Source organism: Pimephales promelas, chromosome 14 (genome assembly GCF_988280905.1).
Source record: "Pimephales promelas chromosome 14, fPimPro1.hap1.1, whole genome shotgun sequence".
NCBI classification, from domain to species: Eukaryota; Metazoa; Chordata; class Actinopteri; order Cypriniformes; family Leuciscidae; genus Pimephales; species Pimephales promelas.
Genome location: NC_142782.1, coordinates 22,723 through 599,438, shown reverse-complemented (window position 1 = coordinate 599,438; position 576,716 = coordinate 22,723). Strand labels below are relative to the sequence as shown.

At 41.8% G+C, this 576,716-nt stretch overlaps 15 protein-coding genes, 2 long non-coding RNA genes and 2 pseudogenes across 32 annotated transcripts; 12 read left to right on the top strand and 7 right to left on the bottom strand.

The window, feature by feature from the left end:
- Nucleotides 1-79,288: 79,288 nt before the first annotated feature.
- wnt5a (wingless-type MMTV integration site family, member 5a) lies at nt 79,289-84,234 on the top strand. The gene is made up of 4 exons (XM_089119234.1): nt 79,289-79,365; nt 80,838-81,085; nt 82,174-82,466; nt 83,764-84,234. Exons 1-4 carry the CDS (start codon nt 79,289-79,291, stop codon nt 84,220-84,222), a joined length of 1,077 nt encoding a protein of 358 aa, XP_088975360.1. The 3' UTR covers nt 84,223-84,234.
- A 3,902-nt stretch (nt 84,235-88,136) lies between these two features.
- cacna2d3a (calcium voltage-gated channel auxiliary subunit alpha2delta 3a) lies at nt 88,137-163,726 on the bottom strand. Of its 3 annotated transcripts, XM_089119216.1 has the most exons (38): nt 163,594-163,726; nt 161,820-161,901; nt 152,690-152,806; nt 151,636-151,695; nt 144,586-144,748; nt 141,320-141,451; nt 139,023-139,083; nt 138,039-138,189; nt 137,270-137,344; nt 134,731-134,820; nt 134,394-134,507; nt 133,307-133,385; nt 132,693-132,826; nt 131,706-131,723; nt 129,898-129,969; nt 129,560-129,640; nt 128,055-128,129; nt 127,122-127,205; nt 125,991-126,062; nt 125,817-125,878; nt 124,705-124,772; nt 123,347-123,392; nt 123,158-123,252; nt 122,856-122,949; nt 122,288-122,383; nt 120,170-120,291; nt 109,429-109,506; nt 95,095-95,156; nt 94,707-94,751; nt 94,548-94,610; nt 94,202-94,272; nt 93,860-93,935; nt 92,357-92,409; nt 92,120-92,172; nt 91,201-91,315; nt 90,319-90,436; nt 89,681-89,758; nt 88,137-89,225 (listed from the first exon to the last, which is right to left on the bottom strand). In XM_089119216.1, exons 1-38 carry the CDS (start codon nt 163,680-163,682, stop codon nt 89,130-89,132), a joined length of 3,240 nt encoding a protein of 1,079 aa, XP_088975342.1. In that variant the 5' UTR covers nt 163,683-163,726; the 3' UTR covers nt 88,137-89,129. The 3 variants fall into 3 exon arrangements, 2 of the variants coding, with proteins under 2 accessions (XP_088975342.1, XP_088975343.1); XM_089119217.1 differs by lacking the exon at nt 131,706-131,723; XR_016146431.1 differs by lacking the exons at nt 88,137-89,225; nt 89,681-89,758 and having other exon boundaries at nt 90,331-90,436; nt 92,120-92,212.
- On the top strand, nt 99,479-109,702 carry lrtm1 (leucine rich repeat transmembrane protein 1). Its single transcript, XM_039674889.2, has 3 exons — nt 99,479-100,109; nt 103,313-103,906; nt 106,305-109,702. Exons 1-3 carry the CDS (start codon nt 100,103-100,105, stop codon nt 106,781-106,783), a joined length of 1,080 nt encoding a protein of 359 aa, XP_039530823.2. The 5' UTR covers nt 99,479-100,102; the 3' UTR covers nt 106,784-109,702.
- Nucleotides 163,727-163,899: 173 nt separating the features above from the next.
- On the top strand, nt 163,900-185,711 carry parapinopsina (parapinopsin a). The gene is made up of 5 exons (XM_039674892.2): nt 163,900-163,991; nt 181,439-181,811; nt 182,959-183,287; nt 184,088-184,330; nt 184,536-185,711. Exons 2-5 carry the CDS (start codon nt 181,487-181,489, stop codon nt 184,677-184,679), a joined length of 1,041 nt encoding a protein of 346 aa, XP_039530826.2. The 5' UTR covers nt 163,900-163,991; nt 181,439-181,486; the 3' UTR covers nt 184,680-185,711.
- A 1,438-nt stretch (nt 185,712-187,149) lies between these two features.
- selenok (selenoprotein K) lies at nt 187,150-189,231 on the top strand. Its single transcript, XM_039674893.2, has 5 exons — nt 187,150-187,258; nt 187,757-187,841; nt 188,209-188,286; nt 188,396-188,488; nt 188,889-189,231. The coding sequence occupies exons 1-5, from the start codon at nt 187,240-187,242 to the stop codon at nt 188,890-188,892; spliced, it is 279 nt and encodes a 92-aa protein (XP_039530827.1). The 5' UTR covers nt 187,150-187,239; the 3' UTR covers nt 188,893-189,231.
- Nucleotides 189,232-189,539: 308 nt separating this feature from the next.
- Nucleotides 189,540-202,505, top strand: actr8 (actin related protein 8). Of its 2 annotated transcripts, XM_089119231.1 has the most exons (14): nt 189,540-189,943; nt 190,902-191,072; nt 191,161-191,271; nt 191,353-191,457; nt 192,793-192,966; nt 193,038-193,131; nt 193,784-193,916; nt 195,475-195,628; nt 196,259-196,354; nt 196,435-196,575; nt 200,202-200,454; nt 200,697-200,860; nt 201,931-202,089; nt 202,120-202,505. In XM_089119231.1, the coding sequence occupies exons 1-13, from the start codon at nt 189,836-189,838 to the stop codon at nt 202,072-202,074; spliced, it is 1,848 nt and encodes a 615-aa protein (XP_088975357.1). In that variant the 5' UTR covers nt 189,540-189,835; the 3' UTR covers nt 202,075-202,089; nt 202,120-202,505. The 2 variants fall into 2 exon arrangements, with proteins under 2 accessions (XP_088975357.1, XP_039530845.1); XM_039674911.2 differs by having other exon boundaries at nt 201,931-202,505.
- A 2,810-nt stretch (nt 202,506-205,315) lies between these two features.
- On the bottom strand, nt 205,316-215,260 carry il17rb (interleukin 17 receptor B). Of its 2 annotated transcripts, XM_039674583.2 has the most exons (11): nt 214,998-215,260; nt 214,905-214,923; nt 214,560-214,685; nt 212,875-213,008; nt 212,230-212,356; nt 210,538-210,692; nt 210,208-210,276; nt 209,978-210,041; nt 209,818-209,895; nt 207,982-208,236; nt 205,316-206,135 (listed from the first exon to the last, which is right to left on the bottom strand). In XM_039674583.2, the coding sequence occupies exons 1-11, from the start codon at nt 215,079-215,081 to the stop codon at nt 205,774-205,776; spliced, it is 1,473 nt and encodes a 490-aa protein (XP_039530517.2). In that variant the 5' UTR covers nt 215,082-215,260; the 3' UTR covers nt 205,316-205,773. The 2 variants fall into 2 exon arrangements, with proteins under 2 accessions (XP_039530517.2, XP_039530518.2); XM_039674584.2 differs by lacking the exon at nt 207,982-208,236.
- On the top strand, nt 210,578-212,236 carry LOC120481129 (uncharacterized). The gene is made up of 3 exons (XR_005623256.2): nt 210,578-210,701; nt 211,028-211,128; nt 211,208-212,236. It is a non-coding gene; the product is annotated as an uncharacterized LOC120481129 (long non-coding RNA).
- A 7,400-nt stretch (nt 215,261-222,660) lies between the features above and the next one.
- On the top strand, nt 222,661-234,343 carry chdh (choline dehydrogenase). The gene is made up of 7 exons (XM_039674580.2): nt 222,661-223,509; nt 225,220-225,371; nt 227,981-228,110; nt 228,266-228,400; nt 229,482-229,624; nt 230,712-230,814; nt 232,364-234,343. The coding sequence occupies exons 1-7, from the start codon at nt 222,786-222,788 to the stop codon at nt 232,780-232,782; spliced, it is 1,806 nt and encodes a 601-aa protein (XP_039530514.2). The 5' UTR covers nt 222,661-222,785; the 3' UTR covers nt 232,783-234,343.
- A 2,751-nt stretch (nt 234,344-237,094) lies between these two features.
- On the top strand, nt 237,095-295,428 carry plxnd1 (plexin D1). Its single transcript, XM_039674575.2, has 36 exons — nt 237,095-238,558; nt 241,971-242,147; nt 246,924-247,055; nt 247,556-247,656; nt 252,419-252,548; nt 254,169-254,346; nt 254,534-254,642; nt 260,243-260,342; nt 261,029-261,127; nt 262,327-262,416; nt 262,805-262,895; nt 264,218-264,375; nt 267,121-267,260; nt 267,504-267,609; nt 269,281-269,420; nt 269,544-269,717; nt 269,851-269,935; nt 270,057-270,320; nt 271,033-271,182; nt 276,542-276,659; nt 276,794-276,901; nt 279,952-280,064; nt 281,545-281,649; nt 282,098-282,228; nt 287,363-287,561; nt 287,639-287,785; nt 289,057-289,213; nt 289,460-289,563; nt 290,048-290,111; nt 290,495-290,529; nt 290,938-291,042; nt 292,248-292,411; nt 293,021-293,168; nt 293,252-293,392; nt 293,924-293,998; nt 294,830-295,428. The coding sequence occupies exons 1-36, from the start codon at nt 237,347-237,349 to the stop codon at nt 294,944-294,946; spliced, it is 5,667 nt and encodes a 1,888-aa protein (XP_039530509.2). The 5' UTR covers nt 237,095-237,346; the 3' UTR covers nt 294,947-295,428.
- exorh (extra-ocular rhodopsin) lies at nt 295,301-305,446 on the bottom strand. Its single transcript, XM_039674586.2, has 5 exons — nt 304,649-305,446; nt 301,463-301,631; nt 301,116-301,281; nt 298,073-298,312; nt 295,301-296,074 (listed from the first exon to the last, which is right to left on the bottom strand). Exons 1-5 carry the CDS (start codon nt 305,007-305,009, stop codon nt 295,949-295,951), a joined length of 1,062 nt encoding a protein of 353 aa, XP_039530520.1. The 5' UTR covers nt 305,010-305,446; the 3' UTR covers nt 295,301-295,948.
- A 454-nt stretch (nt 305,447-305,900) lies between these two features.
- On the bottom strand, nt 305,901-349,746 carry ift122 (intraflagellar transport 122 homolog (Chlamydomonas)). 3 transcript variants are annotated; one of them, XM_039674578.2, is made up of 29 exons: nt 349,583-349,743; nt 349,218-349,284; nt 343,393-343,477; nt 342,855-342,933; nt 342,589-342,665; nt 333,505-333,571; nt 333,103-333,249; nt 323,460-323,535; nt 321,814-322,005; nt 321,090-321,228; nt 320,305-320,507; nt 318,826-318,963; nt 318,448-318,612; nt 317,904-318,101; nt 317,376-317,516; nt 317,238-317,291; nt 314,555-314,716; nt 314,258-314,424; nt 313,893-314,064; nt 313,055-313,157; nt 311,502-311,642; nt 311,321-311,418; nt 311,126-311,226; nt 310,698-310,863; nt 310,514-310,625; nt 310,074-310,199; nt 308,996-309,072; nt 306,355-306,516; nt 305,901-306,266 (listed from the first exon to the last, which is right to left on the bottom strand). In XM_039674578.2, the coding sequence occupies exons 1-29, from the start codon at nt 349,639-349,641 to the stop codon at nt 306,177-306,179; spliced, it is 3,564 nt and encodes a 1,187-aa protein (XP_039530512.2). In that variant the 5' UTR covers nt 349,642-349,743; the 3' UTR covers nt 305,901-306,176. The 3 variants fall into 3 exon arrangements, with proteins under 3 accessions (XP_039530512.2, XP_039530511.2, XP_039530513.1); XM_039674577.2 differs by having other exon boundaries at nt 306,355-306,519; nt 349,583-349,742; XM_039674579.2 differs by lacking the exons at nt 305,901-306,266; nt 306,355-306,516; nt 308,996-309,072; nt 310,074-310,199; nt 310,514-310,625 and having other exon boundaries at nt 310,703-310,863; nt 311,321-311,416; nt 349,583-349,746.
- Nucleotides 326,891-330,425, top strand: LOC120481128 (uncharacterized; annotated as a pseudogene). The gene is made up of 5 exons (XR_016146432.1): nt 326,891-327,020; nt 328,299-328,363; nt 328,551-328,786; nt 328,963-329,123; nt 329,211-330,425. The product of XR_016146432.1 is annotated as an uncharacterized LOC120481128 (transcript).
- Nucleotides 349,747-351,773: 2,027 nt separating the features above from the next.
- Nucleotides 351,774-414,480, top strand: magi1a (membrane associated guanylate kinase, WW and PDZ domain containing 1a). Of its 4 annotated transcripts, none has more exons than XM_089119210.1 (23): nt 351,774-352,068; nt 353,448-353,564; nt 378,690-378,809; nt 379,729-379,917; nt 380,065-380,287; nt 384,054-384,136; nt 385,312-385,377; nt 389,374-389,431; nt 390,549-390,652; nt 391,588-391,707; nt 391,824-392,009; nt 392,594-393,202; nt 394,631-394,665; nt 396,175-396,427; nt 400,151-400,242; nt 400,712-400,904; nt 403,116-403,412; nt 404,695-404,898; nt 406,830-406,917; nt 407,048-407,096; nt 407,974-408,117; nt 408,654-408,792; nt 411,662-414,480. In XM_089119210.1, the coding sequence occupies exons 1-23, from the start codon at nt 351,816-351,818 to the stop codon at nt 412,837-412,839; spliced, it is 4,800 nt and encodes a 1,599-aa protein (XP_088975336.1). In that variant the 5' UTR covers nt 351,774-351,815; the 3' UTR covers nt 412,840-414,480. The 4 variants fall into 4 exon arrangements, with proteins under 4 accessions (XP_088975336.1, XP_088975338.1, XP_088975337.1 ...); XM_089119212.1 differs by having other exon boundaries at nt 351,775-352,068; nt 380,110-380,287; nt 385,315-385,350; XM_089119211.1 differs by having other exon boundaries at nt 351,775-352,068; nt 380,110-380,287.
- On the bottom strand, nt 404,918-406,673 carry LOC148973611 (uncharacterized; annotated as a pseudogene).
- Nucleotides 414,481-416,448: 1,968 nt separating the features above from the next.
- On the bottom strand, nt 416,449-418,368 carry rho (rhodopsin). The gene has a single exon (XM_039674939.2). The coding sequence runs from the start codon at nt 417,903-417,905 to the stop codon at nt 416,847-416,849; it is 1,059 nt and encodes a 352-aa protein (XP_039530873.1). The 5' UTR covers nt 417,906-418,368; the 3' UTR covers nt 416,449-416,846.
- Nucleotides 418,369-424,809: 6,441 nt separating this feature from the next.
- Nucleotides 424,810-464,809, top strand: prickle2a (prickle homolog 2a). Of its 6 annotated transcripts, none has more exons than XM_089119208.1 (11): nt 424,810-424,948; nt 425,338-425,439; nt 425,525-425,624; nt 426,692-427,038; nt 434,529-434,609; nt 443,074-443,187; nt 444,763-444,900; nt 447,167-447,370; nt 447,555-447,741; nt 457,546-458,481; nt 461,172-464,809. In XM_089119208.1, exons 4-11 carry the CDS (start codon nt 426,697-426,699, stop codon nt 462,071-462,073), a joined length of 2,904 nt encoding a protein of 967 aa, XP_088975334.1. In that variant the 5' UTR covers nt 424,810-424,948; nt 425,338-425,439; nt 425,525-425,624; nt 426,692-426,696; the 3' UTR covers nt 462,074-464,809. The 6 variants fall into 6 exon arrangements, with proteins under 6 accessions (XP_088975334.1, XP_039530984.1, XP_039530988.1 ...); XM_039675050.2 differs by having other exon boundaries at nt 424,811-424,948; nt 461,169-464,809; XM_039675054.2 differs by lacking the exons at nt 424,810-424,948; nt 425,338-425,439; nt 425,525-425,624 and having other exon boundaries at nt 426,903-427,038; nt 434,454-434,609.
- A 1,495-nt stretch (nt 464,810-466,304) lies between these two features.
- On the bottom strand, nt 466,305-493,176 carry LOC120481313 (uncharacterized). Its single transcript, XM_039674907.2, has 6 exons — nt 493,011-493,176; nt 488,981-489,072; nt 487,324-487,532; nt 478,815-478,861; nt 475,263-475,337; nt 466,305-467,039 (listed from the first exon to the last, which is right to left on the bottom strand). The coding sequence occupies exons 1-6, from the start codon at nt 493,050-493,052 to the stop codon at nt 466,845-466,847; spliced, it is 660 nt and encodes a 219-aa protein (XP_039530841.1). The 5' UTR covers nt 493,053-493,176; the 3' UTR covers nt 466,305-466,844.
- Nucleotides 493,177-498,093: 4,917 nt separating this feature from the next.
- LOC120481177 (uncharacterized) lies at nt 498,094-501,340 on the top strand. The gene is made up of 4 exons (XR_005623278.2): nt 498,094-498,515; nt 499,429-499,515; nt 500,970-501,123; nt 501,255-501,340. It is a non-coding gene; the product is annotated as an uncharacterized LOC120481177 (long non-coding RNA).
- The last annotated feature ends 75,376 nt before the right edge of the window (nt 501,341-576,716 follow it).

Sequence of the window (576,716 nt, the reverse complement as noted above, 5' to 3'; positions counted from 1 at the left end):
ACTTGAGTGCAAAAATGGAGGCTCTAGTCCCTTCCAGAGCTGAGATATTAAAACTCAAAAATTCGGCCTGAAAAAAAAACGACAGTGGTACCCCTTACGTTTTTTTTTTCGGGTGAAAAATTAAGTTTCTCCAATCTTCCCAAAACTCTGGATTCCGATAGAGGGCCATGAGACTTACACCTGAGTGCAAAAATGGAGGCTCTAGCCCCTTCCAGAGCTGAGATATCGAAACTCAAAAATTCGGCCCAAAAAAAAAACGACAGTGGTACCCCTTACGTTTTTTTTTTTTGGGCGAAAAATTAAGTTTCTCCAATCGTCCCAAAACTCTGGATTCCGATAGAGGGCCATGAGACTTAGACCTGAGTGCAAAAATGGAGGCTCTAGCCCCTTCCAGAGCTGAGATATCGAAACTCAAAAATTCGGCCAGAAAAAAAAACGACAGTGGTACCCCTTACGTTTTTTTTTTCGGGCGAAAAATTAAGTTTCTCCAATCTTCCCAAAACTCTGGATTCTGATAGAGGGCCATGAGACTTAGACCTGAGTGCAAAAATGGAGGCTCTAGCCCCTTCCAGAGCTGAGATATCGAAACTCAAAAATTCGGCCCGAAAAAAAAAACGACAGTGGTACCCCTTACGTTTTTTTTTTCGGGCGAAAAATTAAGTTTCTCCAATCTTCCCAAAACTCTGGATTCTGATAGAGGGCCATGAGACTTAGACCTGAGTGCAAAAATGGAGGCTCTAGCCCCTTCCAGAGCTGAGATATCGAAACTCAAAAATTCGGCCCGAAAAAAAAACGACAGTGGTACCCCTTACGTTTTTTTTTTTCGGGTGAAAAATTAAGTTTCTCCAATCTTCCCAAAACTCTGGATTCTGATAGAGGGCCATGAGACTTAGACCTGAGTGCAAAAATGGAGGCTCTAGCCCCTTCCAGAGCTGAGATATCGAAACTCAAAAATTCGGCCCAAAAAAAAAACGACAGTGGTACCCCTTACGTTTTTTTTTTTTCGGGCGAAAAATTAAGTTTCTCCAATCTTCCCAAAACTCTGGATTCTGATAGAGGGCCATGAGACTTACACCTGAGTGCAAAAATGGAGGCTCTAGCCCCTTCCAGAGCTGAGATATCGAAACTCAAAAATTCGGCCCAAAAAAAAAACGACAGTGGTACCCCTTACGTTTTTTTTTTTTCGGGCGAAAAATTAAGTTTCTCCAATCTTCCCAAAACTCTGGATTCTGACAGAGGGCCATGAGACTTACACTTGAGTGCAAAAATGGAGGCTCTAGTCCCTTCCAGAGCTGAGATATTAAAACTCAAAAATTCGGCCTGAAAAAAAAACGACAGTGGTACCCCTTACGTTTTTTTTTTCGGGTGAAAAATTAAGTTTCTCCAATCTTCCCAAAACTCTGGATTCTGATAGAGGGCCATGAGACTTACACCTGAGTGCAAAAATGGAGGCTCTAGCCCCTTCCAGAGCTGAGATATCGAAACTCAAAAATTCGGCCCAAAAAAAAAACGACAGTGGTACCCCTTACGTTTTTTTTTTTGGGCGAAAAATTAAGTTTCTCCAATCGTCCCAAAACTCTGGATTCCGATAGAGGGCCATGAGACTTAGACCTGAGTGCAAAAATGGAGGCTCTAGCCCCTTCCAGAGCTGAGATATCGAAACTCAAAAATTCGGCCAGAAAAAAAAACGACAGTGGTACCCCTTACGTTTTTTTTTTCGGGCGAAAAATTAAGTTTCTCCAATCTTCCCAAAACTCTGGATTCTGATAGAGGGCCATGAGACTTAGACCTGAGTGCAAAAATGGAGGCTCTAGCCCCTTCCAGAGCTGAGATATCGAAACTCAAAAATTCGGCCCAAAAAAAAAAACGACAGTGGTACCCCTTACGTTTTTTTTTTTCGGGCGAAAAATTAAGTTTCTCCAATCTTCCCAAAACTCTGGATTCTGATAGAGGGCCATGAGACTTAGACCTGAGTGCAAAAATGGAGGCTCTAGCCCCTTCCAGAGCTGAGATATCGAAACTCAAAAATTCGGCCCAAAAAAAAAAACGACAGTGGTACCCCTTACGTTTTTTTTTTTCGGGCGAAAAATTAAGTTTCTCCAATCTTCCCAAAACTCTGGATTCTGATAGAGGGCCATGAGACTTACACCTGAGTGCAAAAATGGAGGCTCTAGCCCCTTCCAGAGCTGAGATATCGAAACTCAAAAATTCGGCCAGAAAAAAAAACGACAGTGGTACCCCTTACGTTTTTTTTTTTCGGGCGAAAAATTAAGTTTCTCCAATCGTCCCAAAACTCTGGATTCTGATAGAGGGCCATGAGACTTAGACCTGAGTGCAAAAATGGAGGCTCTAGCCCCTTCCAGAGCTGAGATATCGAAACTCAAAAATTCGGCCCAAAAAAAAAACGACAGTGGTACCCCTTACGTTTTTTTTTTCGGGCGAAAAATTAAGTTTCTCCAATCTTCCCAAAACTCTGGATTCTGACAGAGGGCCATGAGACTTACACTTGAGTGCAAAAATGGAGGCTCTAGTCCCTTCCAGAGCTGATATAGTAAAACTCAAAAATTCGGCCTGAAAAAAAAACGACAGTGGTACCCCTTACGTTTTTTTTTTCGGGTGAAAAATTAAGTTTCTCCAATCTTCCCAAAACTCTGGATTCTGATAGAGGGCCATGAGACTTACACCTGAGTGCAAAAATGGAGGCTCTAGCCCCTTCCAGAGCTGAGATATCGAAACTCAAAAATTCGGCCCAAAAAAAAAACGACAGTGGTACCCCTTACGTTTTTTTTTTCGGGCGAAAAATTAAGTTTCTCCAATCTTCCCAAAACTCTGGATTCTGACAGAGGGCCATGAGACTTACACTTGAGTGCAAAAATGGAGGCTCTAGTCCCTTCCAGAGCTGAGATATTAAAACTCAAAAATTCGGCCTGAAAAAAAAACGACAGTGGTACCCCTTACGTTTTTTTTTCGGGTGAAAAATTAAGTTTCTCCAATCTTCCCAAAACTCTGGATTCTGATAGAGGGCCATGAGACTTACACCTGAGTGCAAAAATGGAGGCTCTAGCCCCTTCCAGAGCTGAGATATCGAAACTCAAAAATTCGGCCCAAAAAAAAAACGACAGTGGTACCCCTTACGTTTTTTTTTTTTGGGCGAAAAATTAAGTTTCTCCAATCGTCCCAAAACTCTGGATTCCGATAGAGGGCCATGAGACTTAGACCTGAGTGCAAAAATGGAGGCTCTAGCCCCTTCCAGAGCTGAGATATCGAAACTCAAAAATTCGGCCAGAAAAAAAAACGACAGTGGTACCCCTTACGTTTTTTTTTTTGGGCGAAAAATTAAGTTTCTCCAATCTTCCCAAAACTCTGGATTCTGATAGAGGGCCATGAGACTTAGACCTGAGTGCAAAAATGGAGGCTCTAGCCCCTTCCAGAGCTGAGATATCGAAACTCAAAAATTCGGCCCAAAAAAAAAAACGACAGTGGTACCCCTTACGTTTTTTTTTTTCGGGCGAAAAATTAAGTTTCTCCAATCTTCCCAAAACTCTGGATTCTGATAGAGGGCCATGAGACTTAGACCTGAGTGCAAAAATGGAGGCTCTAGCCCCTTCCAGAGCTGAGATATCGAAACTCAAAAATTCGGCCCGAAAAAAAAAAACGACAGTGGTACCCCTTACGTTTTTTTTTTTCGGGCGAAAAATTAAGTTTCTCCAATCTTCCCAAAACTCTGGATTCTGATAGAGGGCCATGAGACTTAGACCTGAGTGCAAAAATGGAGGCTCTAGCCCCTTCCAGAGCTGAGATATCGAAACTCAAAAATTCGGCCAGAAAAAAAAACGACAGTGGTACCCCTTACGTTTTTTTTTTCGGGCGAAAAATTAAGTTTCTCCAATCTTCCCAAAACTCTGGATTCTGACAGAGGGCCATGAGACTTACACTTGAGTGCAAAAATGGAGGCTCTAGTCCCTTCCAGAGCTGAGATATCGAAACTCAAAAATTCGGCCCAAAAAAAAAAACGACAGTGGTACCCCTTACGTTTTTTTTTTTCGGGCGAAAAATTAAGTTTCTCCAATCTTCCCAAAACTCTGGATTCTGATAGAGGGCCATGAGACTTAGACCTGAGTGCAAAAATGGAGGCTCTAGCCCCTTCCAGAGCTGAGATATCGAAACTCAAAAATTCGGCCCGAAAAAAAAAAACGACAGTGGTACCCCTTACGTTTTTTTTTTTCGGGCGAAAAATTAAGTTTCTCCAATCTTCCCAAAACTCTGGATTCTGATAGAGGGCCATGAGACTTAGACCTGAGTGCAAAAATGGAGGCTCTAGCCCCTTCCAGAGCTGAGATATCGAAACTCAAAAATTCGGCCAGAAAAAAAAACGACAGTGGTACCCCTTACGTTTTTTTTTTCGGGCGAAAAATTAAGTTTCTCCAATCTTCCCAAAACTCTGGATTCTGACAGAGGGCCATGAGACTTACACTTGAGTGCAAAAATGGAGGCTCTAGTCCCTTCCAGAGCTGAGATATTAAAACTCAAAAATTCGGCCTGAAAAAAAAAACGACAGTGGTACCCCTTACGTTTTTTTTTTCGGGTGAAAAATTAAGTTTCTCCAATCTTCCCAAAACTCTGGATTCTGATAGAGGGCCATGAGACTTACACCTGAGTGCAAAAATGGAGGCTCTAGCCCCTTCCAGAGCTGAGATATCGAAACTCAAAAATTCGGCCCAAAAAAAAAACGACAGTGGTACCCCTTACGGTTTTTTTTTTGGGCGAAAAATTAAGTTTCTCCAATCGTCCCAAAACTCTGGATTCCGATAGAGGGCCATGAGACTTAGACCTGAGTGCAAAAATGGAGGCTCTAGCCCCTTCCAGAGCTGAGATATCGAAACTCAAAAATTCGGCCAGAAAAAAAAACGACAGTGGTACCCCTTACGTTTTTTTTTTTCGGGCGAAAAATTAAGTTTCTCCAATCTTCCCAAAACTCTGGATTCTGATAGAGGGCCATGAGACTTAGACCTGAGTGCAAAAATGGAGGCTCTAGCCCCTTCCAGAGCTGAGATATCGAAACTCAAAAATTCGGCCCAAAAAAAAAACGACAGTGGTACCCCTTACGTTTTTTTTTTCCGGGCGAAAAATTAAGTTTCTCAAATCTTCCCAAAACTCTGGATTCTGATAGAGGGCCATGAGACTTACACCTGAGTGCAAAAATGGAGGCTCTAGCCCCTTCCAGAGCTGAGATATCGAAACTCAAAAATTCGGCCCGAAAAAAAAACGACAGTGGTACCCCTTACGTTTTTTTTTTCGGGCGAAAAATTAAGTTTCTCCAATCTTCCCAAAACTCTGGATAGAGGGCCATGAGACTTACACTTGAGTGCAAAAATGGAGGCTCTAGTCCCTTCCAGAGCTGAGATATCAAAACTCAAAAATTCGGCCTGAAAAAAAAACGACAGTGGTACCCCTTACGTTTTTTTTTCGGGTGAAAAATTAAGTTTCTCCAATCTTCCCAAAACTCTGGATTCTGATAGAGGGCCATGAGACTTAGACCTGAGTGCAAAAATGGAGGCTCTAGCCCCTTCCAGAGCTGAGATATCGAAACTCAAAAATTCGGCCCAAAAAAAAAACGACAGTGGTACCCCTTACGTTTTTTTTTTTTGGGCGAAAAATTAAGTTTCTCCAATCTTCCCAAAACTCTGGATTCCGATAGAGGGCCATGAGACTTAGACCTGAGTGCAAAAATGGAGGCTCTAGCCCCTTCCAGAGCTGAGATATCGAAACTCAAAAATTCGGCCCAAAAAAAAAAACGACAGTGGTACCCCTTACGTTTTTTTTTTTCGGGCGAAAAATTAAGTTTCTCCAATCTTCCCAAAACTCTGGATTCTGATAGAGGGCCATGAGACTTAGACCTGAGTGCAAAAATGGAGGCTCTAGCCCCTTCCAGAGCTGAGATATCGAAACTCAAAAATTCGGCCCGAAAAAAAAAACGACAGTGGTACCCCTTACGTTTTTTTTTTTCGGGCGAAAAATTAAGTTTCTCCAATCTTCCCAAAACTCTGGATTCTGATAGAGGGCCATGAGACTTAGACCTGAGTGCAAAAATGGAGGCTCTAGCCCCTTCCAGAGCTGAGATATCGAAACTCAAAAATTCGGCCAGAAAAAAAAACGACAGTGGTACCCCTTACGTTTTTTTTTTCGGGCGAAAAATTAAGTTTCTCCAATCTTCCCAAAACTCTGGATTCTGACAGAGGGCCATGAGACTTACACTTGAGTGCAAAAATGGAGGCTCTAGTCCCTTCCAGAGCTGAGATATTAAAACTCAAAAATTCGGCCTGAAAAAAAAAACGACAGTGGTACCCCTTACGTTTTTTTTTTCGGGTGAAAAATTAAGTTTCTCCAATCTTCCCAAAACTCTGGATTCTGATAGAGGGCCATGAGACTTACACCTGAGTGCAAAAATGGAGGCTCTAGCCCCTTCCAGAGCTGAGATATCGAAACTCAAAAATTCGGCCCAAAAAAAAAACGACAGTGGTACCCCTTACGGTTTTTTTTTTGGGCGAAAAATTAAGTTTCTCCAATCGTCCCAAAACTCTGGATTCCGATAGAGGGCCATGAGACTTAGACCTGAGTGCAAAAATGGAGGCTCTAGCCCCTTCCAGAGCTGAGATATCGAAACTCAAAAATTCGGCCAGAAAAAAAAACGACAGTGGTACCCCTTACGTTTTTTTTTTTCGGGCGAAAAATTAAGTTTCTCCAATCTTCCCAAAACTCTGGATTCTGATAGAGGGCCATGAGACTTAGACCTGAGTGCAAAAATGGAGGCTCTAGCCCCTTCCAGAGCTGAGATATCGAAACTCAAAAATTCGGCCCAAAAAAAAAAACGACAGTGGTACCCCTTACGTTTTTTTTTTCCGGGCGAAAAATTAAGTTTCTCCAATCTTCCCAAAACTCTGGATTCTGATAGAGGGCCATGAGACTTACACCTGAGTGCAAAAATGGAGGCTCTAGCCCCTTCCAGAGCTGAGATATCGAAACTCAAAAATTCGGCCCAAAAAAAAAACGACAGTGGTACCCCTTACGTTTTTTTTTTTTGGGCGAAAAATTAAGTTTCTCCAATCGTCCCAAAACTCTGGATTCCGATAGAGGGCCATGAGACTTAGACCTGAGTGCAAAAATGGAGGCTCTAGCCCCTTCCAGAGCTGAGATATCGAAACTCAAAAATTCGGCCCGAAAAAAAAACGACAGTGGTACCCCTTACGTTTTTTTTTTCGGGCGAAAAATTAAGTTTCTCCAATCTTCCCAAAACTCTGGATTCTGACAGAGGGCCATGAGACTTACACTTGAGTGCAAAAATGGAGGCTCTAGTCCCTTCCAGAGCTGAGATATTAAAACTCAAAAATTCGGCCTGAAAAAAAAAACGACAGTGGTACCCCTTACGTTTTTTTTTTTGGGTGAAAAATTAAGTTTCTCCAATCTTCCCAAAACTCTGGATTCCGATAGAGGGCCATGAGACTTACACCTGAGTGCAAAAATGGAGGCTCTAGCCCCTTCCAGAGCTGAGATATCGAAACTCAAAAATTCGGCCCAAAAAAAAAACGACAGTGGTACCCCTTACGTTTTTTTTTTTTGGGCGAAAAATTAAGTTTCTCCAATCGTCCCAAAACTCTGGATTCCGATAGAGGGCCATGAGACTTAGACCTGAGTGCAAAAATGGAGGCTCTAGCCCCTTCCAGAGCTGAGATATCGAAACTCAAAAATTCGGCCAGAAAAAAAAACGACAGTGGTACCCCTTACGTTTTTATTTTCGGGCGAAAAATTAAGTTTCTCCAATCTTCCCAAAACTCTGGATTCTGATAGAGGGCCATGAGACTTAGACCTGAGTGCAAAAATGGAGGCTCTAGCCCCTTCCAGAGCTGAGATATCGAAACTCAAAAATTCGGCCCAAAAAAAAAAAACGACAGTGGTACCCCTTACGTTTTTTTTTTTTCGGGCGAAAAATTAAGTTTCTCCAATCTTCCCAAAACTCTGGATTCTGATAGAGGGCCATGAGACTTACACCTGAGTGCAAAAATGGAGGCTCTAGCCCCTTCCAGAGCTGAGATATCGAAACTCAAAAATTCGGCCCGAAAAAAAAAACGACAGTGGTACCCCTTACGTTTTTTTTTTTCGGGCGAAAAATTAAGTTTCTCCAATCTTCCCAAAACTCTGGATTCTGATAGAGGGCCATGAGACTTAGACCTGAGTGCAAAAATGGAGGCTCTAGCCCCTTCCAGAGCTGAGATATCGAAACTCAAAAATTCGGCCCGAAAAAAAAACGACAGTGGTACCCCTTACGTTTTTTTTTTTTCGGGCTAAAAATTAAGTTTCTCCAATCTTCCCAAAACTCTGGATTCTGACAGAGGGCCATGAGACTTACACTTGAGTGCAAAAATGGAGGCTCTAGTCCCTTCCAGAGCTGAGATATCGAAACTCAAAAATTCGGCCAGAAAAAAAAACGACAGTGGTACCCCTTACGTTTTTTTTTTTGGGCGAAAAATTAAGTTTCTCCAATCTTCCCAAAACTCTGGATTCTGATAGAGGGCCATGAGACTTAGACCTGAGTGCAAAAATGGAGGCTCTAGCCCCTTCCAGAGCTGAGATATCGAAACTCAAAAATTCGGCCCAAAAAAAAAAACGACAGTGGTACCCCTTACGTTTTTTTTTTTCGGGCGAAAAATTAAGTTTCTCCAATCTTCCCAAAACTCTGGATTCTGATAGAGGGCCATGAGACTTAGACCTGAGTGCAAAAATGGAGGCTCTAGCCCCTTCCAGAGCTGAGATATCGAAACTCAAAAATTCGGCCCGAAAAAAAAAAACGACAGTGGTACCCCTTACGTTTTTTTTTTCGGGCGAAAAATTAAGTTTCTCCAATCTTCCCAAAACTCTGGATTCTGATAGAGGGCCATGAGACTTAGACCTGAGTGCAAAAATGGAGGCTCTAGCCCCTTCCAGAGCTGAGATATCGAAACTCAAAAATTCGGCCAGAAAAAAAAACGACAGTGGTACCCCTTACGTTTTTTTTTTCGGGCGAAAAATTAAGTTTCTCCAATCTTCCCAAAACTCTGGATTCTGACAGAGGGCCATGAGACTTACACTTGAGTGCAAAAATGGAGGCTCTAGTCCCTTCCAGAGCTGAGATATCGAAACTCAAAAATTCGGCCCAAAAAAAAAAACGACAGTGGTACCCCTTACGTTTTTTTTTTTCGGGCGAAAAATTAAGTTTCTCCAATCTTCCCAAAACTCTGGATTCTGATAGAGGGCCATGAGACTTAGACCTGAGTGCAAAAATGGAGGCTCTAGCCCCTTCCAGAGCTGAGATATCGAAACTCAAAAATTCGGCCCGAAAAAAAAAAACGACAGTGGTACCCCTTACGTTTTTTTTTTTCGGGCGAAAAATTAAGTTTCTCCAATCTTCCCAAAACTCTGGATTCTGATAGAGGGCCATGAGACTTAGACCTGAGTGCAAAAATGGAGGCTCTAGCCCCTTCCAGAGCTGAGATATCGAAACTCAAAAATTCGGCCAGAAAAAAAAACGACAGTGGTACCCCTTACGTTTTTTTTTTCGGGCGAAAAATTAAGTTTCTCCAATCTTCCCAAAACTCTGGATTCTGACAGAGGGCCATGAGACTTACACTTGAGTGCAAAAATGGAGGCTCTAGTCCCTTCCAGAGCTGAGATATTAAAACTCAAAAATTCGGCCTGAAAAAAAAAACGACAGTGGTACCCCTTACGTTTTTTTTTTCGGGTGAAAAATTAAGTTTCTCCAATCTTCCCAAAACTCTGGATTCTGATAGAGGGCCATGAGACTTACACCTGAGTGCAAAAATGGAGGCTCTAGCCCCTTCCAGAGCTGAGATATCGAAACTCAAAAATTCGGCCCAAAAAAAAAACGACAGTGGTACCCCTTACGGTTTTTTTTTTGGGCGAAAAATTAAGTTTCTCCAATCGTCCCAAAACTCTGGATTCCGATAGAGGGCCATGAGACTTAGACCTGAGTGCAAAAATGGAGGCTCTAGCCCCTTCCAGAGCTGAGATATCGAAACTCAAAAATTCGGCCAGAAAAAAAAACGACAGTGGTACCCCTTACGTTTTTTTTTTTCGGGCGAAAAATTAAGTTTCTCCAATCTTCCCAAAACTCTGGATTCTGATAGAGGGCCATGAGACTTAGACCTGAGTGCAAAAATGGAGGCTCTAGCCCCTTCCAGAGCTGAGATATCGAAACTCAAAAATTCGGCCCAAAAAAAAAAACGACAGTGGTACCCCTTACGTTTTTTTTTTTCCGGGCGAAAAATTAAGTTTCTCCAATCTTCCCAAAACTCTGGATTCTGATAGAGGGCCATGAGACTTACACCTGAGTGCAAAAATGGAGGCTCTAGCCCCTTCCAGAGCTGAGATATCGAAACTCAAAAATTCGGCCCGAAAAAAAAACGACAGTGGTACCCCTTACGTTTTTTTTTTCGGGCGAAAAATTAAGTTTCTCCAATCTTCCCAAAACTCTGGATAGAGGGCCATGAGACTTACACTTGAGTGCAAAAATGGAGGCTCTAGTCCCTTCCAGAGCTGAGATATCAAAACTCAAAAATTCGGCCTGAAAAAAAAACGACAGTGGTACCCCTTACGTTTTTTTTTCGGGTGAAAAATTAAGTTTCTCCAATCTTCCCAAAACTCTGGATTCTGATAGAGGGCCATGAGACTTAGACCTGAGTGCAAAAATGGAGGCTCTAGCCCCTTCCAGAGCTGAGATATCGAAACTCAAAAATTCGGCCCAAAAAAAAAACGACAGTGGTACCCCTTACGTTTTTTTTTTTTGGGCGAAAAATTAAGTTTCTCCAATCTTCCCAAAACTCTGGATTCCGATAGAGGGCCATGAGACTTAGACCTGAGTGCAAAAATGGAGGCTCTAGCCCCTTCCAGAGCTGAGATATCGAAACTCAAAAATTCGGCCAGAAAAAAAAACGACAGTGGTACCCCTTACGTTTTTTTTTTTTGGGCGAAAAATTAAGTTTCTCCAATCTTCCCAAAACTCTGGATTCTGATAGAGGGCCATGAGACTTAGACCTGAGTGCAAAAATGGAGGCTCTAGCCCCTTCCAGAGCTGAGATATCGAAACTCAAAAATTCGGCCCAAAAAAAAAAACGACAGTGGTACCCCTTACGTTTTTTTTTTTCGGGCGAAAAATTAAGTTTCTCCAATCTTCCCAAAACTCTGGATTCTGATAGAGGGCCATGAGACTTAGACCTGAGTGCAAAAATGGAGGCTCTAGCCCCTTCCAGAGCTGAGATATCGAAACTCAAAAATTCGGCCCGAAAAAAAAAAACGACAGTGGTACCCCTTACGTTTTTTTTTTTCGGGCGAAAAATTAAGTTTCTCCAATCTTCCCAAAACTCTGGATTCTGATAGAGGGCCATGAGACTTAGACCTGAGTGCAAAAATGGAGGCTCTAGCCCCTTCCAGAGCTGAGATATCGAAACTCAAAAATTCGGCCAGAAAAAAAAACGACAGTGGTACCCCTTACGTTTTTTTTTTCGGGCGAAAAATTAAGTTTCTCCAATCTTCCCAAAACTCTGGATTCTGACAGAGGGCCATGAGACTTACACTTGAGTGCAAAAATGGAGGCTCTAGTCCCTTCCAGAGCTGAGATATTAAAACTCAAAAATTCGGCCTGAAAAAAAAACGACAGTGGTACCCCTTACGTTTTTTTTTTCGGGTGAAAAATTAAGTTTCTCCAATCTTCCCAAAACTCTGGATTCTGATAGAGGGCCATGAGACTTACACCTGAGTGCAAAAATGGAGGCTCTAGCCCCTTCCAGAGCTGAGATATCGAAACTCAAAAATTCGGCCCAAAAAAAAAACGACAGTGGTACCCCTTACGGTTTTTTTTTTGGGCGAAAAATTAAGTTTCTCCAATCGTCCCAAAACTCTGGATTCCGATAGAGGGCCATGAGACTTAGACCTGAGTGCAAAAATGGAGGCTCTAGCCCCTTCCAGAGCTGAGATATCGAAACTCAAAAATTCGGCCAGAAAAAAAAACGACAGTGGTACCCCTTACGTTTTTTTTTTTCGGGCGAAAAATTAAGTTTCTCCAATCTTCCCAAAACTCTGGATTCTGATAGAGGGCCATGAGACTTAGACCTGAGTGCAAAAATGGAGGCTCTAGCCCCTTCCAGAGCTGAGATATCGAAACTCAAAAATTCGGCCCAAAAAAAAAAACGACAGTGGTACCCCTTACGTTTTTTTTTTTCCGGGCGAAAAATTAAGTTTCTCCAATCTTCCCAAAACTCTGGATTCTGATAGAGGGCCATGAGACTTACACCTGAGTGCAAAAATGGAGGCTCTAGCCCCTTCCAGAGCTGAGATATCGAAACTCAAAAATTCGGCCCAAAAAAAAAACGACAGTGGTACCCCTTACGTTTTTTTTTTTTGGGCGAAAAATTAAGTTTCTCCAATCGTCCCAAAACTCTGGATTCCGATAGAGGGCCATGAGACTTAGACCTGAGTGCAAAAATGGAGGCTCTAGCCCCTTCCAGAGCTGAGATATCGAAACTCAAAAATTCGGCCCGAAAAAAAAACGACAGTGGTACCCCTTACGTTTTTTTTTTCGGGCGAAAAATTAAGTTTCTCCAATCTTCCCAAAACTCTGGATTCTGACAGAGGGCCATGAGACTTACACTTGAGTGCAAAAATGGAGGCTCTAGTCCCTTCCAGAGCTGAGATATTAAAACTCAAAAATTCGGCCTGAAAAAAAAAACGACAGTGGTACCCCTTACGTTTTTTTTTTTTGGGCGAAAAATTAAGTTTCTCCAATCGTCCCAAAACTCTGGATTCCGATAGAGGGCCATGAGACTTAGACCTGAGTGCAAAAATGGAGGCTCTAGCCCCTTCCAGAGCTGAGATATCGAAACTCAAAAATTCGGCCCAAAAAAAAAACGACAGTGGTACCCCTTACGTTTTTATTTTCGGGCGAAAAATTAAGTTTCTCCAATCTTCCCAAAACTCTGGATTCTGATAGAGGGCCATGAGACTTAGACCTGAGTGCAAAAATGGAGGCTCTAGCCCCTTCCAGAGCTGAGATATCGAAACTCAAAAATTCGGCCCAAAAAAAAAAAACGACAGTGGTACCCCTTACGTTTTTTTTTTTTCGGGCGAAAAATTAAGTTTCTCCAATCTTCCCAAAACTCTGGATTCTGATAGAGGGCCATGAGACTTACACCTGAGTGCAAAAATGGAGGCTCTAGCCCCTTCCAGAGCTGAGATATCGAAACTCAAAAATTCGGCCCGAAAAAAAAAACGACAGTGGTACCCCTTACGTTTTTTTTTTTCGGGCGAAAAATTAAGTTTCTCCAATCTTCCCAAAACTCTGGATTCTGATAGAGGGCCATGAGACTTAGACCTGAGTGCAAAAATGGAGGCTCTAGCCCCTTCCAGAGCTGAGATATCGAAACTCAAAAATTCGGCCCGAAAAAAAAACGACAGTGGTACCCCTTACGTTTTTTTTTTTCGGGCTAAAAATTAAGTTTCTCCAATCTTCCCAAAACTCTGGATTCTGACAGAGGGCCATGAGACTTACACTTGAGTGCAAAAATGGAGGCTCTAGTCCCTTCCAGAGCTGAGATATTAAAACTCAAAAATTCGGCCTGAAAAAAAAACGACAGTGGTACCCCTTACGTTTTTTTTTTCGGGTGAAAAATTAAGTTTCTCCAATCTTCCCAAAACTCTGGATTCTGATAGAGGGCCATGAGACTTACACCTGAGTGCAAAAATGGAGGCTCTAGCCCCTTCCAGAGCTGAGATATCGAAACTCAAAAATTCGGCCCAAAAAAAAAAACGACAGTGGTACCCCTTACGTTTTTTTTTTTGGGCAAAAAATTAAGTTTCTCCAATCGTCCCAAAACTCTGGATTCCGATAGAGGGCCATGAGACTTAGACCTGAGTGCAAAAATGGAGGCTCTAGCCCCTTCCAGAGCTGAGATATCGAAACTCAAAAATTCGGCCCAAAAAAAAAACCGACAGTGGTACCCCTTACGTTTTTTTTTTTCGGGTGAAAAATTAAGTTTCTCCAATCTTCCCAAAACTCTGGATTCTGATAGAGGGCCATGAGACTTAGACCTGAGTGCAAAAATGGAGGCTCTAGCCCCTTCCAGAGCTGAGATATCGAAACTCAAAAATTCGGCCCAAAAAAAAAACGACAGTGGTACCCTTTACGTTTTTTTTTTCGGGCGAAAAAATAAGTTTCTCCAATCGTCCCAAAACTCTGGATTCTGATAGAGGGCCATGAGACTTAGACCTGAGTGCAAAAATGGAGGCTCTAGCCCCTTCCAGAGCTGAGATATCGAAACTCAAAAATTCGGCCAGAAAAAAAAACGACAGTGGTACCCCTTACGTTTTTTTTTTTTCGGGCGAAAAATTAAGTTTCTCCAATCTTCCCAAAACTCTGGATTCTGATAGAGGGCCATGAGACTTAGACCTGAGTGCAAAAATGGAGGCTCTAGCCCCTTCCAGAGCTGAGATATCGAAACTCAAAAATTCGGCCCAAAAAAAAAAACGACAGTGGTACCCCTTACGTTTTGTTTTTTTCGGGCGAAAAATTAAGTTTCTCCAATCTTCCCAAAACTCTGGATTCTGACAAAGGGCCATGAGACTTACACTTGAGTGCAAAAATGGAGGCTCTAGTCCCTTCCAGAGCTGAGATAGTAAAACTCAAAAATTCGGCCTGAAAAAAAAACGACAGTGGTACCCCTTACGTTTTTTTTTTCGGGTGAAAAATTAAGTTTCTCCAATCTTCCCAAAACTCTGGATTCTGATAGAGGGCCATGAGACTTACACCTGAGTGCAAAAATGGAGGCTCTAGCCCCTTCCAGAGCTGAGATATCGAAACTCAAAAATTCGGCCCAAAAAAAAAACGACAGTGGTACCCCTTACGTTTTTTTTTTCGGGCGAAAAATTAAGTTTCTCCAATCTTCCCAAAACTCTGGATTCTGACAGAGGGCCATGAGACTTACACTTGAGTGCAAAAATGGAGGCTCTAGTCCCTTCCAGAGCTGAGATATTAAAACTCAAAAATTCGGCCTGAAAAAAAAACGACAGTGGTACCCCTTACGTTTTTTTTTTTCGGGTGAAAAATTAAGTTTCTCCAATCTTCCCAAAACTCTGGATTCTGATAGAGGGCCATGAGACTTACACCTGAGTGCAAAAATGGAGGCTCTAGCCCCTTCCAGAGCTGAGATATCGAAACTCAAAAATTCGGCCCAAAAAAAAAACGACAGTGGTACCCCTTACGTTTTTTTTTTTTGGGCGAAAAATTAAGTTTCTCCAATCGTCCCAAAACTCTGGATTCCGATAGAGGGCCATGAGACTTAGACCTGAGTGCAAAAATGGAGGCTCTAGCCCCTTCCAGAGCTGAGATATCGAAACTCAAAAATTCGGCCAGAAAAAAAAACGACAGTGGTACCCCTTACGTTTTTTTTTTTGGGCGAAAAATTAAGTTTCTCCAATCTTCCCAAAACTCTGGATTCTGATAGAGGGCCATGAGACTTAGACCTGAGTGCAAAAATGGAGGCTCTAGCCCCTTCCAGAGCTGAGATATCGAAACTCAAAAATTCGGCCCAAAAAAAAAAACGACAGTGGTACCCCTTACGTTTTTTTTTTTCGGGCGAAAAATTAAGTTTCTCCAATCTTCCCAAAACTCTGGATTCTGATAGAGGGCCATGAGACTTAGACCTGAGTGCAAAAATGGAGGCTCTAGCCCCTTCCAGAGCTGAGATATCGAAACTCAAAAATTCGGCCCGAAAAAAAAACGACAGTGGTACCCCTTACGTTTTTTTTTTCGGGCGAAAAATTAAGTTTCTCCAATCTTCCCAAAACTCTGGATTCTGACAGAGGGCCATGAGACTTATACTTGAGTGCAAAAATGGAGGCTCTAGTCCCTTCCAGAGCTGAGATATTAAAACTCAAAAATTCGGCCTGAAAAAAAAAACGACAGTGGTACCCCTTACGTTTTTTTTTTCGGGTGAAAAATTAAGTTTCTCCAATCTTCCCAAAACTCTGGATTCTGATAGAGGGCCATGAGACTTACACCTGAGTGCAAAAATGGAGGCTCTAGCCCCTTCCAGAGCTGAGATATCGAAACTCAAAAATTCGGCCCAAAAAAAAAACGACAGTGGTACCCCTTACGTTTTTTTTTTTTGGGCGAAAAATTAAGTTTCTCCAATCGTCCCAAAACTCTGGATTCCGATAGAGGGCCATGAGACTTAGACCTGAGTGCAAAAATGGAGGCTCTAGCCCCTTCCAGAGCTGAGATATCGAAACTCAAAAATTCGGCCAGAAAAAAAAACGACAGTGGTACCCCTTACGTTTTTTTTTTCGGGCGAAAAATTAAGTTTCTCCAATCTTCCCAAAACTCTGGATTCTGATAGAGGGCCATGAGACTTAGACCTGAGTGCAAAAATGGAGGCTCTAGCCCCTTCCAGAGCTGAGATATCGAAACTCAAAAATTCGGCCCAAAAAAAAAAACGACAGTGGTACCCCTTACGTTTTTTTTTTTTCGGGCGAAAAATTAAGTTTCTCCAATCTTGCCAAAACTCTGGATTCTGATAGAGGGCCATGAGACTTACACCTGAGTGCAAAAATGGAGGCTCTAGCCCCTTCCAGAGCTGAGATATCGAAACTCAAAAATTCGGCCCGAAAAAAAAACGACAGTGGTACCCCTTACGTTTTTTTTTTCGGGCGAAAAATTAAGTTTCTCCAATCTTCCCAAAACTCTGGATAGAGGGCCATGAGACTTACACTTGAGTGCAAAAATGGAGGCTCTAGTCCCTTCCAGAGCTGAGATATTAAAACTCAAAAATTCGGCCTGAAAAAAAAACGACAGTGGTACCCCTTACGTTTTTTTTTCGGGTGAAAAATTAAGTTTCTCCAATCTTCCCAAAACTCTGGATTCTGATAGAGGGCCATGAGACTTACACCTGAGTGCAAAAATGGAGGCTCTAGCCCCTTCCAGAGCTGAGATATCGAAACTCAAAAATTCGGCCCAAAAAAAAAACGACAGTGGTACCCCTTACGTTTTTTTTTTTTGGGCGAAAAATTAAGTTTCTCCAATCGTCCCAAAACTCTGGATTCCGATAGAGGGCCATGAGACTTAGACCTGAGTGCAAAAATGGAGGCTCTAGCCCCTTCCAGAGCTGAGATATCGAAACTCAAAAATTCGGCCCGAAAAAAAAACGACAGTGGTACCCCTTACGTTTTTTTTTTCGGGCGAAAAATTAAGTTTCTCCAATCTTCCCAAAACTCTGGATTCTGACAGAGGGCCATGAGACTTACACTTGAGTGCAAAAATGGAGGCTCTAGTCCCTTCCAGAGCTGAGATATTAAAACTCAAAAATTCGTCCTGAAAAAAAAACGACAGTGGTACCCCTTACGTTTTTTTTTTTCGGGTGAAAAATTAAGTTTCTCCAATCTTCCCAAAACTCTGGATTCTGATAGAGGGCCATGAGACTTACACCTGAGTGCAAAAATGGAGGCTCTAGCCCCTTCCAGAGCTGAGATATCGAAACTCAAAAATTCGGCCCAAAAAAAAACGACAGTGGTACCCCTTACGTTTTTTTTTTTTGGGCGAAAAATTAAGTTTCTCCAATCGTCCCAAAACTCTGGATTCGGATAGAGGGCCATGAGACTTAGACCTGAGTGCAAAAATGGAGGCTCTAGCCCCTTCCAGAGCTGAGATATCGAAACTCAAAAATTCGGCCAGAAAAAAAAACGACAGTGGTACCCCTTACGTTTTTTTTTTCGGGCGAAAAATTAAGTTTCTCCAATCTTCCCAAAACTCTGGATTCTGATAGAGGGCCATGAGACTTAGACCTGAGTGCAAAAATGGAGGCTCTAGCCCCTTCCAGAGCTGAGATATCGAAACTCAAAAATTCGGCCCAAAAAAAAAAAACGACAGTGGTACCCCTTACGTTTTTTTTTTTCGGGCGAAAAATTAAGTTTCTCCAATTTTCCCAAAACTCTGGATTCTGATAGAGGGCCATGAGACTTAGACCTGAGTGCAAAAATGGAGGCTCTAGCCCCTTCCAGAGCTGAGATATCGAAACTCAAAAATTCGGCCCAAAAAAAAATGACAGTGGTACCCCTTACGTTTTTTTTTTCGGGCGAAAAATTAAGTTTCTCCAATCTTCATAAAACTCTGGATTCTGATAGAGGGCCATGAGACTTAGACCTGAGTGCAAAAATGGAGGCTCTAGACCCTTCCAGAGCTGAGATATCGAAACTCAAAAATTCGGCCCAAAAAAAAAAACGACAGTGGTACCCTTTACGTTTTTTTTTTCGGGCGAAAAAATAAGTTTCTCCAATCGTCCCAAAACTCTGGATTCTGATAGAGGGCCATGAGACTTAGACCTGAGTGCAAAAATGGAGGCTCTAGCCCCTTCCAGAGCTGAGATATCGAAACTCAAAAATTCGGCCAGAAAAAAAAACGACAGTGGTACCCCTTACGTTTTTTTTTTTTCAGGCGAAAAATTAAGTTTCTCCAATCTTCCCAAAACTCTGGATTCTGATAGAGGGCCATGAGACTTAGACCTGAGTGCAAAAATGGAGGCTCTAGCCCCTTCCAGAGCTGAGATATCGAAACTCAAAAATTCGGCCCAAAAAAAAAAACGACAGTGGTACCCCTTACGTTTTTTTTTTTCGGGCGAAAAATTAAGTTTCTCCAATCTTCCCAAAACTCTGGATTCTGATAGAGGGCCATGAGACTTACACCTGAGTGCAAAAATGGAGGCTCTAGCCCCTTCCAGAGCTGAGATATCGAAACTCAAAAATTCGGCCAGAAAAAAAAACGACAGTGGTACCCCTTACGTTTTTTTTTTCGGGCGAAAAATTAAGTTTCTCCAATCGTCCCAAAACTCTGGATTCTGATAGAGGGCCATGAGACTTAGACCTGAGTGCAAAAATGGAGGCTCTAGCCCCTTCCAGAGCTGAGATATCGAAACTCAAAAATTCGGCCCAAAAAAAAAACGACAGTGGTACCCCTTACGTTTTTTTTTTCGGGCGAAAAATTAAGTTTCTCCAATCTTCCCAAAACTCTGGATTCTGACAGAGGGCCATGAGACTTACACTTGAGTGCAAAAATGGAGGCTCTAGTCCCTTCCAGAGCTGAGATAGTAAAACTCAAAAATTCGGCCTGAAAAAAAAACGACAGTGGTACCCCTTACGTTTTTTTTTTCGGGTGAAAAATTAAGTTTCTCCAATCTTCCCAAAACTCTGGATTCTGATAGAGGGCCATGAGACTTACACCTGAGTGCAAAAATGGAGGCTCTAGTCCCTTCCAGAGCTGAGATATCGAAACTCAAAAATTCGTCCCAAAAAAAAAACGACAGTGGTACCCCTTACGTTTTTTTTTTCGGGCGAAAAATTAAGTTTCTCCAATCTTCCCAAAACTCTGGATTCTGACAGAGGGCCATGAGACTTACACTTGAGTGCAAAAATGGAGGCTCTAGTCCCTTCCAGAGCTGAGATATTAAAACTCAAAAATTCGACCTGAAAAAAAAACGACAGTGGTACCCCTTACGTTTTTTTTTTCGGGTGAAAAATTAAGTTTCTCCAATCTTCCCAAAACTCTGGATTCTGATAGAGGGCCATGAGACTTACACCTGAGTGCAAAAATGGAGGCTCTAGCCCCTTCCAGAGCTGAGATATCGAAACTCAAAAATTCGGCCCAAAAAAAAAACGACAGTGGTACCCCTTACGTTTTTTTTTTTTGGGCGAAAAATTAAGTTTCTCCAATCGTCCCAAAACTCTGGATTCCGATAGAGGGCCATGAGACTTAGACCTGAGTGCAAAAATGGAGGCTCTAGCCGCTTCCAGAGCTGAGATATCGAAACTCAAAAATTCGGCCAGAAAAAAAAACGACAGTGGTACCCCTTACGTTTTTTTTTTCGGGCGAAAAATTAAGTTTCTCCAATCTTCCCAAAACTCTGGATTCTGATAGAGGGCCATGAGACTTAGACCTGAGTGCAAAAATGGAGGCTCTAGCCGCTTCCAGAGCTGAGATATCGAAACTCAAAAATTCGGCCAGAAAAAAAAACGACAGTGGTACCCCTTACGTTTTTTTTTTCGGGCGAAAAATTAAGTTTCTCCAATCTTCCCAAAACTCTGGATTCTGATAGAGGGCCATGAGACTTAGACCTGAGTGCAAAAATGGAGGCTCTAGCCCCTTCCAGAGCTGAGATATCGAAACTCAAAAATTCGGCCCAAAAAAAAAAACGACAGTGGTACCCCTTGAATTTTTTTTTTTCGGGCGAAAAATTAAGTTTCTCCAATCTTCCCAAAACTCTGGATTCTGATAGAGGGCCATGAGACTTACACCTGAGTGCAAAAATGGAGGCTCTAGCCCCTTCCATAGCTGAGATATCCAAACTCAAAAATTCGGCCCGAAAAAAAAAACGACAGTGGTACCCCTTACGTTTTTTTTTTTCGGGTGAAAAATTAAGTTTCTCCAATCTTCCCAAAACTCTGGATTCTGATAGAGGGCCATGAGACTTACACCTGAGTGCAAAAATGGAGGCTCTAGCCCCTTCCAGAGCTGAGATATCGAAACTCAAAAATTCGGCCCAAAAAAAAAACGACAGTGGTACCCCTTACGTTTTTTTTTTGGGGCGAAAAATTAAGTTTCTCCAATCGTCCCAAAACTCTGGATTCCGATAGAGGGCCATGAGACTTAGACCTGAGTGCAAAAATGGAGGCTCTAGCCCCTTCCAGAGCTGAGATATCGAAACTCAAAAATTCGGCCAGAAAAAAAAACGACAGTGGTACCCCTTACGTTTTTTTTTTCGGGCGAAAATTAAGTTTCTCCAATCTTCCCAAAACTCTGGATTCTGATAGAGGGCCATGAGACTTAGACCTGAGTGCAAAAATGGAGGCTCTAGCCCCTTCCAGAGCTGAGATATCGAAACTCAAAAATTCGGCCAGAAAAAAAAACGACAGTGGTACCCCTTACGTTTTTTTTTTCGGGCGAAAAATTAAGTTTCTCCAATCCTACCAAAACTCTGGATTCTGATAGAGGGCCATGAGACTTAGACCTGAGTGCAAAAATGGAGGCTCTAGCCCCTTCCAGAGCTGAGATATCGAAACTCAAAAATTCGGCCCAAAAAAAAACGACAGTGGTACCCCTTACGTTTTTTTTTTCGGGCGAAAAATTAAGTTTCTCCAATCGTCCCAAAACTCTGGATTCTGATAGAGGGCCATGAGACTTAGACCTGAGTGCAAAAATGGAGGCTCTAGCCCCTTCCAGAGCTGAAATATCGAAACTCAAAAATTCGGCCCAAAAAAAACCCACAGTGGTACCCCTTACGTTTTTTTTTTTCGGGCGAAAAATTAAGTTTCTCCAATCGTCCCAAAACTCTGGATTCTGATAGAGGGCCATGAGACTTAGACCTGAGTGCAAAAATGGAGGCTCTAGCCCCTTCCAGAGCTGAGATATCGAAACTCAAAAATTCGGCCCGAAAAAAAAACGACAGTGGTACCCCTTACGTTTTATTTTTCGGGCGAAAAATTAAGTTTCTCCAATCTTCCCAAAACTCTGGATTCTGATAGAGGGCCATGAGACTTAGACCTGAGTGCAAAAATGGAGGCTCTAGCCCCTTCCAGAGCTGAGGTATCGAAACTCAAAAATTCGGCCCGAAGAAAAAAACGACAGTGTTACCCCTTACGTTTTTTTTTTTTCGGACGAAAAATTAAGTTTCTCCAATCTTCCCAAAACTCTGGATTCTGATAGAGGGCCATGAGACTTAGACCTGAGTGCAAAAATGGAGGCTCTAGCCCCTTCCAGAGCTGAGATATCGAAACTCAAAAATTCCTGCCCAAAAAAAAAAAAGACAGTGGTACCCCTTACGTTTTTTTTTTTTCGGGTGAAAAATTAAGTTTCTCCAATCTTCCCAAAACTATGGATTCTGATAGAGGGCCATGAGACTTACACCTGAGTGCAAAGATGGAGGCTCTAGACCCTTCCAGAGCTGAGATATTGATATATTTATAAGGGCATAAATGCTACGTGGGATCTCAATATCTCAGCTCTGGAAGGGTCTAGAGCCTCCATTTTGGCACACAGGTCTAAGTCCCATGGCCCTCTATCAGAATCCAGAGTTTCAAGAAGATCAGAGAAACTCAAAATTTCGCCGCTGTTTTATGGTGTTAGATCTATCCTAGTACCCTTGTTATAAATCATTAACCTTCTACCTTATTTTGTTTATTCTCAGGTAAAGTAAAGAAGGTTGAATTCTACAATAGATAATAAGTACACAAATTCATACTTACACCCCAGTAGAAAGACCCCACCGTGGCTAAGTTCTTTACCGCAAGCAGTGAATCTTGGCAGGCAAAGATATTTTTTTTATCTATTATATGTATTTTTATTGTATAAAGTTTTCCAAAGTTTTTCGTTCAAACAGGTTAACAAAATTAGTTCAATAAATGAAGTTCACAAGTTACACCAGCAGGTGTCAGGCTTGGATCATCAAACAATGGAGAGTCTGGTCCAGTTTCTAGAGTCTAACCTCATACATTTCAATGTACTTTTTATTATACATTTACATGTCACACCTCTTTCAAGTCATATGCACAATCTGTCCAATCCTAGACCTGGATCCATATTTAACTCTTTCAGTCCCTTCAACAATCTCGGCGTTCTTTAGCTTGATCTTCCTTCTCCTCACACGGTTTCTCAGCATCCTTCGCCTTTTAGTCTGGAACACAACATTAAGGTAATACATTTTTTCTTTTACTACCTACATGCATAATACTGGTTCCATTCCATTAATAAAGCATTCTTGTTACAATATGTATCTGTGTCTTTCTTATAAAACCAATAAACATTTGTTACAATATGTTTGTGTCTTTCTTATAAAACCAATAAACATATGTTACAATATGTTTCTGTGTATTTATTATAAACAGTTTACGTATAAAAACTGTATAAAAGAAGACTATCTATAAAGTCTTTTACATGTGGTTTCATATAAAAGCTGTTTTACATAAAAGACTGTTCTGTAAAGTCTTTACATGCAGTTTACATATAGTTATTGTAAAATAAATTGCATCATTCCACACAACAACGCCAAAAAAACAAACAAACATGAGAGTGGTACCCCTTACGTTTTTATTTTTCGGGCGAAAAATTAAGTATCCCCAATCTTCTCAAAACTCTGGATTCTGATAGAGGGCCATGAGACTTAGACCTGAGTGCAAAAATGGAGGCTCTAGCCCCTTCCAGAGCTGAGATATCGAAACTCAAAAATTCGGCCCGGAAAAAAAACGACAGTGGTACCCCTTACGTTTTTTTTTTTCGGGCGAAAAATTAAGTTTCTCCAATCTTCCCAAAACTCTGGATTCTGATAGAGGGCCATGAGACTTAGACCTGAGTGCAAAAATGGAGGCTCTAGCCCCTTCCAGAGCTGAGATATCGAAACTCAAAAATTCGGCCCAAAAAAAAACGACAGTGGTACCCCTTACGTTTTTTTTTTCGGGCGAAAAATTAAGTTTCTCCAATCTTCCCAAAACTCTGGATTCTGATAGAGGGCCATGAGACTTACACCTGAGTGCAAAAATGGAGGCTCTAGCCCCTTCCAGAGCTGAGATATCGAAACTCAAAAATTCGGCCCGAAAAAAAAAACGACAGTGGTACCCCTTACGTTTTTTTTTTCGGCGAAAAATTAAGTTTCTCCAATCTTCCCAAAACTCTGGATTCTGATAGAGGGCCATGAGACTTAGACCTGAGTGCAAAAATGGAGGCTCTAGCCCCTTCCAGAGCTGAGATATCGAAACTCAAAAATTCGGCCCGAAAAAAAAACGACAGTGGTACCCCTTACGTTTTTTTTTTTCGGGCGAAAAATTACGTTTCTCCAATCTTCCCAAAACTCTGGATTCTGATAGAGGGCCATGAGACTTAGACCTGAGTGCAAAAATGGAGGCTCTAGCCCCTTCCAGAGCTGAGATATCGAAACTCAAAAATTCGGCCAGAAAAAAAAAACGACAGTGGTACCCCTTACGTTTTTTTTTCGGGCGAAAAATTAAGTTTCTCAAATCTTCCCAAAACTCTGGATTCTGATAGAGGGCCATGAGACTTACACCTGAGTGCAAAAATGGAGGCTCTAGCCCCTTCCTGAGCTGACATATCGAAACTCAAAAATTCGGCCCGAAAAAAAAAACGACAGTGGTACCCCTTACGTTTTTTTTTTCAGGCGAAAAATTAAGTTTCTCCAATCTTCCCAAAACTCTGGATTCTGATAGAGGGCCATGAGACTTAGACCTGAGTGCAAAAATGGAGGCTCTAGCCCCTTCCTGAGCTGACATATCGAAACTCAAAAATTCGGCCCGAAAAAAAAACGACAGTGGTACCCCTTACGTTTTTTTTTTCGGGCGAAAAATTAAGTTTCTCCAATCTTCCCAAAACTCTGGATTCTGATAGAGGGCCATGAGACTTACACCTGAGTGCAAAAATGGAGGCTCTAGCCCTTTCCAGAGCTGAGATATTGAAACTCAAAAATTCGGCCCGAAAAAAAAACGACAGTGGTACCCCTTACGTTTTTTTTTTCGGGCGAAAAATTAAGTTTCTCTAATCTTCCCAAAACTCTGGATTCTGATAGAGGGCCATGAGACTTACACCTGAGTGCAAAAATGGAGGCTCTAGCCCCTTCCAGAGCTGAGGTATCGAAACTCAAAAATTCAGCCCAAAAAAAAAAACGACAGTGGTACCCCTTGCGTTTTTTTTTTTCGGGCGAAAAATTAAGTTTCTCCAATCTTCCCAAAACTCTGGATTCTGATAGAGGGCCATGAGACTTAGACCTGAGTGCAAAAATGGAGGCTCTAGCCCCTTCCAGAGCTGAGATATCGAAACTCAAAAATTCGGCCCAAAAAAAAAACGACAGTGGTACCCCTTACGTTTTTTTTTTTCGGGCGAAAAATTAAGTTTCTCAAATCTTCCCAAAACTCTGGATTCTGATAGAGGGCCATGAGACTTACACCTGAGTGCAAAAATGGAGGCTCTAGCCCCTTCCTGAGCTGAGATATCGAAACTCAAAAATTCGGCCCGAAAAAAAAACGACAGTGGTACCCCTTACGTTTTTTTTTTCGGGCGAAAAATTAAGTTTCTCCAATCTTCCCAAAACTCTGGATTCTGATAGAGGGCCATGAGACTTAGACCTGAGTGCAAAAATGGAGGCTCTAGCCCCTTCCAGAGCTGAGATATCGAAACTCAAAAATTCGTCCCAAAAAAAAAACGACAGTGGTACCCCTTACGTTTTTTTTTTTCGGGCGAAAAATTAAGTTTCTCCAATCTTCCCAAAACTCTGGATTCTGATAGAGGGCCATGAGACTTACACCTGAGTGCAAAAATGGAGGCTCTAGCCCCTTCCAGAGCTGAGGTATCGAAACTCAAAAATTCAGCCCAAAAAAAAAAACGACAGTGGTACCCCTTGCGTTTTTTTTTTTCGGGCGAAAAATTAAGTTTCTCCAATCTTCCCAAAACTCTGGATTCTGATAGAGGGCCATGAGACTTAGACCTGAGTGCAAAAATGGAGGCTCTAGCCCCTTCCAGAGCTGAGATATCGAAACTCAAAAATTCGGCCCAAAAAAAAAACGACAGTGGTACCCCTTACGTTTTTTTTTTTTCGGGCGAAAAATTAAGTTTCTCAAATCTTCCCAAAACTCTGGATTCTGATAGAGGGCCATGAGACTTACACCTGAGTGCAAAAATGGAGGCTCTAGCCCCTTCCTGAGCTGAGATATCGAAACTCAAAAATTCGGCCCGAAAAAAAAACGACAGTGGTACCCCTTACGTTTTTTTTTTCGGGCGAAAAATTAAGTTTCTCCAATCTTCCCAAAACTCTGGATTCTGATAGAGGGCCATGAGACTTAGACCTGAGTGCAAAAATGGAGGCTCTAGCCCCTTCCAGAGCTGAGATATCGAAACTCAAAAATTCGTCCCAAAAAAAAACGACAGTGGTACCCCTTACGTTTTTTTTTTTCGGGCGAAAAATTAAGTTTCTCCAATCTTCCCAAAACTCTGGATTCTGATAGAGGGCCATGAGACTTACACCTGAGTGCAAAAATGGAGGCTCTAGCCCCTTCCAGAGCTGAGATATTGAAACTCAAAAATTCGGCCCGAAAAAAAAACGACAGTGGTACACCTTACGTTTTTTTTTTTCGGGCGAACAATTAAGTTTCTCCAATCTTCCCAAAACTCTGGATTCTGATAGAGGGCCATGAGACTTACACTTGAGTGCAAAAATGGAGGCTCTAGTCCCTTCCAGAGCTGAGATATTAAAACTCAAAAATTCGGCCCGAAAAAAAAAACGACAGTGGTACCCCTTACGTTTTTTTTTTCGGGTGAAAAATTAAGTTTCTCCAATCTTCCCAAAACTCTGGATTCTGATAGAGGGCCATGAGACTTACACCTGAGTGCAAAAATGGAGGCTCTAGCCCCTTCCAGAGCTGAGATATCGAAACTCAAAAATTCAGCCAGAAAAAAAAACGACAGTGGTACCCCTTACGTTTTTTTTTTTCGGGCGAAAAATTACGTTTCTCCAATCGTCCCAAAACTCTGGATTCTGATAGAGGGCCATGAGACTTAGACCTGAGTGCAAAAATGGAGGCTCTAGCCCCTTCCAGAGCTGAGATATCGAAACTCAAAAATTCAGCCCGAAACAAAAAACGACAGTGGTACCCCTTACGTTTTTTTTTTTCGGGCGAAAAATTAAGTTTCTCCAATCTTCCCAAAACTCTGGATTCTGATAGAGGGTCATGAGACTTAGACCTGAGTGCAAAAATGGAGGCTCTAGCCCCTTCCAGAGCTGAGATATTGAAACTCAAAAATTCGGCCCGAAAAAAAAAACGACAGTGGTACCCCTTACGTTTTTTTTTTCGGGTGAAAAATTAAGTTTCTCCAATCTTCCCAAAACTCTGGATTCTGATAGAGGGCCATGAGACTTACACCTGAGTGGAAAAATGGAGGCTCTAGCCCCTTCCAGAGCTGAGATATTGAAACTCAAAAATTCGGCCCGAAAAAAAAACGACAGTGGTACCCCTTACGTTTTTTTTTTCGGGCGAAAAATTAAGTTTCTACAATCTTCCCAAAACTCTGGATTCTGATAGAGGGCCATGAGACTTAGACCTGAGTGCAAAATTGGAGGCTCTATCCCCTTCCAGAGCTGAGATATTGAAACTCAAAAATTCGGCCCGAAAAAAAAACGACAGTGGTACCCCTTACGTTTTTTTTTTCGGGCGAAAAATTAAGTTTCTCCAATCTTCCCAAAACTCTGGATTCTGATAGAGGGCCATGAGACTTAGACCTGAGTGCAAAATTGGAGGCTCTATCCCCTTCCAGAGCTGAGGTATCGAAACTCAAAAATTCAGCCCAAAAAAAAAACGACAGTGGTACCCCTTACGTTTTTTTTTTTCGGGCGAAAAATTAAGTTTCTCCAATCTTCCCAAAACTCTGGATTCTGATAGAGGGCCATGAGACTTAGACCTGAGTGCAAAAATGGAGGCTCTATCCCCTTCCAGAGCTGAGATATCGAAACTCAAAAATTCGGCCCAAAAAAAAAACGACAGTGGTACCCCTTACATTTTTTTTTTTCGGGCGAAAAATTAAGTTTCTCAAATCTTCCCAAAACTCTGGATTCTGATAGAGGGCCATGAGACTTACACCTGAGTGCAAAAATGGAGGCTCTAGCCCCTTCCTGAGCTGAGATATCGAAACTCAAAAATTCGGCCCGAAAAAAAAACGACAGTGGTACCCCTTACGTTTTTTTTTTCGGGCGAAAAATTAAGTTTCTCCAATCTTCCCAAAACTCTGGATTCTGATAGAGGGCCATGAGACTTAGACCTGAGTGCAAAAATGGAGGCTCTAGCCCCTTCCAGAGCTGAGATATCGAAACTCAAAAATTCGGCCCAAAAAAAAAACGACAGTGGTACCCCTTACGTTTTTTTTTTTCGGGCGAAAAATTAAGTTTCTCCAATCTTCCCAAAACTCTGGATTCTGATAGAGGGCCATGAGACTTACACCTGAGTGCAAAAATGGAGGCTCTAGCCCCTTCCAGAGCTGAGATATTGAAACTCAAAAATTCGGCCCGAAAAAAAAACGACAGTGGTACCCCTTACGTTTTTTTTTTCGGGCGAAAAATTAAGTTTCTCCAATCTTCCCAAAACTCTGGATTCTGATAGAGGGCCATGAGACTTAGACCTGAGTGCAAAATTGGAGGCTCTATCCCCTTCCAGAGCTGAGGTATCGAAACTCAAAAATTCAGCCCAAATAAAAAACGACAGTGGTACCCCTTACGTTTTTTTTTTTCGGGTGAAAAATTAAGTTTCTCCAATCTTCCCAAAACTCTGGATTCTGATAGAGGGCCATGAGACTTAGACCTGAGTGCAAAAATGGAGGCTCTAGTCCCTTCCAGAGCTGAGATATTAAAACTCAAAAATTCGGCCCGAAAAAAAAAACGACAGTGGTACCCCTTACGTTTTTTTTTTCGGGTGAAAAATTAAGTTTCTCCAATCTTCCCAAAACTCTGGATTCTGATAGAGGGCCATGAGACTTACACCTGAGTGCAAAAATGGAGGCTCTAGCCCCTTCCAGAGCTGAGATATCGAAACTCAAAAATTCAGCCAGAAAAAAAAACGACAGTGGTACCCCTTACGTTTTTTTTTTTCGGGCGAAAAATTAAGTTTCTCCAATCGTCCCAAAACTCTGGATTCTGATAGAGGGCCATGAGACTTAGACCTGAGTGCAAAAATGGAGGCTCTAGCCCCTTCCAGAGCTGAGATATCGAAACTCAAAAATTCAGCCCGAAAAAAAAAACGACAGTGGTACCCCTTACGTTTTTTTTTTTCGGGCGAAAAATTAAGTTTCTCCAATCTTCCCAAAACTCTGGATTCTGATAGAGGGCCATGAGACTTACACCTGAGTGGAAAAATGGAGGCTCTAGCCCCTTCCAGAGCTGAGATATTGAAACTCAAAAATTCGGCCCGAAAAAAAAAACGACAGTGGTACCCCTTACGTTTTTTTTTTCGGGTGAAAAATTAAGTTTCTCCAATCTTCCCAAAACTCTGGATTCTGATAGAGGGCCATGAGACTTACACCTGAGTGGAAAAATGGAGGCTCTAGCCCCTTCCAGAGCTGAGATATTGAAACTCAAAAATTCGGCCCGAAAAAAAAACGACAGTGGTACCCCTTACGTTTTTTTTTTCGGGCGAAAAATTAAGTTTCTACAATCTTCCCAAAACTCTGGATTCTGATAGAGGGCCATGAGACTTAGACCTGAGTGCAAAATTGGAGGCTCTATCCCCTTCCAGAGCTGAGATATTGAAACTCAAAAATTCGGCCCGAAAAAAAAACGACAGTGGTACCCCTTACGTTTTTTTTTTTCGGGCGAAAAATTAAGTTTCTCCAATCTTCCCAAAACTCTGGATTCTGATAGAGGGCCATGAGACTTAGACCTGAGTGCAAAATTGGAGGCTCTATCCCCTTCCAGAGCTGAGGTATCGAAACTCAAAAATTCAGCCCAAAAAAAAAACGACAGTGGTACCCCTTACGTTTTTTTTTTCGGGCGAAAAATTAAGTTTCTCCAATCTTCCCAAAACTCTGGATTCTGATAGAGGGCCATGAGACTTAGACCTGAGTGCAAAAATGGAGGCTCTATCCCCTTCCAGAGCTGAGATATCGAAACTCAAAAATTCGGCCCAAAAAAAAAACGACAGTGGTACCCCTTACATTTTTTTTTTTTCGGGCGAAAAATTAAGTTTCTCAAATCTTCCCAAAACTCTGGATTCTGATAGAGGGCCATGAGACTTACACCTGAGTGCAAAAATGGAGGCTCTAGCCCCTTCCTGAGCTGAGATATCGAAACTCAAAAATTCGGCCCGAAAAAAAAACGACAGTGGTACCCCTTACGTTTTTTTTTTCGGGCGAAAAATTAAGTTTCTCCAATCTTCCCAAAACTCTGGATTCTGATAGAGGGCCATGAGACTTAGACCTGAGTGCAAAAATGGAGGCTCTAGCCCCTTCCAGAGCTGAGATATCGAAACTCAAAAATTCGGCCCAAAAAAAAAACGACAGTGGTACCCCTTACGTTTTTTTTTTTCGGGCGAAAAATTAAGTTTCTCCAATCTTCCCAAAACTCTGGATTCTGATAGAGGGCCATGAGACTTACACCTGAGTGCAAAAATGGAGGCTCTAGCCCCTTCCAGAGCTGAGATATTGAAACTCAAAAATTCGGCCCGAAAAAAAAACGACAGTGGTACCCCTTACGTTTTTTTTTTCGGGCGAAAAATTAAGTTTCTCCAATCTTCCCAAAACTCTGGATTCTGATAGAGGGCCATGAGACTTAGACCTGAGTGCAAAATTGGAGGCTCTATCCCCTTCCAGAGCTGAGGTATCGAAACTCAAAAATTCAGCCCAAAAAAAAAACGACAGTGGTACCCCTTACGTTTTTTTTTTCGGGCGAAAAATTAAGTTTCTCCAATCTTCCCAAAACTCTGGATTCTGATAGAGGGCCGTGAGACTTAGACCTGAGTGCAAAAATGGAGGCTCTAGCCCCTTCCAGAGCTGAGATATCGAAACTCAAAAATTCGGCCCAAAAAAAAAACGACAGTGGTACCCCTTACGTTTTTTTTTTTCGGGCTAAAAATTAAGTTTCTCAAATCTTCCCAAAACTCTGGATTCTGATAGAGGGCCATGAGACTTAGACCTGAGTGCAAAAATGGAGGCTCTAGCCCCTTCCAGAGCTGAGATATCGAAACTCAAAAATTCGGCCCAAAAAAAAAACGACAGTGGTACCCCTTACGTGTTTTTTTTTTCGGGCGAAAAATTAAGTTTCTCCAATCTTCCCAAAACTCTGGATTCTGATAGAGGGCCATGAGACTTACACCTGAGTGCAAAAATGGAGGCTCTAGCCCCTTCCAGAGCTGAGATATTGAAACTCAAAAATTCGGCCCGAAAAAAAAACGACAGTGGTACCCCTTACGTTTTTTTTTTCGGGCGAAAAATTAAGTTTCTCCAATCTTCCCAAAACTCTGGATTCTGACAGAGGGCCATGAGACTTACACTTGAGTGCAAAAATGGAGGCTCTAGTCCCTTCCAGAGCTGAGATATTAAAACTCAAAAATTCGGCCCAAAAAAAAAACGACAGTGGTATCCCTTACGTTTTTTTTTTTTGGGCGAAAAATTAAGTTTCTCCAATCGTCCCAAAACTCTGGATTCCGATAGAGGGCCATGAGACTTAGACCTGAGTGCAAAAATGGAGGCTCTAGCCCCTTCCAGAGCTGAGATATCGAAACTCAAAAATTCGGCCCAAAAAAAACCCGACAGTGGTACCCCTTACGTTTTTTTTTTCAGGGGCAAAAATTAAGTTTCTCAAATCTTCCCAAAACTCTGGATTCTGATAGAGGGCCATGAGACTTACACCTGAGTGCAAAAATGGAGGCTCTAGCCCCTTCCTGAGCTGAGATATCGAAACTCAAAAATTCGGCCCGAAAAAAAAACGACAGTGGTACCCCTTACGTTTTTTTTTTTTCGGGTAAAAAATTAAGTTTCTCCAATCTTCCCAAAACTCTGGATTCTGATAGAGGGCCATGAGACTTAGACCTGAGTGCAAAAATGGAGGCTCTAGCCCCTTCCAGAGCTGAGATATCGAAACTCTAAAATCCCGGCCCAAAAAAAAAACGACAGTGGTACCCCTTACGTTTTTTTTTCGGGCGAAAAATTAAGTTTCTCCAATCTTCCCAAAACTCTGGATTCTGATAGAGGGCCATGAGACTTACACCTGAGTGCAAAAATGGAGGCTCTAGCCCCTTCCAGAGCTGAGATATCGAAACTCAAAAATTCGGCCCGAAAAAAAAACGACAGTGGTACCCCTTACGTTTTTTTTTTTTCGGGCGAAAAATTAAGTTTCTCCAATCTTCCCAAAACTCTGGATTCTGATAGAGGGCCATGAGACTTAGACCTGAGTGCAAAAATGGAGGCTCTAGTCCCTTCCAGAGCTGAGATATCGAAACTCAAAATTCGGCCCAAAAAAAAAACGACAGTGGTACCCCTTACGTTTTTTTTTCGGGCGAAAAATTAAGTTTCTCCAATCGTCCCAAAACTCTGGATTCTGATAGAGGGCCATGAGACTTAGACCTGAGTGCAAAAATGGAGGCTCTAGCCCCTTCCAGAGCTGAGATATCGAAACTCAAAAATTCGGCCCAAAAAAAAAACGACAGTGGTACCCCTTACGTTTTATTTTTCAGGCGAAAAATTAAGTTTCTCCAATCTTCCCAAAACGCTGGATTCTGATAGAGGGCCATGAGACTTACACCTGAGTGCAAAAATGGAGGCTCTAGCCCCTTCCAGAGCTGAGATATCGAAACTCAAAAATTCGGCCAGAAAAAAAAACGACAGTGGTACCCCTTACGTTTTTTTTTTTCGGGCGAAAAATTAAGTTTCTCCAATCTTCCCAAAACTCTGGATTCTGATAGAGGGCCATGAGACTTAGACCTGAGTGCAAAAATGGAGGCTCTAGTCCCTTCCAGAGCTGAGATATCGAAACTCAAAATTCGGCCCAAAAAAAAAACGACAGTGGTACCCCTTACGTTTTTTTTTCGGGCGAAAAATTAAGTTTCTCCAATCGTCCCAAAACTCTGGATTCTGATAGAGGGCCATGAGACTTAGACCTGAGTGCAAAAATGGAGGCTCTAGCCCCTTCCAGAGCTGAGATATCGAAACTCAAAAATTCGGCCCAAAAAAAAAACGACAGTGGTACCCCTTACGTTTTTTTTTTCAGGCGAAAAATTAAGTTTCTCCAATCTTCCCAAAACTCTGGATTCTGATAGAGGGCCATGAGACTTACACCTGAGTGCAAAAATGGAGGCTCTAGCCCCTTCCAGAGCTGAGATATCGAAACTCAAAAATTCGGCCCAAAAAAAAAACGACAGTGGTACCCCTTACGTTTTTTTTTTTTTTTGGGCGAAAAATTAAGTTTCTCCAATCGTCCCAAAACTCTGGATTCTGATAGAGGGCCATGAGACTTAGACCTGAGTGCAAAAATGGAGGCTCTAGCCCCTTCCAGAGCTGAGATATCGAAACTCAAAAATTCGGCCCGAAAAAAAAACGACAGTGGTACCCCTTACGTTTTTTTTTTTCGGGCGAAAAATTAAGTTTCTCCAATCTTCCCAAAACTCTGGATTCTGATAGAGGGCCATGAGACTTAGACCTGAGTGCAAAAATGGAGGCTCTAGCCCCTTCCAGAGCTGAGATATCGAAACTCAAAAATTCGGCCCAAAAAAAAAACGACAGTGGTACCCCTTACGTTTTATTTTTCGGGCGAAAAATTAAGTTTCTCCAATCTTCCCAAAACTCTGGATTCTGATAGAGGGCCATGAGACTTAGACCTGAGTGCAAAAATGGAGGCTCTAGCCCCTTCCAGAGCTGAGGTATCGAAACTCAAAAATTCGGCCCGAAAAAAAAAACGACAGTGGTACCCCTTACGTTTTTTTTTTCGGGTGAAAAATTAAGTTTCTCCAATCTTCCCAAAACTATGGATTCTGATAGAGGGCCATGAGACTTACACCTGAGTGCAAAGATGGAGGCTCTAGACCCTTCCAGAGCTGAGATATCGAAACTCAAAAATTCCTGCCCAAAAAAAAAAAAAGACAGTGGTACCCCTTACGTTTTTTTTTTCAGGTGAAAAATTAAGTTTCTCCAATCTTCCCAAAACTATGGATTCTGATAGAGGGCCATGAGACTTACACCTGAGTGCAAAGATGGAGGCTCTAGACCCTTCCAGAGCTGAGATATTGATATATTTATAAGGGCATAAATGCTACGTGGGATCTCAATATCTCAGCTCTGGAAGGGTCTAGAGCCTCCATTTTGGCACACAGGTCTAAGTCCCATGGCCCTCTATCAGAATCCAGAGTTTCAAGAAGATCAGAGAAACTCAAAATTTCGCCGCTGTTTTATGGTGTTAGATCTATCCTAGTACCCTTGTTATAAATCATCAACCTTCTACCTTATTTTGTTTATTCTCAGGTAAAGTAAAGAAGGTTGAATTCTACAATAGATAATAAGTACACAAATTCATACTTACACCCCAGTAGAAAGACCCCACCGTGGCTAAGTTCTTTACCGCAAGCAGTGACTCTTGGCAGGCAAAGATATTTTTTTATCTATTATTTGTATTTTTATTGTATAAAGTTTTCCAAAGTTTTTCGTTCAAACAGGTTAACAAAATTAGTTCAATAAATGAAGTTCACAAGTTACACCAGCAGGTGTCAGGCTTGGATCATCAAACAATGGAGAGTCTGGTCCAGTTTCTAGAGTCTAACCTCATACATTTCAATGTACTTTTTATTATACATTTACATGTCACACCTCTTTCAAGTCATATGCACAATCTGTCCAATCCTAGACCTGGATCCATATTTAACTCTTTCAGTCCCTTCAACAATCTCGGCGTTCTTTAGCTTGATCTTCCTTCTCCTCACACGGTTTCTCAGCATCCTTCGCCTTTTAGTCTGGAACACAACATTAAGGTAATACATTTTTTCTTTTACTACCTACATGCATAATACTGGTTCCATTCCATTAATAAAGCATTCTTGTTACAATATGTATCTGTGTCTTTCTTATAAAACCAATAAACATTTGTTACAATATGTTTGTGTCTTTCTTATAAAACCAATAAACATATGTTACAATATGTTTCTGTGTATTTATTATAAACAGTTTACGTATAAAAACTGTATAACAGAAGACTATCTATAAAGTCTTTTACATGTGGTTTCATATAAAAGCTGTTTTACATAAAAGACTGTTCTGTAAAGTCTTTACATGCAGTTTACATATAGTTATTGTAAAATAAATTGCATCATACCACACAACAACGCCAAAAAAACAAACAAACATGAGAGTGGTACCCCTTACGTTTTTATTTTTCGGGCGAAAAATTAAGTATCCCCAATCTTCTCAAAACTCTGGATTCTGATAGAGGGCCATGAGACTTAGACCTGAGTGCAAAAATGGAGGCTCTAGCCCCTTCCAGAGCTGAGATATCGAAACTCAAAAATTCGGCCCGGAAAAAAACGACAGTGGTACCCCTTACGTTTTTTTTTTTCGGGCGAAAAATTAAGTTTCTCCAATCTTCCCAAAACTCTGGATTTTGATAGAGGGCCATGAGACTTAGACCTGAGTGCAAAAATGGAGGCTCTAGCCCCTTCCAGAGCTGAGATTTCGAAACTCAAAAATTCGGCCCGAAAAAAAAAACGACAGTGGTACCCCTTACGTTTTTTTTTTTGGGCGAAAAATTAAGTTTCTCCAATCGTCCCAAAACTCTGGATTCTGATAGAGGGCCATGAGACTTACACCTGAGTGCAAAAATGGAGGCTCTAGCCCCTTCCTGAGCTGAGATATCGAAACTCAAAAATTCGGCCCAAAAAAAAAACGACAGTGGTACCCCTTACGTTTTTTTTTTTCGGGCGAAAAATTAAGTTTCTCCAATCTTCCCAAAACTCTGGATTCTGATAGAGGGCCATGAGACTTAGACCTGAGTGCAAAAATGGAGGCCCTAGCCCCTTCCTGAGCTGAGATATCGAAACTCAAAAATTCGGCCCAAAAAAAAAAACGACAGTGGTACCCCTTACGTTTTTTTTTTCGGCGAAAAATTAAGTTTCTCCAATCTTCCCAAAACTCTGGATTCTGATAGAGGGCCATGAGACTTACACCTGAGTGCAAAAATGGAGGCTCTAGCCCCTTCCAGAGCTGAGATATCGAAACTCAAAAATTCGGCCCGAAAAAAAAACGACAGTGGTACCCCTTACGTTTTTTTTTTCGGGCGAAAAATTAAGTTTCTCCAATCTTCCCAAAACTCTGGATTCTGATAGAGGGCCATGAGACTTACACCTGAGTGCAAAAATGGAGGCTCTAGCCCCTTCCTGAGCTGAGATATCGAAACTCAAAAATTCGTCCCGAAAAAAAAAACGACAGTGGTACCCCTTACGTTTTTTTTTTTCGGGCGAAAAATTAAGTTTCTCCAATCTTCCCAAAACTCTGGATTCTGATAGAGGGCCATGAGACTTAGACCTGAGTGCAAAAATGGAGGCTCTAGCCCCTTCCAGAGCTGAGATATCGAAACTCAAAAATTCGGCCCAAAAAAAAAAACGACAGTGGTACCCCTTACGTTTTTTTTTTCGGGCAAAAAATTAAGTTTCTCAAATCTTCCCAAAACTCTGGATTCTGACAGAGGGCCATGAGACTTACACCTGAGTGCAAAAATGGAGGCTCTAGCCCCTTCCTGAGGTGAGATATCGAAACTCAAAAATTCGGCCCGAAAAAAAAACGACAGTGGTACCCCTTACGTTTTTTTTTCGGGCGAAAAATTAAGTTTCTCAAATCTTCCCAAAACTCTGGATTCTGATAGAGGGCCATGAGACTTACACCTGAGTGCAAAAATGGAGGCTCTAGCCCCTTCCTGAGCTGACATATCGAAACTCAAAAATTCGGCCCGAAAAAAAAAACGACAGTGGTACCCCTTACGTTTTTTTTTTCAGGCGAAAAATTAAGTTTCTCCAATCTTCCCAAAACTCTGGATTCTGATAGAGGGCCATGAGACTTAGACCTGAGTGCAAAAATGGAGGCTCTAGCCCCTTCCTGAGCTGACATATCGAAACTCAAAAATTCGGCCCGAAAAAAAAACGACAGTGGTACCCCTTACGTTTTTTTTTTCGGGCGAAAAATTAAGTTTCTCCAATCTTCCCAAAACTCTGGATTCTGATAGAGGGCCATGAGACTTACACCTGAGTGCAAAAATGGAGGCTCTAGCCCTTTCCAGAGCTGAGATATTGAAACTCAAAAATTCGGCCCGAAAAAAAAACGACAGTGGTACCCCTTACGTTTTTTTTTTCGGGCGAAAAATTAAGTTTCTCTAATCTTCCCAAAACTCTGGATTCTGATAGAGGGCCATGAGACTTACACCTGAGTGCAAAAATGGAGGCTCTAGCCCCTTCCAGAGCTGAGGTATCGAAACTCAAAAATTCAGCCCAAAAAAAAAAACGACAGTGGTACCCCTTGCGTTTTTTTTTTTCGGGCGAAAAATTAAGTTTCTCCAATCTTCCCAAAACTCTGGATTCTGATAGAGGGCCATGAGACTTAGACCTGAGTGCAAAAATGGAGGCTCTAGCCCCTTCCAGAGCTGAGATATCGAAACTCAAAAATTCGGCCCAAAAAAAAAACGACAGTGGTACCCCTTACGTTTTTTTTTTTCGGGCGAAAAATTAAGTTTCTCAAATCTTCCCAAAACTCTGGATTCTGATAGAGGGCCATGAGACTTACACCTGAGTGCAAAAATGGAGGCTCTAGCCCCTTCCTGAGCTGAGATATCGAAACTCAAAAATTCGGCCCGAAAAAAAAACGACAGTGGTACCCCTTACGTTTTTTTTTTCGGGCGAAAAATTAAGTTTCTCCAATCTTCCCAAAACTCTGGATTCTGATAGAGGGCCATGAGACTTAGACCTGAGTGCAAAAATGGAGGCTCTAGCCCCTTCCAGAGCTGAGATATCGAAACTCAAAAATTCGTCCCAAAAAAAAAACGACAGTGGTACCCCTTACGTTTTTTTTTTTCGGGCGAAAAATTAAGTTTCTCCAATCTTCCCAAAACTCTGGATTCTGATAGAGGGCCATGAGACTTACACCTGAGTGCAAAAATGGAGGCTCTAGCCCCTTCCAGAGCTGAGGTATCGAAACTCAAAAATTCAGCCCAAAAAAAAAAACGACAGTGGTACCCCTTGCGTTTTTTTTTTTCGGGCGAAAAATTAAGTTTCTCCAATCTTCCCAAAACTCTGGATTCTGATAGAGGGCCATGAGACTTAGACCTGAGTGCAAAAATGGAGGCTCTAGCCCCTTCCAGAGCTGAGATATCGAAACTCAAAAATTCGGCCCAAAAAAAAAACGACAGTGGTACCCCTTACGTTTTTTTTTTTTCGGGCGAAAAATTAAGTTTCTCAAATCTTCCCAAAACTCTGGATTCTGATAGAGGGCCATGAGACTTAGACCTGAGTGCAAAATTGGAGGCTCTAGCCCCTTCCTGAGCTGAGATATCGAAACTCAAAAATTCGGCCCGAAAAAAAAACGACAGTGGTACCCCTTACGTTTTTTTTTTCGGGCGAAAAATTAAGTTTCTCCAATCTTCCCAAAACTCTGGATTCTGATAGAGGGCCATGAGACTTAGACCTGAGTGCAAAAATGGAGGCTCTAGCCCCTTCCAGAGCTGAGATATCGAAACTCAAAAATTCGTCCCAAAAAAAAACGACAGTGGTACCCCTTACGTTTTTTTTTTTCGGGCGAAAAATTAAGTTTCTCCAATCTTCCCAAAACTCTGGATTCTGATAGAGGGCCATGAGACTTACACCTGAGTGCAAAAATGGAGGCTCTAGCCCCTTCCAGAGCTGAGATATTGAAACTCAAAAATTCGGCCCGAAAAAAAAACGACAGTGGTACACCTTACGTTTTTTTTTTTCGGGCGAACAATTAAGTTTCTCCAATCTTCCCAAAACTCTGGATTCTGATAGAGGGCCATGAGACTTACACTTGAGTGCAAAAATGGAGGCTCTAGTCCCTTCCAGAGCTGAGATATTAAAACTCAAAAATTCGGCCCGAAAAAAAAAACGACAGTGGTACCCCTTACGTTTTTTTTTTCGGGTGAAAAATTAAGTTTCTCCAATCTTCCCAAAACTCTGGATTCTGATAGAGGGCCATGAGACTTACACCTGAGTGCAAAAATGGAGGCTCTAGCCCCTTCCAGAGCTGAGATATCGAAACTCAAAAATTCAGCCAGAAAAAAAAACGACAGTGGTACCCCTTACGTTTTTTTTTTTCGGGCGAAAAATTACGTTTCTCCAATCGTCCCAAAACTCTGGATTCTGATAGAGGGCCATGAGACTTAGACCTGAGTGCAAAAATGGAGGCTCTAGCCCCTTCCAGAGCTGAGATATCGAAACTCAAAAATTCAGCCCGAAACAAAAAACGACAGTGGTACCCCTTACGTTTTTTTTTTTCGGGCGAAAAATTAAGTTTCTCCAATCTTCCCAAAACTCTGGATTCTGATAGAGGGTCATGAGACTTAGACCTGAGTGCAAAAATGGAGGCTCTAGCCCCTTCCAGAGCTGAGATATTGAAACTCAAAAATTCGGCCCGAAAAAAAAAACGACAGTGGTACCCCTTACGTTTTTTTTTTCGGGTGAAAAATTAAGTTTCTCCAATCTTCCCAAAACTCTGGATTCTGATAGAGGGCCATGAGACTTACACCTGAGTGGAAAAATGGAGGCTCTAGCCCCTTCCAGAGCTGAGATATTGAAACTCAAAAATTCGGCCCGAAAAAAAAACGACAGTGGTACCCCTTACGTTTTTTTTTTCGGGCGAAAAATTAAGTTTCTACAATCTTCCCAAAACTCTGGATTCTGATAGAGGGCCATGAGACTTAGACCTGAGTGCAAAATTGGAGGCTCTATCCCCTTCCAGAGCTGAGATATTGAAACTCAAAAATTCGGCCCGAAAAAAAAACGACAGTGGTACCCCTTACGTTTTTTTTTTCGGGCGAAAAATTAAGTTTCTCCAATCTTCCCAAAACTCTGGATTCTGATAGAGGGCCATGAGACTTAGACCTGAGTGCAAAATTGGAGGCTCTATCCCCTTCCAGAGCTGAGGTATCGAAACTCAAAAATTCAGCCCAAAAAAAAAACGACAGTGGTACCCCTTACGTTTTTTTTTTTCGGGCGAAAAATTAAGTTTCTCCAATCTTCCCAAAACTCTGGATTCTGATAGAGGGCCATGAGACTTAGACCTGAGTGCAAAAATGGAGGCTCTATCCCCTTCCAGAGCTGAGATATCGAAACTCAAAAATTCGGCCCAAAAAAAAAACGACAGTGGTACCCCTTACATTTTTTTTTTTCGGGCGAAAAATTAAGTTTCTCAAATCTTCCCAAAACTCTGGATTCTGATAGAGGGCCATGAGACTTACACCTGAGTGCAAAAATGGAGGCTCTAGCCCCTTCCTGAGCTGAGATATCGAAACTCAAAAATTCGGCCCGAAAAAAAAACGACAGTGGTACCCCTTACGTTTTTTTTTTCGGGCGAAAAATTAAGTTTCTCCAATCTTCCCAAAACTCTGGATTCTGATAGAGGGCCATGAGACTTAGACCTGAGTGCAAAAATGGAGGCTCTAGCCCCTTCCAGAGCTGAGATATCGAAACTCAAAAATTCGGCCCAAAAAAAAAACGACAGTGGTACCCCTTACGTTTTTTTTTTTCGGGCGAAAAATTAAGTTTCTCCAATCTTCCCAAAACTCTGGATTCTGATAGAGGGCCATGAGACTTACACCTGAGTGCAAAAATGGAGGCTCTAGCCCCTTCCAGAGCTGAGATATTGAAACTCAAAAATTCGGCCCGAAAAAAAAACGACAGTGGTACCCCTTACGTTTTTTTTTTTCGGGCGAAAAATTAAGTTTCTCCAATCTTCCCAAAACTCTGGATTCTGATAGAGGGCCATGAGACTTAGACCTGAGTGCAAAATTGGAGGCTCTATCCCCTTCCAGAGCTGAGGTATCGAAACTCAAAAATTCAGCCCAAATAAAAAACGACAGTGGTACCCCTTACGTTTTTTTTTTTCGGGTGAAAAATTAAGTTTCTCCAATCTTCCCAAAACTCTGGATTCTGATAGAGGGCCATGAGACTTAGACCTGAGTGCAAAAATGGAGGCTCTAGTCCCTTCCAGAGCTGAGATATTAAAACTCAAAAATTCGGCCCGAAAAAAAAAACGACAGTGGTACCCCTTACGTTTTTTTTTTCGGGTGAAAAATTAAGTTTCTCCAATCTTCCCAAAACTCTGGATTCTGATAGAGGGCCATGAGACTTACACCTGAGTGCAAAAATGGAGGCTCTAGCCCCTTCCAGAGCTGAGATATCGAAACTCAAAAATTCAGCCAGAAAAAAAAACGACAGTGGTACCCCTTACGTTTTTTTTTTTCGGGCGAAAAATTAAGTTTCTCCAATCGTCCCAAAACTCTGGATTCTGATAGAGGGCCATGAGACTTAGACCTGAGTGCAAAAATGGAGGCTCTAGCCCCTTCCAGAGCTGAGATATCGAAACTCAAAAATTCAGCCCGAAAAAAAAACGACAGTGGTACCCCTTACGTTTTTTTTTTTCGGGCGAAAAATTAAGTTTCTCCAATCTTCCCAAAACTCTGGATTCTGATAGAGGGCCATGAGACTTACACCTGAGTGGAAAAATGGAGGCTCTAGCCCCTTCCAGAGCTGAGATATTGAAACTCAAAAATTCGGCCCGAAAAAAAAAACGACAGTGGTACCCCTTACGTTTTTTTTTTCGGGTGAAAAATTAAGTTTCTCCAATCTTCCCAAAACTCTGGATTCTGATAGAGGGCCATGAGACTTACACCTGAGTGGAAAAATGGAGGCTCTAGCCCCTTCCAGAGCTGAGATATTGAAACTCAAAAATTCGGCCCGAAAAAAAAACGACAGTGGTACCCCTTACGTTTTTTTTTTCGGGCGAAAAATTAAGTTTCTACAATCTTCCCAAAACTCTGGATTCTGATAGAGGGCCATGAGACTTAGACCTGAGTGCAAAATTGGAGGCTCTATCCCCTTCCAGAGCTGAGATATTGAAACTCAAAAATTCGGCCCGAAAAAAAAACGACAGTGGTACCCCTTACGTTTTTTTTTTTCGGGCGAAAAATTAAGTTTCTCCAATCTTCCCAAAACTCTGGATTCTGATAGAGGGCCATGAGACTTAGACCTGAGTGCAAAATTGGAGGCTCTATCCCCTTCCAGAGCTGAGGTATCGAAACTCAAAAATTCAGCCCAAAAAAAAAACGACAGTGGTACCCCTTACGTTTTTTTTTTCGGGCGAAAAATTAAGTTTCTCCAATCTTCCCAAAACTCTGGATTCTGATAGAGGGCCATGAGACTTAGACCTGAGTGCAAAAATGGAGGCTCTATCCCCTTCCAGAGCTGAGATATCGAAACTCAAAAATTCGGCCCAAAAAAAAAACGACAGTGGTACCCCTTACATTTTTTTTTTTTCGGGCGAAAAATTAAGTTTCTCAAATCTTCCCAAAACTCTGGATTCTGATAGAGGGCCATGAGACTTACACCTGAGTGCAAAAATGGAGGCTCTAGCCCCTTCCTGAGCTGAGATATCGAAACTCAAAAATTCGGCCCGAAAAAAAAACGACAGTGGTACCCCTTACGTTTTTTTTTTCGGGCGAAAAATTAAGTTTCTCCAATCTTCCCAAAACTCTGGATTCTGATAGAGGGCCATGAGACTTAGACCTGAGTGCAAAAATGGAGGCTCTAGCCCCTTCCAGAGCTGAGATATCGAAACTCAAAAATTCGGCCCAAAAAAAAAACGACAGTGGTACCCCTTACGTTTTTTTTTTTCGGGCGAAAAATTAAGTTTCTCCAATCTTCCCAAAACTCTGGATTCTGATAGAGGGCCATGAGACTTACACCTGAGTGCAAAAATGGAGGCTCTAGCCCCTTCCAGAGCTGAGATATTGAAACTCAAAAATTCGGCCCGAAAAAAAAACGACAGTGGTACCCCTTACGTTTTTTTTTTCGGGCGAAAAATTAAGTTTCTCCAATCTTCCCAAAACTCTGGATTCTGATAGAGGGCCATGAGACTTAGACCTGAGTGCAAAATTGGAGGCTCTATCCCCTTCCAGAGCTGAGGTATCGAAACTCAAAAATTCAGCCCAAAAAAAAAACGACAGTGGTACCCCTTACGTTTTTTTTTTCGGGCGAAAAATTAAGTTTCTCCAATCTTCCCAAAACTCTGGATTCTGATAGAGGGCCGTGAGACTTAGACCTGAGTGCAAAAATGGAGGCTCTAGCCCCTTCCAGAGCTGAGATATCGAAACTCAAAAATTCGGCCCAAAAAAAAAACGACAGTGGTACCCCTTACGTTTTTTTTTTTCGGGCTAAAAATTAAGTTTCTCAAATCTTCCCAAAACTCTGGATTCTGATAGAGGGCCATGAGACTTAGACCTGAGTGCAAAAATGGAGGCTCTAGCCCCTTCCAGAGCTGAGATATCGAAACTCAAAAATTCGGCCCAAAAAAAAAACGACAGTGGTACCCCTTACGTGTTTTTTTTTTCGGGCGAAAAATTAAGTTTCTCCAATCTTCCCAAAACTCTGGATTCTGATAGAGGGCCATGAGACTTACACCTGAGTGCAAAAATGGAGGCTCTAGCCCCTTCCAGAGCTGAGATATTGAAACTCAAAAATTCGGCCCGAAAAAAAAACGACAGTGGTACCCCTTACGTTTTTTTTTTCGGGCGAAAAATTAAGTTTCTCCAATCTTCCCAAAACTCTGGATTCTGACAGAGGGCCATGAGACTTACACTTGAGTGCAAAAATGGAGGCTCTAGTCCCTTCCAGAGCTGAGATATTAAAACTCAAAAATTCGGCCCAAAAAAAAAACGACAGTGGTATCCCTTACGTTTTTTTTTTTTGGGCGAAAAATTAAGTTTCTCCAATCGTCCCAAAACTCTGGATTCCGATAGAGGGCCATGAGACTTAGACCTGAGTGCAAAAATGGAGGCTCTAGCCCCTTCCAGAGCTGAGATATCGAAACTCAAAAATTCGGCCCAAAAAAAACCCGACAGTGGTACCCCTTACGTTTTTTTTTTCAGGGGCAAAAATTAAGTTTCTCAAATCTTCCCAAAACTCTGGATTCTGATAGAGGGCCATGAGACTTACACCTGAGTGCAAAAATGGAGGCTCTAGCCCCTTCCTGAGCTGAGATATCGAAACTCAAAAATTCGGCCCGAAAAAAAAACGACAGTGGTACCCCTTACGTTTTTTTTTTTTCGGGTAAAAAATTAAGTTTCTCCAATCTTCCCAAAACTCTGGATTCTGATAGAGGGCCATGAGACTTAGACCTGAGTGCAAAAATGGAGGCTCTAGCCCCTTCCAGAGCTGAGATATCGAAACTCTAAAATCCCGGCCCAAAAAAAAAACGACAGTGGTACCCCTTACGTTTTTTTTTCGGGCGAAAAATTAAGTTTCTCCAATCTTCCCAAAACTCTGGATTCTGATAGAGGGCCATGAGACTTACACCTGAGTGCAAAAATGGAGGCTCTAGCCCCTTCCAGAGCTGAGATATCGAAACTCAAAAATTCGGCCCGAAAAAAAAACGACAGTGGTACCCCTTACGTTTTTTTTTTTTCGGGCGAAAAATTAAGTTTCTCCAATCTTCCCAAAACTCTGGATTCTGATAGAGGGCCATGAGACTTAGACCTGAGTGCAAAAATGGAGGCTCTAGTCCCTTCCAGAGCTGAGATATCGAAACTCAAAATTCGGCCCAAAAAAAAAACGACAGTGGTACCCCTTACGTTTTTTTTTCGGGCGAAAAATTAAGTTTCTCCAATCGTCCCAAAACTCTGGATTCTGATAGAGGGCCATGAGACTTAGACCTGAGTGCAAAAATGGAGGCTCTAGCCCCTTCCAGAGCTGAGATATCGAAACTCAAAAATTCGGCCCAAAAAAAAAACGACAGTGGTACCCCTTACGTTTTATTTTTCAGGCGAAAAATTAAGTTTCTCCAATCTTCCCAAAACGCTGGATTCTGATAGAGGGCCATGAGACTTACACCTGAGTGCAAAAATGGAGGCTCTAGCCCCTTCCAGAGCTGAGATATCGAAACTCAAAAATTCGGCCAGAAAAAAAAACGACAGTGGTACCCCTTACGTTTTTTTTTTTCGGGCGAAAAATTAAGTTTCTCCAATCTTCCCAAAACTCTGGATTCTGATAGAGGGCCATGAGACTTAGACCTGAGTGCAAAAATGGAGGCTCTAGTCCCTTCCAGAGCTGAGATATCGAAACTCAAAATTCGGCCCAAAAAAAAAACGACAGTGGTACCCCTTACGTTTTTTTTTCGGGCGAAAAATTAAGTTTCTCCAATCGTCCCAAAACTCTGGATTCTGATAGAGGGCCATGAGACTTAGACCTGAGTGCAAAAATGGAGGCTCTAGCCCCTTCCAGAGCTGAGATATCGAAACTCAAAAATTCGGCCCAAAAAAAAAACGACAGTGGTACCCCTTACGTTTTTTTTTTCAGGCGAAAAATTAAGTTTCTCCAATCTTCCCAAAACTCTGGATTCTGATAGAGGGCCATGAGACTTACACCTGAGTGCAAAAATGGAGGCTCTAGCCCCTTCCAGAGCTGAGATATCGAAACTCAAAAATTCGGCCCAAAAAAAAAACGACAGTGGTACCCCTTACGTTTTTTTTTTTTTTTGGGCGAAAAATTAAGTTTCTCCAATCGTCCCAAAACTCTGGATTCTGATAGAGGGCCATGAGACTTAGACCTGAGTGCAAAAATGGAGGCTCTAGCCCCTTCCAGAGCTGAGATATCGAAACTCAAAAATTCGGCCCGAAAAAAAAACGACAGTGGTACCCCTTACGTTTTTTTTTTTCGGGCGAAAAATTAAGTTTCTCCAATCTTCCCAAAACTCTGGATTCTGATAGAGGGCCATGAGACTTAGACCTGAGTGCAAAAATGGAGGCTCTAGCCCCTTCCAGAGCTGAGATATCGAAACTCAAAAATTCGGCCCAAAAAAAAAACGACAGTGGTACCCCTTACGTTTTATTTTTCGGGCGAAAAATTAAGTTTCTCCAATCTTCCCAAAACTCTGGATTCTGATAGAGGGCCATGAGACTTAGACCTGAGTGCAAAAATGGAGGCTCTAGCCCCTTCCAGAGCTGAGGTATCGAAACTCAAAAATTCGGCCCGAAAAAAAAAACGACAGTGGTACCCCTTACGTTTTTTTTTTCGGGTGAAAAATTAAGTTTCTCCAATCTTCCCAAAACTATGGATTCTGATAGAGGGCCATGAGACTTACACCTGAGTGCAAAGATGGAGGCTCTAGACCCTTCCAGAGCTGAGATATCGAAACTCAAAAATTCCTGCCCAAAAAAAAAAAAAGACAGTGGTACCCCTTACGTTTTTTTTTTCAGGTGAAAAATTAAGTTTCTCCAATCTTCCCAAAACTATGGATTCTGATAGAGGGCCATGAGACTTACACCTGAGTGCAAAGATGGAGGCTCTAGACCCTTCCAGAGCTGAGATATTGATATATTTATAAGGGCATAAATGCTACGTGGGATCTCAATATCTCAGCTCTGGAAGGGTCTAGAGCCTCCATTTTGGCACACAGGTCTAAGTCCCATGGCCCTCTATCAGAATCCAGAGTTTCAAGAAGATCAGAGAAACTCAAAATTTCGCCGCTGTTTTATGGTGTTAGATCTATCCTAGTACCCTTGTTATAAATCATCAACCTTCTACCTTATTTTGTTTATTCTCAGGTAAAGTAAAGAAGGTTGAATTCTACAATAGATAATAAGTACACAAATTCATACTTACACCCCAGTAGAAAGACCCCACCGTGGCTAAGTTCTTTACCGCAAGCAGTGACTCTTGGCAGGCAAAGATATTTTTTTATCTATTATTTGTATTTTTATTGTATAAAGTTTTCCAAAGTTTTTCGTTCAAACAGGTTAACAAAATTAGTTCAATAAATGAAGTTCACAAGTTACACCAGCAGGTGTCAGGCTTGGATCATCAAACAATGGAGAGTCTGGTCCAGTTTCTAGAGTCTAACCTCATACATTTCAATGTACTTTTTATTATACATTTACATGTCACACCTCTTTCAAGTCATATGCACAATCTGTCCAATCCTAGACCTGGATCCATATTTAACTCTTTCAGTCCCTTCAACAATCTCGGCGTTCTTTAGCTTGATCTTCCTTCTCCTCACACGGTTTCTCAGCATCCTTCGCCTTTTAGTCTGGAACACAACATTAAGGTAATACATTTTTTCTTTTACTACCTACATGCATAATACTGGTTCCATTCCATTAATAAAGCATTCTTGTTACAATATGTATCTGTGTCTTTCTTATAAAACCAATAAACATTTGTTACAATATGTTTGTGTCTTTCTTATAAAACCAATAAACATATGTTACAATATGTTTCTGTGTATTTATTATAAACAGTTTACGTATAAAAACTGTATAACAGAAGACTATCTATAAAGTCTTTTACATGTGGTTTCATATAAAAGCTGTTTTACATAAAAGACTGTTCTGTAAAGTCTTTACATGCAGTTTACATATAGTTATTGTAAAATAAATTGCATCATACCACACAACAACGCCAAAAAAACAAACAAACATGAGAGTGGTACCCCTTACGTTTTTATTTTTCGGGCGAAAAATTAAGTATCCCCAATCTTCTCAAAACTCTGGATTCTGATAGAGGGCCATGAGACTTAGACCTGAGTGCAAAAATGGAGGCTCTAGCCCCTTCCAGAGCTGAGATATCGAAACTCAAAAATTCGGCCCGGAAAAAAACGACAGTGGTACCCCTTACGTTTTTTTTTTTTCGGGCGAAAAATTAAGTTTCTCCAATCTTCCCAAAACTCTGGATTTTGATAGAGGGCCATGAGACTTAGACCTGAGTGCAAAAATGGAGGCTCTAGCCCCTTCCAGAGCTGAGATTTCGAAACTCAAAAATTCGGCCCGAAAAAAAAAACGACAGTGGTACCCCTTACGTTTTTTTTTTTGGGCGAAAAATTAAGTTTCTCCAATCGTCCCAAAACTCTGGATTCTGATAGAGGGCCATGAGACTTACACCTGAGTGCAAAAATGGAGGCTCTAGCCCCTTCCTGAGCTGAGATATCGAAACTCAAAAATTCGGCCCAAAAAAAAAACGACAGTGGTACCCCTTACGTTTTTTTTTTTCGGGCGAAAAATTAAGTTTCTCCAATCTTCCCAAAACTCTGGATTCTGATAGAGGGCCATGAGACTTAGACCTGAGTGCAAAAATGGAGGCCCTAGCCCCTTCCTGAGCTGAGATATCGAAACTCAAAAATTCGGCCCAAAAAAAAAACGACAGTGGTACCCCTTACGTTTTTTTTTTCGGCGAAAAATTAAGTTTCTCCAATCTTCCCAAAACTCTGGATTCTGATAGAGGGCCATGAGACTTACACCTGAGTGCAAAAATGGAGGCTCTAGCCCCTTCCAGAGCTGAGATATCGAAACTCAAAAATTCGGCCCGAAAAAAAAACGACAGTGGTACCCCTTACGTTTTTTTTTTCGGGCGAAAAATTAAGTTTCTCCAATCTTCCCAAAACTCTGGATTCTGATAGAGGGCCATGAGACTTACACCTGAGTGCAAAAATGGAGGCTCTAGCCCCTTCCTGAGCTGAGATATCGAAACTCAAAAATTCGTCCCGAAAAAAAAAACGACAGTGGTACCCCTTACGTTTTTTTTTTTCGGGCGAAAAATTAAGTTTCTCCAATCTTCCCAAAACTCTGGATTCTGATAGAGGGCCATGAGACTTAGACCTGAGTGCAAAAATGGAGGCTCTAGCCCCTTCCAGAGCTGAGATATCGAAACTCAAAAATTCGGCCCAAAAAAAAAAACGACAGTGGTACCCCTTACGTTTTTTTTTTCGGGCAAAAAATTAAGTTTCTCAAATCTTCCCAAAACTCTGGATTCTGACAGAGGGCCATGAGACTTACACCTGAGTGCAAAAATGGAGGCTCTAGCCCCTTCCTGAGGTGAGATATCGAAACTCAAAAATTCGGCCCGAAAAAAAAACGACAGTGGTACCCCTTACGTTTTTTTTTTTCGGGCGAAAAATTAAGTTTCTCAAATCTTCCCAAAACTCTGGATTCTGATAGAGGGACATGAGACTTACACCTGAGTGCAAAAATGGAGGCTCTAGCCCCTTCCTGAGCTGAGATATCGAAACTCAAAAATTCGGCCCGAAAAAAAAACGACAGTGGTACCCCTTACGTTTTTTTTTCGGGCGAAAAATTAAGTTTCTCCAATCTTCCCAAAACTTTGGATTCTGATAGAGGGCCATGAGACTTAGACCTGAGTGCAAAAATGGAGGCTCTAGCCCCTTCCAGAGCTGAGATATCCATACTCAAAAATTCGGCCCAAAAAAAAAACGACAGTGGTACCCCTTACGTTTTTTTTTTTTCGGGCGAAAAATTAAGTTTCTCCAATCTTCCCAAAACTCTGGATTCTGATAGAGGGCCATGAGACTTACACCTGAGTGCAAAAATGGAGGCTCTAGCCCCTTCCTGAGCTGAGATATCGAAACTCAAAAATTCGGCCCGAAAAAAAAACGACAGTGGTACCCCTTACGTTTTTTTTTTTCGGGCGAAAAATTAAGTTTCTCAAATCTTCCCAAAACTCTGGATTCTGATAGAGGGACATGAGACTTACACCTGAGTGCAAAAATGGAGGCTCTAGCCCCTTCCTGAGCTGAGATATCGAAACTCAAAAATTCGGCCCGAAAAAAAAACCGACAGTGGTACCCCTTACGTTTTTTTTTCGGGCGAAAAATTAAGTTTCTCCAATCTTCCCAAAACTCTGGATTCTGATAGAGGGCCATGAGACTTAGACCTGAGTGCAAAATTGGAGGCTCTATCCCCTTCCAGAGCTGAGGTATCGAAACTCAAAAATTCAGCCCAAAAAAAAAACGACAGTGGTACCCCTTACGTTTTTTTTTGGGCGAAAAATTAAGTTTCTCCAATCTTCCCAAAACTCTGGATTCTGATAGAGGGCCATGAGACTTAGACCTGAGTGCAAAATTGGAGGCTCTATCCCCTTCCAGAGCTGAGGTATCGAAACTCAAAAATTCAGCCCAAATAAAAAACGACAGTGGTACCCCTTACGTTTTTTTTTTTCGGGTGAAAAATTAAGTTTCTCCAATCTTCCCAAAACTCTGGATTCTGATAGAGGGCAATGAGACTTAGACCTGAGTGCAAAAATGGAGGCTCTAGTCCCTTCCAGAGCTGAGATATTAAAACTCAAAAATTCGGCCCGAAAAAAAAAACGACAGTGGTACCCCTTACGTTTTTTTTTTCGGGTGAAAAATTAAGTTTCTCCAATCTTCCCAAAACTCTGGATTCTGATAGAGGGCCATGAGACTTACACCTGAGTGCAAAAATGGAGGCTCTAGCCCCTTCCAGAGCTGAGATATCGAAACTCAAAAATTCAGCCAGAAAAAAAAACGACAGTGGTACCCCTTACGTTTTTTTTTTTCGGGCGAAAAATTAAGTTTCTCCAATCGTCCCAAAACTCTGGATTCTGATAGAGGGCCATGAGACTTAGACCTGAGTGCAAAAATGGAGGCTCTAGCCCCTTCCAGAGCTGAGATATCGAAACTCAAAAATTCAGCCCGAAAAAAAAAACGACAGTGGTACCCCTTACGTTTTTTTTTTTCGGGCGAAAAATTAAGTTTCTCCAATCTTCCCAAAACTCTGGATTCTGATAGAGGGTCATGAGACTTAGACCTGAGTGCAAAAATGGAGGCTCTAGCCCCTTCCAGAGCTGAGATATTGAAACTCAAAAATTCGGCCCGAAAAAAAAAACGACAGTGGTACCCCTTACGTTTTTTTTTTCGGGTGAAAAATTAAGTTTCTCCAATCTTCCCAAAACTCTGGATTCTGATAGAGGGCCATGAGACTTACACCTGAGTGGAAAAATGGAGGCTCTAGCCCCTTCCAGAGCTGAGATATTGAAACTCAAAAATTCGGCCCGAAAAAAAAACGACAGTGGTACCCCTTACGTTTTTTTTTTCGGGCGAAAAATTAAGTTTCTACAATCTTCCCAAAACTCTGGATTCTGATAGAGGGCCATGAGACTTAGACCTGAGTGCAAAATTGGAGGCTCTATCCCCTTCCAGAGCTGAGATATTGAAACTCAAAAATTCGGCCCGAAAAAAAAACGACAGTGGTACCCCTTACGTTTTTTTTTTTCGGGCGAAAAATTAAGTTTCTCCAATCTTCCCAAAACTCTGGATTCTGATAGAGGGCCATGAGACTTAGACCTGAGTGCAAAATTGGAGGCTCTATCCCCTTCCAGAGCTGAGGTATCGAAACTCAAAAATTCAGCCCAAAAAAAAAACGACAGTGGTACCCCTTACGTTTTTTTTTTCGGGCGAAAAATTAAGTTTCTCCAATCTTCCCAAAACTCTGGATTCTGATAGAGGGCCATGAGACTTAGACCTGAGTGCAAAAATGGAGGCTCTATCCCCTTCCAGAGCTGAGATATCGAAACTCAAAAATTCGGCCCAAAAAAAAAACGACAGTGGTACCCCTTACATTTTTTTTTTTTCGGGCGAAAAATTAAGTTTCTCAAATCTTCCCAAAACTCTGGATTCTGATAGAGGGCCATGAGACTTACACCTGAGTGCAAAAATGGAGGCTCTAGCCCCTTCCTGAGCTGAGATATCGAAACTCAAAAATTCGGCCCGAAAAAAAAACGACAGTGGTACCCCTTACGTTTTTTTTTTCGGGCGAAAAATTAAGTTTCTCCAATCTTCCCAAAACTCTGGATTCTGATAGAGGGCCATGAGACTTAGACCTGAGTGCAAAAATGGAGGCTCTAGCCCCTTCCAGAGCTGAGATATCGAAACTCAAAAATTCGGCCCAAAAAAAAAACGACAGTGGTACCCCTTACGTTTTTTTTTTTCGGGCGAAAAATTAAGTTTCTCCAATCTTCCCAAAACTCTGGATTCTGATAGAGGGCCATGAGACTTACACCTGAGTGCAAAAATGGAGGCTCTAGCCCCTTCCAGAGCTGAGATATTGAAACTCAAAAATTCGGCCCGAAAAAAAAACGACAGTGGTACCCCTTACGTTTTTTTTTTCGGGCGAAAAATTAAGTTTCTCCAATCTTCCCAAAACTCTGGATTCTGATAGAGGGCCATGAGACTTAGACCTGAGTGCAAAATTGGAGGCTCTATCCCCTTCCAGAGCTGAGGTATCGAAACTCAAAAATTCAGCCCAAAAAAAAAACGACAGTGGTACCCCTTACGTTTTTTTTTTCGGGCGAAAAATTAAGTTTCTCCAATCTTCCCAAAACTCTGGATTCTGATAGAGGGCCGTGAGACTTAGACCTGAGTGCAAAAATGGAGGCTCTAGCCCCTTCCAGAGCTGAGATATCGAAACTCAAAAATTCGGCCCAAAAAAAAAACGACAGTGGTACCCCTTACGTTTTTTTTTTTTCGGGCTAAAAATTAAGTTTCTCAAATCTTCCCAAAACTCTGGATTCTGATAGAGGGCCATGAGACTTAGACCTGAGTGCAAAAATGGAGGCTCTAGCCCCTTCCAGAGCTGAGATATCGAAACTCAAAAATTCGGCCCAAAAAAAAAACGACAGTGGTACCCCTTACGTGTTTTTTTTTCGGGCGAAAAATTAAGTTTCTCCAATCTTCCCAAAACTCTGGATTCTGATAGAGGGCCATGAGACTTACACCTGAGTGCAAAAATGGAGGCTCTAGCCCCTTCCAGAGCTGAGATATTGAAACTCAAAAATTCGGCCCGAAAAAAAAACGACAGTGGTACCCCTTACGTTTTTTTTTTCGGGCGAAAAATTAAGTTTCTCCAATCTTCCCAAAACTCTGGATTCTGACAGAGGGCCATGAGACTTACACTTGAGTGCAAAAATGGAGGCTCTAGTCCCTTCCAGAGCTGAGATATTAAAACTCAAAAATTCGGCCCAAAAAAAAAACGACAGTGGTATCCCTTACGTTTTTTTTTTTTGGGCGAAAAATTAAGTTTCTCCAATCGTCCCAAAACTCTGGATTCCGATAGAGGGCCATGAGACTTAGACCTGAGTGCAAAAATGGAGGCTCTAGCCCCTTCCAGAGCTGAGATATCGAAACTCAAAAATTCGGCCCAAAAAAAACCCGACAGTGGTACCCCTTACGTTTTTTTTTTCAGGGGCAAAAATTAAGTTTCTCAAATCTTCCCAAAACTCTGGATTCTGATAGAGGGCCATGAGACTTACACCTGAGTGCAAAAATGGAGGCTCTAGCCCCTTCCTGAGCTGAGATATCGAAACTCAAAAATTCGGCCCGAAAAAAAAACGACAGTGGTACCCCTTACGTTTTTTTTTTTCGGGTAAAAAATTAAGTTTCTCCAATCTTCCCAAAACTCTGGATTCTGATAGAGGGCCATGAGACTTACACCTGAGTGGAAAAATGGAGGCTCTAGCCCCTTCCAGAGCTGAGATATTGAAACTCAAAAATTCGGCCCGAAAAAAAAACGACAGTGGTACCCCTTACGTTTTTTTTTTCGGGCGAAAAATTAAGTTTCTACAATCTTCCCAAAACTCTGGATTCTGATAGAGGGCCATGAGACTTAGACCTGAGTGCAAAATTGGAGGCTCTATCCCCTTCCAGAGCTGAGATATTGAAACTCAAAAATTCGGCCCGAAAAAAAAACGACAGTGGTACCCCTTACGTTTTTTTTTTTCGGGCGAAAAATTAAGTTTCTCCAATCTTCCCAAAACTCTGGATTCTGATAGAGGGCCATGAGACTTAGACCTGAGTGCAAAATTGGAGGCTCTATCCCCTTCCAGAGCTGAGGTATCGAAACTCAAAAATTCAGCCCAAAAAAAAAACGACAGTGGTACCCCTTACGTTTTTTTTTTCGGGCGAAAAATTAAGTTTCTCCAATCTTCCCAAAACTCTGGATTCTGATAGAGGGCCATGAGACTTAGACCTGAGTGCAAAAATGGAGGCTCTATCCCCTTCCAGAGCTGAGATATCGAAACTCAAAAATTCGGCCCAAAAAAAAAACGACAGTGGTACCCCTTACATTTTTTTTTTTTCGGGCGAAAAATTAAGTTTCTCAAATCTTCCCAAAACTCTGGATTCTGATAGAGGGCCATGAGACTTACACCTGAGTGCAAAAATGGAGGCTCTAGCCCCTTCCTGAGCTGAGATATCGAAACTCAAAAATTCGGCCCGAAAAAAAAACGACAGTGGTACCCCTTACGTTTTTTTTTTCGGGCGAAAAATTAAGTTTCTCCAATCTTCCCAAAACTCTGGATTCTGATAGAGGGCCATGAGACTTAGACCTGAGTGCAAAAATGGAGGCTCTAGCCCCTTCCAGAGCTGAGATATCGAAACTCAAAAATTCGGCCCAAAAAAAAAACGACAGTGGTACCCCTTACGTTTTTTTTTTTCGGGCGAAAAATTAAGTTTCTCCAATCTTCCCAAAACTCTGGATTCTGATAGAGGGCCATGAGACTTACACCTGAGTGCAAAAATGGAGGCTCTAGCCCCTTCCAGAGCTGAGATATTGAAACTCAAAAATTCGGCCCGAAAAAAAAACGACAGTGGTACCCCTTACGTTTTTTTTTTCGGGCGAAAAATTAAGTTTCTCCAATCTTCCCAAAACTCTGGATTCTGATAGAGGGCCATGAGACTTAGACCTGAGTGCAAAATTGGAGGCTCTATCCCCTTCCAGAGCTGAGGTATCGAAACTCAAAAATTCAGCCCAAAAAAAAAACGACAGTGGTACCCCTTACGTTTTTTTTTTCGGGCGAAAAATTAAGTTTCTCCAATCTTCCCAAAACTCTGGATTCTGATAGAGGGCCGTGAGACTTAGACCTGAGTGCAAAAATGGAGGCTCTAGCCCCTTCCAGAGCTGAGATATCGAAACTCAAAAATTCGGCCCAAAAAAAAAACGACAGTGGTACCCCTTACGTTTTTTTTTTTCGGGCTAAAAATTAAGTTTCTCAAATCTTCCCAAAACTCTGGATTCTGATAGAGGGCCATGAGACTTAGACCTGAGTGCAAAAATGGAGGCTCTAGCCCCTTCCAGAGCTGAGATATCGAAACTCAAAAATTCGGCCCAAAAAAAAAACGACAGTGGTACCCCTTACGTGTTTTTTTTTCGGGCGAAAAATTAAGTTTCTCCAATCTTCCCAAAACTCTGGATTCTGATAGAGGGCCATGAGACTTACACCTGAGTGCAAAAATGGAGGCTCTAGCCCCTTCCAGAGCTGAGATATTGAAACTCAAAAATTCGGCCCGAAAAAAAAACGACAGTGGTACCCCTTACGTTTTTTTTTTCGGGCGAAAAATTAAGTTTCTCCAATCTTCCCAAAACTCTGGATTCTGACAGAGGGCCATGAGACTTACACTTGAGTGCAAAAATGGAGGCTCTAGTCCCTTCCAGAGCTGAGATATTAAAACTCAAAAATTCGGCCCAAAAAAAAAACGACAGTGGTATCCCTTACGTTTTTTTTTTTTGGGCGAAAAATTAAGTTCCTCCAATCGTCCCAAAACTCTGGATTCCGATAGAGGGCCATGAGACTTAGACCTGAGTGCAAAAATGGAGGCTCTAGCCCCTTCCAGAGCTGAGATATCGAAACTCAAAAATTCGGCCCAAAAAAAACCCGACAGTGGTACCCCTTACGTTTTTTTTTTCAGGGGCAAAAATTAAGTTTCTCAAATCTTCCCAAAACTCTGGATTCTGATAGAGGGCCATGAGACTTACACCTGAGTGCAAAAATGGAGGCTCTAGCCCCTTCCTGAGCTGAGATATCGAAACTCAAAAATTCGGCCCGAAAAAAAAACGACAGTGGTACCCCTTACGTTTTTTTTTTTCGGGTAAAAAATTAAGTTTCTCCAATCTTCCCAAAACTCTGGATTCTGATAGAGGGCCATGAGACTTAGACCTGAGTGCAAAAATGGAGGCTCTAGCCCCTTCCAGAGCTGAGATATCGAAACTCTAAAATCCCGGCCCAAAAAAAAAACGACAGTGGTACCCCTTACGTTTTTTTTTTCGGGCGAAAAATTAAGTTTCTCCAATCTTCCCAAAACTCTGGATTCTGATAGAGGGCCATGAGACTTACACCTGAGTGCAAAAATGGAGGCTCTAGCCCCTTCCAGAGCTGAGATATCGAAACTCAAAAATTCGGCCCGAAAAAAAAACGACAGTGGTACCCCTTACGTTTTTTTTTTTTCGGGCGAAAAATTAAGTTTCTCCAATCTTCCCAAAACTCTGGATTCTGATAGAGGGCCATGAGACTTAGACCTGAGTGCAAAAATGGAGGCTCTAGTCCCTTCCAGAGCTGAGATATCGAAACTCAAAATTCGGCCCAAAAAAAAAACGACAGTGGTACCCCTTACGTTTTTTTTTCGGGCGAAAAATTAAGTTTCTCCAATCGTCCCAAAACTCTGGATTCTGATAGAGGGCCATGAGACTTAGACCTGAGTGCAAAAATGGAGGCTCTAGCCCCTTCCAGAGCTGAGATATCGAAACTCAAAAATTCGGCCCAAAAAAAAAACGACAGTGGTACCCCTTACGTTTTATTTTTCAGGCGAAAAATTAAGTTTCTCCAATCTTCCCAAAACGCTGGATTCTGATAGAGGGCCATGAGACTTACACCTGAGTGCAAAAATGGAGGCTCTAGCCCCTTCCAGAGCTGAGATATCGAAACTCAAAAATTCGGCCAGAAAAAAAAACGACAGTGGTACCCCTTACGTTTTTTTTTTTCGGGCGAAAAATTAAGTTTCTCCAATCTTCCCAAAACTCTGGATTCTGATAGAGGGCCATGAGACTTAGACCTGAGTGCAAAAATGGAGGCTCTAGTCCCTTCCAGAGCTGAGATATCGAAACTCAAAATTCGGCCCAAAAAAAAAACGACAGTGGTACCCCTTACGTTTTTTTTTCGGGCGAAAAATTAAGTTTCTCCAATCGTCCCAAAACTCTGGATTCTGATAGAGGGCCATGAGACTTAGACCTGAGTGCAAAAATGGAGGCTCTAGCCCCTTCCAGAGCTGAGATATCGAAACTCAAAAATTCGGCCCAAAAAAAAAACGACAGTGGTACCCCTTACGTTTTTTTTTTCAGGCGAAAAATTAAGTTTCTCCAATCTTCCCAAAACTCTGGATTCTGATAGAGGGCCATGAGACTTACACCTGAGTGCAAAAATGGAGGCTCTAGCCCCTTCCAGAGCTGAGATATCGAAACTCAAAAATTCGGCCCAAAAAAAAAACGACAGTGGTACCCCTTACGTTTTTTTTTTTTTTGGGCGAAAAATTAAGTTTCTCCAATCGTCCCAAAACTCTGGATTCTGATAGAGGGCCATGAGACTTAGACCTGAGTGCAAAAATGGAGGCTCTAGCCCCTTCCAGAGCTGAGATATCGAAACTCAAAAATTCGGCCCGAAAAAAAAACGACAGTGGTACCCCTTACGTTTTTTTTTTTCGGGCGAAAAATTAAGTTTCTCCAATCTTCCCAAAACTCTGGATTCTGATAGAGGGCCATGAGACTTAGACCTGAGTGCAAAAATGGAGGCTCTAGCCCCTTCCAGAGCTGAGATATCGAAACTCAAAAATTCGGCCCAAAAAAAAAACGACAGTGGTACCCCTTACGTTTTATTTTTCGGGCGAAAAATTAAGTTTCTCCAATCTTCCCAAAACTCTGGATTCTGATAGAGGGCCATGAGACTTAGACCTGAGTGCAAAAATGGAGGCTCTAGCCCCTTCCAGAGCTGAGGTATCGAAACTCAAAAATTCGGCCCGAAAAAAAAAACGACAGTGGTACCCCTTACGTTTTTTTTTTCGGGTGAAAAATTAAGTTTCTCCAATCTTCCCAAAACTATGGATTCTGATAGAGGGCCATGAGACTTACACCTGAGTGCAAAGATGGAGGCTCTAGACCCTTCCAGAGCTGAGATATCGAAACTCAAAAATTCCTGCCCAAAAAAAAAAAAAGACAGTGGTACCCCTTACGTTTTTTTTTTCGGGTGAAAAATTAAGTTTCTCCAATCTTCCCAAAACTATGGATTCTGATAGAGGGCCATGAGACTTACACCTGAGTGCAAAGATGGAGGCTCTAGACCCTTCCAGAGCTGAGATATTGATATATTTATAAGGGCATAAATGCTACGTGGGATCTCAATATCTCAGCTCTGGAAGGGTCTAGAGCCTCCATTTTGGCACACAGGTCTAAGTCCCATGGCCCTCTATCAGAATCCAGAGTTTCAAGAAGATCAGAGAAACTCAAAATTTCGCCGCTGTTTTATGGTGTTAGATCTATCCTAGTACCCTTGTTATAAATCATCAACCTTCTACCTTATTTTGTTTATTCTCAGGTAAAGTAAAGAAGGTTGAATTCTACAATAGATAATAAGTACACAAATTCATACTTACACCCCAGTAGAAAGACCCCACCGTGGCTAAGTTCTTTACCGCAAGCAGTGACTCTTGGCAGGCAAAGATATTTTTTTATCTATTATTTGTATTTTTATTGTATAAAGTTTTCCAAAGTTTTTCGTTCAAACAGGTTAACAAAATTAGTTCAATAAATGAAGTTCACAAGTTACACCAGCAGGTGTCAGGCTTGGATCATCAAACAATGGAGAGTCTGGTCCAGTTTCTAGAGTCTAACCTCATACATTTCAATGTACTTTTTATTATACATTTACATGTCACACCTCTTTCAAGTCATATGCACAATCTGTCCAATCCTAGACCTGGATCCATATTTAACTCTTTCAGTCCCTTCAACAATCTCGGCGTTCTTTAGCTTGATCTTCCTTCTCCTCACACGGTTTCTCAGCATCCTTCGCCTTTTAGTCTGGAACACAACATTAAGGTAATACATTTTTTCTTTTACTACCTACATGCATAATACTGGTTCCATTCCATTAATAAAGCATTCTTGTTACAATATGTATCTGTGTCTTTCTTATAAAACCAATAAACATTTGTTACAATATGTTTGTGTCTTTCTTATAAAACCAATAAACATATGTTACAATATGTTTCTGTGTATTTATTATAAACAGTTTACGTATAAAAACTGTATAACAGAAGACTATCTATAAAGTCTTTTACATGTGGTTTCATATAAAAGCTGTTTTACATAAAAGACTGTTCTGTAAAGTCTTTACATGCAGTTTACATATAGTTATTGTAAAATAAATTGCATCATACCACACAACAACGCCAAAAAAACAAACAAACATGAGAGTGGTACCCCTTACGTTTTTATTTTTCGGGCGAAAAATTAAGTATCCCCAATCTTCTCAAAACTCTGGATTCTGATAGAGGGCCATGAGACTTAGACCTGAGTGCAAAAATGGAGGCTCTAGCCCCTTCCAGAGCTGAGATATCGAAACTCAAAAATTCGGCCCGGAAAAAAACGACAGTGGTACCCCTTACGTTTTTTTTTTTCGGGCGAAAAATTAAGTTTCTCCAATCTTCCCAAAACTCTGGATTTTGATAGAGGGCCATGAGACTTAGACCTGAGTGCAAAAATGGAGGCTCTAGCCCCTTCCAGAGCTGAGATTTCGAAACTCAAAAATTCGGCCCGAAAAAAAAAACGACAGTGGTACCCCTTACGTTTTTTTTTTTGGGCGAAAAATTAAGTTTCTCCAATCGTCCCAAAACTCTGGATTCTGATAGAGGGCCATGAGACTTACACCTGAGTGCAAAAATGGAGGCTCTAGCCCCTTCCTGAGCTGAGATATCGAAACTCAAAAATTCGGCCCAAAAAAAAAACGACAGTGGTACCCCTTACGTTTTTTTTTTTCGGGCGAAAAATTAAGTTTCTCCAATCTTCCCAAAACTCTGGATTCTGATAGAGGGCCATGAGACTTAGACCTGAGTGCAAAAATGGAGGCCCTAGCCCCTTCCTGAGCTGAGATATCGAAACTCAAAAATTCGGCCCAAAAAAAAAACGACAGTGGTACCCCTTACGTTTTTTTTTTCGGCGAAAAATTAAGTTTCTCCAATCTTCCCAAAACTCTGGATTCTGATAGAGGGCCATGAGACTTACACCTGAGTGCAAAAATGGAGGCTCTAGCCCCTTCCAGAGCTGAGATATCGAAACTCAAAAATTCGGCCCGAAAAAAAAACGACAGTGGTACCCCTTACGTTTTTTTTTTCGGGCGAAAAATTAAGTTTCTCCAATCTTCCCAAAACTCTGGATTCTGATAGAGGGCCATGAGACTTACACCTGAGTGCAAAAATGGAGGCTCTAGCCCCTTCCTGAGCTGAGATATCGAAACTCAAAAATTCGTCCCGAAAAAAAAAACGACAGTGGTACCCCTTACGTTTTTTTTTTTCGGGCGAAAAATTAAGTTTCTCCAATCTTCCCAAAACTCTGGATTCTGATAGAGGGCCATGAGACTTAGACCTGAGTGCAAAAATGGAGGCTCTAGCCCCTTCCAGAGCTGAGATATCGAAACTCAAAAATTCGGCCCAAAAAAAAAACGACAGTGGTACCCCTTACGTTTTTTTTTTCGGGCAAAAAATTAAGTTTCTCCAATCGTCCCAAAACTCTGGATTCTGACAGAGGGCCATGAGACTTACACCTGAGTGCAAAAATGGAGGCTCTAGCCCCTTCCTGAGGTGAGATATCGAAACTCAAAAATTCGGCCCGAAAAAAAAACGACAGTGGTACCCCTTACGTTTTTTTTTTTCGGGCGAAAAATTAAGTTTCTCAAATCTTCCCAAAACTCTGGATTCTGATAGAGGGACATGAGACTTACACCTGAGTGCAAAAATGGAGGCTCTAGCCCCTTCCTGAGCTGAGATATCGAAACTCAAAAATTCGGCCCGAAAAAAAAACGACAGTGGTACCCCTTACGTTTTTTTTTCGGGCGAAAAATTAAGTTTCTCCAATCTTCCCAAAACTTTGGATTCTGATAGAGGGCCATGAGACTTAGACCTGAGTGCAAAAATGGAGGCTCTAGCCCCTTCCAGAGCTGAGATATCCATACTCAAAAATTCGGCCCAAAAAAAAAACGACAGTGGTACCCCTTACGTTTTTTTTTTTTCGGGCGAAAAATTAAGTTTCTCCAATCTTCCCAAAACTCTGGATTCTGATAGAGGGCCATGAGACTTACACCTGAGTGCAAAAATGGAGGCTCTAGCCCCTTCCTGAGCTGAGATATCGAAACTCAAAAATTCGGCCCGAAAAAAAAACGACAGTGGTACCCCTTACGTTTTTTTTTTTCGGGCGAAAAATTTAGTTTCTCAAATCTTCCCAAAACTCTGGATTCTGATAGAGGGCCATGAGACTTACACCTGAGTGCAAAAATGGAGGCTCTAGCCCCTTCCAGAGCTGAGATATCGAAACTCAAAAATTCGGCCAGAAAAAAAAACGACAGTGGTACCCCTTACGTTTTTTTTTTTCGGGCGAAAAATTAAGTTTCTCCAATCTTCCCAAAACTCTGGATTCTGATAGAGGGCCATGATACTTAGACCTGAGTGCAAAAATGGAGGCTCTAGTCCCTTCCAGAGCTGAGATATCGAAACTCAAAATTCGGCCCAAAAAAAAAACGACAGTGGTACCCCTTACGTTTTTTTTTCGGGCGAAAAATTAAGTTTCTCCAATCGTCCCAAAACTCTGGATTCTGATAGAGGGCCATGAGACTTAGACCTGAGTGCAAAAATGGAGGCTCTAGCCCCTTCCAGAGCTGAGATATCGAAACTCAAAAATTCGGCCCAAAAAAAAAACGACAGTGGTACCCCTTACGTTTTTTTTTTCAGGCGAAAAATTAAGTTTCTCCAATCTTCCCAAAACTCTGGATTCTGATAGAGGGCCATGAGACTTACACCTGAGTGCAAAAATGGAGGCTCTAGCCCCTTCCAGAGCTGAGATATCGAAACTCAAAAATTCGGCCCAAAAAAAAAACGACAGTGGTACCCCTTACGTTTTTTTTTTTTTTTGGGCGAAAAATTAAGTTTCTCCAATCGTCCCAAAACTCTGGATTCTGATAGAGGGCCATGAGACTTAGACCTGAGTGCAAAAATGGAGGCTCTAGCCCCTTCCAGAGCTGAGATATCGAAACTCAAAAATTCGGCCCGAAAAAAAAACGACAGTGGTACCCCTTACGTTTTTTTTTTTCGGGCGAAAAATTAAGTTTCTCCAATCTTCCCAAAACTCTGGATTCTGATAGAGGGCCATGAGACTTAGACCTGAGTGCAAAAATGGAGGCTCTAGCCCCTTCCAGAGCTGAGATATCGAAACTCAAAAATTCGGCCCAAAAAAAAAACGACAGTGGTACCCCTTACGTTTTATTTTTCGGGCGAAAAATTAAGTTTCTCCAATCTTCCCAAAACTCTGGATTCTGATAGAGGGCCATGAGACTTAGACCTGAGTGCAAAAATGGAGGCTCTAGCCCCTTCCAGAGCTGAGGTATCGAAACTCAAAAATTCGGCCCGAAAAAAAAAACGACAGTGGTACCCCTTACGTTTTTTTTTTCGGGTGAAAAATTAAGTTTCTCCAATCTTCCCAAAACTATGGATTCTGATAGAGGGCCATGAGACTTACACCTGAGTGCAAAGATGGAGGCTCTAGACCCTTCCAGAGCTGAGATATCGAAACTCAAAAATTCCTGCCCAAAAAAAAAAAAAGACAGTGGTACCCCTTACGTTTTTTTTTTCGGGTGAAAAATTAAGTTTCTCCAATCTTCCCAAAACTATGGATTCTGATAGAGGGCCATGAGACTTACACCTGAGTGCAAAGATGGAGGCTCTAGACCCTTCCAGAGCTGAGATATTGATATATTTATAAGGGCATAAATGCTACGTGGGATCTCAATATCTCAGCTCTGGAAGGGTCTAGAGCCTCCATTTTGGCACACAGGTCTAAGTCCCATGGCCCTCTATCAGAATCCAGAGTTTCAAGAAGATCAGAGAAACTCAAAATTTCGCCGCTGTTTTATGGTGTTAGATCTATCCTAGTACCCTTGTTATAAATCATCAACCTTCTACCTTATTTTGTTTATTCTCAGGTAAAGTAAAGAAGGTTGAATTCTACAATAGATAATAAGTACACAAATTCATACTTACACCCCAGTAGAAAGACCCCACCGTGGCTAAGTTCTTTACCGCAAGCAGTGACTCTTGGCAGGCAAAGATATTTTTTTATCTATTATTTGTATTTTTATTGTATAAAGTTTTCCAAAGTTTTTCGTTCAAACAGGTTAACAAAATTAGTTCAATAAATGAAGTTCACAAGTTACACCAGCAGGTGTCAGGCTTGGATCATCAAACAATGGAGAGTCTGGTCCAGTTTCTAGAGTCTAACCTCATACATTTCAATGTACTTTTTATTATACATTTACATGTCACACCTCTTTCAAGTCATATGCACAATCTGTCCAATCCTAGACCTGGATCCATATTTAACTCTTTCAGTCCCTTCAACAATCTCGGCGTTCTTTAGCTTGATCTTCCTTCTCCTCACACGGTTTCTCAGCATCCTTCGCCTTTTAGTCTGGAACACAACATTAAGGTAATACATTTTTTCTTTTACTACCTACATGCATAATACTGGTTCCATTCCATTAATAAAGCATTCTTGTTACAATATGTATCTGTGTCTTTCTTATAAAACCAATAAACATTTGTTACAATATGTTTGTGTCTTTCTTATAAAACCAATAAACATATGTTACAATATGTTTCTGTGTATTTATTATAAACAGTTTACGTATAAAAACTGTATAACAGAAGACTATCTATAAAGTCTTTTACATGTGGTTTCATATAAAAGCTGTTTTACATAAAAGACTGTTCTGTAAAGTCTTTACATGCAGTTTACATATAGTTATTGTAAAATAAATTGCATCATACCACACAACAACGCCAAAAAAACAAACAAACATGAGAGTGGTACCCCTTACGTTTTTATTTTTCGGGCGAAAAATTAAGTATCCCCAATCTTCTCAAAACTCTGGATTCTGATAGAGGGCCATGAGACTTAGACCTGAGTGCAAAAATGGAGGCTCTAGCCCCTTCCAGAGCTGAGATATCGAAACTCAAAAATTCGGCCCGGAAAAAAACGACAGTGGTACCCCTTACGTTTTTTTTTTTTCGGGCGAAAAATTAAGTTTCTCCAATCTTCCCAAAACTCTGGATTTTGATAGAGGGCCATGAGACTTAGACCTGAGTGCAAAAATGGAGGCTCTAGCCCCTTCCAGAGCTGAGATTTCGAAACTCAAAAATTCGGCCCGAAAAAAAAAACGACAGTGGTACCCCTTACGTTTTTTTTTTTGGGCGAAAAATTAAGTTTCTCCAATCGTCCCAAAACTCTGGATTCTGATAGAGGGCCATGAGACTTACACCTGAGTGCAAAAATGGAGGCTCTAGCCCCTTCCTGAGCTGAGATATCGAAACTCAAAAATTCGGCCCAAAAAAAAAACGACAGTGGTACCCCTTACGTTTTTTTTTTTCGGGCGAAAAATTAAGTTTCTCCAATCTTCCCAAAACTCTGGATTCTGATAGAGGGCCATGAGACTTAGACCTGAGTGCAAAAATGGAGGCCCTAGCCCCTTCCTGAGCTGAGATATCGAAACTCAAAAATTCGGCCCAAAAAAAAAACGACAGTGGTACCCCTTACGTTTTTTTTTTCGGCGAAAAATTAAGTTTCTCCAATCTTCCCAAAACTCTGGATTCTGATAGAGGGCCATGAGACTTACACCTGAGTGCAAAAATGGAGGCTCTAGCCCCTTCCAGAGCTGAGATATCGAAACTCAAAAATTCGGCCCGAAAAAAAAACGACAGTGGTACCCCTTACGTTTTTTTTTTCGGGCGAAAAATTAAGTTTCTCCAATCTTCCCAAAACTCTGGATTCTGATAGAGGGCCATGAGACTTACACCTGAGTGCAAAAATGGAGGCTCTAGCCCCTTCCTGAGCTGAGATATCGAAACTCAAAAATTCGTCCCGAAAAAAAAAACGACAGTAGTACCCCTTACGTTTTTTTTTTTCGGGCGAAAAATTAAGTTTCTCCAATCTTCCCAAAACTCTGGATTCTGATAGAGGGCCATGAGACTTAGACCTGAGTGCAAAAATGGAGGCTCTAGCCCCTTCCAGAGCTGAGATATCGAAACTCAAAAATTCGGCCCAAAAAAAAAACGACAGTGGTACCCCTTACGTTTTTTTTTTCGGGCAAAAAATTAAGTTTCTCAAATCTTCCCAAAACTCTGGATTCTGACAGAGGGCCATGAGACTTACACCTGAGTGCAAAAATGGAGGCTCTAGCCCCTTCCTGAGGTGAGATATCGAAACTCAAAAATTCGGCCCGAAAAAAAAACGACAGTGGTACCCCTTACGTTTTTTTTTTTCGGGCGAAAAATTAAGTTTCTCAAATCTTCCCAAAACTCTGGATTCTGATAGAGGGACATGAGACTTACACCTGAGTGCAAAAATGGAGGCTCTAGCCCCTTCCTGAGCTGAGATATCGAAACTCAAAAATTCGGCCCGAAAAAAAAACGACAGTGGTACCCCTTACGTTTTTTTTTCGGGCGAAAAATTAAGTTTCTCCAATCTTCCCAAAACTTTGGATTCTGATAGAGGGCCATGAGACTTAGACCTGAGTGCAAAAATGGAGGCTCTAGCCCCTTCCAGAGCTGAGATATCCATACTCAAAAATTCGGCCCAAAAAAAAAACGACAGTGGTACCCCTTACGTTTTTTTTTTTCGGGCGAAAAATTAAGTTTCTCCAATCTTCCCAAAACTCTGGATTCTGATAGAGGGCCATGAGACTTACACCTGAGTGCAAAAATGGAGGCTCTAGCCCCTTCCTGAGCTGAGATATCGAAACTCAAAAATTCGGCCCGAAAAAAAAAACGACAGTGGTACCCCTTACGTTTTTTTTTTTCGGGCGAAAAATTAAGTTTCTCAAATCTTCCCAAAACTCTGGATTCTGATAGAGGGACATGAGACTTACACCTGAGTGCAAAAATGGAGGCTCTAGCCCCTTCCTGAGCTGAGATATCGAAACTCAAAAATTCGGCCCGAAAAAAAAACCGACAGTGGTACCCCTTACGTTTTTTTTTCGGGCGAAAAATTAAGTTTCTCCAATCTTCCCAAAACTCTGGATTCTGATAGAGGGCCATGAGACTTAGACCTGAGTGCAAAATTGGAGGCTCTATCCCCTTCCAGAGCTGAGGTATCGAAACTCAAAAATTCAGCCCAAAAAAAAAACGACAGTGGTACCCCTTACGTTTTTTTTTGGGCGAAAAATTAAGTTTCTCCAATCTTCCCAAAACTCTGGATTCTGATAGAGGGCCATGAGACTTAGACCTGAGTGCAAAAATGGAGGCTCTAGCCCCTTCCAGAGCTGAGATATCGAAACTCAAGAATTCGGGCAGAAAAAAAAACGACAGTGGTACCCCTTACGTTTATTTTTTTCGGGCGAAAAATTAACTTTTTCCAATCTTCTCAAAACTCTGGATTCTGATAGAGGGCCATGAAACTTAAACCTGAGTGCAACAATAAAGGCTCTAGACCCTTCCAGAGCTGAGATATTGAGATCCCACGCACCTTTAATGCCATTATAAATATATCAATATCTCAGCCCTGGAAGGGTCTAGAGCCTCCATTTTTGCACTCAGGTCTAAGTCTCATGGCGCAGAATCCAGAGTTTCAAGAAGATCAGAGAAACTCAAAATTTCGACCCGAAAAAAACGACAGTGGTACCCCTTTCGTTTTTTTTTTTTCAGGGTGAGAAATGAAGTTTCTCCAATATTCTCAAAACTCTGGATTCTGGAACCCGCGTTATGAGACTTTTAACGTAGGAAAGAAAAGTGGCAACATGGTCAACGTTGACAGGGCTGTGTGAATGGCAAGCGCTTTTGACATGTATTCCTTTAAAGCCACAATATGTTTTTTTCTGCTTTAAATATAGCAAAAATAACGGTATGTATGTTATATATTTCTATTAGATGTGTACTTACATTATCCTGACAGTTTCCATCAACTTTTAAATACGGAGAAATTTATGGTTTAAATCGAAGACACGGGACGTTTCTTTATTTCCGTTTCGTCACCCGTCTATGGCGTCATATAACCTTTGACTCCTCTATTTTCTCTAACTTCCTTGCGGAGCCCGACGAAACCTCCAAACACAAAGGGGAACACTGGACTACCGCCAATAAAGCAAAGAAAATGACGAAGAAAAAAAAGTAGTACGTATTTTTTTGTGTGTAAATCACGTGCCCGCTCACGAGCGCTCACTCTTAACAGACACACTGTCCCCGGTGCTGCTCGCGCATAAAGCGCTCCCCGTTCACAGTAACCGTGTCGTCTCATTCAAAACAGCCAAGTGTTGCTGTTAGCGAGCCGCGCACATTGAATACTCATTATGAGTCAGGCTGCGAATGTACGTGCCCGCTTCAGCGCGCTCATGCTTACTAAATAAACACCGCGCACTCACTACATTCCCTTTAGCACATAGTGGATGCATAACGCAAACCCAGTCAAACGTTTGACTGCAGTATCTTATGTGCTTTATAATCCGGTGCGCCCTATATATGAAAAATGTTCTAAAATAGGTCATTCATTGAAGGAGCGTAATATAAATATTTATATTCGTCTGTATTATAGTTATGGACCACGATTACGCTTTGCCTGCACGTTCTGCTGCTACAGCCAGCTCATTAGCTAAAGCTCAAACGTACCCGAAAAATATGACCCGAGAAGGGTTTGGGACAGGAGAAAAAGCATGACACAGGTAAACACTGGGGTTGCATTTAAAGCTTCTTGACAAGCTAAATCTACAGAGAGATGCCGTATATCCGTATATTTTGTGAAACGATGATGTCATGTCATGAGCTGAGTTGCTTGTTATTGAAAGCGACAACAACTCCCGTGAGCCCACGCTCTTTCCCGACGTCATCAAAGTACGTCTTTTGTTATTATTTTAAATGAGTGACCCCTGGTGGCCAAAAATCGCATACTGTACGTTTAAAGGGTTAGTTCACCCAAAAATGAAATTTAAGTCATTAATTACTCACCCCCATGCTGTACCAACCCCGTAAGACCTTCGTTCATCTTCGGAACACAAATGAAGATATTTTTTATTAAATTTGAGAGCTGTATAACTACCACATAGGCTCCTAAGGGAATGACTCTTGTCGGCCAAGAAAGTCAATGAAGAAAATGTTTAAATATTCCATGTGACTACCGTGGCTCAACTATAAGTTTATCAAGCGACGAGAATACTTTTTGTGCGAAAAACACACAAAAATAATGACTGTATTCGACTATTTCTTTTCTTCCTTGTTGGCCTGAAACAAGACTTCAATACGATTTCCACAACACATGCGCGGGAATTGCGATCTCCTTCAACTACTTCAGTTCAGTTCTCGCACATGCGTCGTGGAAATCGTATTCTGATTCTGAGACTTAGACCTGAGTGCGAAAATGGAGGCTCTAGGCCCTTCCAGAGCAGAGATATTGAGATCCCACGCACCATTTATGCCATTATAAAAATAGTGTGTTCGTGGACGGTGGAATTTTGGGACGGCACTTGGTGCTACAGACCCCGGGGGGCCTGCTGAGTGCAGTAAAATAGTTTTCATCACGACAGGAACTTTAGTTAAAATGTCTATCAAATATACTACCCGAAACCCCATTCGCAGGCGGGATGTTGTCCAACATAAAAATGGTATGAAACTCATACAGGTTTGGAACAACATGAGGGTGAGTAAGTGATGAAAAATATAATCTGTGGTTGAACTATACCTTTAAAGGCATAGTTCACCCAAAAAATTTAAATTAGCCCATGATTTAATCACCCTGGCCTTTAGCCATCCTTGGTGTATGTGACATTCTTCTTTCAGACGAAAACAATCAGTTATATTAAACAATGTCCTGGCCCCTCCAAGCTTTATATTGGTTGTAAATGGTTGTTTCTGTTTTAAAAGTCCATAAAAGTGCATCTATCCATGATACAAGTGCATCTATCCATCATAAAAGTGCATCTATTCATGGTAAAAGTGCATCTATCCATAAAAAATATATATTAATATAAAATATTTAAAATATTCATGTTTAAGTTGCGCTCTAGATTTAAGTCAAATCCATATGTTCTTTTGGCCGGAAGTTATTTTACTTTATAAAGTTTTAAATATGGATATTTTTCTCACATCTCCATCTTCCTCATTACTTCACATAAAGTCAACATCTGAGATATCTTCATCAGCTATAAGTTCAAGCACTTCAGAACTGTATATTCTGCACATGAAAAAGTTTTCAAAATGTATCGGTACTGTGATGTATATTTTTTTTATGAAAGAAATTTCAATCAGCATTACTGAAAATGTGACTTCAGTAACAGGCTTTCAAACCTACTGTCCATTCTAATGGACAGACACATTTAAAGAGCACCTATTATGGCATTTAAAATGTTCCTAATATTGTTCTGGGAGTCCCAAACAACAGTTTTACATGAATGCAATGACAAAAAACACTTTTGTTTTCTTATAATATGCATTTATTTTTACCCGATTTGCTCACCGACTCCCAAATGATTCGTGCAACGACTCATTTTTCCAAACCACTCCTTTGCGTGACGCTAATCTGCGGTGATTGGTCAGATGACAGACCCAGTCAGTTATTGTTTGTTAGCATAACGCATAAACAAATTGATAAAGCACTGCAGTACTACAAGACGCTCTATTCTTTATGACAACTCCAATAACAGCGACAAACATTTCACATATTTAAAAAAAATTGACATTGGAGACCTAGAAGCTGCGCTGAGCGTAACTTACACACACACGCACACACATACACATACTTATTGTGCCTTCTCTCCTCGCGCCCCGACACTACAAAACCCATAAAAGCAACAATTATTAATAATACTTACAGGTTGTGATTCGGAGGAGGAAGCTGATCCATGTACACTGTGGGGATACTGAGCCCTCCTTCAGGAACAACCGGCTTGGGAATCCACTCTAACCACTGATTCTTCACATGCTCAAGTGGCTGAACTGGCTTTGCATTGCAGAACACAGCGACTTCTCGACATGATGCGATTCAGCTGAAGTATTTGAATGTGTTCTAGACTTACCTATATCCGAAACAGCTAATGACTCGTTTCAAAAGCAATTCATTTCATAGACTCAGAGTCGACTCTCACTTTTGAAAGAAGATAACTTCATATATGGTGCACTTTCAGATATCTTTGCAGGATGATTCCACACTACATGAACAGTCATTTTCAAAAATCCATGATAGGTGCTCTTTAAAAAAAAATCCTGATTTAAAACGTGCAATTCTACAGTCGATTTTTAACTTTAATGTGTTTGCTTCTGTGTTTGTTGTGAAGTGCAGCCATGCTTCTCTTCAATGTAGATTTTTTTAATATATATAACTACTACACGCAGAGCTTTACTGGCATTTGATTGGATGACAAACGTCCAATCTCATGGACTGCAGGCTTTAAACTATAGGTGAAATGCTCCAGAAGTTAAAAAAAGGGGGGGGGGGGGGTTGATATGTGATGTCCATTGTAATGGACACAGGGTCTGAATGGGTTAAGGATGTAGAATATGGTCATGCAGAATAAGGCATTAATATGTGCATTATAAGTACTAATAAACATGAATTATAATCTTGATAATAAACAATTAGTTAATAGTGAGTGAGAATTGAAGGGAAAAACGTGTTAGAGAGAAAAATGGAGTGTTATCTAAAAATAATAATAGTGTGTGTAGTATTGGAAGTCATTGTTATGTACAGTAATTAACGCATTAACTACCCATGCACTAACATCAACACATTTCTTGTATATGTATTTCTGTGAAATGGCTGTATAGCCTGTACTTAAAGGGGACAGTTCACCCGAAAATGAAAATTCTGTCAGTATTGTTGTGGCAAAAATCTTTTCAAACATCATCACTGCGTAAGAGACACTCAGAGTCAAATTAATAAAAAGAGAAGTATTTTATTCTTGCAAGAAGGTTCAGTCTGACACACAGAAGTAACGCTGTGCATGAGAGTGACACCCACAGACCGGCTTTTATACAAATCTCAAGGTTCTTCCTTACAGGTTAACTCCCGATAAGGACTTCTATGCAGTTCTTAGCTTCTACACAAGGCCAGAGCTTGCTGAAATAACCTGGCCTATTCTGAACTGTGCCTAAGGTCAGGGGTCTCCTTCCATCTGTTCCTGTGGGTCATCTCATGCACGTACGGACAACACATACCTGTACACTTTGCTCATGCATTTGGTTCAACAGAAACTAATTCCTTGAATCATCTAATAATCTTTACTAGTAATTACTTTAAGATTAAGTAAAATAAAAATTTTCCTCAACAGTGTTTACTCAACCTCAAGTTGTTCCAACCCCGTAAGACTTTCGTTCATCTCTCAGAACACAAATTACGACGTTTTTGATGAAATCTGAGAGCTGGATCACTCCTGCATATTAGTCCATAGGCTTCTTGAGGGATAGAAACTTGCCGGCCTCGAAAAGTTATTAAAGACATCGTTAAAATAGTCCAAGTGACTACAGTGGCTCAATCTTAACTTTATCAAACGACGAGAACACTTTTTGTGCGCAAAAAAACAACAAAAATAATGACTTTATTTCAAATATTCATTTATTTCTCTCTCTGCCTCGAGTCAGGTTACTAGTTTAATAACGTAAGCTTCTGTTATTGTACGTCACACGCATCACACACATGACCAGCGTCGGCCAATAGTGAGCCTACGTGTGACGTAGCTTTACGCAATCACACTACGCTAACTGACTACAGGCCCATGGAGAAGGAAGTGAATAGTTGAAATAAAGTCGTTATTTTTGTTTGTTTTTGCACACAAAAAGTGTTCTCGTCGTTTGATAAAGTTCCACTGTGGCCACTGTGGTCACTTGGACTATTTTAACGATGTCTTTAATAACTTTTCGAGGCCGGAAAGTTTCTATCCCTCAAGAAGCCTATGGACTAGTATGCAGGAGCGATCCAGCTCTCAGATTTCATCTTAAATATCTTAATTTGTGTTGTGAAGATGAACGAAGGTCTTACGGGGTTGGAACAACATGAGGGTGAGTAAATACTGACAGAGTTTACATTTTGGGGTGAACTAACCCTTTAAGGGGCACATCAACATTAACTCACGATTGATTGATTGATTTTCTGAGCCTTTAAGAGCTCTAAAAAACAGATTGTTGAGTTGGGACTGGATTTATATTATAAAGACACAAATATGGACCTTGGGGCAATAAATTAAATGATTAAAATGTTTTTAAAGAAAATGACACAATGTAGAAAAACATTCAAATCAGGTTTTATTAAGAGGTTTTATTTTTGATATTTGTTTTAATTACTAAAGTAGACCCTTTAGGCACTGTCCTTGATTTCCTGATTGCTGTTGTATTTATGAATATGTGGGAGGACAAAAGAGAAGAATTAGAGGCTGAGAACGGCAGACGGGAATGTTGGATGAGAGACAGAAGATGCAGGTCCGGACAGATCCATACTGGAACTCAATGAAGACACGTCTCGTGTCACAGCTGTTAAAGCCTGCACCACGGCCTATCATTAACACAGTGAGATCTCAGAGCGAGTGTTAACATCACATCTGTCCCTGAGTATATACACCATGTGAACACAAGACTACAGTCAGGTGTGTTTATGGAGCGGATTTGAGTCTATCTGGCCCGAGTGGAGCAGATGCTCATCAGAATCAGCTGCGAGGAGCTTAGTAACCACATGGCATCCACTTCTGGGTGTATTAGCACTTTCCATCTTCTGGAGCCGACCTCTCGCTTGGATGAGGCCAAATACCTGTTCAAACTATAGGAAAAACTGGACAGCTAAATGGGAACATCTGAACGTATCCGGGAAGGACTGGATTTGAGACCGACCCAGTAAGAGAGCGTCCACATCTCAGTAGTCAGTTGCTGGTTGTGCTTGCGTCTTGAATGGCAGCCCAATGAAGAGACTGGTACTGTAAGTGGCATTCACCAACGCTGTTTAGGAATTATACTGAGGTAGATCAGAAAATCTATCCATAATGTAGCCATCTATATGCTGATGGTCAGAGCTGAGCAATGGCCAAGCAATGGTACGCAGAGGTCCAGGCATGGCATTGTAATTTGGCTCTTAGGGCCCACTCGGGTTTGGGCCATGGTGAATGAAGTTCACATCTCACATGCTTCACAGAATACATGCAGACTGAATTTTAATGTTTAATGACAGAAGTAATAGCGTCAAAGAAGGTAGCTCGACCTTGCAATTTTCTTTCTAAGATTTTCCATTTTTTTAATAGGTCAGCTGAAGGTTCGAGTCATCATAGCTTTTAGGTTTGGCCCAGTGTTTCTGCACTATAACTCTGGCCTGAGTTGATGCAATTTAGGACTCTGAGGTGTATTTGCCACTTTATTCACAGGGGTTCTTTAGTGTGCATTTGTGCAGTTTCATCTCTGGCCATACCATATTAACTTAAAGTCCCCCTGAAGTCAATACTTTATCCCTTAAAATTCATTTCTGATCACCAAAATTACATATTTAATTTTTTTTTCCTTCATCAAGCAAAAATCTTGATTGTAACTCGACACCCTGGGCTCATTAAGAATAAATGGTTCTATGAATATGCAAATGAGCCCTGCCTCCACTCACTCACTCACTCACTCAGAGATCCACTGGTTGACGATCACATGGAGAAGCTTCTGCTGGTGGAGACCCTGCAAATCTTGGCGGCTTTGAATGTTCTTTGTGTTCCCGCCAGGTGGACCATCTTACACTGTCATCCAAGAGCTTCGGCAGAGATGGGACAGGAACACGCTGAAGTGAAGAGCTGAAACAGACCTCTGATATGCAGGAGCTGGGAGTAATGCCAGATAAGGCATTTGAGGTGTCACTGTGGAAGTGTAGCTGCACGGGAGCTTAACTAGGCAAGGCAAGGCAAGGCAAGTTTATTTATATAGCACATTTCATACACAGTGGCAATTCAAAGTGCTTTACATGGAAGAAATTAAAGAACTAACTAGGAGGCTGAAGAGTGAAATCGCTCATATTCAGGGATGAAAGCCGATACGGTTCTGGCACAGGTTATGGATGATTACCTGGCATCTATAGTCAAGTGAGGTACGCAGTTGAAGCCGTAGGTTTAAAAGATGAAAAGTGACTGCTAAGATGTAGTGGCATTAGAGACTGAAGCCCAGTGTGAGGCAAGCTGGGTCGGCACAGAACACGGCTCTAACTGGGAGATAGAGGGTTTGGGTGTAGATGTGCCATACACTGAGACGAGCCGTACACCACTGCTGCACACGCATGAAAAGTCATTACTGAGAAGTTATAACATATTTTTATATTCTTATAAATAGTAATATGAGTGGTTAGTTGAAGACTTCTCCTGAGGCTGCTGTGTGTTCATGTTTGCTCAGCGCATGATAATAGCAGAAGTCGTGATCTGAGGAAATATTCCCATGCAAATAATGATCAATAATGCACAATAAGGCCTATCTGTTTACATTAAAAATGTAAAGCAATTAAAAATACTATTAGGCCAGTGGAAAAGATTGAAAATTTTTTGAAAAAGATTGAAAAAGATTTTTATCAATTTAAATTAATGCACATCTGTATCTTATATTCTCGTACCGTTACACATGATGACTATGCATATGCCTATTTTGGCTTTCAGGCGCATGTACACTTTCAGTAAGGATCCTGCACACAGGTTTATAAATGAGAGGCCAGATCTCGTCCAGCTGATGCTAAACTCACTGGTTGTCCATCATCTCGGCGTTGTGCCACTAGAGAAGTGTAATGTAAAGAAAGTCTTTTGATTCCTAAGTTTCACCTCAGACCTGCAGGAGATCTGTGCCTTTACCGGCTTATGAAACTGCACACAACAAGAACACACAGGTATATTTACAGGCTGCTATATATAATAAGCACTTCTGAGGGAGAACAAATCACAGTGTTTGACAGGTTACAGGCATCCGAGCTTTGAAAGACTTTAAGAGGTTTTGGGGGAAGCACTTTGTACACACTACTCTGAGACAACAATATTAAAAGTGCCATTAGACCCCACAGTCTCTTAAACTGTTTCACAGCGAGTGACTGGCCTAGCTTTATTCTTTTCACGGCTGACAGGATGGACTCCATGATGCCGGTGAGACTTATGCCTGCATCAACAACGAGTCCCAAATCACACCTAGAAAAGTGTGGTGGAGAAAACACACTCTTTTGGCCATTTAGCCCTTTCACGGGTATGATCACACCAGTGTGATCAGTCTAGGCATACGAACACACCGGTGTGATTAGAACGGTCAGCGCTTCACGTCATCAACTGCTAAACTCAAACTTGATCTCGCGCGTTGGCTGGCGCTGAGCCAGAGACAGACGCACTCAGTGCTGTCATATATCACAACTAGTGAGTGTTTTCAACCACATAATGTTTATTTTAGGTTTCAGACATTTAAATGCACATAAGTACTTGCAAAACAGTGATTTTGAGTTTGTAAAATACACACTGATGTCTATGGAAGCGGCAATTATTATCCTTTCAATTATAATAAGATGGCACGTTTTATTCATATCAGATACACATTGTGTAAGTAGCTTAACATATGACCCTATTCTTCTCCCAGTTCACCAGCCAATTACTTTCATGTATTTCGTGAGAAGTGGAGGAATTGACGTTGTAAATCCAACAGATCCGATTCTCTGAACTGTAAAACAAACTAAAATGGCACCGCCCATCGTGCATACAGCTCAACTAAAGATGTTTAAACAACAAAACATTATGGAGAATATGAATTCTGAACTACACAGGTAACCATAAACACATTAAAATTAACATTAGTCACACAATGCTAATGTTGTTAACATGAACAATTTGAGAACAATATAGGCTATATTTTGCACGGTTGCTGTAAATCTAACGAAGCTTATCATGTCGAAATGCTTTTTCCCCCTTAGTTGATCAGAACAAAAGTGGATGTTACTTACTTGTTCAGAAGACATTTTCCGGTGAAAATTCTTATGTTGGTCAAACTTTCAAAAAGTGAATCTGTGGTTGTGTATGACAGTATCCACACAGGTGACTGACAGCAGCACTCGCCTCAAAACACTGTGTTCATCCGCGCTGTTTCATGACGATTTACCACCCACGTGAAGATGATAACTCCGCGAATAACTGCAATTGCAGATTTCGAACAGAGATGGTGACAGAGAGGGAAATGCAGCCAGAAAATCAGCTCAGAACTAGAGATAGGTTGAATATTATTTTCAAAGATCTACTTTCAAAACCAGGCAAATATTTAAATTAAATTTCTCAAAATATTATAATCTCAAAAAGACCCCCCCTCTCTCTCTCTCTCTGTATGTATATATATATATATATATATATATATATATATATATATATATATATATATATATATATATATATATATATATATATATATATATATATATATACTTTCTTTATAGAATTTCTGTGCTGTGTGTGTTGGTAAAGGTGTGTTCCTCTAGTCTAGTGTGTGCAGTTCAGACTCAGTGTGTTCCTCTAATGTGTGTGTGCTGGTAAAGGTCTGTGCTCGAGTGTGTGTGCTGGTAAAGGTGTGTTCCTCTAGTGTGTGTGTGCTGGTAAAGGTCTGCGCTCGAGTGTGTGATCGCGCGCGTCACAGGCGGAGTTTGCAGTGATCATGATCAACTCTTGCACACTTCATCACTTCATCATCACTTCAGCACACTCTGAACACAGGCTAAACTGGACATTTACTCCCAACAACTGTTTAAAATGCTTTGAGGCACGGAGTCTGGATGATTTCACGGATTTATGAGCATTTTATACGCGAGATGAAGAATTAATATTTTAAGGCTGTTCGCTGAGAATGAATCGCGAAGACTTTTCTCTCCTGGAATAACGTTGGCGACATTACCTGTGGGAATCTGCTTTTTTGTAGCATGCAGATATTTGGATTTACTTTTTTTCCGCCTAAACGTAATTTTTTAATAGGTCTTGGGGAGAAAGGTAGAAATATCTTCAGCAGCATTGAGAGTATTAATGAACATTTTTTAGAAACATTTACTGGGATTTCTTTTTTATCAATCAATCTTCCCGGAGCCGAGCTTTTCCTGAGACGGAGTTTAAAACGGGAAGCAAAACTTACCCGAATTTCCATCTTGGACAAAGTGTAAGTTCTTTCTTTCCTTCTTTCCTTCTTTCCTTCTATCTATCTATCTATCTATCTATCTATCTATCTATCTATCTATCTATCTATCTATCTATCTATCTATCTATCTATCTATCTATCTATCTATCTATCTATCTATCTATCTATCTATCTATCTATCTATCTATCTATCTATCTTTATGGCTCCATCTATCTATGTTTATGGCTCCATCTGGCGGTTTTAGTTTGTACTTTACGAGGTTTTGATTGTAGAATCTTCTGGTCTCTCTGAGGAAATAATACTTATATGCTTCGCCTTTAGAGAACTTCATTTCATTACATTTAGCATATTTATTAACATTTATTGGTGTTTTAACATTTACAAAAACATTTTAGATTTACATTAATCTTTTTGTTTTCTCTTACTGCAGGGCCGTGCAGAGACCTCTGTAGGGGCAGGTGCTCAAAGTATAAAATGGGGCACATGGAAACAAGGCTTTATAGGGCTGTGCTCAAAATATCAATACAGTAATACATCAATACAGATGATTCTGCATCGATACAGCAGCAAATGCATTGATGCAGTTTTGAAAAAGAACCAGAACAGAAAAGACAAATTTAAAGTTTAAAAAAAATAATAATTGATGTGCTCTATATATAACTCTGGGATTAGAAACTGAAGCATCTTAAGTTGTTCCAACCTGATGGCTTTTTCTTCTCTGTTATACAGAATAATTAAGAACAGCTGTTATAGTGAACTGTATAGGACAAAATCAACCTGGCCCATGTTTCGTGCAGTACAGTATAGTTTTATTTAATGGCATATCAGCATCTGTGGCTATTTTCATGGCAAAAACTGATTTACAAAAATACAAGAGTTACATTTTATACAATGAAAATAAAAAACAAAGCAAACAGAAACAGCAATTAATACTTTACAAGATTTTTAACATTAATGTGATGCCTGTTCTGGTAAATTCTTACTTAAGTCCTTAAGTGAGTTTGCTGCCTTTGCTGTTGATGTTGTTACTGCTGCTGCTGCTGATGATGATGATACTGCTGGAGTTGATCTGAGACTGTAGACATTAAAATAAACAGAAATATAGGGTATTAGCTGAATAAACCATTTTGATGTGACCATGACAAGATGTAAAGATTGCTGACAGTGTTTGGAACTGGCTCACTAGTTCACTGACCTGCTAAAGCTACAGATTCTGCCCAGGCTGCTAAAGTATAATAATACAATAATAGTATATAATAGTAACGTTACTAGGGCAGATGTTCACAGAGGCTTCTGCACACAAAACATAAGATACTGGTAAGCCTATGTGATAACTTACCAGAGTTGTGATAATCATTTTTATGTGAAAATATTTTTTTTAATAAATACTGTAATAATAATAATAGTTTAAAGTACAAAAAATAGTTTTTAGTCAAATAACACCCCTCCACGCCCGTGAAACTTTTCTCCCTCAAACAGCAAGCTAACGTTACTTCTACAGCCTACACACAGCAATACAAACAACATCTCTCTGCATGCTCTCTTCACGTCGTTCTAGTAAAATAATAATAATAAGTAAACAAACATCAAAATCACTTCGATGAGAATAAAACACCACTTACCAGCAGCCGCAAGAGTTGAAGATATCCTCTGGGAATGCGCGATTGCGCGTAGCCGCGCGAAATTATAAAATGCGCGTGCAGCGTGAGGAATCAGGTGAAAGGTCATCATGTGGGTCATTTTATTTACGGCTAAATTATTATTCATTCATTTTACTACTAGTTAGATGGGGCAGGCATCCACAAAAGTGCCTTTAAATACAAAAAAAAGGAGAGGAAATTTTGTCTTGACAAAAGGGCACTTTGGGCACCAAGGGGCAAAAGGGCAGGTGCTCGAGCACCCAACGCCCCCCCCTCTGCACGTGCCTGTCTTACTGTAAACATGGGACAGATCGACCGCTTTCAGTGATTGCAGTGAATATTACAGTATAACACTGTACATTATTATGGGCCGAATCCCCCCCAACCAAAAATTAAAAATTAAAAAATTATTATATTAATTATATTATTATATCTTATATGATATAATATCGTTTAAACAGACATCTCTTTTCTTTTTTTTCTTCTTTTTTTACTTTGGGGAACTTAACAGTAACCAGTTAAACGTTTTTTTAAGAGCTTTTACAGTGTTTTACCATTAACATTAGGATTTTTTTCAAGTTCTTTATAGTAGCTAGGCTATTGTATAAACATTCCCTGCTAAATATAACTATTAGAAGATTTACATTATCGTATAATATTATGAACAACACATTGTGCTTATCTAAGTTGGCTTCATTATTAAATTGTACCTAATATGTACATTCATAGGCTACTCTGAATTTAAATTGTGCATTTCATATATGAGAAGTTGAACTGCATACGTACTGAACTGAGGTACGTGTGTGTGTGTTTCTCCAGGCTGCAGTGATGCTGAAGCTGATGAGCTCCGTCTCCGTGGCCGTGACCTTCGGCTTTATTGTGCTTGTGGACGCCAACTCCTGGTGGTGCGTGACAGAACACAGCTCACTGTACAGTCGTCAACACTTGAAGTGGATCAAAGCCTTTCATCAAAGTTATATATGAATTTTGAACAAAACCCGTTCTTGTCTCAGGACAGCTTTGATGAACTACTCTGATCCGCTTCAAAAGTTGACGACTGTATTCAGCAACAATGATGGAATTCTCTAGAACACATCCTCTGACTCCAGACTATAAACATCATGATATTATCATCTCAAAAATACTGCAAGAATTAGATGGTTCATATTTCATTGTTAATGTTTTATTTGCATTGTCTCTTTCTTGTTAAAATTTGAATTTCCAATGTGAATGAAATGCACTAAATAAACTGGCCTCTTTTATCAGTATTCTGGGAATGAGTGAAACATCTTATCATTTCTTTTTAAAGATATCTAACATTTCAAATAATCGTAGCAAATGGAAAATGTGTATGATGCAGTATTTTACCTGTGTTAAACTCTGATTGCTGAGACGCACAAACTGCACTCTTACAGTAATCACTCTGTGCTAATTTACATTCTTAGATATTAAAGTCCCCCTGTGATGAAAATCCAGCGTATAATGTTGTTATTAAAATGAACAACTCAAAATAATAATAGTTACCTTAGACATGTAAATCTGCTTACCTTTCAGTCGGTCACATTCAATGCTGCGCCGGACTGACTGAAGAATAGGAATCTCACAAGAAAGGCCAATCTAAACTAAACGAGTCAATGCACATTGGCATACAATATTTGCATCAGCTGCTCCGCTCTATGTGGCGTTTTGAAGCTCGGTTCAAGGAACGCAGGTCCAGGATCGGTCGTAATCCATCGCTTTTCTTGGGCATGATGAAGTAAAATCCGGCTTGGTCGCCAGTCCCTGAGTTTGGCCTGAGACTAACTATAACAGCAGATGTTGTTAAGGGCCTGATAGAGGGTTACGAGGGAATGTGACTCACTTTGGAAGTGAGAAGGCAACAAGCTCTCCTAACATCCCATTGAGGAACCAGCATCTGCCTCCATCAGCCCTGGGTCAGCATAATCTGATTCATGCAAGAGTGCCAAAATCCCCTCTGTGAAAAAGTTTATTTTACCTGATTTCATCCAATGTTCATGTTTTTGTTCTAGGAGTTTATGAGTGCAAATTTAATTAGACACTGCCTTATTTGCATATTTAAATATTTCATTTCAGAAAACTTGCAATGCAAAAAATATTTGCAATTCTTTATGTAATCAATCAACTGGGGAAGTATGGTTATACCGAGACAGCGACGTAGTGTCGGCCCAGATCCAGCACACACACTTACCAGATGCGGGCCGGATCTGGGCCGACACTATGTTTCTGTCTGGTATCTATTAGTTATTTTGTTGCAATAATCGAATACATCAGAACTAAAGATGGGTTGAATATTATTTTCATACAAACCTCTACTTTCAAAACCAGGCAAATATTTAATTCGTGTGTATATCTCCAGGTCCCTGGCGACGAACCCCCTCCTGATCCCAGAGGCGTATATCATCGGGGGTCAGCCGCTGTGCAGTCAGCTCACAGGACTGTCCCCGGGTCAGAGGAAGCTCTGCCAGCTGTACCAGGATCACATGCAGTTCATCGGAGCGGGCGCTCAGACGGGCATCAGCGAGTGCCAACACCAGTTCGCCCAGCGCCGCTGGAACTGCAGCACGGTGGACAACTCCTCAGTGTTCGGCAGAGTCCTGCTCACAGGTACTACAGTCACCACCACTTTCTCCAGTGTGTATCATAAAGGTTTTAGGAGATGAGAGAGGAGAGAGGTATTGTATACTGTGCCCAGGATGAGATTTACAGTATTATCTATTTACACAGATATACTGTTCATATGTTCTTTGCTAATGACAGTAGAAACTATTAGCTTAATTTAACAACACAAGCAACACTTTATTGGCATTATATATATATGTAACAGATTATTAATTTAGGAAAGACATTGATTAATTTAGGGAAAAAGACCAAAAACATTGATTAATTTAGGAAAGAAAAAGTCACTAAAAACTGATCTTTTATGTTCATACTAATTTTTCATATGCCTCTGGACTGGACAGAAGGATTGCATTGGCGTTTGATTAAAGTGTAACATCTACGCAAAATAATCCTTGAAACTCATCTCATTTAAAGGATTAGTTCACTTTTGAAAAATCTTTTGCTGATAATTTACTCGCCCCCGTGTCATCCAAGATGTCCATGTCTTTCTTTCCTCAGTTGAAAAGAAATTTAGGTTTTTGATTAAAACATTCCTGGATTTTTCTCCATATAATGGACTTCAATGGGAACCAGACGGTCCGAGGTCCAAAAGAGTTAATAACAGTTTCAGATGCGGCTTTAAATGTCTTTAAACGACACCAGACGATGAATAAGGGTCTTATAATGCGAAACGATCGCTTATCCATCAAAAAAATGTAACTTTTCTAAGGACAAATGCTAGCCTTGCTCTATTCTGTGAGGCGCGTTTGTAACGTCACGTAATACGTAATTACGTTCAAAAGGTCACGGGCGACGTAGCCGGAAGTACAGAGTCAGTGTTTACAAGTTGAACGCATAGGTTGAACGTGCAAACTAACTCTAACGCCGTTTACAAAAAAGGAATTAAAAGGTAAAACAACGATGTCGGACGATTTTGATTCTGTACTTCCGGCTACGTCGCCCGTGACCTTTTGAACGTAATTACGTATTACGTGACGTTACAAACGCGCCTCACAGAATTTGAGCAAGGCTAGCATTTGTCCTTAGAAAAGTTACATTTTTAACAAATAAACAAAGCTAACTGAATTCCCCAGGGAGCCGCGAGACGGCGTTCACGTTCGCGATCAGCGCGGCCGGTGTGGTGAACGCAGTGAGTCGAGCCTGCAGAGAGGGGGAGCTGTCGAGCTGCGGATGCAGCCGAGCCGCGAGACCGAAGGATCTGCCGAGGGACTGGCTGTGGGGCGGATGCGGCGACAACGTCAACTATGGATACCGCTTCAGCAAGGAGTTTGTGGATGCCCGCGAACGGGAAAAAAGCTTCGCTAAAGGCTCTGTGGAAAATGCCAGACGGCTGATGAACCTTCATAACAACGAGGCGGGACGGAGGGTAAGACAGCAAATCTCCATCCTTTAGTAAGTGTCTTACCAAGTGAAAATAAACCCTACGTGTGACTAGATATTGTACAGATACAAGCAGACTGAACAGTTGCAAGCTGCAACATTCCTGTCTCTCCAACACGGAAGTGACTTAACCTGCAGTTCATCCACGGGCCACTAGAGGCCGCCTGCAGCAGAGAGTCCATCCCATAAACCCCCATGCCCAACTTTACAGCAGAATAAAACATGTTTACTGCCAGGTACTGAAATGATTTTGGTCTATATAGCTAATCTTGCCCTTCATTGAGACTGAAGGGGGTGAATCTGTTTAAATTATATTAAGCCTTAAGGGCGTGGCCACTTGAGTGACAGGTGGATTGCTGCTGATGTCACTGCTAGCCGTTTGTCTGCTGTCTGTTAGTGTCACCTCAGCTAATCCGCCTCGCTGCCTATTTTCGTTTATGTGGGAGTGATGCTGCCAAGATGGCGACGGCCAGCTCCGCCCACTTTGAGCTTCAATAATGCTCTTCCGAAACACTACGGGTGACTCACGGACACTACGCCCATATTTTTTTACAGTCTACGGTTGCAAACTTTGGATCCGACGAACCAGGTGTGGGCCGGATCTGGGCCGGCACTATGTTGCTGTCTGGGGAGTTTTCCGAAGGCTTGTTCGACTTGAACCGGCGCTGCACAGAACGATTGGTGAATGACATCAAAATACTGCGAGAAAATACTGGTGAATGACATCAAAATACTGCGAGAGCGATTAGAGAGCAGACGACTCCATATGCTTTTCAATCACTCAGATCTGTCTGTGCAGCGCCGGTTCACGTTGAACAAGCCTATAAGACTGTCACAGACACTACGTCCATACGTCTACACATCGGCAAGCCACCTGTCACTCAAGTGGCCACGTCCTTAATTATGCAGAACTTTAAGACTTTATATAATTTAAATGGATGAGTTGTGAAAATATTCACCCCCCTCACAGTTGTCATGAAGGGCAAAATTAGCTATATAGACCAAAACTACTTTTAGTACCAGACTGTAAACATGCTTTTTTCTGCTGTAAAGTTGAGCATTTTAACATGGGGGTTTATGGGATTGAGTCTCTTCTGCAGCCGGTCTCTAGTGGCCAGGGGATGAACTGCAGGTTAAGTCACTTCCGTGTTGGTTTCAAGAGAGAGACAGGAAGGTTCCCGATTGGTTGCAACTCTATCTGGGTCTTGATTCAAACTCACAGCATTCTTAGCATCTCACTTTATCATGATTCTTTTAGCTAATAAACTGTTTCTCTGTCACAGATAGCGTCTGATCTCGCTCACGTCTCCTGCAAGTGTCACGGCGTGTCCGGCTCCTGCAGCCTTAAAACATGCTGGTTGCAACTCGCAGATTTCCGCAGGGTTGGCGACACTCTGAAGGAGAAATACGACAGCGCTGCTGCCATGAAGCTGAACAGCCGGGGGAAACTCGTTCAAGTTCACTCCAAATTTAACTCTCCTACCAGCAACGACCTTGTGTACATAGAGCCCAGTCCAGATTACTGCGTAGGGAACAAGACCACCGGCTCTTTGGGAACTCAAGGCCGGCTCTGTAACAAGACGTCAGAAGGCATGGACGGCTGCGCGCTCATGTGCTGCGGTCGAGGATATGACCAGTATAAGGTGCAACTGGTCGAGCGCTGCCACTGCAAGTTCCACTGGTGCTGCTACGTCAGGTGCAAGCGCTGTTCGCGCACCGTCGACCAGTTCGTGTGCAAGTAACAAGAGCCTGCCTGGAGGACAAAACTAAATACATCATTTTTATAGAGCTGAAACTGTTTTCTTGCTATAAGTACTATGTACAGGAAATCTAAAAGACTGCAGATATCATTATATATTTATTTTCTCAGATGTTTCTTTTCTAATTTTTTTCTTATCAGAGGATTTTAACTGGAAATAGTCGTTAAAGGGATAGTTCACCCCAAAATTAAACTGAGCCATTCTAGGTATATATGACATTCTTCTTTCAGACAAATACAATCAGTTAAATTTAAAAAATGGTGCCCATTCACTCCCATTATAAAGCTTGGAAGAGCCAGGACATTTTTTAAGTCCATTCAAATGCATCTATTTAAGATAAAAGTGCATCTATCCATCATAAAAGTGCATCTGTCCATCATAAAAGTGCATCTGTCCATCATAAAAGTGCATCTGTCCATCATAAAAGTGCATCTATCCATCATAAAAGTGCATCTGTCCATCATAAAAGTGCATCTGTCCATCATAAAAGTGCATCTGTCCATCATAAAAGTGCATCCGTCCATCATAAAAGTGCATCTGTCCATCATAAAAGTGCATCTGTCTATCATAAAAGTTCATCTCTCCATCATAAAAGTCCATCTGTCCATCATAAAAGTGCATCTCTCCATCATAAAAGTGCATCTGTCTATCATAAAAGTGCATCTGTCCATCATAAAAGTGCATCTGTCCATCATAAAAGTTCATCTGTCTATCATAAAAGTTCATCTCTCCATCATAAAAGTCCATCTGTCCATCATAAAAGTGCATCTGTCCATCATAAAAGTGCATCTGTCCATCATAAAAGTGCATCTGTCCATCATAAAAGTCCATCTGTCCATCATAAAAGTCCATCTGTCCATCATAAAAGTCCATCTGTCCATCATAAAAGTCCATCTGTCCATCATAAAAGTGCATCCGTCCATCATAAAAGTGCATCTGTCCATCATAAAAGTGCATCTGTCCATCATAAAAGTTCATCTCTCCATCATAAAAGTCCATCTGTCCATCATAAAAGTGCATCTCTCCATCATAAAAGTGCATCTGTCCATCATAAAAGTGCATCTATCCATCATAAAAGTGCATCTGTCCATCATAAAAGTGCATCTGTCCATCATAAAAGTGCATCTGTCCATCATAAAAGTGCATCTGTCCATCATAAAAGTTCATCTCTCCATCATAAAAGTCCATCTGTCCATCATAAAAGTGCATCTGTCCATCATAAAAGTGCATCTGTCTATCATAAAAGTCCATCTGTCCATCATAAAAGTCCATCTGTCCATCATAAAAGTGCATCCGTCCATCATAAAAGTGCATCCGTCCATCATAAAAGTGCATCTGTCCATCATAAAAGTGCATCTCTCCATCATAAAAGTTCATCTCTCCATCATAAAAGTCCATCTGTCCATCATAAAAGTGCATCTCTCCATCATAAAAGTTCATCTGTCCATCATAAAAGTGCATCTGTCTATCATAAAAGTCCATCTGTCCATCATAAAAGTCCATCTGTCCATCATAAAAGTGCATCCATCCATCATAAAAGTGCATCTGTCCATCATAAAAGTGCATCTATCCATGATAAAAGTTCATCTCTCCATCATAAAAGTGCATCTATCCATCATAAAAGTGCATCTGTCCATCATAAAAGTGCATCTGTCCATCATAAAAGTGCATCTGTCCATCATAAAAGTGCATCTGTCCATCATAAAAGTGCATCTGTCCATCATAAAAGTGCATCTATCCATGATAAAAGTTCATCTCTCCATCATAAAAGTGCATCTATCCATCATAAAAGTGCATCTGTCCATCATAAAAGTGCATCTGTCCATCATAAAAGTGCATCTATCCATGATAAAAGTTCATCTCTCCATCATAAAAGTGCATCTATCCATCATAAAAGTGCATCTGTCCATCATAAAAGTCCACCTGTCCATCATAAAAGTGCATCTGTCCATCATAAAAGTGCATCTGTCCATCATAAAAGTGCATCTGTCCATCATAAAAGTGCATCTGTCCATCATAAAAGTGCATCTATCCATGATAAAAGTTCATCTCTCCATCATAAAAGTGCATCTATCCATCATAAAAGTCCATCTGTCCATCATAAAAGTCCACCTGTCCATCATAAAAGTGCATCCGTCCATCATAAAAGTGCATCTGTCCATCATAAAAGTGCATCTATCCATGATAAAAGTTCATCTCTCCATCATAAAAGTGCATCTATCCATCATAAAAGTGCATCTGTCCATCATAAAAGTGCATCTGTCCATCATAAAAGTGCATCTGTCCATCATAAAAGTGCATCTATCCATCAAAAAAGTGCATCTGTCCATCATAAAAGTGCATTTGTCCATCATAAAAGTCCATCTGTCCATCATAAAAGTGCATCTGTCCATCATAAAAGTGCATCTATCCATCATAAAAGTTCATCTCTCCATCATAAAAGTCCATCTGTCCATCATAAAAGTGCATCTGTCCATCATAAAAGTCCATCTGTCCATCATAAAAGTCCATCCGTCCATCATAAAAGTGCATCTGTCCATCATAAAAGTGCATCTGTCCATCATAAAAGTGCATCTGTCCATCATAAAAGTTCATCTCTCCATCATAAAAGTCCATCTGTCCATCATAAAAGTGCATCTCTCCATCATAAAAGTGCATCTGTCTATCATAAAAGTGCATCTGTCCATCATAAAAGTGCATCTGTCCATCATAAAAGTGCATCTGTCTATCATAAAAGTTCATCTCTCCATCATAAAAGTCCATCTGTCCATCATAAAAGTGCATCTGTCCATCATAAAAGTGCATCTGTCCATCATAAAGTCCATCTGTCCATCATAAAAGTGCAACTGTCCATCATAAAAGTGCATCTATCCATCATAAAAGTGCATTTTTTAATGCAATCCCTGTAAATAAAGTCATTAAAAGAGTATAGTATGTTTTTCACATTGCCAGTGTATTTTTAGTGAAAGTGCATGAGAAGCATCAGTTCATCCACTCCAACTCCAGCTTCAGGTGCAGTTATTTCTGAGTTCTTGAAAGCTATAAAGTTAAAGTTACATGGAAGCAGTTATTATATATACACACACATATCTATATACATATCATAACATAAATGAATGGAACCCATGTTTGTTTAGTCTCACACAAACACACTATCTAATGCATCCCATTAGATTTCTCTTCTAGTGATGCATCTCACCTGATGAAGCAAAATGGTGAGGGTAATTTTACTTGCCTTTTCAAGATGAACCTACTTTTACAGCTCAGACGATGTCAACGTAATTTGGCCCATATTGTGTAATCAGACAAATCGTTTCCTGTGAAGAGAATTTTACATTTACATAATTATTATTATTATTACAAGGTTGCTGACTGGGTGAATTTGGCCGCAGACATTACATGACACCACAGACTGAAAAAAGATGTTAAAGCTCCAATTTCCTCCTGAAAAAAGTCTGTTGGTTCCTCAGTGATTATTTCACTCAGATAAGCTGTCAATCACAGATGTCAATCATGACCTCACACTCCCAACTACCTAAAATGACTGAAAATTTATTTGGAAAAAATTTACTTGAAGTGTGATTTGATTCTTTGTCTCATGTCCAAATAGACTCTGGCTTTATGAGCTATACTGGGACCAGCCTATAGGGAGAGAGGGGGCGATCGACACTTTGGCTTTATGAGCTTTACTGGGGCCAGCCACTGGGGGGCGATCGAAACTCAGGGTTTCTAAGCAATACTGGGACCAGCCACCGGGGGAGATCGAGACTATGGCTTAATGAGCTATACTGGGACCAAGCACCTCACTGAAAAGAGAATATCTAAGACATATGTGTACATATGAAAGTATCAAAAAGCAACACATCATCAAAGATCAACTCATTTGTCTCCTTGTATTTTTTTTGAAAAAAAGATTTATTTCAAAAGTACACAAACTGCAGTTGTATCTCTTATTGTAAGGCAATGTCCACAAAGAACATCCACGCTTGTTATACACTATTCTATTGCATTGGTCACAGTTGTATGGCTGAAAATCATACATAGTATAACTATAATAGTTACAGAACAAAAACTCTAAAATGTATGACACAATTCTATTGTTTGTAGACATTTACGAGTCCTAGTTAAACTCTGTTAATTAGCACAGTTACCAGTCTCCTGTAGCCTTGCTTGTAAGATGTTTCCTATTAACTATGTGAACATAAAATATGGTACGACTTTACAGTAAGCTTTCATTTGATAACATGAGTTATCTACATTACGTAACATGAACAGTACTTCTACAGCATCTATTAATCCTAGTAAATATCAACATTTACAAATACAGTATTAAAATAAAAAAGTTGTATGTCAACACTAATTAATGCACTGTGAACTAACACAAACAAACTTTTTTATATTAACTTACATTAACAAAGGTTGATAAATGCCGTAAAAATATATTGCTCATTGTTAGTTCATGTTAGTCAATGCATTAACAAATGTTTAATGAATGAGACCTTAAATATAAAGTGTTCCCTTAAAATATCATTTATTAGTAGCTCTTTATGTGATTCTGATAGTTAAGTTTTCCTGTGTAAATCAATATTTATATGATCACTTTTTGCATGCTGGCAAGGAGGGGGCGGAGCCTGTTGTCATCATCATCTGGGAAAGGGGACGGGGCCTGTTGCCATCGCCTGGGAAAGGGGGCGGAGTTTGTTGTCATCACCCGGGAAAGGGGGCGGAGCCTGTTGTCATCATCGTCATCTGGGAAAGGGGCGGGGCCTGACACCATCCCCTGGGAAAGGGGGCGGGGCCTGTTGTCATCACCTGGGAAAGAGGGGAAAGGGGGCGGAGCCTGTTGTCATCACCTGGGAATGAGGGAAAGGGGGCGGAGCCTGTTGTCATCACCTGGGAAAGAGGAGGACTATCGGGAGTAGCAGAAGTGAAGCTGTTAGTGATGGAGTCAAGCTCTCGGACCCGCCACACTCCATCGAGTTCTCCTGAGGAACGATCAAACATGGACAAAATTACTTCACATCTGAATTATGAACTCTATGGCTGTGTATGAAAGCTGGAAAATTCGAAATTCTTGTTTTTTGTAACAACATAACATCTACTGAACTGCAGGAATGGAATATGAAGAGCTTTTCGGCGTATGGACTTAACCAAAAAATCAGACTCTTACTCTAAAGACAATATGGTGCAATGGAATTGCTATTACAAAACATTTAATACGTTCAAATGCTAGTAACGCATGGTGCTATTTACACTGGTCTGAGAACAGCGTCGTCCACACTGCAGAAAAAGCTGATTTTTAAGTGCAATCAACTTAAATGACATTAATCGGACTTGGATAAATAAGCTGGATCTTGTAAACACATATATTGTCATAACTTATTGATGGTGTAACTGTTGTGCACGGGTGTTTAAATGTCGCCGCTGAAGGCTCCTGTACCTCGTGATGGAACGGGTGGCACGTGTCCGGGCGTCTTCTGTCCTTCTGAAACTTCAACCGCTCACATTTCAGAGACTCGTTATGTGCAGTGAAATTAAGGGAAACGATGCGACAGACCATAGAGACAGTGTCATAATCTTATAATCATTATGTTCAGCAGGGGCGGATCATGTTTAACACAGGTGCTGAGGGGGCGCTTGAGCTGCACAATTACACACACACACACACATGCTAATATTTAAATGAGCAAAATTAATCATGAGATGTGCTCCAGTTCACGTGCCATGCATCTATATGATCATATTGTCTGCTATATTTGCTTCTTATTTATTACATCCAGGCAATTGGTTGATAAAAAATGGATTAAAATTAAGATACAATTTATACAAAACTAAATTCACTGTAAAGCTGCAGTCCGGCTTTTTTAACTCCTCATTACTGCTTATCAATAGCTAGTTGTTAAGTTTAGGATTAAGGGATGCAGAATATGCTCATGACGAATAAGGCATTAATATGCTTTATAAGAACTAATAAACAGCCAATAAGCTATTAATATGCATGATAATAAGCAGCAGTTGACCGTGAGAATCGGACTCTAAACTAAAGTGTTACCAAATGAATAGATGATCTTTATTAAGGATATACATGATCTCTCGGGGGTCCGTGGTGACGGGGCCGAGCTCGCTGCAGTCGCAGGTGTTGTCGATGACCACCATGAACAGGTTACTGCTGGGAATCTGCTGGATAACGAACGACCTGAGGAGGACGAGAGGCAGAACGCTCTATATCGGCTCCACGACAAGACGAGAAGTGTGGAGGAAGAGTGCAATCTGTTCATCTACTGAAATGAATAAGCTCTCCAGCTGCACGTTCATGCACTCGGGCTAAAGATGGAGAACCGTTCATTTCCTAATCATACTTTGGAGAACAGCTGTGCTTGTATTTGTCTGTTACATGGTTCTATATTGCAAAAAAGTGTGTAATTATAAATGTATATATACAAATCATTGCTGTAGTTTGTCGATAGAGTGACGTGTAGCTGCAAGTCTAATAGTGACGCTATGGGGCTCGACCAAACTTCAGCTTGGGAGTGAGAATGGATGCTTTCTGATTAAATAAATGAAAGGAACGAAAAGGCAAAAGCCAAATATATAAATATCAAATATCAGCAAGGCGTAACGTTCACGCGAGGGCACGTGAATACTGCATACATTGTAAAATTGCATTTAAATGAACAGCTTTAAGTTGAGTTGTTCGTCCCTTTTTCTTGTACATCATTCACATATTACACAAAAAACATCACTCTCATTACAATATACAGAGCTATTAATGCAATTGACCAATATATTGTTTCCAAGTCTTGTTTCTCCTTCATGAAAACCAGCACTGTTTATATGGAAAAGGAGTATTTAAGTGTAAAGAATTATATGCGAGTGAACTGACCATAAGAAGGCTGTGTGGTGTGTGTTCAGCTGTCCTGTGTGTGTGTGTGGGTGTGTGGTTGTAAGTATTGCACATACTTAACACAGCTTTCACAGTCAATATTCCCCACGGTTTCCTTAATGGTGCGCTCAGACACGAACGCTGGATATTCAGTGTCACAGGGGACCAGCAGCGTCCTGCCTCCTCTCTGAGCTAGAGAGAGAGAGAGAGAGAGAGAGAGAGAGACATTGTTCACTCAAAGAACATGCAAATACTGTACAGAATAACGACCAGAACGACCTGCTTTAACACACGATCACCCAGTGACTGATGACACAACTGAAGCGTCACAACTCGTGCATTTTGACATAAAAGTCTCATCACGAAGACAGTTTGAGCGCTAGTTAACTTACATCCATTAACATCCACAAGTCTTGCAGTTTTCTCACTTACATTTAATGTGGAAAAAGGGATCCATCCAGACCGCATTTATAAGATGTGTGTACAACCAGGGTTGAACTTCAACTGTGCGCACGCTAAAACCCATGCCAACCTTCCTGTTCATAACAATGTTTTGCGTGGAACTGTTGTCAGTGCTCCACCAGGCCGTAGCACGCACACACACACACACACACTCCTTGTGGCAGAGTCGGTGTACTGCAGGCGTCTGGGAATCTGCGAGCCTTAAACATCATCTGCTGATCTTTATATATCAATGCCATTCGAAACCATTAATCTGAGCAAGTTTCACAATCATTTGATTCAACATCTGGAAGACAGGTGTACACACATTTGTTTGTGCATAAGTTTGTTCATTAAATCACATGTAAGTTAGTAAACTTAGTACACAGTTCATTAGTGCACACACAACTACAAAAGTAGGACATTTCTAGGCAACATTTCATAACTGAGGCCAGTGATGCCATCAACTCATCAAACACACTGCCTCATAAACACACTATAACACAAACCACCTCATAAACACACACTATCACACACACACACACACACACACACCTGTGACGGTGAGGTCGGAGGTCCAGCTGTACAGGTTGAACTCCAGCAGGAATCTGCGGAGGAAAGGAATGGGGGGAATAATGAAAGCAAATTCTGGAGAGAGAGAGAGAAAGGAATCCAAAAACACACACAATAGAACAGTAAAAAGTACAGTAATGTTATTTATATTTCGTACAAGAGTTTTCAGATTTGTAAAACTCAAACATCAGAGAAGAGTTGATAAGATCCGAGTCTTACATGACGAGCTCGGTCAGAATCCATCGCAGCGCAGCGAACAGAGCGAAGTACGGCTGTGGAGAACACAACACACACACACACACACACGGAGAGAAGAGTACAGTCAATTATCAGAATCACAACAATTATTTTCTTATTCAATTATCACTATCAATTATTCTAATTAAGAGAGCGAGAGAGAGAGAGAGGAGAGTTCAGCTGGCAGCAATAATTCTGATGATATTATAATCTCTTATGTAATCTGATTACATAACTTGTTAGTTGTAATGCATTACTCTCAACATTCACTATAAGTAAGTTTGCAGCTCCATGTCCGCTCACAGTCGTTAGTCTCTCAGTACTCGCCCAACAGACTTTATACTGACTGTACAGAACTTCTCAAATATGGCAACTTATTCCACTAACCCTAACCTAAACTTGCACACACACTCGAATGACAGTTAGTTATACAGTGATGTGAATAAGTGTTTGCCCCCATGCTAAAGTTGCCTAAAAAGAGGAATAAAAAAATCATCTTTTGGATATTGATCTTAATGCCTTAATTAGAAAAATGAGGAAAACTCCAACATTTAAGGACACCAATTTTCTTTGTGAATGAATAATGTATCATAAATAAATAAATGTTTTTCCTTAAAATACAGGGTGCATATGTTCCTATGTTAAATTCCCATAGAGTCAGGCAGATTTTTATTTTTAAAAGCCAGTTATTTCATGGATCCAGGATAATATGCTTCCTGATAAAGTTCCCTTGGCCTTTGGGATTAAAATATCCCCACATCATCACACACCTTCACCACACCTAGAGATTGGCATGGGGTACTTCAGTTAACCTAATAGCTGGTTTGATTTGCATTGAAAGATGATCTTATGGAAAGTACCCCATGCCAATCTCTAGGTGTGGTGAAGGTGTGTGATGATGTGGGGATATTTTAATCCCAAAGGCCAAGGGAACTTTATCAGGATGCATATTATCCTGGATCCATTAAATAACTGGCTTTTAAAAATAAAAATCTGCCTGACTCTATGGGAATTTAACATAGGAACATATTTTAAGGAAAAACATTTATTTATTTATGATACATTATTCATTCAAAAAGAAAATTGGTGTCCTTAAAGGTCGGAGTTTTCCTCATTTTTCTAATTAAGGCATTGAGATCAATATTCAAAAGATGATTTTTTATTCCTCTTTTTAGGCAACTTTAGCATGGGTGTCAACACTTATTCACACCACTGTATATGTACAGTAGCTGCAAAGTTACTTATAGTTATTAGAATGTCTAAAGTGGACTATTGAAATAAAGTGTAACTATAGATTTATAGCCATGTGTCCATACACTTATCCAAATATGAGGACACTTTTTGATGGGGACGTGTGTGTTGAGAAGCGATGCCAGCTGATGATAAGGAGAATGTGTGTGTCAAGCACAAATAATGATGTTTTGAAACTATGAGAGAAAGACACTGGACTGAGGATGCAGTGTAACGGTGTTGTGCAGGACTCACGTGTAAGAGTGTGTGTGCCGTGTCACTGGTGTGTGCGTACACCCTACAGATGGCCTGATAGTCATACAGATTCACCCTGAACACAAAGACAAGTACATTTCATCGCTCCACCTTTCAACATCTCATTGCTACTGAATTTAGAAAATTAGGCATATCTACTAAATCTATTACAACAAGGGTTGTGTGTAACCATTTGACTAAACAAATCTTCATTATAATAAGTAGGTTTATTATCAGATGTGTGCCCTATGTTAAGGGTTAGGACACTCAGGACTAGTTTAACGACGGCTCATACGCAGGAGAAACAATCTCATGTCTTCTTCTCTTTCGGCATTGCCATACCTCTTAAAGGAACCCATTGAAACCAGTTTGCCCATCACAGCTCCCTCAGCCTTCCCGAAGAACACCCCAGTCTGCAGGAGACATGCCAGCGTTAACATCTCAAGCTAATGGAAACGATTACTGTGTCTAAGCTTGTGAGATTAACAGTAATACTAATAATTGGTACAGTGTTTTATTTCTGCATTTCGAAGCGTTTATATAAATTCAGTCATTGTTTACCGCCGCCTCCAGAAATGCAGTGGGCATCATAATCTGAATATATAGGAATAAAATATTGACTATACAATTATAATTTAAAGTATTTCTGAATTGTCAGTATACAGAAGCGGAAACTGATGATCCTCACCAGAGACAGATCCTCAGCCACGATGATGAACCCGTTGTTGTCTATAAGGTAACAGCTGATGTCCTACATATAGTGGAGGAACAGAAACAATAACACACACACAGAGTTGTAGACTGGAAATACTGTATAGTGAGGGAGAAAGTGAATCAGGACACTCACATCGCTGTCACAGCTGATTGAACACTTCCCGTCCAGCGCTGCACACTGAAGATATACAATATTACCACAGCAATAACATTGTGAGAAATGCATATTATGTGATGATACACCAATGCGCTTGTAAAATATATCATTTTTATGATTAAATTCAAAATGGTTGAAATCATTCATCTAACGTTAAAGAAAGAAAACACACACACACACACACACACACACACACACACAAACACATTATCATCAATGACAAGCTGCAAGGGTTATAATGTGACTTTCCCCATTAGTTTCTACTAACTAAAGCCAACAACAATAATCATTGTACACATTAATATAACAAAATATATTTGTTAAAATTGTACAAAGAGTGTGTGTGTCCATGTGTGTGTGTTACCTGTCTGCTGGCCGTCCAGAACTTCCTCTGGAAGAACTCTAGCTTCATCTGAATGCCCACAGCTGTGGAAACATTGAAGCAAACCATATCCAGTTGTCAGTGGACTTTCCAGAATTACATTTTTTTTTCAAAGCAAATGATAAAACAGATCGTTCTGATAATGATAGACTGAAACGCATTCGAAGTTGTTGTAAGGTTTCAGTGAACACACACCTGACCTCAGTACTGTGCTGAACACTCCCGGAGAACTGCTTGGCAGAAACAATTTTTATTTCTTCTCATAAATAAATTATTAAATGTTTGCCGTTCTGTGTTTCCCTTATGAAACCCTGCCAGATATGTGCAGTAACCGCTTTATAAAATCAATAAGCCGTTTGTGTGTACAGCTCAGAGTCGTGTCTCACCGGTTAGCGCACAAACACACACACACACGTGTTCACAGCAAACTCAAAGTTTACACTTATCAGGAAATCAAAATACCAATGGATAACTTACACTCTTAGAAGAAATGGTTCTATTTAGAACCAAAAATGGTTCCATCCCCCGCTTCACATATGGAACTCCAAAATGGTTCTATATAGAACCATTTTTTTTGTAAATTGTTCTATTGGCCAAGTATGGAACCCCAGGGTTCTATATAGAACCCAGAGGAACCCTTTTTTTAAGAGTGTATAGAACCTTTTAGGGGTTCCAAATACATAGCGCTGATAGAACCTTTTAAGGTTCTATATAGAACCTTTTCTTCTAAGAGTGTAGTTATAAGTTGTAGTTGTCTCTCCATATGATACTGGGATAAGAACAAAACAATAAAAAACTAAACATTACATCTATCAGCTTTAACAAGAAGAGTGTGTGTAAGTTTAAAGGGGTGGTGTAATTCTCTTTTCACACGATGTAAAATAAGTCTCTGATGTCCCCAGAGTGTGTGTGAAGTTTTAGCTCAAAATCATCAAAATCAACCACAGATCATTTTATAGCATGTTAAAATTGGCACTTTTTGACGCAAAAAGTGAGTTGGAAGTTTGAAACACAAAAACTGTTTCATCTTTCTTTTCTTCAGTGAAAGCCTGTTGTAGCGAACCCCGAGACAAAACGGATCAGTTTTAAAGTGTTATCCATAAACTTGCTCTCTCCCTTTCATTATCATCAACATAAAAACACTAGTTACAATTAACAGGAAACAAATATATAGCGAATATATAAATATATATAGCGACTTCATGCCTTTCCAGGGGGTGCTTAATAAACTGGTCAACTTTATATCTGTAAAACAACAATGAAGTGCGCTCTCCCTTTCATTACTGCCGTGACCAGCGTCTCTCCGGAGACTTTGTTTCGTATTGTCCCTTTGAAACGACCCTTGTTCACAAAGCAGTCTGGAGTGAAATGATTTGCGCAGACATAAATGCAAAATGTATGTATATTTTGCTACGCTTTACCTTCAAAAGAGGAAGAATGATCACTCTTACATCAAAAAACAGAACACCGGATTGCTTGCGATACATGTCACTACAGCAGCTCGAGTGTGGACAACAGTGTACAGCTCGCTGGGGCGTACACTGCGGTGTGGACCTGAGCAGGAGGATGTCACACTGCTCAGAGAACCAATAACAGCATGCTTAATGAGACTGCTTTGTTAATGGGGATTAGTTGTAAGCACAGGTGAGACCACCTGAGACCACCTTGCTGCCTCCCGCACTTCCACCAGTGCGTTTGGTCTGGCTGCAGGGTCGTCAGCCGGGAGGGAGGATATGGCGATCTCCTGAGGGAACTTCAACTGGTGATCCAGGCCAGCTCTAAGCGCCCACTCCCCTCCAGGTGTCAGCAGTCAGCAGGTGTCAACTTACGTTTTCTCTTTCGTCCAGCGACGCAGTGTGAGAATCTCCCGGTTGAGTGCTCATTTTCCTCCTTATCTTTCTGCCCAGCAAGCTTCAGTCCCACAGCGGATACAGTGAGAACTTTCCGGTACAGCACTTATGTTTTCTCTATCGTCCAGCGACGCAGTGTGAGAAAACCTCCCGGTCGAGTATTCACTTTAACTCTTTTCAGTTTCCCCTTTGCCTAATAGGCTTCAGCACCACAGCGGACGCAGTGAGAACCTTCCGGTAGAACAATTATGTTTTCTCTTTCGTCCAGCGACGCAGTGTGAGAAAATCTCCCAGTTGAGTACTCATTTTCCTCTTTTTTCTTTCTGCCAAGCAGGCTTTAGTCCCACAGCGGATACAGTGAGAACTTTCCGGTACAGAACTTATGTTTTCTCTATGGTCCAGCGACTCAGTGTGAGAAAACCTCCCGGTCGAGTATTCACTTTAACTCTTTTCAGTTTCCCCTTTGCCTAATAGGCTTCAGTCCCACAGCGGACGCAGTGAGAACCTTCCGGTTCAACAATTATATTTTCTCTTTTGTCCAGCGACGCAGTGTGAGAAAATCTCCCAGTTGAGTACTCATTTTCCTCTTTTTTCTTTCTGCCAAGCAGGCTTCAGTCCCACAGCGGACGCAGTGAAAACTTTCCGGTCGAGCATTTATGTTTTCTCTTTCGTCCAGCGACGCAGAGTGAGAAAACCTCCCGGTCGAGTACTCACTTTTTCAGTTTCCTCTTTGCCCAACAGGCCTCAGTCCCACAGCGGACGCAGTGAGAACTTTCCGGTAGAGCATTTACATTTTCTCTTTCGTCCAGCGACGCAGTACGAGAAAATCTCCCGGTCAAGTACTCATTTTTCCTCTTTTTAGTTTCCTTCCTCTTTTCCCGTTTCCTCTTTTCCAGCAGCTTGTCTAACAGGCCAGCCCGCCAAACTCGGCACTCATTTGGGGGGTCTTTAGTCCGGCGGCTGTCCTCTGCTCTCTAGCCTTTTTTGGGGGGATTACTCTAGGTTCGAGCCGAATTCCGAGCTCGGAGCCCTCCCCCCGGATAGCAGGCCAAATACGCATTATACTTTATTCCCTATAATTGTATGTAAGTGTGAACTCGTGAAATGATGTTTTATTAACAAAGTTCGGGAGAAGCACGTTCAGATAATTAACACGGGTGGAGAGCACTCAGCAATCATGATTAAATGATGTTTCATTAACAAGTTCGGGAGAAGGATGATCAGATAACTAACACGGTAGGAGAGCACTCAGCAATCATGATTAAAGCATGTATATATAGACTCAGCAGTCTCACCTCAGCTCGGAGCCCTCCCCCGGACAGCACGCCAAATACGCATTATACCCCCGTGCAATTTTCACGCATGTTTGGCATCCATCTTCAGGACTGCAGAAGAGGGGACGTCACACAGCTTTCAGGGCAGATGAGGTGATGGAACAGGGTGAACTGGCAGCACCAGACCTTAAACCTGAGAGGCACAGGGCTGTGGTCCATCTGCTTCAGACCAGCGGTGAGATGTGCCGTCACCGAGACCGACAGGTCAGCTGTCTACAGCCTTCCAAAGCTGTTTATTTTTAAAATAGAAGGAGAGGGTGGATTTTTATCATTGTAGGGTGATTGTGTTCACACACACTGCCAACACACATTTATGTCCAAACACTATGGACTTAAAAGTGGACTTTGCATAATAGGTGCCCTTTAAAGGGGTCTTGGCTGAGACATTCATCTTTCTTTGCTGAAGCCATTCTTCTTTTTATCATGATGAGAGGTGAAAGTTCTCTTCATTTCAGACCCCCGCAGGTCCTGTCTTAAATCCGCTGCTTTCCTGATTCCCTCCACCATAAACTACAGCCCCGCTCCAGCTGAAGACAACAAGCCCCAACGTCTAAACATGGCCATTCTGAAGCCGGATCTACCATATATGATGCTTTTGTTATGCAAGGACTCACGCAGGCAGCCATTCTGTTCCATAGTATTCATTTCTGTTTATACATTGGCAAAATCAAGCCATCGATCGAACAGCCTTTACAGTAGACCTCAGGCAACACTGTAAAATACATTCAATTCCAGACTCCTTCAGAATGGCCCATGTGTTTTAGTCATTATCTCGTTCAAAACATCAGTGTAAGATTCCCCATAAGGTCAGAGCAGCCTCACACACACACAATTTCCACTTGCACAACTAATGGAAATGTCAATGTAACAGTAATAGCACAAATGTTGTCAGATCTGCCTCTACAGTGATCTATAAATACACCAGAGCTTATATCAGACAGATCAAGTGTAGTTTAGTGTGTGTATGTGTGTGTAGTGGAAAGGTCAGTTTGGGAAGGAATGAGAGAGAGATTTACAAAGCAGGGAACCTAAAATAAAATACCAATCAATCTCTATATAAATATCCATCTGTAAATTAAAGCAAGTCATTATTTATGACATTTACAAGCAGTTTCTACAGCAGTTTTATTCAGTGTGTCGTCCAGCCGGCTGTCGTGATGTTCTGCTGTTAGTTCTCTGGTTAACTTGAATGTTTGGGGCCCGTGTGTGTTCATCAGTTGAAACAGCGAGTGAAGAGCACACACACTGAAGGCTGTGATGCTTCTCAAGGATAATGCACATCGCATAGCGTTTGGAAATGCAAAGGAGGTCAGTGCTTTCTGAAGGCAGTGTGTGCATGTGAGCAACACCGCGTGAGCTGGTGAAGGAGCTTCGGGCATGTGCGCGCGCGCGAGTGTGTGTGAGGAAACGAGAGAAATGCTAGGGCACGCTCTGCCAGTTCTCTGCCTGCGGACACTCAGTGATGTCAGAGCAGTTCAACAGAACATTGTGTGTGCGTGTGTGTGCGCGTGTGTGTGAGAGAGAGAGAGAGAGAGAGAGAGCAGCCCTCGACAATGAGAGTGTGTTTTTATGTGAGTGTGGTTATGTATGAGGCAATAGATGTGAAGATGATACCAAGCAAAACATGACGGATCTGGCATACATGCACATACACAGAGAACGGAAGAGAGATAGAAAGAGGCACAGGAGAAGAAAATGACTGTCGTCCAGTAACACAACTTCTTATTTCTGGGATTGTGAGCTTTACTCTGATCAGACATGCTGGACTAACCCTGGACACGCTGACCGGAGGAACCGCTAGAAACCATGACAGGTGAGCTCACGCCACAGCGACAAACATTAAACGACAGTGTCAATATTCAGCTCATTAATGTTGATGTGAAAGTCGATTCAGTTATAAAGTCAGTGCAGTCAAATCGATAATGCGGTATTACTGTACATTTAATTCCTTTACATTTTCATTTGAACATTTTAAGAGGCTCCTAGTTTCAAACTACAAAAGTAAACATTCAACATGGTTGAAAATATGGAGGGACATCCCTGTTCTCATTAGTCTGACATCTGTGCCTTTAATTTAGCAACCCTTCAGGTTAGAAAACAAATCCAGTCCAAACACCGCTTCTGTCTGCGTAAGAAGGGCAGCAGAACATTCAGAGCAAACTGTCCACGACGTCTCGCTGTGGTGCTCGAGAAACACGGACTCGGATGTCTTGCATGTTGGAGTATCACCACTGCTGCCAAAGTTTGGACACAGAGTGCATATCATTTGATTTTTTCAACATTGATTTCAAAACATTGTTTATGCACTTATCGTAGCGTAGTGTAAATGCACTCCTTCCATTAAAAAGTCTGAGGAAACGCATCTCAAATCCACTCCAGATGCACCTCTGCAGCGTAAAGAGGGATTTTGTTAATGCTTAATTTATTTGATTGGTAACATCCCTATAGTGTTAATTACTTTAAGTTACTAAAATATATTCTACCTTATGTAACTTATATATGTAGTGCAATGAAACAATCCCTTCTCAGATAGAGAACTCAAGAAGCTCGAGGGGAATCCTCCAGAGAGTTAACTCTGGAAAAAGCATACGAGAGCCAAACAAATGTCTCCAGGGAAGCACCTTTAGACGTGCCGGAGCGCTCGTTTGCCTCGGGCAATCAAAGGTCTTCACAACCCAATAAGACTTTGTTTGAAAACATCCAATCGCTTTGAGCAGACTCTACAACAAGCAAACAGCTGGTTGGCCCATTGCCCTTTGTGTGTGGGATCTACAGGCCAACTGGGAAGTGTGCTGGTCGAAACGGACCTAGCCTTATGACCAGCTGCCACTGCCTCAACATAGACACTGAGCCTGGATATAGATAGATAGACACTCTTGATTAAACAGGAGATCTGTGCATGCGCCATTGTGGAGATTACCAAGGCACTCTCAACTGTGAGCCAATCAGGAGCCACACATTGAGCTCGCACCTCGTCATCCCGCAAGCCTACGAGAGCAGGGTCAGTCGGGTACCAAGTTTGGAAACTACAGCAGATTGGGCCACATCTGTGCTATCAACAAGATTTACACTTTGTTGCCTTCTTTCTGTTGGGACTAGCAATATGGCTGCTTGAATGGTAAATGGCAAATGGACTGCCTTGGCCACCAAAGCGCTTTACATTTTGTATTTTCAGACACCGACAGCGGTGTCATCCATACCCATACGAAGCGCCGCCCAGCTCGTCGGGAGCAGCTGGGGTTAGGTGTCTTGCTCGTGGACACCTCGACACTTGGTCCGGAGGATCCGGGAATTGAACCACCGACCTTCGGTTTGTAGACAACCTACATGAACCACTGAGCCACTGCCTCCCTCGAAGACTTCGCTGCCTGCTGGGAGTTTAGATGTCTATGAGCAATACAGTCATATATCGATCAGAGGAACGAATGCATACATCCCTGTGAGTTCGATGAAGATGGAGCCTCCATTCCTGGCACACACCACCCCTCCCAATGACTGGTCAGTCAGTATCATTGACTGTAAAAAAAAGTGTGGGCGTAGTGTGCGTGACGTCACTCGTAGTGTTTCTGAAGAGCGTTTTTGAAGCCCAAAGTTGGCGGAGCCGGCCGTCGCCATCTTGGCAGCATCACTCCCGGATAAACGAAAATATGCAGCGAGGCGGATTAGCTGAGGTGATGTGACACTAACAGACAGCAGACAAACGGCTAGCAGTGACATCAGTCGTTTTAGTGAAGGGCAAAATTAGCTATATAGACCAAAACTACTTTTGGTACCAGACAGTAAACATGTTTTTTCTGCTGTAAAGTTGGGCATATTAACATGGGAGTTTATGAGATTGAATCTGTTCTGAAGGTCGATATCCGAAATCCCTGCGTGAAAAGACCAAAGAACATAGTCGAAAAGTTCCAGGCAATGTATGTGCTATGAGGCTTATGCCTCAATGTCAGTCGCACAGGACCCCAAGCTTGTCAAAGATGCATCCATCATGTCAACCTTGCTCGGGAACACTTGGAGCAAGGCGAACTCTTGGTAAAACAGTTTCTGCCCTGAAACTCTAGCCACACTGTGCCACATAAAACGAGGGACATTGAATTAATGTATGTCTCGTGTGGTACAAGTAACAGGGAGTAGGCCCTGAAAGAGCCACTGAAAAAGACAACGCATCAACCTGAGGTTTGACTGAAAGAGTGGCAAAAACGTAACATTGTGACCAAATCAATCTCTATCCTAAAGGAAGACTCCTTCCGACCAGTCTCAGCGTGGTTTTTGACCAAGGAGCTATGGACAGGTGAATGTGAGGAGGATGCCTCATTCAAGTCTCCTTTCACAAACCAGTCTCTCAATGTGAAACAAAATCTTGAATGGAAACTTTGAGTTATGCTATTATTTGGTTAGATTTTGCATTATGTCTGACGTGCAGCACTTTGGTCAGCAATCGTGTTGTTGTAAATGTGCTATAGAAATAAACCTTGCTCTTACCCTTGATGTACCCTCTATTATGAATTGCAATCACATATTATCCATGTCTAAAATATTATTACATTTTGCAATGAAATAAACAATCAAGCAGTTGAGAAATACTGCATGTATGCATGCAGTAAAGCTGGATATACTGTATGTATATATGAAACTTTATATATTTTGCAACGATATAAACAATCACAAAGCCAAACTTTGCTATACAGTATATTATATATTGTTTTATGTGAGGGTAGGAATGCAGGTAAAGCTGGATGTACTACAGTATATATTCAACTTTAAATATATCATAGACAGCCAAATCCAGATTACAAGTGCTTGAAAACGGGACTACATAGTACACTGTAGGTTACTAGCTTTTTAAAGAACACCGGGTAGCAGAGCGCATTGGGACATTTTGTTTTTTAATTTGAATTGTTAGAGACTACTTTTGACTAGTTTATCTATGATGATTGTGTCATCGTAGTTAATAGACTATTCGTGTGAAGCTAAATGAATGCAATGGTAACTCGGTCCATTTCTCTATGTCTTCACCAGGTGTGGTCTTTGCATTATCCAGCCTGTTATTACTCCAGACGGCCTCCTCTTGCCCCAAGGAGTGCTTGTGTGACACTCACACCAAAGTGGTGGACTGCCGGGGACGAGGTCTTTATGATGTTCCACGTCAACTCAATCAAGACACCCTGGAGCTGTATCTCCAAAACAACCGTCTCCGAGGCCTGGGCTCCATGTCCTTTCGAGAGACGCCACAACTTAAAATTCTGGACCTGGCCAACAATTCAATCACAATGCTCTCCACCAGTGCCCTTCTGGGACTCAGAAGCTTGAAGGTCCTCAGCCTGGCCAATAACTCTATCCGGGAATTGGACCGGCGTCTTCTGGTTTCAGTAAGAAACCTAACCATATTGGACCTGTCCTATAACACCATCGGTGGTCTACCTGCCGCTTTTGCTGAGAGTTTCCACCATCTTACCCATCTGTCTCTCCATTACAATCGGCTGACTAAACTGGAGCGTATACACCTGGAGGCTCTGGGAAACCTGAAAGTTCTGCAACTGAAGGGCAATCCTTGGAGATGTGACTGTAATATGATAGGACTCAAGCTATGGCTGGAGATGTTTGCTTTCAAAGGTAACTAAACCCTCAAATCCACGATAGAGTCTTCATTTTAAAAAACAAAACAAAAACAATCAAACAGAGCTAGTCTTTAAGAATCATAAGAATCTTTCTACATTGTGCTAAATTTTTCACCTAATTTTATTTCACCCTAAATTGTCAGAATAATTTCTGATTTCCTATCACAGAAAATAAAGCTAATGGTATGCTCTTTGTGAAGTTTAGCTTGAGCACCCTGTTTTGCCAGGATGAGTTAATCGCTTTGCGTATCTCACAATGGGATTGGTAGATCATCTGACACACAGTTTCATGCAGCTGCTCCGGATTTGGGCCACACCTGTTAGAGCTTCGTGGATTTGCCCTTTAGTCAACAGACCATGGAACAAGTTTTTGCATCAGTCTTGCATCATGTCTCTTTTGAACTTCTATTACTAGGAGCATGGGGCGGCCTGAAGTTTATTTCCTCATTTATTTATTTATTTTTCCTGAAAATGATTTGTTAACATTAGTTAGTAAGAAAAAGCATATTTTTATTTGCATTAGGTCAGCCTTTCGACAGCCTGAAGCTGCTTCACATCAGAAATCAGGCTAAATATTTTCCCCTGGAACTGTTTCCAGGGACATTTTTTTATCTTTGTAATTTCTTTATTAAGAGTATCTTGTCTTTCAAGTCAAATACCAATTGACAAATTTAACCCTCTGTTGCTGTGCGGCTAATTTACAAAACTTGGTGAAGGTTTTAGCACTTGCTATGTGAACACAAAAAATCTCATTGACATGATTCAAAAAAGTTCAATGGTCCTGAAAAAAAATAGAGATACTTGTATTCTTTGTGGTCAAAAATAAGCGTATTGGAGATGAATGGGAAGCAAATTTTATCTAGTGGAGATGTTTGGTACTGCGCCTAATCAAAATCTTACTGAAAGCTCATTTTTAAAGATATCAACCTCAGAGTATTACTAGAGTAAATTATCAACCTAGAGTAAATTATTTATTCACACAGTATATTTCATGCTGCTCAACAGCGGCGTACATGTATTTACACAGCAATTGCATAATGTTCAATGTAAAAGCCAACATAAATGTATAAATTATAAAATTAAACTACTAGGGACTGAAGCAAAATTCTGACAATAATCCCTCCATTTGAACCCTTATCTTGAATTTCGGGGGCATTTTTGTTCATTTTGCTTGGCTCAGGCCTCCATTAACATCAACCCTGGTTTGTACTTCCTTGGCACAAAATGACGCGCAAACACATATCTTCAGTCATTAAAGGGTTAGTTCACCCAAAAATGAAAATTAAGTAATTACTCACCCCCATGCTGTTCCAACCCCGTTATACCTTCGTTCATCTTCGGAACACAAATAAAGATATTTTTGATTGAATCTGAGAGCTGGATCAGTCCTACATAGGCTTCCTAAGGGACTGGCTCTTGACGGTCCATAAAGTCATTAAAGAAAAGGATATTCCATATTCCATTTAAATATTCCATGTGCCTACAGCGGCTCAATTATAAGTTTATCAAGCGACGAGACTACTTTTTGTGCGAAAAAAAACATAAATAACGACTTTATTCCACTATTCCATTACAAAACGACAGTGTGCCTTATAATCCGGAGCGCCTTATATATGGATCATCATTTTATACGGTAGGGGGCGGTAAAACTCCTAAGCGGTGAGCAGTCGGTAACAAGAAGTAGACGAATGAGAACGTCCTCGTCTCAGTTCTCGCGCATGCGCCCATAAGGAAGTAATGGAATAGTGGAATAAAGTCGTTATTTATGTTTTTTTCGCACAAAAAGTAGTCTCGTCGCTTGATAAACTTATAATTGAGCCGCTGTAGGCACATGGAATATTCAAACCTTTTCTTTAATGACTTTCTGGGCCGTCAAGAGGCAGTCCCTTAGGCAGTCTATGTAGGACTGATCCAGCTCTCAAATTCAATCAAAAATATCTTTATTTGTGTTCCGAAGATGAACGAAGGTCTTACGGGGTTGGAACAGCATGGGGTGAGTAATTAATGACTTAATTTTCATTTTTGGGTGAACTAACCCTTTAAAACAATTGGAAAAAAGTTTATGCAATTAACAGAGTTGCATAAATTTATATAATTTATATATTTAATACTGGCAATGATTCTACAAATAAACTTTTTCACAATAAAACAAGCATCACACATACATCAAATCATGTATGTACTTATTAGCTCACGATGGGTCTGGTGGAAATTAATTTTTGTCATGAATATATTACAGGGAAAATTCCACTACTATAAGCCTACACTGTCTTGTTCAGTGTCGTTAGCGCACGGCTCGCTCCTCACAGGGATGTTCTGCTTAGCAGCCCTGGGCCTTACATACAGTGAAGATGCCCGCATTCTCCACCATTAATATGTGTTTGTTTTCTCAGGTGGAGTGGTGGACAGCATCACGTGCGTCCAGCCTCAGCTCATGCTGGACCGAGACCTGCGGCACATTCCCTACGAGCTCTTCCACTCCTGCATGATCACCAGCTACAGCTACCTGTTCGCCAACATCCACTACCTGGACGGCAAGCACCGCGCGCTCAGCGGACCGCTTCACCCGAGCCCTCGAGCTCCGTCCGGGAGCGACTTCAGCCCGCCGGGAGAGGGGATCCTGCCCGAGTGTGAGCCCAAGCAAAGACCCCGGCCTGCCAACTACCGGCACGCCATCGCCACCGTGGTCATCACAGGAGTGGTGTGTGGCATCGTGTGCTTGATGATGTTGGCGGCAGCTGTGTACGGATGTGCGTATGCTGCAATCAACGCCAAGTATCAAAGAGAGCTGAAGCAGAAAGCCAAAGAAGCGGGTGTAGTAGAAGAGCGGAAAAACATTGAAAGAGAGGAGAAGAAGGAACCGCTGGAGTGATGCGAAGATACATGAAGGACACACTCCACAGTGGTGTATCTAAGTTCCTTCGAGGCGAGTGCACTCGGCACCGTACTGGCGATGTCCCCGGGCAGCTATTTCTCTAGATATGCAAACACAACTCCTACCTAAAGGGGCAAGACGGATGATCAAGATAGCATATGCTTCAATGAGGCTAGAAGAACTGCATTTTCAGGCAAACGCACACATTTCTAGAAACAATAGGTGATTCTTCTGGCAAAAAGGCAGTTGGCTCTTCGTCAATCCAAGCGAACACACATTACGAGACTACATGTCACGTTGTTTAAGCTGTGTATTGTTAGTGTCTGTAGGTTATGTGTTTTTTTCTCCATGTTACCTGCACTCGGATATCCCCATTTATTGGTCTTTCGACAGCTTCAAGGCAGATTATATTTCCCCCAGTGCATTGTGGGTCAGAAGTTTCCCGACGTTGGTGAAAAGGAACGCCACAGTTTTCTTTAGTCATGTAGAACCAGTTTAAAGTGCTCATTTCATCTGCATAGCCAACCATGTTTTATTGAAGCTCTCTCTCGAGTTCACACTGGTTTGAAGGCGAACAAATGCCGTTTCCCGTCACACACGGTCTCATTCATATATTTTATTTTTTTGGTTCTTTTTTTAATTTCTGGGCTCGGCAACTTTTTTGTCATGAAAAACACGACACACACATTTTATAAGTTCATAATGGCTTAATTGAAAGATCAACACACTTTACTACTGAAACGTGATGACCAATCATTACTTATTATTAAAAATAGTGTAGAACTTTAAATATTTTATTTATTTTTAATAATTTATTTAAATCATGTCATTATTGCCAAAATAACTCGCAAGATGTATGATTTTCCGTCATGTAAGCAAAGTCAACAGTTATTACAAGATGTTTGGTTTCATTTCTATTACATATGATCTAATTGAGGACTAGTCTATTCGTGGGCGATGGTTAAACGTCATTTTCACTGACAGCCCAAATTCCGCGTTGTTTTAGCCAAGACATCAGGCTGCGTTTGGGCAGCTTTAAAATGCAAAGTTGCTTTCTGGGTTTACTAAGTCAAATATCGTAGTCTGTTGCACGTGTACCATCGGTCTAGTTGAAACACATAGCTTGTGATTAGTTCTGTAAACTGGCCACAAACACACTGTCACATAGTTCAGTTCTCCGAGTGTGTCCGTTTCCCTGCCCTCGTACAGTCTCTGGTGTCTCTATCGTGTGTGTCGTGTCAGTACACTAATGAACATTGTCAATTCCTCTGAGCTTTAGTGAGGCCAAAGATTTATGTGAACACATCTATAAATGCAGTTAAAAGAAGCGTTTCAATTGTTTATGTTTAATACAGGAGTCGACTGGGTTTTTTAATAGCAGAAATGACTTAGTATTTCCATATAAACTATACCAGATTGAAATGTTTCATTTACAGTCTTCTGCCTAATTTATTAAATGTATTGCCTTATCAGTTCATAATATGGTCATCATGTAGGCAGATCCTAATATCAGTGTCTTAAGTGTTATATATATATATATATTGTATAAGCCTCACTGTAAATATTCAGGTAGAAACCCAACGAGATTCTGAGCTCTTGGGAAACGCTGGAATATCCAAGATTATATAAACGTGCATATGAAGGGTTGATCTGCGTTATATAACATCCGCACACACAGCCGAGCAATAATTGGTTAGTTGACGTGATACACGCTGGGAAAGCTGACATGATATACACACTACACACACTGCACATCTAGTGCTCATTCTTTTATATTATCATAAAACCTGTTTTAAATGGAGAATATACTGAATATTCATTCTTTAAAAATCTTCAGTCAATCAACCATTTAAAATCAACCAGTGAAGGGAAAGCGGAGCATTTGCACTCCATACATACACACACACACTAGCAGAATCTCAATAAATATGAATTTAATGTCAAGCAATTGAAATCAGTTTTGATTATAGATATTCTGTAAAGTGGAGGACACACACGCACACAAATGTCCCAGTTACACAAGAGCGTTCTGTCAGGCTGCATTAGAGTGTGTGTGTGCTATCATGAGCACGTGAAACTGAGAAACAACATGTGCTTTCTATTATTATTCTGTATCAACCAACACTCACTGAGCCAGAACCTTCATTTAGTCAGAACTGTGTAACGTGTGTGTGTGTGTGTGTATGTGTGGAGACATGTTGTAATATTTCTATGTTCAATTTATATTTATTAGAGCTTGATATTGCAGCCTAAGAATAAAGTAGAAGATACATAGAATTTAAAATCTATAAAATAAACAGCATGAAATTCTATATAGAACATGATTTTAGTCGTGTGTGTGTGTGTGTGTGTGTGTGTGCTCCAGCAAAACACTGAATCATGAGCAGTAGAGGGTGAAAATCTGTCTGTTCTACTTCATTTCTCTGTCAGTTATAACATGAATCACTTGTGCATGAGTGTGTGTGTGTGTGTGCTCCTCCAGGCGTATGTTCTGACATCTCTCTCTCTGCGTTATTTTATTTCCCTTCATTTGTCTAGCGTCTCTCTTGCTCTGCTCATGTGTTTAACCCTCAGAAACACAGCGCCCGACGGAGGGCGTCCTCTAAGATCAGCCGTGATGTGTGTGTGTGTGTGTGCTGTACCTGCAGCGATGGGCGACTCTCTCTCGTCCAGCAGAGGAATGGTGCCGCTGGCGTACACGACACTCTTGTTCTCAGACGCTGAAACACACACACACACACACACACATCAGACCATCAGTGCAGAACAGACAGCGCTGACCCTTTCTGCCACTGCGTTTTTTGTGTTTATCTGAAGATTTCATATCGTTTTCTGCTACAAATGAACGTAGTTTCCAACGAATTGCATTCACTTGAAGAAAAAAAATCTACTCTGTTTTTCTGAATTAACGAGTTAATTTTTTTCATGAGAAAAAAAATTGCTCTATTTTTTCTGAATTAATGAGTTAATTTTTCATGAGAAAAAAATTTTTCATGGAATTTTTTTTTTTTGCTCTGTTTTTCTGAATTAATTAGTTCCCTTTCGTAGTCACTTCGAGTTACGTCAGAAGTGACGGAGATTGGGGGTTTCGCATAGAAAGCCAATCCTCTTCGAGTATTTAAAAACGAGCCAATGGCATGCAATGCCTTGGGGCTGCGGAAATTTGCATAGCGTACTCCGCCCTACTCCGTGAGTATAAAAGGAGGAAGTGAACGCAACCGCAGTATGTTTTCGCTTAGGAGCCAAGAGAACCTCTTCACTCCTGAAAGCTATTACAAGACTCTTCGAGACGAGCGTCCTCTTCAGTGTTGGTGTGACGGCGGTACCCAGCGAGTTTCTGCATTGCCTGCGATCTGTGCAGTGGTCTGCCAGACTTTGCGCTTCTCCCTGGTCGCCTCAGCGCTGAAAGAGTGAATTTCCTCCTCTCTGTAAAAGAGCTACACGCGGCACGTCTTTTTAAAGACGGTTCGCCCGTGTTCTTCTGGATGCGGTCGATTTCTGTCGTCATCTGATGGTCGCGATCGCTGCTCTGTATGCCTGGGCATTCAGCATGCAGCAGCAGCGTTCGTGGATGACTCATGTTCCTGCCATGGGGACATGACCATCTCCACACTGAGGTTAAAAAAAAAAATAATATATATATATATATATATAAAGATATGTATATATATATATATTTTATATATAAAATATATATTTTTATATATAAAAAAAAAAAAAATCTCACTAGAGTGAGAGCCCCGGTCCCCCTTACTCGATCGGCTTCCTTCACGAAAGGGGGCCCGTCGACCGGGGACCCGGCGAATTAACGGTGACGGTGTTGGATAAAGCCCCGACGATTTCTCGGGCCACACCTCCCGCCTCAGTGCGTGAGCCAGCGAGCGTTAGTTCGATTCAGTCGGTTGCCTCTTCAGTGGTACCGGCTGCTTCGAGCAGCGCTCCAGATGATGATGTGATGTCGATCGCAGCATCACTAGGCGGGCTACAGTCCTCGGGAGATGAGGATGCGGCTGCACTGCCCCCTTCGGGAGAGCCAGCGCTGCCCGTGTCGGATCCCGAGCTGACGGCATGCTGTCTCAAGCCGCTGGGAGTATTGGGTTAGAGTGGCAACCTCCATTCTCCCCCGATCTCTCACGGAGGGATAATTGGTTTTTGGACAAAGCTGCCGCCGCGAGGCCACGGCCAACTCCATTGCCTTTTTTTTCCCGAGCTGCATGCGGAGTTATCGCGCTCTTGGGGGACTCCTCTGTCCACTCGAGAGCGCGATCTCTCCCCCGCCTTTCCCCCCTCGATGGTGGGGCCGCCCGTGGGTGCACTGGGATGCCCCCGCTGGAGCGTTCTGTTGCGATACAGCTGTGTCCACGGAGCGCCTCCTCCGTGGTCCTCCTAGGCACCCATCCAAAGCCTGTAGGTTCTCGTCTGCCATGGCGGCGCGTTCCTATAGAGCGGCGGGACGGGCGGCCTCCGCTTTGCATGCGATGAGCACTGTGCAAGCGCAGATGCTCAGAGATATGCTCGAGGGCGGGACTGATCCAACGGCATTCGAAGATTTGCGGTCCGCCACTGACCTTGCTCTCCAAAAGGGCAACGAAAGTGGCCGCTCGCGCCGTTGGTCAGGTGATGGCCACTAGTGTGGTCCAGGAGCGTCAACCTGGCAGACACTCGGAGCGCTGAGCGGATTCGTCTGCTCGACGCCCTTCTCTCCCAGGTTGGCCTTTTTTTTTTTTTTTTTTTTTTTTTGGCGGTGCAGTCGAGAACTCTTGCCCAGCAGTCTCCACTGCCCAGGAGCAGACGGAGGCAATCAAACATGTTCTGCCCCGACGACCAGCTGCTGCCTCCACCCAGTCGTCGGCACAGATGCCTCCCGCTGCTCGCCGCCGAGGACGCCCCCCCGCGGCTCCCCTGCCTCCCGCCCCGCCCCAGCAGCAGCCTTCATCCGGGCCACGGCGTGGAGGAGGCCGCCGGCAGGCGTCACAGCCCCCTCAGGCCGCACACCCCGCTAAACGCCAGGTAAGCGATGATCCTGATACGGGCTGCTCAGTGATGGAGTTGAGTTTTTCCCCAGGAGGCGGGAGCAGGCCCCCTCCTGCCCCCGGTGGAGGGCCGGGGGGAAAATCTTTCGTTTTCAGTATCCCGCTGCTCGCCCACGGGTGGGCAGCGCCCTGAGTTGGTTAAGAAAGACTTGACATCATCACTGAGCCCACAGACTGGAATGAGTGCGCTCGACGTTCCAGTGCGTCAGCCCACACATTCCTCTCTGTCTCTGAGGGTGCGGAAGGGTGCGAGTGTCGTCCCCGGGCTACGCCAATCCCTTCCCCCTCTGTCGCCAGACCCCCGGCGGAACGGACCCCCGTGGAACGCTCCGCTTTCCCTGGTCCCTTCCGTCGGGGAGCGGGCTTCGACGCATCCGAGCGGGGTCATCCCTGCACGCGTGCCAGTCGACCCGCCACGCTGCCCCTCCGGGGGGACGTCTGTGGTTCACATGACCCCGTTGGCTCACTTCCTGGAAGCCTGGCTAGTGCTTCCCGGGATATCCCGCTGGGTCATCAGAACGATCAGATTCGGCTACGCGATTCAGTTCGCACGGTCTCCTCCCCGCTTCAGGGGAGTTCGCTCCACGATAGTTGGTGGCAATGCCCCACTCCTGAGAGCGGAGATTGCGACCCTGCTGGCGAAGGGTGCAATCGAGACGGTCCCTCCAGCCGAGGTGGAGTCCGGGTTTTTCAGCCCCTACTTCATTGTCCCCAAGAAGACCGGTGGGTTACGACCGATCCTGGACCTGCGCATTTTGAACCGTTCTCTCCATCGACTACCGTTCAAGATGCTCACGGCCAAACGCATTTCGAATGTGTTCGGTATCAGGATTGGTTTGCAGCGATCGACCTGAAGGACGCGTACTTCCATGTGTCCATCTTACCTCGACACAGACCGTTTCTTCGGTTTGCCTTCGAGGGCCAGGCATATCAGTACGCCGTTCTCCCATTCGGGTTGCTCTGTCCCCTCGCGTCTTCACGAAGATCGTCGAGGCAGCCCTTGTTCCCCTTCGCGAACACGGGGTTCGCATCCTGAATTATCTCGACGACTGGCTGATACTAGCACACTCTCGAGCTCAGCTTGCGAACACAGAGACTTGGTGCTCCGGCACCTAGCCCGTTTGGGCCTTCGGGTCAACCGGGAAAAGAGCAAACTTTGCCCCGTGCAGAGGATCTCTTTTCTCGGCATGGAGATAGACTCGGTCGCCATGTCCGCGCAGCTCACGAACGAGCGCGCGCACTCACTGCTGGCTTGCCTTCGTCAGTTCGAGGGCAAGAGTGCGGTTCCACTGAAACTTTTTCAGAGGCTCCTGGGGCATATGGCATCCGCGGCCGCGGCAACGCCGCTCGGTTTGCTTCATATGAGACCGCTTCAGCTGTGGCTTCGCGATCGAGTCCCGAGGTGGGCATGGCATCGCGGCTCGCTCCGAGTCCCAGTGACTCCGGCATGCCGGCGAACCTTCTTCCCGTGGTCGAACCTCAGCTTTCTACGGACAGGTGTCCCTATTCAGCGAGTTTCCAGACATCTCGTCGTCTCCACGGATGCATCTACCACGGGTTGGGGTGCCATGTGCAATGGGCATGCAGCCGCCGGTTCCTGGACAGGAGCCCAGCGCCTCATGCACTTCAATTGCCTCGAGCTGTTGGCAGTACGGCTCGCCCTGCACCGCTTCCGAGCGTTGCTCAAGGGCCAGCATGTGCTTGTCCGCTCAGACAACACTACGGCAGTAGCGTACATCAACCACCAGGGGGGTCTACGCTCACGCCAGTTGTCGCAGCTCGCCCGCCACCTCTTGATATGGAGTCAGAAGCACCTGAGGTCCCTTCGTGCAGTTTACATTCCTGGAGACCGGAACTGGGCAGCCGACGAGCTGTCCCGGGTCCGTCCCCTCTCCGGTGAATGGCGACTCCATCCTCAGTCGGCCAGCTGATTTGGGACGAGTTCGGGGAGGCACAGATAGACCTGTTCGCCTCTCGGGACTCGTCCCACTGCGCCCAGTTTTATTCTCTGACCCGCGGCACTCTCGGCTCGGATGCGCTGGCGCACAGCTGGCCACGGGGCCCACGCAAGTATGCGTTTCCCCCAGTGAGCCTCCTTGCACGGGTGTTGTGCAAGATCAAGGAGGACGAGGAGCAGGTCTTGCTGGTAGCCCCCTACTGGCCCACCAGGACGTGGTTCTCCGATCTCATGCTCCTCGCGACAGCACCTCCTTGGCCTATTCCTCTGAGACAAGACCTACTCTCTCAGAGACGGGGCACTCTGTGGCACCCTCGTCCCGATCTTTGGAGGCTGCACGTGTGGCTCCTGGACGGGACGAGGCAGGTTTGAGTTCGCTGCCACCTGCGGTGGCGGCAACCATCACTTCCGCAAGAGCGTCGTCCACGAGACACCTTTATGCGTTGAAGTGGAACCTCTTCGTCAATTGGTGCTCTTCTCGCGGAGAAGACCCCCGGAGTTGTTCGATCAGTGTCGTGCTTTCCTTCCTGCAAGAAGGGTTGGAGCGCAGGCTGTCGCCCTCCACCCTTAAGGTTTACGTCGCGGCCATTGCCGCTTCTCATGAAGCAGTGGAAGGTAAGTCCTTAGGGAAGCACGACCTGGTCATCAGGTTCCTGAGGGGAGCGAGGAGGCTGCATCCGCCTCGTCCTCCCCTCGTACCCTCTTGGGACCTCTCGGTAGTTAAGTGCTCTGCAGAGGCATCCCTTGAGCCTTTGCAATCGGTAGAGTTAAAGTTCTGTCCATGAAGACAGCACTCCTGGTTGCATTGGCCTCCATCAAGAGGGTGGGGGACCTGCACGCATTCTCCGTTGACGAAGCGTGCCTGGAGTTCGGGCCGGCTTACTCTCACGTGATCCTGAGACCCCGGCCTGGATATGTGCCCAAGGTTCCCACCACTCCCTTCCGGGACCAGGTGGTGAACCTGCAAGCGCTGCCCCCGGAGGAGGCAGACCCAGCCTTGGCACTGCTCTGTCCGGTACGTGCTCTCCGCACCTATGTCGACAGACCGCAGTGTTTCAGGACCTCAGACCAGCTCTTTGTCTGTCATGGAGGGAGCCAGAAGGGAAGGGCTCTCTCAAAGCAACGGCTGTCCCACTGGATAGTGGATGCCATTGCTTTGTCTTACCAGCAGCAAGGCCTTCCGTGCCCCCTTGGTGTGACGGCCCATTCCACTCGGAGTGTAGCCTCCTCTTGGGCTTTAGCGCACGGCGCCTCGCTAACAGACATCTGCAGAGCTGCAGGCTGGGCGACACCCAACACCTTCGCCAGATTCTATAATCTGCGAATTGAGCCGGTATCCTCTCACGTACTCGTTTCGGCCAGTTCTGGATCCGCTCAGGTGTCTTCGCTTGCTCGCCACTCCACTCCCCGGACTGGATAAGTGCGATATTTCCTCAGTTCTTCCATTGAAGTCTTGAGTCCTCCAGCACCGACGATGCGGGCACCACTGCGTTGCTCTGGATGCTAGCTAGGTGCCTCCATGCGCACGGTTCCCCATGGTAACCGTCTCATGTGTATTATCCACTGTAAGCCTCTCTGAGCATGTGTCTTCCCTTGGCAAGCCATCTGCCACCCCTGGAGTTTAAATCAGTAGCCACCTGCGGTTGGTACTCCAGTGTTCCATATGCGTTCCTATGTGGCCATATGTGTATTCATAAGTCCTCCCTTCGGTAGGCAGCTGGTAGCATGTCCCCTTCGGGATATGTTTCCCAGTGTACCTTGGTAATCCTGTGTCAAAGTCGGATCCCCAAAAAAAAAAAAAAAAAAAAAGAGGTAAGGCTCGGGGGTTCAGTCTTTCGCAGGGCACTGGAAGACAGCTTGAAGATGGCGTGATGGCACAGACCCCCAATCTCCGTCACTTCTGACGTAACTCGAAGTGACTACGAAAGGGAACGTCTCGGTTACGTATGTAACCCTCGTTCCCTGAGTAGGGAACGGAGACGTTACGTCTCCCTGCCACTTCTGCTGTATCGCTGGGTAGACGCCGAGTTCAGTCTTGGCTCCTCAGCGAAGACATACTGCGGTTGCGTTCACTTCCTCCTTTTATACTCACGGAGTAGGGCGGAGTACGCTATGCAAATTTCCGCAGCCCCAAGGCATTGCATGCCATTGGCTCGTTTTTAAATACTCGAAGAGGATTGGCTTTCTATGCGAAACCCCCAATCTCCGTCACTTCTGACGTAACGTCTCCGTTCCCTACTCAGGGAACGAGGGTTACATACGTAACCGAGACGTTAATTTTTCATGGAATTTTTTTTTTTTTTTGCTCTGTTTTCTGCATTAACTCATTAATTCAGAAAAACAGAGCAAAATATTTTTTTTCTCATGAAAAATTAACTCATTAATTCAGAAAAACAGAGTAGATTTTTTTTTTCTTCAAGTGAATGCAATACGCCTCCGTAGTTTCCAGATGTCCAGTCCGTCATTAAAGTGTCGTGACGCCGGCACTATACGGGCGAGGAGGAACACTGTTAGCTAACACTGGCTTCATCCAATTATTTTGTCAAATTATTCAAATAAGAATAATTAAACATAACTTTAACCTCCGTCAACTACAGCACACTATGATAAACTGTATTATAAAAGATAGAACAAATGTTTTTTTTTAATTTTACAGTTTTTCTTGTACAGATTTATAGTGCCTAATGTCTGTTTATAAATGTTTCTTCTTTGTGGAAGTAAATGTGAACGTTAGGTCACCTCACTCTCTCCTCCGTCTCGCTTCTCCCAGTCGTGTCAATAAAACTGAAGAGATGACGTGTGTTACACACAGTCCCGTACTGTCGTCTCATCTCATGATCAATGTCCAATCATTGCAGTATTCGCTTTTCTAATCATCGCGCATTAAAAAGAAACATTTTAATTAGGGCTGTGAAACGATTAATCACATCCAAATAAAAGTTTGTGTTTACATAATATATGTGTTGTAATTATAAATACACACATATGCATGTATATATTTAAGAAAAATGTGTTAATAATATATCAAAAATGTATATTTATGTATAATATTAATTTTAACTAAATATATACACAGTGTACACATGCAAATATTTCTTAAATATATACATGCATGTATTTAAATATACAAAATAATTATACACACATATATTGTGTAAACACAAACTTATTTTGGATGCGATTAATCGCTTCACAGCCCTAATTAAAATGCAAGCGAATCTCGTGCCAGTGTATTCTGGGACCCGGAGCAGACGATTCATGAGCACAACATTACTGACCGTCAGAAACTAATGGACTACATTAGAAGTGTCTACAACCAATCACAACACACACTTCTGTTGAGCTCATGAATGCATTGGCCAATCAGAGGCGTTTGTCATCAGTGATAAGAGTGTTCAGTGTGAGGAGATTTGTGGACGTCAGTGATGAAGGGGAACGCTCTTCCTCACTTTCTGTATATCATTTATTCCCTGTCTGAATAGACGTTTGATTTTCTAATGCGTAAAAAGCAATAAACGAATCCAATAATTGTTCTTCGTTTGTTTTGTCTGTACAGAATGTGTCGTGATGTTTCCCCAAACATGTATTCAACTTTAATTATCATTATTATAATATCAAGAGCAACAATCATCAATGTTATTTTTGTCATAATATTGCCTGTATTTTTTATTTATGGTTACTTCATGCAATTGTCGTGTAAATAAATGTATGGTCCTCTGAGAAGCATTAATCAGTGTGAGTGAATGAACGTCCCCTGTGCCGTGTAGAGATGTTTAGCTGATGTGGACAGCATATGATTGGTTATAGTCCATAGTATTCAATCGATTGAAGTAATTGATTACATTTACGTATTTGACATGAAAGAACACACACATTAATAAGGTCATTTTTACATTTTGCCTTTACTAAGGAGAAAAGTATGGTTTTTGTGCGCAAGCCGACCGATGGAAACAGAAGAATTAAGTTAACACAAAGTTTATTAGTAACGATCCAGTCGCTTCGTTATGATGCAATCGTTAGCCTATTTTTACAAAAACTGCTTCTACGGGGCCATAGGGTAAGATATTAGGTAATGAAGTTAAATAAATAAATTATCGTGTTTCTTTAGAAAAAAATAATGGACAAATTAAATCTTTGGACGCCTCAGATGTAAAGTTACTCGCTGTCAAAGTGACGCCAAAATGAAGCAGGAGAAGCTACAATGGCGGCTCCCGTGAGGCTTCAGTGTCCGGCGGATGGATTACCGCCTCCTCCAGTTGGTCCCAGTGCACACGCGGGTCACGTGACAGAGTTCACATTAGCACATTTTTCATGCAAAGCGCACGCCGTCCCGAACTAAACTGCCAGTGAAAGCCCCCTAAAACACAATACTGACACATCCTCTCATTCCTGCTCATATTCACTGTAAAGAACTTGTATCCAACCTTTTCTTTGCCCCATGAATTATGGGGTTACTTTCATTAAACTGTAAACAATCAGTTTCTTTAAAGGTGCAATACCTAAGATCTAGATGCCGCTAGAGGGCGCTACATTCAAAACAACAACAACGGCTTTGCTTGATGACGCCGTGGAGGAACGCGGAATGATGGGAACTGTTGTTTTCAACTCCACCGTGGATAAATCAGTCAGACGGGAATCGAAAATTAGTTGTCATGGATGAGGTAAAGTTCGATTTCTATAAACGTTGCGTTTAATGACATGCTTGTATTTCATTAAACTGAAATAACCGTGCAAGAAAAGTCAGGTTTAAAAGTAAATTAGTTATCACAGATGTTACTGTACGAGTCACTGGACGAAGCTATGGTGGAGAGGGTTTGAAGGGGCAGGTCTCTCGCAAGGAGTTGACGTGGTTGGCCCTCCTTGGTAACTTTATAAAAATAAAAAATCAATTTAATGTCAGTTATCCCAACCTGCAAGAATTCATTTCCGGGAGGTATATTTCGATAACAAGATTGTGGGGGTGGGAGGGAAGGCTAACTTTCGCGTTCGCGAGGCACAAACGCAAAGTCTCTCCCTCTGTACAGTGCACGCGCAGCGCGCTGTATGTTATGCGCGCAGTATGTCTCGCTCTAACATTATATCCCGGGAGATTTGAACTAATTTGCGGGCATCAGGGAAACGCTATCAATAGGCGGGAGATCCGGGAGACTTGGGATGTCTGCAATGTACATTTGACACATCTTTTCATGTCGTGTAAGTATTCAACCACAGCTACAGTTTCACAAAATTAACGTTAAGGGGGTCGCACACCGGACGAGAAGCTGCAGCGCCGCGTTGCACCACATAATTATTCGAACACATTATTATCTATAAGTGTACACATACCGGCGGCGCCATTCGGCGTCTGTCCGCGGCGCCCAGCAACGTTTCAGGACCGTGTTCAAAACCCTGCTGCGCCACAGAGCGCCATTTACATAGTTTTATATAAAATTGTAATTATTTTTGCCTCAAACCGTTGCTAATGGATCCTGACTTTGCCCTATGCTGCAATATCTATGCATTTAGTTTTGCAGTCATTTACAGAAATCAGCTGCTTGAATGACAATTACTGATTATTATTAGATTTTTCACGTGAGATTCTCAATTCATTCTGTGAACGGATGCTCTGAGGTAAAGTTTTCAGAATGCAGACTCAGCAACGATTGTATTTAATTGTACAGTACAATAACATAGAACAGACATTATCTTCATTTTCTGTCATTAAACATAACAATATTGCTGGCCATACACTGATGAGAAAGTGCGCGTCCGGTGTTCGATAATGTTACTGGAGTTGTCCTAAACGTGACGCGGCGCTTCTCGTCCGGTGTGCGACCCCCTTTACAGCCAACAGTTCACATTCCGAGAATAAATGAAAAGAATATATGTGCTCCATTCCATAACAAATGCGCGAAACAAGCTGCCGTTTGATAGGCGCTAACGCACAACTACAACTACCGCATTTGTCCAGGACTACACGTAGTAAGAGCGGAAACCGAGGTAAGCGGATATGATGCGATTGACTCGCGACTCCCAGCTCACCCCTGCTGACACGTGCCGTTTCCTTGGTTAAAATCTCAATTTTCTCGCGATTTAAACATTGTTTGAAACATTTGGAATATTGTGAATTATCATCTTTACTAAATATATAACACTGGCCTTGTGATTTTGGGATATATTATAGCAAAAATCTTAGGTATTGCACCTTTAAAGGGTTGATCTATATAATAATAAGTACAGTTATGTTTTAGGCTAGTTATGTGGTAAGCGGTTATTCTGAAAAACAGTACATTTCAATAACTTTGATCTAGAAATGTGATGCTGGAATAAAGTAACTTTAGTAAATAAAAGCAAAGGTGCAGACTGATGGGGTCGCTGCTTTATTTAAACGGCCTGTTTTGTGTGTATAATCACCTTGGTTGATTGACAGGGAGTAGACGAAGGTGCCGGGCACCTGTTCAGCCGCCCGCTTGTACCACAGAGGGAAATGATCAGCACTGAACACCAACTCCTTATCCTCTGCTGTCAGGAAGTCTCTTACAACACACAACACACACATTACCTCATTATAAGAGGGATGCTGAACTAATAATTGTCACAGGTTGTGAGGGAGAGAATAAACACACGGATAACACAAAGATGATGAAGACGATGAAGAAGGTTAACAGGCTTTAATTTCCAAAAGGGTAGTTCCAACGAAGTGCATCCAACACAACTACACATGAAGCTCCCGTTCCACCACATCCCAAAGATGCTCTATTGGGTTGAGATCTGGTGACTTTGGCGGCCATTTTGGTACAGTCAACTCATTGACATGATCAAGAAACCAATTTGAGATGATTCCAGCTTTGTGACATGGTGCATTATCCTGCTGGAAGTAGCCATCAGAGGATGGGGACATGGTGGCCATAAAGGGATGGACATGGTCAGAAACAATGCTCAGGTAGGCCGTGGCGTTTTAACGATGCCCAATTGGCACTAAAGGGCCTAAAGTGTGCCAAGAAAACATCCCCCACACCATTACACCACCACCACCAGCCTGCACAGTGGGAACAAGGCATGATGGATCCATGTTCTCATTCTGTTTACGCCAAATTCTGAAATCGAGACTCATCAGACCAGGCAACATTTCTCCAGTCTTCAACTGTCCAGTTTTGGTGAGCTCTTGCAAATTGTCGCCTCTTTTTCCTATTTGTAGTGGAGATGAGCGGTACCCGGTGGGGTCTTCTGCTGTTCAAGGTTGTGTGTGTTGTGTCTTCTTCACAAATGCTTTGCTGATACCTCGGTTGTAACGAGTGGTTATTTCAGTCAAAGTTGCTCTTCTATCAGCTTGAATCAGTCGGCCCATTCTCCTCTGACCTCTCGCATCAACAAGGCATTTTGGCCCACAGGACTGACCCATACTGGATGTTTTTCCCTTTTCACTCCATTCTTTGTAAACCCTAGAAATGGTTGTGTGTGAAAATCCCAGTAACTGAGCAGATTGTGAAATACTCAGACACCAACAACCATGCCACGCTCAAAACTGCTTAAATCCCCTTTCTTTCCCATTCTGACATTCAGTTTGGAGTTCGGGAGATTGTCTTGACCACACCCCTAAATGCATTGAAGAAACTGCCATGTGATTGGTTGATTAGATAATTGCATTCATGAGAAATTGAACAGGTGCTCCTAATAATCCTTTAGGTGAGTGTATTACATGCTGAGCGGGGAAGACTAGACTTATTCTGGGTAACATGGTCTCGCAACACACATTACTCAAAAACAGCAGTGTGTTGGCAGTGTTGGAGCTATGGCCAGTAGTTCGCCAAGCTACAGAGTTATGAATAATAAATAATTAAAGTTTGTAGAGAAGTTACTTTTTTCTTTTCTTTTTTCTTTTTTACTACAGTCACATCAATTCTTTATTACTTTCTGACGCTATGAGAACTCGTCACCGGAGTGAGGAACATTGAAGCCTCTATAACACAATACTAATCCAAGCAATTTTGCAATCCACCCAGTCAGTCCATTTTGGACATGAGGGACTTCAATAGGACACTGAAGAAGTCTCCATTTAAGATGATCACTCAGACCACTCAGAAACAGTTTTAGCCTGACCCAGAGATTGTAACTAGAATCTATTAGCTGGTACCCCTCAAAGGCCAGACCCAAAGTTTCCACATTTCTAGCCAGGAGTGAAAAAAACAAAAACAAATCGACCACTAAACTTGAAAAAGAAGTTTTCTCTAAACAGGAAGCTTTAAAGAAGTGTTGTCCGGGACAGACACCAGATCTGGGAACCCAGACTCCCTCGAAAGGCAACTTAACTTGTTTCTTTAAAAAAGCTGCACTGTTTTGAAAGGAGCAGAGCCATTGACACACTACTGTAAAACATGTAGTTCAGTTTGCAGCATTGCTACTTTTCATTAGTTACTCCACCAACACTGGCATTTACGGTCTCTAGCAAAACATTTATTACACATGAGTTACTATAGATCAGTATAGAATTTACTATGTAATGCAGACTCATGAGAAGTATGATGTACTTACTGATTGGTCAGTTGGTCTGGCATCACGAAAAGGTTTATTCGTGATAGTCCCGTTCGAGTGCCGAGGAAAGCTATCTCCACCCCTTTATCGGAGTTCCTACCAGAACAACGAGAACCACGGGAAATACATAATAAACATTAATAAGGAATAATAATTAAAAAAAAAAAAAGATTCGGTAAGACTTTGGGAAAAAACATTATAAATAATGCAATGCATTATGCATGCACCTTATAATGCATGAATAATTGTAGTATAATACTTATCTATTCATTGATAACACACCTTTAGAAAGAATAAAGCAAACAACCAATTTCAGATGTTACAAGGAGTCTGCCAAAATTATTCATGTATGTATATGATGCATTAATGTACATTATGAGTATCTTTAAAAATGAAAAATTCTAGTTAAAGTCAACTTGAAATGGCATTTACAACCCAGCTGACTTCTCTGTATATTACAAGTGAGGATCTGATTGGATGATAAGGCATTCCACACTTTATTGGCAAAATGTGGTAAAGATATTATTGTACTCTAAGTGTGCGTTAATAAAGTTTGTGGTGTTCTTACTCTGATTTATTGAGAGCGAGGCTGGTCCAGTACGCCTCCAGCGGGGCCGTGACCACGGCATCAAACAGAACCTCCTGGACCAGATCCAGATCACCTAACAAAACAATCATACCATACCAATCGTAATTCTAAATAGAACACTAATTCTAAATAGATCTTGGAATTTTGAAGTTATTTTATTTTGTACTGCCATTCATTAGTACAAAGATTAGTTCAAAGAAGTATACATACACACCGAACAACACAAAAACAAAGGGGCGTCATCAAAACAATATGTTAGTGTGCTTTAGCACTCAGCTCACACTTCAGATGTGGTTCTCCATTAAAATAAAGCTTTATGGCATCGATCTGAGATAGGAAAGGATGTTCTGGATGTTCCTCTGTGTTACAGTATGTCCTGAAAAGTCAAACCAATCACGCATGCAAACATCACTCATACTGTAGACACTTCAATAAGGCACTGAATAAAACCTCAGAAGATACTACTTTACCATTCATCTGCTAATCCAACATCGGGATGCTCCAAATCATGTAGTCCTGAAACAGAAGGAACACCCATCATGACTAATGCTTCAGATTCAGATGCCATGATTGAGCCAAACAGGACGTAATCCTTGATCAACTTCAACATTGATTCCCATCAGACAATCATATCTAAACCTAGTCCTGAAATGACGGTCATGGTGGTCTTCTGAAATGAGGGCTCTCTTTCTATCTGATTTTTATTGCATTAAACGTTCATGATGAAATATTAATGAGGGGAGAAGACCTGAAGTTCAGTCCGAGAAGTTTGACATGTAATCAGAAATCAAATCATAAACTATGAAATTCAAGCTGATTAACAACTGCAGTATTTATGATGGATCATGTTTGATGGGTAACGATCACATCATATAATGCTAATGCTTCATCATTAAAAAAGGAAAAAACTGTGTTGTCAGATTCACTTGACAATGTTTATGGCTGGTAAATGGTCAGTCACCCACCATTCGCAGGAGTGAGAAGTCATTTTGAAATCGGCACTAATGTAATTGGAAATCTAAAACTTGCACTTTTAGTTTTCAAAAGTCTTTCAGGCCCCAAAATGCCATTGTCATGTAAATGAACAGCCAAAACACATACAAAGTTATACGTTTTTAGTTGGCTAGATAAGCTCCTGGCTTTACTGGCCCAGATACACATTAGCCATGCAACAAGCTACAAATGGACCACTAGCATTACACCTTTCGGCCATGCTGGAGAGCCAATTAACATGCGTTTCACATAGAGCTATAGAACCCCAGCCAAATACACTCATCGGCCACTTTATACATCAACACGGTGCTGGAAATGTTCCAAGTTTTTAAAATGAGTTATATATATGCGTGTCTCATCTTTGATCATTTAGTACCTATATAACTTATTTAAACATAACAAAAATGTATGAAATATATCACAAACAACTTTGTGACACAAAACAACAAACTTGAATTGCCCTGTTTGTCAGCTAACTAGCCATCTAGCTTTAAAATGAATCGGGAGCATTCGCATTTATGACCATAAATTATTACATTTCTTCCTTGAAGTGACCATCGCATGTACCCTTTGAAACGGCCTTGAGGCTGTTCACTTTCGTTTGGAAAACACCAACAAACGGCGCCCCCTTTCCAAAAGGCCCTTGATAAGATATTTGTGTTACGAGCAGTTGAACACATGTACTTAATAAAGTGGCTGGTAAGTGTATATACACAGGAGACAACAGCTTACGCTTGCACACTCACATATGCTGACAAAACCTGACAAGACATACATTTATTTTAATGAATCAAAGGCAATGTAGAGGACAGAGTCTCTTTAAACCTATAGTTACCTTCTTCAACAGAGATATTCCCTCTGAAGGAATATTTGCCATGACCTCTGGACAGGGCCACTCCTAAGCTGAAAACAAGAGAAATAAATCATACACTCCAAAAAAAAAAATTTTTTTTTACTTGATTGTCATCTGTACTCAATTTTATTTTGTCAAATGGAATTAAAATGTTAAGTTAACAATCCATTAGTGCTGGGACTACATTCATCCTTTTTGTCAGTGGGTTCCAAGTTCCTAACAAGCTTTACACATAACTCAATCAGGAGAATAAATGTTGAAATAAAGCGCTATTTAAGTTTTTAATTTGTTTAGTGGTTCTGAAATGCCAAAGTATGTGATCAGAATGATTTGGTTTAATTCCGTCCCAGAAGCGTCTCACAGAATTGCGTTCCCAAACATTTCATTTTTATTAGTGAATACTTTGCTCCAGTTTCCCAGGGAGTGGCGATTTTGTTCTCTTGAACACATGCGATAGAAACACTGCTTTATTTGCAAGTGTTTGATGCCATATTCCAATTTTGCGCACAAGTTAAATTCACAACTTTGAATCGAAACTATCGTTACTGAGCCATAAATGCGCGAGAATTGCGATCTCCTTGAACTACTTCAGTTCAGTTCTCACGCATGCGTCGTGGAAATCGTATTGAAGTCTCGTTTCAGGCCATTAACAAGGAAGAAAAGGAATAGTCGAATAAAGTCGTTATTTTTGTTTGTTTTTCGCACAAAAAGTATTCTCGACGCTTGATAAACTTATAGTTGAGCAGCTGTAGTCACATGAAATATTTAAACATTTTCTTCATTGACTTTCTTGGCCGTCAAGAGCCAGTCCCGGAAGTCTATGTGGTAGTGATACAGCTCTCAAATTTAATCAAAAATATCTTCATTTGTGTTGCGAAGATGAACGAAGATCTTACAGGGGCATAGCATGGGGGTGAGTAATTAATGACTAAATTTTCATTTTTGGGTGAACTAACCCTTTAAAATAATGTTTTGGAGCCTTGCTGAAGTGGGTAGTGTGCAGAGAAGCTGTTGAGTCCAGCCTTCTGTCTCAATCTGCAGTGTTTCTGTTGTTCTACACGGTTTTATATATAAGGGCAATAAAAAAATCTCACCTGAAGGGAGTTCCTTTGATGTCTGTGTAGTAGTAGTCGTTGTGTAGAACAAGCACACGCTTCTGAGACAGTCATAAACAAACACACAAACACTATAAGAGCATGAAAGAAAAGACCTTTTCAGAAGTGTGTATGTGTGTGTGTGTGTGTGTGTGTGTAGAGGGAGTTTCTTGCCCCTTTATCCACAGTCTTCTTCACTTTCATAGAGAATCTCCCCGTCTGTCTGTTCACCATGGCATTACGCAACTACGCAAAAAAAAAGACATCTGATAATCATATCGAGAAATCTAAAAACTGCCCCATATTTTTCAAGCACCATAAAAGACAACTACATTGTAATATGTTAATAACATATTCTATTAATAACATAACATATTAATAACAAGATTCTCCTCATGCGTTTGCAATTTGAACGTAATGATGCATTTAAAAGTTAATGGCTAAACGTATCTTTGCAAAAGTTCACAATGCTGCTGCAGATTGAAGAAATTCATTTTCGTCAGGTTAGATATTGAAAGTTAATCACTCAAACCCCTTCATCTGAGTCTCACTACACAACCACCGGACTCGTGCGTCCTCCATGTCTGTAGTTTTTTTTTTTAACACTTTTCACTGTTTGTAGTTCTAACCGTCCAACGCACGATGGGTTGTGGGCAATATCAGACGCTAGCATGCACACCGATCTGCACTTCGGATTCTGACCGGATATAGTAGACCATCCGGGTCTCTTTGGATCACTCATTTTCACTCACAAACACTACACAAACACTACACAAACACTACACAAACACTACACGTGACAGTATCTTTCTACCAAGTAAGTTACAGAGACCAGACTCTTGAAAGTAGGTCATATTATACAAAATTTAAAGTAATTTTAAAACATTTCATTATATTTTCCCCCAAACGTCTCTGTACTGTACTGTCAGGGTTTGGTGCAACACACAGGCTGCCAAGTTTTATAAGACTCTGTGAAGACAGTCCATGTTCATGTTTAGGCTTCAGAATTGAATAATGAAGAAACTCTACTTACATTTAAATAATGGGGTTAAATAAGATTCGCATTTATATGATGAGTCAGTGAGATAAAGGTAAACGGATGTTGCTTGTTCCCTCTTTGAGTTTTTAATTACGAAAAACTTATATTAATAATTAGGTGGAGTAAGTGGTGTTGGATTTAATGTTGTGTCTGTGTATCGTTGTGTTATGATTAGCATGTTTCACATGAACTTTCTTTCAAACTGTACTTATAAGTTTTTATAAAAATGATTTATAAGTAAATTTAATAAGTAAGCACAAGCGTACCTCGTCCTCCGTGTCTTCCCACTCCACCTCAGACAGATCCACACTGCTGTAGCTGGACCTCCTCCGCTTCTTCCCTTCTTCATACTGGAAACACCATCAATCAACATGATGTGTATTAGTGTGACACTGTAATATGTAATAAACACTTGTAACACTGACTTTTTTAGAGATTAACACATTCTGTAAATCAATACATCATCTAAACCTGTAATTAATGTTTGTCCCACAGAGATCAGACTATAAAAGCTGTTGTGCCAGGACATGTGGATCAGTGTGTGTGACAGTGTGTTTGGATCAGTGTGTGTGACGGGTGTAGACTGCCCTCCAGTGGCTGAAGGACAATAAAGGAAGAATCCAGATGCTTATCTTTTTAAATGGAGAGAAAAAAGGGCTTTTTTTTGTTGCTATGTGTAGTTGTGTGTAGATGTGTAGCTGTGTGTAGATGTGTAGATGTGTGTAGATGTGTAGTTGTGTGAAGATGTGTAGTTGTGTGTAGATGTATAATTGAGTGCAGATACAGGGACCTCGGCTTACAACTTGAGAATGTGTGTAATTGTTAAAAAAATGGCTCTTAAAAGGCTTTTTTACATTGCAAAATATCATTTCTTCTTCCATTTGACTATCATGTGATGAGGAATGACCTAGATATGTTTTAGCGCTGCTGGTCTCCTGCATTATACCAGCTCTAATCCGCATAAACCAGCCATGCTGGAAGATCTAAACTTGTGCTCGTCTCGAGTGTTTTCACTGAGATCCGGACTCCTGAGGACTGATCCTCAATCCACACCGCAGTGAAATCATGAGCTGTTGATGTTCCCATCTCATCATCTGTCAAACACTCATTACTGTCCACAGCTGTCGGCTCACAGCACAATGCCTCTAATGAGACGCTCATCATCATCATCATCATTTTCATCACAAGCGATACATTACCAGAGGCTGCAGGTCTGGATGGGTGAGAATGTATCCGTTGTTGGTGATGGCAAAGGCGTAACCATGGATTCCCAGCTGTGAACACACACACACACACACACACACACACACACACACACACTCACACAATCAGAGAAACTCACACTTTTAACCTGCAGAAGTCCACAGTCTTTAAAGAGCAGCCGTCTATAATCTCAGCTCTGAATCTCACTGAAGCCGGTCATGTGATTATATGTTACGTTATTGTATATAATTAATTGTGTCTGTATTGTAACTTTTGGTAGTGTAAAGCTGGTCCACTTCCGGCTACGTCGCCCGTGACCTTTTGAACGTAATTACGTATTACGTGACGTTACAAACGCGCCTCACAGAATAGAGCAAGGCTAGCATTTGTCCTTAGAAAAGTTACATTTTTGGAATAAGCTTTGAAATAACGGATCGTTTCGCATGATAAGACCCTTATTCAAGACATTTGAAGCTGCATCTGAAACTGTTATTAACTGTCGTTTGGACCTCGGTTGGACCTGGTTCCCATTGAAGTCCATTATAAGGAGAAAAATCCAGGAATGTTTTCATCAAAAACCTAAATTTCTTTTCGACTGAGGAAAGAAAGACATGGACATCTTGGATGACATTGGGGTGAGGAAATTATCAGCAAAAGTTTTTTCAAAAGTGAACTAATCCTTTAATATGTAAAACCTTCCGAGAGTGAAGCGTGGTGTGATGCTTCTCTCACTCCAAGCTGACATGACATCCGTTTAACCCTTGTGTCAAAAACAGTTCAAGCACATGGATCAAGGAATGGAGCAGGGTGTCTCTTTACAGTCGGTGACTCATCATGCAGTGCCGTGCCACTTTCAGTGTAGACCGCTTCACTGATTATAATGGGTCTTATTGATCAGAAACTTTTAGGTTACACTTTATTTTAATAGTCCAATTAAGACATTACTTTACAACCAGAGATGTATAGTAACGAAGTAGAACTACTTAAGCACTAAAATGCTGTCTCTGTACTCTACTAGAGTATTGTTTTTTCTCATACTTCTTTTACTTCAGTAGATATTTTCGATGAATTTAATACTTTTACTTCAATATTTTTTTAATGTTCTGCTAGTTACAATTATAAAAATCATTCGTTGCAAGTTGGCTTTCATGCTGCCTAAATCACACGCCAGTTTTATAGGGTAATGGTATTAATTGACACACACATTGACAACTAATGCAGGGGTTGTCCTGCAATGGCCGCCAAAGCAAATTCTTATTATAGCAATAGCTTTGATGAGGGAGAGCAATCCAAAGCTGTCCCGTCTCCACCAAGATCCACACACTCCTCCTCACTGCACACATTCTGTGTATTCTCCACACACTACACCAGATCCTCAATTACAGAAAACGTTTGTCCGTTTATAGATACATACAACACTGGTGCTAAAAACATACTCAACAGGGTTCGAATAAATGGAGAACACTTAGAATAAAATAAGAATTAAAGGTTGTTTGTGTACCTTGTATTTGGGGATAGCCTTCAGTATTTCAGACACTGGGACATCTGTGCCAACCACGCCAAGAAGAATTCCTTTATTTCTCTTAAAACAATGAACAGGAGTGTGTAAGGGACACTGTTTTTCTTTCTTACATTGGTATTATTTCTTCTATCCTCTTCCTGGAGATCCAGCGGAGTTCATGTCCAGCCCTGATCCACCACACTTGTCTGTAATGATCAAGTGCTCCTGAAGAACTTGGCAGGAAGGTAGATCTCCCAGGAACAGGATAAGTTCTAGTATGATAAAAGTTATATGGTATCATAACCACATTACAGAAGTCAATGATTAGCATCACTCACGGTCTCGTTCTTGGTGCTGAACACAGGCATGGCCACAGTAGTCATGAGCACAGGACCCTGAGCATCTTCCAACTATACAAATGGACAACAACACATAGTGGTGGATAAATATTATTTGACTTTTCAAAATGTGAAATACACTGCTAGAAGTATAAATTGCTGCTGTCTCCAGATGAAACACTAAAACTATTCATCCCACTATAAATCAATCACAAGTCAAGATAGGGTATTCAGTAAATAATGACTTAAACATCTATCTGCTCCTCACAAAGCGATCATATGATTAAAAAAAAAAACTTGGCATTTTATTGTCTTGCATTAACAGACTGATCTCATGAAATGGGCTTTACTTCCTGAACTTCAGCCAGCTGCTTGTTTCCTGTCTGCCATTATTGGTCAAAATCAAATTGATTTATTCAGGTGTGCCTGACCTCAGTAGTCATGGCAACAATAATCAGACACACCTGAATTAATCAAGTTTGGCCAATAATAGCAGACAGGAAACAAGGAGCTGGCTGAAGTTCAGGAAGTAGTGCAGCTGGGCATAAAGTCAATTGTGTTATAATGTTATTTCCATTTTTGGTGTGCTTTCAACACGCATAATCGCTTTTCAGCGTGTTTGTGAACGCTGTTAACTTAACGTTACATTACTGTGTATATGGCCTACCCCAACCCCTACCCGTCACTGGGGTTAATAGCATTTATGAGTCTTCCTCTACCACGCTTATCGCTCCCCAGATGTAGATCTACATTTTGCTTCGTTTCGCTCTGACGTTTACATACACGCGGAATCACTCGGACATTTAACGGCGTAGACATACGTGCGGATACACGCGGATAGCTCAAAATGTGTAGAGATAACACGCCTCTTGACTTGAAAGTGGCGTGTATGTTTACGCAAAAGTCATAGGGCTCTATCTTGCACCCGGCGCAAATGACTTTATACACTGACGCATGTCTCATTCCTATTTTGGACGCGTGCAAAGAGGGATTTTTCCTCCACAGACGCACGTCGGTAAACTAGGAAATGAACGTGCGCTCCCTGGGCGGGTCGGCGCTAAAAGGAGGCGTGTGTAATCAACCCCTGGTGCTATTTTACACTTCCAGAGAACAATTGCGCCAATGACCAATTCCCTTGTTATCTCTGCTCTGCACGAGTCAATGGGCTCTAACATGACGAATGATCCCTACACACACCCCGAGCCTCATCCAAACACTCACGCTGAGAGTGAATGAAACACCAGTCATCAGACGTGTCCCTGAAGCCCTTCTGGATCCTATGGTTAGCCGAGGCTTAATGAGCGGTTTCATGGCCTTTATCAGAGCTGACCACACAGCGAAAAATACGTGTGCTTATTTCAAATAATATGTTCATTTCAAATATTAGATTATAAAATATTAATGAAAAGGCTATTAAGTGTACTTAAAGAAAGCACACTTTCATGACTACAAAGTTCCGTCGATCACATCGTTATCTTCATAGCGCACATGATTGGTTTATGATGCATTAACATCCAAATCCCAGGCGTTGTTAAGAGTGTAGTACATCAGCAACACAATCGTATGGTTTATTCGCCAGGCGACCAGTTTATAAAGTAAAGAAACTACTATGGTCAAGTGTTCACACATGAACAAAGACTGGACTCCACACTACAGAGAAAGCAGATCCTCCACAACACATCGAGTATGGCAGCGTGACACAGACTACACAACACCACGGTCATGAAAAATCAAGAGAATCAAGCATAAAGCACACACACTCAATGGGTTAATGTAGAAACACTGTTCAATCACACTCAAACCTTTACCTTTTGAGCCTGTGGACGCTACAAAGACAAAACACAAATTACCATCAAATGAGTGTAAACACACACACACACACACAATATTACTGCTCGTCTTTACCACTGAAAGCAGTGCCTCGGTCTGAATCACCTATCGATGAACATTTCACTGGGTTTGCTCTGTAATGTCCAGAACAGGAGGTCACAGCGTGGATGACCCTGGACCACAAAACCAGTCATAAGGGTCCATTTTAATTCAGATGTATGCATAATCTAAAAGTGGAATAAATAAGCTTTCCATTGATTGTTAGGATTTAAAATATATTAAAAAAAAATATTTAATTTTTTAAAATCTGGAGTCTGGGGTGCAAAAAAAAAAAAACTAAAATACGACAAAATCACTTTTAAAGTTGTCCAAAAGTCCTCAATTGTGCTGCATCCACTCACAGAAATTAATGTTTTATATATTTACGGTTGTAAACTTACAAAATATTTTCATGGAACATGATCTTTACCTAAAATCCTAATGATTTTTTTGCATTTTGTTGGCTCTTGCCACAGATACACCCGTGCGACTCTGCGGTCCAGGGTCACGGATAGGTTATTTGTTAAGTGCCTTGCAGTTCGCTATCACTTCAATACATTCTTGCGCAAATTAAAGAACAGATGCAGTTATGTCAAGTGCAAAGTGGGTTAAGACATGCTTTTGTTAAATAATGCAGAAAATTAGTGAATCACCTTGTGTGATAGTAGTGCTACAAATATGAGCATCTTTTGAATAAAAACCTGAAAAGGGCCCGTGATAAAAACATGTATATGTGATGAGTGGAACAGCTGCAAATCAAACATATCCTCCTGTAGTGGAATGACATTTTTAAGAGATTGCATTAATCATTTCAGTCAGTACAGATATTTTAGCATTACATTTCATTCTTCTGTGTTCAAAGGGTTAAAAACGGTTTATATATGGATCCCACTCACATTAAAACATGGAAATGTCAGATCACTCACGGTGTTGTCGGCGTAGGCTTCTGTCCACACCATGTCGTGCTCTCGATCGATGACCTTGGGTCGACTGAGCACATGCAGATACTCCATCACATTCTCCTGAACATCTGCCAGTGTGGAGATCTGTGTGAAATAACCTGACAACACAGAAAACATTACAAATATGTAATATAAACACAGTGTGAACATCACAACGAATTCAAGACTCCAGATAAGGCATGTAGTATATAGCGGAAACATCCACTTTAAAGGTGCCATATGGGATAATTGAGGTAAAAATGAGCTACACGCATCAAAAGAATGAGAAGAAATAAGCGCGATGATTTCATTAAAAAACTGACACGTTATAGTGCTGCCGAGATATAAACCTAAATTAGCATGGTAAATTACTAGCCGGTGTCGTAATACCAGTTTCGGCCATGGGAGGCGGTATGCGGGCGGGCAACGTTACCACCAGCCAAACTGCAATACACGAGTAACTCGCGCGGCTTGTGTGTGTACTTGAACCTGATGTCAGGTGTTACACACTCGAGGGAACGCCCACCGAACCGACACACACACACAAAATGTAATGCTGTGGAAATGCAGATAAAGCGGATTACAGATCTTAGAGTCACCTTTATTAGCACAAGCCATCCATTTCAGATTATCAGCGAAGGCAGACTCTCGACCAATCAGGTATGGGAACACACGCACCTGCGGAGAGAGAGAGAGAGAGAGAGAGCGCTCAGGTCATGTTCAATCCCTCAACAGCAGATAACACACCAGCATATAATTACTTTACTCTGTAATCTTTGAGCTTTGATAAACATTGCCGAACGATTAAAGCTACTTTGCACAAACGATTTGAAAACAAACCAAAAAAATCTATGATGATTTGGTGGAGTCAGTCAGAGGTCATTGTATTAGAAATGTCAGAACTAATGCGCAGTGTTTCTGCACCTCAACTGCAACTAATGGAACTGCGATAAACATCTATAATAATCATAAATGTTTCTTCAGCAGAAAATCAGCATATTAGGATAACTTTTTCTCATGAGACACTGAAGACTGGAGTAATGATGCTAAAAATTAGCATTAGGAGGACCTGAACGCATCATCAGCAAAGTGGACGTAAGTGTATTCTGAGTCGTCTGATTACTCAGCGCTGCAAAATCTCTGATGCTGTCCAGAGCACACACACACACACACACATACACTGCAGCACACACCAGCTTAACTGTCAAGGCCTTTTACAGCAAAAGTGAAATAATAATTCTCTGGCTGAAGGAAATGCAGATTCACGTGTGTACAGTAGAGGGCGCCGCTCGAGTAATGAGTCACACACTACACTGCAAATGTGAGTAAACATGATTCCTGCTGCACGTCAGTATCCACGATCACTGGATCTTCGCTAAGTTGTAAGGGTCACTATATCGAGTTTAAACCCATAATCAGGGGTCCACCTGCGCTCTCAGACGCTCTCTAAACCTTTCAGGAAGACGTCTTTTCAACCTCTGGAGTTACAATGTTTCTTATATTCCTAGAGGTTCCCAAAACCCAGAGATGGATAAAAGAGTGTAAGAGATCATTACATTTCTAAAAAGAGATCATATTATTTGTAAAATGCAAGAGAAAATACATAAAACATCTGCGTGAGTCTGGGATTGTTCCTCCATTTGAAGCATTGGAGTCAAGAAGATCATCTGCACACACTCTTCTTACCTTCCTGTCGGGCCAGTTGTACGCGGCAAACACAGCGTCATACGTTTCCACGGCTCCGTCCGTCACTAGCATGATGGCCTGACTGCACACACTGCCTCGGCCCGTCTGATTAAACTGAACACACACAAACACACACCAGCTATCTGAGGAGGGTTTAAATACACAGGGCAGTGATGAATTAAACAACACACAGGTGAACAACATCATCGGTAACTATAGCGACTCATCAGAACATCTTCAGAAACTGAGGAAACAGGAAATTGTAACTATAATCACAGATACATATAATAATCAAAATAATGAGTGTGTGTGTGTGTGTGTGTGTGTGTGTGCTCACGTTACTGAGGAGTTCGAAGGCCTCAGTCAGAGCCAAGTCCAGCATGCCGATGCGTTTAGCGAAGAGTTTATCGAGACGCTGCCGGAAATGCTGAGGAGAAAAACAAAACACAACCTGACCGTAAGAGACGCTGCAACCCCGATGTGGAGTGTGTAACGTGTGCAAACCTTGATTAGACTGGGTTCATTAAAAAGTAATAATTGGTAAGAAAAGCATCTGGACAGACACTAAAAGTCATACTCTGGATTTCATTTGACTTTTAGTATGCGAACATTTAATATTCATCAATATTAATCTACTGCATCGACCGCATTATATGAGAACTGAACTGAGCTGGACGATGACATCACGGTTTTCTCCAGAGCGGCTCTATATGTAAATTAACTAAATTAATAACTTTTTTACAACAGAAATGAAGCATCACTGAACTTAAGACAGACTGTGACACTATCCTCTTCTAGAAACTCTGTTGCATTATTCTCCCGTTATCTCTGTAAAGCAAAGCACACTCTGTGTGAGTAGTTTATGTGTGAGTAGTCTGTGTGAGTAGTCTGTGTGAGTAGTTTATGTGAGTAATTTGAGTGAGTAATTTGAGTGAGTAGTCTGTGTGAGTAGTCTGTGTGAGTAGTCTGTGTGAGTAATTTGAGTGAGTAGTTTATGTGAGTAATTTGAGTGAGTAATTTGAGTGAGTAGTCTGTGTGAGTAGTCTGTGTGAGTAGTCTGTGTGAGTAGTTTATGTGAGTAATTTGAGTGAGTAATTTGAGTGAGTAGTCTGTGTGAGTAGTCTGTGTGAGTAGTCTGTGTGAGTAATTTGAGTGAGTAGTTTATGTGAGTAATTTGAGTGAGTAATTTGAGTGAGTAGTCTGTGTGAGTAGTCTGTGTGAGTAGTCTGTGTGAGTAGTCTGTGTGAGTAGTTTGTGTGAGTAGTTTGTGTGAGTATTTTATGCAAGTAGTTTATGTGAGTAGTCTGTGTGAGTAGTTTATGTGAGTAATTTGAGTGAGTAGTCTGTGTGAGTAGTTTGTGTGAGTAGTTTATGTGAGTAGTCTGTGTGAGTAGTTTATGCGAGTAGTCTGTGTGAGTAGTCTGTGTGAGTAATTTGAGTGAGTAGTTTATGTGAGTAATTTGAGTGAGTAGTCTGTGTGAGTAGTCTGTGCGAGTAGTTTGTGTGAGTAGTTTATGCGAGTAGTCTGTGTGAGTAGTTTATGTGAGTAGTTTATGTGAGTAATTTGAGTGAGTAGTCTGTGTGAGTAGTCTGTGTGAGTAGTCTGTGTGAGTAGTCTGTGTGAGTAGTTTGTGTGAGTAGTTTGTGTGAGTATTTTATGCAAGTAGTTTATGTGAGTAGTCTGTGTGAGTAGTTTATGTGAGTAATTTGAGTGAGTAGTCTGTGTGAGTAGTTTGTGTGAGTAGTTTATGTGAGTAGTCTGTGTGAGTAGTTTATGCGAGTAGTCTGTGTGAGTAGTCTGTGTGAGTAATTTGAGTGAGTAGTTTATGTGAGTAATTTGAGTGAGTAGTCTGTGCGAGTAGTTTGTGTGAGTAGTTTATGCGAGTAGTCTGTGTGAGTAGTTTATGTGAGTAGTTTATGTGAGTAGTTTGTGTGAGTAGTTTATGCGAGTAGTCTGTGTGAGTAGTTTATGTGAGTAGTTTATGCGAGTAGTTTGTGTGAGTAGTTTATGTGAGTAGTTTATGCGAGTAGTTTGTGTGAGTAGTTTGTGTGAGTAGTTTATGCGAGTAGTTTGTGTGAGTAGTTTATGCGAGTAGTCTGTGTGAGTAGTTTATGTGAGTAGTTTATGCGAGTAGTTTGTGTGAGTAGTTTATGTGAGTAGTTTATGCGAGTAGTTTGTGTGAGTAGTTTGTGTGAGTAGTTTATGCGAGTAGTTTGTGTGAGTAGTTTATGCGAGTAGTCTGTGTGAGTAGTTTATGTGAGTAGTTTATGCGAGTAGTTTGTGTGAGTAGTTTGTGTGAGTAGTTTATGCGAGTAGTTTGTGTGAGTAGTTTATGCGAGTAGTCTGTGTGAGTAGTTTGTGTGAGTAGTTTATGCGAGTAGTTTGTGTGAGTAGTTTGTGTGAGTAGTTTATGCGAGTAGTCTGTGTGAGTAGTTTATGTGAGTAGTTTATGCGAGTAGTTTGTGTGAGTAGTTTGTGTGAGTAGTTTATGCGAGTAGTTTGTGTGAGTAGTTTATGCGAGTAGTTTATGCGAGTAGTTTGTGTGAGTAGTTTGTGTGAGTAGTCTGTGTGAGTAGTTTGTCCAGCTGGTTCTGGTTCTGGCCCGTCAGGCTCTGGCATCGAGCTTGTGTGTCCCTCTGGTCTCGGTCATCAGTCTGCCCTATCTGACCCTGGACTCTTGCTCTCCTGTTGCTTCTGTCCTCGTACGCCCGTAAATTTGCCTGAATTTATTAAGCCTTTCCAGTCATGGGCTTCTGAAAAGCTATTTTAAGTTTATCCCATTATTGATTCCTCTTCTGCCAAACCTGACACCAACAGCCAGGCCAGGAACAGTTATCTGAGGTTTATTTACAGGTATAGCAGAAAATGCACTTACATTTTTGTTGGTAATGTCAGCCTGAACCAATGTCCCGTTCAGACACGGCTCCACATAGTGCAGCTCCTCGTTGTACTGGCACACACACACACACACACACACACACACACACAACACAAGAGACCAGTGTGGGTAATGTTGCACAGAGACTTCTCACTGAACCCTCATCCCTCCCTCACGGGCCAAAATGACCTGAACCCCTAAAATTATGCTTGACAATATTTTTTCTATTTTTAATGCATTTTTTGATATATATATATAATTTACCTTGAAATTACTAGATTTAATCAATAAATAAGAAATAAATAGTAATTTAAGCACATTCCTCACATTCTTTCAAATTAAATTCAAAATAACTCACAATTTCATTCATAACCCTTTTAATTCAGCTCTAAATATCTTAAATTGTGTGTGCGAAATAAATAATAACACATGATGGGCTTATATCTCTATATGAGCTGTTCCTCTGGGTCCTAAAGCCGGTCTCTCTGCCGTGTGCTTTCAGATACACATGTAGACATTATACAATCATTTTTTGGTAAAGTTTTAGCATTTTTAGGTTTTTTTTTACGTGTACTGAAGCATTCCTCACATCCCACTCACTCCTAAAGGGGTCAGATTGAGCCGAGAGGGAAGGATTTGTTACTTTTTAAAACTCCTCGAATCCATTACATTTTTGTGGTTAAAGTTATGAGCTCACCTCCGAGAGAAGGTAATACTGATACTGTGATAAATGCAGCTACATTGATAAGTGATTTTGTAAACTGACAGCGATGATGTTGAAGAAGTCGTCGTCCCCGAGTGTGTCCAGGATGGAGGAGACGGTCTGCCGGGCGATGGTCAGCCGAAGCCCCTTCATGCTGCCGCTCACGTCCACCAGGATCACCACATCTTTCGGAGACGTCGCCGCCTGGATGTACCTGTGTTCCCAGAGCACCACAATTACCCTGACGATCTTTAGCCGCGTTTCCATTTCAGAAACTTACGCCATATTTTCTAAATGTCAATATAAATTATTGCGAAAGGACGGGTTTCTATTAATCGATGTTATGCGACTGAAACATTTCATTCTCTCTGCTTGAAGACTCCATTTGTATTGATTTGTTTTGTAGTGTGTTATAATCTTTAGGATGACGAATACGAAAAAGCGCTAAAAGCTACACTGTGTAACTCCTTTTAGTTTATTCTTAACTAAACACACTCAGTTCTTTCAAAAATATGTGTGCTCATTAATGTATATTTACTTCGTTCAAGTAATAAAGTATTCTCGTGAGTGTATAATATGCCATTGAAAATACATACGGGTAAGGGGCTCTAATGTCGGTCGCCATGTTGCCCCTCAATCTTGAAAGTACATTAGCCAAAGAGGGACATAAATAACCGTTAATTCAAGCTTCGCCTTTTGCGTTTACGTTCCAGTTAACACTCATGGACGAGGTCGAACTGGAAGCCGTGTTAATCTTGGCCACCGTAGGAGAAAAAACGAAATCGGAATTGAGAGGAACAAAAAACTAATATTCCCTGGATGGTCATATACCGTTTCACCGCTAGATGGGGGTAAAAATCACACAGTATAGCTTTAACAGTTGCTCTGTTGGCCAAGCATGCTATATGAGGGAAGGTGAAACAAGTTAATAATTTATTCCATGGCCAAGGCAACGGCCCGACAGTGGAAAAGCGGCTTTTATTCCGATCAGTTTAAATCCAGAAGTGGTTTTATGGAGAAGAGGTGTACGGGGCAAACATAACTCACCATTTCCGATTCCGACAGTCAAATTCCAGAACGCCGTGTTCATCGGGTGTCCACTTTATACCTGCGAAGGAAGAGGACGTCTGGTCAGCGCATGACCCTACTGATGCCCATCTCTGAGCTCACCAACTGCTGTAAACGTGGACAGAACACTGTCTCCCAGAATGCAAAGCTCTGGGCTTTACCTTCCATGAGCCACAAGCAATATCACTCATCTTAATCTACTTCCTGACGCGCTGTTTCCCTGAACCGATGAGAGTCGAATGTCAGCAAAAGGAAAACGTAATGCGTTTAATCCTGTGATACTAACTGGAACGAACCTGTGTAAAGATCCACTGGAGAGAGAAGCGCTGTTATTAAAGAGAGAGTAAAACACTTAAAGGGACAGTACACACAAAAATGTCATCATTTACTCAACGTTATGCTCAAATCAATGGGATTTTCTCTCTTGTGCAAAAGATGATATTTAAAAGTAAATATCTCTCAATGAAATGAGCAATATTTTCTGTTCACGTGAGAAACATGTACAGGTGTGCCGGTAAATAAGGTACTGTCGCTTTAAGCAGAGCGGATCTCTCGCTCATTAATTGACAGGTGGAGAAAGTTCAATCCTCTCTTCAATACTTTTATCTTTATTATGCTTATTTTATGTTTATGTTTCTTGCATTTAAAAATTAGAATGTAATCTGCAGTTACGTCAAAAAAGTAATCTGATTACATAATGCACGTTACATCCAATTACTTAATGCATTACTTTTCTCTTAACGTAAAAAAAAAGTCATCTGACAAATGAATCCATGTTACTGTACTGCGTGACTTTACTTTGCTCCAAAACGTCATCCATACTCATTTGTTTCTGAGCTGGGCTCAAACTTTCATGATTTATTTTTTGATGATTGAATTATACGTGTGTTTTGTTTTCTTGCTGCATGTCACAGACGTTTTCTTCACGGCACAATTCTGAAACGTCTGACGCTTTCGGGCCCCGTTTGATGGACAGGATTATCAGTGTTGATCGTCAGCTATCATTAAGCGATTAGCATGGTCGAATAGTGTAGATTATTAGTTGAACCGCCAGATATCGCTGTATGATACACTAGCTGTGGCGGATGTGGGTGAGCATGGGTCAGGTCAGTTTGAGTTTTTATTAAATGGAATTTACTTACAGTAAAGAATACATAACAACAGTATTTCGGTTTAATAAACTTTATTTAGGCTTTCGTTTGGAGTTAAGTGCGCACACTCTTTAACGTTTAGTTTGAGTTTATTCTTACCGTTCTTTCTGTTTGTTTGTTTGTTTGTTATGGCTGAGTCCCGTGAGCTGGTGCACCGTCAAAAGGGGTTCGAGTGGAAACAGCGGACATATATATGGTTCCGGCGATCGGGCCACAACCATTCCGGTTTACACTGCGGGGGAACTCCAAAGACTATTTTGCTTGCTTTTCTCTTGTTTGTTTATAAGGAGTACATTTATTAAGTGAATTCATTTGACAGTATTATTTGAGGTGTTTGTTTATGTATATTGGGTGTTTTTCATATGCGTTATTGTGTGTAATGGCCATTATGTGTCTGTGTATCCCCCTTTGTGTGTTGATTGGTGCTGGCCACCAAGGTATACATTTGTGAATTTTTTCTGTATGTGGGGTGTGCCGTGAGAGAACAGGTTCTGTGGGTCCTGGCCTGGATCTCAGTAAATATTTGAGAGGCAATGCAGTAACCCATCGTTATGGTATCTTTTCTTTTGTTTTTTTATTTGATTTTTTGTTATGCTTGGTTTACCACCATTGGGTTAGCATTGGCTTTATTTTTGTAACCCCATCCTATGGTAATAAATCCCTAAACGTTTGCACTAGCCTGCTGCCTCCGTGTTCATTTATCCTCTACTGGTCACATCTATCACACTAGCACATCGCTAATCGGGACCAATTATTTCCACAAACACAAGGGAGAGCACTTTTAGATTTAACCTGCAAGATGAGTGTGATCACGCCTTCATAGCTTTCGTGTCGATCTCTCCAACTCTTGAGCTCGGCTGCCGATGAAACCGTGAAGAATCCGGTCTCCGGACTGAACTAGCGCACTCCCACATGCTAGCATCACATCAACACTCCCCATGGGCAAGGGTTACTTACTTTAATCACACTAGACATTCTATCTAAGGTACAAATGTAAAGCGTTTTTTAAAGTACATCAAAATTGAGGCACATTTGAAACCTTGAAATCTTATCAGGTAAAATGAAGCATTTTCCAACTCTGAGTGAACCGTGCCAGCCGATGAGGAAGAGCGAAGGCGACCTTACCCGGATACTGTCTGAAGAAGCCTTTGGCGCTGCCGAAGTACTGCCAGATGAGCGAAGGGTCTCTGTTAAAGTTGTCCACAAACACCGTGTTGAGCGCCTCAGACCAGTACACCCCGTTCATGATGGCGGAGTCTGCAACCCAAGGCGGACTTCATTGGTTTGCACATTTTTAACAGTGAATACAGTATTCTGAAATCATAAACACCGAGGCATGTGATATCCGGGAGCCGCTGTCCAGTCTCGAGGCACATTGTCTAAATTACAGCCGTTCTGGAACGACATGCACGTCTCAGGACACACGAGATGCCTCAGAGCCAGATTACATGTATAAAACAATTAGTTCTGGTCTTGGAATCTGATTGGACGACTTGTCTGTGTGCGCTCTGCTTGTTTTTTGTTTGGACTTTTACGTTTAGTTTGATTTAAGTTCTGCTTGTCGTTTTTCGGGTTCCCCTCGTCTTTACTCCCTGATTTGTCTTGTTATCTAGTTATTCCTGTGTAAATAAGCCACGGGCCGCGTCCGAAATCACATAAGCCCATGCTAACAGTAGGTGAAGAACAGTATGTGACAAGAGCAGTGTGTGATGGACACTTTACCCATAAGGCCACGGGAGAGGATTTATGAACGACTGATCAACCGATGCTGTGAGTCATGAGATAATTCATCTATTAAATATGAAGTGTCCTAATAATTTGTTATTTTTGGCTAGTCAGTAAGAGATTATTAACTACAACTCTTCATTTTGTTATACAAATGCATCTTTAAAATGGATATAGATTTATAGAACTGATCTGAGATCAGATAAATCTCCATATAGACACTGGTTCATAGGCTCACTGAGTGGCAAACCATTGCGATTTCTAAACTTTTCATAAAGAAGCCTTGTTTCCTGAAATCACGAGACTTTGGCAGTTCGATAAACGCTCCGAATCACTCGTTCAACACAAATGATTTACAAAGGCTTCGAAGCTTCACGGAGATCACTTCACGTTACATTGTTGTGCCAGTGGGTGGCGCTCCTTATTAGTGACTTTCATTCAAACAATTCACTCAGAAATGCGGAACAAGGTGTTGGAATAATCTGAACTCTGAACACCACACTCATGGTTATCACTTTGTCTTCTGAAGTAAGCGATCAGATTGCTTCAATTGCTAAAATAAAAAAGTCATTGAAGTTACACATTACAAAAAAGCTAAATAAAACAGAAAAATTAGCAGTTTCCATCCTTGACTTTGATTCATTGTACCATGCTAACTCCGATCCCATGGCCTTGTGGGTAACTGTATTATAAGATGACCATTGTGGAACTGGGTAAAGGGACCATTATAACACAAACACTACTACACCGATGATGTACTAGCTCAAGGATGGATTTTGTTCAATTTTAACCAAATAATCTTCAGTACTGCAGCTTTAAAGTGCAGTACAAACAAAACAAAAACACCAATGCAAATACTCTCACTCCAAATGATTAATGTTCATTGATAAAAGTCTTTCATTTTTACACAACTAAGCAAGCGTCTTCCCCTGGAGTGTATTTTGCATATGAAAGAGGAGAGAGGGACGGCTCTCAGCAGAATCTTCAATAAAGTGCTGCTTTATCCACATAATAAAGCAAATAATCCTTCAGTGTAAATGGAGCAATGCATTCTGGGTTCCATTGGGGAATCCTTGTGCTTGTTATATCTTCCTTCTTCTGATGTTACATTTACACTCACTATAGATCTTTCATTGAGAAGATTTATATTATTATTTCAGTAATTTGTATAATTAATATTTAAATGATGTGAGTGTTGTGTTAGGAAGTATACAATATTAACTACAACTCTTGGGAAGTATGTAATCAGAGCTGCAAGATGTGGCTAATGAAGGAGGAGCCAGTCTCTAATTAAAACTAATAAAAATGCGCATTCTGAATGTGTTTATTTTTAGATATATAAAATTAACTTGTAGATATCTGTAGTTTAACTAAGAATAGTCAAAAAAAATTGTGGATTCCTGTTAGAACTCCTGTTAGAACTCCTGTTAGAACCATTATAGGACGTTCTAAAATATACTGCGCCGGAATAGACTTTAGCCTATAGAGCATCACAGTCCCGCCCACAGCCGGTGCCGGAAGTAAAAATTCAATACAATTTCTCCATTGACATTAGAGATATAAGCCATAAAAACGTAACCATACATGGTAGACTTAAAACCAGCTACGGCTGTACTAAGCGATTGTATGTGCTCATATAAACGCCAAAAGTTCATGGGGCACTAACCTTGTTTTAAGATAAATGCCTTTTATTCGCGATGTATTGGATATGTACTTCATTACCCACAATCCTGAACAATCTCACAATCCATCTGATTGGTGGAAGTCGTGTCACGTGTCTGAAACCCCGCGAAGGTACGTGAAGACTGAAGATCGCGTAATGACGTAGGGCTAAGTTCATTGGTCGCACTTCTGAGACGCCTGCGCGCCATTGGATGTGCAGTTGCCACAGCTTAGCTAATGAGCGAGCCAGATACTCAATGTTTTTGCATGTTGAGCTGCAAATGCGTTTGCTTCAATAAATTGAGGAAAAGGAGTTTCCCTGCACATTCACTATATAAAATTCACTGGAGGAAAAAGTTCACGTGCCCGTCGTCAGATTTGGAAGTCACTCAAAAGGCTCTTTCACGGTGGCTTGAGGCGACTTCACTGAGGCGCGGTGGTTTATGGGAGGAGTAGTTCCTTTGCTCGGAAATGAAAATATGTACACAGGCTTGTACCCTCGACTTTTTTGGGATTTTCTCTTTGTTTTTTCACTCAAAATGATGTATTGTATGCTTATGAGTTCAGCCGTAGCTGATTATCCTCAGACATGCTCTAATACTCTTTAGATATGGATTTTACAAAGTGTCAATGGGAGAAATGAATGGGAAATTTACTTCCGGCACCAGCGCTCTCTCGGGCTGTGGGCGGGACTGTGATGCTCTATAGAAAAACCAACCTATAGAAAACACTTTTCAGACAGGTTGGAGATATCTGGCTGACTGACTAACTGACTCAATGAATGAACGGAGGCATTTATAAAGCACTTTCATATGTCTACTAAGTCCACACTCTCCTCAACCACCATTAGTGCTTATTAAATCTGAGGAAAGCACGGGATCCAGCCAAATGATTGGATAAAGAATGATGCACTTATGTTGTGGTGTTGTGCATGATGTTGAGCGTGGTGTTGTGATTTTGTGCGTGATGTTGTGTGGGATGTGTGTGGTGTTGTGCGATCACACCTCTGTTGTACATGTTGGTGGGCACCTGCACCACACTGAGGCTGAGGTTCACCGACAGGTTGTTGAAGTGTTCGTTCGGCTGCAGGATGAACTCTCCGCCCAGCTCCACACTCTTGCCCTCCTCGTCCACCTCGTTGATCAACACCGCGTTGAAGTACTCGTACTGTCAGGACAGAGAGAGAAGGGGGAGCTCATCACACACTGGGGATGGAGAACACTGTGGAAAGCAGAGGCCAGAGTCGTGATATTGTCTAATCATCATTATTGACAAAATTCCTGGAAATATGGAGATATGCATAGATGTGTTGTCAGTATCGCACACCCCTACACTACAGTGCGCTTGCAGTGCAACACTCACTGTGAAAGGAAGGAAGATTCATTTATTTGTTTGTCTCCTAAACTCAGGAATAGCCATTCCCTCATCGCTCAGACACAATCAGCTCTACACTAAAGACTCAATTTCACAGTCAAGCTTTGACCTGATTCTCTCCTAAACACATTGCTATGCTGTTGGGTCTACCAGAAGCACCTCTCACATGATAGCAATCGTATTTGTTATGTGAATGCCACACAAATATTGGATTACTTTTTCTACCCAATTCCTGGGTTGAGCCTTTGGGCATGTTTTGGGTGCTTTTTTGTGTTTGGGTAGTTGTTGTGTTATCCAGGGTCAGACAGTTGAGTTATTGATCGTGGGCTTTAAACAGAGTGTGTTTCTAGAAGAGAATAGCTTCACAGTCCAGCTTAAAGGGTTAGTTCACCCAAAAATGTAAATTCTGTCAGTATTTACTCACCCTCATGTTGTTCAACCCCGTAAGACCTTCGTTCATCTTCGCAACACAAATTAAGATATTTAAGATATTAAGATCACTCCTGCATACAGTCCATAGGCTTCTTGAGGGACTGTCCCCGAAAAGTCATTAAAGACATCGTTAAAATAGTCCAAGTGACTACAGCGGCTCAATCTTAACTTTATCAAACGACGAGAACACTTTTGTGCGCAAAAACAAACAAAAATAACGACTTTATTTCAACTATTCACTTCCTTCTCCATGGGCCTGTAGTCAGTTAACGTAGTGTGATTGCGTAGAGCTATGTCACACGCAGGCTCACTATTGGCCGACGCTGGTCATGTGTGTGATGCGTGTGACATATGCTATCAGATGCTATCAGAACACCAGCGCTATCAGAATGCTATTAGAACGCTGTGTTCTACAATGCAAAGACAGTTCAGCCACTTATTTTCATTGCCCAGGGACGAGCATGTGAAGAATCAGTGGTCAGAGTTCATATTTGCAACGATACCACAAAAGTATAGCCCCAACCTTGTGTTCTCATCATTTTAATGATCAATCATTCAAAAACATACATGAATTCAAATGTGGATTCGCAAGCTTGTTCCCGAAGGAGGGCTCAGTATCCAGTGTATATGGATCAGGTTCGTCCTCCGAATCACAATCTGTGAGTATTATTAATAATGTTTGCTGTTATGTTTTCTGTAGCATGCACAATATAGTTATATTGTGTTGTGTGTGTTGTGTACACTCCGCGCAGCTTCTAAGCGGGGTAAAGTTAGTTTTGTTTTTGATATTCCCCAGACATTCATTGAAAAATGCCAATTACCTCCTAAACGACTTCGCCAAATCTGACTTCGCTCTATATAATAAGCACTGCCCCTCGAAAGCGCCGCAATGTGAGTTTCGCCGGGAAAGCTCGCTCTTGACGGACACGCGAGTAAGGGGCCGTGTGGAAAGTGCACTTTTTTTGACACGTTTGTTCAAACACTATATACAATTTTCAACACTTGACGAGCTATAATCCTGGTTATGGGCGTTCTGTTGCCGACAGTCTCTGTCTATGGTTTACCAATAACAACTGACTGGGTCATCTGACCAATCGCCACAGATTCGCATCACTCAAAGGAGGTGTTTGGGAAAATGAATCATCGAACTAATCTTTTGGGAGTCGTTGAGAAAATCAGTTACAAATAAATGCGTATTATAAGACAAATAAAGTGTTTTTTTATCCTTGCATGCACGTTAAACTGTTTTTGGAAACTCCCAAAACAAAAATAGGAACATTTCAAATGCTATGATAGGGGCTCTTTAAAATGCCACATTGTGATAAAGATTGCTGAGTATATTGAGCACACACACACACACACACCCTTGCACTGGCACAACCCTGTGCCCTTCTCCACTGCCGGGTTCATATTTTTAGCACTGCAGTGCCGGAGGAGCTATTAATAAATCATTCAGCAGTATTATATTTACAGCAGTGCTGTCATCGCTCACTGTACGCTCTTCTCAGCAAACACAAAAGAACTTTCAATTAATAATACCAAAAATTAAGACCAGAAAAGCAGGACTTTGATCAGAAGAACTTGAAACTCATAATAAACATGTTTTTAGCCTTCGGAGGCTTTAGTACAGAAAGTTTGGTTTTGAATATGTTTGAACAGTCACTTAACCGTAACAAATATTGAATATTGAATATATAAGAGTAGTAGTTGCTTGTTGAGTTCTACACCTGTTCTGCGTTCTGTTGATTTCTCCTGTGTGTATTTAAAGGCCCCCTGAAATCAAAATGTACGTTTTTTTAGCTTTTTGTATAAATATGTTAGTCTTAAGTTATGAATAAGCTGGTGTGCTCCAAAACAATGACAAAATTCCTATTTAGGAGATATAAGCCTTCAAAACTTAGACTCTCACTTCCGCTAAACTGGATCAGGGATTTGAATGCCTGATTCAGATTACACATTTTTTTGTCTGTTACAATAGTCACTGTGTCAGATTACGCGATTTTGATCTTGAACAAGAAACATGTCAGACGGCACATTGCTTCCTGACCAGTCATCGCATGCCGTCTTTAACGGCGCACGTGATGTCATCGAGAAGGCGAAAATAATAGCGAGTGACTTCCGGAAACGAACGTAAACAAACAATGGATGAAGCGGTGAGTGTTGTGTTCAGAAAAAAAGTAAAAAAATAAAGAAAACCCGACACGTTCCTGGATTGCTCGAAGAGGACAGTATGGGCTGTCAATCCTCCAAAGAGAACTTGAGGTAAAATGTTGTTTTCTTACATAACTTTACTTTTAGTTTTAACGTTAGCACCACTGTCTCTCTTTCGTATCGCAATTTTTGAAAGTTGTGTACGGAAAAGCTTCTGTGCTCCTATTGGTCAACCTCATACATGTGACGGAACCGTCGTGGACGACGCTAATCGCTAGACGACATGCTAGTATTTTTGTCGTGAAGCATCGCAGACGCGACGTAGGTTGTCGCCACACTATATGAGATGATACGATCGAATCTTGCGTCCCGACGCCCATCGTCATTTACAAATCCCCACGACACCCTACGTCAAACGGATCGTGCCAAAATCGTGTAATCTGAACAAGGCATTAATCAGCGCAGACTTCATCACATCTTCTGTCCAATCACATGCTCTCTAGAATATGAAGCTCCGCCCCCTATGCTATAAACACCACCTGAGTAACGCGAGCGTCGACGTGTCACAGAGTAACATGGGTTGGTGTGTGTGTTCGGTTGCTCAAACAATAGACTTTTACTCGGTTCTCCAACTGTAGGCTGGTTACGAATGAAATGACTAAATGCTATTGGCTGTTTGAAAAGGGGAGGAGCCATTCCATATGCCTCGCCTTTACTTCCTGTTTATAAGCTTTGCGAAGTGTTGTAGCAGGTCTCGCTGTGAGTACAGGTGTATAAAGTGTGTGAAGTGACGGTGGCGCAGGGAGGAATCTGCTGACAGTCTCGGGACAGCGAGTCAGCAGTCTGAGATGACCATTCAGCAGAAACACAGGTTAAAGCTGCACACGGGTCCTCAGAGCTCATCTGAGACGAGATGTTTCTGTGTGATGCCTTCACGAACTGGGATTTACATCTGATCATTTGTACTAGTTTCTAATTTACACGAGGTCCCCAGATAATAATAATCCTGTGTGAATAGGGCTAAAGATGAGTTTTAAGGGATACAAGTATTGACTTCAGAGGGACTTTATCATAAGAGCCTCAGATTATTAATTAATAAATGTGATTTCTTGCACAATACTATGCTATTATGACCACAAAACACTTTTACCAAAGTGAATCATTTTTAAACTAATCCATTTTGATGACTTAACTAAAAACTTAATTTTGAATGTGACGAGACAAGAAACATGGAGACAATGTTCGCATGTTATTAAGAGGATGCATATTTTTAAATAAAAAAATTATTGTGAAAAATCATTCTCTGAAATCGCTTTAAGTTATATAACCTGTTAAATATCAGCCCCTACACTAACAAAACAATAATAAGCCAAATATCTAAAAGCCAAATTTCTAACCAAATTTGAATTTGATATCAAGTTAAATGTTGTTTAAAGTGCCGTTTCCATGGTAATGCAATGTCCAATTTCAAAAGGCTTTACTTTGAGTGTTAAGCTTTCTCTTAATGATACTCTATGATAATTTATGATGATTACTAAAATATGTGCCGGGGAAAAAAGCAATAAGAAGAAAAAGTGCACTTAAAATGCCCGGTTGATGCGCTTAATTAACACTTCATTGCACTCGACTGCACAGTTTTACTTGCTTTTATTCTTTTCGCTGGAATACTCTAGAAATGTCCTACATTACGAACCAACCACAACGCCATTGAAATGCACGGACCTACAACTGCTAAACAGTTTTGCACCGGCAAACGCCACTCAGAACATGTTAAAATCGGTTCCCTTTTTCCTTTTATCTCCTCGTTCATACATATTCAAGCTTGAGAGTTTTCTGAGTAAATCGTTCCTCTTGCTGGGGATTTCTCAGGCTTAATTCTGCACTCTTTTCCTGGGCGTAGTAAATGTCACACGACAGCAGCGAGAGCAGATTATGAGCTGAATCTCCAGCGCTGGGTTTAATCTGCGTAACTTCTCTTGGCAGGTGTAGAGCAGACACCGTCGAGCTTCAGATCCTCCAGATAGAGGAGAGAAGAGGACAGGCCAGATTCACTGATTCAGCGTCCATCACCCGTTCACTGCAGGAATCATGGAGATCGGGCAAAGCTGCAAACATGCCCACAACTGACTCCCCGTAGAGTATTAGCTGAGTATTAGGAGACTGTTCGGGTCAGTCTTACAAAGCTACTTAAAGTCAGTAAAATGTCTATGGGGAGCATCAATAGTCAATCCCTTAGAACTCATCTTTGATCACCAAAACGACATTCAAATGTTTTTTCCTTAAAAAAAATGTCTTCATGTCTTAAAACACCTTGAGTGTAACTCGACACCCTCGCCTCATTTCACGAGTTCACACTTACATATAATTTTGAGTGAGTAAGATTCAATGCGTATTTGGCGTGCTGTCCGGAGGGAGGGCTCCGTGCTCGGAATTCTGCCCGAACCCAGAGTACTCCCCCCGTATGCAAGTGATTTTTTAGAAAGAGGAGTGTGCAGGACTAGGAGTGTGGAGAAGGGGTGGAGGAGGGATGCTGCAAACTGCCAATGGATCGAGGTAAGACTGCTGAGTCTATATATACCCTCTTATCATTGGTTGCTGATTGCTGATTGCCGTCCACTCGTGTTAATTATCTGAACGTGCTCCTCCCGAACTTAGTTATTAACAAAACTTCATTTAGTATGCGTGGTTCTATGAATATGCAGATGAGCCCCGCCTCCACTCACTCACTTCCACTGGTTGACGATTTACACATGGTTTTGAGTTAAAGCATATTAAAAACACCACATAGACGACATTAAACGCTGGATTTACACCACAGGGGACTTCAAATTAATAAATGTAAATGTAAATAAGCGCATAAATGATTTCGACAGAACTAAAAGTGGAAAAACAAGAACTCTCTGGATAACGTATGGTTCTGTGTGTGAAATCGCATGCGTATAATCAGCTCTCTGCTGCATGGTTATTTCCTGAGGATTGGCGGCGTCAGACAGCGAGAGCGCTGGAACAGATTATGAGCGCTCTGTTATGAGCAGATAAGAAAACACTCACTGCCAGCAGAAGCCCAACAAACAGCCAAAACCAGGAGAGACCGTCTCCAAGGAGGATTCACACTTTATTTATTTATTTCTGGCTTCTTCTAATGTTTGACTTCCCCATATCATCACTACAGGCTAAATTCAACGTAAAGCAGCATCACTGGCTTCATATTCACGGCGAATAAACCCTCAGCACGTCAGAAGTCAGTGAGATCTCGATTGATGCTTTTAGGCTGTGTTCACACTGGACGAGTTTGGCTGGATTAAAACCAACTCTGTCAGTGCGGCGTGAACTACTATCTTCAGTTTTACTCCCAGAGTTGTTTCTGTGAAAGAAAAGGTAGCATATTCTTACAGCGCACGTGCTGATTTAGCACTGATTTCCCCCTCTCTGGTTACAGTGATCGGCTCAAATGATCTGGTAATGTGAGCCGTAAAACTCCCGATCTGCTCACAGAGGCAACTGGGTCACCCGGATCATATCAAACATCTTTGAGATTTAGGATTTTAAATTGGGATGAATTTAACTACGATTACTGGGTGTGGGATGCTTATTCAACAACACTGAAAGCGTTTCCATATCTAAATAGTCATATGGATTTTTTATCACAAAGTTAGTACGTTTGACTGAGGTTTCATGGCTGTGAGAGTTCCAGTAATGGTGTTGATGTGACTGGGAAATGTGCAGTGTTGCGTCGAGCTCATGTGAAGACTGAGACCACCTGAGGCTTTCACTGGGAGGAAATAAATGGCTTTTTACGGTAGATTAACCTCCGACCTTTACATGAGGGTGTCTCACTAATGGATGCCCTCAGAGAATGATAAACAGCTAAACTTTGACATATACAGTATGCTTAATTCAAATTGCTTTGTTCAATGCACTTCAGTATTATGAGACTTCGGTGCATGTTTAACATGAGATCAAGGGAAGGTCATGTGATTCATGCTGAGATCAACAGAAGTTTCAATACTAAGCAGTTAAAGCTGAACATCAGTCATTAAGTGCCGTCGCCCTGATGAAGAGATGCGGTTGCCATGGTAACTGCTGTTGATGCTCACCTGTAGGTCAGGATCCTCCTCGTGATTCAGGTGGGCTTCCTCTGCTGCTTCCACCAACCGCTGGAGGACAAGACAGACCGATATTAATCTACCACACACACACACACACACACACACGCACACACACACACACACGCACACACACACGCACAGCTTCAGGACAAGAATCTCTCTATCTCTCACTCACACTATTACATTTACATTTATTTATTTTAGCATTCATTTAGCGTTTAGCATCCAAAGCGACTTAAAATTGCTCTATATGTCAGAGGTCGCACGCCTCTGGGTCAACTAGGGGTTAAGTGTCTTGCTCAGGGACACATTGGTGTCTCACAGTGGATTCGAATAGGCACTATAATATTAGACACTAGACTACTGTGTTGTCTCTATTACACACTAATGTGTATATATCTTTGCGTTATAAATGAAAACAGAAAACACTTAAATCCAGGGCTGGCAATTGATTTTGCAGATGATGATTAATGTGTTTTTCATCACAATCCATCCATGTTAATATAGAGATGTCTAAATAGATTCTGATTTACACTCTTAAAAATAAAGTTTTTTATCTGCAAAAATAAAGGTTTTTTATCTGTTTTTATTTTTTATCTGTTCTTTATCTGCATTCGGCTCCATTATGAAGCATTGACAAACTTGGAATATTTCCAAGGAAGAAAACGGATCTTTAAGATTTTTTTTTAAAAGAACGGACCACTGAAAGGTTATCGAGTTAAATGGTATGGAAGCTTGTTTCCGCCACAGAATAAAAAAATAAAACAGGTAATTGTGACTTTTTATCTCAGAATTGTGAGTTATAAAAGTCACAATTGCATGATATAAAATCGCAATTGTGAGAAATAAATTTGAAATTCTTACTTTTTTTTCTAAGAATTGCAATTCTGACTTTATAACATGCAATTGGGTGATATAAAGACAGAATATCATGATATAAAGTCGCAATTGCGTGATATAGTCTGAATTGCATGTTTATTTCCCAAGGGCCAAACTTTATGCAGATAAAGTCTGATGAACACACACACACACACACACTCACCTTTATGGCCTCAGCCTTCTTGTGAAACATCTGCTCCATTTCCTTAGCAAGTCTCTTCACCAGTTTGATTCCATCGATCTCCTCCACCCTCACCGACGGCTCAAACTCCTTGTACTTCTACAGAAACGAGGACATTTGACAATGACAATCATAAAACAAATAATTCCGGTCCTCGTTGCTCATTGGCCAGTCTGGTACAGCTGCAGAAACAGATGTGATGTCATCCTCACTGCACAGCACACATAGACAAGGCCATTGCATTTCCTGTAAAACAATATGTATTGTGAAAAGCGCTATACAAATAAATGTGACCTGAATCGAAGGCCGTACCAATGTCACGTGAGAGCAAAAGATTGTTACCCGGACTTTGCAGTCATTTGCTGCATTGACCGACAGAAAGATGCTTAGTTTGAAATGTCTTCTACATGAGCTGTTTCTCATACATCACTACACTACTGGCAATAGACATTTTTGCCCACAAAATTTAAATGATATTTCATGACCTTACTGCACCTTCATTAATTGTCATTTGCATTAAAATAGCAATTGCACATTAAAGTCCCCCTGTAGTCGATAGTCGTATTCCTTAAATCTCATCGTCGATCACCAAAATGATATAAAGGATTTTTCCTTGAAAAAAAAAAAACAATCTTCATGCCTTAAAAAATCTGAATTTACACTGTAAAAAACTGTTTCAGGACTTGTGCAGCAAGCTTGAATTCGACACCCTCGCCTCATTAAGTATGCAAAGTGCTATGAATATGCAAATGAGCCCCGCCTCCACTCACTCAGATCACATATTGATCTTATTGGTTACAAGGTGGTTTGTGACGTCAGAAACACCAGCGATTTCAAAGCGTGTTTTTGAGACTGTCTTTGGTTCACTGTAGTTTTAAGGAGGAAATAATTACAAATAACAATAACACATAGAACAATAACAAAAATTGAATCTAATCTAAAGATAATTTGTGATTTAAAACTGTATTCATTTAGTTTATATTTAGTGTTTAGTGTGTTCACTGTAAGGACAGAGAAGGAAAAGACCGTCAGAAGTGCTCATAGCTTATGTGGGGATGAAAGTGAATTTAATCCTTATCCTGCTCCCATAACCTCACTCTCAAAGCCCTTCAATCCACTCGAGGCCAAACGTTATCTCAAAGCTGGAGACGTGGCTCTTCACTCCACTAGCCGAGCATCTGTGTGTCTCCCCAACATTTTCAGAACTTTGGGCAACATTTACTTAGTTTTGAACAAACATTATTCTAGTAAAGTCTAGTAAAAAACCAAAGTTATCTGGTTTTTATTTAATATTCTCAAAACATTAGCACAAAAACATTATTTCCCCTTTGGAGTAGAACTCAACACTGCGTCATCATGGTGTTCATGCTACGGGAACGCTTCACAAGTGCCGATGTCTAAAGCATGTGTGTTAGTTAACAAAAGCTCCTCGGTAGAGAACACTATGGCGCTCCTCTATACTGAATACTTGCTCCCTTGGAATAGGTTTCCCAATTGGAGCCGATGGCCGAGGTTCTGGATAGCAAGCGCTCTACTCTGCCCCTATTGGCTGGATGATGCAGTGGGTCTGCGGTCTACCTGACCAGTTCTACCGCCGGATCGGTTACAGTCTTGAGCTTTAGGGCACGGTGACCAAGCATTTGCTCTGTTTGGCGTAGTCGGCATCCGTTCCCAGAGCGGGAACTTAAAAAGGTAACTTTTAACTTACTTCTCAGTAACATCATGGTCACTTTACCATCAGGAGTCAAACACTCATGGCATCATGCTTTCGAATGACTGTATGCACACTGCTACATCATAAACAAAATAAACAAAAGCTCTGAGCTCAATTTGAATGAATATGCACAATCAGTGACAGTCTGAGGATAGATGCGGCTGTAGACGGATGCTAGTTTACATTTTTACTGTTTCCTCCAAAGGGGATGCTCCAGCAGAGATGAACAAATGGGAGTGCAGGAAAATTAGCATGAAAGAAGGCATGAAGGAGGCCCTGGAGAAACACAGTTAATGGCCCATGAACAGGGGGTGATGGAATCCATTTAGCAACAAGCTGGAGTGTTGAAGAGGCTTTGGAGAGGAGACTGCACATATGCGAAACGGCGGCTTCAAATGAAAGGGTATGAGGTGAAATCCTCATCACATCTACACACATCACATCCACACACATTACATCCAACAGATCTACACACATAACATCTACACACATTGCTACACTGATGTTATGTGTGTGTGTGTGTGTGTGTCAGAGCTGAACATCTCCTCCAGTCTCCAGAAGCTCGTCCCAGTGACACTAACGCCCTTTAAAGACCCGCATGACGATGCAGAACTCGATGCTGCTGAACCCGGTTCTGCCGTTAGAGATGTGATGAAGTGTGGTTCACCCAGTGCTGTGGACGCTCTGCATTCACATGCATTTGCACACTGATGATTGCATCTATAATTAACCTCACTGATTATAATACGTTATTCTCTGATAATGGATATGTGAAGGAAGACATCTCAAACATTTTGTTCATTTTGTCCTGAAGTTCATAGCCAGCTAACTTAACCCTATCATGCATGAATTATGACAACCTCAGTCAGGATTTCTTTAGTGCTCTTAGGAAATGAAATCTTTTTACGCATATTATCAGATGTCCACTTGAGTGGACGGTGTGCATTTTTACACGATGCAGTAATCACAGCAATACTGTTTGTTTTTTAACAAACCAATGCATAAAATTATATAATATCATGTAAAAACAATGATCGATGCATTAATGTCCTACTTTACATTACATCATGAAGTAACGCAAAAACGTGCATTAATCAGGTTGTTTTGATGTAAATGCAAATTACGTTCTAACACACTTATTTACAGCCAAAAAAAGTTACTGCTGATGAATAATTTATAAGAAACTACAATTTTAGCTGAACTACAGCAAGTCTTGCATGATGACAAATGATTCATCAGAATTTCCTCCCAATCAACTCCAAAGGACGTGATGTTTAACATGAGTTACATCATTCCTTTCTTCTTTCAAAAAAGTCAAGATGATAAATGTAAATCAAATCTTGGCTGAAGTGGAAAGTGCGAAATCCCCTATCAATACAGATCAATTTTGTTGACTCAGAAAATCCGATGAGATTCAAGAGTGAGTCATCAAATACCGAATGCCTAAAATAATGTCATTTAACTAATACTGGGTTGTAAACAAAATTGGGCTATTAATATATATATATATACATATATAAATACAGAAATATGCCAATGCCTAAAGGAAAAATGATCTCTTCAAGCCGTTTCGCAGGGACTCAGACCTAGAAATATATAATTCTGTCATCCTTCACATATCTTCATGTCAATGCAAAACTGCTGTTATTTCCTCACCCTGGACCATATACGGATACATACTTCAGCTGAGGGGAAGATGATCTGTGGACAGTGACTTCAGTTTCAGTCTGTTCCGCACACACACACACACACACACACTACTTCACATTATTCCGACGGCGCTTTATTTGTGTTCATTTTATGGAAAGAATTGTGTTTACACATACTGTGAGCATATCTATGGCACACATATGAACATTTTAAGCTGAATACTTATATTGATCAGGGAGATATTGATCACTTCCTGTGATACAGACACACACACACACACACACACACACACACACCAACAGACTCCTTGCTCATCCGTTTCCCTTGATTTAACCTTGAAACATGAGATCTTTCCAATAGCAGGATTATTTCAGCTTGAGCAGTGCAAGGTGTGATGAAGATGATGATGATGATGATGATGATGATGATGATGCAGAATGAGACGGCACAGTTTGAACACATGCATGATAATAAGATAATAACAGCAGATAATATATAAAAACACACATTCATTCACTGTAAAGAACGCATATAAAGATGAAAAACCACACTCTCTAGTTATATCTCATATCTTTTTTTTATTATTACCCTGTCCACACAGACACGTTTCAGCCTCAGCCATCACACACTGACGACTATATAACTGGAGAGTGCGTTTTTTCATCTTTATTTGATGAGTGTTTATTTGGTCCAAAAACAGTATAAATTGTCTAAATGAGGCCATAAATAATGTTGAAAATGGCCACATTTGAACTAGTTTTTAACCTTGTACGAAGGATCTATTGACGTCTTTTTCAGGCGTCCAGAACACGTCAAAAAAAGACGTCATAAAAACTTTCATTCCGGCCCCTCAGTGGACGTCTTTTCAACGTCTGACTTTTGTGACAAAGACTTTGAAAAGACGTCTTTTGGACATCACTTTGCTCAGTGGACAGGTCTGATCCTTTAGTACTACAATTAACCTTTAAAAAATGGGTAATAAGGTTTTTTCATCTTCATGTAAACCACAATGATTTCCCTCATGTGTTAATATTTTTCCTTGTTATAATGTATGATTTGCAAAAATAAAAACTACTGCATCTGTGTTGATGAGAGAAAGTGTATGCGCGCTGTGCACCCGCTACATTATGGGCAAGCATGCGCGCTTAAAATAGCATTGTGAACAACACGCAACGCGCCACTGACTTTAGACCAGGTGTTTTCTGATCAGTGGCGCAATTGTGTTCTGGAAGTGTAAAATAGCACCGGGGAATGTTTGCGCCGAAACACGCCTCCTTTTTGCGCCAATCCGCCACGTTCATTCCCTAGTTTACCGACGTACGTCTGTGGAGGGGAAAATCCCGCTTTGCGCGGGTGCAAAACAGGAATGAGACATGCGTTTGTGTATAAAGTCATTTGCGCCGGGTGCAAGATAGGGCCCGTTATGTCACTCACTTGAAATAGACGTGAAGCTTCCGCAAAGAAAGGTTTGCAGCAAGTGGCTTTGAGCCTAAGACGAACCAACAACTTCAAACAAGACTATTATTAAGAGAGTGACATTTTAAGGGATAGTAACGTATAGATAGATCATGTATTCTACCGATTTTATTTTTACCACATAATTACAGGGAGATATTGAATTGATAATGAGATTATCTTACCTGTTTGTTGATTTTCAATTATAAAACTTGTTGAAAGGTTTTCAGTGTGAGCATCAGTTCTTTTTGAACACTTTCATCTAATTTTAACAAAACCGTGATAATATTGATGATTTGAAATTTTTAAATAATATTGATTGAAATTTTGGACACTATAATCCTGATGTGAAATTTTCATACCGTCCCATCCCTAGTCTGTACGGTGTACAAGAGTGTCAAATCCGCTGTAGCAATAGCCAAGGCCCAGCACTACAGTGAGCTGTGTGACCGACTGGATACGCCGGAAGTGGGAGTGCGATCGGCGCAAGAACACCCTTCTCGAGGCGAAGATCTACAACTCATTTTTTACAGCTTCAGGGGAAGCAAAAACCACCTCGTAGCTCACAGTAAAGGTTTAGAAGTACTTGTTCAAAATCAGTTTCTCTTTGAAGAAAATGAATGTAGTTTTTACTTCTGGAACTGTTGCGCAGGGTTTCATTTGTCAATAAGGTCACACACACACACACAGTGATTGAGCCGCAGGACACACTTACACCAGTTCATTCACATTACTCTACTTTACATTCCCAGTCTCTTCTCTTCCTCCGTGCACATTTCTTCCTCTAGGCCTCCTGTCATACGTCTCTCCTTTCTTCCCTTCTGTTGCCGCTACACTGTTATTTTCTGCTCGCTGCTTTTCTGTCTGCTCACCAGGCATGCTCTCTTTCTTCTTTTTAACCCGTCACACAGATAATCTGCCCCTCGGGCTCCCATCTCCTCTGCTTTAGAAGCACACACGCCACAAACATCCACTGTCACTGTCTTTTCCCTTAATATTAAAACAGTTTGAACTCCAACCAGCCCAATGGTGTCAAAAGAAAATCACACTAATCACTCATAACATCTGATCTATTACAGAAACGTCAGTTTCGGTAGATCGGAATGACTACATCTGGTACCATGGCAAATAAAAAAAGAAACATAAAATATTTTTGAGTTTATACTTGTTTCAGAACATTAAAAAGTAACATTCCCATAATGTGTGAAGAATGATGCCATGGAAAGTTCCCTTAACCTTCACAGAACCAAAAAAAACTTTTTAAAAATGCTTGTTGGGATAACAAGAAAAAAATATCTGCCAACGAGGTCAGAAAAATAAAACTTAAATCAAAGGAAAAACAAGTTTATTTGTGTATTTTTATTTTTGGCTGATGGAGAAAAATATAAAAAAATAAATAAATGTTTATATTTTTTTATATAATTTTTTTTCCATTTTTCTTCTCGGGTAAATGTATCTCAATCTTGAATTTTTAGATATTTGTGCTGAAAAACAAGACAAATATACTGAGTAAGAAAATAATTTTGTGCAGTGTAATTTTTAAATAGTTACATTTTGCTAAGTATAATTTCTCCATTCTCAAATTGAAAACTAATTTGAGAACAAAAAAACACACACACACACACACAACGCACAAGCGATGGAAGAGATACACAGTGCACACACACACACACACACACACACACACACACACACACTACTTGAGCGATGGAAGAGCTACACACACCGAGGCAAAGCGGGTTGCTACTCGTGGGTGGTTTAATTAGCGTAGATTGTATGTGAGGAAGAGTGTGATAACTGAGAGCTGCAGGAACAGAAGCACACACACACACACACACACACACTTCTCTGTGCTGAAAGGACCACAGAAAGAGATAAAACCTTATATTAATACTCAAAAATAGCATGTGTTCATACAGCATGACAATGAGAGGGTGCACTTCAGAGAACACTAGAGTACCGTGTAGCAGGAGCCCTAGTGCTGGTGTAGTGATCTAGTGCTGGTGTAGTGATCTAGTGTTGGTGTAGTGATCTAGTGGTGGTGTAGTGATCTAGTGCTGGTGTAGTGATCTAGTGCCGGTGTAGTGATCTAAGTGGTGGTGTAGTGATCTAGTGCTGGTGTAGTGATCTAGTGGTGGTGTAGTGATCTAGTGGTGGTGTAGTGATCTAGTGCTGGTGTATTGATCTAGTGCTGGTGTAGTGATCTAGTGGTGGTGTAGTGATCTAGTGGTGGTGTAGTGATCTAGTGGTGGTGTAGTGATCTAGTGCTGGTGTAGTGATCTACTGCTGGTGTAGTGATCTAGTGCTGGTGTAGTGATCTAGTGCTGGTGTAGTGATCTAGTGGCGGTGTAGTGATCTAGTGGTGGTGTAGTGATCTAGTGCTGGTGTAGTGATCTAGTGGTGGTGTAGTGATCTAGTGCTGGTGTAGTGATCTACTGCTGGTGTAGTGATCTAGTGGTGGTGTAGTGATCTAGTGCTGGTGTAGTGATCTAGTGGTGGTGTAGTGATCTAGTGCTGGTGTAATGATCTAGTGCTGGTGTATTGATCTAGTGCTGGTGTAGTTATCTACAGCTGGTGTAGTGATCTAGTGCTGGTGTAGTGATCTAGTGTTGATGTATTGATCTAGTGGTGGTGTAGTGATCTAGTGCTGGTTTAGTGAGCAGAAAGGGTTAGTGCTGGTGTAGTGATCAAGTGCTGGTGTAGTGATCTAGTGCTGGTGTAGTGATCTAGTGTTGATGTATTGATCTAGTGGTGGTGTAGTGATCTAGTGCTGGTGTAGTGATCTAGTGCTGGTGTAGTGAGCAGAAAGGGTTAGTGCTGGTGTAGTGATCTACTGCTGGTGTAGTGATCTAGTGCTGGTGTAGTGAGCAGAAAGGGTTAGTGCTGGTGTAGTGATCTACTGCTGGTGTAGTGATCTAGTGCTGGTGTAGTGATCTAGTGTTGGTGTAGTGATCTAGTGGTGGTGTAGTGATCTAGTGGTGGTGTAGTGATCTAGTGTTGGTGTAGTGATCTAGTGGTGGTGTAGTGATCTAGTGTTGGTGTAGTGATCTAGTGGTGGTGTAGTGATCTAGTGCTGGTGTAGTGATCTAGTGTTGGTGTAGTGATATAGTGGTGGTGTAGTGATCTAGTGTTGGTGTAGTGATCTAGTGCTGGTGTAGTGATCTAGTGCTGGTGTGGTGATCTAGTGTTGGTGTAGTGATCTAGTGGTGGTGTAGTGATCTAGTGGTGGTGTAGTGATCTAGTGTTGGTGTAGTGATCTAGTGCTGGTGTGGTGATCTTGATCTAGTGGTGGTGTAGTGATCTAGTGCTGGTGTGGTGATCTAGTGTTGGTGTAGTGTTCTAGCGGTGGTGTAGTGATCTAGTGCTGGTGTGGTGATCTAGTGGTGGTGTAGTGATCTAGTGCTGGTGTGGTGATCTAGTGCTGGTGTAGTGATCTAGTGGTGGTGTGGTGATCTAGTGGTGGTGTAGTGATCTAGTGCTGGTGTAGTGATCTAGTGCTGGTGTAGTGATCTAGTGCTGGTGTAGTGATCTAGTGCTGGTGTAGTGATCTAGTGGTGGTGTAGTGATCTAGTGCTGGTGTGGTGATCTAGTGGTGGTGTAGTGATCTAGTGCTGGTGTGGTGATCTAGTGGTGGTGTAGTGATCTAGTGTTGGTGTAGTGATCTAGTGGTGGTGTAGTGATCTAGTGCTGGTGTGGTGATCTAGTGGTGGTGTAGTGATCTAGTGCTGGTGTGGTGATCTAGTGCTGGTGTAGTGATCTAGTGGTGGTGTGGTGATCTAGTGGTGGTGTAGTGATCTAGTGCTGGTGTAGTGATCTAGTGCTGGTGTAGTGATCTAGTGCTGGTGTAGTGATCTAGTGCTGGTGTAGTGATCTAGTGCTGGTGTAGTGATCTAGTGCTGGTGTAGTGATCTAGTGGTGGTGTAGTGATCTAGTGCTGGTGTGGTGATCTAGTGGTGGTGTAGTGATCTAGTGCTGGTGTGGTGATCTAGTGGTGGTGTAGTGATCTAGTGTTGGTGTAGTGATCTAGTGGTGGTGTAGTGATCTAGTGCTGGTGTGGTGATCTAGTGGTGGTGTAGTGATCTAGTGCTGGTGTGGTGATCTAGTGCTGGTGTAGTGATCTAGTGGTGGTGTGGTGATCTAGTGTTGGTGTAGTGATCTAGTGGTGGTGTAGTGATCTAGTGCTGGTGTGGTGATCTAGTGTTGGTGTAGTGATCTAGTGCTGGTGTGGTGATCTAGTGTTGGTGTAGTGATCTAGTGGTGGTGTATTGATCTAGTGTTGGTGTAGTGTTCTACCTTCTGCAGCAACTGAGAGCCGGAATACTTGGCAGCGATGGACTTAATCTCTCCGCCAAAGGCTGAAGCCCAAAGTTTCACACTAGAACCAGGGAACAAAAATATGAGGACATGAATTTGACAGAAGCTCAACATATTGGGTTAGGAAAGATAAGCGCAACATACACTGACATAAATGATTATTAGGAACACCTGTTCAATTTCTCATGAATGCAATTATCTAATCAACCAATCACATGGCAGTTCAATGTATTTAGGGGTGTGGTCCTGGTCAAGACAATCTCCTGAACTCCAAACTGAATGTCAGAATGGGAAAGAAAGGGGATTTAAGCAATTTTGAGCGTGGCATGGTTGTTGGTGTCTGAGTATTTCACAATCTGCTCAGTTACTGGGATTTTCACACACAACCATTTCTAGGGTTTACAAAGAATGGAGTGAAAAGGGGAAAACATCCAGTATGGGTCAGTCCTGTGGGCCAAAATGCCTTGTTAATGCGAGAGGTCAGAGGAGAATGGGCCGACTGATTCAAGCTGATAGAAGAGCAACTTTGACTGAAATAACCACTCGTTACAACCGAGGTATGCAGACAACACACACAACCTTGAGGCGGATGGGCTACAACAGCAGAAGACCCCACCGGGTACCACTCATCTCCACTGCAAATAGGAAAAAGAGGCGACAATTTGCAAGAGCTCACCAAAACTGGACAGTTGAAGACTGGAGAAATTTTGCCTGGTCTGATGAGTCTGGATTTCTGTTGAACATTCAGATGGTAGGAATAGAATTTGGCGTAAACAGAACGAGAACATGGATCCATCATGCCTTGTTACCACTGTGCAGGCTGGTGGTGGTGGTGTAATGGCGTGGGGGATGTTTTCTTGGCACACTTTACCCCATGGGCATCGTTGGCCCCCACAGTCACCAGATCTCAACCCAATAGAGCATCTTTGGGATGTGGTGGAACGGGAGCTTCATGCCCTGGATGTGCATCCCACAAATCTCCATCAACTGCAAGATGCTATCCTATCAATATGGGCCAATATTTCTAAAGAATGCTTTCAGCACCTTGTTGAATCAATGCCATGTAGAGTTAAGGCAGTTCTGAAGGCGAAAGCGGGTCAAACACAATATTAGTATGGTGTTCCTAAAAATCCTTTAGGTGAGTGTAGTTGACAAGTGTATTTCAATTCAAACCACATTTAAAATCTTATATAATTGTGATAATGTGTATTTGACAATCTTAAAATAAAGATCTCATTCGTTTTTTTTTGTTGTTGTTTTTTTGTTGCAGTGATCAACCATTTCTGCTTCCACAAAGAAACTTTCAATGATCAGTTCTTAAATTAACCATATTTATCATAACTTGAAGTACATTTTAATAATTAAAAAAAAATGTCCACTATAACGAACCCTTTGTGGAATAGAAAAGTTTATCTTTATGGAGCCATATATAAATAAAAAACCTTAATTTTAAGAGTGTATTTAAGCTAATATATCTCCTTTAAAATATAATTGTCTTGTATCGTTAACTTTAAAATCAAAAGAAAGTTTAAAAACTTTGAGGTGGAACTGTTGAAAGGTAATAAACAAGCAATGTTGATGTAAGGGAATTCATAACCAGGATCAGCGTGGGCTTAATAATGTCTAACAGTATACATTTGAGACAAAATTACAACGTGTTAATGTGATTCTCTGTCAGCAATAGTTGCACGAAATAAATAGGACGACAAACAGACTAAAACACCTGATGTTTGATATATTAAAGTGTACTCACACTGCCAGGGGAATGCCTTGAGGAGACGCGCACACGCGGGTGTGGAGAGTAATCCACAGGAGGAACACACAGTACAACACACACTTCATGCTCAATGATGTCCAGGTCTTCTGAAGAGATGAAGGGTTTTGCGTTCACAAACTCAGCTGCAGACTAGCCCTGCGTACAGCACATGTGTGTGTGTGTGTGTGTCCAGGCGGAGAGATGACGAGGGAAGCGCGTGCATGTGTCTGTGCTCGTGCTGCAGTTTCTCTCAGATGAAGTGCGCGGAAAGAAAGGAGAGAGTGTGCATGTCTTCCCTTTCTTCCTCTTCTCTGGGGATGAAGCTGCTGTTCTTCACAGGAGAGTCCGCTGTCAGATGCGATGACGAAACGGTGAACGCGACGCGACGCGACAGAGTGAGTGAAAGAGACGATGCAAACTCGGCACTGGGCGAGCACCTGCTGGGCCACGGCGTACACGCACATAACAGAACATATTTCAATTTTTATTTTTTATTTTTTATTTATTTGATGAGAAATATGTGTTCGAGGAACGCTTTTCGCACGTTCCCAACGTTATTTCTGAATGTTATCTGAATGCTCCTGTTATATATGCAACTCTTAATTATTATTATTCATTGCCTTTGAATGTTAATCTCAACATTCTGAAGCACGTATTAATTAAAAAAAATAAACAGAGGAATGATTCAGAAAAAAAAAAAAAAGTTCCATGAATAGCCACTATTTTTGATATCATTATCCCACTACTTGTTCTTTTTTTTTTTTTTTTTTTTTTTTCAACATACATCATCAATCTTCCCGAACATGTTTTGTCTAACGTGTTCATAGACATGTGGGGATGGTTTTCGCGGGAAATTGCACAGGCACGTCACTCGCCCATGCGCGTTTGGTCAGAAAAATTGCTCCAATCTCAGGAGATTTTCGGAGATTACATGAATATTCATGAGTTTCCCAGAGCTGAGGTCATCTCAGCAGGTTTACTGGATTATTTTAATAAATGTTGCCTAATATTAAGTTTACCTTTAGCAGTTAATGATGTGTTTGTTAGTTTACACATTTTGTGCAGTCATGCATGATTGAAGGACATTCACTTGATTCAGTTCGTTGTTCTCTTCCTTTGTACCTTGTGATGTAACAACTGAAATAAAATAATTGATGAAAGATTGATAATTAAAACTTTTTTTTCGGAAAAAAGAGGTGTTGGGTCCAAATGCAATATGAATTAAAGCTGCAAGCAGCATTTTGCGGGGTTCAAGCAGTTTAGGCCTTTAAGGCCTTTAAGCACAAAAGCATCAAAAGACATTAAGTTTTATGTAGCAAGCATTATTTACCATGATAAACCATATTTCAATGTTATTTTTCATGATTTACCATGTTCTAGTATGATTTACCATGAATCTAACATGATTTTCCATAGTTTACCTTGATATACCATGTTATAGGATGGTTTACCACAATATAGCAAGTGAAAAGACTATTAATAAGAAAAGTGGCCAGCAGAGGGCAGTAGAAGACCACTTATTGGCACACTTCCATTTTGAAATGCTTTGTTTCTCCACTATTCTGCACTAAAGCAAACCATTTTTTTCATGTTAACTTCATAAAGCATGCTTACACACAAACGCACGCACACGCACACACACACACACACACACACACACAAACACACACACATTTATAGTGTGTACAGTATATGTATAGTTTGACTGCAAAACATTAACAAAAAGAAATTTGTTAAATAAATTAACTATGCAAAATATAGTGTGTACTAGGGGTGGAGCCGAATACGGTATTCGGAAAGGCACAAATAATGTGTTTTTTACGAATACTTATTCCGAACAAATACTTAAAAAATATTTGTGTTCGGGAACAAGAAATACTGTATGTCAAAAAGCTGCGTTCCTCACGAGACCGCAGTGCGAGAGTTGAGTGAGCGACGTTCAGGAAGAGGTGACTGACACAGGCTGCTCCACACAGCAACAGAGAGGGCTTGGCTGAGCGAAAAAACACTTAACTGCATCACTATTTTTGTTGAATAGATGTTTGTACCTTAACTAGGTTCCAGAGGCAGTTTATAACTTTCGGGAAGCGGAGTTTGATCGGGAGTATATTCCATTATTGACGTCTGCAGACGGGTGCTCTCCTGTTCGCTCTGTTTACGTAGCTCTGTTAGCTTGGTAACGGTATTTATTTGTTTCTTATATGGCTTGGTTGAATTCTAATGTAGAGTGCGGTCTGTTGTTATAACAGGCCGCTGCTTATAAGTATAACACACCGTTGCCATGAAAAACAGAGCGTTGCCATGGATTCTAAACGTAGAGACAGAACGGACTATTTTTCTTTTTTATCGGCAATCGTTTTTTAAATCAATAAACTCCTGTTTATATCTATATTTTGAGTCAAATTATTGATTTACTTGGTAGGTAGCAATGTAATAAGCAGGGTAATGTAGAGCGAGGCGGTTGTTATAGCGAATACAAACCCGCAGGCTTTGCGTAATCCCTAACTTATTCTGCGTCCTTCACCGTGGTGTTGGGGTTCATAATGTTCACAATTGTATTTTATTAGTTGTTGGTTTAACCATGGTTCATGAGGTAATGGCTGACTGTTATTTTCTTCTCAATGACTTTTCTTGTTACATGTTCATTGCTGGATTTATAGAAAAACACCAACCAATATTGCATAATGGATATAATTAAATAATTCATATTAGTAATTGAAAAGATTTCCTTTCTAATCTCTTTCAACTCCATTTCGCTTTTTCAATGAGACTCTGCCACTTCACCATGCACGACTCACCTGTTGCCTATAAATTGATTGTGAACCCTTTGGCTCATTCTTTGCACTCTTTCCTGGCATTTTGATGCATAACTGTGTGTGTCTTCATGAATTACGTGAGTCCATCTATTAATTTGTTTGTGTTTACATTGTTTATGCCTTTTTATGATTTAATGTCACTGTCAGCCTGTGCGCTGCTAATTGATTAATTTGTTTGCCAGACATGTGCCCTGAGCCATGTTGAAAGATTGTTTGTTTCAATTATTTTTTTATTGTATTATTTCTTTATCTCCTTATGCGACAACACACAAACAATGCATTGATCCAAAGTCAACAGGCACCTAAGACGAAATCTTATATTGCGCTGCATTACTGTGTTGTTGACTATTACTGACGGTAAGGTTGTACTGTTGACCCTCGCGCAGCCTCTCGAGCAGAAATCTACACAAATGAGCGCAGAACACACTCAGACCCCATTTACACCTGGTATTAAAATGCGATCTGTATCCAGATAAGTTATCCGGATAATAAAAAAACGCATGTTAATGCAAGGTGTAAATTCGTTGTGATCGCGATCGGATCTGCCTGACCACATCTGGAGGTAGTCTGGCTCGCATTGTGTCCGGATCTTTACTAGGTGTAAACGCAATCTGGTTGTTGAAACCACATTTTAATCCTCCCAAAAAGGCAAAAAAATAAACGAGCGAGCTTGTTATATAGGCTATATGTCATGATATTGTCAGATATGACGGCGCTACTGCGACACGGATCACCCATCACCGCAGATGAGCAGCTGAGCGTCTATTCATCGAGCCAACGTGCAAACATCGCAAATAAAAGTGAAAGTAAGTCACAGAGGCTTAACACACAATCATCTTCAAGTAAAGAAACGAAATTATCTTACCAGCGGTGTTGCCACTCTTTTATTGATGTCTTTGATTTGGAAATTAGCTGATGATCAACGAAATGCAGCTCATATCTGTTGCTTTTGGTGTCGTTCAATCCATTAAATCTGCATACGCGGGAGTTTAAGATCGGATTTATATCCGTTTTGCAAAAACACATTTATGTGGCCAGGTGTAAATGGAATCGCTACTTATTATCCGGATAACTTGTCTGGATACAGATCGCATTTTAATACCAGGTGTAAATGGGGTCTCTTATTTTTCCTGAACACCATCACGATTGAAAATGTGACATTGATTTCCTACAACAGTTCAATAAACAGTAAAAAATTAAATCACTTACATTTTAGATGCTATATTGGCTGTTTTTGTTGTGTTTCAGCAGCGAAAATAGTTCCAAACAATAATCACAACAGAACCACGGCACATGTCACAGGAACACTCGACGTGTTTTCATTACTGAATCATTCAGCATTTTGAACGAATCGATTGAGTCAAAGATTCAAAGACACATTCAAAAACATCGGTCTCATTCTTGAATGATCAGCCGTTTGAACGAATCGTTTGAATGAATGAATTGAATGACTCACTCATTAGGACGGTCGCCTGCCACCACCTACTGGCGGTTTAGTGTTAAATGTTTAAAAGTAGTATCATTCTTTCCCAGTTTCTTATGTAAATTTAAATAAATGTCATAACATTATTTTATGCAATTGTGATTTTTCAGTGTAAATGATTTAATTTGATCAGACCCTAGAGTAACAGCCCATAGTGTCTTATTATTCAAAATAATACACCTGAATTTATAGTTTACCCACCTCTTTTTTTTACCACTACACCTCTGACCATAGTGTACATTAATTGACCACGTTCTAGCATGATTTATCATTATTTACAGTGATTGGGGCTTGGATGATTGGATTTTAATGTGATTCTAGGAATATAGTATAGCTATTTACCACGTTAATAGCAATTATGTGAAGATTCAGAACAACTGAAGTGATAAACTTTGACAAAAAAAATGATTGTGTTCAATATTTGACTAAATGTGATTGCAAATGTTAAAATAGTTAATTAATAAAGTCATAATATTAATTATAGTTGAGTAGTGAGACAATTACTATTTTGAACAGCAGAGGGCAGTAAAACACCACTTATTGGCTTAATAGACCATCATATTGATATCATTTCACCTTTTTAACTGTTATTTAGGCCTATTCTGTCAGATCTGTCTGAAAATGTTCATGATTATTTAATGTCACATGTTCTGACTTGTTTATTGAAGAGATCAACGCTTTCAGGGACACTGAAAGTGTAGTAATAGATGGCTTCAACACACTAAATGTTGAAGCCATCCTATTATAGTCATCCACATGACGTAGTTCAACTTTTTCTTTTAATTATTTATCTAGAGAGTCCAGAGAATTGTACTGCACTGGTTTTAACATTATGATATGATCAGAGATGGAAAACACCATTTACAGTCAATAATGGCAAATTACCATTGGAAATACATGGTTTTAAAGCTTTTTAACAGTTATAGCGCCACCTATGGTCCGATCTCCATGAAACTGTGCATGCTTCTTCAACATGTTATGACACATATGCTCATCAATTTTTGTAAAGTTCTGAGTTTTCCTTTAGGATTTACAGGCTTTTGGGGGCTTTTTGTCACGCCCTTTTGTAAATGACCCTGTTATAGCAAGACAAATGACAAAGTTGAACTTTTTTTGGATAATTATTGATCAAGAGAGTCCAAAGAATTATCCTAGACTAGTCTGGTTCCGATCGGGCAAAAAACCAGGGACTAGTTCGCAAAAGTAGGTTTTTAACATATTCGTGAATATTTAACGAACGAATTGATTGACAGCAATGGTTCTTGAGGCAAAGTTGTTCATCATGAGAAGATCTATCAATTGATATACATTTTGTGGGGGTGTGTGCAACACCACGTGATTACAGAGCAATAAAACTCGTTAGCGCCAACTAGTGGCCGATTTCTTTCAAAATTCTTACAGACCTCTAGGGCCATGAGTCGAACATTCCCAACGAGTTTCGTTCCGATCGGCCTTCGTTAACCTTGTTTCATAGATGCTCAAACTTCATTGGCCGATGGCGGCCATGTTTTTTGAGATACACCAATGTCCTTATAGACTTACATGAGGCCTTGGACCAAGACACTGCATACCAATTTTCAAGTCAATCGGACTGACGGTCAGGTGTTTATCTGTTTTTTTCATTTTATAGCGCCACCTAGTGTTCAATCGTCGCGATTTTTTTAGTGTCACCTCAAATTGAACTCTTACACATGTGTACCGAGTTTGGTGAAGATATCTCATTTACTTCTCGAGCTATAGCCATTTTAGTAAAATAGGCTCCTCCCACAACGTTTATTTTGCTTCCCCTAGCGACCGGAACGAGAAATTTCAACATTTTTTTGATAATTATTGATCTTCACACTCCAGAGAACATTTCTGCACTGGTTTGGTTCCGATCGGGCAAAAATCCAGGGACTAGTTCGCAAAAGTAGTTTTTCGACAAAATTCAAAATAGCGGAAAAATTTGCATACCGGAAATGAAATCGGAGATATACGTTTTTTTCGTCAGGTGACCAGCTTTCCAATGATATAAGACACTTGAGTGTACGATTTACGGTCTAGGAGTTATGAGCAGTTTCGCGCAATTGGTCGCTATAGCGCCACCTATGGGCCAATCGGGCTCATAATTTGATAACCTCTCCTCGATTTTTGTACTACCATCTGACAAAGTTTCAGAGCTGCAGCCCTTACGGTTTGGTCTGCACTATGCGTTTTAGGGGAGAATAATAATAATAATAATAATAATAATTAAAGCTGCAAGCAGCATTTAGCGGGGTTCAAGCAGTTTAGGCCTTTAAGGCCTTTAAGCACAAAAGCATCAAAAGACATTAAGTTTTAAGTTTTAATAATGGCAATTTACTATAGGGTATACATTGTTTTTAATATTTTTAACAATTATAGCGCCACCTATAGTCCGATCTCCATGAAACTTTGCATGCTTGTTGAATACGTTATGACACATATGCTCATCAATTTTTGTGAAGTTCTGACTTTTCCTTTAGGATTTTTCAGGCTTTTGGGTGCATTTTGTCATGCCCCCTTTTTTAAATGACCCTGTTATAGCAAAACAAATGACAAAGTTCAACTTTTTTTGATAATTATTGATCTAGAGAGTCCAAAGAATTGTCCCAGACTGGTCTGGTTCCGATCGGGCAAAAAACCAGGGACTAGTTCGCAAAAGTACGTTTTTAACATATTCGTGAATTTTTAACGAACGATTTGATTGACAGCAATGGTTCTTGAGGCAAAGTTGTTCAGCATGAGGAGATCTATCAATTGATATACATATTGTCGGGGTGTGTGCAACACCACGTGATAACAGAGCCATAAAACTCGTTAGCGCCAACTAGTGGCCGATTTTTTTCAAAATTCTTACAGACCTCTAGGGCCATGAGTCGAACATGCCCATCGAGTTTCGTTCCGATGGGCCTCCGTTAACCTTGTCTCACAGGTGCTCAAACTTCATTGGCCGATGGCGGCCATGTTTTTTTACGTACGCCAATGTCCTCATAGATATACATGGGGCCTTGGTCCAAGACACTGCATACCAATTTTCAAGTCAATCGGACTAACGGTCATGTGGTCATAGCCCTTTTTATGTTTTTTTCATGTTATAGCGCCACCTAGTGTTCAATCGTCGCTATTTTTTTACTGTCACCTCAAATTGAACTCGTACACATGTGTACCGAGTTTGGTGAAGATATCTCATTTACTTCTTGAGTTATAGCCAATTTAGTAAAATAGGCTCCTTCCACAACGTTTATTTTGCTTCCCCTAGAGACCGGAAATAGAAATTTCAACATTTTTTTTGATAATTATTCATCTTCAGACTCCAGAGAACATTTCTGCACTGGTTTGGTTCCGATCGGGCAAAAAACCAGGGACTAGTTCGCAAAAGTAGTTTTTCGACAAAATTCAAAATGGCGGAAAAATTTCCATACCGGAAATGAAATCGGAGATATACGTTTTTTTCGTCAGGTGACCAGCTTTCCAATGATATAAGACACTTGAGTGTACGACTTACGGTCTAGGAGTTATGAGCCGTTTCGCGCAATTGGTCGCTATAGCGCCACCTATGGGCCAATCGGGCTCATAATTTGATAACCTCTCCTCGATTTTTGTACTACCATCTGACAAAGTTTCAGAGCTCCAGCACTTACGGTTTGGGCTGCACGATGCGTTTTAGGGGAGAATAATAATAATAATAATAATAATTAAAGCTGCAAGCAGCATTTAGCGGGGTTCAAGCAGTTCAGGCCTTTAAGGCCTTTAAGCACAAAAGCATCGAAAGACATTAAGTTTTAAGTTTCAATAATGGCAATTTACCATAGGGTATACATTGTTGTTAACATTTTTAACAATTATAGCGCCACCTATTGTCCGATCTCCATGAAACTTTGCATGCTTGCTGAATAAGTTATGACACAAGTGCGTACCAATTTTTGTGAAGTTCTGACTTTTCCTTTAGGATTTATAGGCTTTTGGGTGCATTTTGTCATGCCCCCTTTTGTAAATGACCCTGTAATAGCAAAACAAATGACAAATCTCAATTTTTTTTGATAATTATTGATCTAGAGAGTCCAAAAAATTGTCCTAGACTGGTCTGGTTCCGATCGGGCAAAAAACCAGGGACTAGTTCGCAAAATTAGGTTTTAACATATTTGTGAATATTTAACGAACAATTTGATTGACAGCAATGGTTCTAGAGGCAAAGTTGTTCATCATGAGGAGATCTATCAAATGAAATTGCATTTCGTGGGGATGTGCGCAAGACCTCGTGATTACAGAGCCATAAAACTCGTTAGCGCCAACTAATGGCCGATTTCTTTCAAAATTGTTACAGACCTTTAGGGCCATGAGTTGAACATGCCCATCGAGTTTCGTTGCGATCGGCCTTCGATAACCTTGTTTCATAGGTGCTCAAATTTTTTACAGCCAATACTGGCAATTTACCATAGGAAACATGGTTTTAAAGCTTTTTAACAGTTATAGCGCCACCTATAGTCCGATCTCAATGAAACTTTGCATGCTTCTTCGGCATGTTATGACACACAAGCTCATCAATTTCTGTGAAGTTCTGAGTTTTCATTTAGGATTTATAGGCTTTTGGTTGCATTTTCTCACGCCCCTTTTCTAAATGACCATTTAACACCATGCGCAAATTTAAAAAGTTCAACATTTTTTTGATAATTATTGATCTAGAGAGTCCAAAGAATTATCCTAGACTGGTCTGGTTCCGATCGGGCAAAAAACCAGGGACTAGTTCGCAAAAGTAGGTTTTTAACATATTCGTGAATATTTAATAAACGATTTGATTGACAGCAATGGTTCTAGAGGCAAAGTTGTTCATCATGAGGAGATCTATCGAATAATATGCATTTCGTGGGGATGTGCGCAACAACACGTGATTACAGAGCCATAAAACTCGTTAGCGCCAACTAGTGGCCGATTTTTTTCAAAATTCTTACAGACCTCTAGGGCCATGAGTCAAACATGCCCATCGAGTTTCGTTCCGATCGGCCTCCGTTAACCCTGTCTCATAGGTGCTCAAACTTCATTGACCGATGGCGGCCATGTTTTTTGAGATACGCCAATGTCCTCAGACACATACATGGGGCCTTGGTCCAAGACACTGCATAACAATTTTCAAGTCAATTGGGGTAAAGGTCATGTGGTCATAGCCCTTTTTATGTTTTTTTAATGTTATAGCGCCACCATGTGGCCAATCAACGCCGCTTTTTTACTGTGACCTTAAAATGTCCTCCTACACAAGTGTTTTGAGTTTGGTGAAGATATCTCATTTACTTCTCGAGTTATAGCCATTTTTGTAAAATAGGCTCCTCCCTCAACGTTTATTTTGCTTTCCCTAGCGACCGGAAAAAGAAATTTCAACATTTTTTTGATAATTATTGATATTCAGACTCCATAGAACATGTATGCACTGGTTTGGTTCCGATCGGGTAAAAAACCAGGGACTAGTTCGTAAAAGTAGTTTTTTGACAAAATTCAAAATGGCGGAAAAATTTGCATACCGGAAATGAAATCGGAGATATACGTTTTTTTCGTCAGGTGACCAGCTTTCCAACGATATGAGACACTTGAGTGTACGACTTACGGTCTAGGAGTTATGAGCAGTTTCGCGCAATTGGTCGCTATAGCGCCACCTATGGGCCAATCGGGCTCATAATTTGATAACCTCTCCTCGATTTTTGTACTACCATCTGACAAAGTTTCAGAGCTCTGGCTCTTACGGTTTGGTCTGCACGATGCGTTTTACGGCAGAATAATAATAATAATAAAAATCCTACCAATTACAATAGGGTTTCAGCACTTCGTGCTTGAACCCCTAATTAAAGCTGCAAGCAGCATTTATCGGTGTTCAAGCAGTTCAGACCTTTAAGGCCTTTAAGCACAACAGCATCAAAAGGCATTCAGTTTTATATAACACACATTTATCCACTGACATAATAGATGGAAAACACCATTTACAGCCAATATAGGCAATTTACCATTGGAAATACATGGTTTTTATGCTTTTTAACAGTTATAGCGCCACCTATGGTCCGATCTCCATGAAACTGTTCATGCTTCTTCGGCATGTTATGACACATATGCTCATCAATTTTTGTGAAGTTCTGAGTTTTCCTTTAGGATTTATAGGCTTTTCGGTGCATTTTGTCCCGCCCATTTAGTAAACGACCCTGTTATAGCAAAACAAATGTAAAATCTCAACATTTTTTTGATAACTATTGATTTAGAGAGTCCAGAGAATAGGCCTAGACTGATTTGGTTCCGATTGGACGAAAAACCAGGGACTAGTTTGCAAATGTAGGTTTTTAACATATTCGTGAATATTTAATGGACGATTTGATTGACAGCAATGGTTCTATTGGCAAAGTGGTTCAGTATGAGGAGATCTATCCAATTATATGCATTTCGTGGGCATGGGTGCAACTCCACGTGATTACAGAGCCAATAAACTCGTTAGCGCCAACTAGTGGCCAATTTCTTTCAAAACTCTTACAGACCTCTTAGGCCATGAGTCTAACACGCCCATCGAGTTTCGTTCCAATCGGCCACCGTTAACCTTGTTTCATTGGTGCTCAAATTTCATTGGCCAATGGAGGCCATGTTTTTTGAGATACACCAATGTCCTCACACACATAGATGGGGCCTTGGACCACGACACTGCATACCAATTTTCAAGTCAATCGGACAAACGGTCAGTTGAATTTATGTTTTTTTCACTTTATAGCGCCACCTAGTGTTCAATCGTCACCATTGTTTTTGTTTGACCTCAAATTGACCTCCTACACATGTGTATCGAGTTTGGTGAAGATATCTTATTTACTTCTCGAGTTATAGCCATTTTAGTAAAATAGGCTCCTCCCACAACGTTTATTTTGCGTCCCCTAGCGACCGGAAATAGAAATTTCTACTTTTTTTCAATAATTATTGATCTTCAGACTCCAGAGAACATTTCTGCACTGGTTTGGTTCCGATCGGGTAAAAAACCAGGGACTAGTTCGCAAAAGTAGTTTTTCGACAAAATTCAAAATGGCGAAAAATCTATCCAGGCGGAAATGAAATCGGAGATATACGTTTTTTTCGTCAGGTGACCAGCTTTCCAATGATATAAGACACTTGAGTGTACGACTTACGGTTTAGGAGTTATGAACCGTTTCGCGCAATTGGTTGTTATAGCGCCACCTATGGGCCAAATCGGGCTCATAATCTGATAACCTCTCCTTGATTTTTGTACTACCATCTGACAAAGTTTCAGAGCTCCAGCCCTTACGGTTTGGTCTGCACGATGTGTTTTACGGCAGAATAATAAAAAGTTTAAAAAAGTCTAATGCTGCTGCTCCATCTAGTGGACAACAGTGCTATTATCATCTACACAAACTCATACTTTAGACATTTTGAAAAGGATCCAAAGTGACTCAATTGTTACTTCAATAGATGATTCATGCTTCATGCTTACACACACACACACACACACACACGTTTGGGATAGTTTATTTGTTATTTGAACTATAAGCATATTCATTCACATATTTATTTGTAATCTTATGATATAAAACTATATTAAAACCAGTGACAACAGTGGAATTACAGCCTTCATATACAATATGTCATATTATTAATATCATTTATCTACAACAGAATGAGAGTGTGTAGATTACACATTTTTTATATTCAGGACCTAATGTGAGTTGTCATATTAATATTTGACTAAATGTGATTGCAAATGTTAAATTAGTGAATTAATAAAGTCATAGTATGAATTATAGTTGAGTAGTGTGACAATGACTATTTTGAACAGCAGAGGGCAGTAAAACACCACTTATTGGCTTAATAGACCATCATATTAATATCATTTTCACCTTTTTAACTGTTATATAGGCATATTTTGTCCGATCTGTCTGAAAATGTTCATGATTATTTAATGTCACGTGTTCTGACTTGTTTATTGAAGAGATCAATGCTTTCAGGGACACTGGGAGTGTAGTAATAGATGGCTTCAACACAGTACATGTGTTGACGTATGTTTTACTGTGTGTACACAGTATGTTTTTTTCATGTTATAGCGCCACCTAGTGTTCAATCGTCATTCAATGTACTTGAATATTTTACATGGCATTTTTACCCCCTTTTTTGAATGAGTGTATATTCAAAACTAATTGATGTATTCTGTATAGTTTTAAATTGTTTAATGCAAGTTTTTCACATTGACAAGTTTAAGGTTGACATTTATAATTTTTTGTATTGAATAAAATTATGTAGATTTTTTGTTAATTGTTTTTCTTTTTGTTTATTGCACTTTTGAGATATTTATCTTCTTTCTATTGATTTTTTTTTTACAAACATAGCCTTCAAATTGGGAGAGTAAGGATAATTTTGATGTGTGGCATTTGAAAATGCTCAAAAGAATGACAGCACAGCATGTAAAAATGCAAAGATATACTCTAGTGAAATTGTTCTATGGCAGGTCATAAAGGGTTAACATAATATTAATTATTATAAATATTATTTCCAACATAATAAATAGATTTGAGCATTTGTTTGTTAGCCAGTGCTGGAAACTGGTTAAAAAAGATTAAAAATAACCAATGCTGTTGCTCTCTCTAGTGGACAACATTGGTTTTACAACCTACATAAACTGTTGAAATGAATGACGGGAAATTTGTTTTTTTTAACTTATGTCTCGGGAATGATAAAGTGAAAAAATCTGAAACTCAGACCTTAGTGTTCAATGAGCCCTCTTGAACACCCATCCTGGTGTTGCTGAGTAATTGAGCTGGGAGTTGAAAGTTGAAATGCATATCTTTGTGTGCTGCGTTTAGAAGATTCAACATGGATTTCAATGTGATTCTGGTAATATAGTACAGCTATTTACCACGTTAATAGCAATTAGGTGAAAACTCAGAACAACTGAAGTGATAAACTCTGACAAAATATGATAGTGAATTGATAAAGTAATAATATGAATTATAGTTGAGTAGTGTAAAAATGACTATTTTGAACAATAGACCATCATGTTGATTTCATTTTCACCTTTTTAACTGTTATATAGGCATATTTTGTCCAATCTGTCTGAAAATGTTAATGATTATTTAATGGCATGTGTTCTGACTTGTTTTTAACAAGTCTTGTGATCTGAGCATTCATTTTAAGGCTACATGTTGAAGCCATCGATTATAGCCATCCACATGAAGTAGTTTAACCTTTTCTTATAATTATTGATCTAGAGAGTCCAGAGAATTGTACTGCACTGGTTTTAACATTATGATATGATCAGAGATGTACACACACACACCTTTGGGATATTTCTTTGTAATCTAATGTTATAAAACTATGTTAAAAACAGTGACAACAGTGGTAGTTACTCTTATCATTTATCTACAACTGAATGAGTGTGTGTAGATTTTAATTCAATATGACAGTTGTCATAGTACTTTTTGACTAAATGTGATTGTAAATGTTAAATTAGTGAATTGATAGTCATAATATAAATTATACATGACAACTTACTATTTTGAACAGCAGGGGGCAGTAAAACTCCACTTATTGTCTTAACAGACCATCATTTTCACCTTTTTAACTGTTCTACAGGCATATTTTGTCCGATCTGTCTGAAAATGTTCATGATTATTTAATGTCACGTGTTCTGACTTGTTTATTGAAGAGATCAACGCTTTCAGGGACACTGAAAGTGTAGTAGTAGATGGCTTCAACACAGTACATGTTGAAGCCATCCACATGAAGCAGTTCAACTTTTTCTTATAATTATTGATCTAGAGAGACCAGAGAATTGTACTGCACTGGTTTTAACATTATGATATGATCAGAGATGGAAAACACCATTTACAGCCAATACTGGCAATTCACCATAGGAAATACATGGTTTTAAAGCTTTTTAACAGTTATAGCGCCACCTATGGTCCGATCTCCATGAAACTTTGCATGCTTGTTAATGATGTGATGACACATATGCTCATCAATTTTTGGGATGTTCTGAGTTTTCCTTTAGGATTTATAGGCTTTGGGTGCATTTTGTCACGCCTACTTTTGTAAATGACCCTGTTATAGCAAAACAAATGTCAAAGTTCCACTTCTTTTTGATAGTTGTTGATCTAGAGAGTCCAGAGAATTGTCCTAGACTGGTCTGGTTCCGATCGAGCAAAAAACCAGGGACTAGTTCGCAAAAGTAGGTTTTTGACATATTCGTGAATATTTAACGAACGATTTGATTGACAGCAATGGTTCTAGAAGCAAAGTTGTTCAGCATGAGGAGATCTATCAATTGATATACATATTGTGAGGGTGTGTGCAAACCACGTGATTACAGAGCCATAAAACTCGTTAGCGCCAACTAGTGGCCGATTTCTTTCAAAATTCTTACAGACCTCTAGGGCCATGAGTCGAACATTCCCAACGAGTTTCGTTCCGATCGGCCTTAACCTAACCTTGTTTCATGGGTGCTCAAACTTCATTGGCTGATGGCGGCCATGTTTTTTGAGATACACCAATGTCCTCATAAACGTACATGGGGCCTTGGACCAAGACACTGCATACCAATTTTCAAGTCAATCGGACTGACGGTTAGGTGGTTATCTGTTTTTTTCGTTTTATAGCGCCACCTAGTGTTCAATCGTCGCTATTTTTTTACTGTGACCTCAAATTGAGCTCCTAAACATGTGTACCTAGTTTGGTGAAGATATCTCATTTACTTCTTTAGTTATAGCCATTTTAGTAAAATAGGCTCCTCCCACAACGTTTATTTTGCGCCTCCTAGCGACCGGAAATAGAAATTTCCACTTTTTTTCAATGATTATTGATAATCAGACTCCAGAGAACATTTCTGCACTGGTTTGGTTCCGATCGGGCAAAAAACCAGGAACTAGTTCGCAAAAGTAGTTTTTCGTCAAAATTCAAAATAGCCGAAAAATTTGCATACCGGAAATGAAATCGGAGATATACGTTTTGTTCGTCAGGTGACCAGCTTTCCAATGATATAAGACATTTGAGTGTACGACTTACGGTTTAGGAGTTATGAGCAGCTTCGAGCAATTGGTCGCTATAGCGCCACCTATGGGCCAATCGGGCTCATAATTTGATAACCTCTCCTCGATTTTTGTACTACCATCTGACAAAGTTTCAGAGCTCTGGCCCTTACGGTTTGGTCTGCACGATGCGTTTTACGGCAGAAGAAAAATAATAATAATAATAATAAAAATCGGTACAATTACAATAGGTTTTCAGCACTTCGTGCTTGAACACCTAAAAATCAATACAATTACAATAGGGTTTCAGCACTTCGTGCTTGAACCCCTAATAATAAAAATCAATACAAAAACAATAGGGTTTCAGCACTTCGTGCTTGAACCCCTAAATATAGGGGCAACTTTTGACTTGAAATATCACATGATATCACATGCCCTGGAATAAAGATGGGACTATAAGGCCGTGATTCTTCTCTGATTACTGGATGTCCAGCATGTCATAGAGTGGACGCGTTCTGAGAGACGGTGACGTGTGTTTGCTGTAGATGGGCTTCGGGCTCGCCAACAGCACACGCTAGCTCACACACTCTCAGTACAAAAGCTGTCACTGGGACATACCCTACAAATGGGTTTAATATGTATCATTTATGTACTGTACACTTTTGGTACCAATATTTACCTTTGAGGGACTAATATGCACTGTTTAGGGAACACCACAGTGACAGATATGTACATTTTTTCTGAGAGTGTATAAAGAATGACACATAATAAAGCTATTCTCAGATCAATATGTAAAACATTTATGACATTTCTAGTCTTTTGGATTCAGACATTTTTACCACTCTTTACATTTTAATGAATATGTTAAAATATTTAAAGCTATTTTAGAACAACAGAAAAAAACATACAATGGCCCCAAAAAATATTTGCACACTTTACCACAATTAATAATGCATAAATGTATTTGCAATAATTACCATTCAAAAGTCAGGAATGACTTTATTTTTCAAATAAACTGGATTACAAATAAATGTATAATGTTACAATAGATTTACATTTCAATTAAATGCTTTTATTCAAAATTTCTGTTCATCTGTGATCCTGAAAACTCACATGAGGTTTTCCGCACACACACATCTGAAGATGCACTATTGTGTGTTCAACGACACTGATGATAATAATCATAAATGTGTGTTGATCATCAGATCCTCATATTAGAGTGATTTCTGTAGGATCATGTGACACTGAAGACTGGAGTAATGATGCTGAGAATACAGCTTTGATCACAGGAATAAATTACACTTTACTGTATTCACATAGAAAACACTTATTTACACTGGAATAATATTTCACAATATTATAGTTATTTGACCATTTAAAAAATTAAATGAATGCATCTTTATTGAAAATAAACATAAAGAATCTTATCAATACCATACTTTTTAATGGAAGTGTCTATATATATATATAAATGAACAAGAATTTAAAAACAATCATACCAGAATAGAAAAAAAAAATAATAATATTTGGCCTCGTTCATGCAGGTTTATTTTAGTTTTTAAATTGATGTATTCAATAAATGGTAACACTAATAAAATACCCGATGACAGATAACGGACGACAAAACCTGGTGCATAAGAACTCTTAAAACTGCTAACAATCGTAGTTTCGGCATAATTCAGCGATACGCATGTCTGGGAAACTCATGAATATAAATAAAATAATAATATAATTAATAAAAGAATAAAATACTGCATCATATTACACCGCTTTCTCTGAAGGCTATGGGACAGTTTAGGGAAATTATGATAATGAGCATAATTCAATTTTAATAACTGTACCACACATGATTTATCCCCTGGCTTTTGAACTCAGACATATGTAAAGCTCAAATCTGGACTGCAAACCCAGAGAAGTGCATGTTTGGCAAATCCAAAACCAGGAATGAATTATTCATTGCCTGAATCAGAGAACTTCAAAAATGCATGAACAGTGCAGAGGAATTATGAGGAAAGACCAGCTTTGCTCGACAGTTTATGCACAGGTTATTATTGCTGTAAAGTCACTTTGGCAACCCTACTTTAATTGTTCTCTGTAGTTTTAAGACTTCAACTGCAATCCTTAGTTCAAAACAGGCTATTTCTGTCGCCAGGTGCTATTATTATTCAGTCTCGGTGAAATCATAACTAATCATTATAAAACACTGTGTGCAGGAACACGTAAGCAGGGAGGACTCAATTAACTGTTATGATTCAGAAGGCGGGCGAACTCATTTTAATCTCATGAAAGGAAGGTTAACAGAAAGGCTCTTTGATTAATACACAAGTCTTCCTCTTCCTCTGAAATTAACTTCAGCGAAATGTCTTCAACTGTGACCTCATCACTCAATAAGGCTGATATAATCAAGATGAGTGCCATCATAGATCTCCAGATCTCCATAATCTGACAGAATTATTCCATTCACAATCCGGATCTAGGGATTTTCCCAGTAAGCCAGCAGGCCATATTCAGACATAAAAAGAGCAGAGGAGTCATGCCATTCTCCTCATCTGCAGCTATTATCAGTGGCTTAGCTGTTCTTGTGTGAGGTTCAGTGTGAGGAGATGGGCATGACCGGATGGGGAGGCGATGTGCCCAGCAGAGCAGCGAACGAAAGCCTCATGCCACGGATGGGCTACACGGTCCTGGCGGTCATCATCGGCCTGTTCTCGGTGCTCGGCATCGTGCTGAACGTGACGGTGGTGGCGGTGACGCTGAGGCACAGGGCGCTCCGGCAGCCGCTGAACTTCGCTCTGGTGAGCCTGGCCGTGGCCGACCTGGGCTGTGCCGTGTTCGGAGGGCTGCCCACCACAGTCACCAATGCCATGGGCTACTTCAGCCTGGGCCGGGCCGGCTGTGTGCTGGAGGGCTTCGCCGTCGCCTTCTTCGGTGAGTGGCTACTGTCAGCCTTTAATGCATACCCTATTGGGTTAGTTAATCATCGCATATAGGTTAATGTTTGATTATTCTATTTAACTATTGAAATTACCTCCATTCAGTCAGACTCCTATAGCACTTCAAATCTTGACCTGGCCGGGAATACTTATATAAATTAGTATTAACTTTCTTGAGGAAAAGTCACATAGTTGTCAATGTATTACAAATGTACAAAACAGATATTAATACTTTAATAGATCTGTAAATTATCATTATAATAGTTAACAAAATACATTTTTAATGTAAATTTAAGTCAAGTCTGTAAAACCTACAATGTACTGTATTTACAGTAAATGTCTGGCTGCTGTTTTTTTTTTCAGTAATTTGACAGACTTTTTTTTACAATTTACATTTAGCTTTATATTGGTCCATGTCCATGCTCAGAACAGATCTGCGGCACTTCAAACCAGTTCAGAACCACTGGCCTCGAGGAAGGGACTTTTTTTCTGGAAATTTAAATAAAGGCTCAAAACTATAAGAAAAGAGAACAAAACGTAAACATAATTGAGATGAATAATGACACTATTGTCTATGTTGTAACATAAACATTACTGAACTCAATCGAATCATCGCTGAACTCATTCAACGTGAACGACGACACTGTAGTCTTCTCTAGAGATGAGTTGAACTAATTTTATAATTGATGAAATGTACACAGTTATTGAACTGAACCGAATTGAGCTGAATAATAACACTATTGTTCTTTTAACTCTTTCCCCACCATTGACAAGTTTTTCTGGCTTTCCGTCTTTTCCGTGTTATACGGTGGGGGTAATAATGTGTAATCATATGCATATGTAAAATATAGCAACCATAAAAATTAAACAGCATATAAATCAAAACGATACTGAATATTGAACTATGAAGAGGAAACGCCTGAAGCTTTGAGGCGTCGATGAGCTCGATCTACTCCGTCTGTGTTTAATCATCGCTCTGAAGCCCTTCTGGAGGAAGACTTTGACACTATTTTCTCAGCTTTTTGTTCAAAATATTGCTTTTTCATGGAACTTACCCACATTCAAGGGCTGATAAAAAAGAAATGTTAGAAAGAGAACCCAGGGTCGCTCCAGCATGTGTAACGCTGTGGGTCGCTCCTCAGGCATCGCGGGCCTGTGCTCGGTGGCCGTCATCGCGCTGGAGCGCTGTCTGGTGGTGTGTCGGCCCGTGGGCTCAATCTGCTTCAGCACCAGGCATGCGGTGGCCGGGGTGGTGGCGGCCTGGCTCTGGTCCTTCCTCTGGAACACGCCGCCGCTGTTTGGCTGGGGGGGGTTCGAGCTGGAGGGCGTTCGGACCAGCTGTGCGCCGGACTGGTACAGCAGGAACTGGGCCAACGTCTCCTACATCCTCTGCTACTTCTCTCTCTGCTTCGCTCTGCCTTTCTGTGTCATTGTTGTGTCCTACACTCGCCTCCTGTGGACCCTGAGACAGGTGGGGCATCCGCTCTATGCTAATGAGCGCAACATAGTGTCGGCCCACATCCGGTGCACCATGAGTCCACGTGTCCTGGATCTGGGCCGACACTATCGCTGCATTCATTGCAAGACGTTTTCATATTTGTCTGTATCAGAAATTGTAGTATGTTTATAGATGTTTACAGCACTTTATCCTTCACCCTTCCCTTGCACTTTGTAACATCTTTCCCTTGCGGGTCGAAATGTTTTTTTAAAATTGGAAATGACCCGAGGGAAAGATAAGAAACGTAAATGCTGTCATATGTTCCACGAATTGTGGTGGACTTTTCTTGTTTGTTCTGTTCCCTGTTTTGGTTTCTCTGTCGTGTTTGTCTTCCTCGTCACCGTCTTGCCTTAGTTCTAGTCATGTCAAGTCAAGTCAAGTCACATTTATTTCACAATACAGATTGTATCAAAGCAGCTTCACACTGATAACATGAAAGTAGCACAACACAGATCAACAACATTGCTAAACACTAAATAACCCCAACTGAGCAAGCTCAAAGCAAGCCAAAAGCAAGGCGACAGTGGCAAGGAACCAAAACTCCATCAGATTGGATGGAGAAAAAACCTTGGGAGAACCCAGGCTCAGTCGGGGGCCAGTTCTCTTCTGGCTTACATTCATATTGTTTAAATATAAATATTAAATATAAATATTGTTTATGAATAAAACGGCGCCATAATGTATTAGTAGTCACGGTTTCTAACCGGTTCTCAGCTGTTCCTTGTTCTGTTGACGAGCGCCGTCTGCTGCTGGTGTGTGTTGTGCCTGTGCAGGTGAGCCGGCTGGAGGGGCCGGAGCGGGTCAGCACCTCGCGGGCCGAGACCCAGGTGGCCTGTATGGTGGTCGTCATGGTGATGGCCTTTCTGCTCACCTGGCTGCCCTACGCCGCACTCGCTCTGTCTGTGATCATAGACCCCGAGCTTCACGTCGACCCCGTGATCGCCACGGTTCCCATGTACCTGGCCAAGAGCAGCACGGCGTTCAACCCCATAATCTACATATTCATGAACCGACAGGTGAGTCAGGGAACTCATCAACAGGTAGAGCTGAACTGAGCCTGGGAATATGGTGAGAGAGACATCATCAGCATCTTCTGCCTGAAACTAAACATTTTGCAGGGTTTCATGAATGTCAACATTAGCGTTAGCCTGCAAAACAGCAGAATAGGGGCACTTTAATTCAGTTTTCAGCTGATATGTTTGATCTGAAACTCTGTCTCAGTTCCGGGACCGTGCCGTGCCGTTCCTCCTGTGCGGCAGAAACCCGTGGGCCGATGACCCGGGACACTCGGAGAAGGAGACCACCTTATCCTCCATCAGCAAGAGCAGCCGGGTCTCGCCGGGACCCCCTCACACGTGCGACTGAAGCGGATTAGAACATCTGTCTCTTCATGCTCTCACTGCAGTGGTCAAGCACGGGCATGATGGTTTTGCTTAAATAGGTTCTATATTGCATTTGAATAGTTAAAGGGGTTATTGATTATATGATTTCACGTTTCTAACTGTAGTGAGTGTGTAATGTTGCAGTTTGAGGATAAACAACATCAGAGCAAAGGGACAGATTTACTTTTACAGACATCGCTTGTTAAGGACTACAATAAACAGCTGGTAGAACTACACGAGCTTCCTCCCGGGTTAGTGACATCACTAGCTCTAATATTTACATAACCCCACCCCCGGAACACGATACTAGACTAGGAAATATCTCCACATCAGCACTTTGTGTAACACACACACACACACACAATCTCTTGAAGCTCCGCCCCCTGTGCATTTAAAGGGACACACACGAAACGGTGTGTTTTTGCTCACCCTCAAAAAGTGACAATTTTAACACATTATAAAAAAAAATATCTGTGTGGTATTTTGAGCTGAAGCGTCTCACACACACACACACTGGGACACATAGACACACACATCATAGACTTATTTTACATCTTGTGGAAAGAGTATTACACCACCCCTTTAAATGCATGTGCTAATCCACTTCAAACTCCATGTAATCATATTATAGATAATATTCTGGTCATATGTCATGGTTCGTGAGAGTCTGTGTGTTTAGCTGATTAAATGGGACTTGCTCATTAGCAGCGTCTGTCCATGATGGACTGAGTAATGCTGGGAATCAGCGGCGGCCGTAATGAAGGAACACGTCTGCACTTCTGATGCTTCGCCGGCACAGTGGAGACCTGACATGCCTGACATCAGTACTGAACATTCGGGCCACACATGAGGAACATGCAAACGCAGCCAGGACATGGATCTCTCTCTCTATATATATATATATATGAATGTAAACCTGAACAGTTAAATCCTGAATTCTAAATTAAATGTGTAGTTATGAACCGTGACCACCAAGAGTGTTTTGTAAATCTTAATAAATCTCTCTCTCTCCGTCTCTCTCATTAATTCATTTAAAATTAGCCTAAATGTAATGTTACCAAACGACTTTATTTTCTTAAAGTTCCCTGTGGTGTAAATCCAGCGTTTAGATCAGATCAACTAGTGATCGTCAACCAGTGGATCTCTGAGTGAGTGAGTGAGGGGAGGCGGGGCTCATTTGCATATTCATAGAACCGCGCATACTAAATGTGGCGAGGGTGTCGAGTTACATTCACGATATTTTAAGCCTTTAAGAAATTATTCAAGGGAAAAACACTTAAAATGTCTTATGAAAATCCCCATTATATTCTGGAAGGCCTGTAATTTGGACCATTGCTGTAATCATGTGCCACCCGATGTGAATTATATAAATAATTCTAATAACACAACCATGTCACATGTAAAGCGATCACCAACAGAATCATTTTGTTGGGATTAGTCTCTAGACACAGAGATCGGATCCAGTCATGTGTAAAGTGATGCAAACAGGCAAGATGATCCCTGCAGTCGATCACTTTATCCCTTAAAACTCATCTTTGATCTCCAAAATTACATATTCAAATGTTTTTTCCTTGGAAAAAAAATTCTTCATGCCTTATAATATCTTGAATGTAACTCGACACCCTTGCGTCACTAAGTATACAAGGTTCTATGAATACGCAAATGAGCCCCGCCTCCACTCACACTGCAGTGCCTCTGCCATACATGCATAATAATACACTAATAACTTCAATATACACTATTCAATATACACTAATAACTTCAATAATAACGTCAAAATACACATACAGTGTTGTTACATCCATGACCTTTAACCTACTGTACAAAACTTGAATATTGTATTATTGCACATTATTATTTTAATTATTATAGGCTACTTTTTATAACCAGAACATGAAGTGGGAATGCTGTGTATGTGTGTGTGTGCTGATGTTACTGACAGATGTTAGTTTCACTACAGAATGTGGTTTCACTTCAACAGTCCTCGAGTTAAAAGACTACAAGACTTTACGGGTTTATAGAGGGCAGTGAATCAGTGTGTTCAAAAAACAAATATTTGTATGCCATACAATCTACACTTATGAATATGGAAACCAGTTACAAAATGAGTTTGATAATAGCCTACGGCTCATGTGTTTATGTACAAACATCAGTAGCCTATGTTGAAAATAAATCAAATGGGCAATGCTAAATCAAATAAACAGCATCTATCAGCTTACAGCAATACTTCCCCCCCCCCCTCTCTCTCTCTCCCTCTCTCTCTCACACATACAAAGTTTATTTTTTTGTTTGTCTTTTTATAAATTATTGTTGTTTCAACTTACAAAATGTGTAAAAAATGTGTCAAGAACTTGATATTGAATTCTGCAATTTTGAAATAATAATAATAAATCTAGTAAAATACTTTAACTGCCTGAAAATCAGATGAAAATACAGTCTATGGAAAATATCTATGAAAATAACAGTGAAACGTCACGACCGAATATTAACGTAGTGCGCAGAACCGGAAGTTCACCACAGTATCCGGTTAAACAGCAGCAACGATGGTTTATGTATCAAACGGTAAGTGCTAAAAAAAACTGTTTCTTTCAGAAAAATAATGTTATTCTTTTAGCGCAGACATGTACCAGTCGTATCATATACAGCTAACTGTCATACGTGGCGAAATGTCTTATCTAGCGTCATTGTGCTTGTGAAAACATACAGTATTATTGCTGGTTTTCCTGTCGCTCTGAGATGTTTGATGTGTGTGTGTGTGTGTGTGTCGACACGACCCGCTCTGGTCAACATATGGTTTTGTTAATGTTACAGATGATATCCGGGTAGGAATGTTACGAACGATATGGTAAACACACATCTCCTGAATATTAATTAAAACGAAGCTGACGCATTTGTATCTTATTGGCTCGTCAGTTTGAATATTCATGCGTCATTCTGTTCATTGGCTTACTGACCTGCCACCGTCACGTGTTTAATATTCATAACGCGTTCGCCATAGGATTCATTTCATAGGATTTGCTTCATATATATATATATTATGATGTGTAACGTGTACTGCAGGCCAGGTTCTGGACGGCCGGAGCCGCTGGAGGCTGTCGGTGCTCAGCGACCTCTTCTGGACCGCCGTCGAGTTCATCGGCTTGTTGTAAGACTTTTTATTATTTTATAGAGGAGTTTCATCCGTTTTTTGGGTTCTTGTTTGCTCAAGGACAATTTCCAAGAAGCTGCACATCATAAACACACTAGTCATGAACTGTAAACACTAGATCTGTCACAGAAAAGCATGAGAGATCACAGTGTCAGATCACGTGACCCGAGGAAGCCTGCAGACTAGCTTTAGTTATAGCTTTGAAGATTGAAATAGTTTTAGTTAAGTTGATGTTCTATAAGGCAGAATTTTGAATATAAAGCAGTATTTAGATAGTTATGGTAGTCTGGGTGGTTGCTAAGGTATTCTGTGTTGTTGCTGGGGAGTTTACCTGTGATGTTTGACCTGTGTAACGTCTCCTCAGCTTCCAGACTCTCATTCAGCCAGATCTGTCTAAAGATGGACACGCCGGCTCATCATCACGCTTCAGCGACGGCAGAGGGTACGTGTGAGAGATGGGTCGGGTTAGTGTGTGTGATGGGTGGTAGATTTAGGGTTCGGGTGTGTATCTTGTGTCCCGTTCTCTGTCTTTACTCGGTGTGTTCCCACAGTCCTCCTGGGTTCCCGGGCCGCAGACGGATGGGCCGAATAAACCACGGCGCCGGTCCCACTCCTCCACCCGCGGGCGGAGGTGGATGAGGACGGTACGTAAGAGACACACACACACACACACACCCTTGCCTCATTTATTCTTTGTGGTTGTATGAATATGCAAATGAGCCCCGCCTCCACTCACTCACTCAGAGATCCACTGGTTGTCGATCACACGTTGATCTGATTGGTTACAAGGTGGTTTGTGACGTCAGAAAGTGTGTGTTTGAGACTGTCTTTGGTTCACTGCAGTTTTAAGGAGGAAATACTCAGCAATGCTGTCCACTTATCATGGTGTGTGTGTTAAAGCGGATTAAACACACCACACACACACAAACAACATTAAACACTGGATATGAGTCTTCTGACAAATCATTGTATCTTTGTTTCTTACTTTGATTGTGTTAATGCTGAATAATGACTAAAGATCTGAGTGTGTGTGTGTGTGCGCAGGTAAACGCCTGCACGCTGTTGCAGGCGCTGAGGACCGTGACACACTGATGCTCCTGTAAAGCTCATGTTCGTCACACACACTCCTCTTCCCTCGGCTGACGCTGCGAACGCAGACTCATGACGTCACTCCGGGAATACCTCACCGAGGGGCCGGAGCGGCTGAAAATGGCGGCCACACACACACACACACACACACACACACAATGACTCGCACACATTGACTCTCTCACACACTGACTCTCACACACACACACACAGTTTTTTAAGTAAGGTCTTACAGAAAATATGTAGTGGCAGAAATTGTATGTATGATTTCCGTCAATAAAGATAAGTTATGTGATGATCCTTTGACTGATTTCGTGTTTTGTACCTTCAGTCACGAACACCTGGAAATATCCGGGGGATTCTGCTCACACACACACACACACACACACACACACACGAGTGTGTAACCCGCATCCGTCCCTCGCAGTCTGTGTGTTTAGGTTTTTAGCTTTCCATTCATTCCTGCGGGGGTCAAATCCACTACCACTGACGATAACTTAGCTGAATGTGAAAACAAGTGTGACCACCAGGTGTCGCTACAGCGCATAGTTTTAAAAGCTAATGAACCTTTTCTCATATTAGACTTTCTCCGCAAAGCCTCGGTCTCCCATCACTAGGTTCAGATATGTTTTACAGTCTATGGTTCAGAAGATACACACATTACGGTTTGGGCAGAGTAAAAAATAATAAGAAAAGTATAGTTGTGGATGTGGGCCATTTTTGTTGTGGACAGGCGGCGAAAACATCCCGGAAGTGACGGGGTAAGCGCGCGCTCCTCTCCAGCCCAGCAGATGGCGGGAATGCCGACCGCCGCTAAACCGAACAGAAGAAGAAGTGATTAGTTTTGAACACACTCGTTCATCGGCAGTGTGTTGATAAATGTCCAGGTAATAGTGCTGATCATGACTCAAACAGACAGAGATGCGGAGAACGGCAGAGACCGAGAGAAGGAGCAGCGCGGAGTGAAGAGACCGATCGTTCCCGCCACGGTCCCGGAGCCCGCGCAGGAGGTGACGACACTACCTACGGTTACACACACATCATACATGACGGTTACACACACATATCTCATGACGCCGCAGCAAAACAATAATCATGGAATAAACACCTCATTAATCAGAGGATATAATAAACACACACCTCAGACTGGTCGAAAAGCTAAAAGAACAGTCGTTTTGACTTTTTTCTGTTTATGTGTTCTTTGTATCATCAACAAATCCATTTTCACTAGTTAAATTGATAATTCTTGATTTGTATTTCATTAGTTAAACTGATGATTCATGATAGCAACAACGTCATCACTTGAAGAAATACTAAACTTTGATAACAATTATTAAATTATTCCAACTAGTAAAAATTATGTCATTAACAATTAAAATGATCATTCTTGATATCTGTAATTGTATTGAATTTGAATGGAATCCTGTGTGAAAATACAGAAATGAAGAATTATAGTTTTTACTTGTGAAAATGAATTTGTTGGTATCAAGACATCGTATTTCTGTGAGTGATGACTTCATTTTCAACATGACATCATGACTTTTGCGTAAACATACACGCCACTTTCGAGTCAGGTGGTGTGTTATCTCTACGCATTTTGAGCTATCCGCGTGTATGTCTACGCCATTAACGTCCGCGTCATTCCGCGTGTCTGTACACGGCGTCAAATCTCCAGTCATAAATGCCATTAACCCCAGTGACGGTTAGGTTTAGGGATGGGGTTGAGGTAAGTCATATATTTATATTACGTTAAGTCAACGGCGTTCATAAACACGCTATAAAGGCGATTATGCGTCTTGATAGCACGATAGCAGAACGGGATTTCCATGCGCTGAGCGACACACATTAGCATGCGACACTGATGGACCAATCATAATGCAGTATCGCATGCTAATGTGGAAAGATAATGAAGAATTGTCTGTTTTGATCTCATGGTGCCTGTAAACAGGACATTTTGTTTGTGTTCAGCAAATCCAGGCGAACTTCCTGGTGGTGATCCATCCCGGCTCGAGGACCCTGCGCATGGGGCGAGCCACGGACACCCTGCCCGTCAGCGTCCCGCACGTGATCGCGCGCAGACACAGGCAGCTCGGGCAGCCCCGCCACGAGGACCCCAGCCTGCTGCGCCACGGACTCAGTGTACGCTAGCGCTAGCATGCTAACATGATGAGTGTACTGCTGAGGAGTGCAGCAGCAGGTGACGTGTGTGTGTGTGTGTGTGTGTCAGTCTCCAGACAGCAGTGAGCTGAGGCAGAGTGGCCTGAAGATGATCGATCAGGTGATCTGGTCCAGGAAAATGTCCAACGGTGTGAGACGAACGCCAGTGTCTGCAGAGCAGGTGTGTGTGGTCCTGAGAACGAGTGTGTGTCAGCAGGTGTGTGTGCTTCAGCACTGAGTGTGTGTGTGTGTTCGTTCACAGGCCAGATTATACAACAGACAGATCCGTCCTGCTGTTCTGGAGCCGAACTGTAAAGTCAGCTGGACGAACACCGCTCATCAGCCGCAGTATCTCGTCGGAGAAGAGGTGAACATGAACGCTTTATCCAAAGCGACTTCCTAATGAGAACAATAGAAGCAGTTAAACTAACGGTAGGACAACAAACCTAAGTGCTGTGACCCCCCTCAGTTTAATTTAATGCAGTTTTTTTTTTTTTTTTTTTTAAGAATAGAATTGAAGAGAAAGTGTTAGTAATCAAGTGCTGCCGAAAAAGATACGTCTTCTTGAACGTAGCCACTGACTCCGCAGCTCTGGTTGAGTTAGGCAGATCATTCCTCCAGCAGGAACAGTCATGGTGAAGGCCCGAGAAAGAGATTTTGTGCCTCTTTGAGATGGTACCATAAGATGACATTCGCTAGCAGAGCGCAGGTTTCTGGATGGCACATACGTCTGGAGTAGTGAGTTTAGGTAAGAGGGAGCAGTGTAACTGGTTGTTCTGTAGGCAAACGTCAGTGACTTGAATAACAGTGATGGGATAAACCATGTTTCTGAATGACAGACACTAGTGATGACATGTAGATGGAGAAGAGAAGCGGTCCCAGCACTGAGCCCTGAGGCACTCCAGTATCTAGATGATAACAGTGATGGGATAAACCATGTTTCTGAATGACAGACACTAGTGATGACATGTAGATGGAGAAGAGAAGCGGTCCCAGCACTGAGCCCTGAGGCACTCCAGTATCTAGATGATAACAGTGATGGATAAACCATGTTTCTGAATGACAGACACTAGTGATGACATGTAGATGGAGAAGAGAAGCGGTCCCAGCACTGAGCCCTGAGGCACTCCAGTAGCTAGATGATAACAGTGATGGATAAACCATGTTTCTGAATGACAGACGCTAGTGATGTCATGTAGATGGAGAAGAGAAGCGGTCCCAGCACTGAGCCCTGAGGCACTCCAGTAGCTAGAAGTCATTTTAGCAGTAGAGATATAAGCAGAGAGGAGGGATTGATAAAGACCCAGGTTTGTAGGATCTTTCGATTTTGTTCCTTCAAATTGTTAGTTTATGGTCCTCAGTATTCCGTTCAAAGGAAAAGGACTTTTTTTTTAACTCATTTATCAGGCACTGCAAAATTAGTGATCTGGAAAACAAGAAAGAGCAAAGGGCAGGATGCCATGTGTTTGTGTTCCTGGGCTTGCGGCCGCGAGACTACAGGAGAGTTTGCGTTTACACGTTGGTGGACTGTTTACCAAAGTTTGTAGAAATCTGGAGTGTTAATAAGTTGTTGTGCACTGTATGTGAGAGAAATCAATGTGTAGAAAAAAAGAGAAAAAAGATTGTTGGATGAAGTGTGAATAATCCAAGAGTAAATAGTTCGAATAGAGGTGTGTTTAACATGGTCTCTGTCTGAGGTCAGGCGCTGCACGTGAACCCGTCGGACTGCTACAGCCTCCACTGGCCCATCTGCAGGGGTCAGCTGAACCTCCACAGCGGCCCGGGCGGCTCGCTCACGTCTGTGCTCGTCGACCTCGAGAACATCTGGGCTCACACCCTGCAGAAGCTGCTGGAGATCCCTCTGAAGGACCTGAAGGTGCAGAACCCGATGATTCATGAGTGATGATGATGATGATGATGGTGGTGGTGATGATGATGGTGTTTCAGTATTACAGGTGTATCCTCCTGATCCCAGACATCTATAACCGGCAGCACGTGAAGGAGGTGGTGAACATGCTGCTGGTGAAGATGGGCTTCTCAGGTGCGTCACGGAGACTTCAGGCCTTGTCCGCACTAATACACTTTCGTTTCGCCCGTCTCCGTCCACACTGAGACTGTGTTTTTATTAATGAAAACACATCTTTTTGGAAACGCTCTCCAAAGTGGATAAATGTGGAAACGCTGGTTTCGTGTTGTAGTGTGGACTGACAAAACAGGGATATTTAAAAACGATGACGTAAGTTTAGTCACGTGATGCATATTGTACCAATAGACAGTCGTGTTTATAGCAGTGTTGTGCCTGTCCTGTGCGGTTCACTTCCACACTGCTGCTGTAATGCTCCTCATATCACATGATCTCTGACACAGAAGTCCCTCGCGTCTGCTGTCCCGCGGCGGAACATGAGCAGTTTAACCCCGCACGCGTATCGAGCGCGACCGGGGCGATATTCTGATCAATAGATGATCCTGTCAGAAGAATTGCGCGGTAACTGTTATGCATGTTTCCGTCTGTATCGTCTCCGCGAGGGTTTGTGGATCCAGCGCTTCTGTGTGAGAAACTTTTGGAAATCGCGAGTGTGGACGGAGAGCGGTTTGAAAAGAAAGCGTCGTTCTCAGTCGTATCCGGATGTAGAGGTGTCCTCAGCTCTGCAGTCACTGTGTGTGTGTGTGTGTGTGTGTGTGTGTGTGTGCAGCTGTGGTGCTGCACCAGGAGTCGGTGTGTGCCACCTTCGGCAGCGGGCTGAGCAGCGCGTGTGTGGTGGACGTGGGAGACCAGAAGACCAGTGTGTGTTGTGTCGAGGACGGCGTGTCCCACCGCAGCTCCAGGTCAAACACACTTCATTACACGCCATGTTCAGGTCATTTTTTCCTGCTGGTGCAACCACGTTTAGATATAGTGGCTCTGGCCAAACCATTGTTGCCCAGCATCAAATGGCACACAGAAGGAAAGCGGAACGAGCATCTGATATTCGTTTTCGTTATTCGTGCTTCACGGACCGTTTATCAGTTCAGACCGATAACAGACGCTATCCGATAACAGATCCAGTCACAAACAGATTCAGCGCTGTAAATAAACATGTTATCGAGGTTATAGAAGCTAGTCCTTCCCCATGGATTTACTGCAGTAACACTCACTGTAACTGTGTGCCAGCTTGCAATACACATCTTTTTCAGCACTTCAAAACTATAATAGCATGTTTAAATGTTATTTTTAATGTAATGACCAAAACATTTTTTTGTTCCTCCTTCAAAGATTACTCCCCTTTATAGAACTTAAAGTTTCAAGATGAAGATTAAAAATAAAATATTAACTTTACTATTATAACCGGTAGGTGGCAGTAGAGGATGCTTATTGGCTAATTTCACCACCAAATATCTGTTTTTCCACTCGTTTTGCTTTCAAATTAATATTAAGACATTATGAGTGATAATACTTAAAGTTGATTTAATCTACACCTCAAATGATGCTCCGTGCCTGGAGCCCTGTGAAGTGAAAACTGAAAGAGAATGAGTATCGTTCATGACATCACTGTGCATTAAAGGGTTAGTTCACCCAAAAATGTAAATTCTGTCAGTATTTACTCACCCTCATGTTGTTCCAACCCCGTAAGACCTTCGTTCATCTTCACAACACAAATTAAGATATTAAGATCGCTCCTGCATACTAGTCCATAGGCTTCTTGAGGGAATGACTCGAAAAGTCATTAAAGACATCGTTAAAATAGTCCAAGTGACTACAGCGGCTCAATCTTAACTTTATCAAACGACGAGAACACTTTTGTGCGCAAAAAAACAACAAAAATAACGACTTTATTTCAACTATTGGTTTATTTCTCCCTCTGCGCGAGTCAGGTTACTAGTTTAATAGCGTAAGCTTCTGTTATTGTACGTCACACGCATCACACACATGACCAGCGTCGGCCAATAGTGAGCCTGCGTGTGACGTAGCTTTACGCAATCACACTACGTTAACTGACTACAGGCTCATGGAGAAGGAAGTGAATAGTTGAAATAAAGTCGTTATTTTTGTTGTTTTTGCGCACAAAAGTGTTCTCGTCGTTTGATAAAGTTAAGATTGAGCCCCTGTAGTCACTTGGACTATTTTAACGACGTCTTTAATGACTTTTCGAGTCATTCCCTCAAGAAGCCTATGGACTGTATGCAGGAGCGATCTTAATATCTTAAATATCTTAATTTGTGTTGCGAAGATGAACGAAGGTCTTGCGGGGTTGGAACAACATGAGGGTGAGGAAATACTGACAGAATTTTCATTTTTGGGTGAACTAACCCTTTAATTCTCCAAACAATGATTGATGGAGTGTGAAAAGTGTGTGTTGTGTGGAGACTCCTCTCGAGCTCTCGTGACGTGTGTTCCCGTTCTCAGGCTGTGTCTGGCGTACGGTGGCTCGGATGTGACGCGCTGTTTCTTCTGGCTCATGCAGAGAGCAGGATTCCCCTACAGAGAGTGCCAACTCAGCAACAAGCTGGACTGTGTGTTACTGCACCAGCTGAAGGAGTCCTTCTGCCATCTGGACCAGGTGACCGCGCCACAGCTGAAGGACATTCACTGCCTTACAAACAGATCCACATTCATCCATGATCACACACACACACTAATGTCCTCATGATCTCCAGCTTCAGCTCTTTCTCTCAGTGCCTGAAACGCTTCCATTGGAGATTCAGCCTCTCTAAGCCCCGCCTCTCTGAGAGCTGCTCTGCTGTGATTGGTCAGAATGCTGAATCTCAGCTCTTGATCACAGTGATGCGAGCAGTAACGATGGCGAGAGTTTTACCGTCTCACTCTCAGAAAACACGAGCCGAACTCTCCCAGTCTCGGATACACTAGTGTTTGAGGGCGGGGCTAAGAGACGCTGCTCAGCCAATCAATCGTTTCGGTTCAGAATCGCTTCTTTCGTTTAGGAGATAATAACTGTATTAATGCTCTTTTATCATTGCAGACCTTCAACATTCACACCATCTCTATTGCACACTGCATGAAAGTAGCGAGATATATATCCCATATCACCATTTAACCAAAAAATACAGAGATATGATATGTTGGCCCTATCGCCCAGCCCTACATGGAAAAAACATAAGTGCATTTTAAATGGCTTAAAAGTGTTTATATGTGTGTGTTCAGTATATCAACATGCTGTGTGTTTCCTCAGGATATCTCTGGGCTGCAGGATCACGAGTTTCGCACGCGTTTCCCAGATTCCCCGGTGCTGCTGTACCAGCTCCGCCTGGGGGACGAGAAGCTGCAGGTAGAGACGGACGCGAGCTCAAGCACAGACAGAAGCTGGACCATAACACAGCCAATGTCTTACCCTCGCTCTGCTTCTAGGCCCCCATGGCGCTGTTCTACCCGGCTGCGTTCGGCATTGTGGGTCAGAAGATGACATCTCTGCTGCACCGCTCTCAGGGCGACTCGGAGGATCCGCACGACGAGCACTATCTGCTGACCACTCAGAGCAAGCAAGACCAGGCAAACACACATCTGATCACTCAACGCATTCTCATCCTTTAGCGTCACATAGAACGCTATATGACAAAACAGCGCTATACTACGCACATGGCGCCCGTTATCGTTAATATTCACGCGAACCCAAGGCGTCAGAAATCCTTTCGCGTAATATGAGACACACCTAAACCTAACCATCACAGCGCGTGTTATATTAACGATAACGGGTGCCGTGTGTGTAGTATAGCGCCGTTTTGTCATATAGCGTTCTATGTGGCGCTAAAGGATGAGAACGGGCTGGATCATGGGGGCGGTTCGGGTCCTCACACGCGGTCCGTCATTCACTGGCTGTGTATTATAAAAACGCCTGTAAAATGTAAAAATGCAGGAAATCAAACCCGATCCAAATATTTTTATATAAGATGAAAATGTCTTACTCGGTGTGCAAGGACCTTTAATCCTGAGACGAACGTTTTCAGTTGATTTTGAGATTTAAAGAAACAACCGGTTGTTCTCTCAGAATAAACCCCTTCAGGCTGATGAAGACCTGATCATTCTGAGATCACACACACACACACACACACACACACACCTGAAGGGGTTTATTCTGAGATGATAACTGGCTAGATGTACATTATCCCTTACAGGACACACTCAGACCGGATGAGGACTGACGGTGTGTGTGTCTCTCAGTCAGTGTTGTTTTTGGCAGCCCTTTTAGTTTAAGTCTTAGTCTTTTGGACGAAAATGCTTTTAAGTTTTAGTCACATTTTAGTCACTTATAAACTTAATAGTTTTAGTCAAGTTTTAGTCGACGAAAACCAAAAGGTTTTAGTCAAGTTTAATCAATTTTAGTAAAAAAAAAAAAAGTAGTCTTTAACAAATTAATTTAGTTTAAAAAGTAGTGGAAATGGGCTTAGGTTTGACAGATTTAGCAAGTGTTGCAATTCATAAAACTAACCTTACGACCTTTGCATAATAAACTAGACTTTCTCATTGATGGAGATGCAGTGCTGCCATTGCCAAGCTGTACTTCATTGTCACATCGGGCAGACACCTTTTATCCCCATATTTCAAGTTATAGTTTTACCCCTTTGAGATGGTACCATAAGATGATACCCCTTAGTTTTACTTTGGCAATTGTGGCTTTATTTGAGAAATTGCTAAAGTGCAATGAACAACATAGTATGCAACAATTAGATGCATATTATTTGTAAACACAAACATTATGTATATAACCCAGTCTATCTTTAACTTGTGCAAACTGCAAACATTCTGAAACAAAATAATAAAATAAATATCTAATGCTGAGGTGCATTGACCAAAGAATGCATACTTGAATATAAAGTATGAAACAAACATGACACTTGGAGTGTGTTGAACATAAGACAATCCCTGAATAAACACTGTATTTGGTCTGGGTTAGTTGCAGGGACGTGCACAGGAATTTTGAGGGGCAGTTGCTCTGACCTGAAAAAAGGGCACCCCCCCCCCCCCCCTCCCCCTTCCCCCTCACAGGCTATATGAAGGAATATATTCAGTTGAATTTGTCCCCTTCCAAATTGCCTTATCTGGCCGTGTTTATGCACACGCAATGCCTCATCTTATGTTATATTATGGTCTTATAATTATTTATAAAGATTGCAAAATGTCAGAGATGAGACAAATGAGCAAAATAGTTCCTCATATTGTTGTTTATTGTTTTTTTAAATTATTATTTATGTATTTATTTATTTGAAAAGAAATAATCTGGATTAAATGGAAAAAATAAAAAACGCTTAGATTTTGGGAAAAAAATACAATTCTTTTTTGCCAATCCTGACCTCCCCCTGGGGCCCTAAGCAAAATTCTGCTAAGGGGCCCTCTACCTGATCTGTGATGCCGTGAGCCATGTAAACCATTTGCCATTGCCACTCACTACCGCCCAATAATCCTCCCTCCTTTAAACAAAACAGTCAAAGAATAAGTACAACAACAGAATGAGGTTCAAACAAACAATATTTACTGAATAAAGCATTTTTATAGAATGTTAAGTGAATATTAACGTAAACATAAACAAGAAGAAAATAATAAAGTACAACCCTGAACTTTGGCTTTTGGGATTAACTTTGGTTCTCTCTACAGCCAGGGTATTTTCGGAATCAGTAGCCTATGATTTTTATTTTATTTTTATGCATGTTGAAGCAAATCTTGATTTATGGTTATTTACGGAGGGATTTGCATTCATATTGACCAGAATGTCCATCTAATCATCATTTTAAATTCAATATACCCTATAAATCAATAGTCAATCAATGTCAAATTGCCAATACATTGGTTTATATCTTGCATAATTAGTGCAGTTGTTTAGAGTTTTTAACTACACTGAGACTAGATAATCAGTGTCTTTATAATGTGTACTTTGATTGGAAGTGCCATCATTCACGTATTGTACGGTATTTTTCTGGTCTCCACATTTCTGCTTGAAAAATGCGAGTTTCATTTCGTGCACGCGCATATGAACGCAACACACGCGACGCGGTTATGTTTTCCGAGCTGCAGTAAACAAACACTGTTGTTGCACTTTGTCGTTCATCAAAAACAAAACGTAATAAATAATGGTATTTTACTCTCACTTTTGTCAGGCAAAAAGTGATGCAAGAGATGCACTGCCTGCCCAGACAAACCATCAAACTTTGCTGACACTAGAGAGGACAGAACACAAGTTTACCTGACTGCTGTTCCGGCAATTCACTCTCATGTTTTTCTTCTTCCTCTTTTCGTGACGAGAAGGATAGTTTCGCTTCATTTTGTCATGGACTTCTTACACATTAATTAGCGCGCGACACGAGATGGAGGCGCGGCCTGAGTAATTTGCGGTGCCTTATACAACACCGGTCGCGTGCAGTCTATGGTCTCGTGGAAACAGTTTGACTTTCACTTTTTTTTTTGGAAGTGAATGAGGCTTTGCGATTTTTATATTATTTTTTGTCTAGGCCTACGTGAAATTCTACATCCATTGTACGATTTTTTTTTTTTTCCTCAGAAGGGCAACCTGAGTCGAGAAGGGCAAATGGGCAGTTGCCCGGGCAACCTGAGCAACCCCCCTGTGCACGTCCCTGGTTAGTTGGGTATTTTACACTTAAAGCCCTGTTTTAAGATCGTTTCTGATGAAATCGAACGGTTAAGATTGAAATTTGGACAAATGCTGTGTTAGCACCCACACAATCATTCATAAAACGCATTAAACATTAGTTTACAAAGACGTCAAACTCACCGAGTGGTCGGGGATGTTCACTGATATGCTCACACAAACATCGCTGCAAAAGATGCTTTCCAACAGGTTTCATCCTAGTTTTTGTCCGACTCTATTGACTTGACTTGGTAATTAAACCCTGTGTTGTTGTTGTTGTGTGGAATCTGGGCACACGCGATAGGAAACGGCAGCATTGCTCATACTTATTTTTAGCTCAATACAGACCGATTTCACGCAAAACAGGCATAAATTACATGCATTGTGAACGTCAGACTTATAACCATTTTCATTCCATGTTTTAGTCACCTCAGAGCTATTTTAGCTAGTCATCGTCGCGTTATCGTCATAAAAAAACGGTGCGTTAACGAAATCGTTTCGTTATCGTCATCACTGACGAAAACATCACTGCTCTCAGTCCTCCAGGGCCACAGCCGAGCGCAGGTCGTTCCCGAAGCCCGGCGGTGTGGAGGGCGAGTCCAGCATGAGCGACCCGCTGGAGAAGGGCACTGCGGATCTGGAGCTCAGCCACGCTCAGGCCGAGGGTCTGGTCCCCGGAGCCGAAGCGGAGGACGCCTCAGCGCTGCTGTCCAGGAGCACGGCCGTCTCTCAGTTCGAGGGGAAAGCCCTGGGCATCGATAAGGCCATCTTACACAGCATCGACTCCTGCGGTGAGCACTGTCTCTCAAAAACACACAATTAAAGCCTGTTCACACACCAAACAGGGTTTTGGATTGGCTATGGTCTATTCCCCGTGATTCACTCACCCTGAAGCCGTCCGAGGTGTATATGACAACACAATCAGAGTGTCCCGGCTCTTCCGAGATTTATAATGTGTTGAAGTCCATCAAAGTGCATCTGTCTGATTTCAGACACACCTTATAGTGTTGTGTTTTTATCTTGTGTGGCTCAGGCTCGGACGAGACGAAGCGTAAGATGTACGGTTGTGTTCTGGTGGTGGGCGGCGGGCTGATGTTTCCCGGAGCGCAGGAGTTTCTGCAGCAGCGAATCCTCAACAAGATGCCGCCATCCTTCCGCTGTCTGGTGGAGAACGTGGAGGTCATCACACGGCCCAAGGTGTGTGTGTGAGACTGGCTAAAGTTCATGATTTGTTCACAAAATGAAATAATTGAATCAGCCCTCTAAACGATGACTTCATCACAGATAATTCACTTCATCTGGTCAAAAAGTGCTTCATGAACAGTAAGAGACAAAGAGGGTAAAGAGCCCGTCTGTTGCTGCAGGTCATGTGACCGTTCTTTACAGTGTGAGCAATAATGCCAGCTGTCCCTTTGCACCATCTGGTGGCGATATCACAAACTGCTATCTCCATTATTTTTGTAATTTTACATTTATGAAAAAAGAAAAAATTAGAGATGCGCCGATTCTAACCACTTTTACAGCACACACAAATATTATCTCTCTTTATTTTGCATAGACTATTTTTGAACAGTAATCGCTATGAAATAGGGCTACATAAATTACTCCTGGTGTGGGAAATTCACACAAATCTAAAGCGCCGTGTTATGGAAGAACCATTTCTTTCTTTTCACATCCAATATCCGACTAAAAAATTCGGTGCATTTTTGTGTGAAATCATATTTATTTATTTATATATATATGTTGGTCAGATAAATATGATTTAAACCATGCTAATGCAGTTCCACTAATCCTCATAATTTTCGAGTCAAAAGAATGTTGTGGAAATGCAGCACTAAGATCAATAGCGAGACAAAACCACGATCGGACGATAAGAGCAGTTTCTAAGGCATGCGATCGAGCTCTCCTTCCATGAAATGCGAAATATCTCTAGTTTAGTTTTCTTCTAGTTTCAAGATGTCATCGCTCTGCTTCAGGATTTCAACAGCATCAGCATTAATTTCATGTGATTATATTAGATCTAGAGTATGATTACAACATAGAGTAGTTTCTGACACGTGTTGTCTAACTCCAATAGAGTTCAGAATATAAGAATAAAGGCCAATCCCACTGCGTTTCTTTGTCTATGCGCATGTACAAGTGTTCGTAACGGATTTTAAATGTTAGCATGGGCGTCCCTCACACGAGCTGATCGTATTTTTGGGGTCTGTCGTTATTCGCCTTATGCAAACCCTACCCATAATCCCCTGCGCTGTGGCTCTCCTCAGGACACTGATGCGCGTGTGACGGCGTGGAAGGGTGGGTCGGTTCTGGCGTGTTTGGACACCACACAGGAGCTGTGGATCCATCAGCGCGAGTGGCAGCGCTTCGGTGTGCGGATGCTCCGGGAACGAGCCGCCTTCGTCTGGTGAACGCATCGCTCCTGCCGGTTCGTCTGGTGAACGCATCGCTCCTGCTGAGAACTATGGGGAAGCATATCAGTGCTTGAAAGGGCTAGGACAAAACAGGCCTGTCGAAAATAAATAAAACAATATTTCATATTCCAGTGGGAGTTTATCATAAAGTAAGTATGGTTTTCTTATTCCTAACATCAACGGTCGGAACCGTTACGTGCTTTTCACAAAAGCCATGTTTATTTAAAAGAAACTTAATTTAAAGATAAAGAAGCACTTTTTAATAAGTTGCTTTTTCAATTTTAATATTTCCCCTACAGTTCTGGAACTGCTTTTGTAGAGTCTCTCATTATGTAATATTTGCATAAAATGTCATGTCGAATGTACTTTTCATGATGTGCTAATTTTCTCAACGAAAACACAAACCAATAAAAGTGTGAACGGTGTAATAATGTTTACTTAGTTATTACTTAAATGACAACTAGTCGTGTAGTAAATCACTACATTATCGAATAAGTATAACAAGGCTTATCAAATAAGGCTCAGAGACTCAGACATGTTTAAGTGCTGGAAACCAAGACAGAAATACTGAGGAAGAGTATAACTCTAGTCCTTATTTCATTGATTCAGATAGGCCATCATGAGCCAAACCTGACCCTGATGAAACATCACCCTCAGTATATCTGATAAGATTCTGTCGAAATCTAAACAAATCCAGAATCCAAAGAACACGGATGGAGTTCAGCTGTGTCAGTGTTTGTTCAGGTTAGCAGCTGTGACCTTTGACCTTTGTGTCGCTGGTCTGTCCACTGTTCTGTAACGTTCTCCTACAAATGAAGGCTCCTCCATGGAAGTTCTTCTCTATATCAGTGTCATTGTTTCTGAAGTCAATGTTGCATCGACATGCAGAGGCACTTGGCATTACTTCAGGAAGCCCCATCATCTCTGAGTGGCTACAGAACGAGCCAATGAACGTTGGCGTGTGTGAATCGTGTCGCGTGCTGCACGAGAATAAACACGGACACACGTACTTTAGTCTTTCAGTTCGGAGCTGAGCTTCATGTTTGTCTTCAGTATAGACTCAACATGCATCAGAGACTCTCTCTCTCTCTCTCTCTCTCTCTCTCTCTCTCATATCTGCTGTAGTGTTGGGAGTGACTGCGCGAGCAAAGGAGTATCACATGACACTGCGTCCTTTTCAGGATGTTAATATATTTCGAGTCATTTGATTCATTCAATGAATGAACTGAACGAATTGACTCGGAAAAAGATTTTGATGAACGAGTTCGAACAGGAGAGTCACGAACGCGCGTCACAGAACAGAGCAAGGCGAGCATTTGAGCTTATAAAACTTAAACTTTGTTATTTATTTATTTATTAAATGAGCGATCGTTTCGCTTGATAAGACCCTTATTCATCGTCTGGAGTCGTTTAAAGCCCTTTGAACAGTTTGCACTGAAACTGTCTTTTGGACCTTGAACCGTTTGGTCCCCATTGAAGTCCATTATATGGAGAAAATCCTGGAATGTTTTCATCAAAAACCTTAATTTCTTTTCGACTGAAGAAAGAAAGACATGGACATCTTGGATGACACGGGGGCGAGGAAATTATCAGCAAAAGGTTTTTTTTTGAACTACTCCTATAAATGCATTGAGTAGTTCGCAGTACACCTTGTGCTGGGCCGCTTCAACTCGGCACTACTAGGCAAGCATGTTCTGGTCCGTACTGACATCACTGTGGCCGTTGTGTACATCAGGGTGCTCTACGCTCCCGCTACATGTCACAACTCACCCGCCATCTTCTTCTTTGAACTCAGAAACATCTGTTTGCTCACACGGCTCCCTCGGCGCGGACACACTGGCACACAGCTGGCCCTGCGGCGTTCGCTCTTATGTGTTTCCCCAGTCAGACACTGTGAAGTCGAGGAGGACGAGGAGCACCGTATTGCCCCAACCGGACCCTAGTGCTCCTCGTGACAGACAATCCCAATTACACCAGCATCGACTCAACGTCTCCCGTTCCCTCCTTCAGGGAAACGAGGGTTACATCTCTAATAGAGCCAGACCGATATATCGGCCGATATTAGGCATTTTCCATAATATCGGTATCGGCAGTTATAATGGCCGATAAATTAATATTTAAAAAATAAAATAAAAACGGACGAAACACACTACAATCATCTCTCCTTGGCCTGTTATATTGAAAATGTATGTTTTACAATTTGCAGTATGATGTTATCCATTGCTAAATTATGGCTCATCATAAACCAAAGCTAGCTAATGCCGCTATCATCAGTGGAAGACCGCTAACGTTAACATTAATGAGCTTGGAAACCACAATGAACTTTTTCTGCCTAAATAAAGTAATGATTACTGTATTAATAACTCGCATATCTCTAGTTACAGTCCCTGCATTGTAAAATGTAAGTTAGACTTGCGAGGAGTGAACATTTAGACACAGAGAAAAAGTATCAAACGTATCTTGTGCAGAAAAGTTAGCTTTTCTTTTACACGTGTGTGAAATCCAACAATATTTAATAAAAAAATAAAAATATCGGCCGATATATCGGAATATCGGATTTTAAAACCCAAAAATATTTGTATCGGCCTTCAAAATCCTTTATCGGTCGGGCTCTAATCTGTAACCGAGATGTTTTTTGTGTGTTTTTTTGGAAGGAACACATCACAATATTCCTCATTGAAATAATTAATATGCAGAATAAAGGGGCGGGCTTGTTTTTATTTAGTTAGAAGTGTGTTGAAACTGGTAGATACTGACAGACTGGGAAGAGAGGAGCTGCAACAATGGGGAATATGGGGAGAATAATCAACATTCAAGCAGGAGAACCTGTTCTAGGAGAGACCAATAACAACCTTGAGCACCGTCGAGCACCATTGGGCTCCTCTCTTCCAGCATGAGCGTTTATATTTATTACCCCGAGTAGCGATGATCCGCTCTGCCGTCCCGTCACTGTGTTTGGTGAAGTGGTCCGAGTCTAAACTAATGCAAACAGGAGCACCGGACACTGCAAACCTGCCAGTACACCAATAATCTGATGCTCATCTGCAGAAGGATTTTTTGTGTCTGACTATTCCGGGTTTTTGTTTTCATTTCATCGTAATTAGAGCTATAACTGTGTTTTTCTTAAGTGAATTATTAGTTTAATTTACCAGCCGCATGAGACAAATCCAGTCAATTCTGAACTATAGATCTTGGTTTTAATTTGCAAGACATAAAAGACAATAAAAGACAACAGAAAGGCTTTTATTTCAGTTTATTACATCTTTTTTAACATGTAAGATCAGTTTTAAGCATAAGAATAACATTTTACATATTAGACATCAAAAGGAAACAACATGAAATAATATGACAAAAGGCAGAGCAATTTACTACTAAAGCTCAAGCAGCAGAAGTTATTTATATATATATATATATATATATATATATATAGGGGTGGTGATGGCGCAGTGGATAAGACACATGCCTTTGGTGTGAGAGACCCGGGGTCAAATCCACTGTGAGACACCAATGTGTCCCTGAGCAAGACACTTGACCCCTAGTTGACCCAGAGGCGTGCGACCTCTGACATATACAGCAATTGTAAGTCGCTAAATGAATAAATGTAAATGATAAATATAAATAAATTCTCAAAAGATTCTCTCCTAAACATTAGCATTTATAAATCCTTCATGTTAACAAAATGAACAGAGGCAGGTCTCAGGGCAGGAGATGAGTGGTTTGGTGCCGGCTGAGGTCTTCGCCGCAGGTTAGGAGGTCCGTGTGGATCTCCATCTTCTCCAGGGCTTTCCTGACGGAGAAGCAGGAGCACATCTCTCCTCTCCACAGCTGCTGATGGAGCTTCTCTGAGTCTCGGGGCAGGAGGAATCTCCTGAATCCTCTCAGCTCGGGTCGCTCGCTCTGGTCCTCGGCCCGCAGGTGGACCACCCAGAACTTGTCCCGGCCGAGCGGGTCATGGGCAGCGCTGGACAGCAGGTTAAGGGTCAGGGCGAAGAGACTGCTGGCCGAAGCCGAAACCGTGTCATCGCTCCCGCCGGGAACTTGGTTTGATTTAAGGTCGTCTGCAAAGAGAAGCATTCAAAGAAGACGAGTGTGCTTTCAACATGAGTTCATCAATAATTCCCTAATATCGAGACAAACATAATATTATGTCTCCATAATATTGACAGGACCGTTATATTCACCTGCTTCACATTGAGAATCATTGGTTACCCTTCATTTTAAGGTGTCTGATAGAGTCTCAGGACATGTATTTACTAGGGTTGCCCTCGACTCAAGCTTTTTCTTGTCGTTAGTAGTCGATCCTTTGAGACATTAGTTGACTAATCGCACGTTTACATTAATAAGCCATATATAAAAACGCTCAAAATCAAACATAAATGCAGACTCGTCATCTCTGCGGTGCTGGATGTGCATATGCATGTTTCATACGGATTACATTAACTGAGAATATTTATTTTCCATAGGAATCTGTTTATACAAATCTTGCTATAGACATATTTCTCGTGTCTGTGAGGCAAGTATACGCTGAGTTTCGGTTCATTTATGTGACGCGCTCAAGTTCAAGACCGATTTGACAGAAAGCACAATTTTTTTTACAAAAGTACAAAACTGTTTGTTGTTATTGTGAGTTTACAGACCTTTACAGTTTGCGTTAATCTTAGCTGTAAGCAAAAACGGCAGTATTTGAAGTTAAATGCGAGTGATGTCACCGACGCCTGTTTGTTATACAGTAAACACACATTAGCGTTAGAGCGAGTGGACTTGTAAAATGCTGCTACTGCACTTTATATATTTTAAGTAATAAGCCAGATTTGAGGTCGGTTAATGACGAGTTTAGTCATAAGCCTGTGTGATTCGCTACTTTTTCAAGGTTTTTTTTCTGCGACTAAACGACTGTTACAATTTAGCTTGACTACGCCTATTCCATTAGGGGACAGCCCTAGTACTTATGCTGCGTTCACGTGCTAAGGAAAGTAGGATATTTTCCACTTGTGAACTGGTATTTACCAGTGTGTTGCGTTCAAGTACTTTTGTTGTCGTAATGTGGTAAAAAGATGGAGATCCAGACCTGTTATTTAGCTAAAACTATTTTAGATTGCTTAATTATTCTGCTACAGCAAGAAAATGATTGATCAAAATGAAATACGGATGAAAAATAGCCTCTGGCTAAATCCGGTACAATACATGAAATGGTAATTTTATGTTAAAAATTGTGCATGGTCCCTGCATAAATAAATAAATAAAGAAAGAAAGAAAGAAAACTCAAAAGGTAAATAATATGCTAATATATTTTCTAGATCATGAATAGTATATATTTTTTACCATTCACGACTCTTGCGGTGCTCTCCGCCATTTTGAAAAGTTCAAAGGTTATCTCATCTCGGCAACTCGTCCATCAAAATATTCTACGAGTTGCCCAGTGGAAAATACCACATGAGGGGGTGTTCATGTGCATTTTCCACGTCGGCTTTTGGTATTTACCATAATTACCACAGCACATGAACGCAGCATTACTATTCCCAGATAGCAAACTGACATTGAATCAACGTGGAAATATGACATCGAAACAACGTTGATCTGACATTATTTTGCTCATCGAATTAACGTTGAACCAACGTCAGACGCGTCATTCTTTCAAAACTAACGGAAAATCAACTTGAAATCAACGCGTTGTTTCAACGTTATGAAAGCAAACCAATTTTCGATTTCATTTAGCTTTGAAGAATGCCGCGTCTGACGTTGGTTCAACGTTAATTCGATGAGCAAATCAACGTTGTTTCAATGTCATGAGAAACGTCGTTTCCACATTGATTCAATGTCAGTTTGCTGTCTGGGTTGGGATATTGGCATGTACTTTAGCGTGATGTGAGCCACATGGGCAGGTGCTGAGAGAGAGTTTGGTACCGGTCTGAGGCGGTGTGATGAGGAGGACTCTGTCCGCGAGCTCGACCTGTGTGTTGATCCAGCGGAGCGGGCCTTGTTCCGCTAGGCTAGCTCGGTCCCACACGTCGATGACCACGGTTACGCCAGCGCGCCTCTGCAGGGATTGAGCCAGGAGCATCACAGCGCGCTGAAACACACCGTCCACGGCGGGATACACCAGCAACACTCGTGCGGACACGCCACGCTTCGAGGCACGGCGCCGCCGCAGCACCTGACCTGGAGGAGCACGAGTACACTGAGACACGGCCATCTCCGGTTCAAACATCGCTGACCCTGACTAACTGGAGCTCGGGTCAGGAGCAGAGAGACCGGCTAAACTAGCTGTGTCGCGGCACTGAGGTCAGATAAATCCCATCATATAGAGACTGTGTCTGTTCCCAGAATCAGGACATGCTAAAAAACTCCCAAACCCATTTAACAGGAAGAATTTAATCGATAAAATACAGATGAATAAACAATAAAGCTTGTGTTGGTGAATATTCGGTCCCTTTCTTCAAAAGACCTTGTGTCATTTATAATAATGTCATCCGTATTATGGGGAGGTCTAGTTTAAATTATAATTCTTTTGTTAAGTGTTGGATAGTTAACCAAAAATGAAATTAGCTCATGATTTACTCCCCCGTCACCCTGAAGTCATCCTAAGTGTAGTTGACATTCTTCTTTCAGACGAATACGACAAAAGAGCAACTCCTACGTCAGACATCAAGTGTTACTCTTCTAGCGCAAGTCGATGTGTACGGCCGTCTGCTGGAAGCTAGTTATTTTAGACGATAAAGTTTCAAATATAGGTATTTATCTTACACAAACGCATTGCTTCACTTCACAAGGCCTTTATTAACCCCTGGAGAACTTTAATCATGAATGGATGCGCTTTGATGGACCTCCAAACACATACAGCCATTCACTCCCATTATCAAGCTTGGGACAGCGAGGACATTTTTAATATAACTCTGATTATATTCGTCTGAAAGAAGAATGTCATATACACCTGTGATTGTACACCTACACTTCAGGGTGAGTAAATCATGGTCTAATTTTCATTTTCGAGTGAACTGTCCCTTTAATGTAACATCATCTAGTGGGTTTTACTGGATCTTAGTGCTGTGTTTGATAACATCTACCACAAAGTTATTTTGAATAGACTTGAAAATGATGTTGGCATTAGTGGAATTACATTAGCAAATCACACATGTCTGACCCTTATGAGTTTAGCAGTAAATGAAGAGATGTCTTATCGAAGTTCAGTATGGCGTACCACAAGGCTCAGTACTAGGACCATTGCTGTTCACATGTTACACACACACACACTACCCTGTTTAAAATGTTTTTCTTTTGTCTCATAATCTTGAATCAAATTGACTTCCCCTCTTCTCTTCTCTGGTTCACTTGCGTGAGGCAGGGGCCGGCCTACGTTTGCTCTCGTTCCAGAAGCGTTTCACTCGGATAAATGTCACAATAGGGAAGAAAAGACGATTACAACTTCTGTTTCAGCCCAACTTAAGTTGCAACAGATTTCTAGCTCCCAACGTGCTTTTTGTCAGACTGAATGAGAATAAATGTTGAAATTAAGTGTTGTTTTATGTTTCTCCAGCTTTGAGTTTAACTTCCTTTTTTTTTTTTGCTAAGGTTTACAGTTGTTTATCCATACAATGGAAGTCAAAGGGAACCAAATCTTTTTGGCAACCAATGGCCTTCAAAATACCTTTGTGTTCCGCAAAAGAAAAGGCACGCAAAAAAGTCCTGGATATCCCCATACCTGTGTATAAAGGTGCGCGAGCATGTTTATTGTTCACTTACACGTGATGCAGCCGCAGAAGAGAAGCACGAAAAGAAGCGCCAGAACGCACCCGACACCAATGGCCAACCCAGACTGATCTGGAACAGAAAAGTCCAAGAGTAACCACACAAAACTTCTAAACAGATAATGCAACGAGATGATGAATTATAGCATACTCACTCGTACAGATCACTTTATGCTGAACTTCTTTTACATCCTTGCAGTGTTCAGAGTGAGATGTTAACTTAAAAAAAAATAACAAAAAAGGCAAGTTAATTCGGGTTCCCTTTAGAAGTGGAACTCAGTCGGATGTCTGATTCAAAGCAAGTTATCACATTTTTTAGTCATGCATGTTTTGGATTATTTTGTGCGTCTTCTACTGTATATATTAGATGTGATTTTATAGTCACCAATATTGTAAGGTCTTCACAGGGACCCGTGTATTCCACTTCCACTTGACATTTCTCTACTTCGCATCCCTGCAGAGCCAACGAACAAACATGAAAAATGACAGAACAATGTTTTACTTCACCTGCAGATTTTTTTTTACTTGTTTACACTTAAAATGAGTGAAAATAATCTGAATGTCTAAATATAAACATTTATTCTCTGAAATCAATTGTATGGCTTTTTATTTCAAATATTTTTTTGATATTTTATTTGCTTATTTTCCTGTGGGTGGGTTGGAGTGTTCTTTACATTCATTTTAGCACAAAATAAAATGTTAAAAAGAAACATACCCCTTTTATCTCAACAGTCTTTAGGGTTTCTTTTGTGTTCTTCAGTTGGATGGTGTGTCGGTCCGCCACAGAGCTCACACTGAAGCTCACCGTTATCTTATCATCATGAAGGACTGAAGAAATGTGAGCGTTCCATTGGATCTTAGCTGAGAAGTCTATCAAAGGTCAGTGAAAATGTATTAAAAGACTTGAAGTGTCTGACGTGTACATGAACGATTCCTCAAATCAAGTGTCTTGCAGATTTTCAAATGCTGGATAAAACAAGTGGAAAATCCCACCGATGTACATTAAAGAGACGAGGCATTTCTTGATATCAGAGCTGTGTTTGAAACCGCAGAGAAGATAATCTAGTCAAGAGCACTTATTCAGTCTTGCGGTTCATCAAGCTATATTTATAGTGTTTGTTAGTCACACATATTGATTTGTTCTGTTAAGTGGTTGGTTTTGTTCCATTAAAGATGACTTATACTCTTTATACCCTCCATGGAAGACTCTGCAGCTCGGACCAGAGTTCCCACAGAGGACCTGGCAATGGTCGAGGCCCCCTTCAAACCTCTGGAGTCGGCTGAGGCCAAGAACCTTTCCCTCAAGGTGGCTTTTTTATTAGCCTTTCCTTTATTTATTAGCCTAAAGGGTTCTGCAGCCTTTTCATCCTCATCTCACGCTCTAGAGTTTGATGTCCAGATTCAGAGGTGTTCTCGATGGCGGACGTCAGACCAGTTGCTGGTGTGTTTCGGGTCGCCCAGTTCCCGCATCCGAACAGACCATCATCACCTGGATCTCAATGGCCTATCAGGTGCAGCTTCACATTTGGCCACCAGGGCTCATTCAACCTGTGGCATGGCGTCATAAACTGAACACAATAGGGCCCAATACTGAGCCTTGAGGAACTCTAAAACTGTATAACAATAACACCGAAACATAAACCTTTGCTTCCTCTTTGATAAATATGAAATCATACTGTAACACACGTATGTCTCATACATTTAATGGCATCAATATAAAGATTAAAAACTTTGATTGGAGCACCCTGTTTCAAACACCTTCTTTCAGAAAACGCTCTTATTCTAAAAACCTATTTTAATTATCATTGATTTGGTTACACTCAATTTCACAAAGAGTCTGGTGTGAGTGTATCGTAAATATTTTTTATTGACTTAGAAATCAAGTGACAATGTTGAAAAATATATGATATGGCTTTAAATTGAATTAGTAGCATATCTGGTTTCAGGCAGAATTAACATAATGCAGTTCCTGACTGTGACTGAAAATGGCTCATATAGGGGGAAGTATCCTACGTTGAAGTAATTATAAACTCAACATATAATGATTTAATCCCAGAGTGAGCAATTCCAGTCGGTCCTTTCTCATGTAATGGACTTTATGACATTAATATAGGGATTTAGGATGATTTCAAACACAGCTCATAATATCACCAGAGACAGCAACATAGTGTCGGGCCAGATCCGGCCCTCATCCGGTGCACACTCCACACGGCCTGGACTTGGGCCGACACTATCTATGTTGCTGTCCTCATCTCATATTTCAGCTGAAGTAGATCTTAAAATGAAATGTGGAACACAATGAACAGTGACTCGTAGTTTAAAATTTTAATGTAAAATTATAATTAGATGGAGTGGAAGTACTCAAACATCACACCACATAGAACAGAGAAGAGCAAATGAGACTGACCTGCTTTGAAAGTCTTTATAAATGTGTCGCCTGTTCCAGGGTTTGGTTCGGGAAGGTTATAGGCCAAGAGGTCATACTTCTTTGAAGGACAAACGGATCCATTTGGCACAGAGAAACTGAACCACAGCTGTCGATCAAGAAGAGAGTGAGATTAGGACACACAATCTCTCACTGTCTCTCTGATGGTGTAGTATTGGCTTCATGGGTGTTTACTGTAATAAAGCCCTAAACTAAAACTGAAATTATGCTCTCGTCTTCAGTCTGTTTTTCCAGACAAACAAATGATGTTTTTTCTGACCCCAATGGCAGATATATTTTCTTGTTTTAAGTGTAAACTCAACATTTCAGCGTTTCGTTTTCAGTAAAATATCAAAAGTAAAGATATTTTCCGAAAACCGGTCTGGTGGGACCACCATTTGCCTCACGCAGGTGTACAGATCCTGGCAACATAGGGCCGTGTGTTATCATGCTGCAACATGAGGCGATGGTCGTGGCTGAATGGCACAACAATGGGCCTCAGGATCTCCTCACGGTTTCTCTGCGCATTCAAAATGCCATCAATAAAATGCACCTGTGTATATATATGAGGTCTTTCTGTGTGTGTGTGTGTGTGTGTGTGTGTGTGTGTAATGGTCATATTTTCACCTGTTGTAGGCCAGCGAGGCTGATCTGATCAGAGGAGAACTCAGGCTTGTATCCACATTTATAAATTGTATATCTTCTATAATCATCTGGCTCTGTCCATCTGATCAGTGTGCCAGTGAGACTGCGAATGGTGCCTGAGAACACAAGCGTCAAACTGTATAAACTCAGCCGACTGTACAACTCAGCCTATCTTTAGTAAACAAGTTATTCACTATTAAGATAATGTAATATCTGTAAAATACTTAAGTATTATAATACTTATTGATCTTCAAAAAATATTTGTGTGAGTGTGTATGAGGCATCAGCCTTAGCATCAGCAATCAGTAGCACATCATTGCAGTACATGAGATCCAGGGGGCGGAGTTCAGATCCAGATCCAAAGGGTGGAGATGGGTAGGATTAGGGGTGGGGTTAGGGATCAGGGGGTGGAGATGAGTAGGATTAGGGGTGGGGTTAGGGATCAGGGGGTGGAGATGAGTAGGATTAGGGGTGGGGTTAGGGATCAGGGGGTGGAGATGAGTAGGATTAGGGGTGGGGTTAGGGATCAGGGGGTGGAGATGAGTAGGATTAGGGGTGGGGTTAGGGATCAGGGGGTGGAGATGAGTAGGATTAGGGTGGGGTTAGGGATCAGGGGGTGGAGATGGGTAGGATTAGGGGTGGGGTTAGGGATCAGGGGGTGGAGATGAGTAGGATTAGGGTGGGGTTAGGGATCAGGGGGTGGAGATGAGTAGGATTAGGGGTGGGGTTAGGGATCAGGGGGTGGAGATGAGTAGGATTAGGGTGGGGTTAGGGATCAGGGGGTGGAGATGGGTAGGATTAGGGTGGGGTTAGGGATCAGGGGGTGGAGATGGGTAGGATTAGGGGTGGGGTTAGGGATCAGGGGGTGGAGATGGGTAGGATTAGGGGTGGGGTTAGGGATCAGGGGGTGGAGATGGGTAGGATCAGGTATATGTAAGGTGGGAGGAGTTCGATCTTGATTTTTATTTTATTTATTTATTTAAAAGGGAGGGTTTCAGCAATGTAAATATGGCAGAATTAGCCCCAGGGCTACTTTCCATCTGCAGTTCCCCCGTCAGGTCATCACAAACAACACATAACAAAGCTCACATTAGAATTTAAATAAGATGCTACACAGTTTAAAGAACACCTTAGAAATCAGTAACATATTACAAAAGACACCACTGTTTTCCAGCTCCTCGCCTGGATTTCGTGTTCTGCGGTGAACACCATCTCAAATTATCAGCATCATCAACATAATAAAAGTGCTGTAATCAGCTGTAATTCTGTCAACTGTGGCGTTTATGTTTTCTGTGACTGTAAGACGAGTTTCTCATTATCTAACGTCTTCTCTGACTCACACACACATACATACAAACTTTTAAACACACAATATACAATATGCAACAATCACATCTGGTTTTAAATGTTAATTAAAATTGGTAATCTACTACATCAAATAAATCTTAATTTCCAGGTTTTGTTTAACGAACCACAGTGTGGTTAGTCTATTATAGATGGGTTTTGTTTTTGAAAAATGGTTCATATTTCTAACAATTATCATTTCTTGTGAATTCTAACAAAAAAAAAAACCACACATATCCATCAACAAGAAAAGAGATTTACGACTGATTACAACAACCAGATGTAATGATGATAGTAATAGTGTAATATGTGCTGTGACTTACTGTCCACATTAATGGCCCATCTAATAGTAAAGGAGGATTGAGATTCACTCAGTTCTGCAGTCAGATTATGTAGAGGTGAAGGGTTCGATTCACGATATATATATTCTTCATAATAATCATCAGACTCTGAAAAAAATTATTCAAGGTCATCATCAGACAAAAGATAGGAAAGAAAGAAAGAAAGAAAGAAAGAAAGAAAGAAAGAAAGAAAGAAAAGAAAGAAAGAAAGAAAGAAAGAAAGAAAGAAAAGAAAGAAAGACAGAAAGAAGAAAAGAAAGAAAGAAAGAAAGAAAAGAAAGAAAGACAGAAAGAATAAAGAAAGAAAGTTTGTTCTTTAACACTTACGTTTTTGACATGTTGCAACCTGAAATCAATGATTTAGTAAATTACTGATCAGAAGATTTTAAATGATTTCTGTAATAAGATTATGTCACTTACGATGCTGTGAGAAGCGCTGTCAGAAGTTTTCCACTGGATTAATAAAAGAAAGGCAGCGATTTCCCTCATGAGGTTCAGATCCATCTCAACAGACTTAAACAATGATTATCCAAAATTCGAATTGTTAAAAAGCCTTAATTCAACTATATAAATTCACATGGAAAGCTTAAAAAAATGCTTATTAAGCTTATTATAATGCTTCAAACCCACATGTTTCTGCAGCGAATGCCCTCCTCAGTGTGAAAACAAAGCTTCTGTTGAACTGCTTTATCTCTTCTCTGAAACACCCACACACACACACACACACACACAGATGGATCTCAGTTCCTGTGTGTCTGTCATCGGTCGCTCCTCGTCAGCAGTTTCCACAGGTACCTGCACTATTATCTCACAATTCTGAGGAAAAAAATGTCAGAATTGGGAGTTTAAATCTTTTTAGATTTGGATATGGAGATATAAACGTGTTTCTGACCTCAGATTATAACAAAAGCACAAATGAACTGTGAGAGAGCCTTTTATTGAGGTTTCAATGGGGGCTTCTGTTGTAAACAAATGTGAGTAGTTTGTGTAAAAGTTTGAGGACTCTATAGCTTAAAAATTCATGGAGTTACAGATGCTGAAGCAATAAGTGATGAGTGATCACTTTTTAGGGGGTTTCCACTGAGTGCAGTACCTAGCATCTGATACTTATTTCAGTATATGACCCGGACACCGATCAAGCTCAGCCGTCTTGAAGGACATCTCAATTCTGGACCGAGGAGTTATACATACATGACTCGTTGGGGCCTATTACGTTAAAATTATCAATCAATAAAAGTAACCAGCTGCATAGACCTAAAATGTGTGGCTGTACAGTATTGAATGCTGATGTAAAATCCATAAAAAGCATTCTGACGTGAGCGTTTGCTTTATCTAAATGATGTTGGGCCTTATGCATTAATGTCAGAGAGGCATCAGTGGTGACCGATTGAAGCAAACTGTAATGGATCAACAGGTGCTGCCAGTTCCTTACTCCGGAAATACTCCACACACTCGCACTGAACAGTCTTCAGGTGCTCATTTTAAAATGTCCATTTTTTAGTTTTTTTTCCCACTGTAAATTATACACATCCAAAAACTGTAAATTTAACGGTATTGTAAAATGACATTAAATGTAATTAGCTCTATTACAGTTATTACCCTAACCTGGTCTTTCACCGCTAAAATCACAATGCTTTTTAGTAAACATTATTCATTCATACTCATTCATATTAAAAATGAAATCTTGCTGAACATGTGGTGTATAAGAAAAATAAAAATATAGGTATGATTACTTTGATTATTCTTGTATGTTTTTCTATGATTAAGCCTTTTAAACATATTAGTCTTGAATTGATCCATTTATGCTTTTTGTCTGTTTATCATACTCATATTCATGTGTTCTGTTCACATTTAGTGTACTTGACCTCTGACATATGTCCGTCGGTCCGTGGGCTAGACATGATATGCTATCTGTGTTTTCCATTTTCTGCTCAGTGGCGTTTAGTTTCACAGAGATGGTTATCTTACCAGGTATGGTTATCTTACAGCGGTATATTTGCACACTGTCCAGATATGATGCAAATGCGTTTGGCCATTTCTGCATGTTAGGGCTGGTGCAAAACAGTGAAAAGGCGCAGGCGGTGGAATGGGGCAAACGAAGGTCCTTCAATGGTCAAACTCATTTTAACCCCTGTAGTGCCGTGTATTTAGAACGTCGTGTCGCGCAGATGCAAGACATGAGACTTGTAGGCTACATTAAAAATAAAGCAGCGATGGAATGGAAAAAACGGATTATTTATTTATTTATTTATTTATTTATTTATTTATGAAAAGATTATTTATTTTTGCTTATTATTATTTTATTTCGGTTATTTTTTCACTAACTGTTGTTGGTAGTTTCATTTAGTTTAAGTTTTCCATTTATGTAGCGAGTGGGGTGTGTTCCATGAGAATTGCGCAGCTGCTTCCTTGGGCTCTTGGCTGAGTGTACGAGTTGACGTGAGTTCATGTTTAAATGTATTGTGAGATCAAACCTCGTTGGCATATGTGATTTTGTGACGTGCCTTATCAATTTTGAGTTTGTTGTATTTTGTTTTTGAGTTATTTGAACACTTTGATTTTGGATTTTGTTGTCCCTGACTCTGTTGCCCAGAGGCCTAATGTCCTTTGAATACTGTTTCATGTTGTGAGTCCATTGAGCCAAAGAAAAGGGGAAATAAATAAATGTTCTATTTTATAATACTCCAGTCTCTCTCTCTCTCTCTCTCTCTCTCTCTCTCTCTCTCTCTCTTGTATTTCCCTTTATTGGGATAGCCTGCTGGTAAACATTTGAAATTCTAACGGTCGCTTAGCCATGATTATTTGGTTACAATAGACCCCCCCTGAGGTTACATTTATGTTGAAATGTCCAATTTATTTCAGTTTATAAAGCTTTAGTCTTAGTTTCAGTATTGGTTTACCTTGGTACGGCAGGGGAGAACCGAGGCAAAGTCGAGTCGTGACATCATTTCAACCATACCTGGTTTAACCAATCAGATCAGCGATGGGCTCTTTTATTTATTTAGACTTATTCCGCCATTGTATGCACCTTATGTTTATTTGATTTTTGTGATGTCAAATGCTGTTGAACACAAGTCCTGATCCTGCTGTAATTGGCCTATAATTTATTGCACTTTTAGCTCTCGAGTAATTTAGAAGACATTTGTCAGATTTTATGACATAGACTAAACACAAATTTAGTTCATATTTAGTTTTTTTTCCATTATAATTATTTTTAAAATTGCTTTTCTGCAGTAAATTGGTGTCCACTTCTCACTGCATGTAAAATGTGTTTCAGTTTTTAAACTTAATACTTCTCGTAATTTTACATTTTCGTAGACTGTAATTCTTGGACAACAGTGGGTAAAACAAAATAAACAATCATATATATATGTCCAGACCAGCTTCTGTTCGAAGATACATGAGGAGAAGGACACGAAGGACAGTCGAGTGTGGGAGGGGCTACGCGCCACGCCCATCACACTCAGACCACGCCCACAGCGCGAGTGGTGACAGTGTGTGGGCGGGGCTTCAGTCACAGTCCTTCACTTCTCTGCAGGTCAGCTGTGTGTGTGTGTGTGGGGAGAGAGCACTGGCTGCACGGTAAGCTGTTTTGTTTTTGCCTAGTTACTTATAACTTCGTGTTTGTAACTGTGCTTGCCTCGCTTAGTGTCGCGGTATTATCAGCTCTGTGTTTTAAAGGGAAAGTTGCGCTATTGAAACTAATGTTCACACCCACGCGTGAATCTCTTGTGTTTTCAGTGTTCTCTCGTTAAACTACTCAAACCATCGACAAAGCAGAACATTTATCATTAAAAACTGTTAGAGTGAGTTCCTGGACTTGTCTTGTGAATCATTGATGAGATTTCAACAAGTCAAACAAACAATCCTGCAGGAGTTTGCTGGAGTCTCGTCGAGTCCTGAAGGATCGAGTCTAACGCAGAGCCTGGGTTTGTTTGTTTGTTTGTAAGACTACGAGTAACGAGTTCCTATGAACATTACAACATCTAATGGGCATTTGAACTTGCAAACTTTAATTTGAAGAATTCTAACGTTAGTTTATCCAGTGCAATCTTGCTCTTAAATAATGTTTCGGGTGAAACTGAAGCTTGTTTGACTGGTAATAACTCAACACTATCAGGTCAGAACAGTCAGTACTCTCACATTAAACCATTCAGAATAAATCATTAACAGACTACACTCTTCAGTTCTAGCCTAATAAAAGTTTGCCTGCGTTAGCTTTGCCTAAATCAACTAATGGTCCTTATTATTAATCACTATAATATCGGATGATGCTGCGGGTTTGAATGTAGGAGAACATAAGCATACAGGAGCTGTGCACTGTTGAACATTGCATACGAAACCACTAATATGTGTTTCATAACTAATCAAAATCACACAATCATGCGGTGCAGAATATTAGCACTAAATGGATCTTAATGCAACTCTTCTGATATTCAGAACAACAACAACACGACGGTGTGAGTGTTATATTATATTTTATACAACAGTTCAATTGAGGTAATATTATGTCATGTATTAATAATTGCTTATATTTGGAGAACTTCTGAATTCGTATGCACATGAATTTGTTCTGAACCTCGTTGGGATGTTAGTGAATGAGTTTTGTAAATTAGCGGACACGTGTACAATCTTAGTCATTTGCATAATACACACCCAAACATCTCCATATAAGGGCTTTCTGTTGAAATATAACTTCTTAACCTGATTATATAAGGCCGTGCAGAGTAAGTGCTTTTTGCGTACGTCTTGTTCCTGTATTTTTTCGTAAATTTAGAATTAATTTTTTTTATGAAACTTTTGGTGAATCGTGATTTGTTTTTAAAATTTAAAATTACACACATGAGTGAATGAGATATTGCCAGTTAACCTGTTAATTTGTGTGTTTTTGTTTTGCCAATGAAATTCTCCGTTAAGCGCGTGTCAGAGAAACACAGAAGTGCTGCTTCATTCTGAATTGATTTGGTTGAGTGAATTACTGATTCACTTATAAAGATTCTGAATAAATCACTGCATTTAAATGAATGATTCAATCAGTACTCGCTCATAAACTTTTTGTTTCTGAACTGAATGGCTGGATGAATGACCCAGTTCCCGCCGCACTGACAGACAGCCACAGACACGCCGCGGTGTTTTGCCGAATATCTCTGTCGGAACTAGTTTTCACTGGTTGTATTTGGTGGCTGTCAGCGTTGGCCTATAAAGACAACGTCTGCCATAACAATGTAACCGGCAGAAAGAGTCACAGTGACAGTTCGGCAGAATAACTTGGATATTGATTTGTTACTGACTAGAAGAAATCAGTAGTCATGCAAATCCTAATCCTCAAGGACTGGAGCTCACCTTGTCCTTAAAAACATCTCCTGTAGGGTCAGTTCAGATGTCTTGCAAATTGTATGTGTTTTGGTTGTATGTATTTGTTTATTTTTGTTATTCTCATGTACAGCACTTTGGTACCCATTTTGGTTTTTGAAAGTGCTCTAGAAATAAAGTTGATATACGTGGTTTTTTTTTTAGTAAATCCTTATCCTGTAATGCAGTGTTTCCCAACCCTGTTCCTGGCGGCACACCAACACTGCGTGTTTTCTTTGTCTCCCTAATCAAACACACCCGATTCAGCTCATCAGTTTATTAACCCACCTGATTATGAGCTGATGGGTTGAGTCAGGTGTGTTTGATAAGGGTTACAAAGAATACACGCAGTGTTGGTGTGCCGCCAGGAACAGGGTTGGGAAACACTGCTGTAATGAACCCAACAGCAACTGTTTCCTGTGGTTTGTGTTTAATGCAGTGTTCTCTGCCTTTGCTCCTCAAGCCTGCAGATGAGCGTCAGTGATCTCCGTCAGATGAGCGTCAGTGATCTCCGTCAGATGAGCGTCAGTGATCTGTGATCTCCGTCAGACGAGTGTCAGTGATCTGTCATCTCCGTCAGACGAGCGTCAGTGATCTGTCATCTCCGTCAGATGAGCGTCAGTGATCTCCGTCAGATGAGCATCAGTGATCTCCGTCAGATGAGCGTCAGTGATCTCCGTCAGATGAGCGTCAGTGATCTGTCATCTCCGTCAGACGAGCGTCAGTGATCTGTCATCTCCGTCAGACGAGGGTCAGTGATCTGTCATCTCCGTCAGACGAGCGTCAGTGATCTGTCATCTCCGTCAGACGAGCGTCAGTGATCTGTCATCTCCGTCAGACGAGCGTCAGTGATCTGTCATCTCCGTCAGACGAGCGTCAGTGATCTGTCATCTCCGTCAGACGAGCGTCAGTGATCTGTCATCTCCGTCAGACGAGCGTCAGTGATCTGTCATCTCCGTCAGACGAGCGTCAGTGATCTGTGATCTCCGTCAGACGAGCGTCAGTGATCTGTGATCTCCGTCAGATGAGCGTCAGTGATCTGTCATCTCCGTCAGAGGAGCATCAGTGATCTGTGATCTCCGTCAGACGAGCGTCAGTGATCTGTGATCTCCGTCAGACGAGCGTCAGTGATCTGTCATCTCCGTCAGACGAGCGTCAGTGATCTGTCATCTCCGTCAGACGAGCGTCAGTGATCTGTGATCTCCGTCATTTGAGTGTCAGTTATCTGTGATCTCCGTCAGATGAGCGTCAGTGATCTGTCATCTCCGTCAGACGAGCGTCAGTTATCTGTGATCTCCGTCAGACGAGCGTCAGTTATCTGTGATCTCCGTCAGACGAGCGTCAGTGATCTGGTGATCTCCGTCAGACGAGCGTCAGTGATCTGTGATCTCCGTCAGATGAGCGTCAGTGATCTGTGATCTCCGTCAGATGAGCGTCAGTGATCTGTCATCTCCGTCAGACGAGCGTCAGTGATCTGTGATCTCCGTCAGACGAGCGTCAGTGATCTGTGATCTCCGTCATTTGAGTGTCAGTTATCTGTGATCTCCGTCAGATGAGCGTCAGTGATCTGTCATCTCCGTCAGACGAGCGTCAGTTATCTGTGATCTCCGTCAGACGAGCGTCAGTTATCTGTGATCTCCGTCAGACGAGCGTCAGTGATCTGTGATCTCCGTCAGATGAGCGTCAGTGATCTGTGATCTCCGTCAGACGAGCGTCAGTGATCTGTCATCTCCGTCAGACGAGCGTCAGTGATCTGTCATCTCCGTCAGACGAGCGTCAGTTATCTGTGATCTCCGTCAGACGAGCGTCAGTTATCTGTGATCTCCGTCAGATGAGCGTCAGTGATCTGTCATCTCCGTCAGACGAGCGTCAGTTATCTGTGATCTCCGTCAGACGAGCGTCAGTTATCTGTGATCTCCGTCAGACGAGCGTCAGTGATCTGTCATCTCCGTCAGACGAGCGTCAGTGATCTGTCATCTCCGTCAGACGAGCGTCAGTGATCTGTCATCTCCGTCAGACGAGCGTCAGTGATCTGTCATCTCCGTCAGACGAGCGTCAGTGATCTGTGATCTCCGTCAGACGAGCGTCAGTGATCTGTGATCTCCGTCAGATGAGCGTCAGTGATCTGTCATCTCCGTCAGAGGAGCATCAGTGATCTGTGATCTCCGTCAGACGAGCGTCAGTGATCTGTGATCTCCGTCAGACGAGCGTCAGTGATCTGTCATCTCCGTCAGACGAGCGTCAGTGATCTGTCATCTCCGTCAGACGAGCGTCAGTGATCTGTCATCTCCGTCAGACGAGCGTCAGTGATCTGTGATCTCCGTCATTTGAGTGTCAGTTATCTGTGATCTCCGTCAGATGAGCGTCAGTGATCTGTCATCTCCGTCAGACGAGCGTCAGTTATCTGTGATCTCCGTCAGACGAGCGTCAGTTATCTGTGATCTCCGTCAGACGAGCGTCAGTGATCTGGTGATCTCCGTCAGACGAGCGTCAGTGATCTGTGATCTCCGTCAGATGAGCGTCAGTGATCTGTGATCTCCGTCAGATGAGCGTCAGTGATCTGTCATCTCCGTCAGACGAGCGTCAGTGATCTGTGATCTCCGTCAGACGAGCGTCAGTGATCTGTGATCTCCGTCATTTGAGTGTCAGTTATCTGTGATCTCCGTCAGATGAGCGTCAGTGATCTGTCATCTCCGTCAGACGAGCGTCAGTTATCTGTGATCTCCGTCAGACGAGCGTCAGTTATCTGTGATCTCCGTCAGACGAGCGTCAGTGATCTGTGATCTCCGTCAGATGAGCGTCAGTGATCTGTGATCTCCGTCAGATGAGCGTCAGTGATCTGTAATCTCCGTCAGTATGTGGTGTTTCTCGTCGTCTACGAGGCTCTCGGCTCTTCGCAGGAGCATCAGTGTCCCACACACATGTGCAGCGCTGAAACAGACCCTCGTCCGTCAGCACAGGTCCAGCAGTACGACCGTGGAGAAGAGCACCGAGTCCTACAGTTATGTGATCGTCGGAGCCGGGTCTGCCGGCTGTGTACTGGCCAACCGTCTGTCGGAGAACCCGTCGGAGTCGGTGCTGCTCCTGGAAGCCGGACCCAAAGACAAGCACCTGGGAAGCACTCGCCTGTCCTGGAAGATCCACATGCCCGCCGCTCTGACCTATAACCTCTGCGACGACCGCTACAACTGGTTTTACCACACACTGCCTCAGGCGCACATGGATGACAGGGTGATGTACTGGCCCCGGGGTCGGGTTTGGGGCGGCTCGTCCTCGCTCAATGCCATGGTGTACATCCGGGGCCACGCCGAGGACTATAACCGCTGGCAGCGCGAGGGCGCCGAGGGCTGGGACTACGACCACTGCCTGCCGTACTTCCGGAAGGCTCAGACTCACGAGCTCGGGCCGGACCGGTACCGGGGCGGAGACGGCCCACTGCATGTGACCCGAGGGAAGACGGATCACCCTCTACACCACGCGTTCATCTCAGCGGGCCAGCAGGCCGGATACCCCTTCACCGAGGACATGAACGGCTTCCAGCAGGAGGGAGTGGGCTGGATGGACATGACCATACACAGAGGTAATCTCCAGGACCTGGGAATTAGTTCACCCAAAAAAGATAATTTACTCACTCTTACATCGTTCCAAACCTTCCAAAACACAAAGACCTTATAATTGTGTGTACATTTGACCATTCAGGTGCAATAAGCCACGATCGAGAACTGATTCCTTAATTGCATGCTGTGCGGATCGGGTCAGTCAGCGCACCGGCCAATCGTTGACTTCGTTTTTCATGCCTTATTGTGCTTAAAGGGATAGTTCACCCCAAAATGTAAACTCTGTCAGTAATTGCTCACCCTCATGTTGTTCAAGACTTATGTTCATCTTCGGAACAAAAATTAAGTTATTTTTGATTAAATCTGAGAGCTGGATCACTCCTCCATAGGCTTCTAAGGGATTGAAACCTCCCGGCCTAGAAAAGTTAAAAACCTTGTTAAAATAGTCAGTGACCTAGAGTGGCTTAATCTTAAGTTTATCAAGTGACGAGTATACTTTATGTGAACAAAAAACAAACAAAAATAACGACTTTATTCAACTATTCATTTCCTTCTCTGTGGGCTTCGAGATATAACAGCGCAGCGGTTCTGTGTTGGACGTCACACTATTGGCCGACGCTGGTCATGTGTGTGATGTGTGTGACGTACAACCTAGAAGCGCTGCGCTGTTTCCCCTGACTCATGACCTCAGGAATAACTCATGACCTCAGTAATAACTCATGACCTCAGGAATAACTCATGACCTCAGGAATAACTCATGACCTGAGTAATAACTCATAACTCATGACCCGATGACTAACTCATAACTCATGACCTGAGGAATAACTCATAACTCATGACCTGAGGAATAACTCATAACTCATTACCTGAGGAATAACTCATAACTCATGACCTGAGGAATAACTCATAACTCATGACCTGAGGAATAACTCATAACTCATGACCTGAGGAATAACTCATAACTCATGACCTGAGGAATAACTCATAACTCGAGGAATAACTCATAACTCATGACCTGAGGAATAACTCATAACTCATGACCTGAGGAATAACTCATAACTCATGACCTGAGGAATAACTCATAACTCATGACCTGAGGAATAACTCATAACTCATGACCTGAGGAATAACTCATAACTCATGACCTGAGGAATAACTCATAACTCGAGGAATAACTCATAACTCATGACCTGAGGAATAACTCATGATCTCAGGAATAACTCATAACTCATGACCTGAGGAATAACTCATAACTCATGATCTCAGGAATAACTCATGACCCGAGGAAAAACTCATGACCTCAGGAATAACTCGTGACCATGATTGGCCAATCATTATTACTCATATTATTCTATATCTGACATGAATTGATCTCTAACTGCCGCAATAGTATAAAACTCTCTTGATATTTTAACAACAATTAAAAAAGAATAACAACAAAAAAACAAAAACATATTTAGTTACTTTTTGGAACTTGGAAGGGTTGAATATCACGTCATCATAATGTATCAACCTTGATCGCCTGAATTAATTATTGTTCCGCAGAAAAAATATGCAACAATATAAAAATTGTTTATAGTAAATAAATTGAGCAATATTAAGAAGGTCAATGTTTAAGTGTAAACTTGAATGAGGACTAGGGTAGTGAATGAGTTTAAGGGTTAACACTTGGCATGAGTATGAGCGCTAACTCTGTGCAAGTCTGATGAACCTCCTCTGTTGTCCTGGCACAGGTAAGCGATGGAGCACAGCTAGCGCTTATCTGCGGCCCGCGCTGGCCAGACCCAACCTGAGCACAGAGGTGCGCTGCATGGTGACGCGAGTCCTGTTCGACGGGACCCGCGCGCGAGGGGTCGAGTACCAGCAGAACGGACACACCAAACAGGTGAGAACCGTCAAATGATCTTTTCACACTCCTCTTCCTGTCCGGCTTCAGTCTGTGCGTCGCTTAGTAGAGCTGGGGAAGAATATCGATTTCTGGATTATTTTTTTTAAAAGATTCTCATTTCACGAACCCGTATAGATCCCAAGAATTGTTCTTATAGCAAGTTTTGTTCATTACTTTGTAGCGTTGCCACCTATTCAATAAATCCTAGTTATCTTTGTGCTTTGTTGCATCTGAAAGGAAACAAACACTTCCAATTCTGCATCTGAATCAGTCAGTAAATATGTTTGTGTATTCTGGTATTAAAAAGTGCCTTATGTGCAGTTTAATGTTTGTACAATTCCATTTTAGCAGACATTAGTGCACTTTAGTCGCATATGCGAGTGATTTACACGTATTGTAGAAGGTTGATATGGATGCGTTTGGTTTTAAGTAGTAAAGTCTTGTGTTTGTAGTGTTGAGCTGTATCACTTCTTACTTTTTAAATCATCATGAAAGTGAAGTTGAGTTGGTCTTATCTCCTCTATAGACCATTTCACAAGATGTAAACAACACTGGTCCAGAAGCACTTCCTGTTTCAGTTTTTTAACACTGCATAAAAGCTGGGATAAAATACAACCAACAGAACATTTAAAACTGAATCAAAAAGTTAAACAAGCATTTTTAAGATGTTTTCTTTACATGTGAAATAAAGAAAACAGTTACAAACTGAAACAGGAAGTGCTTCTGGACCAGTGTTGTTTACATCTTGTGAAATGGTCTATTGTGTTGTCGATCGAGAGTGAAACTGGAACAAGAACAAAAGTGGGCGGGGCTTGATTGTGTCTGTGGGGAACTGATTGAATGGTTGTGGTTTGCTATTGGCTGATCTCATGTGAGTGACAGGTTGCCCCGCCCTCATCATCAGAGAAGAGATTCTGAGTTATTCTGATTCAAGATTATTAAAATAGTAATGATAATGTGCACCACCTGAAAAAAGAACTGTCCACTTTGATTTAATGGTGAATTTAATCTTGTTTAAATATTAAACAGGTGTTGTTGTTTTTTGCCATGACTTAACAGACTTGTTTTTGCTGTTTCTACTCTGTAGTGTCACAAATTTATTAAATGTTTAATTGAGATTCAACAGTATTTTAAACTGAGAAAGTGCACACAATGTTTTACCATTTTGAGGTATATGATGACATTAGCCTTTTTGTCACGTCCCAAAGTACAGCCGGCCTTTTGTCTTTAAGGTATTGTTAAGTTTGAGTGACCTAATCAGGCTGATTGTTTTAGCATCTCAAGGCCTGATGAAATCAGGTAACCAGCTGAAACATGTACTTTCATTTACATGTTTTGTTCAAGAAATGTATATAAACTACAATGTAAAATTCCCTTAGTTAGACTTGGCTTAGATTTTTGGACGAAGCAGACTACAGCAATGCAACAGCAATAAAGAGCCCTGCTTCTATGCTTATGTCTCCAAATAAGCAACTTTTTATTTTTAACCAAAACTTACTGTACATTAAACTTTTTAATTTTACAGCAGATTCAGTTCACAAATAAGTGATCTAATTATACATTTCTTTTACTATAATCAATGCTAATATTTAGCATTGATAACTAACTTTTCACCCCATTTAAGATCCGACAATATCCCAGTTGGTTTTGACCGAATCATTGAATCAGTGAGTCGCTGACCCCAGATCAGCTGCAATCCGATCAGTGTGATTCATCACTGACTCGTTCAGTTTAAGTTTAAATTAGATGTAGCAGTGCAATATTATGCTTTGTAATGTAGGCATGTAAAAGTAAAAGTTTCCCAAAAGAAAAAGATTCAGATAAAGTATAGATATTTGAAAACTGTCCACCACTGTTCACTTCCAGCACCTGTAGCATCAGACTCATCTCGTGACTGAGTGAACACTTCAGCCGGTTGGGTAATCTGTGATCGGATTAATCTGATCAACCTACATAAGTCACCCTTGCGGTTTTAGGTCTTTTTTTTTCAATTCGCTCTGGAAATGACAGACTGCTGATAAGCGATTGTGTTGACATCGGTTCCTCTTCCTGTGGCTTATCTTCAGTCGTCGCTCTTTCACTCTCGCTCATTAAAGTCAAGTGAGCGGTTTGTTGAGCTTCCTCTCACTCTCTTGAATCCAACACTGAAGTGAGTTAGACTGCAGTTCATCCACTGGCCACTAGAGGCCGTCTGCAGCAGAACCTGCATGTTAAAATGCCCAACTTTACAACAGAAAAAAACCAGCGTGGTGCTAAATGTGTTTTGGTCTATAAAGCTAATGTTGCCCTTCATGACGACTGTGAGGCTGTTCAGCTTTAAAGTTCTGTAGAATTAAGGGCGTGGCCACTTGAGTGACAGGTGGATTACCGCTGACGTCACTGCTAGCCACCTGTCTGTTAGCGCCACATCACCTCAGCTAATCCGCCTCGCTCCACATCTTCGTTTATCCGGGAGTGACGCGCTGCCAAGATGGCCACGGCCGGCTCCGCCCACTTTGGGCTTCAAAAACGGCCCTCAGAAACACGACGGGTGACTCACGGACACTAAACTCATGCGTTTTTACAGTCTATGGTTGAGGAATGAGGGTTTGTCATGTTTGCTTCAGGTGTTTGCTGATAAGGAGGTCATTCTCAGTGGCGGAGCCATAAACTCTCCACAGCTCCTCCTGCTGTCTGGAGTGGGAAACGCAGATGAGCTTCGCAAACATGATATTCCGGTGACGCAGCATCTCCCAGGTGACCTCATCTCCTCCTCTATGTCCTCTAATCTCCACCAATCACACTTTATGCTCCAAATGTGAGTCCATGCTGGCTTTGGGGGAGTTCCTGGCCGTGAGCTCCACTGATGTTGGGGTTGTAGATGAGCTTATGGCCTTGTGGTGTGTGTCCAGGTGTGGGCTGTAATCTTCAGGACCATCTGGAGCTGTACGTGCAGCATCGCTGTACTAAACCCATCACGCTCTACAGAGCCCAGAAGCCCCTCCGCATGCTGAAGATCGGCCTGGAGTGGCTGCTCAAATTCACAGGTAAATCTGAACATCCCATATTTGTGTCATGTCAAGTGTAGGGGAAAGCTACCGCATTACCGCAGTAAATATCGCATTACTCACTTTTTACACTTACTTTTTTTTAGAAAAGTAATGCATTGTGTTACTTTTGCGTTACTTTTTTTCCACCTGGTCTGGGATTGTTTGTTTTTTGTAACGAGAAAGTTATATTTTTGGGAAATGTAAAGACCATTTTGCACTAAAAATAAAATAATAAACCTCAGGATGAAGGAAATGCAACAGTAGAGCAGTGGTTCCCAACCTTTTTTTGTCTGAGACCCCCTTTTTCCCAAGAAAATATTTTAGCGCCCCCCCCCCCCCTTCACATTTAATGATATTATCGCTCTTGTAAGCTTGCAGCAAGGATAACAAAATATGTTTTTTTCAAACAAACGGTATGTTTATGCACAAATAATAGCCTATAATATTGAAAATACAATGACTAAAACATCAGTAGGCCCTTTGTAATTTAACAACGTAAGCCTAGGAGAAGCCTATTAATTGGCCCTATTTGAAATGCAAAAATAAAAATATTCACACTGGTGTTTAGGTAAAAAAAAGAATATCTGCTATTAAATGACTGTTATCTGGGGCCTCAATACTTGCATGTTATCTGTGAGGCTTTATCAATGTGAGGCTTTATTTTGCCGCTATAGCGAGCGATAATAAACTTGCATTTATTAACAGAATAATGCGTCTTTCGGAAAGAACGGTGTAGCCGGAACTACTTCTCTCGGTGTACGTCTATGACGAGTCACGCAGGTACTGTAGTACTCCGCAGCGATCCGAACCAGTGTAAAATAGTCCCAATGTAAACACTTATTATAGGTGTACCATAGTGGTTCAGGATAAGACAAAAACACGGATTGGAAATGAACTCACTCATTATGTACATTTTGTAAATTTTGAACAGAAAAAAGTTAAGGACTTTTATGTAATGCTCATTGCTCAAACCTTCAAAATATGCCGCGACCCCCCCCACAGAGCTCGCTGAGGCCCCCTTGTGGGAACCGATGCAGTAGAGGAACAGTGTAGTAGAGAAACTTGTGTTTCGCTGCAGGTTACGGAGCGACGGCTCATCTGGAGAGCGGCGGGTTCATCCGCAGTCGTCCTGGTGTTCCTCATCCCGACATCCAGTTCCACTTCCTCCCCTCTCAGGTCATCGATCACGGACGCGTCCCGTCCCAGACCGAGGCCTTCCAGGTCAGCTTCATACAGATCTGCCGTGTGTGTGTGTGTGTGTGATACTCACGCCTGAAGATGGGTGTGTACCCAACATTCACAATCTGGAGAACAGACTTGCATTATGAATCATATCAATAGCAGGATTATTAGTGAGTCACTCACTCAATGCTGGTGATTTCCAGTCAAGCCAGCTTTATTTCTACACTCCAGATGCGTTCAAAGCTGCTTTATAAACAGGAAAGTCAATGATGCAAACCTGATCAGCTGTGAAGACCGCTCTACAGAAGACTATAGTGCCGTTATCCAGCTCAAATTAGCAATATTACTGAAAATTAAGGCTCTTTTAAACCCTGACTAAACAAGCCAAATGTGGAGAGCAGAAAAAATCATATAAATGACTCGCTGTAACTTTTTAGTGTTCATTTTGTCAGCTACTTTTTAATTTAGTCTTAGTCTGGTTAACACTTTAGTTTAAGGTCCAAATCTCACTATGAACTTGTTTGTTGTCGTGCATATTACTAGCACATATTAATGCCTCGTTCACCACGATTATATTATACATCCCTTATTAATCCTAAATTTTACAACTTCTTTACTATTGATAAGCAGTTATTAGGAATTTTGTTGAGGCAAAAGTCGTAGTTAATAGTTAGTGAGAGTTGGACCATAATCTAAAGTGTGACCCTTAGTCTGGTTTAAAATGTACTTTTTAGTTTTTAGCATATTTAGTCAACCTTGTCCTGTTTTTGTTTAGTCAATAAAAACTTTATTGACTAGGCTGCCAGATTACAGGTATACACAAGTTAAACACCGTAGAAAACGTGATCTTTTAACAGAAAAGCTCTGATTGGGGGATTTAACTTTTTAACTAGTTTTTGTCAGCGATATTGCGTGTTGATATAGTCACAGTTATGGTTTAATGACCTTATCGCCTCGTCTTAGGTCAACATTTTCCGTCCTAGATTTCGTTGAGGAAATGAACAGTAGTGTGTGAACCTGCAGCTGAGGAAGTGATGTCATCTCCTGACAGATCATTATAATCCTTCAGTCGTTGCCTGCAGAGGTGATCTGATGTGTGTGTGTGTGTGTGTGTGTGTGTGTGTAGGTTCATGTTGGACCCATGAGGAGCACGAGTGTCGGGTGGATCAAGCTGAAGAGTAAAGACCCGAAGGCTCACCCCATCATCCAGCCGAACTACCTCTCCACCGGTGCGTTACTCACGGACATCAACAGTGTCGGCCCACATCCGGAATCAAATTCACCTGAATCAACTCTACAGCAGAGTGGATTTTTTAACTTTATACATTTATACAGTTTGTTTTACACAATACCAACTGACTGGCTACTAATGTTATCAGGGCCTGAAGTTAATTTTTTCGGCCACCGGCCACTGTGGCAGGTGGATTTAAAAATTCACCTGCCGCAGAGACTTTTTACCAGCCATTTTTTTTTTTTTGCCTCATAAACGTAAAAAAAAAAAAAAAAACCCGGGAATTTCACAATATTGTTCTTTAACTTGTAAGAACACACATTTAAGTGCTGTCAAGTAATAATAACTCTAATAACATACATTTAAAAAAAAATCTTTTTATTCATTGATTTTGACAGACACACGCACACAACATATAGTATAGGCTATAATATACTCAACAGATAGACCTACCGCAGCTCGTAAACAAATCACACGCGGCTGTGTTGATGGCGGATTTAGTCACGTACAGGTCTTACTTTTAACAGCTTTTAATTACAGCGTTCAGGAGCGGTTAAATATGAACTAAATTAATACTGTTATGTATTACTGATAAAATTACCGGGTACCGGACATTTTCTCACCGGTTCCCAACTCCCAACATGCACAGTTGCACACGCACACACATCTGTGCAACTGTCATTGTACTTTAACCTACAACAGCGACGCATTACATTATCTCATCCCATCTCATCAACAGTTTAATACTCGCACACGTAGTCAGAAAAAGAGCCTCATCTTCTTTCTGATCGCATGAACGTTACGAAACAACAGTCGCTGTCATAAATCAGCCGCTCACGAACCTTGCCATTGCCGCCGATTGTTTTTCTCATCCTCATCTTTTTGTTGGCTGTTTGTTTTGTTTCAGCTGGCCTCTTTACCCCAGTAATGTGCCGCCACATTTTAGCTAAAGTCCAACGCAATAGCGGACTTCGTTGAAATGTAAAAATCCTAATGAATCACTCAATTCTCATTGGCTACCTGCCAATGTGGCAGGTAGATTGACAGTGTTACCCGCCAATAGCAAAATTCACCCGCATTTGGCAGGTGGTCGGGTGTTAATTTCAGGCCCTGAATGTTATACTCAAACAGCGTGGCATTGGTTTACGCTCTTGATCAAATTGAAAATAACGTCATAAAGCACATGAAAAATACATTTACAACATTAGAACTTTGCAGATACTGTTCATGCACCAACAGCAACATTACACACTATTTAAAATGAAATAAGTGAAATCGCAGATAACCCCCCCCCCCTTTAAAACATTGTCGGCCATTTTTACTGGTAACATCAGACAGCTGGCATTATCAGGACACACACATATTCCCTCCATTGCTTTATTATACATTATATTCACCATTATAGTTTAATGTAACACTAAAACTACAGTAATTTCACACAGTAAGTTTTATTTTGGATGAACCATACACAAAACATATTGTTGCATTTTTGCATTGTGACACTCGTACAAATGACCAAATACTAATGAAGGTTGTCCGTCCCACAGATTCTGACGTGTGGGAGTTCAGAGAAAGCGTTAAGCTGACGAGGGAAATCTTCGCTCAGGAAGCCTTCGATGAGTTCCGGGGCCCTGAGGTTCTGCCGGGCCCCGCGGTCCAGTCCGACGCTGAGATCGACGCCTTCGTGCGGCGTAAAGCGGACAGCGCCTACCACCCGTCCTGCACCTGTAAGATGGGCGCCCCGGGGGACGGGGGGGCGGTGGTGGGGCCGGACCTGCGGGTGCACGGGCTCCAGGGCCTTCGGGTGGTGGACGCCTCCGTCATGCCCAGCATGCTCAGCGGGAACCTCAACGCCCCCACCATCATGATCGCGGAGAAGGCGGCAGACGCCATCAAAGGCCTTCCCTCGCTTCACGACCCGGGGGTTCCCGTTTACCGGCCCGCCAGTCTCCACACGCAGAGATGACATCATCAGACCAATAACATCCACGCGCAGAGATGACATCATCAGACCAATAACATCCACGCACAGAGATGACATCATCAGACCAATAACATCCACGCGCAGAGATGACATCATCAGACCAATAACATCCACGCGCAGAGATGACATCATCAGACCAATAACATCCACGCGCAGAGATGACATCATCAGACCAATAACATCCACGCACAGAGATGACATCATCAGACCCATAATGCTCTTATTTCAGGTTTTTAACTCTTTTGCACACTGAGTCTAAAATTTTCGCACGTTCAAAAATAAATACGAGCTCACGTTAATGCAGTCCTGTTTACACACTGCCTCCAAAACTTTCATCCATTATTAAAAAAATCGGATGGGGTTTGATGTCCGTTTGACAATTCACTGCCACCGAACGACGAATACGGAAACATGCGTACGCTAAACATTTTGTACAAGGACCCATCACTGCAAAAATATGCTTTTCTTACGCAGTTCTTTTGCTGTGATTCCAGTCCAGATATTCAAAATGACATGAGAAATTCTATCTTGTTTTCCGCTAAACATTTGTTTTAATTAACTGAGTTTTGGCTTAAAACAAGCAAAATGATCTGCCAATGGGGTCAGAAAAATAATCTTGTTTTCCATTTGAATGAAGATTATTTTCTTGCCCCATTGGCAGATCATTTTGCTTGTGTTAAGCCAAAACTCAGTTAATTTAAAAACAAAACAAAAAAAAAACGTTTAATGTAAAACAAGAATATGAAAATTCTGTCATTTACTCGCCCTCAAGTTGTTTCAAACCGGTAAGAATTTCTATTTCTTTCTTCAACTGGTTACAGGCTATTATAAATTGTGTTCAGCAGAAGAAAGAAATTCTTACCGGTTTGAAACGAGTAAATGATGATGTTTCATTTCTAAGTGGGATAGTTGCTGAATGAGCTTCATATTGTTTTTCTCCTCGGAATAAGAATATGAAGCTTGTTTTAGGGTCATACAGATTTGTTAATGTTTTACTCTCAAAGTTTTATTATTGAATTCTCATTATTCTCAAAGTTGAGTCTTAATAGCTTCTTATTCATGTAAAACATTAAAGCACATAGGGCAACGGTTTACAATAATGTTTCATCTGATATCAATGAACAACACTAATGTTGTCAAATAACTAAAGCCTGGACACTAAATATTTGATGATATCATATTTTTGTAATATTTCAGTGCAGCTCACTACCTTTATGGTCCTGAAATGGGTTTAATGATCAGTAGCTGTTCATTCTTTTGATTTTGAGGTGAATTATGACCAAATGTGATCTTGATCTTAATGAAAATCATGCATTTCCTCATCATCATGACAGGATTATGACAAGTGAATTAAACACTAATGACAGGAATCGAGCTTCTGTGCACTTCTTTTCTTTTACTGTATCATGGGTTTGAAACACTTTTTAAAAATAAGATTCAAATAGAAAAATAATATAACACTGTTTAATACATTGAAAATGCATGTAAAATCACTACAATAAATGGTCTTTTAAATCAAAAATAATAAAATAATTAAATTATATGTCTCCTGAGTATTGATTTGAATGATTAACCCTTGTATGGAATAATCTGCACAACACCAAAGGGCTTCATCTTTATTTCAATAATGCCAGTAAAGGCAATCAAATACACTGCGATTAAAACTCTCTAATACTGTATCCATGAACCTGTTCTGTCATCGTTTACTCTCTAAACCCAAACTACTGTATATGAAGAGTTCAGATGCAAAAGCCTCTAAGTGCCATTTGAAATTTTCTTCTAAAATTATCATTTTTATCAAGCTTGTATATTTAAGTTCAGTAATTTCACTTAAATGGTAATGACGATTACCTATTAATTGCCATTTATTTGAAATTACTGAACTTAAATATACAAGCTTGATAAAAATGATCATTTTAGAAGAAAATTTCAAATGGCATTTAGAGGCTTTTGGATCTGAACTCTTCATATCTTTGTTGAGATTCGCTCAGATTCGAGATCGGCCTGTAATTGACTAATTCTGTAGGATCAAGTTGCTTTGTGGTTTAATCATAGGCAGCTTAAAAGTTTTCAGCATGTATCCTAAAGACAAAGATGAATTAATGAAGAGGATCTGTGACCTCTGGAAGCTTCTCTTTCAGTATTGATTTCTATGATTTAACGAGTTCAGTAAATTCTTCCTCTCCTATAGCAATGAATGGAGGTTTTCCTCAGGGAGACTACGACACACTCCCCGATGCCATACTGTAGCAGACGGTTGAGGAGTTATAATTTTCTCCCTAATATTATATGTCTTGCAAGAAAAGAAGTTCATAAAGTATTAGCTTCAGAAGTAGAAGCTTTATTTCTTGTTGATTTAGCCACTGTATCAAATAAATACCATGGGTTGTGCTTGTCTTCTTCTAAGAGAGACGAAGAATAAGCAGATCTAGCCGTTTTAAGGGCGTTTCTGAACGCATTAGTGCTCTCTCTCTCTCTCTCTCTCTCTCTCCCTCTCTCCCTCTCTCTCTCCCTCTCTCTCTCTCATGTGTGTGTGTGTGTGTGTCTACACGTCTTCTCCAGCAGATGGCGCTATCAGACCTATAGACCCTTATAATGCTGTTTAAATGGAAATAAAGCATTCACAAATCAAAACAAAAACACACCTCAGTGGGTCAGAAGTGGTCCAGATGTTAACCTAACTCTAACTCTGCTTTCCTAAAGAGAGATTTTTTAAAAACTTTCTCAGTTCATGAATCTGATGTCTCAGTTATGAAAGGTGATATTTTGTGTGTTTGTCCGAGAGTTTCACTGTAACCCCTGAGCGCGTGCACGAGTGTGTGTGTGTTATCTGAGCGGAAGCAGATCGTGGGCGCCGGAGGGAAGTGTGTGTGTGTGTGTGTGTGTGAGAGAGAGAGAGAGACTTTTTTGACTTTTAAAACTCTTTTAATCAAACAGCTAGTTAAAAAACAGTATTTGCACCTCACAGACAAGACAAGACAAAAAAATAGAACAGAGAGAGAGAGAGAGAGAGAGACATTCTCTCTCTCTCTCTCTCTCTCTCTCTCTCTCTCTCTCTCTCTCTCTCTCTCTCTCTCTCTCTCTGTGAGTCTCTCTCTCTCTCTCTCTCTCTCTCGCTCTCTCTCTCTCTCTCCTCCTCCTCCTCCTCTACAACACAACTCTGTTTCTCAGTCTAAAAATAAAGCTAATACACTATACTAGATACTAAACACACACACACACACACTAAGACATGTAGAGCTGATGTCATCACTGAGTTTAACTAATTCAGGTCATTATGGTCCTTCAAAATCTCAATGAACTTTAAAAAGCTGATTTTTTTTTTTTTTTTAATTGCCTAAAATCAATCATATTCTAAAAAAAATCATAGAAAGAAAAAGATCATTTGTAATGAAGATATTTTTGTGTGAATGTGATTTACTGACAAATGATTTTTCAATTCCCAAATTATTAAAGTCATCAGGAAATAAAAGTGGACGATTCTTGAGCTTTCTTTAATGAGATATTGCAGTGTTTATTATGAATGTTTTATCCTTCCACATCATCACTGTAAATATGTTTATCATTTACAACTTTTAACGTTTATAATATATATGTAGTGCTATTATCACTTTAATTGCAACAGTTTTCATTAATATCAGTCATTCTGTTTTACATCTGATATTAAACTGACGTGCCAATAAACCTTTGTAAAACTGCTTCTCTGTTATAAATCTCTGAAAGCACACACTGACAGACGAGTCAGTCACAGATATCATTTACATGCTCAATTATTCTGATTGTTTTCTGCCTTTAAATATGTATGAGTGTAAAGAACAGATGTAGTCCACACACACACACACACACATGTTCCTAAAAAGTGTTTTCTCAGTGATGTCAGAAGAACATCTTCGGTTCCACTATTTTAAAGAACCTTTTGAGGAATGGGAAGAGAAGGGTCTTTGTGGAACTAAAGATGCCGATAAAAAAACTTTTAACTTTTAAACTATTGTGTGTGTGTGTGTGTGTGTGTGTGTGTGTGTGTGTGTGTGTGTGTGTGTGTGTGTGTGTGTGTGTGTGTGTGTGCTCTTCTCTACAGCTTGACACACTAAAGGCTGCTTTCACTTTATCCTATCAGTAACACTTTATTTCGATGTTCCCTTTAACACATTCTGTTGTAATAATACACCAACCTGTAAACTAACTTGCATTAGAGTGTTTTTAGAGTATTAATAGAGTGACTCTGTTAGTAAGTTGACATGTAGTCGCACAGTTCCCTATAGTCACTAGAGTGTTCAAAATAAAGCGTGACCGATTCGCGTTATGAATAAAGTCCCACTTTCCCCTCAGTTCTCAGTCCATCATCACTCCGGAGAGTCGTGAGCGCGCGATCTGTGAGGAAGCGGAGGCTCATCATCATCATCGCGTCACTCGCGCTCACGCGTTCCTCAGGAAACTGTGTTTCCTCCCGGAGACTCGCGGTTCCCGGAGCTCGATGCGCGTCCCGAGCAGACCCCGCGGAAGCCCAGCGTGAGGAGACACGCGAAGCCTCCCTCGGACAGGAGACATGCCTCCTCCTACAGTGCTGAGCTCCTCTCTCGGGCTCCTAGCGGCGCTTTTCGCCCTGTTTTCAGCCGCTCTCCAAGCGCGCGCGCTCCACATTCAGCAGGACTTCGCGTCTCCAGAACGGACTAATAACTTCGTGGTGGACGCGGAGTCCGGGCGCGTTTATCTGGCCGCGGTGAACAGCCTGTTCCAGCTGAACGCGACGCTCGCGCGCGAGGTGGAGATGCTCACGGGACCCGTCCGCGACAACCCGCTGTGCCACGCGCCGCAGCTCCCGCAGGCCACATGCGAGCACGAGAAGACGCTCACGGACAACCACAACAAACTGCTCGTGCTGGACCGCGAGCAGCGCGTGCTGGTGGCCTGCGGCTCCGTGTATCAGGGCTTCTGCGAGCTGCGGCGCGTGGACGACGTGTCGCGCGAGGCCGTGAAGTTCCCGCAGGACGGGGCCACGGTGTTCCCGAGCATGCTCAACATCGCGGCCAACCACGAGAACGCGAGCACCGTCGGGCTGGTGTTCAGGGGCACCGGCGGCGCGCCACGGCTGCTGGTGGCAGCCACGTACACGGGCATGGGCACCGAGTTCTTCCCGAAGAACCACAGCAAAGAGGACCTGCGCTTCGAGAACACGCCGGAGATCGCGATCCGCGCGCTCGACACCGGAGACCTCGGCCGGCTCTTCACCTACGACATCAACCCGTCCGAGGACAACGTGTTCAAGATCAAGCAGGAGGTCAAGCAGAAGAACAAGCTGAGCTTCGTGCACGCGTTCGCGCTCAAGAGCTACGCGTACATCGCCATCAACAACGACGCGCACACGGGCGCGAAGGAGAGCCAGCCGAACAGCATCCTCGCGCGCGTCTGCCTGGACACGAACGCGCCGCGCAGGTCCGCGGAGAGCCGCAAACTCACCGAGTCCTACATCCAGATGGGGCTCCAGTGCGGGTCCCCCGGGAACGTCTATCACCGGCTGCTGTCCGTGTTCCCCGCGGAGGTCAGCGTGCGCGGCGCGGCCCCGGAGCCGCATGTGTTCGGGGTGTTCGGCGGCGCGCGAGGGTTCACGGCGGTGTGCGCGTTCCGCGTGTGGGATGTGGAGGAGATGATCCGCACGGGCCGCCGTAACTGCTCGAGCGGCCCCAACAGTGACGTGCAGGTGCTGGACAGCGTCATCCAGGGGTCCGGGGCCGAGTGCGAGGGCAAGGGGACCATCGTGGTGAGATGATCATACACACAGCACCTCCACACACAGCTCATTTAATAGGTACACTTTGAAACAGATTTTGGGTCAGAAATGGACAAACCCGAACGTTTGGGTTAAAAATATAGTTTAAAAATTAACCCAGCGGCTGGGTTTGTCCATATTTGACCCAAAAAGCCTTTTTTAGAGTGCAGCGAATGTGACTAGTTTAGGTTACTTATCATCATAACATCACTATAACTCAAACAGAACATAGGCTTTAAAGTTACTTTAAAACGTACACTCTAAAAAGTTCTGAGTTTTTAACCCAATTTCGTTTCACATATGGACAAACCCTAACATTCCCAGCAAACAATTCTGTGTTTAAAAGACGTCTAATAGCGTCCAAACACACCTGATGTCTAGGCCAGAACCAGGCGGTCAGTGTTAACCATCGCCCGAGAACACACTCATCATCTGTAGAAGCTGAAATGACGGCTAATGCTGGCTGGGTTGGATTAAAAATATAATAAAAATGTAACCCAACGGCTGGGTTTGTCCATAGTTTACCCAAATTTGACCCAAAGGCGTTGTTTAGCGATAGTTCCGCCATTTCCCTTTCCAATATCAAGACTGAAGTAATGAACGGTGGCAGTATTATTCGGGAAATGTTTTTATTCCTGACAGTGAATGTGATGAAGATATATTATTTGTTTTACGCGGTTGTGTGGAGTTTGTGGGAGTTTCTGCAATATTTTACATTTTAATGACATTTGTGTCGTCTTTCAGTCACAGTGTGTGTGTGTGTGTGTGTGTGTGTGTGTGTGTGTGTGTGTAAACTCTCTCGATCACTGCAGGGAAGGAAACACAATGCCCAGTGTGATTAAAGTCATTTAGAGGGATATAATAAACTCAAAGAGCTTTTGCATCAGATCGTGATCTAACTATTAATCTGCCTAATAGAATAAACCGAGTGCGAGTGTTGTTGTTTATTGTGCTAATGTCCAGCTCTTTGGTTGTTTTTAAAATAAAGATGGAGGGATGTGTCGAGCCAGGGAACATCTCACTCAAGAGTTGACTTGTAGCCCTACAATCACCATAAATGTTTCAGTAATTTCAACTTAAATGACATTAAACTGACTTTAAAAATGAGTTGAGTCTAGTGTAAATATAAAGAAAAGTAAAAACACTTATTTTGATGGGTTAAAGCAATGTAAACACGTCGTCATAACTGGTTGATAATCATATATTTTTACAGTCCTCTTCTTTAGGCTGTGTGTGTGTGTGTGTGTGTTGAACTGAAGGTTTCTGGTTTCTAATAATATACCGTGAACTCGAAATAATAATCCATCTCAAACATTACGAGCAGATCTGATGTGGATTTAAAGTCCTGTAAACCAGTCTGCAAACATGCTGTTTATATTACAGAGCGCCGCGCTTAGAAGGAGCATGTGTGTGTGTGTGTGTGTGTGTGTGTGTGTGTGTGTGTCGTCTTACGCAACTGGGAGCCGATGACATCACAGTCGTGTTGGCCCGCTCGGGCTGCTGGAGTGTGTGTGTGTGTGTGAGTGTGTGTGTGTGTGTGTGTTTGCCTCTGCTGGAGTGTGTGTGTGTGTGTGTGTGTGTGTGTGTGTGTGTGTGTGTGTGTGTGTTGAACTGAAGGTTTCTGGTTTCTAATAATACACCGTGAACTCGAAATAATAACCCATCTCAAACATTACGAGCAGATCTGATGTGGATTTAAAGTCCTGTAAACCAGTCTGCAAACATGCTGTTTATATTACAGAGCGCTGCGCTTAGAAGGAGCATGTGTGTGTGTGTGTGTGTGTGTGTGTCGTCTTACGCAACTGGGAGCCGATGACATCACAGTCGTGTTGGCCCGCTCGGACTGCTGGAGTGTGTGTGTGCGTGAGTGTGTGTGTGTGTGTTTGCCTCTGCTGGAGTGTGTGTGTGTGTGTGTGTGTGTGTGTGTGTTTGCCTCTGCTGGAGTGTGTGTGTGTGTGTGTGTGTGTGTGTGTGTGTGTGTGTGTGTGTTTGCCTCTGCTGGAGTGTGTGTGTGTGTGTGTGTGTGTGTGTGTGTGTGTGTGTGTGTGTGTGTGTGTGTGTGTGTTGAACTGAAGGTTTCTGGTTTCTAATAATACACCGTGAACTCGAAATAATAATCCATCTCAAACATTACGAGCAGATCTGATGTGGATTTAAAGTCCTGTAAACCAGTCTGCAAACATGCTGTTTATATTACAGAGCGCTGCGCTTAGAAGGAGCATGTGTGTGTGTGTGTGTGTGTGTGTGTCGTCTTACGCAACTGGGAGCCGATGACATCACAGTCGTGTTGGCCCGCTCGGACTGCTGGAGTGTGTGTGTGCGTGAGTGTGTGTGTGTGTGTTTGCCTCTGCTGGAGTGTGTGTGTGTGTGTGTGTGTGTGTGTGTGTTTGCCTCTGCTGGAGTGTGTGTGTGTGTGTGTGTGTGTGAGTGTGTGTGTGTGTGTGTGTTTGCCTCTGCTGGAGTGTGTGTGTGTGTGTGTGTGTGTGTGTTTGCCTCTGCTGGAGTGTGTGAGTGTGTGTGTGTGTGTGTGTTTGCCTCTGCTGGAGTGTGTGTGTGTGTGTGTGTGTGTGTTTGCCTCTGCTGGAGTGTGTGTGTGTGTGTGTGTTTGGTCTGATAGATTACAGTCTCCCGGATCGCAGGAGGTCACGGCTCTGAGCGAGAGGAACTCGTGAGAAACTCTGACTCCTGCGCTCCCCCGCTCCGGTTCCCGTCACCCCGCCGTGAACCTCTCACACACACACACACACACACACACACACACACACTGCGTAACCCGTCCGTCTCAGCGCCAGTGTCTGTAGTTCTGCTCATCAGTGTTGACTCTAACGTGTCGTTTGAGAGCTCAGCTGGGTAGAGATGAACAGAACTGGGTTATTGTCACCAGATTGATGTATATATTGACCCATTTGCTGGGATGTTTTTGACAGTGCTGGGTCAGTCATTTTGATATTGAAGGTCTTTCATTTTAAATCGTAAAAATGCACTTTATAATCTCTGTTATATTGGAACAGTTTGAAATGATTGTTGAGAAAAGTATCCAGTTTGGCACAGACTACCCAACATTGGGTTACACTGACCCAGCCCTGAATAGAGATGTGATGACCACAGAAAAAGTACCCAGCACTACCTAAAACTTCTATAGATAACCCATGAGTCATAGGCTGAACCCAGTATAGTGTGGTGTTAATAACCCTCGCACATGTGATGGGTTTAGAGAACAGCTCATCAGGAGAACGGACCCTTTATAGACACGACATGATCAGTTTTGACTGTATTTCTGTATAACGAAGCGTTTCATGTTTGAACAGAGAGAGAGAGTGGAGTTGATTCAGTGACTCGTTCGGGAAGGGTTCGGAGTGAATCCTCTTCCGGTGTGATGATGTCAGTGTTGTGTGTGTTACAGCTCCAGCAGGAGCAGCTGAACTGCGGGGCCGCGCACCTCCAGCACCCGCTGGCCCTGAGGAGGCCCCTGAGAGCCCCGCCCATCTACGAGGCCCCGGGACTCAGCTCTGTAGCGGTCGACAACGTCCACAACCACACCGTGCTGTTCCTGGGGACGAGCCGCGGCCGGCTGCGCAAGGTGAGATCGCTCCAACACTGCACTCATACCATCAGCTCTTCACACCGGTTAAACACTTTATAACATGTCAGATCAATCGGGAACGCCTCCTTTTACAGTACACTACTTACAGTGCACTTACCTAGAAAGTACTGGCTAATATAAGGTAAGTACATGGGTTAGGGTCAGGGTCAGTATAGTTATTACCCAGTAATTGTAACTACTGTAATAAGTACATGGTAAGTACAAGGGTAACAGGAGTGTGTGTGTGTGAAGGTTTAGCTCAAAATACCACACATGTGTTTATATAGTATGTTAAAATTTTCACTTTTTGTGGGTGTCCCTTTAAATGCAAATGAGCTGCCGGCACTGGGGGCGGAGCTTCAAGCGCTAGTGTGTGTGTGTGTGTGTTAGCGGCTCTGATTAGTCGACCAAAGTCCACTTCTAATGTTAAAAATGTTTCCCCATGACTGTTTCTACTCTCGCTGACCGTTAATATGGTGTCAAAAATATAAATTAGCATTAAAAAACTGGTTTAATATGGTTGGCTACAGGCGACTGTGAGTCGGGATAGTTTATGTGTCTGATAAATGCAGTGAAGCGACAGCACATAGAAACACACATCTCCCAATATTTGCCTTGTACACACACTCCATTAAAAGCATTCCTGTCGGATCAGGTGGTCCGTCCTCTTGTGTGTGTGTGTGTGTGTGTGTGTGTTTGCACTGCTTCTGCTGGACACAGAGTTTGCTCAGGATCTATTTGGTTTGTGGTGTCGTCCGCTGTAGTTCACTGATCTCCGTCAGAAACACACACTCTAATCTACGTCTGTCTCCATGAAGATCCCTTAAAGGAGTAGTTCACTTTAAAAAAACTTTTGCTGATAATTTACTCACCCCCGTGTCATCCAAGATGTCCATGTCTTTCTTTCTTCAGTCGAAATGAAATGAAGGTTTTTGATGAAAACATTCCAGGATTTTCTCCATATAATGGACTTCAATGGGGTCCAAACGGCTCAAGGTCCAAAAGACAGTTTCAGTGCAAACTGTTCAAAGGGCTTTAAACGATTCCAGACGATGAATAAGGGATCAAAATTTTAAAAAAAAATTCTGAGTCAATTCGTTGTTTCGTTGGTTGAATGAATCAAATGACTCGAAAAAAGATTGTTCATTTTGATGAATGAGTTCGAACAGGAGAGTCACGAACGCGCGTCACAGAACAGAACAAGGCGAGCATTTGAGCTTATAAAACTTTTTGAAATGAGCGCTCGTTTACAATACAATGATACAATACATACAATGCTCGTTTCGCTTGATAAGACCCTTATTCATCATCTGGTGTCGTTTAAAGCCCTTCGAAGATGCACTGAAACTCTCATTTGGACCTTGAACCGTTTGGTTCCCATTGAAGTCCATTATATGGAGAAAATCCTGGAATGTTTTCATCAAAAACCTTAATTTCTTTCCGACTGAAGAAAGAAAGACATGGACATCTTGGATGACACGGGGGTGAGTAAATTATCAGCAAAAGTTTTAAAGTTTTTAAAAGTGAACTACTCCTTTAAAGGAGCTGTATGTAAAAAAAATATTTCAAATAATCATAAAATGGCCCTGATGTGTCACTAGACATTAAGAAAGCATGTTCATTTCAAGTACAGAAGTGAAGTTGCAGCCCTCAACGGTCATGTTGTGTTTTGGTCTGATGCTCCGCCCTCCACCGATCCACCAATCACGGAGTCAGTAGTGTTGCAGCATTCGGGTTGCCAGCTCTGCTCTAGTTACCACAGCTGCAGATACAGACGTGTGGGATAAAAAAATGTTTGATCCTGCAGCCTATCTGGCAACCCCGAGTCAGGGAGTCGGGATACACCGCTCTACAGTCATTCGAAACTGATTGCAGTACCGGTTTTGGCCACAATCTTACATACGACTCCTTTAACATCCCTGGAATCTTTCCATCCCAAAACAAGGTTCTTTAGATGGTTAAATTGTTCTCCACACTGTAGGAACGCTTCCTGAAAGGCTCTTTGGGGAACAGAGAAACTGGAAACCGCTTTAGATTATTGATTTGATTTGACCTCTGCTGCTCTCTGCGTCTCGCTCTAAAATCAAATGAATGTACCATATTTTAGTTTGATAACGCTTTTATTTCATCCTTTTATTTTCTAAAGTATATTTACACTGCAATCCAGTTATTCGCTTTATAAGCATAGACCTGAAAATGTCATTTGTAAAATGTGATACTATGATATAGACTACATAGCCTATAATAAAACATAATGAAAGCCTGAACCAAACATATCCACAGATCAACAGTTCACCACAAAAAACAACTTTAAATTCATGAACTTAAATGTCATTGTGAAATAAAAAGAGATGTTTGTAGTGGTGCGTAAATCAGGCGACAGCCATTCATATTCTGAACGAGGATTAGCTTATCTACGGTTTATTTGTAGAACATCAACGACTCAAGCCTCCAGCGACAGTTTTTAATATTTTATCAGATAATAACTGCTCAAGATTTCACTTTAGTATCATTTTTGGGACAATTAGGGCCGGATTCGGGTTTCTGGGACCGCTTATGTTTCGGGAGATCTGGTCATCAATCTATAAAGCAAAAATCTGCATAATCTGCATAATCTGCATAATTTGCCTCCAGTCGATGGATTTGCACTGTTTTTGTGTAAAAATTCAAAGATCAAAGTGCAGAAAAATTAGTTATTGTCTCCTAAACGAAAGAATCGATTCTGAACCGAAACGAGTCGTCAGTAATTCAGTCTCACTTCCTGCTGAATCTGTGTAGGTTTATAGATAATTAGCATAACGCTGATCCTCTGATCCTGATTGGCTGAGCAGCGTCTCTTAGCCCCGCCCTCCATCACTGTAGTGTATCTGAGACTGGGAGAGTTCGGCTCGTGTTTTCTGAGATTTATACGGTAAAACTCTCGCCATCGTTACTGTTCGCATCACTGTGATCAAGAGCTGAGATTCAGATATGATAATGAGTGTGTGCTTTCTGACCAATCACAGCAGAGCAGCTCTCAGAGAGGCGGGGCTTAGAGAGACTGAATTTCCAATGGAAGCGTTTCAGACACTGAGAGAAAGAGCTGAAGCTGGAGATCATGAGGACATTAGTGTGTGTGTGTGATCATGGATGAATGTGGATCTGTTGTAGGAGACGCCAGAACAACATTAGCGTTAGCCTGTAACACAGCAGAATAGGGGCCCTTTAATACATAAATAAAAGATGATTTATCATGTTCCTGAAGCCAACGCAGGTGTATTCAGGTTTACCTCTCCTTCATGTCTGCTTCTGAAGACCCGAGCCACACACACCGACTCATGCCAAACACTATTGATGTGCCGCCGCCTGAGAAAACATCTGAACAAAGAGGCGTAATGAGGGTGTGTGTGTGTGTGTGTGTGTGTGTGTGCTGGAGGCGATGCGAGTGTGTGTTCTCCTCAGAGATAAGGGGATCTGGTCGAGTCGCTGCGGACGCGGGAAAGCCTTTTTGTTTCGCTGCCAACACACAGAGGTGTGTGTGTGTGTGTGTGTGTGTGTGTGTGAGAGAGAGACATACACACACTCTGTCTAGTGTGTTGATAATGTGTTTTCTGTTTCTGCCGTTTCTCAGTTTGAAGTTTCTTGTCATATTTCTGTGGATTTGATCACCGTCTGAAGGAAAGCTTTATTGTGTCATATATTGACTGTAATGAACTCTTAATCATCAGTTATTGATGTTTGATCAGCGGACGGCGGTGTGTGTGTGTGCCACAGCATATATCAGTGTCTACATATACACACATATATGAGTCAGGGATTCAAAAAAAAACTTTCCATAAATGTTTTTTTATGGTCATGTTGACGACCTGTCACTCAAAGATCCACCAATAGCAGAACACATCCATACAACCATCCAATCAAAACCCCACGGACACAATAAGCCCCGCCCACAGTTGTTCTCGGTCCACCTGGAATTCTTTCAACAATCAAACACTTTAATATCTTTAATTTCTCTACCTTTCTTTAGATTTAATATCACCCGGAAGTGTGTGTGTGTGTGTGTGTGGGGGGGGGGGGCTTTCATGATGCCGCTGAGTGTGTGTAATGTTATTTGTTGGGTGAGATAAGCTTATTTGAGGATCTGTGTTAGTAGAGCCTAATTCTATTAGAGCTCAAGCTCTTTTTATCTGAGTGTGTGTGTGTGTGTGTGTGTGTGTACATCTGCTCATATTAACATCACACACACACACACTCAGGCTTCAGACGGCTCCACTGTGCAGAATACTGCAGGCTTTGCTTCCTCTTCCACAGGTACTGTGATTAGGACACACACACACACACACACACACACACACACACACACAGAGAACTGGTAATTAGCAGTGTGTGAAGGTTGATTTGGGCTTGTCAGATGAGTTGACGGATGTTTCACACTCGACTGTGTTCACGGGATGATAATTATGGATCTTTATGATATCATATCATTATCTGCTCTTCCTCTCGTCTAACGCGACTATAGAGCGGGATCGGGGTCACATGACCCCATCGTCATCACATGACCCCATCCGTCAGTGTAATGCTGTAATGCAGTTCTAGAATATCAAACCATGAGTTGAGAAAACCATTAAACCCACTGGAAATGGAAGGACAGGTCAAGAGTGTTGCATTGTGGGATACAGTATGTACATCAGATTTAACACGCTTTTTTGTTTCAAAAACGTTATTTTACTTCCACACTCCTGCAGTGTGTTCGCCGTAGATGTGTGCTGAAGTGTGTGTGTGTGTGTTCATCAGCTGACTCTGCTGGCCGACCTCTCCGTGGCGAGTGTGTGGTCACTGAGACTCCCTGCTTCCGAACCGGTTCACCACATCATGACCTTTGACCCCAGCGACAGCAACTACCTGTACGTCATGACCACACACCATGTGAGTAATCAAGCGTTACACACATCATACACATCATGACCTGATACACTCCTCAAAGAAGGCGGAGCCTCAGAGCCACACCCACCTGTTTACATCATCACCACACAAGCCAATGGTAGAGTACATTTAAATCTTTAAAGGACACAGTTGTGTCCATTAGTTAATGCACTGCGAACTGCATGAACAAATAATATTATTATTTAATATTATTACTGCATGAACAAATAATAAACAGCGATATTTGACTAACAAACGGTAAGAAATGCTGTAACAAATGTGTTGCTCATTGCTGTTTGTATCATATATTTGATGAAAGTGTAGCTGCATGAATGTTTGCTTAGCACACACACACACACACACACACACTGTCTTCATCAGGTCTATTTCTGTGAGGTGATGAGAGAGTGTTGTGTGAAACATCATTGATGGAGGCTGTTAAATTGAGCATATGTCTGATCCTCAGTGTGTGTGTGTGTGTGTGTGTGTGTGTGTGTGTGCAGCTCCTGCGCGTGGCTGTGTCGGCGTGTGACCAGTACAGCTCCTGTGGAGAGTGTTTGAGTGCTGGTGATGCTCACTGCGGCTGGTGTACGCTGGACACACGGTAAACAGACTCCACCGTCTCTCTGAGACCTCACACTAACCCCACAGGAACCCCACAGCAGCGGTGTCGGCCCAGATCCGGCCCACATCCGGCCCACATCCGGCCCACATCCGGCCCACATCCGTACAGCTGGACTGGAACCCAGACGGCAGCGGTGTCGGCCCAGATCCGGCCCACATCCGTACATGTGGATTCAGCGCGCTCCAGATCTGGGCCGACACAAAAGCTGCTGTCTGGGAATGTTAATGGTCATTTTCGAGGATCACACACACACACACACACACACACACACACACACACACACACACACACTCACGCACACCTACACACACACACACACACACACACACACGCGATGGCCTGAATGTAATGCATGAGTTGGTAATGCTGCTGTATGGACTTGCGTCTCCTTTCTCTTTCTTTCTGTGGGAAAAACAACATCAATTCTGCTGAACATTTTCAGTTTCACTTTATTTTGATGGTCCCTTACACACTCTCTGTTGACTATGAGTAACGTTACACCAACATGTCAACTAACTCTCATTAGGGTATTAGAATATTAGAAATTAGAATTAGAATATTTTTAAAGTATTACTAGAACATTAGTAGAGTATTAGTTGAGTATTATTGGTATTAGTAGAGTGTTAGTAGAGCATTAGTAGAGTATTATTGGTATTAGTAGAGTATTAGTTGAGCATTAGTAGAGTATTAGTAGAGTATTATTGGTATTAGTAGAGCATTAGTAGAGTATTAGTAGAGTGTTAGTAGAGCATTTGTAGAGTATTAGTAGAGTATTAGTAGAGTGTTAGTAGAGCATTAGTAGAGTATTATTGGTATTAGTAGAGCATTAGTAGAGTGTTAGTAGAGCATTTGTAGAGCATTCGTAGAGCATTAGTAGAGCATTAGTAGAGTATTAGTAGAGTATTAGTAGAGTGTTAGTAGAGCATTAGTAGAGTATTAGTAGAGTATTAGTAGAGCATTTGTAGAGTATTAGTAGAGTATTAGTAGAGTATTAGTAGAGTGTTAGTAGAGCATTAGTAGAGTATTATTGGTATTAGTAGAGCATTAGTAGAGTGTTAGTAGAGCATTTGTAGAGCATTCGTAGAGCATTAGTAGAGCATTAGTAGAGTATTAGTAGAGTATTAGTAGAGTGTTAGTAGAGCATTAGTAGAGTATTAGTAGAGTATTAGTAGAGTATTAGTAGAGCATTTGTAGAGTATTAGTAGAGTATTAGTAGAGTATTAGTAGAGTATTAGTAGAGTGTTAGTAGAGCATTAGTAGAGTATTATTGGTATTAGTAGAGCATTAGTAGAGTGTTAGTAGAGCATTCGTAGAGCATTAGTAGAGCATTAGTAGAGTATTAGTAGAGTGTTAGTAGAGCATTAGTAGAGTATTAGTAGAGTATTAGTAGAGTATTAGTAGAGTGTTAGTAGAGCATTTGTAGAGTATTAGTAGAGTATTAGTAGAGTATTAGTAGAGTATTAGTAGAGTGTTAGTAGAGCATTAGTAGAGTATTAGTAGAGTATTAGTAGAGTATTAGTAGAGTGTTAGTAGAGCATTTGTAGAGTATTAGTAAAGTATTAGTAGAGTATTAGTAGAGTATTAGTAGAGTGTTAGTAGAGCATTAGTAGAGTATTATTGGTATTAGTAGAGCATTAGTAGAGTGTTAGTAGAGCATTCGTAGAGCATTAGTAGAGCATTAGTAGAGTATTAGTAGAGTATTAGTAGAGTGTTAGTAGAGCATTAGTAGAGTATTAGTAGAGTATTAGTAGAGTATTAGTAGAGTGTTAGTAGAGTATTAGTAGAGTATTAGTAGAGTATTAGTAGAGTATTAGTAGAGTATTAGTAGAGTGTTAGTAGAGCATTAGTATAGTATTAGTAAAGCATTAGTATAGTATTATTTGTATTAGTAGAGCATTAGTAGAGTGTTAGTAGAGCATTTGTAGAGCATTCGTAGAGCATTAGTAGAGCATTAGTAGAGTATTAGTAGAGCATTTGTAGAGTATTAGTAGAGTGTTAGTAGAGCATTAGTATAGTATTAGTAAAGCATTAGTATAGTATTATTGGTATTAGTAGAGCATTAGTAGAGTGTTAGTAGAGCATTAGTAGAGCATTCGTAGAGCATTAGTAGAGCATTAGTAGAGTGTTAGTAGAGCATTTGTAGAGTATTAGTAGAGTATTAGTGGAATAGTAGTAGAGCATTTGTAGAGCATTAGTAGAGCATTAGTAGAGTATTAGTGGAATAGTAGTAGAGCATTTGTAGAGCATTAGTAGAGCATTAGTAGAGTATTAGTGGAATAGTAGTAGAGCATTTGTAGAGCATTAGTAGAGCATTAGTAGAGTATTAGTGGAATAGTAGTAGAGCATTTGTAGAGCATTAGTAGAGCATTAGTAGAGTGTTAGTAGAGCATTAGTAGAGCATTATTAGAGTATTAGTAGAGTATTAGTAGAGTATTAGTAGAGTATTAGTATATTCTTTTAGATTAGTAGAATAAGTTGATAAGTAATGGTAAAGTTAGTTATAGTTAATAGAACATATAAAGTGGGCTATGGAAATAGTGTTATCACATGTTCTTTTGTTTCACAGCAGGAAGAGTCACAGGGCTTCAGAGAACAAACCCTCTGAGATTTAGAGACAAAAATACACGTGTGGAATTTGCCAAACTGTGTTTGAACGGGATTTCAGATGTTTTGGGCTGGATTTCCTGTGGAGATTATCTTTATTCAAGGGTTTTCCTGAATGCTTGGAATTTGAGTCGGACGTCACTGGGTGAAAGAGCAGAGATTGTTCACTCCTTTAACATTTATCCCACTCATGGTGATTGTTCTCATGAGAGAAGCTCTTTCAGAGGAACATGTCAAACTGAGAGTCTTTGTGTCTGTCTGTGTGTGTATGTGTGAGTGAGGGAGTGTGTGTGTGTGTGTGTGTGAGACAGCGAGAGAGAGGGAGAGGGTGTGTGAGAGAGAGAGAGTGTGTGTTTGTGTGATTGTGTGTGTGTGTGTGTGTAAGTAAGTATAGCAAAGTTACGCAGCGTCTCGTTCCCTACTCAGGGATCTAGGGTTAGAGTCGTAGCCTGAGACATTCCCTTCCGAGGGAACTCGCGCTGTGTCGATGGCGCTTTGAGACTGGAATGCCCGAACGCCAAACGGCCAAGAACCTGTCATGTTAAACTGTCAGGCCATGAGAACTCCAGACCCAGGGCATCCATGTCTAGGTCATAAAGTCTGACACAGGTGAGCGGCGAGGACCAGCCCGCTGCATCACTAACTTCAACTTTAACCCCAGAATGAGGGCTTTGGAGGCCGACGTTCCCCTGGCAGAACGAGCTCTCATAGGCAAGAGGGATCGCCTCCACTGTCCATTTGCTAACAGTCTGTTTTCTTAGGGGACCCACAGGAGGGTGTGTGGACGTGTCCTGACTGGACAGATTCAGGTTGAGTTTCTCCTGGTCTAGATCTTTAAAGAAAGGAGGAGGACAGAACGTCTGCAGTACGATAGGCTGTGGTACATTGGTTGGAACCTTGGGTACAAATCCGGGTTTTGATAGAGAGACGCTTTGACCACCCTGGGTGCAAACTCAAGGCACGAAGGAGAAACCGAAAGGGTTTCACTTTTTAGAGAGGAAATGGCTAGAAGGAACACAGTTTTGAGGGTCAGAAACGTTTCCGAGACAGAATCAAGGGGCTCGAAGGGAGCGGTAAGAACAAGAGCCAGATCCCTAGCTGGAACTGTGGTACACACCGCAGGCCTCAGAGTGCCATGAAGGAAACGTGTTATCAGAGGATCTCCTCCGACAGATGAAGCCCCCAGGGGGACATGGTAGACGGCAATAGCAGCAACATAACCTCCAGTGTGGACGGAGATAACCCTGAAGAGAAAGGATCTCGCAGGAACTCTCGTGTTAAAACCAACGGTGCATTTAACTGGAGCCCACTGTCATAGATCAGGGCGTATAGCTTCCTCATAGATGGAGCTCTGGAGATGAGTATATGACCAGAGTCTATGAGTCGGGCCCCTCAGAGGCTAGAGCCCCAGACTGAATGTTTCTGGATGGGGATGGAGGATTGAGATGGAAGGTCCCTCCTGACCGGCCGTCGAGAAGGGTTACTAGGTCTGAGAACCACACCTGGCTCGGCCAGTACGGAGATACCAACCGAGCGGCCTCCCGAGGGCCGAGGGGAACACCGCTGAGTCAGGGGAACCCTTCTCCACGAGCAGAGCGCTCCTCAGATCGGTCTCATACATGGGCTGACATGGGCTTCTGTTTGAATTAATAATACAGCATATGAAAGTAATTATAATTTCAACATTTGAAAATAAAATATCTGCTCCAGTTTTCCTCAACATGGCAAACCTGCGGCTTTGAAGCTCGTGCTGTGTGTGTCTAGCAGGACGTTTAGATCGTGTGTGTTCCTGATTGTCATGTGCTGCTGGTGTGGGTTAGGGAAGTGTAGTTCGATCACGGCTCTCTGTGTGACGCACAGTGCTTGAAACAGGTTATGAAGATGATGATAACGATGAAGATGATAATGATGAAGATGAAGATGATGATATTGATTATGATGATGATGATAATAATGAAGATGATGATGATATTGATTATGATGATGATGATGATGATAATGATGAAGATGATGATGATGATATATTATGATGATGGTAGTGATGAAGATGATGATGATGAAGATTATAACGATGATAATGATGATGATGATATATTATGATGATGGTAGTGATGAAGATGATGATGATGTGCTGCAGGTGTTCGGTGCAGAAGAACTGCTCCAGTGGGACTCTGAGCCGCTCGTGGATCGGCAGCGCTGACGGCGTCCAGCAGTGTCCATCCATGAACATCACTCCACCAGAGATCAGTTACTCCGCACACATGAGGGTAACACACACACACACACACACACACCTGTTAAGATAACAACCGGCTGGATGTACATTATACCCATTATTATACGGATACTTGCCACATAAGTAAATAATTAGACATAAAATATTGATCTGATTGTAAATATTCTATTATCTCTTTGAACACACAGTGGAGAGAGCAGTTTCAGCGGCAATCAAACATTTCAGAGATACGGTTTACAGTCATAACACTTATTACATGGCATCACAACACATAAATAATAATGGGGATAAGAGATATTGATTTCAGATTAAACTGTTTGAAAATCGTACCGGTTTGTTTCTTATAATCCAACAGTGAACAAAACAATAGTAGCAAAATGGCCGCCGCTGCGATTATATTAGACTAGAGAGAGCGAGTCCACGAGACCGGATGGCATAATCAAAACATTGATTTGACTGAGTTTTAATATTTTATTAGCTCTAGTGAGTGTATGTCTTCAGTGTGTTTCTGCTGTTATCTGGGAATAATACACCGCTGGATGAAGCGATTGACCAATCAGAATCAAGTATTCCACAGAGCCGTGTAAGAACATGAAATAAAGAACATAATCAGTAGCTAAAATTATCATTGATTGTGTTTCCAATATATAATCTGAATAGACGTCCGCTGGGATGAGATATAGAGACCGGATTGTGATGTGTTTACAATGATAAATGTCAGCTTTAGAAACTGAATGGAGCTTTTTTGATTCATCATATTAATTGTATTTAACATATAATCACATAAATGTAGAATCAGCATATAGGAAGTATTTATTCAATAATGTTTCTTTAATGGCAACTTTGTATGGCACATCACAATCACAGTCGAGAATATCCGACTCGCTTCAGCAATCAACAATATGTTTGAGGCGACGTTTATAACATTCAATAACTTATCATTCATCACAACAAATGAAACTTTCATTAAAATAATAATACAGCAATTGTGCAATAATAATCATAATAATATATTTTTTCTTCATGATAAATAACTCCAGAAGTTTCTGTCATCACACGCCTCGTCTGAACGAGAGTCTGTTTCTCTTCAAAGCTTAATTTATGCATTCATTTGCATGATAAAAAGTGCAATAATTACCTCTGTTTGTGGAATAAACTGATTTGCATAATTCCTCTTCTCATACACTGAACACAACACACATTTCAGTCTTCAGTCTGCTGTTTTAAAATGAGATTAATATTTGAAGCGTATATTGGGCTCAGATTGTGTTTTTTCCACACTGGGAATCTCTGGAAGATCTCCTGAAGGAGCTTCTGTCCTGATGAATCTCTCAGCTGATGTTGATTCAGGCCGGAGGAATGGAGTCTTCAGCCCAAACAGGAAACAGGAAACAGGAAACAGGACCCATGTCAGGAAGTCCACCATCGTGACAACAATAGACTCAATGTGGCGTGTGATGATGGAGAGATGAGTGTGTGTGAAGAGAGAGCCTCAGTTTCTAGAGATATGGTTATTGCTGCTCTTATTATCCTCGCTAGACTGCGTTCCTGACCCGAACCGGACCGCCATCCAACCTGTATGCTAACTGCCAATCGTCTCCAGGTCCTGATGTGGGGATCCTGATTGTGTGTGTGTGTGTGTGTTTCTCAGGACGTGGGGATCCTGATGGACGGCAGTGTCCCGGATCTGCAGGGTCTGAGGGTGGAGTGTGGTTTCGGGATGGGAATCTCCACTAACGCCACCGTGCATCTGGACTTCGGCACCACTAAGATCCAGACGTGTCCTCTGCCTCCGCCTCACATGTATCCCACAATCCCCTCGGGCAAAGGTGCTTACACAAACACAGCTATGCATTTAATCTTTTCAGTCCTTTGGTGAAGAGTTCTGTCTTTTATTATTGTGCACTCCATGATCCTGTCAAAGGCATTTCAGTGCAAGACGAGACGACACGTGCTGAGAATAGTTTAAAGTTTGGATTATTATATTTAGTGTAGAGTTATGATGTCTCTGTTCAGATCACATCACCGTTCCCGTGGCCATCAAGGTTAATGGTGTTCCTGTGGTTTCTGGGAGTTTCATCATTTACGAGTGTGAACGAATGGGAGCAATCCACCCCAAAACTGCGTGAGTAAACACACACACACACACACACACAGATACACACTAGTGATGAATGTCTCGAGACCACTTTTACGTCTTGTCCAGGTCTCGCTGTCTCAGACATAGTGGTCGGGGGATTTAACAATACAATACTACAATATCCACGATTATAACCGTAACGGATTGAAGCGTGCGTCCGAGTGAAGAGAAAACGCCGTATCGCATCACTGATCGTAGCGGCAACGAGCACTTTGATCACTTGATTTAAAAAACACATATCATGTACAGTTTTTGATGTATTAATATTTAGTAAAACACATATCAGTGACATGATGGGTTTTAACTTCATTCAGGAGATTTTGAGTAACTGCACAACTGATAGATGACTGAGTGTGTGTGTGTGTGTGTGTAACCATAGCGACAAAACGACCAACTTTCGGCTCATGCACTCAAGCTTATAATTTCGTTTTTAAAAGTATAATTATGTATTTAAAAGTTGCAGAATGGATTTATTTGGAGACTTCGAAATCAGAGATAGGCAGGCAAAGCAAAACAAAATCTTACAAGTTATTGCTTAGCTTCAACAACACTAGTCTGCTTTCTTCCCCTGCGGACTCGACTTGGTCTCGGTCTTGATTTGGTCTCGGACTCGACTTGGTCTCGGTCTTGACTTGGTCTCGGTCTTGATTTGGTCTCGGTCTTGACTTGGTCTCGGACTCGACTTGGTCTCAGACTCGACTTGGTCTCGGTCTTGATTTGGTCTCGGACTCGACTTGGTCTCGGTCTTGACTTGGTCTCGGTCTTGATTTGGTCTCGGACTCGACTTGGTCTCGGTCTTGATTTGGTCTCGGACTCGACTTGGTCTCGGTCTTGACTTGGTCTCGGTCTTGATTTGGTCTCGGTCTTGACTTGGTCTCGGACTCGACTTGGTTTTGGACTCGACTTGGTCTCGGTCTTGACTTGGTCTCGGTCTTGACTTGGTCTCGGTCTTGACTTGGTCTCGGTCTTGATTTGGTCTCGGTCTTGACTTGGTCTCGGTCTCGACTTGGTCTCGGTCTCGACTTGGTCTCGGTCTCAACTTGGTCTCGGTCTTGACTTGGTCTCGGTCTTGACTTGGTCTTGGACTCGACTTGGTCTCGGTCTCGACTTGGTCTCGGACTCGAGTTGGTCTTGGTCTTGACTTGGTCTCGGTCTTGATTTGGTCTCGGTCTTGACTTGGTCTCGGTCTTGACTTGGTCTCGGTCTTGATTTGGTCTCGGACTCGACTTGGTCTCGGTCTTGATTTGGTCTCGGACTCGACTTGGTCTCGGTCTTGACTTGGTCTCGGTCTTGATTTGGTCTCGGTCTTGACTTGGTCTCGGACTCGACTTGGTCTCAGACTCGACTTGGTCTCGGTCTTGATTTGGTCTCGGACTCGACTTGGTCTCGGTCTTGACTTGGTCTCGGTCTTGATTTGGTCTCGGACTCGACTTGGTCTCGGTCTTGATTTGGTCTCGGACTCGACTTGGTCTCGGTCTTGACTTGGTCTCGGTCTTGATTTGGTCTCGGTCTTGACTTGGTCTCGGACTCGACTTGGTTTTGGACTCGACTTGGTCTCGGTCTTGACTTGGTCTCGGTCTTGACTTGGTCTCGGTCTTGACTTGGTCTCGGTCTTGATTTGGTCTCGGTCTTGACTTGGTCTCGGTCTCGACTTGGTCTCGGTCTCGACTTGGTCTCGGTCTCGACTTGGTCTCGGTCTTGACTTGGTCTCGGTCTTGACTTGGTCTTGGACTCGACTTGGTCTCGGTCTCGACTTGGTCTCGGACTCGACTTGGTCTTGGTCTTGACTTGGTCTCGGTCTTGATTTGGTCTCGGTCTTGACTTGGTCTCGGTCTTGATTTGGTCTCGGTCTCGACTTGGTCTTGGACTTGACTTGGTCTTGGTCTTGGTCTCGGTCTTGACTTGGTCTTGGTCTTGGTCTCGGACTCGACTTGGTCTCGGTCTTGATTTGGTCTCGGTCTCGACTTGGTCTTGGACTTGACTTGGTCTTGGTCTTGGTCTCGGTCTTGACTTGGTCTTGGTCTTGGTCTCGGACTCGACTTGGTCTCGGACTCGACTTGGTCTCGGTCTTGATTTGGTCTCGGACTCGACTTGGTCTCGGACTCGACTTGGTCTTGGTCTTGGTCTCGGTCTTGACTTGGTCTTGGTCTTGGTCTCGGACTCGACTTGGTCTCGGACTCGACTTGGTCTCGGTCTTGATTTGGTCTCGGTCTCGACTTGGTCTCGGACTCGACTTGGTCTCGGTCTTGACTTGGTCTCGGTCTTGATTTGGTCTCGGTCTTGACTTGGTCTCGGACTCGACTTGGTCTCAGACTCGACTTGGTCTCGGTCTTGATTTGGTCTCGGACTCGACTTGGTCTCGGTCTTGACTTGGTCTCGGTCTTGATTTGGTCTCGGACTCGACTTGGTCTCGGTCTTGATTTGGTCTCGGACTCGACTTGGTCTCGGTCTTGACTTGGTCTCGGTCTTGATTTGGTCTCGGTCTTGACTTGGTCTCGGACTCGACTTGGTTTTGGACTCGACTTGGTCTCGGTCTTGACTTGGTCTCGGTCTTGACTTGGTCTCGGTCTTGACTTGGTCTCGGTCTTGATTTGGTCTCGGTCTTGACTTGGTCTCGGTCTCGACTTGGTCTCGGTCTCGACTTGGTCTCGGTCTCAACTTGGTCTCGGTCTTGACTTGGTCTCGGTCTTGACTTGGTCTTGGACTCGACTTGGTCTCGGTCTCGACTTGGTCTCGGACTCGAGTTGGTCTTGGTCTTGACTTGGTCTCGGTCTTGATTTGGTCTCGGTCTTGACTTGGTCTCGGTCTTGACTTGGTCTCGGTCTTGATTTGGTCTCGGACTCGACTTGGTCTCGGTCTTGATTTGGTCTCGGACTCGACTTGGTCTCGGTCTTGACTTGGTCTCGGTCTTGATTTGGTCTCGGTCTTGACTTGGTCTCGGACTCGACTTGGTCTCAGACTCGACTTGGTCTCGGTCTTGATTTGGTCTCGGACTCGACTTGGTCTCGGTCTTGACTTGGTCTCGGTCTTGATTTGGTCTCGGACTCGACTTGGTCTCGGTCTTGATTTGGTCTCGGACTCGACTTGGTCTCGGTCTTGACTTGGTCTCGGTCTTGATTTGGTCTCGGTCTTGACTTGGTCTCGGACTCGACTTGGTTTTGGACTCGACTTGGTCTCGGTCTTGACTTGGTCTCGGTCTTGACTTGGTCTCGGTCTTGACTTGGTCTCGGTCTTGATTTGGTCTCGGTCTTGACTTGGTCTCGGTCTCGACTTGGTCTCGGTCTCGACTTGGTCTCGGTCTCGACTTGGTCTCGGTCTTGACTTGGTCTCGGTCTTGACTTGGTCTTGGACTCGACTTGGTCTCGGTCTCGACTTGGTCTCGGACTCGACTTGGTCTTGGTCTTGACTTGGTCTCGGTCTTGATTTGGTCTCGGTCTTGACTTGGTCTCGGTCTTGATTTGGTCTCGGTCTCGACTTGGTCTTGGACTTGACTTGGTCTTGGTCTTGGTCTCGGTCTTGACTTGGTCTTGGTCTTGGTCTCGGACTCGACTTGGTCTCGGACTCGACTTGGTCTCGGTCTTGATTTGGTCTCGGACTCGACTTGGTCTCGGACTCGACTTGGTCTTGGTCTTGGTCTCGGTCTTGACTTGGTCTTGGTCTTGGTCTCGGACTCGACTTGGTCTCGGACTCGACTTGGTCTCGGTCTTGATTTGGTCTCGGTCTCGACTTGGTCTCGGACTCGACTTGGTCTTGGTCTTGACTTGGTCTCGGTCTTGATTGGGTTGTTTGGTGGGGGGGCACTGATGTCTTCTCGTCCAACATCAGTGCCGGACCACACTAATGCGCTTCTAGAAGAATAATTCCCATAAACTAACGCCAAAACCTTGTGGAAAGCATTCCCAGAAGAACTGAAGCTGTTATAATTCCAAACTCCATATTAAACCCTACGGATCAGGAATGGGATGTTATTAGAGTTCATGTGCATAGAGAGAGAGCCACATGTCTGCTGTAATCTTTCCTTCAGCACAGTCTTCAACAGTGACTCTCGATGTAAAACACAGTTAGTAAGTGTTGATCCGCTGCATGACTGTCAGGTACGTGTGAGTTCATCTCCATCTGCTGTCTGTGAAGGTGATAATAAGCTCCGGGCCGCTGGAGACACTGCAGTGTGTAACTTCACATCTACATCAGTTTAACATATTCACACCAGACTCAGAGCGCATCTATATATATATATATATATATACTGTATATCACTCTCAAACGGTGTAAGAATATGCAGCCCATCTGAAAGTAGCAGTTGACAAACAAATCAAGCAAAATGGTTAAATGAAGATCAGTGTCTCCCCTGTCTAATAACACACATCATGTGTTAAAGCGTCTTTGGTGTTTTCATGCTTTCGGAAATGGAGGGTAACGTGTGTATCCACTACAACACAAATCTCAGTCGGGTCGATTAAGGCGTTTACATGAAGTTTTTCAGTGCAATTGAGCCGTCAATGGATTATTTGGTACACACACACGCACACACACACACACACTCCATCTGTCACCCTGCTGAGACTCACACACACACTCAAGCTTTATCTTATCTTAAACAAACACACACACTCTCTCTGTGTGTGAGATAGGGTCGTAATGATTGCTGGGCTAATTGTGTGTGTGTGTGTGTGTGTGTAAGATGGTCTCCACCCCCGCAGACACACTCCACTGGATACACTCACCATTATTGCTACAGCGCTTTATACAGTCCAGATGTTTCAAACTAACGGAGTCACTGACACACTTTAAATACGAGACAGATTCAGTTCTGCTGCAACAAACACAATAGAGTCATTATTCAGATCAGATCAGTGTGTGTGTGTGTGTGTGTGTGTGTGTGTGTGTGTGTGTGTGTGGACGTGACCCGGCTCTACAAAACACTGTAGTCTAATGTCTCACACTATAGTCTCAGCTGTGTTTGATCTCTGATCTGTGGTGTGTCAGACACACACACACACACACACACACACACACTATTTATTGGTCTTCACGTTTCCTCAAGCTTGTGTTGTCTTTACTCCTCATCATTCTTTAGTGGTATATCCTAATGCAGAAACACTTTCTCGTGGCTCATGAGCAGGAACACAAGTGTGTTTAACTCTTTTCTCGACCTTATTTAACACTGATTTCATCATCTCTATTGTACATGTCGGCTATTTCGCATCTATTCATACACTCTGACTGTGAGTATGAAGCTCTGTTTCTGACGTGAGCAGATCGGGGCAATTCAGAGCAAATCGCCACATTGTACAATGCTTCTAAATGTTAATGTGGCATTAAGCTGGTTTAGATCGTACTTATCAGACCGTCATCATTTTGTGTGTTTAAACGGGAAAAAAATCAAAGATAACGTCAGTAGACTATGGAGTACCGCAAGGATCGGTTTTAGGCCCTCTGCTATTCTCAATATATATGCTGCCACAGAAAACATGGAATTAATTTCCACTGTTATGCTGACGACACTGTATTGTGAAAAGCGCTATATAAATAAATGTGACTTGACTAATGTGTGTGTGTGTGTGTGTGTGTGTGTGTGTGTGTAGGTGCACGAGCTGTTTGAGTACTCGATGGCGCTGTTACTGGGACCCGCAGCTCAACTCATGCGTTTCCAGCAAAAACAGCACACAGCATGATCTTCTGGAGGTGAGAAACACACACACACACTCAAGAGCGTTTCTCTTTACATGTACAGTGATTACACAGCAGAAACATGTGTTTGCATGTAACATGTGCTTAATGTGTGGTCAGGGTTTCATTAAGGGTCAGATGAGTCCAAACTCTTAAAGTAAAAACACAACTTTAAGTTTTATAGTGTACATTTCTCAAGTTAAGGCCAAGAAAACAATATAATGTGTCCTCAGCCATCCCAGAATGCACTGCAACAATCTGAATTAAGACAAAACTAAAACATTGAGTCAATATTTAATTGAGTTGACTTACTCTAAATAAATAAACCATGATGCGAGCTCAGTGCTGATTGTGACGCTCCATGTTTCCTGTTATACTGAAAATACAGCAGGAGAATAAATCAAACCCGCAGTAACTGCAGTCGGGCGACTCGTCTGTGTGTTTCTCAACGTGGACCTCGAACACGGCTGGGAAATATCTGCTTATTTAAGGCACTTTGGGGATTGGTGTGCTAACGCTCAAATTAGAGCTCAGAATAGGGTCTGATTGCGCTCGTACCGTCAGAAATAACTGATGTTTGCAGTTTCACTGTCACCACCCTTCCCCACACACACACACACACACACACAGGAGATTGCTTGCATTCTTAGTTCTCTAAACATCGGTCTCCATTGTTTTCTCTCCTCCTGTTTCTCTCCCAGAATTCCCAGTTCTGTCCCAGTATGGAGGCCCGTGATGTTCCTCCGCTGGCCACCGGAAGTCCTCATGTTTTCACCCTGGACCTCAAGAACGTACAACATGTAGGACTCTAGCGTTCTTACACACACACACACACACACGCACACACACATGCAGATCACAGCTCGTTTTGCCCAGTTCTTTGTTGCTGTAAATAGAGATAATGACAGAATCAGTGTCAGTGTTTCTGAACTCCTGAAACGCCTCCATTAGTCTTGAGTTTCTCCCGGGAACACGTCACAATATTCCTCATTATAATAATTAATGCGCATAATAAAGGGGAGGGGCCTGGTTGAGTTAGTTAGTTGTGTTTTAAACTGGTGGTTATGGAAGGGGCGGGACATTTCCCAAACACGCTCGAAGCGTTTGACCAATCACAAAACCCTGATCCACCCGACCAATCAGAGCACAGTGTGCTTTCAGGAGGAGGGGCTTCATAGAGACAGGAAGTGAACAGAGCGTTACTGACAGACTGGGAAGAGAGGAGCCGCAACACTGGAGAATATGAGGAGAATAATCAACATTCCTGTTCTAGTAGAGCCTGAAACACATCAAGAGTTCGAGAAAGAGCAGAATTGGGCAACTTTAAAGGGATAATTCACTTCAAAATGAAATTCTGTCCTCATTTTCTCTCCCTGAAGTTGTTTCAAACCTGTATGAATTTCTTTCTTCTGCTGAACAAAAAGGAAGATATTTTAAAGAATGTCAGTAACCAAACAGTTAACTGGACCCATTATTACCATAGACAATCACTGGTTTGAGTGTGGGAACCATTCTCTCTATATTAGGTGTGTTTAACTACTATACTTTAATGAGCAGATGTCGTATTATAAAACACCAGTGCTGTTCTTGAGCTGGATGTAGGACAGGTTAGGACAGGTATGGGCGGGTTTAGGGTCAACTTTGTGAATATAGTTGGAATTATTGGCAGGTATTGCGTATGCGTAAAAGTGTGTGTGTGTGTGTTTTTCCTGAGAGCAACTGAGGCCATGAGAGTCGCTGGATGTCAGAGACCGTGAGTCATGAGAGGTCGTCTCTGTCTCATGGTCTTGTGATGTTGTGTGAACATGACTCTGATGGGATTGGACATGCTGTGGTCGTCATGCTGTGTGTGTGTGTGTGTGTGTGTGTGATGGGTAGGTTTAGGGTTAGTGTAAGGGGAGAGAATATACAGTTTGTACATAATAAAAAACATTACGTCTGTGGAATGTCCCCATTTAGATAGCTAAGTAAACGTGTGTGTGTGTGTGTGTGTGTGCAGGGCACTGCGCTGGACTGTGACTTCGGCGATGGGCAGCTGTACGGTGTGCAGTGGCTGGACGGGTCGTCGGTGAACTGCAGTGGAGTGACCGTAAGTTCATCCGAGACACACACTCTCGTCGGGGAGAACGGGAACACGTTTGATTCAAAAACAGTCACAGACAAATTCACATTAATATCTGACTCACATTCAATCTATTCAGGTCTGAAGATTACATTTCACCTTCACTTTACCACACTGACACAATTCTCAGAACAAAAGATTCAGAAGTACAGGTTATAAACACGCAATTGCAAGAAAAAAACTCAGAATTGTAAGATATAAACTTGCAATTGTGAGAAAAAGTCAGAATTATGAGATAAAAAGCTCCAATTATCTTATTTTTTATTCTGTGGCAGAAACAATCTTCCATGTTTGTAACTGCAATTTACAACTTTGATTTTTACAAAATGAATAAAAGTTTCATATGTTTGTGCAGCTAAAAACTGCAATGTGGAGCCAAATATTCCATCTGAACCTGCGGAGAAGAGGAACCAACACATATATAGACAGTCCAAAACCAATGACAGGTATCAGCATGCACACACACACACACACACACACAGACACACAAGACTCTGTGTCTTGGTGTTGATGCTATGGGGAATGCCCCCAGCATGAGTGGTGTTTGAAACACTTGTAAACAAGCCAGTATTGGTTGGCACAGGGCTGTCCGTGACATCACGTGTGGAGTGCACCTGATCTACATGTCATCAACTCCTTTGTGTGAAGGAGACGGGCAGGCAAACCTGAGGCCAACACCGCATCTCGTTCCCAGGGAACCGGGTTTCATACGCCAGCTGAGACGTGTTTCAAACTTTGCCGCTGTGTTGGCGCTCTGGGGAACCAATACCAGCCTGACTGAGCTGTGATTATACACAAACATAGTCATGGCATTAAATGACTCTCTGGGAATAGGCCGGAGTCAAGCGCGTGCCAACCCCAAGGCCGTATCCTATGGGACGAGGCATAGTGACACTATGACTGACTATCATGGACTCGTGAGGAGAAATGAGCCGCGCACACCTACCTTACGTAATGGCCAAGGACCAATGGTAGTATGAAGGCGTTTACCAGCCGAAGCAAACTTTTCCGGAAAGTTCACTTTGGCAAGCTAAACTCCCAAAACAAACTCCAAACGAACTTAGTTTCGGCTTGATTTTGTTCGAAATATTTCGTTTCATTTGAAGTATACCTTGGCCTTCATACCCTGACATGAGTAAAGCCACTCTCCAAGACCCATCATTGGTAGTGAATTGAAGAAAGCAACCCGTCCTAGAAAAGCCCCCCATCCTAACCCTAACCCTAACCCTAACCCTAAGCGGATCGCGTATCCAATCGTGAATAATGAACGGCCGATAGCTACAGCCGTCGGTTTGGCAATTCAGCGACTGCTTCGGGAGACAATCCCTGTCCCGGATCCAAATCTCTCTCAGCTCAGCCTGATACCTCTGTAAAACAGGGCAGCACCAGCCGGATCCTGATTCGCTAAACCGGCGCCTTCGAAGAGGATCCCTCACTCGGAGAGATATGCTGCACAAAAGTCCGCCACCATCAATGAATTCGAATTCTACTTCCTATGACAAGACCCCCGTTCCAAGATGGCGGCGGTTTTGACGCATGCTTAGAACCCCAAGGTGAGATCTAGTGTATATGTCTATGGGATGAACGGATGTGACATCAAAGGTGCTATAGTGGCAGACATGCGGCACTCCCAGCTCAACAACACTGTCACGGTTGTGCTTTCAGATATTATCAAATGCACAGACTGTAGTTGGATGATGCTCACCACTCGTTTCACAAGGGTTTCAGTGGACAGATATTGAGTGTGTGTGTGTGTGTGTGTGTGCAGTGGAGGTGTACAGCTGTGGTGCGGGGGTCAGCGACTGCTCCCAGTGCCGGGGTCGTGAGGCGCAGGGTCACATGTGTGTCTGGTGCCATAGCGAGTGTCGTCAGCGAGACCAGTGCCAGACCATCACTGCACACTGCCCAGATCCACACGTCCAGAAGGTGAGACTCACACAAACACACAACCACACGGACATAAACGAGATCATGAACAGCAGTGAGGATAGAAGAGATGAAAATCCAGTCAATATTGACTCAGCCTGGTGTTCTTCTGGAGCTGGGACCTCCTTTCATTTTCTGCACAAGAAACAAAACATAATTTAATATTTAAGCAAGGAACGGAGGCCATATGGCCAGTAAATAAAGACTGACTTCAGAAGAAGCCCCACAATGTGTGGATTCTGCTGTAAATATGCTAAAGTCTGCGAGGGATAGTGAGAGGCAGCTCAGTACGAACATTTATCTGCATATCTGAGCGCACACATCAATTAAACCAAAACTCCAGCGCTCGAGGACTATAAATTGTGGCAAAAGTCACACGGTCAAGTTTAGTCATATTATTTTAGCTTGGTGAGTTATGTGACCATAAGTTGCGACTATAAACCATTAGTTTTTTATTCTGTTGTTCTATAACCAGCGTGTTGGGATTTGTTTGGGCACAAAGACATAATCAACCATGACTTAACGACACAGTATAATACGCAATAGTGCTTCTGTCCCACATTCCCTGAGCGGGTCATGATGACTCAGAGATCCTGCTGATCTGCAGACTGGAGGAATGGAGTGAGTGTGCTCAGATGTAGAGCGAAGGCTGCACACACACACACACACACACACACTCCTCCTTCTGCTTTCTCCAGAAGCGTTCGCAGCTCTGACATGATGTTCATCTGGGTTTAAGGCAGTTATCACTCACTTTCTACATTTCTTCAAGTATTGAAGTGGAAAACAAGCTTCCATGAGTAACAGAAAACACCTTCGTGGACAAAATTCACCTAGTAACACAAGATGCTTTTTGCAATTCTTTCCCTAAACTCTCAAACCTTGCTTTTCTAGACCTGTATGCAAGCATGTGATGCGACTGGATGAAATGTATAGATTCCTGTGGATGTTTGTGGCTCCATGGATAAATGCCTTGTGTAAAGCATGATTAACGAGTTAAACGAAGCGCTCAGGACAAACCGCCAGTGTCCTAGTTTTCTCTCAAACTTATTTGAATATGTTTAAAAAAGCCTGTGATTTCTGTCGTCTATTTCACACTTTCTCTTTGTGTGTCTGCCTCTCACTTGGGTAAAGGGTGTAAATGAAGACGACAGCAGGTAAATGACGAGAACTGAGGCTCATTACACAGTTCAGTGATAATTATGATGTTTACAGACCTCCAGAGAACTGTGTGTTTACACGTTTTAAATTTGCAGATGATTCTTTACATATCCTACTTTTGTGGTTTGTGAAATTCAGTCTCCAAAATTGGCTCAGATCGTCTTCAGACCGAGCTTTAATAATCCCAACCATTCTGAGATAACGCGTGCACGCCAGACTGGACACCAGGTTAAAGGTTTAGTGTATTGTGCATTCAGCACAGCGCCACCTGCTGGTCTGGAGATATGAGGACAAACTTCTTTGCTGAAAAATCTTACTGTTCTCTTTATATTCAGTGCAGCAAACCAGTCAAAAAACCCAACTTTCCCATATCGGCGATTTTGGGCATCGGCCATTTTGAATTTTGGCATAAAATGTATCTTATAAACGTATTTGCGTATCGTTACAAAGCTCTATGTGCCATTTTACGTACTGAAAAATTTAGGTACAGCTCCACCTTGTGGTCAAAATTGTAAATGAAATATCAAAAAATGTGAATAGGAACTGATTATTTTTGCCTATTTGAATGAAATTGGTCTAAATATATTGCTTGAGTTATACCGCAAACAATGATACCAGTTATGCCATACTGGGTCTAACTTGCTGGCCGCCGTTTTGCGTTTTGTTGCACACCTGCTGTTAGGAGCTCCTCCCGGACCACAGGTCTGAGTTTCAGCATTATCGGCTCACACCGTCTTCACACAAGCCGGACAAAAGACATCAAGAGTGTGTGTGTGTGTGTGTGTGTGTGTGTGTAAGGACAGAGTGTGGAGTCATCAGTGCTCATGTGAACCGCTGAAGTTTGGCTTGTTTCACTTCCCTCTTCTCCTCCTTCTCCCTCACTTCTGTCTCACTGCGAACACTGAAGCTGCTGTGTGTGTGTGTGTGTATCTGTCACTCAGATGGCAGATATGGACAAACCTCAGAAACATAAAACATTATTGTGCATCAGATTATGTTTTAAGTTGTTAAGCGAAATCAATGAGTTTAAAAGTAGAACACGAGTCTGCGTTTCTGCATGTGTGTAATGTGTGCTGAGATGTGGGCCGCAGTATTGCAGTCATACAGGATCGGGAATTAAACTGAACACAAATGGCCATTGATTTAGGCTGAGTGAAGGAAAGGCAATAATCTGCAATATTCACAAATAACTGTATTTGAATGCTTCATTGATATAACATGGCACTGAGTTGTTAGGAAATGAATGCTTGATGACGTAAGGAACCGATAGTTCATTGAAACAAAAGAACCGTCAACTGTCCAAGAGAACCGATTCACTAGTTAGAGTTCCTTTGTTCTCATTTTCCCGCCACTCGTTAGTCTCCTTGGTTACTCATTTTTTAAATCTCACCTGTAAGTATTCAGTTGGTTATAAGCCGGTTATTGTTGTTTATGAATGGCACTCTGTTTTAAAGTGTAATAATATTTTAACATTCCTACTGTATATTTGATGACAACAGACTTCGTTCAGAAATATATATTGAATAATTCTGAACACTTGACTGGTGGTGTACATTAGTGTGTGTGTGTGTGTGTGTGCTGCAGATCGAGCCGCTGACGGGGCCTGTGACGGGCGGGACGCTGCTCACGGTTCAGGGCAGGAATCTGGGACACCGAGCGGATCACGTCAACGTCTCCATCGGGGAAGTGCCCTGTGACATACTACACTACACTGTCTCAGTCAGGTAACCACACACACACACACACACACACACACAAACACAATTCTTTTTAGCATGACAAAATGTTTTAATAATGTCTTGGTTATGTCAAGGTTTGACTGTATCATCATTATGGGAACGTTACGTTTGAATGTTCTGAAGAAAGTAACATTTAAAAATGTCCAAATTAAACGTTTCAGTAACTTTTATGTGCCGTGTTTTGGGTCTTGACCCACTGCTGATGTGTGTGTGTGTGTGTTGTTGCAGGTTGGTTTGTGAGACTGGTGCATCATGGGAAGCGATGAGTGACCGTGTGGCGGTGAGCGTGGCCGGTAACACAGTGGGGTTTTCGAAGGACGTGTTCTCGTTTGTGGTGCGTACAGGCCTTCTGTTCTCTGGTCTTCCTCTCACCTCGACGGCTAACACACACAGAGCACGAATGTGGGGGACGAATGTGTGCAAGGTTCTCTGAAGGTTCTTCCTGTGATGTTAATCGAACGTTCACTCAAAGTTCTTTAATAATGCTCTCAAAACATCAGAACAAAAACATTATTTATACAGCGGCCATTGAACGTTTTAGACAGTCGTTAATCGTTACTTTTTTGAGAACGTTCAGAGAACATTCAAAAGTAACGTTCCCAAAATGTTTGAGCATGAAACAAATTAAATATTCCCTTTTGTTAAATAACCAAGAAAAAAACCTTTTTAAAAACTAGCACTTTGAACGGTAGTAGTGTCGTAATATCGCCGTAGTCCGTGAGTCACCCGTAGTGTTTCTGAAGAGCATTACTGAAGCCCAGAGTGCCCATATTGCAGCGAGGCGGATTAGCTGAAGGGACGTGATAGAGACGGAGGACTGGTTTAGGTGGGAGGACTGGTTCAGGTAGAGGACTGGTTCAGGTAGAGGACTGGTTCAGGTAGAGGACTGGTTTAGGTGGGAGGACTGGTTTAGGTGGGAGGACTGGTTCAGGTTGGAGGACTGGTTCAGATGGAGGACTGGTTCAGATGGGAGGACTGGTTTAGGTGGGAGGACTGGTTCAGGTGGGAAATGGAGCTGGAGCAGAACTATAGAAACTATAAAAGAGGAAATTCCAGGTCAGTCCCTGAGGAATCACTCCTCCTCCAAAGCTCCTTCCTCAGGAAACATCTGTCTGAGCGACACACACTTACGTTCTAACATCCTCGCCTCGACGGGAAGTGATGTCATGGTCTGAGTGGACTGTGTGTGTGTTTCCGACGTTCACTCTACATGCCACATTACTTCTAATGACATGCTAATTTAATCTAACCTTCCAGTAGAGTTTATATGATCGAAGCCACTACACTCAGACTTTATCAACAGCTTTAGCTCTTTAACATTCGGAAATATGAATATTTATATGAAGCCGTAGACTGTAAAGAAATATTGGCGTAGTGTGAGTCACCCGTAGTGTTTCTGAGAGCATTACTGAAGCCCAAAGTGGCAGCGTCGCTTCCGAATAAACGAAAATGTGCAGCGAGGCGGATTAGCTGAAGTGACGTGACGCTAACAGACAGCAGACAAACGGCTAGCGGTGACATCAGCGGCAACACATCTGTCACTCAAGTGGCCGAAGAACTTTAAGGCTTTATGTAATTTAAACAGATGAGTTATAAAAAAATAACCTCAGTCGTCATGAAGGGCAAAATTAGCGATATAGACCAAAACCACTTTTAGGACCAGACTGTAAACATGTTTTTTCTGCTGTACCGTTGGGCATTTTAACATGGGGGTTTATGGGATTGAGTCTCTTCTGCAGCCGGCCTCTAGTGGCCAGGGGAGGAACTGCAGTTTAAGTCCCTTCAGTGTTGATTCGAGAGAGAGAGAGGAAGGTTGCCGCTTGTGGGAAACACAGCTAAAGTGGTCTTTGGAGCATAGTAGCATTTCTAGTAGATTCGCCGGTTCAGTTGCTCTTCTGGCCGAAGCCTGTCACAGGACGCTGTGTTTTGGGATGCCTGACCAGATCTTGCTCTACAGAAGCTCAGTTAGTTGTGAACTCTTTGAGTAAGTGTTCCTCGTACACAGGAGCCGAAACTGCTGGAGTTCTCCCCGCCACACGGGCCTCTCGCCGGAGGAACCCGACTCACCATCAGCGGACAGTTTCTGGACGCCGGATCCACTGTCAGCGTCAGGATCAACACCACTCACGACTGCAGCATCTACATGTGAGTGTGTGTTCGTCTCATATTTCACTGATTTCATATTACATCAGGAATGGGCTTATATTTGTGAATCAGATGTATATAGTCAGATGATTATGTTGTGAATGTGTGTGTGTGTGTTTGCAGGCGGTCGCGTGACGTGATCGGGTGTGTGATGCCACCCGCCGCGCTGGCAGAGAACGTGTCTGTGTGTGTGGTGTACGACGGCCGGCCCTGCCTCAGCGCTTCGCCCAGCTTCACCTTCACCTACGAGAAAAACCCCACCATCAGTCAGATCAGACCCAGCAAGAGCTTCCTCAGGTACGACCCACCACAGGACACGAGGAAACTCTGCTTCATTCCCCACATTAGAGATGGACGCTCTTACTCTGGTTAGCTGGGCTTGAGTTTGCAGTCTCATAGATCTGTTCCTCTGTGTTCCTCATGGCGTCAGTGGTGGCCGCAGGATCTCGGTCACGGGTCACGGCTTCGGGCTGGTGCAGTCGGCCGTGATGGAGGTGACTGGAGTCGGACAGACGGTGAGAAATAATGCCTTTTATTGATAGGAAAACAATGCAAACGTCATCAGATTCAGCAGATGATAGAGTCATCATTCAGATCAGATCATCTGATATCAGTGAACACGTGTGTTTTCTGCAGAACTGCTCGTGTGTGTCGTCTACTCTCATGGTGTGTCAGTCTCCGGCGGCGGCTCAGTCCCAGCAGGCCACGGCTCTCTTCTACCTGAACCAGGTGCTGTACCGAGGGGTGGACCCTTCAGGGGGCCGAGGGCCGGACGAGGACCAGGAGCCTCTCGCTGAACACTTTCCCTTTGACTACGTGGAGGATCCGCAGTTCTACACCGCCAACAAAGAGAAGCTCATCAAACATCACCCTGGAGAGCCGCTCATCCTCGTCATCAACGTGAGTGTGTGTGTGTGTGTGCCTCACCGTGATTATACAGTACTTCAGTCTGAAGTGTCTCAGGACTCAGTGTCTCGTTCCCTGTTCTCAGGGAACAAGGGTTACAGTCGTAACCAGAGACATTCCCTTTCGAAGAGGAACTCGTACTGCATCCTGAGACACATTTGGGGAACAAAAAGTGCCACGCTGCCATTCTGAGGTTATCAATGCCAATCATGTCATCAGTCATGCTGAGGCGTTCCCCAAACGTGTCTCAGGACGCAGTGCGAGTTCCCTGTGCACATACCCTATGGTCTGTAAGGACTAAAGTAGTTGAGCATTGCTCTCTCTCTCACACACACACACACACACACACACTGGGGAGAGTCCAGATCTGTGTTGCAGGACGCTGCAAGTCTCTGAGAGTCAGACAGGAAGTGTCTAACAGGCACAGGCGAGCGAGGGAGTGTTATTGTCATTCTCTCCTAAAGAATTGGAGAGGAAGGAAGGACAACGAGCTGAAACAGTGTCTGTGTGTTTGCCTTCTAAGTGTGTGCTTAATCATTAGAGGATGTTTAGTTGTGATTCTGTCAATCACTTGGTTTCTATTTCCACTGTGAAATACTGAACAAAATCCTTGTCCACTTCCACTATCTTCCACCATCACACACACACACACACACACACACACATATCTACACACACAGTTATGGTGGTTGTTTTTGTGTGTCAGAAAGGGCCAAGCGAGCTGGACCTGACACTGGACGAATACTCCGTGACGATTGGCTCAGACCTCTGTGACATCACCTTCCATAACGATCAGCTGTTCCACTGCACCATCAACCGCTCGCTGAGCGCCGGCGCTGGAGATCTGCCCGTCACTGTGAGTGAAGAACTCACAACTCGCACGCACAACTCATACTCACACTCACTCACAACACACACTCACACGCACAACTCACACTCACAACTCACAACTTATACTCACACTCTCAACTCATACTCACACTCACAACTCATACTCACACTCACAACTCACAACTCATACTCACACTCACAACTCACAACTTATACTCACACTCACAACTCATACTCACACTCACAACTCACACTCACAACTCACAACTCACAACTCATACTCACAACTCACAACTCATACTCACACTCACAACTCATACTCACACTCACAACTCACAACTCATACTCACACTCACAACTCACAACTCATACTCACACTCACAACATACAACTTATACTCACACTCACAACTCACAACTCATACTCACAACTCATACTCACAACTCACAACTCATACTCACACTCACAACTCACAACTCATACTCACAACTCACAACTCATAGTCACAACTCACAACTCATACTCACACTCACAACTCACAACTCATACTCACAACTCACAACTTATACTCACACTCACAACTCATACTCACAACTCACAACTCATACTCACAACTCATACTCATACTCACAACTCACAACTTATACTCACACTCACAACTCATACTCACACTCACAACTCACAACTCATACTCACACTCACAACTCACAACTTATACTCACACTCACAACTCATACTCACAACTCACACTCACAACTCACACTCACAACTCACAACTCACAACTCATACTCATACTCACACTCACAACTCACAACTTATACTCACACTCACAACTCATACTCACAACTCACACTCACAACTCACACTCACAACTCACAACTCATACTCACAACTCACAACTCATACTCACACTCACAACTCACAACTCATACTCACACTCACAACTCACAACTTATACTCACACTCACAACTCATACTCACAACTCATACTCATACTCACACTCACAACTCACAACTCATACTCACACTCACAACTCACAACTCATACTCATACTCACACTCACAACTCACAACTTATACTCACACTCACAACTCATACTCACAACTCACACTCACAACTCACAACTCATACTCACAACTCACAACTCACAACTCATACTCACACTCACAACTCACAACTCATACTCACACTCACAACTCACAACTTATACTCACACTCACAACTCATACTCACAACTCATACTCATACTCACACTCACAACTCACAACTCATACTCACACTCACAACTCACAACTCATACTCACACTCACAACTCACAACTTATACTCACACTCACAACTCATACTCACAACTCATACTCATACTCACACTCACAACTCACAACTCATACTCACACTCACAACTCACAACTCATACTCACACTCACACTCGCAACTCATACTCACTCTATCACTCACTCTATCACTCACACTCACAACTCACAACTCACAACTCACACTCACAAATAACAACACTAACAACACTCAGAACACCCACAACTTACAACACTCACACACTCAACTTTTAATATTACAAACGTAAAATATTTTAGAACACAAATGAACATTGACCTTGTTTCAGAAATGCTATTAAATTATTGTGAAGGTGTAGCTGTTGTAGCTGTTGTTACCATGGTAATCAGCAGCTCAAGGAGCGAAGGAGAACTTCACAGGCTGCAAACTCACTGTGAGAGAGTGAACTTACTGGAAGCTGAATGTCTCTCGCCCACATCAGCTTTATCAGTGTATCTGTATCTGACGTTAATCACTACCAGCGTAACCATCACTTTATTCTTTATCTGCTCATCGGTATCACTCTCACACACACACACACACACACTCTCTCTCTCCCTCTCTCTCTCTCTCGGTCGCTGGAAGTGTAAAGCAGCGCTGGAATTTCTCTGCCGTTCAACATCAAGCATGAAAACAAGAGTTAATCAAGCCCTGAAATGCCCTGCTTGTTTTCATGTCTGAATTCCCCGTTCCTTTGTTTGGTCTGATTGTGAAACACACACACACACACACAGCTATATTTAACACGCCGGAGCGCTGCATGACACAGCTAATGGAGTAGAGAGACCACTGAACGTCTCAACAAACAGTGGAAAAGATCACAAACATCTGGGTCTGAGGGCAAATGAGGCATTGAGAGCGGTTTCCACACACACACACACACACTCACACACACATACACAGGGAACAGGAGGATGGCTTTACATATGCGCTGTTTATGTGAGATGTATGGATTTACATTCTGGCTGTTTTTCCATATTTTACTAACAGGCCAAAGGGTGAGTATCTGGAAAACACAGGATTAGGAAGCAAAATGTGGAACTTCTGTCATCATTTACTCTGTATTGTGTTGTTTGTCGTCCATAAGACTGTCTGTGATCTGTGGAACACACTAGATATCGTAACGAAGGCCTGAGCTGCTCTTCTTCATGCTGTAAACAGGGCATCATAAAGAAGTCATGTTCCACCCGAGACACATGTTTACTGTTAAAAACACGAGACACAGGTCAGTGTGAGTCTAGAGAACTGAACTGTTTTCAGAACGCTGTTTTGAGACGTGAGCACATGTAAGAAACACAAGAGAGACCGCAGGATTTCCTCAGGCTGGAGACTTCCCGCAATAACAGCGCTTGCCAACTCCCAAACGGCTTTGCTGACACAGAAGAACAGAATACAATAGAGTAGAGTTAAACACTTCAAACTCAGAAGAATAAAATGGAATTGAACATTTGAAACAGAAGAACAGAATAGAATTGAACACTTCAATCACAATCACAAACGCGGCACCTCTTGCTAAAGCCCTGGAGGATGCAACCCTGCGGGTAGAATGAGCCGAACGCCTCGAGGCGAAGCTGGACCGCACGCCTCATAGGGGCAGGACAAGTTTGAGAACCGCTGGGCTATGGCGACAGAATCCTTCACCCACTGCGACAGTCGGCTTTGTGGGGGTCGCAAGATAGCCCTAAGGAAAACCATTTTTAGAGTCAGAAGCTTGACCGGCGCTGACTCTAGTGGTTCAAATGGGTTGTCGACTAGCCCCTCAAGGTCCACGGCTAAGTAAGTCCCAGAAAGGGACTTTGACTCTGACAGGAGGGCTCAGTCGCCCATCTCCCATGATGAAGCGAGCGATCACAGGGTGTTACCCCACTGAAACCCAGTCAATCAGAGCGTGGCAAGCCGCAATGGTGGCCACAAAAGCTCTGAGAGTAGCAGGACCTGCTTTTCTTGCAAACGCTCCAGCACCTTGAGGTCGATCAGGAATTTGAAACATGATCATTTTGATTGTCAGCATTTTGAAGTTCAATCTTTGAGAGAACGATTCAGGCCACTAAGGTCTAGAATTGGACGCAATCCCCCATCTTTTTTGGGAACCAGAAAATAATGGCTGTAATAATCTTACTATCTATCTGGGAGGGGAACATGTCCAATGCCTCTTTGTCCAGCAGATTTTGCAGTTCTTGAACCAACAAGTGCGCCTCTTCCGGTTTCCCGGTAGCACGGAGGGTGGCGTACAAACTGTATTCTGTAGCCTTTTTCTATTCTCCTCAATTTCCAAGTCGGCGATTTATAGCGCAATTGCGCTTCAAGCGTCCCGAGGTCGAGTCCCGGCCCGTTGACCTTTCCCAGTCCCTTCCCCCTCTCTCTCCCTCACACTTTGCTTCCTGTCAATTAACTGTCCTATCATAATAAAAGGCAAAAACGGTGCAACAAAAGAAATTAACAAAAAAAGCTCAAGGAGATTAATTTAGCAGTATCTTCCACGCCGCTTACTTGTCTGAAAGGGGTATTAGTTTGGCATAGTGCCGAGAGACGCAATGACTTGTTGATGGGGAATGTTAAATCTCTATCTGTGTCATCTGCGCATTTAACATTTCGCTGGAAACCACCATTTAACATTTGTCGAGACACCAGGCACTGTTGTTGTGTGGATGGGCGGCCGGAGCGCATTAAGGGTTTTCTGTTAGAGCGGTGTCGTGTTAGCGGCCCCTAAGTTAATAACTAATGATCTTCGCAACGGAGTTGAATCAATCAATCCTAACTTTAGCTGGACAATAACTTTATTCTAATGCTGTTGTAAAGCCTAAACAATCTGCTATGGTAATTCGCTCAGCCGAGCCCTCTCTGTTGCTGTGTGGAGCAGCCTGTGCAGCTTTTTGACATACAGTATTTCTTGTTCCCGAACACAAATATTTTGTTCGGAATAAGTATTCGTAAAAAACACATTATTTGTGCCTTTCCGATTACCGTATTCGGCTCCACCCCTAGTACACACTATATTTTGCATAGTTAATTTATTTAACAAATTTCTTTTTGTTAATGTTTTGCAGTCATACTATACATATACTGTACACACTATAAATGTGTGTGTGTGTGTGCGTGCGTTTGTGTGTAAGCATGCTTTATGAAGTTAACATGAAAAAAATGGTTTGCTTTAGTGCAGAATATTGGAGAAACAAAGTATTTCAAAATGGAAGTAACATGGTATATCAAGGTAAACTATGGAAAATCATGTTACATTCATGGTAAATCATACTAGAACATGGTAAATCATGAAAAATCACATTGAAATATGGTTTATCATGGTAAATAATGCTTGCTACATAAAACTTAATATCTTTTGATGCTTTTGTGCTTAAAGGCCTTAAAGGCCTAAACTGCTTGAACCCCGCTAAATGCTGCTTGCAGCTTTAATTTCTATTGTATCTCTAAAGCTGCTTTAAAACACCCCATACTGTTAAAAGTGCTGTATAAACGAAGATGATTTGACCTGAAACTGATTTCCCCCCGGACCACCGGAGGTGGCAGGGATGGACCGGTGTTGTGGGGGTTTAATGAAGGAGCTCGTTTCTTTACCTCAAGTCTATCGTACCTCAAGTCCAGCTTCTGTTTAGGTGGTGGAGTGGCACCCCGGTCCCCAGTCTCTACGGGGGGAGCCAACTCGCCACGCTCTGTTTCTGAGCTTCACGTTTTTGAGAAGCTGGACCTGGTGTTGGGACTGGGTGGCCGACGGACCCACCGCCTATATCAATATATCAATACTACTGACTACAGTCTGGACTAAATTGCCAAATAGACGCTTTATCTCTGTCCTTGATGCCAGTGAGGTTTAGCCACAGATGTCTCTCCGGAAACCACCATTTAACATTTCTCGAGACAGCAGGCATTGCTGTTGTGTGGATGAGGACACGAGGAGAATGAGGACATGAGGAGAATGGGGCGGTGTTGTCTCTCTGATGTCCCATGTTCTCGCTCTGATGCTGTGACGGTCAGATGCTCCAGCGTGATGAAGATGAAGATGATGATGATGATAACGATTGCTCTTCTGCTCCAGGTGCGTGTGGGCCGTTTCCAGAAGGTGATAGCGATGGTGCAGATGGGTGGAGGCAGTGAACTGGCCATCGTGGTGTCCATCGTGGTCTGCTGTGTGCTGCTGCTGCTCTGCACTGTGGGTGAGTGTGTGTGTGTGAGTGTGAGTGTGCTGCTGCTGTGCACTTTGGGTACGTGTGTGTTCACTCTTTACACCATGGATGCAACACACATGTTGTTCCTGTGCTGAAGTGTGTGTGTGTGTGTGTGTGTTCAGCACTGGTGGTGTACTGCACCAAGAGCCGCAGGGCAGAGCGCTACTGGCAGAAGACTCTGTTACAGATGGAGGAGATGGAGTCACAGATCCGCGACGAGATACGCAAAGGTAACACACTCTTGTTTTCATGGGGTGGGGGGGGCACTGTTTATGATCTGAGATATACACATTTATCAGAACAGTAACAACCCGTATTTTCCATAACTGAAATAGACTAAATTCTATAAAATTAAATCATTAAAACACCAAAACACAAGAGAGTCCATCCTACAGCGCGGCTGCTCAATATAGCGCTCATGAGTCACCCGTGCAGATCTACAGGTGGTGCTGGGGAGGGTGGAGGGAGTCACCCGTGCAGATTACGAGATTACGAGCAGATTGAGTCAACCAGAACTTTGAATTTATAAGTATAATTACGTTTCAAGTTCAATTTTGTGTACACTGTTAAATATGAATTTTCTGATCTTAGACGGAGGATGAACTCCAGGGTTAGGCTAAGCACATGCACTTCCTCTTAGTTGCGTAGACGAGATCTTTCACCTCGAGTCTGAGCATGAGCAGTACTTTATGAGACTCTTATTTCGCTGTTTGGGCTTTTTGGGGCTTCCCGTTTATTTGAATTTTCCGTCTCCTGATGAACGAAAGCAATGCATGATGGTGAACTGTTATTTAACTGTTAATATTCAGATGTATTTCTGAATATCACTTTGTACAGTCAGCAGTAAACACATATGGTTTGGGTTTGAAGTGTGTGATTGTTCTTGTGTTTCTGGTGTTGAATGTGAGCCGAGGGAGCTGAGCTCACCCATCATCAACTCTTTCTCTCTCGTTTCCTCCCGTTATATTCTTGGTTTCCATGGTAATTCTATCCCTAAATATACACTAACATCCTGTGTTGAAACAATAAGAGGATGTTTCAATTCCTGTTATCCCAGCAGGACTTTCCTCACAGCACTGATCTGACATCAGCTCCAATCGTGACACACACACACACACACACACACACACACACACACACACATTGTGCAAGTTCGCAGAATAAGTGTGTCATCATAATTTTTCACCACTAACTGCTTCACACAAACTGAGTGTATTTGTATACATCCATTTAAAAAGCAATTGCTTCACGTTAGCTGTAACCGAGCTGTTCTCACAGTGACTCAGAGTTTGAGCTGTCATGTGTTTCACAGAAAACTGACGGCATGATCCCCTTCCACTGCATTACACAGCATTCACATCTACAGCTGAACATCACACACCAGTTACTGAGCGAGCGTCCTCATGTACTGACTGACAGCTCTTTTACTCATCTCACAAAGACAGATTCGTTATTCCTCGAAATAATTAAAAACAGTGAAATGCAAACTCAGAATATGAGCACACCTGCAGCAGTTACTGTAAGAGTTCGCCTGTAGTCCGGTGTTCTGTGTTGACGGCATCACATTATATATTCTCGATTCCTCGATTAAAGATAAGAACTCAATTAAAAAAAATCCTTGATTGCAATTTACCCAGTAACCGACAAAATACTGGAAGTGGCGCATTCCACGGTTGAGAAACCACAAACCGCATTATTAAACCGTTCTCTAGTCTAGGCTACGCGATATATATAAACGCCGGGTCGCTGGCGCCCTCTGCAGGCAGTTCTTATAACACGTAATGTACATAAGTTATGTTCAAGTTTATATCACTTATTTTACATGGTGTATTAAAACAGTGTTGTTCATAAAAACCCATATGCAGCAACGTCGCAATAGGGCAGGCGAGCCGGGCGATCGTCTGGGCTCCGCATTTAAGGACCCGAATATAAGGCCCCCGCGTGTAAAGACCTGTATGTAAGGGCCCTGCATTTAAAGAAGTAGTTCACTTTAAAAAAAACTTTTGCTGCTCTTCTGCTCCAGGTTCATCCAAGATGTCCATGTCTTTCTTTCTTCAGTCGAAAAGAAATGAAGGTTTTTGATGAAAACATTCCAGGATTTTCTCCATATAATGGACTTCAATGGGAACCAAACGGTTCAAGGTCCAAATGACAGATTCAGTGCAAACTGTTCAAAGGGCTTTAAACGATTCCAGACGATGAATAAGGGTCTTATCATGCGAAACGATCGCTCATTTAATTAATAAATAACAAAGTTTAAGTTTTATAAGCTCAAATGCTCGCCTTGCTCTGTTCTGTGATGCGCGTTCGTGACTCTCCTGTTTGAACTCGTTCGTCAAAATGAACAAATCTTTTCCCGAGTCATTTTGTTCGTTTCGTTCGTTGAATGAATTTCGTTCGTTTGTATTTTAAGTTATTTTAAAGGGTTAGTTCACCCAAAAATGTAAATTCTGTCAGTATTTACTCACCCTCATGTTGTTCCAACCCTGTAAGACCTTCGTTCATCTTCGGAACACAAATTAAGATATTTAAGATATTAAGATCGCTCCTGTATACTAGTCCATAGGCTTCTTGAGGGACTGTCCCCGAAAAGTCATTAAAGACATCGTTAAAATAGTCCAAGTGACTACAGCGGCTCAATCTTAACTTTATCAAACGACGAGAACACTTTTGTGTGCAAAAAAACAACAAAAATAACGACTTTATTTCAACTATTCACTTCCTTCTCCATGAGCCTGTAGTCAGTTAACGTAGTGTGATTGCGTAAAGCTACGTCACACGTAGGCTCACTATTGGCCGACGCTGGTCATGTGTGTGATGCGTGTGACGTACAATAACAGAAGCTTACGCTATTAAACTAGTAACCTGACTCGCACAGAGGGAGAAATAAACCAATAGTTGAAATAAAGTCGTTATTTTTGTTGTTTTTTTGCGCACAAAAGTGTTCTCGTCGTTTGATAAAGTTAAGATTGAGCCGCTGTAGTCACTTGGACTATTTTAACGATGTTTTTAATAACTTTTCGAGTCATTCCCTCAAGAAGCCTATGGACTAGTATGCAGGAGCGATCTTAATATCTTAAATATCTTAATTTGTGTTGTGAAGATGAACGAAGGTCTTACGGGGTTGGAACAACATGAGGGTGAGTAAATACTGACAGAATTTACATTTTTGGGTGAACTAACGCTTTAAAGGCTGTACTACTCAAAGGCTTAGTACACACGTTTGATGACGCCCACATTTAGTTTTTCTGTTAATTATTGTCATGTTTGTGCGTCGCAGGTTTTGCAGAGTTGCAGACGGACATGACGGATCTGACGAAAGAGCTGAACCGCACACAGGGGATCCCGTTCCTGGAGTACAAGCAGTTCGTCACGCGCACCTTCTTTCCCAAGGTACACACACACACACTACACACACACACTACACACACTACACACACACACACACACAGAACGAGCTGAAGCTGATGAGGTAAATGACTGATCTCAGCCTCTCTCTGTGTGTGTGTGTGTGTGTGTGTGTGTGTGTGATGATCAGGGGAATATGATTATTACACAATACATCAGTTCATACTCGTGAAAACAAGACCTGGATTTGCAGCTCTGAGTGTCAGATTAATGTATATCGTTACTCTGAACAAGAAGTGGCCCTTAAAATATATCTGTAAAACATGTCCACTGTATGAATGCCTTAGCATTATATATCAACGTAAGTGGCATTAGTTTTAAAGCAAGAAGCACAAGCCCAGTTTAAAGCAAAACTATTGTGGGTTTAGACGAAGTCTTACAAAGGATTTTAGATTTTAGCTTTTGCAAGTATAAGACTCTTCTGTTTGTTCTCCAAAACCACTGATGTAGTAATCTCCCAGTCCCAGTGTCTGCAGACCACCGGAAACCCAGAGACTCCCGAGGCCGAGTTAGTGGACAGCGTTCTGGGGGAATTCTGGGTTTACTGTTAAAACATTATCCACTTCAGGAGTAAAATCTCCTGATAGTTTACTCTCCCCCATGTCATCGAGATGTTCATGTCCTTCTTTCTGCAGTCGAAAAGAAATTAAGGTTTTGAGGAACACACTCCAGGATATAGTGTCTTCAATGGGGTCCAACGGGTGGAAGGTCCAGATGTGAGTTTCAGTGCAGAACACGATCCAGCCGAGGAATCTAGACTAACCAGAGGACATTTTATAACAAAATAAACATTTATATACTTTTACCACTAATGCTGGTCTTGCCCTCGCTGTGATGCGCCACACATTACGTAATCAGGTTGAAAGGTCACGCGTGTTCTGGCTCAGAAATGTAGAGTAGAGTGAAACACATTTCTGTCAAATATGACTGACGATTAGCACACACTTTGGATTGGCCGTATGGTTCAGTTCTGGGCGAGAACTCCCCTGCGCATCCGTGAGGTCTAGCAGCAACAAACCCTCCTCACGGGAATTCAAGATTTGATCCTGATTGAAGGAGAATCTGAAGGCTAAATCCTGACTGACGAGAGGTGGAGCTGCGGATGGAGGAGGGCAATCAGCTCCTGAGGAACGAGATACTGACGGAGATTATTCTGTATACAGTGATACAGGTGGAGGATCAGATGAGAGTCACTGATGCGAGCTTGACTAACGTGACCTGCCAGATCGAACAATAACGCTTGATTTGTGGTTAAATGTATATAAATGTTTATGAGGAGATTAAGCTATCAGGACATTTGACTTCTGAAGTGAATAATCCTTTAGTGCAGTTTGACCGTGAGCTCGAACACACTGCAGAACCTGGATGAGGAACATAATGATGACTGCAGAACAGCTCCATCAATCTGAATCTTTGACTCTCTCTCTCTCTGTGTGTGTGTGTGTGTGTGTGTGTGTGTGTGTAGATGTGCTGTGACTACGAGCGGCGTCTGGTTCAGCCGATGTATGAGAACGATCTGCTCGGCCCGAGAGCTCTGACTGAAACTCATCCTCTGCTGCAGGACTGGCAGGTGAGACACACACACACACACACACACACTCCATGTTCAGACACACACACACACACACACACGCTGGAAGATGATTATTTTGTCTCGTTGGCTCTGGATATTTCCGCATTAGGGTTAGGGCATCATGGACAACTTCAGTTAGTTTTATTTTCAGAGTTTGACAAGGAAAGATATTGAAGAACAAAACCCTGTATCAGACATAACATACTCAAGACAGCCTTATGTACCTAATTTAAAACAAATAAATAAATATATAAATAAAAAGGTACACAGAAAAACATCAGGCTTCATCCAATAAAAGCTGTTATTTATAAAACAACGAGTATGTGGAATAAAATAAGTTATTTTACAGAGATAGTTAAAGTTGTTTCACAGTGACTGGTTTATATTATAGCATGTGCTGTGTGTGTGTGTGTGTGTGTGTGTGTGTGTGTGTTCCTCATGTTAGCCGTGTAACAGCATGCGGCCCAACCTGGAGGAGGGCATCACTCTGTTCTCCACTCTTCTCAACAACAAGCACTTCCTGGTGTCCTTCGTTCACGCGCTCGAGCAGCAGAAAGACTTCGCCGTCAGAGATCGGTGAGTCCGCTCTTCAAACAGTGCATCTGATACACAGAGAACATTATACAACATCCAGAACATCCAGAACCTCCGATTCAGAAGATCAAGCCCAGCACAGTCGAACACCACATCTTCTTACTCAGTATTTTTGCCTAGTTTCCAGTCCAAATAACAAAACATTCTTACCGAGTGAAATGCCATAAAATATTATGTCTTGCTTTCTGGGGGGAGAAAATCAACATGAAGTGAGTTTAGGCATAAAAGATCTACCTGTCACAGTCTTCGTCTGCACCATTCTGTCTGCGTCTCCTGCACTACATTTCCCAGGATCCTCTTGTCTCCATTCCGGAACTCACTCCCTCATCAGCCACCTGTTCCTCGTCTTGTTCATCTGTTTCACCTGTTTTCACCCCATTAGGCTTGATTCCTCTGTGTATTTAGTTCCCTCTGTTTCATTCTGTCTTTGTCAATCACTAGGTGTTTCTCAATGTCAAGGATACTTCCTTGGCAGGACGGGTCCTTCCAAGTCATTTCCTTCAGAGGCTAGGCAAGGGTCCTCTTTAGCATTCGGAGAACACGTAAATGGAACAGGCTAGCAAGTGCACGTCATTGCGTCATTACATCAGTGAAAGGTCCGCTTCGGCGCTGCAAAAATCATAGTGCTGGTGTACTGCACTGTTTGTTGACAGTCCTTATTTTGTCTTGTCAGTCCTCAGAAATAAATAATTAAATAAATAAAGAATAAGGGATAATGTATAACCAGGTGGTTTAGTGAATACAACCCCGCAAACTCTAAGGGTCTTGATGATTGAATCAGCCTGAAGGGGTTGTACGTACCAAACGGCTACCTACCAAATAAATCAATAATTTGACACAAAATATTTATTTAAAAAGGAGTTTATTCATTCAAAAACGATTATATTACCGGAGTGAACAGAACTAGCACTACGTCCATAGCAACACGATCTAGCTGTTAAAACACATGCAATGGTAAAATATGTGACCAACAAAAAGGCGATAACGTTATATGAAGTAAAAATTAAAAAGTTAATCACAAGTAAAAGGGAACAGCTTTAAATCCCCTCAGCAAATTTGGGCCGATATGTTAAATAGTTTAACAAACATTAAATAAATGGCTAAACTGAAATTATACTTGCTTACATTTGAAAGCATATTGCCGTTATCACTCCGACTCCGCTAACGGTCGACATTTTTTTATTTTTTGAACAAGATAGCAAAGCTGCGCATAGGATTGTGGGTGATTTAAGAGCGCGAAGGCTACACATATGCATCCTTTCCTGTGTATGGGATATTTTCCGAACAAAGGACTCAGTCCTTGGTTGAAATTCTGAGGATCCTCGACATTGGAACAGTCCTTCGACGGACGTCGATGACGTAGCATCCTCGAAATTCCGGCTTCCGAGGATCCTTCCTTGACATTGATAAACGCCTAATGTCTAATGTTAGCCTGTGTTGCACCCGTGTTCCTGTCTTCCTGCCTGTTTGTTATATTAAAAGTAATCTTTACTATTACTCTGGACTCCTCCGGTTCCTCAGCCCGCACCACACCCTGACACTACCAGGGGTAACAAAAATAAGATAATAATTAAGATTATTTTCTGACCCTGTTGGCAGAAAATTTAGCTTTTTTTAAGTAAAAACTTTTGGACTTTTTTTCCCCCAGAAAACAAGACATAAAATCTTATGGCATTTTACTACTTTTGTAAATGTCTCGGTTAGTAACGTAACCTCGGTTCCCTGAGAGAAGGGAACAAGTATTGTACAAGTAGCTCCTTGGGAAAAACTCTTTTTCTCGAGAAAATTGAAGCCAATTGGCTGTGCTACGGCAACTGGACGAACCAATGGCGAAGCAGCTCATGCACGCGAACCAATCGGCATAGCGCTATAACCCGCCAGAATGTTGAGGTGGGTTTAGCCTTCTGGCCCCTTTGTGGAAGCACACAACCAGGTCTCCTCTTCCCAATGATTGCACGGCCAGATCGGCGTGGAGAGCTGCAATGGCCGCTACATATACTCTGAGCGTGGACAGGGAACAAGAGTAGAGCACCTTCGGCAGTCCGCTTGAGTAGGGGTCCGAGCTGTGCACCAGAACACTGACCCTAACCCTAACACTGACCCCAACCCTAACACTGACCCTAACCCTGACACTAACCATTTTAGAGAGTAAAGACACCTGGTGGAGGGTGCTCTAGCTTCAGTAATGGTGTTCACAACACTTTCCAGGAGGGCCCAACTTGGATTCATCTTGGAGATCCATAGCTGGTCCTTCCACAGAGGGGCTATAAGAGCACTGGACGCTTGCTCTCCCTGATCCGTTTGATGACCTGAGGAAGCATCGAGACCGGAGGGAATGCATACAGTGGGCGGCTCGGCCAGTCGTGGGCAAGTGGATCCCTGTCTTTGGAGAAAACTGTTCAGCAATGAGCGCTGTCATGGCGAAGAGGTCGACCCCTGCCTCGCCGAAGATGCTCCACATCAGCTGAACTGTTCTCGGGAGAAGCGACCTTTCCCCTGGGGGGGCATATCCGGGCCCTGGGTCAGAATGGCAGAATGCTCCGCTCTCTGCAAGCGCAGGTCGTGCTGAGCCCACATTAAAGGCGTTTGGCCTGGCCTAACCCTAACCCTAACCCTAACCCTTATATAGACCAGGGGTAGGCAAGTTCGGTCCTAGAGAGCCGCTGTCCTGCAGAATTTAGTTCCAACCCCAATCAAACACACCTGAACAAGCTAATCAATGTCTTCAGGATTACTAAGGAGACTTTTTTTCAGTGTTGGAGTCAAACTCTGCAGGATAGCGGCTCTCTAGGACCGAACTTGCCTACCCCTGATATAGACCATCAACATGTTGTCCATCTGGATCAAGAGGGTGGTGTCCCTTTAGATATTGGAGAAAAGCTTGCAGTGACAGAGCGACCGCTCTCATCTCCAGACAATTTATAAGTATTGGTTGAGTTTGACGTGTAAGTGGCCGGATCGCCATGCGTGAGCGGGTTCATGGGGATGTACTGTAGACTCAGCTGGACACTGATGATGCTGAGACCCAACAATCTCTGAAATCTCTCCGAGAAATCGCTCTGAATGATGCCCGTAAGTGCTGAACGCTCTCATCTGTATGGAGTTTATGTTCTGGCTGGGAGACAGTGCGCTTTTGGCAAGAAAAGCATTATTTGCAGTGCAAAAGCCCAAGTGGATCGTAATTCTTCACAGTTCGGCGTCTTGTTTCCTAAAGCCATCGTAACACAAGTATCTCTTAAAACTGGACAGAGATTTACGAGCGCTCGGGAGGAATGGCACGTATGCAGTCACATATTATACAAAATACATTTTGTTTGAAGTCCCCCTGTGGTGTAAATCCAGCTTTTAATGCCTATGTGGTGTTATTAATATGCTTTGAGGCAAACCACATGTTAATTCAAAAGTCGACCGCCAGTGTTGGGAAAGTTCACTGTCTACATGAACTAGTTCATAGTTCATACTTCACAATTTTGATCTAAGTTCCAAAAATGAACTAGTTCAAAGTTCTTTTTTTCCACATGTTGCTACGAGCTATTTTTTATTATTATTGTCACATACAACCACACACAGCAATTACTTTATCAGCGGGCAAAGTTTGCTCATACAAATGTAAGATTTTTCCCTTACCGAACTTTAAATGATCATTCGATGCTCTGTCGACTACATGCTACTTCTTATCTTGATGCGGCTGTGCGTGCGACACTCGTGGCGTGTGTTGCCAGATTTGGTGTTTTTCACTACATATTAAGACCTGTTTACGGTGTTTTTGAGCCGGGTAGAAATCTGGCACCCTATTGTACGAAGTTAAACTGAGAGAGCGTGCGTTCAGACACCAGAATGAATGAGTTCACAGTACCGTTCTTCAGGCAGTAATACAGTACGTTCAGTTCATGCTCGCCCAAAACATGAACTATCGCTCAATGAATGCGTTCAGGCACAACACTGACGACAGCATTGCTGAGTATTTCCTCCTTCAAACTGCAGTGAAAAAACACACTTTGAAATCGCTGGAGTTTCTGACGTCACAAACCACCTTGTAACCAATCAGATCAACGTGTGCTCGTCAACCAGTGGAGAGGGAGTGGAGGCGGGGCTCATTTGCGTATTCATACAACCACGAATACATAATGAGGCGAGGGTGTCAAGTTACATTCAAGATATTTTAAGACATGAAGAAATTTTCATTTTTCATTTTATTTTGTTGATGAAAGATGAGTTTTAAGGGATGAAACGATCGACTGTAGGGGGACTTTAACACAGTTCATGTTATATACACAACAACTACACTCTAATATGAGGATACAATATTTTTTGTTATATCTTTTATGTACGTTTTAAAACAACACTAAATAAATAATCGCCTCTCTGAACTGGTATGTAAATAATTTGTAATATATTGTGTGTAGATATATATATATAGTAAATAGCCTTTTCCAAGAAGATGTGCTGTTTGCACTTAGTGAATAAATGCTGTAGCTAATGATATGTTTATGGCGTACATAAATAGTATAACCTGTACCCCGCTCATATGGTATCCATTTTATTTGTGCAGGTCTTAAAAAAGATTTTTAAAGCCTTAAATATTGTTTAACCCCTTCAGGATCATGTACAGTAACACACGTGTGTCGGCTGACCCTAGAAGCGCATGGAGGACAGCGGCTGTACCTGTTCTGCTCAACACTGTTAGAGATGCGGCTCATTAGGCTGACAATTTCACTGGATTTCATGTAATGAAAGATCTCACACAGCATAAACGCAATAGAGTTACAGTAACGAGCGATACGTCTCTGCAGGCACTTTACAAAATAACAAACTCATAACATGGCTGACAGAAACGGCTCTGAACAACAGGATCAAAAGCTGGCGGGAAACGAGGCGCGGATGATTTGTTCCCGGGAGCGTTTAGTGAGTTCAAGTTGAGATCTCTGAGAAGACACACACACACACACACACACACCCTGCAGTGAAGTGATGCATCAGTGCTTCCATTGTCTGAGATCCTCATCTGTGTGCGATTAGCTGTTGTGTGATGTGTAGCTGATGTGTGTGTGTCCTCGATTACCCCGTCTCCAGCTCTGGTGTCAGGATGTGAACGCATTTTGTCATTGGTGTTCAGGTGCAATCTGGCGTCTCTGCTCACCATCGCCCTCCATGGTAAGCTGGAGTACTACACCAGCATCATGAAGGACCTGCTCGTGGATCTGATCGACGCCTCCGCCTCCAAAAACCCCAAACTGATGCTGAGGAGGACCGAGTCCGTGGTGGAGAAGATGCTCACCAACTGGATGTCCATCTGCATGTACAGCTACCTCAAGGTGAGTGTGTGTGCGTGTGTGTGTGTGTGTGTGTGTGAGTTCTCCACTGACTGCAGGAGTGTGTTGTGTGTCCTCAGGAGAGGGTTGGCGAGCCGTTCTTCCTCCTGTTGTGTGCCATCAAGCAGCAGATCAACAAGGGCTCGATCGACGCCATCACGGGCAAGGCTCGCTACACGCTGAACGAGGAGTGGCTTCTGCGGGAGAACATCGAAGCCCAGCCGCAGGTCAGCTGCAGGAGCACTGCCGTCACACTCGTGCATACATTTAAGAATAATGTGTTATTCATATAGAAAATATTTATATATAATAGAAATTATCTATGAATATGCATACAGTGTATATACGTGCAAATAGTTCTAAATATATACACATGTGTATTTATATTTACTAAATAGTATTACACAGAACACACATGTATTATGTAAACACAAACTTTTATTTGGATGTGATTACCCAGCACTAGAAACATTTCAGAAATACACACTCCATGAAAGATGTATAAACAATTGTTTGCGCTAACGCTTTGAGAACATTATTAACCCTTGTGCACATATTGCCTTAAAAACGTGTGTACTATATTCCACGAGATGTGCCGTTATCTGAGGTTTGGCCAATAAAGCAAATATTCGCTTTATTCCTGTTTTCTGCTTCTGCATATTATAGAGCCAATCTGATCAATTATGCAGCGATAACTGTGTGTGTGTGTGTGTGTGTGTGTACTGCGCCCAAACACACTTTTTTGAGATATCAACCTCAAATTTGGAACACAGCTTGTTTAGATTTATGTCTTTTGATTTTCTAGCAATTGTAGAGTTCAACATGTTTAATAAAATATAGATTTTATATAAAATATTGTTCGTAAATAATTTTCGAAAACTTTTTCGGTGTTTGTAGATCGACTGGTAGAGACTATTTTTCAAAGATGGCTTCTTCCTGTATTCGTGAAGTTGACTGTGTGTATAAAATATCTTCTTATTAAACTATATGGACACTGACAAAGTTCTCAACGCTTCGGTTTGAATGTAGGGACCCTTATTATGCTACAGTGTTAGTGTGGAGCTATTGTTAGTGGTAATAACAAGCGATTTTTATTTGTCATTACTCTATGCCCTATATACTAGCGTTATACTAGCGTTATAGGCTAAACTGTTTTTAGAGATAAAACTATTTACATTCGGCAATCATGAAAACAAATCTCAGATAACGGTTGACTAGGTAACAATGTGTAATTAGACCAAAGTTTCATTTTGCGCCGGAGTTCTCCTTTAACAATACTCTGCCATGGGTCTTCTTTAAAACGAGACCAAACTTGAGTCTGTGTTCCCAAGCTTCACTGTTTTATGACACCGATTTGTCCTCCATGGACCAGTGTCTGATTGTGTGTGACTGATGCACAAGGGTTAAAGAGTAGATGACCTTCAGTTAACATTACTGTAACATTACTGAGAAGGTTGTGATGTGACCTCTGACCTCTGACCTCTGGTCTCCGCTGCAGAACATCAGCGTGTCGTTCCAAGGCTTCGGCATGGACTCGGCCAGCGTGCGCGTGATGAACACCGACACCATGGGTCAGGTGAAGGACAAGATCCTGGAGGCCTTTTACAAGAACCTGCCCTTCTCCCAGTGGCCCCGAGAGGAGGACGTGGAGCTGGGTGAATAACGCCTCGTTATCTCTGATCACACACTCGTTATCCCTGATCACACACTCGTTAATCTCTGATCACACACTCATTATCTCTGATCACTCACTCATTGATCTCTGATAAATCCACTGTTACAAAATATATGAATTTAGTGTCACAGAATGTCATAAATGTGTGTATCTGTTGTATTAGTTGTTAGTATCGAGTGAGTGAGCATTACTCATCATTAGTCTCTCTCTCTCTCTGCTGGGTCAGAGTGGTTTCCTGAGGGATCCAGAACCAGAATCCTGCAGGATCTGGACGACACGTCTGTCATGGAGGACGGCAGGAAAAAACTCAATACCGTTTCCCACTATCAGGTGTGTGTGTGTGTGTGTGTTTGAGTGTGTTTGAGTGTGAGTGTTTTTGTGTGTTCTCAGAGTGTATATGCAAACAAATGAAAACTGGATTTCCACAGGATTTGAGAATCATACATTTCTACAGTTCATCTTCTTCATGTGTTCATCATATGTGGTGTAATCTGATCACATGTTCATCATATTTGGTGTAATCTGATCACATGTTCATCATATTTGGTGTAATCTGATCACGTGTTCATCATATGTGGTGTAATCTGATCACATGTTCATCATATGTGGTGTAATCTGATCATGTGTTCATCATATTTGCTGTAATCTGATCACGTGTTCATCATATTTGCTGTAATCTGATCATGTGTTCATCATATTTGCTGTAATCTGATCATGTGTTCATCATATTTGCTGTAATCTGATCATGTGTTCATCATATTCGCTGTAATCTGATCACGTGTTCATCATATTTGCTGTAATCTGTGTTTTGTAGATCCCAGATGGGGCGTCACTGGCCATGAGCATGAAAGACATGAGAGAGAACACACTGGGCAGAGGTACAGCAACACACACTCACACACACACACACACACACACACACACATACTCAAGAAACACGTTTGCAGAGACACACTGTTAGTGGACATCATGATGACGTCCACTTTAGAGGAATATGTAAATCTGTGCTGCTCTTTCCTCTCAGTGGAAGCATAAACACACCACAGAAATAAGCAAACGTCACACTAGAGCCACACCCACCTATTACATCATCACCACACCGACCAATGGGAGGAAAGAGGCGAATCTTTCCCAGAGAGTTCTCTTTGGCTGTTGCAAAATCGGGGCCTTAACATGTGCACACACACACACACACACACACACACACACACACACACACACACACACAGTTATGAACTCACGTGTTTCTGTTGATTCACAGCTAAAGATCTGGACACAGAGAAGTACGTTCATCTGGTGAGTGAGCTGGACGTCTCTATATCTCTTCTGTGTTATACTTCATCAGTCGTCTCGATTGCTTTAATGATTGTGTAACAGATGATATTCAGAAACACACACAGTTCTCGGACACGGTCAGAGCTCTCGTAAACACACTCAGCTGTCGCCAGACGAAGACTGTGTGTGTTTGACGGCAGGTTTAACTGTGCTGTGTGTGTGTGTGTGTGTGTTTGACGGATGGTTTAACTGTGCTGTGTGTGTGTGTGTGTGTGTTTGACGGATGGTTTAACTCTGCTGTGTGTGTGTGTGTGTGTTTGACGGATGGTTTAACTGTGTGTGTGTGTTTGACGGATGGTTTAACTGTGCTGTGTGTGTGTGTTTGACGGATGGTTTAACTGTGCTGTGTGTGTGTGTGTTTGACGGCAGGTTCTTCCACATGATGATCTGGGCGAGAACAGAAAGACTCACAGACACAGTCAGAGGAAGAAAGTGTTGCCGGAGATCTACCTCACACGCCTGCTCTCCACGAAGGTAGTGGATAAACTCACACACACACTCGGTTTCATCACGACTGTCCTCTTAAAGGATAATATCGCGGGAACAAAGGCTTGAAATCAGAAAAGCTTTGAGAGCCTCCTCTCCGTCCACACGGACCTTTCCAAGAACTGTAAATACACTCTTTATTGCAAAGTGTGCCGAGATAAACGAGCTTCAGAGGCGCCACAATATAACAGGACACTGATAATGAAGGAAAATGAAAATAACGGCTGGTAATTCAGCCTAGCTCCCCTTAGGGGGCGCTATTACACATCTACTGAACGAGTACTGAATCTCCTCATCAAAACACAGAAGAAGAAGAAGCAGAAACAAGCGATATCATGTGTAATCATATGTATATGTAAAATATAGCGATCATAAATATTAAACAGCATAGAAATCAAAACGGTCTAATGTTCCTGAATGAAATGTTGAACTATGAAGAGGAAACGCCTGAAGCTTTGGGGTGTCGATGAGCTCCATCTGTGTTTAATCATCGCTCTGATGAGGAAGACTTTCACTAAAGCGTCTCAGCTTTTTCTCCGAATGTTGCTTTTTTATTAAACTTACCCACATTCAAGGGCTGATAAAAAGAAGCAGGTTTATTCTAGCTTATGCGTTCGTTTTTTTTTTAAAGTAGAGGCTCTTTCTTTTCTCATGTTCAAATATTTATACAACAAAATATTTTGGGGGGCCATGAACTTATTTTTGGTTGAACTTTCAAAAAAACGCTGTTGGGGAAAGAGTTAAAGTCACTGTAAAACTGAAGTCGAGCTGGTGTTCTCTCCTCTATCCAGAGTGACACTGGAACATGAACACATGTGGGCGGGGCTGGTTGTGGATGGTTGTGGTTTGCTATTGGCTGAGCTCATGTGAGTGACAGGATTCTTTACACAATAATGATAATCCTTTATAATAATAAACACTGCAATATTCCATAAGAAACAGACAGAAGTGAGGGATGATGGTGTTGAAAGTCTACATGAAAATGTCCCGTTTTGTCCTTCAGGTGGACATCATGACCACCGATGTTTATGATGTCACAACCATGAGCTCATTAGCATACAGTATGTTTTAAAGGGACAGTAGCAGAGAGACGTGGACTGTAAAGCTCAGGTGAAACTCAATCCCATCAGAGAGCGCTGTACATGAAGACTAATATGTGTGTGTGTGTGTGTGTGTGTGTGTGTGTGTGTCAGGGAACACTGCAGAAGTTCCTGGATGATCTCTTCCAAGCCATCCTCAGCATTCCTCTGGAGAATCCACCGTTTGCCATCAAGTACTTCTTCGACTTTCTGGAGGAACAGGCGGACAAGCGCGGCATAACCGATCCGGACACGTTACACATCTGGAAGACTAACAGGTACTGTTATTTCACTCTCTCTCTCTGAAAAGATGGTTGATTCTAATTGGTCCGTTGATGGCCCGAGGTCAGTTATCCGTCAATAGCCGCACTGTATGATGAGGCTCATCCGGGTGTTTGGGGCCAGTGCTTCTTTCATTCGGGGTCCCTAAATGGTATAAGAAAACTCCCAATTATCACTTCGGGAGGTCTTCAGTGAAAATGAAACAATTTTTTAACCTTTGATGCCTGTAAACCATATGATATCATAATCGTATATATAATACAATAATGTTTTAAATGAATACAAATGTAATGATTTTATTGAACCTTTTTCTTTTCTAAAGGCTGAAATGTTTATAATTTAATAGAAAACCTTGTATCAAAACTTGTATTATTTGAATTGTAAAGTTATGTAAATTGTCATTTTATGGTGTTATGGTGTGACTATAGATCTCAATCTATCCTGCTCATATGGCATTAAAAGGGTCTTAACTAAATAAGTAAATGTAATACATAGTAATAAATAATGTACTGAAATAACACTGCTGACCATACTGAGTTTCATCTAAAGTTAAAGCAAACAACAATTAATCATGTGTGTGTGTGTGTGTGTGTGTGTGTGTTCAGTTTGCCTCTGCGCTTCTGGGTGAATATCCTGAAGAATCCTCAGTTTGTGTTCGACATCGATAAGACGGACCACATGGATGCGTGTCTGTCTGTCATCGCTCAGGCTTTCATCGACGCCTGCTCACTGTCTGACCTGCAGCTGGGCAAAGTGAGATCACACACACACACACACACACACACACACAGGAGGAAGTGTAACAGATCTCTGACCAGCTGCTGTGTGTATTTCAGGATTCCCCCACCAATAAGCTTCTGTATGCCAAAGAGATCCCGGAGTACAAGAAGAGAGTGCAGAACTACTACCAGCAGATCCAGGAGATGGCGCCGCTGAGCGAGCAGGAGATGAACGCGCACCTGGCCGAGGAGTCGCGGGTGAGTGAGTTCCCTTAGCCTCAGGACACACCCACTGTTACACCTCAGAGGGGGCGGAGCCTCAGAGACACACCCACTGTTACACCTCAGAGGGGGCGGAGCCTCAGAGACACACCCACTGTTACACCTCAGAGGGGGCGGAGCCTCAGAGACACACCCACTGTTACACCTGAGAGGGGGTGGAGCCTCAGAGACATGCACTGTCACATCTCAGAGGGGCGGAGCCTCAGAGATACACCCACTGTTACATCAGCACCTCACAACCAATGGGGGTTTGAAGGCGTTTACCAGTATTTTACCTTTGAAAGATCATTGACAAGTTGTTTCAAAACGTAATTTTGGCTTGAATTTGTTCTGAATGACGTCACACTAATTCATTCTTCGATTTCGCTTGCCGTAAGTCGTGATTTTAAGCACACAATGCAGTTGTTGCAATACGCCATACATGTCAGCTGCATTATACCCTTGAGGAATAGTTTAATAGCACCTGATGTTCACTGACAGAGAATGTCTGAATGCCTTTTGCCACAGAAATACAGGAATGAGTTCAACACCAACCTGGCCTTAACAGAAGTCTACAAGTACGCCAAGAAATATCGCAGTCAGGTGAGTCACTGTCCGGTGTGTGTGTGTGTGTGCAGATGAGCTCGTTTTTGCTCGTTTGACATGAATGGGATCACATGTGTGTGTGTGTTTCACTGCAGGAGGAGACAGCTTTATTCTCAGTCAGAGAACTGGCATTTATTTATTTCATTTTTTGCATATGCAGCTGAAAAGTTAAAACACACACTGCATGTGCTCATGTCAAGCTTAAAAACACCCGTTCACCGTTTACAGTGTGTGCTGGACTATGAGAAACAGAGACACACACACTTCTGCTGTTGTAGTTGTCGTGTCCAACACTATAGTTCAGGAGCTCCAGCGCTGCGGTTCTCCAGTGTCAGCTGTGCTCCGGCGTGTGTTTATTGATTTCAACTAAATCCTCAGTCACGGCTAACAACATGATGTTAACGTTCCCATTAAGAGATTAAAACACTATTTCTGCATGTTCTCTGAACCTTACGTGAGCGTTAATGGAACATTGTATTGTATCATTCTTCAAACATTATGGAACGTTACTTTTGACGAATGTTACTTTCTTACGAATGTTCTCTGAACGTTCCGAATCAAGTAGTTACATTAAAAACGTTAAATGAACATCCAACTGAAATGTTTCAGAAAAAGAAGTTCCCTGAATGATGTATAGTAGGGGTGTAACGATACTCTCATGTCACGAGACTGAACTTTACGATACTCGTGTGATCAAAGGTTATTTTTTTCAGTTTTACATTTTTTATATGTTTGCATTCTTTGACTGACTAGATTATACATTATATTCAACATTATCTAAATCAGTTGAATTAAAGCTCTATTCGTGTGTGTGTGTGTGTGTGTCAGGTGGCGAGCGCGCTGGACTCGAACCCCACCGCTCGACGCACTCAGCTCCAGCACCGCTTCGAGCAGGTCGTGGCTCTGATGGAGGACAACATCTACGAGTGCAGCAGCGAAGCCTGATCGACTGTGTGTGTGTGTGTGTGTGTGTGTGTGTGAGGATCCTCAGGTGAAGAGAAACAGACGCTTGCTCTCGCTCTATAGTATTCAAGCATTGACTTCAGTCGAGGAGGTTGTTTAATTGTGACGCACTGACCCCACACTCGGGGAGAGCCAATCATGCACTGGATTATTCAAGACCTTCTCCATAGCAATATTTATACCTGTGTGATGAGTTTATAGTGTGCCTCAATCAATGTGGAGAACGTTTCTGATGGGATGTTTGTTCAATGGCGTTTCTCTCTAATTCCACGATGCCTTGGACTACAAGTAATGATATGATTAACATATAATGAAAGTGTTGCATTTGTATTATTGTTCTTTTTTATATATATAAAGGGTTTTGATCATTCTTGGAAGAGTCCAAACCGATATGTGTGCGTTCTTCTGTGAAGCTTTTTGGAGAAAGAGGGAAATTTTATCAGTAAAGACTTTACTAAAACGTGTGTCATGGTCAGTTTTCTTCGTCATGTCTCCGAGGGCAAGTTTCACATGAGCTTTTATTTCATCTTTGCCTCTGTATTTTTAATCTGCAGGCAAATTCATATCCTCACACACTGACATATTCACATTTACATCTAAAAGTTCACAGAATGGTTTTGTTGGTGTTTCTCCTGAGGTCTTATGGCTCCAGCGCTCAGAATCACTTCGTCAACGGCAAACTTGGATTCAAAACATCAGCCTATAGTCACAATGTACAAATTCATAACTGATCATAGCTACATATTCATCTAACAGCTGGAGAATCAGCAAACGCTGGTGAAGCCGAAGCTAGTGGAACAGACATTGAAGGATTTCCCACATAAATGCACAGTTGCACACAGTTCAAACACAGCAGAGTTGGAGAGATCTGACTGGACAGAATAAGATGACGTAGCGATGGAAGTAGATGTGAGATTTGAGGAGCGCTGTTTGGCCTGTAGGAGTCTGCGTGCCGGACCGGTCCAGTTCGAGCCGCCGGGACGTTCAGGCGGGAGCCACTTGAGCCGACGAGACCACCGAGGACTGGGTCTTACTGGTCATCATACTGGTCTCCTCCTCCCCGAACGGGTTCTTCCCACAGCAGACCGTCGTGAGCATGCAGTTCCGGAACTGAACCCAAGCAGTTAACAGTTACTTGGGGGAAATGGGTACAACTAGTGCTTTCTATAGACACCAGGGGTGTCCAATGTCAACTGTGTCCACCTTGGACCCCCAATAATATCATTAAAGTTTCACGGGTACTATGTTTATTAAAATTGCTATGTAAAATGGAAAACTAACAACGCTACAAATTGCTACAATTACAGTCCTAGAGCCGGTGTTCTGTTGAATTTTGCTGCCTTGTCGAAAAATGCCACCATAGCGCGAATTGATCACAGAATGTCGATTGAAATACAATTATAATACAATTCTAAGTTATGAGTAGCTACTGTATACTGTAGACTACTGTTTTTATTTTGAAAACGGTGTGAAAAGTAAAAATTATCATAAAATATTCATCTTTGACTTGTCAAAGTACACCTTTCCTTATAGTAACTGAAACTTATTCCTTTTCAGATGGCTGACCGTACAAATATTCATATGGTAGTAAGCATTTTAAAGGGAAATTATACATTATAACAGGAAAATGTACCTTTTGTAAAAAAAAAAAAAAATGTAAAAAAAAAAGTCTGCACATGCGCATAACCGGTAAGTAGCAAAACTCGATGGGTAGCATGAATTGTCAGAACACCGGCAAATCTGGACTAGTACCCCAGTTGTAGTGTCTATGCCGAGTTCAGACTGCATGATTTTAGCCACGATTTTGTCTCGCCGACAGGTTTTGAGAAATCGCCGACAAATGCACAAAATCACAGGCAACTCGGCGCTCGTTCACGCGAGTGACAATCACGCAGTGTGAATGAGCAAAGACGCGAACTGAGAGAATCACCGACGAGTCGCCGACGCCCGTGAGATATTTGCCATGCTAAACATCTGGACCTATCGGCTTTTCAAAATCCTGCTGTGTGAAAAGTGTTTTGACTGAAAAATACATCAGCAGCCAGTGAGAGAGCAAGATACAGAGCAGCGGGGAGTTCGGGGAGGAGTTATAGATCACATGGCATTGTTTCGGAAAAAAAAGCTTCTTCACGGTCTATTTGGACACAATAAATGGAAGAAAAATTAGTAGAAACTTGGCAGGAGCACTCGTGTCTGTTTGACGTTTTACCAGCTGGACCACAACCGGGTCGAAAAAAAAAAGTCTCACGTGAGAACTCCGGTCTCGCACGTGTGGTGTCGCGTTGTTTCCTTTTCACATCTCGCGTGTGTTTGTTGTGAAAGGTAGTTTGCGCGCAGCGTGCTAAACAGAGTCTGTCGGCGATTTTTCCTATTGTAAAGTCATGCAGTGTGAAACCTTCTGTCACCGATCAATCGTCCAGTGTGAACACCGCAGTGACTGAATGCTGGACAAGATAGTCATGCAGAGTGAAAAGAACAGCGACCCGACTACTTTGAAAATCAGGCAGTCTGAACTCAAGGTCAGTTTTACTCTCACCACACTGAAACTGGCAATGGCCATTGTAGTGTAATTTTAAAGTGCCGTCTCGTATTCTCCTCATGGCATTTACGATGCAGAGGCTGTCTGAGCATTTGAGATGTTTGACCTCCTTCACAGTGCTTTAAGGCTGAGGTACTGATATACAGTCATATTACTGATGGAGTCAAAACACTGATTCATTCAGGGATGAGACAGCACTAGTGTGTGTTGCTCATACACACAATAATTAATTCTGCTGTGTGTTTAGAAGAGTTTGCATCACGTGTAAGGATTTGGCAGACGCTTGACCTTAAGACCCTCATGCCCCTCTGTTGCTGAATTATCGACCTTAAATGGTTAGTTCACCCAAAAATGAAAATTCTGTTGCCGAATTATTGATGGTAGACCAACAACAAAGTAACCGGCAAACATTGTGTCTAAAGTGTGTTATCATCAAGTAAAAAGCATATACGGTAGAGGACCGAAAGCAACAAAACTTTGATTTTGATGTAATTGGGCTCATGATCACTTTCTCAGCCCTGAATATAACATAATACACATATCCAAGTATTGAAGAGTCACAGTCTCACCTGTCTGTTGAGTAAGATGTAGATGACCGGGTTGTAGAGGGCTGCACTCTTGGCAAAGAAAGCTGGTATCGTCATGGCGACAGGACCAAATTCAGCCCCCTGGTTAGCAAAGATGTACCCGGCCACACTGGCATACGGCACCCAGCACACTAGGAACGCAATCACCATGACGACCACCATACGCGTCACTTCCCGCTCGGCCCGCTGGGTCGTCTCTGATTCCTGCTGTTGAGCAGCAGCCTGACAACAGAGCATAAGAACATGTCAAAACAATTAGATACTATATCAGATATGCATAGTTCTATATGCTGATTGCTACAATGCTATAGTCCCATAGCTATGATTATGGTGTGAAACACTGGCTCATCGCTGCATAGCAGCCATAGAGGTCAACTAACCCGAGTTTATATGTCAGCACTAGATCTTTTACATTTATTCATTTAGCTGACACTTTTATCCAAAGCGACTTACAATTCCTGTATATGTCAGAGGTCACACGCCTCTGGAGCAACTAGGGGTCAAGTGTCTTGCTCAGGGACACATTGGCGTCTCACAGTGGATTCGAACCCGGGTCTCTCACACCAAAGGCACGTGTCTTATACACTGCGCCATCACCACCCCATCTTGTGGTCTTTATCTAGAAATGGTCTAATAAAGGCATTCCAATACTGGACAGGTTATCAACTCCATGGATGTTAAACTGTTCTTAATGGAACCATCAATGCCAGTAAAGAGGCTTTATTTTGTGCAATTGCGTAAATGGTCATCAAAACTCTTGGGTTTTCCAACATTCTTTTTAAAAAAAAAAAATCTGTAGAAGAAAGAAAGTCCCACAGCTTTGGAATGACATGAGGGCGAGTAGATGATGATATTATTTTCATTTTTGGGGGAACCATTTTTACAAGTTGACCCATATCTGCTGAATGCAATGTCCAATCACCCATAGACATGACACACACAGACAACTGGACACTCTGAGGACACACAAGTTTCATAAAATCAGTATTTCATCAAATTAGTATTTAGAAACCCTAATACCTAATTCTCTAGGCTTATGAGATTTTACTTCGTTATTGAAGTTACCAGTGTGATTACTGAAATGTTTGTTTCATGTATTCTCTTATGTATCTGAGAGGTGACTGGCCCATGTCAGGAACAGTGCTTGCTCATTTAGCTCGGCTTGCAGAGATCAAATATGGACTCGTTTTGTTTGAGAAAGGTCTTCGACGCGAAAAAAACTTCAGGGTCCCGGGGACAACCGTGGACTATGGAGATGTGCTACTGCCTATCTGTCCATGAGTTTATCCATTTCTTAGACAATCAGAATCATTCAACACCTGAAGCAATGACTAGCTTAGAGCCGGTGAAGGGTATAACTGCTGATCTTTAGTCGAGTGTTGAAGCTGAACTTCTGCTGATGAAACCGCAAACTATCTCTCGTAAAACTTTTCTTTTTTCTATCATAATTCTGACTCTTGTCTTAAATTGACTCCACTTGTAACTCTTAGTTTTAAATAATCCTATCTACTTCTTGGGTCCTTAACTGTAAATCCGTTTACATAGGGGATTTACAGTTATCCTTCAAAAACATGGCCGTCTCTCAATCAAATTTCAGCAACTAATGAGATCAAATCTGAATGGCCTACCATTACAAAAAATGGAAATATCCATACACTGTGTGAAAATGAAAATGTGTACCAAAATTAGGGGTGTGCAAAAAAATCGATTCACATTTGAATCGCGATTCAATCTTTACCGATTCAGAATCGATTCATAGAATTCCAAAAATCGATTCATAGGCTATATTTTTTAATGGCGTGCAGGGGCGGAGTGGCAATCGGGTAAGTCGGGACTTTTACCGGTGGTCCGGTAGTGTTTCTATGGTTTCGAGGCTGCGAGGGCCGGTCTGATATAGTTATTGCAAGTTCTTGCCGCCCGCTGGTCAAACTGTGCAGCCACTCTGCTCAACCCGTAAATAAATGCATCGATCCGCAGATCTTATGTTTGAGTTCTGTAGATCTTTTGCCAAGCGTGTCAGAGATTACGGGTTCTAAACCGCACTCGTATAGTTTTTTCTCTCTCTCATCAAAACCGAATATGTTCATCATGTTTGTGTGCATTTTATTTTGTGATTTCACCGGAGTCTCCACAACGGCGATAGATTGAAGCGCGCGTCCGAGAGAAGACTGCGCGAGCCAAAGAGAACACTGTATCCATGACACTGATCGCAGCGGACACGAGCGCTCAGCTTGATTTCAAAAACAACAGGTCTCTTATTTAATAGCGACCTAAATGAATGCTCTGCTAGTTAACTGGAGATACCCGCAAATTACGCGCCTATAAACGACTTCACTGGATCTAAACAAATCAATCTAACCATAGATGTTACCAGTCGCGGTGGCTTTTTTAAATCTATTTAAAATATTTTCGCAAGGGTTCTATGAAATTAGTATATATTTTTAGGAAGTTCAATGTGCCCAGTCGAGTTCACATTTCAACAGTCAACCTGGTAGCTGAAGTAGGCCTACTCCTTAAACCACATTTAGCATAATTGTTTGTTTGATCTGACTACAGCACTTTAAAGCTAAATGTAAAAGCTTTTTATTTAAGTTTTATTTTAAACTTGAATTAAATGTATTTAAAAGCTGGCCAAAACTTGGCACTTCGCACTTTTTAGTTGCAAAAGTTTTTATTTTTGTATGAAGACATATAAAGTAATATCAAACTTTTCTTTTAAATTATGTCTCCTGCAATCAATCACATAGGAAAAAGTAAACTACATTTATGTAGACCTGCGAATCATTTTTTGAATCAAGAATCGTTTTTGAATCGAAAATCGATTTTGAATCGAATCTTGAGACAAAAAATCGGTATCGAATCGAATCGTGACATTTTCTGAATCGTGCACCCCTAACCAAAATTTGTGAAAATTGGCCACAAGGTGGTTCTATAAGGAGCAAATGAAGTCTGACTTTCCAGCTCTGGTGTGTGTCTGTGTGTGTGTGTGTGTGTGTGTCTCTGTCTCTGTCTCTGTCTGTCTTACCGCGCGGACAGTGCAGAGCAGACGACTGTAGCAGAAGAAGATGATCAGCAGTGGGATGAAGAAATGCAGGATGAACATGTAGATGACAAACGAGGTGTTGTTGATTTCCGGTTTGGGAGTGTAGTAATCTACTCCACAAGAGCACTGCATCCCCTCGGGAATATACCTGCACACACACACCAATGTATGTCTTTTGTTATTATAGTCTAACCCGCCAAATATCTCTGCGTTCATCACACCGGTATGTTTAATAGGCTTGAATGCACTTTCAGATTATACTGTCGTGGGAAATTCAGTTAAAAATCAGTTACTAAACCTGCATATTCTGGTGAAGCGTAATTGATTACCTGGACCAGCCCAGTAGGGGCGGCACGGCGCAGGTGAGGGCCATGACCCAGGTGAAGCCCACTCCCATGATGGCGTGCTTCTCACCAAAACGAAATGTGCTCATCGGTTTACACACGACAATGTAGCGCTCGATAGCCAAGACCACCAGAGACCACAGCGCAATCTCACCTGAGAAATGAAGAGAAGCATCTAAATATAGTCAGTTCATTTCAATTTGTAGAGGGCTTTACAGAACTTAATGCTGTTAATGTTTGTAATGCCTATTAGTCCAGATTTTAGCAGTTGGATAAGCAATAGGATACTTGAGATTTGCGATATATTACTGTACATATAATAGTTGTGTAATTCCCTTTTACAGTGATATTGAGGATTATGAAACCAGTGTAGTTCTGGTTTCAGTTTACTATGTTTTGGTGCCGTTATACTATGAACTGATGTGCATCACTGTCATAACTAAAATGACACAAATCATGATTTAAGATTTTAGTCAATTTGTTTGAACTGAAGCACTTAAGTTACTTAACAGTGACGTAATACTTTATTTTTACTCCCCTTGTGTGCAAGACAAAGGGCAACTGCGGCAAGGACAACCCGATCTCAGGAGAATTCGTACAAATTTTACGAGGTGGCTAATTCGTAACAATTTGTACGATCTCACTCGTGCGATTTAGTACAGTACTTTGATTCAGGGCAAGCATGCTGTGGTCCAGACAGACAACACAGCAACAGTGGCATATATAAATTGCCAGGGTGGCATCCAATTCCATTGCATGTCACACTCACAAAGTCAGAGAGGAAGAAGAACAAGTCAAAATGGTTGCGCCCTACTGGCCCAACCAGACTTGATTTTCAGGGCTCATGCTTTGGACTTTGGCCCCTCCCTGGTGGATTCCCTGAGGAATAACCTTCTTTCTCAGGGGCATGGCACATGGGCATCTGGAACCTGCGGCCATACCTCTGGAACCTCTCCACGTCTGGCCCATGGACGGGACGAGGAGGAGGAATTCAGAGGACTATCACCAGCGGACATTAACTTAGGCCAGAGCCTCTCTACTAGGAGGCTCTATACCTTGAAGATGTGCCTCTTTACTACATGGTGTGCTTCCCAAAGTGAAGACCCATAGAGTTGTAAAGTCGGCTCCCTGCTTTCCTTTCTTCAAGGTAGGTCCATAGGAAAGCATTGTTAGGTTACTGAGAGGTGCACTGAGGCTAAACCCTCTTAGACCTCAACCTATCCCCTCTTGGGATCTCTCTCTGGTCCTTCAGGCCCTGCAGAGAGATATGTTTGACCCTGTACAGTCCATCAAGCTTAGGGCCCTCACTATGAAAACTGATTGCACTGATCCTAACCCTGATTGCACACACCTCCATCCAGAGGGTGGGGGGACCTAAAAGCCTTCTTCATTTGTGAATTGAGCCTGGAATTTAGGCCAGCTTACTCTCACCTTACTCTCCTGGCTTGGATATCCATGGACTACTCCTTTCAGGGACCAAGTGGTGAACTTGCAAGCAATCCCTCCTAATGAGGGAGACCTAGCCCTGTCTTTGCTAGACCCTGACACAGAGGTTCAGATGAGTGGAGCAACTCTTTGTCTGCTTTTAAGATCAGGAGAAGGGGAAACATGTCTTCAAACTAAGAATGACCCATTGTGGATGCTGTTCTCCGGGCTTATAAGGCCCTGCAAATACTGAGAATGAGGACTCACTCTAGGGATATTGCAGCTACATCGGATCTATCAAACAGTGCTTCATTAGCAGACACATGTAGAGCACTTATAATCTGGCTAGTCCTGTAGTGGTGCCCTAACTGTGACCCCATACAATGTATTCTTCCACTTTTCAGTTGTCTGTAAACCCAATGTCTTCCCGTGGATGGAGATAGCTCTGTCATCAGTCGCTGTGAACCCGCTAGTCTCTCCCTCCTTAAAGTGGAGCCCACCATAGAAACTCTTTCCTATGTAGTACTCCCTCTGGTGAGTCCATATTATGTATTGTTCACATGCAAAATGTGGTCTCCGTAGTGTTCCCAACGTTAACAACCAGGTTTCCTCATCAAAAAATAAAACTTTTATTTAGGAAAATCAGAAGAGTCCTATGGCTTGAGTGACCTCCCTAGAAGAGGTGAGAAGGTCCTCTTGGTTGGAAGGCCTGAGGTCCTTACCCTGGCCATTGGTCGGTTGCAAGTTAGTGCACTTGCGCAGTTGCCCAGTTGGCACATGGAGGCTTGCTCGCAATTGCACTAGAATGCCTTGTGACACACTTCATGTTGTGGCATTTAGTGGGGACTCCTAATGTCGGTATTTCGAAAGTTACCGACATAAAGGGAATATCTTGGTTATTGACGCAACTCTCACTCCCTGATGGAGGGAACGTTGTGTCTCTCCTGTCAAAACCTGAACCACATCTGAGGCGTTTGAGATTCTGTGTCAGTTCCTCAGAACAAACCTTAAGTATGTGTGCAGCCGAAATGCCTTATGTACCCATATGTCTGGGGGCGTGGCCTGGCATGCAAATTTCACACACCAATTACATTGGCTTTTTTAGAATACATCACAAGTGTTTGGGGCTCTCAAGGGGAACGAGGGTTACAACAGAAACAGAGGCGTAGATTACACAGGCCAAATATAATGTCAATTATTACATGGAAATTTATTGAACCGCAAGATCAGATCCAACCATATATGAGAACAGACCCAAACTGACCCCAAAATGTGATATGAAGTCTGAGTCATTATATGCCTGAATGAAAAGCAATATTTCACAGCACTTATGTGTAAATCTGTGATCAGCTCATATTTCCTTCCCAAAATCAGAATAAAAAAAGAAGCTTATCTTTAAACTTTTTTTTTTTGCATTGTAACATTGTCCCCCCAAAAATTACACTCTATTAATAACTATAAATGATGCATAATTACATGCAACTAATCCTAACCCAAATCCTGAGTAAATAAGGTTAATTATTATTACTCAGTACTTAATGTATAATTACACTGTAACAAGTCACCTTAAAATAAAGAGACCTTGACCACTGATATTGTACATCACAGTCTTTACATGGGACTTCCAAGAATACCATGTTTTTTTTTAACATGTTCCTATAATGCATTCTGATCCTCATTTGTTCTCTAATGAACATCTGGAGCACTGGTTGGTTTGGTGTTCCCGCGGCGAGTGAGTGCACTTACCGCCCAGCGTGGCGAAGAAGCCCTCGATGTAGCAGCCCGTGACCCCCAGGACGAAGTATCCGTGCAGGGCCGTGTAGAGCGTGACGGTGAAGCCGCCCACCACCATGAACAGGTCGGCCACGGCCAGGTTGAGCAGGATGAAGTTGAGGGGCGTGCGGAGCTTCTTGTGCTGCACCGTGACGTAGAGCGTGAGGAAGTTTACGGGGAATGAAGTGGCGATGAGGAAGAGCATATAAGCGGCCAGAAGCGAGTACTTCCACGGCTCCGCCAGGTAATACTGCGGCTCCTCAAACGGGCTGCGGACCAAACCGGTCCTGTTGGACATCGGCACGTAGAAGTTCGGACCTTCTGTTCCATTCATATTCGGTTCACTGGTTAAGGATCAAGACAGAGAAAGTAGACAGACGAAGCTGGAAAGCAAATGAAGTCCCTGAGAGCGAGCGAGAGATCTGCTGCCCGGGACTCAAGCGGCCCTCTTATATGAACCCCATGTGCCCAGATTAAAGAGATTACAGAGGCCATGCAATTTGGAGGAATTGAGTTACAGGCAGATTGGGGTCAGAGAGGCTTGATAATCCATGGAGGTAAACCGACTGTAAACACGGTAACACTTTCATTTTCCACCTCGTAACTTCAAAGAAATACCAATGTGTCTCTAAACGCCCACAAACACCCACTAGTGCGCTCAAGGCCGGTTCAAGGAGGTTTCGCTTCGAAACCCAATTGCAAGTTTGCTGGTGTTTGTTGGGAGTTCCATGAATTAGTCTTGATCGAGTCCAGCCACACACACTTCAGCTATTACACTTGAACTTTGGCTCTCTATTTCCGTTCAGCATTATTTAAGTAATATTATTTGTTTATTAACCATCTTTTGTAATGATGATGTCTGTCATTTTAATAAACAGGAACATTTCAGAGCAAGACAAATCTCACAAAACATCATGTTTGTGCTCTTGGTTTTCCCACCAAAAATGTTGTCAATTCCTAAAGGATGAGGACATAAAAATGGAAATGAATAGAGACTTACAAGGTGGACAATCACTTGAGGACAGAAAAAAGAAATGATAAATTGGTTCTGGAAATATTTCCAACAATAATCTTTCAAAAATAGTCATCTCCAATCAGAAGTAGTGAAATATGTAAGCTCCTATAATTGACTTAATTGTCAAAACTAGAATGACTTCCATATTTTAAAAGACAATATATATAAAACACGTCAGCTCAACTGATAGGAAAACATGACAAGCATACATTTAGAGCAAAAATATGAAATCTTTATTTAAAAGGACAGTGAAATGGAGTGTGTTTGTGTAAGTGTGATAAGGAGCATGTATGGACACACACTGTAATCTACTTTGGCCGGTTGATCCCGGTAATCCTATCAGAGCTGCGCTGAGCTGGCATTTACTGACGGATTGGAGCAGCGGATCCTGATCAGACCGAGCTCGCGCACATTCAGCACATGCGGATGAGCAAGCTGGGCTCATCGATGGGTTTAGGGCAGTACGCACTCACACACACACACACACTAGGTGCTGGGCTCATCGATGGGTCTGCGGCAGTACGGGCAGCAGTTGTGCTGAAGAACCAACAGCTCGTAGTCCTCACTGTGAAACATCTTTGGAAAAGACAATGCAATCAAACATCACAGAGAGGGAACAGGCCGAACACATGAAGCCTGTGTGTGTGTGTGTGTGTGTGTGTACCTGAAAGCAGGACGGACACATGGTGATGCTGACGTCGGGCAGCAGGGATCGGTAGTACTGCCAGCTGAGAGGTTTGGGCCAGCGCTTGATCAGAACATCTCGCCTGGACATGGACCTCAACACCGGCCGACTCACGACCACCGGCACAAACTCCCGCCCACCCTGCTGTCAATCACAGCACACAAGACGAGTCAGGTCACCTTCACTTATATAGCACTTATACAACATCACCCACAGCCTAGCCGACAGGAATGCTCTCTCCGAGTTATGAACAAATGTTCTTCCAGTAACGCTAATAGAAAGTTCATTCAGAGTTATCTGGTCTTTGATAATGTCTGAAAACGTTATTTACAATTTGTTCCCCTTCCAGCCAGCAAGAATTCTGCTTGCCACAGATTGGTCATGTGCCCATGTGGAGCACAGATTAGTGCTGTCACTTTAAGAAAGTACTCCTAATGTCAGTCGACACCTGTCCTCAGAATCTGTGTCTCCAGCATGAGCTGTGACGCCTCCGGGACAGTAGACCTGCACACGGCCGGGTGGCTGACAAGACCATCGGCAAGAAGCTTGGGGAGAAGAAGACTTTGTCATTTGTATCAATTGCCCTCAGTCTGGAGCTAAATAAAGATGATCATGGGAATGAGATAAAGATGATCATGAGAATGAAATAAATATGATCATGAGAATGAGATGAAGATGATCATGAGAATGAAATAAATATGATCATGGGAATGAGATAAAGATGATCATGGGAATGAGATAAAGATGATCATGTGAATGAGATAAAGATGATCATGGGAATGAGATAAAAATGATCATGGGAATGAGATAAAGATGATCATGAGAATGAGATAAAGATGATCATGTGACTGAGATAAAGATGATCAAAGATGATCATGAGAATGAGATGATTATGAGAATGAGATACAGATGATCATGGGAATGAGATAAATATGATCATGGGAATGAGATAAAGATGATCATGAGAATGAGATAAAGATGATCATGTGACTGAGATAAAGATGATCATGTGACTGAGATAAAGATGATCAAAGATGATCATGAGAATGATATGATTATGAGAATGAGATAAAGATGATCATGAGAATGAAATAAAGATGATCATGAGAATGGAATAAAGATGATCATGTGACTGAGATAAAGATGATCAAAGATGATCATGAGAATGAGATGATTATGAGAATGAGATAAAGATGATCATGAGAATGAAATAAAGATGATCATGAGAATGAGATAAAGATGATCATGTGAATGAGATAAAGATGATCATGAGAATGAGATGATTATGAGAATGAGATAAAGATGATCATGAGAATGAGATAAAGATGATCATGTGAATGAGATAAAGATGATCATGAGAATGAGATGATTATGAGAATGAGATAAAGATGATCATGAGAATGAAATAAAGATGATCATGTGAATGAGATAAAGATGATCATGTGAATGAAATAAAGATGATCATGAGAATGAGATGATTATGAGAATGAAATAAAGATGATCATGGGAATGAGATAAAGATGATCATGGGAATGAGATAAAGATGATCATGGGAATGAGATAAAGATGATCACGAGAATGAGATGATTATGAGAATGAAATAAAGATGATCATGAGAATGAGATGATTATGAGAATGAAATAAATATGATCATGGGAATGAGATAAAGATGATCATGGGAATGAGATAAAGATGATCATGGGAATGAGATAAAGATTATCATGAGAAAGGTGAGGGATCAGCCCAGAACCACACGGGAGGAGCTTGTTAATGATCTCAAGTCAGTCGGACCACAGTCACCAAGCAGACCTTTCACCCTGATCACGTAATGTGTGTCGCATCACAGCGAGAGCAAGAGCAGCATTAGTGGTTAAAAGTATTTAAATGTTTATTTTGTTGTAAATGTGGGCTGGTTAGTTTAGATCAGACTCTTATTCCTCGGCTGGATCACGTCAAGACTTTGAAGCTGCACTGAAACTCACATCTGACCTTCGACCCGTTGGACCCCATTGAAGACACTATATGGAGAAACATCCTGGAGTGTGTTCCTCAAAAACCTTCATTTCCACTGAAGGAGGAAAGGCATGAACATCTTGGATGATGTGGAGGAGAGTAAACTATCAGGACATTATAATCCTGAAGTGACTAATCCTTTAACATTCACATAACCATTTTTAAAACTGGATGTTTTGAATGTTCAGAAAACATTCATAAATAACGTTTTCATAATTTAATGGGAATGTGAACAAAACGTTTTTAGAACATAATGGTTATCTGGGAAGCGTTTATTGATTTGGCAGACACTTTTATTCCGGGTTCAAGCCTCGTCTGATGGACTGCTGCACTCGTAACACACGAGGAGAACAAACGTGGCTTTGGCATCATTTCAATGCAACATGAAACGGTTTCTACAATGTCATGTGACTGTGTTTGAGGAATCGTCTGAGTGATGAGAACATGGCTATGATATGATAAATTTTTTTAGGTTTCCACATGGTAAGATGGATATTACAAGTTATTATGATGAAAGATAACCAAAGTGATGTGTCTTCTTACAAATGAAGGAATAACAGGAATGTGTATTTATGAAAAATCATGTTTTTTCATCTGTCAGTCTCACCTCAAAGCTGAGTTTGGCTGTAAAGGGGTCATCCTCTGGGTCTTCAGTCCCATCATCCAGCTTCAGACACTGGGATTCTGACACACACACACACACACACACACACACACAGAAGTACACTAGACAGTGAGTTTACATTATATTCCATCTCTAATGAGCTGCCAGATTACAGGTGTTGTCAATCAGAACTCAGGCGATAGGGAGCAGACAGAGATGGAGAGCAAAACAGGAATGTCACAACAATAAAATAACACATTTTTAATGTAAAAGACAATCACTAGTCTTTATCCACTTGCCAATCAAGCCAAAAGAAATCAGTGGGCAGTTCATTACACAAGAAACCAATGACCTTCATCAGAACTTGGTTTTGCAAGGACTACAATCGGATATCTCACTTATTAAAACAATATATATATTTTCTTTCAAATAAAAAAGGTAAATAGATAAATAAAAATAAAGTAATAAAACAAAATGGTACAAAAAATTGCAGCAAAAGCAATAACTGTGGTAACTTTAACCATTGAAAGGACACTGACGAAGATATTGCTTTCCTTATTCAAACTTATTTCCCCCATGAATATATGATTGACCTGAAGAATGAAAGCTGTATCATATACTTTAATATGAGGAATATTACGCTCATAGCCATTCAAGATGGCTCTATATCTATATCAGACGGGCTGCAGCATGAAAAGATAGTTTTATCAATAAAATTAAACACTAATTTCACATATATTGTCTTTCAATAATTTTCATAAATATATAGGCCTAGCTGTTTTCCTGGACTTAAATTTAAAAAAGTCAAAGCAGCTTGTAGGAACCCCGCACGAGTCTCTAGTCTCCCTGAAGCGGTTCTTTAGCTCGTTCTCCTGCGTATGGACGAATATATGCATATATACTGTGACGGAACGGCTGCCTCTCCCTTGTAATTAGTGCCAGCCCGACCCTTAACTCTCCACCATTTGCCAGGTTCCCGACTGGAGTGTGTGTGATTGAGGCAAACCTAATCCACCGGAAACATAATCCGTTTGCTCCTGCCGCCACAATATATATGTGCATGAGGTGAAAGAGACGTTACCTCCGCTGCTCATCTCCTGCCAGCCGCCGCTTCTCTCCACGCGAGGCACTTCCAGGTCGATCAGAGACACGGCCTCCTCATCCGAGATGTCCTCCTCCAGATAAAACTCCACCAGCGGAAGAACCTCTGAACGCACACACACCACAGAGATACGTGAAACCAATGCCAAGATCCTGCTATCCTCCAGAGGCCGATCAAACAACACATGTTCTGACGATGATCTCATCCATGTTTGACCAACAATGTGGAAAGGTTTGCCAAAACACAATTCACAAATCTAATCAGTGTGGCAAACTTCCTTAGGCTTTACCAGACGGTGGACTGAGAGCCAGAAGAAACAAGAGAACAGCAAACCAACAGACAGAGCCTAATGTTCTACTGTTCATGCATTCCTAGTTGAACCACACCGGTTCTGAATGACAGGAATATGAGCCGCTCACCATAAGAGGAGGCAGAGAATATGAACGGCTGTCGGCAGTTGATGCAGGAGTTGCCCTGGTTATTCAGCAACGGGTTGTTGGTGGAGCAGCGGAAACACATCGGGATCAAATCCTGCAGCACACACAAGCTTTAGCAACAGGCAGTCCTCCTGTAAACAGCTGTGACACACACACACACACTCACCTCGCTGTCCCGGTAGGGTTTGGAGCGCACGGTTAGGCAGCTCAGCTCCATGCTCTCCTGATAGCGCGACGGGATCTTCAGGCCCTGCAGCTTCTCGAAGGCGTGACGCGCTACTTTATACGCTCCCAGAACTTTACTCTGCTTGGCCAGAGCATACAGCGTATCTCTGAACCTCACGTCAAGGACACAAGCTATTACGCGGCAACATCTACGATGTACATCACTGAACAGTAGAGATCTCGCTCGGTGTGTGACCAGAGCCGATGAGTCGAGGCGAACTGTAGTTCACATTTAAAACATTTAAACTTTTCCTCCACACTGGTCACAACACATCCAGAATCCAAAGCATCTCGGATCTTTTCAACACACTGAACTCTCCTAAAATACACAGCAGACACTTAATACAGTGTGTGTGTGTGTGTGGATACACTTTGGAGATGCCCATGGGAACGTCTCTGGTCAGGTTGTGGAAGAGAAAGCGAGAGATGTTGAAGAGGATCTCGGGCATGTTGGAACTGAAGGGCTCCGACTGAAACATGAACAGCACATCTTACATCCATCAGAACACTGAATCCTGAAACATCGTTAACACACACTGCAAACAGCGAGTCCCTCACTCCTACCATGTATCGGTGGACCGAGTGGTAGACGTGATACAGCTCCGCCAAGTGCTGGAAACTGTGGAACTTCTTCAGCATCTCCTCCTTCTTCTCTGAGTCCTCTAGAAGAGAGCACATGTGTGTGTGTGTGTTCACACTCATCCCACTGAACACACAGGTGTCTCACTGTAAAGCTCACACACACCTCTGGCGATGTCCAGGCACTGCATGGACAGCATCCAATAGTAGTACGAGGCATCGCTGAACCGGCTCTCCACCACTGCATTATGGGTAAGCTGCTCCAGCACACGCACGGCCTCCGCCTGCCGGCCTGCCCTGTGGAAGGCTGGGTTTGGGTTGGGTTGGGTTAGGTTAGGGTTGGGTTGAGTTGGGTTAGGTTGGGTTGGGATAGGTTTGGGTTGGGTTGGTTTGGGTTAGGTTTGGGTTGGGTTAGGGTTGGGTTAGGTTTGGGTTGGGTTAGGTTTGGGTTGGGATAGGTTTGGGTTGGGATAGGTTTGGGTTGGGTTGGGTTGGGTTGGGTTGGGTTTGGGTTTGGGTTTGGGTTCGGTTAGGGTTGGGTTGAGTTGGGTTAGGTTGGGTTGGGATAGGTTTGGGTTGGGTTGGTTTGGGTTGGGATAGGTTTGGGTTAGGTTAGGTTTGGGTTGGTTTGGGTTAGGTTTGGGTTGGGATAGGTTTGGGTTGGGTTGGTTTGGGATAGGTTTGAGTTAGGTTAAGGTTGGGTTGGGTTAGGTTTAGGGCCATCCAGCACAGGCAGGAACACAGGACAGGATTCGAGAGGGACAGATCAGACTGAAGTGTGTGAATACACATGTTTCCAGGTCCAGTATATGAACCAACACTGATTTTTTTATTATAATACACAGACCTACAATGAGAGTAATATTAGCTTTGTCTGAAGAACTACACTACCCACAATCCTTCAGTCACACCCACTGATCAGTAAAGATGTGTTGTCATGGAAATGGAAAACATTGTGAATGACAAAACAAAGTTATATTGTGCTATTTCATGTATATATAGATACGTATCTCAATTTTTTTCTAGTGATGTACATTGGTTTTACCCTTACACTTTATAATTAAAAAATTAATTTTAAAGCTGTTAAAATGAACAAGCAAACATATGTGGCTGTTTTTTATATTTAACACGACGATTTTTACAACAAATGCAATTACTATCAAATTTAATGACACAATCTCCACTGATCCTGGCTGCCTCCATCATCCAGTGAATTACTGGGAGATTTTTGTTGAAAACAAAGCAAGATTGGTTTTGTGACAAAAATAAAGCGTGTTGCAGGCTTAGTGAAGCGAAGTGTAATTATCACGTGTAATTATCACATTGTGTAAAGAGCTGCAGAGCAGAGCATGTGAAAGTTCATCTGCCAACTGTAATTAGCAGAATAACTGACATGCCAGAGTGTCCGACGTGAATGATGTGTGTGTGTGTGTTCATGTTTATATTACATTGTGTGTCCCCACAAGTATAGTAAAACATGAAAATCACCTACATTGTGGGGTTCAGCTAGCGGTCCCCATGAGGAAAACAGCGTATAAATCAGACTAAGTAATGTTTTTTTGAAAATGTAAAAAGGCAGACTGTTTCTTCCTGTGAGGGGCAGGTTTAGTTTAGGGACAGGGGCAGGGGATCCAATATACAGTTTGTACAGTATAAAAACCATTACGCCTATGGAGAGATGTGTGCACCTGTGTGTGTGTGTGTGTGTGTGTGACTGACCTCTCTGCGCCTCCTCGAAGCGGTCGTGTTCAGCCAGCCACTGGGCATACGGCACATACACCTCGTCTCTGAACTGAGTGTGTTTCTCCAACAGAGAGAACGCCTGAGAACAAGCAGACACACACATCACACACTCTTCGTCAGTGTTCAGCCCCAGGCAAGGCGGCGTCTCACTGACCACGGTCAGGGTCTCTGATGGACATGTGAGCTGCACACCAGCTCTTCTGAAGATTATTAGTTACTGCAGTAAGTGGAATAATAGTGGGAGCTGATTTAGAGGCATTATTTCATGAGGCCACTGATTATTATCTGAGCTTTATGGATGGAAATCAGCTGGATTAAAGAATTGTGATTTTGAAATCCATTCTATTCCATGGGTAAAACATTAATCAATAGGTCCCACTTTATATTAAGTGGCTTTAAGTACTATGTACTTATTTTGTTCAGGTTGTATTGTAAAACACTTTTGTTGCTATTGAGGAGTGATATGGGTAGGGTTAGGGTTAGGTGTGGTTGTATAGGTCGGTTTAAGGGTGGGTTAAGGTGTAAGGGAAGGGTCAACTGTGTAATTACAAATGTAATTACATTTATTAATTACAGCTGTAATTACATGCAGGTATTTTCAAAATATAAGTACAATGTAAAAGCATGTATGTAAGTCCATTGTATCAAATTATTAATTTCAATGTAAGTACATAGTACTTAAAGCCACTTAATATAAAGTGGGACCCAATAATATAACTTATAACAATAATATGTTGGTTAGCTTTATGTTTTCATACTCATATTTTGTTAAATCAATTGTTTCAGATTTTCTATTAATCACACACACACACACCTCATCCCAGTGTCTCGTGTCCACATGCAGCTGCACCAGTGCCTTCAGATCACCCATTTTATTATAGATCTCAGCGGCGTAACCGTGGTGATCGAACTTCTTGAAGAACGCCGCACATCGGGACAGCGCCTCGCGCTCGGCTTTATCCAGCTTACGGGCCACATCCATCAGCCTACACACACACACACACACACAAGAGGGTTTACGTTTGTCTGTATAAAACAAGAGTCTGTTTACACATACTGTATCTGTGCTGTAAATCATCATGGGCTGAATTATTCATTCATAATTTCATTATGGAAATAAAGGCAGCTGTAATCGGTGTAGCGGCTGCAGGTGTGTGTGTGTGTGTGTGTGTGCCTCACATGTCCATCCAGCCGTGTTCCCCGATGATCTCGATGGCCTTCATGTGTTCTCCTGCTGTCAGGTACATGTCTGCCGCTGCTCGAGGCTCTCGGCTGTTCTTTGCCCAGTCCGCCTGCTTCTTCATCAGCTGTTTACTGTCCTTGGGATCCGCTGAGCCGAGGAAGTCCTTCACACACACACACACACACACACACAGTGAGTACTTCATATCAAGTGCTTGATAATTGAATGTAAGTGCACAGCAGTTAAACAGACTGTTTTATAAGTTACGCTGACAGAGAGTCTGTGACACACACCTTGGCGTACTCAAACATGCGCAGGTCGGTGTACATGCTGAGCGCTCGGCTGTCCTGCCCGCACCTCCGGTAGAGTCGTGCGGCCTCGTGGAACTTGCCCTGATATGCATAAACATCTGCGAGGAAGAGCTGGTGATCACTCTCACCCCTCCTCTTCCTCTCCTGCACACGCACACACACACACACACACACACACACACAAAGATGAACATCTGCGAGGAAGAGCTGGTGATCACTCTCACCCCTCCTCTTCCTCTCCTGCACACACACACACACACACACAAACTCAATAGCTCATTGTTTCCATTCATAACTCCAGACTTCAAAAGCATTTCTGAACAACACAAACTTTCTTTCCCAGAACACAAGCCGTCCTAATGACACACACACACACACACACACACTAACGTTTACGCATTTTAAAGGAACAGTTGATGGTTTTCATGAACATTCTTGGATCAGCCGTTCCTAACTTGACTGGGTTTCTTTCATCCAACACTGTAATGTACTAGCAGACATTGGCTTCCTGCTCTGGAACGCGTGAGCTGAGTATCGGCCAATCACAGGCTCTGCTCCGTATGAGTCTCTATTCTCTTGTGCTGGCCCTCTGGAGGCCGGCAGAAAACACAGAGCCAAATAAATGCAATTCACCAATTTAATGCAATTAAACTGCAGGTACACATGCAGGACTGAAGTTTATGTATTTATTTATTTATTTTTAGTTCTTTATATTTATAGGCAAGTCATTAAGAACAAGTTCTTGTTTACAATGGTTTAAAACAGAAATAGTTGAATATTGACAATTAAAATGATTTTTAAAACGAAAAGATACCTTAACTGTTAAATTAAAACCGCCAGTTGGTGGCAGCAAGTCTCTGTTAATGAGTGAGTCATTGAGATTCAACCGGAAGCTTCATTTGGAACTATTTTTTCTTTGCGAAATGGAGCAAAAACAGGCCTAAAATTGTGTCTAAAATGTAAGTCACTTAATATGAACTACTTGTTTATTCAACTGTTGTATAAAATCAATATCACATTTGTAATCGTGCTGATGTTTGGAGAGAAAAAAAGGCACTCTTTGATATGATTTACTATATTAAATCACAAAAAAATATAAAAGTATTTTTTCCCATTATCTTGAATATTGAGGGGATTATAAATGGATTTTAATAGAGTAAATCACGCAGTGCAAAAGCACTAGCGAAGCTCTCTAGATCCGTTTCTGTAAAAGTGAGGGATATACTCGATAATGACAGATCACACACCATTAAAACAACAATCGCCATATTATCGCAGACTCTATCACGCAACCGCATGCCTCAAGCTGATTGGCTGATCCTGCAGCCAATGAGATTGCTGGCTCATCATTTAAATAGTGTGGTTCAGTGTTTCATTATTAGAGTTCTTGTGAACCCTCCACCTCCCCAGCTCCACCTCCCCAACTCCACCTCCCCAACTCCACCTCCCCAACTCCAACTCCACCTCCCCATCTCCACCTCCCCAACTCCACCTCCCCAACTCCACCTCCCCAGCTCCACCTCCCCAACTCCACCTCCCCAACTCCACCTCCCCAACTCCACCTCCCCAACTCCACCTCCCCATCTCCACCTCCCCAGCTCCACCTCCCAACTCCACCTCCCCAACTCCACCTCCCCAACTCCACCTCCCCAACTCCACCTCCCCAACTCCACCTCCCCATCTCCACCTCCCCAGCTCCACCTCCCCAACTCCACCTCCCCAACTCCACCTCCCCATCTCCACCTCCCCAGCTCCACCTCCCCATCTCCACCTCCCCATCTCCACCTCCCCAGCTCCACCTCCCCAACTCCACCTCCCCAACTCCACCTCCCCAACTCCACCTCCCCAACTCCACCTCCCCAACTCCACCTCCCCAGCTCCACCTCCCCATCTCCACCTCCCCAACTCCACCTCCCCAGCTCCACCTCCCCAACTCCACCTCCCCAGCTCCACCTCCCAACTCCACCTCCCCATCTCCACCTCCCCAACTCCACCTCCCCAGCTCCACCTCCCAACTCCACCTCCCCAACTCCACCTCCCCAACTCCACCTCCCCAACTCCACCTCCCCAACTCCACCTCCCCATCTCCACCTCCCCAGCTCCACCTCCCAACTCCACCTCCCCAGCTCCACCTCCCCAGCTCCACCTCCCAACTCCACCTCCCCAACTCCACCTCCCCAACTCCACCTCCCCAACTCCACCTCCCAACTCCACCTCCCAACTCCACCTCCCCAACTCCACCTCCCCAACTCCACCTCCCCAACTCCACCTCCCCAACTCCACCTCCCCATCTCCACCTCCCCAGCTCCACCTCCCAACTCCACCTCCCCAGCTCCACCTCCCCAGCTCCACCTCCCAACTCCACCTCCCCAACTCCACCTCCCAACTCCACCTCCCCAACTCCACCTCCCCAGCTCCACCTCCCAACTCCACCTCCCCAACTCCACCTCCCCAACTCCACCTCCCCAACTCCACCTCCCCATCTCCACCTCCCCAACTCCACCTCCCCAACTCCAACTCCACCTCCCCATCTCCACCTCCCCAACTCCACCTCCCCAACTCCACCTCCCCAACTCCAACTCCACCTCCCCATCTCCACCTCCCCATCTCCACCTCCCCAGCTCCACCTCCCCAACTACACCTCCCCAACTACACCAGGTCTTGCCTCGATGCTGCTGATGAGCTCCAGATAGCGCAGATCTCGAACCCTGATGAACGCCTGGAGAGAAACACAAACGGGAGATGTGAGGAAGCGTCCTGATCACCGCAGGAGTGTAGCAGTGCAGCGCTGGCTGGGACTCACTTTCTTGGCGGTGTGGAAGTCGAGTCCCTCGAGGGCCTCGGTGGCCAGATCCCTCCAGTCGCGGTCCGTCACCCCCAGACAGGCGATCTGATAGGCCTCCTGAAACATGCGGCGCTCCAGGTACTGGTACATCGGGGCCGACTGCACACACCACAGCATACATGCTTACTTTACACCAGGGTCATCTATTCACAGAAACTAGACGTTTAGATATTTGTTTTCCGGCAAAAATATCGAAACATTCTTAAATCAAGATCCATTTACTGGAGAAAGTCTTGTTTTCTGAAGAATTTATCGAAATCAAGCGTGTCTGTACTAAAAACATGACAAATATCTGTCAGTGCTGTCAGAAAAATAATCTCGTTTTCCTTTGAATTTGAAGTTTATTTTTCGGACCCCATTGGCAGATATTGGCCATTATATTTATGGTTATGTTATGGTTAGGGATTAACTCGTTCCAGAACCAATAGAACGCGTCGACCAGGAACCACATGTGTGTGTCTTCTGACATCACTTCCTGTGCCGCACCTGAGGCACCTCGACCGCAGCCATGGCGTACACGTGCAGGCAGAAGATCTTGGAGCCGTTGTAGCCCACGACGAAGCCCTGCAGCTTCTGCTGGTGTACGGGGAAACTGCTGGCCTTGATGTTCAGCTGCCCAGAGCCAGAGAAGCACAGCATGTCCTCACACTGGGTGTTCCACGCCACGCTGTTGGCATTGGGCTCCTGCACACACACACACACACACACACACACTCAGTCAGCTGACAGGCCAGATCACAAGGAAGGTAGAGTGTGTGACAGTGTGTGTGTAATGGTGACCTGGAAGAGCAGCTCTCTGGTGTGTGTGTGTGTGTGTGTGTGTGTGATGGTGACCTGGAAGAGCAGCTCTCTGGTGTGTGTGTGTGTGTGTGTGTGTGTGTGTGTGTGTGATGGTGACCTGGAAGAGCAGCTCTCTGGTGTGTGTGTGTGTGTGTGTGTGTGTGTGTGTGTGATGGTGACCTGGAAGAGCAGATCTCTGGTGTGTGTGTGTGTGTGTGTGTGTGTGTGTGTGTGTGTGTGTGATGGTGACCTGGAAGAGCAGCTCTCTGGTGTGTATGTCGTACACCAGGCATGTGTTGTGCTCGTCCACCACGGCCAGTTTGCTGCGAGACGAGCTCATGTCCAGACAGCGCACAGATGTGTTCTGCTTCAGCAGCGTGATGGAGAACGGGTTATCCACGAAGATCTGCAGGATCTGCACACACACACACACACAGTTTTCAAGAAAAGCTTCAATATACAGTGCATCTAGAAAGTGTCCATCACTTCACTTTTCCACATTTTGTTATTTAAAGCTTTATTCCAAAATGGATTAAATGCATTATTTTCTTTTTGTCAGGAAGAGTTCTTTAAACCCATAGAGTTCTGTGCAGAAGTGTATAAGCGAACATCATTGGTCTCAACATACGGCTCCGTTCTTCAGCCCCACCAGGAGCCCCTCTCGCCCCGCCGGCCCGCCGATCACTTTAATATAGCGGATCAGAGACTCCATCAGCCACTCCTTCTCCCTAACAGCCGTGAACGACAGACACTGCAGCCGCTTCTCCTACACACACACACACACACACACACACACAGAGAGAGAGAGAGAGAGAGAGAGAGAGAGAGAGAGAGAGAGAGAGAGAGAGACACACACACACACACACACACACACACACACACACACACAGAGAGACATACAGAGAGAGACACACAGGTTTTAAAATTAAACTTTTTCTCACTTTCTCCTTCATTTACATGTAAATGATATTCAGACAGCTCCTGTAATCACAACTACAAAATGACTGTGAATTAAATAAAATGCCACTTGCTGTTATTTATCTAAAAGAGAAAGAAGGCCGTCAAACACTCAATGTAACCGTGATTAACATGAGCGTGTGTGTGTGTGTGTGCGTGTGTGTGTGTGTGTGTGTGTGTGTTGACCAGGCTGCTTCATGTCACGAGAGAGCGGGTCATCTCCGAGTCTCAGTGTCAGTACAGTGGAGTGTTTGATCAGCTCTGATAATGTGTGTGACCGCGCTTCTTTCATATGAGATCATACACACTCGAGTGTGTGTTCACTCACAATCAGGCTTGAAATACAACCGTCAAGATAGATGCTTTCAGTCTTCAATGCAGAAAATCTCATTTTGGTAAAAACAATGCATTATTTTTTATTATAAAGTGTTCATAGTTGATGGTTGGATTTTTTATACACAATTTTTTTTGCTGTTTTTATTAAAATAGTTTTTTGCTGTGTTTATTGAACAAATTCTGAATGTGTTTTGCTCACAGGGCTTGTTGTGAGAGCAAATAAATAGACAAAACAAGAAGCCAAAACAGCTTGTCAACGTCAAAAACAGCAAAACTTTAACGGAAGACGACACTGCGAGACGTGTCTGTGTGGGACTAGCCTAATCTTGATTGGGGTCACATGACAGCGGGCTCCACAGATCTGCCTGTTCTGAAGGGAACCCTGAAAGCTCTCTCCGACAGTGTTGACTGCATTGCCAAATAGGGCAGAAGGCCAGAGCGGGGCCTGAGGAGGAGGAGGAGGAGGAGGAGGAGGAGGAGGAGGAGGAGGCCCTGTCCAGTGGAGCGGAGACGGCTCTGCGCTCGACGAAGCTCTTTAATATCGTCAACAAGGCAAATATATTATATTTAATATTGCTGAAGACCAGAAGCTAACGCTGTTATGAGCCAGCGTCTCTTTATAGCTCTCGCTGCGCCGTCACATGACGCCAAATCCATACAGGAATATCCTCTCACTTCTCTTGTTGATCTTCATGCAAATGTTCTTAAGCTTGAGGAAAAAACTGAAATCTCCATCATTCACCGGTGGATCTGATGTGGCATCACATGACTCGGCACATTCAGCAGGGTCACATGACATCACCAGTGTGTTTACCTGACAGAGAATGATGTGCTGTGAGCAGACGACCAGCAGGTTGCACTCGAAGCGTCTGCAGATCTTCTCTTTGACGCGGTAGTGCATGTCGTTGGAGTCGTCGGAGTGAAGCTCGTAGATCAGGATCTTCTCCGGGAGCTGGATGGCCAGTCGGCTGCGGTAGATGGCGATCTTCTTCACCAACTCACGGCATTTTATTCGCACTGGCAAAAATTCAAGAAAGCACAGATATGGATCACATTCAAGACTATCACAAGGAATTCTGGGACAGACCCCTCCACCCGCCCGGACGCGCTTCAGGATCTCGTGCTCACACGTGTTAGCCGGAGCAATCATCAGAGACTGAACACATTACATCACGCATTCAGAGAGTGGCTATTGAAATAAACACACACACACACACACACACACACATATAAAGAAAGCAAAGACATATATATTCCCCTTATTATGTCTCCTGAAGGTATATCGTCTGATTCCTACGCTGCCCTACAAAGCAAAAAGGCAGTAACTGCAGTTTTGGAAAAGCATTAATTATTACAATTTTAATGACATTCAAGGGATCCCTTGTTATGTGACAAAACATCTTATCTTAAATGCGTCTCGTTTTAGAGAAAAATGGTAGTCGTTTGTACAGTAACTGCAAAAAGCCCTAGCAAAAGTCATTTTTCTCAGTTCTGCACTCTGCGTAGTTACTGCCTTTTTGCTTTGTAGGGCAGTACGGTTATCTGTGTTTGAGAGTGGCATGTGTGAATGTGATGATGTCATGTGTGATGTCACGGCACCTTTCTGCTCGGTGATGAGGTGCTGCACGATGACGTCTGTCATGCTGTCCCTGTAGGCATAGCGGTCCTTGTATAAGCCATGAACCGTGCTGAAGATGAGCTGGAAGAAGGCGATGGTGCCGTCCTGACAGCCTAAAACCTGCGGCACACACAGACTCACGTCAGACACGTCTTCAGCTAATGCTCTATAAAATTTAGGGAAAAGCAGAGTTGTGATTTGTCGCTCGGGATGGTTTTCACACGACTAATAAACTCCCGTTCTCGCACATCTCAGTCTCTGATTGCATATGCACTGTAACATGTTACACCTCTAATCTACTATTAATATACTGCCTTAAATAGAGGCGAGAACAGCCGAGAAACGAACCACGTCTCACAAACACTGTCAAGAGAGTGTCATATTTCACCCACAATAATATATTTTGCATATGAAAATGTTTCTAGAAGCTTTAAAGCAGGGTTTCTCTAACTCTGGGGGAGTTGTCATTGTAAAATGAGCCTATTTCCAAAATAAGTGGAGTATCCCTTTAAGGTTTAGCATTGTTACATTATTTTATACAGTAAGTTATAGTGTTTAAACTGTAATGTGCTGATTGTGCTACAGTGAATTTACATCGATTCATATTATTTACACTTTGTATAAAGGAAATACTCCATCCTACAGTAACGAAGATAGTGAGAATCCCTAACGCGGACACGTTCCCGCCGCTAATGGACATCGCACCACGTAGTTGGAGTCGGGCTTGACGCGGCAGGTCCAGACCCAGGACTGCTGCTCCCCCACGGTGCCGAGCCGAACCCCGTCGCGGGTGTAGAGCGACGCCCGCCGGTCCGAGCCGCTCATCACCAGGTACTCGCCCTTCGAGAAGAAGCTCACGCAGCAGGGGTCAAAGGTCAGCGGCCGGTCCTTCCCTATCTGACACACAGCACAAACAGTAAAGCAATGACTAATGCCTGAGGGTCAGAAGAGCATGTAGAAAAATGCATTGCAGTGTGTGTGTGTGTGTGTGTGTGTATTGAAGCTCAGATGTTTGAATCCCGTCATCAGCGAGACTCTTTCCCCTGTAGACTGTTTAACGAGCTCTGAGAACAGCACAGTAATGAAGTGTGTGTGTGTGTGTGTGTGTGTGTTTAACGAGTGCTGTAATGAAGTGTGTGTGTGTGTGTGTGTGTTTAACGAGTGCTGTAATGAAGTGTGTGTTCAGACAGCACTGCAGGCCACAGCTTTACAGTCGCTTAACGAGCGCTGCATACTTTCCCTTAATCACTACACTTCCCATGAGCACCTGGGGCAGGACATGTGCGAAGCTGTGAAGATCACGATGTTTTCCAGGACGCTGATGTTCGGCTCCACATGATCTCTCCTGTTAAACCTGTTTATGGAGATCGTATGGAAAACTGCATATTTCTGCACGACTTTAACGTACTAGAGCGGACTCCATGTACAGCTCCGCCTCCGTCCAGAAGAGGGCGGAGCTTCAGAGACTCCGGCAGTAACAGCACAGGCGGATCTGACTGATCCAGGATCAGGAGTAACAGTAGCTTTAGCTCCGCCTCCGTCCAGAAGAGGGCGGTGCTTCAGAGACTCTGGCAGTAACAGCACAGGCGGATCTGACTGATCCAGGATCAGGAGTAACAGCAGCTTTAGCTCCGCCTCCGTCCAGAAGAGGGCGGTGCTTCAGAGACTCCGGCAGTAACAGCACAGGCGGATCTGACTGATCCAGGATCAGGAGTAACAGCAGCTTTAGCTCCGCCTTCCGGAGAGACTCAGGGAGAGCTTCTGAATGTTAGCGGAGACGTTTGTGTAGTTGTTGTGGAGTCACACTGATCATCTCATCATCATGATGAACTCTTCCTCAAGTGTCCACAGTTCCTGAGTCAGTGTTTATAAGACAGCGCTCACATGTTCTGCTCAATAGTGCTGACCTCAGAGCAGTTTCAGGCTCAGCTGGATCTTCTCCAGTGCGTTACAACTGGGCTCTGTTGGCGTCGCCCACCCAATGTCGCTAGTGTGTGTGTGTGTGTGTGTGTGTGTGAACGTGCAGAATAAGGCCTGGGGATATTATAATAACATCCTCTTCATACGCCATAATTGATTGATCTGATTGGCTTATTTTAGACATGATCTCAGAGAGCGAACAGAGTTACCAGGTTTCAATGTTTTGTGTGTCAGTAGAAGCGCCAGATTGCAGCACACACACACACACACACACACACACACACACACACACGGAGAGATATTTATGATATGTGCCGTGAGGTGAGCCGTGACTAATGATGATGTGTCCTGTATGCAAACCTCAGCTCCCCAGAACCCTCACTGACCCTCTCCTAGAGTGTGTGTGTCCAGTGTGACAGAGTAACACACACCTGTTTCCCACTGAGCTGGTAGAACGACAGCTTCTGTCCCCAGTCAGCCACTGCCAAGATATCGTTGTGTTCATCCCTGAAACACACACACACACACACGTGATGCATACTGTACTGTCAACCCGTCTGTGATTCAGGGAGATGTTGCAGTGGCTCCCCCTGGTGTCTCATCACACACAATGCATCGGCTCCTGCTCTCAGTTTCACACACACATCAACACAAGCCACGATGCATGATTAAATGCATCTACTCTTCTCTGAAAGGTTTGAGATGTTTACTACGATCATTTCCTATAAATCGGTTGCTTTGTTATGGAACAGGGATTAAAATTGCATGTAATTATGCATAATTTATAGTTATTACTACAGGTCACATTATGTAACACTGTAAAATAAAAGTTTCGGAAACAGTGTTGTTTCGTGAGGTTGTGTTTATTTTTTGATGTGTGAAAATTTGTTGAATTGTTTTCATTAGCCGGTTATCATTAGCTGGTTATCATTAGCCGGTTTTCATTAGCTGGTTATCATTAGCTGGTTATCATTAGCCGGTTTTCATTAGCTGGTTATCATTAGCTGGTTATCATTAGCTGGTTATCATTAGCCGGTTTTCATTAGCTGGTTATCATTAGCTGGTTATCATTAGCCGGTTTTCATTAGCTGGTTATCATTAGCTGGTTATCATTAGCTGGTTATCATTAGCCGGTTTTCATTAGCTGGTTATCATTAGCTGGTTATCATTAGCTGGTTTTCATTAGCTGGTTATCATTAGCTGGTTATCATTAGCCGGTTTTCATTAGCTGGTTATTATTAGCTGGTTATCATTAGCCGGTTTTCATTAGCTGGTTATCATTAGCCGGTTTTCATTAGCTGGTTATCATTAGCTGGTTTCCATTAGCCGGTTTTCATTGGCTGGTTATCATTAGCTGGTTTTCATTGGCTGGTTATCATTAGCTGGTTATCATTAGCTGGTTATCATTAGCCGGTTTTCATTAGCCGGTTATCATTAGCTGGTTTTCATTGGCTGGTTATCATTAGCTGGTTATCATTAGCTGGTTTCCATTAGCCGGTTTTCATTGGCTGGTTATCATTAGCTGGTTATTATTAGCTGGTTATCATTAGCCGGTTTTCATTAGCTGGTTATTATTAGCTGGTTATCATTAGCCGGTTTTCATTGGCTGGTTATCATTAGCTGGTTATTATTAGCTGGTTATCATTAGCCGGTTTTCATTAGCTGGTTATTATTAGCTGGTTATCATTAGCTGGTTTTCATTGGCTGGTTATCATTAGCTGGTTATCATTAGCCGGTTTTCATTGGCTGGTTATCATTAGCTGGTTATTATTAGCTGGTTATCATTAGCCGGTTTTCATTAGCTGGTTATTATTAGCTGGTTATCATTAGCCGGTTTTCATTAGCTGTTTTTTATTAGTCGGTTATCATTAGCCGGTTATCATTAGCCGGTTTTCATTGGCTGGTTATCATTAGCTGGTTATTATTAGCCGGTTTTCATTAGCCGGTTTTCATTGGCTGGTTATCATTAGCTGGTTATCATTAGCCGGTTTTCATTAGCTGTTTTTTATTAGTCGGTTATCATTAGCCGGTTTTCATTAGCTGGTTGTCATTAGCTGGTTATCATTAGCTGTTTATCATTGGCGGTTGCCTCCGCCTCATGGACCGCGGCCGGCTGGCGGCAAGCCGCTTTGAAATACAAGGATTTCAACACTCAAAATCGACCAGCCATGGCTGTTTTGCTCCAAGGGTTTAGGCTATAACAGATTCTTGACTCTTGATTCCATTATAAGGTTTAGGAAATGACATTTAAATTACTTAAATAGGCTAGTAATACAGGCTATGTAAAATATATTTAATTATTTTATGCTGGTAAAAATTGTTTACATTTCTTTGATTGATGCACATTTGACACACCAATAAACCATTTTTTTAATATAATTTATTCTAAAGGCAATTTAAAAAATATAAACATTGATGATGATGTTTATTTCAAACCCGCATTCTCGTTCTCACAAATCAACATTACAGGCTACATAAACAAAAGTGCATGGTTTGAAAAGGAGGTGGATGAAGCAATACTTATATAATTCCAAACCCCCTCCAACATTTATCATAACGTCATAAACATTTAGATTGTGAATGTTAATTCACTATTTTGTGAATAGCAAATGTATAGCTAAAACACATTAGTGAACTGTGAAGTACTGAATTGACAGTTTTGCTGTGTTCATGGATATTTTTTTTTTGGTGGGGTTAAAACGGGGGCTCGATGACACACTGGAGCCACTGAGCCCCTAACAATATGACTATCAGTTTGCCGCAGTTAGAACTTTTTTTTACGGTCTCTCTTTTACTGTCTACGTACGGTCTATGGTTAGACTTAGAAGTTAGAACCATAGGTTAGAACATGGCATGAAGTTACAAACTCGTGTACAGTAGGTGGCGGTATGCACGGATCCGACAATAATCAAGAGAAGAAGAAGAAGATTGCCGAAGTTACTACTAGCACAGCCCACAGTTTGCTAGCTAGCAAAGTCATCGACAGTCGTTTAAGTAAGTATATGTTTCCTTTTTGTGTAACGCAGTATTATGTTTCCATTGTTTTTATTTTGTCTTTTTAAAATATGCTAAGTTAGTCATCTTTGTTCTTGCAGTATGCTGCTAGTAGGGCTGCCAACTTTCTGATTTCGAAATAAGGAACGGGGGGATTCGGTAATGACCCTTGGAATTCATATAGCATATTATAATCACTTATTAAGCCTATATTAATTTATAGAATAGCAAAGTATGCCTAATCAATGACTGTACCACATATTATAGATATATGAAGGCTGTCATGATCATTTTGCCAACAATGAACCCGATCAGCATGGCCATCTGTTTTCTCCTAAAATAAAATCTCAAGGGTTTATTTCTTGTAAGTGTAGAAATAGGACAAAAGTATTTTAATTTTCCTATATTATACTGTAGTGTAATGTTGATTAAAATATACTTTTGAAATATTCCTTTCATTTATATAGTAGCCTATAGGCTATATGGATTTTACGTCATAGGAATAAATAATTATATAAATCATTATTACATTATAATAATAATTGTTTGGCATCCGAAAACACCATTTATTATGTAATGTAGACTGAGACTCACAACTAAAAAGATGTTTGAGCCCTCTTTATTGTCCTAGTACAAATCAATGCTTTATCTTTGTTTAACGAGCAGTTCATGGGTTGAAGCTCTTAATTTTGATATGATCTGATGCATTTAACCTAAAAATGTGTAAAAAAAAAAAAAAAAAAAAAAAAATCTTGCGGGGGAGCAGTCAGTAAAACATAAGATTATCTTTCTGTCTGAGTGAGACTGGAAAACCCGTAGTGGACGAAATCGGAGTGATAACAGAAGGCTTAGAGTGCAGAGAGTAATGTGGTCTGACTCCAGTCCTGGTTTTGCGTCCGTTAGAAGCTCAAGCTCGCAGGCAAGATCGCTCTAGATTAGAGGATATTTTAACTAATTTGCGGTAAAACTAGTCGATCACGAGTGGACTGGCTCAACTGGTGAGGTCTTCATTCATAGTCTGTCTGAGATATATTAGAAGATGTGTCTGTCATGGATTTGCACTGAACTGATTCTCAAAAATACGGAACAAAGTGCGTTCCGTATCAGTTCAATACGGAACAAGACTTTTATGTGACAAATACGGAACGATTCCGTATTATACGGAACGGTTTGCAACCCTAACTGCTAGTCCTGTTGCTAGAGTGGCTAACGTTAGCACGTTTTAGCTAACACATGCTGTTTTGCCTTTGTTAGGACACACTGAGGTTAAGCAATGCTGCTAGTAACGTTACATGTAGAAATGTAATAATTAGCTTCTTACAGTAGTTAGCCAAAGCTTTACATAACTTGTATAATAATATATTATAATGTGTATAGGTTGTGTAAATTATTTTGTTTGTCCGAACAAGTATGCTGCTAGTTTATGAAGGTAGATTTGTGTCTTTATTATTCAATCAAAAAAAATATTTTCAATTAAAAAAACCTTCACTTCAATGAAAAAAAAACTTTTCAATCAAAGAAAAAATGTATTTGAATCCAAAAATATATTTGAGACTAAAAAAAATACATTTGAACACTGCTTTTCTTTGATTGAAAATGTTTTCTTTGATAGAAGTCCATTTTTTTTTTTGTTTAAAGCAACCTTTTTAATTAAAGTAACATTGTTTTTGATTGGACCATATAATGGGTAGGACATTTGTGTCTTTATCATTCAATCAAAAAAGAAGTTGCTTCAAACAAACAAACAACAGAATCAATACAAAAGTCACTTCAATGAAAAGATAAACATTTTCAAATATAGAAAATCATTTTTGAATGCAAATAAAATATTTGAGACTCCACAAATTGCATTTGAACACCTTTTGTTTTAATTGAAAATGTTCTCTTTGATTGAAGTAATCTTTTTTGTGTTTGGGCCATACATGGGTAGGACATTTGTGTCTTAATCATTCAATTCCAAAAAAGTTGTTTCAATCAAAAAAAAAAAAATTTTCAATCAAAGAAAAAACTGTTCAAAAGCAAAAAAAAAAAAAATTGAAGAAAATTTTTTTATTTGAAGTGAAAAAAATGTAGAATTTCAAATTGTTTTGATTGAATCCTTTTTTTTTTTTTTGAAGTGCAAAAAGAGTTGAAGTTCAATTTTTTTTGTTGATTGAATCATTTTGACACAAACGTTCCGCAGTGGGCGGGTGGTTCTCTGTTGGTCAGACATGTTTGATTGACAAGTTGAGAATATGCACTCTTTCTTAAATTTAACTTTTTTGTGTGTGATGTAGGTCCAGAATTACCATATGCCTTTCATTTTGAAGCGTCAGATGACAGTGGCTCACTTCAAGAGCAGGTGAAGCAATATGGGATAATGTTGAAGACGTTTGCTCACACTGGGCAATCACGTACAACTTAAGCGTTGGTTGTTGGTTTAATTCCCAACGGGGCCCATCTGTACATGTAGTAGACCTAGATATAACTGTCATAGTTTAGTAGTTGAGGGACCCGGACTGACTACTTTATTCTTTTATTCTGGGAAGCCCTGTAGGTGCAGGTCAGACCCCAATGCTGCGACGTCTTGGAGAGTTTGGTGATGTTGTGCGTAGCATGGACAACAAAATTGACCCTACGCTGCAACATTTTGAGTGCTAATGTGTCTGTTGGAGAGTTATCCCTGCCAGGGGATCTGTTACTCCCCCTAGACACCCAGGAAGGCAGACAACAGTATGAGGCAGGATAAAGAGCTCCAGGAACAATTTGTAAGTGTTCTGATTTCGTTTATAATGCCATAGTAAAAAAAAAAAAGTTTCTTTTTTCCTTTCTAAAAAGTAAAATTAAGATTGTACACTGCATATTCTACAGTCTGAATCCACACCCTGTTACATTTTAAATTTATGAGAAGCTTCAGATAAATGTAATTTGTTACATTTTTTTTTGTTTTTGTATTTTCAGCTTTGGTTTTTTGACAATCAAATGTGAGAGGGACCTAAAGACAACCGTGTGTCGAATGCTTCAGAGTATCTTCTCTAATCACCTTTCCATCAATATAACCTGGTCTGGTGTAGGGGATAAAGCATGTTTTAGAGACATGTTCCTGAAGACCATTGTTCAAAGTAAGTTGGATATTTTTTTTTATATTTAAGTAGATGTGTATGACTTTATGCCTTTCAAATGGAATGACAGATCTTTATTTTCTACAGGAGTCATCCGGAAGAACCCGGCGACCCAGGATGCCACTGATGAGGCGATCCAGGTTAACGTTACACATCACCTGAAAGGAGCATCTGACCGTACAGGTGGAAAAAGGCACCGCTCAGCCGACCCCTTAAACCTAGGCTGACTACTGACACCCCAGCATCACTTGACAACTGAAACCCTTTTTTATCCTGCAGACAGTAACTTCAAGACATCTAAAAAAGGCTTGTTACACTGCTTAACTCTTCTATTTAAATATAGCTTGTAAATCCTAGATTATACATCTAATACTTGATTTCTGCACATTATCTGGTATCAAATATTCCACTTGCCGTGACTTTAGTATTGGCTTATTTCATTCCGTCAGTGCTTAACGATTCTACATGCTCTATGAACCCTGCTGACGTATGTCCGAAAGAATCTCAGCCAGCTTCTTTACTTCCACAAGCGCATTCTGCAGGCAAAGTATACAGCGGCATAACTTTAATAAAATTCATTTTCCTTCACTTTTCACTTCCTCACAGTGTTATTGACACTCACGTTAACCGCAAGAATTTTTTGTAAACAGTGAGTGTAACTTGCCACTATCTCCACCTAATGCAAAACCGGCTTCTGACGCCGCACCGGATGTAACTGGGCGTCCTGAGACAAACCCGGAAGCGATCGTGCATAGAGCCTATTATAGTTTGCAAATCCTGTTTCATGCCTGATATTTGATTTTGCACATTAACTAGTACCAAAAATTCTACTTTCATCCTATCAGTGTGCTTAACTGTTATTCTATTAAAAATAGCTTGGAAAACTATTTCATACCTCTAATACTTGGTACATTACCTGGTACCAAATATTCTACTTTATTCTGTCACAGTGCTTAACTGTTATTCTATTGTTAAATATAGCTTGTAAGTCCTTGTGCCACAGGTCAGCATTGCAGTTATAATGGTATATTCTCAAATTATTTAGTGTCCTTCACTTTCTTTGGTACCAAATATTCTCATTACTTGTGTTTCCTGGTAATTATTTTCATCCCAGAGCTGACCTCTTTATGTTATTAGCAAGTATTGTAAGTGTTATACAGTGTTCTATATATATAAATAGTGTTTTTTAACCAAAAATGTATTGGAAAGCTGCGTATTTGTATTTTTCTGTTATATTTCAGTGATCTGACATGTTGTTTAATGACAGTTACTGTACTTTCAAATGTGGAAATAAAATGTAAATTGGAAATTTGTCTGGTTTGAGCAATCATTAGTCTTGATAAACTGCATGCTATACATATTTAAATAAATATAGTGCAATAAGCGGCGGGCAGGTCGCTCGAAAAAAGCGTTTGCCTCCGACGGGCCGCTGAAGGCTGGCCGGCCGCGGAACGAAGGCGGCCCGCCGACTCATTGCTATCTGGGTAAGTAGTTTTTTTTTCAGAAATTGTACTTTTTTGAGCAAGTTTAAAATTGTGTAATTTTACTTTTACTTGAGTACATTTTAAGTGATGTATCGGTACTTTTTCTCCGCTATTTTCCTTCTGTTTGTCGTTACTCGTTACATGCTTGTTTTAATTTTATTTTTATCCATCAACCTGATTGGATCGAGTCATCGGTCTCGTGACTGTCATCAATTCAAATTAAGCATTCCTGCTGTTACTCGTGACTGCTGTGGAAGTCCATTCATCGCGCATCAATTCAACCCAGATATCAGCGTCTTCCTCTAATATGCTAAGGTACATTTCTGCTTAATATGATATTTATGTTCATAATGCGGTGAATTCCCGCTCCCATTTACTTCACAATCACATTATAGAGAGACGCGTCATGCCGCCAGATTCAGAATCAGTGCACATGTCGTTAACTTGAACTGCATTTCTTAATAAGAAATTAGGACAGCTCGTTAATAAACAACGTTTTTTTTCGATTGATTGATCATTATACGATCCGTCTTCATTTGGCAAGTGCACTTGCGCAAAAACATTTTTTATGGTGAACTTTTTTTTTTTTTTTTTGGATGCTGCTGATAAAACAGCTTCGCGAGACTTCAGAGACAAAGTGTGTTTGTTTGTTTCTTTTGTAAAAGTTTCCTGGATATAACTTCCCTATTTAATGCACAATTTTCCTTACAAATCAGCATTGCAATGTGAATAAATGTAGCCGTGTAAAATGTAAGGGATGATGCCACCCTTCTAGAACGATGTGCATTTACGTTTAAATTGCAACATATTTAATAGCATTGTGTAATTAGTGTTCGCTCACTATCTTAGCCTTTTTCAGTGCATTAGTTGAGGTAATCTGATAATATTAATGATTCTCATTTATCAAAACACTAACATTGGTACCGTTTTGGAGAGAAATTGGGTATTTTTTTTATTTTATTTAACCCATCTCTTGGTGTGTGATGCTGAACTATTATGAGTTTCTAAAGGTTTTTGAATTCTTTGCACAGTTATGAATATTGATATTTTATGTGCAACAATAACATGCTCATGCCCAGTGGTTTTTCGCCTAATTTTAAATGCTTTTCCCCCCAAATAATATGATTTAAATGGTGATGAGTGTACTGATTTGATGCATTTTAAAAAGATGGATGATATTCTTCAATCTTCCTTACAAAGAACAAAATATAATGTGAATTACAGTATGTGCATTTTTTTAAATTTATAAATTATAGTGCACAGTGTTTATTATAAGGGGTAGAATCCGCACCTCACTACTCACTACTCTTGAGTACTTTTAAATAAGCTACTTTTTTACTCTTACTCAAGTAGTTTTTTGGACAAGTACTTTTTACTCTACTCAAACTACATTTTTTGGAATGTAATGGTACTTTTACTTTAGTATGTTTTTTCAGTACTCTTTCAACCACTGACTGGTTCTCATTAGCCAGTTTTCATTAGCCGGTTATCATTAGCTGGTTGTCATTAGCTGGTTATCATTAGCTGGTTGTCATTAGCTGGTTGTCATTAGCTGGTTGTCATTAGCTAGTAAAAATTTGCTGGTTTTCATTAGCTGGTTATCATTAGCTGGTTACCCATAGTTGGTTATCATTAGTTGGTTATCATTAGTTGGTTATCATTAGCTGGTTATCATTAGCTGGTTTTCATTAGCTGGTTTTCATTAACTGGTTATCATTAGCCGGTTATCATTAGCTGGTTATCATTAGCTGGTTATCATTAGCCGGTTTTCATTAGCCGGTTATCATTAGCTGGTTATCATTAGCTGGTTTTCATTAACTGGTTCTCATTAGCCGGTTTTCATTAGCTGGTTTTCATTAACTGGTTCTCATTAGCCGGTTTTCATTAGCCGGTTATCATTAGCTGGTTATCATTAGCTGGTTATCATTAGCCGGTTTTCATTAGCTGGTTATCATTAGCCGGTTTTCATTAGCTGGTTTTCATTAACTGGTTCTCATTAGCTGGTTATCATTAGCCGGTTTTCATTAGCTGGTTATCATTAGCCGGTTTTCATTAGCTGGTTTTCATTAACTGGTTCTCATTAGCTGGTTATCATTAGCTGGTTATCATTAGCCGGTTTTCATTAGCCGGTTATCATTAGCTGGTTATCATTAGCTGGTTATCATTAGCTGGTTATCATTAGCCGGTTTTCATTAGCTGGTTATCATTAGCCGGTTTTCATTAGCTGGGTATCATTAGCTGGTTCTCATTAGCCGGTTTTCATTAGCCGGTTATTATTAGCTGGTTATCATTAGCTGGTTATCATTAGCCGGTTTTCATTAGCTGGGTATCATTAGCTGGTTCTCATTAGCCGGTTTTCATTAGCCGGTTATTATTAGCTGGTTATCATTAGCTGGTTATCATTAGCCGGTTTTCATTAGCCGGTTATCATTAGCCGGTTTTCATTAGCTGGTTATCATTAGCCGGTTTTCATTAGCTGGTTATCTTGATCTTACTTGGACGGGTTCCAGGCGATGGACCAGATGGGCGATGACGAGCCGCCCGGACGCTCGATCTTCACCTTCTCTTCTCCGCTCTTGTTTCTGATGCTCACGACACCGTTCATCATTCCCAGAGCCAAGTACTGGCCGTCGTTCGTCCAGCTGAGATCAGACACACACACACACACACACACACATTCACTTACTACCATCCTGTAAACGCTGCGTGTGTCAGCAACTAAATGAATAACACATCATACAATTAATAATTAGCTATAAGACATCTAAGGTTCATACAAGACAAAATTGGATTTTTAAACGCATGCGTTAAACGTTTCTCTGAATAAGACGATGTCTATTTGCAGTGCGGCCCAGTGAAGGACATCATCAGGGTCATGTCTGCATGTCATTACTCACCCACAACATGTGATCTTACTGCTCACTTTGTGTTTGGAGACGGACTTCTGCTCTGGAGACCACAGACCTGCGACCACACACACACACGCACACACACACACACGTCAACACAGCTGAAGAGCTTCAGAACCTGCAGTTCATGAACACTTTCTCCATTCTGTCCACTGATGTAGTCACTGTCGCCCTTCGCTCGGTTTGAAAGTGCAGTCTGTAAGATTCACAGCTAGTGGTGGACTTCGGTACTGCAGCCCAAATTCAAAATATCTCAGATCGTTGTTTGCCCGCCTCCTCAGACTCGATGCTAACGCGGGGCGTCGCAATTGACAGTGAAAGCTGAGGAGACTTACACTGCAAGTTGATGAGTAGATTTATCTGTGTTTTATAGAGCTTCTCAGATGGAGACCAAGGCTTTTCAGGTCGGGGAGAATCAGAAATCTCTGATCCAGTTTGTTTGCTCTTAAAAAATATGTTGCACCTTTAATATTCAGTGACTGAATTCATATTCAGGCATAAAAAAAAAAAGTTTGGTTCCGGTTGGTTGTCAGTTGAGGTCATGGGTCGGTAGGGAATTTTTTTTTTTTTTTTTCTCCAGTGGCAGCAAGGGATGGGTAGGAAATTATTGGTTTTGTTTCCGCAGTATTTTAAATTTTGATATTTTTTGGTCAAACCTAAAAATATCAAAATTGAAACTACTGTGGAAACAAAGACACCTACATCTTGGATGCCCTTGAGGTAAGATAAAACATATCAAAAATTAATTTCAAAGTGAACTATCCCCTTAAGCCTTTTCACGTGCTTGTCCTCCAGACAAGTAAATCTGTCAATCACTTGTCTGAGTAAAAAAGTTGCTTGTCCGGATTTTTAGGGCCCAAGCCCTGAAAGGGCGAAGGCCCTATTGTTTTCCTAAGGATTATTTATTATTATTATTTTGTAACCTTTTGGGCATTTTTGGGGCCCTTAACGTGCTCGAAAACTCTTGAAACTTTGCACATGGGTCAGAACCCGCGGCCATCAGAGCCGGCCTGAAGCTTGTACCCGGGCGTGGCAGGGCGGCTCGTCAGCGCCCCCTGGAACGGGGTACGAACACTTGGTCCATAACTCAAACACGTTTGTATGTAATAATATGAAACTCTGTGCACATGTTGATCTCATAGTTTCATCTATACCTCGCGCTTTTACTTTTTACCCCAGCCCAACAGGAAGTCGGCTATTGAGGTTTGTTTGTAAAACGCTCGCAATGGAATGTTAAATACTCCTCCTAGAGCTTTGATCCAAATTCGACAAAACTCGGTCAGCATGAAGTCAAGACATTGAGGATGAAAGTTTGCGAGGGGATTTTTGATATCTCGAACGGTTTGGCCGTGGCGAGGAAACGAAATCATGGCGAGAAACGTGAACCAGGAAGTGTGTTATAACTTCAGCATACATTAACTGATCTTGATGAAACTTCAGCAGTGTGTTCGCTGTAAGAGGACGATCACATGGATGTGACTATTGTGAGTCAAAGTTATAGCGCCACCAACTGGCAGCAGGAAGTGTGTCACTTTCAAAATGCTTTGATATCACCCTTTTATTTTTACCCGATTTGCTTCAAACGTCATCTGTATAATGTAAACATACGGCAGATGTAGACCTGTGAATGGATTCTTGATATCTTTGAAACTGTTGCCGTGGCGACGCATCAAACGTTACCATTCTTTTAGGATGCTTTTGAGACCCTTAGCATGCTTGAAATTGCATGAAACTCGACAGACACATCACATTTATTAGCCAGTAGACACGTGCAAAGTTTCAGAAACGGGCGTGGTGAGGGCTCAGTAGCGCCACCTTTTGACAAAAGTGGGGTTGTTAGTTTTATCTACAGTTACAAAAATCGGTATGTATATTGTACTCCTCGAGCCGGACAACTTTCTAATTGACACTCATTAGCTAGGACCCACAGAAAGTCAGATATGTTTGTTTGAATGTGGTCTTGCTCAATCTGAGCCTGCTGTCTTTGCCTGTCTGTGAATGTGTGTGTGTTTGTAGGGGGAGGGGTATTAACCATTTCACTCCTGTGTGTATGGCCTGCATAAAAAATAAATGCCTTAAGCCTGGTATTTTTTTAAATAAGTTTTTTATTTTTTTATAAGTAAAGGCATATAACCAGTTTAATTGTAGTGCATTAATAGTTTTATATAATTAGTTTATTAATTAAATTAACTTGGTCCATAAACTTGATCTAAAAATTTGGTCCATAAATCAAACACACTTGCATGTAATAATATGACTTGAGTGTTAATCACATCATGTTTTCAGTTTGAATATAAAATATATAAATTATGTAAAAAAAAATAAAGTTGATCCAGCTGGAGCGCAGGCTGAGAATAGCGCTGTCATGACTGGATCAGAGATCATCAGTCATGCCTTCTCATACCTTACGCGCACACCACGCCCACTTACATCAGATCACATCAACATGTCAGCCGGAGGGATAACGAGGGTCGTCGTCGCTTTTGGATTCAAGAATTTCTTACAACAAGATGGCAAAAGAACAGCGCTTTGCAAGACATGCAACGTTAAGATCGCGGACAGTCAGATGACAACCTCCAATTTCGTTCGTCATTTGAAGAGCCATATTCTGCCCAGTAAGTGCTTGTCAATTTGTTAATGTTATCTGGTTAGCTCGTTCGTAGTTAGCTAGCTAATGTAAGTTAAAGGAGAACTCCGGCGCAAAATTACACATTGTTACCTAGTCAACCGTTATCTGAGATTTGTTTTCATGACTGCCGAATGTAAATAGCCTAGTTTTATCTATAAAAACAGTTTAGCCTATAAGTGACGTCCGACATTCTGCATATTGTGTTATTTTGTTAAGCCCCACTAAAGGCATAAAAAACTGTAAAGCACAATCAAGTTTTCACACTATATTCCAAGACTTCTAAAGTCATTCAATAGCTTAATGTGTGGTAAAATTAATATTTTAGTCTCTAAGTTAAAGTTAACGGAAAGTCATCTCGCCTCAGTCATTCTCCATGCATCAGCATTAGCGCGTCGCGTTCGGTTGCGACAGTAACACGACGACACTCTCTTCAAGATCAATGTTCCCAATATTATACTTTATTTGTAGATAAGGCATAAAGGTCTATGATTTGCATAAAATGACTATCTTGCTGGAGTGGAGTTTATTGCCCTTTAGAATACACTAAGCATTAGTGCTGCACGATTAATTATATCGCAGTCGTAATAGCGATCTCAAACCTATGCAATTATATAACGCAAAATGCCGCGATTTTAAATGAAATAAACAAAGTAGGGCTATTAGCGCAGCATCTCTTCTTTTTTGTCATCCTTTGACTAGTGTTACAAGATCCCCCTCTTATTGGTTCAAATGCCTTTTCGCATTTTGCACGACAAGAAGTGAAAAGCTGCCTGTGAGTGCCCTAGATTAGAATAGATGAGACTCGCATAATGCGCATGCACTGACCGTGTGCCAGCCCAGAATAAACAGTTCTCTTTCGAGCTTGAACGAACAATAGCACACACAATTATGCCAAAATGTGAGAGTTGTGAGTTGTGCTATGAGGCGCGTGTGAGATCCGCGTCTCGGCAACGGGTGCTCTTAAAGGGCCAGCAGCGAATAAAGCGTTCTTTCAGTAAAGTTAAAAGAACAAAGGGAAATTAGAAAATTACTCACTGATCTTGAGTAAAGAACTTTTGTAGCTTTAATAAGGATTATTATATATATAATTTATGATTCAGGCAGCGCAGACTGTTTGATAACTTTATTCAATTTCTGTACCTGTTAAGACAGGAAGGGCACAGGTAAATATGTTTTTTATTATGGGTTTATGTGGGGATTGTTTGAAGTTCACTTAATTTAAAAGCTGTTATATATTTTTTTTAAGCCTAATAATTTTTTAAAAAGTTGATGGCTTTCAATTGATGGAATCACTGTAATGTTGGTTTGGTTGATGGTTTATTGATCATTATAGGTGTTATCAATCATTTATTGTTGTTGTTGTTGTTTTTAGTTTGAGTTGAGAAATAAACATTAATCTGTGTGTGCATTTTACTTTAGAACCAAGCAAGTTGGACTCATGAAACCATTTTATTATATCGGAGTCGCAAATCGCAATTGCAATATTGGCTCAATAATGGCAATATAACATTTTCCCAAATCGTGCAGCCCTACTAAGCATAGATTATAGATACCATCCCTTCGCTATGTTCTTTTCAATGTGAAGCGTTGCGTGCTGTGACTTGGTGTTGCTTCAAGTGCATCATTCTGCACACGGGATGCGCATGATTGCTTATAATACTTTGGGGAGACAAGGGGGCGTGGCCTAAGGGAATATCACTCGTGATGTTAAGTGATGTTACCCCGCCATCGCTGATACAACCTTTAGCAGTTATGTTTTTGCTTCTTGAGAGAGAGAGAAAGTGTGTGTGTGTGTGTGTGTGAGCAGTGGCGGTTCTAGGCGGGGGCCTGGGGGGGCCAGTGCCCCTGCGACAACAAGCTTGGACCCCCTTGTGGCCCCCCTAAATGTGGAGTCAGTGTGAAATATTTTTTTTATAGTGTGTCACGCATTGAGCATGACAGTCACTCGTTTCAGTCTTTTGTCTCACACTCCCGTCACACATTGTATTTCTCATGCGGAAAAACTATTAATAATATATTTAATATACGCAATTTCTCTGGCCGCGCCGCTCTCACGTGAGAATCAAGCGCGTCTCGCCTGGAGTTCAGCAGTCGACCCTGCTACGCATCAGCCAATCAAAAAAAGAGAAGTGCTACTTAATAGCCAATCAGAAAAGGGCACTATTGTATCTGGGTAAAATTTAACGCAACAACCAATGAAAAAAAGCATATCCTGGAATTGTTCATATGATTCTGTTACAACATCTTCCGAAAGTTTCTTCACCCGTCCCACAGATGAAACTAATCACTGGAGCTCCGAACATCACTTGGAGCACGGAGTAAGTCATGATCTCCTGTTTTAATGTTACAACAAATTCACAACTTGTTTGACAAAAACTATGACAACTTGACTGATGTAAGATGAATCTTTCCCGTAGCGTAAGCTAGCTTACGCAATGCTCGTTCCCTCATCTAGAGAGAACCGAGGTTACGTTAGGTAATCGATTCGTTTCCCATTTAATTAGTATCAGTCTGTAACTTAGACAACAGTTTTACAGCCTGTTCACTGACAACACCTGCTCAGAACAAGTAGTCTAGGCCTAGTCATCTTATTACACGAATCACGATGACTGACATATTTTCACATTATAAACATCTCTCTCTCCAAATAGGCTTAATAATTTTATTAGCACTAGATAAATTAAAGTGTATTGCATAGTCGATATTATAGGTCACTTTTAAAATCATGTCATATTTTATAATTATATCCTGGCCAAGGATGCATTAATTATTGCTTCTGTCTTTCAAAGATGTCAGGAAAAAAACAATTATAAAAAAGCTCATTCACCCTGAGAGGAAAGCCCCCTAAAAAGGCCAGTTTAGAGGATAATTTGCTGATCTTTTTGCAAAAAAAAAAAAAAAACCCACAAAAATCGTAGATTAATTTGTAAAAATTATATATATATATATATATATATATATATATATATATATATATATATATATATACATACTGTATATTCAATGTAAAAAAATAAAATGGAAATTCAAATACAGACTGATATATGTAATGCAAATGTAAAAATATAATGCAAATGCAAATTGTTGGATAATTATAAACATGGTATTTTGCTTATTTATGCATTCAGTGCAGTGCAGAAAATGATAAGGTCTAAATGTAACTGGCCCCTCTAACAGTACAACTGGCCCCAGCTTGGCCCCCCCAGTTGAAATGGTCTAGAACCGCCACTGTGTGTGTGTGTGTGAGAGAGAGAGAGAGAGAGAGAGAGAGAGAGAGAGAGAGAGAGAGAGAGAGAGAGAGAGAGAGAGAGAGAGAGAGAGAGGAGAAATGTAACAAAGTTTAATATTGTTTGTAAACTGTGTTTGAGAGAGAGGAAGGTGTTCAGAGAGTCTGTAGGATGTTAAGCTGTTATTTGTTTTATGGACTCAATGTTGAAAATTTAAAACATTTCAAACACACTGTTGGCAGAAGTGAAAAATAAATAATTTTATGAAGTTACAATTTTGTTTGATTCCATGGTGTATTTTACTGAACATGAGTATTTACAATGCAAATTATTGTAATTTACTGGCAAATACTTATCTTGTCTTTTCATTTTATTAAGATCAGATTCTGCATGTAAAATTAAAATAATAAGGTGACTTGACTTGCACTTGACTTAACCTACTACAAGACTTGACTTGACTTGACATAGCCTGTGACTTGACTTGACTTGCCCCCCCCCCCCCCTTTTAAATGTATAGTTTGCTTTAAATAAAAGTAAGATAAATTGGTAAACTACAAATTGGTAATTGAAGCTGAATGAATTTAAAATTAATGTGCTATATTTCAATACATTTGCTTTCCTTAATATTGTAAAACACTAACCTCATTTATATGTGTGTGTGTGTGTGTGTTTGTATGTATATATATTTTGCAAAGCCCTCACTGATGCAAGCTCTTCTGCACACTTCTCTTCGACAGTCAATGCGGAGGTTAAGTTTTTGCACGTCGTGCAGAATAACCCTCTTTATATATATATATATATATATATATATATATATATACTTAAAAAAGCGGGGGTTAAGTTTTTGCACGTCGTGCAGAATAACACTAAAGGCACCATATATATACTTAAAAGTGGGGTTGTTAGTTTTATCTACAGTTACAAAAATCGCTATATACATTGTACTCCTCAAGCCGTACAACTTTCTAATACATAGTCATTAGCTCGGACCAAGAGGAAGTCAGATATTTTGGTCTGAATATGGTGAGCCTCTCTCTGAGCCTACGTCCCTGTATGGCAAGCCCTTTTAACATTTAAAAGCTAAGTTTGCCTGTCCGGAATTAACATTGTAGATATCAACAAAGTCTTTCTGTCTAGTCGTTACACTTTGGATAGTTTGTATTATCATTTAAGATATCTGTAACATAATTGTGACTAGTCGAAATGACAGAGTATGGCAAGCCGTTTTAACATTTAATCATGAAAGGGCCAAAGCCTTCGGCACCGCCACCCGGGTGCCTTTAGGTAACTAAAGGAACCGGGGTTGCGGTGCCTCCGGCTTGGGCCCGCCATCGCTGCTCGCAGCTATATTTAAAATTGATTTATTTTTTATTCTGAAGCAATATTCTCATCAGTGTTCAATCAGCTTTGATATTTAAAAAGGCATATTGTAATATCTGCACCTTTAAGGGCATCCCCTCCCCTAATATTATTAAATGCCCTATAGTGTCTTATTATTCTAAATAATAGAATTTATTGATCAAATTTAGGAATTTAAAATGAAAGATGAAGCATACTGTTACCCTAAGTAGGGCTGATCAAATTAAGTCATTTACACTGAAAAATTACAATTTCATAAAAATAATGTTATGAAATTGATTTAAATGTGCAAAAAAGAAATATTGGAAAGAATTATACTAGGCTACTTATAAACATAACACTAAACTGCCAATAGGTGGCGGCAGGCGGCCGTATAAATGAGTGAGTTATTGATTCATTAATTCAAACGATTCGTTCAAATGGTTGATTCATTCAAGAATGAGACCGATGTTTATGAATGGGTCATTGAATCTTTGACTCAACCGATTCGTTCAAAATGCTGAATCATTCAGTAATGAAAACAGGATGAGTTCCTGTGAGATGCGTCGTGGTTCTGCTGTGACTTTTCTTTGGAACTATTTTCGCTGCTGAAATGGAACAAAAACACCCAATATTGCTTATAAACAGTAAGTGACTTAATCTTAACTGTTTATTGAACTGTTGTAGGAAATCAATGTCACTTTTTCAATCGTGATGGTATTCAGGAAAAATAATTGAGGCTGCTTAATATGTTAAAATATAAAAACTCCACATTTAGATTTTTTATAGGCAGTATGTTGTTAACTGTGTGTGTGTGTGTGTGTGTGTGTGCTCGTGTGTAGATTTCTCTGCGCGAGAGTCAACAGCGCAACCATCAGTAATACAGTAGGCCTACATTTATTATGCACAATCGATCGCAACTTGCAATAAATGTAATAAAATCAGAATCATTCTCTCGGTTTAGTGATTCCCTAGTTATTTTTTGTTTGTTATTGATGTTCTAATCAGTCTACTTGTCCGTTGGGGCGAGTAAAATTCTCTTTTACTTGTCCTTCAAAAATCCATTTGTCCCGGACAAGCGGACAAGTTAGACGGGCTCTAGAGATACGAACCGCGGCAGGTTAGAGTGTTTTGGATTGCATAAAATAATAAAAGAAACGAACAAATACATGGCGAAAGAAGTGGTAGACAGCAGAAGATGGGATTGGGATCATGATTGGAATTTTTGGGATGATTTTTAATAAAACTAGGCGGATGGAGGTATTAGTATGTGGTGTGTGCATGCCTATGAATGCATGTGTGCGAATATGAATAAAAGTATCATAAATGACAAAAAAAGACTTGTATAATATGTATTATAGTTCAGTTTGACGAACGATATCTGCCTCGTTTGTTAATAGCATTGCTGGAGGACAAGATTCATCTTGCATCGCGTGTTATAAAAAGACGGAGCTGTACAAAAACGTAAATTTATAGTTCGCCTCAAAGTTTTTTATTTGTGTGTTTATTTAATTTTTATTATTTCTTCCCCAAGCTCATAAAATAAATTTGGGTCGCACATAAATTGACAGGGTCGGTCGGAAACCGGAAACAAACAATTTTTTTTTTTTACGCCTCAGTAGAACAGTCACGTGTAAACCACGACAGTCGGAACCAACTGGCCAAATGCGATTGAAATTATAAGGGGTGATTTAAACCTTTTCTAACCCGTTTGATAGGAAACGAGGGGGGACTGAAGGGATCCGGGACCCCATTAAAAGTAAAACATAAGACGTGAACTGATTAATAATCATTTAAGACACCTGTTGTATAGAGATCTTCACCTGCCCTGCATTATTTCTTGCTTCAATTGTAATTGTGTCACAAACACACACTCACCGAAGTCTCCCGAGGAGCACGAGGCCAGCTGGTGTGTGACGGGGTTGTACGACACACACTGGATCGAGTCATTGTGACTGAGAGAAAAAACACAAATACACACGAATCACTAAAGCTGTGAACCCCCGTCTATTCTGATGGATCTGAGCATGGCAAGATGGGACACGATGGCCCGTACTGAATCAAAGCTCAATGACATTAGAATTATTCGCCAGTCTCATTTCAAACAATACTTGAAATAAAAGCTTTAAAACAGCAGTTCTCACGTGTATTTGAGGATGCCCTCCAGTTTTGAGGTCCAGATGATGATGCTTTTATCTGCTGAACCGGATGCAAAGCGTTTCCCTGACCGAGAGAAGACGAAACACATGTACTTAAACCCGAGTAACCACACACATCATTAATCACGCCGTAACCACACACATCATTAATCACACCGTAACCACACACATCATTAATCACGCCGTAACCACACACATCATTAATCACGCCGTAACCACACACATCATTAATCACACCGTAACCACACACATCATTAATCACGCCGTAACCACACACATCATTAATCACGCCGTAACCACACACATCATTAATCACGCCGTAACCACACACATCATTAATCACGCCGTAACCACACACATCATTAATCACGCCGTAACCACACGCATCATTAATCACGCCGTAACCACACACATCATTAATCACGCCGTAACCACACACATCATTAATCACGCCGTAACCACACACATCATTAATCACGCCGTAACCACACACATCATTAATCACGTCTTGTGTCATAATCACCATCTTTAGCGTAAGCCACACAGTAGACGGTGTCTTTGTGTCCCTTCAGCGGCTGTATGAGCGTCCCGTCGGCTGTGTCGTACACCTGCACACACACACACACACACACAGTTACACCGGCACACACCTGCACACACACACACACACACACACACACACACACACTGTTACACCAGCACACAAATCACACACTGTTACACTGGCACACAACACACACACACTGTTACACCTACACACAACACACACAAACACTGTTACACCTACACACACAAACACTGTTACACCTACACACAACACACAAACACTGTTACACCTACACACAACACACAGACACTGTTACACTGGCACACAAAGCAGACACTGTACACTGTTACGCTCCTACACTGTTACGCTCCTACACTGTTACGCTCCTACACTGTTACGCTCCTACACTGTTACGCTCCTACGCTGTTACGCTCCTACGCTGTTACACTCCTACACTGTTACACTCCTACACTGTTACACTCCTACACTGTTACACTCCTACACTGTTACACTCCTACACTGTTACGCTCCTACGCTGTTACACTCCTACACTGTTACGCTCCTACGCTGTTACACTCCTACACTGTTACGCTCCTACACTGTTACGCTCTTACACGGTTACGCTCCTACACTGTTACGCTCCTACACTGTTACACTCCTACACTGTTACGCTCCTACGCTGTTACGCTCCTACACTGTTACACTCCTACACTGTTACACTCCTACACTGTTACACTCCTACACTGTTACGCTCCTACACTGTTACACTCCTACACTGTTACGCTCCTACACTGTTACGCTCCTACGCTGTTACGCTCCTACACTGTTACGCTCCTACGCTGTTACGCTCCTACACTGTTACACTCCTACACTGTTACACTCCTACACTGTTACACTCCTACACTGTTACGCTCCTACACTGTTACACTCCTACACTGTTACGCTCCTACACTGTTACGCTCCTACACTGTTACGCTCCTACGCTGTTACGCTCCTACACTGTTACACTCCTACACTGTTACACTTCTACACTGTTACGCTCCTACACTGTTACGCTCCTACACTGTTACACTCCTACACTGTTACACTTCTACACTGTTACGCTCCTACGCTGTTACGCTCCTACGCTGTTACACTCCTACACTGTTACGCTCCTACACTGTTACGCTCCTACGCTGTTACACTCCTACACTGTTACACTCCTACACTGTTACACTCCTACACTGTTACACTCCTACACTGTTACACTCCTACACTGTTACGCTCCTACACTGTTACACTCCTACACTGTTACACTCCTACACTGTTACACTCCTACACTGTTACACTCCTACACTGTTACGCTCCTACGCTGTTACGCTCCTACACTGTTACACTCCTACACTGTTACGCTCCTACGCTGTTACACTCCTACACTGTTACGCTCCTACGCTGTTACACTCCTACACTGTTACGCTCCTACGCTGTTACGCTCCTACACTGTTACGCTCCTACGCTGTTACACTCCTACACTGTTACGCTCCTACACTGTTACACTCCTACACTGTTACGCTCCTACACTGTTACACTCCTACACTGTTACACTCCTACACTGTTACACTCCTACACTGTTACACTCCTACACTGTTACGCTCCTACACTGTTACACTCCTACACTGTTACACTCCTACACTGTTACACTCCTACGCTGTTACGCTCCTACGCTGTTACACTCCTACACTGTTACGCTCCTACGCTGTTACACTCCTACACTGTTACGCTCCTACGCTGTTACGCTCCTACACTGTTACGCTCCTACGCTGTTACGCTCCTACGTTGTTGCGCTCCTACACTGTTACACTCCTACACTGTTACACTCCTACACTGTTACGCTCCTACACTGTTACGCTCCTACACTGTTACACTCCTACACTGTTACACTCCTACGCTGTTACGCTCCTACACTGTTACGCTCCTACGCTGTTACGCTCCTACACTGTTACACTCCTACACTGTTACGCTCCTACACTGTTACGCTCCTACACTGTTACACTGTTACGCTCCTACGCTGTTACACTCCTACACTGTTACGCTCTTACACTGTTACGCTCCTACACTGTTACACTCCTACACTGTTACGCTCCTACGCTGTTACGCTCCTACACTGTTACGCTCCTACGCTGTTACGCTCCTACGCTGTTACGCTCCTACACTGTTACGCTCCTACACTGTTACGCTCCTACACTGTTACGCTCCTACGCTGTTACGCTCTTACACGGTTACGCTCCTACGCTGTTACGCTCCTACGCTGTTACGCTCCTACGCTGTTACGCTCCTACACTGTTACGCTCCTACACTGTTACGCTCCTACACTGTTACGCTCCTACGCTGTTACGCTCCTACGCTGTTACACTCCTACACTGTTACGCTCCTACGCTGTTACGCTCCTACACTGTTACGCTCCTACACTGTTACGCTCCTACACTGTTACACTCCTACTAGGGTTGTGCCGATAGACGATAGTATCGTGTATCGACGATAGTCTGACATATCGCCGATGGCAGATGCCTTTGACGATATCAATACGATAATTGGCTCGTTTTACCATAATGTATTAAATTATTATTATTAGGCCTATTATTATTATTATAAAGCTAGTATTGTTATTAAATGAATATTAGGAACTACAATCAATTTGCCTTGCCTAAATTTACAACGACATCACCTCATAACAATTGCATCAGCACACTAATGAGGACTCCTCTAAGAGAATGTTTTTAAAACAGACTAAAAAACATCCCACATCAAAATTTAATTGCAAGGTGATCCATTCACAAATTATCAAGTGTGCTCGTTTTAACAGAAGCAAAATTCAATTTCCTACAGATCCAAGATGAAAACGGCATCGTTGTTCGTCAGTATTTGTTTCCGTAACACATTAACAAAACGTTTAATGACACTAACACTAAAAACAATACAATTACTAAATAGTATTAATAATAATATCACTAAAATAGTATTATAGTTACCGTTATCATCGTCGTCTCTGAGGGAACGCGGCGTTAATGCAGATGCCGAAAGCAGTCCGTTTTTACTTTCACTTTCAGAGATTGAGCGCGTTTACATGCGACGACTTTCTTAACCTGATTATGTTGAATAAACTTGACAATGCATGTGGTCATGTAAACGTTTCCTTTATCTGAGTCAAGTCATAAGTATAAACCGATCGACTCAGCTAGACGTTTGGCCCTTGCTCTTGTTTCTCCCGGCATTTAAAACACATTAACCCGCGTACTTCGTGCTTACTGAAGTGCGCATGTGAAGTGCGCAAAGAGCGCACTGCTAGGGCTTTTTCTGACCCAAGAAATTATTAAAACGTGTTTTCATCTCGTGCAGAAATAGGCCCTAGTCAAAATGCTTCATGTAACGGCATGAGGATAGGCTAATGTGTCCGTAAATTTCCCGTTGACAAACAAAAGGATTAGGATCTCTTTTTTTTTTTTTACCTCACTATACCAGGAAATAACCTGATCCTATTAATAAACACTCCACCTTTGCTAGCAAAATAGAAAAAATATTCTCGTATATAAAACAAGCAAATTAATGAGTAGGCTAAATAATCAAGTTAATAATCAAATGTTAGCCCCGCCCCCTCACGATACTATCGTGTATCGCCGATCTCACAGGCTGACGATAGGACGATATGAAAATGGAGCATATCGCCCAACACTAACTCCTACACTGTTACGCTCCTACACTGTTACGCTCCTACGCTGTTACGCTCCTACGCTGTTACGCTCCTACGCTGTTACGCTCCTACGCTGTTACGCTCCTACGCTGTTACGCTCCTACACTGTTACGCTCCTACGCTGTTACGCTCCTACACTGTTACACTCCTACGCTGTTACACTCCTACACTGTTACACTCCTACACTGTTACGCTCCTACACTGTTACACTCCTACACTGTTACGCTCCTACGCTGTTACACTCCTACACTGTTACGCTCTTACACTGTTACGCTCCTACACTGTTACACTCCTACACTGTTACGCTCCTACGCTGTTACGCTCCTACACTGTTACGCTCCTACGCTGTTACGCTCCTACGCTGTTACGCTCCTACGCTGTTACGCTCCTACGCTGTTACGCTCCTACACTGTTACACTCCTACACTGTTACGCTCCTACGCTGTTACCCTCCTACGCTGTTACGCTCCTACGCTGTTACGCTCCTACACTGTTACGCTCCTACACTGTTACGCTCCTACACTGTTACGCTCCTACACTGTTACGCTCCTACGCTGTTACGCTCCTACACTGTTACGCTCCTACACTGTTACGCTCTTACACGGTTACGCTCCTACGCTGTTACGCTCCTACGCTGTTACGCTCCTACACTGTTACGCTCCTACACTGTTACGCTCCTACGCTGTTACGCTCCTACGCTGTTACGCTCCTACGCTGTTACGCTCCTACGCTGTTACGCCCCTACACTGTTACCCTCCTACACTGTTACGCTCCTACACTGTTACGCTCCTACACTGTTACGCTCCTACACTGTTACGCTCCTACACTGTTACGCTCCTACACTGTTACGCTCCTACACTGTTACGCTCCTACACTGTTACCCTCCTACACTGTTACGCTCCTACACTGTTACGCTCCTACACTGTTACCCTCCTACGCTGTTACGCTCCTACGCTGTTACGCTCCTACGCTGTTACGCTCCTACACTGTTACGCTCCTACACTGTTACGCTCCTACACTGTTACGCCCCTACACTGTTACGCTCCTACACTGTTACGCTCCTACACTGTTACGCTCCTACACTGTTACGCTCCTACACTGTTACGCTCCTACACTGTTACGCTCCTAAACTGTTACGCTCCTACACTGTTACACTTCTACACTGTTACGCTCCTGCACTGTTACGCTCCTACACTGTTACGCTCCTACACTGTTACACTCCTGCACTGTTACGCTCCTAAACTGTTACACTCCTACACTGTTACACTCCTACACTGTTACGCTCCTACACTGTTACGCTCTTACACGGTTACGCTCCTGCACTGTTACACTCCTGCACTGTTACACTCCTGCACTGTTACGCTCTTACACGGTTACGCTCCTACACTGTTACGCTCCTAAACTGTTACACTCCTACACTGTTACGCTCCTACACTGTTACACTCCTACACTGTTACGCTCCTACACTGTTACGCTCCTACACTGTTACACTCCTGCACTGTTACGCTCCTACACTGTTACACTCCTGCACTGTTACACTGCCGCTCAAGTCTGGAATCATTGCGATATTTAATTATGTCTAAAGCGAGATGCTCACCAGCTACATTTACTTGATCAAAAATAGACCAAAAATAATGAAATACTATTACAATGTAAAACAGCTCTTTTCTATGTATATAGCTAGTAAACTGTAATTAATTTCTGTGATCAAAGCTGAATTTTCAGCATCATTACTGCAGTCTTCAGTGTCACATGATTCTTTAGAAATCATTCTAATATGATGATTTGATGCTCAAGAAATGTGACTGATTATTATCAATGTTAAAAATCATGAGACATTTTATTCTTGATTCTTGAAGATGTTACAAACAAGTGTGTATTGTTTGTGCGTGCGTGCGTGTTTCCAAGAATAAAAGTGATGGATGCTTTTAGCATAGAAAATGTTGTATTTTTTTCTTTTTTTTCTGTTGGTCTTTGTTCTTTTATTTATTTATGTTTCTGGCTCTCCCGTGCGCATGCGCAGATGCTGCAGTCAGTCGCATCATTAGAACTGTGTGTTTGTAGAGATTCGTTACCAGAACTCGATTTCCAGCCGCTACTATGAGCTGAGATCCATCGGGTCTGAAGGCGAGATCATAAATACTGAAAGACAGACAGACAAACAAGTTAACTTAACAACACGATCGTGAGATTAAGATCAGATCAGCGAATGTGAAGAGCTCAGATTCCCATTGCAGATTAAATCGAAAGAGAAATATAACAATGCCCCAAATGATGTATGAGTAAAACTGCGATGTTATCGCCTGAAAAAAAAACAGTCAGAAATCACATATAACTCTCAAAGTGGTCATAGGTGCTTATATTGTTTACATAACAACGGTTGCTAGGCGCATCCATTCAGTTCTGCAGTTGGTGTTTAGAAAAGCAGTGAAACGCTCACCATTGTTCAACCTTATCCCGGTCGTGTACTTTATCTATCCATGTGGGAACAGCTCTCATTTCGGAAAAATGCCGGACTTTAGCATGAATTCAAAAGGAAGATGCGAAATAGATGCTGAGAGCGAGGAAAACTGAAGCTGAAAACAACAACATGGAGGAAAGATGAAGCATTTCAAAATAAAAGTCCTGTTATTTTAACGATGTTTTTTCTTTCTTTTCACCCACTTTTTTTGTCTGAGTGTATTTTTGTGTGTGAATGTGGGCGTTTTCACTAGTGCCAATGAGCAAATGCCTAACAATACCCTGTCAACCACATAGCAACATGCTAAACAGCAATCAGAATTAACAAGTGCATAGCAACGCTCACACAACTACACAACTGCGCAGCGCGTTCAAAATAAAGGTCCTGCTTTCAGAACATACATGAATCCTATTGTTATTATTTTTAAATGGATCCTATATTCCGCAAGCCATGCTTTAACATTTGTTCATCTGTATAATATATATTTTTTATTTGTTAAACATCAATTACATTTGTAAAAGTTCCCTGTAGGCCAAACTCATATGTTGCACTCCAATAATATAAACATTTACTGTTTGCACTTCAGGTTAGATGCCTATTGTGTTTCATTGCCTCTGTACTTGTACTCTGCACAACAACAATAAAGTTGAAGCTAAATCCAATTGTTTACCCTTAAATGGGGTTGTTGTTGTTATATATATATATATATATATATATTTCCTAGTTCTGGGAACAGATACAGTCTCTATCTGTGCATCTCATACTTGTATATAATATAAATATGCTTTTTGCCATTTGTTCTTTATTGTGGTTGTTTAGTGATAAGAAATCATGTCGATCTGTTAAGGAACAGGGTGAAAGTCCACTTATTCTGTTGTGTGCTCAGAGCTCATTCTCATCAGATTCATGTTTTTTCTTCCTCTGGAGACTCAGTCCATCACCTCATTATATACACAATATATATATATATTAGGGCTGTGCAAAAGTTAATTGCGATTAATCGCATCCAAAATAAAAGTCTGTGTTTACATAATATATTTGTGTGCGCTGTATATAATTATTTTGTATATATAAATACCTATGCATGCATGTATATATTTAAGAATTATTTGCGCTTAAATTCTGTATACATTTATAAATACATAATCTATATTATATAAATATAAATATTTTATATATGAATAACACATTTTCTTAAATATATACATGCATGTGTGTGTATTTATATATACAAAATAATTATATACAGCACACACAAATATATTATGTAAACACAGACTTTTATTTTGGATGGGATTAATCGCAATTAACTTTTGCACAGCCCTAATATATATATATATATATATATATATATATATATATACATAAACCTTAATTTATTGTTGATATATAGCCTGTAGGCTATTTCAGTTTGTTTCAGTTTGCAGCTGAAACACTTATACATGCATTTATCACATCAAGGCTTGACTACTGCAATGCTCTATTTCTCGGAAAAAATCCTAAATAGGCTGCAGTATGTCAAATTCTGCTGCATGGCTGCTTACCCGCACAAGGCCATGGGACCATATTACTCCGATCCTTCAGCAGTTACATTGGCTTCCTGTCCACTACCGCATCCATTATAAAGTCCTTCTCCTTGTTTATAAATGCCTACATAATCTGGCCCCAATCAACCTATCAGATCTCCTCACCTCATATTTACAATCCCGCACGCTTCGCTCTAGTGATGCATGTCTCTTAGCAGTTCCTTCATCTCCACTTCGCTCCATGGGGGACAGGGCCTTTAGTGTGGCGGGTTCTAAAATGTGGAATGGCCACTTGATATCTGCCAAAGTACAAGTGTAACCATTTTATTACCAGTTGTGTACTTTGTTTTTGATTCATAAATGCATAAAAGATTAGTATTGTAATGAGTCTAATTATAACTATCCAGTTGTGAAATAAATCATAATATGACCCGTGGAGCGAGCGGTTTCCCGCCACTGGCCCGCTGGACTTCTGTTAGCTGGGATGTGCAGTTTGGCATTATTGTCAAAGTGAAGAATGTCTGTGAAATAGGCGTGACAGATGATAACATGAAACTGAACTCTTGACCTTAATGACTCATAACTTTATGACCGTTCCGAACTGGAGCAGCTCCGCCAGTCACACACACACACACACACACAGTCCAGGAGGATCCACGGTTGAGCTGTGTGTGTGTGTGTGTGTGATGGAGGAGCACTGGAGCACGCGTGTGCGGGAGCGAGCGCTGTGGAGGGACTCTGCGGGCCGGCTGCCGGTGGAGCTGAGCGGAGGGTCGGACACGGGTCGCTTCACCTGGATCCGCCCGCTCGCCTCGCACACTTACGAGGACGTTCTGCTGGAGGTGGAGGATCTGCCGGTGTCCGGGCGGCCGCTCTGCGACGTGCTGCACCTCCTGACCCACTGCGGCGACCCCATCCGGATCAGAACTGTCAAAGCAGGTGCGGTGGGGGGCCTAACCTCATATTCCTTCATGGGGCCCCATTTAGCTGGTTACTTATTTGTCCACAACATTATACTTTATTTTATGTCATTTTATCATATTTTTTATGTTATATTATATTACAGGCTATTACAAAGGTGAAAGTTCAAATGCTAACCAGTGAAAATAGATGCGTTTAGTTTCACTATCCCTTTAATGTGTTGTCTTGACATTTTTTAAAAGCGCACTGGAAGCGCGGGATCTCTGACATCATCTGCAGTGTTGATGTTTTCAGATTACTCTTCTTTACCCGCTGCTAATACAATCACACTATTGTTGCTCCTCAAAAGCTCTTGTTTTCATGCGGGACAAACGCTTCATATCTGACACACACACACACACACACACACACACACACACACACACACACACACACACACACACACACACACACACACACAATGAGCTGCACCCTCGTGCCTCGACTGAGCAATAAAGTGTGTATCTGTTGGAAAATAATTGGCGAGGTTATATAATGTTAAATATTGCTGCAGTATTCCGTACTCTCTCTCTTTCTCTCTCTCTCTCTCTCTCTCACACACACACACACACTTCGATTTGTCTCAGCATGTAGAGAGCTGTCAGTCAATAAATGGGAAAACAAAGTAACTTGCATTACTTATTTGAAAAAGTAACTCAGATATTTTGAAAGTAATGCGTTAGTTACATGAACAAGTAATCTGATTACGTAACTCCAGTTACTTGTTATGAGTTACACAAGTATCACATCAAGTATATGTATATATTTATATAGCGCTTTTCACAATATAGATTGCATCAAAGCAGCTTCACAGTATCAATAAAAGAAAAACACATAACAGTCTGTAACTTTAGGTGATGTTATTTATAATGATACTGATACATCCTGATTCATTTCTCTACCCTCCTGCTGTGGATAATCAACCAGTTCATTCGTGCATTAGCCTAAAGACCAGCTTAATTTACCAAAACAATAATTTCAGGGACAGTGCGAGTTACAGGCTAATGTTTTTTCCTTCTGTGGATTATAATGAAGGCTGTGTGAAACTGCGCAGCTTCTCCAGTGCGAGCCGATCAGAGCAGGCCCTGTAGACTGAAGCTCATACTAGTGCAGTCCACTAGAGGGCAGCAGATACAACAGAACTCCTTCCTGCCATCGTTACCATGGCAACACACCACAGGCCGAGCAGTGGTGAACAGAGGGCAGTGCGAAGCAACACACACATTAAAAAAATCCCCAAATAAGTTTATAACAAATTCTGCAATATAGATAATGTTTTGCATGTTGCTTGTTTGCAATGTTGCTGTCCTCTGAAATCATTTGAGCATTGATCTGTGTGTGTGTGTGTGTGTGTTTAGGAGGCAGGCTGAAGAAAGGCTTGAGTTATTTCTTGAGTCAGCGGTTTCAGAAGCTTTCAGCAGATCATCAACTGCAGGAGAACATCAGGACCAACCTGCACCGCCACACTGCTCCATGTGAGTCTCTCTCTCTCACACACACACACACGCACACGCACACACACACACACCTAGGAACCGACCTCCAAACAACTGTACATACACTACCCATAATGCTCATAGGAGATGATCAGCACATCACTTCAGATGATCCACTGCTTACACTCCAGTAACTTTAGAAACGCAAGCCTGATCATGGTGTACCCGACCCGACCCGACCCGACCCGTACTGAACCCCTCCAGCCATTAGAGTTCGCACACGGAGCTGCAGTTGTGTCGCTGTCCTTCAGCAGTCCAAAAATACTGTAATATACAGATAGGCTAAAATTGATCAAACATATATATGGATAATTAACCATATAAGAAATTATAATGAACTATTAATATACCGATAGGCTAGAATAGATAACCCTTAAGTGAATTAATTTCACAGCGAATAATCTGTTCGTCCACCGAACTAACCGTACGATCTTTTATCGACTCTCAGGACGGATTCTTCTTCTTATAGACTGACTCAGGCTCAGGAGGACGTACTCAAAAGGTTACAAGCTTTCTGAAGCTCCAAACTGAGTTAGTCATCGTGATTCAGTCCTTCACACACCAGAGCGAAGGAAAGGGAGCGCTCTAATCGCAGCTCTGCACCACAGCTGCGGACCGGAGAGACCCTGAGGAACAGGTCGTAAGAGGGTTCAGGTCACAGTTAGGAGGGAGAGGTTATTATGTGAGTATAAGAGGCCATGAGTCTGAGTGGACATCCATGACATGTGGAGTCCCTCAATAGTCCAGGCAAAGTAGCGTTTTACGACAGACTAATTGTCAAAGAAACTTCTAATACAAAATGTTTTACTTTTCTTGTAGACTTTCATTGTGTAAAGTTTTATTGTAGTAGGAGTAAGAAAAAAAATAAGCCTATTTGGGTGTATTTTGGGCATATTCGATTTCAAAGAAACTTGTAATACAAAATTTGTTACTTTTCATGGATACTTTCATTGTATAAAGTTTTATTTTGATAGGAGTAAAGGAAAAAAATAGCCCCATTGGAGTGTATGGTTACTGGCACACATCTCGGATTGATGCGAATTAAACATATTTCCTCAACTAGGATTTCTTAGGACTTTTAGTATGTTGTTCTGGACACCTCATAGAAATGATCTATGCTGAAAAAAATTCTTTTACAATTACTTCTATTTTTGGCTCCAAAATGGGCTATTTTGCCTGGACTACAAGGCCCACACCTCTTCAGCCTGTACACGCTCCCAATGAGCCAAATAATGAGGCATCCTCCGAGTGCCACCCTCCGGAGATAGGCAAATTCCGCATTTCTTTGCCATTGTCTTCTTTTGCATACTCAAAGTCGATAGGCTTTCTAAGCAGAACCCCATTGGTCGTCATCTGACAGAACGTCTCCGTTCCCTACTCAGAAAGGAGGTCCTTCCTCGGGGGAGTCGGCCAAGGAGGGGCTGTCACGAGGAGTACAAGCTCGGAGAACCAGGGCCAGAATGACCTGCTCCTCGTCCTCCCTGACCTTGCGCAGGGTCTGCTGGGGGAAACCTAGCCGTGCACCAGTGCATCCGTGCCGAACGCGACCCTCGGTCCGGGAATACAGGGCGCAATGGGTCGAGTCGTAAGAGGCAAACAGATCTGTGCGTCCCCGAACTGGTCCCTATCCCATCCCTCCCGCAGGGAAAAGGAGAAAGAACTTAAATATGAAATATGTTTCACACTCAACTTGATTCTCTCGAACCCTGGTGCCTTTCTGTGCATCTCACGTCATCGCAAACATGCACGGCGCATGATAGGAAACAGAACCTGCTAAATATTGTCGGGGTTTTTTTTTTTTTAATTTGCTGCTTTTATGCTTAATTGAGTGAACAATACAGGTTTACTGTGTGTGTGTGTCATAAGGTGGACTTCTGCTGCTTGCAAACGGACTCTTCTGAGGAGACCGTGGATTTCCAAATGTGTTGATCTGATTCCACGCGCAATGCACGAATACACTGCAGGCTCACTCTCGCTCGATCCACGCTAAATCATCAACACTATCACCGCTTACAAATGTTTTATTTACTGTAACTGAACACATCACAATCAGCTAAAACACACGTGCAGGATACTTTACTTCCCCAACAAGTGTGCGGCCGAATCCGTGTTGCTTTCACAGTCACCCGAACCACGGCACGGTTCAGGAGCACCCGAACTCAGTCCAGCTCCTCCACGCAGTCTCGGGTTCGGTACCCCAGTGCGCTCCCGGGTCCCATCACAGCGTTCACATTAGAGATTTTTCATGCGAACCGTGACCCCTTACGAAATAAACTGCCAGTACACACATGAACAACATGAACACACATATAGAGAAATTACTGTAGTAATTATAGTCTCTATAGTGCTTGTCCAATCATCAAGCGAACCTCAGGCTCAACTCTTCAGCACAATGAGCCCAAAACTCTCTCACACACACACACACACACACACACACACACACACACACACACACACACACACACACACACACACACACACACACGCACACACGCACACACACACACACACACACACACCAGAAGAACTTTTCAAATGAACAAATAATAGAGCGTTAAACACTAACAGATCTCTCCCCTATATTAATATTGAGCAAAACACATTAAATAACACTTAATCTTAACATGTACTGTCCATTAACAGTCAGAAGCAAAGCATGCTGGGAACTAGAAATCTGTAACTCATACTGTGTGTGTGTGTGTGTGTGTGTGTGTGTGTGTGTGTGTGTGTGTGTGTGTGTGTGTGTGTGTGTGTGTGTGTGTGTGTGTGTGTGTGTGAAAATATAAGCAGCAGTTTCCCATATATGTAAATGTAGTATGTAATATATTGCATTATATTTAGCAGTGTATTCCCATATATTTTTGTTCCGTAAGGGTTCGTTGGTATTGTAGCGACAGATTTCCTTAACGAAGTGTTTTTGACTGAAGGTTGTGTTCGTTATACATGTCAGAGCGCTGCTCGTGTGTTTCTGTTGGCATATATAATCCTAACCCGTATACTGTAAATGCAGCGCCACAGACGTCAGTCCAGTTGTGTGTGTCCAGATTAAAGCGGCGTCCCGTTTGGTCGCCCGCTCTGTGTGTGTCTCTTTCCCTGGTGCCATGTGACGGGTAAATCCCGTAAACGGCTTCAATCCTCTGGGTTTGGGGATTATAATGATTCTCTGATGGTCTGAATCTGATATATTGGAAAAGGGACTTTGTTCACATGAAGAGAGAGAGAGTGGTAACACACACACAATGTAAACGCAGCGATCCGTGCAACACACACTGCAACTCTCTGAAATTATATATGAGTTAAATAAATAAATAAACAAAGGCCTTTTTCAGCTGGCGAGTATAAGGACGAGTATAAGGACGAGTAAGGCGGAAGAGATGAAGCCGGCTTTAGTGTTAGTCTGGGTTTAGTTTCAGTAAAGCTGGACTGTTGAGTCACGTTAGCTTGAATTAGGTCAACTTTCCCCCTTATTTTCAGTGAGGCAACGGGCATTTGTTATTACTGACATAATATTTTGTATATTACATATGGATATGCATTCAAAGAAATGGGGGGGGGGGGGGATTGTATAAACTGGTCAAAAATTGACCAGTTTATACAATTTCAATAATTTAGCAGACACTTTTGCCCATGGAGGACAACAAGAGAAGTTGTTGAACAGGGAACCTTCCCAGGCCTTTCACTAACCCCGTTAAAGTTATGTAGCCTATATTTTCAGACAAAACATTCTTAACTTAACGTTCATAGAACAATGTTATTTCTGATTGCTGAATATTTTCATAGTGTAATAATAAAACGTTCTGATTACAACATTCATGGAACAACCTTACAATTTTTACTTGAACATTCCCACAACACTGAGAGAAAACGTTCTCAGAACATGATCTGTAAGATCTCTGATAAATATTGGGAGAACCATTTTTAGGGCCGAGCCCGATGGCGAGAGGACCCTCTTGGAGTCGCTCTGTTTATGATGAAATGTTTTTGTTTCTTCACACATTGTCTGAAAGCAGCTTTGCAGAAAATCATGATGTTGTCATGTTTATAATATCTTAAAATCGTCAAATGTCTGATTTAGCAGATTCCCAGTGGAATATTCTCTCTTGAAGTTATCAACAAACTCCAATAACGCTCGTTCAGAGTTATCTGCTCTTTAATAATATCTCAAAATCTTTATACATACATCGTTCCTGGAAGGTGTTTTTCAGAATTAGTTGGTCAAACATTTTTTAAACATTACTATTTGTTTGATCTAAAAGAGAATTGAAGAGAGCATGAAGTCACAAGACACATGCAGGATTGAGGACCAAACAATGAATGCAAGGTGTGTATGAAATATACAGGCAAGCAGGAACAATATTACAGCATTCAGTAAAATCACAGTCTTTGACCCTCTGTATGACACAGAAATGTTTTCTTTTTTCTGTTGTTGTTTTCCATGTTTTTTCCTTTTTGGAAAATGTTCCCTTTGCTCTTTATGATTCATATTTTGGTCAAGCGGCAACCTCCCCGTCTCTCTCTTGAAACCAACACGGAAGTGAATTAAACTGCAGTTCATCGACTGGCCACTTGAGGCTGGCTGCAAAATCTGTATCTCCCCCGTGTTAAAATGTCTAACTTCACAGCAGAAAAAAACATGTTTACATCCTGGTGGCAAATAGTGGCGCTAATTTTGCCCTTCATGACGACTGTGAGGGGATGATTTTTCTTAGAACTCATCCGTTTAAATTATATTTAAGCCTTAAAGTTCTGCATAATTAAGGGCGTGGCCACTTGAGTGACAGCTGGATTGCCGCTGATGTCACCACTAGTGGTTTGTCTGCTGTCTGTTAGCGTCACCCTCAGCTGTGTTTGTGCTTTTTTCTGGATTATTTCATACAGTTTAATACACGTATTTTACCTTCGCCCGTGCACGCCGTCAGATTCCGTCGTTGTTGAGTATGGAATTGTACGCCAACTTTAGCCTTCAAAAACGCTCTTCAGAAACCGACAGGTGACGTCACAGACACTACGTCCATATGTTTTTTGTTTTTTTTTTACAATCTATGATTTTGGTACAATGTCTCATCTGTTATTTTTGTAATTCAAATATTGAATGCACGTTTATATAAACGTTTATACTCTGGGAAAATGTGTCCTAACAGTTTTTGGTACTTACCACATTTTGTTAAGCTGAAATCCATACCTGTGGCTGTAAGAAATGAATTGCTCACATATGATCTATTTTTATCATTTGCATGAATATAAACGTGTGTCTAAGTGTCTCAGTGTGTAGTGCTGTGAAGGTCGTGGCGGAGGCAGGAGTTTGCAGGTTCTCAGTGTGTCAGTGTGGGGTTCTTCTAGATTCAGAGACATGTAGCAGAGGTAAATTAGCCTAATTGAAGTGTGTGTGTGCCTGTGTGTGTGTGTGTGTGTGAGCCTGTGATGGACTTTCCAGGGTGTTGATGGTGGGTTAGTCTCCAGCTACATCCCAATCCTAGTCAGGAGAAACGGTGCGGAGAATCAACGTTCCTGGGGGAATGTTTGGAGGATTTGTGCATAACCAAAAGCATTCATTGAATGTTTAAGAAACATTCTGAAAAAGAAAAAGAAAAAACATGTAGATGTAGAAGAGAAGCGGTCCCAGCACTGAGCCCTGTGGCACTCCAGTAGCTAGATGATAACAGTGATGGATAAACCATGTTTCTGAATGACAGACGCTAGTGATGACATGTAGATGTAGAAGAGAAGCGGTCCCAGCACTGAGCCCTGAGGCACTCCAGTATCTAGATGATAACAGTGATGGATAAACCATGTTTCTGAATGACAGACGCTAGTGATGACATGTAGATGTAGAAGAGAAGCGGTCCCAGCACTGAGCCCTGAGGCACTCCAGTAGCTAGATGATAACAGTGATGGATAAACCATGTTTCTGAATGACAGACGCTAGTGATGACATGTAGATGTAGAAGAGAAGCGGTCCCAGCACTGAGCCCTGAGGCACTCCAGTAGCTAGATGATAACAGTGATGGATAAACCATGTTTCTGAATGACAGACGCTAGTGATGACATGTAGATGTAGAAGAGAAGCGGTCCCAGCACTGAGCCCTGAGGCACTCCAGTAGCTAGATGATAACAGTGATGGATAAACCATGTTTCTGAATGACAGACGCTAGTGATGACATGTAGATGTAGAAGAGAAGCGGTCCCAGCACTGAGCCCTGAGGCACTCCAGTAGCTAGATGATAACAGTGATGGATAAACCATGTTTCTGAATGACAGACGCTAGTGATGACATGTAGATGGAGAAGAGAAGCGGTCCCAGCACTGAACCCTGAGGCACTCCAGTAGCTAGATGATAACAGTGATGGATAAACCATGTTTCTGAATGACAGACGCTAGTGATGACATGTAGATGGAGAAGAGAAGCGGTCCCAGCACTGAGCCCTGAGGCACTCCAGTATCTAGATGATAACAGTGATGGGATAAACCATGTTTCTGAATGACAGACGCTAGTGATGACATGTAGATGGAGAAGAGAAGCGGTCCCAGCACTGACCCCTGAGGCACTCCAGTAGCTAGATGTTCAGTCTTAGACACATTACCCCTCCACGACACCCTAAAGGGTGAGTTGAGTGAACGCTTTTGAAGTGGGCGACCAGTCTTGGGTACAGGGTTATTTGGGTGATGATGCGCAAAATTTGAATAACACATTAAAGCTGGAGGCCGGCGTTTTTCCTCTTTGACGCCATCTCTGCTCGTAATCTGCAATTGCAGTCATTCGCGGAGTTATCAACTTTACGTGAGTTGTACTTCAACACCCTCGACACGGCTCAGCGCGGATGAACTCAGTGTTTGAGACTGTGAGGCTGTCAGTCGCCGCCGGTGTGGATACTGGCATTCAGAATCACAGATTATTCTTTTTGGAAGTAAATATAAGAATTTTCACGGGCAAATGTCATGTGACTTAATAAGAAACATCCACTTTTGTTCTGGTTCTGACATTGCAGTAAATCGCAGTGATTAATTCTAACAATCGCTTATAAGTTATCATACAACACAAAACCGTGCAAATTATACCTTGTTCTCAAATCGTTACTGTTAACAACGTCAGCATTGCATGTAATGTCCTTCCGATCTTATCCTTGTTTTCGCATGGGCCAGTGTCAGTCTCTTCTTCTGTAGCGCTCTGAAGTCCCAACGAAGTCTTCTGCGTTTTACAGCGGGTGAGTCTGGTGTCACGGGTGTACCACTGTACCACTGGAATCCACCAGTACCACTGGAATTAAAAACCGTAATACAAGTTTACCGCTTCGAATCCAGCTACGGCAAGCAGAGAGTTCTGAACACTGGCTGGTTATGTACTTTCTCAAATATATATTTGGGATAATTTTTAACCCCAAAAAAGCCACGGACTGGCGCTTTAAACATTTGCAAATAAAGTAGCGTTTTCAAAATATCAGAGCGTCAGATGAAACACTGTAAATGCTGTCGTGTTCTGTTGCTTTCGGATGCTGGTGTTCGGGAACACACTCGTGTGTGTGACACGCTTCTGGGGGGAATTCACCTTTGGCTAAGCCCCGCCCCCCTTAGTTACTGTTGCTACATCCGTCAAACTTCATCTGTGCTCTGCATGGCTTATGCTGTAACAGCTCTTCCTGATGAAATGTTATCAAACTTTTATAAAGCAAAATAAAGTGTCTGATAGAAGTGGGCAAAAGGGGCTGCAATATGCGTTCGAAGGCTATATTCAAGACACACAGGTGAAACGCAATCAACAACAAGGCATCCAAAATAGAGGCAAAAGCATAACGTTAACGTTACTGCTCACAGTCAAAAAATGAACCATCGCATTTCCTACTAATGGAGACGGAGGCTGGGACTAACAATATCAGGGAGCAACACTGTTCATGCAAAGCTAGGCAGGTGTCTATTCACTTCTATAATCGTTATTACAAAGCAAACGGACTACACGAGTACTGTAAAACGTTGCATTTATTAGCAGCGTGTGCTAGCGTGACAACAACCGGAATGAGAACCGAAATCATAACCTAAAACTAAAAGTAACATTATAAAACGGTATAACTTCACACTCACAGTAAGGTTAGAAGTAAAACAAGATGTGCTTGTTGATCTTTGGGGGGTTTATCTGACTGAGGACGTCCACACAGTTTAATCCAAACACGACACTTGTCAGCATTTTACTTCGGTTTTGGGAAGGGAAAAAACGGACACCCCCCTCCAACCTCTCTGGGAAACGCGAATCTGTGTTGCAAATGTTCGAGGCACAACGTTTAACCATATTTTGGATAAAACTTCGACGGTAATAGCCTGCCGAGACCAAAAAATGAGACGCCTGTGTTGAAAGTCAATGGAGCGCTGTGAAAAACTGTCGGACCTCTGTGGGAGCTGGTTCTTGGCTGGGCTGTGATTGGTCAATCTACATTCTAGGGCGTGGCTTAGCCAAAGGTGAATTAAACCAAATCATTCTGATCATACATTTTGACGCGTTTCAGAAACACCAAACCAACATTAGAGATGCTGTGATGCCATTGGTCCGCTGGTTACTCCAGTTATCCAATCACAGCTGACGCTGAGGCAAAGTCACATGGGGTTTGAGGGATTTATTCAGTAAATGCGTCTTCTTATTGGACAAAAAAAAACAAAAAACGTTAGGCACATTTTTAGAATTTTTTTCTTATCATTCTTTTTCCAGCATTTTTATGCAATATCCCAAAATGCACATAAAATTGGGTGGATGGAAATACAGCTCTTGTAGAGAGTTGAGGTGACGATTTCGCTTTTCTTTCTTGCCCAACGCTGTCGCATACCTCCAGAACACCTGCAATATACAGGACATTATTTTAGGATACTTTTGCCTCCTTTTCTAAAGCTTGAGAAAAGCCAATCACATGGACTTATGGACTTGTATCTCAGTTCAGTTTCTAAAAAGATAGAAGGTCATCCGGCTTTACAACAACACTGGAGTGAGTAAATCATGACTGAGCAAACTCTGCTTTTCAGCTTTTGTCAACAATCAGGAAGGCACAGCGGGAAAGTTTTAGGCGTGCACTGGCCCTTTAAGAGCTGGAGAGCGCATGGATGCTCACGGTTGATGCAGGAGGATGGAGGACAAGATGGAGGCGCACAGTAACATCTGAGAGATACACGGAGCCGCGGTGTGTGTGGAGGCCAGCGGTTTAGCATATGTAAAGAGTAAAGCACAATAGACTGATGGGGTGGGGGAGGAGACGTGTGTCGACCAATACCAGTCCCAGCCTGCTCAGCACCTTTAGCTCGGGGTTTTAACGTGTCTATGGCCAAAAATGCTGTGTCAGTGCAGGTTTTGAGACTACATGACATACAAAAATATGTTAGCTAGGTTTCATGCCCAGAAACTCAACGCTGTTGAAGAGAGAGCGAGGATATTTAGTTGCATAAATGCCCTGTTAATAGGCTGCTCATGCCTTCAGATGCTCGACAGCGCAGTGAATGGTCAGTGTATGGCCAGCACGGAGGGGTCGCTTTGCATTGCAGGAAGGAGGACACAGTTGTACACCACGAGGATGTCTTTGTCCGCCTTTGTTGTGTTTTGAGCGCGGTCTCGCCCCCCCCGAGGAGCCGGTTAACAGGTGCTCGTTCCTCCAGAGGTTCCCCGCCACAGATGGCTATTGTTATGGTGTGCAGTAAACCAACCTCTCTCTCTCTATCTCACACACACACACACACACTCTCTCTCTCTCTCTCTCTCTCTCTCTCTCTCTCTCTCTCTCTCTCTCTCTCTCTCTCTCTGTTCTCCCAGCTGCTGCTTCCTGCTAAAGCAAAGTTATCCCTGATCCCGCTCAGCGTCCCTCGCCCCCTCCCTCTCTCTCTCTCTCTCTCTCTTTCACCCCTCCTCTCTCTCTCTCCCCCCTCCTTTCTCTCTCCCCCCTCCTCTCTCTCTCTCTCATCCCTCCTCCCCCTCCTCTCTCTCTCTCTCCCCCTCCCTCCCTCCCCCATCTGATTCTCCTCTGCACCTCCTCCTCCTCCTCCTCCTCCTCCTCCTCCAGTGCTCCTCATTCTGCCGCCGGTCGCTCTCTCTCTCTCAGCGGGTTCGCTGTTCTCTCTCACGCACAGTTCGGTTCGGTTCGGCTCGGTTCGACTCGGTTCTTCTGCGGCGATCGGACACCGACACCGGATTAGCGCGTGATCGCAGAGGAGGACCGTGTGTGTTCGGTCGCTTCACATCCAGGCAAGTGGATTTATCCTCCGCCATATCCATATCCTAATGTGCGCGTTTGAAACGCGTTGTGGATGTCCGAGATTTGCGGCTGACACCAGAAGCTGGACCGTTCATCCCCGTGATCAGCTTAGAGAACGGTGTGCTAATGGCTGTGCTAGTTTAGCGAACGCTGTGTTGATGTTTTGAAATGGCTGTCCTGCTTCATCTAAAGCTGTGCTGCTAGCAGAGGCTGAGGCGGCTTAGCAAACACTGTTTTCAATATAAGCTGAAGGTGACAGTGTTATTGTGCTTGATTCATGAAGCAGATGTGTGGGAAAGGCCATTTTGAAACACCAGAATTGTTTTTGTTCATGCAGGGAAGCTGTGCTGGTTTAAGTTTATCACTGAGGTCGGTTTGGTAAAACACATAGGCTGTGATTGATGGTTATTGCATTTCTACATGACGCATATTATTACATCTGAAACACAGCTGTCAATCTGCTCATTGAACACATATGGTTTATCGATGGAAACGACACTGTTTTGGATTTGGCATTGGAGTTTAGTGAAGGCTCTCTAGCCAGTAGCTTACATTCAGTGTTTATATATAAACATGTTTGATCAATCAGTGTGATTGATTATTATGCTTTAAATTTCCATGTTGCATAAAATGCATCCCAAAAACAGCCTAATCGGGTAACACCAGAAGAGGCCTTTAGTCCCTGACAGTCCTATTTTAACCTGTGTTAGAAAGCCCACAAAGTGCAGTATTATGGGATGTGTGCAGAAAGCTCACAGGTTACACAGGTTCCTGTTCTCACCAACAGAGGGAGCATTTTTCGTGGCATTTGTGGTCCTCTACTAATTACTCGGTACTGCTACAGAAAATCATTTATGATAGTTTGAGTGCTGTAAGTTACTGTAAAAAGACTTTGTGTTAATTCTGGAGTAACTTGGTGTGAGTATAATAAGTAATGTAAATAAGTAATATTTTTGCTCCTTTAAGCATTTAAAATATTTGACAAATTAATAAGAAAAAAAAAATATTTTACTGGTTTTCTGAACCTGGAAATGATATTTCCCCCGCAGTGCTGAATGAGAAGAGCCGTAACCACAGCCTACAGAAAGGGGATTTATAGGCTATAATAAATGTGTCTGATAATAAAATAACGAGGCATTATTGTTTATTAATAATCTATTGTTTTCTAAATCAGTTTTGGCTAAAAACATATCTCCATCTCTGGATGCACCTTTAGAGAGAAATACATAATTAGCTACATAATTACTTAGTCAGAAGATATTAGCTTTCGATTCGAATTTGTTCGTTTTAAATTGTACATTTAGTCTACAAAGGATATAACCCCTGTAGACTAAAGCTTTAAATCGTGCTCAATCTCAAGAGCGAGCAATCATTCACTACCAGCCACACGGAGACTTTCAACGCAACGCGAAATTATCACACATGCTGGAAACTAATGTAAACTCCCACTGCAGGTACAATAATAGCCTACTTTTTTATCAGCTTGACGTTGAACTAATGCTCTGTGCTCGTCCATGATCATAATGTTACAAACTTACAATAAACTGCATTTAGCCGACATCTGATGTTATCTAGCATAAGCCATTTCTCTAACTATTCGTGTATCTTTCACAATCAGCAATGTCAACATGTGAATGTATAATATGATAACGAAAACGGTTAGTGAACTAAACTGAATAGTTTCAGTGTATCAGTAAGATCGTAGGAAGTGACATTAGTGTACTGAACGTGTCTGGAAATGTGTATAAATGGTAGTGGGATGACAACATTAGTCAGTACGTTAGATCTAGTAAATAAAATAAGTTACATACTAAATGTTATACTAATGTTATCCTGGAACATTATTTTGTATTCATGTAATGTTGTAGTTTACCTTGTTATTTCACTTGAGTTTACTATCATCCGGAGTCGATCAGATTCACGTTTTGCCTGACGAGCTTGAGCAGATAAAACTTCTTTTTTTATATATATATATTTATGTGGAGTTTGTGTTTGAGTGTGTGTTGTGCTGGAGGCAGGACGTTTTGGGGGGTTATCATCAGACACCATGTCGTCAGCTGAAGTGCCGTTGTTCGCATGATAGGCTGTAGGATAGAGAGGCTCGGGACTCGGGAGCGCACATGCACGTCACTTCTGATGGATTTCGCAGGAAATCCGACCCGGAGACCTCGCATATAAATAAGAATATTGGCCTTCAGAGGTAATGGCAAAACCTGAAAAGTGGATCGTTGCAATGTGTGATTACAACCCCTTCAAACTCAGGCAATAAAAAAGGATTCATTTTATAAAAATAGTTACATATAGAACCTTTAACGTTAGGTCTTTATACACTTCGTCTGTTTGCGTCTGTACAAATCTCCACTTCAGTAGATCTAGTTATTTTGTGAATACATTTACAGAGGGATTTGTAAATATATTATTTGTAGCCTGATATGTATAACATTTTATTCCAAAAAAAACATGGCGAAAATCATTATATTCTGATTTACAGGATAACAAAAGTAGATATCCATAAATCCCCCTGTAATTTTTTCCCCCATCTAATATGTGAACACAATGAAAAAAACATTTTTAACCTGGCTTTATCCAATACTCAGATTTCGTTTTTTCAAATTTCAAATTGGCACATATTAAATTATATAATTTGCATATTTAAACATAAAATTAAAGAAAACTTGTGATACATTTTCTTTTTCTCATCTTAATGTAAGTAATCAACTGGGAAAGTTTCATGGTGATATCTGCTCGTTAAAAATTTTACCCTGTTTATCCGTAGTGTCTCGGCTTAACTATAAAGTTGAACAGCGAATTACTGTACATGTCATAAATATATGCATAACGTTAGTCTGTGAAGTTTGACAAGTGTGCATTCTTACACAGCAGCAGGGACATTATTCACTGACGTTACAGAGTCCGCCTAGCACTATAGCTAATGTTACCAAATAGCTCAAATAGTTCTAAATCTTCACTTTAGGTGTTTTGTGCAACCGTTCTTATAAGTAATTGTATTGCATTTCTTTATTACATTGTATTGCATTTTCTAAAAATATAGTGTAAGCCATGCATTTCTTGAAAATATTGAGATCTAGTAATTGAGTATGACAGACATCTGTAGACAGGAAGTGGCAGCTTCAGCCGTTTACAGCTATGAACAGTTTGGCGGCTGCAGCAGCCATTTAGGTTTTGGTTGAGCCGGCTAGCCAGCCAATAACGTCATCAGCCAGCCATTATTCTCAAAACAATTGGCTTCGGGGTCTAACGCATAGTTGTCTTTTATCTTCTTTGTATGCCCTATTTTGGCTGTCAACTTTGATAGTGCCATTTTCTCTCTGCACACAACGTTATCTTAACGTTAACTTCTCTCCAGCACGCAAACATCCTCAGTACGTGAGGAATAATTCTGAGTGTAAAACCACGTCAAATAATTATTACAATAAGTTAGGTGTAACAATCTAAGAGAGAAAGAGGAAATAAAACATAGGCTAGTTCGTTAAGAGCATAACTCAAATATGACATTAATGGGCTTATTCAAGTCCTCTATTATTTTTTTTGAGTTATTTTTATCCACTCTGCATCTCCCACATATGTGTGTTTTAGCAAACGTTAGGTTCTGTGTCACTACTGCTTTATTAATATATCCACTGTAAAACCTGGACACTGCCACACAAATGTGGTTTTTCGTTAATGACTGTCTTTCTACAGGATTTAACACCGAGGAACAGCTCACTACCACTTACAAAAGACACTGTCAAAGTCTTACTGGCAATTCTAGTTGCATCAATTTATCTCTTAAATGATCATTTGACTATGTTCTGGCCATCTAGTGGCAAACAAACTTACTAGACTGACCCCTGGTGTAGTGGCTAACACACATGTTGTTGACTCTCTGTGGTCAATAAAAATCCCAAATTCGCCCCTTGGCCTCTGTCCAGACAGCAAACTGACATTGAATCAACGTGGAAACGACGTCGCTCGTGACATCGAAACAACGTTGATCTGACATTGTTTTGCTCATCGAATTAACGTTGAACCAACATCCATTCTTCAAAGCTAAATGAAAATCGAAAATTGGTTTGAAACGACGTTGATTTCAAGTTTCCGTTAGTTTTGAAAGAATGACGCGTCTGACGTTGGTTCAACGTTAATTCGATGAGCAAAACAATGTCAGATCAACGTTGATTCAATGTCAGTTTGGTATCTGGGTGTCCAGTTCCACATGAATTTAGAACAGTAGGACAACTTTGATGAACTTATTTGATTGACTTCAAATGTTGACGACTGCAGTTTATGAGGTGGAGAATAGAGCACTGACCTCCAACGAGTCCTCAAGATGCTGAAAAACATATTACAACATGTCTGCCAAAACATATCAGTGTGAATGTTAGTTAACAGAGCCGTTATATTTGAGCTGTGTGTGTGTGTGTGTGTGTGTGTGTGTTTTGAGGAGGCGTGGCTTCGGACCGTGGGATAGTATGCTCTGTGCTAGCAGGCTAAAGTTAGCATTTCCCAGATCACCCATTGCACCTTTGAGATTTGTGTCAACTTTCACTTCTTGCTGAAGAGAGGCTGGAACTGTCTGTGATATATCGTGTGCCTGCCTTCATTTAATAAGAAGAGTGTAAATTAATAAAATATGGCTGTCATAAGAATAATTCACAAGAATCACGTACTTTATTAAAAACTAATGTGCGCATGATTATCTAACTCAGTTGAGACTGCAGGGTTTTTAAAAGTTGCATTTTCAGTTGAATTTGGGGAAACATTTGTATTGAGCTATTTCAATGACTTTTGTTTGATTTGTTCATTGGAAACAGCTAAACGTGCCGTTACATTTAGCTAATAATCCTGATTTGCAGTGGGTGGTGAATAATTTGGATCATAACTGGATAGTATGAGTCATATTTAGAGTAATGTGTCTTGAATGAGCACATGTTTGAGCACTCAATATTTCTTTGGACTTATTTCAAATGTGGCAATATTTGGGTTTGCGTTTGGGAAAGTATGGTTTGTTGTGTTTAAGGAGATATTATTGACTTTAAGGAAATGTTCGCCCAGGATTAAAGTTAGTCACATGACCGCTTTTATGCTAAAATGTCGTCATTTATGAATTAGATTATTTATCCGTTTGGTTGCGAGTGGTTCTCAGAGACTCCGCCCACAGGCTCTTCTGATTGGCTGTGATTGATCTGTGGCGTCTGGTTCGCTGTAGTGCTCGGAGATGTTTCTGTCCGTGTCAAAGGAGACCCATATTTCAATCAGATATCGATTGGCTATGAGCATCTCAGGGCTCATGGGACACGTGAGATGAATCTAGTGGAAAATGATATCGGAGATATCGACGGATCGTTTGTGTCCAGGTTCAATATTTTGACATGATGTGATCCGGACAGAGACGGAGAGCAACTGGAGTTGAATCTCTTCCACGTCCAGCTCATAAAGGACAGATGGCTCTTGGTTCTTTGCTTTCATTCTCGGTCTCACACACACACACACACACACACACACACACACACACAGAGCTTATCCGGGATGGCCCAGTGCTGCACAGAGACTCTTTTCACAGTGAAGCGGCAGCTGCACACGGAGATCCACCAATATAATGGCAAGAGAGAAAAACAGTGCAATCAGAGGAAGAGCCTGAGGCTGCTGAGAGGCGGGGCTTGTGAAGAGGGGGCATGAGGCTGGCGAGGGAGGGGCGGAGCTTACGGAGGGGCATGAGGCTAGTAGGGCGGAGTTTGTCCCGATGGATGGGTGGCACTTGCGGTCACAAACGGTGTAGGTCAGGGCCAGATACTCTCCAAACAAAATAGTGTTTCTCAGGCAGTCGCCATTGTGTGTGTGTGTGTGTGTGTGTGTGTGTGTGTGTGTGTGTGTGTTAGGGGTGTAACGGTACGCAGAAGTCATGGTTCGGTTCAGACATCACGGTTCGGTACGAGTTCGAAACAAAGGAAGGCATTTTTTTTCTGGTGCTTGTCTCAGGCTTGTGTCTCCTGAGCATCGGCAGATTCGGCACCATGTAAACAATTACAAGTACATCATCCCCAGACTCCACCTGTTACTTGTAAACAAAATAAGACAATCAGCTGTAAAACTAAAAACTTATTTGTTAAAGTGCAAATTACATAGAATAATAACAAAACAAAAATTCTGCTTGGCGAGACTTTCCCCCACAAAAGGTAAAAGAAAGTATTTTTGCTATTCAGTGGAACAGGCAAACCTTTAGCAACGGGCAAACTAGGTAACTTCAGAATAAAGATCAAGGAGTCCATTTTTATTTCTGTATTTTTTGTATTACCTCATTACAGTTGGACAGATTGCTGCGGTGAACATGAACTGTCCGATAGTCCATATTTCTGACGGGTGAAGTTAAATAAACAAAAATGTTGTCCTTCATCTCCTATAAAATCTAAAAGAAAAGAACAATCAGTGTTTGACAGAGGCAGTGTGTCTGCTATGTGGTGTATGATCACAAGACAATACTGCCCTACAAAGGCCACGAAATGGAGAAAAAGGCCTTTAAAGTTTTTATACCAGCCAGTCAAACATGTTATGGGTAGATTACATGGTAATGAATCTCCGAAAGGGACATAATTTAACCCAGATATTTTTTCACAAGACAGAACACATGTTATAAATCCCATTACAGTCTTAAAGGGTTAGTTCACCCCAAAATGAAAATTATGTCAGTATTTACTCGCCCTCATGTTGTTCCAAACCTCGATGTGTTTATTTGTTCTGCTGAACACAAAGGAAGATATTTGGAAGAATGTTTTAATCAAACAGATCTCATTCCCCATTGACTACCATAGTATGTGTTTTTTCCTTCTATAGTGGTCAATGGGGAATGAGATCTGTTTGATTAAAACATTCTTCCAAATATCTTTAGATACTAGGCTAACACGCTCTCACACGTTTTCCTTCAGCATTTTCGGGAGAAGTCCAATTTATGCGGTTTAATTTTAAAATCCGTCTCGAATGCGTTTCGGAGGGCATTTAGCCCTGGTCTTTTCACAGTCGGATAGCAATCAGATCACAGAAACACATGAAGTGGCCAGATAAACAGCCCGCTGTTTACATCATCATTTAAGATGAAAAGAAAAAAAATACTTGCGGGTGAATTAGAGATGCATTAATATGTTTAAATAAATATATGGGGGAAAGAAATAATGTTTGATAATTTTAAAAGAGAAACTCTCATTTCTCGGTAAAACAGTGAGTGTGCGTCATGCTTTTACTTTCGTTTTCAACAATATAGTGCTATTAGTAAAGTATTTCTCTTTATGTACCAATGCTGCTTTCTTGCTGCAATGACCCTCTGGACTCTTCATCTGCAACGCGGCCATATATTATAAAAAATAGAGCAATCATAAGTGTCACATGATCAACGCGACTAGTCGACGTCAAGCTTAAAGCGTCACGGCATTGCATTAAGGTCAACTAGTCGATTGGTTCAACCCCTAGTGTGTGTGTGTGTGTGTGTGTGTGTGTGTGTGTGTGTGTGTCTCCCTGGGACTCAACAGCTTTAATGACTCACTCTTCTTATCCGGCTCCAGAACGAATGGCTTTTCTGTGAACTGATATGTTGTGAACTGACGTGGAAGACTATAAACATGTTAACACTTTAACTTTAAATAACTTGTAGCAAGATTCTCTTCAAGCTTTATGTCAGTGTTAATAAGGAGTGAGTTGTTGAATTATTCACTGGAGCGTTTCATTGCTCTGCTCGTCTCTTTCGTCACTGGGAGTGTGGTTTGGGATTATTTCCATTTCTTTGTGTGTAAAGACGCATAGTGTATGAAATGTGCTATAGAAATCAACTTGCCTTGCCTTGTGTGTTCAGAGCTACATGGCGAGATATTGCAGAAAAGCAGCAGTCACAATGTCGTTGTGATTAAATGTCGTGTGATTCGTCTCTCGTTGTGATCGTAATCAGTTAGGGTATAAACTCAGAATTATATGTTAGAGAGTCTCACTAGTTTATTGTTTATTGAACTGTTGTGTGAAAGGCTACTGTCTCTTTAAGAGCTAATGCTCTAATACGCTTACTTACGACACAACCCACTGTGTGTTTATGTGAATACTCTCCAAAATCACATTTTGACATTATTGTGTGTACGTGTTTCGGCTCGTACCTGAAGCCCATTTGCTCATCCTTGATCATCTCCGACTCGGAGCACACACACACACACACACACACACACACACACACACACTGAACTGACTTCAGCTGAACAGACCAAACGCATCATTTTCCGGTTATCGCTGTAAAGCTGCTTTTAAACAGTCTGTATTGAATAGAGCGTTTTCTAAATAAAGCTAACTGGACTTGACACACAGAAAGCCTCCTGGGGAACAGTGTCTCTTCTGCTTTCAATAACTCTGTTTATATCCAACACGTCCCACAGTTTAGACTGCGTTTCAACACACTCCCGTTCTGCTGTGCGGGGCCGCCGGGACGCTGGACTGATGCGGCAGAGGCATGATAATAGTTTATCTTGTTTTATGATTGTTGGAAGACTAAATCGAAATTGAAAATCAATGAATTCTGTAGGACATGTGGGAAATGCTAACTTTAGCAAGAGCTCTGGAAGTGCTTGACGTGCGACGCCATGCTGACTCGACTGACATGAATCACACGCACACGTTCAGAGCAATATTGTAAGTTACTGCACGATAATACATTTTTATAGCAGAATAATAATACATCATGAGACTCAGTCTCACTTTTAGTTGTGTTTTTTAAAGGGATAGTTCACTTTGAAATTAATTTTTGATATGTTTTATCTTTTACCTCAAGGGCATCCAAGATGTAGATGTCTTTGTTTCCGCAGTATTTTCAATTTTGACATTTTTCAGTCAAACCGTTGTTGTCTATCAGTCATACACTGGAGGCTAAGGGGGTCCACCAAAGAGCAGCACAGAGAAGTCCAAATTCAGTCCCTCCAGGATTTCACGATTTTTTTTTTGTGATTTTTGCGATCAAAATGACTGATTTTGTGGTGGTAATTTCCAAAAATTTGTGAAAAAATTTGCGATTTATATATAACATTTACCATAATAGTATTTAGTCCTTCCAGAAAAACGCAGAGTTTTTTTGTGATTGTTGTGGGCAAAAAATTGATTGATTATGCGGCCCGTTTTCTTTAAAAATGCAATGGAATATGCGGGATATTTATGCAATTTTATGCGATGAAATTGCAGGAATTTGCAAAAATTGAGGGAACTTGCAAAAATTGCGGTTTGATGAAAAAGAGAAAAAAAAGTGATTCCCCCAACATCCTGTTCTCACTAGGCTAATGTAAGAGTCATTTTCTTATTACTTCCTTTGATAAGCAAGCATACTACATCATAGAAAGTGCTGAGAATATTTAATTTCTCATCTTGTTTTATTTCAGACTGTAACGAGTGTAAATAAGGTGTGGCCCCTTTAAGAGCTGCGCGCTCCCTGTTGAACTCTCTGCAGTGTTATATGTGCGCCTCGAACACCTCATGTGTGCGGGTAATTTCTGTTTGATGCTGCTTCTTTTATCTTATGTTGTTTATTAAGTAACGATGTGACGGTAGAACGTGTGACAGACAGTTATACGAGTTCGATTTGTGTCAATCGCCTCCGTTTAGTCTGTCCGGCGTCGCGTAATTGCGTCACTTCATAACGTTCCCATGGAAACAGGGGGAAATGGCTGCTCTTGTGTGAAGCAAACGCAACATTTTTCAACTTTCTGCTAAGATACATGTGACCTTTTTTGCAACGAAAATGCGAGGATTATGAAATTATGCAAACCCCGCATATTTTGCACGGAAATCGGCAATTTATGCGGCGAAAGTGCGGCGTATTTGAAAAAATGCGGCCCCCGCATAAATATGCGGACTTTGGCTGATTTTGCGTTGAATTCAGCGATCGCATAATCGCCTTTTTCTGGAGGGACTGCAAATTAAACATGATTTAATGACTCGTAAATGTAAGTACACATTGATGGCCTAAGACACGAAACGAGCGGTTGGTGTGAGAAAACCAACAGTATTTATATCGTTTTTACCTCGTGTAATCAACTGAACCGTCTCCAGAAGTGACGCCGGAAGTGATCTCTCGTCACGCATTGTTTACACGGAGATTTCTGAAGTTTTACCTTTCACTAAACATATTTAGATATACGGGAAACCGCAATGGAAGACGATTTCGACATATCTAAATATGTTTAGTGACCGGTAAAACTTCTGAAATCTCTGGGTAAACAATGCGTGACAGATCACTTCCGGCGTTTCAGAATATGTTTGTGTAGAATTTACACAAACACATAAAGTTTACAATCTCAAGCCATCCTTTAACGCACATCATTATTTAACCGTGACACACATCACAGGAACATTCAGATCCAGAGAGAGTCGGCGCATGAGTAGATATGAAACCAAATCTCTAACAGTCTCAACATCTCACTGTCATTATATCTCTTTCAATCACTTAGATGATCACAGGAGCGCTGGAGAAAGATTATAGATCAGATATAAACACTGAAAAAATAGAGAAAATCGGCTTTTGAAAGTAACTTGAGGCTTCACATAAAGAGACGTTACTTCAGTCGGGGGAGACAACAAGAGACATTGAATCATTCACTCGACAGATTCATTCAGAAACACTTGCTGCGTCCCAATTCGCATACTATCCGTCCTAAATAGTATTCGAAAATAGAATTAGTGCGTCCCAAACCGTAGTGTGTTGAAATGTGTGTTTCAAAGATACCCGGACGGTCTACTTTTTCCGGTCCGAATCCGAAGTGTAGATGGATGCACACTCTAACGGCTGATATATCACCTCTTCCTCTCTTTTTTTAATCTTTATTCCAGTTTGTGTGAAATACTGTAAATAATTAATGGACACTGTTCTGGATATTCTTTCGTTTCTCACTCATTCCCACAATCCCATTAAAGCGTCTGGGCTGTTTCTGTTACGAAGCTCGTCTGTTTGACCTGTCCAATCATGGAGAGATTCTCCTCAATAACTCAGGGCTTGATCAGTTCAGAGTACTTTATTGGCATGATTGTTTTACACAGAGCCCGTCCGCGTCACATACGAGATGCCATAATCTGGGCCAGCGTTTCCTAATCTGTGAACTGTACTCCGGTGTCATCAAACACATCGAACAGGTCAAGTGTCCCGAAAACCAGTTTTCATTAGTCCCTTAGTGCCAGATGTTATGGCTTAAAACTAGAAAAAAAAGAAATAAAATGAGAGAGGAAAATATCAACAACAATAATAGAACCAAACCTTGTAAACATCTCTGTAAAATATAGTCATAATTTACAAAAAGACAATATAGGCTATCAATATTGACTAGCTTTCGCGAGGCACACTCGTAAGGTCTCTCGCTCGCTCGCTCTCTCTCTCTGCCGCGCGTCATCAGTATGTTCCGTCTCGCTCCAGATTCCGGGAGATTTGAACTGGTTTGCGGACGCGATGCGGGAGACGGACTGGAGATGATGAAGATGAAGATGAAGATGACCGCAGGCGTCCTCAGAGTCGAGCGTGTGTGTCCCTGAGCCAGTGGTGTGACTGCCGTGAATCACAGGATTGGTGGACACACACCGTCATTGTGGGCTGTGGAGCAGCAGATGTTCACACACACACACACACACACACACACACAATGATCCGCGGTGACAGCCGGCAGACGACAGGTTTCACGTGTCAGGGCGAGCGTCAGCCTGTTGTTCATGCTAACACAGATCACGGCGTTAGATCTCGGCCTGTTTCCTCGATCTCATGTGTCCTGAATAACCGTGGCTGTCCTCCTCAGTGGTGTGTGTGGAGATACGGGAGATGCGTTTATACCACAACACCTCAACCCTTTTCATATTTGAGATCTTTATTAGGACACAGTCAGATGAGTAATATCACTGCATGTCCCTAAGCAGAGTAATTCAGAATCTCCCTGACCTTTCCATGAGTTACAACATCATTTTATGACAAATGTTTAATCATTCACCCTAACAACGGCACTGAAATCACATCCTTTTGCCAAAAACAGAAGCGTACCATTGTTTGACAGCAACAAACATTGATCTGAACTCAAACTTTTCAAACCCTTTTATGAAGTCTTGATTTAGTTTTTGGGGTGTGCTGGAATATGTTTTCATGCTTGATTGTTCAAAAACACATTATGTTTCACTTATTTTACATGATTACAGCTCCTCTCTCCCCATTCTGTCCCGAACGCATCGTTTTCAATGAAGCCCCTCCTTCTGAAATATAAAAACCGTTGTGATTGGTCAGCTGGCTCAGTGTGTTGTGATTGGCAGCTCATGCACCGCCCCTTCATAACCACAAGCTCTACTCCGATGTGAACTATGGCTTCGATTTTTAACCCAGTTCGAGCGGTTCAGACCCTGACAGTGTTAACCAAACTTTGCTGCACGTTTCAGACTGAACCGGAAACAGAAACACTACATCACATCAACACTGTCCTGTTAGTTAGCTTCCTTTACATCATAGAGATAATAGTTCATAAGTAATGATGTAATAGTACATCATAGAGATAATAAAAACACAACCACAAATGAGACATAGAAGATCCGTGAACACCAGATCCCGACGGAAAGGGAACGCGTTTCAGGATCAGCTTTAGTATATCCTGCATTCAGCTCGCGTCTCCAAGCTGTTCTCCGTACATGTGCAGTACTCTTCGTTACTTTACTTAAGTACATTTTTCACGTATCTTTACTTTACTTAAGTAGAATAAATAGTGCATACTTTTTACTTTTACTTCGTTACATTTTGCAGCAATTATTATACTTGCTACTCCACTACATTTCTACAACTTCTGTTACATTTTCGTTACATTTTCTGATCAGTTTTTCCCCTGACAAAACGTAATCTGACCGTCCGTTCGTTGCACGTTTGTCTCACCAGTGACGTTTGGTTGCCATAGATACAGTATACAATATATTGTTTCAGAAATGGTGACATTTTTTTCCATCATTATTGAACATCATTATAGGAGTATTAGGTTGAATGAGTTAGAATTAAATGTTTTATTAATCATTAGAAAATAGACATTAAGATAATCAATTGTTATGCAAGTACTTTTACTTTTAATACTTAAAGTACATTTAAAATAAAGTACTTTTTACTTAAGTATGGTTGTCATTGTGTTACTTCTACTTTTACTAAAGTAAATATTTATCTGGGTATTTGTACTTTTACTTAAGTACTGAGATTCAGTACTTCCTCCACCACTGATTTTTATATATATTTTAAAAGAGTTTAAGTGTAAGCAATATGACAAGGGCAAGAGTGCTGTTTTTCAGAATATCAGCACGATTTTATTTAACAGTTCAATAAAGAAAAAGTAAACATTAAATTATATTTTAGACAATATCTCGCCAATGAAAGGAGACCAATACCTGATTCGGAAAGGCAGGAGAAAAGATGAACGTGTGCTACGGAGGCCCTGGAGGGACACGGTTAGGCTTGTGTGTGTGTGTGTGTGTTTGCACAGATTACAGTTCTTATGGGAACACTTTACAATAAGGTTCATTAGTTAACATTAGTAAATGCATTAACCAACATGAACTAACGATGAGCAGTGCATTAGTTACAGTGTTTATTAATCTTTGCTAATGTTAGTTCATGCAAATCCAGAATCAGTCATATACAGAAAATATTATAACAGCTTATTATTATTATTATTATTAATGGTGTTATTGCTAATATTACAAGTTATGGCTACACACAGATATAACAAACGCAACTCACACACTAAATCCATACAATCTGATATTCGCTAGAGCTGTCCAAGTGTACTCGAGCTTCACTCGAAAGTCAGCACTAGAGCGACTCGCCCGTCCAGAAGAAACGTCCTCGGCGTCCGATTCTTGGAGTCCTCTCCACCGCTCAAAGGCCTTCCCGATTATTATTCGTTTCTTTGACGAAGGACGACGGCCTAATCCTCCTCCTCCTCTTGGGGATTGCCTCTCCCATGTTAAATGTATCTGGGCCGTTGGTTATTCCTTAGCCCCGCCCCCTCCTCTGTCAGTGATTGGTTAGTTTATTTTGGTTTTGATTGGTGGTTGTTCCTATTTGTTTTTGTGTGCAGATCTCAGAGCCTCGGCTGCCTATGGGGATCGGTTAGGAAAGATTAGACGAATAATTTAGTTTGGGCCTGAAATCGCTGATCCAGCCTTTAATGGTGCAGAGAAATCAGTAACATGTTTCTATCATGATTATTTTTTGTGATAATCTACAAGACTTCCCGAGCTTCATGTGTTTGATGATTCTCAGTAAAGCATCAGCTGGAAGGATGTGTTGTGTGATATCCAACACACTACCGTACTGAAACACACACTCACACACACACACACACCGCTGGGGAGGTTCGGTGTGTGTTGTTGTCCACTATAGTGGACGTGAGCTTAATGTCTTCTCTTTCTGTCGTCTTGTTGCCGCAGATTGAAGACTGGTCAGTTGGAGCGAATCATAATGTATTAGAATGTGATGTAACTCTATTACTGGGGTCTATTACTGCCAGAACAACACAAGAGTGTGTGTGTGTGTATTCAGCCGTGATGACGTCTGCGTGTCTGTGTGTGTGTGTGTGTGTGTGTGTGAAGGGCGAATCTAGCTTTAGACGGAGACATTGTTTGTCCTTTCATTAATTGTACTTGATATCTAATAGATTTATGTGTCAATAAACAATTACGTTTTGACGTTTTCATAAGTAATGAAGTATTTGACCACATGTTGGATTTACACACAGCTGTGGGATTTATCAGAACAGCATTTATTGTGTTTCGTCTGACGCTCTGAGACCAACTCATTTACAGACTTTGTTTTATTCCTGATATCTGACGATGGAGTCTGTGATTTGAGTTCTTGTGTTTGTTGCTCCTGCAGGCACGACCCGTCGCCCTCGAGGCCGCGAGCTTCATGGTGTGGATTACAACTTCCTGTCAGTGGAGGATTTCCTGGAGCTGCACCGGCGTGGAGGACTGCTAGAGATCGGGACTTATGATGGTGAGAGAGAGTGAGAGAGAGAGAGAGAGAGAGTGTGTGTGTGTGTGAGTGAGAGAGAGAGTGAGTGAGTGAGTGAGTGTGTGAGTGAGTGAGTGAGAGAGAGAGAGAGTGAGTGAGTGAGTGTGTGAGTGAGTGAGTGAGAGTGGATTTAAGTGTGTTAAAGTGAGAGAGTGAGTGAGCGTGAGTTAAGTATATTTATATAGCACTTTTCACAATATAGACTGCATCAAAGCAGCTTCACAGTATCAATCAAAATATAATAACAATGTTCGTATATTAGTGGAAAAACATCCACGTTTGGTAGAGCTGATCGAGGGGATTACTGATTGGTTAATTCATTTGAATATCCCCAACTGAGCAAGGTGGCAAGCAGCCGAAAAACTTAATCAAGTGACCTAATGGTGTGTGTGTGTGTGTGTGTGTGTGTGTGTGTGTGTGTGTGTGTTTGTGAGTGTGTGTGTGTGTGTGTGTGTGTTTGTGAGTGTGTGTGTGTGTGCTGCAAGAGATTGGCATGTACTATGATGGTGTGTGAGTGGGATCTTGCTGTTATGATGAGGCTATCAGAGGGTAATGCCAGGGGACTGTTATATCATACGGTATAATTCTTACGTTCATATTTCTGGGTAATAACAGCACATGCTCAGAAATGGGATTACCCTTCAACCATAAACAATATGGCATGCATCAAAACAATGTGGAGACAAACATCAAGTAATATCTGTGTACTTCTGCAGAAAAACAAAAAAATCCCTAGCGCCAGTTTTAGAGGAAAGACCACATGCTCTGCTGTGTTTCTGGATTGGGCTGAGAGCGAGTGTGTGTGTGTGTGTGTGTGTTTTACAAATGTCTCTAACACACACTGCAGTGCTTTCTGTCCCTCTTTCTTTTCAAACATGCTAATGGGTTTATGGTTGTCTAGGTAACTATTATGGGACACCCAAGCCGCCAAACCAGCCTCTCAGTAGGACAGTGATTACCCATGATGCTCTGCGAGACCGTTTCATTAGTTCCCAGAAGTCCTGCGATCGCATGCAGCATGAAGGAGTAGAGCAGACCGAACTGCAGGAGGATGCAGACAGCAGCGCAGACATGAACAACACATTTACAGGTGTGTGTGTGTGTGTGTGTGTGTGTGTCAATGTGAATGAGAGTGTTTGTGTGTGTGTGTGTGTGTGTGTTTGTTTGTTGACTGTTCTTTTGTATAGAAGTATAAATAGTGTTCTGTCTCTCCCACCGCCTCCTGTATGTTACCCAGAGTTCTTAGCTCGTAGTCTCTTCCCCTCCCCCCTGCTTTGCACAGGAGACTCCAGCCGGCCGGACGCTCACGGCCCGGTCAGAGAGAACAGAGAAAACGCCCCCACATATGAGCTGAACAACACGCCACACCCGCCACTCCCTCCGGACCTGGACCCGCTCGGGCCGCTGCCGGACAACTGGGAGACGGCCTTCACGGAGAACGGAGAGATGTACTTCATCGAGTACGAGCAACACACACACTCACAGACTTACACACACAGACACACTGATGCCTGCTGTAGACAACAGCTAAACACCCCGAGCTGCTCTGCGCTGGGTTAAGATGGACATCGCTGGTCTTAGCTGGTCTTAGCTGGTCTTAGCTGGTTTTAGCTGGTTTTGGATGGACATCGCTGGTCTTAGCTGGTTTTAGCTGGTTTTAGATGGACATCGCTGGAGTCTTGGGTTTGGCGGTTGCTAGGAGAACAAAACTTGCCTGACTGCATTGTACCAAGTGTAAAGTTTGGTGGAGGGGGGGTTATGGTGTGGGGTTGTTTGGTGGAGGGGGGGTTATGGTGTGGGGTTGTTTGGTGGAGGGGGGTTATAATGTGGGGTTGTTTGGAGGAGGGGGGTTATGGTGTGGGGTTGTTTGGTGGAGGGGGGGTTATGGTGTGGGGTTGTTTGGTGGAGGGGGGGTTATGGAGTGGGGTTGTTTGGTGGAGGGGGTTTATGGTGTGGGGTTGTTTGGTGGAGGGGGGGTTATGGTGTGGGGTTGTTTGGTGGAGGGGGGGTTATAATGTGGGGTTGTTTGGTGGAGGGGGGGTTATGGAGTGGGGTTGTTTGGTGGAGGGGGGGTTATGGTGTGGGGTTGTTTGGTGGAGGGGGTTTATGGTGTGGGGTTGTTTGGTGGAGGGGGGGTTATGGTGTGGGGTTGTTTGGTGGAGGGGGTTTATGGTGTGGGGTTGTTTGGTGGAGGGGGGGTTATGGTGTGGGGTTGTTTGGTGGAGGGGGGGTTATAATGTGGGGTTGTTTGGTGGAGGGGGGGTTATGGAGTGGGGTTGTTTGGTGGAGGGGGGGTTATGGAGTGGGGTTGTTTGGTGGAGGGGGGGTTATAATGTGGGGTTGTTTGGTGGAGGGGGGGTTATGGAGTGGGGTTGTTTGGTGGAGGGGGGGTTATGGAGTGGGGTTGTTTGGTGGAGGGGGGGTTATGGAGTGGGGTTGTTTGGTGGAGGGGGGGTTATGGTGTGGGGTTGTTTGGTGGAGGGGGTTTATGGTGTGGGGTTGTTTGGTGGAGGGGGGGTTATGGAGTGGGGTTGTTTGGTGGAGGGGGGGTTATGGTGTGGGGTTGTTTGGTGGAGGGGGGTTATAATGTGGGGTTGTTTGGTGGAGGGGGGGTTATGGAGTGGGGTTGTTTGGTGGAGGGGGGGTTATGGAGTGGGGTTGTTTGGTGGAGGGGGGGTTATAATGTGGGGTTGTTTGGTGGAGGGGGGGTTATGGAGTGGGGTTGTTTGGTGGAGGGGGGGTTATGGAGTGGGGTTGTTTGGTGGAGGGGGGGTTATGGTGTGGGGTTGTTTGGTGGAGGGGGTTTATGGTGTGGGGTTGTTTGGTGGAGGGGGGTTTATGGTGTGGGGTTGTTTGGTGGAGGGGGGGTTATGGTGTGGGGTTGTTTGGTGGAGGGGGGGTTATAATGTGGGGTTGTTTGGTGGAGGGGGGGTTATGGAGTGGGGTTGTTTGGTGGAGGGGGTTTATGGTGTGGGGTTGTTTGGTGGAGGGGGAACTTTATTTATAAAGTTCTTTGGCGTAGGCCCCGACCGTAGTGCATAATCCGAGGGTAGCGGATCTGCATTTTCTGCCTGAAGGTGACAGCAGGGGTGCAGCTGATCCCCAGGAGGTATGGACAGATGAAGGACCCCTGGGAGGTATGGACAGATGAAGGTCTTCCGGGAGGTATGAGGAATGGACAGATGAAGGACCCCCGGGAGGTATGAGGAATGGAAAGATGAAGGATCCCCGGGAGGTATGGACAGATGGACTGCCGGGAGGTATGAGGAATGGACAGATGAAGGACCGCTGGGAGGTATGAGGAATGGACAGATGAAGGACTGCCGGGAGGTATGAACAGATGAAGGACTGCCGGGAGGTATGAGGAATGGACAGAGGGAGGAATGAACAGATGAAGGATCACCTGGAGGTATGAGGTATGGACAGATGAAGGATCACCTGGAGGTATGAGGAATGGACAGATGAAGGATCCCCGGGAGGTATGAGGAATGGACAGATGAAGATCACCTGGAGGTATGAGGAATGGACAGATGAAGATCACCTGGAGGTATGAGGAATGGACAGATGAAAGACTGCAGGGAGGTATGAGGTATGGACAAATGAAGGATCACTTGGAGGTATGAGGTATGGACAGATGAAGGATCCCCGGGAGGAATGGGAATGGACAGATGAAGGATCACCTGAAGGTATAGACAGATGAAGGCCTGCCGGGAGGTATGAGGAATTAACAGAGGGAGGTATGGACAGATGAAGGACCGCCGGAAGGTATAGACAGATGAAGGACTGGCGGGAGGTATGAAGAATGGATAGAGGGAGGTATGGACAGATGAAGGACCCCCTGGAAGTATAGACAGACGAAGGACTGCCGAGAGGTATAGACAGGACCATGCTGGTGGTGGGGAGGGTTGAGGTAATTATTTGGGTCAGCCTTTGCGAAGTCAGATATGTGTAAGTACCGATGTTTTACACAGCAAGTATTAAGACATGATTGGATATATGTGAAGGTAGTAGGTGATGTAGTAATTTAGTCTTCCTGGCTGAACTTATGCTGAAGCTTTCATTTCCAGTGAAAGGAACTCTTAATCCTTCCGCACACCAAGACATTTTGGACAATTTCAGGCTCCCAACTTTGTGGGAAGAGTTTGTGGATGTTCCTGTTCCAGCGTGACTGTGTTCAAGTGCACAAAGCAGGTCCATAAAGACATGGATGAGGAGTTTGGTGTGGAGGAACTGGACCCTCTGCACAGAGTCCTGAGCTCGACCAGATAGAACAGTTTTGGGATGAATTACAGCGGAGACGTGAAATCTTCACGTCCAACTTCAGTGCCGCAGCACACTAATGCGCTTCTAGAAGATTGGTCAATATTCCCATAAACAAACTCCTAAAGCTTGTGGAAAGCAGTTCCAGAAGAGTTGAAGCTGTTACAACTCCAAAGGGTGGAGCAGCTTCACATCAAACCCTACGGATCAGGATTGGGATGTCATTAGAGTTCATGTGCATGTAGAGGCAGGCGTCCTAAAACCTATGGTAATATAGTGTAGCTGGTCTTGGCTGGTTTAAGATGGTGTGAGTTATTACTGAGTGAAGACTATATTCATGGTAGTCTGAGACTCTTCAGAGAATACCATGGTACTGTTATCATGGTACAAGATCATTCACACACACACATACACATTTTATTAAGGTGAACGCATGACTATTGATGGTGTAGTGCAGGGGTCGGCAACAGGCACTAGTGTGGCTTTTCGTTAATGACTGTCCTACTACAGGATTTACCACAGAGCAACAGCTCACTACCACTTACAAAAGAAACGGTCACAGCCTGACAGGCAGTTCTAGTTACAATTTTCCTCAGTTCATTTCTGAAATAATTTTTATTTATTTATTATTAACTGTTATTATTTGTGCTTTTTTATGCGTGTATAGTAGTGAGAATGTTTGTTGGTAATCAACACACACTTTATGCTGATGGACATTGAATTTCCCCTGTGGGGATTGATAAAGGCATCGAACAATGATCGTTTGACTATTTCATGGCCCACCATCTACAGGCGAAATGTTTTTTTGGCCCGATGCCAAACTTACTTGCCTCTTGCTGACCCCTGGTGTAGTGACTAATAGTGTCACCATTAATGTGTTTGATAGAATTAGAGTCTAAATGATTATTATACACTTAATCACTTATGATTTTATCATGTTAATGCCAATGATGCTGTTGTTTATAGCCACAACACAAAGACGACCTCATGGATTGACCCTCGGTGTCAGGACAAACCGCTCAAACCTCTGGAGGACTGTGAAGATGATGGTAAGACCAACATTCATGCTCCAGGACTAGTTAGCACACACTTCATTCTCTGCTGTACGGATGTCTGGTGTTTCTAAAGCTAATCTACGCCTGGCTAGAGAGCGGAAGGCCTGCGTTTCGCAAGGTGTGTCTGTCTCTGCAGGGACTGTCTTCTCCAGGCTTAAGGTCCCGGCACACTGAGTCTGAAATTTTCGTATGCATTTATTTGTATTCGTCATCCTAAAAATTCATCACGCACACTGAGTCCCATGGGTATTATTTAATCCATTTAATCTGTCAAAAACAATATGAAATGGAGTCCTTAAGCAGTGAGGATGATTTTGTTGTCCTCTCTCTCCTTAAAAGAGGGGAAAGAGGAAATATTGGTCCATCCAATCCTGAGATTGCGTAGAGAGGAAGAAGAGTTGGCTGCGGGATTATCCAGAGAGATTAGAAGTTTACTTCAGGATGTCAGAGGCTCGGTTTGATGCTTTGCTAGCGATACTGGAGACACATTTAAAAAAATAAAATCATTCATCAAGCGGCCGCCCTCATTACTGCACTACACACACACACACACTCACACTCACTATCTCTCCAGCAGAGGACGTCCTTCATCTGCAGCCGGACCTCGCTCATTACACAGATCTGAATATTATCTGAGGAAAGCAGGTTTCTAAACAAGCCTTAAAGGGATAGTTCTCACAGAAATACAAACCCTGTCATCATTTGCTTACGCTCTTGCCATTCAAAACCTGTAAGACTTCTGTTTCTGTTTGAAACACAAATGAAGAGGTGATGAAATCTGAGAGCTCTCTGTCCCTCTATTGAAAGTGTGTTCACCCAAAACTCTGACGCTTCAAAACGTTGATAAAGAGATTGTAAAATTAGCCCATATGAGTCGAGCAGTTTAATCCGTCTTCTGTAGCGACACATATGATGAACTGTTTGAGTTTAGGCTTTTATTCACATGTAAACTTTGATCAGTGAACACATAGAGCATTTACCACATTTGCTAATGATATGGTAAAGCCTGAATGAAATCTGAAATCTTCCGAAACCCGTTTTCTCCATGGCGTACGCACATGCACTGGCGTGTGTAACCCTGCACCTGTTATTCTGTCATTCTGTCAAAATGATATTCATCAAATATTCATACTTGTTTTGGTGTGTGTTGTGTGTTTGTTCTTCTGGAGAAGAGGGTGTACACACAGAAGAGCTGGACGCTGATCTCGGTACGTCTCTCTTCTCACCCGCGCCAGGTTTGATCATTAAAACATTGTTATACTGACTTTGTGTGTGTGTGAATAAATTAATGTTTCTGATATTGTTTTACCTTGATGTTCTAACATGCATAATAAAGTGAAGTGAAAGATACAGTGGCCACTAACACTAACTGATTGGGATATAGCATAAAAAGCTCTCTGAGCCTTGTCTGTGTCCGGCTCTACGGACTGGGGTAATACGACCTTTGTTCCAAATGTTGGGGCATATACCTCGACTCAGGATGATAATGAAGAGCTTGAGAATGGATCATTTGAATTTGTGGTCTGTGTATGTATTCAGTTCATTTAGGATGCCATCGACACCACAGGCTTCCTGAGATTTCAGGGTGTGTATTCTGTCTAATAGTTGGGCTGGTGTAATTGGACAGTGGGTTCTGGTAGTCTAAAACCCTTAGTTTGTCATACAGGGCACTTGTTCCTGATTTCTGTTTATCTCATAAAGAGGTTGGAGAAGTGCTTAATCCAGACATCTCCGTTGTGGATCGCTAGTTCTGGATGGTAGGGTTTGTTTAGTGTGTTCCAGTGTTTCCAGAACTGGTCGGATTCTTCAATTTCCCTCAGTTGACTTGGTTTTGTTTTGTTTTCTTTCTTAAAGGATTCCTATATTAAGTTTTTCGTGATCGAGATGATGACGGATGTTCTCATTGTGTTTCTGGTTTGGGTTCTGAAGTCTTTTACAGTCATTGTCAAACCATTTCTCAGTGGCATGTGGTCTTTTTGTTTTTGTGGTTTTTAAGTTGGATAATGTTGCTGATACCTCAAATGTTCTGTTCAGCTTGTCTACTGATGGGTTTGTACCTTCACTATATTGTGGCAAGGAATTGATCTAATAGGCTTGAATTTACGGGTTGACTAATTGTACTTATATTTATCTTTACTGTTTTGTTTCCATCTATACATGTGTCTTGGTGAGTGGAGCTGAGTTTGTTTAGATGCTTCTTGGTTGGGCATTGCTCTGTTTAAGTAGAGGGTTATTTTACTGTGGTCTGACTGGGGTTAGAGGTCTGACTAGGGGTGTGCGATATGACGATTAAAATGTCTCCACGATCTGCTTTTGAAGAAATATCGTAGTATCGTGTTACAGTGCATTCTATCAGTTCAGTTCTGGCGCCGTCTCAACTGTACAACGCGACGTAGCCTACACATGATCACACGTTAAGGACTAGGTACGGGACACAAAAGTTCATTATTTGCATAAGCCTTGCCGGTTAAACATTTAATTCACGCGCTGATGCGCTGTTCTAACGTGCGCTTTCCTGACCGCATAACCCCCGACAATCACAGGCACTAGAAGCCTGTCAAACAGCGCCTGAATACTGGACTAAGTTATCTTCGAGTCTTATTATGCTAATACTGTTAAATACACACAATGTTTACATAAACAGGCTATGTCTAAAGTAAAAGCAAACATTTGAGAGAATATCTGGTGTAATATGCGTCTATATTAAACGCGTCGCGTGCTGGTCTAAAAGCGACAGGAATACAGTAAATAGTACTGCCGCTTGTCCTTAAAGGGATAGTTCTCCAAAAAAAAAAAGAAAAAAAAATTAGAAAAAAAATCCGTCATTATTTACTCACTCTAATGTTGTTCCAAACCTGTATTAATTTCTTTCTTGTGCTGAACACAAAAGACAATTTTTTTTTAATGTGGGTAACCAAACAGTTGCTGGTCCCATTAACGTCCAGGAGAGAACCTATAAAAAAAACTATAAGGGACCAGCAAATGTTCAGTTACCCACATTATTCAAAATAACTTTTATTTTCAACAGAAGAAAGAAGCTTATTCGGGCTTAAAACATCTTGAGAGAGTAAATTAAGACAATTTTCATTTTTGAGGGAACTATCCCTTTAGTGTTAATAAAACAAAACAAAAAAAACACAAGGAGAAAATCACTCGCTGTCTGAGAAGTTTAATATAGCTTTAATGGGCTCTATGCACGGCGTTATTTCCGGTAAAGGTTTAAGGATGTTAGATAACTTCCGCCGATCATAGAGTCCAATGCAATACCGAGAATTTATATTGAATTTTATACTCCATGGTAATACTAATGAAACGTTAGTCACAAAAACAGATAAAACAGACACCCCTCGTTGTGTTTATGCTTCTTTTTAAAATTATATTAAATAAACATAACTATATATAAAATTACATCTAAACGTATGTACGTTTCGTTTCAAAGACGGGAGGACAGTAAATATTGAAGACTCTGCCATAATCCCGTTTTCCTCGGTTTGCCTCCGCTTTAATCTACACAACCGGAAATGGACGAGCATCCTTGCGTCAAATGCGGAACTTATGCGTGCATATAGCCCATAAGAATCAGTTTATTCAGTGAAGTCTATGTAGTGTTTTAATTTCATATTTGTTCATTTAATTACTTCAATGCTACTGCTAAATACACCTACTGCATCTGAAAAAATAAAGCACTATTTATTTAATATGCATATTAATTTGTGTAATGTTTATCTTGTCTTATTTTTTTTAATAACAACGAAAATAATGACAAAGATTTTTATCTTCGCCACTGGCCTAAATGTGTGGCTTTCTTTTTTATTTTGTTACCTAAGGCTTTGTTTTTAACATAGGGACATTAGTTTGGCTGTAATGAACAGCCACTTGCAAAATATTAAAACCAACTTGAAAAAGAATCATGATAAAAAATCGTGATATGATATTTTTTCCATATCGCCCACCCCTAGGTCTGACTGGGGCTTAGTAGGCTTACTGGAGTTAGTGGTCTGACTGGGGGTTAGTGGTCTGACTGGGGGTTAGTAGGCTTACTGGAGTTAGTGGTCTGACTGGGGTTTAGTGGTCTGACTGGGGGTTAGTGGTCTGACTGGGGCTTAGTAGGCTTACTGGAGTTAGTGGTCTGACTGGGGGTTAGTGGGCTGACTGGGGGGTTAGTGGTCTGACTGGGGTTTAGTGGTCTGACTGGGGCTTAGTAGGCTTACTGGAGTTAGTGGTCTGACTGGGGTTTAGTGGTCTGACTGGGGGTTAGTGGTCTGACTGGGGTTTAGTGGTCTGACTGGGGGTTAGTGGGCTGACTGGGGTTTAGTGGTCTGACTGGGGCTTAGTAGGCTTACTGGAGTTAGTGGTCTGACTGGGGTTTAGTGGTCTGACTGGGGGTTAGTGGTCTGACTGGGGGTTAGTGGGCTGACTGGGGCAGCCGGTAGCTCCATCTCTGCTCCACGTCTCCTGCAGGATGATAATGTTTGAGTTTCTAATTTCTGAGTTGAAATCTGGGTTTCTTTTTTTTTTGGCCAAAAGTAGATGATCTCAGGCCTTGAATTTTACAAATGATAAAGGCTTTGTTGTCCATGGGGTCTTAGTTTGGTGATACGTTTTGACCTATGACAGTAGATGTGAGCAGATGAGCTGAGCTCTGTTGATGAAGCTTGCACTGGTGCTGCTGGAGTGTAGCTGTGTCTGCCCAGGGCCTGCGGGGTATGTGGAGGGCAGGGGTCGGCCGGACGGGCTTTGGCCTGGCCTGATGTGAGGGTGCGAGGGCTGGGACAGTCTCAGCATGAGAAAGTGCTGTCGTCTTCTGGAGGCGTACACTGTGCTTTCTTACAGGTCTGGGTGGAGGTTGTTGGACTCTGTTGCTCCTGGGAGTGCTGTTGTGGGGGTCCTGGTGAAGACAGGAACAGCTGTCTCATACAGATGGACATGATCATAGAGGCACGAGGCGTCCAGGGTGGGGTGGTGTGCCAGCTGCACATTGGGTTTAAGTGCACACGAGCGGGAGAGGTGGGCATTCACCCGCTGGATAGTGTTCAGGGTGGAAGTCTTTTTGGGCCAGCAGTGAGGAGATGGTAATTTTAGCATTTGGGAAGGTGGTTGAGGCCTTTTCAATCTTTCAATCCTCTCTCAGTCTGTGGAAGTGTTTCTCAGTATCTCTCATTCTCGTGCTGTGTTTCTCAGTTTGTCGAAGTGTTTCTCAGTCTCTCTGTGTGTGTGTTCTCGTGTGTTAGAGCTGCCGCCCGGCTGGGAGAAGATCGATGACCCCGTGTACGGAGTCTACTACGTTGAGTGAGTGTCAAACCCTACACTCCTTTCAGTTACTGCACAGAATCTAAGACTTATGTTTTAAAATTGCATAAAAACTTCTATCCATTTGGATCATTTGGAGTGGGGTGGTGATGGCGCAGTGGATAAGACACATGCCTTTGGTGTGAGAGACGGGGGTTCGAATCCACTGTGAGACGCCAATGTGTCCCTGAGCAAGACACTTGACCCCTAGTTGCTCCAGAGGCGTGCGACCTCTGACATATACAGCAATTGTAAGTCTCTTTGGATAAAAGCGTCAGCTAAATGAATAAATGTAAATGGATCACATAGTTTTTACATAAACTTGCTTTAAAGTTAATGTGATGCATATTTTGCTGTCTGTTTGAGCATAAACAACATCTGCAAAGTCACAAAGTCCCTCCTGAGAGAGATATTTTCAATCCCCTTTCCAAGAACGAATGGCTCATTTGGGCAACAACTCATTTTGTCCAGATCTTGTGATGTCAAAATGTTCCTCATTTACATAATCTCCTCCCACGGATTACGCAGGTCGAGGCCTGGATGAGGCGCGCTGGAAGACAGTGCTTGTTAACATTCTTAAGTCTGAATCGGACTTGAATTGATTTGAAATCGACATCATCGTTAATATTTAGATCCGAGTAGAGCCTGCGGTTATGAAGGGGCGGGACACGTGGTGCTGACCAATCACAGCACTTTTCATATTTCAGAAAGAAGGGCTTCATTGAAACTGCAAATAAACAACATGTTCAACCAGACTGGGGAGAGAGGTGCAGTAATAATGTAAAATATGTGAAAAACAATGTTTTTTTGTACAATCTTTTATAAAAGTAATTGTGTGCACATCACACCTTCTGGCAGGGACCGGGCAAAAGAAGAAGACTCAGCAGGGTCGAAACGTTGCCTTTATTATTAAATGTGGGAGTTTAAAGCAGTGTTGTTTTGTGAAACCATATTCTGGTACACCCCAAAAATGAATATAGCCTAAATCAAGACTTAATAAAAGGGCATAATAGGACCCCTTTAATGGCCAACTTTCAGATGACATCATGCATTTTATCCTTTAGAATAAAGAATCAACAAAAGTCGTTCTAAAGCCTGATCTCTCTCTCTCTGTCAGTCATATCCACCGTAAGACGCAGTACGAGAACCCTCTGCTGGAGGCCCGGCGGCAGAAGCAGCTCGACGCGCAGCAGTCGCCCGAAGGCGGGCGCTACATCAGAGGTGCGTCCCTCCATCTCCTCATCTATAACACACGGATGGAGGATTTATTTGCACAGTGAGCATTGTGTGGGGAACTGTAACACCATCCTGTACATGAATTTACACAAAATGTCCGTTGAAGCGTCTCTGAATGCTGCCGTTGTTCCAATACTGAAATACTGATATATGATCATATGATAAATGGTCTCTCCTTGTGAAAATTATACTAAAACAATAAGTCAGTTCCCTTAGATCTGGTGTCTGAAACGCTTATCTAATCACGGCAATCCTATTGGCCGGCGACAGCCTATGACGTCACTATTGGTGCGACCCGGAAGTATATAAGGGGCGCCTAGAGAACATGTCATCCTCTTTGCGTCTTCAGGGACTGTTTTGTTTGTATGCTTCAAATGGTAATCATGGCTTGTGAAAAACACTTCAGGAAGTGTGTGGATCCATGTCTAAGATATTGATGCTTGATGACACACACAACGTTGTGCGTTGCCTGTCTGGGCGAAGAGCACGCACGATGAGCTCTTGAGAGACCTGATTGATCGAACTGTGAGTTTTCCTTTGAGAAAACTCCACTCTCGTCTTCTGCTGTCGCCGGTCAATGCGATGGCCGTGATTGGATAAGCCTATCAGACGCCGTGTACGTGGAGGCGTTGCCCATAGCGTCATCAACGCAGTGTCTCGTCCAACATTGAAGCAGTGCCTGTTAACTACAGTTCTGTCATGACAACTCTCGGGAGGTTGGTATGGTAAAAGAGATTGACACGGTTATGGATATGGCAATCAGCTGTGCCACGTAGATAATGACGTGATCAGTTGAGTTAAAGAGCCATCAGCCTGGCCCATCTAGAGTTATGACATAGCTAGATGATTGTTCATAAAGAAGCGCATGAAAGCTTGTGTCGCAGTCTGATCTTTCTGCGTGTTGTGTTTCTCTCTGCCAGAATGGATCGAGGAGCACTCGTCTGCCGGAGCTGCGATCGGATCTTATGTGCCCAGTCATCTGGAGACGTACAGAGACCCTCAGAGCTGCCCGTCGGCTCCTCAGGCCCCGGGGCCCAAACGTGAGACGCTCGCACTCACTGCTGTTCATGTGCATGTTACGCCCCAGCCTGACTACATCAGCATTCCTTATATACATGTATATGTGTGTGTTGTACACGTGTGTGTGTGTGTGCAGGAGGAAAGCCGTTCTTCACCCGTAACCCCGCCGAGCTGAAGGGCACGTTCATAAGCACGAAGCTGCTGAAGAGCCGACGAGGCTTCGGCTTCACTGTGGTCGGCGGGGACGAACCGGACGAGTTCCTGCAGATCAAGAGTCTGGTGTTGGACGGGCCGGCCGCTGTGGACGGGAAGATGGAAACAGGTTTGACCCTTGTAGGAAATCTCTGACCAGACGTGATACAATCACACGTGAAGCAAGAATAGCTCCCTCTTCCATCTGGGTTTCTGTTCCAACCAATCACGAGCCACGACGCAGTAGCCCCGCCCACACTGAAGTAGCACTTTATGTGTTAAAAAACTAATTCAGATGTTACATAACATAACTTGTTGTGATGGTCAGGGTTATGATAGTTAACAGAAGCGAAAACTAAAACCAGTTTTATTGGACACTTTAATGTTTATATAATAATATGGGAATATTAAATAGTTGTTTTTCTCTCTAAATAATAGTGGCGCTAGGTGGCGGTAAATGTCTCAATGAGTGAGTCATTGAGTTGTTGAGTGATATTGGTAATTGCTCAACCATAAATGACATAAATATGAGACAGAAACTCACACAGGTGCATCAGTGATGTCTCAGTGTAACGGTTCTGTCCGTCAACTGTGGGAAACGTCAGATGAACCTCAAACTTGAACTAAAATGAAAATTAAATGGATATTAAAAGCGGCTCGTGATGTTTCTCCTGTAACACGTGTGTGTGTGTGTGTGTGTGTGTGTTCCCTCAGGTGACGTGATCGTCAGTGTGAACGACACCATTGTGTTGGGATACACTCATGCTCAGGTGGTGAAGATATTCCAGTCCATCCCGATCGGCTCCATGGTCCAGCTGGAACTGTGCCGCGGGTACCCTCTGCCCTTTGACCCCGACGACCCCAACACCAGCCTGGTGACATCCGTGGCCATCCTGGACAAAGAGCCCATCATCGTGAACAGCCAGGAGGGCTTCGAGCCGGTCGCTCCGCTGGCGGGAGTGGTGTCGGGTCTCGAGGCGGTGCCGTTCCCCCCCGTGCCGGACAGCGCTCTGCTAGTGACCGACAGCTACGCTAGCGATGTGGCGACGCTAGCCTCCTCCATCGCCACGCAGCCCGAACTCATCACGCTCCACATCGAGAAGGGAGACAAAGGCTTCGGCTTCACCATGGCCGACAGTCTGGTGGGTGGAGGGCAGAAGGTGAAGCAGGTCGTGGATTACCCACGATGCCGAGGGCTGAAGGAGGGAGACATCCTGCTGGAGGTCAACAAGAGGAGCGTTCAGGGCTTGAGCCACAACCAGGTGGTGGATCTGCTCAGCAAGTGTCCTCGAGGTACTGAGGTTACCATGCTAGTGCAGAGAGGTAAGCTAACGCTTTCTGAAACCAGCATTACTGATCACACACGGAGGTGTGGCGCACTAGTCCGATAACGAACAAACTCGGTTAAATGCGAGGGTGGTCCGGGGATATGCCCCCCCGGAAATTTTTTTTGAAAAATAAACCATTAAATGACACTTTCTGGAGAGTTTTGTGCAAGAAATGGAGAAATTGAGGCTTACCTGATATGTGAAAAACTGCAAGGTTTTATTAGGCCATTTAGCATTTACATTACAGTCATGTACTGATTAACTCAAATAAATGGTTGATTTGATTTCCATTAACTATAAAATACTAAAAAATAAAATCAAATGTTGCTTGGTAGCTAAAAGTAGGTCTAGCAATTATATTTCAAGTTTTCCACACAGATCCAACACAAATATGCTGACTCAATAGATTGCTAGTTTATTTTGAGTAACGTTAGCCAGCTAGCAGTTCTCTTGGCAGTTTGCTGATAATCCAGTGTCTGAAGTAAAATGCTCAAAACATCTCCTGAGAAAAATACCAATCAAGTCTTGGTTATTTAATTTTGGTTTAGTCTTATTTTCCTTACCTTGTCATTCAAGGCCAGGGCACTTTTGTACATTTCTGGAACTTTTGTGCGCTTCCACCCCCGTGCAACTACAGATCTCCCAGGAACATAATGCGTACATTTATCCGTGTCACCTAGATGCGCGAGTGTGAGTGGTGCGCGATGCCACGATCATGGTCGACTGACGACATAAGCAGCTGAAGAATAGCCTACCGGCCGTTTTTAAAAATTGAATTATGTATTTAAAAGTTGCAGAATGGATTAATTGGGAGACTCTAAACTGGCAGAGATAGGCAGGCAAAGCAAATCCTACATTGGGAAATAGTGGGGGGGGGACAAAACTTAGATTTTGAAATGTGGGGGGGGCGCCCATGGTTACGCCGCTGTGTAGTCTCTGCACTGTTATGGTTGTTCAGTAGCACTGTGTTATTTTATAAAAGGTGTTCAGTATTCTGAGAAAAAGGACTTTTCCCCATGCGTTTAGCAGATTACCCCCTTCTCTCAGGGAACATTAGTGACCGAGTCGCTCTAGAGGGGTTTTGGTTTCTCAGTTTCTCGATGTAAATCAAGGCAGACAAACAGGCAGACTCGGTGATGGTGAGACTTGTACATACAACAATATCACTGGATTATTGCAATTAATAGCAAAAGGAATGTGTGTAAATGTCAACTGGTATTTCCTTCTGACATACTACTCCAAAAGATATAAATAACTGGCTCAAAAGCAGTTTTTGGGGTGAAAATACTAACCTTTATAAGACTTGTGCACAGTACTGTATGTTTACCGCAAATTTATATTGCCATTGTTTAGTGAAGGTTAAAATGCAGATTTCGAGGCTCAGTGTTGAGTTTACATGTGCAATTGTTTCATCCTCTCTCAGGAGTCCTGCAGCCCAAGAGGAGTCCCAAAGTACTGGTAAGATGCATCTCTTTTACTTCAACAGCGTTACGTAATCAGGATTAAAACAATCTGGTAACTAATTCCTTACAGTTCATTCAGATTACAGGTACATGTGGTAAAATATGTAAAGAATAATATAATAAAAATACTTAACACTTAAAAGTAAATAAAATTGTATTTTTGATATAATATATTGACAGGGAGGAAGTGTGAGTGTTTACTGCAGTATTTAACCAGGATGAATCAGGTGATGGTGTGTGATGTGTAACGGCTGTGAAAATGACAATTAACTCATAAAGCCAATATCCTGCCTTTGCTTGGGATGAACGTATTTCATTTCATGTGTGTGTGTGTGTGCGTTCGGTAAGTAGCAGTGATGGAAACAATGGACAGTGTTTGAAGGGAGTAAAATGCAATGCAATTTGGCCAAAGTAGAACTTTTACATTAAATGGATAAATGTTTATTTAAAAGCATCCCAATACATTATAATATGATACCGTATCATCATGCTTAACTCTGATCATTAGAATAACTGAGTCACGTGAGGATAGGGTGCAGATATTGCAACCAGAGAGAAGTACAGGTTTGAGTGAGTGGATGATTGGCGTTACAGTCACAAAGCGCTGCACAGGAAAACACAAAAACTCAAGCAAGCTTTCAAAGGAAATGGATCTATAACTGTGGTAAAATCACTGTAAATCATGGCTTTCAGAAGCTTATTGTTTTTTATATAACGGCTAAAGATATTATTAAAGATACCCATGTTCAATGAATTTCATTCAAACATTTATTAATTATTATTATCAGAATAAACAATTATTTCACAGAGTCATATAGTTCATTAGCCGTAGGCTGTTTTTATAAATAGAAAAAAAACATCAAATTTTGCATTTCATTGGAAATTGAAAAAAAAAAAAACTAAAAACTTTTAAAAAATTGCCATGTTTCAACCAAACAAGGTCCTAATCAGGCCTGACAAAGACCTTGTTTGGTCAGACATTGCAGACTGTGTTATTAGCCTTTAATAATCAATATCATGCTAGGGGAATGACATTATAAATATCTAGTAAAAATGACTGGCAAGTGCATGAATGATGTCAGCTTTCAACCAAGGGGGAAAGGGTTTGCTAAAAGAAGGCAAAAAACTGAGATATCTTTGCCTTTAAAGGGGCTGTCGGATTTTTCCATCGTATGGTGGTTGTGTCCACACACTGAAAAGACATATATTTATATGCAAACATCATATAAAAGTGAGTTTGCATCCGACTATCCCTTTAACCGAATGCTTTTTGATCAAGAACATCTTGAATTCCCGTCTGCCAGAAAGCTGTGGTTGGGCTCCAGAAGTCTAGTTCTCTGCTAGTGTTGAAACTCGCCAGTTTTCTGCATGTTAATTGTTGCCAGTTTAGAGCTTTTGAGCCTTCAGCCTTCTGTGCTCCCCTGTAGACAAGAAAACCGTGTGAAATGACATGTGTGGTTTGGCAGAATGGTTATGTGTGTGTGTGTGTGTGTGTGTGTGTCAGCAGCTGGAGCGTAAGGACAGTCAGGGCAGCTCTCAGCACAGCGTCTGCAGTCACCGCAGCGCTCACACAGACTCGCCCGCACGCCTGCTGCCCTCCTCTGCCCCCGGAGCCCCTCCACCCGTCCCACCTCCGCCCACCCAGCCGCTGCCCGTCCTGCCGCCCTTCGACCCCCCCGCTACCAACGGGACTCTGCAGAAAAAGCCGGACCCCTTCAGGATCTGGGCGCAGTCCAGGAGCATGTATGAGAGCCGCTGTGAGTGACCGCACTGACCACACACCTGTAGACTGACCACACACCTGTACACACACCTGTAGACTGACCACACACCTGTACACACACCTGTAGACTGACCGCACACCTGTAGACTGACCACACACACTGATAATCACGGCAATCGTATTGGCCGGCGACAGTCATGTTGTCATCGCTTGTGTGACCAGGGAGTATAAGAGGGCGCCTAGAGAACATGTCACCCTGTTTTGGTCTCCGGGACTGTGTGCTGGTACTGTGAAGTAAGATATTTGATCATGGCGAGCGACAAACGTTTCAGGAAGTGTGCCAACCCGTGTACGAGATATCTCACAGCCGGTGACACTCACGGCCTGAGTACTAATTAGGGATGCACCGATACCACTTTTTAAGGATCGAGTACGAGTACCGATATTTTTTTCCTGGTACTCGCCGATACCGATACCGATGCCTGATTTTCTAAGAACAACACAATGAGACTAATGAACATATAAGCATCTTTATTTTTTTAACAACAAACTTTAACCAATAAATTTAGAGTGGTTTATTGTCAAGAACAATGAATTGGGTAAGCATTTCTGTTATTTTTATTGCTCTTGGGTTATCTTTTGACATTTTCTCTTGCCTTGAAAAGGTTTGCTGCAAAGTTTGTTGCAGAGTGCTACAGCTAGTGGCAAATTCACCGTGCTCACTTTTGTATTTAAATTTCAGATGTTTTATCAAGTTACTTGTATTATACTGGCTTTTGTACCTCCTCTCGATTAGGGGTGTTAATGGTTAAAACCGGTTAGCCGATTAACCGTTTAAAATTGTGGCGTCAATACATTTGCACAAAACGTTTGCGTTTTTTTTCTTCTGAATGTCGATAAAAAAATATTGTGAAATGACAGCGTTTCTATTAAAGATGTTATGCGACTAAAGCATTTTTTTTCTTTCGCAATAAGTCATTCCAAAAATAATGGCAACGGTCTATATCACAACCACCGCACTAAACATTAGCCTATTATTATTTATGTGAGGAGACGTCGTGTGTCATCCAAGCATTAATGGCAGGCAAAGACACAGAGTTTCTTTGTGTTTCTCCCTCATTTCTGCTCCGAGGTCTTGATTTTGGCATTTCTTTGAGGTTTTGTCTAGTAGGCTATTCCTTAATCTTTTATGATTTAAAAAAAAAAAGAACTCTGCCTCGTATTATGTCCAAACGGTCAGTGTACTTGTTTTGTGTTCATTCGTCTCCCCTTATTTAATCCATAGGCCTAATTGCAAAACGAAAAATGAATGGTTATTTTGTAAAACGCAAAGTTGAACACCAAAATGTTCATTTGAACTGTAGGACTACGTCAAATGCTGCGCAAAAATATATAGGATAGGCTATACATATCGACGAATTTTCAGATATTTGTTTGATTTTTTTTGCCCATTTAAACATTTAAAATATTTGGCAAATGAATATGAAAAAAAAAAAGATTTTACTGGTTTTCTGAGGCCAAATTAGAACCTGGAAATGATATTTTCCCGCAGTAATGAATGAGTAGAGCCGTAACTAGCCTACAGAAAGGAGATTTATAGATGATTTATAAGATATAATAAATGTGTCTGATAATAAAATAATATAAAATAACGAGACATTAATTGTTTGTTAATAAACTATTGTTTTCTAAATCAGTTTCTGCTAAAAACAAATCTCCATCCCCGGATCCACCTTTAGAGAGAAATACATAATTATAGGCTACATAATTACATCAGAAGATATTGGCTTTCGATTCGAATTTGTTCGTTTTAAATTGGACATTTAAAGCTAAAGCTTTAAATGTCCAATTTAAAACGAACAAATTCGAATGCGGCTGTTTCAGTTCTCGCGCTTCAGTTCACGGAGATCATGATTCATGAAGCGCGCCTGCTGTTAAAGCACAACGTTTTCTTGTTATTGTGAGTTTACGCAAATAAATGTATTTGTCAATAATGTATTATTATTTTCTGTATGACCAGAAATCAAAGAGTATTTTAAGTTGTTTCCACTGAAAGAACTGCAATGAAACTGCAAGTGTTCACATGGGCGTCTCGCAGCCATCAGTGCACGCTCCACACTAAGCACAAACACTGGATATGCGTCAAAATATTGTGTTTATTTGTGCTTTGTTCCTTTTTTGGATAAAGGCGTCTACATATGCAGCCTAATAAAATGTTACAATAATGATGATGATCATAAATATTTATTTGCGGACACTGAGTTTTTGCGAAATGGACTTGTTTCTGTAGGCTATTTTCAATTGGCAATTTCAGTTTGAATGGTGATGGAAATGTGCCTACTTTAACTGCTCTGTACTTATCACTGCGTTTTATTTCTATAAATTAATTCGTTTCAAATGGGGTCCAACCAGTTATTAAAGGTTTTAAAAATTAACTCTGTATCTCGACGTTGCAGCGCTCACACTATGGTTAACCGAGTATTAACGGTTAATGAAAAACTTGAAAACGTGCAGCCCTACTCTGGATATTAATGCAGAAATAATCGTGCAGATTGCCATGCGTGGGTCGTCATCATTGATTTTGAAAATATTTCCACACTGCTGAGGCTGACATTGCATCTGGTGTCTCTGTGTGTGCACTGGAAAGTTCTGTCAGTTACGTCGCGTGAGGTATCGGTCTTTGGTATCGGGGTATTTTTACGAGTACGAGTACAAGTACATGAGCTTGGTATCGGGCCCGATACCCGATACTGGTATCGGTATCGGTGCATCCCTAGTACTAATGCTACTCCGGTGTCCTCTTCAACACTGCTTGCCTACTTTCTCTGGCACATCTTTCTCAAATTTTTCTCAAATTGAGCGGTATGGCGTTTGATAGCTTCCACTTGCATACTTGATCGGAAAATCAAGCTGATCATCGGTTCTGCCTATTAAAAATGCATCGAAAATATTGCTGTTAAAATATCTTCATTATTGTGTACAGTATTCATAATAAAGCAGTTCTCCGGGTTACCCAGGGTGTATTTGAAGAGCAGTGATGAGAGGTCTGGCAGTAAACTGAAACTCATCATGTCTCGTATGTGTCTGTGGCGTCTGATGAGAGAGCAGATGTACCTGAGGAGATGTCCATGTGCACTCCGGCCTTCCCATGCCAGATCCCAGTGCCAGATCCCAGTGCCAGATCCCAGTGCCAGATCCCAGTCAGGCCTGTTAAACACTCCACATGGAGCAGCTCGGCTCATCCAGACCTTTTAAACGAGGGCAGATAAACGCTCCATGTTTACATGATGCTGTTCTCTGTGTGGGGAAGCAGACGTCTGACCGGCCGAGGCTTAGTCTGACCGTGAATCCTTACCTGTCTGCATTTCTGCTTTTCGTCATGTGTATTAACTACTAACAACAGCAGTAAAATATACACGTGCTTTTTGATGGTGGAAGACTGTTATAGAGGCTTACAGTTACAGTTTATACCATAGTAGTGATATTTCTGCATGGCAGTTAGTGAATCTTTTTCATAATATTTACATGGAGTGTTTGATTTAGTTTTCATTCATAAAATCCCAAATGAAAAGAGAAAATACATCTGACCAATTACCGTTGAGTTCTAAAGTAATTTATCAAACAACAGACATTTCCGCTGGGTTGTTTAGCATATAAACCAATCAAAATAACTATATCGTGATAGGCTTATATATTAATACTGCACACCTCCAATTTCTTGCAAAGAAACTGATTTATTTTTTTTCTATTTGTCCAGTGCCAGACTCTCAAGAACAAGACATTTTCCTTTGGAGGAAAGACACAGGCTTTGGCTTTCGGATCCTGGGCGGAAATGAACCCGGAGAGCCGGTGAGTCGGATGATAACATCCGTACAAATAAACATGCATTCCGTTGCAAACATCTGTTTTCCTCATCAAATAGATCTCAGCATGATTCTTTATGATGACTACAGATAAATGTGAATTTCTGATTTGCATGAGCACAGAAAACATAATCTATTGTTCCTGACCTTTCATGAATAAACAGGCCAAACTGTGTGTTTCTTGTAAAAATATTGGTGATGGTATCAGTACCTGATCTATAATTTTCGTTTACAATAATCGATAAAAAAATTTGACATCAGAATCTTAATTTTCCAGTGATACTAGAAGTCTGTCCCAGTCAACCCAGGAAAAAATATTTCTCTGCTACATATAAACATAAGCCCAGCTGATTTGACTCATAATTTTCTGATAGTTTAATTGTAATCGACACGATCCAGAATTCCCTGTAGGCGGTGTGTGACTGTCTGTGTGTGTGTGTGTGTGTGTGCTCCAGATCTACATTGGGCACATCGTGAAGTTCGGCGCGGCGGACGAGGACGGCCGGCTGCGGTCTGGAGATGAGCTCATCTGTGTGGACGGAACCGCTGTGGTGGGCAAATCTCATCAGCTGGTGGTGCAGCTCATGCAACAGGCGGCCAAACAGGGGCACGTCAACCTGAGCGTGCGGCGAAAGACCACTTACACAGGTGAAGCTTTCAAACACACTCACAGCACACAGTCCTCCAGCGGTGCAACCATCCTTTTTTCATGAATCACTGTGGCCCTTTGTTTCACGCTCAATGTTTCGCAGGCTACCTCCACCACTGCAGGTACGGCGTGGCTCCCATGACCAATGGTGCCTGGGAGCCACGCCGAGACCCTTTCTCGGTGCCTGGGAGCCGGTCCAACTGGCTCCAACCGGTCCCAGCCGGTCCAACTGGCTCATCCGTACCATCAGACTCAGCTATGCAATTCAGTGAAACCTTTTCAGAGGCTCCTGGGGCATATAGAGTCCGCAGCCGTTTTGATGCCGCTTTGGATTGCTTCACGAGAGGCCGGTTCAGCACTGGCTTCTCAACTGAGTCCCGAAATGGTCGTGGCAACGCGGCTTGTGCTGGGTTTCCATCACCCCCCACTGTCGCCAAACACTCAGCCCATGGTCAGACCCTTCGTTTCAATGGGGTGCTACCGGGAGAGTGGAGACTCCATCCCCAGCTGGTCCAGCTGATTTGTAGGTGCTTCGGGACCACATAGGTAGATCTGTTTGCTGCCCCAAACAGGTCCCACTGGAAGTTGTTCTATTTCCTGTCCTAGGGCACCCTCGGCACATTCTCACTGGTACACAGCTGGCCAAGGGCCCTATGCAAGTATGTGTTTCCCCCAGTGAGCCTTCTTGTACAGACCTTGTGCAAAGTCAGGGAGGACGAGGAGCAGTTCTTGCTCATTTCCCCGTATTGCCCCAACCGGACCTGGTTCCCCGACCTAGTGCTCCTCGTGACAGCCCCTCTCTGACCCATTCCTCTGAGAGAGGACCTGCTCTCTCAGAGACGGGGCACCTTTTGGCACCCACGTCCTGACCTCTGGAAACTCCATGTCCGGTCCCTGGACGGGATCCAGAGGTTCTGGGTGACCTACTTCAAGCGGTGATAAACACCATCACTTCTGCGAGAGCACCCTCTATGAGGCACCTCTATGCACTGAAGTGGAACCTGTTCATTGAGTGGTGTTGTTCTCACCAGGAGAAGAACCCCCGAACTTGCTCGATCAGGGTAGTGCTTTCCTTCCTGCAAGCTGGGTTTGAGTAAAGGCTGTCTCCCTACACCCTTAAAGTGGATGTTGCCGCATTTGCCGCACATCATGATGCAGTTGAGGTAAATTACTGGGGAAGCAAGACCTGATCGTCAGGTTCCTGAGGGGGGCGGGGAGACTAAATCTGCCTTGTCCACTCTCAGTACCCTCTTGGGACTTATCTCTGGTGCTTACCGGACTGCAGAGACCACCTTTCGAGCCTTTGCAATCAGTACTCCTCCAAGAGTACTGTACTCCATCAAGAGGGTAGGGAACCTGCGTGCATTTTCAGTCGAAGAATCGTGCCTAGAATTCGGGCCGGCCAACTCTCACATTATCCTGAGACCTTGGCCCGGATACGTGCCCAAGGTTCCTACCACTCCCTTCTGGCACCAGGTGGTGAACCTGCAAGCGCTGCCCCTTGAGGAGGCAGACCCAGCCGTGGCTTTTCTCTATCCCGTTCGCGCTCTGTGTGATGTGGACAGAACACAAACCTCAGGATCTCAGACCAGCTCTTCGCTCTGGAAAAACTAACTTTTTCTCTCCTCTTACCTGGCTACATAGAAGATGAGGAATGCAACATAGAGCCCCCTAGTGCATGGTAGTGGCATCACCCACTAAGTTCTTGGCTGTTACAATGTGATCTTGTCATTACAGTTATTCCAACATGGCTTGAACGCAAAAACGACAGTAGAATGCAAAAACATTTGAACCATTGTGTGTTGATTTTTCTAATAATAAATAGGATGTTTAAATGAATTAATAATAGTTAATAAGTAAGTAACGTTTATTTATACAACACCGACAATATAACACAGACAAGGAAGGGTCACAAAGTACTTCACAGTAAAAAAATTAAATAATAATATCAGAACAAATAAAATAACAGCTGTACAAATACCATCAAACACCATAGAAATATAATAAATGCCAAATTTTATTTAATAATAAATAGGATTTATTAAATTTGTTGTTGCTCCACCTGGAATAAATGGTCATCCGAACAGTGTTTTCTCCCCATAGATTTGCCCGTCCCTGTCAGAAGCACTTCCTGTCTGAATAGGCATATAGTATGTGCTGGTTTCTCTGCTTTCCTCTGCTGGTCTCTCTGATATTTTCTCTGTCAGCAGGTTATAAGGGCGAGGGGGACGTTCCCCCGTCTCCGGCCTCCTCTCACCACAGCAGCACACAGGCTCCGTCGCTCACCGAGGAGAAGCGCACGCCTCAGGGCAGCCAGAACTCGCTGAACACCGTGAGCTCAGGCTCCGGCAGCACCAGTGGCATCGGCAGTGGTGGTGGAGGTGGCAGTGGGAGTACGGTCACGGCCCTGCAACCCTACGATGTGGAGATCCAGCGCACCGAGAGCGAGGGCTTCGGCTTCGTCATCGTGTCCTCTGTGTCCAGGCCGGATGCGAACACCACCTTCGGTGAGATCCTTCACTCCATCAGGGGATTTCACAATCACGGTTGATACTCAAAAGCTCCCAGAATACACACGGGATTTACATTTATTCATTTAGCTGACGCTTTTATCCAAAGCGACTTACAATTGTCAGCTGTCGCATGCCTCTGGAGCAACTAGGGGTTAAATGTCTTGCTCAGGGACACATTGGTGTCTAACAGTGGATTTGAACCCGGGTCTCTCACACCAAAGGCATGTGTCTTATTCACTGCAATTGAAAATCTGGAATCTGAGGGTGCAAACAAATCTAAATATTGAGAAAATCACCTTTAAAGTTGTCCAGATGAAGTCCTCTATTGCTGCATCCACTCACAAAATATATTTTTTATATATATTTATGGTATAAAATGTACAAAATATCATTGCCACAATATATCAACCACCTCTGAAGGGGCATGTGATTGGTTAGATCTACTGGACAAATGCGCCCATCACTAACCGAGTCACTGTTTTGAGTCAGAATGAGAAAGATCTCATTCGTGAACGAATTGAATGAACTGGTACAAGTTGTTTGTGAATGAAATGAATGAGTGTGTTAGTGAATGACATGTTGTTTGTGAATGAAATGACCGGGTCATTTAGCATGCGAGTTAGTCTCGTTCTGCAATCAGCAGAAAGCGGATGCAAAGCGCAGGTATCCGTACTGTGCACATACACTTGTTTATATATTCATATTTAACATACGGAAGATTACTCGGTGACATTCTACTAACTAAAAGTAACTTTTCAACTACATGCCAACTAACTCTCATTAGAGTATAAGTAGGCTGTAGTCGACTGTTAGGTGTTAGGGTTTGGGTTAGGAGAATAAGATGACTTGTAGCTGTAAAGTTACTTATATTTAGAAGAATGTCTAAAGTGGACTATCAAAATAAAGTGTGACCACTCCACGTTTAACAAAATCCAAGATTTATTAATGTGAACATTTCAGACAAAACAATTAAAATGTTAATTACGCAAAAAACAAAACAACAACAAATAAACTAGCTGTGGTCATCTGAACCACTTATTTAGACTTATTTTATTCATTTATTGAGTTGATTAGGTACACATTTTAATAAAGCACATACATTTGTATTAAGTAAATACATTTGTCGACTTGATATTAAGAAATGGTCAACGAATTATTTTGGTGTAAGAACTGAAAATGAACAAATCTCTTGAAAGGTCACTGAGATTTCATTCTGCTAATCCTGATATCTAAATTTTGGCTAATTTTTCGTCTTTTTCTGTCTCTTGGACCTCAGCTGGAAACACATGCGTGTCAATGCCTCATAAAATTGGTCGTATCATCGAGTTCAGTCCGGCGGACCGCTGTGGAAAGCTGAAGGTGGGCGATCGGATCCTAGCGGTCAACAGCTGCTCCATCACCAACAAATCACACTCGGACATTGTCAACCTGATCAAAGAGGCGGGTCACGCGGTCACGCTTCGCATCATCCCTGGAGACGGTGAGTCTCGCTGGGTGTCTCACTGGATCTCTCGCTGGGTCTTTCGTTGGGTCTCTCTGGGTCTCTCGCTGGATCTCTGGCTGGGTCTCGCTGGGTCTCGCTGGATCTCTCGCTGGGTCTCGCTGGGTTTCTCGCTGGGTCTCTCGCTGGGTTTCTCGCTGGGTCTCTCGCTGGATCTCTTGCTGGGTCTCGCTGGGTCTCGCTGGGTCTTTCGTTGGGTCTTGCTGGGTCTCGCTGGGTCTCTCGCTGGGTCTCGCTGGATCTCTCGCTGGGTCTCTCGCTGGGTCTCGCTGGGTCTCTCGCTGGGTCTCGTTGGGTCTCGCTGGGTCTCGCTGGGTCTCTCGCTGGGTCTCTCGCTGGGTCTCGTTGGGTCTCGCTGGGTCTCGCTGGGTCTCTCGCTGGATCTCTCGCTGGGTCTCGCTGGGTCTCGCTGGGTCTCTCGCTGGGTCTCTCGCTGGGTCTCGTTGGGTCTCGCTGGGTCTCGCTGGGTCTCTCGCTGGATCTCTCGCTGGGTCTCGCTGGGTCTCGCTGGATCTCTCGCTGGGTCTCTCGCTGGGTCTCGCTGGGTCTCTCGCTGGGTCTCTCGCTGGGTCTCGTTGGGTCTCTCGCTGGGTCTCGTTGGGTCTCGCTGGGTCTCGCTGGGTCTCTCGCTGGATCTCTCGCTGGGTCTCGCTGGATCTCTCGCTGGGTCTCTTGTTGGGTCTCGCTGGGTCTCGCTGGGTCTCTCGCTGGGTCTCGCTGGGTCTCGCTGGGTCTCGCTGGGTCTTTCGCTGGGTCTTGCTGGGTCTCGCTGGGTCTCTCGCTGGGTCTCGCTGGGTCTCGGTGGATCTCTCGCTGGGTCTCTCGCTGGGTCTCGCAGGGTCTCTCGTTGGGTCTCGCTGGGTCTCGCTGGGTCTCTCGCTGGGTCTCGCTGGGTCTCGCTGGGTCTCGCTGGGTCTCTCGCTGGGTCTCTTGCTGGGTCTCGCTGGGTCTCGCTGGGTCTCGCTGGGTCTTTCGCTGGGTCTTGCTGGGTCTCGCTGGGTCTCTCGCTGGGTCTCGCTGGGTCTCGGTGGATCTCTCGCTGGGTCTCTCGCTGGGTCTCGCAGGGTCTCTCGTTGGGTCTCGCTGGGTCTCGCTGGGTCTCTCGCTGGGTCTCGCTGGGTCTCGCTGGGTCTCGCTGGGTCTCTCGCTGGGTCTCTTGTTGGGTCTCGCTGGGTCTCGCTGGGTCTTTCGCTGGGTCTTGCTGGGTCTCGCTGGGTCTCGCTGGGTCTCGCTGGGTCTCTCGCTGGATCTCTCGCTGGGTCTCGCTGGGTCTCGCTGGGTCTCTCGCTGGGTCTCTCGCTGGGTCTCGTTGGGTCTCGCTGGGTCTCGCTGGGTCTCGCTGGATCTCTCGCTGGGTCTCTTGTTGGGTCTCGCTGGGTCTCGCTGGGTCTTTCGCTGGGTCTCGCTGGGTCTCGCTGGGTCTCTCGCTGGGTCTCGCTGGATCTCTCGCTGGGTCTCTCGTTGGGTCTCGCTGGATCTCTCGCTGGGTCTCTCGCTGGGTCTCGCTGGATCTCTCGCTGGGTCTCTCGCTGGGTCTTGCTGGGTGTTTTATGGCCTAGAATCTAAATCCAGAGATTATTCAGTTTACCTTTATGGGAAATGTTGATGTAGAATTCTCGAATAGTAAGTATGTAGTCAGTGTTGGAGTACGACAGGAGCAGTGCTGGAGACACTGATGTAAAGCTTTGATCAGTGTAGGAATGGCTCCTAGTGACAGACTGATCTGTGTGTTTCGGGCACCTTGGCAAAAACATGTCAAATTTTCTTCAGTTTCTGAAGCAATAACTTAGGAAACGCTACAGAGAGCGCCGGAACTGCAGTCATCAAAGCTGAAGTTGGTCAACAGTACAACTGTCTTGATTTCAAGCTATAATTCATATAACTGTTTCTCTTTCTCTCTGACCGAATAGAGACGTCAAACGCCTCATTACTGACCAACGCAGAGAAGATCGCCACCATCACAACTACACACTCGCCTCAGAGCAGCACAGAGCCCAGGTGACACACACACACACACACACACACACTTCACTATTGTCTGTGGAATATGTGTTTGTATGCACTGATGTAGTAATGATATTCATTGGAGATCATCAGTAACATGATTTTCATTGTGTTTGTCCAACAGGAATAACAAACCCAAACCGGCGCTAACTCACCCGCCAGCCTACAGTCAGGTGAGGGCGCTCTCGCACCAAAACACACACACACACACACACACACACACACACACACACACACACACACACACACACACGCACACACACGCTCACCCGCCAGCCTACAGTCAGGTGAGGGCGCTCTCGCACCAAAACACACACACACACACACGCGCACACACACACACACACGCTCACCCGCCAGCCTACAGTCAGGTGAGGGCGCTCTTGCACCAAAACACACACACACACACACACTCACACACACGCTCACACGCCAGCCTACAGTCAGGTGAGGGCGCTCTTGCACCAAAACACACACACACACACACACTCACACACACACACACGCTCACCCGCCAGCCTACAGTCAGGTGAGGGCGCTCTCGCTGTGTTTGTGGTTTCTGCTTTAGTGTTTGTTCTGCAGCTCACAGTGCATGAAGTGATGTCACACAGACACAGATGATACATTATTGACAGCACATCATGTGGCATAAATATACAGGTCAAATATTTGTGTTTAATTCACAAGCAGGTGAACACGCATCATATATCATTTGAGAATTTCTTACACTTCCCAAACTGCACAAACTCAAAGTTTGATTAGGTATGATTGATGCACGCAGGCTTAGTGTGTTTTCTGATCTCAGTGTGTGTATAAGGTCAAACATGCAGCAATGAAAGAAACATGTGAGATCTCTTGGATCTAAAGTTGCAAGTGAAATTATTCACACTGAGAAACATCTGAGACATTCAATATATATATATATATCAACCCCTCTTTAATAGTTCATTACAACAAAGCTTGATGCGACTGATGTAGTTCCACTCGACAAGCAGGTCAATAGAGTGCAGCAGAAGAGTGTGTGTGGTGATGTTGATGGTGTGTGTTCAGGAGGCAGAGTTTTACTCCGTGGATCTGGAGCGGGAGAGTAAAGGCTTCGGCTTCAGTCTGCGAGGGGGGAAGGAGTACAGCATGGACCTGTACGTGCTGAGATTGGCCGAGGACGGGGCGGCCACCAGGAACGGCAAGATGAGGGTAACACACACACACACACACACTTCTACTGTTCCTCTCAAACTGTCACTTGGATAGTTTATGATATCTACTGTTTAGTAAAAAACTGTAATGGAGGCAGTTCAACTTTCTGCATTTCTTCTACACAAACTGATGAAATGAAGAGTGTGAAATCCTTAGTTCCCCAGTTAGTCTGAGATCTGCTCTTCTCAGAGCGCCATCCTCCAACTCCTCAATGATCTTCATCAGACTCTGAAAGAGCCGCTCGATTGCTTTACGGTCTGCTGACAGACTGCTCTACTAAACGTCAGTGCTGGAAGTGAGGAACACAGCACTGAGAGACCCATCAATACTGATAGTTTCCATTGGTTAATGCCTGCTGATCTCAGATCAGGGCTGCCAAGAGACATGTTCTCCATTTCCTCTTACCTGAGAACAGCAGAACCGCTCAGTGCACAGGTCCAGAGTCTCTGACCAGTGTATGTACATTTTCACGAAGCTCCCAGTTGTTGATGTTCCTCTCCCACGAGCTCACTCTGGTGTCCGCCTGCTTTCAGGTCGGGGATGAAATTCTGGAGATCAACGGTGAAACTACAAAAAATATGAATCATTCCCGCGCCATCGAGCTGATCAAGAACGGAGGAAGACGAGCTCGACTGGTGCTGAAGAGAGGAGACGGGTCCGTCCCAGAGTACGGTGCGTATCCATGCGGGAGATCTTGTTTTCATCTGAGCCGTCCCCTCTTCTGGTTCTCCACTGTTAGGGTTAGGTATCGGTTCTTCCTGGTGATCAATAAGTCTCTATTGAGAAGTCTGAAGTTAGGACTTGAATATGAGACTCTACAGAAGTCATTATTCAGATCAGTGTTGATTCAGTTCAGTTCAATAACTGTGTAAAGTTCGTTTAATGACCTTTATTTAACCAGTAGAGAAGTAAAATCTCTTTTACTGGAGCTCATTGTATAATGAAATAGATAAAAGCAGCAGCTCTACAGAAGTCTCAGTTGTATGTTGATTCATTTCGGTTCAATAATAGTGCTGTACAGCAGCTCATGAACCCGATGGATGGAGACAGTGCAGATGGGTAATATCTGATGTGGAGAATGAGCTCTTGAGTTTCTCTTGATTCACCCCTGTTTCTCTCTCTGTTCTCGGCCGGGCTCCTCAGCTATGATGGGTCCGCATCTCGCTGCCTGTCTGAGGAATGATAAGTTGGGCGAGCCCTGCTACTACCTAATGGGTCAAAACCAAGCCACGGTTTGTAAAGCTCAGTGTGTGTCAACCCTTCCCATCACCCAGTGGCGCGTCACAAGCGTGTGTTGTTCCCTCACCCGCCCTCATGCCACGCTTCATCCCGCTGACTTATGACCCCATGCTCGATGGATTCATATTCCCCTATGGATGATGCTCGGATGCATGCGTGATGCTGTCATGTTGTTGTTTCTGTTCATGGCTGATAACAGATGGGTGATTGTTACTGTCAAGAGTGTGTCCGTATCCCATTTTCAAAATCAGAATAAAATAAAAATATCTGATTCTGCATAAGGAAAACTAAGCCTATTTTTTGGACCATTAATTTTTTTTTTGCGTATTATGTTTCCTTCAAGTTCATTTATTTATAGAGCACATTTAAACAGCCGCTTAGACAGACCAAAGTGCTTTACCGAACACAGAAATAAGAGCAAAAATAAGCATATCACACATAAAAAGCAGCAAAGCTACAAGTAGCCGTGTCAGAGACCCAATTATAACATAATAAAATACTTAAAAGGAGATCAGTATGCTAAAGAGAAATGGTAGGTTTTCACCAAAGACTTAAAAATAGACAGGTTTGGGGCCGTTCGAATCTCTAGGCTGCAAAAGCACGCTCCCCTCTGCGCTGAAGTCTGACACGAGGGACTGGTCGTGAGATCTTAGGCTTCTGGACGGAGTATAGGGATGAATAAGTTCGGAGAGATAGGCTGGGGCTAGGTGATGTAGCGATTTGAAGACAAATAGTAGGACTTTAAAATCTATTCTCTGCCGGACAGGTAGCCAGTGTAAAGATTTAAGAATTGGAGTGATGTGGTCATATTAGCGACAGTTGGAAATAAGTCTAGCCGCAGCGTTTTGGACCGACTGAAGACGAGAAGCTGATATCCCACAATAGAGTGAGTTGCAATAGTCGAGCCTACACGTGATGAAAGCATGAACCGCCATTTCCAGGGTTGTCGGAATAAGAAAGCCTTTGATTTTAGATGATAGTTGGTATTATGTTTCCTTCACCCTATTATTATGTGAATTATGGAACATTGGTAGAGGGAAACCAAGACAAATTCTAAAAATGTCCATAAAAAACGTTCTTTCCTAAACTATGACCCGACCCTCCTGGCATCCCTCGTGTCCAGGAAGAGTTGCGGAGGCTGGTGGCACTCCTGTCACACATGGGATTGAGAGTTTTTAACATCTCGTTTTCCTGGGGTGTCTTAAACCCTTCATCCACCTAATTGTATTAAAGGGCCCCTATTCTGCTGTGTTACAGGCTAACGCTAATGTTGTTCTGGCGCCTCCTACAACAGATTCACATTCATCCATGATCACACACACACACGCACACTAAGGTCCTCATAATCTCCAGCTTCAGCTCTTTCTTTCAGTGTCTGAAACGCTTCCATTGGAGATTCAGTCTCGAGAACTGAATTTCTGTTTGATAATAATAAGGACGCATGGCATTTGGAGCTAACATTCATTAGTGATGCCTCCAAATTTGATCATTTGATGATTTGCGTCACTTAAATTACTCCTCTAAAGTACCGATTGTGCCTCTCACGTGTCTGAAAGTGAAATGCTCGAGCAAGAGAGATTTCTGCTGTTTGTGTGTCGGACACGGCAGCTGATCGTTCCGATGGACCCAATCATAGTTTTCAGGGCTGTAATCTGGCCAGTTCGGCTCTAGCCTCGATCAAACTCACTGCAACTGCTGCTGGAGGAGCTCGATCAGGCGAGCTTGATCCCGGTTGGAGCTGAACTTTGCAGGAACGCAGGGGGCAAAGGCAAAGCAGTTAGACAAGATTCTTTAGTCACTACATAACTTCCATTCTTCGATTTGTGTCATTGCTTCGATGACTTGATATTATAAAGAATGAGTAGGGCTGTGTCCAAAGCTTTGACTGGTTGTTGTGTGAGCATTTTGCTTTCATGTTTGATTGCATGTGTTTGATTGCAAGTGCTGCCTGTTTGTTAAAGGGTCATGTGACGTCTTTACTGTTAAGGTCCTTGCACACTGAGTCCGGAAGTCAAAAAACAAAAAATTATAATTGTAAAAAAAAACCCGACCTCACGTTGCGTAGTGTTACGCACTGCCTCCGAAACTTTTTCGCCTGTCATAAAAAAATTGGGATCAGGTTTGATTTTCTGCATTTTCGCACCCGGAGCCAGCATTTTGTGAGATGTTTAACAATTCAGAGCCACCGAATGACGAATGCGAAAAAATGCTTACGAACATTTCGGACTCAGTGTGCAGACGCCTATACAAGCTGAGTGCTGTTAGTGTTCCTAACGGAAAGCCTTTCTTCATTCATTTCCAGACGGCGCAAATGACAGCTACCCTCCCTCGCCCGGGCCACAAAATAATTCGGAAGTGAGGACTTTGCTGGTCAGCGGCCCGTTTCATCCACCGTCCAGCTATACATCCGAATATCCCACCCCATCCCAGCCCAAGCAGCAGCACCTGAAGGCCAGACAGCCGGAGCGAGAGAAGGACACCGGCCCGGATCCACACCCCCTGTCCTGGAACAACCAGCCCAGCCCCAAAAACAACTCACACCGCAGGGTCAAGAAGTCCGAGTCCGAGAGTGGCATTGCCAAGCTCTTCAAAACATTACGGAAAGAGGGCGGATTTGGAAGGAAATCTTCCAATCAGGATTTACAGAGACAAGGCCGCAAACCATCCATAGACAGGGAAAGTATCACCGGATCTCAGATGCGTAGTGGATCCTTGGATCGCTCCTCCGGCCGGAAGCGCAACAGCTCTCCGGACCGCCGTCGGGCCAAGTCTGTGGACCGTCGCATCACTCGATCTTATAAAGATCAGTCCCCTGAACGCAGCTATCAGGCCTCTTCCCAGGACCTGCTGAGCCAGATTTCCACTCCTGAGAGGCATTCCCGTTCCCAACGAGACCCGCAGACGCCCCGCCGAGACCCCAGCATCGAGGTCTTCTTCACCTCCACCCCGGAGCGACCCGACAGAGCCGTGACCCAAACGCCGGGCCGCACCCCGGAGCGACCCGACAGAGCCATGGCCCAAACGCTGGGCCGCACCCCGGAGCGACCCGACAGAACCGTGACCCAAACGCTGGGCCGGACCCCGGAGCGACCCGACAGAGCCATGGCCCAAACGCTGGGCCGCACCCCGGAGCGACCCGACAGAACCGTGACCCAAACGCTGGGCCGGACCCCGGAGCGACCCGACAGAGCCGTGACCCAAACGCTGGGCCGCACCCCGGAGCGCGGGCTAAAGAACAGGAACCTTCTGCACAACGGCTCTCCGTCCAGTCAAGCTGAAAGACAGGGATATTTCCTGAACGGAGCCTCCCGCGGGAGATCGGACAGCAGCAGCGACGGGAGTCTCCTGGAGGAGGGCGTCACTCCGCAGCTGAGGGATTATTACAATGCTCTGCGAGCCGGGAGCGGGAGCGGGATCAGCCAGAACTCTCCCAGCAGGAGACGGCTTTACAAGGAGAACCACGCAGACCTCAGTATCTGACGCTTCAGCACTCCTTCAGCAGTGGGCTTCTGGTTTCATCTGTCCATCTGGTTTTATATGTTGCTGTGAGCGAGATCCATGTTTTGTCAAGAAGGTATGGACTAAAACTGTTTTGTTCTCTACATCTACTTTGTGTCCTCTTTTCTCCAGATTCAGATTTATTCAACTAGAGCACAAGCATTCAACTTTTGTTTCTTTGTTTGTACATTTGAGTAGATGTGACAAAACTGGACCTCCAACTATGATGCTACTGTTTAAGGAAGTAATATATTGAAGTGTATATTTATTTTTGGAAAAATTGAAGTGTAACTTGACGGGCTGAAAAACGTCATTCAGACACTATCTGACCTTGTCTTAGCACTGCACTGGACCGAGGCTCGAGCCGCCCATTAGCAAAAAAAACTGAGAGCAGAATGGCACAAAGTTTTGTTGTTGTTTTGTTTGTTTTTTTTTTGGTTTTTTTTGCCATAATCACCAGAAATTAGACTAAAGGCACATGTGTACAGAAAACTTGACCACAATTAGCTTAAAGCAAGTTATTACAAAACGTATATTTTATGAACTAATCAGGTGCTTTTAAAAGTGAGTGGGAGCTGTACGTCTATCAGCAGGCGTTCCTCTGGAAGATGAAGCACTGAGAGCCGGAGCTGAGCCAAATCATGCAAACACTGGAGGAATGAAATATGAGGACAGTTGTCTGATTTTAGTCCCTGCATACTTATTAGTGGCAGTTCACAGTCATCTCAGTCAGAGGCCTGAAATACTTTGGAGCGTCCATTACACAGCCACATTTACCTCCACAGTCCAGTACCAAAGGCCACTGAAAGGCTCTGAGTCTCTGAACGGTGTCGAGTAATGTGTGGAGACGCCATGAAAACGGCCGAACTGAGCCACGCTTTCGACGCGCAGTACCTGTCCGCTTGGGAACGCGCTTCGACAGGACCGTAATCTCTCAACCAGGAACAAGAACAGGGAGTTCCTTCGCTCATCTGAATAGTACTGTATGGAAATGGACGAATCCGCCGCTGTCTTTTGTACAGACTTTTATTACTGTATGTACATTAACCCGTGTAGGAAAAGATACCGTTGCCTTTTCTCTGTACAAAAAAGAATTTATGAAAGATGTCCACCTAGAAGAAGATACTAACATGTTTATACTGGGCCCGCTGGGACTACGATCGTGTGTACTCAGAATCAGGCGTATGTGAAGTTACTTTTGGTTTTCCTCCCTCCAGGAAAGCTGGGAGACTGATGTTTTTCATGCAAGGCGGTTGAATATCTGTTGTGATGGATAGCCTGCTTCGTTTCTACAGATCTCGTGTACTGTCTGTGGTCTCTGCAAAGTTCTATGGATTTTAAATGCTTTTTTCTGTCGATAAAATGGTCTGTTTATTTTTTTGTTGTTGTTGTTTTTTTTTTTACAAAACGATGCATATGTAAAAATTCTGCATTGTCCATAGCTTTATTTGACTCATGAAGTTATACATAACATTAGTCTAAGTTCAAGTAGACGTTGACTTACACGGTAAAGTTTTTTTTTCCTTCCTGTTTGAATGGATCACAATGTATATGTAGCTATCAAAAAGAAGTCTGTGAATGCTATTTTTATTATCAAATAAAGTTTTCCATACAAATTCACAATCTTGTGTTCATTGTGGTGGTGTGAAATTACACTACATTTAAGAAACGTTATAACATCCGAGGAACGTCTCTCAAAAATATTCAGGTAAGAATGCCATCGATAGCCCTGCATCCGCGCGTCTGTATAGCATACACTTCATTGAGTGTATGGTTATTTGAATTGTACTTCACTGGGAAGTTGCTTAGGACTTCCATCTACCTAATGAATACATCCACAAAGATTTTAAGGCATTATTAACTCTTTCCCCACCATTGCTGTAATGTTCTGGCTTTCTGTGTTTTCACTGTTATACTGTAGGGGGCGCTATTGGACAACTTCTGAAAGAGCACTGAATCTGTTTTAATCCAAGGACTTCTATTTTGAATATTTTCATCAGGTTATTAACCACTAACTTGGGTTTTTAGTTATTTGAACATTTTTTGTTTCGCGTTTGTAGTTCTAATCGAATCCTGTGAGCACGTATAGAGGGAATGCATTGACACGTGACTTTCCCACGTGCCTGACAACCCCCCTCAGCCTGACGAGTGGCAAAAGATCTGCTGCGTGACTGGATTCAATAGGGGAAAACTGCGGAAATGCGACTAAATCGAACAATTTTAGCAATTTAAACTAAATGTTGGACTCAATATAGTGTTCCTTACAACTTACTAAAGATCCAGTGATCCATGGATATTGACATGCAGCCAGGAATCGTGTTGCCTGACATTTATGTTTGCCTGATTTCGACACCGGGGAAATAAAAGCAAGACCTAAACATAAAGCAAATTTCCCTGTGAACGCTTTATATAAGTATAATATAGGTAGGTCTAAATCCGGGTGATCACTTATATCAGTGTTATATCGTCCAGCTCTAAAACTTTATACGTTTTTTGGTCAGTGTTTATTAAAAAAACATCCAATAATGCAGAATATGCAATGATAAATATTTAATTGATGAGCTGTTAATGTATATAACAATACAAAATATACATTTATGGTTTTACAGCTAAATGCAGCATATCGACACAAAATGATAACTGCAAATCCACCTTTGGCTGACTGGAGTCCAGTTGTTTCTGTGAATTACAGCGATCCATTTGCTCCTCTTTCCATAGCAGTCTGTACAAATATACCTCGGATGTTTTGTTAAATCTAGTTGTAGGCCTACAGTCAATCGCAAAGCTCTTTCCCACTTTATGTGTGTGTGTTGTGTTTGTTTTTCGCTGTGAGGAACTGCAGGCACGCCGGCCGACGGTGACGTCACGCGCATTCCCTCTCTTTGCACTTTCCAACCAGGAACATTAGACCGTCCAATAGACCAATAATTAGAATTATTGTGTCCCAAATTGTAGTATGTTGAAAATGAGCATTTCAAAGATAAATGCTCATTTTCAACATACTACGATTTGGGACACAATAATTCTGGAATACTATATCGGACAGATAGTGTGCATTTTCCATCTAAATACATGATTTATATACTTTCTACTAGGGAAGAGTTCAGCTCAAGGTTGCGAGGCTGTGCGTCCGTGTTCCCATTTAAACAGACGCCAGTGAAAGGCCAACTATACATAATCGTTATCTATTTTCTCCACTCCTAGAGCTAGATCTGGATTAGCACGTCAGCTCTGATCCTACCTAATTCATCCATACATATCTGTCAAATCATCCTTCATAAAGCCTTTAATCCAAGGTGACAGTGAGGCTCTTAAACTTGCATTGAATAACATATTGAGCCTGTTATAATATACATGGTGCTCTAAATTGTACGTACAGCGATTCGAACCACGTAGATTAATTCTGCAACTTTGCGGTGTTGGACTGATCTTGATTGAAAATGATTGATTCTCACAGCCTTCCTTCACAGCGGTAGGTAGGAATATATACATGACATTGAAGCTCTCGTCAGGAATCTTGTTTATTCAGTTTAAAATACTATTTTGACATTTCATTACCATCACAGCTCAATCAACACATAAACAGAGCGATTTCATTTGCAAAGTGCTTTTTATTGTTACGTTGCCTTGAATACATGCCTCTACAATCACAACAAAGCCAGTATAAGGAGTCCAGCAGTAAGAGTTAAGATATGTGTTCTTTTTGCTGCATTTTAGGAAGACAAACAAAAAGAATCGTATGTACCGTTACGCTGGACTCGCTGGATGTACTGAAACTGGGACATGGTCTGTCCTCTCTCAGAACTGTCTTTTGGTTGAACCAATTGGGTTTTGTAAAAATACAAAAAGGAAAACTGACAGACGATTTTTTCTGCAAGTGGTAGCGGTCGCTCGTTTCCCTGGGCTGAGCGCTCCGTGGTCTCTGAGTGGGTTGAAGCCCGTCGAAGCCCAGTGCATGTCGCTGCTTGAGGTGCGTCACGCCCGTGTGTTTATGCCGGGGACACGGACGACACGGAGGAAGCCTCGGTCTTGGATGCAGTGGTGGAGGCGCCCTCTTCCTCCTCGAAGGGGTTCTTGCCGCAGCACAGGGTGGTGATCATGCAGTGGCGGAACTGCTTGTTCATGCAGATGTAGATGAGCGGGTTGTAGACGGCAGAGGTCTTGGCAAAGAAGGCTGGGATTGTCATGAAGACCGGCCCGAACTCCGTTCCCTTGTGGGTGAAGATGTACCAGGCCACGCTGGCGTAGGGCAGCCAACAGACCAGGTAGGCGAAGCCCATGAGGATGACCATGCGGGTGACCTCGCGCTCGGCCCTCTGCGTGGTCTCGGACTCCTGCTGCTGGGCAGCGGCTTCCTTCACGGTGCAGACCAGGCGGCCGTAGCAGAAGAAGATGACGCAGAACGGGATGAGGGCGTGGACAAGGAACATGTAGATGACGAAGGACTCGTTGTTGTAGCCCTCGGCACGGGTGTAGTAGTCGACGCCGCACGAGCACTGCATGCCCTCGGGGATGTAGCGGGACCAGCCGACCAGGGGAGGCACGGCGCAGGAGCTGGCCATGACCCACGTGAAGACCACGCCCATGATGGCGTGGTCCTCTCCGAAGCGGAAGTTGGCGATGGGCTTGCAGACGACCAGCCACCTCTCGATGGCCAGCGCCACGATGGACCACAGCGCGATTTCACCGCCCAGGGTCGCGAAGAAGCCTTCGAGGTTGCAGCCGAGGCGCCCCAGCACGAAGTAGCCGTGCATGGAGGTGTAGATCGTCGTGGTGAAGCCGCCGAACACCATGAAGAGATCGGCGACGGCGAGGTTCAGCAGAATGTAGTTGAGGGGCGTGCGCAGCTTCTTGTGCTCGATGGTGACGTACAGAGTGAGGAAATTGATGGGGAAGCCGGTGAGGATGAGGAAGAACATGTAGGCGGCCAGGCAGGCGTATGCCCATGGTGCCACCAGGTAGTACTGGGGATAATCGTAGGGGCTCCTAACAACGCCAGTGGCATTGGACATAGGCACGTAGAATGCCGGTCCCTCTGTACCGTTCATGGCTGCGGTTGGATGTTGTGCTCAGCCCCTTCTGCGGTGGTCTTTGGAGGACTTGGCAGGAATGTAGAGAAACGAGGCAGGACCGTGCTACGACTGTTGGGGCGTTCGCGCACCCCGCTTTATAGAGACTCGCGCGGGATTAGCCCATGTTTCCAGGCTGTCAGCACCAGTCTATTTAGGCCAGAGCTAATAAAATAATCCCTGCCATCATTGCACTGCATATCTGGCAACTTATCAAGTTATTAAGGTTGTACCTGACCAACAGGTAAGCAGTAATCAAAGGACTACAAAAAAAGGTAACCGTTTAGTTTAAGGTCCATTTCTTATTTTAAGACTTACTTGCTTATTATCATGCATACTACTAGAATATTAGCTGACTTATAATGCACACATTAATGCTTTGTTGTGCATGACCATATTCGACATCCCTTAATCCTTTAATGGTAACCCTTTATAGTAAGGGACAAATGAGTAACACACAGTCTAGTAACTACCATTACCTAACAAGAAACTCTGAGTAAAGAGTTAGTAAGTAAGAGTGCTCAGCTATTTACAGGTTCATAATTAACACGAATAATCCATAATTTATCACAACTGTTACTACATCCTTCTAAAGTAACTACTAATTATTTGGATCAAGTCATTGCAAGCTCTTGAGATTTTGGGAAGATTTGGGAAAATTGCTTCCGGTGGATCTGGTTCCCACGATCTGCACTTTAGATACTGATCCAAATTATTAGTAGATCATTTAGAAGGATGTGGTAACAATTGAGTCATTCCTAATGGGTCACCATTACCATATAGTACACATTATTAATTATGAACCCGTATATAGTAGTTCTTAGTAATCTTCAATGAGGTATGAAAAATAGAAGTTACTGATTAGCTAATAGTGAACTACCTCATTCAACTCTTACTAACTCTTTAACCAGAGTTTAGTTAGTTAATAGTAGTTACTAGACTGTTAATAGTGTGTTACTCATTTGTTCCTGTGTATAATTCATTAATGGAGGAACAGTGTTATAAAGTGTTAACTTAACCAATACCTAAACTCACTAACTACTGAGAAGCAAAATTAGAAGTTTATTGAGGAAAATGTCATATTTAGTAGTTAGTTAATAGTGAGAATTGGATTGTAATCAAAAGCCCCTTAAAAATACATGAATAAATCCAACAAACAAAACACTGTGACAACAAAATATCAAACCAAGGTGTGTTCTTGATGACAAGCACATTTTAATCAAAACATTTGACAAAGGCAAGTGTGTTTGGTTTGAAATAATACAATATGCAAGTTATTCAAAATTAAGACAGTATTTTGACACTTTCTTGTTATCAAACCACAAACGTTCAATGTTACTGTCATTACCTGTGGTTAGTACTAACAAGTTATGCTGGAATATATTGGCCTTGGTAAATTGTTTTTGTTTTGGCTAGTTTGTCTTTCCTGGGAAGTGAACTCGTGACCTTGGGGATATTAGTGCCGTTCAGGAACCAGAATGCTGGAAGTCTCTTTAGATACTGTACTTTACTTCACTAGTCCACGTTTGACATTCTGATAACTATACGTAACTTTGCATAACTACATGTTAACTAACTCTCATTAGAGTATTAGTCGACTGTCTGCTAACACTTGATTGTGATGTTCCTCCAACAGTAACTTTGCAAGAACAGATCAATGATTCTCCTAACCGAACAGGGTCTTCTAATACTCTGAGGCGAGTTATTGACACGTAGCTGCAAATTAACGAGAGTTATTGACATTTCGTTGCAAAATCACTCGTAAAATGTCTATACTGGAGTATCCAAATAAAGTGTAACCCTGCTCTGATTAATTGGCCAAATATAACACATCAAATTGAAATAAGTATATTAATTCAAGAGTAACTTCTCTTTAAAGACGAGAACACTTATTGTAAAGCGTATTTGTATTTGTGTGGTGTCAGGTGGACTGCGGTTACCCTTGGCACTTTGACATGCTCACGGCTCAGCATATTCACACAGGTGGGTGTTATGAAGAGGATTTATGGATTACTCTACATTGAGAAGCCTTAAGCACATTAGCGGTCCACTAGTCAGTCTGCAGTCCACAGCGCATCGGCTGCAGGGCAAAGAGGGAAAGGGGAATTGTTTCTAATTGGTCAGTATAGTCTTCATCACCATTCTGTGCAATCATTTACAAATATTTCAACATATTATAATATATTACGCTTTGAAAGCTTCAGTAATTTATGTTTTTTAAAATTCATTTTCACGTGCATTAATAATTTCGCACCCGAGCCACTTAGTAAATTTATTCAAGTACAAAACAGCAAAAGAGTTACCAGAAGCAGCACAAATCATAACTGTACAATACCATACTGCAGGACAAGCTTTGCACAGACAGCCTTTTCTGTTAAGAGCGCTAGATGCATTAGCATCGGACATTAAGGTCATATCTGACTTGAAAAAGTTCACTTCCAGGGTTAAGTTGTGGCTAAAGGCAAACCAAAACTTTAACCATTTTTAATTTTAATTTTTTTTACATTTTAATTTTATTAATTTTATCACATTTGATACGGTTTTCCCTATACTCAATATATTATAGTCGTTTTATGTATTTTGGAGGTTTAATAGGTGTACATGTTGTCTTGGCCATTTTTTCCTCTGGTCTGTTTTAATGCGTGTATGTCTTTAAGTGATAGTGGGTCTGCCTGTCATGTGATGGGTCTGTCTGTCTTCTGTGGATCGGATATATATACACCGGTGGATACCGTTATAACAACACTTCAGTAAAGCTATTTTTAGGCAAAGATAAAGCATTGCACTCTATAATAACCATCATGCCATCATACTACCCGGCACTGAAGAGCAAAACTACTCATAAAGCACACTCTCGTCAGTAATAATGACCAGCACTGGCAGTGACAAAGACAAAAAAGCAAAAAGACATCTTACCTTCGGAAAAGCTCCAGGCGACGAGTGGTCGAGTTTCAGAAATCTTTCTTTCCGTCCGTTACGCTACTTCTCTGTAAGGTCCCACTCCAAACGCAAGAGACACGAGCCGAGCCTGACGAGTGTGGTTCTTCTGGTGACCGTGAACAGTTTCTTGAGCACAGAAAATGTCTCTCACACACTCATAGTGATCGTGAGTGTAAGATAAAACACTGGCCACAGCTTCAAGACTACTTTCTGTTTTGATTTTGGAGATAGCAACAGTATTGGAGATATCATTCCACAATGCTAGACTGTTAAACCCATGATGAGCTGTATGGACTTTACATCTTAAAGGTCTTGTTTTCTGGGTCTGAATCACACTTACATTTCACCAAGAATACGAAGTACAGTCGGTGTAGCTCCAGTTCATCCTTGATGTTGGCAGTTGTTTCTTCAACTACTTACTCAGGGTCTGATTTACCGGTCAACCCTGTTTTGCTGGGACAGGTGTATCTATCAGAGAAAGCAGAATTCATCTTTACCGCAGTGGCGGATTTAGCGAATTGGGGGCCCAAGGCGAAGGTAGTATGGGGCCCCCCATCCGATCTTTAAAAGAGAACGAAAAAAGTTAAAACATTTTTTTTTTTGAAAAATAAACCATTAAATGGCACTTTCTGGATAGTTTTGTGCAAAGAAATATAGTAAAAAAAAATAGGTCTAACAATTCTTATATTTCTGTAATTCGCACAGATCAAAACACAAATATGCTGACTGAATAGATTGCTAGTTGAGAAACACTGCTTTAATTAATGTTTTTATGATGACTTTGTGAGAGCTTAACTAAACTAGCTTATTTAATGGACCTTCTTTCGCCCTACAATCCACCGCGTTCTGTAAGATCACTAAATTCGAGGCTTCTGGTCATTCCTAGGATATCTAAGTCCACTAAAGGAGGGAGGGCATTCTCGCATTTAGCTCCTAAACTCTGAAATAGCAGAAATAACTCCTTCCTGATATTGTTTGAGGCTGTCCCAGTTTAAAACTAGATTAAAGATGCATCTGTTTAGCCAAGCATTCACATAATGTTTATCTTTTATTCCTCTGTTGAATCAGATCGGATGCATTTAGTACTATAAAACTTGAAGAGTCTATAGGTTATTTGTATAGGTTGCATAGTATTTACAGTCATTATGTTCCTGTGTGTATTGCGTGAATGACGGGTGTTTGGGCAGATATTGTGTTTTGCGGTGGGTGGTATGCCATTCAGAACTGTTGCCACTGAAACAGCATTAACGCACTAGTGGGGCTCAACAGCCTTATTCAAACGGGTTGGCGCGTATGGTTGGGTTGTGGAGAGATTGTGAGATTGTGGTTAGGTCTCAGCAGCAGGAGGTATGTAGAGGTCCGTAAGCTGGGCTGAGTTAAGTGGGGGACGGAGGGGGGGGACTCTGGGATGCCAAAGTCACTGTCTTCAAGTTTTTAACATCTACTCTAGTGTAATGGAAATCATTATGAGCACATCATTATTAGCATCTATACTAATTATTTCCCATTTGCTTTTCTGCAGTTATCTCGGGACACTAGAGACGACTCGACGCCTGTGAAGAGACGACTCGACGCCTGTGAAGAGACGACTCGATGCCTATGGAGAGACGACTCGACAACTGAGAAGAGACGACTCCACGCCTGTGAAGAGACGACTCAACGCCTGTGTCCAGTTCCTCGGGTACATCATCAACCAACAAGGTATCCAGATAGACCAGAGGAAGGTGGACACCATTCACAACTGGCCCCAACCTGTCACCTTCAAGGAACTCCAATGCTTCCTAGACTTTGCCAAATTCTATTGCACGTTCATCCAGAATTACTCACCTCACTCCTCAAGAACCGGCCCAAATCTGTCTTCGAACCCCCTGGCCACGAAGCCTTTCAACACCTGAAGGATGCACAATCGCTCCAATCCTGGTACACCCCAATCCAGAACTCCCATTCATGGTCGAAGTCGATGGGTCTATCACAGGGGTTTGAGCGGTGCTATCCCAGCGGCAGGGTGAGCCTCCTCGACTCCATCCATGCGCATTCTATTCCAAGAAGCTGTCCCCGGTGGAGTAGAAATATGACATCGGAAATCGTGAGCTGCTCGCCATCAAGCTTGTCTTGGAGGAATGGAGAGACGGCTGTAGGGAGCTCATCACTGCTTCGAAGTAGATCACTGGAACCTCCCTCCTGGAACATCTCCGAGTGGCCAAGCGGCTCAAACCGCGACTAGCCCGTTGGGCACTATTCTTGACATGGTTCGATTTCACTGTGACCTACTGACCCGGTACCAAGAATAACAAGGTGGATGCCTTATCCTGTCTGTACAATCCTGAACCTGAAACCTGTCCTCCAAACCAGTTCCCTCTCCAGCCATGGTAGTCAGCCCAATCCAATGGTCCCTCGATGATCAGATCTTCCAAGCCACTCGCACCAAACCTGCTCCGCCAGGAGGTCCTGAGGTACGGTTGTATGTAAATCGTTTCAAAAACAAATATTGTCTGTTAGCTCTAATGTGACCAGACCCACGTGCACAAGCAATTCAAATACTAATAGTATTTGAATACTAATAGAACACGAACCTGTAAACACCCTCATTACCTCAAAATAAAGAATCAAACTTCGTCGGTCCTCTACTTTCCATCGAGTTTGGAAGACAAGCTTCGAGTTTACCTTGGATTTACCTCAGAAGAAGAATAATGCGATTTGAAGATAAGATCTTTATGGTAAGAAATGAATTATGACTTATAATAGTTAACGTGTTATTGTTGCATAAACCTCACATTGTTCTAGTTGAACTGGTGCCAGACTAAAATGTATAAAATCGACGGAAACATGTTAAGTTGAGACTATAGAGAGGCAACCTTTCAATGCTAAATAAATATACATGTACGACACGAGGATGTTTTAAGCGTGATAATATAAATCACAGCATGATATAAAAGTAGGAGATACCCAGACATCCCTAGTCCCACCTTGGCATTGACTATGACAGACCTTCCTCCGTCCAACCATCACACCTGTGTATTTGTCGTAGTTAACCGCTTCTCCAAGGCCTGTAAACTCAACCCTCTTCCTCTGCCCATCACATCCGAAGCTGCAGAACTTCTGTTCCAACAAGTATTCCGTCATTATCTACCAGAAGACAGAGTATCGGATAGAGGTCACCAGTTCATCTCCCAGGTGTGGAAGACCTTCTTCAAACTCTTCAGTGCAAGATTCAGGAGATCGGGAGATACCTGCGGTCATACTGCCACCAGCAACAAGACAGCTGGAGCTGCTACCTCCCCTGGGTGGAGAATGCCCAGAATTCCCTGCGCCAATCCACCACTGGGACAAAGGGTTTGGCTCTCCACTCGCGGCATCTTTCCCTGCCCTGCCGTAAGCCCTGCTACATATGTCCCTGCACTGTGCAGAGGCAGTCACCCTTCAGGCTCAACAGGCTCAACCTTCCACCTCACTACCGTATGTCACCTTCATTTCATGTCTCCCTTCTGAAACCCTTCACTGAACCTCTGTTCTCTTCCCCTACAGCACCTGCCACGGATGAAGTACCTCCTCCTCCAGATGTTGCTGACGAGGACCTAGTGTACCCATGAAGATCGCCTGCATATAATAATAATAATTTTTGCTTTACAGAAATGCAAGCGACTTATAACGATAAATCAATAAAAACGAACACTTCAGTACACTACACAAGAGAAAAAATATATGGATTATTGTATGTAACTTTAAAAGTTATCATTTGTTATGACGTTATGAAATGAGATTGGAGTAAAAGCACGTAGCCTAGTGTTTGGCGCGTTTTGCTTTCAAATGCACAGTGCGAGTGAACATAACTTACAATGCTTTACGTTATTGTTACCGCATTATAAATATCTACGTTTGAACGAATATCCGCAACCAGCGTATTTAAGAGTAAAAACGGGTCTAAACATTATAATATTGGTATAAACACTCATACTAACCTACTTTTATATCATGCTGTGTTTTATATTATCAAGCTCAAAACATCCAAGGAAAACTCGAAGCTTTTCTTCCAAACTCGATATGAAGCAGAGGACCGATGAAGTGTGACTCTTTGTTTTGAGGTAATGAGGGTGTTTACAGATTGGCGTTCCTTCTTGTGGACTCGTAGTATTTGAATTGCTTGTGCGCGTGGGTGTGGTCACATTAGAGCTAATGAGCACGCACTTGAGAAACGGTATGTCTCGTTGCTTTCATACGGATTTTTGACCGTAAGTAGCTCCTCTGCCATCACCAGAGGTAACGGGCATCGCGACATAACTATTAGCTGTGCTAGAGCTAGCATTGACATTTTTCTCTGTTGAGGCGCTGAACCGTTTCCTGAGATCCATTACAGCTTGATGAATTATCAAGCTAAACGTTTTAGACATTTGCTTCACAAACTTTGCACTGTCGACTCTGCTTAACTATTAACTAACTAATGGTTAATCTAGTCTCTCATTCACCGCTATAGAAGTTTAGCCAACTATGACAACGTCCGCTTCTGAGAAACCCGGAAATGTCTATGCCTATTTTGGTGAAGATTGGGCAAAAGTCCTAAGAGGAACTTGAAAAGGTATGTTAATAAGAACATTGATTATGAACAAAATGGCAGAAAAAATTAAACAGATATTAAATTGGAGATACACATTTTGTTGTAGATTATGTTGATGACGTGTAAGATGACAGCAGAAACGTGGAAATAAGACAGAAGTGAATAATAATCATGAAGAGCAGACTTGAGTTCCACACGAGGTGTCGGTAAGTTTGTCTACACTTCTACCGTTGTGCCTGACTCAAGGATTCTGGAAAAAGAGCTTTGTTTTTAGCTCTCACGGTTCCAAAGTTATGTTCCAAAATGCAGATTGCCTTATTATGCCTCCTAGTGTTGGTACACGAGTGGATCCATCCAGTCGAGTTCAGGGCTTCTGACGAAGTTAGTGCTGTGCTGAAAACTAGTTTCTACTACTTAAGATGAATAGCTTAAATGTAGCTCAAACAGTAGAGCATTGGCACTTGCAATGCCGATGCCAATGGGTTCGATTACTGTGAAAGCAAGATGCAATGTAAGTTGCTTTGGATAAAAGTGTCTGCCAAATTCATAAATACTCATTTAGAGATTTGGAGACGATCATCCATGCTTTTATATCATTCAGGTGTATTTAGGACTCTCTCAGTCATTGGTGAATCGATTGTAGCTGATTGCAGTTCATAACGCCGCTGCTAGGCTATTGACCGGTGTGAGAAAGAGGGACAGAATCACCCTGATTCGAACATCCCTTCAATGGCTACCTATCAGATTTCGGATCATCTTCAAGGCCTGATTATCATTTTTAAAATGTGAAATGGTCTCGCGCCCTCCTATCAGTCGGATCTTATTATTCCGCACCAGCCAGTGAAGCATCTGAGATCGGCAGATAAATTATTGCTCCCACGGTCCCGACTCAAGTGTCAGGTTTGGAACAACTAGCCGCTCGCCGTCCGCTCAGGAAGAAGCACTTTTATAGTTTGGCGTTTGACTCTGACCCAGGAGAGAATAAATATTCATTTTATGATGTTGTGTTTTGTGTTCTCTGTGTTTTATCGATGGCTTTGTACAGCACTTTGGGCTGCACTTGAGGCAGTAGAGATGTGCTGTATAAATACAAAAAATAAAATAAACTTTTAGGGCAGAAAAAAATCATAAGGAAATCAGTACAAACACAAAACCACAATCGGTGCTTGGACCTATTAAAAAATCTCTTTTTCCTACCTTGTTTTCTGTGAATATCTCTCTCTCTCTCTCTCATTCTCTCATTTAAACCTGCGCATCTTGTCTCCTTTTGAAGCTTTAATGGACGGCTCTGCCCACTTCTGTCGCTCAACTAGCTTTCTTGTGATTCTGATGAGATTCAGATACTCAGCCTGTGATTGGTCGAGGGCTGATGACTCACTCCTACAGGCTGTTGGGAGGAAGGCAGAACTGACACTCAGAGAGGAAAATGAAAGCATCTTCTTCACTGCAAACACTGAATCCCACACCATCCTAACTAAAGAGAAGGTGAACCATCCACAGAACCCCAGGCTCATTCCCCGTCGGAGACAACGGACGATCACATCCAGCTACCAGCCAGAAAACCTGCAACACAAGACAGGAAAACACCATCCAGCCAGAAAAAGGGAGAAGGAAATCAAGGTAAGTAAAAAAAACCTGTATGACTGAGTAGCAGAGATAACAAATGTAATGCTTATAACCCTGTTATACTGTGTATGAAAGAAGATGAAAATATATATACTGTAATGAATAGAGCATAACATAGATTAAGTTAATATAGCCTATGAATGTTTGTTATCTGATGTTTATGATGATTAGATTCGCATGAGCTGAAATGAGTGTGACAATGAGAAATCACAGAAATCTGCAGGGTTTGTTTATCTCGGGGGTGTGAGCAGAGCACATTGCGCAGTTATATGAGCTTTAAATGGTGTGTGTGTTTGTGTGCGTGTGTGTGTGCGCGTGCGTGTGTGTGTGAGTGAGTGGGAGAGAGAGAGAGAGAGAGAGAGAGAGAGAGCCATCAATTGCATTAGTTTCTCTGTATATTTTCGGTTATGTGTAGAAATGTAACATAATGTGACATGATTGTGTGTGTTTACATATAAAATGAATAGTTTGTGATGTTATGATTAGAGGTGTGGATAATGCAGTGGGCGTTCGATAAAATTGATCAAAATGTTGTTAATGCGTATATTGATATAAAGTAATAAATAGAAATAAATATAGTTGGATTTAGTGTGTGTGTATGATGTGTATGTCTGTTTAACTTAAACTACAAATATATTCATTTCAAGTGTGCATATTTTCTACATGTGTGTGTAATGTTACACAGTTTGTGCCAGTGGTGTGTAGTGCGCACCTCTTTGAGCTGTGAGATGTGTGTATTGTGTGTTGTGGTGTGTGTTCATGCCTGCACAGCTCTGTAATCGAGTGGGTGGCAAGTGAGAGATGGTTCAGCTTGTGCAAGAGCAGAGTGTGAGTGTGTGTGTGTGTGCGTGTGTGTGTGAGGAGAGATGCTGTGAAAACGCCACAGAGATGAGTGTTAAATGAGCACATTCTCCTCCTCCTCCTCCTCATATCCTCAGTGTTTCGTTTATCTCGAGGGAAAGATCTGTGTGTCTGCTGTTGTCATTACTTCGATCTGCTTTACATATTTCATGGATTACCGCAGACATATGCACCCGTGATTGGTTTAGGGGCCAGACGTTTGGCGGTTATGTAACTATTCGGATTGGTGCCTTTCATGTAACGTCAAGTGTAAATTGTATAATCTCATTTCTAATAAAAAGGACTCTATATTCACTCATTATTACATTTTTCAAATATATACGTATACTGTATATAGGTAAATAATGGCACGCATATAGTAGTAGTGACCCAAGCTGACCATCGAGGATACATGCAGTATTTTGTTTCTCTTTTCAGACCTGTAAATATTGTAATGTACATGCTATGGATAAACTGTGGACAAACGCGGATTCCAAAATGGATGTGATCACATCAGGAAGTTTATACCAAGATAAATGAATATGAATAACTTAAAAAGTAAGAATCCTTGAGCCCTACTCATCCTAAAGGACAGAGCCTTGAAGTGGGAGAGGCGATGTCATTTCCTCTTTATCTGCATGTTACCATGACAACACTGCACCGTCTCCATCACCCTGTTAGTTGTTCTTATGTTGAAATGTCTCATTTATTGATTTTAATTGAATTGTTTCTTAGCTTTGTTGGCTTTGCTAGACCCTGCAGATTTTGCAAACATCTCTAATAAACGCATTCCTTTCCTTGGAAGCTTTCACAGGCTACATATTACTTTTTTTTATGCATGATGGAAATGTGTGTAATGCATCACAGCAGGACAACACACTCCAGTCTGAAGCCTTAGCGAAGCAGAGCAGTCCATTGGCTGATGACGAACGCCACGCTTTGACTCGTCCGTCAATCCTCAGATGAAGGAAGCTAGCCGGACCCAAGGAGTTAGGCAGCATCTCGCTCCCTAGTTAGGGTATGTTCTCAGGTCACGTCTCCTTCTGTGTTACTGCAGTGGATTTCCCCTTCGCTGCTCAGTCACAGGACGATCCAGGCTTTATCCGGTTCAGTCATGACTCCTGGTCCTAACCCTGACCCTAACCCAGATCTGTGTGAAAAGCAGTCGGGATTGCGTTGGTCTGTGAAGCATGTCGCTGTGGTAATTTGCTTGACCGAATCTCCTCTTGTCCTCAGTATAGTTATAGACGCATGTGCGCCGGAGCGGAGCGAGCTCTCAGAGTCATGGCGTCACGCAGGAGAAACACACTCCAGCCGGAACCAAACCGAGAGCAAAACCCACCCAACATCTCATCACCAATGAAGCCTACAAAACAACAAATCTGCTCAGAGGATGTTGGAGCCATCAACTAAACTACCTTCTAAGACTACAGAAGAGTCCCATGAAGCAGCACGAGCCGGACCTGAAGGTTTCGCTCACCTTGTCCCGCACATGAATGGAAGACGAGCGGGACAACACCCTCTGTTGGAAAGGGGAATCAGCCTCTGTCTCCTGACTAGTCCATGGGGACACTCCACAATGTGTTTTTAATGCCAGAAGACCTCCATCCTCCAATCTGTCTTCAGTACAGCGGTGTCGTGTCAGCGGCTCCTAAGCTAATCACTAATGATCTTTACAACAGAAGTGAATCAATCAAAACTAACTTCAGCTGGACAATATCTCTATTCTAGAGCTGCTGTGAAGCCAAAACATTCTGTTACTGTAATCTCTTCACTGTATGATTTGAAACTGATTTGAAACAGTCCATATTGTTAAAAGCACTATTTATATGAAGATGACTTGACTTGACTTCGGGAAATGATTTATCTAGCCCATGTTATCTTAAAGTAGCTGTGACCTAAGCAAACAAGAGGTAAAGTTCCTTGGACACGTTTTATCTGCAAAGGGAGTTCAACCTGATGCTGACAGAATCAGAGCGGTCAAAGCGATGAAAGAGCCATCAAACATCAGCGAAGTGCGAAGTGGTCAACCAGTGGGGCAAATTTATTCCAGGACTGGCTGGAAAAGATAAGTCCCTAAGAGATCTGCTTTCAAAGAAGAACCAGTGGGTTTGGAGCTCTGCACAACAAAATGCATTTGAGAAAAGTGAACTGACATCAACACCTGTTCTCACACTCTACGATCCAAACGGAGAACTTAAGCTGTCTGCAGATGCCTTTTCCTACGGACTTGGAGCAGCTCGGTTTTAAAAAGAAGGGGTGCAGTGGAGACCTGTCGCATATGCATCACGCTCCTTAACTGAGACAGAGCAGAGATATGCATAGGTGGAGAAGGAGGCGCTCAGACTAATGTGGGGATGCGAAAGATTTAAAGACTCTCTCATCGGGAGACATTCCTCCTCAGAAACTGACCGTAAGCCACTTGTCAGACTGCTGGGACAACAAGCCCCAACCGAGCTTCCGCCCAGGATCCAGAGGTCCCGACTCAGGTTCATGAGGTACAGTTCCTCCATCTCACACATTTCAGGCAAAGCACTCTTCACAGCGGACACACCGTCACGTGCTCCTGTCCCAACGCTACAGCAGAACTACTGGCTGACACAAACATCTACGTCTATGAAATAATCAGAAGCCTACCTGCTAGCTTGACATAAATCACACAACTGAAAGAACAACTAAAAACAGACATCTGAAGTCATGTCATTGTGTCAGAGAGGCTGGCCAGATTACAGGTCCGATCAAAGCACAGATTGGCCACACACTTTATGAACTGTTACTGAAAGGCACCAGACTTGTGATTCCTGCCACTATGTGCAACTCTGTCCTCGTAGCCCTACATGATCGAGGGACATCAGGGAATGTCTAGATGCAGAGAGAGAGCAAGAGAGACGGTGTGGTGGCCTGGTCTGAGTGGACCGTAACTGCACCATATGCATTAAAGAACGTGCCAACTCAGCGGAGCCTTCAATGCCCAGTGAGTTCCCTGAAAGACCATGGCAAAAAGTTGGAGCTGATCTTTTTACTCTCAATAACAGTAACTATGTACTTGTGGAGGACTATTACTCCAGATTTGTGGAGATAGCTAAACTGACGTTATAGTACACCTAAAGTCCATCTTTTCCAGACATGGCATTCCAGAGCTTTTCTACAGCGACAGCTGACCTCAGTGCTCAAGCCAGCTGTTCAAAGACTTTGCAGCAGCGTATGGTTTCAGACATGTAACCAGCAGCCCAAGATTTGCACAAAGCAATGGTGAGGCTGAGCGTCATGTCCAAACTGTGAAAAGACTTCTAAAGAAAGCAAAAGACCCATATATTGCTCTTTTAGCTTACAGAGCAACCCCATTGGCTAATGGATACAGCCCAGTGCGGCACACCAGAACCCCAGCTTGCTTCTTTGCTCATTCCCAGCCTGCCGAACGAGGCTACGGTGGAAAAAGGGAGAGAGAGGAGACTCAAGGACAGTATTGTGCATAACAAAAGACATCGGGTGAGAGATCTTCCCCAATTATCACCAGGACAATCGGTGTGGATCACAGACACCAAGAGTAATGGGACTCATATGTCATGGAGAGTCCTTCAGGAGTCATCAGGGGGAATAGGCATCATCTATTGCCATTGCCTGAAATCACTCCAAAGGTGCAAATTCCAGGCACACCCGTCAGACCTACAGGGGGCGCCAGACTCACACCAGGCTGTTCAGAGCCTGCAGTTCTGTGCTGTTGTGAAAGGCCTAACAGGATGTAGGAGGAGCCATGGCTGGAGACATGAAGCTCTACAACGTGTCGCTTGAATCTATGCCGAGAAAATACGACAAAAGTCTGAATAGATTATAGTAATGACACTTTTAGTTAACCAGCATGAAAATAACGATGATGTCATAGATATTGCATAATGTCACAATGCAAAATTTTTTTTAGCGGTTTTACAGTAGGATTTGTTTAGGATTCCTTATATAGAAGTTGTTCATTTTTTGTTCTTTTAATTTTGGGATGAAATTTTTTTTTGTGAGAATTACTCTGCTAACTCAAATTGAGTTGCTACAAACAAAAGACATTTTGATGCAAAGAAATGATTGACTGAAATGAACAGCGAGACCGCGAGTGATGTTTACAGGGGAATGGTTTACACATTCTTGCTCTCGGATCAGCACAAGGTTTCCACGGAGACGTGTCACTGCGAGAGCTCCATGGCGACCAGAGCACGAGCGCTGTTCACTGGAAACAGACAAAGCCAGAATCCTGCTGTTAGTTTGAATGATTAATGTGTTCACGGTCACTGAGAGAGCACATCTTTATGTGTTCCCGAGACTGTAAAGATGTGCTCTAGAATCCAGAAACATATCCAAAAAGATGCATTTTGCTGTAAAGAATCTTTGTTTTTGCTCTTTAGATATGGTGTAAGCTCCTCCTTCAACGTCTGTGGGCGTCTTTCATCTATTTTATTGTTGATTATTATGGAAATCTTACACCTAGAGGGGATACAGAAACTGGAAATGAGTGTGTTTTCTATTGTAAGTTCTGACCTGCTTGTTGTTTGCCATTTTCATTCTTGTGCAGTTTTATGCTTTTAGTGATTTCTCTTTACAACTGAAAGCCGCATATTCCTCAGATTAGCTCATCATTTCCGGTCACATCTGGCCTAAATCAAATGGAGACATGCTGCTAAATATGAACTGTGGAAAAGGACCCATCACAGACATGTAAAGTAAGGCCAGTGCAGTGCGTATGGTTTTGTCATTAATACACAGTGACGTGAAGCCATCACCGAGGCTTAATTATCGACTCAAGCGCAGCGGCAGTAATTACAGCTGTATTACCCGGAGCCCACTCGCGACACTGACTGACGACAAGTGTGTGGGTTTGGATTATTTTCTCATCTTCATCATCGTCACTGAAAGCCTATATAACATTTCTTATTCGGGTCAGGACGGATTGAGATAAACAGGAAAGGGATTATTTGTTTCATGTAGTAATTGTGAGTAAGCTACTTTGGCCAGACTTTAACCTACACAGACACAAGAGCGATGCGGTTGTGTAGTCCTGTACGGTTTCAGCTCAAGATGGAAATGACATATTCCTACATTATGTTTTTGACATTGTCTAATGCTCAGAAAATGGCAATTCTGGTCGTTGTTCAGCCTGTCCTACCTAAAGCGTGTAACTCGCCCTGTGTGCCACCATCTTCATACGTACGTCATGGGTTTGGGCCTTGATTTCCGGATTGGTCAATAATCGTGTGAAATAAGCAGTATTGTGATAAAGAGTCTAGAGATGTGAAGGTCAACATCAGTCCTTTAGTGGAGAGCTTGCTCTCATGTTGCCTTTACACAAATAAGAAAGTCTCTCTTTCTCTCCCTCCCTCCCTTTTTCTTTCTTCCTTTCTTTCTTTCTCACACACACCCACACAGAAACAGTCACATCCACAGGCAGAGCGAGAGCGAAGGATGAGGCATGACACATAAAAGAGAAAAGCATTTATTTTGCTTGCTTTGCTTTAGCACTGCATGCGCTTCTCTTTCTCCGCTTCCCTCGGGTGCTGATGTGGAGATGCAGGTCTGTATGCCTTTAAACGGGAGAGTGTTGTAGCGATCTTTGCAGCGCCGTCTCTACTGTATGATTGGCGAATCGCTGTTTTCATGATCTGATGCTTCTGGAAACCATCATAGCCGTGTGGTTTTCCTTTCTTTGCTTGTTGTATTCATGTTCTTTCTGTCTATCCTTGTTTTTCCTGCTAATTCTGAAGACCAAATTAATGTTCATGTGGTGCGCAAGTTTGTGATGTCACATTGACGTCTTGTGTGGTATAAGATTGCATAATTTATGACGTGAAAGAAAACTGTCAGGTGTAGAGGTTCACAAACCAGACGATGAAAAAAATGAAAAAAGACGATGATCATAACACTCTCTGTGCTGAGGTGAGGTGATTTGGATCGATCATGCGTGGCTGAGATGTTATGTTGATAATGGCATCAGAATTCATTTATTTTTTTACTATCTCAGCGCCGTTCATCAAACAGGCACACAATGTTTTTGAAGACATTTGACGAATTCACGTGGCTTTGTCTTATACATTGCACAAAAATATTGGTATCATGTGGAACTGGAAATTAATTAAAATATCGTCACATGATGTCGAATATGAAAATATGCAGTTGTTTCCTTAGAATAGCCCCTTCTATTTGATCTAGGACTTAAGAATGTTATTTATTGAATATACCTAATATAGTCTGATGGATTGTCATGTTACATTTTCCATAATATTTGTGGTTAGTGAAATGTACATTATAATTTTCCTGTCTAAATGCAGTGTTTAAACTATGTTTGATTATGCATTCCTCAGTATCAGTAAATGTGTTGCAGTCCATTTCAATGAATTCCATTTATTTCAGCACTCTGCCAGTGTCCTCATATTGATTGAGCATTTGGTAATCTGCTTTAATAAAACACCAAATGTCCCCACAAAGACGGTAATACCTGTCATTCAAGTTTTGTGTGATGGGTCGGGTTAGTGTGTGTGTCACACTTAGATCTACATTTCTCATTCCTGTCTGTCTGTGTCTCTCTGCAGTGTTTGATGGAATGAAGTAGTGAAATGGCTCTGGATATGGAGAGGACAGTCTCTAAAATCATGTTTGACTTCCAGAGGAACTCGACGTCTGATGACGACTCCGGCTGTGCGCTGGAGGAGTACGCCTGGGTTCCACCTGGCCTCAAACCTGAACAGGTAACACACACTTAATGACATTTGCAACTCAATTTTAAGGGAGAGTTCACCCAAAAATGACATTCATTCACATATAATCTGCGTACACAAACAGAAGCTCAAAAGTGTTGAATGAAACTCGCTGGTTTTGAGTGGAAAGGCTTTCAGTGGAGGGACAGAAATCTCTCGGATTTCATTAAAAACATCTTCACTTTGTGATGATGTCATTATGAAATAAATACATAAATTGCAATGAATTGTTTAGCTTTCCTGCATTTATCAGGCGTAACTCATCTGTGAAATAAATATGTGATCATTATACACAAATGTAAAAAAAATATGTCAATATTCTATGGATCTACAGTCATCGTAATATATTGCCCGAATCAGGATGGCGATGTCTTTAGTCCAGCCCCAGTTACCTTTATCTGGATGGCGTGTGTTACTCACGGTAAGATGTCCCTCGCGGAGCTCCTCTAGAAGACTCCCGCGGCCATTTATTGTTTTATCCGCGGCAAGAGTCCTTATCGCCGGCGTTCTTCTGCGATCACACGTTCTGGATTACACAACGGAAAGTATGCTTGACGCTGCAGGGAAACCTGTAATACCAGCGTGGAGTTCCAAAACCTGAACTGGATTTACGGAGTGGAAGCCTCCAGCATTGTATATGCCAATGCCTAATCCCGGAAAACGTACCGGTATGACTATTAAAAACCAGAGTACAATCTATCTGTGGATGACTGTTTGACTGGATTGTTGACTGTTTTTGAGAAGGGGGTTTATTTATTTTTTTCTCTTCTCCTACTTTGACTATTGGAACTATTTTTTCTGCTGCTTATTTTTATTTTTTATTTTTTTGATTATATCACTGATTGTTGTTTGGACTGATTGGACTACAGAAGATCTTTGTACGTTTTCTTTACTTGAGACTTAAAGTCCCCGTGAACCGGAAGTTGCAAACGATTTTTCTCCAGTGCTGTGACGTATTTCCAAGTGAAACGGAATATTGAACAGAGGGCAGGGTTTTACTCTAGCGCTCCTCCTCTCCATCTCTCGCTCATAGCAAACTAACGGTTTGAGGGGAGTGGTTAAGCGTTTCCCCACCCAAACTGTGAAACCTACGTCATCAGAAAAAGAAACCGTTCCAGACCGGAAGTAACTTTTCAGATTTTGATTAAAGATTACCAAGGTAAAACATTTTTTTAATATATTTTTACTTGCACGGATTAATTGTTCACCACAAGACTAGTAATATGCGCTAACAAAGTAAATAGGTTCAATTTTGATTTCACAGGGACTTTAAACAATGAGCTCAAACTTAAAGTAATAACAGATAATCCTGTCTGGTACTCCAGCATAAAAAAAACAAAACAAAAACAAACTAAGATTATGGGAAAACGTTACATTAAAGTGGCAACCCATATGGGACACAAATATTAAAACTTGTGAGGAGGAAAATACCCTCAAACAAAACCACATCATTTAAAACAACTAAAACACAACAACCAATTTTAAAAACAAAATGGCTGCATCTCCAAACAAATCTTGCCATGAAATGGAGGGAGATCAAAGCCAAATCCCAACCAAGGCCTTTAAAGAGGATCTTATTGATGTAATGGCCTCGGATCAGGATCAGAACTGTCACAGTGTCTGGTTGTGTTTCCCTTGTTTATCACTAGAGGTCCTACAGGTTCTCACGGTGTCCTTCACATTTGACTTCATTTCCCAGCATTCTGTCTGTCACTGTCACTCATCGGTTCATTGCACTCAGCTGTTCCCCGTAATCATTGTTCCCAGCTGTTCTTTGTTAGTCTTGTTAGATATGTGTATATAATCCCTGTCTGTGTTAAGGGGGTCGCACACCGGACAAGAAGCGCAGCGCCACACAACTCCAGGTATCGCACACCGGACGCGCACTTTCTCATCAGTGTATGGCCAGCAATATTGTAATGTTTAATGACATGAAATGAAGATAATGTCTGTTCTATGTTATTATTGTACTGTACAGTTAAATACAATCGTTGCTGAGTCTGCAGTCTGAAAACTTTACCTCAGAGCATCCGTTAACTGAATGAATTGAGAATCTCACCTGAAAAATCTAATAACATCAGCAATTGTCATTCAAGCAGCTGATTTCTGTAAATGAATGCAAAACTACATGTATATTGCAGCATAGGGCGAAGTCAGGATCCATCAGCAACGATTTGAGACAAAAATAATTTAAATTTTATATAAAACTATGTAAATGGCGCTCTGTGGCGCAGCAGGATTTTGAACACAGTGCTGAGCCGTCGCTGGGCGCCGCGGACAGACGCCGAACGGCGCCGCCGGTGTGTGTACACTCATAGAGAATAATGTGTTCGAATTTTAAAGACGTGGCGCTGGGCTTCTCGTCCGGTGTGCGACCCCCTTTAGTATGTGTACGGAGTCGTTGTTTTATGTCACCACACTTTGGAGTTCTGTGTTCATTGCCGGTTTCTTGTTTTGTTTGTTTATTTGTATTTGGCTTGATAACAAATATGATGACTTTGAACCTTGCCTGGATGACTACGAGATGGACCGCCCTTCATTAAAACTACTGCAACTGGATTTTCTGTTCCTTATCTGTGTTTGTGACAGGAACTCAATCCCTTCTTCCTTGTACATTCATTTGTCTGTCCTTAAACAACTATGATTCACCATGGTACTCTGGCTGCCTGACTGCCATGCATGGGTTGGCACACGGCGTTTCAGCCATTGCTGCCACGGGCGCATGCGCAGTAATCCCATGCGGAGTAGCGGGCACACCGAGTTTATTAAGCCTGACAGTGTCTGGGTTTATTGGGTTTAATAATACATCTAAAACAATACTTTATCCTCAGTCTTCTGACAAGAAAGCATCAAGACTTGCATACTCACGTAACCTCAGTTCCCTGAGTTACGGAACAAAGTATTGCGTAGCCAGCCGCACTGTACTAACTGGATAGTTGTCGCTTCAGTCCTATAAACCTGATATAATGCCGAATTCTGGGACTAATATAGACTGAGGCCACGCTCCTTGACGGGCTCTGATGTGAATGACGTAGAGTGGTCTCATTGGTCGCACCTCAGAGGAGCCCGCGCCATTGGATGTGCTTTTTCTGCAACAAAGCCTATGAGCAAGCCATAAACTCAATGGGCTAGCTGTGCAGCTGCAAATGCGTTTTACATATAGGTTTCAGTAAATCGACAAAAAGGAGTTTTCCCCCTGCATATAGCTATGCAATACTTTGTTCCCTAACTCAGAGAACTGAGGTTACTTGAGTAAACAAGTAGTTTCTTGATGCTTTCGTGTCAGAAGACTATGAGGATGAGTTAGCGGAGAGAGTAACAGAGTAGCGGAGTACAGTGTTCGCGTGTACAGCAGGAAGGTGAGATTTTGCTTACATGTACCGAAGTCTGTGCAAATGCTGAAAGCCACAAATTGAAGAGGATGAAGTTAATAAGCTAATCTTGACGAGTATCAATCCTCAGATGGCAAGCCAACTTCTAAATAACGGGGTTACGTCTGTTGACAGTTTAGTCCATCTTGGACAACAGCTGGAAAAGGACAAGGAAAACCAGCCACAATATGAACAAATGAAAAAACTTGGAAACTCAGAGTAACTAGTCCTGATTCTGTTCAGTCGAATAACCCAGACAATGGCAGCAGTACCACAGGAGTCCTCTAAAACCCCCTTGTGTTAGCGGTGTAAGGGGCTTCATGCTCCTACTTGTCCTCAGGGTGGTTCTGCTAAGAACAGCAAATATAAAGGCCAGAAAGTTCAAATCCTGTTAAAGGTACCTATGGTAATCTACTGTTATCGCTGTCACTCAAATGGAGTCTGTATACTCACCTACTCATCCTTTCTCATCATCTCTGCCACAGCAGTTGATTGTTCCTGTAAGCATTGACTCTTGGCAAGACCAAGCTTTGGTTGACACAGGATCTTTATATGCACTGCTAAGTGAAAAATTGTGGTTAACCATGGGTTACTCATTAGCTCAGACCCTGAACTGAGGGTCCCATTTCTCTGGCTGATGAAGGAGCTCAGCAACCATTAGGATGGGGTGAAGTACAACTTGCAGTGCAAACATTAACAGTCACCTTACCTGTGGTTGTCCTTGCTCCACAGGTGCTTGCCTTTCCTGTTGTGTTGGGTTTAGATTATATTTTCTTCAGTGAGCTACAAATGGACATCCAGAACAATGTCTACTGCTTTTAGCCTGTTGATAAATGTTATTTTCTCTTCCACCTTGTACAACAAAGGAATAACCAAACCATCTTCGTGTGGCATGCCAAAACACCTGCCTAGATGAAAGAGGAAAGGAACGTTTTCTAACCCAACTCGAACAGAACTCTGATGTCTGCACAGAGACAGGGAGTCCACATTAAGGAGAGCCTATCCTGGAGCATGAACACATCAGAGCTGCTGAAAAAGGCCCAGAGGAGACTGAACTTTCTGAGAATACTCTGGAGGAATAACATCACACAAAGACGAATGGTGTCCTTTTACCGTGACTCCATTGAGAGCATACTAACATACTGCATGTAGGTATGGGACACTAGCTGCACGGCGGCTCAGAAGAAAGTGCTCCAGAGGGTCATCAGCACCACCCAGAAGATCGTCGGCTGCCCTCTCCCCACACTGGAAGAACTACACAGTTCCCCTGGCCTCAAAAAATGCCCAGAACATCACAAAGAACAGCCACCATCCCGGTCACTCCCTGTTTGAACTGTTGCCTTCAGGAAAGTATCCATGTCTGTGGATGTATGTTCAAACTGTTTTTGTGCAATGACTGTGTGGTCATACTGTGTATGACTGTGTATGTTTATGTATGCTGGTTTTGCATGCTATTTTTATAGACACAATGAATGATGCAGTGACTGGAGAGCACTTTAAATTTCATTCTACCTTTGACATTGACCTATTCTAGACCTATTCTATTCTATGTTTTGGGTAAAACAAGTGTTTTGACATATCGAGTTTGTTACCCAATATGTTTCTATGAAACAAAAATCTAATCGTGTTTCTCCTACAAAACAGAAGGTTATCATACAGCTCATCGATTAGATGTTAGCTGCTGATGTCCTCTTCCTCTTTAACATGGTTTTCTCCCGTTGTATTGATTCCCAAGAAAACTAGTGGATCCCGTTTCTGTGTGGATTACCGACAGGTAAATTCAGTCTCCCAATCAGATGCCTATCCGCTTCCTACCATTCAAGAAATTCTTGAGTGCTCGAGTCGTTTTTTTCCACCTTGGACCTCAACAGTGGATATTGGGAGGTTCGACAGTCAAGATAAAGCTGCCTTCACATGCAGTCAGGGGCTATTTCATTTCAAGGTCATGGCTTTTGGCCTCATGCACCAGTGACATTTCAGCGGTTGATGGAGAGAGTCCTGGGAGATCTGCAGGGATAGAATTGTTTCGTTTATATGGACGATATAATGATCTACTCTCCATAAATGAAACAGCACTTCATACAGGCTGTTTTAGATAACCTGAAAGAGGCTAACCCAACTGTTAATATGAAGGAAACACATTTCTTCCATACTGTACCTCTCTGAAGTTTCTTGGCCACATTGTGACTGCTACAGGTTTCCATTACATGAGAGTTGATGTTAAAACTTCATGCTGATTTATACTCGGCTTTCGCCAAGATAAGCACAAACTAAGACATAGTTTTACAGTAACCTATGGTTCTCCATCCATTTACGCTTCTTTCCATATGGTGGTGTGACTCCCCTTCTGTCCGGCGTTAACGGCTGCAGTGTACTTGGCGCGTCAGCACACGCGACGGCTGCAACTACAGTGTGGTCTCCCTAATGGACCAACACGACAACCGTCTGGATTGAGCCGAGTAGGGGACATCTCTAGGGTCTTCAAGTGGGCACCTTCCATCCTCAGTGTTTCATCGACTAGCCCACGACACCCCAAGAGGGCTCGACAGTGACTCTGGCGTTCCAGAGTCACCCTCCTCCGTCCCCCACTCAACTCAGCCCAGCTTACAGACCTTTACATCCCTCCTGCTACCGAGGTTGCTCCTTCTTCGTGATTAACTCTTTCCAGCCCTTCCTCGTAGCTCCTTCCTCATCGTCATTTGAAGTCCTGGCAGGGGTCAGCGTCATGTCCTCACAGGTGTTGGGTCATCTAAAGTCCTGGCAGGGGTCAGCGTCATGTCTTCACAGGTGTCGGGTCACCTGAAGTCCCGGCAGGGGTCAGGGTCATATTCTCACAGGTGCTTTCGTTATCTAAAGTCCTGGCAGGGGTCAACATCATGTCCTCACAGGTGTTGGGTCATCTGAAGTCCTGGCAGGGGTCAACATCATGTCTTCACAGGTGTTGGGTCATCTGAAGTCCTGGCAGGGGTCAACATCATGTCTTCACAGGTGTTGGGTTATCTGTAAGAGACTGGATCCAAAACTGGAGCTGGTGTAATCTTAAGAAACAGAAAGTAAATGGTGAACAATTCATTTAATCTAGATCTCTTTAATATTGACTGGGAGAGCGAGTCTGAGCCCCAAACATTAACAGGAAGGCTATTTAAGAGTTTAGAGCCAAATGTGGAAACGCTCTCCCTCCTTTAGTGGATTTAAATATCCTAGGAATGACCAGAAGCCGAGAGTGTTGTGACCTTAAAGAACATGATGGATTGTAAGGCGATGGAAAACCGGTTAAATACACAGAAGCTAACCAGGAAACCAGTGTAGGGATGGTACAATTTATTATATGATCATATTTTCTTGGCTAGGGTTAAGGTTAGCTTAAGCTAAATATAATGTCTTATTTCTTTCTTTTGATTTTGGCAAGGATGTTCAGTATTCTGACAGGTTTTATTAAATGAACTCGTAGAGATATAGATATCAACGATCTGTGCTTGTGAGGGAAATAGAGACAGATGAGGATCGCTGAGCATGTCTGATTTGCTGTTGAAAATCTCTCTCTCTCTCTCTCTCACTCGCACACCTTTTTAAATATTGGATATCGATATTAAATATCAAGCTTTTCATCTCAGATGCAATCTAAATTCTCAATATATCTCAGTTCATCTCCCAGCAATACATTACACACACATTACACAAAAACAGCGTTTTCACACCTGTCCCATCCGTACCGTAGTAATCTTCGATCATGGATTGGATGAGGTCTCCCATCGGTGTACCCCTCTTCTTCTCAGTCCGTCTGGCTGCTGCCAAGGGTTTTCAGTTTCTCTTTAAATCACCCAGCAACTGTAACCCAGCAATACAAGACATCCAGATCTTGACCGTCCCTTTCTGGTAGAAGTCGAAACCTTGACTTGGGAGAGGGAGCAATGGTTATTAACTTACACATTTTATAAAAATGAAATACTACATTTACAGGGAAATCAACACAGGTGTCGTCATTTTATCTATCACAACTCAAATTAATTTCCCTGCATAGAGGGATCTCGTCTATACCCAGAAGCTTTTGTGCTGGAAAAATATTATTATGAATGCTTAAGCAATATCTCAGAAATAGTGATATGTCTGGCAATATCTCAGCAATATACCCGATGGAGATTGGGATATTGCTTAATATCCGAGCACCAATGCTAGCCCAAACATTTTTTTTCAAGCATAAGTACATTTGAATATTCCTCAATTGTGGGAGCTGGTAAATCTGGTCATTTTTGTGTTTATACGTTATTGTTTTACATGAAAACATTGACAGGATACATGGGTTTTCCTGTCAAATTTGGGATATAGAGACCTTCTTTATATTTGATGTCTTTACTATGTACTTATATAAAAATTGCCTTGGACCTGTTTCAAACAAGCTGCTTATTGTATAAATACAATTTTGTTACAACGTTGTTACATTGTACTTAAGTCTTACATTTGAAGTACCTGCTTATAATTTCTTATGTAGTTACATTATTAATGAAAGCTCAACCCTAAACTTACCCAACTGTAATACCCAGGAGCAAATAGAAATCTGGCAAGAGTTTAAATTAACATGCAGGTCGACAACATTTATGTACATAATAGTTAAACAGACCCATATAATGAGATGTGGGACCATACATCCTACAACAAACCTAAAATAATAGTTTAATTAAGCAAATCATTATAATAATTTTTGGAAATGTTTTTTTTTTAATCTACATGTTTTTAATTTATCCAATCACCCCCACAGTATAGACAAGAGAATATATACATTTTCCATCTATACATTTTCATCGCATGTTTAGCATTTCTACAAAACGAATATGAACCCTTGATCACCAGAGGCATCTTTTCCAAAACTGTATTGTCAAGGTGTTTAATGGCCAAAATGAAGACCTACACATTAATCAAGTCCCCTTTTATTACACAAAGCTTTCAAGTGGTTTATGCAATAGTCAATAGAACAATTACAGTATATGCACAATATGAGTGTAGTCTGTACTGTGACAAAACATGTTCCTAATTGTTTATATGAATTATAACCATTTGCCTCTGTCTGTTTCTGTTTGCGCGAACAGGTTCATCAATACTACAGCTTTTTCCCAGAAGATAAGGTCCCTTATGTGAACAGTATTGGTGAAAAGCATCGAATCAAACAACTCCTTCAGCAGCTGCCCCCGCATGACAATGAGGTTTGTTAGTACAATCATAACTCAAAAAAGTTGAATACAAAAATGCACAACAATAGCATATACTAATCGCACATACTTTTATTCTTTAATTTAATCTTGAGGTCAGCTTGTCTGTACTCATCTTAACATGAGACTTCAAGTCGTAAAGAGTTTTAGATTAAGATCATTAGATTTTTTTTTTTTTGAGAAATAAAAATTGAAATATAATTATTTAAAGAAGATTACATTCTTTAGCAATATTCGCACTGGATTAGGATTTTACCGCATCCTTACCGCATGTCATCCATCTCCATCTAATCATTCTTTTCTTTTTTTTTGCTCTTCTCATGATTTCAGCTTTCTCTTTCTGCAAATTGTATAGTTGAATAGTGTAGGTAATGACCTAGCACCCAAAACACTACAACACAGTGTCCATTCTTTGTGAAAGACCAATGAAAAGGCACACAGGAAACAAAAACCTTGAAAAAATTATATACGACCCACCAAATCACAGAGATGCCAATTTGCACGGGACTGATATTGTCACGGGACCTCTGTGTTCGACGAAATATGGTAGGTCATATGCGGGGGAATTTTTACTTTACAAGGTCGATTCGCACAGGATTAAGACACAGACACCCTCCACAATTATTACAAATGACTAGAGGTCACCATGTATTACTAATCCCGTGGGAATAGGGCTTGTTACAAGTCAGAGGTCAATTACTGATGCTTAGCTCCTCAGTTAAATAAATGTCTGTTCCCTTTCAGTCAGTCCCGTTCAACATTACGTCAGAACGACTGACCCTTTGGGATCTTGTATGAGAGCCCAATCACCTTTGAGTGGAACTAAATGAGCCGATGCACACTGGCATACAGCGATGCTGACGTCTCCATTCCCTCGTTTAGGGAAGACATTCAGACCTAGACGTTTGCTAGATAAATGTGCTTGTCAGAAATCAATTATCTCCACTGGTGCTGAATGCAACATTTACAATACTAGAGTCAAGTCACATTTATTTATATAGAGTGTAAAGATGATCAGACGATCTTGTGTCCGGGTGACTGGTCTCAGACGATCTTGTGGGTGAAGATACTGGATGTGGAGGTCCTGGGCTGGTGTGGTTACACGTGGTCTGCGGTCATGAGTCCGGTTGGATGTACTGCCAAATTCTCTGAAACCCTTTTGGAGATGGCTTATGGTAGAGAAATGAACATTCAATTCATGAGCAACAGCACTGGTGGACAATCCTGGTGCCAACATTAATAAATGTGTTTGGGATGCTCTGGATCGGCATACACCCAGCAACTTCGCACTGCCATTGAAAAGGAGTGCACCAACATTCCACAGGCTACAATCAACAACCTTTTTTTTCAATCAATAACCCCCCCACCTTTGCGTTTGTAATTTTGTTAGTGTAACTTAATCACAGCTGTTTATGACTGAAAAGGAAGGTTGCTACTTGGCTCATTAGAATTGAATATGCAGTCAGAGGTTCATCTCCATTTTATAACGCCATTGCATTAGGCTCATCCAATAAGAATTAAGATGATCTATAATGATGCTTGCTTACTGATGATACTTTCTAATGTCAGGTTCGGTACTGTACCTCACTGGATGAAGAAGAAAAACGGGAATTGAAGATCTTCAGTAACCAGCGAAAGAGAGACAATCTAGGCAGAGGCACTGTCCGACCTCTACCCCTCACTATAACTGGAGCTATATGTGAACAGGTACATGTGAGCACTAAATAACAGCAAGCCAGAGACTGGTACAAAATATAAGCTTTTTGAACCATTCATAACAATGCAGGCAGTAATAGTCTTTTAGTGGAGATATGCAATCTTTTGTTTCTCACCCTCATTATCTAAGAGATGTGCACGTAATCTTTCCATAGCAGCCAGACCGGCAGTCATTTGCATAAATTAAACATTAATACATCGACCAATCAACATCTTTTCTTGAATAGTGACCTGGATTAACAAAAATGAGTAGCCATGCAGATGTAGTAAAAATATTTCAGTATATATTTCAGTAATGATTGCATATTACACTGCGTATTATAGGCTGCACAATAAAGGTAGGGACACACCAAACCAAGCGGCAAAGAACTAGCGCTGATGAATGCCGAGTGTGTTGTCTGTGTTAGTGTTGTCGCCTTAAAAAGTCTGTGCTTGAACACACCGGAACGACTACAGGCGACTGTCAACTAGCATGTGTGTTCCGTGCCTGCGTGTAAAGGAGATAACTGTCTATTTTAGCAGATATATTAGTCTATATTCATCATTCTAACAGTGAAAGCGAACTAAGACTGCATGTGTACAAACCATAAACAAAGCTGTGCTTGCTTACCGTTCTGGGCTGAGTTTCCCGAAACCTTCTCAACGCTACATCATTCTTAAGTTACGCTGTACCTTATCGTTAATACGTGTTTGCTGAAATGTTCTTGGTTAAGTATACCTTCTGTAAGTCATCAGTTCGGAAGGTTGGTCTGGAGCACTCTTAGCTATACCTTATCACTGTTGGCAGTTCACTCCTAACGCTAACGAATATTGTTTTAAATTGAATACACCCAGTGTTCAATTAGGCTAATTCAAGCGTTTTCATGAAAATAATAAAATTGTCATCACACTGATAGTTGTTAGCTTTTTAATTGTATTATCCAAAGGTACATCAGCTGGCAAGCCATTCGAAAGGAAAGGCTTATTCGTCTATTGAAAGAGAATGACTATGGCAGCGATACAGTGAATAGTTGTGCTAATTCAAAGACGGCGCCGTCCGCAAAGCCATTATGTGCACTATTATATTCGCGAAACCTTTAGTCCCCTGGCTACCGTGTCAGAAGATACAATTCAAAAGAAATTTCGCCTGCCACGACTGCAAATTCAGCAGCTTTTAGATCTTATTAGTCTAGATGTGTCGAGACAAACTCGACGAACCACCCCCTCAGCCCCGAAATCCAGCTGCTTGCGGCTCTCCGTTTTTATGCAGTGGGGAGTTTTCTGGAGGTGGTTGGGAATGTGACCAATTATTTTTATTTCTTTTTATTACAAAGATTATTATTGTAATTCTTTTTTCTTCGCCATAGCTATTGATTGAATGTTTCGCGTGCTGCGCTTTTGTTGAGTAGGTCATCCAATCACAGAAAATTTTTATTTACACCAATAATGTTTATGCAGCTGCTGGGCAATCTACCCTGATTGTGGAGTAAATAAAGCATTTATAGCAAATACATTATGATAATATAAGTGGCCCTTTCTAATGCGATGAAAGCATCCGAACAGTTACTGTATAGTGGGTTAGATGCATGACACGTTTGAGCACGAAATTATATAAAATATCCAGGGTTTAATTTAGTTTGCAATTTGTATTTTTTAATTTTTTACAATATCCCATGAGTCTAAATAAATGCAATTTCCACTATTTCTGAATTGCTTCTTTTAAAAAGAACAGTAACGCAGTGAAGCAGCCCCTGCACGAGAGAATAATTGATTCTCGAGCCATCGATATCAACAAATTCAGCAACATCGCCACGGACAGCACCGGGTAACGTCGCACGTAAGAAGGTATATCTGAAGCGGCTTCCTAAGGCATAGTTCGAGGAACACAACTAGAAATGGTACACCTTCAGTTAAGTTATACCTTAAGAGTCTTCGTAGCGTGCTAAGCGACAACGTTATCGGGAAACTCAGCCCTCACGTTCTTTATTCCACTTCGCTCATGTTGTTATGAAAATATTCGCGCGGTGGAATGCTCGCGCAAGATGATGTAAAATCAGAACAGCCTTCTGTCTGTGCCGTCATGACTTGCTCGCTTTCATCACTTTTGCTCTTTTTCTTGTTAAATGGAACAGCCAATCAGAGTTCTCTGTCTCACCAACGATTCTATATGTCGAATTGGCCCAAAAAAATCTGTCGGTCGGCGCTCAGCAATGGAAAAGGTGTGTCCCTGTCTTACGGTGCAACAAGCAGCAAATGACAAAATGTCCCTCTCACACAGTGCAGAGACCAGATCAATGGTGGCGATATTGCAGTGTTCGCCTCACGGGTCGGCCATGGCCTGTGTTGGCATCCCCACTGTTTTGTGTGCAGCGTTTGTTGCGAGCTATTGGTAGATCTCATCTACTTCCACCTGGATGGCAAGATGTACTGCGGCCGCCATCATGCTGAACGAATTAAGCCACGTTGCTCAGCATGTGATGAGGTAAGCTGACCATGTAGAACCCAAGCATTTGTCCAATGGCTGAAATCAACCTTTATTCTGTTCTTAAGCAATATTCTTAAACATTCCAGTGGGTGACCTGTGACATGTCAGTACCCAGAAGCCCTGCTTCAGAATATAAAATCCCTCGCACGCATGATGTTAATAAATCTCTCTCTTTTTGTAGCTTATCTTTGCAGATGAGTGCACAGAAGCAGAGGGGCAGCACTGGCACATGAGGCATTTCTGCTGTTATGAGTGTGAGGCTCCTCTAGGTGGTCAGCGGTACATCATGCGTGAGGGTCATCCTCACTGCTGCAACTGCTTTGAGTCACTTTATGCAGAATACTGCGACTCTTGTGGAGAGCACATAGGTAAGGGCCTCCTTCAATCTACAGCTTTTCCACATGCTTCAATCCACAACTATAGGCCTGCTTTTACACTGCAAGTCTTAATGCATGGATCTGGGGCCGTATTCACAAAACATCTTACCACTAAGAGTTCTCCTAAATGGCAGTTAACCCTCTGGGGTCTAATGTGTTTTTTGGGTCCTTGAGATGTTTGGACATGCTGTGCTTTTTTCAGTTGCTTATAAACATATTAATGGCACAGGTGAAATTACACTCTATTCAGGCCTACCATAATATATGAGCAACATGTTTGTATTTTTTGAGACAATATGTGACCTGATCCAGCAAAATGAGTCACAGTGACCCAAATTAAAAAAAAAAAAAGAGATTTTGAAGACACCATAAGATTTCAAATGATATCCTAGTCAAAGTCATACATTGAATGGTTGAAAATATATACACATTTGATTTGTGGTCGTCTGCCCTTTTTTTCCCAATTGAAAACCTAAAAAAATTGCTTTTAAAGTTTTTTTTTTTTTTTTTGATATCTTTCAAAATCCATTGCATTTTAATGGTTGAACTATTTATTTTATAAATAATTTATTTTATCTATTTGGTAAATCACACATATATAAGTATATATATGTATGTGTGTGTGATTTAATCAGGCTGAAGCTCAAATTATTTTAATTTCTTTTCAATAAATAATTAAAATGCACTTTTACAAAAATGCTCTAAAATCAGAAAGATTGAACAGTGGTGCCAAAGAGAAATTCACTTTTCATACGGATTAGCCTACAAGCAAAAAGCAGTCTGTTTTCTTTCGTTTTGAATGGTTCTCTTGAATACTAAAATCCTCTGTAAACCTTTATTTTGAAATTGTGATCTTTAGTGTTGTGTTCTCTGGATGTTTATGTGTCCAGTATAGTGTGATCTAGGCATTGAGTATCTATACTCATCCGGAACACCAGAACTTCTGCAATCACACTAAAGGAAAATATTTCAAACCAATTGTTTCCAGCTGCCATTAAAACCGACCCTCTTTAATACTGACAGGACACTGTTCATCAGCGGTTGTGTGTTTACATCTTTGTCCTCAGGCGAGTGCCGGCATATCTGAACTCTGAGAAACACTAGCGCCATCTAGCTTTCATCTCTAGGTAAATGTGTCTAATTCCACTGGCGGGTGTCAGTCCACTCATGTTGTCTCTGCTCCTGAACTGAGATCCTGAAGTGATCCTGGATTCTGCTGATGACCTTTGAATCTTGAACCATTTACTGGGCAGCACACCAAAAATGTATTCTTGATATCACATGTCTTTCATGAGTTTGAACAAGGCTGTCAGATGTTAGAGACTGGACATGGGCCGGCCTGTGGCATGTTCGAAAGAGCATTCTGCACTGTTTTAGCTTCCATCAACGATGACATTTATTTTCTGGATGCTTCATCTTTAATCAGTTTAGATGGCAATCCCACTGTACGTGCACCTCTCTCCTTTACGGCTTGTTTAGCAGCATCGTCTACTAGGACATCATCTTTGGCTTCGGTTGTTGAGACTTCTGTATATGCTCTTAATCCTGGGGTGATGTCTTCATTTGTCTTTTTTTTTGCATACACATGAAGTCCATCCGTTGTTGGATGAGAGAGGCTCAAGCGTTTCCCTGCGGCTCAACAGCTTTTAGCACAGTCTGTTTTTGTTCGGCTGTCCTGAAACCTCTTCAACAGGCCGTCCTCACTATCGCTTCGATGTCTTAAACTCAGCATAGAGTCACGAAACCAGGGCTCTTCCTCCTTGCAACACCGGCATCTTCTCTGGGTTTTTGCTTTTGAGATGTCTCAGATATTCACTTTCTTTATGCTCATTGTTCATTGTCATGTTGTTTAGGTAAGTTTAGGGTTGCAATGCTCTGACTGACTTCCTGCATTCTTCAATCTTTGCTGACCATTTAACAATCTGGATGAATGCTGTTCCAATACTGTCCCAGTTGCAATATTTGATTTTAAGGGCTATTGAGATCTCTGGTTTTAGCTTGTTAACAATAGCCATTCCAGTGTTTTTGTCAAGATCTTCATTTTCATTTAGACTCAATTCACCACTTTTGCCACAGTGTGAGTTCGCTCGGGGCCGGATATGGGCATGGGCAAGGAGTCCCCAAATGCCGTGACTGCCCCCCCAAACGTGATGGCATGCAAAGATCCGAAATTTAAAAAATATTTCAAGAAAAATGGTCAGCGTGAGCGCTCTCTGCTCTCTATCCCTCATTCAAAGTAGCTACTGGTCGCAATCTCGCAAAGGCCGGTAGCGATCCTTCTTTTTAGCAAAACACGCCCGTCAACGGAAGAGCTACAGTGGCGTAGATGGTAGAGCGAGTAGTTCGTCAATGCGCTTTTGCCCTCGGACCCGAGTTCGAATCCGCCTTTTGCCGAACATATGAGACGTAAAATGTATAAACTAACATGAAGGTCTCTAGCGTTATATTTTGCCAATGAACTAAAATCGAAACCATGATATGGCTTTTTGTCTTCATAAAACAGCACAAGACTTTAAGAATAGGCATTCTGTTTGTGCTGGGTATTTAGAGAAACGTGGGCACTTTCAACCCGATCTCACCACCAAGTCATACGAATTCGACGAATGATTAAAAAGTGGCTAAATCGTAACAATTCATACGACCTCACTCATACGAATTAGTACGATTTTGCTAAATTGTACATATTTTACGAATTGGCCAACCCCTTACCCCGGCCCTAAACCTAACCATCACGTGGGTTTAGACAAATGGTACAAATTCGTACAAGTGAGGTCGTACGAAGTAGTACGAATTAGACACTTTTTAATCATTCGTCGAATTCGTATGAATTGGTCGTGAGATAGTGTTGGCACTTTGCTCACGCGATCAGCTCTGGTGTTTTTTTCCTCTTAAATACAAGCTCAAGGGTTTATTTCTCAAGGGTTAAGTGTAGAAATAAGGACAAAAGTATTTTAATTTTCCTATATTATAGTCTAATGCACACTAAAATATACTTTTAAAATATACATTTTCATATAGTAGCCTAAATAGGCTATATGGATTTTACGAATAATTATATAAATCATTACATTATTATAATAATTGTTTGGCATCCTAAAACACCATTGATAATGTAATGCAGACTGAGACTCTTAATTTAAAAGATGTTTGAGCCCTCTTTATTGTCATGGTACAAATCAATGCTTTATCTTTGTTTAAGGTGCAGTTCATGGGTTGAAGCTCTTAATTTTGATCTCGCAAAGAGCACGAGACTGATGCATTTAACCTTAAAATGTAAAAAAAATTCTTGCGGGGGAGCAGTCAGTAAAAGTCAGTAAAACAAAAGATTATCTTTTCAAATTGATTGAACACGGAGCCGGAAAACCCGTAGTGGGCGAAATCGGAGGGATGACAGAACGCTTAGAGTGCAGAGAGGAATGTGTGTAAACTAGTCGATCACGAGTGGCTCAACTAGTGGATCTATAGATAAACTTATCTTTCAGGTATTTTGCCGACTATCAATGCATGTGGCAAACAGGAACTTACGAGTGCAGATCAACACTCCCTCTGGTGGCCAGCTGAAGGGTAGTCAGCCTTAGCTGTTACATAAACCCTTTCTCCAGAGGATCACAATGGAAATAAGCCTTTGGCTTGACAGTTTTTTTGAAATGATGTATGATCCCCTTTGTACAAACTTTCTGTTTCAATATTGTCTAATAAAAAAACGGAAAACTAATTATTTTATACATTTTTTATTGCACCCTTAAAGTTCTCTAAGCTCCCCAACATTTTCCAAACTAGGAGCTGGAATGCTCCCTGGAATAAGTGTGAGCGTCACGCCCTGTGGGGTAATGTAATATATCCCGCATGTTCTCAAGTTTTCAAAATGTCTGAAGTAGACTATGGTCAAGGTACCACAAATATTATTCAGGAGGCAAACATTTTGGTAAAAGCACTTTTGCTTTGTTTATCTAGGCAATTTGTTCTAGGTAATACAACTAGGTATCACATAATTTACACCGAACGTTGGTTTAAAATTTTTGCACAATATCTTCCAATATTGTATAAAAAATGGAAAGTACCCAAGCATTCAATTGTGTGATTGGAGTAGAGAAAGGGGAAGTTCATTATGTAGTTCTTCTTGGTCCACTGGTAATTTACTACACGTAACAGGTGGTCCATCAGCAGTCATACAGCAGCCCTCGTAATGCCAAAAATCTATGAAAAATTATATATTATAATTTGTGCCAAAAAAATAGTGTTTATATTAGGATGTGATTTTAATTTTTCAGTACTTAAAGGAGTACTCCACCATCATGCTGTCCCTGATTTATGTTTTTTTCCCTAAAGATTAAAAAGAAATATCCATCTCTGTGAGTCCATGTAATGTAAGTATACTGCACTCTTAGAAAAAAGGTTCATTGGGGTTCTATATATGAAGCGTAGGGTTCTTTACTCAACTCCAAAGAACCTTTCATGCTAAAAAGGTTCTATAATGACAAGAAAGAACCCTTTTGGCACAAAGGTTCTTTATAGGCTATTATCACTTCATACATTACATTATTCTGCAACATTTTGTAGTTAAAATTAAATTATTGTTTTTATAATAACTGTTGTAGTAACAATATCACATTTTAATCATGCTGATTTTTGGAGGAGAAAAACTGAAATGGTACACTGTCAGAAAAAAAGGTACGAAAGCTGTCACTGGGGCGGTACCTTTTCAAAAAGGTACACTTTTGTACCTAAAGGGTGCATACCATAATTGTACAAATATGTACCATGAAGGTACCAATATGCACCCTTTAGGTACAAAAGTGTACCTTTTGAAAAGGTACCGCCCCAGTGACAGCTTTCGTACCTTTTTTTTCTGAGAGTGTAGCCAAGAAATCTAGACGCACCCTAGCGGCTTTAAAAATTATTTTGCAGCAAAGTGTGGTCTAGCAACTCTCTATAGACGTTTTAGCTGGAAAACCCCAACTCTGGCAGGGCCAATCAGGCCAATAGAGTCGGCGGCCGGGCGGGCTTAACATAATGACCACAGAGTTGAGACGGTCAGAGCAAGCTCGGACATATTCGGTTTTAAGTCGTTCATTCTCGGATGCGGCCGGCGCCGCGCGCATTGTTACAAAAAAGCTGTGTCCGAAACGATCAACTTGTCATTTTAGCCGTGCTCATGCTGTGGCGTCGAGGATAAATGCTTTACTGCGTGTCAGCGCGCTCTGATCGGTAGGCGCACAGACCTCTCCCGAATCATCTCCAGCAAGCACCACTACTCTGCCTCCGTTTCCCTCGTAAGCTGATATCAGTATTTAAACATTGTCTATGATATTAATTTTTTAATGACACACTGTCTCTTTCTCTCTCATACACACACACACACACACACACACACATGGGGCTCTATCTTGCACCCGGCGTAAATGATTTTATACACTGACGCATGTCTCATTCCTATTTTGCACTCGCGCAAAGCGGGCTTTTTTCCTCCACAGACGTACGTCGGTAAACTAGGAAATGAACTTGCGCTCCCTGGGCGGGTTGGCGCAAAAAGGAGGCGTGTGTCGGCGCAAACAACCCCTGGTGCTATTTTACACTTCCAGAGAACAATTGCGCCAATGACCAGAAAACACCTGGTCTAAAGTCAGTGGCGCGTTGCGTGTATACATTATTATAAGGAAAAATATATAAACACGAAGGAAATCATTGTTGTGTCCATGACGATGGGAAAAATAGGCATAAAGCTTACACATTTACCCAAATTATTATATGCATGTTTAACCGAAGCTAATTTGGGTGTGTTTGTCCCGTCCCCAATGTCCCTTCTCTTTCTTTTACGGCCCTGATGAGAACATCGATCTCCTCGGCTGTGAACCGATGCTGAAGCGCGCCGGTAAATGCGTCGTTAAAATAGTGTTGCGCCGTGGAACAAGCGCACCTCGTTCAATTCATCACGCTCTTAAAGGGAATGTGATATGACGCTCTTATTGGTTTATTTCCGTTACGCCCAAACCACACCTATGAATAATGAAGCTACTTCAGACCAACCCCTTATAGATTTGCGTCAGGTCAAGAGGCATTTATAGCAACAGCGCCGGGATCCGCCCACAAAGTTACTTGCGCTTTGTGCTTTGACACTTGCGTTTCAGATCGTTAAAATAGGGCCCATACTGTCTCTTTCTCTCCCACACATATGTTGGCTAGTTATAAACTCTTTAGACTTTTAATGATTAGTGTTTTATTCTTAAAGTTTGTGGGTTGTGTAAAAAAAAACAAATTCCTTATTTTGGGGATGGATTCTGGGAAATCTCCCTTATTTTCAATGTACAATGTTGACAGCTGGACTGGATACGGTAAAAGTTTAATATATCAACTTGCTCCGCTGAGTACGTCACCTTCTTCGTTGCTCTGATTGGCTGTAGGACTATCCAATTGCGTGCAGAGAGAATTTGAAAGACAACCGTTTATCCCGCCCCTCGGATTGAGCCCTGTCAATGATGAGTTTCCAGACCTAACATCTTGATGTAGGTCTGACATGCCAGGCTACTGAAATGGCACTCTTCGTGTGATATTGATTAACTACATAAAATTATATAAATGTATACATTTTCTAACCCCAATATCTTAAATTTTGTGATCATTCACATGCATTCATAAATACATTTTAGGGTCTTGATGTTTGTCAATACAGTATGAAATATTTAATCTGGAAAGGACAAAACAAATGAAAATGAATGAACCCAAAAGGTTCCATATAGAACCTTTTTCCTGGTTACAGAGAACCCTAAAGGGTTCTTATTATTGAACCCTGAAAAATTGTTCTGTATAGAACCGTTTAGGGGTTCCAAATACGTAGTGCTGATAGAACCTTTTAAGGTTCTATGTAGAACCTTTTCTTCCAAGAGTGTGTAGGTCTCCCAAAGTTGGTGCTTCAAAAACCACACAAAGCGAACATGAGGTATGTGTTTGAAACAGTAAAACCTTTGCTTCCGGCAGCTGTCATGTGCAGGTTAATGAGAGAATTATAAAATCCGTCAGTGAGTTCTGAAGTGATGCGAAAGCACTCGGACTGTCACTTCTCAAGCGAGGTTCACAAGGCACTTATATTAAACTAAACTGCTTCTAAAAAACGGCGAGTTGTGGTTTATATATTATAACGGCATGTTGTGGTTTACAATATTATTACACTTGACTGCTGCTAAAAAACGGCATGTTGTGGTTTTGGTACACAAGCCATGTCAACGAAACGAATGAATGAAAATGTCCTTATCAATGTTTATCTAAAGGTCGACTCCACCTCCACGGACAGTTTTTAATATTTTATCAGACAATCACTATTGGCTTTTAAAGCCTAGACCCGATGTAACCCGACACAACAACATGAATTATCTGCCCGATCCCGCCCCGCGGCACGACTCGGACGCGCGGTACAATCTATTGCTGTTGCGACATCTATTCATTCCAGTGAATCACAAAATAAAATGCACACAAACATAGAAAGATTGACTTACTAGTCCATCAACAAGATCGCAGGTCAGCATCACCGTTGCATCCAGTGCTGCTCTCACCACCCTCTGCCTCGTCCTGCTTGCCACACAGTAATTACAGGAGATTACCTTAAAATACAGGGTGCATAAGTCATTGCCCCCCTGTTAAATTTAGAGTTTCTAAAGTTTTTGCTTTATGTGTTACTTTAATGAGCTCAATAGACATCTCTGCGAAAACACTGCAAAACATGTTGTAAATGGAATACTTTGACGTTCCCAAAAACGCAAACAGATACAGATGGGATTGTTAGAAAGTCAGTATTTGGTAGCCTAACATTTTTACAGTTTCAGTATCGAGTAGGGGACCCAAGTAGGGGACCAGGTCAAAACTGAAATTGTAACATTTTGACAACATTTATATAGAGCTCTTAACAATATCGATTGTTTCAAAGCAGCTTTGCAGTGTGTGGTGAGCAGGACGAGGCCGAGGGCCGTGGGAGAATGGTGCGAGGCCTGAGGTGTGATTGCTGATGAGCGCCTTTCTCTCACCACCCTCTGCCTCGTCCTGCTCGCCACACAGTAATTACAGGAGATTACAGTAACAGAGATTGTTTGACTTTACAGCAGCTCTAGAATAAAGTTATTGTCCAGATAAAGCTAGTTTTGATTGATTCACTTCTGTTGTAAAGATCATTAGTTATTAACAAAGGGGCCGCTAAAACGACACCGTTTTAACTGAAAACAGAACACTTAATTTGTTCTGGCCGTTCATTTGTAGGACAAAGGCTCGAGAACGCAAACTCTGAAATAGGCTCCAAGATGCAAGTTTTGATTTTTTTTATAAAAATGATCTCCATGTGAATTTCAAAAATGTGAATCTGGGGAAATGGTGGTGGTGTGCACATGCACATGATGTGTTTAGTCTGTAGGTATGCGAGTTTGAATATATATATATATATATATATATACAGTATACTGTATATATTATATATACATTTGTGCGCAGGCATGTAGTCTTTCTTTACAAATTGACCTCCCCAAAGTACTTTTCTGGCGTACTCATGGAATCATTTTGATGACGTTTTGTCTGTAGAGAGGTAAAAGGAACGGAAGGATGTAAAGCGCTTTCTATGTAAGGCGCTTTGAGTGCCGAGAAAAGCGTTATATAAATATAATGAATTGTAATTTTTTTGGTTTAAAACTTTTTTGAATTGTTTAAAACTAGACTAAAGACCCATTTATTTAGCCTGGCATTCATATACATTTTTTATCTTACAGTTACTGTAAATTTGACCTCTAGTTCATAAACGCCAGAGGAAAACTGGCCCCCGACTGAGCCTGGGTTCTCCCAAGGTTTTTTTTTTTCTCCATTGGGTCATCTGACGGAGTTTTAGGACACCATCGGGTCACTTGGAGTTTTTTGGTTCCTTGCCACTGTTGCCTTTGGCTTGCTCAGTTGGGGATATTCAAATTAAATGACCCATCATACCATTGCTCTTTTTTCATGAATAAGCAAACACTGTGATGTTGTCTTGATTGATACTGTGAAGCAGCTTTGATACAATCTGTATTGTGAAAAGCGCTATATAAATATATTTGACTTGATTTGACTTATTATTATTATTGTTATTATTATTAATAAGGAGGCCTTCACAGGGCAGAGACTAATTTGGCACACTAACACACTTTGTAAAACGTATTGTTATTCTGATTCTGAAATGCAAAAACATAATTGAAAACCATTCAAAATTTATTTCAAAGTATGTCCAAAGTTTTGAATTGTGGTGTATTTACAGAAATAATAATGAGTTTGTTAAGTAACCAGGAGTATAAAAAGGTGTTTTAAAGTAAGTTGTGGCTCTTTGCATGTTTTTTTGTTTGTTGTTTTTTTGGTTTAACCCTCTGGGGTCAGCTATCAGTTGGCGTGCCACATATTATGGTAGCCCTGTTTGTGCTAAATAGAGTATAATTTCCCCTGTGCCATTAATATGTTTATAAGCATCTGAAAAAAGCACACATGTGCACCTAAAAACACCTTTGACCCCAGAGGGTTAAATGTGGTCCTCTTGGCCTCTGAACTTGAGTGCTCTTTGAGTACACCCTAAAAATGTCAGTGAGCACCCCAGGTGGTTCTGGTGGCAAAACATAGTGGTCACAGATGGCATAATTTTCTGTATGCAAAAGTTCATTTCTTCTTTGGGTGTAATTTTTGTGGTAAATTTTGAAATACCAACACCGATTTTCCACACATTACATTTGAAGTCGTAATTAGCAAAAAAAAATAAATAAATAAAAATGGATATTGTCTTTTGTCTGTAATGTGTTTTAGGTATAGACCAAGGTCAGATGGCATATGAAGGTCAACACTGGCATGCCACTGAAGAGTGTTTCAGCTGTGCCCGCTGCAGTCAGTCTTTGCTGGGTCGTCCCTTCTTGCCGAAACAAGGTTTGATCTACTGTTCCCGTCTCTGCAGCCAAGGGGATGAGCCCGAGCTGTCGGACTCCTCAGACTCTGCTTTCCAGAGTGCCCGTTCCCGACAGTCACACCACAGTGGTCAGATTGGCAAGGATGGGGCAAAAGGGAAGGGTGAAGGTGTCCGACAAACATCATCTGGCCCTACACAATTAGCTGGTGATGCGGAGCCTCTAGCTGTTCATATGGATTTGCTGAGCATCTCAAGCCCAGCACAAAGCCGCACTCCCCATCGCACACCAACCAGAACCCCAAGTAGAACCCAAAGTCGGTCTCCAAGTCTCAACCGTGAGCCGCCAGTTTGGGTAAACCGGGATGAGCCTTACTCCTATGAGTCTCAACAAAGAGATTCCTCCACATCTCCAAATCCCCATCAGCTACGAAGCCAATGTAGCATTCGTACCGCTTACCCTCCTTCTCCCAATCAGCCACCCAAGATGGTGAGCAGTCCTGAGTCTTGGTCGAAAGAACAACCTGGGGGTAATTCCAAAAAGCCTCCAGTCATTTCTGCTCTGAGGGGGCACTCTTTCAATGAAAACTGGATGCACCATGGCCAAGAACCTGAATTTCATCCTCCTAAACTCAAAACACAAATGAGCTTCAATGAGGTATCAAGCCGTAATTCTGGATTTTTGGACAAACGCAGTGTCAGTGTGCAAGGTTTCCCCCGAGAGATGCGTCCTCCATTGCTGAGGAGCAGGCACCAATTTGGGCCAAGCTTTGGTGAACTTACGCCACTAGAACAAACACCAAGAGGTTCTGCTGACTCACTGGCCCTTTCACATACTACAGGTGAGCTTAAATTCAGTTCAAATACAAATACTAATACCATGATACTTCACATCACTAATTGACAGGGATATGATCAAAACAAGAGATGAATGGTGCATTCAACTGTCACACATTTCACATGGTGTACCCTATTTCTGATCTTACAAATACCATGATACTCCATATCACTGCCTGACAGGGGTATGTTCAAATAAAACATGAGTTGGTTCCTTCGAAGTTCACACAATTCACACGGTGTACCTATATCTGATCTCTCCCAATTGTAATTGTATCTGATCTCTGCCCATTGTACCTATATCTGATCTCTCCCCATTGTACCTATATCTGTTCTCTCCCCATTGTACCTATATCTGTTCTCTCCCCATTGTACCTATATCTGTTCGCTCCCCATTGTACCTATATCTGTTCTCTCCCCATTGTACCTATATCTGATCTCTCCCCATTGTACCTATATCTGATCTCTCCCCATTGTACCTATATCTGATCTCTCCCCATTGTACCTATATCTGTTCTCTCCCCATTGTAATTGTTTCTGATCTTTCCCCATTGTACATTTTTCGGATCTCTGCCCATTGTACCTATATCTGATCTCTCCCCATTGTACATTTTTCGGATCTCTGCCCATTGTAACTATATCTGATCTCTCCCCATTGTACATTTTTCGGATCTCTGCCCATTGTACCTATATCTGATCTCTCCCCATTGTACCTATATCTGATCTCTCCCCATTGTACATTTTTCGGATCTCTGCCCATTGGACGTATATCTGATCTCTACCCATTGTACCTATATCTGATCTCTCCCCATTGTAGCTATATCTGATCTTTCCCCATTTGTACCTATATCTGATCTCTCACCATTTTACCTATATTTGATCTCTGCCTATTGTACCTATATCTGAAAATCTGCCCATTGTACCTATATCTGATCTCTCACCATTGTACCTATATTTGATCTCTGCCCATTGTACCTATATCTGATCTCGCCCCATTGTACCTATATGTGATCTCTGCCCATTGTACCTATATCTGATCTCTGCCCATTGTACCTATATCTGATGTCTCCCCATTGTACCTATATCTTATCTCTGCCCATTGTACCTATATCTGATCTCTGCCCATTGTACCTTTTTCGGGTATTTGCCCATTGTACCTATATCTGATCTCTGCCCATTGTACCTATTTCTGATCTCTGCCCATTGTACCTATATCTGATCTCTCACCATTGTACTTTTGTCTGATCTCTCCCCATTGTACCTATATCTGATCTCTCCCCATTGTACCTATATTTGATCTCTCCCCATTGTACCTATATCTGATCTCTCCCCATTGTACCTATATCTGAAAATCTGCCCATTGTACCTTTATCTTATCTCTGCCCATTGTACCTATATCTGATCTCTCCCCATTTTACCTATATCTGATCTCTGCCCATTGTACCTATATCCAATCTCTGCCCATTGTACCCATATTTGATCTTTGCCCATTGTACTTATATCTGATCTCTTCCCATTTTACCAAAATCTGATCTCTCACCATTGTACCTTTATCTGATCTCTCCTCATTGTACCTATATCTGATCTCTGCCCATTGTACCTATATCCAATCTCTGCCCATTGTACCCATATTTGATCTTTGCCCATTGTACTTATATCTGATCTCTTCCCATTTTACCAAAATCTGATCTCTCCCCATTGTACCTTTTTCGGATCTCTGCCCATTGTACCTTTTTCAAATTTCTGCCCATTGTACTTACATCTGATCTGATCTCTGCCCATTGTACCTATATCTGATCTCTGCCCATTGTACCTATATTACCCCTTTTCCACCAAAAAAGAACTGGTTCGGAACTGGTGCTGGTTCAAAGTTGGTTCAGAGTTTGTTCAACTTGCGAACCCGTTTAGAACCTGTTTGTATTTCCACTGACTAAAGCGCCCAGGGAACGACGTTGTTACGTCACTGTGTACGTCGCCATACATCTTAGCTAGAAATGCTTGCAAGTACAACATTACTTTGGGATTATCTCTAATTTGTGTACCAAGAAGGCTTTAAAAACAATTGAAATATGTAAGTCATTTAATCTTTTCGTTTGAAATGTAATCATTTCTGATAAGTTATGTATCTCTGTCTTGTGTCTTTTTTTCTTTCCATTTATTTGTCCTATATTGGGACACTTTCTTCTTTGCTTATAATATTTTCAAAAAAAAAAAAAAAAAAACACGCCAACTTCAAGCATAACAATTACAAAGGCGGACTTTCTCCTGGCTTTGCGATCCTTTATTATGGTCAGAAAAGATGTTCAGGACAGATCTAAACCCACCCATCCCACGACGTATGCATGACGTGGTAAAAGAACGGTTCTAGTCCAGCAAAGAGTTGGTGCCGCTTTGGAACCAGTTTTCCCGGCCAAGAACCGGTTTTTTGGCTGTCGAAACACAAAGAACTGGTTCGCGCGCAGGCATCGGCTCTGAAGCGGCTCTCAAAATGCTTTGGTGGAAAATCTGATCTCTGACCATTGTACCTCTTATCTGATCTCTCACCATTGTACCTCTTATCTGATCTCTCACCATTGTACCTCTTATCTGATCTCTCACCATTGTACCTTTATCCAATCTCTCCCCATTGTACCTAAATCTGATCTCTGCCCATTGTACCTTTTTCTAATCTCTGCCCATTGTTTGTCTTCAGCAGGAAACTCCTTAGATGGGACTAACAGGCGTCAGGAGCACTTCTCTCGATTTTCAATGCCTGACCTGAGTAAAGACTCTGGGGTAATTGTGTCTGATAAAGGCACCATGGGGACTCTAAACTCATCAATGCAGTTCCGCAGCACTGAATCCCTGAGCTCTGTCCCAAGACCTCTTGCTGATATTGGCATGCCTGTCAGAGTAAGGTACCCTCCTCCACTATACTGGGATTCGCACAGAGGGATAAGTTTCGAGGATCCAGTCAAAGGGCGCATTGGTCTTGCAGGAAGCATGTCCTGTATGCAAGAAGGCAATGCCCAAGCAATGACACCACGGCCAAGACGTCCTCAAACACAAGACTCTCCCAGACAGCAGCGTCAGCGACAACGTCACCATCACAAGAGTCACAAAGGTCATAAATATCACTATCGCTCCCGCCGCTCTCGGTCAGACAATGCCCTGCATTTAGCTACAGAAAATCAGAGTGTCCCTGGGGACCCCATTCATAGGTTTCACAATGACTTTGAGCGACCATCCTCATCAAGAATGTCACACAATCTCTTTGGAGCTAATTATGGCTACCGACAACAGTTCTTTAGGCCATGCCCTCGAACCACATCGGACCTCACCTTGCAGGATCCTGGAGGTCCACAATTTGGACAGTATATGGGTAGGTATGGAGAAACAGCTGATGATGAAGATCAGTTTTGCTCAACCTGTTCCTCTTCTTCAGAGGTGTCTGATGATGATGGTTACCTTATGGGTGAAGTCATTCCACGGCCAGTGCAGCTCCGATACTTTGACAATGAGGAATTGCGACATCGTTATAGTCCTACATTGACGGGTGGTCACACCCAATTACATACACGCAAACGGCGAAAGAGCAAGAACTGCATCATATCATAAGCAAATGGTAATGTGAGTATTTGAGTGTGTGTTTGTGAGAGTGGGTGAAGTGAGTAGACACCTGTACATCATCATTTAATTGTCAAATAATTCAAAATTCTATCACCTTCCAGTAATTGTGTTACTTGTTCAGTTGAACATACAGGTATTCCCTCTTGTGTAATATTTACCGTTTAGATGTACTATTTTAAACATACAGGCTCCACAGAAGGATCCAAGTATATTACAGTGAATCTTTTTTTCCCCCTTAATTTGATGTCCACCTTTATTTTCTGTTTTTGATGAGTTTTAAATCTCAGGGCCCTATTTTAACAATCTGAAACGTAAGTATCAAGCGTGAAGCGCAAGTAACTTTTTGGGCGGTTCTTGGGCGCTGTTGCTATTTTCCCGGCGGGATAAATGCCTCTTGCGGCTGACACAAGTTTAAAAGGGGTTGGTCTGAAGTAGCTTCATTATTCGTTGGTGTGGTTTGGGCGTAAAGTGAAATAAACCATTCAGAGCGTCATCCAACATACCCTTTAAGAGCAGGTGCGCATGTTGCATGATGGATTGTTATTCTAACGGCGAGTTTACCAGGCCCGCGCCAGGAGCGTTCACAGCCGATGAGACCGATGTCCTTTTCAGGGCAGTGAAAGACAGAGAAGTGTATGGGGATGGGAGAAACCCTCGCAGATCAGCATCAGTTAAACATTATATACGTATGTTTCTTGCCACTATTGGGCAAACAGGTCTGATCCTTCAGTACTACAATTAGCCTTAAAAAAGGGTAATTGGGTTTTTTGTTCTTCATGGACACCACAATTATTTCTCTCATGAGTTAATATTTTGCCTTGTTACAACGTATGATTTGAAAAAATAAAAACTGCTGCATCTGTGTTGATGAGAGAATCAAAGGGTATGTGTGTTGTGCACCGCTACATTATGGGCAAGCACACGCACTTAAAATATCAATATGAACGACGCAGATTCAGATGCTCTTTGCTGGACAGGGTTGAGTTGCTCTACGTTTCTCTTTAAAATAACCCAAAGGGGTTCCATCGGAAGTCAACGTTTTTTACAACGTCAGAATCTTGCATGCTTTTGCCTGTGTGCTGTGGATCGCTATCTTGCTGAAATATTCTTCTTTTGCCCAACGTCTTCCAATCTTGCTTTTTGGTTCTGAAGGGTATGCAAGGATTTGTCCATAGAGGTTGATGCCATACAATGTCCTTGAGCTGCCACAGAAACCCTGATTTCCAGTTATAACAACATATCCATGTCTAAAGCACTTGCCCTTCTGCTTTTTTTAATTTTTTTTTTAGAACTATTGTACACATCATTTTAAGATAGGGGTGTCCAATTCTGCTTCTGGAGGGCCAACATAATGCAAATGTTTCTCCTGCCTGGAAGTGTGTAGTAATCCTATAAAGATGTTGATTAGGTGATTCAGGTGTGTTTAGATTGGGCTGGAGCTAAACTCTGCTGAAAGGTGATCCTCTGGGAGCATAATTGGACAATCCGGTTTTAGGATAAGTCCAAAATTTAGAAAGATTTGAGGTCATTTTAAAACAACGTTATTTTATTAATAACATAAAGGTTATTTCAAAATATCAAGTTCAGAAATATCAATGATGACACATGACGTGTGTGTGTGTGTGTGTGTGTGTGTGTGTGTGTGTGTAATCAATACTCTTAGTCAAAATTGAAAAGTAATGCAGAAATAATATCAAGAGGTGATAACATTTCTATTCATTTGACAGTTAAGTGATACGTTTCACAGGGTGTACTCTCTTCTGTTGTGTATTGTATTTTTTCCTAAATATCCAACTATGGGTTGAAATCCAATTCAGGCATGTTTCAGTCATTGCATAAGTAGGAAATGTGTTCTGATCTGAAATCATGTGTTGACTGTGACTGGAGATTGCACAATGATCAAATATATTAATTTCTATTTATTGGAATTGTACATTGAATTTGATCTATTGCTAAGAACATGAATTTTGTTTTGTAGAAACCTGTGCAATAACAATCTGCTATATAACTTAATTTCAGGAGAAGCAAAGAAGTGACGACTCAGTGTGCGCTTAACCTTTAGAATTATAATGTGGATTTTTAACTTACTCTTAAATTTATTTGCGTTACTGTTGAAAAGATTTGGGATTACTGCTCGGCACATTCCATAAACTCAGTGCTTCTAAACTCTAGTTACAACCATTTTCTTCTCTGTTTTTAGATTTTCTTGGTTGTAAGTATAATTCTATTCAAGTCTACACTCTCCCCCTTTTTTTCCCCTTCATTTTTTGTATAATTTAGTGGCAATACGGTTTTCAATAATCCCCTCGCTGCTTACTGTTAATTGTTCTAAATACAGTAGTTTCCTAATACGCGCTCTTCATGGTTTTCAACTTGTTTGATTAATTTCATTCTAAAATTGAACTTTATATAAAATGTTTATCATTTTGTTGGGCAGTGTTGGTTATGGTTTTAAATGCAATATTCTGTCTTTTTCAAAGTCATTTACAAATAATATCTTAAAATTAAATGTTTTCTTAATGATAAAAACAATATATAAAAATCATGTAGTATTGTAAAAGTTCTGTAAATATTGTCTTAAATATTTCTATATTTTGTATCTTCAGATGCATAATTTGTATCATATTATAGAGTGTAGAAAGCAATGGTGACTGCATGTGAATCCCCGTTCATGTCTTGTATGTGAATTAAATATCTATTTCAACAAACAAACAAAACCTCTAATTAAGCTTCAGATTAATTTTATTGTGATTATATTTTCTGAAATATTATCTGATGTAGGGTGTAAATGACTTCTTTTGTACTTTTTAAAATCCCTTTAGTTTCAGATAATCCTCTCTGATTTTTTTCACAATCTTAAAGTCCTCATGAAGATGCAAATTAGCCCCACCTCCACTCACTCGACTTTACTGGAAATACTGGTTTAATTCAGCCATTCAAGTTAGAACCAGAAACTGATTCAGAAAGAGTAGTGGAAGAGTGAATTATACAGGCGATATATCAGAATGGTAATGTGTTTTATGTATCGCTCTCTACAACGTCAGACACACAACGGTAATTAATATAATCAACCTTTAGCTTGACTACGTTATCAAACAGCTAATCAGGTGTTGCTAATGTTACGCCATGCTCCGGTCCTCCATCTCAGAGTCAGATAGCTGCCTTCTAAACATCAGCATCCTCAAGAATGCTTTTGAAGAAAACCATAGTTGTACCTCATAACATCGTAATATACGTCATACAGATATTTCAACCAATGTCAATCGAATAACCTTCCCTGCTAGTTCGCTGTTAATGATATGCGTAAGCCCGCGGGCACGTTGACCTGATTAGTTTTGTGACGTCAGAAACACCAGCAAATTCGAACTGTGTTTTTGAGAGCCTTTTTTTCACTGCAGTTTTAAAAGGGCACTCTTTTCACAAGATGTAAAATAAGTCTCTTATGTCCCCAGAGTGTGTATGCGAAGTTTAGCTCAAAATACCCAACAGATATGTTTTACAGCATGGATTAGCGTTAGGATTTAAATTGTCCTAAAATAAGTTTAAATTGACACTTTTTGAGGCTCAGAAACACGTGCTGCTTTAGTGTGTATACCTTTAAATACAAATGAGCTGTTCCCGCCGGCACAGAGGGCGGAGCTTCAAGAGCTCGTGCTCCAGTAGCAGGACAATCTCATCTGAGGCAATGAGAATATCAGAACAGAAACTCTCAGTAGCGGTGTTCATTTCAACTGGAGTCGGACAATAATCCCCACAGAGCCGGAGCATATGCTGCTGTATGGAAATAGAACGGGTATTAGTTTAATTATGGTTATAACTAACCGCGTTCCAATGATGGCCAAACAATACTGATGATTCACATAAAAGAAGAAGTGTTTGTTTTACTCCAGAAAATCACTGTAAGAGCTGAATAAAACAGTACAAGAAGTGCAGATTAAAGTCAAATCCATAACAGTAGTGGGCGGGGCTTGTGTTTAGTTCACTCGGGGCGGGGCTATGCTAATACAGCAGTGTCAGTCAATAGTCATGGGCGGGGCTTGTGTTTAGCTCACTCGGGGCGGGGCTATGCTAATACCGCAGTGTCAGTCAGCAGTCGTGGGCGGGGCTATGCTAATACAGCATTGTGGCAATTAAAGCATATTAAAAACCCCACATAGACATATACACAACATTAGATGTTCACCACAGGGGGACTTAAAAAATATATTAAATTCCTGTATTAGTGGAAGACAATTTTTATTTGTAATACATGTAGACAGACACAACAGCAAGCAAACTAACATTTCACTAAGCATTAAGCTTTATGTACAACTAAATTCATTATTCTTTACTCCATCAATATGGTACCTATAGTTACAGTCTGCAAACAATATACAGGCAGGCATACATCAATGCAAATGTGATTTAAATATTCATATTTAAATATATCTTTAATAATTTAATGGTTCACAAACATTTTGTAATCTCTGTAATGACCTTTAAAAATTGGACTTTTCTCACTGGTTGTGTGGAATTACAGATTACTGGCACATCCTCTGATTATCAACAGAATAAATACAAAGCTAAAAAATAATTTTATTGTCAATGCTCTGTATATTAACTGGGTCAACATCGTGGCAGCTTTTTAGCATTAGGATCAGTGCTACAACTCATTTAAAGAAATGCTGATAGAGATGAAGCACATTTTTAAAGTTGAATGGATAGCGTGAATAAGAAGTTGGTAAATAAGCATCTGCATTCAGCCGTGAGTTTGCAGTCTTCACTTGATGGATGGAGTGTGTATCTCTTGGGAATCATACTCATGGATGAACTGCTCCATGGCCTTGACGCAGCGCATGCCGATGTCCCTCAGGTTCTCGTGCAGAGACAGCTGGATTAACTTCTCCAAGGACGGATCCTTGGTCACCAGCATCTTCACAACCATGCCAAACGTGTCACAGTCCTGCCGATACACCTGTATGGATTATAAACATTACAAGCATTACAATATATCAATTAAACTACTGAGCATTTTTGTTTTTAAAAAGCCGCCAGCCTTTTTTAAATGATCAAAGTCTGTCCTGGCTTACTGTCCTTCTCGGGCAGGTTTTTATTAGTTGCAGTTTAGAAAAAGCCCTGTCGCCACTTGGGATAGCCACGTCTATGACACTCGCTAGAATAGATGTAGGCTTCAGAATCAGCAGCTCTGCCAGATCTTTATTTGTGCCTGTTTCATTTTTTTTATTACAGACCACAGGGAACTTCGAAACTAAAGCAACTGTGATGGAAACTTGGGTAATGTCATCGCTGTAGGTCACTGCATAAGCAGCGCATCATCAGCTGCCTCTACGAGTTCACTTGGATCCAAACCTTTGAAACATTGCTTGAGCTGGTAAACAGCTGTGTCGATGCTGGTTTATTTTCTTCGGATTTTCTTGACTGTAGAGCAGTTTTGGTCAGTGCCTTTAGGATGTCCGTATAACAAAACTGTAGTGCGTGGAGAGCATCGTGTTTTGACGCTCATTGTGCGGGATAAAGTCTTTTCAGTGTTGGCTTCAAAAGCTGATTTTCCAACATTTCCAAGTCTCTGGACCACGTCATAGAACTCCTTCATCTCTGTGATATGATATGCCGACAAGCTTCATTTAACACCAAACTCAAATTATGCGCTTTGCAATGCATTGGGCTCCATGTAAAGGATTCGTCTCTGCACTCCAGAATAAAAAGCCTTCCTCATATCCTTGTCCTCTGCATTGTTTAAGCGACGGACCCTTACTTTGGATGAGATCAAGAGTTGTTTGTTGGAGACCCTCTGCAGTTTGATCGGTGATATTCTGGCATCCAAGGAAACTGTCAGTGACATCAGCGCAGAGTGCGTTATCATTTTCACCTTTCCGAACGATAACGTATCTGAAAACTGGACTGAGTTGATCAACTTTGCTGATATCCTGAATCGTGTCCATTATGATTGAATAAAATGCTGCCTCCTTTATCTCAGACACAATTTTGTCATGCACCTTCTGAGATAACTATGAAATCAATTCATTCTGAATTGCTGTGCTTAAATAATGTACTTGGCTTTTTAAAATCTTTTTTATCCGACGCTGAGACATACCGGGCTAACAACTTAATTACTGACCAAAAGTTCCCATTGTTTTCGGTCAGTCAAATTTTCATTATGCCCCCCTGAATGACAGATTACATGAGGCTAATGTCAGAGTGACGTCAATGATTCTTGTAAGCACTTGAGTCCAAAAATGAACCAGACTCTTGTATTCGCTGTCAAGGTCATTTTTCCACATATCATATGTGACGCAGGCTGTGAAGTTTTTCACCTGCCAGTCATTGGGCCTTTCTCAATCTGTGTTCTTGTCTGTACTTGTGTTCTTGTGAAACATCATCTTTTGTGGCCCAAGTACTGTCCCAATACACAAGTTTGCATTTTGGCAAGAACGGTTAAAAATCCCGGATGTGTTCTTGACATGCCCACTGTACCGAGGCTGCATCGGTTGATAACTTGTGTGAACTTGACGTGAGAAATATCGCGACAGCTTTCAATTCGGCATTCGAGGAAGGAGAGGCAGGTCCATACAGTAATTCGTTTTACGCTCATCACTAAATTCACTTCTGAGAACGTTGTAGATTTCAAATATTGGCATTTTCGCCAAAAATTTTGGTGAATCGAAAATGTGCTCAAACATTTTTGGAAGTGAGAATCTAAATGAGCATCTGCGGGTGTTGAGTTAGCTAGGGAGCGAGCGGGCAGTTTGCTCACAGCCCCGTTTCACCCCACAGTCGAGAGACCGTTGCCGCCTGGCTGTTCACATCGTCCCAAACCGTCAGCAGCATTCTGTCCGCTCGTCACCTTGAGCTCATTCCTCCGAGAACAACTAGCAAGAGCAAGTCCATTCTTTGCATTCTTGGTTTTGAGAAACACCCATTAAGTTCCACAGTCCATGACGGATGATGGGACGGACATCTCCTATCTGCAAAAGCCGCCAGTACGGCTCACAACAGGTGCGGCCCATATTTGGCGAGTAACACAACCATTTATGTGGCTCCACTGAGATATTTTCTCAAACTTATTTTTGCACTCATACGCTTCCCTTTTAAAGCAATTTAGGAAATTCTCGATTTTGATAGGATAAAAACAAGGAAATTGTGATGAGCAAACACGGGTAGACGGCAATTAGTACCAAAATAAAAGTCCTATTTAGTCACGTCATAAAAAAGCTTTATTTATTTATTTTGCGTCATATTTTTTGGGCTCCAGCACTTTAGAAATAGTTGCTCCTTTGCACTTAAAGAAGATTAAAGACAATAGTCCAACGCAGTGGTACAACGAGCACACTCGGGCCCTTGAGAGAGAAGCCAGAAGAATGGAGCGCAACTGGAAGAAAACTAAGAGAGAGCACTAATGCGTACAGAAAGGCCTTAAAAAGTAGCTAGATCGGCTTATATTTCGAGTCTCTCATATTTCTTTGATACACTGGCTAAATTAAGAAGAAATAAAGCTTCTACTTCTGAAGTTTCCAAACAACACAGCAGTAATGACTTTATGAACTTCTTTACTTGCAAGATTAATAATATTAGGGAGAAAATTATAACTACTCAACCGTCTGCTACAGTATCGGACCGGGGACTGTGTCGTAGTCTCCCTGAGGAAAGCCTCCATTCATTTATTGCTATAGAAGAGAAAGAATTGTCTAAAATAGTTAAATCATCGAAATCAACATCATGTATGTTAGACCCTAGTGATGAACTACTGAAAGAGATGCTTCCAGAGGTCATAGATCCTCTTCTTAACATCATTAATTCATCTTTGTCATTAGGATACGTACTGAAAACTTTTAGGCTGGCTGTTATTAAAGTCGGCAAGAAATCAAATTTGACAAATCTTCTTTTTGTGTGTAATAATGTAGTGTTTATTATAAATGTTTTATCTGTGCACTTCATTATTTTTTTTTTTAAATTCATGTAGCCTTATAATCTTTAATCAAATAAATTACCCTTCCCTCCCCCCTCGAAACGACCTCTCTTCTTTTCGGTCACGTGCCATGGTGAAAGGGTGCGGCCAGATCCGATGTGGGTGCGGCTATCAGTGCACCGCCTCTCAGACTGAATGTAAACTGGCATTCAAATCTGTCTCCATTTTGTTTGCAACGCCCAACCTCCAACGATCCAATCAGTTCCCGAAGGACGAAATCAAGCCTCGCCTTACATTTTTTTTTCTAATTTCAGAAATCGTTTCACTCGGATAGACGTCACAACAAAGGAAAAAATTACAGTCTCAACTTCCGTTTCATGCCGACTTTAAACCACTTCCGGATTTAGACCGTACCATAGTACCGAGACAGCTCTCGTCAGTCACACGTGATTTGCTCTTATCATCCGATCGTGGTTGTATCTCTCTATTAGTGTTACTCGACCTTAGTGCTGCGTTTGACACAATTGACCACAACATTCTTTTAAATAGACTAGAAAATGATGTCGGCATTAGTGGAACTGCATTAGCATGGTTTAAATCACACTTATCTGACCGTTATCAGTTTGTAGCAGTAAATGAAGAGATGTCTTATCCATCACAAGTTCAGTATGGGGTACCACAAGGCTCAGTACTAGGACCGCTGCTGTTCACTCTGTACATGCTGCCATTAGGAGATATCATTAGGAAACATGGAAATAGCTTTCACTGTTATGCTGAGGATACTCAGCTGTATATTTCTTCAAACCCTAACGAAACTTACCAATTCACAAAATGAACGGAATGCATAGCTGATATAAAAAATGGAAGACTAGTAATTTCCTACTACTAAATTTGAACAAATTTCTGATTATTGGACAAAAAACCTCTGCGCGTAGTAACCTAGAATACGGTCTAACATTTTTTGGCTGCTCTGTCAAGTCTTCGTAGTCAGCATCTGTAAAATTGCATTCTTCCATCTTAAAAATATATCTAAACGCTGACATATGCTTTCAATGAAAAATGAGGAACAGTTATTTCATGACATCAAGGCTAGATGACTGTACTGCTCTACTGGGTGTTTGCCCTGCACGCTTAATAAACAAACTCCAGCTCGTCCAAAACGCAGCCGCTCCAGTTCTTACCAGAACCAGGAAGTATGACCATATTAGCCCGCTTCTGTCAACCCTGCATTGGCTGCCTATTAAACATCGTATACATTTTAAAATATTGCTGATTACTTATAAAGCACTGAATGGTCTAGCTCCACAGTACTTGAGCGAGCTCTTGACGCATTATAGTCCTTCACGTCTATTGCGATCTCAAAACTCCGGCCAGTTGATAATACCTAGAATATGGAAATCAACTGCAGGCGGGAGATCCTTTTCCTATTTAGCACCAAAACTCTGGAACAATCTGCCTAACACTGTCCGGGAAGAGGACACAACCTGTCAGTTCAAATCTAGACTAAAAACACATCTCCTTTACCTGGCATACACATAAAACATGATCGATTTCTATTATTTAAATCAGTTAAATGATTATTAGGCTGCATAAACTAAATCAGCCGGAACCGGGAACACGTCCTATGACACCTGATGTACTCGTAACATCATAAGAAGAATGGTATCTACACTAATGTTATTCTTTCTGTAAAGCTGCAACAATTTGAAACAATATGTATTATGAAAAGCGCAAAACAAATAAATTTGAATTGAATTGAATTTTTGCTTATTCCGAGGTTTACTGTAGATGGAGGACCTGCGCCTGAACACGACCACAACGCATGATGTAGTCCACTGGATCCGGTGGTGAAGTGACTGATATAAAGGAATGTATGGGTTATGCATATTACCTCGGTTTTCTAAATGAAGGAACACAGGCACTCTCTAGGTTTGCTCCACTGCCAATAGGTGTATTAGCTCCTTCAGCAGAAAATATGAACAAAATGATAAACGGTCCCAGTTAATTGCACCAAAAAGTGTACCTGGAATGGTGAGGCTTACGCACCATCTGCCATACAGTAAAATGGCATTATTCTATTAATGCTTCAGAGGTCACTCCTGGGATCCTAAAGCGTCAGCCCTACATTCAGGGAAGACATCTTGCTAAGACAAATAGTATTTTTGCTTTAAATATAAAAATCTACTTTACATTTTTGATCAAATGATTTAAATGTGGTTTTGCCTCAGTGAACGTTTGATCAGGGTTACATAAAAACATTACATACAGGGTTACATAAAACAACCAATGTCAATAAATGTGAATTTCTATATTGCTAAAAGAGAGAAATTATGAAATAATATGCATTTCACCCTTGCTAAAAGCGTTATTATTGGTGTGTGGAGAAGCAGGCAGTCTTGTAGAAACTCTAGGATTGTATGTGTGTTTGAGCTGCTAGCTTTTATCGGATCACTTTAAAATAGCAGCGACTGCCTCATCTGCGGTAACCATAGAGATAGCGTGTCTCCGTGTGTGCGCTCTGGGGTGTATCTGAGTCACGCATCATGAGCTCTCCGGTGCAGTTTCTTGAAAATAGAATAAATGACTATGATTACAATGAAAACACACCATATAATAGAGTTAGAACTTGTGTAACTCACTGAAGACACAAACTTACCAACAGGTCTCAAAATAAAACTATATTCAGAATAGCACTACCCTTGCTATTTCTGCAGCACGTTTTGCTATGAAAACGATGTGAATATTTTGTATGCATGTAATATGCAGATGATTTTCTACAATAGCTAGAACGCATGACGGATGTGTACCGGCTCTCTGTGGCCCAACGAGCCTCTCTAGTACGCAGAATCCTGTAGATGAGTGGAGTGGAGGAATCCACTTCCGTGTCTCGCTCACAGCCCGGCCTTGCTCCTCATGCACCCAGTGAACCTTCACTACATCGTGTCAACATTCATTTTATATTCCAGTCCATGGGGCATCTGCAGAGACTCATCCATGACAGAAGGTTTTTGTTGCCATTGTTTTGCTCATTTTCTGTGGATTATTGAACTAATGGAATGGACATACAGACTAGCAGAGTGACCAATGCTACGCAATTAATCACATATTAACGTGATCACAGTTAATGATCGTCTGCATTATTGGTGAACTAACAAGAAAAAAAATCTAGAAAGATATATTGGTGTTTATTCTTATTAGGCATAAAAAAAAAAGTTTGGTTCCGGTTGATCAGGTCAGATGAGGTCATGGGTCAGCAGGGAATTTTTGTTTTTCTCTCCAGTGGAAGCAAGGGATAGGTAGGAAACAGTGATTTATAGGCTAATGATGATACATCTGTCTGAAAAAATAACGAGGCATGTTAATTGTTTTTAATAAGCTATTGTTTTCTAAATGTCGGTGTGGCGAGCAGAACGAGGTTGAGGGTCGAGGAGGACGAGGGTCGAGCAGGTCGAGGAGGGTCGAGCAGTACGAAGTCGAGGGTTGAGGAGGACGAGGGTCGAGGAGGTCGAGTAGGATGAGGTCAAGGGTCGAGCAGGACAAGGTCAAGGACGAGCAGGACAAGGTCGAGGGTCGAGGAGGACGAGGTCGAGGAGGACGAAGTGGAGGAGGACGAGGTTGAGGAGGACGAGGGTCGAGCAGTTTTGTGGCCCTGGAAAATAGCCGGGAGTACTTCATTGAAAAACTTCCAGCGGTCAGACTCTGACCAGGGGGGTCACAACAGAGTGGGTCAGTGTGTATGCACTATAGAGCTGGTAAGGATTGCATACAACTTCATGTCTTAAATGGGCGAACTAACCCTTTAAAGCCACAATATGTATTTTTTCTGCTTTAAAAATAGCAAAAATAACTGTATCTATGTTATATATTTCTGTTAGATGTGTACTTACATTATCCCGACAGTTTCCATCAACTTTTAAATACGGAGAAATTTATGGTTTAAATCGAAGACACGGGACGTTTCTTTATTTCCGTTTCGTCACCCGTCTATGGCGTCATATAACCTTTGACTCCTCTATTTTCTCTAACTTCCTTGCGGAGCCCGACGAAACCTCCAAACACAAAGGGGAACACTGGACTACCGCCAATAAAGCAAAGAAAATGACGAAGAAAAAAAAGTAAGTACGTATTTTTATGTGTGTAAATCACGTGCCCGCTCACGAGCGCTCACTCTTAACAGACACACTGTCCCCGGTGCTGCTCGCGCATAAAGCGCTCCCCGTTCACAGTAACCGTGTCGTCTCATTCAAAACAGCCAACTGTTGCTGTTAGCGAGCCGCGCACATTGAATACTCATTATGAGTCAGGCTGCGAATGTACGTGCCCGCTTCAGCGCGCTCATGCTTACTAAATAAACACCGCGCACTCACTACATTCCCTTTAGCACATAGTGGATGCATAACGCAAACCCAGTCAAACGTTTGACTGCAGTATCTTATGTGCTTTATAATCCGGTGCGCCATATATATGAAAAATGTTCTAAAATAGGTCATTCATTGAAGGAGCGTAATATAAATATTTATATTCGTCTGTATTATAGTTATGGACCACGATTACGCTTTGCCTGCACGTTCTGCTGCTACAGCCAGCTCATTAGCTAAAGCTCAAACGTACGGGTGAAAAATATGACCCGAGAAGGGTTTGGGACAGGAGAAGCATGACACAGGTAAACATTGCCGTTGCATTTAAAGCTTCTTGACAAGCTAAATCTACAGAGAGATGCCGTATATCCGTATATTTTGTGAAACGATGATGTCATGTCATGAGCTGAGCTGGTTGTCATTGACAACTCCCGTGAGCCCACGCTCTTTCCCGACGTCATCAACGTACGTCTTTTGTTATTATTTTAAACGAGTGACCCCTGGTGGCCAAAAATCGCATACTGTACATTTAAGTGTTTTGTAAATTAACTCTACTATATATACATAGGCCTACATAGCACAGTGTAGTTGTGTGTGTTACTTCATGAAAAATAGTCTCGAATAAGTGGAGGATCCAAGTTAAAAAACTGCGATGTCTGATTACCGTACAGACAAGTTAGTGCAGTTCTTAACAAAGCAGACACAACACACAATTTTCCAACACCACTCAAACCAATTTTTACATTTTTTTGAAGTCCACGAATTGAAGTATTTGCTATGTCCCTAAACACCCACTCCACACACACTCTGACTTCACTCATTCATTTGTTGTATTCCATCATTTGAGGGGTGAGATGAACATGTCGAAATGGGGCTTGCAGACGCACACACACACACACACACATCAATTTACCTCCTCTATCTGCTCTTGCTTCTTCTGTATGGCTCTGTTTCGCGCTGCATTGCTCTTGCTGGCCTTCTGTGACACCTGTAGACGTCACAGTTAAAGACATCAGCAATATTCCAACCCAAAAGCATATATTTACGTATTATATATGTCACCGTTTGTAGAAATGCTCATAAAATATTTTTTATAGCAATGCTTTTACGATTGTAATACATTGTAATGTCATATGTTTACATACTCATGACAGAAGCTATAATTCTGCACACAGAAACAGAAAGTGTATCACAAATGTTCACATGTTAATATACTCTTTCAGTGGAATGAGGGTAAACAAATTCGAGACTTCCTTAGATTTCCACGACGCATGCGCGAGAATTGCGATCTGAAGTAGTGTAAGCTGGCGTAAGCAGATCGCAATTCTCGCGCATGCGTCGTGGAAATCTAAGGAAGTCTCGTTCTGGCCTACAAGGAAGAAAAGAAATAGTCGAATAAACTCGTTATTTTTGTTTGTTTTTTCGCACAAAAAGTATTCGCGTCGCTTGATAAACATATAGTTGAGCCACGGTAGTCACTTGGGATATTTAAACATTTTCTTCATTGACTTTCTGGGCCGTCAAGAGGCAGTCCCTTAGGAGCCAATGTGGTAGTTATACAGCTCTCAAATTTAATCAAAAATATCTTCATTTGTGTTCCGAAGACGAACGAAGGTCTTACGGGGTTGGTACAGCATGGGGGTGAGTAATTAATGACTTAATTTTCATTTTTGGGTGAACTAACCCTTTAAGGACTCTGATCAAATCTATAACCAAGGAGACCAACAGACCGGGCGGAGGAAGACTGAGACATCAACAGATTAGAAGATTAACTAGGAAACACAGGCATGAACAGACCAGAAAAAGAGATGAAAACAAACTCTGAACAAACTCTAAAATGTTGCTAGTGTGTTTAGCATGGTACTAACATTTCTTAAATTGTTAGCATGTTAATAGTTGTTCAACATGTTACTAACAACAATACTGTTCCTGGAGATCTGCCGTCCAGCAAAGTTCAGCTCCAACCCTGATCAAATACACTTGAACCAGCTGATTAAGATCTTCAGGAACACTTGATAAATACAGACTGGTGTGTTGGAGCTAATGATGTTACACATGACACTGAAGCTTCAAAGTTTCAGTTTCTCATGAAGAATTGGAAAGGGTTGTTGAAAAAGGCTTTCCTCTTTCGGCGCTTCTCCCGTATGGTCTCAGCTCTCCGAAGCTGGATTAACCTTTTCCGCTTGTCTATGCTGAGCTCATCCAGGGCCACTCTTTCCTCATCACTTGCTTCCCGCCACCTTCTTTTAAGTGTCCTTAATTCTCCTTGAAGTTCTTTGATCTGCCGCTGTCTCCTGCTAGGCCCTGCTGGTGGCCTTGGCATCTTGCCTTCTTTAACGCCAAAGGTGTCATGGCACACCTGGTACACAATGTCAACCATGATCTTGATCTTCTTGACTGCATCTCCTTTCAAAGTGTTTTCCAGGTTGATATTTAGATTGTCTTCCAGTTGGGCCCATCGGCAGTCTGTTGCTGGTGGTAAGTTCAAGCGTGGTTTCCTCTCCAAGTCTTTTGGACTTTCAGGTTCACTGACTCTTTCTGTGCTCTGAGTAGGTTGAGCAGGGAGGTCTGGGGCGCTGTGGTTTGCCCCACCGACTGATGAACACCCTTAACAAACTCAGAGAGGTTACTCTGCGTAAGCTCGGGTGCTCTGCGTTGCTGACTCTGCTCTTTGCACTTCGACTTGCCTTGGTGGATTTTAACACCTCGCTCGTTCTTGAAAAGCCCTCCACAGATGTTGCATCTTCTTTTGGCTTCGACCTTCTTTCTTTCTGCATCCATCCAATCTCGTAGTCCTTTTTCCATTGTCCGGGTCTTTAACCATTGATCCGTCCGATGGAAGATTATCCCCCCCCCCCCCCCCCTCGGTCTGCCTGGGGGTTTTCTGTTTGTTCGAAACTCGTAGCTTTTGTGCAGTGCTTCGGGGTGCTAACCCTGACACTATTGCGTGCCGTCTTTCCGAGCTGTCATCTGTTCTTTCCCGGATGTCCGTGGGTCTTCCCCCACCGCCAATGGGCCTCTCCCCATGGTCTCGACAATAAGGGGAAGTAAACATCTAGATGCTTTGCCACAAGCTGCCACTGTAGGAACTACTAAACCATGATGCAGACCAGTTTCTCATGAAGAAATGAACAGCAGTTTCTCATGGTTCTGTTTTCGACACTCCTAATGCTTCGATTCTTTTCCCAAAACATTCAGGGGAAAGCCTCAGTGCTTCTTGAGGCTTCATTTGCCCATCCCTAGTTGGAACTCCAGGAACGGCATTGGGAACCCCTGTTTAAGCATTCGTGGTGGGAGATCGAGGCTACAATTTGAAACAATCAAAGCAAATGTGCTGTATTGTGACAAGGCTTCAAAACTATCCGACACCCGTCTCCACGGTGACCCCTAGTGCTCAGAACAGAGTAAATGCAACAAAAAAACCTATTGCAGTTTTTTTTATTGAAAGTAAAATCTTTAAAATGCAATCATCTAATGTTTGTAGAAAGAAATGATATCTGTGAGGATTTCCAGTCTGGATTTAGACCGTACCGTAGTACTGAGACAGCTCTCAGAGTCACACATGATCTGCTCTCATCATCCTATCATGGTTGTATAGTGTTACTTGATCTTAGTGGTGCATTTGATACTATTGACCACAACATTCTTTTAAATAGCCTCAAAACCTCTAACCCTAACCCTGTACTTGTTATATCATAAGAAGAATGGCATCTACGCTAATATTAGTCACTCTGGTTATCCAGAGGTTTACCGCAGTCCGCCGGATCTGATGAAGGACCAGTGCCAAAAATTATGGTAAAATATGTACTATGTTGAACACAATGAAACAGCCTAAACAGAGCATTCGTCTTACACCCGCATCCACTTGATGAAGCGGATCACACTTTAAAATGGCGGTTGGGAATAACCAATGGGAAGTGAGTAGGGAAGTTGTCGAGTGTGTGTCTAAAGCGAAGTGGAATTCACTCGAGGTCATCCTCAGCCAGTTACTGATCTCGGTTTCTTGGACATCTGCATATCGTTTACGCTCCTATAATCTCTAGTTCACTACGGGATATTTACTACGGGATATTTACTTCTCTGTGTTTCCTGGTTTTGCACTTTGCCCTTGTTTGCTTGGTTTTAAGTTATTGCATGAATTTGACTTCCTATAGACCTCTGCATGTATTATGATGCTGTTTTTCTGTTGCCCAATAAACTCGTCGGCTAAGTCGTCAGCCTCTTCCATGTTACCGTGTGGAGCATGGAAAGCACATAGACTTTGCATAGACAAGCATAGTTATCAAAACAACTAAAGGTCCTAGTGCTATTTGGTCTAAGTGTCCACACTCTAAGCATCATGCTCAGAGAATCATATTTAACATACATGTACAGTAAATCACATCATTTGTTAATAATAATAATAATAATAATAATAATAAGTGTGATCATAATGAAATAATGCAAGGAGTTTCTGGTCTCTTACTGTGAATGGCAGTGATGGTCTGTCTCCAGAGGATGGCCAGGGAATGTCTATAAAAAGGGAATGGTGGGAAAAAGAGGAAAAAGTTAGAAAAAAAGACAACGGCTTCTGTAGCAAAATCTGTGTGGTGTCCTTTAGAAAATATTTTTTCTAAAGTTTTTTTCTAAAGTTTTTTTTTCTAAAGTTTATAAATATTTTTTATATATTTTTAAAATATTCCTCCTAGCATTTGGGCTTTTGTGTTATTTAATGGTGTGTACCTGGACGTTTAACTGCACATAAACATGTTTTACTACTCTCACCCTCTCTCTACTCACACACACACACACACACACACACACACAAGCACATTCTCTCTCATTATATCTCACATTCAAGCAACACATACACACAAAAGCAGTGAGTCATCAAGCACATAACTGTGTGAGATGGAGGGGGAGGTAAATCTTCTCAACATGTCACATCTGATTTTTAGCCAACTCAAAAACAGACATGCACGTCTGCATGCACATGCACAAAACTTTTACACACACCCACACAAATGTACATGCCAGAGTTGTGCATTATTAAGAATCCGTGATTTTTAATTGAGCTATAGGTGATAAAAAAGGATTCAGCATTGTATTTTCAATGTTACTTTGAGGCACCAGAATAAAAGTGAAAGACATTACATTTTAAAAATATATTTTATTAATCAGTACGAATTACCCAAATTTGAAAAAAAAATCATTCACACAACACTATCAATGTAACACATTTGTGTAGACAGGCAGATGAAGACGAGGACGAATAAAGTTCCAACACACCAAAATAGGTACAAATCTAAAACGGCAGCAGGGTACACACACACAACTTTAAACGTAAACTTTAAACACAGAATTGATTTGAGCGATCAACACAGGCAGGTAGCTGCTAGAAGCGCCTCGCGCAGACAGAGTCGAGGAAGCGATGGCACACCGATGGCGAGCTGTGTGACCGAGGGCGGAGGCGGTGACTGAGGGAAGGCGGAGCTTGTCGGAGGCAAAGAGGGGGAGGGGGAGGGGGCAATGGACAACCCACAAGTCCTTGCCAGCAGCCATATCACCCTGTACCCAAGACTGGTCGCCCGCTGAAGATAAACAGGGCTGAGGCGGGTCAGTGCCTGGATGGGGGACTCCTGGGAATACCAGGTTGCTACTGGAAGAGGTGTTAGCGAGGCCAGCAGGGGGCGCTCGCCCTGTGGTGTGTGTGGGTCCGAACGCCCCAGTATAGTGATGGGGACACTATACTGTCAAAGAGCACCGTCCTTCGGATGAGACGTTAAACCGAGGCCCTGACTCTCTGTGGTCATTAAAAATCCCAGGATGTCTTTGGAAAGAGTAGGGGTGTAACCCCGGCATCCTGGACAAATCTGCCCAGTGGCCTCTGTCCATCATGGCCTCCTAATCATCCCCATATACTGATTGGCTTCATCACTGTCTCCTCTTCACCAATAAGCTGGTGTGTGTGTGTGTGTGGTGGGCCTCCTGGCCCAATATGGCTGCCGTCGCATCATCCAGGTGATTCATCCAGAATCACTCCATTGTCCCGAAATCGTACCGAACCGTCTGAATGTCTGAACCAAGGTATGAACCCAACCCACCGAGACTTCTGTACCGTTCCACCCCTAATGCAGTTTCATTATTATTCATTACCATCCAGAGTGAGGCTTACTATAAATAATTTGTGCGACCAAATCATGTTTTGCGCCAGTAACTGAAAAAGTTAGTAGCGCAAGTGCCACCAGTGGAAAAGGTTAGTGTAGTTCCCTGGGCGCGAGGAGGGAAGGCGCGATAAGTATGTGTGTGCGCGTGTGTGTGTGTAAGTTACGCTCAGCGCAGCTTCTAGGTCTCCAATTGTTAATTTTTTTTAAATATATGAAATGTTTTTCGCTGTTATTGGAGTTGTCATAAAGAATAGATCGTCTTGTAGTACTGCAGTGCTTTATCAATATGTTTATGCGTTATGCTAACAAACAATAACTGACTGGGTCACCTGACCAATCACCGCAGATTCGCGTCGCGCAAAGGAGTGGTTTGGAAAAATGAGTCGTTGTACGAATCATTTGGGAGTCGTTGAGCAAATCAGTTAAAAATAAATGCAAATTATAAGACAAATGAAGTGTTTTTATCCTTGCATGCATGTTAAACTGTTTTTGGGAACTCCTAAAGCAAAAATAGGAACATTTCAAATGCTATGATAGGGGCTCTTTAATAGAAATTTTACAGAGAGCAAATGGACTGCAAGCATCAGGGAGGAGGGTGGCATTATTATGGGTTCCAGCCCATACGGGAGTAGAAGGTAACGGGATGGCCGATGAGCATGCAAAGAGAGCAACAGGGAAAAATAATATAGATATTGATGTGAAATACAGTAAAGCAGAGATAAAAAGTATAGTAAACCATTCAAAAGTGGCATATCTGGACAATGGGGGCAGAGGAAGGCACCTTTATAGGATACAAGGGATAGTGGGAAAAGACACACACACACACACACACACACAACCAGAGCTAGACAGGAAGACATTGTGCAGACTAGAATGAGGTTGGGTCATTCAAATCTGAATAATACACTGTTCCTAATGAGAAAGCATGGTGATGGAAATGGTGAGTATTGCCAGCTGAAACAGTAGAGCATGTCATAGTGTCCCGTCACAGATCCAATCAGGCAAAGGGCTGCTACTCAGCTGGAGATGAAGAAAGGGTCTTTAGATACGAAGACCTTATTGGAAAGAACTTCAGGAGACATTTTAGTTTTTTTACGTTGTTTTTTGAAAAGTACAGGCCTTTTTAAAAGGATACAAACTCTACTTTATATGTTTGGTTTTGTTTGTTAGTTATTACAGCACAGAATAGTCATTAACTCCCGTTCCTCACTCCAGTCCAGCGGTGGCGGTAATGCACAAGAAAGAGTTGCTAACCGCCAATTAAAATAAGAAGGAGGAGAAGAAGTAAGTTTGCAAGTAGAGATGGGAGAAATGCCACTTGAAAGTTAGAAGGAGAACGTTAAGGATGAGATACTTAATTAATGTAAAAGGACATGATGAAAGACATCCAGTTAAAAAGGTACTGTAAAACTGTTGGGAATATGAGTATTAAAAGTGGGAATAGTTTTGGGTAGGCACAGGAAACAGAGACAGAAGAAGCTCCTTTGGTTGCAATTTCATCTATAGAGCCGCTAAAGCAAAATATCAAAAAGAGTGACAGATCATATATCTGTTTTTACAACAGAACTGATGGACACATCATTAGCTTTACAATGGATAGAAGAAAAGCAGCCTAATAGACAGTAGTGTGATATCGACTGACTCACAATCAGCTCTGCAAAGTTCAGAGAGTGGAACATCTTTAACAAGACAAGATATTAAAAATGAAATATTGCAGAAGTTATACGACACCATAAAACACTTAGGAGTAAAGGTGAGTTTTGTGTGGGGAACGAGGAAGATGATAAACTAGCAACTATCCTGAGATCAACATCAGAGTACAGAAGAGGAAAGCAGACTGAGTGGAAAAGAGGTGGAGGAGGATATGGGACAGTAAAATAAGAGGAAGACATTTGTACAGTATACAAACTAATGTGGGGATGGAAAGAACAAATGTTAATAACAGGAAAAAGGATGTAAATGTGAACATTTATTCATTTAGCTGACGCTTTTATCCAAAGCGACTTACAACTGCTGTATATGTCAGAGGTCGCACGCCTCTGGGTCAACTAGGGGTCAAGTGTCACAAGGGACACATTGGTGTGGATTCGAACCCGGGTCTCTCACACCAAAGGCACGTGTCCCATCCACTGCACCATCACCGCCCCGTAATGATAATGACAAGATTACGTATTGGACATACAACACTAAATCAAAGTTTACTTGAAATAGGAAAACATGAAAGTGGTAATTGCGATAAATGTGGATATCCAGAAACAGTAAATCATATTTACTAGAATGTGTAGCATACAGTAGAGAAAGGCTTGGATTAATTCAGTCAGTAATTTATAGGGGTGTAAGAAATGATATACTTAAGGAATTATTAGAAGGAACAAATTATACAATACACGAAAGAGTTTTTAAATTACCCAGAACTGGTAAAAATAAGATATAATTTATTTATTAAAATTTAATGTTTTTTTTTTTTTTTTTTTTTTTTTGTTTGTTTCCATCCCCAAGTGTATTCTATCAAGTAGTGCTCCATACTCCAATCCAGTAGGTGGCGGACAATGCACCTTTAAGTTGGTTTACCAACCGCCATTTAAACAACAGAAGAAGAAGAAGAAGAAGAAGTAGTTTGTAGCCATGTGCCGTAGCAGGGCTAATATTTCATCTCTGTTCAAGCCACTGTTTGCCCTATTTGGAGGAACAGTAACTCAATGTAAGTGATGTTTTGTTGCTTGGGTTGTGCATGTATATGACATGTTTTCTGTTTGGTCTGATTATCGTTTAATCTTGTTTGTAAATAGAGGGTTTCGTTTGGGGGTGCATGGGCTGTACCGATCATCAGCCTTGAGTATTGTAAAGTGTATCAGGAATACTCGTATGGCTGCACGATATTGGCATTAAAAAATGGCATTGCGATATTTTATTTTTCCACGATATATATTGTGATATATAAATACAATTTGTCCACGTGACTTGAATAGATCTATTTGGAAAGAAGGATTCATTCTAGAATGACTGGGGTGGTTTTGTCATGGAGTAAATCCGCATAAAAACTTATATTACTCATGTAGTTTTTATTAATGTAGTTAACTAGACTTTAATAAATGCGACCGTATTGTAAAGTGTTTCCGATTGATGTCTCTTGAGTTCTTGAGGACGTACTATCACGTCATCTTTAACGGACGGCTCTGTCGTGTGCTGCGTGTGTCCTGTCACCGTAAACTGCCCTGTCAATCATCCTGTCACCGTAAACTGCCCTGTCAATCATCCTGTCACCGTAAACTGCCCTGTCAATCATCCTGTCACCGTAAACTGCCCTGTCAATCATCCTGTCACCGTAAACTGCCCTGTCATTCATCTTGTTACAGTTAAAATCCTCCATTCAATCTAATTTGATTTCCTACCGTTTCGGGAGCACGTTCATCTGCCAGTCATGGGTATTGAGGATACTCTCCTCGTGTTTTGCAATTTGAATATAATGATGCATTTGAAAACTAATGGCTAAACGTATCCTTACAAAAGTTCACAATGCTGCTGCAGAAGCAATATAATGTGGACAACATTGAATACATTAATTTTCGTCAGGCCAGATAGTGTTAATTAATCACTCAAAGCTCTTTATCTAAACCTCTTAACATAAGTGCGGGACTCCGTGTCTGTAGTTTTTTAACACTTTTTACTCGTGTTTGTAGTTCTCTAACCGAATCCTCGTCCAACGGGCAATGGTTTGTGGGCAATATCAGCCGTTAGAGTGTGCATCGATCTACACTTCAGTTTTCTGACCGGAAAAAGTAGACCATCCGGGTATCTTTGAAACACTCATTTCAACGTACTACGGTTTGGGACGCATTAATTCTATTTTCAAATACTATTTAGGACGGATAGTATGCGAATTGGGACGCAGCATACGTTTTGGCAATCGGACCATTTTATTGACTGGCTTGTTCGATCTCATTCATTAAAATGAACAAATCTTTTTTCGAGACGTTTCTTTCATTTAAAGGGCTTTAAATGTTATACTTGCTTCTAACAGCCTAATTCCCCGAACACATCGACCTATGCAGTCTTTATCATATTCTGAATTAAGAAATCATTATAATGCAGTCAAAAATCATTTACAGGGAACCTAAATAATTACTTTACCTTCCGACTCGACGTGACAGACACAATGAACGGGTCGAACCCTGCTTCGGATGCAGAGCTCTAGCGGAGGCCGCGATCGGGCCAAGCTGTGGCGTATAAAACAGGCCTAATCTGTCAAACATGGGGCAGAGGTGGAGTTACTATTATACATTTTTTGAGATTTCTTATTGTTTAGATGTTGTTGTTTTACATGTTTGTTATTTAATCACCTATATCTTTATTTTTTTTATAGTGCACTCAATAAATTAATTGTACATTTTGAAAAAAAAAAAACGTTTCCATTCTATTTGTTGTATAAATCAGGGTTTATAGTAAGTAAACAAGGACTGATTTTTTTTTTTTAAATTAGGGTTAGGGTACCAAAAATGTCTGAAATGTTAGTCTCACTATAGCCAAAGTCCCAAAGTTGGCAATCCTGGCTATCCATTCAGGCTCCTTCATCTGTGATCTCAACAAGAAGATTATTGTACTCCAGTGTGGACTCATGCCTATATGAGTTTATGTTCAATTATATATTTTCTTAGATGAATGTTAGTTTTGTTTGATTTATATTACAAAGGGGATAAATACTTTAAAATACAAAAGGTGGATGAAAGATTTCAGATGATCAACTCCTGCGAAGACTTCAAATGCAAAATCTGAATCAAGTTTATCAATGCTTACAATTTTCTAAATGTCATAATCATTTGTTGACAAACAAGTATTCATTACTTCAACGAGATCATTGTTTCTGCCTTAAAGTTTTACATTGTTTAAATGAGTACATTTTAGCTAACTGTGATTTTTGTATATGTACATTTCTGAAATGCGTAACTTGGACGTTACCTCTAATAGCAGATCACTCTAAACTGTAATGCGGACTCAAGCATTTTCTGTAAAGCTGCCTTGAAATGATGTGTATCGTGAAGAGCGCTATACAAATGAATGTGAATTTAATTAAATGTATAATGTTAAGTGTCCCATGGGTGTCGGGTAGGGGGAGTTTTAAAAATAGTGGTTAACATTTTTGAATCACAAATTCATATTTATTCTTTGTAAGTTATTGAAGGAATACAAATGTATTAAATGTATAATTTAGGTTCCAATACAATAGTATAAACTGAGAAATGGTCTGTACATTGAATTTAGCATTGAGCGGTTGAGCACGCGCTTCCTGTCCTGAACTGTTTCTCTTTTAAGTAAAATGACTGAAACTCTCGTGAGCTTTTGTCTCAGCAAAAGAGAGTCTGAGTCTCAGTGTTTGAATGAGTTATCACTCTCAGTTTCAATACAGGTTTCCTAAACCTGTATACTAGTTTGCTCCACCTCTATGTAAATCCCTCCCCCTAAATGTATAAAGTAAAAATTCCCTTAGTCAGACAATTTTTGAGATGACTACAGCGAGGCAATAAAGAACTTCTGCGTGAAAGATACCTCAACGTCTCATGGTCAACGCCACTTTGGAAGAAAAAGTTCACTGTTCACTGTCAAAAGTTATTGTTTGCCTGATTATTTGTACCTGATTTTAAGATTTGTTTGTTTTTTTACAAAAAAAAAAAAATTGTGTAAAAAGTATGATGCAACATGAGCAGATCTAGATTTAATCCTGCAGTCAACACTTAATTTCATAATTAGGGCCCTAACAGTGCGAGGACCCTATTGAAACTGTTAGGGTTATTTTTTTATTATTTATTTATTTATTTATTTTTCTGCAAAGTAAGCGGCATTTTCGGGGCCGCAACATGCTCAAAAACTCACCATTCCAACTCATTTGGCACGCATGTCAGGACTGGTGAAAAATTTTGTATTTTGTGGGTTTTGCGGATGGGCGTGGCAAAATGGCTCGCTAGCGCCACCTAGAAAATTGAGAAAAATTAGCCCCTCATCCACGTTCAACCTACATGCACGAAATTTAGTGGGGATGTGTATCATTTCAAGACGCACAAAAAAGCCTCAAGAATCCATACCCTAAACTCGACAGGAAGTCCGCCATTTTGAATTTGGCGACCGATTTGGGACGATTTACACACTCCGTACTTTAACGAACTCCTCCTAGGGATTTAGTCGGATCAACTTCAAATTTCTGCTGTGCCTTCTAAAGGCATTGACTATGTAAAGTTGTGCTATCTGCGTGTTTTCGTCGATGGGCGTGTGTGTGGCGTCGATGATTCGCCATGAAACAGGAAGTTGTAGTAACTTGGCTGTAAATGCCCAGATTTGCACGAAATTTTACACATTTGACAAGAGTCCCGCCCTGAACAAATCTATATTCTGACATTCACCCACAGTCATAGCGCCACCTGCTGGCAACAGGAAGTGACCTTTAATGAAGCAGCGTAGCAAATTCACAGCCGCAACGGCTGAGCTGCAAAATATGCAACGCGGCCGCCTCACACCCCGACGCGCTACAGGTGCGAGGGCCCGCCCATCGCTGCTTGCAGCTTTAATATTATTTAAATATTGTGCATAGGCACTTTTGGCCCAAGTCCCCGTTGATTTCCGACTCGTGGCCCAGCCTTGCACACACACACTCCTCCTATGATTTACTCGTAATTAGAGGCTAGACCTTTGGGAAATTCTGTAAAGCTACAGTGAGGAGAATGCAGAAGGCTATGTCAATCCCTCCTAGTTTTAAGACAGATCCAAGGACATTTATGCACAGTATGTAAAAATCAGTTGAACCATTAGCAGCAAACCGATTCACACGATGCAGCTAACCTGTGGTGCCGGGTTTGGTGTGTTGTCTAAGTGCTGTGAAGGAACTCTTGTCCAGGCCTTTATTGAGCCGCTGTCTGGGAGGAGGAGAGGCTCTGGGCCGACGGCTCAGCTGTAGGCTGCTCCACGGACCTCTATGATGCCTCTGGTACCTCATTGCAAAATTTGGACGTTGTAAAAAACGCTCCTCCATAGTCCTGAAAAACCTGAAGCTAAGAAAAAGAGAAATTATCATAAGATTGTTATCTGAACAGATTTTTCTTCAGGTAGCTAACAGTTATTAATTAATAGCTATTTCTTATCCTGTTGGTTCTGATGGGCTCTAACTTGTTATCAAAACGGACACTACGTAGAGCTCACAAGATAATTGCTGATACCTGTCACCCTGCACACAACGCCTTCCAGCTCCTGCCCTCTGGGGGGCGTTACAGGACAATCGCCGCTTTAAAAACAGCTTCTTTCCGAAAGCAATCAACATTTTGAACTCTGAACGCTGAGGACTGGATTAAGCACGACCTGTTATCCCTTATGCCTATGTATGTTTTGTGTTTTGTATGTATATGTATGTATGGTATTGTATTATACATGTTTAATGTTCAATGTTAATGTATTTTCTGGAACCTACACCCAAGAAATGATGGAATTGACCACAACATTCTTTTAAATAGACAAATGATGTCGGCATTAGTGGAGCTGCATTAGCATGTTTTAAATCACAATTATCTGAGCGTTATCAGTTTGTAGCAGTAAACGAAGAGATGTCTTATCCATCACAAGTTCAGTATGGGGTACCACAAGGCTCAGTACTAGGACCACTGTTGTTCACTCTGTACATGCCACACACACACACACACACACACACAGTCTGTACATGCTACTCATAGAAGATATCATTAGGAAGCATGGCATTTCACTGTTGTGCTGATATATGCTATGCTGACACTCAGCTCTATATTTCTTCATGCCCTGACGAAATGCACCAATTCACAGAAATTCACAAAATGATCAGAATGTATAGGTGTTATAAAAAATGGATGCCTAGTAATTTCCTACTACTTAATTCTGCCCCCCCCCCCAAACCCCTCCCAACCTTCTGTAGGCCAGAAATCATGGCTCAATGACACACTGGAGCCACTGATCATGGCCCCTCTCCTAACCCGATAAGTAGAGCACTTTAGCATCAGTGCTTCGCACTCTCAATCGCGAGTTACTGTCATTACTGTTAGTTACTACAGCCTAAAGTTTGCTAGCTAGCTATGCCTTTGTCACATAAAAGCTTATTACCTAGTTGCGATCATTTACAAAACAGCTCGATCTCCTTATTAAAATTTATGAAATCAAGATGTGGATTCATTTTATGAAGAGCCACCTTGATTAAGAGCTGAGGATCAACACCAATACCTGCGTCTACAGTGAACATGCCATTGTTGGCAGTACTTGCCCACCAATGAGTGCAGTTCGTGCCCACCAATGAGTTTAGTGTGTACCCACCAATGAGTTTATTACGTGCCCACTAAATTAGTGCAAGTCTACTCTCCCTTCTTGCAACCAACGAAGACAGGTTAGCTAAAATGACTCCACTAAGAGAGTAGTCAACATTTTATTTCAAGAGTTTGCAAAATGTATTCAAGCTTAACCTTATTTTTTTACATATTCTTACCGAGAACGAAAATATTTTCCCTCAAACCTTGGTCGATAGAGGTGGGTGTACCGGGAGGGACTCCTTATTCTCTGGATGTGTCTTTTCTTGTTCTGAAAAATATAAAAATTCTATTTTAAATGACATTCAGAAATGCAAAATTATCAATTGAAGAATGCTATTTTCAAAAATCGACAATTCAATACTCCAGACAAGATTGCCGGAAAAACAGATAAGCATGTTAAAAACACATTAGGGTTAAGCAATAATATTTTAATCATATCTTCAAGTTTTAATGTTTAATCAGTATTTTATTACTGTGAAGAATAATTATTCCATAAATAATACATTTAAAAGATTGATTGAACTAAAAACTGTCTGTCCTTGCAAAGATAATCTGTATAAGAATATTGTTTATGTTTAGCCATTTTCCTTCCACATTTCTTGTAAGGTGAGATGTATCACACGTTATCATATAGAAAACTACCGTTTTCTCAGAATCCCGAAGCCAGGCATTTCAGCCCGCTGAAAAGCGTTGGCAATCAATAAGGCCAGGAAAAAATGCCCAATCATCCAAATCTTACTTGTGTGCCTATCGCCTGTCTGACACAAGCTTGCATTGAACCGGCTATTCCAGTGGCGTAGCGTCTCGGTATGCAGGGTATGCACGTGCATGTGGGCCCGGGCTGATTGGGGGCCCGCCCATGGGGATTTTTTTATTAAAACCAGGTAATTCATTTTTAAAGTGTAGCCACAATAAACATATTTTTGTATGCATGCCATGATATATTTCTCTAACGTTTTATTTTTATAGGAGTGTGGTGAGTCATTATTTCGACCTCTGTGCTTGTGCTAGCCATGGAATAGCGGCTAATGGGTGAATATGGCATGAATGGTCTACATTCGCGAGATGGACGTATGCGCATTAGGCTATTCGCTCTGTTTTCTTTCTGAACAGTTAGGCTATGTTTAGGTGGTATTTTTCATGTTTTTATCACGCAATCATGTTTTTGATGCGGTGGTGACGCTTGTAAAATGTAATGGTGTGTTCACACCGAACGCGAATAGAGCATCAAATACGCGTTAGACGCTTGAACATTAGGTCGAGTTCAAACTTTTCAACTTGCGCGGAAGACATTTGTGGCAAACGTGTCGCCCAATTCGCAACGCCCGGCGTGAATGATGCATCTATTCGCGTCTTTGCATTGAGTTTGTATGTAATTAAATTCGCGTTCGGTGTAAACACAACATTAAGGGTAGCGGCGGCGATAATAAAAGCACCTATAAGCTGTCACAAAGAACCGGCAAAAGCAACGATTATGGATATGTATGTCAAATATCAAGGAGACATTTTAATTTTTCATTAAAGGTGCCATCTGACATAATAAATCAAATCCTACTCCATATTCCATAACAGATGGGGGCAGTATACCTCCAGAAAATGAGTTGTGCTCCTACCATCGCGCATGTTATTCAAATCATTTGACATGATAGTAACGTTAAAAGGTTGGAAGACCGCAGTTTCACGTGGAGCATTTGGAGATTTTTAGAGATTAGAGACTCAATGAACAACATCTCAACACTAAATGATGAAGACCGCCTCATAGACGCCTGTCTCAAAAACAAGCTGGTGCATTTCGACGATATGGGAAAATAAAAGCTTAGGCAATTATTTGAAGTTTATGGTGTTCGTTTTGTTCATATTACACTTTTATTGTTAGTTTGAATTAATTTGACAGACAGCATTCGCTGATGTTGATCAAGCTAGCGCCATTCAGAGCTGCCAACTCTTAACGAATTCACCGTGAGACACACGCAATTGACACTTAGCAAGCAGGTTAGTTAAGCTCTCAGATTCTTTCAATTTTTTTATAAAATTCAAAGAATAAATACCGTTTTGGCGCTTGTACATGTTACACCACAGATCCCTAGCGCACGTGAACCGATCGTCTCTACTAGCTAATGGAAAAAGAACATGAACTCTGTTGAAAGATACAGTATGCTACAACTTACCAAAATGTATTCCTCATGCATAATGTCGACCAATCCTTTATTTAACTCATCCCTGAACTGAAATGTAGTAGTGGGCTGTATTTCCACACGACTGACATCAGGTTCAAGTACACACACAAGCCGGCGCTAGCGCGACTCACTCGTGTACTGCCTCCCATGGCCGAAACTGGTATTACGACACCTGCCGGGCCGGGGCTAGTAATTAGCATGCTAATTCAGGTTAATATCTCGACAGCACTACAACTTGTCAGCTTTTTAATGACATCATCAACCTTATTTCTTCTCATTCTTTTGATGCATGTAGCTCATTTTTTGGATATTTTTACCTCAATTATTCCATATGGCACCTTTAACTAGTCGACGATGCTGATACGCGATCTTCGCAGTAGGCTAGTGGATGCCAGAGAGAAATGCTCATTTCATAAGCAGAGAGCAATCTGTTTGGTTTAGTTTCGTTTTGAATTGTTTTGTTTACAAGTTGACATTTCAATATAGATATACGTTTCAGGTCTATGGAGTAGCCTAGTTGTACGCTGCGAGACGCTCAAGTTCAAACACCGCCGCCTGCGTGTCGTGATTATCTATTGTTTGCTTTTACTACTTAAATCCAGGCAATTGGTTGATGAAACATTGATTAAAATCAAGATAAAATTGAAATGAAAACGAAATTAACTTAAAATAAAGGCTTTGTGCTTTTCTGTGTGAGGTCTGTGGAAGTTTTAGATCCGTCTTTTAGTGCCGCTCAGCGCCCACGTCCAAATAACGGAAAACTGTCATGTCTACTCATTACTCACCTGCGTAACTTACTAATGGGCTCTATGCACGGTGGTATTTCCGGTGAAGGTTTAAGGATGCTCGATAACTTCCGCCGATCATAGTCCAATGCAATACCGAGAATTTATATTTAATTTTATACTCCATGGTTATACTAAAGAAACGTTAGTCACAAAAACAGATAAAACAGACACCCCTCGTTCTGTTTATGCTTCTTTTTAAAATTATATAAACATAACTATATATAAAATTAAATCTAAACGTATGTACATTTCGTTTCAAAGACGGGAGGACAGTAAATTTTGAAGACTCTGCCATAATCCCGTTTTCCTCGGTTTGCCTCCGCTTTAATCTCCACAACAGGTGTTGTGCCTAATTTCGACCCCCTGCCAAATTATTACCCCCCTCGTTGAAGTCAGTACCTGATTGCCTAATCCCAACCCCGCCCCTAATCTTAACCCCTCCCCCACAACTAATCCTAAACCTACCAATACTCGGGGGGTAATAATTTGGCGGGGGTCGAAATTCGGCACAACACCGGAAATGGACGAGCATCCTTGCGTCAAATGCGGAACTTATGCGTGTATATAGCCCATTGGAACCTACAACAAGATTTGTGATTCGAACATGTTTGTTTTAAGTTTTTGCTCAAGTTTTAACGGTCATTTAATTAATACAAATAACACGTTTTAACGCAATTGGTATAGTTTGTAGACGTTCCCTTAATCATTCTCGTGTATAAATATGCAGCTATAAGGTTATTTTGAATTGATACTGTAATGTCGATACACAGGTTGCAATCTTTGTATTGATTAGTATTCTTTGTAAGGCTGCCGACTGTATAGAATGGTAAAGGAAAACGAATGTCCAGAGAATTTCGAACCTAACTAACTAACTTTACAGCGCTCCTAAAGAGAAATATGTTTTACTCGTTGTCATCCTAACAAATACGGAGAATAGCCTATCAATATCAATGGTTCCGGCCATGGTCATATGTGTTGTGCATAGGAAGATGAACTAAACAGGAAGGAATGACCTGGGTGTAACTGAAGTGACTGAGGCTCAAACATAATCAACACGCACTCGCAATAAAAAAACAGTTGAAGTAATCCTTCTAAAACATTAACGTCCTGTTTCTGAGAGACGTCATTACTGGGATTCTATATTTAATATTGAACATTCTGAACGCTAGAACGGATAGCTACAACAGCTTGTAATGATGGTGTTGTTGCTGATGTTCAGGTGCGAAATGAATCATTCATACCGTTTTACTGCAATGAACGGGATCTCCTGAACGCCTGTCCATCCTGTCCGACGTTTTCCAGTTTAATTGATCGATTATTGTGTTTTCTCAACAAGAACACGAGCTCCGCCAAAATATGTTCCAACTCGACTTTCACTTTCACTTTCTATTTGTGGTGTCGCTGCTGCTGTCTAAAGTTAGTTTCCTTGTGTGGAAGTCTGGCATGCTCTTCAGTGCGAACACGTCTGTTTTCAGCTGTCCTGGACGGGGCCAGATGTTTTGTGGCAGCTTGTTTGTGCTTCAAAATAAAGTTTAAAAAGAATTAAAGGCATTTAAAAGCTTCCACCACAGACAGGGTTTAATTAGCCTATTTATGTCCTGAAGTTCCCTGTTAAAAATATTCAGTTGTGGTTTTATTTTTATTTTATTTCTTTCATTTGGATGGGACAGTGCATATTGATGACTGACAATATAAGTTGATGTAAATATACTGGATTTAGCGCAATGCTACTTTCCATCTCCAGTCCCAGACATGGAAAAAAAACTAACAGACAGAGCTAAAAAAAGAAATAAAAGTAGGCTACCTTAAGGTATAATTATTTAAAGTGTGTATTTTAAAATGCCTGTGCAGACATACCAAAATGCTTGTTATAAATCTATAAATCTACCCATCTTCTCTATTGCACTGAGTAAATTAAACAAGGTATTGTTTGTTGAGTGCGTGTAGGTAAGATTGTCTGGGATTACTTAGATTAATTTTGTAATGTAAAAATATGCACATTGTCTTGTGTTTTGAACAAATGAAGATAAATTCAAAACCAGATATATTATTTAAAGATACAAATGTAACATTTTATTGTTAATATCACATATTTTAATTACATAACATTTACATGCACTCAGAATTATTTTTTGTCAGTGTAGCTTCCGGCAGATGACAGTACGCATCAGATAAGGCCTAAAGAGTAACACTTGAACTTGACACACAACGTAATTACGAATGCGGATGCCCAGCGCAAGAGACTCAAAGCTTATGCTACTCCATCTACATCACCAAGTGTTACTCGTGGCGTCAGTCGACTTGCGTACGACTCTGCCGGAAGCTAGTAATTTTAGTCGCTAAAGTTTTAAATATCAATAGTAAAAATTAAAAATGTCACAAACAGAACTCTGCCTGGCATTTATTTGTGAACCGCTTTCTGTGCATTTGCAAATCGCTGCACACGTTTGTTAATCGCTTCTTGTGTCAATCACCTCAGGCTTCTGTGGAGTTTGAAACACTTCTAGTGTACAAACAAATCTACAAATAAGTGGACTCCACCCTCGGTTACTCAAGCCAATCAGATAATGGACATATTGAGCTGGCCAATCGTAGCACATTCTCAATACAACCAGTCGCGTTAGGCTTTACACACAGGGGAGATCTTGAACTTTGAAATAAATGAAATAACTCTGAATTAACTTTGCTCATTTATCTACTTTGGCTCAAATAGGATGTCAAAGGCCCAAAAATTGCTATAGTAAAATAAATTTGGATTTTGTTAGACCATTAGTCTGTGTATCAAGCACAGATCAAGCCACAGTTCTAGCCTTTGAAAATGGCAAAGAAACAGTGTTTTACATCTGTTATGGGAGCGTCACGTTATTCAAGATGGAACAGAAAAGCATAAGTAGTGGAATAATGAGTTACTCCAACCTTGTGATAAACACTTGAGTTTGTGTAAGGTGAAATTACAACTGGGATTAATATTCTGCCATGATTCAAAAGTAAAAATAAAGTTCTGAAAGGTTGAAAATAAGTGTTAAAAAAATCTTAATCTTACAAAAAAAGGTTTTGCAAGATCGAAAAATAAGATTTGCAAGCTTGCAAAATCTTATTTTTTCTGATGGTGTTGCACAAACAATTTTTCAGACTTTCGGATTTGTCAGTGTTCTCCCACTGTATCAGTTTGTTTTCCAGGTTTGAAACCTTGTAAATGGTGATCTGAAAACTGGTGTGCGAATGTGTGAAAAAAGTTTTGAAACTCTGGAAGCAGAGTTTTGCCGGCTTGCAAAGTAGTAAAAAAAAAAAATCTCTCCAAACATAATTTTGTTTTTGAGTTTTCCTTCTTGATAAGTGCAACACTCTTTTTTTACGGTGTTGAGCAATGATTTTTTTCAGAGTTTAGGGTAAAGAAAAATGTATTTGAGGGAGCTGTGTTAATTGCTGGGCCGAGACAGCCACTGTAAACCGATATAAGCTCGAGGAGATCAGGACAAAACCCTACGGTGGCCGAGAGGTGCAAAACAAATCACAATTATAAAAAAAAAAAAAACAAGTCAGAAAACACAACGACAATTCAGAAAACAAAATAACAATTCAGAAAACACAACAACAAATCTGAAAACAAATTAAAAAATCCGAAAACACAAAAACAAATCTGAAAACAAATTAACAAGTCAGAAAACACAACGACAATTCTGAAAACAAATTAACAAGTCAGAAAACACAACGACAAGTCAGACAAAACGGAAAAGGTAGGTATATGTGGCGAATGGAATACTGATCGCTGATTGGACGAGACATCTGTCAATCAAGACATACAGGCAGAAGAACGATCGATTCGCGTGTGGATGTGTAAATATTAGCTGTATCGTCTAGGGATTTTCAATTGGCGGCCAGCGGACCAAGTGCGGCCCGCCAATCATCTCCATGCGGCCCGAGAGCACTCCAACCTCACCCTCCTATTTTCTGGTGGTGCGGCTAAATTTGGTTTGATATGCGCGTGGCCGCAGCTGGATGACTATAGGCTACGCACTGTGTGTGTACCACGAGCGCTCCGACTGACCTGAGAAAAACGTTTTCAGTCCGAATATTTCAGCAGTTATTATGTGTCCCATATTTCTGTCGACTGAACCAGCGATATTAATCATTCGTTGGTTTGATTCCTATCTCCTTTTCACGAATTGCCCAAACAAAATTCATATCCAATTTTATTTTCAAGTCGACAAATTTATAATAATTAAATTGAATGCTGTATTTTAGAGTAACAGAGACTAGGCCATTATGATCCAATTTTGGAAATCATATAGGTGCCATCTGGTGGAGGCAGTGAACATGTCAGCTCTGTAAAGAAAGATCATTTATATATATATATATATATATATATATATATATATATATATATATTGCACATATATGCCTATTTTTTTCAGGTTGTGGGTTTTAATATTTATAAATAGATTTTCAAAAAACTATTTTGTGAAGTTTTTTTTTGCTATGTTTGGTGTAATCCTCTGATCAACCAATGTTAGGTATGCTACTTTGCGGAGTGTTATGGTAAACTCAGTCTCCTGCAGGTCTATATATAAAACCACATGTGCCTGTATCAGATGAGGGTTAGTCAGCAGAGGTGTGTTTGGCAATGTGGAAAAGTTTTAACAATCTGTTAAAAAACAATTCTTTTGTGGGGTTTCTTTTCTTGTTAATGTGCATGTGTACTCTTGTTTTATGGTGACTGCGATTTTTTTTTTTTTTTTTTTAGTAATGGTTTTTGCATTATGCTTTTAGTTATTATGCCGGTTCTATTTTTTCAAAAATTTCTGTCTCCCAATTTGCTTCCTCTAGATGTCTCTCAAGGGTAGCATGTACTGAGTGAAGAGCAGCGGTCCTAGTACTGAGACTTGTGGTACTCCATACTAAACTTGTGATCTGGTAAAATTAGAATGTTAAATAAATTATATAGGAATTATAAATAAACAAATACAAAATGAAATTATAAGCAAGCAGCCCGTCACGGACAACACATCACATCGTAAAATGAGGCCTGTTCCTCTCTCCAGTGTCGTCGCTCCTCCTTTATGCCTCCGCTGCTCCGGGAGAGATGCGAGACAGACCGGTGCGTCTCACAGGTGTCGTTTGTGGTGTTGTCTAACAGGGACATTTAATATTCAACAATATTATTGCTCTGTGTTGTATTATTTTCATGTCATCACTGTGAAGCTGCTTTGATACAGTCTGTATTGTATATAAATAAAGGTGACTTGACCCAACAAACCCTAACCCTTTCTTACAAATAGAATTGGATTAATAATAAAAATCTCAGCTCCTCAACAAGATATGTTTAATGCTTTCTGTGTTATATCATCCCAAACACATTATGGACTTAGAATTATAATCAAACATCCATTTATAAAAGAAAGTAATTAAAAGAAAGTTCCAATCCAGTGTTGTGCACTCGAGACTCGGTCTCGAGACCATATTTTAATGGACTCGGTCTTGTCATGGACTCGTGTGCATTTTGACTCGGAATTGACTCGTACTCGAACACATTGGGAGTCGGGACTCAGACTTATTCCCGAGTCCTCGAGTCCCATTCAAAATATGTCATGATTATTACTGTATGTTAATATTTCTTTAAATTGTTGTTTGATTGAAACGTCCAATGATTGCTGACTTTCTTGTGCGGAACTGCGCATAACTTGAGACTATAACGTTCGTGACGCGCAAATGCAGCAGGACCCAGGTCAGATATGACGTGGAGCCTCTAGCTCAACTATGTATTGAAAATGTCTGCTTTATCATGCATAATTCAGTTTGCATATAAGAGACACACAGAATTCATGTGCAGTAATGTTCTGTAAAAGAGCACTGACTGATTGTAATAATTGTAAGTTATATTTATAAAATTACCTTTACACCACTATGTGGCGTTTTTACCATTACAGTGTACATGATTCAATGGTATATTTGGTTTACTGTTTCAGTATGGTGCCAATTTTATTGTTACCAGCAAATATTTGACATATTCTTGAAGATATCTTTGAGACCCAACCTTAGGTTATCCAGGTTATACTCTGGTCTCGGTCTCGACTTGGACTCGGCTCTCTTTGGTCTCGGTCTCGACTCGAGTGAGCTGGTCTCGACTACAACACTGTTCCAACCCACCTTTCATATGAATCCTGGCAAAGAAAGCTAATGGCAAACGAGCAGATCTGGAGACATCGTCACATCAGCCTGACTCAATGGAAAACATAAAAATATCAGATAAAATACTTTTTACATGAATCAGGTTATGGATCTTTCTCAATATCAACATGAACACAATAGTATATTTTTGTCGAGTCTTTTTGTAACATCTCTTACTTCACGATTGAATTAAAACAGAAACCCAGCCAATGCGACAGCTAGAACCAGTGGAAGAACCAGATCAGCTTCTAGAATGAGCTTTTATATCTGTGCTGAGGTGCATGTGGGGAACTGGGAGAAACCAAGTGTAGAAGATGAAGGGAAATGTTTGTTTAAAAATGTAACAGTTTTTCAATGAGGAAACATGTATTCATGTTTTTTTTTAATAATAATGTGTGAATTAGGCTGTGTACAGAAAGTTTATTATATTGAGATTTGGTGGTTTGTTGAATTGTATTCCTTGTTGTTTGCGTTCCTGTCAGTGGTTTTGCCCATAAGTATAAATGCCCACAGGATGATCCTACAGGATTGCCAGTCTGGGATGTAGTTTGGAGAGGGAAGGTCCAACTGAAGTGAAGGTAAGATAGTTATTGGTTTTTATTGTTGATTATTTTTCACTTGTACTTAATTGGTCTTGTAGACCTCTACCCTTTCTGTATGTTTATATTTTCATTTTTGAAACTTTAATGCAGTGCAGCTTAAATGTAGTGATTGTAAACCAAGGCTTTCTGAAGCATTTTTAGGCTTTCATCAAATTGTGCCACTCCTTGATCCCAGTTTCACCGTCTTCATTAACACAACACAGCTGAACCTCATGAACTAGTCAGGTCTCCGTTCTCTCCCAGTTAGTTACTATGGTTACTGTCGTTGGGTTAATTTACCCCAGCTGTGTCTCGTTTCCCTGATCTGTTATCTGTGTATTTAAGCCCTCTGTTTCTCCCTGGTCGTTGGCTTGCATTACTTTAAGTTCTAGTTGAGTGTGGTTCTCCTCGTGGATTCGTCTGTTCACTGGTCCATTAAAGTCTCCTGAAGTTATCTCCATCGTCGGGCGCTTTAATAAATCCACCATTTTGTAAGTGACATTTATGAGCACATCTTTTATTTGCTGTTTTACACTTAATTTGGCTTTAATATTTAAGTGTTAAAATATTTCACTTTATCTGATTTCACACCGATTTTTGGATTTTTTTTTTTTTAAATTATTACTGTTTCTTTAATTTGGTGTATCATGTTAACTGTTCTGTTTTCTCTGTAGATCTGAGATGTAAATGGGTCTGATGTGAACTCTCACTGAGATCGGATCGTTCGTGCGGTTATTTTATGTCCAATGATCCACTTACAATCTGTTCTGTTTTTTTTTTTAAACACCTGTATTCCAGATATACCCTCTGTTGCTCTAATGAATTAACTTAATTTGATGATTTTGTTCCAGTGAGCTCTTGATTGGAATGAGTACTGCATGTGTGAGTGATCTGATTTGTGTTTTTGCAGGAGCTGTTTAGGGATATAAAGGTATCTGAGTGAGTCAGAGTTCAGATACAGAGGGTTGCCACACATGTAGTGGCTGGTGAAGTTCAGGTGAGGTCCATTCATCAATGTGCACCCTAAATAACTCAAAGAATGACGTGTTCACTGATGACCGCTTGTTAATGTCAATTTGTTAACTTGCTTATTTTGCCAACATAATCAATACTATTCTTTGTAGTTTGCGGTTTAAATGCTTGTCTGTTATGAGTGTTTCTCATGACCTCCACATGCTCTAAAATGGAGTATTAGCAGATCCTTTGTATATCTTCTGAAGCCCTCCTTGTGTGGAGACTCGAGACTTATTCTTGTTTCCATGTGCTCTTCTCTGCACTTCATGTTGTATTAAACCTTTCCTTTTGCACCTCGCACTGTTTTAACCTTAATATTAAGTCAAGTCACATTTATTTATCTAGTGCTTTTCACAATACAGATTGTATCAAAGCAGCTTCACAGTGATAACATGGTAAACAAACTTTTAGGTAAACAAACTTTTATTTTGGATGCTATTAATCATGATTTGATTCACAGCCCTATTATATGAATTGACTATTTATTACATTGCCTGTTGTACTTCCTAATTTATGTATAGAAGATGATTATTGACAAATGTGTGTGAAACAAAGAAGCTGGCTTAATAACACTAATTGTGTTAAAAAAAGATTATGCGTTAACTGTGTTTGCATTGTATTTTTATGGGTTGAAGCTCCTACCGAGCTGCTGGATCGGCGGTCAGCGCTTGAAACATCACGCGCCGATGCCCACAAGGTTAGTTACTCTTTGACTCTGACTTCGTTTACTCCATGCGTTTCTCTGCCCAGGAGGACGCGATCATCTCTGGCTTCATTCACTTCGGCACCAACACAACACCATGGATCACACAGCGGAAGACACGAGCTTAGAACCTCTCCGCCGCCCCTCCTGGTCTTGTAGATCTCGACCCGGAACCGCTTCTCCCCTCTTCACGAGTCGGAACGCGACGCCACCGTGATCATCGGCACGCCAATGGTCCGTCATGTCCGTGCTACCTCAGGTAAGGATAAGGTGTGCACTCACTGCTTTCCTGGTGCTCATGTTCTTGATGTTGCTGCACAGGTTCCTGAGATCCTGAACGGTGATGAGCGTGTCGGAGCTGTTGTGCTGAACGTGGGAGCGAACGACATCAGGCTGAGGTTCTAAAGAAGGACTACAGGAGCCTGATCGAGACGCAACAGATCGCCTGAAGCAACGATCGTGTCTGCACTGCTTCCCACTTACAGACATGACTAGTAAGTCCAAGTCCAAATCACAGTTTTTGTTGTCCAAACTTAATTGATATGCTTAATGTGGAACATTATATTGAAACTGTGTCTGTTCCTCATTTAGTGACACCTGTGGAGAGACGACTCTGCCTGTGAGCTGCTGGATCAGCCGTCAGCACTTGAAACATCACACGCCGATGCTTACAAGTCAGTGGTTGGTTACTCTTTGACTCTCACTTCGTTTACTCCATGTGTTTCTCTGCCCAGGAGGATGCGATCATCTCTGGCTTCATTCACTCCGGCACCGACACCACACGATGAATCACACAGCGGAAGACACGAGCCAGGACCAGAGCTAGAACCTCTCCGCCGCCCCTCCTGGTCTTGGAGATCTCGACCCAGAACCGCTTCTCCCCTCTTGGTGAGTCGGAACGCGACGCCACCGTGATCATGGGCATGTCCATGGTCCGTCATGTCTGCGCACCTTATCCTTACCTGAGGTAGCACATTCACTGCTTTCCTGGTGCTCATGTTCTTGATGTTGCTTCACAGGTTCCCGAGATCCTGAACGGTGATGAGCGCGTCAGAGCTGTTGTGTTGAATGTGGGAGCGAAAAACATTAGGCTGAGGTTCTGAAGGACTACAGGAGCCTGATCGAGACGGTACACAACACATCGCCTGAAGCAACGAGCCTTGCACATCTAACCCTTTCTGTGTCTTCGTTAAAATCTTTTCTAGATTTTTTTTTTCGACTAAGTTTCACTAGTCGTCTTCTAATTGATTTATCTTTAAAAAAGAAAATAAATTTCTAATCCTTAAGCATATCCACGCGCACGCTATTTAGTAGGAGCTTAACTGTTCAATTACTGGCCAGAATTTAACAGTTAAAGCCCCACGCTGGGCGCCATGTTTTACGGTGTGCGCTTTAAACTTAACACCTTTTAACCTTATATATTATCCTCAGGTTAGGTTGAGTAAGTCAAATCTGCCCTAAATCATAAGCATTCGAATGGTATTTTCAATTGTTCAGATGACTTCTCTGTGGTCAGTTCTTGCTTAAGGTTTATTAACACTGTTAGACGATTACTTGTAATTAGCATTAGTTATTTATTAATGTAAATATTCCAAAAATAAAAGTTAGGCTCAAATTTAAATTCTTCATGCTCAAACTCTGGAATCTACTCTTGTGTAAGGGAAATCATTATGGACATCAGCTATGCTAATTATTTCCCATCTGTTTTCTGCTGTTATCTCGGGATGCTTGTCCCGAGAAAAAATGGCGTTCGTCAACTCCAGTTTGTCGGAGCTGCTGTACTGCACGTGGGAGTGAACGACATCAGGCTGAGGTTCTGAAGTTCTACAGGAGCCTGATCGAGACGGTATGCAACACATCGCCTGAAGCAACGATCATGGTGTCTGGGCCGCTTCCCACGTACAGACAAGGACAGGAAAGGTTTAGTAGTTTATTTGCACACCTAATAAATAGTAAGTCAAAGTCCAAATCACAGTCTTTGTTGTCCAAATTTAATTGATATGCTTAGTGTGGAACATTATATTGAAACTGTGTCTATTCCTCGTTTAGTGACTCCTGTGGAGAGACTGCTTGATGCCTGTGGAGAGACGACTCTGCCTGTGAGCTGCTGGATCGGCGTCAGCGCTTGAAACATCACAAGCCGATGCTCACAAGTCAGTGGTTAGTTGCTCTTTGACTCTGACTTCGTCTAGTCCATGCGTTTCTCTGCCCAGGCGGACATGATCATCTCTGGCTTCATTCACTCCGGCACCGACACAACACTATGGATCACACAGCGGAAGACACGAGCCAGGACCAGAGCTAGAACCTCACCGCCGCCGCCCCTCCCAGTCTTGGAGATCTCGACCCGGAACCGCTTCTCCCCTCTTTGCGAGTTGGAACGCGACGACGCCGTGATCATCGGCACGCCAATGGTCTGTCATGTCCGTGCTACCTCAGGTAAGGATAAGGTGCGCACTCACTGCTTTTCTGGTGCTCATGTTCTTGATGTTGCTGCACAGGTCCCCGAGATCCTGAACGGTGATGAGTGCGTCGGAGCTGTTGTGCTGAACGTGGGAGCGAACGACATCAGGCTGAGGTTCTAAAGAAGGACTACAGGAGCCTGATCGAGACGGTACGCAACACATCGCCTGAAGCAACGAGCCTTGCACATCTAACCCTTTCTGGGTCTTCTTTAAATCTTTTCTAGATTTTTTTTGTTTCCGACTAAGTTTCACTAGTAGTCTTCTAATTGATTTATGTTTAAAAAAGAAAATAAATTTCTAATCCTTAAGCACATCCACGCACACGCTATTTAGCTGGCGCTTAACTGTTCAATTACTGGCCAGAATTGAACAGTTAAAGCCCCACGCTGGGTGCCATGTTTTACGGTGTGTGCTTGAACCTTAACACCTTTTAACCTTATTATTTATTATCCTCAGGTTAGGTCGAGTAAGTCAAATCTGCCCTAAATCATTAGCATTCGATTGGTATTTACAATTGTTCAGATGACTTCTCTGTGGTCAGTTCTTGCTTAAGGTTTATTAACACTGCTAGACGATTACTTGTAATTAGCATTAGTTATTTATTAATGTAAATATTCCAGAAAGAAAAGTTGGGCTCAAACTTAAATTCTTTATGCTCAAACTCTGGAATCTACTCCTGTGTAAGGGAAATCATTATGGACATCAGCTATGCTAATTATTTCCCATCTGTTTTCTGCTGTTATCTCGAGACGCTTGTCCCGAGAAAAATGGCGTTCGTGAACTCCAGTTTGTCGGAGCTGCTGTACTGCACGTGGGAGTGAATGACATCAGGCTGAGGTTCTGAAGAAGTTCTACAGGAGCCTGATCGAGACGGTACGCAACACATCGCCTGAAGCAACGATCATCTTTTCTGGGCCGCTTCCCACGTACAGACAAGGACAGGAAAGGTTCAGTAGATTATTTGCACACACCTAATAAATAGTAATAAATGTGTTTTACTTGTGTGAATCCTGACTTGTGTTTGACTTGTGTGGGTCTTGACTTGTGTTTGACTTGTGTGGATCTTGACTTGTTTGACTTGTGTTGATCTTTACTTGTGTTTTGACTTGTGGGTCTTGACTTGTGTTTCACTTGTGTGGATCCTGACTTGTGTGGGTCTTGACTTGTGTTTGACTTGTGTGGGTCTTGACTTGTGTTTGACTTGTGTGGGTCTTGACTTCTGTGGATAATGCCTTCTATTGTCTCTGTAGCACAGGAGCACTTTTAAAAAAAGAGAATTTATTAATGCCATGAAATTGATTTGACAACATTTGCTTTTGTATTTATGGCTTGGACACTTGTACCATTTTTAAGCCCCTTTCCCCCTTCTTAATACTCATTTTGTGTTATGACCATTTTTTTTCTGGTCTATTTGCACTAATGATATTGTGCTTTTGGTTTGCTATTCTTTGCATTTATTTAATCTTTTAATACTTCCATACCTCTGTTACCTTTCCCTTTAAATTACTTGTAAATATGCCCTTGTCATATGTTTTAGTCAATTTTAGCTGTATAGTGCTTCTCAAAATAGTTTAAAAGTGTCTTTATGCCACTTAATTTTAGCCGTTGTGTTCCTTTTCATCATTTATATTGATTTGTCCTAGTATCCTCTTCGAATCCCTCATTTAAGTTTGATTGTCAAATGATGGCATTTGTTCATTATTTCTTATGTGTTTTTTTGATGTTGTCTTTAAAATGTTGTATTTTTACACTTTTGTAAAAAGTCCCTATTTTTGTGCCCCTTGCTTCATGCTCCTTTTTTCCCTTTTGTAGAAATGTTAATGTTTTGTATTTATGCTGTTGATTGAATGTATTACATTGACAAATGTAAGGGAATACAACAGGCAATCATTTTCTTCTATACATAAATGTTTTGAAACAAACAAAAAAAAAGATATGCATTAACTGTACTGTCATTTTAATGCATTGTAGTTTTAGGTCTTGCATTTTTATGGTCTGAAATTAAATATCTCTAACTTCTTAAATGTTACTGTTCAGAGAGAGACTGTGGGCTTTCTGAGAAGGAACATGGCATTCTTGTATGTACAGTCACTGCAAATCTTCACTACATTAATGCCTTTTATAAAGCTGTACAAGTAATTTGCTTTGTACAAGTATAAATAATAAAACAACATAGTCCTGGAACTGCTGCTGTTGTATTTATGCCTTAACCTCATGTATTTAAGTTTTTTTTTTTTATTGTCACAATGGCACTTTTTGTATCGTTTTTTTTTTCTTTTTCTTTTTTTCTCCCATCTTTTGTATTAATTTCATTCCTTTTTCTTGTCTTTCCCTTTTTTTTTCCTAAGCCTATTTTTTTTTTTGATTTAATGTCTTCCATCTTTTATTAATGCTCCTGGTCTTAGTCAATGGGACAGGGCATAAAAAGGCTTTACCCTGTTCTATTTTGTATTGAAAGGAACTGCGTCAAATGGTTTGTCTGTACTTTTTGCATAATTATGCACTTGTTATTCTCTTACTGTCTTTTGTATGTTCGCATTAGTCTCATCATGCCCATTTTCTGCTTTGGTTAATCTCTGTTGTTGTGGTCACTTGTATTTCATGCTGCGATTTCATTCAGCCTGTTTGAATTTTGTTCTTCCCCTGATGGTATGGCTATCGGGTTCATGGGGTACTTGGTTCTCCACATTAACAGAAGTTAATGAAAATGAAGTTTCTTTTTAAGTGTTCAATTGTTGGAATTGGGTGGGTGGGACTTGTAAAGACAAGGGACTCGTCAAAGGACTTGTGGATCTTGACTTGTGTTAGACTGACTTGTCCAGGGTTGATTTCAACCCTTCACCTCAATCAACTGCAGGTGCAAATCAAAGTTACTTGAGCTGCAATATATAGGGGTGTATCCCACTCACAAAGACAATTTCTTTTTTCAGTTTTTTTGTTTTTATTTATATTGTACTAAATGTAATTTTTGTATTTATGGTTTTGCCTCTTGTTCCATTTAAGATCAATTTTGTCCTTTTATTATCCCTTTCTATTTTATGACCCTTTTGTCTCAAATAACATAAAAAAACAATAAAAATAAAAACCTAAATATACCATAAATGCATTTTTTAAAATATATTTCTTTCACTGGTTTCTAACATTTTCTGTCTGCTTTTTATGTTCTTGTTTGCCTTTCTTATATGCTATTGTTTTCCTTTCTTATATTGTAAAGCTTTGTACTGAAGTTGTAAACTTACTTTTTTGTATTTTGTTGCACTTGATTTTGTTTTCATTTTAATTTCTTTGTTTTTTTTTACTTAGGTTAACAAAAGGCTTTAAACAGAACATGGAAACAAATATGGACCATAAACCGTGTTTCTACTCTTTTATGACTTTACTTGTGCCCATATTGTATAATTTGGAACACCCCATTTGTGAATCGTAACCTTTTCTTGCATTTTTAAAATTACTTTAAGTTTTTGTGAGGTTTATAATCTGTTTTGGTTTATTTTGTGTTCCCATTAAACAGCTGGAGGGACTGGCCAACACAGGATAGACAATTCAGTCTGATGTCCTTCACACTCAGCCTCTCATTGATGCTGCTCCTCCCCCCCTCCTCTACCTGTGTCATCTAGTTAATGTGGCCTGTGTTTGTTGGCTACGTTCAGCCCTTTGGTTCATCCTTCATTTTACCCTTTACACCTTGAGTCCACCTTTGTGCCAAGCCCCAGACTTATGGCGGAGCTGGTAATCTGAGGCCAAAGACAGGTCGACAGAGTGAAAGTTCGGTTGATGCTCTATCAGGTCCTCCATGGGCAGTTATTGCCCTGCAGTGCAGTGGTCTTGTCTCTGCCCAGGTCCCCATTTCTAATGGCTCCATCTGAGTTGGTTGTCCACCGAGTTGTAACTGGCACATTCACCAAAGGTCCCCCCTATCATTTTATTGACTGTGTTTTGGCTCTACATCCCATCCTAAAGCAGCTTTGTCCACTTGACTTATTTTTGCTACTTTGTATTGTTTAACCTTGTTTTTTGTATTTCAGCACATTTTAGGCTTTTTATTTTAGGATTTTTTATGCCCTCTATATTTCAATCAGTCTTTCTTTTATCCTTTTGTACAGTATTTTATTTACTAACTTCTATTTAAACTTTGTTTTGTGCCCTTTATGGTCTTGTCTAAGCTATTCTAAGACAGAACAAAATAAAGTTGTCAAGCATAAAAGCTGCACGTCTCAGATTATTCTTCCTTTTGCATTCCTATTGCCCTTTAGTGTTTGTATTTCTGCTGTTTGCCTTTTATGCCTTTGCCAGTTAAGTCCCTTTTTTGACCTGTTGTAGTGATTTTTACATATTTTTTCCTTGTGGCGTTAGATTAAATTTGTAATACCCTTTATGCCTTAATGCTCCTTAAATTTTGTCTCTGCACTTATGTCCTTATCATGGTCTCAATGGCACTTTTTGTATTTGTGCATTTTTCCCATCTTTTGTATTTTGATCTCTTGCCTTTGCATTTGAACCATCACTGCTCTTGTCTTTGCATTTTCCCTAAGCCTATTTTAGTTTTATTGGCTTTTTATGATTGAATGTTTTCCACATATCTTTAATTTATGCTCCTTGCCTTGTAAGCCATTGTGCTGTTTTATGGCCCAGTCCCATTGACCATTTTTATGCCCATTCCTATTTTTCTGGAACAGTTGTATTTTGTATTTAAATGTACTTTATAAAAGGTTTGCCTTTACTGTTTGTGTGTTTTGTAAATGCATGTGCCTGTTTATATTCTGACTGTCTTCTGTATGTTGGCATTAGTGGCTGTCTTACTACACCCTTTTTTGCTTTGATTCATCTCTATGTTCTTGTGCTGATTTTTATTTGTGCCTGATGCTGCTATTTCATTCAGCCTGTTTGAATTTTGTTCTCCCTGATGGGATGGTTGAGTTTTCTGGGTACTTGATTTATTTTCATGAACTTCTGGAAAACTGGAGATCTTTCTTTTCAAGTGTTCAGCTGCTGGACTTGGGTGGGTGGGACTTGTGTTGTACTTCAGTGGGTGGGTCTTGTCCAAGGTTGATTTTTTTTTTTTTCACCCTGCACCTCATGAGTCTATCAACTGCAGGTGCAAATCAAAGTCACTTAAGCTACAATATATAGGGATGCCTCCCTTGCAGACACTTTTTTTTCTTAAGTGTTTTATTTACATTGTACTAATTTTGTATTTATCTTAATTAAAAAAGGGTTAGACAAACTATGGTTTCTCCTCTTGTTCCATTTGACTTTCTATTTTATGACCCTTTTGTCTGTCTTTGCATTTATTTTATATTTAGATCTTTATTTTAAAGCATTGTTTTTATTGTTAATAAATACCTTTTAACTTGTTTCTTACATTATCTGTTACCTTTTATGCCATTGTTTGCCCCTTCTTATATTGTAAAGCTTTGTATGAAAGTTGTAAACTTGTCTTGTATTTTGTTGCACTTTGTTTTGTTTTTCATTTTAGTTTTTAAACATTTTCAAAATGACTGTAAAGTACTTGTCGGGTTATAATCTTTTTTTTTTTATAACCCATTATCCTGTGTTGGCCGGTCCCTCCAGCTGTTTAAACAGTCCAGTCTGATGTCCTTCTCACTCAGCATGAAGCCTCTCATTGATGCTCCTCCCGCCTCCTCTACCCATGTTATCTAGTTAATGGGGCCTGTGTCTGCTGGCTCCTTGCAGCCTTTTGCCTCATCCTTCATTGCACCTTGGGTCAACCTTTGTATTCCAGATTACCAGCTCCGCCTAGGTGTTGATCCTCTGTCTTTGTGCCAAGCCCCAGACTTAACTTTCACTCTGTCGACCTATCAGTTCCACCATGGGCAGTTATCCCTCAAGCTGTATCGGGGGTCTTGCCTTATTCCTTCAACCTCTGTGGTTCTGCCTCTGCCCTGCAGTGCAGTGGTCTTGCCTTGGGTCTTCAGCTCTGCCTAAATCCTCATCTCTAATGGCATCCATCTCAGTTACTTTTTGAAAAGTTACTTTTTGGAAAGTTACTTTTTGGAAAGTTACTTTTTGGAAAGTTACTTTTTGAAAAGTTACTTTTTGAAAAGTTACTTTTTGAAAAGTTACTTTTTGAAAAGTTACTTTTTGAAAAGTTACTTTTTGAAAAGTTACTTTTTGAAAAGTTACTTTTTGAAAAGTTACTTTTTGAAAAGTTACTTTTTGAAAAGTTACTTTTTGAAAAGTTACTTTTTGAAAAGTTACTTTTTGAAAAGTTACTTTTTGAAAAGTTACTTTTTGAAAAGTTACTTTTTGAAAAGTTACTTTTTGAAAAGTTACTTTTTGAAAAGTTACTTTTTGAAAAGTTACGTTTTGAAAAGTTACGTTTTGAAAAGTTACGTTTTGAAAAGTTACGTTTTGAAAAGTTACGTTTTGAAAAGTTACGTTTTGAAAAGTTACGTTTTGAAAAGTTACGTTTTGAAAAGTTACGTTTTGGAAAGTTACGTTTTGGAAAGTTACTTTTTGAAAAGTTACTTTTTGAAAAGTTACTTTTTGAAAAGTTACTTTTTGAAAAGTTACTTTTTGAAAAGTTACGTTTTGAAAAGTTACGTTTTGGAAAGTTACTTTTTGGAAAGTTACTTTTTGGAAAGTTACTTTTTGGAAAGTTACTTTTTGGAAAGTTACTTTTTGGAAAGTTACTTTTTGGAAAGTTACTTTTTGGAAAGTTACTTTTTGGAAAGTTACTTTTTGGAAAGTTACTTTTTGGAAAGTTACTTTTTGGAAAGTTACTTTTTGAAAAGTTACTTTTTGAAAAGTTACTTTTTGAAAAGTTACTTTTTGAAAAGTTACTTTTTGAAAAGTTACTTTTTGAAAAGTTACTTTTTGAAAAGTTACTTTTTGAAAAGTTACTTTTTGAAAAGTTACTTTTTGAAAAGTTACTTTTTGAAAAGTTACTTTTTGAAAAGTTACTTTTTGAAAAGTTACTTTTTGAAAAGTTACTTTTTGAAAAGTTACTTTTTGAAAAGTTACTTTTTGAAAAGTTACTTTTTGAAAAGTTACTTTTTGAAAAGTTACTTTTTGAAAAGTTACTTTTTGAAAAGTTACTTTTTGAAAAGTTACTTTTTGAAAAGTTACTTTTTGAAAAGTTACTTTTTGAAAAGTTACTTTTTGAAAAGTTACTTTTTGAAAAGTTACTGATGGAGCTGCCTGTGTGATAGCCCTAAAACCCTCAATTTCATTATCAAAATCCAAATTGTTAAATCGAAAATAAAATACATTGAGTTCATCAGCCAAATGTTTATCAGATTAAAAAACCATCTAGCACAACTCTTTTAGCTTTATCATTTGACCCAATCAGTGTCTTCATACCATTCCAGGTTTTCTTTAAATTATTACTTCTCAGATCTGCTTCAATTCTATCCTTGATGTCCTTAGAGAACCACTGTTTGTTGTTTGGAAACACCTTGACTTCCTTACTCGGGAGAACAGAGTCTTTACAAAAAGAGATGTAACTACAGACATCAATATCAGAACAGGAGTCCTGAAACACTGTCCAGTCTGTGCACTCAAAGCAGGCTTGTAGCGCTGAAGAGCTGTCCTCTGTCCAGACCTTCACCTGTTTTCTGACAGGTTTCTCCCTCCTCAACACCGAGGTGTAGGTGGGTAAGAGGTGGACAGAATTGTGGTCAGAGGAACCCAGTGCTGTCCCCGCCTTGGACGTATATGCACTTTTGATGGAGCCGTAGCATAGGTCTAGAGTTTTGTTACGACGTGTGGGACATGTTACATACTGATAAAAACTGCTCAGTGTTTTCTTTAAGTTACAATGGTTAAAATCGCCAAGAATAAAATTAGGAGCACCAGGGGAAATAGACTGAAGTTTCTTTACGGTTTTAAAAATAATATCCGCGGCGGACTTAGCGTCAGCTTTGGGGTGGATGTAAACCACAGACACAAAAATCTGGGGAAACTCTCTAGGGAGGTAATACGGCCGAAGTGACACAGACAACAGTTCGATGTCAGAGTGACAGATCCTCTCTCTTACAGTAACGTTAGTGCACCATCTCTGGTTTATGTACAGACAGACCCCTCCACCCAAAGTTTTATGTGTCACCTCACGGTCCCGATCCAGGCGTAAAGGGGCTCCAAAGCCGCTGATATCCAGAGCCGATACCGAATCAGACTCCGTGAGCCAAGTCTCTGTAAAAGCCATCAGACACGCATCCCTGTAGTCCCGCAAATGTAAGACATTTGCCCGTAATTCCTCCAGCTTGTTCCTGCGGGACCGCACATTAGCCAGTATAACCGAAGGCAAGGGGATGCGATTCCTGCTCATTAGCTTCCTGGTTCGCTGTTTCACACCACCCCTTTTCCCACGCTTCCTGGTTTGGCCTTGTTGTATAAAGTCAATGTTTCTTCCAGTAAATAATTCCGGAGGCAAATTCCCAGCTCGTGAATTGATGTTAAAATCCGTCACGGCAGGGTGGCACCATTGTAATCCCAATAAGAATTCCCGGGTGTATCGGAGCGTGTGCTGGTCGATCCAAACAAAGTAGATAACAACGGTCAATAACAATAGGGCGTAAAAAGTGACTTCCATCCCTCAGGTATTCAACAGATATTCAGCAGTGTTCAAACAACATAAACCGCACACCACAAGGGGGAATTGAAACCCTAAAAGACGCTAAAAAGACGTTTAAAACACAATAACACGGACACGAGCTAAAGCTGCTTGTCGCCTCAGAACAGCGCCACGCATAATGTCGATCATGCCCAGGCACTCATCAGGCGAGTTTGAACGACTCTCTCTCTGTTCCTCAGTACTTATAGTTTTTGCTGAGGGCGTGGCCCCTCCCACCAATTTTTAAACACACAATCAGCATAAGATAATGCTTCATACACTGTTTCTCTGCTATAAACCATATTGTTTTAAGCCTTTAAAAATACTTTTAGATTTTTTATAAGTCCACACATGCACCCAAAACAATCCCAAGGACACCCCAACGCAAAATCGAAGTCCAGAGTACTAGGCACTGGCTGAGTCAGGGGAAAATGAAATCCAGAGCCAGGACACGAGGCCCAAGCCCGGTTATGCACGGTCCATAGCACGCCTGGCCGCTTCGAAATGTAACACCAGAGTGACCCCAAAATATGTCCAGAGAGATGTGTAAAATTATAAAAGGGCTATTTTAGCCTGGGCTGTGCCAATGAGGGCTTTTTCACAGAAAACCAAGGGTTAAGTGTTAGAAAAATGTGGAAGGGGTCCTTCCTCGAGACTCAAAAATTGAACAGACCAACTCAACACGCCTGTATGGGCGAGGAGAAACAAACATTTGGTTCAGCGACATCACACCTCAAATGTGACGGCGACCAGCACGATTTTTTACAGTCTGGGTCATTCAGGAACTATCTCGCGACGCGTTTCGGCCATCCCAGGCACTCATCAGGCGAGTTTGAACGACTCTCTCTCTGTCCCTCAGTACTTATAGTTTTTGCTGAGGGCGTGGCCCCTCCCACCAATTTTTAAACACACAATCAGCATAAGATAATGCTTCATACACTGTTTCTCTGCTATAAACCATATTGTTTTCAGCCTTTAAAAATACTTTTAGACTTAGGGATAAAGGAAGTCCAGAGCCTGAACCGAAGTCCAGACCCGGTTATGCACGGTCCTTCTGACACCTGGCCACTACGCATAGACCACCACGTCATCCAGCAACCGCAACTCGCATGTCCCTATCCCTGTCCATTTATGTGTATATATTTGTGTGTATCTATAAATATATTGTGTTTTTAAATTAAATTATTTATAGATATATGAAATGTATCATTATTTATTTATTATTTATTCATTATTTATTGCTTATTTATTTATTCATCAATCAATCATGCTCTTATAACTGTTCTCCTCTCTCTATATACTTATTTTATACTAATGAAATTTTGGACCCCAACTGTTTATATGACTAATAAAATTAATTATAATTCAGTTATTGAATTAAACATGGGACCTGGGAATTAAAAATTACTTAGGGTTAGGGTTAACCCTAACCCTAACCCGGGACTGAGGAAAAGCACTGGCCGACGCTTGTCTGACTACCTTGTCGGGTTAGAACTTCAGGACCTATAATGGGAAACACCTATCTCCCCTGTGGGTATCGAATCACCATGCTTTTGTGATTCCACTATTTGATTGAGTATGGACCACATTACACTTGGACAAGGGCCCCACTCAATCCAAAGGGCTAAGCTGAAATCCTAATGGATTGAGCAAAAACCCAACCAATCCATTGCCTGGATATAGCAACTTTACTATTTCCCCTGATTAAGTTGACCGCCAAAAAAGGTTTAGAGTAGATATAACTGATTTGGCCCAAGTGTTCAGGTATCCAAATCTCTTGTTAAGTTTAGAGTACGAGTGGGTAACGACCCACCACTGATTTTTAGAATAAAAGTAGATTAAGGCCTAGAACTGATTTCGCCATAATATTTAAACCTACCAGGTTTGTATTACATAGAGCTCCTATGGTTCGGTTTAGAGTAAGAGTAGGTTAAGGCATAGAGTTGATTTAGCTATACTGTTTAAACCTGTCAGGTTTATATTCCATAGAACTACTATGGTTGGGTTAAGAGTAAGAGTAGGTTAAGGCATAGAACTGATTTAGCCATAATGCATAATGTTTGAACCTACCAAGTTTATATTCCATAGGGCTACTATGGTTAGGTTTAGAGTAAGAGTAGGTTAAGGCATAGAGTTATTTTAGCCACAATGTTTAAACCTGCAAGGTTTTTATTCCATAGGGCTACTATGGTTAAGTTTAGAGTAAGAGTAGGTTTTGGCATAGACCTGATTTCGCCATAATGTTTAAACCGGCCAGGTTTGTATTCCATAGGGCTACTATGGTTAGGTTTAGAGTAAGAGTAGGTTATGGCATAGAGTTATTTTAGCCACAATGTTTAAACCTGCAAGGTTTTTAATAATTTGTGAATTAGGCCATGTACAGAAAGTTTATTATATTGAGATTTGGTGGTTTGTTGAATTGTATTCCTTGTTGTTTGCGTTCCTGTCAGTGGTTTTGCCCATAAGTATAAATGCCCACAGGATGATCCTACAGGATTGCCAGTCTGGGATGTAGTTTGGAGAGGGAAGGTCCAACTGAAGTAAAGGTATAAGAGAGTTATTTTTATTGTTGGTTATTTTTCACTTGTACTTAATTGGTGTTGTAGATCTTTACCCTTTCTGTATATTTGTATTTTCATTACTTTTTTTAAAACTTTAATGCAGTACTGTTTAAAATTAGGGATGGGGAAATGAAGCAATGAAGCTTTCCCCTGACTGTTCCGGGAAAAGATTCAAAGCTTCGAGAGTGTCGAACAGCGCCATCTGGTGCTTATTTAAAATAAAGCAGCCCGAAGAGCTAGCAGATGAAGCAACCACAACACACTACAGAGTTTCAATGTTATGTGTACAAATAAAAACCTTACATGTTTGTGTTTGATTTGTTCATTTATTAAATTCATTTTCCCATTAAAGTGTGACAATAAAACATAATATAAGCTTATATTATTCAATAAGATTTAATGTAGGCCTACTCTATCTCTCTCTGTACACACACACACACACACACACACACACACACACACACACACACAATGAATATAACATTGTCTGATAGGATCATCTGTTTTTAAATGTATGACACTTGGCAGTGATAGTACTTATGTAACTGTAGGAATGGCAGAAAGGTGATAAAGTTTTTAATTATTTTTATTTAGAAATAAAAGCTGTTTCACGGTGTTGGGGCTGAGTCTATTTCTCCTCTTACACAGTAATTCCCCAGCCTTAGAGAACACTCTTTCACATGGCTTTCTGGAGCTGTGGAGTCTCATGTAAAGCTCTGAAATGCCTCAGCATGGATGATGTGTTGTTTCCATAAACAAGCTCTTTGTCACACACTAAGCATCTCACCTTCTAAAAAATGTACGGGGCTTCACTAGAGATTGTGTTGCATATGTGATTCACGCATCTAAGCTTCAGTGTCATAAGTAACATCACTAGTTTAAATGTAGTGATTGTAAACCAAGGCTTTCTGAAGCACTTTTAGGCTTTCGTCAAATTGTGCCACTCCTTGATCCCAGTTTCACCGTCTTGATTAACACAACACAGCTGAACCTCATGAACTAGTCAGGTCTCCATTCTCTCCCAGTTCGTTACTATGGTTACTGTCGTTGGGTTAATTTACCCCAGCTGTGTCTCGTTTCCCTGATCTGTTATCTGTGTATTTAAGCCTGTTTCTCCCTGGTTGTTTGCTTGCATTACTTTAAGTTGTAGTTGATGTGTGTGGTTCTCCTCGTGGATGTGGCTGTTCACTGTCCTATTAACCTCTCTTGAAGTTATCTCCATCGTTGTGTGCTTTAATACATCCACCATTTTGTAACTGACATTTATGAGCACATTTCTAAAGCAGAAATATGTGCTTGTTATTATGCCTCCTTTGATCATAGAATTAGGATGCTTGTATTGTGAGTATTTTTATTTATTTATCCTATTTATATGAAACTCATTTTGTGTACTGCTCTTATAAACATCCCAAAAAGATTTTTCAGATTGTGATATAATGTGTAATGGGTATTTTACAGTTTCTTTTAGCAGCTGGCCTATGCCAGTGTTTTACTGGTCTTTAAGGTTTTTGTATATTTCACTTTATTCTCTTTCATGTAGATTTTAGGATTTATTATTGTTTCTTTAATGTGGTGTATCATGTTAACTGTTCTGTTTCCTCTGTAGATCTGAGATATAAATGAGCCTGATGTGAACTCTATCACTGAGATCGGATTGTTCATGTGGTGCTTTTATGTCCAACGATCCATTTACAACTGGTCCTGTTTTTTAAACACCCGTATTCAAAATATGCCCTATGTTGCTGTAATGAATTAACTTATTTGATTAACTAATTAATTAATTTGATTTTGTTCCAGTGAGCTCTTGATTGGATTGAGTACTGGATGTGTGTGTGATCTGATGATTTGTGTTTTAAGGGGTGCTGTTATAAAGGCACCTGAGTGAGTCAGATTTCAGATGCAGAGGGTCCCTAACCCTAACCACATGTAGTGACCGGTGAAGTTCAGGTGAGATCTATTCATCAATGTGCACCCTAAATAACTCAAAGAATGACATGTTCATCGATGACCGCTTTAATGACAATTTGTTAACTTGCTTTTTTTGCCAACATAATCAATTTATACTTTGTAGTTTGTGGTTTAAATGCCCTGAGAAAAATGGCGTTCGTCAACTCGGAGCTGCTGTACTGCACGTGGGAGTGAACGACATCAGGCTGAGGTTCTGAAGAAGTTCTACAGGAGCCTGATCGAGACGGTACGCAACACATCGCCTGAAGCTACGATCATCGTGTCTGGGCCGCTTCCCACGTACAGACAAGGACAGCAAAGGTTCAGTAGATTATTTGCACACACCTAATAAATAGTAAGTCAAAGTCCAAATCACAGTCTTTTTTGTCCAAACTTAATTGATAAGCTTAGTGTGGAACATTATATTGAAACTGTGTATATTCCTCGTTTATTGACTCCTGTGGAGAGACTTCTCGATGCCTGTGGAGAGATGACTCTCCCTGTGAGCTGCTGGATCGGCGGTCAGCGCTTGAAACATCACACGCCGATGCTCACAAGTCAGTGGTTAGTTACTCTTTGACTCTCACTTCGTCTACTCCATCTCCATGCGTTTCTCTGCCCAGGAGGACGCGATCATCTCTGGCTTCATTCACTTCGGCACCAACACAACACCATGGATCACACAGCGGAAGACACGAGCCAGTACCAGAGCTAGAACCTCTCCGCCGCCCCTCCCGGTCTTGTAGATCTCGACCCGGAACCGCTTCTCCCCTCTTAGCGAGTCGGAACGCGACGCCACCGTGATCATGGGCCAATCCATGGTCCGTCATGTCCGTGCTACCTCAGGTAAGGATAAGGTGCGCACTCACTGCTTTCCTGGTGCTCATGTTCTTGATGTTGCTGCACAGGTTCCCGAGATCCTGAACGGTGATGTGCGCGTCAGAGCTGTTGTGCTGAACGTGGGAGCGAACGACATCAGGCTGAGGTTCTGAAGAAGGACTACAGGAGCCTGATCGAGACGGTACGCAACAAATCGCCTGAAGCAACGATCGTGTCTGGACTGCTTCCCACTTACAGACATGACTAGTAAGTCAAAGGCCAAATCACAGTCTTTGTTGTCCAAACTTAATTGATCTGGTTGGTGTGGAACATTTATATTGAAACTGTGTCTATTCCTCATTAGTGACGCCTGTGGAGAGACAACTCTGCCTGTGAGCTGCTGGAAAGGCGGTCGGCGCTTGAAACATCACATGCCGATGCTCACAAGTCAGTGGTTAGTTACTCTTTGACTGACTTCATCTACTCCAGTGTTTCCCAGCCCTGTTCCTGGCGGCACACCAACACTGCGTGTTTTCTTTGTCTCCCTAATCTAAAACACACCCTGATTTAACTCATCAGCTCATTAACCCATCTGATTATGAGCTTATGAGTTGAATCAGGTGTGTTTGATAAGGGAGACAAAAAATACATGCAGTGTTGGTGTGCCGCCAGGAACAGGGTTGGAAAACACTGATCTATCCTTGCGTTTCTTTGCCCAGGAGGACGCGATCATCTCTGGCTTCATTCACTCCGGCACCGACACAACACCATGGATCATACTGTGGAAGACACAATCAAGGACCAGAGCAAGAACCTCTCCGCCGCCCCTCCCGGTCTTGGATATATCGACCCGGAACCGCTTCTCCCCTCTTCGCGAGTCAGAACGCGACGACGCCGTGGTCATCGGCACGCCAATGGTCCGTCATGTCCGTGCTACCTCAGGTAAGGATAAGGTGCGCACTCACTGCTTTCCTGGTGCTCATGTTCTTGATGTTGCTGCACAGGTTCCTGAGATCCTGAACGGTGATGAGCGCGTCAGAGCTGTTGTGCTGAACGTGGGAGCGAACGACATCAGGCTGAGGTTCTAAAGAAGGACTACAGGAGCCTGATCGAGACGGTACACAACACATCGCCTGAAGCAACGAGCCTTGCACATCTAACCCTTTCTGTGTCTTCGTTAAAATCTTTTCTAGATTTTTTTTTCGACTAAGTTTCACTAGTCGTCTTCTAATTGATTTCTTTAAAAAAGAAAATAAATTTATAATCCTTAAGCATATCCACGCACACGCTATTTAGTAGGCGCTTAACTGTTCAATTACTGGCCAGAATTGAACAGTTAAAGCCCCACGCTGGGCGCCATGTTTTATGGTGTGCGCTTTAAACTTAACACCTTGTAACCTTATTTCAGCCTTTCTCAAAGTGGGTGCCGCGGCACACTGGGGTGCCCCCTAGCTGTGTCAGGGGTGCCGCCAAAAAATTACGTAGGCTAAAAAAAATGTGAAAAAAAAAAAAAAACCCAGAAAAAAAAAAGCAGCTGACATTTCATATATAAATATATTTGAATTTACATTCTTCTTTTTAAACATATGAACATATTAATAAAATTGTAAATTCATTTTAGATAAACATATAAAATTAATCATAAAAAAATCCGTCTCACAAGACCGAAGCAAGACACACACAACTTGACGCAAGTGACGCAATCCATAGCAACGCGTTATAGCAACACCTCAGACTGACAGAAACGTAAAAATAAACGTGAATTTAGGCCACTTTAGTTACAGCATTATGGATCGTTTTTTGAAAAGAAAATCCCCACAAGAGCCGGGGATTTTTATTTTATTTTATCTGCATCCAGCACTTCATTTGAGTTCTCCTGGTCTGGATTTGTTATTGGGTTCTTGTATTGGGCGGTCCACCTCTTACGGTTTTATGGCATTTGTGTCTCTGATTAATTACTTTGTGAATTACTTTGCAAACCTGTGTTTTTAAAGGTGCTATAAAGTTTTTATTATTATTGTTATTTACAGTTCATATTATGCTCTGTTCATTACTGTTCTGTCTAACTAAACAAGACATTTGCATTTAAATTTGGGTTATGCAGTGTTTTTAAATTATATTTTACACTGGGGTGCCTTGAGATTTTATGCACTTTTGAAAGGTGCCCTGACTGAAAAAAGTTTGAGAAAGGCTGCCTTATTTATTATCCTCAGGTTAGGTCGAGTAAGTCAAATCTGCCCTAAATAATAAGCATTCGATTGGTATTTACAATTGTTCAGACGACTTCTCTGTGGTCAGTTCTTGCTTAAGGTTTATTAACACTGTTAGATGATTACTTGTAATTAGCATTAGTTATTTATTAATGTAAATATTCCAGAAATAAAAGTTAGGCTCAAACTTAAATTCTTTATGCTCAAACTCTGGAATCTACTCCTGTGTAAGGGAAATCATTATGGACATCAGCTATGCTAATTATTTCCCATCTGTTTTCTGCTGTTATATCGGGTTGCTTGTCCCGAGAAAAATGGCGTTCGTCAACTCCAGTTTGTCGGAGCTGCTGTACTGCATGCGGGAGTGAACGACATCAGGCTGAGGTTCTGAAGAAGTTCTAGAGGAGCCTGATCGAGACGGTACCCAACACATCGCCTGAAGCTACGATCATTGTGTCTGGGCCGCTTCCCACGTACAGACAAGGACAGGAAAGGTTCAGTAGATTATTTGCACACACCTAATAAATAGTAAGTCAAAGTCCAAATCACAGTCTTTGTTGTCCAAACTTAATTGAAATGCTTAGTGTGGAACATTATCTTGAAACTGTGTTTTCCTCGTTTAGTGACGCCTGTGGAGAGACGACTCTGCCTGTGAGCTGCTGGATCGGCGGTCAGCACTTGAAACATCACACGCCGATGCTCACAAGTCAGTGGTTAGTTACTCTTTGACTGCCTTCATCTACTCCATAAGTTTCTCTGCCCAGGAGGATGCGATCATCTCTGGCTTCATTCAGTCGAGCACCGACACAACACCATGGATCACACAGCGGAAGACACGAGCCAGGACCAGAGCTAGAACCTCACCGCCGCCGCCCCTCCCGGTCTTGGAGATTTCGACCCGGAACCGCTTCTCCCCTTTTTGCGATTCGGAACGCGACGCCGCCGTGGTCATCGGCACGCCAATGGTCCGTCATGTCCGTGCTACCTCAGGTAAGGATAAGGTGCGCACTCACTGCTTTCCTGGTGCTCATGTTCTTGATGTTGTTGCACAGGTTCCCGAGATCCTGAACGGTGATGAGTGCGTCAGAGCTGTTGTGCTGAATGTGGGAGCGAACGACAACAGGCTGAGGTTCTGAAGGACTACAGGAGCCTGATCGAGACAGTACGCAACACATCACCTGAAGCAACGAGCCTTGCACATCTAACCCTTTCTGGGTCTTCTTTAAATAATCTTTTCTAGATTTTTTTTTTCCGACTAAGTTTCAGTAGTCGTTTTCTAATTGATTTATCTTTAAAAAAAAAAATTTCTAATCCTTAAGCACATCCATGCACACGCTATTTAGCTGGTGTTTAACTGTTCAATTACTGGCCAGAATTGAACAGTTAAAGCCCCACGCTGGGCGCCATGTTTTACGGTGTGTGCTTTAATCTTAACACCTTTTAACCTTATTATTTATTATCCTCAGGTTAGGTCGAGTAAGTCAAATCTGCTCTAGATCATTAGCATTCGATTGGTATTTACAATTGTTCAGATGACTTCTCTGTGGTCAGTTCTTGCTTAAGGTTTATTAACAACACTGCTAGACAATTACTTGTAATTAGCATTAGTTATTTATTAATGTAAATATTCCAGAAAGAAAAGTTAGGCTCAAACTTAAATTTTTTTTTATGCTCAAACTCTGGAATCTACTCCTGTGTAAGGGAAATCATTATGGACCTCAGCTATGCTAATTATTTCCCATCTGTTTTCTGCTGTTATCTCGGGACGCTTGTCCCGAGAAAAATGCCGTTCGTCAACTTCAGTTTGTCGGAGCTGCTGTACTGCACGTGGGAGTGAATGACATCAGGCTGAGGTTCTGAAGAAGTTCTACAGGAGCCTGATCGAGACGGTATGCAAAACATCGCCTGAAGCAACGATCATCGTGTCTGGGCCGCTTCCCACGTACAGACAAGGATAGGAAAGGTTAAGTAGATTATTTGCACACACCTAATAAATAGTAAGTCAAAGTCCAAATCACAGTCTTTGTTGTCCAAACTTAATTGATATGCTTAGTTTGGAACATTATCTTGAAACTGTGTCTATTCCTCGTTTAGTGATGCCTGTGGAGAGACTACTCTGCCTGTGAGCTGCTGGATCGGCGGTCAGCGCTTGAAACATCACAAGACGATGTTCACAAGTCAGTGGTTAGTTACTCTTTGACTCTGACTTCGTCTACTCCATGAGTTTCTCTGCCCAGAAGGACGCGATCATCTCTGGCTTCATTCACTCCGGCACCGACACAACACCATGGATCACACAGCGGAAGACACGAGCCAGGACCAGAGCTAGAACCTCTCCGCCGCCCCTCCCGGTCTTGGAGATTTCGACCCAGAACCACTTCTCCCCTCTTTGCGAGTCGGAAAGCGACGACGCCGTGGTCATCGGCACGCCAATGGTCCGTCATGACCGTGCTACCTCAGGTAAGGATAAGGTGCGCACTTACTGCTTTCCTGGTGCGCATGTTCTTGATGTTGTTGCACAGGTTCCTGAGATCCTGAAAGGTGATGAGTGCGTCGGAGCTGTTGTGCGGAACGTGGGTGGTTCTGAAGGACTACAGGAGCCTGATCCAGACGGTATGCAACACATCGCCTAAAGCAACGAGCCTTGCAAATCTAACCCTTTCTGTGTCTTTCTTAAATCTTTTCTAGATTTTTTTTTTTTCGACCAAGTTTCACTAGTCGTCTTCTAATTGATTTATCTTTAAAAAAGAAAATAAATTTCTAATCCTTAAGCACATCCACGCACATGCTATTTAGCTGGCGCTTAACTGTCCAATTACTGGCCAGAATTGAACAGTTAAAGCCCCACGTTAGGCGCCATGTTTTACGGTGTGTGCTTTAAATCTTAACACCTTTTAACCTTATTATTTATTATCCTCAGGTTAGGTCGAGTAAGTCAAATCTGCCCTAAATCATTAGCATTCGATTGGTATTTACAATTGTTCAGATGACTTCTCTGTGGTCAGTTCTTGCTTAAGGTTTATTAACACTGCTAGACGATTACTTGTAATTAGCATTAGTTATTTATTAATGTAGATATTCCAGAAAGAAAAGTTAGGCTCAAACTTAAATTCTTTATGCTCAAACTCTGGAATCTACTCCTGTGTAAGGGAAATCATTATGGACATCAGCTATGTTAATTATTTCCCATCTGTTTTCTGCTGTTATCTCGGGACGCTTGTCCCGAGAAAAATGGCTTTCGTCAACTTCAGTTTGTCGGAGCTGCTGTACTGCACGTGGGAGTGAATGACATCAGGCTGAGGTTCTGAAGAAGTTCTACAGGAGCCTGATCGAGACGGTATGCAAAACATCGCCTGAAGCAACGATCATCGTGTCTGGGCCGCTTCCCACGTACAGACAAGGACAGGAAAGGTTCAGTAGATTATTTGCACACCTAATAAATAGTAAGTCAAAGTCCAAATCACAGTCTTTGTTGTCCAAACTTAATTGATATGCTTAGTTTGGAACATTATCTTGAAACTGTGTCTATTCCTCGTTTAGTGACGCCTGTGGAGAGACAACTCGATGCCTGTGGAGAGACTACTCTGCCTGTGAGCTGCTGGATCCGCGGTCAGCGCTTGAAACATCACAAGACGATGTTCACAAGTCAGTGGTTAGTTACTCTTTGACTCTGACTTTGTCTGCTCCATGAGTTTCTCTGCCCAGAAGGACGCGATCATCTCTGGCTTCATTCACTCCGGCACTGACACAACACCATGGATCACACAGCGGAAGACACGAGCCAGGACCAGAGCTAGAACCTCTCTGCCGCCCCTCCCGGTCTTGGAGATCTCGACCCGGAACCGCTTCTCCCCTCTTGGTGAGTCGGAACGCGACGCCACCGTGATCATAGGCACGTCCATGATCTGTCACGTCTGTGCTACCTCAGGTAAGGGTAAGGTGTGCACTCACTGCTTTCCTGGTGCTCATGTTCTTGATGTTGCTGCACAGGTCCCCGAGATCCTGAACGGTGATGAGCGCGTCAGAGCTGTTGTGCTGAACGTGGGAGCGAACGACATCAGGCTGAGGTTCTGAAGAAGGACTACAGGAGCCTGATCGAGACGGTATGCAACACATCGCCTGAAGCAACGAGCCTTGCACATCTAACCCTTTCTGTGTCTTTTTTTAAATCTTTTCTAGATTTTTTTTTTTCGACTAAGTTTCACTAGTCGTCTTCTAATTGATTTATCTTTAATAAAGAAAATACATTTCTAATCCTTAAGCAGATCCACGCACATGCTATTTAGTAGGTGCTTAACTGTTCAATTACTGGCCAGAATTGAACAGTTAAAGCCCCACGTTGGGCGCCATGTTTTACGCTGTGCGCTTTAAACTTAACACCTTTTAACCTTATTTATTATCCTCAGGTTAGGTTGAGTAAGTCAAATCTGCCCTAAATCATAAGCATTCGAATGGTATTTACAATTGTTCAGATGACTTCTCTGTGGTCAGTTATTGCTTAAGGTTTATTAACAACACTGCTAGACGATTACTTGTAATTAGCATTAGTTATTTATTAATGTAGATATTCCAGAAAGAAAAGTTAGGATCAAACTTAAATTCTTTATGCTCCAACTCTGGAATCTACTCCTGTGTAAGGGAAATCATTATGGACATCAGCTATGTTAATTATTTCCCATCTGTTTTCTGCTGTTATCTCGGGACGCTTGTCCCGAGAAAAATGGCGTTCGTCAACTTCAGCTTGTCGGAGCTCCTGTACTGCACGTGGGAGTGAACGACATCAGGCTGAGGTTCTGAAGAAGTTCTTCAGGAGCCTGATCGAGACGGTATGCAACACATCGCCTGAAGCAACGATCATGGTGTCTGGACCGCTTCCCACGTACAGACAAGGACAGGAAAGGTTCAGTAGATTATTTGCACACCTAATAAATAGTAAGTCAAAGTCTAAATCACAGTCTTTGTTGTCCAAACTTAATTGATATGCTTAGTGTGGAACATTATCTTGAAACTGTGTCTATTCCTCGTTTAGTGACGCCTGTGGAGAGACTACTCTGCCTGTGAGCTGCTGGATCGGCGGTCAGCGCTTGAAACATCACAAGACGATGTTCACAAGTCAGTGGTTAGTTACTCTTTGACTCTGACTTCGTCTACTCCATGCGTTTCTCTGCCCAGGAGGACGCGATCATCTCTGGCTTCATTCAGTCCCAGCACCGACACAACACCATGGATCACACAGCGGAAGACACGAGCCAGGACCAGAGCTAGAACCTCTCTGCCGCCCCTCCCGGTCTTGGAGATTTCGACCCAGAACCACTTCTCCCCTCTTTGCGAGTCGGAAAGCGACGACGCCGTGGTCATCGGCACGCCAATGGTCTGTCATGTCCGTGCTACCTCAGGTAAGGATAAGGTGCGCACTCACTGCTTTCCTGGTGCTCATGTTCTTGATGTTGCTGCACAGGTTCCTGAGATCCTGAACGGTGATGAGTGCGTCGGAGCTGTTGTGCTGAACGTGGGAGCGAACGACATCAGGCTGAGGTTCTGAAGGATTACAGGAGCCTGATCGAGACGGTACGCAACACATCGCCTGAAGCAACGAGCCTTGCACATCTAACCCTTTCTGGGTCTTCTTTAAATAATCTTTTCTAGATTTTTTTTTTCGACTAAGTTTCACTAGTAGTCTTCTAATTGATTTATCTTTAAAAAAGAAAATAAATTTCTAATCCTTAAGCACATCCACGCACACTCTATTTAGCTGGCGCTTAACTGTTCAATTACTGGCCAGAATTGAACAGTTAAAGCCCCACGCTGGGCGCCATGTTTTACGGTGTGTGCTTTAATCTTAACACCTTTTAACCTTATTATGTATCATCCTCAGGTTAGTTCGAGTAAGTCAAATCTGCCCTAAATCATTAGCATTCGATTGGTATTTACAATTGTTCCGATGACTTCTCTGTGGTCAGTTCTTGCTTAAGGTTTATTAACAACACTGTTCGGTTACTTGTAATTAGCATTAGTTATTTATTAATGTAAATATTCCAGAAATAAAAGTTAGGCTCAAACTTAAATTCTTCATGCTCCAAAACTCTGGAATCTACTCCTGTGTAAGGGAAATCATTACGGACATCAGCTATGCTAATTATTTCCCATCTGTTTTCTGCTGTTATCTCGGGACGCTTGTCCTGAGAAAAATGGCGTTCGTCAACTCCAGTTTGTCGGAGCTGCTGTAATGCACGTGGGAGCGAACGACATCAGGCTGAGGTTCTGAAGAAGTTCTACAGGAGCCTGATCGAGACGGTATGCAACACATCGCCTGAAGCAACGATCATGGTGCCTGGGCCCCTTCCCACGTACAGACAAGGACAGGAAAGGTTCAGTAGATTATTTGCACACACCTAATAAATAGTAAGTCAAAGTCCAAATCACAGTCTTTGTTTGCTCACAAGTCAGTGGTTGGTCACTCTTTGTAGAACCTCTCCACCGCCCCTCCCGGTCTTTGAGATCTCTTCCCGGAACCGCTTCTCCCCTCTTTGCGAGTCGGAACGCGACGACGCCGTGGTCATCGGCACGCCAATGGTCCGTCATGGCCGTGCTACCTCAGGTAAGGATAAGGTGCGCACTCGCTGCTTTCCTGGTGCTCATGTTCTTGATGTTGCTGCACAGGTTCCCGAGATCCTGAACGGTGATGAGCGCGTCAGAGCTGTTGTGCTGAACGTGGGAGCGACGAACGACATCAGGCTGAGGTTCTGAAGGACTACAGGAGCCTGATCGAGATGGTACGCAACACATCGCCTGACGCAACGATCATCGTGTCTTTACCGCTTCCCTCTTACAGACAAGGACAGAAAAGGTTCAGTAGATTATTTGCACTAATTGAATTATTAAAAGAGAATGAACAATGAACCTTTGGTGTAATAAAACATTGGTACATTGTCAACCGTTCTCTGAGATTTTTCATGATAATCGAATGTAAAGAGTTTTATCTTTAAACTGTTTAGCGTATAATGCTAGTAATGGGGGCATTGACTAAGTAAAAAGAAATCGCTGGTTTATACCACCAAAAAGGCTCAAAATAGCCCCACACTAACGCAGTAACATAATGAGGCTCCATACATACAAAACGAAGTATTGAGAACTTTGTAAGTGTACAGACCCATTATCAAGAAAACAAAACTCAGAGAACGATTGACTAGGTACCGATGTTTTATTAGACCAAAGGTTCATTGTTTGCCGGAGTTCTCCTTTAATGTCATTGTGTAATGAACAGAAACTGCTCTTTGTAAATAATTGGAATCTGTTCTGGGAGAGATCTAGGCTCTATTATGCTTCACCTCAGCAGAATCGGAGCGGCTGTTCTGTCGGACAACATCTCCAAGACGTTACACACCAGATGACTAGTAAGTCAAAGTCGCTCCTTTGAAAGGAATGTTTCTCCTGGTTCCATCTCTTGGACTGTCTCTGCCTGTAAGGCTATCTTTTGCAATCCTAATATACGAGAATCACCCCATGTATATGGTTGTATAAAAGTCATGCTGGATTTTTCCTGGGCTTTTGCTGCCATAGCTTAGCCTCTTTGGAATAGACTTATTAGAGTTTCAATCACCCTTCAACTTATTTCTTATGTGCACATCTGACCCGGTTTGGGTGTTAAATAATCTTTTCTAGATTAGTATCTTTTTTTTGACTAAGTTTGTCTAGTCGTCTTCTATTTGGTGATGTATCTTTTTTTTCCAAAAAAAGAAAATAAATTTTTAATCCTTATGCATATCCACACACATGCTATTTAGAAGGCACTTAACTGTTCAATTACTGGCCAGAATTGAACAGTTAAAGCCCCACGTTGGGCGCCATGTTTTACGGTGTGTGTGTGTGTGTGTGCGCTTTAATTTTAACACCTTTAACATTATTATTTTTTATCCTCAGGTTAGGTCGAGTAAGTCAAATCTGCCCTATATCATAAGCATTCGAATGGTATTTACAATTTGTTCAGATGACTTCTCTGTGGTCAGTTCTTGCTTAACCCTTGTGCATCAATTAAAAAAAGTTACACATAGGTAAAAAGAGGATGCATGTCAATGTCAAACTGTCATAAAAATGTGATGCTTTGGAGCACAGACTTAAGTTTGGTATCATTTTAAAGAAGACCCTTTGCAGATTATTGCTGATGTAAAAAATAATAAGTAAATCCAAAAAAAAGGTAATATAGGTATAAGTTTATGAAAATTATTTATAAAATAATATTTTATATAAAATATATATTTTTTTTTAAATCAGGTTGAACTCAAAACTACAATAAAATCAAAGCCATAAATCTAAATAGGTTGTGTTCCAAATTTGAGGATGATATCTCAAAAAATGAGCTTTCGGTAACAGTTTGTTTGGGCGTAGTAACATATTTTCCCCATTGGGTCCCAGCAAAACCCCACTGGAGCTCACAGTGATTGGATTTGAATTAGCAGTTTTTCTCTCTCAGTCTGACAAACACACACATGCGCACACACACATTTTTTTATAACACGCATACTAACCACACTCTGACATCCATACCAACACACCCACACAAATATCGTTGCATAATTTATCCAGTTGGCTCTATAGTATGCCGAACCAGAAAACAGGAATAAAGCGACATTTGTTTTATAGGCCAAACTTTAAAAAAATGACACCATCTGATAAAAAATAGTAAAAAATAAAATTTTGAAGCCTTGCCATCAGAATGAAAGCCTCTTAACAAAGATTGCATAATTTTATAGTTAACTGAACCGGGGATTAAAAATGGCAGTTTTAATGGGTTTCAATGGGGACATTTTTGTCCAAAAGGTGCTGAGAGGGAGTATTTTTTGTACCTAATGCAAAAAATATTTTTTTAAGAAAATGACGGTGAAATAGTAAAATTCCAATAAAAATACACACCTGTGCCAAGTTTTTTGCATTTAGCTTTAACACAGGCAAAGTGATCAAAAAACAAAACTGAAAAGGACAAAATTGTCCACAAGGATGCACAAGGGTTAAGGATTATTAACGACACTGCTAGACAATTGCTTGTAATTAACATTAGTTATTTATTAATGTAAATATTCCAGAAATAAAAGTTAGGCTCAAACTTAAATTCTTTACGCTCAAACTCTGGAATATCCTTCCCGATATGGTTTGACGCTCTGACTTGCTGTCAAAGTTTAAATCTAGACTAAAGACGTATGTCTTTAGCCAAGCATTCACATACTGCCTACCTTTTATTCCTCTGTTGAATCAGATCGAATGCTTTTAATACTTTAAAACTTGAAGAGTCTGTAGGTTACTTGTATAGGTTGCATAGTATTTACAGTCATTACTTTTCCTGTGTGTATTGCGTGAATGATGGGTGGTTGGGCAGATATTGTGTTATTGCGGTAGGTGGTATGCCATACGGAACTGTTGCCAATAAAAAAGCATAACCGCGACAGTGGGGCTCGACAGCCTTAGTCAAACGGGTTGGCACGTATGGTTGGGTTGTGGAGAGTTTGTGAGTGTGTTTTTTAACATCTACTCCTGTGTAATGGAAATCATTATGAACATCAGCTATGCTAATTATTTCCCATCTGTTTTCTGCTGTTATCTCGGGACGCTTGTCCCGAGAAAAATGGCGTTCGTCAGCTCCAGTTTGTATCCAGCCTCTCATGGAGACTTCAGATGCCCCAACACCTGCAATGAGAACTAAATGCCTGTGAAGAGACGGCTCAACACCTGTGAAAGATGACTCGACGCCTGTGGAAAGACTACTCAATGCTGGCGATATGTTATGCCCTTAATATTACATGATTATCTAAATGTAATTTTCCATGTACTTTTCTGTAATGCACTTTCTGTAAAGCTGCTTTGAAACAAGTATTGTGAAAGGACTATACAAACAAACTTGAATTCACTTGCAGGGCCAACAGACACAGAGCTTACAGCGGGGGAGCTTCACTGCAAAGCAGACAGGTGAGCATACAGGTATGTAATCCTCTTTAAGTGACAGACAGAGAACTTGCGGCTGGAGGTTTCACTGCAAAGCAGTCAGTTAAACGTTCACTACGTGTCTCTCTTCACAGTGGACTGCCAGATAAATACACTCAATGGTCTGTGAAGTACAACAATGTTGGCCTCTTCTTATGCAGTCAGAATGTGATGGGAAAACTCCGTTAAGAAGTGGACATCCAGGGGTTTAGGTTCACGCTTCACACAGCAAACAGTGCATCACATCCCTTCATCTCAACAATTCAGCACTCAGTGGGAAATATTCATATATATGGCCGTTGCCCTTCTTCTGAACTGGCATTCACATCAAGAGGTCCCACAGACACGAGAGGAGGATGGAAATTGATTTGGACTACTCATGATCTCTCACAAATGATCTTCTGTCCCATGGTTACCTCCTTCTTATTGAATCAGCCTGCTCTTTCTCCCAACTCACAGCACCGTGCCCGTTCGCCGGCCCCACTTCCTCTTCACCACGGCTCACACTTTCTCTGAGAGCACTTCTCCCAAAACAATGCCCTGTTTGGTCTGTACTTCCTCCTTTTATACTCCTGTAATTGCAACGTGTCCCAATCGCGAAGTTTTACTCCCCATGCACAGCTGCCAGCGACGTTTGGCTGATCACCCCATTTTCGGGGATTTTTGCACTACCCTGGAACTAGCCCGGTGTTCCTTTTTTTGGGTCCGGCGGGAGGCAATCACGGTGAACATTAGTTCCGCTTTGTTCGGGACAAAGTTGGATTTTGTCACCCCGTTACATGTACTTTTACAAAATTTACAATTTTATATTTGTGCATTTTCCTATCGTTTGCATTTATTTTATTACTTTTTCTTGTCTTTGCATTTTTTTCTAAGCCGATTGTTTTTCTAAGCCTGTTGTTTTTTGTTTATGATTTAATGTCTTCCATCCATCTTTCATTTATGCTATTTTAATTGTTAGTAATTATGCTGTTCTATGTTCCTGTCCAATTGACTATTTTATGCCGATGGGGTTTGACTTGTGTGCATCTTGACTTGTTTGACTTGAGTGGATCTTGACTTGTTTGACTTGTGTTGGTCTTGACTTGTGTTTTGACTTGTGTTGATCTTGACTTGTGTGGGTCTTGACTTGTGTTTGACTTGAGTGGATCTTGAGTTGTGTGGATCTTGACTTGTGTGGGTCTTGACTTGTGTTTGACTTGTGTGGATCCTGACTTGTGTTTGACTTGTGTGGGTCTTGACTTGTGGGTCTTGACTTGTGTTTGACTTGTGTTGATCTTGACTTGTGTGGGTCTTGAGTTGTGTTTGACTTGAGTGGGTCTTGACTTGTGTTTGACTTGAGTGGATCTTGACTTGTTTGACTTGTGTTGATCTTTACTTGTGTTTTGACTTGTGGGTCTTGACTTGTGTTTCACTTGTGTGGATCCTGACTTGTGTGGGTCTTGACTTCTGTGGATAATGCCTTCTATTGTCTCTGTAGCACAGGAGCACTTTTAAAAAAAGAGAATTTATTAATGCCATGAAATTGATTTGACAACATTTGCTTTTGTATTTATGGCTTAGACACTTGTACCATTTTTAAGCCCCTTTCCCCCTTCTTAATACTCATTTTGTGTTATGACCATTTTTTTTCTGGTCTATTTGCACTGATGATATTGTGCTTTTGGTTTGCTATTCTTTGCATTTATTTAATCTCTTAATACTGCCATACCGCTGTTACCTTTCCCTTTAAACTTCTTGTAAATATGCCCTTGTCCTATGTTTTAGTCAATTTTAGTTGTATAGTGCTTCTCAAAATAGTTTAAAAGTGTCTTTATGCCACTTAATTTTAGCCTTTGTGTTCCTTTTCATCATTTATATTGATTTGTCCTAGTATCCTCTTCGAATCCCTCATTTAAGTTTGATTGTCAAATGATGGCATTTGTTCATTATTTCTTATGTTTTTTTTTTATATTGTCTTTAAAATTTTGTATTTTTACACTTTTGTAAAAAGTCCCTATTTTTGTGCCCCTTGCTTCATGCTTCCCTTTTGTAGAAATGTTAATGTTTTGTATTTATGCTGTTGATTGCCTGTTGTATTCCCTTACATTTGTCAATGAAATACATTCAATCATTTTCTTCTATACATAAATGTTTTGAAACAAACAAACAAAAATATATGCATTTAACTGTACTGTCATTTTAATGCATTGTAGTTTTAGGTCTTGCATTTTTATGGTCTGAAATTAAATATCTCCAACTTCTTAAATGTTACTGTTCAGAGAGAGACTGTGGGCTTTCTGAGAAGGAACATGGCATTCTTGTACGTACAGTCACTGCAAATCTTCACTACATTAATGCCTTTTATTATTTATACTTGTATAAAGCAAATTACTTGTACAGCTTTATAAAACACAGTCCTGAAACTGCTGCTGTTGTATTTATGCCTTAACCTCATGTATTTAAGATTTTTTTTTTTTATTGTCACAATGGCACTTTTTGTATCGGTGCATTTTCCCATCTTTTGTATTAATTTTATTCCTTTTTCTTGTCTTTCCCTTTTTTCCCTAAGCCTATTTTTTTTTTTGTCTTCCATCTTTTATTAATGCTCCTGGTCTTAGTCAATGGGACAGGGCATAAAAAGGCTTTACCCTGTTCTATTTTGTATTGAAAGGAACTGCGTCAAATGGTTTGTCTGTACTTTTTGCATAATTATGCACTTGTTATTCTCTTACTGTCTTTTGTATGTTCGCATTAGTCTCATCATGCCCATTTTCTGCTTTGGTTAATCTCTGTTGTTGTCACTTGTATTTCATGCTGCGATTTCATTCAGCCTGTTTGAATTTTGTTCTTCCCCTGATGGTATGGCTATCGGGTTCATGGGGTACTTGGTTCTCCACATTAACAGAAGTTAATGAAAATGAAGTTTCTTTTTAAGTGTTATATTGTTGGAATTGGGTGGGTGGGACTTGTAAACACAAGGGACTCGTCAAAGGACTTGTGGATCTTAGGTGTTTCTCAATGTCAAGGATACTTCCTTGGCAGGACGGGTCCTTCCAAGTCATTTCCTTCAGAGGCTAGGCAAGGGTCCTCTTTAGCGTTCGGAGAACATGTAAATGGAACAGGCTAGCAAGTGCACGTCATTGCATCAGTGAAAGGTCCGCTTCGGCGCTGCAAAAATCATTGTGCTGGTGTACTGCACTGTTTAAATACACTTGACAGTCCTTATTTTGTCTTGTCAGTCCTCATAGAAATAAATAAATAAAGGGATAATGTATAACCAGGCGGTTGTTATAGTGAATACAACCCTGCAAACTCTAAAGCAGAGGGGTCTTGATCAGCCGGTTGTATTCGCTGTAACAACCGCCTCGCTATACATTTTCCCACTTATAACATGGCTACCTACCAAATAAATCAATAATTTGACACAAAATATTGATTTAAAAAGGAGTTTATTCATTCAAAAACGATTATGTTACCGGAGTTAACAGAACTACCTCCATATAGCAACATGATCTAACGTTAGCTGTTAAAACACATGCAATTGTAAAATATGTGACCAACAAAAAAGGCTATGAAAAAGTTAATCACCAGTAAAAGGGAACAGCTTTAAATCCCCTCAGCAAATTTGAGCCGATATGTTAAATAGTTTAACAAACATTAAATAAATGGCTAAACTGAAATTATACTTGCTTACATTTGAAAGCATATTGCCGTTATCACTCCGACTCCGCTAACGGTCGACATTTTTTTATTTTTTGAACAAGATAGCAAAGCTGCGCATAGGATTGTGGGTGATTTAAGAGCGCGAAGGCTACACATATGCATCCTTTCCTGTGTATGGGATATTTTCCGAACGAAGGACTCAGTCCTTGGTTGAAATTCTGAGGATCCTCGACATTGGAACAGTCCTTCGACGGACGTCGATGACGTAGCATCCTCAAAATTCCGGCTTCCGAGGATCCTTCCTTGACATTGAGAAACGCCTCTTGACTTGTGTTTGATGAGGTGAAGGGTTGAAATCAACCCTGGACAAGTCAGTCTATCAACTGCAGGTGCAAATCAAAGTTACTTGAGCTACAATATATAGGGGTGTATCCCACTCACAAAGACAATTTCTTTTTTCAGTTTTTTTGTTTTTATTTATATTGTACTAAATGTAATTTTTGTATTTATGGTTTTGCCTCTTGTTCCAGTTAAGATCAATTTTGTCCTTTTATTATCCCTTTCTATTTTATGACCCTTTTGTCTCAAATAACATAAAAAAACAATAAAAATAAAAACCTAAATATACCATAAATGCATTTTTTTAAATATATTTCTTTCACTGGTTTCTAACATTTTCTGTCTGCTTTTTATGTTCTTGTTTGCCTTTCTTATATGCTATTGTTTTCCTTTCTTATATTGTAAAGCTTTGTACTGAAGTTGTAAACTTACTTTTTTGTATTTTGTTGCACTTGATTTTGTTTTCATTTTAATTTCTTTGTTTTTTTTTACTTGGGTTAACAAAAGGCTTTAAACAGAACATGGAAACAAATATGGACCATAAACCGTGTTTCTACTCTTTTATGACTTTACTTGTGCCCATATTGTATAATTTGGAACACCCCATTTGTGAATCGTAACCTTTTCTTGCATTTTTAAAATTACTTTAAGTTTTTGTGAGGTTTATAATCTGTTTTGGTTTATTTTGTGTTCCCATTAAACAGCTGGAGGGACTGGCCAACACAGGATAGACAATTCAGTCTGATGTCCTTCACACTCAGCCTCTCATTGATGCTGCTGCTCCCCCCCCCCTCCTCTACCTGTGTCATCTAGTTAATGTGGCCTGTGTTTGTTGGCTACTTTCAGCCCTTTGGTTCATCCTTCATTTTACCCTTTACACCTTGAGTCCACCTTTGTGCCAAGCCCCAGACTTGTGGCGGAGCTGGTAATCTGAGGCCAAAGACAGGTCGACAGAGTGAAAGTTAGGTTGATGCTCTATCAGGTCCTCCATGGGCAGTTATTGCCCTGCAGTGCAGTGGTCTTGTCTCTGCCCAGGTCCCCATCTCTAATGGCTCCATCTGAGTTGGTTGTCCACCGAGTTGTAACTGGCACATTCACCAAAGGTCCCCCCTATCATTTTATTGACTGTGTTTTAGCTCTACATCCCATCCTAAATCAGCTTTGTCCACTTGACTTATTTTTGCTACTTTGTATTGTTTAACCTTGTTTTTTGTATTTCAGCACATTTTAGGTTTTTTATTTTAGGATTTTATGCCCTCTATATTTCAATCAGTCTGTCTTTTTTTCCCTTTTGTACAGTATTTTATTTACTAACTTCTATTTAAACTTTGTTTTGTGCCCTTTATGGTCTTGTCTAAGCTATTCTAAGACAGAACAAAATAAAGTTGTCAAGCATAAAAGCTGCACGTCTCAGATTATTCTTCCTTTTGCATTCCTATTGCCCTTTAGTGTTTGTATTTCTGCTGTTTGCCTTTTATGCCTTTGCCAGTTAAGTCCCTTTTTTGACCTGTTGTAGTGATTTTTACATATTTTTTCCTTGTGGCGTTAGATTAAATTTGTAATACCCTTTATGCCTTAATGCTCCTTAAATTTTGTCTCTGCACTTATGTCCTTATCATGGTCTCAATGGCACTTTTTGTATTTGTGCATTTTTCCCATCTTTTGTATTTTGATCTCTTGCCTTTGCATTTTCCCTAAGCCTATTTTAGTTTTATTGGCTTTTTATGATTGAATGTTTTCCATATATCTTTAATTTATGCTCCTTGCCTTGTAAGCCATTGTGCTGTTTTATGGCCCAGTCCCATTGACCATTTTTATGCCCATTCCTATTTTTCTGGAACAGTTGTATTTTGTATTTAAATGTACTTTATTAAAGGTTTGCCTTTACTGTTTGTGTGTTTTGTAAATGTATGTGCCTGTTTATATTCTGACTGCCTTCCGACTGCCTAAAACTGGAGATCTTTCTTTTCAAGTGTTCAGTTGTTGTACTTCAGTGGGTGGGTCTTGTCCAAGGTTGATTTTTCACCCTGCACCTCATGAGTCTATCAACTGCAGGTGCAAATCAAAGTCACTTAAGCTACAATATATAGGGATGCCTCCTGTGCAGACGCTTTTTTTTCTTAAGTGTTTTATTTACATTGTACTAATTTTGTATTTATCTTAATTAAAGGGACAGACAAACTATGGTTTCTCCTCTTGTTCCATTTGACTTTCTATTTTATGACCCTTTTGTCTGTCTTTGCATTTATTTTATATTTAGATCTTTATTTTAAAGCATTGTTTTTATTGTTAATAAATACCTTTTAACTTGTTTCTTACATTTTGTTACCTTTTATGCCATTGTTTGCCCCTTCTTATATTGTAAAGCTTTGTATGAAAGTTGTAAACTTGTCTTGTATTTTGTTGCACTTTGTTTTGTTTTTCATTTTAGTTTTTAAACATTTTCAAAATTACTGTAAAGTACTTGTCAGGTTATAATCTTTTTTTTCTTTTTTTTATAACCCATTATCCTGTGTTGGCTGGTCCCTCCAGCTGTTTAAACAGTCCAGTCTGATGTCCTTCTCACTCAGCATGAAGCCTCTCATTGATGCTCCTCCCGCCTCCTCTACCCATGTTATCTAGTTAATGGGGCCTGTGTCTGCTGGCTCCTTGCAGCCTTTTGCCTCATCCTTCATTGCACCTTGGGTCAACCTTTGTCTTCCAGATTACCAGCTCCGCCTAGGTGTTGATCCTCTGTCTTTGTGCCAAGCCCCGGACTTAACTTTCACTCTGTCGACCTATCAGTTCCACCATGGGCAGTTATCCCTCAAGCTGTATCGGGGGTCTTGCCTTATTCCTTCAACCTCTGTGGTTCTGCCTCTGCCCTGCAGTGCAGTGGTCTTGCCTTGGGTCTTCAGCTCTGCCTAAATCCTCATCTCTAATGGCTCCATCTCATTTTGTTGTCCCCTGGGTTCTGCTTGGTCCATTTACCAAAGGTCCACCTATCCTTTTATTGACTGTGTTACGGCCCTACATCCTGGTGACCTTGTTGGGGCTTCCTGCCATGTTCTGCCTCCATATTCCCTCCATTATCTCCTCTGTGGTGGTTCCCTCTGTCAGCACATCCCTTGGTCACAGCTCTCTCAAGCTCCACATCAAAATGTCAATCATCCTCTGTCTCTTATTTAATACTGTTTTCAATTTCTTTTGATTTCTTCTAGTACTGTTGTATATTTCTGTTTCCTTTGTATTTCTATTTCCTTTGTAAGTTTAGTTGTAACTAAATGCTCCTTTTTTATTTTTATGCTGTTGATTGAATTAATGTGTTTATTTTTTATTTTATATTTATGCTTTTGATTTGACTTTTAATGTATTTTTTTATTTTGGTGGGAAAGTTACTAAAGACTTTTGAAAAGTTTACTTTTTGGAAAGTTACTTTTTGGAAAGTTACTTTTTGGAAAGTTACTTTTTGGAAAGTTACTTTTTGGAAAGTTACTTTTTGAAAAGTTACTTTTTGAAAAGTTACTTTTTGGAAAGTTACTTTTTGGAAAGTTACTTTTTGGAAAGTTACTTTTTGGAAAGTTACTTTTTGGAAAGTTACTTTTTGAAAAGTTACTTTTTGAAAAGTTACTTTTTGAAAAGTTACTTTTTGAAAAGTTACTTTTTGAAAAGTTACTTTTTGAAAAGTTACTTTTTGAAAAGTTACTTTTTGAAAAGTTACTTTTTGAAAAGTTACTTTTTGAAAAGTTACTTTTTGAAAAGTTACTTTTTGAAAAGTTACTTTTTGAAAAGTTACTTTTTGAAAAGTTACTTTTTGAAAAGTTACTTTTTGAAAAGTTACTTTTTGAAAAGTTACTTTTTGAAAAGTTACTTTTTGAAAAGTTACTTTTTGAAAAGTTACTTTTTGAAAAGTTACTTTTTGAAAAGTTACTTTTTGAAAAGTTACTTTTTGAAAAGTTACTTTTTGAAAAGTTACTTTTTGAAAAGTTACTTTTTGAAAAGTTACTTTTTGAAAAGTTACTTTTTGAAAAGTTACTTTTTGAAAAGTTACTTTTTGAAAAGTTACTTTTTGAAAAGTTACTTTTTGAAAAGTTACTTTTTGAAAAGTTACTTTTTGAAAAGTTACTTTTTGAAAAGTTACTTTTTGAAAAGTTACTTTTTGAAAAGTTACTTTTTGAAAAGTTACTTTTTGAAAAGTTACTTTTTGAAAAGTTACTTTTTGAAAAGTTACTTTTTGAAAAGTTACTTTTTGAAAAGTTACTTGTGTTTTTGGGGGTGGGACTTAGATGGATAGATACATGAGATTGTTACATATAGTTGAGCATATTTGTATTGTTTTGCCTTTGAAAAAAGTGAATGTTTTGTGAATGTTTAAAGGGATTCACTGGGATTTCAGCTCATACGCTGAAATGAACAATTCTTTACAGGGATTCATTGGGATTTCAGCACTTATGCTTAAATCCACAATTCTTTACAGGGATTCATTGGGATTTCAGCACTTATGCTGAAATGAACAATTTATTACAGGGATTCACTGCGATTTTAACACATATGTTTTTTTGTGGGTGTGACTTGTGTTTTTGTGGGTGGCACTTGTTATTTTTGGAGGTGGTACTTGTGCTTTTTTGAGGTGTGACTTTAGTGGGACTTTTTTATTTGGAGGTGGGACTTGTGTTTTTTGGAGGTGGGACTTGTGTTTTTATGGGTGGGACTTGTGTTTTTTTGGAGGTGGGATTTGTGTTAGGGTTAGGGTTAGGGAAAAATGAAATCCAGAGCCAGGACCCGAGGTCCAAGCCCGGTTATGCACGGTCCATAGCACGCCTGGCTGCTTCGAAATGTAACACCAGAGTGACCCCAAAATATGTCCAGAGAGATGTGTAAAATTATAAAAGGGCTATTTTAGCCTGGGCTGTGCCAATGAGGGCTTTTTCACAGAAAACCAAGGGTTAAGTGTTGAATGTGGTAAAATGTGGAAGGAGACCTTCCTCGAGACTCAAAAATTGAACAGACCAACTCAACACGCCTGTATGGGCGAGGAGAAATAAACATTGGGTTCAGCGACATCACACCACACATGTGACGGCGACCAGCACGAGTTTTTACAGACATCCCAAAGTTCAAAGTTCAAAGTACCTTTATTGTCCCACAAGGGGAAATTGAATTCGCAGCAAATGCTCACATAAAACCCCATAACATACAACGACACACAACAGCAGAACCAACCAGCAGAAGCACAGAAGGCAGGAATTCACATTAGCGCCCAATACATAATATATAATAAATGAATAAATAATTTACTAAACCATCAAAGTGCAAAAATGCAACTTTTTCTAATCAATATAAAGTATAAAGTGCTAAGTGCCATTAAGATGCCTCACAGCTGCCGGAATAAAGGATATATGCAACCTCTTTGTTCTGCATCTAGGGACTCGGTAACGCCGCTTAGAGGGCAAAAGTTCAAACTCAGTTCTGAGGGGATGATCCTGTGCATGAGATATAGCACTAACTTTCCTGTGGACCTGTTTTTTGTATAACTCCCCTGGTTGAGCCTGACCACTCCTGGAAATCCTGCTCGCCACTTTAACCAGACTACCTAGTCTGTTTTTATTTATCAGGGAGAGGCTACCAAACCAAGCAGAAATGCAAAAAGATAAAACCGATTCAATGGAAGCACGATAAAACAGAGTCATCATTTCTGAAGAAACATTAAAACTATTCAATTTCCTAAGAAAATACATTCTTTGTTGAAATTTCTTTGAGACAGCGTCTACCAACGGTTCAAAACTCAATTTATTATCTAAAATAACTCCAAGATATTTGTATGTCTAAACGGGCTCAATATCCGTGCCCTTAATAACCGTGACTGTAGAGGGAGGTGGTGTCCTACGAAAGTCGATGACCATATCCTTGGTTTTAGATACGTTCAGCTGTAAAAAAGAACTATCACACCACTCTACAAAGTCACTCAGGAGTGGCCCATGGTCCCGCTCATTCCCCGATAGCAAGCTCACAATAACAGAATCATCCGAAACTTGAGTATATATCTATCTTGGTACAAACTGCGACACTGATTTGTGTACAGGATTTACAGGAGAGGAGACCGACAGCAACCTTGGGGAGAACCAGTAGATGTAAACGTGACTTCAGATAGGGTACTGTTTACCCTCACCCGCTGTGATCTATCTGTTAAGTCCAATACCCAGCCCACCAAATTCAAATCCAGGTTAAAATCCGCAATCAGTCTCTTAGCGAGCAAAAGGGGCTGAATAGTGTTAAAAGCAGAAGTGAAATCAACAAATAAAAGTCTGGCATGAGTTTTTTCTCTATCCAGGTGGCTAAAAATAAAGTGCAAAAGTGTGATCACAGCATCCTCCACACCCCTACCAGACCTATATGCAAACTGCAGTGGATCCAGCTGATCTCCAACCTGCAGTAAAACAGCCTCTTTAATAATTTTTTCAAAGCTTTTCATGACTAATGAGGTCAAGGCTACAGGTCTAAAATCATTCAAAGATTTTGGGGGGCAGCACTTGGCTATAGGCACAATAATAGAATGCTTCCAACTTCTAGGAACTCTTTGTTGTAATAAAGACAAATTAAAAATGCACTGAAAGATATTACAGAGTTGATCTGCACATATTCTTAATAATTGCCCACAAATCTTATCTGGCCCCGGACTTTTTGATCTGGTGCGCTTGAATATGTTGGCCACAGTCTTACTGTCAATAGTAATTGATGGAGCTGCCTGTGTGATAGCCCTAAAACCCTCAATTTCATTATCAAAATCCAAATTGTTAAATCGAGAATAAAATACATTGAATTCATCAGCCAAATGTTTATCAGATGAAAAACCATCTAGAACAACTCTTTTAGCTTTATCATTTGACCCAATCAGTGTCTTCATACCATTCCAGGTTTTCTTTAAATTATTACTTCTCAGATCTGCTTCAATTCTATCCTTGTACCTTAATTTAGCTTTTTTAATTTCAGCCCTAATCTCTTTTTTACAGCCCTCTCAGCATACACATCACCTTCATTAAAAACAGTTTTTCGCTTGATTAGCAAATCCTTGATGTCCTTAGAGAACCACTGTTTGTTGTTTGGAAACACCTTGACTTCCTTACTCGGGAGAACAGAGTCTTTACAAAAAGAGATGTAAGTACAGACATCAATATCAGAACAGGAGTCCTGAAACACTGTCCAGTCTGTGCACTCAAAGCAGGCTTGTAGCGCTGAAGAGCTGTCCTCTGTCCAGACCTTCACCTGTTTTCTGACAGGTTTCTCCCTCCTCAACACCGAGGTGTAGGTGGGTAAGAGGTGGACAGAATTGTGGTCAGAGGAACCCAGTGCTGTCCCCGCCTTGGACGTAGATGCACTTTTGATGGAGCCGTAGCATAGGTCTAGAGTTTTGTTACGACGTGTGGGACATGTTACATACTGATAAAAACTGCTCAGTGTTTTCTTTAAGTTACAATGGTTAAAATCGCCAAGAATAAAATTAGGAGCACCAGGGGAAATAGACTGAAGTTTGTTTACGGTTTTAAAAATAATATCCGCGGCGGACTTAGCGTCAGCTTTGGGGTGGATGTAAACCACAGACACAAAAATCTGGGGAAACTCTCTAGGGAGGTAATACGGCCGAAGTGACACAGACAACAGTTCGTTGTCAGAGTGACAGATCCTCTCTCTTACAGTAACGTTAGTGCACCATCTCCGGTTTATGTACAGACAGACCCCTCCACCCAAAGTTTTATGTGTCACCTCACGGTCCCGATCCAGGCGTAAAGGGGCTCCAAAGCCGCTGATATCCAGAGCCGATACCGAATCAGACTCCGTGAGCCAAGTCTCTGTAAAAGCCATCAGACACGCATCCCTGTAGTCCCGCAAATGTAAGACATTTGCCCGTAATTCCTCCAGCTTGTTCCTGCGGGACCGCACATTAGCCAGTATAACCGAAGGCAAGGGGATGCGATTCCTGCTCATTAGCTTCCTGGTTCGCTGTTTCACACCACCCCTTTTCCCACGCTTCCTGGTTTGGCCTTGTTGTATAAAGTCAATGTTTCTTCCAGTAAATAATTCCGGAGGCAAATTCCCAGCTCGTGAATTGATGTTAAAATCCGTCACGGCAGGGTGGCACCATTGTAATCCCAATAAGAATTCCCGGGTGTATCGGAGCGTGTGTCTTGGTCGCTCCAAACAAAGTAGATAACAACGGTCAATAACAATAGGGCGTAAAAAGTGACTTCCATCCCTCAGATATTCAACAGATATTCAGCAGTGTTCAAACAACATTAACCGCACACCACAAGGGGGAATTGAAACCCTAAAAGACGCTAAAAAGACGTTTAAAACACAATAACACGGACACGAGCTAAAGCTGCTTGTCGCCTCAGAACAGCGCCACGCATAATGTCGATCATGCCCAGGCACTCATCAGGTGAGTTTGAACGACTCTCTCTCTGTTCCTCAGTACTTATAGTTTTTGCTGAGGGCGTGGCCCCTCCCACCAATTTTTAAACACACAATCAGCATAAGATAATGCTTCATACACTGTTTCTCTGCTATAAACCATATTGTTTTAAGCCTTTAAAAATACTTTTAGATTTTTTATAAGTCCACACATGCACCCAAAACAATCCCAAGGACACCCCAACGCCAAATCGAAGTCCAGAGTACTAGGCACTGGCTGAGTCAGGGGAAAATGAAATCCAGAGCCAGGACACGAGGCCCAAGCCCGGTTATGCACGGTCCATAGCACGCCTGGCCGCTTCGAAATGTAACACCAGAGTGACCCCAAAATATGTCCAGAGAGATGTGTAAAATTATAAAAGGGCTATTTTAGCCTGGGCTGTGCCAATGAGGGCTTATTCACAGAAAACCAAGGGTTAAGTGTTAGAAAAATGTGGAAGGGGTCCTTCCTCGAGACTCAAAAATTGAACAGACCAACTCAACACGCCTGTATGGGCGAGGAGAAACAAACATTTGGTTCAGCGACATCACACCTCAAATGTGACGGCGACCAGCACGATTTTTTACAGTCTGGGTCATTCAGGAACTTTCTCGCGACGCGTTTCGGCCATCCCAGGCACTCATCAGGCGAGTTTGAACGACTCTCTCTCTGTCCCTCAGTACTTATAGTTTTTGCTGAGGGCGTGGCCCCTCCCACCAATTTTTGAAACACACAATCAGCATAAGATAATGCTTCATACACTGTTTCTCTGCTATAAACCATATTGTTTTCAGCCTTTAAAAATACTTTTAGACTTAGGGATAAAGGAAGTCCAGAGCCTGAACCGAAGTCCAGACCCGGTTATGCACGGTCCTTCTGACACCTGGCCACTACGCATAGACCACCACGTCATCCAGCAACCGCAACTCGCATGTCCCTATCCCTGTCCATTTATGTGTATATATTTGTGTGTATCTATAAATATATTGTGTTTTTAAATTAAATTATTTATAGATATATGAAATGTATCATTATTTATTTATTATTTATTCATTATTTATTGCTTATTTATTTATTCATCAATCAATCATGCTCTTATAACTGTTCTCCTCTCTCTATATACTTATTTTATACTAATGAAATTTTGGACCCCAACTGTTTATATGACTAATAAAATTAATTATAATTCAGTTATTGAATTAAACATGGGACCTGGGAATTAAAAATTACTTAGGGTTAGGGTTAACCCTAACCCTAACCCGGGACTGAGGAAAAGCACTGGCCGACGCTTGTCTGACTACCTTGTCGGGTTAGAACTTCAGGACCTATAATGGGAAACACCTATCTCCCCTGTGGGTATCGAATCACCATGCTTTTGTGATTCCACTATTTGATTGAGTATGGACCACATTACACTTGGACAAGGGCCCCACTCAATCCAAAGGGCTAAGCTGAAATCCTAATGGATTGAGCAAAAACCCAACCAATCCATTGCCTGGATATAGCAACTTTACTATTTCCCCTGATTAAGTTGACCGCCAAAAAAGGTTTAGAGTAGATATAACTGATTTGGCCCAAGTGTTCAGGTATCCAAATCTCTTGTTAAGTTTAGAGTACGAGTGGGTAACGACCCACCACTGATTTTTAGAATAAAAGTAGATTAAGGCCTAGAACTGATTTCGCCATAATATTTAAACCTACCAGGTTTGTATTACATAGAGCTCCTATGGTTCGGTTTAGAGTAAGAGTAGGTTAAGGCATAGAGTTGATTTAGCTATACTGTTTAAACCTGTCAGGTTTATATTCCATAGAACTACTATGGTTGGGTTAAGAGTAAGAGTAGGTTAAGGCATAGAACTGATTTAGCCATAATGCATAATGTTTGAACCTACCAAGTTTATATTCCATAGAGCTACTATGGTTAGGTTTAGAGTAAGAGTAGGTTAAGGCATAGACCTGATTTTGCCATAATGTTTAAACCGGCCAGGTTTGTATTCCATAGGGCTACTATGGTTAGGTTTAGAGTAAGAGTAGGTTAAGGCATAGACCTGATTTAGCCATAATGTTTAAACCGGCCAGGTTTGTATTCCATAGGGCTACTATGGTTAGGTTTAGAGTAAGAGTAGGTTAAGGCATAGACCTGATTTAGCCATAATGTTTAAACCGGCCAGGTTTGTATTCCATAGGGCTACTATGGTTAGGTTTAGAGTAAGAGTAGGTTAAGGCATAGAGTTATTTTAGCCACAATGTTTAAACCTGCAAGGTTTTTATTCCATAGGGCTACTATGGTTAAGTTTAGAGTAAGAGTAGGTTTTGGCATAGACCTGATTTCGCCATAATGTTTAAACCGGCCAGGTTTGTATTCCATAGGGCTACTATGGTTAGGTTTAGAGTAAGAGTAGGTTATGGCATAGAGTTATTTTAGCCACAATGTTTAAACCTGCAAGGTTTTTAATAATTTGTGAATTAGGCCATGTACAGAAAGTTTATTATATTGAGATTTGGTGGTTTGTTGAATTGTATTCCTTGTTGTTTGCGTTCCTGTCAGTGGTTTTGCCCATAAGTATAAATGCCCACAGGATGATCCTACAGGATTGCCAGTCTGGGATGTAGTTTGGAGAGGGAAGGTCCAACTGAAGTAAAGGTATAAGAGAGTTATTTTTATTGTTGGTTATTTTTCACTTGTACTTAATTGGTGTTGTAGATCTTTACCCTTTCTGTATATTTGTATTTTCATTACTTTTTTTAAAACTTTAATGCAGTACTGTTTAAAATTAGGGATGGGGAAATGAAGCAATGAAGCTTTCCCCTGACTGTTCCGGGAAAAGATTCAAAGCTTCGAGAGTGTCGAACAGCGCCATCTGGTGCTTATTTAAAATAAAGCAGCCCGAAGAGCTAGCAGATGAAGCAACCACAACACACTACAGAGTTTCAATGTTATGTGTACAAATAAAAACCTTACATGTTTGTGTTTGATTTGTTCATTTATTAAATTCATTTTCCCATTAAAGTGTGACAATAAAACATAATATAAGCTTATATTATTCAATAAGATTTAATGTAGGCCTACTCTATCTCTCTCTGTACACACACACACACACACACACACACACACACACACACACAATGAATATAACATTGTCTGATAGGATCATCTGTTTTTAAATGTATGACACTTGGCAGTGATAGTACTTATGTAACTGTAGGAATGGCAGAAAGGTGATAAAGTTTTTAATTATTTTTATTTAGAAATAAAAGCTGTTTCACGGTGTTGGGGCTGAGTCTATTTCTCCTCTTACACAGTAATTCCCCAGCCTTAGAGAACACTCTTTCACATGGCTTTCTGGAGCTGTGGAGTCTCATGTAAAGCTCTGAAATGCCTCAGCATGGATGATGTGTTGTTTCCATAAACAAGCTCTTTGTCACACACTAAGCATCTCACCTTCTAAAAAATGTACGGGGCTTCACTAGAGATTGTGTTGCATATGTGATTCACGCATCTAAGCTTCAGTGTCATAAGTAACATCACTAGTTTAAATGTAGTGATTGTAAACCAAGGCTTTCTGAAGCACTTTTAGGCTTTCGTCAAATTGTGCCACTCCTTGATCCCAGTTTCACCGTCTTGATTAACACAACACAGCTGAACCTCATGAACTAGTCAGGTCTCCATTCTCTCCCAGTTCGTTACTATGGTTACTGTCGTTGGGTTAATTTACCCCAGCTGTGTCTCGTTTCCCTGATCTGTTATCTGTGTATTTAAGCCTGTTTCTCCCTGGTTGTTTGCTTGCATTACTTTAAGTTGTAGTTGATGTGTGTGGTTCTCCTCGTGGATGTGGCTGTTCACTGTCCTATTAACCTCTCTTGAAGTTATCTCCATTGTTGTGTGCTTTAATACATCCACCATTTTGTAACTGACATTTATGAGCACATTTCTAAAGCAGAAATATGTGCTTGTTATTATGCCTACTTTGATCATAGAATTAGGATGCTTGTATTGTGAGTATTTTTATTTATTTATTATATGAAACTCATTTTGTGTACTGCTCTTATAAACATCCCAAAAAGATTTTTCAGATTGTGATATGATGTGTAATGGGTATTTTACAGTTTCTTTTAGCAGCCGGCCTATGCCAGTGTTTTACTGGTCTTTAAGGTTTTTGTATATTTCACTTTATTCTCTTTCATGTAGATTTTAGGATTTATTATTGTTTCTTTAATGTGGTGTATCATGTTAACTGTTCTGTTTCCTCTGTAGATCTGAGATATAAATGAGCCTGATGTGAACTCTATCACTGAGATCGGATTGTTCATGTGGTGCTTTTATGTCCAACGATCCATTTACAACTGGTCCTGTTTTTTAAACACCCGTATTCAAAATATGCCCTATGTTGCTGTAATGAATTAACTTATTTGATTAACTAATTAATTAATTTGATTTTGTTCCAGTGAGCTCTTGATTGGATTGAGTACTGGATGTGTGTGTGATCTGATGATTTGTGTTTTAAGGGGTGCTGTTATAAAGGCACCTGAGTGAGTCAGATTTCAGATGCAGAGGGTCCCTAACCCTAACCACATGTAGTGACCGGTGAAGTTCAGGTGAGATCTATTCTTTAATGTGCACCCTTAAATAACTCAAAGAATGACATGTTCACCGATGACCGCTTTAATGACAATTTGTTAACTTGCTTTTTTTGCCAACATAATAAATTTATACTTTGTAGTTTGTGGTTTAAATGCCCAGAGAAAAATGGCGTTCGTCAACTCGGAGCTGCTGTACTGCACGTGGGAGTGAACGACATCAGGCTGAGGTTCTGAAGAAGTTCTACAGGAGCCTGATCGAGACGGTATGCAACACATCGCCTGAAGCTACGATCATCGTGTCTGGGCTGCTTCCCACGTACAGACAAGGACAGCAAAGGTTCAGTAGATTATTTGCACACACCTAATAAATAGTAAGTCAAAGTCCAAATCACAGTCTTTTTTGTCCAAACTTAATTGATAAGCTTAGTGTGGAACATTATCTTGAAACTGTGTCTATTCCTCGTTTAGTGACGCCTGTGGAGAGACTACTCTGCCTGTGAGCTGCTGGATTGGTGGTCAGCGCTTGAAACATCACACGCCGATGCTCACAAGTCAGTGGTTAGTTACTCTTTGACTCTCACTTCGTCTACTCCATGCGTTTCTCTGCCCAGGAGGACGCGATCATCTCTGGCTTCATTCACTTCGGCACCAACACAACACCATGGATCACACAGCGGAAGACACGAGCCAGGACCAGAGCAAGAACCTCTCCGCCGCCCCTCCCGGTCTTGTAGATCTCGACCCGGAACCGCTTCTCCCCTCTTAGCGAGTCGGAACGCGACGCCACCGTGATCATGGGCCAATCCATGGTCCGTCATGTCCGTGCTACCTCAGGTAAGGATAAGGTGCGCACTCACTGCTTTCCTGGTGCTCATGTTCTTGATGTTGCTGCACAGGTTCCCGAGATCCTGAACGGTGATGTGCGCGTCAGAGCTGTTGTGCTGAACGTGGGAGCGAACGACATCAGGCTGAGGTTCTGAAGAAGGACTACAGGAGCCTGATCGAGACGGTACGCAACAAATCGCCTGAAGCAATGATCGTGTCTGGACTGCTTCCCACTTACAGACAGGACTAGTAAGTCAAAGGCCAAATCACAGTCTTTGTTGTCCAAACTTAATTGATCTGGTTGGTGTGGAACATTTATATTGAAACTGTGTCTATTCCTCATTAGTGACGCCTGTGGAGAGACGACTCTGCCTGTGAGCTGCTGGAAAGGCGGTCAGCGCTTGAAACATCACATGCCGATGCTCACAAGTCAGTGGTTAGTTACTCTTTGACTGACTTCATCTACTCCAGTGTTTCCCAGCCCTGTTCCTGGCGGCACACCAACACTGCGTGTTTTCTTTGTCTCCCTAATCTAAAACACACCTGATTTAACTCATCAGCTCATTAACCCATCTGATTATGAGCTTATGAGTTGAATCAGGTGTGTTTGATAAGGGAGACAAAAAATACATGCAGTGTTGGTGTGCCGCCAGGAACAGGGTTGGAAAACACTGATCTATCCTTGCGTTTCTTTGCCCAGGAGGACGCGATCATCTCTGGCTTCATTCACTCTGGCACTGACACAACACCATGGATCACACAGCGGAAGACACAATCAAGGACCAGAGCAAGAACCTCTCCGCCGCCCCTCCCGGTCTTGGAGATATCGACCCGTAACCGCTTCTCCCCTCTTCGCGAGTCAGAACGCGACGACGCCGTGGTCATCGGCACGCCAATGGTCCGTCATGTCTGTGCTACCTCAGGTAAGGATAAGGTGCGCACTCACTGCTTTCCTGGTGCTCATGTTCTTGATGTTGCTGCACAGGTTCCTGAGATCCTGAACGGTGATGAGCGCGTCAGAGCTGTTGTGCTGAACGTGGGAGCGAACGACATCAGGCTGAGGTTCTAAAGAAGGACTACAGGAGCCTGATCGAGACGATACGCAACACATCGCCTGAAGCAACGAGCCTTGCACATCTAACCCTTTCTGTGTCTTCTTTAAATAATCTTTTCTAGATATTTTTTTTTCCGACTAATTTTCACTAGTCGTCTTCTAATTGATTTCTTTAAAAAAGAAAATAAATTTATAATCCTTAAGCACATCCACGCACACGGTATTTAGTAGGCGCTTAACTGTTCAATTACTGGCCAGAATTGAACAGTTAAAGCCCCACGCTGGGCGCCATGTTTTATGGTGTGCGCTTTAAACTTAACACCTTGTAACCTTATTTATTATCCTCAGGTTAGGTCGAGTAAGTCAAATCTGCCCTAAATAATAAGCATTCGATTGGTATTTACAATTGTTCAGACGACTTCTCTGTGGTCAGTTCTTGCTTAAGGTTTATTAACACTGTTAGACGATTACTTGTAATTAGCATTAGTTATTTATTAATGTAAATATTCCAGAAATAAAAGTTAGGCTCAAACTTAAATTCTTTATGCTCAAACTCTGGAATCTACTCCTGTGTAAGGGAAATCATTATGGACATCAGCTATGCTAATTATTTCCCATCTGTTTTCTGCTGTTATATCGGGACGCTTGTCCTGAGAAAAATGGCGTTCGTGAACTCCAGTTTGTCGGAGCTGCTGTACTGCATGCGGGAGTGAATGACATCAGGCTGAGGTTCTGAAGAAGTTCTACAGGAGCCTGATCGAGACGGTACCCGACACATCGCCTGAAGCTACGATCATTGTGTCTGGGCCTCTTCCCACGTACAGACAAGGACAGGAAAGGTTCAGTAGATTATTTGCACACACCTAATAAATAGTAAGTCAAAGTCTAAATCACAGTCTTTGTTGTCCAAACTTAATTGAAATGCTTAGTGTGGAACATTATCTTGAAACTGTGTTTTCCTCGTTTAGTGACGCCTGTGGAGAGACGACTCTGCCTGTGAGCTGCTGGATCGGCGGTCAGCACTTGAAACATCACACGCCGATGCTCACAAGTCAGTGGTTAGTTACTCTTTGACTGCCTTCATCTACTCCATGCGTTTCTCTGCCCAGGAGGATGCGATCATCTCTGGCTTCATTCAGTCGAGCACCGACACAACACCATGGATCACACAGCGGAAGACACGAGCCAGGACCAGAGCTAGAACCTCACCGCCGCCGCCCCTCCCGGTCTTGGAGATTTCGACCCGGAACCGCTTCTCCCCTTTTTGCGAGTCGGAACGCGACGCCGCCGTGGTCACTGGCACGCCAATGGTCCGACATGTCTGTGCTACCTCAGGTAAGGATAAGGTGCGCACTCACTGCTTTCCTGGTGCTCATGTTCTTGATGTTGTTGCACAGGTTCCCGAGATCCTGAACGGTGATAAGAGCGGCGGAACTGTTGTGCTGAACGTGGGAGCGAACGACATCAGGCTGAGGTTCTGAAGGACTACAGGAGCCTGATCGAGACAGTACGCAACACATCGCCTGAAGCAACGAGCCTTGCACATCTAACCCTTTCTGGGTCTTCTTTAAATAATCTTTTCTAGATTTTTTTTTTCGACTAAGTTTCACTAGTCGTCTTCTAATTGATTTATCTTTTAAAAAAAAATTTCTAATCCTTAAGCACATCCATGCACACGCTATTTAGCTGGTGTTTAACTGTTCAATTACTGGCCAGAATTGAACAGTTAAAGCCCCACGCTGGGCGCCATGTTTTACGGTGTGTGCTTTAATCTTAACACCTTTTAACCTTATTATTTATTATCCTCAGGTTAGGTCGAGTAAGTCAAATCTGCTCTAGATCATTAGCATTCGATTGGTATTTACAATTGTTCAGATGACTTCTCTGTGGTCAGTTCTTGCTTAAGGTTTATTAACAACACTGCTAGACAATTACTTGTAATTAGCATTAGTTATTTATTTATGTAAATATTCCAGAAAGAAAAGTTAGGCTCAAACTTAAATTTTTTTATGCTCAAACTCTGGAATCTACTCCTGTGTAAGGGAAATCATTATGGACCTCAGCTATGCTAATTATTTCCCATCTTTTTTCTGCTGTTATCTCGGGACGCTTGTCCCATGCATTGCCTGAAGCTACGATCATTGTGTCTGGGCCGCTTCCCACGTACAGACAAGGACAGGAAAGGTTCAGTAGATTATTTGCACACACCTAATAAATAGTAAGTCAAAGTCCAAATCAAAGTCTTTGTTGTCCAAACTTAATTGATATGCTTAGTGTGGAACATTATCTTGAAACTGTGTCTTCCTTGTTTAGTGACTCCTGTGGAGAGACTACTCAATGCCTGTGGAGAGACAACTCTGCCTGTGAGCTGCTGGATTGGCGGTCAGCGCTTGAAACATCACACGCCGATGTTCACAAGTCAGTGGTTAGTTACTCTTTGACCCACTTTGTCTACTCCATCTCCATGCGTTTCTCTGCCCAGGAGGACGCGATCATCTCTGGCTTCATTCACTTCGGCACCGACACAACACCATGGATCACACAGCGGAAGACACGAGCCAGGACCAGAGCAAGAACCTCTCTGCCACCCCTCCCGGTCTTGGAGATCTCGACCCGGAACCGCTTCTCCCCTCTTAGCGAGCCCTAATGCGACGCCACCGTGATCATGGGCACGTTCATGGTCCGTCATGTCTGTGCTACCTCAGGTAAGGATAAGGTGCGCACTCACTGCTTTCCTGGTGCTCATGTTCTTGATGTTGCTGCACAGGTTCCTGAGATCCTGAACGGTGATGAGCGTGTCGGAGCTGTTGTGCTGAACATGGGAGCGAACGACATCAGGCTGAGGTTCTAAAGAAGGACTACAGGAGCCTGATCGAGACGCAACACATCACCTGAAGCAACGATCGTGTCTACACTGCTTCCCACTTACAGACATGACTAGTAAGTCAAAGTCCAAATCACAGTTTTTGTTGTCCAAACTTAATTGATATGCTTAGTGTGGAACATTTATATTGAAATTTTGTCTGTTCCTCGTTTAGTGACGCCTGTGGAGAGACGACTCGACGCCTGTGAGCTGCTGGATCGACGGTCAGCGCTTGAAACATCACATGCCGATGCTCAAAAGTCAGTGGTTGGTTACTCTTTGACTCTGACTTCATCTACTCCATGCGTTTCTCTGCCCAGGCGGACATGATCATCTCTGGCTTCATTCACTCCGGCACCGACACAACACTATGGATCACACAGCGGAAGACACGAGCCAGTACCAGAGCTAGAACCTCTCCGCCGCCGTCTTGGAGATCTCGACCCGAAACCGCTTCTACCCTCTTGGTGAGTCGGAATGCGACGCCACCGTGATCATGGGCACGTCCATGGTCAGTCATGTCTGTGCTACCTCAGGTAAGGATAAGGTGCGCACTCACTGCTTTACTGGTGCTCATGTTCTTGATTATTGCTGCACAGGGGTTCCGAGATCCTGAACGGTGATGAGCGCGTCAGAGCTGTTGTGCTGAACGTGGGAGCGAACGACATCAGGCTGAGGTTCTGAAGAAGGGCTACAGGAGCCTGATCGAGACGGTATGCAACACATCGCCTGAAGCAACGAGCCTTGCACATCTAACCCTTTCTGTGTCTTCTTTAAATCTTTTCTAGATTTTTTTTTTCGACTAAGTTTCACTAGTCGTCTTCTAATTGATTTATCTTTAATAAAGAAAATACATTTCTAATCCTTAAGCAGATCCACGCACATGTTATTTAGTAGGTGCTTAACTGTTCAATTACTGGCCAGAATTGAACAGTTAAAGCCCCACGCTGGGCGCCATGTTTTACGGTGTGCGCTTTAAACTTAACACCTTTTAACCTTATTTATTATCCTCAGGTTAGGTTGAGTAAGTCAAATCTGCCCTAAATCATAAGCATTCGAATGGTATTTACAATTGTTCAGATGACTTCTCTGTGGTCAGTTATTGCTTAAGGTTTATTAACAATGTTCGATGATTACTTGTAATTAGCATTAGTTATTTATTAATGTAAATATTCCAGAAATAAAAGTTAGGCTAACTTAAATTCTTCATGCTCCAAAAACTCTGAAATCTACTCCTGTGTAAGGGAAATTATTATGGACATCAGCTATGCTAAGTATTTCCCATCTGTTTTCTACTGTTATCTCGGGACGCTTGTCCTGAGAAATGGCGTTCGTCAACTCCAGTTTGTCGGAGCTGCTGTAATGCACGTGGGAGCGAACAACATCAGGCTGAGGTTCTGAAGAAGTTCTACAGGAGCCTGATCGAGATGGTACGCAACACAACGCCTGAAGCTACGATCATCGTGTCTGGGCCGCTTCCCACGTACAGACAAGGACAGGAAAGGTTCAGTAGATTATTTGTACACACCTAATAAATAGTAAGTCAAAGTCCAAATCACAGTTTTTGTTGTCCAAACTTAAATGATATGCTTGGTGTGGAACATTATCTTGAAACTGTGTCTATTCCTCGTTTAGTGACGCCTGTGGAGAGACGACTCTGCCTGTGAGCTGCTGGATCGGCGTCAGCACTTGAAACATCACACGCCGATGCTCACAAGTCAGTGGTTAGTTACTCTTTGACTCTGACTTCGTCTACTCCATGCGTTTCTCTGCCCAGGAGGACGCGATTATCTCTGGCTTCATTCAGTCCAGCACCGACACAACACCATGGATCACACAGCGGAAGACACGAGCCAGGACCAGAGCTAGAACCTCTCCGCCGCCCCTCCCAGTCTTGGAGATCTCGACCCGGAACCGCTTCTCCCCTCTTTGCGAGTCGGAACGCGACGACGCCGTGGTCATCGGCACGCCAATGGTCTGTCATGTCCGTGCTACCTCAGGTAAGGATAAGGTGCGCACTCACTGCTTTCCTGGTGCTCATGTTCTTGATGTTGCTGCACAGGTTCCCGAGATCCTGAACGGTGATGAGCGCGTCGCAGCTGTTGTGCTGAACTAGGGAGTGAACGACATCAGGCTGAGGTTCTAAAGAAGGACTACAGGAGCCTGATCGAGACGGTACGCAATACATCGCCTGAAGCAACGAGCCTTGCACATCTAACCCTTTCTGGGTCTTCTTTAAATCTTTTCTAGATTTTTTTTGTTTTCGACTAAGTTTCACTAGTCGTTTTCTAATTTATTTATCTTTAAAAAAGAAAATAAATTTCTAATCCTTAAGCACATCCACGCACACGCTATTTAGCTGGTGTTTAACTGTTCAATTACTGGCCAGAATTGAACAGTTAAAGCCCCATGCTGGGTGCCATGTTTTACGGTGTGTGCTTGAACCTTAACACCTTTTAACCTTATTATTTATTATCCTCAGGTTAGGTCGAGTAAGTCAAATCTGCCCTAAATCATTAGCATTCGATTGGTATTTACAATTGTTCAGATGACTTCTCTGTGGTCAGTTCTTGCTTAAGGTTTATTAACAACACTGCTAGACGATTACTTGTAATTAGCATTAGTTATTTATTAATGTAAATATTCCAGAAAAAAATTAGGCTCAAATTTAAATTCCTCATGCTCAAACTCTGGAATCTACTCCTGTGTAAGGGAAATCATTATGGACATCAGCTATGCTAATTATTTCCCATCTGTTTTCTGCTGTTATCTCGAGACGCTTGTCCTGAGAAAAATGGCGTTTGTCAACTCCAGTTTGTCGGAGCTGCTGTACTGCACGTGGGAGTGAACGACATCAGGCTGAGGTTCTGAAGTTCTACAGGAGCCTGATCGAGATGGTACGCAACACAACGCCTGAAGCTACGATCATCGTGTCTGGGCCGCTTCCCACGTACAGACAAGGACAGGAAAGGTTCAGTAGATTATTTGCACACACCTAATAAATAGTAAGTCAAAGTCCAAATCACAGTCTTTGTTGTCCAAACTTAAATGATATGCTTGGTGTGGAACATTATCTTGAAACTGTGTCTATTCCTCGTTTAGTGACTCCTGTGGAGAGACGACTCTGCCTGTGAGCTGCTGGATCGGCGTCAGCACTTGAAACATCACACGCCGATGCTCACAAGTCAGTGGTTAGTTACTCTTTGACTCTGACTTCGTCTACTCCATGTGTTTCTCTGCCCAGGAGGACGCGATTATCTCTGGCTTCATTCAGTCCAGCACCGACACAACACCATGGATCACACAGCGGAAGACACGAGCCAGGACCAGAGCTAGAACCTCTCCGCCGCCCCTCCCAGTCTTGGAGATCTCGACCCGGAACCGCTTCTCCCCTCTTTGCGAGTCGGAACGCGACGACGCCGTGGTCATCGGCACGCCAATGGTCTGTCATGTCCGTGCTACCTCAGGTAAGGATAAGGTGCGCACTCACTGCTTTCCTGGTGCTCATGTTCTTGATGTTGCTGCACAGGTTCCTGAGATCCTGAACGGTGATGAGCGCGTCGGAGCTGTTGTGCTGAACGTGGGAGCGAACGACATCAGGCTGAGGTTCTGAAGGACTACAGGAGCCTGATCGAGACGGTACGCAACACATCGCCTGAAGCAACGAGCCTTGCACATCTAACCCTTTCTGGGTCTTCTTTAAATAATCTTTTCTAGATTATTTTTTTTCGACTAAGTTTCACTAGTCGTCTTCTAATTGATTTTATCTTTAAAAAAGAAAATAAATTTCTAATCCTTAAGCACATCCACGCACACGGTATTTAGCTGGGGCTTCACTGTTCAATTACTGGCCAGAATTGAACAGTTAAAGGCCCACGTTGGGTGCCATGTTTTACGGTGTGTGCTTTAATCTTAACACCTTTTAACCTTATTATTTATTATCCTCAGGTTAGGTCGAGTAAGTCAAATCTGCCCTAAATCATTAGCGTTCGATTGGTATTTACAATTGTTCAGATGACTTCTCTGTGGTCAGTTCTTGCTTAAGGTTTATTAACACTGCTAGACAATTACTTGTAATTAGCATTAGTTATTTATTAATGTAAATATTCCAGAAAAAAGTTAGGCTCAAACTTAAATTCTTTATGCCCAAACTCTGGAATCTACTCCTGTGTAAGGGAAATCATTATGGACATCAGCTATGCTAATTATTTCCCATCTGTTTTCTGCTGTTATCTCGGGACACTTGTCCCGAGAAAAATGGCATTTGTCAACTCCAGTTTGTCGGAGCTGCTGTACTGCACGTGGGAGTGAACGACATCAGGCTGAGGTTCTGAAGTTCTACAGGAGCCTGATCGAGACGGTACGCAACACATCGCCTGAAGCTACGATCATTGTGTCTGGACCGCTTCCCACGTACAGACAAGGACCGGAAAGGTTCAGTAGATTATTTGCACACACCTAATAAATAGTAAGTCAAAGTCCAAATCACAGTCTTTGTTGTCCAAACTTAATTGATATGCTTATTGTGGAACATTATCTTGAAACTGTGTCTATTCCTCGTTTAGTGACTCCTGTGGAGAGACTACTCGATGCCTGTGGAGAGACGACTCTGCCTGTGAGCTGCTGGATTCGCGGCCAGCGCTTGAAACATCACACGCCGATGCTCACAAGTCAGTGGTTAGTTACTCTTTGACTCTGACTTCATCTACTCAATGCGTTTCTCTGCCCAGGAGGACGCGATCATCTCTGGCTTTATTCACTTCGGCACCGACACAACACCATGGATCACACAGCGGAAGACACAAGCCAGGACCAGAGCAAGAACCTCTCCGCCGCCCCTCCCGGTCTTGGAGATCTCGACCCGGAACCGCTTCTCCTCTCTTAGCGAGTCGGAACGCGACGCCACCGTGATCATGGGCACGTCCATGGTCCGTCATGTCCGTGCTACCTCAGGTAAGGATAAGGTGCGCACTCACTGCTTTCCTGGTGCTCATGTTATTGATGTTGCTGCACAGGTTCCCGAGATCCTGAAGTTGATTTGCGCGTCGGAGCTGTTGTGCTGAACGTGGGAGTGAACGACATCAGGCTGAGGTTCTGAAGGACTACAGGAGCCTGATCGAGATGGTACGCAACACATCGCCTGAAGCAACGATTGTGTCTGGACTGCTTCCCATGTACAGACATGACTAGTAAGTCAAAGCCAAATCAGTCTTTGTTGTCCAAACTTAATTGATATGGTTGGTGTGGAACATTTATATTGAAACTGTGTCTATTCCTCGTTTAGTGACGCCTGTGGAGAGACGACTCGACGCCTGTGGAGAGACGACTCTGCCTGTGAGCTGCTGGATTGGCGGTCAGTGCTTGAAACATCACACGCCGATGCTCACAAGTCAGTGGTTAGTTACTCTTTGACTCTGACTTTGTCTACTCCATGCGTTTCTTTGCCCAGGAGGACGTGATCATCTCTGGCTTCATTCACTCTGACACGACACAACACCATGGATCATACAGCGGAAGACACGAGCCAGGACCAGAGCTAGAACCTCTCCGCCACCCCTCCCGGTCTTGGAGATCTCAACCCGGAACCGCTTCTCCCCTCTTTGCGAGTCGGAACGCGACGCCACCGTGATCATGGGCACGTCCATGGTCCGTCATGTCCGTGCTACCTCAGGTAAGGATAAGGTGCGCACTCACTGCTTTTCTGGTGCTCATGTTCTTGATGTTGCTGCACAGGTTCCAGAGATCCTGAACGGTGATGAGCGCGTCGGAGCTGTTGTGCTGAACGTGGGAGTGAACGACATCAGGCTGAGGTTTTAAAGAAGGACTACAGGAGCCTGATCGAGACGGTACGCAACACATCGCCTGAAGCAACGAGCCTTGCACATTGTTATGGGTAGTCGTGACTGAATGGTCATGAGCAGATGTAGCACTCAGGAGAAGTTAGATGAGTTTGCATAGATGGGATTTTATTTATCCATAATTAAGGCCAATGAAAAGCAAAAAAAAAAAATTAACAAAAAAAAAATACTTTTGAATAAACAAAGTAAATTGACATGAGAGTCAAAATAAATACATTTAAAAAAAAAAAAAAAAAAAAAAAAAAAAAAAAAACTTTTACAACAGTTCACACATTGACCTTAACACAAGTCATTATATTAGAGCAAGGACAGACTTATGTCCTTTCACCCCACGCTCCCCTTACAGAATGAAAACACTAGCCTTTATAGACCTGAGTTCACCCATGGAATTGGAACATACCAACACATGATCACGATACAGGGGTGACTCAGATGACAACAGCATAAATGCTCAAAAACAGCATGAAATACAACCTCTATAAAACTAGAAAATTACAGAATATTATTTCTACAGTTTCAGCTGACAATTGGCAAGCAAAAAGTCACATTAACAGCTACGAATTAATTAAACTCAAACTCCGGGTAATTTTTCTCTTGACCCGGAAGTCATAGCGTCATTTAAACCCCACAATAGCGGCACATTTTCCTTTACTCAAACAAACCAGAGACGCGAGTACAACAAAGATGGTATGTGAACACAATGTTTCTCTTAAACTAAATAAACAGATACCTATTGAAAACATGTATTGTGTGATTATTGTAACTGCATATAACTGTGATGTAGATGACATAATTTTCTTGAAAACAGCAAGGTATGTATTGATGGAAGTAGCTATAGCATTTAAATCACCGCAGTATTAGCTGTTAAAGATGTGCACACCAAAAGCTACGGGATATACGAGTTTTTGTTATGAAAGGCTAGATTAACCGCTAATTTATGACAGAATAAAGATTAACAAAAACTTTAACGTGCTAGACAAACATTTCGATCACATTTACACACAGTCTTTGTGTACAAGGATAGGCAGCGTATCGCTGCCGTGACGATAGCTATGCGCCCCGTCACACACCCCCCCCCTTAAGAGAGAACGTCTAGGTCCATCTCCTGACGTGAAAGAAAGTCAGCAATAACGTTATCCTTTCCCGTTCTATACTTCACTGTAAACCTGTATGGCTGCAAGGACAGGTGCCATCGGGTGATTCTGGAATTAAAGTCACGCATACGATGTAGCCATTGCAAGGGCCTGTGGTCTGTCTCCAAGACAAACTCTTTGCCAACAAGGTAATATTTTAAAGTGTCCAGCGCCCACTTGATGGCCAGACACTCCTTTTCTATGGTGGAGTACCGAGTCTCACGAGGGAAAAGTTTGCGGCTCACAAACTGTATAGGTCTTTTGTCCTCCCCCTCACCCTGCAGCAACACTGCTCCTAGTCCAATGCCAGAAGCGTCCGTTTGCACCGTGAAGGGTAAGGAAAAGTCAGGACTCTGCAACACTGGTTCGTGGCACATGCTCTCCTTGAGGTCGTGGAAAGCTGCCTGACACTCTGCAGTCCAGACGACTTTATTGGGACTGGTCTTACGAGTGAGATCTGACAAGGGAGCTGCTCGGCTTGAAAAGTCGGAAATAAAGCGCCGGTACCATCCGACCAACCCCAGAAAAGATCTAACCCCCTTCTTGGTTGTAGGCGGCTGGGAGTTGCGTATGGCTTCCACCTTGCTGACCTGAGGACGTATAGTACCGCAACCCAGGACATATCCCAAGTAGCATACTTCAGACCTGGCAAGTTGGCATTTGCTGGCATTTACTACCAACCCGGCCTGCCGAATCCTTCGGAAGACATCACTAAGGTGTTGAAGATGTTCTTCCCACGACGAACTGTAAATAATGACATCATCAATGTAGGCAGCGGCATGGTCCTCAGCGCCCCTCAGCACCTCATCCATGAGACGCTGGAATGTTGCTGCAGCTCCATGAAGGCCAAAGGGCATGACCTTAAACTGAAACAATCCTGATGGAGCTTTGAAGGCGGTCAGTTCTCGTGCTTGGGTGTTGAGTGGCACTTGCCAGTATCCTTTACACAAGTCCAAGGTGCTGAGGAACTCAGCCTTTCCCAGGCGCTCCACCAACTCGTCTACACGAGGCATGGGATATGGATCAAAAGCTGATATGTTATTCAGTTTCGAAAAGTCTACACAGAAGCGGAGCCCCCCATCCTTTTTTGGCACCAGGACCACAGGACTGCACCACTCACTATGTGAAGTCTCAATCACCCCCATTTCCAGCATCGCCACCACCTCCTGCTTCAGCGCGGGGATCAGTCGCGCTGGAACCCTGGTGGTGGTCTGCCGAATAGGACCTGGAGAAGTCAGCCGGATGTCATGGGTGATGATGTCGGTTCGCCCTGGCTGGTCTCGGAACAGGCCTCTTGGGATGATTCTCTTTAGGTCCTCCTGCTGTTCATTTGTCAAATGGGTAACAGAGGGGTAGGTTGACTCGCCGCCCACAGTCGGAAAATACTGCTCCAACGGCTCCTCTTCCTCTTCCACAGTCCGCGCCCACAGCTGATCTTGTACAGAAGATGGTCGATCAATCCATTGTTTTAAGAGATTCACGTGGAAGATCTGTTTAGAGCGACGTCTGTCTGGCATTGAGATTTCATAGGTAACCTCACCGACCTTGCGAAGTACCTTGAAGGGGCCTTGCCACTTTGCCAGCAAACTGCTTTCTGATGAAGGCAACAGTAGCAGCACTTTCTGTCCGGACACAAAGGTGCGACTACGTGCTGTCTGATCATACCACGTTTTCTGCCTTGTTTGAGCCTGAGCCAGATGTTGGTGAGCCCTGGAACTCAGCTGGTCCAGCTTCTCTCGCATTTTCAGGACATAACTCACAATGTTGGTTGGCTGATGAGGAGCGTCCCCCTCCCAACTCTCTCGGAGAATGTCCAGTGGGCCTCTCACTTCCCGTCCAAACAAGAGTTCGAAGGGGGAGAACCCGGTGGATGCCTGCGGTACCTCTCTGTAGGCAAACAATAGGTATGGAAGCCACTGGTCCCAGTCAGCTCCTGATTCAGACACAAACTTTCGCAACATCGACTTCAGGGTCTGATTGAATCTCTCAACCATACCATCGGTCTGCGGGTGGTAGGGTGTGGTTTTAATACCCCGAATTCCTAACAGCGAATAGACCTGTCTCAGTATCTTGCTGGTAAAGTTAGTTCCCTGATCAGTTAAGATTTCTTTGGGGACACCAACACGGGAGAAAAGTTGAATCAAACTATTGGCCACTTGCCTTGCTTTAGTATTTCTGAGGGGGAATGCTTCAGGGTAACGTGTTGCGTAATCGCAAATTACTAAGATATAGCGGTGCCCTGCCTTACTCCTCTCCAAGGGACCAACTACATCCATAGCGATTCGACTAAAAGGCGTGTCAATAATTGGGAGACTGATGAGGGGAGCTTTTAAACCTCTTTTGGAGCGAGCAGACAACTGGCACTCTGGACAAGACCTAGAGTACTCTGCTATGTCCCTGTTAACACCTGGCCAATAAAATCTTTGCAGGATTCTCTTTTCAGTCTTCTCCCTGCCTAGATGTCCTGACCATGGAATACTATGACCTAGGTGTAACACTTTGTCTCTCAGAGTCTTAGGAACCACCAACTGTTCAGTGTCCGTACTCACCCGATACAATTTCCCATTATTAACAACAAAACACCGGTCACCCTCCCTCATTGCATCCCTAGCCTCATCATCAGTCTTGACAGAAGAAAAGCAAGAGCTAAGTGTGGGGTCTTCCTGTTGAAGCTTCTCAAAGTCTACAAAGGCTTCAATGTCCTCTAGCTGTGGAAAGGACAGGCTTTCCTGCACCAATGTACCTGTCACCTTTGCTCTGCGCTTCTCTGCCTTGGACTTTTTAGGTTTATCACCCGGACAATTCTCAAATGGTAACTCTGACCACACATTAGAGTCCATTTTGGTCTTGGCCTGTGCTCTAGTTGTAACATAGGCACTGACTGTGTTAACACTTTGCAATAGCTCTGTAAGAACTGGCACATCCTGGCCTAAAATCACTGGGTAAGGGCATTTGTCTAAAATCCCTACGGTTAACAAATATTTTTGGCCATTAATCTCTATGAGAACCTCACTGGTCTGGTGCTCTGTCTCATCTCCATGCACACAACGGACCCTCACTTTACCCACGGGCTGGAAATCAGACCCCAAACAAGATTGAAGAACAAAAGACTGACTACTTCCTGAGTCAACTAAAGCCTGTACAATCTTTCCATTTATCTTCACAGGGACAGTAACATCAGAAGAAACACAAGGTAAGTGCTTGCTAGGGCCAGGTAGGTAACATAGTCTAGAATCAGACACTTTCTTCAGTGTACAATTGGGCCTAATGTGACCTTGCTGACCACAACCGTGACATATAGGTACTCTATGTGTTGCTGCTGGTGTGGGGCTAACATTGGGACTATTAGATGGTCTAACCACACGACTGTTACCACCCGCAGGCCTACCAGGAACTGTCTTCTCTGGTTCTCTCTGGGCTGCTTGGTAGGGTCTTCTCCAGTCCTGTTGTTGTGGACCCAGATGATAGCCTCTTCTGTTTTGTCTGGCCGCCATGAAGGTCTCCACCAGCTCTGCTGCTTGCGCCGACGACCCCGGGGTGCGCTCCTTCACCCATACTTGCAACTCAGGGTACAGCATGCCCAGAAATTGCTCCAACACGATTTGGTCACACACCTGGTCCTTGGTTTGAGTTTCTGGAACTAGCCACTTCTCCATCAGGTCCTTTAGCCGGGCTTGAAGTTCTTTCGCCGTCTCCCCCTCCTTGATAGACTTGGAGCGGAAACGCTGGCGGTAAGTCTCTGCACTGATGTTGAACTTGTTAAGAATGGCTTGCTTCACTTTCATGTAATCTTGGCTGTCTTCAACGCACATGGCTACATAGGCTGATCTGGCCTTACCATTCAACAAGGGCACAAGGTACAATACCCAAGTCTCCTGGGGCCATTGACTTGCTGCTGCGAGTCTTTCGAAGGTAGTCAAATAGTGTTCAATATCTTCATCCTCTTCATACGCGGACATCCTAGGGGGTTTCCACCCCCGTTGGAGGTTCATCGGTGTTGCAAGGCCGAGAGCTGTAGAGTTGAGGGAGCTCTGCATCCCTGGTACTGGGTGCTGACCTGGATGTGGCTGGGGAGTTGGTACATCCAGGAATGGCATGTTGAGCGGATCAAAGGCTGTCGTAGTGCGTGAACTGGATGGGTACATCTGCTGCCGTCCGGCGAGTGGTTGGCCCATCGACTGTGTTAATATTGTGTCGCCACTCACTAGTTGCTGCAGTTGCTTGAATTGGTGCTCCATACCTTTCCATCTCCGTTCTTGCCGAAGCGCCTCTGCCTCCAACTGGTCCTGCTGATGCCGCTGAGACTCCGCCATAGTTTTTACAATCCTCTCCAAGCGGTCTGTCCTGTCTTCCACCACCGGAGTAGGATGCTTGGATGACACAGTAGATTTTGGCCTAGTACTCATAGCCGATCCATCTCTAGGGGGCGCTGTACCACTGCCTTGATTATCCATCTTGAATCCCCGAGTGCTGCTCAGACACTGTTTACCCGGAAACCGCTGCCACCAAATGTTATGGGTAGTCGTGACTGAATGGTCATGAGCAGATGTAGCACTCAGGAGAAGTTAGATGAGTTTGCATAGATGGGATTTTATTTATCCATAATTAAGGCCAATGAAAAGCAAAAAAAAAAAATTAACAAAAAAAAAATACTTTTGAATAAACAAAGTAAATTGACATGAGAGTCAAAATAAATACATTTAAAAAAAAAAAAAAAAAAAAAAAAAAAAAAAAAAAAACTTTTACAACAGTTCACACATTGACCTTAACACAAGTCATTATATTAGAGCAAGGACAGACTTATGTCCTTTCACCCCACGCTCCCCTTACAGAATGAAAACACTAGCCTTTATAGACCTGAGTTCACCCATGGAATTGGAACATACCAACACATGATCACGATACAGGGGTGACTCAGATGACAACAGCATAAATGCTCAAAAACAGCATGAAATACAACCTCTATAAAACTAGAAAATTACAGAATATTATTTCTACAGTTTCAGCTGACAATTGGCAAGCAAAAAGTCACATTAACAGCTACGAATTAATTAAACTCAAACTCCGGGTAATTTTTCTCTTGACCCGGAAGTCATAGCGTCATTTAAACCCCACAATAGCGGCACATTTTCCTTTACTCAAACAAACCAGAGACGCGAGTACAACAAAGATGGTATGTGAACACAATGTTTCTCTTAAACTAAATAAACAGATACCTATTGAAAACATGTATTGTGTGATTATTGTAACTGCATATAACTGTGATGTAGATGACATAATTTTCTTGAAAACAGCAAGGTATGTATTGATGGAAGTAGCTATAGCATTTAAATCACCGCAGTATTAGCTGTTAAAGATGTGCACACCAAAAGCTACGGGATATACGAGTTTTTGTTATGAAAGGCTAGATTAACCGCTAATTTATGACAGAATAAAGATTAACAAAAACTTTAACGTGCTAGACAAACATTTCGATCACATTTACACACAGTCTTTGTGTACAAGGATAGGCAGCGTATCGCTGCCGTGACGATAGCTATGCGCCCCGTCACACACATCTAACCCTTTCTGGGTCTTCTTTAAATCTTTTCTAGATTTTTTTTGTTTTCGACTAAGTTTCACTAGTCGTCTTCTAATTGATTTATGTTTAAAAAAGAAAATAAATTTCTAATCCTTAAGCACATCCACGCACACGCTATTTAGCTGGCGCTTAACTGTTCAATTACTGGCCAGAATTGAACAGTTAAAGCCCCATGCTGGGTGCCATGTTTTACGGTGTGTGCTTGAACCTTAACACCTTTTAACCTTATTATTTATTATCCTCAGGTTAGGTCGAGTAAGTCAAATCTGCCCTAAATCATTAGCATTCGATTGGTATTTACAATTGTTCAGATGACTTCTCTGTGGTCAGTTCTTGCTTAAGGTTTATTAACAACACTGCTAGACGATTACTTGTAATTAGCAATAGTTATTTATTAATGTAAATATTCCAGAAAAAAATTAGGCTCAAACTTAAATTCTTTATGCTCAAACTCTGGAATCTACTCCTGTGTAAGGGAAATCATTATGGACATCAGCTATGCTAATTATTTCCCATCTGTTTTCTGCTGTTATCTCGGGACACTTGTCCCGAGAAAAATGGCGTTTGTCAACTTCAGTTTGTCGGAGCTGCTGTACTGCACGTGGGAGTGAACAACATCAGGCTGAGGTTCTGAAGTTCTACAGGAGCCTGATCGAGATGGTACGCAACACATCGCCTGAAGCTACGATCATTGTGTCTGGGCTGCTTCCCACGTACAGACAAGGACAGGAAAGGTTCAGTAGATTATTTGCGCACACCTAATAAATAGTAAGTCAAAGTCCAAATCACAGTCTTTGTTGTCCAAACTTAATTGATAAGCTTAGTGTGGAACATTATCTTGAAACTGTGTCTATTCCTCGTTTAGTGACTCCTGTGGAGAGTCAAATCTGCCTGTGAGCTGCTGCATCGGCGGTCAGCGCTTAACATCACACGCCGGTGCTCACAAGTCAGTGGTTCGTTACTCTTTGACTCTGACTTCATCTACTCCATGCGTTTCTCTGCCCAAGAGGACGTGATCATCTCTGGCGTCATTCACTCCGGCACCGACACAACACCATGGATCACACAGCGGAAGACACGAGCCAGGACCAGAGCTAGAACCTCTCCGCCGCCCCTCCCGGTCTTGGAGATCTCGACCCGGAACCGCTTCTCCCCTCTTAGCGAGTCGGAACGCGACGCCACCGTGATCATGTGCACGTCCATGGTCCGTCATTTCCGTGCTACCTCAGGTAAGGATAAGGTGCGCACTCACTGCTTTCCTGGTGCTCATGTTATTGATGTTGCTGCACAGGTTCCCGAGATCCTGAACGGTGATGAGCGCGTCGGAGCTGTTGTGCTGAACGTGGGAGCGAACGACATCAGCCTGAGGTTCTGTAAATAAGGACTACAGGAGCCTGATCGAGACGGTACGCAACACATAGCCTGAAGCAACGATCGTGTCTGGATGGCTTCTCACGTACAGACATGACTAGTAAGTCAAAGTCCAAATCACAGTCTTTGTTGTCCAAACTTAATTGATATTTTTTTTGTGGAACATTATATTGAAACTGTGTCTATTCCTCGTTTAGTGACGCCTGTGGAGAGATGACTCTGCCTGTGAGCTGCTGGATCGGCATCAGCGCTTGAAACATCACACGCCGATGTTCACAAGTCAGTGGTTAGTTACTCTTTGACTCTGACTTTGTCTACTCCATGCGTTTCTTTGCCCAGGAGGACGCAATCATCTCTGGCTTCATTCAGTCTGGCACTGACACAACACCCTGGATCACACAGCGGAAGACGCGAGCCAAGACCAGAGCTAGAACCTCTCCGTCGCCCGGAACTGCTTCTCCCCTCTTCGTGAGTCGGAACGCAACGCCACCGTTATCATGGGCACGTCCATGGTCCGTCATGTCTGTGCTACCTCAGGTAAGGATAAGGTGCGCACTCACTGCTTTATTAGTGCTCATGTTCTTGATGTTGCTGCACAGGTTCCTGAGATCCTGAACGGTGATGTGCGCGTCAGAGCTGTTGTGCTGAACGTGGGAGCGAATGACATCAGGCTAAGGTTCTGAAGAAGGGCTACAGGAGCTTGATCGAGATGGTACGCAACACATTGCCTGAAGCTACAATCGTGTCTGGACCGCTTCCCACTTACAGACATGACTAGTAAGTCAAAGTCCAAATCAGTTTTTGTTGTCCAAACTTAATTGATTTGCTTAGTGTGGAACATTATATTGAAACTGTGTCTGTTCCTCGTTTAGTGACGCCTGTGGAGAGACAACTCGACGCCTGTGGGCTGTGAGCTGCTGGATCGGCGGTCAGTGCTTGAAACATCACACGGCAATGCTCACAAGTCAGTGGTTAGTTACTCTTTGACTCTGACTTTGTCTACTCCATGCGTTTCTCTGCCCAGGAGGACGTGATCATCTCTGGCTTCATTCACTCCGGCGCCGACACAACACCATGGATCACACAGCGGAAGACCAGAGCTAGACTGTTTCTCCTGGTTCCATCTCTTGGACTGATGTCTCTGCCTGTAAGGCTATCTTTTGCCATTCTAATATACGAGATTCACCCCATGTACATGGTTGTATAAAAGTCATGCTGGATTTTTCCTGGGCTTTTGCTGCCATAGCTTAGCCTCTTTGGAATAGACTTATTAGAGTTTCAATCACCCTTCAACTTATTTCTTATGTGCACATCTGACCCGTTTTGGGTGTTAAATAATCTTTTCTAGATTAGTATCTTTTTTTTTGACTAAGTTTGTCTAGTCGTCTTCTATTTGGTGATGTATCTTTTTCTTTTTTTTTTTTCCAAAAAAAGAATTTTTTTAATCCTTATGCATATCCACGCACATGCTGTTTAGAAGGCACTTAACTGTTCAATTAGTGGCCAGAATTGAACAGTTAAAGCCCCACGTTGGGCGCCATGTTTTACGGTGTGTGCGCTTTAATTTTAACACCTATAACATTATTACTTTTTATCCTTAGGTTAGGTCGAGTAAGTCAAATCTGCCCTAAATCTTAAGCATTTGAATGGTACTTACAATTTGTTCAGATGACTTCTCTGTGGTCAGTTCTTGCTTAAGGATTATTAACGACACTGCTAGACAATTGCTTGTAATTAACATTAGTTATTTATTAATGCAAATATTCCAGAAATAAAAGTTAGGCTCAAACTTAAATTATTTATGCTCAAACTCTGGAATATCCTTCCCGATATAGTTTGACGCTCTGACTCGCTGTCAAAGTTTAAAACTAGACTAAAGACTCATCTCTTTAGCCAAGCATTCACATACTGCTTACCTTTTATTCCTCTGTTGAATCAGATCAAATGCTTTTAATACTTTAAAACTTGAAGAGTCTGTAGGTTACTTGTATAGGTTGCATAGTATTTACAGTCATTACTTTTCCTGTTTGTATTGCGTGAATGATGGGTGGTTGGGCAGATATTGTGTTATTGCGGTAGGTGGTATGCCATACGGAACCGTTGCCAATGAAACGCATTACCGCGACAGTGGGGCTCGACAGCCTTAGTCAAACGGGTTGGCGTGTATGGTTGGGTTGTGGAGAGTTTGTGAGATTGTGCTTTTTAATATCTACTCCTGTGTAATGGAAATCATTATGAACATCAGCTATGCTAATTATTTCCCGTCTGTTTTCTGCTGTTATCTCGGGACGCTTGTCCCGAGAAAAATGGCGTTCGTCAGCTCCAGTTTGTATCCAGCCTCTCATGGAGACTTCAGATGCCCCAACACCTGCAATGAGAAGACTATATGCCTGTGAAGAGACGACTCAACACCTGTGAAAGATGACTCGACGCCTGTGGAGAGACGACTCAATGCTGGCGATATGTTATGCCCTTAATATTACATGATTAACTAAATGTACTTTTCTGTAATGCACTTTCTGTAAAGCTGCTTTGAAACAAGTATTGTGAAAAGCACTATACTAATAAACTTAAATTGAATTGAGTTCACTTGCAGGATCAACAGACATAGAGCTTATAGTGGGGGAGCATCACTGCTAAGCAGACAGGTGAGCATACAGGTACGTAATCCTCTTCTTTATGTGACAGACAGAGAACTTATGGCTGGAGGTTTCACTGGAAAAGCAGTCGGTTAAGCGTTCACTACGTGTCTCTTCGCAGTGGGCTGCCAGATAAATACACTCAACTGTCTGTGGAGTACAACAATGTTAGCCTCTTCTTATGCAGTCAGAATGTGATAAACTCAGGTAAGAAGTGGACATCCAGGGGTTTAGGTTCACACTTCACACAGCAAACAGTGCATCACTTCATCCCAACAATTCAGCACTCAGTGGGAAATGCACATATGGCTTATGGCTGTCGCCCATCTTCTGAACTGGGATTCACATCAAGAGGTCCCACAGACACAAGAGAGGAGGATGGAAATTGATTTGGACTACTCATGATCTCTTACAAATCATCTTCTGTCCCATGGTTACCTCCTTCTCATTGAATCAGCCTGCTCTTTCTCCCAACTCACAGCACCGTGCCCGTTCGCCGGCCCCGCTTCCTCTTCACCACGGCTCACACTTTCTCTGAGAGCACTGCTCCCAAAACAATGCCCCGTTTGGTCTGTACTTCCTCCTTTTATACTCCTCTAATCGCAACATGTCCCAATCGCAAAGCTTTACTCCCCCATGCACAGCTGCCAACAATGTTCGGCTGATCACCCCATTTTCGTGGACTTTTGCACTACCCTGGAACTAGCCCGGTGTTCCTTATTTTGGGTCCGGCGGGAGGCAATCACGGCGAACATTAGTTCCGCTTTGTGTTAGGGACAAAGTTGGATTTTGTCACCCCGTGACATGTACTTTTACAAAATTTACAATTTTATATTTGTGCATATTCCTATCGTTTGTATTTATTTTATTCCTTTTTCTTGTCTTTGCATTTTTTCCCCATTGTTTTGTTTATGATTTAATGTCTTCCATCCATCTCTTATTTATGCTATTTTAATTGTTAGTAATTATGCTGTTCTATGTTCCTGTCCAATTGACTATTTTATGCCGATGGGGTTTGATTTGTGTGCATCTTGACTTGTTTGATTTGTGTGGGTCTTGACTTGTGGGTCTTGACTTGTTTGACTTGAGTGGGTCTTGACTTGTTTCACTTGTGTGGGTCTTGACTTGGGTTTGACTTGTGTGGGTCTTGACTTGTGTGGATCTTGACTTGTGGGTCTTGACTTGTGTGGATCCTGACTTGTTTGACTTGTGTGGGTCTTGACTGTTGTTTGACTTGTGTGGGTCTTGATTTCTGTGGGTCTTGACTTGTGTTTGACTTGACTTGTGGGGGTTTTGACTTGTGTTGATTTTGACTTGTGTGGGTCTTGACTTGTTTGACTTGTGTTGATCTTGACTTGTGGGGGTTTTGACTTGTGTTGATTTTGACTTGTGTGGGTCTTGACTTGTTTGACTTGTGTGGGTCTTGACTTGTGGATCTTGACTTGTGTGAGTTTTGACTTGTGTTGGTCTTCTGTGGGTCTTGACTTGTTTGACTTGTGTGGGTCTTGACTTGTGTTGATCTTGACTTGTGTGGGTCTTGACTTGTGTTGATCTTGACTTGTGTGGGTCTTGACTTGTGTTTGACTTCTGTGGGTTTTGACTTGTCTTGGTCTTGACTTGTGGATCTTGACTTGTTTGACTTGTGTGAGTCTTGACTTGTGTGGGTCTTGACTTCTGTGGTTCTTGACTTGTGTTTGACTTCTGTGGGTCTTGACTTGTGGGTCTTGACTTGTGTTGATCTTGACTTGTGGGGGTCTTGACTTGTGGTGGTCTTGACTTGTGTTTGACTTCTGGGGGTCTTGACTTGTGTGGGTCTTGACTTGTGTGGATCTTGACTTGTGTTGATCTTGACTTGTGTGGGTCTTGACTTGTTTGACTTGTGAGTTTTGACTTGTGTTTGACTTCTGTGGGTCTTGACTTGTGTGGATCTTGACTTGTGGATCTTGACTTGTGTGCGTCTTGACTTGTGGATCTTGACTTGTTTGACTTGTGTGAATCTTGACTTGTGTTTGACTTGTGTGGTTCTTGACTTGTGTTTGACTTGTGGGTCTTGACTTGTGTTGATCTTGACTTGTGTGGGTCTTGACTTGTGTTTGACTTGTGTTGATCTTGACTTGTGTTTGACTTGTGTTGATCTTGACTTGTGTGGGTCTGGACTTGTGTTTGACTTGTGTTGATCTTGACTTGTGTTTGACTTGTGTGGGTCTTGACTTGTTTGACTTGTGAGTTTTGACTTGTGTTTGACTTGTGTGGGTCTTGACTTGCGTTTGACTTTTGTGGGTCTTGACTTGTGTGGATCTTGACTTGTGGATCTTGACTTGTGTGTGTCTTGACTTGTGGATCTTGACTTGTTTGACTTGTGTGAGTCTTGACTTGTGTGGTTCTTGACTTGTGTTTGACTTGTGGGTCTTGACTTGTGTTGATCTTGACTTGTGTGGGTCTTGACTTGTGTTGATCTCGACTTGTGTGGGTCTGGACTTGTGTTTGACTTGTGTTTGACTTGTGTTGATCTTGACTTGTGTTTGACTTGTGTGGGTTTTGACTTGTGGTGGTCTTGACTTGTGTTTGACTTGTGGTGGTCTTGACTTGTGTTTGACTTCTGGGGGTCTTGACTTGTGTTGGTCTTGACTTGTGTGGATCTTGACTTGTGTGGGTCTTGTCTTGTGTTGATCTTGACTTGTGTGGGTCTTGACTTGTGTTGATCTTGACTTGTGTTGATCTTGACTTGTGTGGGTCTTGACTTGTTTGACTTGTGAGTTTTGACTTGTGTTTGACTTGTGTGGGTCTTGACTTGTGTGGGTCTTGACTTGTGTTTGACTTGTGTTGATCTTGACTTGTGTGGATCTTGACTTGTGTGGGTCTTGACTTGTTTGACTTGTGTGGGTCTTGACTTGTGGGTCTTGACTTGTTTGACTTGTGTGGGTCTTGACTTGTGTTGATCTTGACTTGTGTGGATCTTGACTTGTTTGACTTGTGTGGGTCTTGACTTGTTTGACTTGTGTTGATCTTGACTTGTGGATCTTGACTTGTTTGACTTGTGTGGGTCTTGACTTGTAGATCTTGACTTGTGTGAGTCTTGACTTGTGTTTGACTTCTGGGGGTCTTGACTTGTGTGGGTTTTGACTTGTGTTGATCTTGACTTGTGTGGGTCTTGACTTGTTTGACTTGTGAGTTTTGACTTGTGTGGGTCTTGACTTGTGGGTCTTGACTTGTGGGTCTTGACTTGTGTTTGACTTGTGTGGATCGCCACTTGTTTGACTTGTGTGGGTCTTGACTTGTGTTTGACTTGTGTCGATCTTGACTTGTGTGGGTCTTGACTGTTGTTTGACTTGTGTGGGTCTTGACTTGTGTTTGACTTCTGTGGGTCTTGACTTGTGGGTCTGACTTGTGTTGATCTTGACTTGTGTTGATCTTGACTTTTGTTGATCTTGACTTGTGGGTCTTGACTTGTGTTTGACTTGTGTTGATCTTGACTTGTGTGGGTCTTGACTTGTTTGACTTGTGTGGGTCTTGACTTGTGGGGGTTTTGACTTGTGTTGATCTTGACTTGTGTGGGTCTTTACTTGTTTGATTTGTGTGGGTCTTGACTTGTGGATCTTGACTTGTTTTGACTTGTGTGGGTCTTGACTTGTTTGACTTGTGGGTCTTGACTTGTGTGGGTCTTGACTTGTGTGGGTCTTGACTTGTGTTTGACTTCTGTGGGTCTTGACTTGTTTGACTTGTGTGGGTCTTGACTTGTTTGACTTGTATGGGTCTTGACTTGTTTGACTTGTGTTGATCTTGACTTGTGTGGGTTTTGACTTTTGTTTGACTTCTGTGGGTCTTGACTTGTGTGGATCTTGACTTGTGGATCTTGACTTGTGTGGGTCTTGACTTGTGGATCTTGACTTGTTTGACTTGTGTGAGTCTTGACTTGTGTTTGACTTGTGTGGGTCTTGACTTTTGTGGTTCTTGACTTGTGTTTGACTTCTGTGGGTCTTGACTTGTGTTGATCTTGACTTGTGTGGGTCTTGACTTGTGTTTGACTTCTGTGGGTCTTGACTTGTGTTTGACTTCTGTAGGTCTTGACTTGTTTGACTTGTGTGGGTCTTGACTTGTGGATCTTGACTTGTGTTTGACTTGTGTGGGTCTTGACTTGTGTTTGACTTGTGTGGGTCTTGACTTGTGTTTGACTTCTGTGGGTCTTGACTTGTGGGGGTCTTGACTTGTGGTGGTCTTGACTTGTGTTTGACTTCTGGGGGTCTTGACTTGTTTGGGTCTTGACTTGTGTTGATCTTGACTTGTGTGGGTCTTGACTTGTGGTGGTCTTGACTTGTGTTTGACTTCTGGGGGTCTTGACTTGTGTGGGTCTTGACTTGTTTGACTTGTGAGTTTTGACTTGTGTGGGTCTTGACTTGTGTTGATCTTGACTTGTGTTTGACTTCTGTGGGTCTTGACTTGTGGGTCTTGACTTGTGTGGATCTTGACTTGTTAGACTTGTGTGGGTCTTGACTTGTTTGGCTTGTGTGGGTCTTGACTTGTGGGTCTTGACTTGTTTGACTTGTGTGGGTCTTGACTTGTGTTTGACTTCTGTGGGTCTTGACTTGTTTGACTTGTGTGGGTCTTGACTTGTGTTTGACTTCTGTGGGTCTTGACTTGTGGATCTTGACTTGTTTGACTTGTGTGGATCTTGACTTGTATGAGTTGTGTAGGTCTTGACTTGTGTTGATCTTGACTTGTGTGGATCTTGACTTGTTTGACTTGTGTGGGTCTTGACTTGTGTTTGACTTGTGTAGATCTTGACTTGTGTGGATTTTGACTTGTGGATCTTGACTTGTTTGGCTTGTGTGGGTCTTGACTTGTACATCTTGACTTGTTTGACTTGTGTGGGTCTTGACTTGTGTGGATAATGCCTTCTATTGTCTCTGTAGCACAGGAGCACTTTTTGAAAAAGAGAATTTATTAATGTCATGAAATTGATTTGACAACATTTGCTTTTGTATTTATGGCTAGGCCACTTGTACCATTTTAAGCCCCTTTCCCCCTTCTTAATACTCATTTTGTTTTATGACCTTTTTTTGGTCTGGTCTTTTTGCACTGATGATATTGTGCTTGTTTGCTATTCTTTGAATTCATTTAATCTTTTCATACTTCCATACCTCTGTTACCTTTCCCTTTAAACTACTTTTAAATATGCCTTTGTCCTATTTGTTTTAGTCAATTGTAGTTGTATAGTGCTTCTCAGAATAATTTAAAAGTGTCTTTATGCCACTTAATTTTAGCCTTTGTGTTCCTTTTCATCATTTATATTGATTTGTCCTAGTATCCTATTCGAATCCCTCATTTAAGTTTGATTGTCAAATGATGGCCTTTGTTAATTATTTCTTATGTTTTTTTTATATTGTCTTTACAAAAGTGCCAAAATAAATAAACATTTTTAAAGTCCCTATTTTTTGTGCCCCTTGCTTCATGCTCCTTTTTTCCCTTTTGTATAAATGTTAATGTTTTGTATTTATGCTGTTGATTGAATGTATTACATTGACAAATGTAAGGGAATACAACAGGCAATCATTTTCTTCTATACATAAATGTTTGAAACAAACAACAAAAAAAGATGCATTTTTATGGTCTGAAATTAAATATCTCCAACTTCTTAAATGTTACTGTTCAGAGAGAGAGTATGTGTGTATGTACAAGAACGCCATGTTCCTTCTCAGTAAGCACAGTCACTGCAAATCTTCACTACATTAATGCCTTTTATTATTTATACTTTATAAAACTGTAGAAGTAATTTGCTTTGTGCAACACCATAGTACTGAAACTGCTGCTGTTGTATTTATGCCTTCACCTCATGTATTTAAGATTTTTTCTATTGTCACAATGGCCCTTTTTGTATTTGTGCATTTTCCCATCTTTTGTATTTATTTCATTCCTTTCTCTTGTCTTTGCCTTTTTTTCCCAAGCCTATTTTTTGTTTATGATTTAAGGTCTTCCATCTTTTATTAATGCTCCTTGTCTTAGTTAATGGGACAGGGACATAGAACGCTTCTAGAAAAATGGGAATGGGCATAAAAAAGGCTTTACCCTGTTCTATTTTGTATTGAAAGGAACTGCGTCAAATGGTTTTGTCTGTACTTTTTGCATAATTATGCACTTGTTTTTATTCTCTTACTGTCTTTTGTATGTTAGCATTAGTGGCTGTCTTATCATGCCCATTTTCTGCTTTGATTCATCTCTGTTGTTGTGGTCATTTGTATTTAATGCTGCGATTTCATTCAGCCTGTTTAAATTTTGTTCTTCCCATGGTGGTATGGCTATCGGGTTCATGGGGTACTTAGTTCTCCACATAAAAAGAAAATTCATTTTCATTAACTTCTGTTAAAGTGTTCAACCGTTGGAATTGGGTGGGTGGGACTTGTAAAGACAAGGGACTTGTCAAAGGACTTGTGGATCTTGACTTGTGTTGGGGTTGATTTCAACCTTTCACCTCATCAGTCTATCAACTGCAGGTGCAAATCAAAGTTACTTGAGCTAAAATATATAGGGGTGTATCCCACTCACAAAGACAATTTCTTTTTTCAGTTTTTATTTATATTGTACTAAATGTAATTTTTGTATTTATGGTTTCGCCTCTTGTTCAATTTTAAGATCAAGTTTATCCTTTTTTATTTATCCCTTTCTATTTTATGACCCTTTTGTCTGTCTTTGCATTTATGGTATATTTAGGTTTTTATTTTTTAAATTGTATATCTTTCACTGGTTTCTAACATTTTCTGTCTGCTATTTATGCTATTGTTTGCCTTTCTTATACTGTATGCTATTGTTTGCCTTTCTTATATTGTAAAGCTTTGTATTGAATTTGTAAACTTACTTTTTTGTATTTTGTTACTTGATTTTGTTTGTTTCATTTTAATTTTTTTTATACTTGGGGTAACAAAAGGCTTTAAAAAATAGAACATGGAAACAAATATGGACCATAATCTGTGTTTCTACTCTTTTATGACTTTACTTGTGCTCATATACCACTTTGTGTAATTTGGAACACCCCATTTGTGAATCCTAACCTTTGTTTATTTTGTGTTCCCATTAAAGTAATTTTGAAAATGCAAAAAAACCTGATTATAAACCTCACAAAAACTTAAACAGCTGGAGGGACTGGCCAACACAGGATAGCCAATCCAGTCTGATGCCCTTACACTAAGCCTCTCATTGATGCTGCTCCTCCCCCCTCATCTACCGATGTCATCTAGTTAATGTGGCCTGTGTTTGTTGGCTACTTTGTTGGCTACTCCCTTTGGTTCATCTTTCATTTTACCCTTTGGGGCTTGGCACAAAGGTGGACTCAAGGTGCAGACTTATGGCAGAGCTGGTAATCTGAGGCCAAAGACTGGTCGATAGAGTGAAAGTTAGGTTGATGCTCTATCAGGTCCTCCATGGGCAGTTATTGCCCTGCAGTGCAGTGGTCTTGTTTCTGCCCAGGTCCCCATCTCTAATGGCTCCATCTGAGTTGGTTGTCCACTGAGTTGTAACTGGCTCATTCACCAAAGGTCCCCCCATCCTTTTATCGATTTTGTTTTGGCTCTACATCCTCCTTTGCCGCCTTGTTCATGATACTTTCAACTTTTTTTGTGGTTTCACTTTGTACAGTTTTGTATTCCTGTTTAAGTTTACTTTTAACATCATTAACATCTATACAAAAGTGTCAAAGGAGCATGATTTTGTATTTATGCTGTTGATTGACTCGTGTTAATGTCACACATGAAATTATATTGACAATTTTTTGCTTTGCCATGCTTAACCGCTTTAATGCTTTTTATTATTCTTTTATTTTTTTTCCTAAAGCAGCTTTATCCACTTGACTTATTTTTGCTACTTTGTATTATTTAACCTCGTTTTTTGTATTTCAGCAAATTTTACGATTTTTAAAGGATTTTTTATGCCCTCTATATTTCAATTGGTCTTTGTCTTTTTTTCCTTTTGTACAGTATTTTTTTTTTACTAACTTCTATTTAATTTTTGTTCTGTGCCCTTTATGGTCTTGTCTAAACTATTCCAAGATGGAACAAAATAAAGTTGTCAAGCATAAAAGCTGCACGTCTCAGATTATTCTTCCTTTTGCATTCCTATTCCCCTTTAGTGTTTGTATTTCTGCTGTTTGCCTTTTAGGCCTCTGCCAGTTAAGTCCCTTTTTGTGCCCTGTTGTAGTGATGATTTTAACATATTTATTCCTTGTGGTGTTTGATTAAAATAGCATTAAGGCATAAAGGGTATTACAAATTTAGTTTTCTTTGCACTTATGTTCTTATCGTCTCAGTGGCCCTTTTTGTATCTGTGCATTCTTTCCCATATTTGTATTTTGATCTCTTGCCTTTGTATTTATCACTGGTCTTGTCTTTGCATTTTCCCTAAGCCTACTTTAGTTTTATTGGCTCTTATGATTGAATGTTTTCCATATATCTTTAATTTATGCTCCTTGCCTTGTAAGCCATTGTGCTGTATTATGCCCATTCCTATTTTTCTGAAACAGTTTTTTTTATTTAAATGTACTTTATAAATGGTTTGCCTTTACTGTTTGTGTATTTTTTTTAAATTTATGTACCAGTTTATATTCTGACTGCCTTCTGTATTTCGTAAATGTATGTACCTGTTTATATTCTGACAGTCTTCTGTATGTTATACGCCCTCTTATACGCCCTTTTTCTGCTTTGATTCATCTCTGTGTTCTTGTGCTCATTTTTATTTGTACCCAATGCTGCTATTTCATTCAGCCTATTTGAATTTTGTTCTGGGTTGAATTGTGTTCTTTATTTTTAAAGCATTGTTTTTATTGTTAATAAATGCGTTTTAACTTGTTTCTTACATTATCTGTTACCTTTTATGCCATTGTTTGCCCCTTCTTATATTGTAAAGCTTTGTATGCAAGTTGCAAACTTGTCTTGTATTTTGTTACACTGTTTTGTTTTTCATTTTAGTTTTTAAACATTTTCAAAATTACTGTAAAGTACTTGTCAGGTTATAATCTTTTTTTTATAACCCATTATCCTGTGTTGGCCGGTCCCTCCAGCTGTTGAAACAGTCCAGGCTGATGTCCTTCTCTCTCAGCATTAAGCCTCTCATTGACGCTCCTCCCGCCTCCTCTACCCATGTCATCTAGTTAATGGGGCCTGTGTCCGCTGGCTCCTTGCAGCCTTTTGGCTCATCCTTCATTGCACCTTGGGTCAACCTTTGTATTCCAGATTACCAGCTCTGCCTAGGTGTTGATCCTCTGTCTTTGTGCCAAGCCCTGGACTTAACTTTCACTCTGTCGACCTATCCGTTCCACCATGGGCAGTTATCTCTCAAGCTGTATGGGGGGTCTTGCCTTATTCCTTCAACCCCTCTGGTTCTGCCTCTGTCCTGCAGTGCAGTGGTCTTGCCTTGGGTTAGCTCTGCCTAGATCCTCATCTCTTTTTGTTATCCCCTGGGTTCTGCCTGGCCCATTTACCAAAGGTCCACCTATCTTTTTATCTATTGTGCTATGGCCCTACATCCTTGTGACCTTGTTGGGGCTTCCTGCCATTTTCTGCCTCGACATTCCGTCCATTATCTCCACTGTGATTCCCTCTGTCAGCACCTGCCTTGGTCACAGCTCTCTCC

Excerpts from the sequence above, each read along its gene's own strand:
- chdh (XM_039674580.2), top strand. The coding sequence starts at position 222,786 with ATGTGGTGTTTCTCGTCGTCTACGAGGCTCTCGGCTCTTCGCAGGAGC. Across the intron at positions 223,510-225,219 it reads GGACATGACCATACACAGAG|GTAAGCGATGGAGCACAGCT; the intron begins GTAATCTCCAGG and ends GTCCTGGCACAG. Across the intron at positions 225,372-227,980 it reads AGAACGGACACACCAAACAG|GTGTTTGCTGATAAGGAGGT; the intron begins GTGAGAACCGTC and ends TGTTTGCTTCAG.
- parapinopsina (XM_039674892.2), top strand. The coding sequence starts at position 181,487 with ATGGGCATGACCGGATGGGGAGGCGATGTGCCCAGCAGAGCAGCGAAC. Across the intron at positions 183,288-184,087 it reads TCCTGTGGACCCTGAGACAG|GTGAGCCGGCTGGAGGGGCC; the intron begins GTGGGGCATCCG and ends GTGCCTGTGCAG. Across the intron at positions 184,331-184,535 it reads ACATATTCATGAACCGACAG|TTCCGGGACCGTGCCGTGCC; the intron begins GTGAGTCAGGGA and ends ACTCTGTCTCAG.
- LOC120481313 (XM_039674907.2), bottom strand. The coding sequence starts at position 493,052 with ATGGACAGGCGTTCAGGAGATCCCGTTCATTGCAGTAAAACG. Across the intron at positions 487,533-488,980 it reads GGAAAATATTTTCGTTCTCG|CTTCAGGTTTTTCAGGACTA; the intron begins GTAAGAATATGT and ends TCTTTTTCTTAG. Across the intron at positions 467,040-475,262 it reads AGCAAGAGCAGATAGAGGAG|GTGTATCGGCAGGACTGTGA; the intron begins GTAAATTGATGT and ends TAATCCATACAG.
- cacna2d3a (XM_089119216.1), bottom strand. The coding sequence starts at position 163,682 with ATGAAGTGTGTGTTGTACTGTGTGTTCCTCCTGTGGATTACTCTCCAC. Across the intron at positions 120,292-122,287 it reads CCAGACCAACTGACCAATCA|AGACTTCCTGACAGCAGAGG; the intron begins GTAAGTACATCA and ends GTGTGTTGTAAG. Across the intron at positions 93,936-94,201 it reads TCAATGGGTTCCTTTAAGAG|GGTGAATCTGTATGACTATC; the intron begins GTATGGCAATGC and ends CTTTGTGTTCAG.
- exorh (XM_039674586.2), bottom strand. The coding sequence starts at position 305,009 with ATGAATGGAACAGAAGGTCCGAACTTCTACGTGCCGATGTCCAACAGG. Across the intron at positions 301,632-304,648 it reads CTTCTTCGCCACGCTGGGCG|GTGAGATTGCGCTGTGGTCT; the intron begins GTAAGTGCACTC and ends TTCATTTCTCAG. Across the intron at positions 301,282-301,462 it reads CCCCTACTGGGCTGGTCCAG|GTATATTCCCGAGGGGATGC; the intron begins GTAATCAATTAC and ends GTGTGTGTGCAG.
- rho (XM_039674939.2), bottom strand. The coding sequence starts at position 417,905 with ATGAACGGTACAGAGGGACCGGCATTCTACGTGCCTATGTCCAATGCC.
- lrtm1 (XM_039674889.2), top strand. Across the intron at positions 103,907-106,304 it reads GGAGATGTTTGCTTTCAAAG|GTGGAGTGGTGGACAGCATC; the intron begins GTAACTAAACCC and ends TTGTTTTCTCAG.
- actr8 (XM_089119231.1), top strand. The coding sequence starts at position 189,836 with ATGACTCAAACAGACAGAGATGCGGAGAACGGCAGAGACCGAGAGAAG. Across the intron at positions 196,576-200,201 it reads CTCAGAGCAAGCAAGACCAG|TCCTCCAGGGCCACAGCCGA; the intron begins GCAAACACACAT and ends CACTGCTCTCAG. Across the intron at positions 200,455-200,696 it reads ACACAGCATCGACTCCTGCG|GCTCGGACGAGACGAAGCGT; the intron begins GTGAGCACTGTC and ends TGTGTGGCTCAG.
- ift122 (XM_039674577.2), bottom strand. The coding sequence starts at position 349,641 with ATGAGAGCTGTTCCCACATGGATAGATAAAGTACACGACCGGGATAAG. Across the intron at positions 333,572-342,588 it reads GTGCTCCTCGGGAGACTTCG|GTCTGTGGTCTCCAGAGCAG; the intron begins GTGAGTGTGTGT and ends GTGTGGTCGCAG. Across the intron at positions 317,292-317,375 it reads ACTTCCACACCGCCAAGAAA|GCGTTCATCAGGGTTCGAGA; the intron begins GTGAGTCCCAGC and ends GTTTCTCTCCAG.
- magi1a (XM_089119210.1), top strand. The coding sequence starts at position 351,816 with ATGGAGGAGCACTGGAGCACGCGTGTGCGGGAGCGAGCGCTGTGGAGG. Across the intron at positions 378,810-379,728 it reads AGAGATCGGGACTTATGATG|GTAACTATTATGGGACACCC; the intron begins GTGAGAGAGAGT and ends ATGGTTGTCTAG. Across the intron at positions 407,097-407,973 it reads ACCCGCCAGCCTACAGTCAG|GAGGCAGAGTTTTACTCCGT; the intron begins GTGAGGGCGCTC and ends GTGTGTGTTCAG.
- prickle2a (XM_039675050.2), top strand. The coding sequence starts at position 426,697 with ATGGACGGCTCTGCCCACTTCTGTCGCTCAACTAGCTTTCTTGTGATT. Across the intron at positions 443,188-444,762 it reads TGCCCCCGCATGACAATGAG|GTTCGGTACTGTACCTCACT; the intron begins GTTTGTTAGTAC and ends TTCTAATGTCAG. Across the intron at positions 447,742-457,545 it reads CTCTTGTGGAGAGCACATAG|GTATAGACCAAGGTCAGATG; the intron begins GTAAGGGCCTCC and ends AATGTGTTTTAG.
- wnt5a (XM_089119234.1), top strand. The coding sequence starts at position 79,289 with ATGCTGAAGCTGATGAGCTCCGTCTCCGTGGCCGTGACCTTCGGCTTT. Across the intron at positions 79,366-80,837 it reads GTGGACGCCAACTCCTGGTG|GTCCCTGGCGACGAACCCCC; the intron begins GTGCGTGACAGA and ends GTATATCTCCAG. Across the intron at positions 81,086-82,173 it reads CGGCAGAGTCCTGCTCACAG|GGAGCCGCGAGACGGCGTTC; the intron begins GTACTACAGTCA and ends TGAATTCCCCAG.
- plxnd1 (XM_039674575.2), top strand. The coding sequence starts at position 237,347 with ATGCCTCCTCCTACAGTGCTGAGCTCCTCTCTCGGGCTCCTAGCGGCG. Across the intron at positions 270,321-271,032 it reads CGCTCATCCTCGTCATCAAC|AAAGGGCCAAGCGAGCTGGA; the intron begins GTGAGTGTGTGT and ends TTTGTGTGTCAG. Across the intron at positions 276,902-279,951 it reads CCGCGACGAGATACGCAAAG|GTTTTGCAGAGTTGCAGACG; the intron begins GTAACACACTCT and ends TGTGCGTCGCAG.
- il17rb (XM_039674583.2), bottom strand. The coding sequence starts at position 215,081 with ATGGATCTGAACCTCATGAGGGAAATCGCTGCCTTTCTTTTATTAATC. Across the intron at positions 213,009-214,559 it reads ATGGGCCATTAATGTGGACA|GCACCATTCGCAGTCTCACT; the intron begins GTAAGTCACAGC and ends TTGTGTTCTCAG. Across the intron at positions 209,896-209,977 it reads GCATAAAGTGATCTGTACGA|ATCAGTCTGGGTTGGCCATT; the intron begins GTGAGTATGCTA and ends TTTCTGTTCCAG.